At 37.2% G+C, this 527,197-nt stretch overlaps 5 protein-coding genes and 1 long non-coding RNA gene across 19 annotated transcripts; 2 read left to right on the forward strand and 4 right to left on the reverse strand.

Annotated features, from left to right (window-relative positions):
* Positions 1-10,537: 10,537 nt before the first annotated feature.
* Positions 10,538-17,000, reverse strand: KCTD12 (potassium channel tetramerization domain containing 12). The gene has a single exon (XM_042928172.1). It carries the CDS (start codon positions 16,577-16,579, stop codon positions 15,596-15,598), a length of 984 nt encoding a protein of 327 aa, XP_042784106.1. The 5' UTR covers positions 16,580-17,000; the 3' UTR covers positions 10,538-15,595.
* A 52,505-nt stretch (positions 17,001-69,505) lies between these two features.
* Positions 69,506-78,677, forward strand: ACOD1 (aconitate decarboxylase 1). The gene is made up of 5 exons (XM_042904194.1): positions 69,506-69,546; positions 73,309-73,470; positions 74,247-74,336; positions 75,591-75,796; positions 76,684-78,677. The coding sequence occupies exons 1-5, from the start codon at positions 69,538-69,540 to the stop codon at positions 77,627-77,629; spliced, it is 1,413 nt and encodes a 470-aa protein (XP_042760128.1). The 5' UTR covers positions 69,506-69,537; the 3' UTR covers positions 77,630-78,677.
* Positions 78,678-83,495: 4,818 nt separating this feature from the next.
* On the reverse strand, positions 83,496-89,774 carry LOC122213883. Its single transcript, XR_006199676.1, has 3 exons — positions 89,739-89,774; positions 85,364-85,565; positions 83,496-83,706 (listed from the first exon to the last, which is right to left on the reverse strand). It is a non-coding gene; the product is annotated as an uncharacterized LOC122213883 (long non-coding RNA).
* A 4,219-nt stretch (positions 89,775-93,993) lies between these two features.
* Positions 93,994-104,710, forward strand: CLN5 (CLN5 intracellular trafficking protein). Of its 2 annotated transcripts, none has more exons than XM_042928260.1 (4): positions 93,994-94,666; positions 98,527-98,692; positions 99,325-99,595; positions 102,659-104,710. In XM_042928260.1, the coding sequence occupies exons 1-4, from the start codon at positions 94,086-94,088 to the stop codon at positions 103,168-103,170; spliced, it is 1,530 nt and encodes a 509-aa protein (XP_042784194.1). In that variant the 5' UTR covers positions 93,994-94,085; the 3' UTR covers positions 103,171-104,710. The 2 variants fall into 2 exon arrangements, with proteins under 2 accessions (XP_042784194.1, XP_042784200.1); XM_042928266.1 differs by having other exon boundaries at positions 94,000-94,666; positions 99,370-99,595.
* A 2,678-nt stretch (positions 104,711-107,388) lies between these two features.
* Positions 107,389-125,461, reverse strand: FBXL3 (F-box and leucine rich repeat protein 3). Its single transcript, XM_042928279.1, has 5 exons — positions 125,121-125,461; positions 121,260-121,608; positions 119,512-119,634; positions 116,468-116,639; positions 107,389-109,955 (listed from the first exon to the last, which is right to left on the reverse strand). Exons 2-5 carry the CDS (start codon positions 121,605-121,607, stop codon positions 109,312-109,314), a joined length of 1,287 nt encoding a protein of 428 aa, XP_042784213.1. The 5' UTR covers position 121,608; positions 125,121-125,461; the 3' UTR covers positions 107,389-109,311.
* Positions 125,462-140,041: 14,580 nt separating this feature from the next.
* Positions 140,042-423,259, reverse strand: MYCBP2 (MYC binding protein 2). Of its 13 annotated transcripts, none has more exons than XM_042928319.1 (85): positions 422,622-423,252; positions 393,865-393,940; positions 382,543-382,758; positions 374,153-374,306; positions 369,892-370,088; positions 361,207-361,449; positions 360,936-361,007; positions 359,454-359,550; positions 355,343-355,416; positions 355,071-355,209; positions 353,449-353,525; positions 352,154-352,358; positions 350,446-350,610; positions 348,008-348,166; positions 342,640-342,844; positions 339,840-339,985; positions 339,405-339,506; positions 331,617-331,724; positions 324,832-324,951; positions 323,471-323,552; positions 315,601-315,718; positions 309,747-309,951; positions 309,008-309,161; positions 295,891-296,063; positions 294,815-294,940; positions 294,601-294,728; positions 288,917-289,008; positions 285,402-285,536; positions 283,962-284,045; positions 282,850-282,946; positions 281,061-281,253; positions 280,284-280,558; positions 276,600-276,821; positions 270,680-270,871; positions 268,343-268,549; positions 267,381-267,512; positions 265,634-265,812; positions 263,873-264,015; positions 262,313-262,413; positions 261,427-261,645; positions 254,717-254,942; positions 253,337-253,455; positions 252,570-252,657; positions 249,704-249,753; positions 247,119-247,291; positions 245,510-245,654; positions 235,921-236,136; positions 231,202-231,257; positions 227,721-227,836; positions 223,852-223,949; positions 223,034-223,150; positions 222,189-222,329; positions 213,597-213,671; positions 210,842-211,009; positions 209,841-209,973; positions 206,000-206,122; positions 203,172-203,351; positions 188,351-189,994; positions 187,300-187,469; positions 186,301-186,545; positions 184,110-184,277; positions 179,355-179,512; positions 177,776-177,975; positions 176,766-176,915; positions 175,658-175,818; positions 174,459-174,615; positions 174,033-174,257; positions 171,328-171,393; positions 169,799-170,038; positions 169,384-169,482; positions 162,799-162,879; positions 161,533-161,799; positions 160,476-160,759; positions 159,038-159,134; positions 157,111-157,230; positions 155,450-155,551; positions 154,523-154,651; positions 154,020-154,152; positions 152,718-152,821; positions 151,295-151,483; positions 150,389-150,496; positions 149,040-149,249; positions 147,514-147,621; positions 146,706-146,871; positions 140,042-140,873 (listed from the first exon to the last, which is right to left on the reverse strand). In XM_042928319.1, exons 1-85 carry the CDS (start codon positions 422,921-422,923, stop codon positions 140,758-140,760), a joined length of 14,235 nt encoding a protein of 4,744 aa, XP_042784253.1. In that variant the 5' UTR covers positions 422,924-423,252; the 3' UTR covers positions 140,042-140,757. The 13 variants fall into 13 exon arrangements, with proteins under 13 accessions (XP_042784253.1, XP_042784320.1, XP_042784245.1 ...); XM_042928386.1 differs by having other exon boundaries at positions 169,393-169,482; positions 203,172-203,327; positions 210,842-211,066; XM_042928311.1 differs by having other exon boundaries at positions 203,172-203,327; positions 210,842-211,066.
* Positions 423,260-527,197: the final 103,938 nt, after the last annotated feature.

A 527,197-nucleotide genomic window follows, 5' to 3' on the forward strand; every position in this document is an offset into this window, starting at 1 on the left:
TGGTGCTTACCTTTTAGCTGCTAATGTGTGTAAATAATCGTTTGCTGGGGACCCAGCTGCTGCACTGGTGATGTGCGGGTGAAACTAAATGGGGATTCTAGAGAATGAGAACGCAAACCGAATTGTAAGCAAAATTATTGAAACAAGCCAGCCCTCCGTTTGAAGCATCATAGACCAACCCAAGAAAAATGACTAATGGGTAACAATACACAGTCCTGACAGGAATCATAAGCTAGGAAGGAAGTTGCATGTAAAATAATAATAAAGAATATTAAATTGGCACCAGGCCCTGCCAGAGACAAATGAAATCGGAGCAGATTCCCACCACCAGTCACTTACTCAACCCCTTTGAAAATGTCCCTGGCAGACAAAGAATGCTTTCACGCACACTCCCTTTCTGCTAGAAAGGAATGTTTTCTCTGGAATGTTTCCTAGCTGGAAAGGGCAGATAAGGGATGCCCCTCTGAAAAGGAGGCCCTGAGAGGCACCCTTCTGGCCAGTTCATCATCCTTCCTTGGGGAACCAAGGTGAGAAAACAGGCTCCTTTTATCTGCTACCTGTAGAGAAAATGATGCACTTTCCCCAAGATAACCACAGTTTGACAGCTTTTCATTTCTTCTCTTATAATGTCATACTTCTCTTTCCTATACATAGAAGATATGAACTCATTTTTAACTGCCCATGCAACTTAACATTATTTTTCCTCCCAAGTGATTCCTTTTCGTCAGAAGGTCATTTGAGGTCTTTCTGGAAGTTTAAGCCCAAAGGTCATTCATTGGTCACTAGTAAGCAATGAACCCCTGCCTGCCCAGCTCTGCGTCCCTATCATCAGATTGTAAGCAAAACCCAGCCTCAAGCTCCTGGCACAGACACCAGCTGGCAGCAACCCACACACACCCCTGCAAAAGAAAGACAGGCAGCAAAACTCTAGGACAGGACAAGCGGTCCCTAGTCTCAGATGGCAGCTTATCTCAGCCCTGTTCTAATCACCTGCTTATTCCTCCTTGACTTTATTGGCCTATTAAGACAGCAGCTCTCAACCCTCAGTGCCCATGAGAAACATCTGGGGAACATCGATAAACATAATCGAAGTCCCAAACCCTCCCTCACGCACAGAGTGAATCAGCCTGAGGTGGGGCCCCCACAGCAGGACTTTTTTTTAATTCCCTAAGTGATTCTAATGTGCAAGCATGTTTGAGAATCATTGTTCTACCTGCTGGCTTCTGTTATTTTTGCCATCCATGTCTTCCCAGACTCACTTCCATATTTACCTACCCAGGCCCACCATATTTATCCACTTTTCCCCATCTTTCTAGGGTCATTAAAACACCCATTTTGCTGCTTGATGCCATGGTACTGTCTTAACTCTTCTCCAGACTTCACACATTGCCTGGCAAGACTTTCTTTCTGTTCTTTTCCAGGTCCTGGCTTCCCATGGCTTGCCCCAATGGGACACCCACCAAGATCGCAAAAACACCTCAGCAAGAGTCTGCCTACCCACCGGCTGTTCCCTCCTTCACTTAAGCCTGTCCCAGATCTGACAAGTCACATAACCCTTTCCTCTTGGAACTCCATAACATTCAACACCTTGGTCCACATTTGAACCAAACGCCTTAGCATGGCTATACCCTTACCTACCTATGCATTCAGAACTAACGCCATGTAGGGCCAAATAGCTTTTTTGTTGTGGGAGGCTATCCTGTATGTTATCAAGATGTTTAATAGCACCCTTGGTCTCTGCTCACCAGACGCCAGTAGCACCTTTTCCCCCAACTTGTGACAACCAAAAACTCTCCAGACATGGCCCAATGATCCTGGGGAGGTAAAGAATTACTCCATCCCCTGCCCCCATTGAGAACCACTGCTCCACCTGTATGTCCAATCTCCCAAACTACTTCAGTCGAGTTGTTTTCTTCCACTATCTGGCATATATTTCTTCCCAGTATTAATTTTCACCCAGTTTACAATCTGTGATTCTGAAGCATCTTCCTCCCGAATTAAGAACCTTCAGCTTTGATTCACTTCCCAAATGATGCCAACCCCAAAGCAGCTAAGACAGATTCTCACATCCTGTGGTCATCCTTAACCCTCCTTTTGCAGATGACCGTTGGGAAGTTTCTGTGAAACACACTGCAGGATAGGGTTCAATCCATGCAGTTATTTGGAAATCTCCTTAAAGTCACTACTGTGGGGGAGACTGGCTGACTGTCAGTTGAGCATCCAACTCTTGATTTCGGCTCAGGTCACGATCTCATGGGTTCCTGAGATCGAGCCCCGAGTCAGGCTTTGCGCTCATGGTGTGGAGCCTGCTTACGATTCTCTCTCCCCTACCCTCTCTCTCTGCCCCTCCCCTGCTCACTCTCATTGTCTCTCTCTCTCCAAATAAATAAACTTAAAAAAAAATCACTTCCCTGATTTTTTCCATTAGATAGCTTTGTTGCATAAAGACTGGCCTTACGCTATATGCCCTGTAAACACTAAAATGCTAAATGAATTTATGTAATGGGAGTGTTAATAGAACATAAACCAGGACCTTTTTTTTTCCTAGATTTTATTTTTAAGTAATCTCTACACCCAACTCAAAATAAAACCCTGAGATCAAGAGTTGCATGCTCCACCGACTGAGCCAGCCATGTGCCCCAGACGAGACCAGGACCTTTCTTAATATTGGAAATGCTAAATTAATTTTTGACTCTAAACACTCTTATCCTCTGAATAATTATTTATTCCTGCCTCTGACTTGTGGAATGGGGATTGTAATGTTCTTGAAAAGCCCTTTGAGATTCCACATTGGGCGGAATTTCATTTCAATTCGAGTACCAACTCTCAATTACTTGAGCTAATGGAGAGGGACAAAGCACCAAAAATTGAATATTCACATAATACAAATATACGCTTATACTGAAACAAACGTGTATTCTCACATTTTCAGAAATTAAAAGGTTGCCAAAAGTTATTAGGCTGATGTTATTGCATGACTCATAACTCTTCCACTGAAGAATTGCAAATATGTTTGAGCATTATGTTACTGGCATAAGACAACCAGAAGAGCAACTTTCCATAGTTCTTCACTGTGATTAGAGGTGATTTCAATATCAACATTGTTTTGATAGGTTTATATGAGAATTTTTGTTCTAAAGTCAGGATTTATATAAGTTTATTCATTCAACTTTCCTATATATGAAAAGAATTCTTACCTTTTCATAGTTACATTTCATGCATTCCCACTACCCCAGGCAACTAACCCTGTCCTCCCACCATTTCCCCTTTCGACATGCAAGGGAAATTAACAAGTGCAAGGGCTTCCGGTTGCTTAGAGCAGTACATAGAGCACAGGGTTGTTGACTAGACAAGTATGTTTTTGTATCTGCAAACTGAAAAGTTATTTTTAACAAATATACTTCATTTTGCTTTAAAAAATATCATGGACATAGCTTGTAGGTTACTAAAATAAAAGCGTGATCATTGGGGTCTTTTTTTTCCTTTTTGGGAGGGGTGTGTGTTTTAAGCTTTTAGACTAAACCATTTTTGGTTTAACAGATGCACAGTGTTAATTACTAAGAAAGATAGAAGTGCCATAAAGCTTTATTAATAAAGTTTGTTTTGGCTATACATCTCTTATGAAGACTATGGCAAGTTCTTTCGAACATAAAATACCACCCAACTTACACAAAACTCCAAACTTTGGATTGAGGAAAACATTTCTACATTGTTTTTTCATACCATAACTGCAGACTCATTTTCTGAGAGACAAAGACTGAAGTGGATGGCGTTGATAATCACTACATATCTCCAAGATCCATGTCATTCACAGAATAGCTAACAATAATCCCCATTGCACTCTAGCCCTTGTTTTAAAACTTGTGGATAAGGAAATTGCATATCACAATTAAAAGAGTGAGTTTCCCATAGTTCGTCACTACAGCATGTGGCAATTTTAACTTCAACACTGTTAAAGAGTTGACTTCCTTCTCTTTCTTCTTTCTTAGCTAGTGACCATTTTTGTTTAATTTGCTGTAACTAAATAAGAGTCAATACCAGCCTCTTAACTAGGAAGTCACTAGCAGATTTATCAATTATGTCATAGAGTGGATCAAAGATACATGTCAAAGGATTCAAGCCCCAAAGACTCTCTTCATTTGTTAGATACAGAAGCTAAAACAATGCATTGATTTGTCTTACTTTTCCCCAAATTGAATCAAACCTAGAATTAAACTATATGATGATAACATGAAACTTTATGGAGAATTCTTCTAAGATACTGGGAGAAGGAGACTATACATGCCAGCAAAGAAATAAAGCAACAATATAATAAAGTTTCACTGTTATTTGTCATAGTTTAGGCTGCTGTAACAAAAACACCATGAACTGGGGGGTTAAACAACAAACATTTACTTCTCACAGTTCTGGAGGTTGGGAAGTCCAAGATCAAGGCACTGGCAGATTTAGTGTCTAGTGAGAGGCCACTTTCTGGTTCACAGACAGCCAGCTTCTAGTTGTGTCTTCACATGGTGGAAAAGGTTGGAGTACAAGGTTGGAGTATCTGGGTGGCTCAGTTGGGGAAGCATCTGACTCTTAATTTCGGCTCAGGTCATGATCTCATGGTTTGTGAGTTCGAGCCCCATGTTGGGCTCTGCGCTGACAGTGCAGAGCCTGCTTGGGATTCTCTCTCCCTCCCTGTCTCTCTCTCTTCCCATCTCTCTCTCTCAAAAATAAATAAATAACCTTAAAAAAAACCAACCAACAAACAAGGTTGCCCTCTTGGGTCTCTTGTATAAGGTCACCAGTCCCATTCTTGAGGGCAACGCCCTCATGAACTATTCACCTCCCAAAGGCTCCACCTCTAAATACCATAACATTGGGGGATAGGATTTCAACATACAAATTTTGGGAGGACACAAACATCCAGTCTATAGCACTGTTGTTGTTTCTTACTTATATTTTAAATGTAACACTCCCAGATGGAGCAGGCAAAACTTTGACTCGTGGAAAGTACTAACACTTAGAACACACATAGTTCTGAGCAGAAAGAAAAACAACAGCCCCACTACTGTAAGGTCAGAACATCATGGCACAGACCATTTATTTTTTTAAAAGTCCTTGCAACTGTCATTTTTAAAACCCACAACCCTCATCAGAACATTTGGAATAGTATACTCACTCCCGTGTTCCAGGGAGGTCAAATTTCCTTCCTACATCTCTTAAGAGGCACCTCTTGAAACTTTCCAGTTAAGATTTTCAAAACTTTGTAATAAATAACAGCCCTGGATGAAGGCCTATAATATGGCTCTCAGTGAACTTGACTTTCATCATAAAATGGAAACATTTGTAAGATTCTGGGGTTTGAAGCAGCTGCCATCTAATAACTATTCAGAAAAAAATACCCAAATTAGTTTAGCTCTTATTGTAATTTCTGTGATCTTCAAGTCAGATAGAAGGATACTCATTTCTATGTATTTATTTATGAAACTACGGTTATAATTTCTCAAAAAATATATATGCATAAAGAGGGACTAATGATTCTTAGCATGTTACCAAAAAAAGTAAAAGGTAAATTTTAAGCTAGTTCTTTTTCTCCCTAATACATAAAAAAAGAATGAATTAACATGAGCATTCATTTCAACAAACTTTTACTGATGATTTATTATGTGCTGGGTACTGTGTTGAACCCTGAGGCAAATATAAAGAAATAAAGGATCGCCACCCTTGCCCCCTTAAATGGGAAAATCAATGTCAAGGAGGAGTAAAAATTAAACCCACACCATAAAGCAGAAGCAAGCAGCCTAAGTCACCAGGGAGCCTAAACTCAGGGTCAATTTCCTTCACATTCCCTTCCTCTAAACTGTGTGGTTTCATTCTATGCTTTTCAAAGAAGACAGATAAAGGCTGAACAAGAAGATACTTCTATTGCCCCTTTTCTTCTAAATACAGAAATTAGGGCTTGCTCTAACCTTAGATTCTTTCCCTCACCCACCTGGAAAGTAATAGAATGGAGAAAGAAAATGAATTAAGGAGGAACAATTTATAACTAACTTGGGAAATGTTGTCTGTTACTGTAACAAAAGGGAAGTCCAAATAACTAATTTTAGAATGTGTCATTACTGTGCTTCATCTTTTTTTTCTTGTTCTATGCTTTTATTTGCATTGCAGTTTTGCATATAAATGAATAAAAAGACAACACATATTCATTCAAGTTGTAAATAGTCATCATTTCTCCGTTATTAATAAAAAGCAACAGTCACACAAAGTTATAACAACTAAAAGTGCTTAGTCCTCTCCTCCTCTACCCATGTCAAAGCAAGTCCAAGGGAACGGGACTCCCACTGGATCCAGGATGCCCCTCATCTCAGCTCCCTTCAGTGCCCAAGGTTAACACCACCCACCTTGGGCCTCCTCTCCTCCCTCCCACACTACCTTCTACTTAGCAATCCTGTGCTTCATCTTTTTCACTTAGGAAAAATAGGGAGGGGTGGGGATCATTCTTAGTAGCTATAAATGTATTTAAAAGAATCGTTGGGGGGCGCCTGGGTGGCTCAGTTGGTTCAACAGCTGACTTCGGCCCAGGTCATGATTTCACAGTTTGTGAGTTCAAGCCTCACATCAGGCTCTGTGCCGACAGCTCAGAGCCTAGAGCCTAGAGCCTGCTTTGGATTCTGTGTCTCCCTCTCTGCCCCTCCCTTCTCATGCTCTGTCTCTCTCTCAAATATAAATAAACTTTGAAAAATCTTTAAAAAAAAAAAAAAAAAAGAATTGTGGGGAGCGGGGGAAGGTCATGTTCCTAAAATGCCAAACGTGCAAAGGGTATAAGGCCCGACACTGGTAAATTCTCTGTGATGTCTGGTGGTGTCAGAAGCAAAGGCCCTTCACCTGGCCAGTCTACCATTTTGCTCTCCGCTGCTGCCGGTAAAGAAAACATACCTCAAAGGAGATTGTTTTGTCTCAAATATGTCAGAGGCTCAATCAACGATTGTTGAAGCTGAAAGTATGCAATGGTGTTTCAGAGTTCTTGATATACACTAATAGGTGCTCAATTCAGTGCCTACTAAACAAATAATGTATTAGGTCCCTCTAAAGACTCCATAATGCCTCCTGATTCTCAGATCTAGAGATTAACAGAAGAGTTCCTCATTCAAACATGGTGCTCCCAATATAATTGCAAGCAAATCTCATATAAAACTGTGGAGCCTGAGAGGTTCAGTGGAGAAGGTGAACAAAACCTTCCCCAGCCTTGTAGCTGGGTGCTCCGCAAGTGGCTTAATGTACATACACCTTACCCCGTACACAGCTGCCTAACTGCCTTCTGACTCCCTATGCCCACCAAACCACCCCCACGGAGCTCCCAGTGGTCTTTGAAAAAGTAGAGTTGGGGCGCCTGGGTGGCTCAGTCGGTTAAGTGTCCGACCCTTGACTTTGACTCAGGTTGGCCTTTGCACTGACAGCACGGAGCCTGCTTGGGATTCTCTCTCCCTCTCTCTGCCGCTCCCCAGCTCACGCTCACTTTCTCGCGCTCTCTCTCTCTCTCTCTCTCAAAATAAACTTCTTAAAAAATTATTTAGGGGCGTCTGGGTGGCACAGTCAGTTGAGCATCCGACTTCGGCTCGGGTCGTGATCTCGCAGTCCGTGGGTTCGAGCCCCGTGTCGGGCTCTGTGCTGACAGCTCGGAGCCTGGGTCCTGTTTCAGATTCTGTGTCTCCCTCTCTCTCTCTGTCCCTCCCCTGTTCATGCTCTGTCTCTGTCTCAAAAATAAATAAACATTAAAAAAAATTTAAAAAAAATTACTTAAAGATGTAATTATTTTTTATTATTACACACCTCGCTTAAAATTCTTCAGTAAACCCTAAGAATTAACTATCTGCATCTTTTCACACAGAAGAGAGTCACCTGATCCGACTCTTGCTGCCTCTCCAGCTGTTTCATTGATTGGCTGGTTGGCTGGTGTTCTGTTTGTTGGGGTGGGAGAGGGCTTTTCTTTTCCCCATGACGTTCTGGTTCTCACTGTGTCCAGGTCTTTCCCTATGAAGCTGGCCTGTGCTTGGAAGGCCCCTCCCCTTCCTCTTCTTTACCTTTAAGCTTCAGTTTTGGCATCTCCTCGGAAGCCTAAGGCTGAGTTAGGCATCCCCCTTTCTTTCTCCAGCAATTACTCAGACTATCTTAGCACTGCACTCCCAAGTTATTTCGTTATGATTTAGCAACCATCTAATCCTCAGTGCTTACTCATTCTGGCACATTACTCATCAGATTGGCACAGTCTGGCACATAGTAGGTACTCAAGAGATTCTGAATGAATGAATGAATGAATGCTGAATGGCTTACATGGGAAAGTGTTGCAGCAGTCAAGTTAAGAATTAACAGCCTAGGGGCACCTGGGTGGCTCAGTCGGTTAAGCACCCGACTCTTGATTTCAGCTCAGGTTATGATCTCATGAACCATGAGGCTCCCACATCAGGCTCTATGCTGACAACATGGAGTCTGCTTGGGATTCTCCCTCTCTCTCTCTCTCTCTCTCTCTCTCTCTCTCTCTGCCCCTCCCCCACTCATTATGTTCTCTGTGTCTCTGTCAAGTAACATAAGGGAAAAAAAAAAAAAAGAATTAATGGCCTTAAGTGACCTCTATGCCTCCTTTCTACCTAGCCCCATAGGCCACTCTTAGGGGTATCTGTGATTAGAAAGAGAGGTGCATTCTGGCCCTAAAGAGACATTGACCTTGAAACTTCTTATGTGTACAGAATAAAGCTGAGAACATAAGAGTTTAACACTTTCTCTAAACTATTCATCAAGAAACAAGCCCACGATATATCAGCAGAAGTTCTCAACCCCTCCACCAAGTTGTTAATGACAGAGGGTGAACTGTCCCTAAGATCCTACAAGTTAAGAATGTCTTTAATGTTTAGGGTTTTGTCTTTGAAATTCTCAGATATTTATCATTCTTTCCATAAAATGAAACAGATGTTTGTCAATTACCTGCCAGTTAAGTGTCTTAATTTCCCAACTCATATATACACATTTCAGTTAGTCAAACTGATATTCCAGGAACACACTTCATATTTATTCTATAGCTTCCTATCCTTTTTCAACTTCCCCCTAAAAAATACATTATAGCTCCTCTTTCTATACTATGTTCCTAAAACCCAAGTGTCAGCCATATTCATTGGGGGAGAAAACAAAAACAACCCAGAACAAAATGGAGTAAGGATATAGAAAAAAACTGGGGGGAGAAGAGGCTTGTCCTGAATATGAAAGCCACATAAAACTTTATACGTGTGTATCTAAGGATTCTAGTTACTTCATCTATCACCATCCCCATTCCCTTGAGAGTTTCCAGTAAGCCCTACTATTTCCGTAGCCACTACAGAAGAAAACAGTACTTGTGGGAGATTTGTCTCTTGGTATCACCTCATACAAAACAGACTGATATGTTTGCGTAGATGCAAAAAGACACTCAATACAGCACTCTTTGGAACAGAAACAAAAAAAAGCCCTGAAAACCTAAATGCCCATCAAGAAAGGACAGGTAAAATAAACGAGTGCACATCTAGACAATGACCCATCGTGCACAGTATCACGTAGCCATCAAATAAAGTGAGGTAGATCGTTGCTACATGTTCACTCATGCACTGCAGGAGCTCCAGAATGTGTGGTTAAAAGAAGAAAGGAGGGCACAGGACAGGTATTAATTCCTACTGAATGGAGAAAGGGGAGGAATATATGTATATTTATATATGCACAGAATGTCTCTGTAAAGACACACCAGTGGTTTCCCATGGGGAGAAACAAGTGTTACTGGAGGAGAGAGATTTACGTGTTCCTTCATATGAAAATTGCATTGTTTAGATTTTTCTCAAACTTTTCAAAAAACAAACTGTATATGTATAAATACACACTTTCAGAACAAAAGCTATCTGGAGGAAGCACAAGCAAAAGCAGAGAGGAAGGGCGAAGCCCGGCTCGCTCTCGACACACCACTTCTGGCTTCCGGTGCCACAGCCCAGAGCAGGCTGGCATCACCTCCTTCAGCGTGGGTGATTTCTCAGTCTGGAAGGCGCTGTGCTCTCCTTCCAGAGGAGGGACACCAACGATGGAGGGGATTCTGGAAAGAGACCCTATAATAAAAATGCAGATCTTCTCCCAACATCCTTTCATTTCATCTTCATGAATAATACTTTTAATTCAGGCGTATCTCAAAGCTTCATTTTTCCCTACAAACTTTAAAAGGTCATCTCTACCTACATTCCCCACATTCAAAACAATTTGCATATGCTGCTAAGACTGAGATCAAAGCAAACGTGAAGGACTTTTCCTCCACATCGAGTACCAAACCACTTTCACAATAGGCATTCTTGACAATAAACTCTGGAGAAAGAGCCTGGTAACTCCTGGCCGAACTGGCCAATTCCACAGTGAGAAGTTCTTCTGATGGCATAATGCTCATCACCAGCCCTACACCAACTTGGGAAGCATTCCCAGTACTCAGAGAACCCCTTAAATGAGATCAGACCAGTGTTCAAGCCAATCCATACCCAGAAGCCAAAAGGAATAATTAAAGGAGTGAATGTTTTATTCTTTAGTGTTTAATAGAATACATAACAAGTCACATAATCAATGATTCATTACTTCACACACAGGGAGGAAAACAGTTATCGAGTATGTCTATTATACAACTGGTTGTGAACAGGGAGAACAAGAATCTCTGGGGTGTTTAGACAGTTGAAGAAACTCTCGCTTAAAAAGTTTGGGTATATCTGAAATGTCTTTTTTAAAACAGAGAGGGATTTTTTTTTTTTTTGGCTTTCTGTTTCATTAGAAAAGTCTGATAATTGTTACGATTTTTTTTCCCTTTCTCCTTCTATTTTGAGAAAATGGCTCAATGGTATATATCACTTAGCATATAATGTTTTCAACAAGTGCATAATCCCAGAGAGCTCTGTGGGAATCTTATACTGTTCAGCAGATACAAGTTTTTCATGTGTGGAAAAATTTAGTAACATACAATTTATGTCTTCACAATTAACATCCACAATGGACATCTTAAACTTTTGTCATTAAATGTCACGAATGATGTTTGAGTGGTCATAAATGAATTGTCATCCTTTGTACTCAATAGCAAAATTCACCTGCCTATAGTCACAAAGACAGTTGTATAACAGTTTACAATTAATGTTCACATACTTCAAAACACATTTAAAATACAAAAAAAAAAAAAAACTTGTGGGGAAAAAAACCCCCACAAAATGTATAAGGTGACACGAATTCTTGGTCAGCTATTTATCTTTCTACCACACAAGATTATAGTCTAATGTAGATGTTCTGCTTGGATTTTTTTCCATCTAAGTTTCAAGGGCCCCAGTAGAGATTCTAAATCTTCAAACATCAATACTTTTAGATTTTTGTTATCCAAAATTATAAAAAGGAAAATTAATTTCAATATAACTTGTTTCTGGCTCTAAGAAACCTGATTTCAGGTACTATAGCCACTGAATACACAAGAGTATTTTATTTATTCTCAAGAGACAGACTTAAGTCATCTAAGAAAACTAATTCAGTTTTTAAATGAGTTATAGTAAGGAAAAAACAAACAAACAAACAAAAATACCAAAGGATTTACTCTGCTAGGTTTACAATAAAAAATATTCAGTTTATTATTTTAGAAATTTAAGTTAATTGAGTACTTATGATTGAGACTATAAAAGAAATTCTTACAGAATTCAACCCCTCCAGTCAATGCTTTTCTAAATACTTGCACTATACTTTAGCATGTTTCGTGTGGAGTACAAAAATGTTTTGAATATTAGATTAGAACTTACCATAATTTAAAAAGTAAAAAATTATCAAAGCTTCACCTTACATGGCTTCAATGTAATAACATTCCATGGAAAATTCCAATAAAAATTGGAATATGTTATGAGCCTTGCCAGTCGCCCATTTTGTCTGAGAATTCAGATTATACGTTTCCTCAGAGAAGCAACAGGCCCCATATATGGATCTGGTTTGAAAGAGAAGACAGTTTTGGCTAGTATCACAAATTATCACTTTTCTATCAATGCAAAAAAAAAAAAAAAAGAAAGAAGAAGAAGAAACACAAAAATAAAAACAATAATGAAAAGGAAAAAAATTTCTAGGTCTCACATCTTCAAGGAATATTTTCCACAACCTACAGTTTGAAAAATTGGACTGAATATGGTCTGAATATGGTTCATGGTCTACATGTATTAAAAATAGACAACTTCTTAAACATCTGGTGCAAAAGCATTGAATGTGGTACCTGTTTTTTTTTAACTACCACTGTCAACAATTCTTTTTTTAATTAAATTTGTTGTTAAATCTCATGTCACTCACTTGTGAACCAAATGGTAATTAAAGCTATGACATATGTAAATGCATGCTACACTGAGGCAGGTTAATGAAGTCATCATTATCTAAATAATTTATGACATTCTCTCAGGTTATGTGAATGGTGTCTTTGGAGGGCTTACTCGAATGGACCCTCAATATCCCATCCAAGCTTAGAGGTAACAACCAAAACTCCAGTCCACTTTGTAGACCACTAAGGGTCCTTCAGTGGCCCACAGGACATGGAGAAGAAGGAAACCAAAAGTGCCCATGAGAAGTCATCTTGCCACAGTTATTATGACCTACCCAGTGTAGAATGATTTCCTACCCAGCCTTTACTTTGGGCTAAAAGTAGAATATTGTCATTTTTCAACTGCCAACTTTAGAGGGCATAGTCATCCCTAGAAAAAGAAGTCAGTTTGTGGTGTCTAACCATTTAGAATTCCCAGTCTTTCAAACAATGAAAAGGGCAGGGTGAACATCGCAGGGCAGCCGGAATGTGTGGGGAAAGTAAGATTTGTATGTGCAAAAAAGTGAAATCGTTCAACTCAAAGTTTTATCAGATACAATTCATAAGACTTAAGGGGCACAAACAAAACTTTAGTACTTTCCTGTGATTCCCGGAGTTGTGCAGATTCAACAAGGAAAATCAGACTCTTAGAGTCTTGCCATCTGTCAGTGGTTTTGATCTGTCCTAAGATGTCCTCAGTTACGTGTTTTTTGCTGTACAGTCTAAGAGAACACCATATAGGGTGGAGAAATCTCTGTGACACTCTTTTGTCCAGAAAGTGACCTTACTAAATCATTTCAGGATGGAAACAGATAAGTTCTGTTGCATTACCAATCTGAGAACACACCCAACGTTTAAGCAAACACAACTTCCTGGATTTCTGCTTCCATTTCCCTTACAATTTATGAGATTTGTAAATAAAACTAACTTTACCTTTCTAAAATTGTAACACCAATGTAAAGACCTCAAATCTTTCTCTTTACCAGTTAAAAAAAAGAATTTGTGGGTTAAAAATACAGGTACATTGATTTTAAGAGGACAGTTAACATACTATTGGTACATAACTAATATCCAAGCAAAAACAGTATGGAGTAAACTCAGTTTTATAAGTATTTTTTCCTGGACCCAATGTCCCCATAGATAAGAACATAAGAAATTCATTAAAGCATGTTGCTTTAGTATATACACCATCTGATGCACATTACTGGGGGTAAATATAGGAAATTTTTTAGCATTAGTAAATGAATTAAAAAACTAAATGATTCGTGTAAAATGTTTATATATGGTATATAAAGATTGGATCACATGAGTCTAAGAAAAAAACTGTTCCAATTCTTAATATCTATTATGGACGTAGTAAGATACAGTACAAGATTCATTTTTAAAAAGAAGAAAAAATAGCACTAATTTGAACACTGAAAACGACTCTTACAAAATCTTTGAAAAAACACTTTAGAGAAAACTGCTAAAACAAATGAAAAGGAAAAGGCTTCTCTGTCATCACAGAATATCCAAAGGAGCCTCACAGCATGAAAGACAAGGATTCACTTCCCTTCACCTATGGTGTAGACAGGATATGCAGTGGGAATTTATTCCTCATTAGAGTAAAGGTATAAGGCAACCGGGTCTCCTTCTGTTTCTCTTGCATTTACCTAAAACACTTATTTTATTGCTCAACCCACTTGTGATTACTTTTTTGCCTCGTTTAAAAACATTTCATTGTATAGCTATCGACAGATGGGCAGCCCTTAGTGCTTCTTTTTCTCTGCAGCTGGCACTCAAAAAGATTCCACCTTAATATCAAACAATCTGTAGGTGAGAAGTGGCATTTTCAGGTTCTCAGTTTGCCCAGGAGTCATCACTGGCTAGGCTTGAAGAAAATAAGAATTTTTAAGAAGAGATCTTAAGTTTAAGTAACCAAAATCAAACTTAGTTTGCTCATTAATAGATTGTAAAATCAAGATTTATAGCCAACAAGAAAATAAAGTTCAAAAAAATCTAAACTAAAGTTCAAAAACTACTGGGTTACTCTTTGGTTAGGTTATATAAGTATGAATAACTTCTAAGTTTAGGACTCAAAACAGTTCAATAAACTGCCAGATAAGAGTAGATCTGTTATTAATCTTTACAAAATGCTTTGCACATTTTTGTGTACTACTTCTTAAATGTACGTGTACTCAAACGGATGGCACAAACTTCCAACTTTCAAATAATAAGTGAGTGTGTCTGCTCCTCCCTTCCCACCCCTTCACCCCTCCTTCCTCCCTCCCCATCCCTCCCCCCAAGTCTTAAGAGCTAAGGTCCTACTGCCATTCACTGCAAGAATACGGGCTCTCCTAACACCCACGGCGTGCATTACTACCCAGCTCCGTTTACAGTCACTGCCAGGTGACTTCGCACAGTGCTCGGGCGACCTGGGCTGTCTCGCCCTTGTCAGCGTCAACACGCTTTCTCCCTCTTGCCAATAATGGCGGCCATGTCAACCAGTCGAACTAAGGGCTTCCGGCGGTGAGCCAAGGAGAAAGGATGCCTCCTCAGGCGGGAGGGTAACTTTCTACAAGTTTAAGCCACAGGCAAAGACCTTTCATTGTGCACGGAAAAGATACAGTCCTTCATTGTGCCAGCACTAGATTCTTTTCCTACGTCACATATAACTTCTCAAAACTTTATTCATTTGTTGTCACTGAACCGCCTCCAAGGGATCCTCATTCCAGGTCCGGAGTCTTCCATCCAGCCCTCTAAAACTCTACCTTTAAAGAAGGTCTAAAAGGCTATACATAATGACCTTTTAAAACACTAACTAGTCCCAATGTTATCGATCTGATCTCTTAAACCGCGAATGGGTCAAAGGGGCTTGGGATTTCAAGGAATCTTCTACACACTGGACAGAGTCCAATCAGGTTCTGAACAATTCGATCATCACCAGGTACTTGGTGACTTTGTGGCCACACTGTCCCACTAGTTGCAGACTGAAGGACAATCCAGGGGAGGGGTGGTTTGAGTCAGGGGGCAGAGGAAGCACTGGAGGGGGTACACCTGGGCTCTCTCTCGGTTAGCGGGGTCCAAAAAAGACGAAGAAGCCGAGAGGATTTGCGGCTGCAGGTTCTCAAGTAGGGGGTGAGTCGGTATGGCCCAGCTACTAAAGGTGGGAGACAGGGGAACGGGAGGGCGTGGGGTAGGAGGGGAGATCTAGAATCCTCTCCTCGGCAGGAAGGAGGGGGGATGGGCGCGCTGAAGTCGCGAGGGGATCTGGGGAGCTCACTCCCTGCAGAAGACGTACTCCGTGTAGCTGGTCCAGATCTTGTCCTCGCTCTGGTCGGTGCTGCTGGCGAAGGCGCAGGTGCCCGTGGAACTGCACGCCACCATGTGGAAGCCCGACTCGGACAGCTTGTCGAAGGCCTGCTCTAGGAAGTTGAACTTGAGGTAATAGCGCGAGGTGTAGCGCTCGGGAGGACGGTCCGGGTCCCGGCTCTCGTTCAGGGTGTCGCCGAACACTTCCTTGGCCAGCGACGTCTTGCCGCACACGGTGATGCGTGCCACTCGCCGGAACTTGGCGTCCGCCTGCGCGTCGCGCCCGATAGTGTAGGAGCCGCGGTAGCCGATGGTGATGTAGCCGGAGCGCCGGCTGCCGTCCAACGACTGGGACGGCGTGAGCAGCGGGCCCGCCGCACCCCCGGACGGACTGCGGCTAGCCAGCTCCAGAGTGGGCGACGGCGCCCCGGCCGATGAGCCCTCCTGCTGCTCAGGCTCCGCGTAGCTGAGCGGCAGCAGCTCGTCGCCCAGCGAGCCCTCCTTCTGCACCCCGCGCCGCGAGTGCGGCGGCGGCGGCCCGGGGCCAGGCTGCTGAGGCGCCCCGAGGCGGCGCACGAGCTCGGGCAGCTCGAAGTACTCGGCCTCGCGCTGCAGCCGGCTGCGCTCGGGGAAGTAGTCGGGCAGCACTAGCTGCAAGTCCCGCAGGTAATCCAGGATGTAGCGGAAGAGGAAGCCGTCTCGGTCCAGAAAGAAGCGGCCTTTGCTGTCCCGGGCCAGCTCCTGCGGCTGCTGCTGCGTGAACATGCGCCAGAGCAGCGAGTCGGGCACCGACACCACGGTGCAGCGCCGGGTCACATACACCTGGCCCCCCACGTTCAGCTCCACGATATCGGGGAAGAGCGGCGGCTCCGCCGAGGACGACGAGGAGCCGCTGCCACCCCCGCCGCCGCCCCCGTTGGGTAATCCACGTGTGCTGTCCGCCAGAGCCATGGCGAAGAGGTGACTGGTCTGGGGTTGTGGCAGGTAGCGGGGCCGCGCGCAGAAGCTGCAATCGCCTTTCCCGGACGCTGGCTCAGCCCTGCGCCCCAGACGCCGCCGCCGCCGTGAACCGCACGGAGCCGAGCGGTGCAAGCGCGCTGCTCTGCGCCCCGAAGAGCCGCGGTGCGCTCCGCCCGCCTCACTCGCGCGCTCCAGGCGAGTGCCGGGTCTCGGCCAGCGCGCGGCTTAAGTAGAGCCGCCCGCTCAGGCGCTGCGGCGCGCAGGAGGCGTGGGCGGCTGCGGAGCGGCGGAGCCTTGCTCCCCGGGCGGGAGAGGGTGGAGGGGGACGGCGGAGTGGGGAATCGATTTGCATCCTAAACGCTGACGCCGCGCCCGGCTGCTGGCTCCACCCCGGCTCGCGCGCGTCGGGGACGACCCGACTACACCCCTCGCCCCCCTTCCACCTCGCCAGGCGCGCGCTCGAACACCGCCCCGCTCCCGCCCAACTTTCTTCCCCCTCCGAAGCGGAGAGAGCCGGGACGGGCCGCTTCGGAAGACCAGCCTCCTTTGGAGGGGCAGTCATGGCGCCCTCTCCCCTTCTAACCCCGTCTGGGAGGAGGACGTAAACTTTCTGGCTCCCCCCGCCCGGGCAGTAGAAGTGCGTGGCCGCCTCCAGAACTGGCCGCTTTGAACACTGGAGGTGTGGCGCTGCCCTAGTCGGTCGTCGTGTTGCTGAAAGTTCGCAAGACATACAAAACACCTGGAGGGTCCAAGAGGGCTCCCCAGTTCGGAGGCGGCCAGATGCTGTTGACCTTAACTAGTAGCCACGAAAAAGGCCGAGAAACCGAAAAAAAAAACCTCAGTATCCGGCCATAGAACTTGTCACCGATAGTTTCTTTTATGGGTGAAGAGGCAAACTCATTGGTTGAGAGACCTGAAAGTAGGAGGAAATGTGCTGCAGTGGCGACGGAGAACTTGGATGCACTAAAAGAGTGACTTCGTGGCGCGTTCCCATGAACGTGGAGGACGCGGCCTCCTCGCATAGCGCCTTTGAGGCCAAGCTGCCAGCGATACCGTGAGGCCGAAGTAACCGCCCCGCCTCCCTTTCAACGTTAGGTGAACGCGCTATAAAACAATAATTTGGAAAAGCCACCTTTCAGCCGCTGCGTGTTTATGCTCCCCAAAGTCCAGGTCTCTGTGGTCTCCCGCGCACCTTGGTCATCCCAGGCTGTTCTCTCCAGGTTCCGTCCTGTCTCAGCGCCTTTGTACTTTTGAAAGCCCTTCTAGGTCCCACGTGGTGCTGTAATTCCTCCCTTCCTATTGCATTCATCTGGCACCACGCAGCCCAGAAAACTTCCCCCCTACCACCCCGAAGCCTTCTGTGGCTTCCCAGGCCAGTGTGAGCTCTCTGGATTGCGCCCTCCACGTGCCCCCCTAACAAAGACCAATACATGCTGAAATTTCACATTTGTGAGTGATTATCTGATCCTGGCTTGGGTAAATAAAGAGAGGGTGGTGAAGAAGGTTAAGAAATCACCACGTGGGGCGCCTGTATGGCTCAGTCAGTTGAGCGTGGAACTTAAGCTCAGGTCATGATCTCACCGTGTGTGAGTTCGAGCCCCCATCAGTCTCTCTGCTGTCAGCCAGGGCCCACTTGGGATCCTCTCCCCCTCTTGCACCTCCCCTGCTCATGCTCTCTGTCTTTCAAAAGTCAAAAGAAAAAGAAACCACCACATCAATGAATATTTGTTTTGCCTGGGCCATACATTGCAGAATGCAAAGTGAAGTAAGATCCAAAGTGCTTTCTTTGTAGCCCACTAGGCAGAAGCAGAAGTCTGAGCAGTAGTCAGATCAGTTTGAAGAACAGATCCTCAATCAGGATAAATAGGCAGAGACCTTTGTTCTTGACAATGTATTACACTTCTGTGTAACTGCCCAATGAGCTTCACAGTCTCCTCAAGGATAAATGTCATTTTTACTTTGGAATGTTTATGTCTGCTGAACAATTATCTCATTCATGTCAGAACGCTGAAATATGATCAAGCCCCAGACCAGCTCACTTAATTGCAAATACAGATTTTGATACTGAATATATTTGACCACTCTTTTTGTCTGTTTGTTCTTTGGGAGAAATAATAAATGACACAAAAGTTCCCAGTTTTGCAATGCTGAATTTCTAGGCAGTGATGCTACTATTTGGTATATCAGTGTCACAAACCTGACAAAACCAGTCTCTTCTATAAATCCAAGAAAAGCCTTCTTGCCGTATGTAGTTTTATATCATTACTTTGTTCATGGTACCAGCAAATCCTTTCAGTTCTGCCTTCAAAATACTTCCTGACAATTAACATGCTTCACCACCTCCCTGCCACCACCCTGGACCAAGCCACCCATCATCTCTTACTGGATTATTGCATCAGTCTTCTAACTGCATCCACCTTTGCCCCCTCCAATCTTTTATCACCTCAACAAAGAGACGGATCCTATTATAACCTAAGTCAAATCACGTCGCTCAGCTCAAAGCCTCCCAGTGGCTTCCCATTTCACAAAAGAGTAAAAACCAAACTCCTTTTATTCACAAGACTTCACAAGATTCTACAGGATTGGAGCTGCCCCACCCGCGCCCCTCCACCTATCTGCTGCCACTTACCCAGGAGATTGCTGGCTTGAGCCACCTTAGCCCCCACTACTGTTTTCTCCAAACCTTTGCACTTCCTATCCCCTTTTTCCCTTTGCTAAAATACTAACCCCCCCCCCTTATCTTCCTCACCTTCTTCTGGTGACCTTGACCACTTTATTTAATATAGCACAGCCCCACCCAAGCTGCTTCCCCTTCTCTACTTTGTTTTCTATTTCCCTGCATTGGAATGTAAACTCCAAGAGCTCAGGGAACTTGTCTGCTTGATTCGTTGCTACATCCCCAGTGCCTAGAACAGTCATGGTGTACAATAGGCGTTCCATAAGTATCTGTTGCTCACTCACTTATTCCACCAATATCAAATGGCTACTACTATGTTCCAGGCAGTGTGTTAGAAAATAATCTCTGCCTTCTTGGAGCTCACAGTCTTGTGAGGAAGACAGATAATAAATATATAGGTACGTAAGTCCGCTTTAGGTAGAGATAAATGCCATGAAGTAAATAGAATTGTGAAATGAGACAGAGGGACCAAGCGTGGGGACACCACTTTATATAGACTGGCTGGAGGGCCTCTCCGTGAAAGTGACATATGAGCTGAATAACAGGAAAGAGAACCATTCTCTACCAGCTGTCATAACCTGTTCACCCACCACAAGCTAGTCCACTGCAGGAAGCCATTGGTATTTCCTTATAGAAGTCTAGGTTGGGCATTCATCATAATGAATGAAACAGGTGATATGAAACTGAAGGAATAATTTTCTGGTCAATTTGGTATGTTCTTTTTCTTGTCTATTCACTGGTGTCACAAATTCAAGAGGAACTGTAATTGGGGAACTTCAGTGTTGGGACTTAGGGCCTGATGTTTGTGGGGGAAGGGAGGGCCATAACTCCGGCTTCTTCTGTATGTTAAATATGCATAAGGTAAGGGAGGAGTCCGGGAATTGCCAGCCCTGTGTCTAGTCTCAGTTCAGTTTCTAGTGATGGATAAATTGATCATTGTTCCTTTGCAAGTGACCCTGTACTTTTCTAAATAAGAGACAGTGCTATGTCCTTCTAACCTCAAGTGTAGAGCACTGGAAACACCTCTGACCTACATTCTCATCTGATTTGTATCTTCTCCCCCACTTACCACCTTCTCTTCTGGTCAACTTCCCACCCCACCCCACCCTACCCCATGCACTGGGTAAATGCTATGCACACTAAAGATTTGAGCAAGGAATGAGGAAGATTAAGAGAATAATATAAAGTTAAAAGGTGAGAAAGAACTGGGTGAAATGAAATGAGCACCTAGGAGGACTGAATGAATTTAACCTATGAATTTAACATAAACGATCTGTAAGCTGTAAAACACCATTCAAGTGTCAGAATCGTGATTTTCCACCACCTGTCATAGTGCCTGGCAAGCCTACGCAGTAAATACTGAAGGAATAAATGAATGGCAAAAACATTGAAATGAATGCTGTGAGGAAAGGGGAGAAGAGACACATTCAGAAATTGTCCCAAACAAATGTTTAGCTCATTTATCATCCTCCCAGTGTGTGTGAGTCCCTTCTGTACACAGACTTTAAAATTCATTGACTTGTTACTTTCAGAGGAAGAAAAGAATCGGATACCAAACTTGACGTAAATCAGGGAATAAAATGGTCTTAATAAAGATTTGGTAAAATATATCCCGATATCTAATCCTAAAAAGAGATAGAAAATGCTAAATGAGGGACATGGCCAAAATACTAGGCCTAGAAAATGAAGCAAATCCCAACATCACGATGCTACGACTTTTATACCTATTAGAACCAAACACAGAAACAAAAATTAATGTTGGAAATTTTTAATTTTTTATTTCCATATCCTTATAAATAGTGTCTGAGACTTTTCCAGGAAACAAGTAATAATATAATAGCAGGCATCCATAGAGCACTTGCTATGTGCTGACCCTGTTAGATCTATCCATGCATTAGCACATTTAATCTATGAGATTAGTGCTATTGCTACCCAATCATTAGAAGATCATATGGGCAAATAAGTGGTGGAGCTGGGATTTGAACCCAGGCAATCTCTCTTTAAGGCTGATGCTTTTAAATGCTGTGTTTTCCAGCCTCTCACTTCTACAAATTTTTTAGATGTATGAAGGAAACGGGTTCTATTATTGTCCCCACTTTACTGATGGAGGACCCAAGGCAGGAGAGGTTGGGTCACTTGACCAATGTAATGCAGCTGTTTATCCCTGCTTGGGGCAGAAAATGGTACTCTAACATCCTGTGCTTGTGAGCCACAGGATTGGTGACCCAAAACTCAAAGTAGTTACTGTCAAATAAGTAGGATTAGGAAGCAGTTAAGTCCTTGGCTCTTGCTTCTGTCTCTTATCAATAGTACAATCTTGCCTCCGGGAGGAATCTCCAAGGACATATTTGAGCCCCAGACAGAATGGACCTACTGTTGTCCTCCTCTTCACCCAAACCAGTCCTACACATGATAAATATTCTTTTATTTCTGGCCCTCTAAAATACCATAAGGGTTTGCAAAGCACCAGGTTCTTAGTAGGTTTACCTAGTTTTATTCTGATCTCATTAACTCTAGACAAGGATAAAGTGAGCCTGGAAACTGCTGAGATCCAGGCTCCAGTTTTCAAAAGCAAGCAGTATCCGCTGGTCTTCTGGGACTTGTGAAGTTGAACAAATGTATTCCACTTGTGGCTTTACGTGTCAAACTAAGCACAAAAATAACTGGACCTCACACACACGTGCGTGCGCGTGCACACACACACACACACACACACACACACACACCAGCGATTCTGGAATTTCTCACCAAGACTAATTATTAACATCACTGCCTTGGTTTCAGATTGTGGTACTTTGCCTAGAGGTTAACTATGAATGAGTTACCACATTCTATTCTAGTGCCTCCCGGTTTTGAAGGCTTTCATATTGTCAGCTTCACTTGATTATCACAACAGGGTGGGGAGGTGTCATTCAACAGTGTCACAAATGCAGAAAGACTCTGAGAAAGGGCAGGCCACTTCCACTGCCCCTCTGGTAACAGCAGCGTGCATGCACACAGTGCCTGTCGGGTAACTGGACGCAGCACAGGGATGCAGAGGGAGGCCTGTTTCCCGACATTCAGTGGTCTTCCAGCTCTTCAGCAGCCCTGTCAAATCTACTCAATTTAAGGCCCCACATGAGGGCTGTCATTCAAAATAATCACCTTGGAGACTATGTGCTTATTTGAGAAATGTCAGAATCACTCACCATTGTTGGCACATCAGTTTGGGAATTTCCTTCAGAGCCAGCTTACACAGGAACATCATTGCATTACTTTAGACTTACGCCAAATTTGGGGTCGATCTCTTTACAAGGCTATAAAACCAGGACCTCACTGCAGGACAGACCCACACTTCTGAGAACAAATGAGGACAGAGCCAGTTTTCATGAGTGTGAAACTTAGGTGATGATTATCAGGTATTCACCTTTTGACATTGGGTTTTAAGGATCTCATCCCTGCAGCTCTCTAATATGCTGAATAGTATTGAGTTTAGGTTATGCAGAAAGAAAGGCTGATTCAACCACAGAGATTTTAATATGTGGTTCCAGAAAGTCTGCATATTTCACTGTGAGGTTTGGACAAGAAGCCAAGCCACTGGCTAGACTGTAATGGGCAGCCTCTTATGTAATTGTAAGATCATTTGTTTGATATAATTAAGTGGGGAAAGGGACCTTTCCCTAATTTGCTTTCCAGTTACTGCAGAAATATGCATGATATTTCACAGTAGGGAAATGGCTTCAAACTCTGCTAAACTTTAAATTTATATCACCTAATATGATTTAGTTTCAGAAAATAAGTTTTTTTCCCCCTAAAGTATAGATGAGAAAATCATACACTTTAGGGTTGGATGAACCTATACTCTTCTCCTGGCTTTGTTATTTAAAATCTAAGGTTTGAAGCAAAGTCACTTAAATATTCTGAATTTCAGTTCCTTATCTTAAAATGGAGCAAAAACACCCACCTCATCAGACTCTTGTGAAGTTAAATGAGATGATATAAAGCATTTCATTTCACAGTGTCTGGCATCTAATGAGCACGTCATAAACATAAATTTTTACCGCCACCTTCCCATTCCTGTCTCCACTGGGCTTCTATAATCCCAGCAGTTCCCTGCTGAATATGCTTACCTTGAGAGTTTTATTACTTTTTCTCTTGGATGACATTTCTAGTAGTTTAGTAGTATCTGAAATGGGCAAGGTAAATGGCATTTCATCTCCTGTTCCCTCTTCTTCCCAGAAGTCAGTCATTCCCAACACAAATTTGCTGTCCGGCCAAAAGATTTAGTCAAAATCTAGACAGTTTGCAAGTCTCAGTATCAGAGCTTATTTGTCATCCTAGACTTTTCACTCAAGTGACAATTAATAAAACAACTTAGTTTTATTCAGAACATTAGTTTTATTCAGAACATTGGCAACATCTGGGAGGAAAAGTCTAGGTGGCAGTAGGCAGAGGGAAGGGGCCATAAAGGCAATCTAAAGAAACTCCAGGTGTCCTTAAATCCGAAGAAAGTGACTTCCTCTCTGTGCCCAACCTAGGAGCCTAAGTCAGGAAATGATGAAGAAACAAGCCTAAAGAGGGCAGAGCAGCAAGGGCACCAACCCAAATGACAACTGTGATGTTGCCCCATAGCCCCATGCTACAGCAGATCCACAAGAGGAAGAACACATATGTACACTGCAAAGGAAACAGAAGTTTTACATCATTGTAGCAGATATTACTGGAAGAGATATCAACAATATGAGAAGGTTAGCTCCTGTTTACATTGCATTCAACATCCCTTTCTATATTTATGAAGTGCCTACTATGTGCCTGATCTTGCCAGGAGTCACCATGGCTCCATAGGTCCGTGGCCCATGAGAATCTGCACAATATCAGAGCGAATGGCCACCAATGGGGCCATCAAGAGTTCCATATGTCACAGAGGAACATCACAGGGTGGGAAGTTACCTTCTGTGTCAGTCAGGGTTCTCCAAAGGAAAAGAACCAAAAATATGGACATCTGTATGTATGTATATCTATATCAAAATATCTATCCGTCGATAGATAAAGAGAGAGATTGACTGATTCTAACAAGTTAGCTCATGTGATTGTGGGGGCTGGTAAGTCTGAAATCTGTAGGGCAAGCCAGCTGACTGGAAATTCAGACGAGGTCTGAAGTCTCCATCTTGAGTCTAAAATCTGTAGGGCCGGCAAGCTGGAAACCCAAGCAAGGTTTCTGTTACAGTCTCGAGATGGAACTCCTTCTTCTCTGGGAAACCAGCTTTTGTTCTCTTGGCCTCCCATTGATGGAATGAGGCCCATCCACATTACGGAAGGTAACTTCCTTTACTTAAAACCAAATAATTGTAAATGTTAATCACATCTTCAAAATAACCTTCATAGCAACATCTGGACCAGTGTATGACTAAACAATTGGGCAGCATAGGCTAGTCAAGTTGACACACAAAAAATTAACCACTGTACTTTCCAAACAGTGTCCTATGAGAGCTTCTTTGGGGGAAAGATGGCTGTGCATCAACAAGAAGCCACAGCTTCATAAACTATAAAGAACTGATATTCATTCATACATTCATGCTAGTGTAAGGGCATCTGCAATTACAAGTTTAGCCCCCTACATTGCACTGTATCTAAATGCTCATTTATTAATGGATGTTCTCTATTATTAATTAATCTATTGTGTATCATTTATTCATGACTCTATTAAAGAGGCATGACAAGAGCATAGAGGGAGAAAGCATTTTATAACTAAACTGACAATCCCCGGTGTCCTCCGAAATCACATTTCACACCCACCTATGTACCTTTCTATGTCATCAATCTCTGGGTTGTATATGAACAAAGTGTTAAAGGAATAACCTTTTCTACCCACAAATGAGAGACAAACTAATGCTGTTCTGCTTTCCAAGGAAGAGAGAAAAAAATAGTTCCCAGAAAATAAAGACACTCCTCCTCCAAAACACTGGAGGATTATTAAATAGATTGTTTATGGACTTTTTAGCAAGGGAGAGAACTGACCTCTGGAAACAATAGGAGCTCACCTTAAGTGCGCCACCTCTAACAAAACCCTTCTCCTGCTTGGGTTGCATTGCTAATGTCATGCAATTTAGTAATACTGTGTCACAGTGTATTATATTTTTATAAAGTATTTGACAGCTCTATCATAATATCTTTTTGGACAATTTCGGAAAAATTATGCTGGATTATAATATCAATTAGATGGGCACATTGCTGATAGTACAGGTCTTTTCAAGATTATTGATGAATGGAACAATGTCAAATTGAAGAGAAAGGGGTAGGAACAAGGTTCTGTTTTAGTTCTTTTCTACCCAGCTTTTATCAGGAAATTAAATGAATATGTGAGAACCATGTTAACAAAATTTATGGAGGACACATATCTTGCTGGGCTAACTAATCCAACAGATAGGAATTAACATTCAAAATCATCCACATAGGTTTCAGCAACAAAAAGAAACAAGCAAGAGAGAATGTAGTAAGGATAAATGTAAAGTCACGCATTGGCTTCAGATGCAGCTTAGCAGAATTTCATGTGAAAATTATCTAGGACTCTGCATCAGTTGTAAGTTCAAGAAACTAACAAGATGGAATATCTGTAACACACACCCCAAATACAATAGCCTTTAAAAGTTGGAAAGGACCGGGGCGCCTGGGTGGCGCAGTCGGTTAAGCGTCCGACTTCAGCCAGGTCACGATCTCGCGGTCCGTGAGTTCGAGCCCCGCGTCAGGCTCTGGGCTGATGGCTCGGAGCCTGGAGCCTGTTTCCGATTCTGTGTCTCCCTCTCTCTCTGCCCCTCCCCCGTTCATGCTCTGTCTCTCTCTGTCCCAAAAACAAATAAAAAACGTTGAAAAAAAAAAAATTTGAAAAAAAAAAAGTTGGAAAGGACCTTAGAAATTATTCAAGTCAAATCCCTCACTTTACAGAGAAAAGCTGAGCTTGCAATCATAGAAACACAATAGCTGATAGTAAAACTGGTAGTTATGTCTTATTATAAACATCACAATCTTGAGTTATTTGCATTGTGGTCCTGATTTGCATTTCCCTGATGTTGAGCACCTTTTCATATACCTGTTGGCCAGCTGGATAGACATCCAGACATTTTGGAGAAATGTCTATTCAATTCATTGCCCATTTTTTAGTCACGTTATTTGCTATTAGGGTATACAAGTTTCTCATGTGTTTTGAGTATTAACCCCTTATCAGATATATGATTTGCAAATATTTTTACCCATTCCATAGGTGGCCTTTTCATTTTGTGATTGTTTCCTTTTCTGTGCAGAAGCTTTTTAGTTTGGTAGAATCCCACTTGTCTATTTTTGCTGTTATTGTCTAAATAGCCATCAGTGAACAAATAAAGAAAGTGTGGTATATGCATAAAATGGAATATTATTCAGCCTTAAGAAAAGAAGGAAATCATGTCATTTGGGACATGGATGAGGCTAGAGGAACCTATGCTAATTGAAATAAGCTAGACACAAAAGGATAAATACCATATGACATCGCTTGCATAAGGAATCTAAGATAGTCAAACTTATAGAAACAAAGAGAATAGTGGTTGCTAGGGGCTGGGAATAGGGAGAAACAGGGAGGTATTAGTCAAAGGCACAATAGTTCAGTTATACAAGATGAGTAAGTCCTAGAGATCTACAGGACAGCATAGTGCCCACAGTTACCAATACCATATTGTGTACTCAAATTTTGCTAAGAGAATAGGTCTTATGTTAAGTGTTATCGCAGACAATAATAACAATAAAGAAAGAAAATGAGTTATTGCAATTGGCAAGGATTATGTCAAGCAAGATTTTGAGGAATTCAAAAATATAATGTCAAGAGTATTTTTTAGTTTAGCCTAGAATATGGTAGAATAGCCTAGAAGGGAGGACTGTTCGAGGCACCATGGCAGCTATATTCTTTCCAACACCAAACAGGAAAGCCAGGACCTACAGGCAGAAGTTAAAATGAAAAAGTGCAGATTTAGCCTATGAACAACTGAAGCCACTTCCAGAGTCGTGTGCCCATTCCTGCTATAGATCTAAGCTGCAGGCCCATCAAAGACAAGTGACATAAAAGGGATTTATAATTTGTGTTAAGAAGCTGCACTAGATGATCAACTTCCTTTCTATTTCTAAGATTCTATCATTTCAGAGAACAATTTGCCTCATTGACTTCTTATGCAACAACAGCAGTTTTTTTTTCTAATCTTCTCTCCCATTTTCAGGGATCGAAACTTGATGTCACCCCTCTAATATTAGAGAACTTACAATCATAATCAATAGCGAATATGTCTTATACATTTCCTGTGTGCCAGGATACATGGCAAACAGTAGATCAATGATGCCTTAAATGTCTGAATATCCAGTGATTACCAGATTTGGAAAAAAAAATGGCATAATTTTCTGCTTGGTGTTAAACCTTTGACTAAATGTGAGGGCAATATTCTCATTATTATCAAATATTTCCAAAGTGTTTTATATAATCATTTTTAATCATTACTTAAATAAATACAGCCATACAAGTATAACAAGTGTGCATTTACTAATAAATCTACTTTTATAAGTACATTACAGAGGAAGTAAAAATCTATTAAATAATACAGCACCAATCCACATAACTTAAATCATTTTATTGCACAAATTGATTTTCTAATTATATTCGTTTTTCACCTGTTCATTCTACTAAAATCTTATGTTATTGAGCCCTTCTGCTGGATAAAAATTGAGGCAGTCATTATGCATTTGGCAAAATCTATAGAATTGTATAATGCAGAATAAATCCTAATGAAAAATATGGACTTCAGTTTAAAATAATGTATCCAGATCGCTTCATCAGTGTAACAAATACACTACGCTAATGGAAGGCACAGAGGAAACTGCAGGTAGGGAGTACAGTGAAACCTTGGTTTGCGAGCATAATTTATTCCAGAAACATGCTTGTAATCAATCCAAAGCACTTGGATATCAAAGGGAATTTCCCCATAAGAAATAATGGAAACTTGGATTATCGGTTCCACCACCCAAAAATATTCATATAAAAAAGATTACAATATTGTAATATAATGCAAAATAATAAAGAAAATACAAAATATAAGGAAAAATAAACAAGTTAACCTGAACTGACCCTTGAAAACCTTCGTGGCTGGTGTGAAGGAGACAAGAGAGAAGAGGGTTATTGTGTAGAACCACTATCACTAACCGAATCACTGCTCTCTGTTGGCTCAATGGTATCTTTTTCTGCATGGATGCCACTGTATACATTTGCACGGATGTTGACTACAGTACAATGTTGATAAACTCTTGTCATATACTGTATTTATTGTAACTGGCAATAAGGCAGCCGAGGAAAGGGTCTATATCTGCAGCCAGCCTGATCAAGAATGAAGCAAAGCATTCCTAAGCTTATTCTTATACGGAAATGCAAAGAACTGTCCATAGGTGCTTTGAAGTGACAAAAAATACACTAGTGCCAATTGTGGGCACCTTCCAATGTTGAAGAAGCACTGATTTCTGCCAAATGCCGCAGCCTGAGATGGAGCATCTGAGCATGGGAGACGGTCACCCATAATCCAGCAGCAGTGTGTGAGAGAGAGAGAGAAAAAAAAAAAAAAACCATTGGCTCAGTTGCGACTATGGGACATTCGGTGTCATGTACTACCTATATCGCAAGCCATTGCTCATTTGTCAAGTTAAAATTTATTAGAAATGTTTGCTTGTCTTGCAGAACATTTGCAGAACGAATTACTTGCAATCCAAGGTTTTACTACATATGGGAACTTCCTGTACTTTCTATTCAGTTTTTCTGTAAACCTAAAGCTGCTCTAAGAAATAGAGTGTATTAAAAAAAAAAAAACTGAAGCAAACTTTCATCAGACCTTTGATTATTTACCCTTGAGGCATGCCCCATAAGGGTCTATCACCCTGCATTTATCACTGTTTGCAAATATCTAACCCATAGAAATATATAGATACTACAGATAGAAAGTAGCAGCTTTCATTTATCTCAGGAATTTCCCGATGTGTGACATCATCACAATCTGGAAGCTTAGATTTACACTACCCAACTTAACACAGCACAAGGTGTTTTTAATACAACCCAAGGATAGTGGGAGAGTTGTTTCATGAATTTTATCCATATCTGAACTATCCAATCCCTTTTCCTGATAGAATCTCCATCATCCTTCTAACTCTTCTAGACCTCTAACTAGATGTTATATCAACCCATCCCAAACTGCCCCAAGTATTCATGTTGTTTTGGGCAATGCAAATAGCTGTCTCTAGTCATTGAGTGCCTATCACGCATAAGGCACTGTGCTGGGTAATGGGGACACAGCTGTGTGTAAGGCAGGCAACGTTCCTAGCCTCAGCAGAGAATGCAAACATTAAATGAATTTTACAATAAATAAACAACCCTATGTTTATCACACTCATAGTGTTCAGGCAAGAAATATTGATTTAATTAATGAATGAATTCAACCAAGAAAATAACCTGGATTCCATTAAACTTTTCCTTTCTACTGCCTAGAAAGCCCTTACTAAGAAAAAACAATAGCATAGACAGAATAATGTATGTATTTTCAAACTGCTGAAACTGAATACCTTTAAAATATTGGTATAATCACTTATTTGATGTTTTAAGTTTCAAATAAGCCCTATTTTTTTTTTAATTTAAGAATATTTTTTTTTCCCTAGTTAGTAGCTTCAACCAACCAGATGTTATCCTGAGTGCTTGGTCAGAGCCCTTTAGGAAGGCTAAACACCTGCGTTAGGTATTTAAATGTTCTGGTCAAACCTTCAGATGTTCAGACCAGAGAAGCAGTGAGGGAACTCGTTTTGTTCTGTCAGCAGGATAAGGCAATAACAGTGCACCTCATACAAGAACAGCGAAAGGCATATGTTTGTTGGTTGGTTGCTTTGTCCATCAGCTATTTTCAGCTACTCAGGTGAAGCTAAGAGTTGGACTTACCCAGGGAGGGTGTTGAAGGTGTGGGCACAAGAGCCATGAAAATGATGAAACAAATTTAAGCCGTTCAAGGAGGGAAACGAGGACATGAGTGGGGCCTTCTCAAAATAGCACTTAAAGACATGGGATTATGCTTCAATATTCTTTTCTCCTCAAAGGAGAAGTTCAGGGAGCCAATAGAGCATATAATGGGGTTTCTAACCAAGAGGGAATAATGGAAAGATCATTTCCCACCTCTCGCCTTTACGGTCTCCCAGTGTGTCTCCAGCCTCTTTTATTAACACTACATGTCTGGATCCTGCAGCTTCGAGTCAACCGTAGGAACAGAGTCTTTTCAGCTTCCCCTGGATTAATCAATATTCCTTTCACCTAAATTCTCTTTCGACCTTCAAAAATAACCTTTGTGAGTGACTTACATTCTCGCTTGTATGAAAGGGGTTGAACTGCTGGATTTGCTCATCATCTTATTTCTGTCTATTTCTGTCTGGCTAAACACTAATATCCTATCTCCAAAGTTAGAACAAAAAGCAGGCTCTTATTCCTATAACCAAATAGTTCCTTAACAGGGAAACTAGACTTCAGAGATACAAGTAAAACAGAAACCAGTGTTGATTATATTTCCAGTGACCCAATTACAATGAGAAGGAGTAACATCACCACCCCTGATGGTGACATGTGCTGGTGACCCAGAGGAGGGCAGACAGCACCTGGCAACTCACCTGTCCCAGATGTCTCGCCCAACATTTTCACATCAATCTCTTTGGCCAAAACTCGGTCATGTGGCCACATCCACCACAGTGGCCAAACAAGTACCCACCTGGAGGGCTACCAGGCAATGGACAGCAAAGCCACCAACAGGTTCAAGAACACATTTATCCAGACGGGGGACATTTTTGTCTGTTTAGTCTCAAGGCGTGTTAAAGTCACCGAAAGGTCCTTATATTCATATCTGCGATCATGCTCAAATGAAAGATGATCCCGTGAGCTATCACTATGCCAATTCTGTTTACAAATCTGCCTCTCCTCCTCTTCCTTGCCAGCCCTGCTGAAGCCTTCACAACACAGAGGTCATCCCATTTTATTTTTGTATCTGAAATACCTAAGCTTGCTCAATAAAAGTTTGTTCAGTGAACGGATGAGTCAGTGAATGAACAACTAAACTGGATGAGTGAATCTGAGGGAAGAAGTGAATAAATATGTTCCAAGTGTCTAATTTGCCCAATTGGCTTATTTTGTTTTTTAAAATCACAATTTATTTAGCTTTTAATTTTTTTCCTGCCTCATATTTTTTTATCCATTGGAGAGAGAAAATTTTAAAAATTTAATATTTAGAATTGCTGAATTTTAAATCAGATGCCTTGGTAAAATTGTTTCTCAAAAAGGCCCAGTGGACATAAATATGAGGATGGTTTACATTCTCTTTGTCTTCAAAAATGTTTATTTGCTATGTGTTTATCCACAAGCACTGGGTAGGAAAAATCCTTCCAGGAAAGCTAAACAAACAGGGATCCCTATCAGCTGCCTATCATCTATCTCAAGACATTTAGCATGAACTATAAACAGCTTCCATACATTTTCCTCCTTCATAGATATATAGCATATTAACAATAATAAAACCTTTGGGTGATTCGTAATGTATAACCAATAACTTAAAATTTTGTGGTTTTTATTGTCTCTCGAGTAATATGTCACCTTTTCGGGGACAAATCATGTCAAGTGTCTTTTAAATGAAATTATAAGTCTGTAGCTTCTTTCCATTAATATAAATTAACAGCAACAAGAGGTATTGATACTCTTTAGTTTTCTAAAATGTGGTGTGGAATGATACCACAGAAAGCAGGTAGAAGTTTCACTGTCTACGAAATGTTGAATGCTTAGCCAACCACTTCCAAAATGTTGTATTGTTACAATGATGAGTAAACATGCAAGGTGAAGGTTTAGCTTGTGTTTAAATAGTAGTCAGGAGATGAAGAACTAAGTTGGTTTTACATCCAGCTTGCTTTTGAGAGTGAAGATACATATGTATGTGATGGAGGAAGAGCAGCACCTAGTGGTAAAAAGTATCAGCTGCACCCACCAAGGAGCTGACTGGAAGTGTTCCAGAAAGTTCAGCCACATTTTTTTAAATGCCTTTTTTCTTTTTAAGTTTATTTATCTATTTTGAGAGAGAGAGACAGAGACAGAGAGCACGCAAGTTGGGGAGGGGCAGAGAGAGAGAGAAAGAGAGAGAGAATCCCAAGCCAGCTTTCAGGAACAGTGAGATCATTACCTGAGCTGAAATTAAGAGCCAGACTGACTGAGCCACCCAAGTGCCCCTAAAAATGCACTTTGCATTTCAGGTATTTTAAATGCTGGCATCTTCAATTCTTCAGATGGGTGTTTATCATGTCAATTACAGATCTGAGTCAACTTTACATGCTTGATTATCTCCAGATAAAATGTAGAGATGATCAACATATCCAAGAATTTAGAAAAAGGCCCTCAACTTTCCAAACATTTCACAGGTACCTAAAGTAAGTATGGTAAAAGGTACAAGTTAAAATAGTATATTTCTTGGGTGACCTGAGATTTTATTTAACAATTATCCATCTAAGTCTACTAGTACATTTGAGCAAAAGAGTAATGCCTTCTTAAGCAAGAAGTTAGTATTTCATTGAGATTATTTGAAGAACTAATTATTATTTGAAAGTACATTTAAATAGCTATTCTGAAATTCTCTTTTCTTTCAGTGACGGATAAGCATAACAGTATTTTACAGCATTTGGATATACAATAAATTAATAATTGAGCATTTAAAAACTTTTATAATGGAAACTAATTTTAATTATATAGCTTATCATTTCTTGACATTGACAGAGGTAGGAAGAAATCGTTGGTAAAATTATGAGTAATCATTTGTGTAAACATTGATTCCTAAATTAAGTGTAAATTCAACTAAAATTTTATTCCATCAGGGTAATCATATGAGTACGCCATTTGTCCTTGAGACCCTGATAGGAAAAGACAGAATTGTGAAATTCAAACTACATTTGTAAAACCATTTGTTTTGATTCCCCAGACTACTTTTTCTAATAGCAGGAATCACACACACACACACACACACACACACACACACACACACACAGGCCAATCATCATATGCCTCCCCTTGGCCTTTGGGATTGTTCCAAGATTGTCCATACGAAGTGCAACTGCCCACAGAGATATCTTAAAGCAGAAAGGGAAGTCCCTTCTCTCCCCTCAGGTGGCCAGCTGTAAGGGGCCATGCTCCAGCACAAGAAGCGTACTGCAGCAGAGAATGAAGTCAAATCACAGAGAGGACAAATAGCCCTTAAGGCAGAAGTCTCCTGTTCTGGTTGCTGAGGTCCCTGGCTCCAAGTTCCTGTTTCTCTTCCCCAGTTTCTCTTCCCATAAATCTCTTTGAGACAAAATCTACTTTGAGATTTGCTTCTGCAACCTAAAGAGAACTGACTCATAGTGCATTTCTAAAATAAGGCATATCATGCTACCATCCTGGTCAGAAATCTCCATTGCTTGAAAAATAATCTCCAAGTTCGTTTGGCTTTATGATTTGCCTAATGTATCTTTCCAGCGTCATCTCACTCAATCTAGTGAAACTGAATTACTCTTTATTTCTTCAAAATACCTACTATTTATCCTTATCCACTCTGCCCCATGAAAATTATTTTCTACCTCCAGACACCCCAGTTTCTACCTTCTGAAATTGTGAAATCAGCCACTTTTAAGATCAGCCATAAATGATTCATCTTCTATAAGTCCTACCCCATTACTCCATGAATCAGTTAAGGGTCATCTCACTCAATCTAGTGAAACTGAATTACTCTTTATTTCTTCAAAATACCTACTATTTATCCTTATCCACTCTGCCCCATGAAAATTATTTTCTACCTCCAGACACCCCAGTTTCTACCTTCTGAAATTGTGAAATCAGCCGCTTTTAAGATCAGCCACAAATGATTCATCTTCTATAAGTCCTTCCCCATTACTCCATGAATCAGTTAAGGGTCAGCTGCCTATAAATGAAAATCTAAAATTATAATGGTTTAAAGAAGTGAGAAATTTAATTCTTGTTCATGTAAAAGAAGTCTAGAGGCAGGCATTCCCAGGCTGTTACAGCAACAACACACAGACATCAACATGTTTGTGTTCTATGCTACATAACAAATTAGCACAAACTTAACAGCTTCAAACAACACATTTTTATTCTCTCTTAGTTTCTGCGAGTTAAAAGTCTGGCTATGGCTTAGCTGGGTGGTCTCACAAGACTGAAATCAAGGTGTGGGCTGGGCTACATCCTCATCGGGAGACTAGGGAGAAAATCCACTTCCCAGCTCCCTCAGAATTAATTTCTTTGTGGCTGTAAAATTCCTGGAGCATTACTGTTTCAAGGCCAGCAACAGAGAAAAACAGTGTGTGCTGCTTGGGAGTGTCTGAATTCAGGGAAGGCAGCACAGCACCTCTTTTAAAGGCAAACCTACCCAGAATAATCTCCCTTTTGATGAGCTCAAACTCAACTGATTAGGGACCTTAATTACATCTACAGAATTCCTTCACCCTTGCCATATAATGAAGCGTAATCACAGGAGCACTATTTCATCTCCTTTACCATATCCTATTGATTAGAAGAAGCAAGTTATGGGTTCCATCCTAACCCAACGAGAGGGGATTCTACAAGGACATGACTCATTGGGGGCTACCTTGGTATTGTCCACACAGAGGCCTGGGTCCTCAATTTTTCTGCTGTACCCTATCACTACCTTCCATCCTAAAGTTCCCCTCATGGTTCAAGAAAGTCCTAGAGCTCTACCCATCGTATCCACCAAACACCCTACAGAAAGGAGAAAGAAATAAAGAAAGAGTATTCCTCCCAACTGGTTCAGCTGCCTGTGAGCTGGCTTTGCAGGAGTCCTACAAGTTCACTGAAATCTCTTCAGCCTCGGCCCCTGGCAATTAGGAGACACATCATCTGTAAAAGAGTTATTAAGATGCAATAAAACAAACTTAAAGTCACTCTGCTTTTTATTGTCACCATTCACCAAAAATTCTAAATAATCCAGTGATAGAATACTCTTGCCTCGTCCCCAAAAAACATTGTAGGTGGTCTAATTTCTAAACAATTGGTGTTCTTATGGAAGAGTTTTAATAATATATGTGGAAGTTTCAAATTAGCAGAGTTTTATTACTTATCCTCTAATAACATGGTATTCTACTTGGAAGTTAATTCAAAGAACTCCCCATTCACATCCCAGCACAGGAGAAACCACCTACTTCAAGAGTATGTTCATAATGGTCTAGAATCTTCCAAGTCCCCCCCTCCCCAGGCACAGTTTGTGCCACCAGCTCCATTGGGATGACACATCTCTGAAGTGAAACAACAGATACTAAATAAACAATGACAGTACAGGAAAGAAACAGAAATGGATGGGAATGCAAGCTGGTGCAGCCACTCTGGAAAACAGCATGGAGGTTCCTCAAAAAACTAAAAATAGTACTACCCTATGACCCAGCAATTGCACTACTAGGCATTTATTCAAAGGATACAGGTGTGCTGTTTCGAAGGGACACATACACCCCCATGTTTATAGCAGCACTATCAACAATAGCCAAAGTATGGAAAGAGCCCAAATGTCCATCGATGGATGAATGGGTAAAGAAGATGTGGTATATATATACAATGGAGAATTACTCAGCAATCAAAAAGAATGGAATCTTGCCATTTGCAACCACGTGGATGGAACTGGAGAGTATTATGCTAAGTGAAATTAGTCAGAGAAAGAGAGAAATCATATGACTTCACTCATATGAGGATTTTAAGACAGAAGACAAATGAACATAAGGGAAGGGAAACAAAAATAATATAAAAACAGGGAGGGGGACAAAACAGAAGACTCATAAATATGGAGAACAAATTGAGGGTTACGGGAGGGGTTGTGGGAGGGGGGAAGGGCTAAATGGGTAAGGGGCACTAAGGAATCTACTCCTGAAATCATTGTTGCACTATATGCTAACTAATTTGGATGTAAATTTTAAAAAATCAAAAATAAAACGAGTTAATTTTAAAAAAGGGGAAAAAAAAAGAAACAAAACTGGAATTGATGACGTTTTGGGGTGATGGTGGGGGCTCCGGAGCCGACAACCAAGAAAGAATTCTTGAAGACATCTTTGGTACAAAACAGTGATTTTATTAAATCACAGGAACAAAACCCGTGGACAGGAAAAGCTGCACTGGGGTTGTGAAGAGTGGCTCATTACATACTATGAAGTTGGGGGAGGTAAAGTCAAAAGGGAGGCTTCCTGAGGGACTTTGATGTGCTGAAGAGGACTCCTAAATTACCTGAGGCCTTGCTATTGTCAAGCGAAGATTGTTTTCCCTCTAGTAAGGAATTAACATTAGGACAGTAGTTCCTGGAGAAATGTTGTACTCTGTATTTGTCTCAAGTGTTGTCAGTGAGCTGCAGGTTATAAGGAAATTTAATTTCACCTGCCATTTCCTGCTTGCCGTTGTTCCCCATATCACTGTGGAGGGGATGTGATGTTGGGGCTCCAGGGAACTGAGTCTACAGGTTACTGGAGATTAGGCTATTGATAAGATTGTCTTTTTCTTGTAATTTACCAAGACACCTGTAAACTGATAGAGATCCATGTCCTGTATGCCTGATCTCTCAGTTGGCCATTTGTTTTCTTTCCTTTCCCTTGTCCTTGGGCAGCCAGGAGTGCCTGAGGAATATCACACACATCCCACCTGCTGGCGGGGAGAAGGGGTGCTAGCTTGCACTTTGACCTCAGCGTGACCCCATGCTCCCTCATCAGAATTGCTTCAATTCTTTCATTCTGTGTAACCACTTAGAGTTGTTTTGTTGTGTTTAAATTTAAGCCAAGGGACAAGGGGCATCTAGGTGTCTCAGTTGGTTGGGCATCCGACTTTAGGTCAGGTCCTGATCCTGCAGTTCGTGGGTTCAGGCCCCGCATCGGGCTCTGTGCTGACAGCCCGGAGCCTGGATCCTGTTTTGGATTCTGTGTCTCCCTCTCCCTCTGCCCCTCCTCCACTCACACTCTGTCTCACTCTCTCTTAAAAATAAATAAATATTTAAATAAATAAATAAGTAAATAAATAGATAGATAGATAGATAAATAAATAAAACAAAAGAGAGGGGTGCCTGAGTGGCTCAGTCACTTGAGCACCTGAACACTCAGGTCATTATCTCGAGGCTTGTGAGTTTGCGCCCGTGTTGGGTTCTATGCTGACAGCTCAGAGCCTGGAGTCTGCTTTGGAATCTGTGTCTCCCTCCCTCTCTGCTCCTCCCCCACTCATGCTCTGTCTCTCAAAAATAAATAAATGTTAAAAAAAATTTTTTTAAGCAATAAAAGACAGTGCAAACTGTGAGGTGTATTTTTTTTTTTTTTGGTCACCACAAATTTTAACTTATACGTGAAATATTTCACTTCATGATGATGATTTAAAATTTTTAAATATTTTTTTTAAGTAAGCTCTACGCTCAATAAAAAGCTCGAACTCACAACCCTGAGATCAAGAGTCACGTGCTCCACCGACTGATCCAGTCAGGTGCCCCTTTCTTCTTGTTTAAATTTTTTTTTTTAATGTTTTATTTATTTTTGAGACAGAGAGAGACAGAGTATGAATGGGGGAGGGTCAGAACGAGAGGGAGACACAGAATCTGAAGCAGGCTCCAGGCTCTGAGCTGTCAGCACATAGCCTGATGCGGGGCTCGAACTCACGGACCGCGAGATCGTGACCTGAGCCGAAGTTGGATGCTTAACCGACTGAGCCACCCAGGCGCCCCATCTTCTTGTTTAATTGTTAGTTGTTTCTCAACCAAAGAACAAATTCAGGAAGTGAGACATCACATCAGTGGCAATTTAATGGGTGCCTAATTTTTGCAGATGTTTTAGTTTTATTAAATTTTAACACATGGGATTCCCGGGAGGCTCAGTCAGTTGAGCACCTGACTTTTGATTTTGGCTCAGGTCATGATCTCACAGTTCATGAGATCTTGTTGGGCTCTACGCTGACAGAGTGGAGCCTGCTTGAGATTCCCTCTCTGCCCTTCCCCCACTCACGTTCTCCCTCTCTCTCTCTGTTTCTGTCTCTCTTTCTCTCTCAAAATAAATAAACATTTTTAAAAACGTTTTGTTTAACTTTTATTAACTTCATTAGTTACTATAAGGTTATCCATTACTATGACAGACAATTATACAGATATAATTGGGGTTTTTTCTATTTCTTTCCTTTTGACATACCTATGGAGCCCAATGATCTTGATTTATCTTTCTATAAAATAAATAAATACAATAAGTAACTACAGAACATGCTTTGCTGAACTCTGTTTTGAGATGGAGAGATCTCTACTTTCCTGTGCTTCTGAGATGGAAAGAGAAAGAACCTTACTTATCCTGTTCTCTGCTCTGAGGTGCCCCAACCATGTATCAACATCAGGCCATTGTTCTGGCCTGAAAAATCTGGCTGTGAGGGAACCATCTCCCCCCACACAGGTGAGCTTTACAAGGTGTGAGTCAAGATCAAGCCATTGTTCATTCAGTAATAAACGGCGTAAGTTAGGAATAGAAATTGAAAAAAATCCTTTAAAATGGTAATCTGTTATCTTTAATGGACAGAAAGATTGTTAGGGTTTAAAGAATTTGCCTTTCTTTTTCCTGTGCTCAACATTAGTTTGGAGGCTCAACCTTTTATCAACGTTTAAGTGCTCTATCTATCCCATTGAGAAGTTTGAACAAAGAATTCTCACCTTCTTTAGAATGAACAGGCTATGTTAACCAGGTGCATTGGGAAGGGGACACACAAAAACCCCATCCTGGAAATTCTTTACTCAGAATTACACTAGCTGGAACTGTATCCTGGAACCTCATTCTCAACAGATAGTGGAAAACACCCTGTCTCAAAAATCTGATAATGAAATGTTCATTCAATGCATTATGTAACCTCCCTCTATAACAAAGGACATCAAATTTCATCAGATCTTTCTGTCCAGGCAACTCATAGCTCCTTTCCACTTCTGGGTCTGTGCAAGTTCACCCGTTTCAGTCCACACCACTGGATATTTCCAGAAGAGGGCAGAGAGATGCGGTAGTAGTATTGGTTTATGATTTTATGTAATTCTGACATTAGGTCTCCCCAAATGCCTCATCAATTAACCTGGGGAGGGGGCAGAAACAGAAACTGCTCATGCTCACTATACTGGGGTAGGCTCAAGGAAGCATGACCCTCTGCTCACACATTCACTATCAAGAAAGATCCAGGACACTGGCCATGACAAGGACAGTGTTCATGTGTGGACATTCTCAAGCGCAATACTTGTTTACTTCATTGTACAAGAAAACATGGATCATGGATCATGCATTTCAAAATTAAGTCATTTCTATATTTTAAATTCATATTCATAGAAATTGAATGCTATTTATTAAATAACTTTTAATAAATGTTATTCTCAGGAATATTAATTATTTACTAAATAATACTCCATGAATGTTATGTGTTACATAATAGTTATTAATAATATAATAGAAATAACATACCTTGAATAAATGTTATTAAATGAGAATATATTCAATTGTAAAATTAAGCATCAAATCTCCACTGTGTTAAATATAAATAGTTAAGTCAAATACAAATGGAAAAAGAATAAAGAGGGTGTATTCTGTATTTGCAACAGTGAGGATAAGACACGTGTATGTTCACTGCAAACCTAACATTTCCCCACTGCGGTGTGGGGATGGGGAGAGGAGAGGGTGTTAGGCAAGTTGCTTGGAAGCCTCCCAGGGGCACCTCCTCCCCTTTGCTGGGTTTTGGTTCTTTCTGTCAGGGACCCACCTCCAAGTTCTCTGGGCCAAGAGATATATAGTCCATGTTGAGCCCAGAAGAGAAAAAGCAAGCCAGTCAAAGTAGAGAAGTTTGGTGGCTCTGGCTAAGAGCCTCCCCATTCTTTCTGGGGTTTCTCAAAATGGTTCTCTCTGGCTCAGAAGACACCTCCCCCCCTCCCCCCCACCCCCTCCCCCACGCTCCCTGACAACCAGTACTGTGGGGCAGATGCTCCCAAGACTGCAATTTGAGAAACTCTGACCTTTTAAACAAACTGAACCTGAGATCCTCTTAACACAATAGAGTAAAACAATGCTTGGGCTTCGGGTTATTAAATGTATAATGCCTATTTTTTCTATTACTTAGTTAACACAGAAAGTGGGGAGGCAGGGATGGAAAGCATCAGAGGCGATCCAGTGCTACTGGGTTGGGGATGCTCACGGATAAAGCACAGCCAGTGAAGTACAGTCCTGGGAAGAAATGCATGAGGTACAAACTAAGTCAGAACCTGAAGCCCCAAAATGCAAATTAAAATGGCCTAGTCCATAAAAGAAAGCAAGCCCCGAGGAAGAAAAAACAATTTGGGGAAATTGTGAAAATGGCCCCATGAAAATGAAAGGGGGGGGAGGCTCAATGAATAAATTACTGCAAAAGTAATTTTTTTAAGCACACGGAATTTTTTAATATACTGCTCAACACCACACACACACACACACACACACACACACAGAAATTCTTCTGCTTTGCAATGGTAACTACGATGTCAGCAGAGATTTCTTTAAGCAGATGTTCTTTCTCCTTTAAGGGCCATATTGGAAAATTGACATGATTCTTTGCCCCAGGCCGAGATGCTGAGTCTGCAGCCAGTCCAGCCACTACCCCCCCCCCCCACCGCCCTGCTTTTCTCTCTACTTACATCTTTTTCTGCTTCTGCAGCTGCCACCCTATTTGCTATTCTCTAGAATAGTAATAGCAATCTCAGGTGTTTCTTCTACAGACATCTTCTATGGCCATAAAATATTGTCACTATCTCCCTTTTTTAAAAACACATAATTTTTAATGTTTATTTATTTTTAAGAAAGAGAGAGAGAGGGCACGTGAGCAAGGAGAAAAGCAGAGAGAGGCAGACAGAGATCCGAAGTGGGCTCCACACTGACCGCAGAGAGCCCGATGTGGGGCTCAAACTCAGGAACCGCGAGATCATGACCTAAGCTGCAGTGGGATGCTTAACTGAATGAGAGCCCCAGTCACCATCTCCCTTAGTGAAAATAACTTCAAGTGCCCCTGCATCCCCCTTTATTTTGCTTCACAAAGAAGGTCCTCCAAATAATCATAGGCAAACTGGTATCTCCACCACGACGCTCCCACAGTTTGCCACTGCAAGCTGGCTTCTGCCCCATCACTGCTCTGAAAGTGCTTTCACGAAGATCCCCGAAGGCCTCCTGTTGCCAAACATAATTTCTTTTTATCAAGCCTCAGCATCCCCCAAACTCTCTCTGACGTTTGACCCTGTTGATCACTCCGTGTCTTTAAAACTTTTTTCTCCTTTGGGTTTCGAGTATACACTCCTAATTCTGCTGCCTTGCCTACATTCCTGCTCAGATTTTTTTGCTCCTTAAATCTGGGTGTTCCCTAGGGCTCTGCATTCATCCTAGTCTATACCTGTGGCTCCAACTGTGGTCTCCAGACAGGGACATCCTCATCCTCAATGGCCCTTGTTAGAAATGCAAATTATGGGGGCACCTGGGTGGTTCAGTCAGTTAAGCATAGGGCTCTTGATTTCAGCCCAGGTCATGATCTCAAAGTTCATGGGATTGAGCCCTGCTTTAGGCTGTCTACTGTGAGCGCAGAGCCTGGTTGGGATCCTCTGTCTCCCTCTCTCTCTGCTCCTCCCCTGCTTGCTCTCTCTCAAAAATAAACATAAAATTTTTTTTAAAAAGAAATGCAAATTATGTTGCCAGATAGAATTAAAGATACCCAGTTCAACTGGAATGTCAGCAAGGAATAAATTTTATGATAAAAAGTATTTAGGGTAAGTACGTCCCATGTAATTTTGGGATACACTTATCCTTTTAAAAAAAATGTTTACCTGAAATTCAAATTTAATTATGCATCTTGCTTTTTTTTTTCAGTTTGCTAAATCTTACAGTCCTAAATGCAAATTAGCAGTCCCTGTCAGAGTCCTACTTGATGAGGGAGCATGGGGCAGGCTGGGGGCAAAATACAAGCTAGTACAACCTCACCCCTACCCAGGTGGGATATGTGTGACACTCCTCAGGCACTCCTGGCTGCCCAAGGACAAAGGAAAAGACAGAAAACAAATGGTTAAACTGATAGAGTCTCCATCTCTACATCTAGTTTACAAATACCAGTAAATTACAAGAAAAAGGCAATGTTATCAATAGCCTGATCTCCAGTAACCTGTAGACTCAGTTCCCTGGAGCCCCAACATCACATCCCCTCCATAGTGATATGGGGAACAACGGCAAGCAGGAAATGGCAGGTGAAACTAAATTTCCTTATAACCTGCAGCCCACTGACAACACTTAAGACAGAGTACAGAGTACAACATTTCTCCAGGAACTACTGTCCTAATGTTAATTCCTTACTAGAGGGAAAACAATCTTCGCTTGACAATAGCAAGGCCTCAGGTAATTTAGGAGTCCTCTTCAGCACATCAAAGTCCCTCAGGAGGCCTCCCTTTTGACTTTACCTCCCCCAACTTCATAGTATGTAATAAGCCACTCTTCACAATCCCAATGCAGCTTTTCCTGCCCATGGGTACTGCCCCATGCTTTAATAAAATCACTGTTTTGTACCAAAGATGTCTTCAAGAATTCTTTCTTGGCTGTCACCTCCAAACCCCATGAAACCCACCATCACTCCAAAACCTCTTCACTACTGACAGTCTGGAGATGGGGCCCATAATCTGCATTTTGACAAGCTCTCTACATGATTCTAATATTCCCTAAAGTTTAAGGAGCACCTCTCCACACCAGGCCCTCGGCCGACCTCATCTGTTCCCATGACACTTCCCCAAAGTGTGGGATGCTCCTGAACTGCTAACTGGTGTAAGTTTTTCCTGAATTTGACTTAATCATGTGACCCACCTCTGTGTGGAAAAGTAGGAGCAACGCCAGAATAAAGTGATGGAGTGCTTGGCTTTAGAGCAATTTCAACCTGTCTTGGTGTGAGACTGAAAGATTTGGGAGTAGACTCAATGAGAGAGAATCTGTTTTTTCTGCAATTCGCTGCATAGAGTTATAACAAATAAAAAAAATAAAAAAAATAAAAAGTCCCTGGCAGCACGTTTGTGGCACCCAGTCCCACCTCCTCACCTCTAAAAGGGAAGGTGACAGGGACCCCCCGTAAGGTTGGGGGTCTGAGTGTAGAGCAGCCAGTGCATCCATCCAGAGTCCCTCTGAGCCACCATGGCTTTGGATCCTGTAGACAGCCTCGGACAGCGAATTAAGTTTGCACAGTTGCCTGTTCTTCCCTCCAGAAGAGTCTTATGGAGTTAACTCCGACATTATGGAGGAAGAAGCAGCCTTTAATCAAAATAGCACTGTGGATCGCAGGATCCAATTGATTGAAAGCCTTGCTCTCCTTCTACACACTACAGTTTACTGAGCACCTACTAGGCACTGGGAACTGGGTCTGATGCTATACAGATTGTAATAGTTCTAACTGTGGGAGTTACTGATCAAACAAGAAACACTGCAAGAGCTGGGTTCCAATTCACTTTACCAATAATTGTGGTATAGTTCTGGGTATGTTGCTATTATATGGAAATAAAAATCTCAACGGTAAATGAAGTTATTAAAAAGAGCAGCCACAATGAAGCCTCAGATACTTATATAACTTTAGAATGAAAATATCAAGAAGGACAATGGGAAAATCATGCAAGGCATATTCCATCAAATAATTAAAGACTGGACTTTTTTATAAATGCTTGATGGCAAGAAAATGTCACAAGTCAGAATAATGTTCATTATTTGTTGAATATGTTCCATATGTCACATGCGTGGATTTTCTAATCCTACGAAGAGATTTCAGCTGAAAACTCCCATTGTGTTGACTAGAAAATGAGTGACTTACTTCTTCCCATGCAAGGGGCTGGGAAACCGATTTGGCACAGCAGGTGGCACTGTCTCCCTTGGGTTTCTCTGGTGGGGTCCCCTGGCCACACAGAGCCTTCCTTGAGGAGGCAAGGGTGACAGGGCCCTGTTGTCTTGCTGCAGGCTGCCCCCCAACTCACCTCTGCCACTCCCTCCAGTCACCTGCCTCTCCCTGAAGGTTCCCACCGCCAGCAATGCCCTTTCCCTGTTGCTCTACTTGGAAAATGTCTACTCATCCTTTTCCGTACAGCCTTCATGAAATGTCACCTCCCCTGTGACACCTATTTGAGGCCTCCAAGTAGAATCGGTAACCCCCGCTCTCTATCGGTGTCGTAACGCTTTATATTTGCTCATGTATTTCTTCATGAAATATTTATTGATCAGCTGCTACGGATCAGACAGTGTGTCCGGCCCTGGAAACAGAAAGATATGTGGTGTGTGGGGTCTGCTGTCATGAAGCTGGCAAGCCACAGGGAAGGATGGTACACTAAGGGTGGATGAGGATGTGCAAGGGGAGCATTAGGGAAGCATAGGGTGGGCCTAGGGAGGACAGAAGGTGGAGATGCCTGAGGGGGTGCCTGAGATGACCATGCAAGGAGCAGTCAATGGATGGGAAGGAAGGAGAGGGCACTCTGGGCAGTGGGGACCGTGGAAAGGCCCGTGAGTTAGGCATGCTGGGGATGGGGACAACTTACAAGCAGTTGGATGTTTGGGGGAACTCAGAGATTGACAACAGATACGGCAGGTAAAATGAGTAGAGATCAGAACATTCCCGTCCCTATAGGATGCTTATATCTCATCCAGGCAGCCTATTAGAATCACTCTGGTAGAATCATAAAAGTACACACCCCCAGATGTGCTGATTTAGTCAGTAGGTCTGGGCAAGGGCCAGAAATCTTCCATTTTAACAAATGCTCAGGTAGCCATGATTCATTTGCCCAAAGAACCACATTTTTAAGAAACACTTCTATAATTGATGGGAAGCCCTTGAGGAATTTATAAAAGCAAATAACAGAGATTTGTGTTTTAGAGAGAATACTCTTGCAGTTTAAAGGAGAATCAATTAAGAGAATGAAGCTGGAAGCGGAGTCCACTTAGGAGGCCTCTTCTGTGGTCAAAGTAAGAAATGGTAGGGGTCCCATCCAGAGTAACAATTCAGGGGAAAATGAAATTCCCCAAGCCTGGTGATTAGATAGACCAGAGACGAGAGAAGAGAAGGCTCCTGGTTTCCCAGCATGAACGGGGCCCCAAGTGAAACAGGGAAGACACAGGAGAAGGCAAGTTGGAGGAAAGAAGGTGGGGCATTCAGTCTTTTTCATACAGAGCAGTCGGTGCCTGGGAACATCCAGACAGAACACTCAGAGAGCTGAATGTGTGAGTCTGAAGCTTGGGAGAGCAGAATGAGCCCAGGAGACAGATCTGGAAATAGTCTGCCCCTGCTGCTGGTCGGGGACCATGAGACCTAGAAAGAGCCCCTGTGAGAGCATTCAGCATGAGAAGAAGAAAACCTACACAGACCTCCAGCGAGCACCAGGTGCAGTGGACTAGCTGGGGAAGAGGAGCCATGGCGCACCAGGAGAGCATGGGTTAGGGGACCCAAAGAAGGGAAACATCAGGAGGGAGCACCGTGTTGGGATTAAGGGCATAGGTTCTGAAGTCAGACTGCTCCAGCACTTACTAGTAGTTGGGTAAAATGGAGTATTATCTTTTACTGTCTGTGTCTCAGTTCCCTCATCTGTAAAATGGGCATACTGAGGGGCACCCATCTCATTGGGTTATTCTGATGGTAAAGTCAGTTAATATAAAAAAAAGCATGTAGGCTATGTATGACCTCCACATATGAGGTTCTTTTTTTTAAAACAGTTTTATTGAGGTATAGTTGCAGAGTAAAATGGAGTCTCTCATGTCAAGCAGGGGCCTGTGTCAAGCAACGACATAAGCATTTAAAGGTGAGCAGGTATGCAATCTCACCTGGACCAGCATCAGCTGACACCCCAGAAGAGATAACATGCAGAACCAGAGGAAGTCTGCAGGAGCCAAGTGATTAAATCTTTTTAAAAAGGGGAGGATTTTTGCAGCAAACTGTCAGACTCTTCAGACATGACCTCTCTATATCTGACCACTTAAAAAAGGCAACTGCTGCTGAAGGCCCAGCCTGACTGAGGTACGAACAGAACCGAGATCCTAGATCCTTCACTGCTTGGACATAACAAGCAGTAAGTGCTGAGAACTGTCCCGGACCCAACCAAAGCCTCATCTCAACTGTGCGCCCACAGACTGACGTCGAGTTTGGTTCGTTAACTTCCTACATCCTTCTGTTATCTTGTTTGTTGTGTGGTTCATCTTACATCCTGCTCTGTGCACTGTGTAAGAAGCCAAGTGTGATCACATAGTGAAATGTCATTGAGTTTGGAATCCTGAACCTGCTTTGTAACTGTGATTCACTTTGCTTTATGACTGAATGAAGCTGACACTAGAAAGACACAACTCACATGTGCACCTTCCTAGCGCACTGACAAATTGATATGTAAAAACCTGCATGTATTTCACATATATAATTTGGTGAGTTTGGACATATGCCTACACACATGAAACCATCACCACAACTGAAGTAATAGAAGTATCCATCACCTCCAAAAGTTTCCTTATATCTGTGTGTGTGCGTGTGCGTGTGTGTGTGTGTGTGTGTGCGTGTGTGTGTGTAGTAAGAATACTTAACATGAGATCTACTCTATTAACCAATGTTTAAGTGCACAGTACTGTTCTGTTAACTACAGGCATAAATGTTGTACAGCAGATCCCTAGGCTTAGGTGGACCAGAGACCTGAGCCCTGATCCTGAAAAGGATCAATGATATCTCTGCCAAAGCCAGATCAGATGGACAATGACAACCTGGCCCCAATACTAGATACCTAGTGTTCTCCTAACCAGTCCACTAAGACAACATAAGTACCCTCCTCCTCCCCACAATACGCAGGATGGTGAGGGAGAAGGTGACCCTGGGTCCCACTAAGATTTAACTTCTGCCATCCGGCAGATTATAGATTCAACAAGAAAAGACATTAACTATATTCAGTTACAGAAATTCTACAAAAGATACACTTCTTAAATCTGTGTTTATGGGTAGAGATGTGTGTCTGCTACAGAAATCAGAGGAGGCTCTGATGAACGTCCTGCTAAATTCACACAGTCCTGTGCTCATGTCTACGGTCTCATCAGCATTCCAAGAAGGAAGGGACATGACCTTGACGGCGGCAGGCCTTTTCTCCCATAACCAGCACTGAATGAGACCCGAGTGTTTATAATCCCTCCATTTAATGAGCCAGGTATGGCCTGGAAGGTTCCTGTTTGGCTAAAGCAGTGCATTAGAAACAAAAGTTCTTAAATTTTTCAGACCCAAATAATCTTTCATATGCTTTATGATGCTAAATTCTGATCTTCTAACTAACCTATTAAAGTACCTGAGGAAATTTAGTGCTCTTTTTTGAGGAAAATATTGATCCTTCCCACAGGACCCTGTGTGACTGACACATGGCAAAAGACAGAAATCAGGCTCTTCAATTTCAACATGTTGGAAATTCTGCCTCCTTCCAGCCTCTGAGGTGTACAGATGGATTCTTCTGCCAACAACGCAGACCATAACTTAAGGTCCAAGTTGAAAAATCCAACCACAAACCAATTTAAAGCCAGCCCTTTCCAAATGGATAACGAGGTAGTATATGTATACAACGGAATGTTACTCTGTGATCAAAAAGAATGAAATCTTGACATTTGCAACAACGTGAATGGAACTAGAATGTATTATGCTAAGCAAAATAAGTCAGAGAAAGACCAATAACATATGATTTCACTCATATGTGGAATTTAAGAAACAAAACAGATGAGCAGAGGGGAAAGGGAAGGGAAAACAAGATAAAAACAGAGAGGGAGGCAAACTATAAGACTCCTAAATACAGAGAACAAACTGAGGGTTGCTGGCAGGGTGTTGGGTGGAGAGATGGGCTTTATGGGTGATGGGCATTAAGGAGGGCACTTGTTGGCATGAGCACTGGGTGTTATATGCTAAGTGATGAATCACTAAATTCTACTCCTAAACCGTCATTACACTATATGTTAACTAACTTGAATATTAAATAAATAAATAAATAAATAAATAAATAAATAAATAAAACCAGCCCTTTTCAAAGGATCCTGTGAGGCCTCTGATATTTAGGGCACCGAGGGTCATGTAATGCCCCACTATCTCTTCCCCCTTTTAGAGCACTCCCCAGCCACCAGTGGGTTAGACAGCACAAAGTAACCACTCTGGCTCATATTAATTACCCAAGCTCCCTGCAGAAATGGCTTCCCTTCATCAAGATTCTTCTTCTCTTCAGTTTTTATAGATTGTATATGTAAGAATATACAAGAAATAGCCACTTAAACAATGTCTCTGTGACTTTTCCAAAATTGGAGTTACTCCCCATTAGGTTATGAACTGTCCCTCATGGAAAACATAGTTGATAAACTGCTTCTTGATCCAGGGCAAGAAAAACTTCAGTTCCTCAAAGAGCTAGTCTGCATCTTCCTGTCAAGCAATACAAATTGTATTACTCAACTATTTCCCTTTTTGCCTCAGCTCCAGAAAAGTGAAAATTATTGTACCCTACTGCAGTAATTGATTTATCTCAAGGGCACTGTAACATTGATTCCTCTGCTATATTAATGTATCTCTGGTCTAAATTGTGCATTGTGTTTGATTTTGTGAACAGCCTCCGGCTTTTCTAGATATGGGGGGGCTATCATTTTAAAGAAATGCATTTTAATTTTACCAAAAATTGGTTTCCTTTGAAACTTTTATTTCAGTTTTATTTTTATGTTAATTTTTCTGTTTGACTAATCTCTGTGCCCTACATGAGAACCTCAGTTCCATGGGGGGAAAGACTCTATTTAATCTGCTCACTGATGTATCTTCAGTCCCTGGCGTCATGCCAGAGGGCCTTCCATACCTGTGTCAGTCAAAATAGACCAAATTGTGCTGCATGAACATAGAGCCTGAAAACTCCTAAGAACAAACTGGTTTTTTTCTCACTTATTCTACATATCCATAGAGATCAGCTATGGGTGTTCTCTGCTTTATATCCACTGGAAGATTATCATGACAAAAAGAAAGAGATAGGAGAAGCCACAAATCACTTGCCAGTGCTTTCCCTTGACTAGCAAAACTCCAATCACATGACCAGGAAGGGGATGCGTCACCCTCCCAGGAAGGGTTCCTACAGTAAGGGAATTTGGTGATTGGTCATACCATCTATAATGCTACTCTAGGAAATTAATTCATCTAGACTTATAAATTACATTTTCTCAAATTAGTGAGGTGCTGTTTATTCCTTCCCATGTATATTTAGCCTTTGGTACATTTTAAACTTGTTTTATAATAGCTTGATTTCAAAGTATCTCACTATACCATTGATTTGGTTATATTTAGGTCAAATATACTTCACCACGCATAATATCTCCCTCTTTCAAACAGCTCAGGAAGTCTTGAGAGCTGCATACTAACTTTTCCCAACACCACAACAGTTTCAGAGACTTTAGTTGACTTTTGCCGAGCTGATATCAGAGTTTCCATGTTCTATAATTGGATAGCTCAGATAACCTGAAACCCTTTCACTTCAAAACACCTGAAAATCCTGGACTACATATAACAAACATTCTCTTAAAGACATGCCTGAGCTTGGAATAAAATAAGGAAACTCCAAGGGCCAAAGATGAGAATAAAACTGAAAAATACAACAGGAAGCCAGAGAGCCAAGAGTGTAGCAATCATATGGTTGATGGGACTTTCCAGTTTGCTACCAGCCTCACAAACTCAGGGTTGAGATTTTAAAGTCTTCATGAAAGGAGTAGACCCCAGTCAAGTTGAGGAGTTACAACTGAGACCCCAAATAAAGCTTTACTCCCCAAAGGACCTCAGCCTAAGTAAAAGCTATGCCTGGGTTGCCATATTTAGCAAATAATAATATAGTAACATCCAGTTAAATCGATATAATGTGAATGAACAGCAAATAAAATTTTAATATAGGTATGTCCAGTATAGCATTTGAGACATACTTATACTAGAAAATTATTCATTATCTATCTGAAATTCAGATTTAACTGGGAGCCCTGTATTTCACCTGGCAACCCTAGATACACCAGAAAAATTACCCACCAGTATAAGAGTCAACAAGAATGCTTGCCTATCTCCACGTGGGCTCTGAGTTGGGCCAGGAAACTATCCCCCACAAGAATTAACAATCCAGAGTAGTTGGAATTAACAACTCAGGCAACAACAGATGTTGGTGAGGATGCTGAGAAAGAGAAACCCTTTTGCACTGCTGGTGGGAATGCAAACTGGTGCAGCCGCTCTGGAAAACAGTATGGAGGCTCCTCAAGAAATTAAAAATAGAACTACCCTAAGACCCAGCAGCTGCATTACTAGGTATTTATCCAATGGACACAGGAGTGCTGATTCAAAGGGACACATGCACCTCAATGTTTATAGCAGCGCTTATGACAACAGCCAAAGTATGGAAAGAGCCCAAAGGACCATCGACTGATGAACGGATAAAGAAGATGTGGTGTGTATGTGTATATATATACGTGTATATATATATATGTGTGTGTGTGTGTATATATATATATATATATATATATATATATATATATATGTAATGGAATATTACTCAGGAATCAAAACGAATGAAATCTTGCCATCTGCAAAAACGTGAATGGAACTAGAGTGTATTATGTTAAGTGAAATTAAGTCAGTCAGAGAAAGACAATTATCATATGATTTCACTCATATGTGTTATTTAGGAAACATAACAGATGAACTTAGGGGAAGGGAAGCAAAACTAAGATAAAAACAGAGAGGGAGACAAACGATAAGAGACTCTTAAATACAGAGAACAAAATGAGGGTTGCTGGTGTGGTATTGGATAGGGGAATGGGCTAAATGGGTGATAGGCATTAAGGAGGGCACTTGTTGGGATGAGCATGGAGTGTTCATGATGAATCACTAAATTCTATTCCTGAAATTACTAATACACTATTATGTTAACTAACTTGGATTTAAATTTTAAAGAATAAATAAAAATTAAAAATTAAAAAAAAGAATTAACAATCATAGGTCTGCCCTCTCACAGACTTAACAATTTAGCTTTACACTACCTGTATGATCCTCATCTACCAAGCCAGAAATTAGCATAAAAAATGCTCCCCAACTTTCCCCCCACTCACCCGCTGCCAAGACCATGATACCCCAGGACTCCTAGCAGAAGGAAATAAAACCGGCTCTGAGTGGGGAGGGGTCTCATCCTCAACTCAAGCCGCTGCGGAGGTCCACAGACAAAACCTCACTAAAGATGAACTCACAACCCAAAATTACACAATATGGGGGTCACTTGTGTACAGCAAGGAAGGCTGGCCCTTTCACTCACCAGTTAAAAAAGTCAAAGGGCACAAAGTCTTTGAAACACATCCAGAGTCGCTCAAAGCTGATTAGTTGGCTGTTTAGGTGGGGCAAATCAAGTATCCAGTTCCATGACTTCAGACTGTATTCTCATCTGGCCAACCATCTCACACAAATCCATCACCATTGCTGAGGGGAGAAAAGCAACACAAAAAAAGCCAGTTCTAGTGACAGCAGGTTTAGCATTCGTTAATCCATTACAAACAGACCTTAAGGCACTTCAGTGCTTTTCATTTCCTTTTCTCATTAAGAACTACTTGTTTACTAAAACTAGAGAAAAGCTGGAGCCAACCACTTTTAAAGCCTTAGCTTTAATACATCTGCTGCCCTGAATTTCCCATAGACTAAGCTACATCCCAGTTTGCCTGGGACTTTTCTGGGTTTAGCAATGAAATGCCCCATCCTAGTCAAACCAAGAGAGTTGGTCACAGAAACCATTCTTCATCTTAATAAAAGGGAAATTAAGTAAATCTGTGAAGGTTTTCCTCTTTGTTTTCCTACCAGCAGCATTCAGGCAAAACAAGCTAATAATTATTTCAAGAGGTTCTTGCAGAGTGCCTATAATTACAGCATAGGTATATAAATAGGCATACACACTTTTCACTCCTTGAGCTCTGGTTTCCGCATCTGTGAAACACAGACAACCATGGAACCATAAGGTTTTGGCAAGGATTAATGAGACCGTGTAGAAAGCAGATCAAGCACTTAGCATGGTTCCTCACCCATAATAAACACGCCAGCAAGATAGCTATCTTGATTACTAAGTTTCAGACTTTTGTAGCATACAGATTTTATACTTCAGAAACATTTACTATATGCTTCCATTTTGCACATTTTTGGTTTGAAGTAGCAGTTTTGTCGGTATTGCTGGATTATTCTCGCACAGCTTGTCAGAATTTATTGACAGGTACAAATAATTTCCTCTTATTGTGTTTGGACACTGATCGTTCATCCTTTGACTTTCAGAATTCAAAAATATTCGCCAAGATTTAGGGAAAAATAACAACAATCTCGATCATTTTTTCCCACTTTTTAGAAAGCAAACTTGATGTGCTTTATCTTGCCTGCCTATCCTTTTATTCCAACATGTACGAGTAACTGCGAAAATAGCATTCTCTTTATCCCATCTCTGACTATCAGTGACCCAGAACTAACAGGTTTGTATTTCCACCTGACTGATTTTCAAAGTATTCAAACTCTAAATAACCTTAAATTGAGTATATATTTTATGTCATCCATTGTTTTACTGAAAGAGAAGGGGCTAAGAAAGCTCATATTTCCCCTGTGGCATTAGGCTGCATTGAGCATATGAGTATTAACAATCTTTTAAATTGCTGTCAATTTGAAGACATTACCTTCTCTCTGTTAGGACATAATGCTGAGTCATTTGGAGTGAGTTGGGACAGATTTGCCCTAAATCACTCCTAAAATCTTGTTTGGTTTCCTCTGGCCAGAATATCGTATAATATACTGGTTACTTTGGATATTGCAAGGTTTATCTTTGTTTGACATTAAAGGTCCTAAATGGGATCAAAACACATGATCTGAGCTAACATTCCTCGTACTTAAATATACATACAAACCATATTTTGAGAAACTTGTTGAACACAGATTCTGATTTGATCGGTCTGGGCTGTGGCTTGGAACTCTGCATTTCCAGCAAGCCCCCAGGTGACACCGACCCTACTGGTCTGGGGACCACCCTACAGCAGCACGGGTGTAAGGCAGTAGTTCTCGGGGTGTGGTTATGGCACCAGTAGCACGGGCACCACCAGGGAATTTGTCAGAAATGTTAATCCTCAGACCTCACCCCAGACTTTCTAGATGAGAAACTCTAGGTACAAGCCCTCCAGGTCACTCTGATACACACAGTTTGAGAACCACTATTTTAAGTAAGTAAATCTGCTTGCCTTCATGAACGAAGTACTGGGTTATATCCCACAAGGAAGGAAACCAAGGCTGTCTTTGAGCTAAAACGGCCAAGACAAACAGCCAATCCTCAGTTACCTGCTGGAAACGAGCATTTAACAGATCCACCCACACTGGTGAGTGGCCTTTGGAGGAACAGACCTTGCCCAGATGCCAGCTGAAAACTTGTCCAGCAGGTATATTCTCTATATCGAAATGTACAGGTAGTATTAAAGCATGCACTCAGCATCAGGGAAGTCTGATACGAGGTAACACAGTAGTGCTAAATTGCCCAACAGAGGAAATAGGCATCTGCTAAGCAGGGACACCAAAAAAAAAAAAAAAAAAAAAAGAGAGAGACAGAGAGAGAGAAAAGAAAAGAAAAGAAAAGAAAAGAAAAGAAAAGAAAAGAAAAGAATCTTGAAAGAATTTGACATTTTCCAGAAAAAAGCATCAAGAGATACCATGGGGAAACTCATACTATTCAACTTCTTTACACTCATTTTACTGTTTAGCATGGCTTGCTGTGGCCTGTGGAGTCTGACTGCCTGTCTCTAAGTCCTGGCTATACCATGTCCTAGCTGAGTAACCTCAGGCAAGTTACTCAACTCTCATTGCCTCAGTTTGCTCACCTGCAAAATGAAGATAATGACGTTTTGTGAGAATCAAACATTACATTAATATATGTAAAGCTCTTAGAAAAGTGCCTAATATTCAGTCAGTGCTTCATAAATATTTGTTTTTATTACAAGTAGGTGGAAAGGGCAGAAGGACTCTACATTTTCTTTTTCAGTGCTTAGGGTCTTCAAAGAATTAATTTCTTTCCCAGTAAGCCTGACATGGCATCGGAGAAGTCAGACAAAAGTCAGAAATGCATGGAGACAAGAGACAGAACTGGGAGATCTGTGGGTCCCAGGGAAAAATTGAGAAAGAGCAGGATAGAACTAGAGAAACTGTGGGGCTCTGAACAAAGCCAGGTACATATCAGGAAAAGGAGCAAGACTTAAATCCCAGAGTGTAAGTCAGGAGACCAGTAAGCACTGACCACCCACAAGGATGGTAACATCATAAGCAATCTCGGGATTTTAGGCTCTCACCTTGGCTACAAATGGAATCAACTGGAGAGCATTAAAAAATGCTGATGCCTGTGTACCACCCCTAGAGAGTCTGTTTTGTTGGTTTGGGGCCTTGCCTGGGGAGATTTCTAAAATCTCCCCTGAGTTTTTTAGATAGCATGGGTTAAGTATCTTATACTCCAGTCAGCACTGATCTTAGAAGTTGTGAGGGGCCTACATAGATGACAAATGAAATGGCTAAAAAAACACAGTCCCTGCTTATTATCCCCACCTTCGCTCTTCTTTATATTTATGCTCTGGATTTACATTCTCTCTGGCCACAGATAATTCACAGAGTGCCTTTTTTGCTATTCAGAAAAATGCTCCCCTTCTTCCATGCACCTTGTCAAGAACTGATGTTACACCACAAACAAGATAACAATGTATCTTACCATAGTTTCATGGACGATGGCAGAAGACATGAGACTCCTGGGCCAGAGATAAAGGATTATTACTCACAGAAATAGTAGAGAATAAACATTTCCTTGCAACAAGAAAAAACCCCTTTCCCAAAACAATGGAAAGACGTGACATCTGCACATACAGTGAATTTTATTACAGGAAAGGAACCATGAATTTAGGGAAATTAAATCTTTTATAATGGGCAGTGAGCCTGCGGCCTTTACTCTACAGAGATAACACTTCCATTTTCCAAGGCTATTTGCTATACACATTCTTCAAAGCACTAGAATAGTGCTGGCAAAATGTGAAAAACATGTAAGACCCATGGAGAATCATCTTCCAGCACACTTTACTTTCATTGTCCAAAAAAATTGCTATAATATAATGATTTCAGGGGCACCTGGGTGGCTCAGTCAGGTAAGATCTGACTCTTGATTTTGGCTTCAGTCATGATCTCATGGTTCATGAGTTTGAACCCCACATCAGGCTTTGTGCTGACAGCAGTGGAGCTTGGGATCCTCTCTCTCCCTCTCTCTGTCCCCCACTACTTGCTCATATGCTTGCTCCCTCTTTCTCTCTCTCAAAATAATTTTAAAAACTTGAAAAAAATATATATAATGATTTCATTAGAATGAAAAACTTCATATCTTCTGCTATACAATCATCATAGTAGATATGCAAAGCTACAATGTCTACAATGTAGATGGATCCCTCCTGCCTATCAGCAGTTTATAACCTATGCAAATATACACCGTGACATTTTATATTTTTATCTTACTCACCTATTCTATCCTTGTTGGGTCCTACCCAACCTCACTTTTGGACTTATTTTTTTTCCCCAATGATCTTATTCCTAATCACTTTCCTTCATCCACCCCAACTTTCCACAAACTATTTACCTTAAGATTTTAATACATTTATTTATTTACTTATTTATTTATAACTTTTATTTATTTTTGAGAGACAGAAACCGAGTGCAAGTGGGGGACGGGCAGCAAGGGAGGGAGACACAGAACCTGCAGCAGGCCCCAGGCTCTAAGATGCCAGCACACAGCCTGACGTGGGATTTGAACTCATGAACCGTGAGATCATTACCTGAGCCAAAGTTGGATGGTTAACCAACTGAGCCCTCTAAGCACCCCAAGATTTTAATACTTTTAAACATGATCAGTCCCCTTCATTCTTGGGCTTACTCCTCGCTATTTGTGCAACTGAAGTAACATGAGGCACCCTTGAGACGGAGGCACACAGATTACCTTTCCATGTTAAACTGGCAAAATCCACATATAATGACTGCGTTCTGTACAAACGACCCATGCTAAGGACAAGATGAAACAACAGACTTCTAAGAGCTGTGACAAGGTGTCAGGACCATGAAGATATTTCAGAAGGACATGATGCGCCACAAGTAAGCTGACATCTTACTAGTTACAAGAACTCAAATGTAATTTCTGAGAACCACACTGTAAATGTGACCAAACAAGAATGTGCTCTCATGCATCTGAGTGTTGCAACAAGAGGAAGATGATCAGTTTGGATTCTTGAAGGGGAATAAAGAAAAAGAAGTAAACAGAGACTGGCTAGGGTGACCTAGAAAGACTGCATCTGGTGAAGACTAATGGACAAGTATCCACTGTGTGGGAGCAGGGACTTGTAAATGTCCTGGTGAATGTCTCTGAAATCTCTGCCACTGCTTTATTCCAGTTCCACACTCAGCAAGCAGCATATCATTCCTCGCCCAACTTTCCAGCCACACTGGCCTAGGGAAGGACCATACATTGTGAAAGTATCTAGCCTTGCAACATAAAGAAACATCCAAAGTGTCAAATGACACCATGGCATTCTGATCTAAGTCTCAGCCTATTAATAGGGGTGAGATAGTCCCTCCCCAGTGGAGCTCAGCACTCAGGCTGGATCCAGCATGGTCACTCAGCGTTCATCCTTCCCCAACGTGAGCTCCTGAGCTGAAACTGGTCCCTAACATTCCAGAAGTCTATGGAAGCAGAGCAGCTCCAGAGACTTTCAGGAAAGCCCCGGCCATCCATCTTAGGACACACAGGCAGAATGTTACTCCCAGGGCTGAAATGCAATTTCTCAACTGTCCAAAAACTAGAATAGGGTAGGGACTTTGAGCTACCATACTCACCTAGGGTCCACATTTATGTCCTCTCTCACATTCCTTCACACAGCCCCCAGAATAAGGCAGAGACTATTAAAGGTACTGGAGATACAAAGACAAATGATATGGAATCTGCTGGCCCTGAGGGAATTTTGTGTTAGTCAGGGTTCCCCAGAGAAACAGAACCAACAGAACATGTGTGTGTATGTGTGTGTGTGTGTGTGTGTGTGTGTGTGTGTGTGTGTGTGTGTGATTAGATTTCATTCAAATGAAAGAGAGAGATTTCAGAGAACTAGTTCATGTGATTGTGAAGGCTGGCAAGTATGAAATCTGCAGAGCAGGCTGGTGGGTGCACCTGGATGGCTCTGCTGGTTGAGTGTCTGACTCTTAATTTCAGCTCAAGTCATGATCTCAGTTTGTGCAATCAAGCCCCGTATTGGGCTCTGTGCTAATAGCACAAATTCTTCTTGGGATTCTCTTTCTCTCTGTCTTTCTCTGCCCTTGCTTCGTCTGTGCGCACTCTCTCCCTCTCTAAATAAATAAATAAATAAATAAATAAATAAATAAATAAATAAATAAATGTAATCTGCTTTACTCAAAGTCTACTGATTTAAATGTTAATCTCATCTAAAAAATACCTTCCGGGTGCTGAGTGGCTCAGTTGGTTAAACGTCTGACTTGTGCTCAGGTCATGATCTCATGGTTTGTGAGTTTGAGCCCCCACACTGGGCCCGGCGCTGACAGCTCAGAGGCTGAAGCCTGCTTTGGATTCTGTGTCTCCTTCTCTCTCTCTGCTTCTCTCCCACTCTCACTCTGTCTTTCTCTCTCAAAAACAAATAAAGCATTAAAAAAAAATTTTTTTAATACCATCAAAGCAACATCTAGACTGGTAGTTGACCCAACACGTAGCCTAGCCAAGTTGACACATAAAATTAACCATCATAGGTTTCCAGTACATTATGTTCCACAGACCCAAAGAGGGCAATTCCCAGTCTCCCCTCCACCCTAATCACCTCACCCCCAAACCCTCATATCACCTCCCCCCATCACACACACACACACACACACTGTTTTCTATCACTGAAAAAAGTGAAGGATGTTTTTAAAAATAATGTGTTCCCTGTGAATCCCTCCCTGTAATTCTTCACAACCAGGCACAATGAACCAGGAAGTTTACAGAGAAGAGAGGCAAATGTAAATTTTTGAAGGCTTTGAGATTTCTTCAGAAAACTTATGCCAGAAGGTATCCCTGCTTACAGCCATTAATGGCTCCTTGGTTAGAAAGGGAAGGAAAGAAGGGAAATTTACTAACCACCTCTGCCTCCAAATTCCCCTCCCTTTACTCTTCCCAGTTTTTGCCAGAAGGAAGCTCCTATTCTCACCACAGAGCAAGTGAAAAAGCACTGGGGTGCAAGACATGCCTCCTTCCTTGGAAATAGGGAGAAGTCGAGGACGAGAAGCTGGTTGTCATGGTCCCTTCAGCCAGACCCCCACCCTGCTCATCCAAATCCCCTCTCCCATAGCCTAAGGCCTGCATGCTCTGTGGAGCCTTCCAAGCACTTCTGCCTCAGTGTCCTTTCTGGCCTCAGCCCCTTGGAACTCTGCTTCTCCTACTGTTTAAACTACTCATTCAGGGTGCCTGGGTGACTCAGTCTGTTAGGCGTCCAACTTCAGCTCAGGTCATGAGTTCATGAGTTTGAGCCCTGCATCAGGCTCTGTGCTAACAGCTCAGAGCCTGGAGCCTGCTTCAGATTCTGTCTCCCTCTCTCTTTGCCCCTCCACGGCTCATTCTCTCTCTCTCTCTCTCTCTCTCTCTCTCTCCCTTTCAAGAATAAACATTCTTGAATAAAAAAATAATAATAATAAAATAAGCCACTCATTCCATGCACACTGCTCTACAAAGTTCTCCTTTAAAGTCTCTATTTCATGTCCCTGGAAGGTTGAACTATTTATTTTTGTAAAGACAAATAAAAATTTTAAACAGCAACAATAATAATACAAGAAGCTTAATTCTCCCTTCTACTAATAAGGGAAGAGATTCTCCTCCCCTCCTTAGAAAAATTAAAATTGTAGGTACTTTCTCCTCTCTTTAAAATGTATATAAATCCTTTTGAAAGCTAGATAGGACTTTTGTCAGCTTTTTGATTCAAGAATATTTCTTAGGAAGCTGGAAGCCATCTCTCAAATGTAAACACCAAGGGAGATAGTTCCCAGATCTCCCAGTGTCTGTTGGAGATAGGAGCCTAACTTTGATGGGTGCTCCATGTTGCGAAACTATCATCTCCCGTCATAAAGACCCAAGAAGTTTGGTTTTGCTTTGTATAAACTTGATTAGCCAACCTAGACAGTCACCTCCATTACTAGAGAAATTTAGGTACCTAAATTACCACTAGGTAAATGAACTATGTGTGACAAAAGGTGCTGTCAAGACCTCTGATTTGAGGACTACTTATTGTTTATTTTGAGAAATGTATATAACAGGTTGTGTCTGTTTGGTTATAAAAGGAGGTAAGATTCTTTTTCATCTGCAGTCTCCTAAGGGATTGCCTAGGATGTGCATCGTATTCTGGTTAAATGCTTACTCAATAATATAAGTGTTTTCTTTCTCTGTTACCTCTATGGAGGGCATTTCTGCATTGAGAGATTTTGTTTCTAGTTATATCTCCCCAACATCTCATTCTTACACATCCACAGTCCTTAGCACATTGTTTTCTCACATATAAAAGATTCCCTTGATTGTAACCATTTCTTTTCCCATTTTTACACATCTGAGACCAAGACAATTTTTTTAGTTGATGGGGAAAAGAGTAACACTGATTCAAGGAATGAAAACACAAAGAGGTTGATAAAGTTTGCAAAATAGATTTTATTGTGAATGTTAAAGCACAGAAAAAGGATAATGTTTCTTGTGGATCCCAAGTGTAAAAGGAGAAAGGGAAGGAGCAGAGCCAAGTAGGAATTCCAGAAGGCAGAGCCCATGTAACCATAAGGAAAACACCACATCTCAAAAACATCACATGAGGCCACTCTAACTTTAAATAGTTTCCTAGCAAGTTAAGTAAAGATCCAGAAGTGGAAGTACATAGCTAATTTGCATACTTCAGATGAGTCATGACAGACATTTCAGCTGTCAGGAATTTTTCTCTCATTGAAACATAACAATCATGAGTTTTGCCTGTTAGTTGTCACCTTGTTGATTCCCAGAGCTGTGTTTTGTTGGGTAGTAAACTTGGAGGCTACAGACTTCACCCACATTACTGACAGACAAGGCTGATGTGTTTGGGATATAAAATTTAAAATTCAGGAATATTGAGGGGCGCCTGGGTGGCTCAGTCAGTTGAGCGTCCGACTTCAGCTCGGGTCACGATCTCGTGGTCCGTGAGTTCGAGCCCTGCGTCGGGCTCTGGGCTGATGGCTCAGAGCCTGGAGCCTGATTCTGATTCTGTGTCTCCCTCTCTCTCTGCCCCTCCCCCGTTCATGCTCTGTCTCTCTTTGTCTCAAAAATAAATAAATGTTAAAAAAAATTTTTTTTAATCCAGGAGTATCTGATTGTATTGTGATGTAAATAGCATCATGTTTTTCATAGAAAAAAAAACCCAAAATGTTAACAAAATAAAGGTAATTTTTGGGGAAAAAATAAGAACTTAGTCAATGCATCTAAGTAGAGAATATGGTAGCTTATGCACCGTGGGCATTAAGGAGGTAGATGAGTTCCTGGGGCACGGATAGCATGGAGTCTACTTTTAGACAAACAGGCTTAAGCAATGGGATGAAGAAAGGGCCACAGTGATCACCTGGCTGAATACAGACAGGCCCATTAGTGGACCCACTCTGAAATACCCATAGGCCCTAAGTGACCAGTGGACTACTTACACTAGACACAGTTACCAAAAAAGGGAAAATTCCAAAAGTCATCACACCTCCTCACCTTCCCTCCTTAAAAGTAGCCCCCTGCCACTGCCTCATAGCAGACAGCCTCTCCTCTGCTGTCCTGCCCACTGCTCCCTTGTGGTATATTTAATAAACTCTACCTCCCTTGTTTTTCTTCAGGTGAATTCTTTTACCTTCTGTGCCACCGGCTTCCACCCAATTGTTGCATCACCTTTGGGGGCTCCCATCCAATCAAGAGACCCCCCCATTTAGGCACAACAGACAGCATCTGATTTTTCCATGGTCTCTGTAAGATAGCTCTCCACCCATTTCTCTGCTACTAACCAAGTGAGCATTGCTAACCCACCTACTCAGGTACCTTGATACAGAAAAAGGCCTAAATAGCAGGCTCCTATAGACACCAGAAATCACACAACTCTGATCAATGTAAGTTAATAAATCGGAATTCTGATGGACTCCTCATTGTCATATAATGTGGGATAGTGAGAGTCACTCCCCATGACTCTAGTCAACTTTGGGTACACTGATAATATCAAGACTTACAAAACTGATAACCGGTCCTGTGAATGTGGTCATCTACCGAGGTGAGTCTACAGGTGGTGTCTCCATGGCACGCAGCCTCAGCAATCACCTGGAACTGTTCATGTCCCTGTATAACCAATCTGTCCCCCTGCTCTTTCTCTTTCCTTTCATTTCATGAGGTAAGTTTTAGAACTCTATCAACCTCGAAGAAAACATGCGGATGGAGGAGAAATATTTTGCTGACGCAAAATATCCTGCTTAATGGTCTATGTTTAACTAACAATGTCAGTCAAAGACACATTAAAAAAGAAAAAAATATATGACAAGCAGATGATGACAATTCTTGGGGAAATATCATCCTACCTGAGAAACCAAGCCAAATAACATACGGCACACCAATTGTCCCACTCTGAAGACTAAGTAACCACACAGGCCCCACAAGGCCCCAACACCTGAGATCCACAGCTGACTGAACCAGCAGTGAAGACTGATCTAAAGAGAGCAATCTAGAGTCCACTAGTTGCCTAGTGATATTTTGATCAAAAGTTCCTCCAACGTGAGATGACAGTGAGTAAATCTGAAGTTCTCTCTGCAGGTCTGTGGCTTAAAAATATTTTTTAAACTTCAAAATTCTAATACAGAACTATGGCTGACCATGTTAGCCCTCCTATTTTTGTACCCTGACTGGTACCTCTCACCTTAGCTGAGTTTAAGAGCTCTCTTAATATCTGATCAGGGAAACCCCATGGTCTCCAAGCCAAGGGGTTCTCAGATGGAGGGAATGAGGGAACAGAGGAGGATCCACCACAGACAGAGAGACTCTGCATTCAAGAGTCCTATTCCAACACCTGTGACCAGTCTACTCATGTGGAATTTGTCCCAAGTAAATATGAAGAAAATCAACAGCATGAAACAGGCACCAGATGAAGAAGCACTGGGAATGATCCCAGAAGAAACAAACAAAAAAAAGTTATTTAATTTTTGAAGTAATTTTCTCAGAGATTAAGTTACAATATTCATAAAACAAGGAAAAACTGGTAACAAGGAAAAACAAGGAAAAATTTGGTAGTGGAATTCTCAGACAGAGGGATGGGACACCGAGGCCTTTCTTTCCAGGATGCAGCTTTATTTGTGCTAGCCCAGGCTCAGTGGGCCAGGACCCCAAAAGGCTGAGCCCCAAGCACAGCGGGGTGTAGCCTTTTATATAATTTCTACTTCTTTGTCTCCCATACATGGTAACATACAGACATATTGTCTGATTGGGCAGTCTATGTTACAGAATCATGAGGAATGTCATGTACAAACATACAGTCTGATTGGACACAATCCAAATTATAGACCCTAGTCAGAGCTATGCATATGTGTATAGGAGTTGATTGGGCTACCTTGCCTTTCTTTGTTCTGAGAAGGCCTCTACCACATTCCTTAGGGAGGGGCTCTATCTCTACCACAACTTAAGATGTTAATTGGAAAATAAATTCTTATAAAATAAAATTTAAAAAACCTATTGCCAAAAGAAGAAACTCATTAAAATAGCTGAATAGTAGAATGGACACAACTAAAGACCAAATTAGTAACTGGAAGACTAAGTCATGCAATCCTATTGATGAAGTTTGGGGATGGTGGGGGTTCTGGAGCCGACGACCAAGAAAAATTCTTGAAGACGTCTTTGGTGCAAAAAGTACGGGGACAGGACCAGTAGGCAGGAAGAGCTGCACTGGGGTTGTGAAGAGTGGCTCATTACATACTAAGAAGTTGGGGGAGGTAAAGTCAAAAGGGAGGCCTCCTGAGGGACTCTGATGTGCTGAAGAGGACTCCTAAATTACCTGAGGCCTTGCTATTGTCAAGCGAAGACTGTTTTCCCTCTAGTAAGGAATTAACATTAGGACAGTAGTTCCTGGAGAAATGCTGTACTCTGTATTTGTCTCAAGTTTTGTCAATGGGCTGCAGGTTATAAGGAAATTTAATTTCACCTGCCATTTCCTGCTTGCCTTTGTTCCCCATATCACTATGGAGGGGATGTGATGTAGGGGCTCCAGGAAACTGAGTCTACAATTTACTGGAGATTAGGCTATTGATAAGATTATCTTTTTCTTGTAATTTACCAAAACATCTATAAACTGATAGAGACCCATGTCCTGTATGACTGATCTCTATCAGCTGGCCATTTGTTTTCTTCCCTTTCCCTTGTCCTTGGGCAGCCAGGAGTGCCTGAGGAATATCACACATATCTCACCTGGGGGGCTGGGGGGGGGGGGAGGAAGGGATGCTAGCTTGTATGTTGCCCTCAGCTTGCCTTATGCTCCCTCATCACTGTCAGAGCATTGAGCAGAAATGCAAAAAATATGAAAATTACAAGAATCAAGTGGAGCCATTGAGGATAAATGCAAGAGACATGATATCTGATGTGGGAAACAAAGGCAGAAGGAAATGGTAGAATTAAATTCCCTTATAACCTGCAGCCCATTGATAAATACTTGAGGCAAATACAGAGTAAAACATTTCTCTAGGAACACCCTACCATCCTAATGTTAATGCTCTGCTAGAGGGAATAACAGCCTTAGCTTGACAGTAGCTAGGCCTTCAGTATCCTGTGAGTCTTCATTAGCATATGAAAATCTCAAGAGAAACTTTCTCTGGACTTTACCTCCCCCAACGCCTAAATGTATAAGTAGTCTCTTCAGAGGGTCGGGAACAGCTCTTCCTGCCCACGGGTCCTGTCTCCCTGCCTTAATAAAATCACCTTTTTGCACCAAAGACGTCTCAAGAATTCTTTCATGGCTCTCAGCTCCGGACTCCACGAACTCCACAATCACCCCCAAAACCTCATCAATATCTACCTAATATACGTTCAGAAGGAGAAAAGACAGGAAACTGAATGAAGAAAATAATAGAAAATTTCTTTGAGTTGAAGAAAGAGTTGATCATCCAAAAAAAAAAAGCCTCTCATATGAAATGGGAATTATCAAAAGGAGATAGCTAGATGTTTGTTGCTGAAATGCTTAGGCACATTCTTTCTGAGGACCACAACAATTCCATAAATATAGCTTCTAAAGAACAAAACTATCTAGGTCTATTCTGTCTGAAAAGGTGCATAGACAATGTCTGCATGGAATATGTTTTAAATGTCTGCTAGATTCATTCAAAGAAGGCATCCACCCATTTTATTCTTTTAGCCAGCATCTGCTGCAGAACAATAGAGGCATGGATAATCACTCCGTGCCTGCCAGTTAACTAAGAAACACTAACGGGCTATTTTATGAGGAAAGCTACAAACAATACTTTTCTTTGAGGTAGAGTGATTTAAAGGATAAATTATAACCACCTTAAGCTTTCCACAAATGGAAAGAAAGATTTCTTCACAATAAAGTATGTTGAGTCAATTGCATTAAGCAGTGATTTTATAGCCACACGTTCGTTCAATTGTTCACATTCTTCACTTCACGAATTAGTCCTTGGAACCTAATCCCTTCCTGTGCACTTGCAAAATTCCATTCAAACTTTAATAAGTTGGTAAAGTTTACACACACACACTCGTATACACACACACACTCATACACACACACACACACACACACAACACAGAGGGAACATATAGAGAATATATACACACAATACAGCCTTTCATTCTGTGAGGCATTCTCTTCAATCTTGTTTTAAAATTCTCTTTCTTGATATCTTACTGAAGTTTTCATCTTCCCTGTTAAATTAGGTTTTATCTTCTTGCCTGGCGTCTGGAGAAAATGGGGCCAGAACAATGGCAGACAGATAATGGCCTAAGTCATGGAGAAGACGTTGATGGCCCTTATTACCACGGTTGCTGTTGTTGTTTTAAGGAAATTAAATATACTTTGCCCAAAGTTTCCTGTTTTACAGAACCAATGTCATGGTACGTGTGTTTAAATATCCCAAATGAATTAACAAAGAACTGATCAGGGAGACAAACCCTGGCTGCTTGCCAGTGTGACGGATTTCTGATAAAACATAAGCTTTCAAGAAAATGAAATTTAATCATCACAGTTTGGAGACAGACTCAGATTTTGCTCAATAGCAGCACAGGAAGGGCAAGGCAGGAAAAAGAGAAACTGAAATTCAAGTGCACCGAAGTAGCTAATCTGGGCAAAATTGATCAACTTATGGGGTTTTTCTTTTTTAGAAATAGTCTGAATTCTCACATTCTGATCTGCCATTTCAAATATTCCTGATTTCCTCTGACAGCTCATAGTCACAAGCAATCCCTTACAGCTAGCACTGCTCTTGTCAAGATAAAGATCTGTCCATTGTACTCTACTTGCTACTAGAATAAAAGCCACAGCCATTAAAAAAAAAATCTTCCTAGCCACTTCCATTGGGAATGAAGAGGGCTTAAATTTCATTCATGTAATAGTATGATTGACTTGTTGAAAGCATCGGGTTTGCATTAACGTATTCAACAAAATTTTATAATATGTAAGTATGTTTGTATGTAACATGTATGGAGTCCTGTGTGGATTCCTAGGTTGTGGTCATCCACAGGGTAAGTCAGTTTCCTGCCAAACAGAACTTTCCCATCTAATAAGGGATATCAGGAGGCCCTTGTGCCCCAAGGGGACATGCAGGTAGGGCATGTTGAGCTAAACTTAGAATGTTGCACAGGGCTCCTAGATGTGGCCTCTGCACTTAGATAGGGGTTTCCCACCTGGGATATTATTAACATTTTGGAGCAGTTAACTTATTGTAGGGAGCTGTCCTGTACATGGCAGCATGTTTGGCAGCATCCCTGGCCCCTACCCACTAGATGCCACAAATCTGGTAAATGTCCCCAGACACTGCCAAAAGTCCCTTGGAGGACAAACTCATCTGACTTAGAATCTCTGACTTAGGTGGAAGATAAGAGAGTTGTGCGGTGACAGGGAATCTCTGGTACTGACAGGGACAAATCCGTTATAAGACGGCCGACAGGGCCGAGAGGGGAATTCCAGTCCCTGCCCGAAGACTCCCCTTCCAGGTTTTTCTTCCCACTCACTTGTGGCAGGCGCGAACAGAATACAAATTGTCCCCTCTGCTTATGCTCAGGACTCAGATCTCTGGAGAGGGATCTCCTCTGAGTCCACAGGTGTAAAATAAGACTCCGATCCACCAAGATCTCCAAGTGCCACTTGGTGTTTCCACCAGCGATCCAGCCTGGTTCCGTAATAGTACAAAGGTCCCTAGGATGATGAATACCTTGGTCCCTTGGGTGTGGGGAGATGCTAAGCCCAATATGAGAAAGAGATAACTAGGTTCAGATCCAAAGGGCCTGGGTAAGGCTGGTTGACAGCTTGGAGTTTATAAATTATCTATTGCTGTGTAACAACCCTCAAGACATTTCCACTTAAAACAACAAACAACTATTGCCTAAACAGTTTCTGAGGGTCAGGAATCCTGGAGCAGCTTAGCTGGGCAGCTCTAGCTTAGGGTCTCTCACAAGGTCACGGTCAAGCTGGTAGCCAGGACCAGTCTTTGAAGACTGGACTTGCTATGGAAAGAGGAGGGTCCAGGCTGGCTGTGAGCAGGTGTGTTCAGTTCCTTCCTGTGTGGGCCTTCCACGGGGCTGGCCCTACATTGCTTTTCCCCAGGGAGAGGGATGGAAGAGAACATTTGCATTGAAAAACAATCACCCTGGCTTGTACTTAGAGCGAAGAGCCAAAGACAAAAGGAATTCAACAATCCTTTTTGATTGGAGAGGTGCCATCATAGTACAAGTTATCATTTAAGCCCCTGAATACTTAGAAAGTGACTCTAATTACAGAAGGCCTTAGTCTTTAAATTGGTCACAGTTCCACAAAAGTACAAAGTAATTAAACTAGCAAATAACTGAACCAGCTCTTCTTCTGAATTCAATGGTGGCAAAACCTGGAATGTAAATCGGGGTAGCCACTGTGGAAAATGGTATGGAGATTACTCAAAAAATAAAAAAATAGAAATGCCACACAACCCAGTAGTTCCACTAGTAGTATTCAGCCAAGGAAAATGAAAACACTAATTCAAAAAGATACATGTACCTCTATGTTTATTGCAGTGTTATTTACAATAGCCAAAATGTGGAAGCAGCCCAAGTATCTATGAATAGATGAATGTATAAAGAAGATATGGTGTGTGTGCATATAATATGTATTCTATATAATGGAATATTACTCAGCCATAAAAAAGAATGAGATTTTGCCATTTGCAATAATGTGGATCAAACTAGAGAGTATAATACTAAGTGAAATAAGTTAGAGAAAGACAAATACCATATGATTTCACTTACATGTGGAATCTTTAAAACAAAACAAAGCAGAAACACACCCCTAAATACAGAGAACAAACTGGTGGGGAGAATGGGCAAAATGGGAGAAGGGGAGTGGAAGATAACGGACATCCAGTTATGGAATGAATAAGTCACGGGGGCGAAAGGTATAGCATAGGGAAGATACTCAAGGGTCCCATAACAGATGGTAGCTACACTTGTGGTGAGCACAGCATAACATATAGAGATGTCAAATCACTATGTTACCCGAAACTAACGTAACATTGTGCGTCAACTATCCTTCAGTTAAAAAAAAAATACTGGCAAAATCTGAGCCCAGAGAAACTAAATGATGGCACTTCTGCAAAAGCTCATCAGATATGATAAAACTCATCATTCCTTTATAAAGCTTTTCCACGGTGAGATGGTTGAAGTCATCAGAGCCCGTTTTTCATTTCATGTAAAAATGGTCTTAGGAATTTCTCAGATTTTAACTAACCTGTCTTCTGTACCACTATGAGCATAAACCAATTGTCCAAGACTAGACAGCCCAAGGGAAATAACAATTACCCAGAGAAGCAGAGCGAGGTCCAGCCTAGCCAAGCCACAGTGATTGATTAGAAGCAAAGAGGTCTGAACAAGCTGTCAGGCCAGCGTCTTTGGGCAATAATAGCAGGGAAGCAGGCGGTGTATCCTAAGCCAGGAGCCAGGCAGAGGACCAGGAATTGGAGACCTATATATGCAAAAATGCAGTGCAGGAGCAAACAAGTGAACAAGCTGGGGAAAAGTGTGATTAACTCCCAACGCCCTTCTAGGCTCTTAATCTCAAGCTGTCAGGAACTCAGGCTGGCACATCTATCCCTAGACCATGGTGTCCGATGGGGGTGAAATGGAAGGGGAAGATGAGTGACCTTAAACACTGTACATGCCATTTTCTTTTGTTCTTAATTTTTTAAATGTTTATTTATTTTTGAGAGAGAGACAGAGACAGAGTGTGAGCAGAGAAGGGGCAGGGAGAGAGGGAGACAGAATTTGAAGCAGGCTCCAGGCTCTGAGCTGTCAGCACAAAGCCTGATGCAGGGCTTGAACCCATGAACCGTGAGCCATGACCTGAGCCGAAGTCGGTCTCTCGACCAACTGAGCCACTCAGGTGCCCCCATGCACGCCATATTCTACTTAACCAATCCACAGGGGACATTTGATTGTTTCTGATTTTTAATCTTATAAGCAAATCTGTGAATTATTTGTTGCTAAGTTTTTTTCTATACATCCATGCCTATTTCCTTAGGATAAATTTTTAGAAGTGAGAATACCTGGATAAAAGAGTGCAAATTTTTCTACTTTTGATGTATGACATCTAAGCACAAGATGCATTCAGTTCCCTGATATCTATGAGAAATCATTTGACCATTGTACATTACTTCCCAGCCTTGTCTAATTCTTCATCTCCAGTTGGGTTAAACAACTCATTGAGAGGAAGTGGAAGTAATCGTACTTGGGAGGTGTTGAAATCATGGAAACTTTAGCGTCAGAATGAAGTGAAAGAGAATGTGCTGGAAAGAATGAAGGGTATAAAGGGAGTCACCTAGCAAGTGAATTACTCCTCCAGTTCACTCCTGAGATAAGCTTCCTCTTTCAACACGATGCTCAAGGTATTGTTATATTTTATGTGCTTATTTAAATCGGTTTTCTAGCTTACCTCTCCTTTTCTCAATTTCCTTACAGCTTCCTGCTTCTTCTTCAAAAAATGGCATTTTAACATTTCTCATGCCTCTGAGCTATTTAATTAACTGCATCTTGTTTTTCATCAGTGTTTTACCAGTAAGAGACATGATTCTGTTGCATACAATTAGGAAGAAAACAAATCATTGCAAGTTCATTGAATTGTAACCTCCCAGTCTTGTCTATGTCCATTATGGCATGGCCAGATTGCCTTTGTAATGATCTGTTTACTGTCCTTAGTTGCCTGGAGAAGATAATCCTATTGTGGCAGGAATCGTAACATCTTGGTTTAGTATTCTAGAGAGCTTAGCACAGTGCCAGACACAGAGTAAGACGTCATGAAATATTTATAAAAGGGTTGCAGGTTTTGTCTTAATATATACATTAATCATAGCATATTATTGAAAAGAAATGTAAATGTCATGAGAAAATCAGGAAGACCAAAAGAAGTATTTTAGAAATAGATGGACTACGGACAGTGGGGCAGTTGCATGTTTATTTTCTCATGCTCCCTTCCTCAGGAGCCATTTCTTTGGCACACAGGGTGTTATTCAGAACTTGTCAGGGAATCCCCATGGGGCCCTACCCGCATAGGTCACCAGCACCATGGGAACATGCAAATGGATGCCACAGTCACCTTCCAGGTGCCATGTTGGAGCCCCAACAACAAATCCTCCCTAGGCATACAGCTTTCCCCATAAGGCACTCCCAGGTCAGATCTAACCCTGAAGAGGTAAACAACCAATCACCAAATGCCCTTAACTGTGGGAGCTGTGGGAGTGGAAAGAGACATAGAAAAAAAAGGTCATTTTGCTTAGAACAGGGGTCCAACCAGTTCTCAAAACTCCAAGTTTTCCTTGGTGGATCATCAAGCCAGGGCTTTTTCCTCCTTGCCTCCCTCTGCCCCTAAATATGTTTACCCAAATTTCTAGCAGCATGACAAAGTTATTGTTATTCTCCATCCTAATTAGAAACACCTGTGCCAGCACCCTCTCTCTCCCATTCATGTTCTCTCCTGCTCTCTCCCACCCCAGACTCCCTCACCTTTCTACCAGAGCTTCAGAGACATACAATGTAGTCCATCCTTTTGAAAAAGGCAGGGTTTCCTTGACTCGAGCATCTGAAGACTGAAAATATAGGACTAGCTGGTGGCCAGATTGAGGACTTGTAGCTGGGCACTGGATCCATCTCTGCACCTCCGTGCAGGCACTGTTCTTAGACACCCTGGATCTTCCAATTCAGAAACTCCTTACCCTATAGCTAATGTTTTAAAATGAGGTATCTGGGAGCACCTGGGTGGCTCAGTCTGTTGAGTGTCTGACTCTTGGTTTCAGCAGGTCGTGATCTCAGGGTTTGTGAGTTCGAGGCCTGTATCAGGCTCTGCGCTGACAGTGCAGAGCTTGCTTGGGATTCTCCCTCTCCCTCTGCTCCTTCCCCACTCGCTTGCTCTGTCTCTCTCTCAATATAAATAAATAAACTTTTAAATAAATAAATAAATAAATAAATAAACAAACTGACATATCTAATGCTCAGAGAGACCAAGGAGGTTGTACAATGATACAATACTCAGAGCAGAAAAGGGAAACCACCTGGCATTTACTAGGCAGTACTAAGCGCTAGGCATGTAGTGAAACACAATTGAAGAGTGGATGCTTTTAGCTATACGTAATAGATGTTCTCTTATGCAGATGTGTAGAAAACAAAATAATTGCCTACACATTGAAGAGCTTGGTATTTAAAGGAATTGCAAAGTACTCTGCTGCTTATGAAATGCAAATAACCCTGCGGGTTTTTATTATCTGGTTTGTGGGTGGAAGCAGAATGGTCTTCTCCGCTAGGACCACAGGCACTTCATATTCAGCAAGTTCACAGTGAGCCCATTATCATTGTTCAGCTGCTCCTCTTCCTGTGCTCCCTCTCTTGGCAAATGGCACTGCCATATCCCCATCCCGAACCCGGGCTATTGCAGCAGTCTCTTACCTGCCCTTGTCTACCCCTTGACCCATTCTCTACATGACAGACTACATGAGAGAGCTTTGCAAAACACAGTTCTGATCACATCTACCTTTTTAAAGACAGCACTATGGCGCACCTTTGACGGGAAGTCTTCAGCATAGTGGAACCTCCCCAGCTTGGTCCAAGTCTGCGAATCCCTCTCACCTCCGCCCCTGCATGAAGCTCTGAAGCTGGGGTTGGCCCAAATCACTGCATCCTCTTATGCCTCCAAGCCCTGCCCATGCTGCACCTCTGCCTTTAACCTCCACCCTTGTCCCAGGCCCCTTCACCTGCTGACTCCCTTAAGTGTTCATAGCCAGCCCAGGTATCCATGCCTTCGGGTAATCTCCATCAACAAGAATGAATGGGAAGTCGTTCTCAAGTGTAATTTTAAATATCTTAGTGATCATATTTTTAAAAAGTAAAAAGAAGCTGATAAAATTACTTATAAAAATATATTTCAGGGGTGCCTGGGTGGCTCAGTCGGTTGAACGTCCGACTTCAGCTCAGGTCATGATCTCACCGTCTGTGAGTTTGGGCCCCATGTCGGGCTCTGTGCTGACAGCTCAGAGCCTGGAACCTGCTTCGGATTCTGTGTCTCCCTCTCTCTCTGCCCCTCCCCCACTCACGCTCTGTCTCTCTGTCTCTGAAAAATGAATAAACCTTAAAAAATTTTTAATAAAAAAATATATTTCATTTACCAATATATCTTAAATATTATCATCTTAGCATGTAATGTTTTAAAATTATTAATGAGATGCTTTATATTCCTTTTTTCCTACTAAGTCTTCAAAATCCAGTGTTTATTTTACTCTCATGACACATCCCAGTTTGGACTAGCCACATTTCAAATGCTCAATAGCCAATGTGGAGAGTAGCTACCACGTTGGACATAATAGCACTAGAACATTTAAGAATCACCTAAAGATTTTAATGAAAACACAGAATCCTGTGCTATGCCTGCAAAGCTTCTGGTTCATCTGGGGGTAAGGGGTAGGATAATTCTGGAGGTCTGGAGTAGGGACTAGAATGTTCATTTTTAACAAGAACCCCAGGTGCTTCGAGGTTTGTTTTCCTCTTTAGGAAATGTGGCTTAATAATTACGTGCTCAGTTTTGGAGTTAGACCCAGAGAAATTTGTGTCCAAACTCCACCACGTAAGAGCTGTGGAACTTAGTGATGTCACCTTTCCACATCTGGGTCTCTACACCTGCAAAGCGAGTGGCGCTCATAATACCTACACAGAAACTCGTGGCATTCAATGGATACTGTATTTACAACAGGCAGGACGATGCCTGGCATGTATCTAATAATGGCAGCTCCTAGCTGAATGCACTGCCCCCCACTCAGGCATGCCCACTTTATGGATGAGATGTCCCTCCCATCCTCTCCTAACTCTGTGCTTCCCTCCTCCATACCCTACCCACTCTGTGATCATCATCTGCATGTTAGTCTGTGTTCTCAGCTGGACTGAGGACGGAAACTGGATATTGTGCACTCCCACATCTCTTTGCCTCACACACCCAGTACAGGGGCTCAGTACTCATCATTCTTCAGGAACGGAACTTAAGTTGATCACCTGAGTTTCTCCTTATGGAGCGAAACTCTTCACATAATAGTACCTCAGGCTCTTGTATAGCAAGGAATGGGCAAATGCAAAGTGAGTACAGCACTGTTCTAACACTCTTCCCTTTAAAGTCTGTCACAGAAAGCTTTGCCAGAGTGATCCATGGCTTGACAGTGGAACACCTGACAGACCACGTCATTCAGAGAAGCAAGAGAATGATTCTGGATACTCTGGGTGTCGGCTTCCTGGGAACCAATACAGAAGTGTTTCACAAAGCCAGTGAATATAGTAAGGTAAGAAGCACAGTGTCTACTTGAGAGATAAAACCAAGTGTACACATATGCCTGCTCGTGAGTCATGCCCACCAATGTGCCCAGAGATGTGTGCTCATGTGCTACTACTACTCTACTCTTCATTTTAGAGATATTACTTGGTGTGTATAGCATTGTTGTATATGGCTTTATGCTTTTCTATGCTCTATTTATCTGAGTTTTAATATTCATCCATATTTTTTACTAAGTTACTATCTAAAGACCAATCTTAAGACTAGTTTTAACACTAGCAATATCACATAATTTATTGTTATTATGACATAAAGCACTTTTTACCTGAGAGTCCTAGAAGCAATAACATCTACCCCAATAGTACCTACCATTCATTCGTGCAAAGACTTTAAGAGTCTCTTGGGAAAAAAGCTGGTTCGGCACGCTGAGCAGAGAGTGGGTGCTTATGCAGTAGACGTAATACCCACTCTCCACAATTAGTCCACCTTCGCCAGTATTTACCCTCAAGGAATAAATAAGAGTAAATTCAGACTCCATCCGCTAGAGCACCTGTGGATCACAGTCTGGGATAGAGCAACAGCATCTCCTCTCCCTTCCATGGACAAAGTTGTGTATTCTTCTACAAGGAAGAGAGGAATCCAATGGTGAAGGCTGCCATCTAGCACGAAGTTTTCAAATAAGGACTCTTAAAGTCATGCCTCCACGATGAGGAATGGCTCTTAAAATGGTGACTTGGCATGCCGTGTTTCCACTCTGTCTTACTGATTGATATTCCTTTCTTTCAGATCTACAGTTCCAATGTGGCCAGCACTGTTTGGGGTCAGCCAGACTTAAGGCTCCCGCCGACATATGCTGCTTTTGTGAACGGTGTGGCTGTAAGGAGGTTTACATCTTTTCTAATTTTAGGCAATCATAATAATTTCAGAGCCAGGAAATATCTCAGAAATTGCTCAGTTTCCATATTTCACTGATAAGTCATTGAGGTTCAGAGAGATAAAGTGGTCGGCCCTCTCTTCTATGTAGTTATTGATGCTTTACACTGAACTGACGCTTTTCAAACACATTGTGAAATAGAGGAAATCAGTTGGAGGATTTAGATAAAAATACCCTTATGGTATCTAACTTTGAACATCTATAGCAAAAAATATAAAACCCGCTATCCAGACTCAATTCCTTTTGTTGTGGCCACTACCAGTTCTTATTCAGTAACCAGCTTTTCATCCATCCTTTCATTCAACAGATATTTACTGAGAAAGAAACAGTGGCCATATGGTGTCTATATTTTCTGAAGCAAAAATCAGCACTTTTCATCTGACAATGTTTATGCTTTGTCTGTGTGTCAGCAGCAGTCTGTATCTATATACAAGATATAATTTAGACACGAATGTGTTGGGATGTCTGAGATAGTTTTATGTTTTGTGGGACAGTAGTTTAGAATACTGAAAGGCAAACACAATAGTGTATCTCAGAGTAAATGTCCAGCAAGCAGTGTCCAGATCAGCCACATCCAAGAGACATGGAAATCGATTTTTAAGTGAACTTCTGGCTATTACTATTTCATATCAGGGATAAGCAAATGGCTAGGATGAAGAGGAATAAAACCTCATAGCAGAAAATAATGATTTTAAAATATAACTTAGTAGTTAATCTGGGTTTGAGAGTTCTTGCAACTTCCTTGTAACTTTGAAATTATTTCATAACAAAAAGGTACAAAAATATATGGCCTGATATGGAATAAATGGCATTAAACTTTCAGTGCAACTTGTCTGGAGGGTGGGGAAGGAAGAGAGGAACAGCCGCCTAACTTCACAGCTTTGTTTTTAAGCACTCTTTCCAGGTGCTGTGGCAGAGAGCTCTGGCTACCTGGGTAAGAGCCAAGCTCACTGGGGCTCTCTAGCTGCTCCCTAAAGTCCTGCCTGCTCTAAGCAGAGGACAGCACATCCAGTACCCCGCCATATGATTAAGAATTACAGCCGGTCTACAGGTTTTATTTTCAGATAATCAGAGCTAAAAATCTCATATCAAATAGAGTTATTACTAAATTAAACCCTTACTGGTCCAAAAGCCATTGCATTCAGGTAAATCTAATTTGGTTTTTGGTTGTTGTTTGTGTGTGTATGTTTACATAGATTCACTCAATGGATTTTGATGATACATGGCATCCTGCCACCCACCCTTCTGGAGCGGTCCTTCCTGTCCTGCTGGCTTTATCAGAAGCTCTGCCTCCAAGTCCAAAGTGTTCTGGCCTTGATCTGCTCTTAGCTTTCAATGTTGGGATTGAAGTGCAAGGCCAATTACTGCGTTTCTCCAAGGAAGCCAATGACATACCAAAGAGGTAGGGAGAGAATCTGCCCCATCCAGAGGTAGATGCATTCCCCCTTGACTTGTCCACTGTTCTCTCTGTAGAGCTTTCTCACATAGAGGTGAGTTAGATCAGCTGAAGATATTAACATTAGTGCTGAGAGCTAAGTCAATTCTCCAGCCACACAGCAAACCATATATCCACATACTAAGGTATGACCCCAGAAGAAATAATGAAAAATCCCATTTGGGTTTAGAGAATCAACTAACCACAGCCATAAATAAATTGGGGCCTCTCGTCCTAGGGCGATTCACGTCATTTTGGCACCCAAGGTGCTCTGAATATTCCTAATCTCATCTCAGAGCAGAATCTACTTTGATATTGGCTGAGGTCCTTCAGATTGAGAATATTCAGAAGATCCTGAACCTGACTGTTCAACCCATAGAGCAAAAATAGTCACATGCTGGCTATGTCATGTGATTCAATCTTATATTTATTTTTCCACTTGATCCAGCCTGCTAGCAGAGGAGTAGATTGGAATACTGGGCAAATTTTCAATTTCTGCAAGGCCCTGCATTTTTATAGCTACTTACATGGGATTTCAGCAAGCAACAACTTTTGCCTTTCTGGAAATAACTATAAAGAATTTATTGTGTCAGGCACTGATGGAAGCGTGTGAATTCATTCAAAACTCACAAAACCCTATGAGACAGATATTATTGTCACCATGTTATGTAAGAGGAGACAGGTACAGACAAGTTGAATAACTTTCCCAAGATCACACAGCCAGTACGTGGTAGAGCGGAGATTTGAACCCAGGCAGCAGGGCTCCATTGTCTACATTCCCGACTATCATACCATACTGCCTCCTACTGACTGAGGTCTGTAAATCTCCAACTCTTTGCTTTTTTGCTTTCCAGATTCCATCCACCCTCAGTGGTAGGAACCTTGGGTAGTGCTGCTGCTACATCCAAGTTTTTGGGGCTCAGCATGACAAAGTGCCGAGAGGCCCTGGCTATTGCTGTTTCTCATGCCGGGGCACCCATAGCAAACGCTGCCACTCAGACCAAGCCTCTTCATATCGGCAATGCTGCCAGGCATGGGATGGAAGCCGCTTTTCTGGCAATGCTGGGTCTCCAAGGAAACAGACAAATCTTGGACATGCAGACAGGGTTTGGGGCCTTCTATGCCAACTATTCCCCAAAAGTTCTTCCAAACCTAGATTCCCACGCTTGGCTGCTGGACCAGCAGGATGTGGCCTTCAAGCGGTTCCCTGCACATTTGGCCACCCACTGGGTGGCAGATGCAGCTGCATCTGTGAGAAAGCACCTTGTAACAGACAGAGCCCTGCTTCCCATTGACCGCATTGCAAGAATTGTGCTCAGAATTCCAGATGTGCAGTATGTAAACAGGCCCTTCCCAGACTCGGAGCATGAGGCTCGTCATTCCTTCCAGTTTGTGGCCTGTGCCACACTGCTTGATGGCGGCATCACTGTCCCATCATTCCACAAATGCCAGATCAGCAGGCCACAGGTGAGGGAGTTGCTCAGTAAGGTGGAGCTGGAGCACCCTCAAGACAACCTGCCAAGCTTCAACACACTATATTGTGAGATAAGTGTCACTCTCAATGATGGAGCCACCTTCACAGAGCGCTCTGATACCTTCTATGGCCATTGGAGGAAGCCATTGAGCCAGGAGGACCTACGGGAGAAGTTCAGAGCCAATGCTTCCAACGTGCTGTCCTGTGATACAGTAGAAAGACTTACAGAGATAGTAGAGAATCTAGAAGACCTAGAAGACTGTTCTGTCCTAACCACTCTTCTGAAAGGACCGTCTTCACCGGAGATGGTTTCAAAATCCATCTAGCATCTAATAATTTCATCAGACAGTTTCTCCTGAGGCTTACCAACATCTAAGTGACTTTATATTGGGGAAAAATCAGTGATTTGCTTTATAGAGCAAGGGTTTACTATCGCTCTGCCCAGGAACAAATGAAGCAAGGTGGAGAGAGTCCAGAAACAGAATTGGATGTTTATGGAAGGAGTCTTTTCCTATAAATTCTGCAAGACAGTTCCAATTACCTGAAGAAAAATAATAAATATGCAAGAAACACAGAGAAATTGATTTTATAAGTATTCATAAGGCTGAAATTCAAGTCACCTCTGATTTGCTTGTAAGGTTAATCTTTACAGAGGAGTTCTTTATGAACTTCATGAACCTTAAGATGTGGGAGGAATTTGAACCTACATGTAAGTTTGCTGACAGTCGACAAGGGCTCTGGCCTATTGTGCCACCAACATGTTTCTTGGACCATGGTTTTTTACAAGCCCCCCACAGAAGAGGGGGTGCTACTGGGTTTAAATATAAGGAATTAGTGGGTACAAATCCTGCCCCTACAACTTACTAGATATGACCCTAAGCGTGTTACTGGGTAGCCCTCTGCCTCGGTTTAAAGCAGAAATAAAAAGCGGTATAAAAAGTAAAACAGTTTGGCTCTGGAAGCCATGCTGCTAACCACTACAATATACTGCGTTTTGTTACAAAAAAATTTTTGAGAAAAATATGGACGAAGCGTTTGACATGTAATAAAGAACGACAGCAAAAAATATGTGGGTAATTAAATAACTATTGACTTTGTAAAATAATAAAAATGTCTTATGGGGTTAAAAATTGCAACTTTAGCAATACATATAAGCAGGGAGTTACTATAATTAATGTGCTCTAAATTCTTTATGTCATTCAAGAGAAGGGCAAAGCTATTAACTGTAGACTTTGATTTGTAAGTATGCATGTTGACATTTCCAGGGTAACCATTATAAGACAACAGTAGAATATACCACTTCCAGGTTAACAGAGAGAGAAATATGGAATTAGGAAAAAGAAAATAAACCAAAGGAAGGCAAGAAAGGAGGAGGAAAAGAAATATAAGAAAGGTAGAACATATAGAATATAAAATGATAGGAAAAAATCCAAATATATCTGTAATTACAAGAAGAATAAATGGACTAAATAGTTCAGTTAAAGAATACAGAGACTATGTATACGTAAAAAACAATCTTTAACAAGTTTATTAGCATCTAATTTACAAACCATTAACTCATCTATCTTTTGTCCAATTCAATGAGTTTTAGTAAATTTATAGAGTTGTACAAACATCATCACCATCCAGTTTTGGAGAACTTCTCTTCATTTTTTTAAAAGATTTTATTTTTATGTTTTAAAAATTTATTTTTAAGTAATCTTAGGTAATCAAACCCATAACTCTGAGATCAAGAGTCACGTGCTCTACCGACTAAGTGAGGCAGGAGCCCCAGGAGTACTTCTATCATGCCAAAAACAGAGAAACAAATAAAACCCTCATGCTGGTCTGCAATCAATGCCTATTCCCACCTCCAGCCTTAGCAACCAATGATCCATTTTCTATCTCTATGGTTGTGTCTCCTTCAGACATTTCATATAAATGGAATCATACAATATGTGGTCTTATGTGTCCAGTGTCTTTCACTTAGCATAATGGTTTTAGATTTTGCCATATATGTATCGATACTTTATTCTCTTTCACTGCTGAGTAGCATTCTGTTGTATGGATATACTACATTTATTTACCCATCCAGGAGTTGATGGACAGCATATTGTTTCCATTTTGGGTCTACTACGAATAACGTTTCTATGAATGTTCACATGCATGTCTTGGTGTGGACATATCTTTCCGTTCCTGTTAGGTAGATACTTGCGAGTGGGGAATGCTGGGTCATTTAGGAAGTACATGTTTAACTTTAGAAAAAACTGTTCTTCAAAGCAGCTCTATCACATTACATTTCCATCAGTAATGTGTGTGGGTTCCAGTTTCTCCAAATCCTCACCAACTCTTGGAATTGTCAGTCTTTTTTATTTTATCCTGTGTAGTGAGTACATAATGGTATGTTGTGGCCTTAGTCTGCATTTTCCAAATGACTAACTCTTGCCTATTTTTGACGATTATTTTAATTAAGTTGTCTTCTTATCATTCAATTGTAGGAATTCTTTATATATCCTGAGTATAAGTTCTTTAGAGATATACGTTTTACAGATATTTTCTCCCAGTCTGTGGTTTGTCTTTTCATGTTTTTAATGGTCTCTTTTAAAGAGAAAAAGTTTTAAATTTTGGTCAACTCCATTTTATCATTTTAAAAAATTTTACTAAAAAAATATAGAAAATAAAAAAAAATTGTTATTGTTCCTGCTTTTGGTGTCATCAGGAGTCGTTTCTTAAAAAATCCAGGGGCGCCTGGCTGGCTCAATCGGTTAGCAGCTGACTTCAGCTCAGGTCATGAACTCGTGGTTCGTGAGTTCAAGCCCCGCGTTGGACTCCGACTGCTGAGCTGGGCTGCTGACAGCTCAGAAGCCTGGAGTCTGATTCAGATTCTGTGTCTCCCTCTCTCTCTGCCCCTCCCCCACTCACACTCTGTCTCTGTCTCTGTCTAAAAATAAATAAACATTAAAAAATAATAACAAAATTAAAAAACCAGTTATATAAGTTATTTAAGACTCGTCAGGATGCAGAAAAGTTCAAAGTAAAAAAGTCGGGGAAATATCGATGGAACACTAACAAAAGCAAGCTGGAATAAATAAATGTTAATATTAAACAAAATAGAACTCAAGAAAAAAGCAGTCAGTTAAGCATCCAACTCTTGGTTTTGGTTCAGGTCATGATCTCGTGGTTTCATGAGTTTGAGCCCCACATCAGGCTCTGCACAGGCAGCACAGAACCTGCTTGGGATTCTCTCTCTCTCCCTCTCTCTCTGCCCCTTCTCCACTGGTGCTGTCTCTCTCTCTCAAAATAAATAAACTTAAAACGATAAATAAAGAAAAGAAAATATAATATAAAATAAATTAAATTAAATTAAATTAAATTAAATTAAATTAAATTAAAATCTCACAAGAACATTTATGGGGCGCCTGGGTGGCTCAGTCAGTTAAGCGACCGACTTTGGCTCAGGTAATGATCTCACAGTTTGTGGGTTCGAGCCCTGCATTGTGCTCACTGCTGTCAGTTCAGAGCTTGCTTTGGATCCTCTGTTCCCCCCTCTCTCTGCATACCCCCACTCTCACATGCTCTATCTCTCTCTCTCAAAAATAAACATTTAAGAAAATTAAAAATAAAAATCTCACAGAACATTTACAAAAAAGGACCATATACTGAGCCATAAAGCAAGTCTTAACAACTTTTTAAAGGACTGGAAGATATAGATCATTTTCTCTAATCACAATGAAATTTAAGTTCCATATTAAAAAAAAAAAGATTAGACAAGACTGAAATGTTTAGAAATAAAAATTCCTTGAAATAACTTGGGTCACAGAAGAAATGATCACAAAAATTATAAAACATCTAGAACCTACCAATAACAAAACCGCATATATCAAAATTTGTAGGCTATACCTAAAACAGTACTTATAAGTGTGTAAATTTTCTATGGCTGTCTCTGTATCATTTGGATTATGCTGTTCCATAGGACATATCCTGTAACTGTAATTAATTTGTCTGAACATGGTAAATAAAACAGGAGATCAAAGTCGTGGTTTCTACTGTGGTCTTCAGATAAAATTTAATTATCCTGTCTTTATACACCAGAAATTTCTAGGGGCAAGATCTAAGGGCTAGTAATAATATCCTCAGATAATCCCTGTTAAAAACAAGACAATAGGCCCCAAGTGGAGTCCTTATGCTAAGTCCCACATCAGTAAAATGAGATATACTTACAGTTTCAGCATTCCCAGAAATGGAATCATATCAAACAGGTCATTCAGAAATTGCCAGATCAGCACCAGTTAGCCAATATGCCTAACAGACCCCCGCCATCCCCCAAAGAAAAGTAACCTTGCAATAACCTATTTTGTCTCTTATAACTTCCTTGTTCCTGCTCCCTTCTACCTATAAAAGTCTCTCATCTTATACAGCTCCTTGGAGCTCCTTTCTGTCTGCTAGGCTCCATGCTGTAGGATTCAAATCAATTTTTGCTCAAATAAATTCTTAAAAAAATTAATAGGCTTCAGTTTATCTTTACACACCCTTGATGGATGTTTCAGACAAAAAGCAGGGGTTGGGGAAGAAGATCTCTCCTGAGGGGACCACAGCACTCAAGGTGACCTTGATATTGGTTATTATGCACACCGAGTTAACTGAAGGCAGGAGAAAATATGAGGGAATGTGGGTCTGTAGAGAGAGCATAAGGGTCCTCTTCACTGGCAGCCCTGTGCACCATCCGCCCCCACCATACCACATACAAAAAAATAGACGGTTCCTTTCTAGGAGAGTCAAAAGCTAGGGTATTTTTTTAGCCAGAGTGCTGGTAGAGAGCTTTTGAGGGAATGGGAGAGTAAAGCTGAGCCTCTTGTCTCTTCTGTCCATGAGGCTGGAGAACAAGGACAGCCTGTGAGTCTCCTCACCCTGAGAAAGGCCAAGGTGGGGGCCTGGACTGCTCTGATCTGCTATCTAGGCAGTGTGGCAAATGCTGGCTTTTCCCCTTCCATTCCCTTGGGGGTGGCAGCAAAGCATCCTGCTTAGTCTTTTGTGTTATAGGCTCTGTATCCAGGCAAATAAGTCCTCTACGTGGATCAGGCCAGACAACATGGGAGGAAGCCCACTCAAGACTGGGACAAAGGCCCCAGCTCAGAAAGGGGTTCATTCCAGCACCCTGTGTTTCTGCATCCTCAGCACACATTCGAGGCCTTGAGTCAAACTTCCTGTCACCAGACACACCTGAGGAGCCCTGGTGCTGGCTAGTATATATGTTTTGGGGATCCCAAGACCACACACACACTCAGGGATCACCAGAGGAACTTCGGGAACTCAGCAAAGAGTTGCACTCTGGTTAAGGGTTATACAGTGCAAGATTACGTGACAGGGTCAACTGGAGAAAAAGACACTCGCAGAGTCTGGAGGTTTGTGATGCCCCCTCCCACCAGCGAGGAGACACGTGAGTGTGTTCCTCTCTCCAGGAGTGAAAAATTCACTGAAGTCTGTACACTGTGTCTGCCCTGGGAAGAGACTCTGCACCCAAGGCTTTTAATAGTGTCTGGTCACGTAGGTCCCCTCCACCCAGCAACGATCATAATCGCAAACTCCAAGAAGGCGAGAACAGCGATGTCTGCACAGCCTAGGCCAAGCAAACCAGTTTTATGAGTCAGAGAGTGTGTATGTGCCAAGCTCCCAGACGCCAGCTGAGACGAACCTCCTGAATAAGGCTTGATAAAGGCAGCAGCTTGTGGCCTCTTATGGTCTCCTTTCTGCACAACTTTTCCCAGACTAAAATGCCTTTCTTTCCTATTTGTGTGGCTTTGTGGGGGACAGACACATGACACCGACCAACTGGACTTTGCCTCCACTCCAGGAATTGTCTCTGTGCTGTAGCACTTGAGCTGTGTGTTCCATCACAGTATTAACTAAAACCGGTATCCCTGGGGCTTAAAGCTGTCACAGACCAAAGACCCGTCATGATTTTAACCCAGGCACCGAAAATGAAAATGTGACTTTAAAGAGAAATTTTATATATTATGTTTTATAACAACTTTACTTGCAACCCTTTATCTAAAAAAGTTATCAGATAAGTCTCTTCCGACCCCACCTTAAGGTCTGTAATGGCTCATGGAGGGAATCTCTTTGGAGAAGCTGAGTAGCTGGTGGGCATTCATTACCAACAAATTCATATCAAGGGCCTAATATAACAGAGGATGTTCTCGGTGCAGGTGATAAAGCAGTCAACAGAATATTCAAGAACCTTTTACAATCATGAGCTTATAATCCAGTATGAGTAGAGAGACCAGCAAAACAAGTACCTAGGACAAGGAAAGTGCTCCATACCTATTCCGGCCTGGCTGTGCTTCCTTCATGCTTCCCTGGAGCGAATGTGAACCTTCCTTCAGTGGACTTCATAGTTTCCAGCTCTTCTGGGCCGGAGCATGACCTGTGACATTAAAAGATTTGTGGCACTGTAGAAATGCAGCTTCCTTGTCAATTCTGGAAGGACTTCCCTGAAGAGAGCAAAGCTACAGGGAACCGAAGACGGGGGGTGGGGGGCGGTGTGCAAAGCCACAATAAGATACCCCACTTTCCCTACAGCAGAGGTGTGCCCCTGTACACACACACATGTTGTGTCTTCCCATCATACGAAATCTACCGGCAGTGTTGCAGATTTTTATCACTCGGTGAAATTGTTTCATTTTCCCTCTCTTCTCCTATCCCATATTAAAAAACAACAAAAAAAACCCACACAAAACAGTATAGTGGTAGTTCACAGCAAGTGATCGTTGAAAAGATCCAAAACAGAGGAGTGTTGCACAGGCTACTCTGGTTCCTGCTAAAGCCTGGGTGCCCAGCGACTGACAGCTGAACACTGAACATGTCAAAAGAATGTATGATACACAGTAACTTTAAGAAGGGTCCTGGCTTTATCTGAATCGTAAAGAACAGAATACCTTCACAGAAATCATGAAGATTAGTCATCTGGTTCAGTTGTAAATGCAGAAATCAACATTCAGAGGTGAGCATCTCACTTAAATTCTCCCTGCTTTCTGTTGCAGTTATTATTAAAAATAATCCAACCCACCCCAGCTACAGCTGGTGTCCGTACAGGAACCAAACTGGAGGTTCAGGAAAAAGCCTTTGGAACAGCCCAACGCCCATCTGTTTGAAACACGGCATGAGAGTGTTGTTTCCAACTTTAAAAAACGAAAGACAGAAATGAAAGCGTGCTTGTTTAGAAACCATGTATCTCTGAATGATTCAGTGATGGTTATTTAATCTTTGAGCCAAGATCACATTGAAAGTTCCTATCAGTAAGTGACAAAGTGTGTACTTCATTTGGCTGGAGCTGAATATTTTCACTTGAACAATTTCTTCTAATTATTATAAGTAAAACATCACTTTTCAAATCCATTATAAAACATTATAAAATAGCCATTCTTCCTATTCCTTCAAAAAGCTCGTGCAGAGGGGCCGCACTTGTGCGGCTCGGACACCCCCGCCCCCCACAGCCGTGTTTGCATCTAGGCTTCTGTGTGGCCGTGGCTCCAGCAGCATCACCGAACCTATCAGAAGAGGGGACAAGGGAGTGGAAGAAAATGCTTCTTTGGCAACAGACAGCAGGACTGTGAAGAGAGTTACAATGATTAGCTTGCACTGGCCTCTCAAATGCTGCAGTATGTGGAACAAAAGCCCACGGGCACTCTGCACATAAAGTATCTGTTCTGACACGTGGCTTCATTTAAATATTCCCTTCGTAAGAGAAATGAAGGCTGTATGTACTAGGATCAATAGGAAATAATAAAGCAAGTATAATTTGATCCATACAGCTGAATGATATCACACAAGAGAATTGCTGCATTGAAATTTGCTTCTTACAGAGAAAGCCAATATATGTTGAAAGAACAGTTTCCCTATGATTCAAAGCCATCTGGTGTCATCACCTTAAATCACTGTCCCTTACCATGTCCGCCCCCCCACACACCCTAATGCCAATCACCAAATATGGCAACCCCACAATGAAAGATGATTTGTTAAGTAGTCACATTTATATTCATCTGGAGGAAGGAAAATAGGAAAGCACTGTAGAGCCTGCTTACCCGGCAGTAAGCTTTTCATCCTTTTCTCCCTTCCATCCACACTGAATAGCGTGACCCACTGCGACTTCACAAGCAGGAAGGTTGTAGCTGCCAGCACACTGGAAATGAAGCACCCGCTGATAGGCATCTTGGCACAGCGGAGGGCTGAAAGAGTCCTTTACAGAACTGTTGACAGGGCAGTTCTGGGCCACCCCAAAACCACCTACAAAGACAAGGAACCCAGGATGATTTGAAGCAGCTGACAAGAAGAACCTATGAACAATTAATTCTTTTTTTTTTATAATTTTTATTCATTTATTTTTAATATTATTTTTAATTTTTTAAATTTATATCCAAATTAGTTAGCATATAGTGCAACAATGATTTCAGGACTAGATTCCTTACTGCCCCTTACCCAGTTAGCCCATCCCCCTCCCACAACCCTCCAGTAACCCTCAGTTTGTTCTCCATATTTATGAGTCTCTTCTGTTTTGTCCCCCTCCCTGTTTTTATATTATTTTTGTTTTCCTTCCCTTGTGTTCATCTGTTTTGTCTCTTAAAGTCCTCATATAAGTGAAGTCATGTGATTTCTCTCTTTCTCTGACCGACTAATTTCACTTAGCATAATACCCTCCAGTTCCATCCACATAGTTGAAAATGGCAAGATTTCATTCTTTTTGATTGCCGAGTAATACTCCATTGCATATATATATACCACTTCTTCTTTATTCATTCATCCATCGAGGGACAGTTGGGGTCTTTCCATACTTTGGCTATTGTTGATAGTGCTGCTATAAATGGGGGTGCATGTGTCCCTTCGAAACAGCACACCTGTATCCCGTGGATAAATGCCTAGTAGTGCAATTGCTGGGTTGTACGGTAGTTCTATGAACAATTAATTCTTAAGCAAAGAATTAAGGTATATGAGAGCAATAACACGTTATTAGAAAGGAAAAATAGCATTTCTTTAAGACTCTGGGGTTGACAATGACTCTAGTTAATTCATTAACTTCATTTTACAAAGTCAGAGCAGCAACCTCTATTTGTCAAAGTTGTTCAGAGATCATTTTGACTTTTATTTTTTTAAGTTTACTTATTTATTCTGAGAGTGAGAGAAAAAAGAGAGAGCATGCATGTGCATAAGCAGGGGAGAGAGAGAATACCAAGCAGGCTCCAAGATCAGCACAGAGCCTGATCCCACGAACCGTGAGATCATGACCAGAGCCAAAATCAGAGTCAGATGCTCAACCAAGCGAGCCACTCAGGCGCCCCTCAGAGATCCTTTTGTAAAGAGCTGGTGCCAAATGCTAAAACACCAACCCAATTATTAGGGAGTTTACATGGCTTCAATGTAGCCCTGTAGCAAATGGATTTTATAGATATAGAGGGTTTATATTAACCAAATAATAAGCACCATTTTGCATCAACAGTAAAATTCTGAAGACACAAGCTGGGTACCCATGTTGATAATAATTTTTGCTAAATACTTCAAGTGTGGTACAAATAGAACTATGTATTTTTAAAAAGCATTGGGGTAATTTCATTTCTCCTAAAAACAAAATGCATCTTCACGTGTTAGAATAAAATACTTTTTTTTCAAATCACAGTAATTTTTAAAAATTGATTTACAAGTAACACCATTTTAGATGTGAAAATACTAATTTTAACATCAGAATTCAAGGGCAATAATCTTTACAAACTGTCTCAGGGCATGCCTATTGGCAGTGAAAGAAAAAAGAATACAACTAAAAGACACCAGCAACTCAAATAAAATTATCTCCTTTACTGCCCTCACCCTGCATTTGGTAAATAGATATTTTAATTTATGTTATATATATAGTATATAGAAAGTCTTCAAAGATAGTGCCCTAATATGCACGCCTCCTGGTACTCGTGCCTTTTGGTACTCTCCTTTCTTTGAACCTAGTCTCCCTTTTGATCAACAGAATGTGGCATAAGTGATTCTGAGGGACATCTGTGGCTAGAGCAGAAGAGGAAAGCCTGGGTCTCTTGGAATGCTTTCTCTGGGGGATGCCAGTTTGCATGTGAGAAGCTCAGACACCCCAAGGTCTGTAAGTTACAAAGAAGCCCAACATTGCCACATGGAATGGCCAGATGGCTGCACAGCCAACCAATCCCGACTCAGGTATCAGACTGGAGCCTGATTGAATCTTCAGATGTCTGCAGCTCCAGCCACCATGCAGCTGCAGGAGAGGCCTCAAGCAAAGCTCAAGCTAAGCCTAGTCAACCAACAGAACCAGGAAAGATAATAAATTATTAAGACACTAAATTTTAGTGGTAATTGTCATATAGCAACAGATATCTGGAATACTTTATATGTAAAATAACAGTAAGCAACCTGCTCAGATAAATATGTATGAGCATCCACAAGTGGCACACTTTTGTTTTTTTACATTTATCTATTTTTGAGAGACAGAGAGAGACAGAGCACAAGTGGGGGAGGGGCAGAGAGAAAATGAGACGCAGAATCCCAAGCAGGCTCCAGGCTTTGAGCTGTCAGCACAGAGCCTGACGCGGGGCTCAAACTCACAAACTACAAGATCATGACCTGAGCCAAAGTCGGATGCTTAACCAAATGAGCCACCCAGGTGCCCCCCCACTTTTTTTTAATGTTATTTATGTTTGAGAGAGAGAGAGAATGAGCAGAGGAGGCACAGAGAGAGGGAGACACAGAATCTGAAGCAGGCTCTAGGCGCTGTGCTGTCAGCACAGAGCACAGTGCAGGGCTTGAACTCACGAACTGTGAGGTCATGACCTGAGCTGAAATGGGACACTTAACTGAATGAGCCACCCAGGTTTCCCAGCACACTTCTTACCTAAAACGATGATTTCCGATTCTCACTGTGGGACATCTCCTAACTGCCTCCATAGATTTCAACAATATTGTGAATGTTTAAAATACTCTTAAAATAGGGTCACCTGGGTGGCTGAGTCAGTGAAGTGTCTGACTCTTGACTTCGGCTCAGGTCATGATCTCACGGTTTGGGTGATGGAGCCCTGCATCAGGCTCTGCAATGGCAGTGTGGAGCTTGCTTGGGATTCTCTCTCTCCCTCTCTCTCTGCCCCACTCCCATGTGTGCATGTGTGCATGCTCTCTCTCAAAATAAATAAATAAACATTAAAAAAACCCAAAATAATCTTAAAATAAAACTGATTGTTAGTGTTTAAACAAACTAAACCAACTTGGGACGCCTGGGTGGCTCAGTTGGTTGAACATCAGACTCTTGATTTCCTGGCTCAGGTCATGATCTCACGGTTCGTGAGTTTGAGCCCCACGTCGCTCTCTGCGCCAACAGTGAGGAGCCTGCTTGGGATTCTCTCTTTCCCTCTCTCTCTCTGCCCCTCCCCTGCTCTCTCCCTCTTTCAAAATAAATAAATAAATTTTATATATATATATATATATATATATATATATATATACACAAAATTATATATATATATATACACACACACATGTACATGTATACATGTATATATATGTGTACGTACATATATACATATATGTATATATGTATATATGTATACATATATATATATATAATTAAACTAAAACTGGTTAGTTTGAAAAATAAATATATAACATTCAATTCCTTATGAGGGGATTAAATAAAGGGAAATAAAAAATACTTAAGACAATTATACTTGTAAGTCAATCATTTATTTTAAAAGGTAGGTATACATCCATATGTACAGGCATGTAGATAGGCAGGTCACCTATCTATAAAGTGATCACTGTGCTGAAAAGGTCTAGAAACAGGCAACCCTCCACTGTGATTTCCAGAGTCTTGAGGCCTCAATATGTGGGCTGCATGCCACATGCCACCTGTCACCTGAGAGCTGAATAAGAATCTGCACTGTAACAAGATCTCCAGGTGAATCACCTACCAATTAAACTTAGAGATATGCCGTTTTAGTGCAGTGGATCCCAAATTTGTCTGCATATGAGAATCATCTAGGAACCTTAAAACTTCCAAAATTTTGGGGGGACACAGGCATTGGTGGTTTTAAAGCCTACCAGGTGACTCCAGGTACAGCCAAGTCTGGGAACCACTGGTCAGTCTTGATAGAGCACTGGTTCTCAATCTTTGCTATACAGTGGAAGAACCTGTAAAGCATCAAAAAGCACTGACATCTGTTTCCACCCCCAGAAAGTCTGATGTAACTGGTCTGAGATGTGACCCAGGCACTGAGACTGTTTAAAGGCTTTCCAAGTGACTTTCATGTGCAGCAAAGTTTGAGAACCATGACCTACCTCCTGGCATAGAGGCTTCAAAATGGCAGCTGAATCTGTGCAGCTTTTGCTGGAAGAGGGTTTAAAGTCAGTGAACATTAATTAAAATGAACAGTTGGCCTCAACAGCTTTCAGCTAACTCACCGGTGTAATGGCAGCTTCAAGCTTGCTGGAGTTCAGGTCTGCCAAATCTTGTAGGCCCCCATGGGCTCTTCTGGCACTTTCCTTTGGTACATTTCTCTTCTCTTCTGTTGGGCTCCCTTTCAAGTGATTAACAATGTACATCTGCTCAGCATTAGGAGCAAATAGCTTCACCTTCAAAAATAGAAATAAAAACAAATGATGTCATTGCCTCTTTGAAAACAATCAAGCAAATCAATCTTAGAGCTAAATAAACCAGGAAGGAAAGTCAGAAAACCACTAAGTAATTCCGTATGCCTTCAGGGCCAACACCAACTACAAATATCAGCCACAAGAAAGAAACTGCAGGGGACTTCTAGAGGGGAAAAAAAGAGCTATAAATTAGCTTCTAGAAAGTAGAACAGAAACAGGTTGCTTTCCAAATACATCTATCTATCTATCTACACACATACAGAAATGTGTGTGTGTGTGTGTGTGTGTGTGTGTGTGTGTGTGTGTGTATACAGTTTACCCTTGAACAATACAGGGGTTAGGGACACTGACCTCCTATGCAGTCAAAAATTCATCTATTGGGGCACTTGGATGGTTCATGCAGTTAAGCATCCGACTCCTGATTTCAGCTCAGGTCATGATTTCACAGTTCGTGGGACTGAGTTCCGCACCCAGCTCCGTACTGATGGCACAGAGCCTGCTTGGGATTCTCTTTCTCCCTCCCTGCACATCCCCTGCTTACATATGTGCACTCTCTCTTAAAATAAATAAATAAACATTCTTAAAAATTTTGTGTATAGGGGCACCTGGGTGGCTCAGTCAATTGGGCTTCTGACTTCGGCTTGGGTCATGATCTCACAGTTTGTGAGTTCAAACCCCGCATCGGGCTCTGTGCTGACAGCTCAGAGCCTGGAGCCTGCTTTGGATTCTGTGTCTCCCTCTCTCTCTGCACCCCCCCCCCCCACTTGCACTCTGTCTCTCTGTCTCTCAAAAATAAATAAACATTAAAAAAATTTTGTGTATAACTTCTGACTCCCCAAAAACTTAACTACTAATAGACTACTGTTGACCAAAAACCTTACTGATAACATAAACTGTCAATTAATACATATTTTGTATGTTATATATATTATATACTGCACTCTAACAATACAGTAAACTAGGAGAAAAGAAAATGTTAAGAACATCATAAGAGAAAATACATTGACAGTACTGTATTGTATTTATTTGAAAAAATTCTGCATATAAGTGGTCCCATGCAGTTCAAACCCATGTTGTTCAAGAGTACACAATTTTTAAAGAGATATAAGAGAGGTTCCAATTTTATAGATGGGAACATATAGGGCTCAAAACCATAGGAGGGTTGATTAAATTTAGCTTTAAAATCTGTCTAAACCAGGGATTCTCAACCCTGGCTGCGTATTAGAATCACTTGGGCAACTTGAGGCCCAAACAGAACAGTTACATGGGAATTTCTGGGAATGAAGCACCGTCTTGGATGGTGGTATGTCTTAAAATCTCCTTAAAATCTTCCATCATTTGCAGGGTTAGCAATGACTGATCTAAAGCAAACGGAAAATAAAACTCACAAACTCAGGGCTCTGAGTTAAAATCTCAAGGGTTTAAATGCCAATAGCCCAAAGTAGACCATTTGGAAGCCCTTACTTGACCCACCTTCACACATCCAGCCCAACCAAGCTCTGGATTGACACCCCCAATCTGCCATCAGAAACCGTTCCTCTTTCCCCAACTGTTGGATCCTGCATGGGCACTGATCTGGGGAGCCATGAGGATTTGGAAGCAAGGAAGGAAGCTCAGGGTGGGCACCTGTATACTAGGGGGCCTTGGTGTCCTACCTTCTTCACTGACTTCTACCCCACCTCAAAACTTGCAAGTGTACTTCTCCAGGAACTGGACAAGACTGGTCTGAGTCAAATGTCCCTTGGCTTTCTGAGAAGGCATCATTAAGACCTGAAAGCATATGGGTGCCTGGGTGGCTCAGTCAGTTGAGCATCCAACTCTTGATTTTGGCTCCGGTCATGATCCCAGAGTCGAGGGATTGAGCAGTGCATGAGCGTGGAGTCTGCTTAAGATTCTCTCTCTCTCCTTCTGCCCCTTCCTGTGCTTACACACTCTCACACTCTCTCTCAAATAAAAAAAAAAAAAAAGAGAGAAACTTTATTTAAAAAAAAGACTAGAAAGTGTATGACTATGTCTTAGCTTCCTGTTATTAAACTTTGTATTTGATTAAAATATATATTAATATTCTAAACATTCTCTCTTCCCTGTAGTTTTGGTTTTACAAAATTGAGCAATATCTCCTGTCTGTGGGACAGATCTCTCTATGGGAGAGATTCTAAGCACAGATACAACCCATTATTAGTAAAAAGAGAAGAAGAAAAAAAACCCTTAAAACATTCTGAAGGTCAAGAAAGATGCAAAAAAAAATGTGGATGGCTTTTTAAACCAATAATTCTGGAAAACAGACTGGCTTGCAGTTGCTTTGTGAAATTAATCAGATCCACCTGCCTAAGGTGGAAGTGAAGATGAAAACTTAAATTTCACCTAACTCTACCCTGCCCCAGAATTCTGTAACTCTATTTTTTCCTTTAAGAAGATGCCATACAGTTCCGCTGGTGTGCAACAGTTCAATGGTTGATAAACATGATTTTATCAGACTACAGTAATGTTCTGAGTGTTCTTAAGCTAACTGAGCAAGGACCCAGAGGAAAAAATTGGATTAAAATTCAACCTATTTTTTGATGAAATCTTCAAAGTTTAAAAATCATGAACTGCACAATGAGGGATCAGGCAACAATAGTCTACAAGCATCTTTAGCCTGGGGTGCTGGGGTCATAGCCAAAAGGAACAGAAGGCAGAACCACACCACAGCAGATGGGAGCTAGTGAGAGGCTGATTTAGGGCTAATTTGAGGAACTGCTTTCTTGCCATTAGAGCTCCCTGGTCACGGAATGAAGAGACTGCAGTCCCAAGAGAGGAGATCCCCACCACTGACCATGGTCAACTTGAAGCTTGTTTATGCAGCTCTGGGAAGTCTTGAGTAGGATGGGAAGCTCCACTGTGGCCCTCTAGTGTGTGTTCCATTATTTGTAAATTGTTACTCTGGAGAGATGTCTCAGTTTTAAGCCATGTTCAAGTACATGCCCAGTGGGAATGCCCTGGTGCCCTTCAAATTGGAATTTCAGCTGTTATAGCTAGGATGTGTCCCCATGCCCTCACTTTTTGTGGGTCTTTGGAGAGGCTTAGTTTAGGCTAGGTGATTTTGAACTGGGCCATGGTATATGGAGGAGAGCTAGGATTGGAGCCACCTAAACACTTAGATAAATGGGTGTTAAAATGGTGCCCTGCTTGAATTTCCACAGAATTCCTCAACCCAGTGCAGCAAGTGGTCAAAGGTGGGGGGGGGGGGATGGGGTACGAGGGTGCGGGGAGGGTTAGGGGAGAACTAATTCCCATCAGCCCTCAGAAAACCTTGTATGCTTAGGGAAGCACCCCATGCTCCTGCCATCCCCAGCAAGGGTCATTGGTGGTCACCTATGGCCACTGCAGCCACCTCACTTATTCCATTATGCTTACAAATACCATGAGGGTTCACTCATATTGTGGGTGAAGTGAAGGCATGCTGCTCTCTTGTAAAAAAAAAAAAGAAAAACGTGACTATAAGTTATTACACTTTTAATGCACTACTTATAGACATAAGTCAGTATCTTTGTATAAAAGTATGACAGGCCACAAATATCTCACCAGAAACAAGGCAGTTGATCCCATTGTCTTCAAGTGGATGAAAGGTCAAAGAAAGGGTAATGCAGAATCTTCTCCTCTGTTCACGTGGTAGAGCCCAACAAGGAAGACCATCTGGGGATAAGGGGCCGAGGGCATTACCGAGCATTTAGGGGTACCTGGGTGGCTCAGTTGGTTAAGCATCTGACTCTTGATTTCGGCTCAGGTCATGATTTCCCGGTTTGTGAGAGGAAGTCCTGCACTGGGCTCTGTGCTGACAGCGTGGAGCCTGCTTGGAATTCTCTTACCTCTCTTTGCCCCTCTCCTGCTTGCACATGCTCGCTCTCTCAAAATAAATAAATTAAAGCATTTAGAGTAGTATTATGGGCTGTATATAGTAAGTGCTGGCCATTGTTCTCACTGGCTTAAGACGGGGGGGGGGGGGGGGGGGGGGGGGGGGGGGGGACCAGTCATTCCTCCATTATTGTCTTCCTCACTGCACCACCACCTCCAAATAATGATTCTTATACTCAAATGTTTGTTGTCACCTAGTCTGGGCCCTGTGTGGCAGCGTAAGAGTTCCGTGCTAGAGAAGCCAAAGGAAGAGCCCAAAGTTGGATGGGTTTCTTGGTTTGGTTTGGTTTGGCTGGTAGTTACTGGGCAGAGGTCAGAAAACAGCTCCAAACACGCGGTGATCTCTACACAGACGCGAGGCCAGAAGAACAAGGCATTATGAGTCAGTTTCAGAAAAAGGAGGCCCCACGGCGCGGATGGAGTGCGCCAGGGTGCCGGGCCCCAGCGCCGCGGCACGGTCTGCCGAAGGCAGGGGAAATGGCTGCACTGCGGCGCTCCAGTGTCTCACCCCCAGGCAGGCGCCCCGCGCCGCAGTCTCCGGTCAGGGAGAGGGCGGGACCCGGCCGACCAAAGTGGCCCAGTCCAGGGGTCACACGGCTCGCGGGGGGCGGGGTTCCGCGCGCATGCTCAGCTCGCGGGCCCTTCGCGTCGCCGGGCTCGGGAGGCGCCGGAAGCACCGGGAGCCGCCACATGGCGCAGGCGGGGAGCGCTGGCCGGGGGGCCGCGGGGCAGAAGCCCGCGGGCGCGGCCCCGGGGTGCGCGCTTTGGCGCTGGGCCCTGGGGCTGCTGTGGCTGGCGTTGGCCGCGGCGGGCTCCTCCCGGCGCCAGTGGCCCGTGCCCTACAAGTGAGTGCGCGCGGCGCGCGGGCGTGGCGGGGCGGACGCGCGCACTGGCGGGGCGGGGTGCCGGGGTCGGGAGGCGGAGGCGGCGCTCGCGGCGCGGTGGAGGACCCAGTTGAGAGCGCTGGGCTCTCAGCTGTTCGCTGCGCGTCGCCCACGCCCTTTCTTCCTCTTGGGACACTTGAACTGCTTTCTAGGTGGCTTAGGCTCAGGGCAGGCCGGAGTCATGGAAGAAACGGGAGTAATGTAATTTTATTTGAGTGACTTCTAGATGCAAGTAATCAACTCTTTGAATGGTTTGAGGAGACTTTGAATATCGTGCTTATTACTTGACGTCATGCATGTCATTAGTTATCACGAGTACGTACCCATTGGCACAATATACAACATGACCTACTGGTCTTGGTTCTCTGGGAATTTCCATTTTTAGCCGTAAAAGTCACGCGTCCTGGGAATTCCCCGCTCCCTTTGTCCGGGGCTCACGGGAAGGGTTGGTGACCTCGTGTGTCCCCCGTTTTCAGTCTGGGTGTAGGATGTGGTCTTAAGACGAGGACAGACACTGCACATCTGTGGAGCTGATTGGAGCCTTTGACCTAGAAGAGTATCTACGCGGCCTTAGATGTTCAGGTGGCTAAACAGAAAGAAAACACGCTGCTAACATCAAGCAGGCGAAAGGCCAACAGATTTTGAAAACACGGCTATTTCGGATAACAAAATAGTGAGCGGGGAGGCAGGATAACGTAGTGGTCAGGAATGAGTACTGGGTTCCAGTCAAATCAGGCACCACCAGCACTAGCTTTTGAAATTGGCAACGTGATTCAGTGTCTCTGTGCCCATGTGACCTGCCCTAGAAAGTAGGAATGGATGGGGCGCCTTGATGGCTCAGTCCTCAGGCGTCCGATTTTGATTCAGGCCATGATCTCAGGGTCTGTGAGTTCAAGGCCTGCGCGTGGGGACTCTGTGCTGACAGCCTGGAGCCTGCTTCAGATTCTGTGTCTCCCTCTCTCTCTGCCCCTCCCTGGCTCACACTCTTGTCTCTCTCTCCTTAAAAAATAAATAAACATTAAAAAAAATATATATTTTTTTTTAAAGAAAGTAGGAATGGTAACAGCATTTCCCCCAGGCTTGTTAGAGGATTAAATCTAATAAATGTCAGCTATTGTCAAGCATGGATAGGAGTGTATTCTGTTCACTGGAATGGTTTGCACCACTTCCTTGTTTTGCTTGATATATATGAAAAGAGAAGTTTGGGTTTTCTTGAAAAGAAAAAGTTAATAAAACGTTCATAAGAAGTAAAATTGAATGTTCAGTAAAATAAGGAAGAGATTGTAAATGCAAAACTACTTGATTTATAGTTAGGGCAAGGTATTGACGATACCTTAGGGTTTCTATAAAAGTTTCAAGTATTAAGTACCTGTCCCCATTTAGTCTTCTCAACTGAATATAATAAAATTTAACTTTATTAAGTTATGCTTTTGAAATTACCTTTGACCTAAAAGATTTTGCTTCAAGCAAGTGAAAACTAAATAGTTACGTGTTTAAACAACCCGTTGAGCATCTATAAAAACAAGGAAGTATGTGTAAGTTTCATAAACATTGGGGGGTTGTTAATACTCTTGGCTAACATCAAGATACTAACTTCTTAAAATAGAATTTTTTGTTGATGTGTTAAGATTGTAAAAAAATGATCTGCCTAAAATTTTAGAGATCCATGGTGCCTAGAAGATAGATAGAAGCAGTGTCTTTCTTTCTTCCGTCTTTCTCTTGCCAAATATGGAAGGTGACCAGTAAGTGTCTGTTGAGCCGACTTCAGCAGTAGTCCCTCCTCTCCTCTTACTGCCATGGCTCTCTCTGGGGGCCTTCTCTTCTTGTTACATTATTGCTATAACCTCCTAATTGACCTCTGCCTTAATTTCGCTTCTCTCACAGCTCTCCTGTAACTCATACAAATAAGGTTTGTTTCATAGCAAATTCAGTCATATCAGGTCTGCTACTTAAAATCCTTTAAGCTCACTCTTGGGCTCAGCCCTCACCGGCTGTAGGAGTCCCGTGGTGCGGTTCACACTGCATCAGTGCAAAATGACAGTCCCTGCCTGTCTCTCCTACCTTGAAGCCTGAATTCCAGCATTATTTACCTACTGTCTTATAAGCCTTAATATTGTCCCTTTTATGTCCTAACCATCGAAAGTATTTTAAAAGCCTAAGCCAGATCTTCATCCCTTTCTTTGCTCTTCTCACCCCCACCCATTCCACATCAGGTAAAAGTGGTTTCTCTCTTTTTTGTGCCCATAGGACTTTGTATATTTCTTTAGCACTCACCACACTGCGCCATACTACTTATTTAATGTCTTCCCAGTCCCCACCTAAATGTCCTTGAGGAAGGGAACATCATTTTAATTTTGTTTCCCTCCTTCCTAGTATAGTGTCCTACATATAGTAGATCCTTAGTAAATATCTATTGATCGCTGGCTATTTTTTTTTTAATTTTAATTTTTTTTTAACGTTCATTCATTTTTGAGAGACAGAGAGAGCAGGGGAGGGGCAGAGAAAGAGAGGGAGACACAGAATCTGAATCAGGCTCCAGGCTTCAAGCTGTCAACACAGACACAGGGCTCAAACCCACAAACCGCAAGATCATGACCTGAGCCAAAGTTGGACACTTAACCAACTGAGCCACCCAGGTGCCCCAATTTTTTTTTTTTTATTTTAAACTCTCATTGGCTTTATTAAATGATTCACGAATTGGGCAGCATTCCATCTAGCAAATAGAGGGACACTCCTGTCGGTTAATTTTTTTTGTGTTTATTTATTTTGAGGGAAAGAGAGAATCCCAAGAAGGCTCTGCACTCTCAATGCAGAGTCAGACATGGGGCTTAAACCCAGGAACTATGAGATCATACCTGAGCTGAAATCAAGAATCAGACACTTGGGGCGCCTGGGTGGCTCAGTCAGCTAAGCATTCGACTTCAGCTCAGGTCATGATCTCATGGTTTGTGAGTTCGAACCCCACTTCAGGCTCTGTGCTCATAGCACTGTGCTGATAGCATTGAGCCTGGAACCCACATCAAGTTCTGTGTCTCCCTCTCTCTGCCCCTCCCCTGTTCGTTCTCTCTCTCTCTCTCAAATATAAATAAACATTTAAAAAAAAAAAAAGAATCAGACACTTAACTGAGCCACCCAGGCACCCCCTGTTGGTTAATTCTTAAGAAAATAGAAAATATAGTGGGCCGCCTGGGTGGTGGCTCAATCGCTTAAGCATCTGACTTCAGCTCAAGTCATGATCTCACAGGTGATGAGTTCGAGCCCCATGTTGGGCTCTGTGCTGACAGCTCAGAACCTGGAGCTTGCTTCAGATTCTGTGTCTCCCTGTCTCTCTGCCCCTCCCCTGCTTGTGCTTCTGTCTCTCTCTGTCTTAAAAATAAATAAACATTAATAAACATTAAAAAAAAATAGAAAATATATTCTATTTAATCATAATTATTTTGAAATAATCTTAACATTTGGATTGTTTACGAAATTAAGTGTCATTTGAAAAATATTCCTTTATTCAGTGAATATTTGTTTGTCTATAAATAATTGTGGACCTATAGACATTCTAAGATATGGCCCCTGTGTTCAAAATTCTCACAATGAGAGCAGATAACAGGGAAGCATGCCTTTATCAAAGTGCTTGTAATATATCATTTGCTATTAAAGACTTCGTCGGAGTTGTTGACAGAATAACAAAATGTTTAAACACTATAACCTTTGAATGTTTTCTCTGAAAGTGTTATTGATGGTGATACTAAAATCTGGATTCTAAAATGTGCAAGAAGAACCAAATTCCTGTTGGAATCTAAGTTTGTGGTTTCTTTTTTCTTTATTAGACGCTTTTCCTTCCGCCCAGAACCAGATCCTTATTGTCAAGCTAAATACACTTTCTGTCCAACCGGCTCACCTATCCCAATTATGAAAGATGATGATGTCATTGAAGTCTTTCGGTTACAAGCCCCAGTATGGGAATTTAAATATGGGAATCTCCTGGGACACCTGGTAAGGCTGCATCTTGATCTTGTAACTTTGGTTAATTAAATTATTTATTAAGTGGATTTGAGGGAATAATCGCTGTTCAAAGGGCTGATTTTAGATCATGTATAATTGCTGTTCCTCTTGGCGTATTTAAAATGAGTAGTCAAAAAATATTATCATGTTTTGTGATTCTGACAGTAACAAATGCAGTTGCTTTAATCTCTTTTTAATAATCGGAATCCATACCCAACTCCTGTACCTAGCTCCTGGAAAGTAAGAAAGGAGGAGGCGCCCAGCGGAACGGGCAAGGCAGGCAGGAGACGCTTCATTTCCAGTCCCTGCTATACACATTTTCCTGGCTTAGCTCACCAGTTGAGCCTCTGTCACCCTGTGAAGCGTGTAGACTTCCTGAGCCTGTGGCTCAGGAAATGGAGCTTCTCCAACCCATTTTAAAGTGGAAAGAAATTAAGAGTGTGTCCATATAGCATATCTGAGATAAGCAGCAATGGTCAAAACCAGAGTGGAAGAGGGCCTGGAATTGGAGGAGCCACAGAGTGGACACAAGAATAGCAACATGGAAGAGGAACAGCTGAGTCGTTCTACTTGATACACAGTTGTGACATATTACGTTTTCTCCCATCTGGCTCCTGGACCAGTGGTTACTTCACAGATGCTTTCATACACGTATGGTCTTTACACAGAAAATTATGCATGATGCCATTGGATTCAAGAGTACTTTAACTGGCCAGAACTACACAATGGAATGGTACGAACTTTTCCAACTTGGAAATTGCACATTTCCCCATCTCCGACCTGAAATGAATGCCCCTTTCTGGTGTAATCAAGGAGCTGCATGCTTTTTTGAAGGAATTGATGATATTCACTGGAAGGAAAATGGGACATTAGTTCAAGTAGCAACTATACCAGGTAAGTTTCAAAAATATGGCATTTGTTTGATGATTACATCGATATCCAAATGAAAAAAATTGCTTTCTTTGAGGCATTTCAGTCATGTTCTACTCTTTAGAGGTCAGTTTACAAAATGTACTTCTGGAGGCAGTAAGGTTTGATCCAAACTATTACTCATGCAAAACGTTACCTTTAGTTTTCTTTTTTTAATGTTTATTTATTTTTGAGAGAGAGAGAGAGAGAGCGTGAGAAGGGGAGGGGCAGAGAGAGAGGGAGATACAGAATCTGAAGCAGGCTCCAGGCTCTGAACTGTCAACAGAGCCCGATGTGGGGCTTGAACTCACAGACTGCAAGATCATGATCTGAGCCGAAGTCAGATGCTCAACTGACTGGCCACCCAGGCTCCCTGCAAAACGTCACCTTTAGGTGATGAGTAGTGTATCTCCTCTATTCCATAGTGAAAAATGAAATGGTAAAATGTTTTCTGCAATTGAATTGGACTTTCTAAATAAACATGTGGAAGAAAATCCACAAAATGCCTGTGAAAATATTTGATCAAAGGACCTGTTAAATGTATCTGGAAAAAGACTTTGAGTGATGACAAAATGTTTTTATGTCAAGAAATAATAACAGCTACCACTCATGGGGACTTACTCTGGGTCCAGCAGTGTTCCGAGTGCTTTACCTATATCATGTCATTTATCATCACAACAACCCCCTGAGATAGTTACTGTTATTTTCCTCATTTTACAGATGGCTAAAGTGAGGCACAAAGTGGTTAAAATCACACAACCAAGAAGTAGGTGGGACCCTAACTCTGGCAGTGAAGCTTTATTGGCCATTTTCTTAACTACTTCTCTACATTGCTTCCCAAAACACATACAATCTTAGCATTTGAGGCTCCTTGAGCAATCAAAATACTTTATCTTTGAGATTTTCTGTTCTTTTGGATGTATTGGAAAGTTGCTGAAACACTTAGAATTTTGCTGCATGTGTTGCATTGTTGGTTAATGCTGAAGAAAGGAGTTCAGAACTTTTATCAGAAACTGGTATGTGACCTTGGGTCATATTTTTACTTTGACTCATTACGTCATGTGTAGAACGGGGATGAGACTGCCATTGCATTCTGGAGGTAGGGAGCTTGCCCATATGATTTAGAGAGCTCTGCATTATAATTGTTGTTCTCCAAGAAAGTGGAAATATCTGAAATGAAAGCACTGTTTGTGATAAGAATTATTCAGTGAGCCAAAGACCTTGAGGAAGTTATCAAGCTTTCCACTTGGATAGCCCTTTACAAAGCATTTTGGAGCATGTTATCTCACAGCTCAGTGGGGAGGAGAAAACACTCTTCTTCCTTTTAAAAATAAGGATTTGAGGGTCAGCCAGGTAGCATGACTTGCCAGTCACAGATCTGGATGTAGAACCAGGAATAGCATTGTGTCTTAAATGTAATCTGGGGATCTTTTAACTCTACACCATGCTGTTTTCTAATCTTCCTTCCTTCTTTCTAATTAATATGCCCCAAACCATCCCAAGCAGTATCAAAGCCCGTTTCTCTTTTAACAGTGCTCAGTGTGATACTTTTTTTTTTCATCCCAGGCCAGTTCACATTGCTCTTTTCTCCTTGTCCACCTATTTCATTATCTGAAAACTCTTCCTTCTGACATCAGTATATGATATGAACAAGTGATCACTATTTCATGTAAAATAGTACTAATATGCTAGTACTTAAATCTTTCAAGTTTTCCGTCTGCTTTGTGATTAATCCTGTTCATTGACATTTTCTCATGTTACAGAATAGTGTTTTGAAGTATTCTCTCTTAATTACAGCAGTAACTTTTTAAGGTTGAAGAACACTAAGAACAGTATCCCCAGTTCTAAGAAAACAAGCTTTAAGGGCGCCTGGGTGGCTCCATCTGTTAAGCGACTGACTTCAGCTCAGGTCACGATCTTGTGGTTCGAGCCCCACATCGGGCTCTGTGCTGACAGCTCAGATCCTGGAGCCTGCTTTGGGTTCTGGTCTCCCTCTCTCCCTCTTTCTCTGCCCCTCAACTGCTCATGCTGTCTCTTTTTCTCAAAAATAAATAAACAACAACAACAACAAAAAGAAAACAAGCTTTATATTATTCCACAGTTTTAATTCTAAAAAATTGATAAAGGCAGCCGCTGTATTCATTTTATAGGACATGAAATATTGATTTCATGGACTCAAGTTGGAGCACTTAAGAAAGGTTCACATATATGGTGACAAATTGAAATGCTGTAGTGAAGCTCTATTAGGCACTGTAAATGCCCAGATGAGGTTGTAACCATGCAAAGTATGGTGTTTTGTTAACATTTGGAGAGATTCCTTTGGTCGGGTACAAGGTCGTAGGAGAGTGTGAGCTGTCCCGGAGTAATAGGCCACGAACGTGGCCAAAAACATTTCCAGTTTAGTTGATTCATTGGGAGAATTTGTATGGTTAGTGGGAAGGTTGTGAGCAGAATCCGAACAGTTACAAGTACAAAAAGAAAAAGGAAATACCAGATATTCAGGGTGGACAGGGTGTGGTACTTTTTCTTGTAACATTAGTAGGCCAGCCTTCTAAACTAGCTGTTCCTCCGGCTGCCGTTCGTACTGTACACACGCAACGCTTTGTGACAGAAAAGCTCTGCATTTCACCCTCCTCCATTCTTACACTACCTTTGCCCCACTCACTTTTCCCTCTATCCACAATTTTTCCTTGTTTTCTTTCTTTACCTTTGAATCCAAGATTTGTTGGGTGGGGTAAAGAGGGCTTCTGCATGTGTATGATTTTGCTTTTATTTATAGCTTAAATGATTACAGAATTGGTATGTAAGAGTTGATACCCCTATTATATCTAAGGTTTACAATTCAGAAATACCTTGTGCTTTGAAAAATGGAATGAAAATTGGCTAAGCTTGGATTCCTATTGTGAGTACAGGTTTGGAACTGATATTACAAATAATTTAATAATTTAATATTATTTATTCATGACCTTAATCAGGTTAGAACATTTGACATAAGACTAACGATTGGCTTTGATGTTCACATAGGACATTTTTTTTTTTTTTAACTAGGAAACACATTTAACAAGATGGCAAAGTGGGTAAAATGGGACAATGAAACAGGGATTTATTATGAGACATGGACCGTCCAGGCCAGCCCAGAAAAGGGGGCGGAGACATGGTTTGAATCCTACGACTGTTCCAAATTTGTGTTAAGGACGTATAACAAGTTGGCTGAACTTGGAGCAGAGTTCAAGAAGATAGAAACCAACTACACAAGAATATTTCTTTACAGTGGAGAGCCTACTTATTTGGGAAATGAAACGTCTATTTTTGGGCCAACAGGAAATCAGACTCTTGCTTTAGCCGTAAAAAGGTTTTATTACCCCTTCAAACCACATTCAGCAACTAAAGAATTTCTGTTCAGTCTCTTGCAAATTTTTGATGCAGTGATTATACACAGACAGTTCTATTTGTTTTATAATTTTGAATATTGGTTTTTACCTATGAAATTCCCTTTTATTAAAATAACATATGAAGAAATCCCTTTACCTAACAGAAACAACACACTCTCTGGTTTATAAAATTTTAATTCTTCTGCTTTTTTTTTTCTCCTGTCACCAGCATATATGTTTTTCAGGTAGTGGTTTTACATTCATGGGTTTTCTTAGGCCCTTCTTCCTTGGAGCAGAAAGATAGAATGTACTTGGGCAGAACTGCAGCGTATCATCTCAGGACCTTTTTTGGACAGGAGCTGAAACTCATTGCATTAGCCTAAGTGAGCCCATTAGGTGATCTTGATTTCAAACTCCAAGCCTTTGTTAAAATGAATTACAGTTCATATCAGATACATAGGATCTTTGAACCCCATATTTTTTAATTGTGGATATGGTGTGCCCAGATTTAAAAATACCCTCAGTGACATTTTCATGGTGGGGGCTACTTTTCTCCGGTACAGTGACACTTTTTCATTTAAGTACTTTTTGATGGTTTAGACTGACTTTGCAACTTTTGTAACTTTGGGGACCAGGTCTAGTAGTTTGATTTTGTTCTTTTACTTAAAGACTAATTTGGATACCATGGCTGGAGTGGTTTTGCTTCCAGATGTGGTAAAAAGTGTTAAAGAGCACAAGTTCCTAGCTAGCATTTTAGAACTAGCCAGTAACTGGCATTTTGTGATGTAGGCAGCTTAGCATTTCTGAACCTTAGTATCCTTATCTCTAAGAGGAGTCATCCGTCAGGATTGTTGTAAAAATTGAAGCCATGTATGTTTGGCATAGGAAAGTTACAGAAAATGGTAGCTACAATGATGAATCCAAGAACAAACTGCCGTCCTTGATCTGGCTTAATGTAGTTTACATGCCAACCTTTCCTGGGTTTTATAGTAATAATCTAAACTTTGAGCTGACAGCTTTAATGCTTCTGCAGTTGTTTAAGCACATTGGGACATGGAAGTATCTGACCACAGACACATCTGGGTGAATAGGCACCATATGACTCCTTTACTGCTTCATGTAGTCCTTCCACCCTAGTAGAGGTGCCAGCTCAGTAGGAGGGTACACTTCTCAGGGGACAGGTCTTTGTCAAGGGTCTCCAAGTAGCTGTGCTTCCATTTAGGGCCATCAAACAAGGTATCAGGGTCCTTTAAATGCCTAATGACCAACTGAACACGGTCTATTCATGGAAAAAAGGCGAGTCAGTAAGATGATGAAGCAGAGACCATCTGTTTAATATGTAAACTATGTTGTTCAGTTTCTACCAACATTTGAGTGTCTCCTGAGGGGTTAGTACATTGAGTTCTCCTACAAAGCCTAAACACAGGTATTATTTACCTGATCAAATGAGTAAATTGGGGCTTAGAAAGTCTAAATGACCTTTCCAGGGCTACCCTGCTATTGGTAATGGAGCCACATCTTGAACCAGTTCTGACTGGATGGGATACACGATCAAGCAAGGTTTCATTGTCAGAGTGTAGTCCTCAGACCCATGCCTGTACCATAAGTTACTAACACCACAGGTTACTGGTCAAGCACAGATACTGGTGGGAAACTTCTTTTAAAGTAATTTTGTTTTTGTTGAATCTAATAAAAAAATGGGGCTTGTATTTTTGTATGTGTTTTTATTTCATTTGTCAAGGACTTCACTTTTATTGTCTTTTTCAAAACTATAGGCACTGCAACAGTCTGAAAATAAAAACCCAGCCCTTTACCACAGATAGCTTGAGAAGCACTGGATTATCCTGCCTACTGCACAGAGGCAAAGCCAGGCTGAAATACATAAGGAGAACTTTACTTCACTGCCTCCCATTTAGCCTTTGTATTCCTGTCAATAGTGTAAACACTAATTATTTTGCCTCTTTAACTTGCTGGTTGTCTTCAGAATGTCACAAACTTGGATCTTTGCGTTATCACCACCTAGTGGCTAAAATCAGGCAATGCCAACTTCTCCTGGATTCTTAAAATTGATCTGGGAAAACAGAATTTTGGGTTTTCTAGAACTGCATTGGGGTAACATGCAAGAACTCTTGTGCCACATCTGTGTTAACTGTAAAGCACAGAATCTGGTTCTGTAGCAAAGACAAATGAGGACACCTGGATGTGGAGCCTGAATTTTAAAGCAAGATTCTGAACAGTTAACATTTAAAAAGTAGTAAAGATTTTTCAGTTCCTATGAATATTAACAAATGAAGAAATTTTGTGAAAGTAATAGACTCAGGTGACTATAAAATAGAACAAAATTCATATTGAGTACTTAAGAGTTTATCAAACTTGTCAACTGTACTTAAAAGGTGAAGTAGGGCTTTTGGAATAGAGATGATTCAAGAACATGCTTTCAAAATGGTAATTGAGAAGCCAAAATATGGCCAGGCAGGAATTTGCCAATTCTACCATATAACTTAAATGTGATTTATATTTTTCTGTTATAAATGTATAAAATTTACTCTCTAAGAAACCATTGTGTTGGAAGTTTGAATTAGGGCTTTATTTTTTTTTTCAAAATTTTTTAACATTTATTTATTTTTGAGATAGAGACAGAGCATGAACAGGGGAGGGTCAGAGAGAGAGGGAGACCCAGATCTGAAACAGGCTCCAGGCTCTGAGCTGTCGGCACAGAGCCCAACACGGGGCTCGAACCCACGGACCACGAGATCACGAACTGAGCTGAAGTCAGAGGCTTAACCAACTGAGCCACCCAGGTGCCCCTTGAATCAGGGCTTTAAATATGTCCTCACTTACTAATTCTGGCTAGTATTAAGTAGACCCATAAAGTGTCATCAAATATATTTTAATATCCACATACAGGAAAATGGTCCAAACGTTAAAACTACTAAACATTAAGTATTTGTAACTTTCAATATTGGCTCCTTTGAAATCAGAAAAAAAAAAAAAGTTAGTAAACTTCAGTTTTATAATCTGAGACTTCAGTTCCTTTAAGATGACTATTTTTTTTAAATAACTTGTTGGTATGTTATACAAAGAACAGTGTTCCAAAACTACCACACATCTTTTCCCCTGTTCAGAGTCAAAGGCAAATGGGCTGGCCAGTTTGTTTCCAGCATCTGCCTATATACCTTCCATTGTCCAAATAGTTTCCTGTGCTCTCAAACTTTCCTAGCTACATTTTCTTTCCCCTACTTAAAACAAGATAGGCTATTACCCTTATATTCTTTTACTTGACTGATTATTCTAAGGATAAGCTTTTAGTTCACTTTTGGAGTAAAGGGCTTTGTGTCCATTTTATATGCCCTAAGATATGTCCTTATGTTTAAAGTAAGGTTGGGTGTCAGGAAGCAGGTAAGGTTTTTCTGGCTGCTTGATAACTTTAAAACCACAGATAAACTGAAGCTGGAGTCTGCAAAGATTGTTCCCAGCTACGTATGGGGTAGGGGTGACTTACAGCTTCTTACAAGACCTAGGTCACAGGGCACCTGGGTGGCTCAGTTGGTTGGATGTCCGACTTCCGCTCAGGTCATGATCTCACCCTTCATGGGTTCGAGCCCCACTCCGGGCTCTGTGCTGACAGCTCAGAGCCTGGAACCTGCCTCAGATTCTGTGTCTCCCTCTCTTTCTGCCCCTCCCCGCTCGTACTCTGTGCCTCTCCCTCTCTCAAAAATAAATAAAAACGTTAACAAAAAAAAAAAAAAAAGACCTAGTTCAGGCCTAAGCCTTGTTCACATCAACCCCTCCCATCTATCCTAAGCTTTTCCATAAATATAAAAAGTTATTTTTGAATGCAATAAATTGATTAATCTTTAGTCATGCCTTTTTTTTTCCTGATAGTATTGTTAAAATAGCCCAGATTACCAAGAGAAATTGAAGTTAGCTTCTGGAAGCTGTTAATACAGGAAATGAAAATAATTTCAATAGTTTAAGAACTAGTCTGATTGTAGGAATTTATATAAAACATTTCTCTACGAAAAGGATACCTGGGTTCAAAGGACTTTGACTAAGAATTCTATTTCAAAATAATCTGTTTTATAAATTCTTATTCTAAAAACAAAGAGCCTATTCTTTTTAATTTAACCATTTTCTGTATAAAATGTGAAAAATAAATTTACATTTCATGGCCAATTTTTATTTCCTATCACTTTAGTCATCAGAACTTATTTCTAAGAATAGATTTCATTTACCTTATCTTACATCTTTATAACAGTCATCCTACCATAAACTTATTCAAAATTAAACATTGTATTCATCAAATATAAATTTGAAACTAAACCCATAAATCTGTAAGTTTAACTTGTTGGAAAACCAAATATGTATGTTAGTGTCATTTTTAAAAACTATTAATAATACAACAGCATTAGTAACTATCTTTATTCTCAAATTGATAAAAGCATTTAACATATATACTTTACAGTATAAACAAAGTAAGTGCTATGCATTTTGCTTATAAAGTGACTTAAAGTATTTCAAGCATTATATAATTCAATTTGTACAAAAAAGTAAATTTCCGAATAAAGCTTTGGTTAGTAGAACTGATTATGCACTGTCAAATCCATTTTCCAAAGTTGTTCAAGGGAAAAAAGGCTTCATCCACTATCACATGTATTTCTTGTACAAAGCTTTTTAACTATTTAGTAATGGGAAAATATTACAATAATTGCTTTTAATTTCCCAGTTTGGATCAGCCTTTTTTCTTCTCATTTACATGTGGCCGGAACACCATGACTTTTGAAAAGTATAAATTAGGTACAAAATCACCTTTTACTTTTTTCTTAGGAAGGTGATCTATTTAAAAAATAGATTAGATCTGTAAGACTGTTAGCTTCCATTATTACCAAGATGCTTTCTAAAAGTTTCAAGCATTACTGTATTATTCCATTGGGGATAAATCACTTCTAATTTCCCTTAGGAAGGTAATATCTACTAGCACTAGTGCTCAGAATCAAAGCTTATATAATATCTAAAAACAAAAACAACAACAAAAAAAACTAAATGTAGCCCCAAACTTAATATTCTTATAGCAATGTATGTTTTACCATTATTCATATGAAAGTAATAAAAATGCTACCTAACTTAAATAATATAAAATAGCATTGTAACCAAATTAACAATCACAAAACTGCAGACATTTTTCTATTAAAATTTTCCAGTCCACTGAGCAATATTTACTCAAAAATATGATTATGAACTTAAATATATCCTCTTTTAAGTTCACTTGTTTATACTGAACAAGTAGTGCTCCTTTTATGATTTTTGAAAATTCTACTTACGTAACTATTTAATTCCAAAACGGGAAAATGAACCATCACTAAAATTCACTGGAGAATATTCTTTCATGGAAATAATTTATAAACATTTTAAAGTTCTACCTTTAATTATTTCAATTTGGCTTTTTTAAATAGATAAGCTTTTCATTTCAATTACTGTGTAATACTTCAAACCTAGCTTAAACAAAGATAAACAAAACCAAGGAGAACTGGCAAAGCATTCCTTGCTTTACATAGGATGCCTCAAAGTGTCACATACATAGTAACATATCACAGAAGAGAATTTATATGGTTTAGCAGATTATAGAGCAAACCTGAAAGTTTATACAAAACTAAACACTGCCTCACTTCTGTTCTGTTTATTTTCTTTTAATTTGATCTTGGCTCTGTTTATTATCTGTCTATAATAACCATTGTGTGACACATACCAGTTTTCTAAGAAATCCAATTACTTATACATACCTCTTCAAAGAGCTCTGTAACATATTTGAGAACATTCAACCAATCTCTTTCATTCAATATGATACAGCCTCCATTTTTCTCACAAAATGCTCACTGTCCTGAGCTATATTAAACACCTTATAACAGGTGTATGTATAACTAAAGACCCTAAAATGTCAAGTTTACATTTAAAAAAAAATGCATAGAGAACATAACATTTGGAAAACTTCTTAGTACTTACTTCTCGGATATTATAATATACAGGTGTTGTTTTTTTCAGACTGTAAAATGTTTCATCTTTATAATTGACTTACTTTCAGATCTGAACCACAGTTTAATAAATTTTTCTGAGATTTGACTGCTGTTAGGCTAAAGAAACAGAAGAAGTTTTCTGACCAAAACTGGTCCATGGGTCTTCCGATAAACAATCCTTATATATTCAATGCAGGTATCAAATTTCCATGCCACAAAATAGCAGAATTACATCAGAACTACAGGAAATAAACTCTTATTATAATACAGTATTCTTAACGTAAAGGTGCTATTCATCATGCCCTACATCATTCAGTCTTTACCAAGTGGGCATCATGTCTGGAAACCACACCCTACCAAGATGCTTGGACACCTCCCAATGGATTTGCTCCAGGCTATATTTTTGGTCAGGAATTAATACTTCTTCCATAATGGATAATTGAGACAGGCGGCCACCACACATCTTCACAAACTCAACAAAGGCACTACATGAGACTTCACATTCCCCTAGTCCAATAGCTGACAAATTTTTACAACGTTCTGCAATCCGAATTAACTCTTCATCAAGTGGCCGTAAGCCATTAGCACATACTACTAGTTCAACTAGTCTAGGGCATGTCATTCCCACACGGCCAAGCACATCTTTGCTTACTGATCTCCCAAAGTAAAGATGGGTGGCAGGTATTTCATACCGAAAGAATGGATCAAATTCCTCTTCGTATAAAAAAAAATACATCACTAAGTTCACTTTTGGTGAATGTCTGATGAAAGCATCCCAGCTGCTTTTCTGAATAGTATGGAAGTGTGTCTGTCCAGGATTCTCACTGACTACATCAATACGCAAATGTTCTAATCGAACGTGTTTTTCAGAAGATAAAGCCAGCAGCAATTCATCACTTAACAAGTGGTAATTCAGGGCCAGTTCACGTAAGCCGTGACATTGATCAGCCACACAAAGGATACCTAGGAAGAAATAGTGTCTAATTATTTACAAATTTTTGTACGAGTTCATCACCTGTTCAAAAAATTTAATCAAATGCATGTCTCAAAATTTTACCGTATTTCCCTATCATAAAGCTATACAATTTAAAATTTAGTTATACGGTTGAACTAGCAGAAAGTCACATTTAAAAACCTACTACTAAATCTGTCTATAAGAAAATGAGACTAATTCTAAACCTGATACCATAAAAAGAAATAAAGCTCACTTATAAACTTACAACAATTATAAATTTGTTTTACAGTTTATTTACTGAGAGAGAGAGAGAGAGTGCGAGTAGGGGAGGGGCAGAGAGAGAGGGCGAAAGAGAATTCCAAGGAGGCTCCAGATGCCAGTGCTGAGCCCAATGCGGGGCTCGAATCATGAAATCGTATGACCATGACCTGAGCCGAAACCCAGAGTCAGACGCTTAACCAACTGAGCCACCCAGGTGTTCCAACAATTATAAATTATTAATAAATACAGATGACCCTTAAACAACACAGGGGTTAGGGGCACTGACTCCTGTATAGTTGAAAATCTATGTATAACTTTTGACTCCTCACTTAATTACTAATAGCCTAGTGTTAGCCAGATGCCTTACTGATAACATAAACAGTCAATATATATTTACTACATTCTTACAATAAGAATACTACATTCTTACAACAAAGTTAGAGAAAAGAAAATCATAAAAGGAAATATATTTACAGTATAATATTGTATTTACTGAAAAAAATCCACAGGTATATGGACCCACAGTTCAAACCCATGTTGTTCAAGGATTAGCTACATGTACCATAACTAACGTTTACCCCAGTAATGCATGGACAGTGTTATATTTTTTTTAAAAACTGATTACAAACACCAAACCTATAGGTTAAGCAAGAAAAATTACATGATCATCACTACAGAGGCCAAAAGACATTTTTGGAAATTAAAAATTTAATTCTAATTAAAAAGGAAAAAAAGGTAAAGCCACATAAAAGAATCTATGTAACTAAATAAAACATTTGAAAGGTTGTTAAAAAAGATTTCTATCGGGGCGCCTGGGTGGCTCGGTCGGTTAAGCGTCCGATTTCAGCTCAGGTCATGATCTCGCGGTTCGTGAGTTCAAGCCCCGCATCGGGCTCTGTGCTAACAGCTCAGAGCCTGGAGCCTGTTTCAGATTCTGTGCCTCCTGCTCTCTCTCTGACCCTCCCCTGTTCATGCTCTGTCTCTCTCTGTCTCAAAAATAAATAAACGTTAAAAAAAAACAAAAGATTTCTATCAAGTGAGCAAAATTTTTTTAACAGCTTAATAGTGTCTAATAAACTTAACAAATTTCTCAGAAAAAAATACCAAGATACCACTAGATAAATGAGTCAAAGGTAACCAATTCACATTAATGGAAATAGTAATTATAACTAACAAATTCTTAACATATCCAGAAAGCAGTTCCATAAATGGTCCCTATACTTAGCCATGCTATGCTTCAGAACTGCCCAAACCCCTATCAAGCAGATCTTACCAAAGGTCAGCATCTGATTTCTGAAATGGCCTAATACTAAAATTCTACCCCAGACAGCCTATAGTACTTGATAAATGACCCATTCAAACCATTTCTTTCTGGTGTTTAGAAACAAGGGTAGGAACAAAACACACATCATATTATCTATTATTTATTGTACAGTATGATATGTCAGGTACTAAATATACTCAAAAATCTAGAAAAATAAATTATTTCTATTTTGAAGTTGATGCAACTAAAGACAAACACAAACTGAGTGACTCTTAAGTTCATGTGCTTAACTACTGCTTGAGAAGTGACAAGACAGAGGCACCAATAAGCCAAAGCTTAAAAGCAGTGGGAGGAGAATATAGGCAACAGAATCAGTAAAGAGGTAAACTGAATCACCAGTGTAAGAGTCACCAAAAGACATCTGTGCTTTACTATTCAGCCACTACAAAGTTTCTGTTCTCTACAAGGTTTCTGTGTACTTTGAAATAAACCTTCATAACCTGAGCACTTCTGTTCTTTGCAATCTTATAAAACTTGATATAAAAAGAAAATAAATACACAGGGAATGGAAACCAAAGATGCAAATAAAAGAAACTGAGATATCATTTAGTAACTATTAAAGCAGTTGTGGCAGGCATAATTCTAAAAGTCCAAGTCCCCCAGATTCTACAACCTAATCCCCAGCACCTGTAATGTGAGGAGATACCACTCCCATGATTATATTATATAGCACAGTTGGCTTTAAAACAAGATTGTCCAGGCAGTTCTAATCTAATCACATGAACCCTTTAAAAGCTGAGTTTGCTTTGGCCAGTTTCAGAAAAGAAGTCAGACTCACAGCTTCCCTGGCTAAGCAGAGAAGCTAGCTAAGCAATGGCTGTATCTGTGACCTACAGAGCTGTGACACTACCAAATGAGTGCTGGTTTAACGTGCTAAATTTGTAGTTGTTGGTTATGCAGCAATAGGAAACTTAATTAAACAGTTACTATATAATTCAGCAATTCCACTCCTAGGTATATACCCAAAAGAAATTAAACCATTTATCTACACAAAATCTTACACAGGAATTTTCATAGCAGCATCATTCATAACAGTCAAAAGGTGGACACAATGCAAATATCCATCAAATGATCAATAGATAAATGTGGTACAATCCATACAATGGAATATTATTTGGCAATAAAAAGAAATAAAACACTGATACATGCTAAAAAGTATATAGAAATTCATTGTCGGTACTATTGTAAATTCACACAACTCATTTAGAAGAAAATACAGCAAAAAGCTGTATATAAAAAAGATCTGGATCCTCTGATCTACTTCTTCCACTTTACCATCTGTCCTATGGAAGAAATTGATAGAAGCAAACTGCTTCGTGCCAAAATGGTTCATTTTTTAAATCACAGCAAAAATGTAGATACTTACATACCAACCTTAAAAGAATTATAAGACAAATGTTGGCTTACCAACAACATAGAACACTAAGTAACTAAATGTTCATTAGTTCAACTAATAATGAGTGTCAAGCACTGGTGCTAAGATGGTAAAGATGCAACATGAACAAGACATCCTTATCATAATAGCAGGCAGCAGAGAATTAAACAAGAATGCTCTGGGTGTCCTAGCAAGGGGATCAGGGAAGATTTCCCAGAACTAACACAGTGAGACATAAAGAATTAGAAGGATCAAGCTAGGGCAAAAGATAGGGGAGAAGGAAAGTGAACTTTATTTCCTGTGTGAACACCCACACATGGAAGAAACACAAGCATTCCAAGAACTGAAGCATTCCAAGCCTTCAGGTCAACATACAGTATGCAAGTAAGGTAACATCTTAAAGGATGAAGCCCCATAGAGAGGCAAGGGCTAGATCATATGGGACCTTGTCAGCCTCAGTAAGGAGTTTGGATCTTATCTAAAGCATAGTGAGAACATTTGAAGAAAACTGGAGAAAAATACCTGATTTATATTTTAGAAAGATTACTCTGTAGCATAGAAATCACATTACAGAAGAATAAGCTGCCAGTTAGGAAATCAGTGTAAGAGGGTACTGCACAAAGATTATAGAGACCTGTACTACAGGAGTAAGAGTGGAGATGAAGAAGGCAGAGTGTCTTAGTTCAAGTTGCTTAACAGAATACCACAAACAGGGTGGCTTAAGCAATAAACATTTACTCTTCACAGTTCTGGAGCCTGGAAGTCCAATCTGAATGGTCAGGTTCTGATGAGGACCACAACTCTTCCTGGCTTGCGGATAGCCACCTTCTTGCTATAACTTCACATGGTGAAAAAGAGATCATCTCTCTCCTGCCTCTTCTTATAAGGGCACTAATGCCATTTATGAGACCTCCACCCTCATGACCTAACTATCTCCCAACCGAACTCCAAATACTACCACACTGCAGCTTAGAGCTTTAGCAATATGAATAGAAGGGGATCAGAATAAATCATCAGTCCACAGTGTAGACTCAAGGCCTATTTCAATGATGGAATGACCAGACCTTGGAGACTGAAAGGATGTAGAAAGGAAGGGTAGGAAGAATCAAGGATGTCTGTCAGGTCCCTGACAACCAGATGGATGGAGCCATTTACTGAGATAGCACAAAGGAAAAAGCAAGAGATTTAGACAGGGGGAGAAGAAAGTTCATTCATCTGAAGCACCAGTGAGACATTCTAGAGGAACTGGGCCACTGGCAGCTCAACACATAGCTCTGGAGTTCCAGAGACACTGTAAGTGGGAAGTATTAACATACAGAATGTAACTGACACAACAGATGATGACGACAGCCCAGAGTTTACATAGTAAAACAAAAAAGGACTCAGCACAGAACACAGTGAAACACCAAAATTTAAGGAATGAAAAGAGAAATCACCAAAAGAAATGGTAGGAACAATCACAGAAGAAGGAAAACGACATAATATGGTATCAGAGTCAACAGTCACTAGCGTTGAATGGTGCCTAAACATCAAGCAGTAGACAATTATAAGGACTATATAAAATAGGAGAAAAGTTTGATAAAATATTCAGTGACTAAAGAAAAGAAAAAAAACCCTTGATTTCAACTTAGAAAAAGAAATAGTTTTGCATAGTCCCAATATGCAAAATATGGATAGAAAGTAAATATGCAAATATATTAAATTTTAAATTATAATCGTCTAAGGTTATACTCTTAAATTTAAAAGTATTTCAGGTGCTCTCTTTCATTTCCCTTCCCTTCCTGAACAACTTGCCCAAAAGCGATGAGGGAAGACCAAGCAAGTTTATACTACCCTATCAGAATTGATGTGTATATTTAATAAAAGTAAATGAACATGAGATGTACCAGGATAAAAAGAATAATGAACTCATAGTCTCACTGAGAACCCAGAGACCCAAAAGCTCTCATATAGTGTGGGAAGTGCTGAAGTTACATTCAGAGTGCTATGGAAACAACACATGGTGGTTCCAAACCAGAGAGGAGAAAATAAGAACAAAACCAGATCATCTGAGTTGAATTCTGAAGGCTGGCCTGGACTTGGCTAGATGAAGAAGTGGGAAGAAAAAACATATTCCACAAGGTACAGTGTACTAACCACACACACACAGGTACAAAGAACCTTAGTTATTATAGGACTCAAGTAAAAGCTACACATGAATGAGTAGCAAACAAGATTAAAGAGACAGGTGGAGGTGAGGATACGAAGGACCCTGTACAGTATGAAGCTACAAGGTATGGACCTCACTTCCATAGCAACCCGTACAGTAGATAGAAAATGTGACCAAGGTCATGTAAGAAGTAACTGCCAAAAGTCCATTCTTCTTAAGTTCCAGACTGTTTAGATTATCACCTTCAGTAAAAATCTCGAAGTGGCAGAAGCAGCTAGGGAAATACTGCAATAGACCAGCCATTCCTGTCACCAAGACCCTCCCTGTAGGAGACAGAGAACACTAAGAAATCTCCATCCAAGAAGAAATCACTTTCTTGGGGGAAGGCCGGGCTTTAGTCATGGCAAGAAGGTAGGAAGTATTTTGTAAAGATATCAAGGATTTAACACTGTCTTTTAAAAACAGGTTTCCCAAGTAACACAGCCAAAAGACTGGGAGGGATGTCAACAGTGGGAGGATGTGTCAGAAGTGAAGCATCAGAAAGTAATAATACCAAGTGTGAGTTTATACTTATTTTATTTTTTTATTATTTTTTTTTTAATTTTTTTTTTTAACGTTTATTTATTTTTGAGACAGAGACAGAGCATGAACGGGGGAGGGGCAGAGAGAGAGGGAGACACAGAATCGGAAGCAGGCTCCAGGCTCTGAGCTGTCAGCTCAGAGCCCGGCGCAGGGCTCGAACTCACGGACCGTGAGATCGTGACCTGAGCTGAAGTCGGACGCTTAACCGACTGAGCCACCCAGGCGCCCCAATATACTTATTTTATAATACAAACTATTTGGAATTTAAATAATCTGAAACTGAATAATGCAGTAATGCTTAGAAAATTCTATATAAGAAAAGTTGGAAAGAGATTTCACAATGCTATTCCCCATTTGATGGGTTCTTGGCTCCAAGATTCAAGTTAGGAAAAGGGTTATCTTGCAAAATGTTAAGGTGGCAACTTCAGCACAACTCTCCTCCCTCTACATAGTGAGAAGAAAAGCAATTATGAGATTGCTCTGATTCAAAACCTACCCTGCTGGCTCAACTACAATTAAACAAAGTTCTATATTATCTAAAGGGCACCTCAGGCAAATCTAATACTGTCCTTTTTTTTTTTTTAATCCATATTCTAACACAGTTTGGACACAAGCTGACAAGTAAGAGTAAAAAATAAGTTGAAAATAAGTGTCTAGGCTAGGAATGCTACAGAAATTTATGTTACTGTATCATGACATTAAAAATGTTTATGCAAAAGGGATGAAATAATCATATTAACCCACCCTCAAGGTTAATGATCAGTTTTTAATTCGATAAATACATCAGTCCATTTTAGTAAAATGTTACCTGGCAAAAAACACAACATACCTGCTGGAGAGACATGAGGACAGCTGCTCATTTTCAGCAGCTTGAGTGTATCGCTGTTGTTGGCCACTAGTACTTTGAGGGATGGATCATCTACTGGGGTATCATCTATCTTAAGCGATGACAAGGATTTGGAATTTACAAACACTACTGTCAGTGCAGAAATAAAGTGAGACTAAAAAGCAAAAAAATGGAAACAGTTTCAACTTTCAGACATGAGAATTGAGGGGGTGTTCACATAAGACATATAGTTCACATATAGTTCATCTGAATCCTAATGATGTATCCCATAACTGTTTTAGGGGTAGCATCCTTTCACTCTGTTGTTGGGGGTATGGTAAAAAAGGGAGGTGACTATTTGCTATCTTTGAGAAAAGTCTTTTTACCTGTAGCAAAATGAGATTTCAAGCCTCTAAATCACAATAATCACTGGTAAGTAAAAAGTAAAAAGATGAATTACAGAATCGGGGATGAGAATACCTCCAGTGTTTTGTAACACTGAACTGCATTCTTTTTTGGTCTGATAGTTAACCATTAAAATAGTAATAAAATTACTAGCATAATCATTAGAAATTAGAATATCAACTCAGGCTCACTTGAAACAAAAAAGCTCACAGAAAATTTGATTCTAAAATAAGCAAAATCATACCTAATAAAATTCCAAGTTTAAAACTCCTTTAAATATGTTAAATTATCTACAATATTTTCAAGCCATTCATTTTAATGTATTTTTCCACAAATATACCAATTATTATTCCATTTATTATATACATGTAATTATCTTTTGGACACAGAATCTGACCTCAAGGAACCACTGTAGGGCAACAGGAATTAAAGCATGGTCAGAGTATGTAACGTGGAATCAGCTAAAACCAATGGACGAAGGATCCAGGAGTAGGAAAGAGAGGTCAACATATGCTCTGACACCTTCCTCTACATAACCAATCTCACCCTCCACTTACCTTTATAAATTCACTACAGCAATGAAAAGGAATGAGGGCAAGCTAACAGCCAAGAAAGTACAAAGAAACACCATTTGCATGATCACATTCACTAACTTAATTTTCCTCTACAATTAAATAACTGGTTAACTACTTAAATTTTGATTAGGTAACTTTTTGCCTATTTAAATGTTAACTCTTTCTAATATTTTCACCTCAAACTCAGTTATACCTTGTACAGTCCCATTTCATTAGTATACTCATGACTGCATCCTCATGACTGCATCCCTGCCTTCTTTTTTCCATTTCCCTCAGATTTATCTGAGGTCAAATATACTTCTTTCATGTTTTCTACAGTTCTTCCAGGACTTCCAAGGTACAGTAACACCCTACTTCAATCTTCTACAAGAGCCAAAATGGGGGGGGGGGGGGGGGGGCGAGGTGAAGAACAACATAAACATCTTAGGCCCATTTAATAAGGAAGGAAGCCATCCCAGATGCATCATAGTTCCCAAAGACAAAACTACTTCATGTAACTACAGTACTAGTACTAGATCTGTATAATGGTAATCTTGAGTAACAAGAAAAAAAGGAAATTAAATTTGTTCAGCATACCTTTTCATGTGGTATGTTTTACATATACCATATCTATTTGTTTTTTTAACTATGGTATGTACACAGAAAATCAATTCAAAATATATCATTTCCCATATGAAGCTTGAACAAGGTGCTACTATACCATGTAAGTCAGTGCTCTGACTTAGTAAGAATCTCCTGGATGTCTCATAGGAAGGGGAAATTTGAAACAGGGAATGTAACCCAAAATTTCCAAGTTTCTTAGATGATTTTTATGCACATTAAGTTCAAGAACCTCAGTGCTGACTCATGTACTTAGAATCTTAAAATGCTGAACAGAATCTCTTACCTATTTCCCTTATTTTATAGGAGGAAAACATTTTAACTCAAATGTATGTATTTAAAGAACCTTTTTAAACACCAATTAAGACTTTGAAATCAACTGGTGATACATTTGTTACAAATATTCCATTCCATAACTACCTGAGTTATAATACACACTCAATTTAGTACTATTTCTTCCTGAATCATTCTAGTAAATTAAACTGTTAGATATGTAAAGGGGTATCTATATCTTAGTTTGCAGTGTACTCTGAAAAAAACCTTTCAAATTACTGTTGCATGCTAACCTACCCAATATTAGTTAACATACTCAGGAGGCCTTTATCAGCTGCCTTCTAAAAATGCACTTATTTTTTTTCTATTTTAAGAGTCTAGTTATTAGAGACACTATCTTACTATACGCAGGATCATGTTAGAACATATATATGAACATAAATAGTTCACTGTTCACCAAAAAAAAAAGCTTTCTTTAAATAAAATCTGTAAAGGGGTGCCTGGGTGGCTGAGTCGGTTAAGTGGCCGACTTCGGCTCAGGTCATGATTTCACGGTCCGTGAGTTTGAGCCCCGCATTGGGCTCTGTGCTGACAGCTCAGAGCCTGGAGCCTGTTTCAGATTCTGTGTCTCCCTCTCTCTGACCCTCCCCCGTTCATGCTCTGTCTCTCTCTGTCTCAAAAATATATTAAAAAAAAAAAAAAAAGTTAAAATAAATAAATAAATAAATCTGTAAAGTAATCCAAGTACACTAAATTTGCTCAGGAATAAATCTATACACAATTACCAGAAGATTTTATAAATAAGCTATACCTGTTCTCACTACTGGCACTGTCTACTTTTCTTTGATTGTAATTTCACAAATCTGCTCTGAAAGTCCAAAAAGGAGCTGCTATATGTCTTTTTCCTAATTTGCTTCTCAGTTTTAGTCACTTTTAGTACATCTCTTTGCTGAATCCTCTGCAAATTCACTCACTCTTTAACTTTTCCCATCAAGAAGCACAAGGTGATCAGAAAAAGGAAAAGCTTTATTAAAACACCCATTGCCTGACATTCTAAATAAATAGTAACTAGTTTTCCATTATGTATACTATTTTTCTTACACTCCCATGGTCACTACAAGAAATGACCACTACAAGGGCAGGGCTTCTATCGGATTTCTCAGTAACTGCCAACAACATAAAACCAGCAAATACCTTTGGTAAATCCATAAAGCTTGGCCGAGCCGTTGAAATAAGTCCAAGTGTTTTTAATGAGCAATTTACCAGTTGTGATAATATATCACAAGCTGCTTCAGCTGATTCTTTGCTGCTGTCCACCTTAGAAAAGAACACACCATTTACCTATGCATATATTTACATTTCTCTGTGTAACCTTAATTTTACAGAAGAAACAGTTATTAGTTTATTACATTACAAATAATCTCCATCTAAGAAGGAATGATATGAGAGCAGACAAGACTAGTTTTGGCAAAGAACTTGAATTAAGAACCACTGCTTTATCTAGGTTTAATGTGACCTGTTAAATAAATGCTAGCTATGGGTAATCAGGTATTCATGTGTTACTTTTCAAAAATTATCAGGTAGGTTAAAGATTTAGTAAACATGCCTACATTCCATTATTCATCCCCAAAACAAAATACTATAAGCCTCTGTACTCCTATAAACCACTGTGATTCCTTAAACTACTCTAGACATCTCAAAAAGCCACCCCACTTCAGTTATCTCATCACTGCATGAATTCCAGTATGTCCCTTCTGGCAATGAAAAGAAACAAACGGTTCTCTTTGGCATTCTTCCACGTCCTTTTTTCTATTTCTCTCTAAAATATATTCATCTAAACCTTTTACATAAAATTTCTTAGGGATGCCTGGGTGGCTCAGTCGATTAAGCATCCGACTTCAGCTCAGGTCATGGGGTTTGTGAGTTCGAGCCCATGCTGGGCTCTGTGCTGACAGCTTGGAGCCTGGAGCCTGCTTCAGATTCTGTGTCTCCCTCTCTCTCTGCCCCTCCCCCGCTCATGCTCACTCACTCTCTCTCAATAACAAACATTAAAAACATTTTTTTATCTCCTTTTTCTTTGAAAACCCCATATCATAAAGCCATCAATAAGCAGAATTCAGTCTCTATTAAACAGTAATAGCAATTAAGTTTTAGTCAATCATAATCTCCATTTTTTTTTTTTTTTTAAAGAGAGTGAGCATGAGCAGGGGAGATGGGCAGAGGGAGAGAGAGAATCTTAAGCAGGCTCCACACTGAGCATGGAGCCCAATGCGGACTTGATCCCACAACCCTGGGATTATGACCTGAACAAAATCAAGAGTCAGATGCTCAAATGACCGAGCCACCCAGGCACCCCTTCACGTTTTTTATTTATTTTACTGTATATTTTTTCTTCAAACTTATTCAAAATAATTCAATGTGACTGACAGCTTTAGTAAATGATTTATGCTTATTTAGTAGCTGCTTCTGTTCTTTTAATAAATTATGAATAATTATGATAAAAATAAAAAAATAACTTTAAAATTATGATAAAAGTAACAGCTGGAATTAGTTCTGCAGCTTCTAAATGATTTAAAAAGTATTTTTTTTAATGTTTATTTATTTTTGAGAGACAGAGACAGACTGGGAGCAGGAGAGGGGCAGAGAGAGAAGGAGACACAGAATCCGAAGCAGGCTCCAGGCTCTGAGCTGTCAGCACAGAGCCCAACGCGAGGCTCGAACTCAAAAACAGCGAGATCATGACCTGAGCCGAAGTCGGATGCTTAACCGAATGAGCCACCCAGGTGCCCCTCTGCAGCCTCTAATGTATATAATAATTCTAAATCATTAAGAACTTTCTCTAAAAAGGCAATATTTTAAAAACATGAGAACATATTTTCGCTTAGGATAAAAAAGGCCACTGAATATACTTTATTTTTTAAAAGAAGGATTTAAAGTATTACCTTGAAGCTGACATATTGCAGATGGTTTGAATGTCTTTTAATAATCTGTTTGATCAGCTCTGGGTGTGTAGCTTTCAAGTAAGATGTAGCTGGCTGATTCAGTTCAAATTCAAAACATCTCCACAAATCAGGCATGTGAAATACCTGGTTCCAGTTGCGGCAAACTTGTGAAGCATGAGCCCGGTCAAGAAGAGGCAAATACTTAAATACTTGGAGAATAATGTCCTGAAGGAGATTACCCCAATCACAAGTCTGAGATTGCTCATTTGTAGTCCTCAGTTTCTTAGATTTCTCTGCAGTACCTTCTTCTAATAAATTATGGTCACTATCTCTTCCTCCTCGTTTCATCCTATTCAGAAAAATGCATCATTTTTTTCATACTTAACTTTTGAATAGCAATAAATCCAACATTCGTTTTGCCACTGAGATACATATATGTATGTTTATAAAAGCAAACACAAACATGAGGAACTGGACCAGTAATTCAAGAATATCAAAACAAAATATAATGAAAAGTGCCAGTGGAGACCAGCTGTTGTTTTACAAATTCTATACAGGTATTTTTAAACATTTGTGTTTATACTGTACTACTGGCAGGGGGAGGGAGAGATATCATGATTTTGAAACTAAACCAAAAATTATAGTCAACTAAAAGCAATATTAAAAAAAAAAAAAAACCCTACAGTGACACCTGCTAAAGCTGTCTTAAAAGTCATCTAAGGATACCTGCTATATTTGAGTTCTTGAATCCAAGGAACCACAGTCCCAGGAATCTCTAGAGAAGATACGAATTAAGTAGCCAATAGATCTCTCCACGTTGAATAGTCTGTAATATGTTACTGCCAGACACAATCTCTACTTAAGATAAGCAAACCCATCCCTACTATGCATGGTTTGGTCTGAAATGTGGTTTCTTCTTCCAACACATCTCTTAGTATGGCAATGTTTACCCTAAGTTGTATATCCGAATGATAGGTATATGTTTATTCTGTGTATTTGTATGATCTTCATTGCATTTGTTTCTCTGAAACAGTCTTATTGCAAAATAGTAGTATGGTTAAAAGAATGGGCTCTGGAATCAAGCTCCCTGAGTTTGAATTGTGGCTCTACCTCTCCCTGGTTATGTGGCCTTGAACAAATTATTTGGCCTTCCTGTGCTTCACTTTGTAAAGTGGGGATAATAACACACAGGATTCTTGTGAGGAATTAAACAGTAGTAGGGCTTAAAAAGAGACAGAGGATGTTGAACTCAAATACAGGAAAGTAGTCCAGTATTAAAGACTTTAAAGTGTATGACAAAGAAATGAAACGTGTGAGAAAATACAAGAACACATGGTTATATGTGAGAAACACACACTGGTACTGGATTCACCACACTAAGGTAGTAACTAACCATAATTAAGTGGGATTATACTGTACCATATTATATAAATACAGTAGTAGGATAATAGTGGTGGCATTACAGGTGAATTTTTTTTTTTTTTTTTTTTTTTTGCCAGAGAGAGCACAAGCAGGGGAAGGGCAGAGAGAGATGGAGAGAAAATCCCAAGCAGGTTCCACGCTGTCAGCACGGAGCCCAATGTAGGGCTCCAACTCACCAAACCGTTGAGATCGTGACCTGAGCTGAAATCAAGAGTTGGACACTTAACCACCAAGCCACCCAGGTGCCCCTATCTATCTCATACACATTCCTTTTAACGTCAATGAATTACACTGTAATCAGACAAACAGGTCTTGTTTTGATTTGTTATCTGGAAAAGTAAGTATTGCAAACTAAGGGGGGTAATTGCAGACTACTCACTAGTAGCCCTTTGGTTTAGAGCCTGCGACACTTACACCTACAGAGTAGTTCTGGCAGAGTGGTAGTTTGGATTTGGAGTCATAGCTTTTGAAAAGGATGGCTTGTGGCTCCAACTCCCTTCTTCTGGCATACCTGTGTATAAGAATTTGATTCCTGTGTGGGATGAAGGATGTGTATGTGTATGACTCTTAACCAAATAGATCTCTGTGGGATCTCTTTACCCAATAGCTAGTAAAACTTGTGAAAGGGGACTGGGGGCTGGAAGGAAACAAAACGGCAAAGCCTCCTGCCCTTCTTGCTGTTAAAATCTGCCCAGGAGATCTCAGCATGTATGCAATGAATTCCTCATTGATCCTACTTCCAAATCTGTGAGTTGGATGATGTAAATGAAGTGAAGTAAATGATGTATATTCTACTGAGCAAGGAGAGAAGAAAGGAGAAAACAGAATGACAAAGGTGATGGCAAGAGGGTAGTTTTATGGAACATTAAAACTTACTTGTGAATCTGAGAATACGTTTTGTAATGTGTTTAGTGAAAAGGTAGTATAATCCACAATATAACCTTTAATATAAAAAAAATCTCTTCTAGTAATAATGTCCCACTAGAGGTTGAGGTAACAGTGTCATTATGACCCATTTTTCTGCTTTACCTTATCCTGAAGGCTTAATTTTAGCATAGAAAATATGGGTCAAAGAACAAAGAACAAAATCATAATGTGGCTTATAATTTCTCTGACTACCTGAAACATAATTTTGAAATACAGAGATTCAAAAAAGAATGAAACTGTCTTTATAATTTCTTTTCCTTAGTAGAGCACCCAAACCAGACCTCTTCAAGGCTCCAGCAGTTCAATTTCAAATTGCAACTTTTCTAGGCCCCAAATAATTGATGCAACTTAGGTCACTACAGCATTTGGTGAGGGACTGATATTATGAAACACCAAAAGGAAAAACAAACAAACAAACCATTAATGAGGAAAAACTAGAGTAGTTGAGCAGCACAGGGAGTTACTGAACTAATCTTAATATTTCCATACCCTCGGAAAGTAGTAGTAAATTTGTTCATCAGAGAAAGAGTGGAGAATACTTCAGCTGTGTGTCCATCACTGTATTAAACACTTTTAGTAAACTGTACATTTAGTAAAATGTAGCACTTTTAAAAGCCCATTTGTACACAGCTCTAAAAAAGCTTGTTTTGGCATCACATTTCCTTTCCATTTGCCTAATATCAAAATTAACTTGCATTCTTCGGCTGGAATACAAGAAAAAAAAAAAAAAAAAACAGTGGGACGAGATTAACTCTCAGAACTAGATGGTACGAAGAGTGTGGTGGCGAAAATATGTCTAGGTGTCATTTGTAGATAACTCGGAGTTGATGGCATTTTTATAAATATTTCAAAAGAAGAGGGCAAAAAGACTCTTTAAAAGATCTGGCTCACTGAATGAATTGGACATCATCAGCAACAAAATAATAGTAATGGTAATCTAACCTCTTAGCTTGGAGACGCAGGTCAATCACTGAATAGGCTGCTTCCTGATCCCCGTGGCCAGCCCCACCTGAACCCGCTGCCCACGCCTAAGGCAGGCGCCAAGCGGCTCCTCCTCACAAGCGGCCAAGTTTTCCACTGGGCTCCGGGACCGGGACGTCCCCTCCTCCCGCGCCACCTCCACGGATTGGCTCTCCCTGACGTTTCTCACGCGCTCTACCCTGAGCAGTGTTTTGACATCTTTAACGCCCCTCGTTTTTTCAAGCTACACGCACGGGCACAGCCCACGCCGGGAAGAGCCTGGCAGAGCGCGAGCTCTAAGGTGCCTGTCGCCAACCCTGCCAAGGGTAATAAAACCGGGCGACAGCAGCCGCGAGCCCGCATTCACACCACGCCTTGTTGACATGTTTTGAAGCAGGCATCGCGGGGAAACGCCCCCAAGCAGGCTCTAAGGTCTGGGCGCCGCGCCCGGGACCCCGCGCCCCCGATCCGCCCTGCCGCCCACGAAGGTCGGCGGACCCACCCCAGCCCCGCAGTCACAGCGGGGCTCCGGCCCTGCCCCTCCGCCGTTACCTGCTTGCCGGGGGCGGCTTCCCCCAAGCACCACCCCGGGCTCCGAGGACGGCGGCGGCTGGTCCCGCGGCTCTCACATGAGGCCCCCAGGGAGCCCCGCTTCGCGCTCCCGCCGCCGCGACCCCCCACGCTCAGCCCGCATCCGAGGCGCTGGTCCCGCGGCGGACGCCAACGCGGCTCCACCTTTGCTGTTCTGGCTGCCCCAGGAGAAGCCTCCTTTCTCAGTCCCACGCAACCCGCGTTCTCCTCCCGGGACCCCTCGTAGCTGCGAAAGCCTCCTTCGGCGAGCCGCGGCCACCGCGAAGGGCCCCGCCGCCTCGGCCCACACAGCGACTCCAAAATGGCGCCTGGAGCTCGCGGCCGCGCGCTTTCCCCGGCGCGTCTCCGCCCGTGAGGGCGAGCGCGTGTCCGCCGGGGCGGGCCCGCGGAGGGAGGGGGAGGGCGGGGGTGGGTCGCGCCCGCCGAGAGCGCGCGCCGCCGGTGCAGATGGGGGCCTCCGCCTCTAGGTTCCAGGAGAGTGGGCAGCTTTCCTCCCTGCGACGCTACTGCTACCCTTAGGGGATTTTTTCCTTTTGAAGCCAGTGTGGGAGGGCTGGAGCTAGCTAGATGGCCAAGAGACTATCTGCTGTTGGAACTGGAAAGTTTAGGGAGGTGGAGCAGGAAAGGAAAAAGGAGGGAGTGTCTCTGAGCCTGCTGCATCCAGCAGCTGGTTCTCCGAGGCAGAAAGACAAACTGTAGCTGCTGACCGCTGACATACCTCTGCACCGCGAGGCTCGACCTGGAATGGCCACGACAGCACCACGGAACTCAAAGGGTTAAAATACAGGCTCTAAAAATTTATACACAGCATATGTACATAAGGTGTTCTTAAAAACTGCGAGGAATTATCGCAGAATGGTGGCAGTGTTAACACCGGGATTGCAAATGATTTTTATATTTAAAATATTTGTATTTTCTAATTTTTTAAAACAATTTTTATCATCGTTATTACTTTTTAAAAACCACTTATAAAGGAGATAGACTTCTGGGACGCCTGGGTGGCTCAGTTGGTTAAGTGTCCATCTTGACTTTGCACAGGTCATGATCTCGTTCATGAGTTTCAGCCCTATATGGGGCTCTTCCCTGACAGCATGGAGCCTGCTAGGGATTCTCTCTCTTCCTCTATCTTTCTTCCCCTTCCCTGCTCATGCTTGTTTGCTCGCTCGCTTGCTCTCTCTCTCTCTCAAAATAAATAAACTTAAAAAGAAAAAAAGTAGATAGACTCCTGAAGTTTGTAAAGCTTTCTGAAACATAATAAGGAAAGCATAAAGGACTAAATGGCTATTTAAAAAATAACCCACAAGTGAAGCCTTTTATCAATCCAGGCATTTTTGTGTGTAAGTGCTACCAACTTAGCTTGTTTTAACAGTTTGGATTTGGGATGCTGGGTTTTCTTAAAGTGAGAAATGTCCTTACATACAAAATCATAACTTGAATCATGTGTCATTCCTCCTTCCTCCCTCAAAAATAAAAAGAAAGTAATTTTTCACCCAGAGAGGTCTTGTCAATGATCTGACCCATATGTAAGAGACTGGAAAGCAGTGATGCCCAGAGACCGTTCTACTCTTCCATTGCAAAAATCGAGCTAGGAAGCCATGTGTAAAATTACATTAAGATTCAGTGTGGGAAAATACGGGTGTTTTTTGTTAAGGGCCTGGTATCTGATCAACAGATCAAGCTGAACAAAGTCTCTAGCTGGGGCGCCTGGGTGGCTCAGTCGGTTGGGCTTCCGACTTCAGCTCAGGTCACGATCTCACGTTCAGTGAGTTCGAGCCCCGCGTCGGGCTCTGGGCTGATGGCTCAGAGCCTGGAGCCTGCTTCCGATTCTGTGTCTCCCTCTCTCTCTGCCCCTCCCCAGTTCATGCTGTGTCTCTCTCTGTCTCAAAAATAAATAAAACGTTAAAAAAAATTTTTTTTTTTAAAAAGTCTCTAGCAACATAATAACGTGGATGTACCTGAACTGCAACATTTTTTAGGTCCCCCTCAGTGACTAAATGATGAAGAGTAGTAATAGGAAGTTATTAAAACTCTCACACTCCCAGTTGTAGTCCCTTTTAAAATCCTCTTCCTAGTCTATTCTCTCCCTAAAGAAGGGGAGGATCTTGACACATTTTATGTATTGAATGTTCCCTCTCCTTCCCTATTACTGTGTTTTAATGATTTTATTTGACCTTTTTGCAACTTGTGTTTTTTTTTAAATTTTTTTTAACGTTTATTTATTTTTGAGACAGAGAGAGACAGAGCATTAAAGGGGGAGGGTCAGAGAGAGAGAGGGGGAGACACAGAATCTGAAACAGGCTCCAGGCTCTGAGCTGTCAGCACAGAGCCCGATGCAGGGCTTGAACTCACGAACCTCGAGCTCATGACCTGAGCCGAAGTCAGACGCTTAACCGACTGAGCCACCCAGGCGCCCCACAAATTGTGTTTTAAAACTTGTGTTTATTTTTAAATCAGTCAATACTTATTTACATTTATTAGTTGTATTAGTCAAGATCAATGCCATTTTAGGGGAAGGAAGAAGAAGGCGTATGTGGGATAGTTTGGTCCAGCACAGAAGAATGTTTTATTGCTAATCCTGTTTAGCATTGCCAATATATGTGATAATAAAAGGCATACCAATATTTAGTCAGCATTATTATTGCTTTTAAATTCTCTACAGACAATGTATCCCCTCTACCCAGGGACGGGCTATTCCCACTACCTTCATGAGGAAATAGACATAATAAAATACTTTTGGAAGCAATATAAATTGGAAATATACAATTTTTGCATGAATAAATGAGATCATCATGGAAAAAATTGACATTTAAAATTTTTATTAGGTGCCTACAGTATTATTTTCATGTGTGAATGAGGATAATAGAGACCATTTTTATCAGCATTTGACCTTGTATTTTTTCTATTGCTAAAGATGCTATAATTCTGACATATCACAGTCATGTTACGTATGACAATTTACAGACTTTTGTTCACCTTGGCACTCCACTGATTAAGATAGGTTAGGTTATGTTGAGTAGCTCCTAAAACACTATTTTGGTTCCTTGTTTTAATGACTTTCACAGTTTTTAGGAATATTGCTTCAGTATTTTGTATAGTTTTCCTCAATCGGGGATTGTCTCTTGTTTTTCTCATGATTAGACCGGGAGGAAGATCACAGATGTATGAAGTACCATTTTCATCACATCATGTCAAGGCTACATGTTGTCTAAAGGACTTAATCCCTCTTAATGTTCATATTAATTAGGGTGAGGTCAAGTTGCTCCACTGTAAAGTTACTTTTTTCCCTCCATTTCCCTACTTCACCATTTGGAAGGAAATCACTAAGCACATCTCACACAAAAGGGTTGGGGAGTTACGCTCCATCTCCTTGAGTGGGGAGATGTCTGCATAAATTATTGGGACTTACTCTGCATGACAGGATTGCCTCCATATCTCTTCATTTCATATTGTTAATGTTTTTATTGCTCTGTACTGAAATCTTTGTAATTACCTCAGATATGTCTGCCAAGTCACTTTTTCTTCAGATCGGTATAGTTTCTATTAAGCCAATCTGTGCCTATATTTTTTATTTCTAAAAGTGACACTTGGATCTTTTTCACATCTGCTTGATTTTTTCTGATTTTTTTCTCTTGTTTTTAATTCTTTTTTTTTCTTTAATCATTTTAATCACATGAAATAATTGGGGGTCTAATCCTGATTTTTGTAAATGTTTGTTCATGGTGGGTTGTTATTCATGTATTTTATGGATTATGAGTTCATCTTCTGTGAAGCTTCAGGTGTAGGAATCCTGTGCAACCTGGTTAAGGGTGTGTCACTCTAGGGAGGTTTTTTGTGTTTGCTTCTGCTACATGCTGCAGGGTATTACTAGCCTGGAACAACTTTTTATAATAATTTCTTGACTCCTGGGTTCTTGGGTCATGACAGTATAAATTCAGGTGCCAACCTGTGTGAGGGCAGAGCCATGGTTATGAATTCTCAGAAAGACTTTTTTCCTAACCTAGAGCTCAAGCTAAAACAGGTTACTCAATTATTCATCTCCCTGTGAGCTCAGCCAGCTATTCTTTGAAGAGGATAAAGATCTTTAAAATTCCGTCTTTATGCACACATCTCAGTTACAACTTCTCTTGCAAACTCATCTCCGGTCTTCATATAAGTCACTGTCTCTTCAGATAGTTCTTTCCTATCAACCCCTCCATTTTGCTGTTACGGACTTCACGCTCACTCCTCTCAATTCATCCTCTATGTCTTTTAACTGCTCTTTCATATTTTTCTTTCTTTGTTTCTCTTTGTTACATTATGTATTATCTTCTAACTCACTGATTTTCTCTTTGCCACCAATCTAGAGTTCATACCAGCTATGAACTAAAATTGAAAATTCTTCTTTTTTTATTAAAAAAATTTTTTTAACGTTTATTTATTTTTTTGAGACAGAGAGAGACAGAGCATGAACAGGGGAGGGTCAGAGAGAGGGAGACACAGAATCCAAAACAGGCTCCAGGCTCTGAGCTATCGGCACAGAGCCCAGCGCAGGGCTAGAACTCACGGACTGTGAGATCATGACCTGAGCCAAAGTTGGACGCTCAACCAACTGAGTCACCCAGGCACCCCGAAATTGAAAATTCTATTCCCCAAATTTCTCATTTGTTTTTCATACTCATCTAGTCTTAAAATAATCATTCTTTATGAATTTCACAAACATGTATATGATTAATATAAATATATAATAACCATGTGGGAAGTATATATAGAATTGAAAATAAATGAATACATAGAAATCTGCAGGAATAATCCTAGTAGCTGATGAAATAGAAGTCAATCCAAATGATATAAGGGAAAAGATGCATTAATAAAAGTAACAGTACTAATAAAGGAAACAATAGAGCAAGAAGATGGCATCGTCATGAACGTATATGCACCTCACAGTGTACAAAATGCATGAAGCAACAACGGATAGGACTGCAGGAAGAGATTAATCTACAACTCTAGTTGAAGATTTTAACACACCCACCTCAGAAACTGATACATCAAGCAGGCAAAATATAAGCAGAATCATCATAGAGATGAAAAATAAAGACAGTCACTTTAAGCTCTTGGGTATATGGAATTTTATACTGCAGAGTCATTGTAGAGAAACAAAACATTTATGAAACAGACCATGTATTAAGCCACAAAAGAGGGTAAAATCCAGAGTTTCAGTATAATACAAACTACGGTTGTTAGCCATAATGCAATGAAGTTAGAAATGAATAATGAAAGAAGAGCTAAAAATGCCATCTGTTTAAAAACTAAATAAAATAAATTACTACACGAGTTAGAAAATAAATCATAACAGAGATTAAGAAATGTCTTTGTTTTAAGATAATTAAAATACCACATATATTAGTATTTAATCATACATCAGTAGAAAAACATCTATACCAACACTTAAAATGAAATTCAGAGTTTTAAATATAGCTATCCAGAAATAAGGACAATTCAACAAAAGCAAAGTATTTAAATAAATAAGTCGAAAGAAAAAGAAAAGCAGGAAAAAGCCAAAACATTCAGAACAAATGTATAATGATAGTCTACAAGGTGGCCACCCCGTATTCCTCCCTTCCCCACAGCATCATGCTGTGCCCCACATTAGGTATGAAGTCCAGTCACCTTGCCCTTGAACCCAGGCTTGCCCTGGTGATTTGCTTTACTGGTAGCACAAGACAGAAGTGATGTTTTAAAACTTCTGAGGCTAGATCATAAGAAACCTTACAGCCTTCATTTGGGTCTTTTGGAATGCTTACTCTTTGCATAGTGTGTCAGAACAATCAGTCACCATATTATAAAAAGACAAAGCCTCATGGAGCAGTGCACAGTGAGTCCACAGAAACTTGAGAGATAATAATACACTGTTTTAACCCATTAAGCGTTGAGTGGTTTGTCATATAGTAGTGGATAATTGGAAGAGATTTAATAATAAAGACAAGGGCAGGAATCCATAAAATAGGAAAAAAAAAATAGAGAAGATTATAATAAACAAAAGCTGTTTCAAATAAAAGTGAATAAGGTAGATGCAACTCCGGTCAGATTGATTAAGAAAAAAAAAGGTTGCAAATTGAAAAGAATAGAATTTTTAAAAGGAGAAACAAATACAGCCACCACAGATATTTAAAATTATAAAAGTATGATATATTAACTAATAAACTTGAAAGCCTAGATAAATTAATTCCTAGAAAAATATAAAATGCCTAAGTTGGCAGGAAGAAGTAGAGAAGTTGAATAAAACAATAGTCTTTGTAGTAATTATCAAAGCCCTCTCCCCCCAAATAGCCTTAGGCCCTGATGGAATTACAAGTGAGCCCTACCAGATTTCCAAGAAAGAGTTAACCCTTCTATCTGATACAAGTTACTGGAGAAAAAGATGAAGAGGAAAAGCTGCCCAGGTCATTTCATGATGCAAGTATAATCATGATTCCCAAACCAAATACAGAAAAGAAAACTATAGTCCCACTTGTCTTACAAAAACACGTGCAGAAGTTCTAAAAGAAATATTAGTTAATCAAATCCAATAATGTACTACTAAAACTAAAAAATAAATAAATATTTAAAATTTAAATAAATAAGACAAAAAGTAAACAAAAGTGACAATAACACTCCAGAGGCCCCTGTCCTTCTGCCTTTTTCACAACACATATTGCCAGCTGGCATATAATAGACATAATGTATATCTGTTTAATGTCTGTCTCCCTTACTAGAATATAAGCGCTAGGAAAATGTGAACCTGGGGTCTGTTTTGTTCATGGATCCTAGGCTCCTACGACAGTTCCTGGCTCAGTAAATGTTTCTTTGAATAAAGAAAGAATAGGACAGGACAGGGCTTATGTTGGTATTACACACTGCAGTGCCTGAACATGAGCCTTATTGTGATTCAAATCTGTCATGGGGAATAATTAGACAGGCAGTTTGATGTCACAAGGAGGGGAGAATCTCAAGAGGTAAACAGGATGGTGACAAGAAAATAGTTATAAGTGAGCTTGCTTATGGACCAGAGGACCCAAATTATACAGACTTCTGTGCTTTTCTGACTCACCAATTTCACATGTCCTCCTGGGAATGGGAAACCTCACGGCAAACAGGAAATCTGTTCATAGAACACAGGAGAAAGAAACTGTAGCTCCTGTGGTCCTCCTCCTCCTTCTTCCCCTCCTACCTCCTCCTTCCATTCTTCTTCCTCCTCCTCCTCTCTCTCTCATTCTCCTCCTCCCACTTCTCCTTGCTTCTTCTTCCTCCTCCTCCTTTCTTCTTCCTTCTTCTTCTCTTCCTCCTTTTTTTTCTTTACTGTCTGCAAGGAGCTTGGTGGTTGCAAAGGAGGGAAAAAAAACCAAGGTCTCCGTCCTTCTATAGCTGTCTAAACTATTGGGATAACACCCACTGGTGAGATTAGAAAATGTTATGTACAACTATGTATGAATAGGTTCCTAATAATAAGACTAACATTGTATACAAAGGTGCTGAGGGCATTCCTACAATAGGAATAGACAGGGAAAGCTCATTCATTTAAGAGGTCAGTTTTGAATCAAATCTTGAAGAAAGTAATGGGATTTGGCAGAAGAGGGGCAAGCAATCTATCCAAGTGGCAAGAAAAGCACAGAGTTAGTAAGTTCACAGAATCATGGGGAACCTGGGTGGCTCAGTTGGTTAAGTATCCAACTCTTGATTTTGGCTCAGGTCATGATCTCATGATTTGTGAGATCCAACCCTGAGTTGCACTCTGCGCTGACTGTGCAGAGCCTGCTTGGGATTCTCTGTCTGCCTCTCTCTCTGCCCTTCCCTTGTTTGCATACTCTCACTCTCTCAAAATAAGTAAACTTAAAAAAAAAAAGTAATTCTTAAAAAAAAACAAAAGACCACAGAATCATAATTAGAAGGTCATCATGTTCACTTCCTATCCAGGACTGAAGTCTGTAAGGGCATCTGTAGTGGACACCTATTCACATGTCTATCTAGCAGCTCCTTGGTGGGGAGCCCTTCCCCATCTATTTGGTTTTAGTCATAGCTTCCTGTAGCTCGTGAACCTGGCCCCTATGCATCCGGTCTAAGACAGTCTTGCACCAAGGAATTCAGAATTAATTCTGGAAGGAAGGAAGGAAGTAGTCCCTTCCTTGAATGCTTGGACTTGTAATATTTAGACCCAGAAGCAATAGGTGGTCATTTTCTACCACATGGTCTGGATGCTCTGCATTGAGATGCTCTGCAGTGAGAAAGAAGAACAAAATAGATGCACAGAGGGGCACCTGTGTGGCTCAGTCGGTTGAGCACCAAACTTCAGCTCAGGTCATGATCTAATGGTTCATGAGTTCGAGCCCTGCATCTGGCTTGCTTCTGTTAGCCCAGACTCTGCTTCAGATCCTCTATCCCCACCCTCCGCTCTCTCTGCCTTTCCCCTACTCATGCTGTTTCTCTCAAAAATGAATAAACATTGGGGCGCCTGGGTGGCTGAGTCGGTTGAGCGTCCGACTGCGGCTCAGGTCATGATCTCACAGTTTGTGAGTTTGAGGCCCGCATGGGGCTCTGTGCTGACAGCTGAGAGCCTGGAGCCTGCTTCAGATTCTGTGTCTCCCTCTCTCTGCCCCTCCCCCACTCATGCTCTGTCTCTCTCTCTGTAAAAAGTGAATAAACATTAAAAAAAAATAGATGCAGAGAGAGGACCTACAAGAGACACAGCCAGACAGAGCCCCCAGCCCTGGAGGTATCCCAGCGATTGCATTTGTTTTGTTTGTTTTTTGCTTACTGAAGTTATTTTGAATTTGCTTTCTTTTGCTTGCAATCAAAACTCCCAACCAGTATACACGTGACCTGGAAAGGCTCCTCCTTGGGTCTCACATGATGTTTCCTTTTACCTGAAAGGTGACTGTGGAATTTGGTCTCACTGTGTCCCATGTCTGGGCACGTGGGTGGGAAGTGGCATCTTCTCCGTAGCTGCCATTAACTAAGGGTGATTCTGCCTCGTTATACAGGGATGGTGGAAGGCTGGGATGGGCCTGGCTCGGCTGGAGTCCCGGGAAAGTGAGTGGGCATGATGACTGCCTCTTTTTCCTGCCATCCACGTGGACAGGTCCACCACAATCTTACTATAAGAAAGACACATGCAGTTCTTTCCCGAGGGGCAGGCGGCTCTCCCAAGATCCTGTTCTGCGTTCACAGGATGTGCAAGCTGGAACAAACTACTCGACATTTTTTGTGCTTCAGTGTCCTCACCTGTCAAGTGGGAATAATAATAATAAAAATAACAATATCTACCACGCAGAGTTGTCATTAGAACTGAGTTAATGCATGTAAAGCATGTGGGTCAGCGGCAGGCATACAGTAAATGCCCAGTAAATGTTAGTCAGCGCTGCTATCATTATTACTGGTTCTGATTCCTCTGGTGAGGACGCTCACTCCTCTAGGATGGCTTGCCTCAGCAACACCACTTCTCTGGGTTTTTCCAGAGAAAAATAGCCTAATGAAACTATTTCGTTTTAGGCCATCTCTATTTTAATTCTGTCTAGGGTTAGATTGTAAGCTTCTCAAAGGGAAGAAGTGACAGGAACCTTGTCTTTCAAGCCACTGTCTGACCCATTTTCTGCATTATCTTCCCAAAACACGTGTCTTTCCTCAAAAAAAATCTGAAGATCAGTGACAAAATTCAGACTGTCGAGAGTGGGATTCTAAGCCGGTATTGTTTATTAGAAATATATACAGGTCACAGATGCAATTTAAAATTTTCTAAATTAAAAAAAATTTAATTTTCTAAATTAAAAAAAAAGTAAAAAGGGACAGGTAAAATGAACTTTAATAATATGTGTTATTTAACCAAGTCAGTCCCAACTATTATATTTCAATATGTAAGCAATTTAAAAAATAACTTGATAGTTTCAATTCTTTGCCTTTTAGTACTAAATCTTTGCAAACCCTTGGGCTGGTTGTTTAACCTCTGTGAGTCTGAGTTGCCTCATCTGCCAAAGAAAAACAGTTGTTCACAGGTTTGTGGAAGGAGAAAGTGTGATAATGCCCATGAAGCCCATTGTATTTGTTCTTACTGCTGCTGTAACATATTACCACAGACTTAGTGGTTTCAAACAATACAGATTTATTAATGTATATAGTTCTGGAGACCAAAGTCCAAATGGGCTAAAATCAAGATGCTGGTAAAGCTGCATTCCATCTAGAGGCTCTAGTGGAAAATGTGTCTCGTTACCTTTTGCAGCTTCGACAGGCTGCTTGCATTCCTTGCGGGCTCACCCCTTCATCCATCTTCAAAGCCAAGCAGTGTAGGGTCTTCTAGGCTCTTTCTCTGGCTTTGTTCTTCTTGCCACATTTTTCCCATATTAGGACTCACATGTGATTACACTGGGCCTGCTGGATTAATCCAGGAAACTCTGCCCATGTCAAGGCCTATACCCTTAATCACATCTGCAAAGTTCCTTTTGCTGCTAGAGGCCACCTAGTCACATCTCCCGGGGATTAGGACATGGGCATCTTTGGGGGCTGTTATTCTGCCTCCCATGCTCATGCATTGGCACAGGGGTTGGCTACTGTAAGCCCTCAACAAATATTCTCTCGTTAGAAAACCTCGATTATAGTTCTTAACAACAGTGTATTATTTACACGCTTTTGTTATTTGTGTTCTGTGAAGGTCTTATCTCTAGCACTTGGCCCACCACGTTGCACATATTCATGTTCATCGAGTAACTTCTATGTGTAAATCACGGTTACTAAGCAGCTGGGAACACAGTTCCCACCCTCATGAGCATGCACTGTCAACTGTGGATACAGAACGGTGCTCAAATATTTATTAAATGGATTAATAAAGCAAAACAGCTTACGTCCACTTCAGGGGAAACATCATTGGTTTGGTTTTTACCATGCTCTCTCCCTGGGATGCTCTTTCCTACTTTTGCTTGTCAAAATTTATCAATTCTTGGAGCGCCTGTGTGGTGCAGTCAGTTGAGTGTCCAACTCTTGATATCTACTCGGGTCATGATCTCACAGTTCATGAGTTTGAGCCCTGCATCAGGCTCTGATCCCTACTTGGAATTCTGTCTCTCCTTCTCTCTGCCCCTCCCCCACTTGTTCTCTCTCTCTCTCTGTCTTAAAATAAATAAATAAACATTAAAAAAATAAAAAAAAAAAATGATCCATTCAAGACTAGGCTCATATACCTGCACTTTGCTTTTTTTGAGGAAATGGACATTGCCAGTTGTAACTGAACATGCTTCCTGTCTTGCCTTGTTAGCCAAGAAACTTGTTTCAAAATTTTTGGCCTGTTCTCTAGCAACTACCTAAGACTATGTGGTTACTTACTTGACACTCATCTCTAACCTTAGGTTTCCTTTCATAATTTTTTTCAGCGTAACTCCCTTCAGTATTTACCTATTACAGTCTGAATTTTTTCTAAGCTACCTTACGTCATTTGTGAAATGAAGACACCGTGAGTAAGTCATTTAAAATCTAGTACCCTCCTGTGTCAGTCAGGCCCTCTGGGAAAAGATGCCAAGATAGAGTTAGAAGTGCAGTAAGTCTGTTTGGGGTAGTGCCTATGAGAGATGAAAGGGCAAGGGTGCAGTGAGAATGGAGGGCCGTCAGACTGTGACTTGGGTGTGGCATCTATGAAATGGTAGAGAGAAGGAAGGTCGGGTAGGAAGAGCTTCCAATTGTAGCGCGGCTCTAAGAAAGTCTGGGCTGGCCCAGGTCCTGGTGGTTTGCCCAGAAGGGAGCGCTGCCTTGGGCAGAAATGGCCAGGTCCTAGCTCTCCACAGCCCTGCCACTGGCCAGGGCTTCCCCGGGGAGAGTGCAGCTTTGGACCAAATGCTGTGGCAGGTGTGGAGCTGGAGGCTGTCAGCTAACCACGCTCTGTGACGTAGGGGCCGCCCCACAAGGAGATCTCAGTTGTGCACCTCCACATCTAGATTGCACGCTTCTGGAGGCAAACACTGTCATGTTCCCTTTGTAACTTTGCCTGTGTTGCAAGTGTCCAGTTACTATTTCATAAATTACTTTTTGTCATTGAACCAGTTTGGTGATGTAATAGCAATAGCATGATGTGGGAGAAAGAGCTTGGGTTTTAGAGACAAAAAGAACTGGATTCACATCTCAGGGTTTTTTTTTTTTTTTCAGACAAATCTAGATTAGATTAGCTGGGATCTGATGCAAATCATTTAACTTCTCTAAGCCCTTAAAGTCATGAAATGAGATTAACCATGCTGTAGCCTACAGAATTGCTGGGAGGATTAAATGAAATGCCTACAATTTGGTATCTGCCATTTAGGAGGTGTTGAATAAATGTTCTTTTCTCCTTCCACTTTCAAGTAAGATTTTATTGTGGGAGAAAGTGCTTGTGTAAATACTTTCTCATTTGACTTAGATTAGGTATTATTTTTTTCTAGGAAATTGTGATTAAAAAAGGGTAAGTGGCTTACTCAAGTTCACAAGTTGGCAGAGGCAGACGCAGGACCCAAACCCAAGCCTTCTGGCTTCAATTTCAGCTCTTTAAGTACTGTTGGTGTTTTTCAGGAAAACGAGCTGCAATGTCCCATCTGGGAGCTACTGTCAGAACCACATGACCATGTGCAGGTGGAACTCAGTGACCAAGTGGGGAGAGACGTTGGGGCTGAAAAGTCTGAAAAAGAAGGGGAATCAACACCTGTTGTGAATGGAAAGTGAACAGAGAATACAGGTTTTTCAAGTAAGCTTATGGACTCTAAGAGTTTTTAGACCTAAGCAGTCTGGCCAGAAAACTGCTTAAAACATGGCTTTTCCTAGGCCTGCAAATATACCAGAAAAGGGTTTCTTTCCGGATTCCCTAACTCCTGCTATTGTGATTCTGTTGTTTCTTGTCTTTTTCTTGGTGCAGAGTACGCTTGAGCCAAAAAGCATGCCAAGGCATTTCCCTTCTGTGCTTTGTCATAACTTATTCCTAAAGTTATTCCTAAAGTTATGTTCTCTGGTTTTGAGATGCTTGAGATATGATTAAATATAGCATCCTCATAAACAAAGGTAAGTTTTATCCTTTTGATTTCTAGAATGCTGATTTGAGATGGTTCATTCTACTCAAGCATCTTGTTAGTTTCCTGTTTCCTTTCTTTTCCATGCCAATTCACACACTGGAACTGATCAATCTGCCAGCTAAGTTAATAGATACAAAATGGTATTCTTTTCAGTTCTCAAGCGTCCGTGATGTCTCCTCTCTGTGTGACATTCTGAAGGTTGGCTTCATTCCTGTGGCCTGTGATTTTAAATCCACTGTAATTACAATGGCCTCACCACATTCTCCCCTCCAGGTGTCCTGGATATTCCTAGGAACAGCTTCCATCTCTGCTCCTACTTTGTGTTTCTTGGAAACATTTAAAGTCAGTTCTGAGCCTGTACCTTCCTTCAGTCTTCTCCCACAGGACTTGGCATGGGATGAAGAGGACTGGGGAAGAAGGGAGACACAGCTTCCTAAGTAGATCCTGAGAGTTAGATTCTGGGGCTGAGGGGTTGTCTCGGGAGCAGGGTCATCCCTTTCTGATGCCTGTTGCCCAACATCCTCATGGCACAATGACTTGTTCTGAAGAAAAAGACTGTATTGCCCTGAAGGTTCTCAAATCTCTTTTGAACACAGGCAGCCAGTCCCAATTGGCCCTTTGAGGATATAAACATGCCTTCAGAACACTTTTCTTCTTAAAGCTCAAGATTTCTTCATGAAATATTAACCCAAGGTATTCTGCAGGTTCAGAGTGGATTAGTTCTGCCTGCAACCCTTTTAGCTTGGCTTGGAACCACCAAGAGTGCCCTTAATGACAACAGATTACTCCTGCTTTCAAACACATTGGGGCAATTAAAAACTGCTTGCAACTCTGAGGCAATATCACCCAATGCAAAGGGAGTTTGCATAATCCGCTTAAGAGATTTTAAAAGAAAGTGTTATTACTTTTTCAGTGATGGGTCAGATGTATCTTATTTAGATTAAGGGGGAACTTCTTCCTTGCTCAGCAAGCCCAAGAGCTTGCACATTCAGCAGATCCACAAACTGCATCATGAAGAGATCAATCTGTGATATTCCGATTTTATTTTTGCAGTAAAGTCTCCAACATCAGGAGTTAGACTACTCACACTGTTCTATTACATTTTAGAATGTTCTGCTTACATATTTTTTTTCTCATGCCTTTCTCTGCCCCTTGAAATGCTACTTATTCTTCAAGATGGAGCTCAAATGGCCTCTCAGCTATTCCTCTCCTAACAACAACAAAAACCATTAACAGCAATCTTTCCTAAAGCCTGAAGGGTAAGACTTGGGCATGTTTATGAAATTTATTAGAAGATTCTCTAAAGAGTTACCTGTGTTCAGATTTGATCTTTTCATTTTAAGTTTCTTCAAGGCAAACATTATATTGACGCATCAATTTATGTATTTCCAACAATGGGAATATAGAACAAAACTGAAAAAAAACTTTTGTCATTCTCATGAAATAAATAGAAACTGATTTATGATACTTATAAATAACAATTGTCAATTTTATGAGTTAACTATAAAAAAAGATCCACAGAAACACACTGTAGTCTGTGAAGAAGAGACAAGTGATTTTGTTGATGATAAAAGTCCAAAAAGGTTCTGGTTAGTAAGGTAGAGGTTGGTCAATTTCCTAGATGGTTTTTTTCCTGTCTTTGGCATGTGTCTGTTTATTAATACATATATTTATTTGTTCTTCCCAGTGTTTAATTAAGATTCCAAAATGTACTTCATTACTAGTCTTATTTTCCCTAAGAGTTATGAAAGTTATCATTGTGTTGTGTCAGTGAATTTTTTTACAAGGAAAATTGGATGGAATTTAGACCTTAGAGGTATTTAAATTTTGTTTCTGAAGAAACACCTCACACAGTTGTTAGACTTTATCACTGTATAAAAATGTACAGTGGTTTATTGACATGTACATTCCAATATGTTTACAGCTGCAAGATAATGAGGCACACTCAGTATTGCACTTCATTAAAATTTCAGGCTCAACTTAACCTAGAAGTTTAAATGAAACTGCATTTGTAATTTAGTAATTCTTATACAGAACAAACATTGATATCTTTATATACAGTGTGATACTTATTACATTTATATGCCAGTCCTAACACAATTTTTTTTTTTAAATAACAGTCTAGGAAATAAACCAGAATATTCTTCTTTTCATCCCCACCCGTGATGCAATTATACAGGATTACAAAAAAGGCAGTATACAATAAACAATGATTATTTTTCTTTTTTGCTTGAAAGCCAGCATCATTCTTAGTCCATGGGCATGGCGATTCTTTTATATCAATTATCTATAAATGTTCAATGCTTCACAGGCCAATGACGGTAATGGCCACATGCAAACACCTCACAAGTTTGATGTCTTGGTTCAAAAGAAAATAAACTGAAATAATGGGGAAACTTTCCATAGCAAGAATTATGTACATGGTATTTGGCATCCTTCTTGCACTGTGAATGGTTCATTTTCATGGATGTAAAAATGGTCCCGTCCTTATCCTGAGCAGAGTTTAAACTTTACCACATCCACTTGGGGGATGAAGGCAACTTCTTCTCTGTAGACAAAGGAATCTGAGTGTTCTAAAAAGTGTGAGCATTTCTGCACACTCCACAGCCCAGAGCAAATTCTTCCCCAGTGGGTGGATGAACAACATGGAGTGGACATTCAGTTCCTTCTAATTGTTTGCCTTTGGGACCTATATACATTTTGAAGGAGGCAAAAGCATGTAATTAAAAAAACACACACATATATACAAACCTAATGTAAATATAAATTACTGATAAGATATTCAAAGAAATAACAGGACTATGGTTACACAAATACAAATTTTAAAAATGACAGAATCTACCTACAACATCTTGCCTAGAAATCACCTCTATGAGCTATAGAGTTTATTCTATTAATGAATGAGATACCTCATCTTAAACATTTTTATTTTTTTTAATGGAAGTACAGTTGACACACATGCTACTTTAATTTCAGGTGTGCAACATAATGCTTCCACACAGCTATACATTATGCTATGCTTACCCCAAGTGAGCCATACCATCTGTCACCATACAAAGCTATTATATTACCACTGACTAGATTTCCTATGTTATACCTTTCACTTTGGTGACTTTTTCATCCCATAACTAGAAGCCTGTATCTCCCACTCCCCTTCACCCATTTTGTGCCTACTTCCCCCATTCAGAACCATCAGACCGTTCTCTGTATATGGATCTGTTTCTGCTTTTTTGTTTCGTTTAGTTTTTTAGATTCCACATTTAAGCGAAATCATATGGCATTTGTCTTTCTCTGTTTGACTTATTTCTTATTACTTAGCATAATACCCTCTATGTCTCCATCCATGTTATCACAAAAGGGAAGATCTCTTTCTTTTTATGGCTGTGTAATATTCTACTCTGTGTGTGTGTGTGTGTGTGTGTGTGTGTGTGTGTGTGTGTGTATACACATCTTCTTTATCCATTTATCTCTTGATGGGCACCTGGGTTGCTTCTATATCTTGGCCATTGTAAATAATGTTATAATAAACATAGGAGTACATCTATCTTTTTGAATTAGTGTTTTCATTTTCTTTGGGTAAATACCCAGTAGTGGAATTACTGGATCATATGGTATTTCTATTTTAAATTTTTTGAGAAACCTCCATATTGTTTTCCACAGTGGCTGCACCAGTTTGCATTCCTACCAATAGTGCACGAAGGTTCCTTCTAGTCCACATCCTTGCCAACACTGGTTATTTCTTGTCTTTCTGATTCTAACCATTCTAATTGGTGTAGAGTGATACCTCATTGTGATTTTGTTTGGCATTTCCCTGATTAGTGAGGTTGAACATTAGATATATCATTTTAAAGCAAAGAACAATGAACAAAAATCGTCATGAAAATCTGTCAGTTCAGTTGAATTGAACACTATTCTGGATGAGAAAATATGGAGACTTTTTAATAGAATGTTTTTCTGCAGGTAAAAACAAATTTAAATGTAAATAAGCCATGTTAGTTCTCTGAAGAAAACGCACACACTGATGAAATGGAAAGACTGATTATTAAAGACTGTTATTTTAAAAGTATCTGAAGGAAGATTAGTAGAAAAATGAAAATCAGCTTAAATATATGAATGGTAACATAATATAAAATATAACAATCTGGAAGAAGCGCTTAGGGAAAAGAGAAACTTAATGAGGCTTAAAAATGTACATAAAACTATACTTTTCTATTTTAAAAGACTTGCTATATTATTGTGCTTCATGTCATGTGTTTCTTATCATTTAAAAAGGACTTTTAGGGGCACCTGGGTGGCTCAGTTAAGCGTCCAACTTCAGCTCAGGTCATGATCTCATGGTTCATGGGTTCGAGCCCCATGTCAGGCTCTGTGCTGACAGCTCAGAGCTTGAAGCCTGCTTTGGATTCTGTGTCTCCCTCTCTCTCTGCCCCTGCTTGTGCTCTGTTTCGTTATTTCTCAAAAATAAGTAAACATTAAAAAAAAAAAAGTAAAGGACATTTAGCTCCTTTATAAGTGAGGAACTTGACTGTGTAGGGAATCCTGGCTGGGCTTATACCTGAATACAGAGTCTCTAACAGCAGAGGAAGAAACAGAAGTATGCATTTGTTTCCTACAGCTAGTAACCAAAACAATAAATGTAAATTTTGACTCTGAAAGAAAAGTATGAGATTGGATGGAATAAGCTTACCCAGATGAATGGGGAATGAGATCTGAACTGAATTTATCTCTTCTAGGTTTAAAAGAAGGAAAACAGGAGTGATAAAAGGCTAGTGTTTATGAAGCTCTTAGCCTGGCACAGTATGTTAGCTGTTATTACTACCACCAAACAAGTACAAACTGCCTCTATCCATATAAGAGTAAGACCAAGGCAAGAGGGTAAGTATCACACTGAAGACAGGTCATCTCAGAGGGAGAAGTCAACTGCTGGTTTCAGCTACCAGACATAAGAGCAGCGGTTAAAACCTACAAAGGTAATTATTCCGGTTATAAATTATAGTGTGTATCAGTACCTGCCACCCCAAATCACACTGCACACTGATATTCTGCCCACCCCACTGGTGGGTGGGGGAGACTTGTCAGGAAGAGGGACACTCAAGTACACACCATAAATGATGGCTCCTGCAAACTGCAGTCCTTGTTTTTTTCTGGGAGAAAATAAACGGTCACTTACTCAACAAGTATTTACTCAGTGCCTAATGTGTGAATGGTGTTACATTAGGTGCTTGAGATGTAAAAATGAATAGTACATGGCCCCTATCTTCAAGGAGTTAGTAATCTAATCATGAAGGTAAAAAATAGTAATATAATCATGATGCTAAAAAAAAATACAGTAAAAGTAAAAACAAAAGAAAAATCACCTGCAGACACTTGAGTGCTTGCTATTGAGGTACTGCTCTAGTATGTCAAGTCAATCTTCTACCAGTCATAGAGGCAGGAACTATTGTCCCCATTGTGCAGATAAGAAAAGTGAGGCAAAGTTAACTTAATCTTTCTTGATTCTTAGGTCCCTCATGTTTTATTTTAGTTTTTTTATTTGAAAAAAAAATTTTTAACATTTATTCATTTTTGAGAGACAGAGTGTGGGTGGGGGAGGGGTAGAGGGAGAGGGAGACACAGAATCTAAAGCAGGCTCGAGGCTCTGAGCTGTCAGCATGGAGCCTGACGTGGGGCTCAAACTCATGGACCGCGAGATCATGACCTGAACTGAAATTGGACGCTTAACCTACTGAGCCACCCAGGAACCCCTTAGGTCCCTCATCTTTTAAATAGGCACAGCAATATTTAACTCTAAGTATTCTGGCACTAAGAAGGTGGTTAATAATTATTTTAGAAAGTAACAGAGGAATGGTCTACTTTAACTTCTTAATCTGGACTCTTGTTCTTATCCATATATTAAAAATTGGAATTAATGGGTTGACAGTGGTTACAGAATCAATCCCTCCGTCCTTCTAAGTAAAATGTATGGCCATCTTCCCTGCTGATTTCACTGTGGGGTCTGCTTTAATTCTATTCCAGTTCTCTATAGGAATGGATGAGTTAATGAGTTAGATGAATGTGAAAGGCTGGGAGAGCATGCCTCAGTCTAAGTGTTATGATCTTAGGCCAGCTACTGAATTTCTCTGGGCCTTAACTTTCTATCTGTGAAGGTGACAATAACACCAGCTACCTTGTAGGTTGTAAAAACTAGGTAAGAAAATGTATGTGAAAATGCCCAGGATTGATGTCAGTTCCCTCCTGTCATCTCTGTAAATCCTCTCCTGCCTCATCCCTCTGGCTCATGGTTGTTTCCAGGGTGAAGTCCCTGTACTGGCAGAGCTCGGTGATCATGTGAATGTGTGAGGGAAGCCTTGCCTTTGCTGGAACCTCTCAGCGACTATCCACCTCTGTGTTCTCCACACTTGTTTTATTGCTAGCTAACCTCTTGATTAATTTTAGTGTTTGGTTGTTGTTTTGTCTTTGTTTCTGAACATAGAAGAAACTTTCTTTCATTAAGTAAAAATGTGAATTTTCCCTGATGATATTGCTTGCCTCTAAACTTTCTCAACTAGAAGCTGCTTATCTCTTGAGCTCCTCTGTGTCATGAAGCCAGGAAGCAAGACCGACTCTCCTGGTTCCCATTTACTTCTAGACCACTGACTTACAACTTTCAATTCAATAACCCTCTTCCCGTGAAACTAACATGAGCCAGAAAACTGCCCCTATGGTACTTCCTTCATTTGCTGACCTCCAGCTCACCACCCTCCTCTAGCTATTACATTTCACATCTTTATGCTGGCCATTATCCTAAACACCTAGCCTCGCGTTATTCTGACCTTGCTTCTTTCAAAGTCTACTACATCTACTTTAAAATAAAAAATTCTTTTTAGAGGGGAAAGAGTGTAACAATTTCTATTTACCATGAACAATCTTTTATCTATTTAACATAAACAAAATAGCAAAAGTAGCTATACTAAAAAAAAAAAACCCTACTTATTCTTTCTGAATAGATAATATATTTCTCATGGCTTAAAAATCAAAATGTTAAAACACTGTATACATTGAGTCACCTTTCTCCCATCTCTACCTATCTTCCTGGTTTTTCCCAATAGTAAATTAATTTTATTAATTTCTAGTGTATCTTTCCACAGTTTTTTAAAGGCAAATATAAACAAATATGAGCATATATTTTCATTTTCCCCTTTCCTACAAGACAGCAGACTATATACCTTGTTTTGTAAATTGATTTTTCTTTTTTTCTTTAAAAGTTTTCATTAAAAATTTTTTTATGTTTAGTTATTTTTGAGAGAGAAAGACAGTGCAAGTGGGGTAGGGGCAGAGAGAGAGGGAGACACAGAATCCAAAGACGGCTCCAGGCTCTGAACTGTCAGCACAGAGCCTGACGTGGGACTTGAACTCACAAACTGTGAGACCATGACCTGAGCTGAAGTCGGATGCCTAACCAACTAAGCCACTCACACGCCCCTGTAACTTGATTTTTCACGTAACAGTCTCCTACACATCTTTCCATATGAGTACATAGAAACTCCATCCTCATCACCATTTTCTCTTTTTGATGGTGCACAGTACTTAGTGTGTAACCACCCTCCTGCTGGACACCTGGGTTGCTTATGAATTTTTATTTTTACAAGCCATGTTGCAATGAATAGTCTTGTTTATTTGCTTTTTTTATTTACCTCACATATGTAGGTATATCCTCAGAAGTGGACTGTTGAAAGGTAGATGTGTTAGCAATTTTGAGAGGCTTTTTTTCAGTAGGGTTCTAGCATCTGCTCTCTGATAAGCAGTGGATGAGAGTATGTTTCTCAGCTTTCAAAAGATTGTGGATTGTGCTGTAAGTACTTTTGCATGTATTTTCACCAATTTCAGATATATCTCATGTAAAATTCTCTACTTTGGTCACATTTACCTCCCCTTCTGCTTCCCCCACTTCTGTGAAGCCTGGTACTCCACTGCATTGGAACCACCAGCCTCCTGACCTCTTCCAATCTTTTGGGTTTCTTTTTGGTTTCATATTCCTATTTTTCTCAGCCTGGCCTCTACACACAATTATTTCTCCTGTATTCTCAGCAGCTTAACTCCTTGGCTTTCCTGACGCTCCCTATGCTGCCGATTCCCAGCCACTCTAGATCAAATCACTTGTCCGTTTTATGGTGCTGGTTCCAGACTTCTCAAAAAAAAAAAAAAAAAAAAAAATTACAAAATCTTTTAAAACTGTTCTATTATCAATTCATAATTTCAAACTTCACATGGCCCTACAGTGCGAAACAGTGATTTTTTTACTGACTTCCTTCTTCCCCAGGTGCCGGTTTCCATTACAACTCTTGACCCCTCATCACCATGGTGATCTTTCTACTTCACTCAGAATGTCAAAAGCTTACAAGGGCCAAGAAATTTGCTCTGATTCTTTAGTATAGTTTGAACCGGATTTCTACCACTTGGAACAGGGTTCTCTTGTGATCATTAAATTAAACTCGAAAGTAAATACATTACAACAATGTTTTTAAAAATATTAAAAGCATACCTGCAGGACAGTGTGGTAGTTCTTCCTTAGGAATGCTAGTCATTCTTTGAAAATCATCATGACAAGCATTACAAAAATGTGTTGTTCCAAAACAGAAAAAGACTGCCACTGAACAGCAGTAGCGACATTTATACTCCAAAAAGTCTGTGCCATGTTTTGGACACATCTATAGCAAAAGAAAATACACAGACACAAGATTATAGTGAGTCTATTTCAATTACAGTTAAGGACGGTCATATATGTAGCTTAGTGATTCATATCATGTGAGTATGCATAGGTCTCAAAACTGATTGGAAAACTGAGGATATATACATTAAAAAATTAATGAATAAACGCATAGCTCTGCCCAAAAGGTCTGGAGAAGGCCCTAAATTCTTATCTCAGATTCATCATAGCCAATCTGATTTAATAAGTAAGACAGTTGATTTCCTGGTAAATTTTTCCTGGTCAGCCAAACTGAATGGTTAATAATATTTAATCTATCTCTCAGTCTCACAGATGTACTATGAAGATTGCATGGAAGTGAGGTAAACCTAAAAGTGTGACTACAGGTTTGAGAAAGTGAAATACATAAATTTATTACTTGTTGAAATATGGTGATAATTTTATTTAAGACAAAATTATAAAATGTAAATACCATCCAAGAAAATAACATATATGAATTAATTTGAAAAATTATACACTGCTATAAACACTGGGCAAAAACTTGCTGTATTATTCCCACCATCTTAGTTATATTATTATTTTTGAAAAAAAATAGGAGCTTAACATATCTAAATTGTCTTTTCTATTAAAATGTGCTACCCACCTGAGCCCTGGACACATCAGAACAGGCACCACAAATGAGCTCTCTGGGATCATAATCATCCCCTTGTCCAGCCTCAGCATCGCACCGAGCTTCGCCACCAAAATATGCCTATGCGGAGAACAACAACAAAAACCTTGTCATGGAAGATACAGTATGAGGATACTGAAAGTAAAATCAAGAGTTCTTAGAAAATACTATTATCTGTTAGACTCTCCCCTGCAGTGCCCAGTGGATGCCCATATGGTTAGACTGGAGTATGAAATAAAGCTACTTTAATCTGGAATAAACTCATGCATACAGTAGGAACTCCAAACACTGTACTGTCAAAGTAAAATAACAAAAGAATGTATAATATTCCAAATAAATATAAAAAATATATTAAGTAGTGAAGAGAAACTGCTTTCTCAGGGCAAAGTTTGAGTAATTTTTCTCATTTTGAAACATTAAATGTTTCCTTCTATTGCTTTGATAATCATGCGTGAGAATTTTCCAAATTTTAATACTGTAGTAGTAATAGTAGTGGGGGAGGGACAGAGAGAGAGGAAGACACAGAATCCGAAGCAGGCTCCAGGCTCCAAGCTGTCAGCACAGAGCCCGACACAGGGTTCGAACCACAAACCATGAAATCATGACCTGAGCTGAAGTCAGATGCTCAACCCACTAAGCCACCCAGGCGCCCCTTGAGGTTTAGAAATATTAATCTACTAGTAGCAATGTGAGTGTAAAGGATGGAATGGAGGGGTTAGGGGCTCCACACAGGGGGCTCAGTAAGAAGGCTACTGTAATTACCAAAGAAAATGATTAGGGTTGCTGAAGATGTAATAGAAAAAAAAGAATTCAGAGATATTTAGAGACAGAATTGATAAGACTTTGTAAATAAAGACCAGACACTGAGACAGTCAAAGTCGATGAATGTAATACTTCTCATGTGGACTTTGAAGTATCTGTGAAAAAATTAAAATGTCTGGTAAGCAGTTAAATATTTGTATCTAAGTCTCAAAAATTTTTCAAGGTCAGAATGATACAGATGTTTGGCGAACAAGAGCTCTGCAAAGGTAAGAAGGTTATAATTAGGCAAGAATACACTGCTGAGAAACTAAATCTATACAGAGCAGGTAAATGAAAACGAGCCTTATAAAGGAGTTAAAGACAAATAACCAGAAATAAAGAGTAGTACTTTCCAAGAGTAGCATCTTGGAAGCCAAGGAATTTTATGAGGAAATGGTGGTAAGAGCAAGTAGGAGAGATTTATTTAAGAACTAACTGGATTTGGCAAACAGGAGATTACTGATGTGAAGTGGCTTGTGTACAGAAATACTACATGCTTTGGAAATAGTTTATACAGGTTAAAAAAAAATCCCAAAACAAATTGAGTAAAAAAATTCAACTTAAAACATAGTATCAAGCTTTCTCATTTTTAACTTCGGACTTAAGATATAAGAATTCAGTATCATTATACAATTCAATTCTTAATCACATAGGTAATCTCTAGTTCTTAAAAACTCCCATGATAATTTACAGCATACCTTTCTGCATTTGTAGCAGACATAATATGCATATCTGTTCATGGCATAGCCAGCGGGGTCGTTATAAAATCTCACACCAGGCGTTGTGATAGCTTCACTCTTATGCAGACCTTCGTATTCCAATCTCATTAAGGCTTTTCTTCTGACATCTTCATAGAGATCTTTTATTGGATCAAGCAGGTCTTTTAATACTATATGATTTATTTTGTTCTGAAATTTAAAAAATGAACATTCTTTACAAGAATCATTTATTTATGAATTCAACAAACACTTAAGTGTGCATCTAAGAATTAAGCACTGTGTTAGGAGATAACCAGAGAGTGGACATTTTCTAAATAAAATACCGTTTAAAAACAATCCTGTAAAACCCTCACAAGCCCACATTTTTCCAAGATCAGGGACAATGGGGGCAAATGAGACATAAAGCATGAAAATTCTGTTTCATTATCTTCATATTTCCTGAGCCTGAAATATATCTTCTGTTGCCTTAGCTCTTCTGGGAATAAAAGGTGGCCTTGCTGCCATAAATAAGACCCACTCCCTCTGTGTGAGTGTGCTGGTTCTTTGGGGTAGGGTAGATGAAGAGGTAGTATTTTGTATATCACCTTCGTATATCATTTCCTAAATGTGACCTTTTCTGTGGCACCATATAAGAAGAGAGAGAAAATTATTTATTACAATATTTTTGATTGTTCCTCAGTCTAACTAAACAATGATTGCAGCAAGTCTTTCCATTTTATACCCTTTATACCAGTCTGCACATCTGAAGGAAATAGGGAGAACTTAACAGAGGAAGGAATGAAGAATTACTAGAGAAGGCACTGTCAGTCACATTCTGAAACAGGTTTTTTGTTAATCATGACTGGCTGGCCAAAACAAGTTGCTACTTTGTTTACTATCTTTAAAGAGATTTGTCAAAATGTTAATAATCTTCTCCTTGTTTTACCTACGCTCTAAAAGAATTCGTCTTAATGGCTCTGAAAACCCAGACCTCATCTTTATTGGCAGGTGTAAGAAGCTACAAGCACCACAGACTCATTCATTTTGGTCGTCACCTGCTGTCGTGTCTCAGGATTTGATGTGAAAGTGGTGACAAACACCATGCATGATGATGTCTAAGTGAATTTTCTGATGCGATATGTTTAATTCCATTTAAACAGCTTTTAATGGACACTTACTGTTTTGAAATGCATTATAATAGATAGAGGGATCTTATAATATTCTCTGGCACACCTGGATGAAAAGAGCAGAAACTGGTGGGGAACGGGGGCAAAAAGTAAATCGAGAAGGACACCAAGAGATGCTGACATGTTTATTCTGGAAGATGAAGGTTCTGATTCTCTCCATACCTTGCAAATGGGACAAGATATAAAGCCAAATGTTATCCTTGGACCAAGCCATCTATTTTCCAAAACTCGTCGGCAGCACTGTAAGTGGAATACGTGACTACAGTCCAGCTTAAATTAAAAAAAGAAAGGGATGTAAGCAAATGTGATAACGATAAACACTTGAATAAATGGCAGATTATTCCATGTTCAATGCAAGGTGCTAGTTAAAGCAGGTAAGGGAAAAATCAAGTTTAGAATAATGAAATTTCAGATCTTCTCTGTTATTCATGAAATATTATAAACTATATCTTCAGCTTCTCCCAATTTGTTACCCTTCGTGTATTAATGACACCTTAAAAGAGTAAGCCACGTTAGGGAGCAATTTAGAATTATTAACTTTTGTTTCTGGTAGAAAGAAGGAACTCCTGATTTAAAGGTTTAAGATTTATTTTTGAGAATATTCATTATTTTGCAGTCGTAAAAACTGAAAATATAAACAAGTGGTAAAAGTTTTAAAAACTTATTTAGCAAATTATAACTTCAATAATATTACTAACATTATAGATGTATGCAAATGCATTACATATATAGGTATGTTTATCAATTGCATAATGCTACCATTCTGGGTTTTCGAAATTAAGAAGAGAGTGGTTACTAGATAACCTTATTATTTTTTCCTCCCTTAAGAATATTTTATACATTCTATTGATTATACAGACTCACACAAATCACAAATTAAAGCTGAGCACACAAAATGGAAAAAACATAAAGGGACAGAATTTGCTCTCCAAGAAATGGAAGATGTTAGTGGGACATTTTCTTCCAATGATATAAAATAGGTTTAAGTGATCTGTTTATTTAACAAATATATTTATAATTCCCGTTTTAAATTCTAGACACTTGTAACACTTTAAGAGCTGAGACAACCTGAATGGCTGGTGCTGCTGAGAGTGCTTCGGTGAAACAGATCATGCACATGTCATCGGCATCTTGCTTCAGCGTTGTGGCACTTTTATCACAGCCGTGGAGACAGGGCAGACAGTGCTCTTCATTTTTAACACCTCCACATGGATGGCCACAAGGATGCGTCTTACTACAGGCTATCTTAGCATATTCCTATTAAAAATAAATTATGATGGCATTCAAAATACCAAAAAGGGCATATCTCCTGGTAATTATATCCATTATATTAATTTTCCAAGATATTTCCCACAGGAAATACACATTGAGGCTATGTAACAATAAAGTTTTTTTTTATTCTTCATTTGAATATAACTTAAAGATTATTAGCAAGGTTTTTAACGTGTAATTTAAAAAAAAATAGAATTTATTGTCAAGTTGGCTAACATGCAGTGTATACAGTATGCTCTTGGTTTTGGGGATAGATTCCTGTGATTTATCACTTACATAAAACACCCAGTATTCATCCCAACAAGTGCCCCCCCCTCAATGCCCATCACCCATTTTTCCCCTCTCCCTTCCCCCGCATCAACCCACAGTTTGTTCTAAATTTTCACTTCACATAAAGACAATGCTGATAAAAAAGTGAAATATAATTTTAGTGGATTTATTTTCATGCATAGTCCTGAAGCAAAAAAATTCCTGATATACAATCTCCCAATTACTACCTATCTCCTCACTACAATGGGTATAAAAAATACACAGGTATCTTTCATAGCTGGACCCTATTCAAATTCTTGTTAACTGAATTGAAGAACTGAAAATATTTGGATAGCATGGAGTATGTGTATGGATGTTCAGGACTACAGAATTCTTAAATACTGGAAGTTTTTTATAGGGAAATAAGTGAGTAAAGTATGTAAGAGGTAAAGAAATGCAGTCCATAGACTTTTACCTGTTTCTAGCACACAAGCAAACATTAAATATGTATTATGGTGGAACTGATAAACACACACAGTCTGGTTCAGGCTTGAGAAACTTATCTGATCCATTCTCTAGCTCTGATAAAGAATTTAACTCTTTAAAAAGAATTTTTTTTTTAAATGTATCTTTATTTTTGAGAGCGAGAGAGCATGAGTGGGGAGGGGCAGAGAGAGAGGGAGACACAGAATCCGAAGTAGGCTGCAGGCTCTGAGCTGTCAGCACAGAGCCCAATGCAGGGCTCAAATTCATGAACCATGAGATCATGACCTGAGCTGAAGTAGGATGCCCAACCGACTGAGCCATCCAGGCGCCCCAAGAATTTAACTCTTGACAATGAGGAATATACTAACTTAGAAAACTGAAGTGATGCTGAACGCTAACTCTTATTTATATGCAGTAAATATGTCCTGAGGGAATACAGGCTATTCCTTACTGGGGCAGCCTGACTGTCTAACTGTATACTCACCTGGCAATCGGCATCAGAACAAACACTGCCAACAGCAGATAACTCTGTTCCACTCCTGGAACCACAAAAGCGGCATGCTTCTGAGCTACTTGTGGTGGGTTTGCCTAGGTTCAAGCAGAAAAAGAAAAATCTTCCTTAAGGATATGTTTTCTATATATTTTAATACCCAGCTAAATAAAAAAACAACAACAGGACAATCAGGTATGTATCAGTTGCTATCACTAGAAAATCAGCCTGGCAGTTTTACGGAAGGGTTGTAAGCAGTCCTAATTATAAAGGAGCTAATCACAAAAAAGGGACAAGAAACTAAAGATCTATCTGAAGCCAAACAGATAGGAGGTTGAGCAGATATGGCAAATCCCCAGCTCCAAAAACACAGATAAATACATTTTGCACATACAAAATATAATAAAAAATTAAGTAAGAATACACAAAAGAAAGATAACTCTTTCAGAACTACTATAGTAACAAAATTACAAGGCATAAAAGAAAACCTATCATCAGATAATATGAAACTTAAAAAACAGAAGAATTCCCATCCAAGGAACTAGAATTGACAGAGCTATACGAAAAGGAAATTAAATGTCTGAAATCATCAAAGATGTAACAGAATCTAGAAAACAAAACAGAACAGGAAAAATAGGAAGATTTGAAAAATGTAGACCAAGCTCATTTGAAAACACAGATACAAAAATAAATATAATAGTAATACACAGAATTCATCAATATTTACAGGAAAAAAAATTTTTTAAGGATAGTTTAACTCATGCATACAAGAATGGTTCAACATTAGAACACTTACTAATGCATTATATGGCCCTATTAGATGATAGCAGAAAAAGAAATCAGCTATGAGAAAGACCATGCTCTTGTAGCATGAAAAATTACTCTTATTTAAATCTGTTCAGATTTGCACTTAACTCCAACATCACAAATTTGTGTCAAATGGCAGGCTACAGACGTGCTGGAAATTAAGAATTCATAAGATTCAATGTAACTTTAAGCTGAGAATATAACCAGATTTACTTTAGAAAAAAAATCAAAAATGAAAAATCACATATTTTGGAGATAAAATGAGCTGCTCAAGGTAACACAGCTAGTGAGTGACAAACCAGGTTTCCTGACTTGTAGTCTAGTGTTCTCTCTCCTAGATAACAGTGTCTAGTAAATACGATAATACAGTGATCGGTGATGTCATAGTTACCAGAATATACTCAAAATAATCTACATTAAATAATTCACATCAGTATCATCCAGTTCAATCATAATCAGTAGTCACGGTTTGATCTTAAATCCTTCTACCTGTGTGTTCTCGGAACTCCACCATTGCCTTCATTGTTTTTGAATCTGCTAGAGCCATCAACCAGAACAATTTGGTTCTACCACAGCCTTCATGAAGGTCAACCTTTATAGCTTCTTCTTCCTCTTTGAAGACCTATTGATTCATTAAAGAAAAGGGGAAAATGTTTTATTTATCACTTGGAAACAGGAAGTGTAACATTTAATTGCTCAAAACAATAATGGCTTTTCTTCATGAAGCACTCTAAGAAGTTTCAGATATTTCCAATCTTGTCCTGAATCTTCACAACAACCCTGTTTTTTTGAATGTGGAAATGAAGTCTCAGAGAGGCTAAACGACTGTCGTTTTACACAGCTGGTAAGTGAGGCAGTTGGGAATGCCACTGAGGTCTCTGATCCCATAGTCCCTTTTTCCCAGTACACCGAGCCTCCTTCCTGCATTTATTTCAAAAGGATGTATCTTATGCTCCAGATGCTGTTCTGCGTGTAAAGGCAGACATCTTCACCTGTCTTTGATGAGTTTTGGTTCGCCGATGAAGATGAAGGAACCTGTCACAGTCGGTGCACAGATTTCCACACACGTTGCATAGAATGATGGCTGCGGTTTCTCCATCATCGTGGTTGTCACACATAGGCTAAAATAAGGCATTGCCACATGTCACATTACAGTAACAAGAAAGTTTCAGACACACATACAAATGGAATGTGATTTATTCACAACAGTAATGTTATTGTTCTGAAGTCTATTAGGAATTTAGAATCTGAACATTAAACAGAATTATGGCAAGTGTACTTAAATATAAAAATCCCTCCAAACCCCTAATTCAATAATTAATGTGCTGAGCAGTTTCAATGATTAATAAAATAAACATGTATGCTTTGACTAATGACTTAAGACATTTTCTCCCCCCCTGTGTTCAAACATTCTGTATGCTAAATGAATAAATTATTCATTTTGAAACTTAAACATTAATAAGAAAATGTTGAAAGGGCCTATATAACGTCTTCCCTTCCAGTGAATGTAGGCACACCTAGCAAACCTACTTTAAGTACTGTATATTTGTGAATAAATGGTATGTCACGGTGCCTCTCTTAATGCTTTATTTCCTTCTTACCATAAGACTGGGAACATTTAGTGTAAAGTCTAGATATATAATGAGAATGTGGCTAAAAGCACATTTTGATGTGGTGCAAACATGGCTCAGAGAAGGGGAAAGCTCTTTTATATAGTAATTAAAGCCCCTAACAGACTATGAAGAAAGGACCCTAAGTGAAACAGATTTGTGAGATGACCTGGGCAATGTGACAAAGCTTTCCACTAATTGTGCGATTTTGACTCGCAGATTTGTTTGTTTTTTAAGCTAAGCTAAAGCTTACTTATAAAGAAAAAGAAGACACGAAGACGGGTTTTTATAAAACAGTTCTGATCTTACCATTTGTTTCTGCTGTCCATCCTTTCCCATCCATCTCCCCGAGGAGAGACGATCTACATGGTCCTGATCCAGCACACACAGTGATGCTAGAGCAAGCCAGAGCTGTTAAAAGGAAAGGCTGTCACAACACTGAATTTTTAGAAAAGACTTGTAAAACACTGACTGCCTGACCATAACAACAGCTCAACGCTAGCTGAATTTGAAAATACATGGATGCCCAGTGGTACTCCAGTTTTCCTGATGTGGTACCAGGCACACATGCTCATTGCCGTATGTGTCATGCACACAGTAGGCACTCAAATATTTACTGAATAAATCACTGCTGCTCTGATGAACCATTCTGTTTTTTACCTGACATAAAATTATCCCTTATTGGGATATATAAACACTGTATCAGTAAACAAATTTACATATTGAATATTTATGGTACCAATGCCTCTTGCAAATTTTTCCAACTAGCATCACCTGCCTGAGGCACTACCTTCCAAGGAAGGTGGTACAATGGTTGTCTAATTTTACACAGTCCCATGAGTAGGTAGGTGGGTACCTATTAAATTCTTCTGGATAATAACAGCTCCTCAGAAGTCTCTGTACACCTCTAAATGCCTAGCACTGTGCTTGGTATACTCTGTCAGAAACAAGGACGTGTCTAACAAACTTTAGAATATAGTCCTCAAAAACAGTTTAAAACTTTCTGGGGCTTAAAGGATTAAAATTCAGTTTTACATGACACATTTCTTCATTACTAAAAAATAGTTAATTACTTAAAAAGTGCTTACGAGTGGATAGAGATAAAGAGTAAGACAGGGAAAAGTTAGAAAAAGGAAAAAAAAAACAGATAAAGAAAAACAAAGGAAGCCAGGAGACAGGGGAGTGCAGGGTGAAGAAGTGCACGCGTGGAGAAGTGGTGTGGTCAGAGTAAGCTTCACACATCACCCTCACTAGCAGCAGAGTGTCAGGTGGCTTTTTCTTCCCTAGAGAAATACAATTTGTCTTCTTTTGCAGACTTGTGAAGATTATCGAGCTATTTCTGCCAGTATTTACTTCTTCCTAATGCTGACACACTGCCCTGGCTTCAAGGAAATCCCTAATCTCTTTTGGAAGTATATGGGACATGAAATTTGGTAGGTTAAAAATTACTACAGATGTCTCATCTGAAGAATGCAATCCTATTCCCCAGCTAAGAGATTCTTCCCCACCCTGCTCTGGGAATACACTTTTTACTTTTTTAAAAAGAAGTAAGGCCTATAAATCCAGTAAGTAGGCTCTACTTTAGAATAATTGGGCAGTACCAAAATGAGTAGGGAGGGCCTGGTCTTCAAAGGACTTTCAGTGTATCTGAGAATAATGTTGACACTAAATTTACTGTATAAGCTATAGTAAATACACCATCAGAAAGACCACACAAGGTCTTAGCCTTTTCTAACCAGTTAGCTTCCTAAATAATAACAAAAACAAGAGATACAGAACACATAACAGTCAATGTGAATGTTTTATAACCACTATACTTAGTTCATAATTCAAAAAAGCCTTTCACACTTTTTTAATAAATAGAATATTTGGTCAAAAAAATTGGATTAAGCTGACTTATTGATTTAAGTTTAATCAAACCTATTATGGAAAAAAGAACATGCAACAATAAAATGAAAAAAACCTCGTACCCTAGTTGTTGCAATACATCTCACTGGAGATCTAAATTCTTCCTCCATCTTGGTCAAGGCAATGATGGTTTCTGCGATGGCATTTTTTGTCACTCGGGACCATGCTTCAGACAGATGACCCTATTGAGCAGGAGAGAATAGTTTAATAAGCAACCAGAAATGTATACTCATACTAGTAAATTCTCTTCTCTTAAATAACAGCTCTCAAGAAAAAGGAAAGATTTATTTGTTAATGCAACTTTAGATCAAGGGCCATACTTTCGAAATAAAAATCCATCACAACTCTATGAAAAACTCAACTTCTAATCACTATTTTAATGAGTGAAAAGCCAATAAGAAATTAGGTCTCAATACTCTTCTCCTATGGAGCTCAAAGGTATTTCCTCTTACATTTAGGTAAAAACATAACAGAGGTACTAAGGTATCTACGGTTGAGAAATTTCGATTATGAAGCCTTGTTATTTAACACAAAATTCATATTGCTAAGCTAAGTGCTTTCAGATGAATATTACTACAACCCGAGAGCATAAATGTGTTTAAATTATAACTACTTTATTTGCTAACTTGATTTTTGCTGAATATAAACACTTACTATAGAATTTAGGTGTTCCTAAATAATTTTCGTAAATATTTTTATCCAGTCAACAGCCTGAGAAAGACTAGCTGAAAAATGAGAAAGCTCTCCATTTCTCCGATTGAGGAAATGTCCTTGCCATTGGGAAAAATGACAGAACTTCGTATTTCCCCAGAATATCCTTTCTAGCCTCCCATCCACTTGCTATCAATTTCTTTAAATGTTTTTTTTTTTTTTTTTGATCTTTATTTATTTTTGAGAGAGAGACAGAGTGTGAGCAGGGGAGGAGCAGAGAGAGAGGGAGACACAGAATCTGAAGCAGACTCCAGGACCCAAGCTGTCAGCACAGAGCCCGATGCGGGGCTCGAACTCACAAGCTGTGAGATCATGACCTGAGCCAAAGTCGGACGCTCAACTGACTGAACCACCCAGGTGTGCCCCGCACATGCTACCAATTTCTTAAAAGAGCAGTTCCATGGGCGCCTGGATGGCTCAGTCGACTGAGCGTCTGATTCTTGATTTTGGCTCAGGTCACGATCCCAGGGTCATGGGGTCAAGTCCTGCATCTGGCTCTGCGCTGGGTGTGGAGCCTGCTTGAGAGTCTCTCTCCCTCATTCATTCATTCATTCATTCATTCATTCATTCATTCATTCTCTCTCTCTCTCTCCCTTTCCCCCCTCTCCCCTGCTGGGTGCTCTCTCTTTTTCTAAAAAACAAACAAAACAAAACAAAACAAAGGGCATTTCCTTCTCCACCTCCTCCTCCAAGATGCCTTCTGTCTGGTCTGCCTCTCAGGAGCCCACACTCCACAGCACTTTGCCCCCCTCAACCTGGAAATATAACGGAATGTGAGGAAACTAGCAATACGGAGCAAACAGTAAGAGCCATGTACTCTGGAGAAACAGTTTCCTTTCCTCCACACTCCCAGATCTCCCTGAAAAGCCAACATCTAAAGACAGTAGTAGAGTATATTAATAAAGAAGAGTAAAAGTTTTGTAAACCAGGAGAGAACTAAAAAGAATGAGAAACTATCGCATCAGGGAGCCCTGTTTTTCTTTTAGGTTTTTGGTTTCTGGCTTATTTGTAGAGCTCAAAAAGTATATTTTATTTTTTAAGTTTTAAAGTTTAGTTTCTCAAGTAAATTAATTGGGAAGCTTGAAATGAAGTTTACACAAAAAACATATCACTGAACGAAAAGACAAATGGGTGTGTTAACCTACTAAACAGAGGCTTTAAGTAAAGCAAAATAACACTAATGTACTTCTGCTATTAATGTAGTAGAACAAGCTGCCTGTTTTAATCAGATTTCTATTGCACTTCATTGACATAATGATCAGAAGGATGGGAACTCACTGCTGCCATGTCCTTAATAAGTTTAATGATGATCTCTGAGATCTGGGTAGGAGTTGAGCCCTTCATCCACCAATGGCTTTCACCTCTTCGAACATAACTACAAAGAAAAGTCAGCATTTGCAAAACAGTGATAGTTACAAATAAATACAAAGAAAACTGCTATTTCAGCACGTATCTTAATTTTTTAAATGATTCAAAGTATTTTAAAAAGAAATTAATCAAAACATTATTCATAATCTTCTCTTCAACCCTGAGAGAGTAGCTATTCTGATACATGTTCCCTTCCAAATATTTGTTTATATATAATTTTTGTATCTTGCAACTTCTAGAACATTGCTGTTCAAAGTATATCCACAGATCACAAACTATTTGTTACCAATCCACAGAGATATTGAGGGCTTGCACCAGAATATGTCAACTGTATCAGTGGGTATCACACTACTGTTTATTTCAGCTGACATTTTTTTTTTCTTTGCAAGACTATCTGGATGAAGAAAGCAGTACACTGATTTATATTCTAGTGTTATTTGCTTAATCTCATGGACTGATTCTTTGACTAGTACTGTTCCAGGTGTCTAATTTTCTGCATTACACACACCTCTGCAATGAACTTCCTTGCACATATCTTTGTCCATAGGTATAAACATTTTTGAGGGAAACAGTTCTAGAAGTAGAATTGGTAGGTCAAAGGATAAGCATATTTTAAGTACAGTGATATGTTATTAAACTGACATCCAAAAAGGCTGTAGCAATCTATATTAGATGTCATAATGCCTATTTCTTCATAATGCTGCCAAGACAAAGATATTTTCCTATTGTTTATCTCAGGACTAACTGTTCATTATATATTTTCCTATCAGTTCTTTGTCTTTTCTCATTGATTTGTAGTCATTTAAAAAATATTATGACTAATAATTCATTCTCTCCTATATAGGTGTTAAATATTTTTTTCAGGTCAGTTTATATTTAAAAAAAAATTTTAATATTACTGTCTATCAGTTCACTTTCATTCTTATGTAGCCAAATTTGTGAATCTTTTCCTCTGTGACTTTTTGGTTCCGAGTTTTAAGGTCTTTCTGGATTGAAGATTACAGAAATATTCTTCTATAATTTGTCCTAGTAGAGTGTAAAAAGAAAAATACATAAAGTTTTAACAGATCTCAAAGTTACTTTTGTATATGGTGTGAGATAGGGGCCTTCAATATCTTTTTTTTACACGAGAAGCATTCCAATATCATATTCAGTACACCTTCCTTTCCCCACTAACTTGAAAGGACACTTGTATTATATATAGAATTCTCTTTCATGCATGGATTAGTTGTTTATGGTTTCTATTTGGTGAACAAGCAAACAAGTAGAATTCGAAATCTTGTCTTAATTCTCCAAATAGTAGCTCACTCTGCTCTATTTTAGTACTAAAACAGATGCAATGACCAACCTGGAATTGAAAATCATTGGAAGAGTAACTGTTGTAACACCTTTGCCCACAGTGGTACCAGCTGTTCCTGTGATGGTAGTTCCTTTGGCTTTTAGCTGAACTGTGAGTGCTTTGGCAATACATCCTAGAAACATGTCCAAGATACCTAGTTTATTCCAATCTCCTTTCTCTGTTGAGTGAATGATATCACTGATATCTGCTGGAGGGAGGGATTTCACTCCTATGATGCTGGCCAGACGATTAGGAGTCACTTCAGGCAACACCCGTCTTAGTAAGGAGGTTACCTGATAAGAAAAATGAAAGGAAATAATTCCTCTTAAAGACTGGTATTCTAAAGTTTTCATTTGTATAATGCGCCTTGCTGCCCTTCTATGACTTCAAAAGCTCTGAGAAGGACAGAAATATAAGACTTAAACACTATTTTTAATTTCTCAAGTGGTAATTACCCCTCCAGGGAAGCAAGAAAAAGACAGGTCTTTTATTTGGTCAAGATGAAAGATGGGCACCTGGGTGGGTCAGTCAGTTAAGCATCTGAATTCTGCTCAGGTCATGATCTCATGGTTTGTGAGTTTGAGCCCTGCATCAGGCTCTGTGCTGACAACTCAGAGCCTGGAGCCTGTTTCAGATTCTGTGTCTTCCTCTCTCTCTCTCTGCCTACCCCCCACCCCACCCCCGCCCCACTGCCTCAAAAATAAATATTAAAAAAAAAATTAAAAAAAAGATTAAAGAAAAATCACACATCTCATGGTAATAAAACAATCAGTAGACAGAATACTCTTTATCATAACAGCACATTAGTAAAATGAAACATATTTTGCTCTTCCATACTCTCATGACAGTGAGTCAAAAATAAAAAGCATGGAGTTAAAATACAATCCAAAAAACCAAATAGCAAAACAAAATAAAAATCCTAAGACCCTAAGGTGAATCTCTTTGCTAATTTTTGTAATTAGCAAATCTCTTTGTAATCTCTTTGTAATTTGTAATCTCTTTGTAATTTTTTAACAATGTTTTGAGGAACAAAGTCAGCCAGAAGGTAAGTGGTGTGAGCAGTCACCTGTCTCTGGACTCGAGGAGATGCTGTGTGGAGCAGTGAAAAGAGATCCTGGAGCAGAGTTAGCTGCTGAGCCAGATACTGCCGGCCCACGTTAGAGCCACTCAGCGCTAAGACCATAGAGAGCAGCTCAAAGCAGTAAGCATCAGAGGAGGCATCTTCATCATTGGGCTGAGAATTGGCATTTTCTTTGCTTGAAATGGCATGTTCCCACTCTTCACGAACTCTGGTGGCTTCCATGCGAATAGCCTGGACGATGTGAGCACACACCTATAAAGACAACATGAAGAAAATGTAAAAACATACTTATGTCAGATTTACTATTTCTACTAAAAAAAAAAGAGACAAGAATATTAGTTGATACTCAATTTAACACTCTTTCTCCCAGTTAATTCTCCATCATGCCATTCTCTTAGCTCATCTTAAAAACAATTAAGGAAAACTCTCAGAACTATGATTAAAAATCTTAATATTTAAATCAACTCCTATGTAGAAACTATTTATATACAAGTTACCAATACCCATACCTGTGGTTTGAGACATCAAACAAAAGCAAATTACCATATTTTATCACTTCTAAGGCATATTTTCCTCCCACATTTTAACATTTTTATTCATAATGTGCTTTATAATTGATGGCATTCACAATGTAATTGGCAGCAAATTTTCGTTTTTTAGTGATACATGAAATAACAGCACATTTTATAACTGGTAGCATTTAAGATTCAATGAAACACTGTTAAAAAGATAAAGCACAGATAAATTTATTTATTTAAGCAAGATTTAATGATGCTGAAAGTTAAAATAATGGGCTAATTTAAAACCGGTATTTTATTAGACTTTTGGAAGACTAGTTTTTGTTACCCAGGTACTACATTATATGAACAATCTAGTACTACTCCATCTCCTTATAATTAAAAATATTAGCAATGATTTAGTTAACACTATAATTGCTCAGAAAAAAAAAAATCAACTGACAAACAAGAAAAGTGGGAAAAGGAACACAGAAAATGCAAATGAAATCTGATATATCTGGATATTTGACACCAAAATGAAACAATCTACCTGAAAATGAGAAATAACAAAGAGCAGCAAGGTAAGAAAGTTAACAATCATAAAATCTTTAAAGTGATGCAGGTATGCCAATATACTAAAGGCAGACACATTCTGCAGGACTATAAAAGAGTCAGCATAAAAAAGTCTCCGTAAATTTTGGAAAATACTTTATACCCTAAAAACAAATGAAAACTGAAATGACAATTTACTAACCTGTTTTTGTAAATTCGTCAGCTTACTCCTGCTGAATATGATTCCGACCATATGTTCTTTCAGGTCAGCGTCTGATGTTGCCTTTTACATAGAAAAAGAGGGGGGGGGACCCAGGCTCTTTGAATAAAATTTGTATATTTGACATCTTAAAGTATCTTGATAAATAACTATTAAGGTTATTTTATAAGATGAATATGTTTTTAAATTGAGGTCTATAACACTAAGACAAAGGATAAAATCTGAAGAAACCACTACTGGCTAAGGTGACTATAAAAATAGCAAAATTTCTGAATTTAAGAAATTCAGAGAAGCATACTACCTTTTCATGAACTTCTTTAATTTATCATTTTGCGTCACTTTGATTAGATCTATTTCTAAACTGTGGATAATCCACATTCAGTTGTTAGAAGAACAATTCAGAAAATGGCATTCAGTTAAAAGGAAAATATCCTAAAAAAACTCTATGATAATGGTGTTCTTAAATTAGGCTAGTCTACCACCACCAGTAATCAAAGAAACAAAGAAGAAAAATAAAGGCTGAAATTTTATAGTGCTTATTACGTGAATGGAACTCTTCTAAGTTACAGATATACAGATGTATAGTTATCAGATATACATATACTCTTATTTAATCTTCACAACAAGCCCATAAGGTAAAGTCTGATTTTCTATTTTACCGGTAAGAAAAGTAAGGCAAGCCACTCCTCTAAGAATAAAAATGACTCTTAGTTTCACATTTCTTAGGACAGAGATAGCTATATGACAATGTAACTCCCACCTTAACAATGAGAAAAAGCTGATAATCTACAAAACCATACATTTTTTTGGTGCCCATCAGACAGCTGAGATTGGCAACCAGGTAAACTAAAATCAAAATAGACAAATCCATATAGCTGGACACTTCAAAACTTTTTCTGTACTTGAAAGAACAAGTAAATGAGCAAACTAACAAAAATCAGTAAAGTTCTCAATAAAGCTTGAACAAAACTATCAACTAAGTTGAACTGATATTAGAAGAAAAGCAGAGTTCATGTTGTTTTCAAGAGCATGTGGACATTCACTAAAATATATTAGTCAGAATTCAAATCTTCACAATTTTAAAAGGCCTGGGGGCGCCTGGGTGGCGCAGTCGGTTAAGCGTCCGACTTCAGCCAGGTCACGATCTCGCGGTCCGTGAGTTCGAGCCCCGCGTCAGGCTCTGGGCTGATGGCTTGGAGCCTGGAGCCTGTTTCCGATTCTGTGTCTCCCTCTCTCTCTGCCCCTCCCCCGTTCATGCTCTGTCTCTCTCTGTCCCAAAAATAAATAAAAAACGTTGAAAAAAAAATTAAAAAAAATAAATAAATAAAAGGCCTGAAATTATACAAAGTATATTCTCTGGCCACAATGAATTAAACTAGAAATTAGTAATAGAAAGCTACCCCCCAAGAAAAATCCCCAAATATTTATAATTAAACAAGAAATGTCTAAATTATCCAGAGGTCAAAGAAGAAATCAAAATGGAAATCAAAAAATATTTTGAACTGAGTGAAATGCTGAATGAAATGAGAAAATATTATAAGCAACACACCAAAATTTCTGACACTCAACCAAAGCAGGGCTAAGAAAATGGCACCATTACTTATATGAGAAAAGAAAGATCTCAAGTCTTTGAAACTAGAAAAAGAAAAAATCAAAAATAAAGCAAACAGATGGAAAGAAGTAATAGAAGAAGACAGCCCTATGTCGATTAAAGAAAGCACACTGGTAGAATAATTCTTTTGCTACTTGAAACACTAGCTAGATTATACATTAACAAATGAATTCCTTTTAGATAGTTACTTTATCTCCTTACTTTTAAATTTCTTTTGTAGTTTTTTTTAAATAGCTTTGAGATATAGTTAACATACTTTACTATTCACTCATTTAAAATGTACAATTCAATGGCTTATAGTATATTCACAGATATGTACAAGCATCACCACAGTTAATTTTAGAGCATTTTCATCACCCCAAAAAGAAACACTGTACCCTTTAGTTATCACTCCCCTAGTTAATATCTTCCTTTTTATTAAAGAAAAATAAACTATGTTTAGGCTAATATTACATAACCACTAATATACATAGCAATATACCAATTATCTTTAATGAATACAAGAAAATGAAAAAAGAAAAATATATAAGAATATCCATTCTGATAAAAATTCTCAGAGCATTTACAAAAAATCTATAGTTAACATTATACTTAATGGTGAAAGACTGAATCCTTCCTAGTAAGATCCAGAAAAGGCAAAGATGTCTGATTTCACCACTTTTATTCAACATAGTACTGAAAGGCTTAGCCATTGCACTAACACAAGAAAAGAAATTTAAGGCATATAGGCTGGAAAGGCAGAATAAAACCAACTTTCTTTGCAGACAACATGATTATCTATGAAGAGAATCCCAAAAATTCTACAAAAAGGCTTCTAGAACTAACAAGGAAATTTAAGATCACAGAAGTTTAATACACAAAAGCCAACTGTATTTTTATATACTAGAAATGAACTGGAAAGTGAAATAAGAATACCATTTACAGTAGCATCAAAAACAATTATTATTTAGGGATTATTATAATTATTTAGGGATCAATTTATTAAAAACATTTCTTTTAAAGTTTATTTTGAGAGAGACAGAGATAGTGTGAGTAGGGGAGGGGCAGACAGAAAAAGGGAGAGAGAGAATCCCAAGCAGGTTCCGTGCTGCCAGCACAGAGCCTAACTTGGGGCTTGAACTCATGAAACCATGAGCTCGTGACTTGTGCTGAAACCAAGAGTCAGACGCTTAACTGATGAGCCATGCGTGTGCCCTTAGGGATCAATTTAATAAGAAGTGGCCAGGACCTGTACACTGAACTTACATAAAACACTGCTGACAAAAACTAAAGAAGATCTAGATAAATGGAGAAATATATCATGTTCATCCCTGGATAGGAAGACTCAGTATTACTAAGATATCCATTCTCCCCAACTGACCTAACAATTTGGTACAATTCCAATAACATTTCAGGTTGGTTTTTTGTTTTTGATTTTTCGGAAGGGGAAAAAACTACCAAGTTGGTTCTAAGCTTTATATGGAAATATAAAGGCACAAGAATAGCCGAAATAACTAAAAACAGAACCGTGGTGGAAACTGATTTCATGATTTTCTGTAAGCTGCAGTAATCAAGACAGTCTGCTGTTGCTTTAAGAATATATATACAGATCAATGGAAAAGAGTAGAGACTACAAAAATAGACCTACATGTTTATGGTGAATTTGTTATTGATAAAGGGCAGTCTTTTCAACAAATGGTGGTGGAACAACTGGGTATCTACAGGCAAAAATAAATAAAACTCAACCCTTATCTCACACCTTATAGAGAAAAATTAACTTAAAAGGTACATAGCTATAAACAAAAGAATTAAAACTCTAATGTTTCTAGAAGAAAATCTTTGTGACATTAAGTTTTAGATAAGATACAAAGATCCTAAGTCATTAAGAAAAAAACAGGGGTGCCTGGGTGGCTCAGTCGGTTAAGCGTCCAACTTTGGCTCAGGTCATGATCTCACAGTTCAGGTTCGAGCCCCGCATCAGGCTCTGTGCTGACAGCTGAGTCTGAGGCCTGCTTCGGATTCTGTGTCTCCCTCTCTCTCTGCCCCTCCCCCGCTCGTACTCCATCTCAAAAAATAAACATTAAAAAAAAAAAAAGAAAAAACAGATAAACTGTAGTTTATCAAAATTATAAACTTCTGTTTCATGAAAGATAAACCACCAAGTAGGAGAAAATATTTGAAAACACACTGGCTAAAGAGCCTTTATCCTCAATATATAAAAAAATCTTACAACCCAGTAATACAAACAGCCTGATATAAAAAAATATAAGTAAAAGATTTGAACAGATGCTTCACTAATAAAGTAATGGGGATGGCAAATAAGCACTTGAAAATTTACTCAACATTATTAATCCTCAGAGAAATTCATATTAAAACCACAATGAGATACTACTTCATATTTGCTGCAATGGCTAAAATTAAAAAGAGTGACAATACCAAGTACTGTTGAGAATGTGGATCAATTGGAAATCTCATACACTGCCAGTAAAAATGTAAAATGGCTCAATCACTTTGGAAAAAGTTTAGCAGTTTCTTATAAAGTTAAACATACACTTACCATACAACCCATCAATCCTACTTATAGGTATCTACCCAAGAGAAAGAAAGTGTCCCCATACAAAAATCTGTACACAAATGTTCACAGTAGCTTAATTAATAATAGCCAAATAGAAGAAACAACCCAAATATCCATCATAAGGTCAAAGGATAAACAAATACTGCTAATTCCATACAATGGAATTCTTCTCAGCAACCAAAAGAAACAACTACTGACACATGCTCCTCCATGGATGAATCTCAGAATCATTATATCAAGTGAAAGAAAGCTGATGCAAAGGTTATATTCTATATGGTTCCGTTTATATGACATCTGGGAAAAGGCAACATTACACGGGCAGAAAATAGTTTAGTGGTTGCCAGGGTCTATGCGTGAGGTGAGGGGACAGACTGTAAAGGACCAGGAGGGAAATTTTGAGTGATGTGTCTTACTATTTATTTATTTATTTATTTATTTTTACATTTATTTATTTTTGAGACAGAGAGGGACAGAGCATGAACGGGGGAGGGTCAGAGAGAGAGGGAGACACAGAATCTGAAACAGGCTCCAGGCTCTGAGCCGTCAGCACAGAGCCCGATGCGGGGCTCGAACTCACGGACCGTGAGATCATGACCTGAGCTGAAGTCGGTTGCCCAACCGATTGAGCCACCCAGGTGCCCCGAGTGATGTGTCTTAAAACTTCATTGTGATGATGATTTTACTGCTCTATATGTTGGTCAAAAGTCATTGAACAATACAGTTTAAAAGGATCAGTGTTTTCTGTATGCAAATTTTACTTCAAACACCTGACTTAAAAAATGATTCTCTTAACAACTGTGCTATTTCATGGGCATCTTACCACTAGCATTAACTTTCCCCATCAACCTTAGCATCCCAACATATACTCTCCTACTATTAGACCAGCCTCTTCAATGAGTCTGCTCCCATCGCCTCTGTCAATCTAACTTTCACCCATTCCCTTTTAGGTCCAATTCACATCCAGCACCTACCAACACCCTTCTCTGACCACTCCAGGGCACAATACTTTCAACATACTCTGAAAACCTATGACATGTGCAATTTTTTCATGTACATAAAAAATTGATTATATGCTATATAGTATCCCTATTGATTTCTTTTTTTGGGGTGTGTGAACGTTTCATATCTAAGAACAGACACAAACTTTCTGAGGGCTTGGTACCAATTACCACAATTATTTAGCACAAAATTGCCATTTGTTAAAATTCAGCTGATTTAATGAATAGTCACATAGTCGTGTAGTCCTTCAAATGGTATCTCCAAAGGACGCTGAAAGAAACAACCAGAGTTTATAAAACCTTATTTTCTACAGAACCCAAACTGAATGATGTAGATGACTTAGACATTACTATATCAGAAGGCTCAGGGCTAGACCAGGTAAGTCCTTGAAATTATCTTTCAAAGGGCTGCCAAGGTGATTATCTGTAACATCTAAAGATATAAGAATATCGAGACCAGTCAGGGTTGACCTCTCTTTTTGAAAATAGATGAGGTTTTCCCTTAGGGTAGGGCACTTTAGAGTAGACCAAATAAGTAAAGGCAACCGCAGTTTTAAAAAAATTTCAAGGGGTGCCTGCATGGCTCAGTTGGCTAAGTGTCTGACTCTTGATATTGGCTTAGGTCATGATCTCATGGTTCGTGGGATTGAGCCCTGCGTTGGGATCTTTGCTGACAGCATGGAGCCTGCTTGGGATTCTTCCTCTCCCTCTGCTCGTCCTCCCGCTTGCTCGCACACACGTGTTCTATCTTTCTCTCTCAAAATAAAAAGCATAAAAAAGAAAGAAATTTCAAGAACAACATAAAGAACAGGTTCCTCCAGTAAAAATGTACCGAATGCATGTTTGTTTATGCCATGGACACAATGACAAATCAGGTATGTACTTGGTCTTTAAGAAACTATGATTCAGTAGGAGAGGTTAGATACGTGTGCTAATCAACATATGAAAGAAATCAAGAAGAGAGTCCTAGGAATTACTATGAAGTTTAGCAGAAGAAAAACTGCATATTGTTTGGGGGAAATCATAAAGAAGATTCCTGGAGAGGATAGTATTTTTTAACTGGACTATGAAGAACAGATTAAATGGAGGAAATGGAGGAAAGAGAAGATAATTAATCGTACACAGTATAGTAAATGACTAAGCTAATTTTACAAATCCTAACATTTGACACTATAGCCCAAGGTATAGAGCCAAGTTTTGCTGTTACTCACAGTACTAGCTAGATCATATATAAACAGATGATTTTTTTTGATAGTTTCTTCATCTCCTAATTAAAGTAAAAATTAACTTCATAGAAATTAATGTCACATATCCATTAAAATCCATAGTAATAAATGGAATATTTCACTTAACAAAAGAAAATGAAAAACGGAAGTAAATATTTTTAGAATACAAATAAATACATTGTATACTTTTTCCTCTCCTTCAGGTGATGACAATAGTGCTTTTTCCTCTTGCTCTGGTGTAGGCTCAGCATCTCCAGAGATGAGCTTTCCAAATACCTGATAAAGACAGAAATGTGAGAAGGAATCAATGGCAGTAATTACTAGTGTGAAACCTAAAGGATGCATGAGCTAATACTGCAGGTTTTATAATATTACTATGCTGTTCTTGCTATACGCTACTACTTTTAAGAATTAATGAATGCAAAATGAAACATAGGAGTTTAGGGCTAGGAGAAGAAGAGAAAATGGGTCATATGTTTGCCAGCCATCTCTAACAAGCTTTACAAAGTATTCTGTTACCCTTTGGTATCAGCATTGCAGAAGATATGATTTCAGTGTATCGTGTGCTAGAACCTGGAGTGAGGACACTCACCTGAGACGTAATAAGTCTGAACACTCGCAGAGTCTCGGCTTCACAGTTCCTTTGCTGGGCCACGCTGGCTGAAATCTGGCCAGCAATTTTTGTGCTTTCGCCATCCTTCCAGCCCAGGACTTTTACTTGTCGAACTCTCAGTGTATTTTCTGGGCCCTTTAATTCAATCTTGATGATGTGATTATCCCCTCCTGGAAGTTCGCTTGTTACCCAACCAATGTGCCTAGAATCCAGATCAACCTAGCAAACAGAAAAGGGACAGAAACCTGATACAGCCATATCACTCTCTTATCAAGGTCCTAGACTTAGCGCTAATAACTGCAAGCTCAAATAACAAAGACTTGTACGGAGACTAAGGTTTACTGTGTTATTTCACACTGACTATCTTACTTAAGCCTAGTGAGGATAAGTAATACTACAGTAGCTATTATACAGGTGAAGTGAGGTTAACCCAGGTTGAAGGATTCTCAGTAAGACATGGAGCTGAGAATTAAAATACAGGTCTGATTACTTTCCATGCACAAGTTATGTTAAGTAAAATCATTAAAACAATTCATGTGACTGTCCTTTCCCTAATCTGACTGAGGAGAAATACAAGATCAGCACGAGGTCCTGTTTTGTGCATCTTCACATTTAACCACCATTTAAAGATAACCATGTTTTGTTGTTTTTTAAAGATAGATAAGCATATTTGATGTGCAGTTACTTAATATGTTCTGCTTCTGAAGAAAAATTATATAATAGGTAACTGCATATTTGTGATTCCTGATTTCACTGAAAATGTAACTTTTCAAGGATTAAATTTCAATGCACTATGAAATGGTTTTTGACACTATTCACTTGATAAAATGAAAACATTAATTGATAATGTCAATTTTCTAGAAAAATCATTAAGCATAAATACTATCTCACTGAACAGAAGTATTTCCCCAAATTCTTTTAGCCTTTTAAACAAAATTTATTATTTGTTTAATCCAAAATTTCAATTTATTCTTTCAATATGATTTGAAAAACAAAACAAGTAGTCAACATATATGGGATAACAGCTTTGATAAAGTTTCACTAACACAAGTGAGTTTATATAGAATGCCCAAATACAACCTAACTTGTTTCTAAAGTTCATTTGTAAATTGACTTGCAGCCTGGATTTAGTTGCACTGTTGTGATAGATTTTCAGGCTAGAGGACAACAATCTACATTTTAACCTGAAGTGTAGGTGTTAATTGTGAATGGGATTTGTGATGCATTTTAAGGTGCCCTGAATCTTTCTTTGTAAGGGAGCAGGAGGCAGAGTAGAGGACTGTAGGTATAGTATAATCGATCGTGACAGGAGAGCATTTAGGACACTATCGGCTATTAGCACAGGGATGGTTGTAAATGTTCCTGTATCTGGACTATTTGTCGGTTCAGTGTTTTGTAAACAGATGAGTTCCTAGAATACTTTGGTAGCATGCCGAAATTAGAATTTAACAGAGGAGGCTGAGAAGAATTTCTCTCTAGGTAACATTTAATGACAAAATTTTAATTACCTGTTTTATTCTGCACAAATCTTCTACTGCTTTGCCAGTTAAGAAGGTCATTGAGGTAACTTTATTCTAAAACAGACAATGCATAACAATTATTCTTCCATATTCCTGCTACTGAATTTATAATGATTTCTTTTTTTTTTTTTCAACGTTTTTTATTTATTTTTGGGACAGAGAGAGACAGAGCATGAACGGGGGAGGGGCAGAGAGAGAGGGAGACACAGAATCGGAAACAGGCTCCAGGCTCCGAGCCATCAGCCCAGAGCCTGACGCGGGGCTCGAACTCACGGACCGCGAGATCGTGACCTGGCTGAAGCCGGACGCTTAACCCACTGCGCCACCCAGGCGCCCCTATAATGATTTCTTACAGCCTACTGATATCACATCAACTCTTCTGTATGTCTGTCATGGATTCTTCCTAACTGATCTCACTCCATCTGCCCAACCAACCACATTCTTTTTTTTTTTTTTTTTTAATTTTTTAATGTTTATTTATTTTTTGAGAGAGAGACAGAGTATGAGTGGGGGAGGGGCAGAGAGAGAGAGAGGGAGACACAGAATCTGAAGCAGCCTCCAGGCTCTGAGCTGTCAGCACACAGCCCAACGTGGGGCTCGAACCCACAAGCTGTGAGATCATGACCTGAGCCGAAGTCAGATGCTTAACTGACTGGGCCACCCAGGTCAGGTGCTCCCCCTGCCCCTCAAGCAACCACATTCTTACAACTCCAGTCTTGTCTCGTTCTCACAAATTCTACCTTCAGTCTCCATGGGCTCTGAAAGAAAAGCTTGGCATTCCTTCTTTCTATCCAAAGTCTAAAGATTTAAATTCTATCTCTATCATGAGACTTTCCAACAACTCTGCTTTCACTCTTGTCTCCACTCCCTAACAAACACTCCTGACTATCACAATGTACCAAGACTGTCTTACAGCCTTGGAGAAGGACATATGAGAATGATGGGTTCTGTCCTCTTGACACACTAGGGAAGGAGCATTAGCAAACAAAATAAATGTCAAACAGAAGTTCAGTGTCATTAGGTACCAAAAAGATCATGCTAGTACTAGAGCCAGAGACCTTAAGGTTGAATAAGCTTTATGCAAAGCACATCAGGAAACAGATTAACACATTAATTCCTTGGAGCATTGCATACTTTAAGCGCTCTAGGTCGATGCAATTCAAACAACTGCCATGTATAAGGCACTGGTGGTAAGACAGGCTGGGGATACACAGGTACATAAGCCTCAAGGATACACAGAACTTAGAGGAGGTTTCTTAAAAGGAAAGCACATGTCAGCTTATCTACTGGGGATTTTAAAATGAATATTGCTATGATTATCTCCCTAAAAGGGAAAATTGTCAAACTGATTGGAATCATTGTTCTGAGGGAGAGTATGTCCTGGCTTAAAATATACCATGAGTCAAAGATAACTTTGTACTGAACAGTAAGTTCTAGCTAGAAAAATGTTTTGATTTATTACACCTGACTTTCTAGTAAGATAAAGTACTTGTACAAATTGAAATTCTTGGCTCTGAAAAGGAGGTACGCTTATATTAGCTACGCCCCTTCTTCTTATTCACCGCCACGGAAGCACTGCAGCTGCACTTATGGACAGGAGTTGGGGGTGGCTGCAGATGGCGAGGAGTGTTCTGACTGCAGACTGGGCTTCTCAGGTTGGCATTCTATCGAGGTTACCCAAGACCCAACCCCATCACTCTGTCTTCCTGGGAAAGGAAATGTGTGAATGGGATAGGAGCAGCTTGGCAACAGTCAGAGGGGAGTTATAATACTGTATCTGTTAGCAAGCCACATCCATTCTTTTTTCTTTTTTAAATTTTTACTTAAAATTTTTTTTGATGTTTATTTTTGAGAGAGAGAGAGAGAGAGTGACAGAAAGTGAATGGGGGAGGGGCAGAGAGAGGGAGACACAGAATCTGAAGCAGGCTCTGAAGCAAGCCACATCCATTCTGAGGGAAAAAACTCTAAGGAGTATCCTTCCCCAGGAATGGGGGGAGAAGCACGTGAGTTTGGCAGCTGGTATCTTCTTGGTTCTTAACACTCAAGTAAACAGGACTCTTTTCCCATTATTTAGTGCCTTTTGTAAAGGAGTGCTTAATTCAGTTGAAACATGTGAACAGGCTAGTGCTAGGGAGAATACAAATTATGATCATTTAGGTTAGTCTAGAAACCCCACCACCATCATCAAGACAGCTAAGGGTGAAGGCTAGAAATTGAAAGCTAATTACATGATAAGTCAAAGTGTATTCAGTGCCATCAGAGTAATAGAAAGAAGAATGTAGAGAAGGGAAAGAATAATTTTTATAGAAGAGGTACCGGGAGAAGATTTCTCTGCTGGTCTTTTGAGATTTTGGGAGAATCTGATAGGCAGAGTTTAAGGGGAGGACTTCCAGGCCAAGAGAATAGCTTAAACAAGGGGATGGAGGTAGGCAATTACAGAGGAGACATTTATTCTGCTTAGCTGTAGCCAGGATGTATTTGTAATCACACCTCTTTTTAGAACTGGTATTCCATAGTGCCCCTAGTCCTATTAATCTGTTTTTAGACGTAAGATTTACTTGGGAAATATAAAAATGCTGTTTGGTCAGTGAAATTCCACATGAAAATCTTTTTGCTAAACTTAGAAGGATAGGGCATGGTAACTGAAGGTCTGAAAAGAACTAATGAGCCACAAATTAAGTTTTCTTTCTTACCCCTAGATCTCGGGAATTATCCACATGGACAGATACATAGCGGGCATTGATTCCTTTTACACAGTTGATGGTGATGTTCTTAGTTTTGTTTTTATCCTCATCTCCTGATTCCCAAAAGGTTTCCGTAGAACCATCTGTCAAACTGCCAATCATGGCAGGTCGGCTTGAAGTTTTTATGTCAACAATGCTGGTTAAGTCCTTTAAGCACATTACTATGCACAATTCCTACCAGAAACAAATGTTTTCACATTATTACATGTTTTAGATTATTACAACACTGAAATGGAAATCTTTCACGATAATAAAACAAAAGATGTGAGGTAAGAAATGAAATGAATCAAACTGTTTATGAGTGACTTTCAGTTTCTGCTTGTATACATCGTTGAATATTAACAGGGTAACACAGGACAACTTTCAATGACTGACCTGACTCATCGCTTCAAAGCCAGACTGGATACTGATGCTAAAACTTTCTTCACTGTCTCCATCATCTGATTTTGACAGAATATTGTTAATGTGATGAAAGACATTACTCTGATGGAGGAACTGGTGATCAGATTGCTTGAATTTCAGACTCCAGCACCTAAAAAGGTATAAGCAAGGTATTAAATAATTCCTAAGGAATTCCTGGGAAAGCACTCTGTAGTTAAGATTTTTTAAAATCTTAATATTCTAGGGAAAAAACAGAAATAGAAAAAAAATCAGGGAATAGTATCACCGCCTTTTTGTGAGCAATAAAGGTAATTTCTTTGGAATAGGGTAAGACCTAAGGAAAGTTCACTCATTCTACATATAGAAAAACTGGATACATGAACGTCAAGGGTACAGAAGCAAAAAAGGTAATAAATCAATCTTGCAGACAGACAAGTGTGACCTCAACCAAAACAAGCCTCTCAAATTTATTAGTGTTACAATTCTATACTAATTCATCAGAGTTATATATACTCTGATATATAACACATCCTGTACTTCAAAAATCTTTTTAGGAGGAATCACAATCTCCCCTCTACCAGTCTTTAGGGATGTGGGTAGCCAAAATTCACTCCAACAATCTACAGTTTATAAAAACCAGTGGAGCATTTTTTATACGTGCGGTCCAGTGTGAAGATCTGATGACAAGGTTCACAATGTAGAAGTAATGTGAAAATCGCAGCAGTCTCAGACTTAAAAGTAGGTAATGTTCCTCAAGGTAGTTTTAGGCTACCTTACATATAACAGAGGTTTCACTTTTCTTAAAATTCTCTTCAATTCAAAAACCCTATTTTGATTTCTGTTTCTGAGATTTCATTCTCCTTCTCCCTTTTGTGACAGTTAAGATTGCTACTCTTGGGTAGCACTGAGACAAGTTACTTGAGATAGAAGAGGGGCAAAAGTGAGGAAAACTGTTACAGACTGGGCTAATTTAGAGCACTAAGTAATGTATTATCCTCGATTTACAGAGGGGCAAACAGGTGTGAGCCAAGGAGGAAATTCCAGATTAAGACAGTAATGAGGGAAGCACCATTCACATAATGTAGAGATTCTTTGTATCTTAGTATTTAAAAGGTGTTTTGAGCATCTCGAGCTTTGAATACTACATAAAATCTCTTCTCCAACATACCCAGAATACTGAGATATACAATTACCTTAGGGCCATTTGCTGTAATGAACTGCCACTGGGGAGAGACATCATAAGATCGGAGATAGTTTGAAGTAAGCGGTGAAATGTGTGTGGTAAAGGATGAGCAGCTTCACCCGCAATCACTATATCTGAGAGTGGATGTTCGCATACTCTCGTGTCTTTCTCCTAAGACAGAAATTGAAAGCAGGTTGATCAGTCTGTATGCTGGAAGGAACTTTCCCCACAAAAAAATATGTGTACTTAAAAGTGTTATGTATACTTTAAAGACAGTCATGTAACAGAAATGTAAACAATAAAACCAAAATCAAAGTATACCCAAACACACATTCAGATTAACTAATTATGTTTGTATTATCTTTTAGGGAAAAAGTGATGCAGTCACTTATAAATAAAATCACCAACCGAATACTGTATCTGTATCAATTTTAGTGTGCTCACAATCTCCTAGCAGGGTAACTCTGAACGTGTATGCCGGAACTAAGTCTCACCCAAACTGCTGACCCACAGAGTTGTCAGCCAATAGGAAACTGTTTTCATCCATTGAGTTTTAGGGTGGTCTGTTATGCAGGAATATTTAGTTGTGAAAGGTGTGAAACAATCTCACACTGTAATTGTGGATTTTTTTTTCCCTCTTTTTCCTTGCAGTTCTGTCAATTTTTACTTAATAGTTTTAAGGCTATATGATTAGATACATACATGTTTAGAAAATGGTTTTTGTAGAAACCATTTTCATCCCTACTAATAATTTCGTCTTAAGAGCTATAACAACTTTCATGTCCCTACAGATTATCACTTTCACTCTCTGCCAACTTATAGCAATGTTGTAGAGTAGACAGATATTCTCTATAATAATGTTGCCCTGTTTACCTGTCTTATACAGTACTATAACAGTATACATCTTTCAGTTCATTGCTTCATGACAATAGTATTTAGGGAGGAATCAGTCACTAAGTATAGTGACTATGTTGCTCAATAGCACTGAAATTTTATTCTTGCCTTTTAGCTTATATAATCTGTGTGTGAACTCATGCATATTATTATAGGATCTGAAGGTGGTCCTACTCTTCTATAAAAATATAGACAAATTTGAAAAACCCAAAAATCTCACTTACTTGTTCTGCATTTTCTTTGTTTGTTTTATTTTCCTCATCCTCTTCTTCCTCTGGTTCCACTGGAGCAGGAGTCAATGATGCCACAAAATGCCACAGAATATCATGTAGAGAAGTCGTCTGGATGACATTACACAGAAGCCAGTTGAAAGCCTGAATAAATGAAGGTTAAATGAGTCAAAGATAAAAAAAAAAAGGTGGGACTAAAAACTGCAGAACCCTCCTTACTCAGAAACAAAGTATCTCCACTAAGTGTTTCAAGGAAAGATACTATAAAAACATCTGACCTTCATTTCATTAAAAACACAATGAACTTGAAATAGTCAATAATTTTGGTCCGGATTAAAAACATAATAGGGAAAATAATATCTATAAAATGTAATACAGAAATATTTTTTCAAACCACTTTTTATTTCAAACTTTCATCTTCATATTAATTTGCTGAAGCACATTTTTCCCCAACTTGTACTTTGGATAAACAGCTTTTTTTTCAAGCTCTACCAAGCTATCATTAACTTAAATATATTTATATTGTTCCCATTAATCAAGTGGCAGGTTATTTATTATAATGCCCATGACAAAGACAAAAGATTTACTATACATAAAAATACAACATCTAGCGATCCTGTCATTTCCAGAGAATAGACTCAGAAAAATTATTATGGTTAAATTTATAACTGAAAAGCTCTACTTTTCATCCCCTTTTCATGATTCTTTTAACTGAAATGACATCATCATTACAAAAGCTTTTTAAAAAGACATTCATAGCTTTCAAATAATAAAGCAGTGCAGAAATAAATTTCTTTAGAGTGCTTAAAGATGGATCTCTAAATTCATTTATATTCATGAACATAAGAGTTTAATTTTGATGTGAACATTTGATATTTTTCGATTGGCTAATGTCTCTTAATTTTTGGAAATTTCTGTTGGATAGAAAAGTAACATCATTAAATAGAATCATCAAACGATTTGTATGGTCAAGGAATCAATAACCCCATTTAATGTATTCATACCTCCATAGCAAAAACTCGGCAAGCAGATTTCCTTAGGGCCTGTTTCATTGCTATTTCAAGACCTTCTAGATCATGATGTTGTATAACAAAAGCCAAAACTGGCCACTGGAAATTTCGTTCTCCTTTGGAAAGAGAGCTGTGGGCTGAGATTAGCCGGGAAAGCTCAGGAGATGGATGTCTCAAGAGGGAAGAACCAACTTCTATTTATTGGAAAAAAAAGAAAAAATAACTTTCATAGGCAATATATACAATGAACATATTTACAATGTTATTAAAGATAATAGTATCTAGCTGATTCATTATAGAATCTTTGAAGCTTTTTGTTTTGTTTTCACATGTGACACAAATCATAACCTCAATTTTTACTGACGCTGAGTAGGATTAAATATCTCACTTTCATAAAATCATATAGCTATTAAATTGTGGAGCTAAGTTTTAAATCAAGGGCTGAATCTAAAGTTCATGCTTTCTAAAATGCTCTAAAAGCTAACTGTATTTTTTTCCCCTAAATGGAATCTACAGAAGTTATAGAATCATCTGTCTATAAATATTAGACCAGATCTTCATTTTAGTTAAGTGGGCTACCTGATAAATCATCACCATGTTATCCTTTTCTCTTGGGTTTCTTTTTTTATTCTTTTTTATTTTATTTTTTTTTAACATTTATTTACTTTTGAGACAGAGAGAGACAGAGCATGAACGGGGGAGGGGCAGAGAGAGAGGGAGACACAGAATCGGAAGCAGGCTCCAGGCTCTGAGCCATCAGCCCAGAGCCCGACGCGGGGCTCGAACTCACAGACCGCGAGATCGTGACCTGAGCCGAAGTCGGACGCTCAACCGACTGAGCCACCCAGGCGCCCCACTTTTTTTATTCTTGACACAGAATCAGGCAGCCCTGATTTGGAGCTGTTGATACCAACTAGTCCAGGTTGTCTAACTTTTTTACTGATTAAGAGCTACTTATGTCCCCAAATTATCTACTCAGAGAGGAAGCAGCTGCAAGGGGTATATATAAGCTTCTATTAGGAGTTGAGAATATAACTGTGAAAGTGTAAGTCACTGGAACTACTAGTTCACTGAAGCTTAGTGGAATAGCTCATGACAGCAACATTAACAAGTAAGATTTTAAAGGTCAATTTATTCTTGAATAATCAATCACTGGATGGTCTCTAAGTGTGTCTTTCAACTGAAATTGAAAACTTAGAGAGGCACAATTATAGCTTCATAAAAGGAACGTCAACCACGATTTAAAATTAATCCATTTCTGGGGCGCCTGGGTGGCTCAGTCAGTTAAGTCTGATGTTGACTCTTGATCTTGGCTCAGGTCACGACCTCAGTTTGTGAGTTAGAGCCCTGCATTGGGCTCTGTGCTGGTAGCATGGAGCCTGCTTGGGATTCTGTCTCTCCTTCTCTGTTCCCTTCCCCCTCTCATGTGCTCTCTTCTCTCATGCATGTTCTCTCTCAAAATAAATAAACTTAAAAAAACGAATCCATTTCCTTTCAAAAACTAGATGTTAAAAAATACCTGCAAACAAAATCATGTGGATCACTGAATCTTCCTTTTTATCTTTATACTTACCAGTGTCTCCACTGTTAACTCTTCTTCTAGGAATGGCTTTAACTCGTGCAGGTAAAATGGAGTGTTGTTTATCATATTCAGAAGCAACAACTGAGTATGATCTTTGGAAGACAGTTCTCTTTGCAAGATCAGTATCAGTTATGGGACTAGTTTCCAAACTGTAGACAGAAGATGATGACAGGTAAAAACAGGAGAAAAAGTGAATAAAGTGAAACTATATTCACTTTATGACAGTGTAGTCAAATATATGAACCTACCTCTCATGTGGAAAAACACAAATTCAAAGCCAACTTGACAATTTCTCTTTAAATCACCATTTGATCTTTCCAAAAGCATTAACATTTTGATTGATTTTAGAATTGCATCTTAAAAGTTTTGGTTTTCTTAAATCTACTTTGCATTTTTACATGAAAAAGAAGAAAAGGCATTGAATGTGCTAAACTCCTTTCAGAATCACAACATTGTGGTAGAAGTTATCTGTCACGATATTCAGGAAAACCAGGCAGATATATTTGTGAGAGCACTGAGTAGAAAGAAAATGGATCTGTACATACAGAAACCTAATAAAATGGAAAGTGAAACAGTTCAATGTTCTCTCTGTACTTGAGTGCTCAATTAGGTTTCTCATTCTTGGGAAGTGGTGTCCAAAGACTTTTCAACAGCATGGCCATACTAAGTTCAACAAAAGGTAACAAACGGATTTTTGGCATACAGTTATACTGACATTCTAGAAGAATTCAATGATTTTCACTCAGGTTTAAGTAAACTAAAATTTTTTCTATTTACTATAGCAACATTAAAAAATTCTTGAAGAAAATTATACAGTTTAAAGTGTAAAAAAAATTCTTGAAGAGTTATTAATATGGTTATATATTTTCCTTTACTGAGGCATTTTATAAAAAAAAGAAATACCTTCCTTTACCTCCTAAGACAAATTTACAAGCTATTGTTTTCAATGTATTCTTTTTCCTGTTACTTCTTTCCAAACAGGGACATTTGTGCTTACTGGGAGTTCTGCGTTTCTTTTCCCCCATTCAAGCCAGGTTTGAATGCCTATGTTCCTCAGTAAAGCTTATACATTTTCTAGGAAGTAGCTAACTCCCTCCCTGGCTGTTTTCTTCACTCACCACCTCTTTAAGTGTATGTACACTCTCATTTGAACAGGCTATAAATACTGTATATAACCCATGGGGGTAAATGTACCTGGACGTCAGCTTGGGCCAAGAGCTTCCAGAATGACCAGAGAATAGGGATATGTTAATTTTAATTCACCTTATAAATGGTGTTACTATAAAATTCAAGACATTTATTATGCTTTCAGAGGAAGTTTATCCAACAACTTGGAAAAAAAAAAGGATTGTTATATAACCTAAAAAAATAATGACTCGTTCTTATAAAAATGATCATGCCTATAAAAAAAAAAATTCAAGCAACACAAGAAAACCAAAAGGAAGTGAAGATGACCATTAACAACGGTGGCTACTTTGCATCAGGTAATTCCTTGTTGTGGAGGGCTGTCTTGTGTACTGTAGGATGTTTAGCAACATTCTTGACTTCTACACACTAGGGTGCCTGTTGAAATAGCCCAGTTATGACAAGCAAAAATGTTCAGATGTCACCTGAGAGGAAAAACCACCCCCTTACCCCTCACTGAGAACCACTGATTTAATGCAGTCATTATTCATCAACTTTTGTAACAGCTTGAGTTGGTCAAGACTTTTTAAAAGAATAGCTCAAAAATGCTATATTCCTGAATTACCATATGCTTAAAATTTCTCAACCTGGCTGAATAGAAACACTTGAATCAGTTTCTTTTATTTAAGATTTTATGAAAATTACCCTTATGTGTAAAGTATATATAGTCTTTTAAACATGCTTTTTAGAATATGCATTTGATTCCTTTGATTAATCCACAATTTAGTTCTAAGATTCCCAAGATCTTTTATATTGCAGTTTGTCTGACTGGGTAAAATTTTTAAGGTAGTATTTTCTTTCTTTTGAAGAAAGAGACATTATTTCACTTTTTTTTTCATTCAAAATTGTTATACAGAAGTCTGAATTCAGTCTAACTTTTCCCTTTGCAAGATGACTTCTTTTTGTTTTTAAGTTTATTTATTTATTTTAAGAGAGACAGAGAGGGTGTGAAAGGGGAGGGACAGAGAAAGAGAGGGAGAGGGAGAATCCCAAGCAGGCTTTGTGCTGCCAGAGCAGTGCCCGATGCAGGGCTCGAACCCACAAATGGTGAGATCATGACCTGAGCTATAATCAAGAGTTAGAAGCTTGATCAACTGAGCTACCCAGGTGCCCTGCCATTTGAAGTTGTTATACAGAAGTCCAAATTCAGTCTAACTTTTCCTTTTACAAGATGACTTCTTTTTCTGTGCTCAGTTACTTGAAAACTTCTAGTGTTTTTTTTCTTCGTATTTCAATAACTTAAGCTATTTTTTTTAACCTAAGCTATTTCTCATGGTTACCTGCTATAAAAATTTCCTTTTAGTCTGGAAATTCAATACTTTATTATTTTGGAAATTTTTTCTTATATTATAGCTTTAGATACATTTTCTTTTTTTAAATTTTTTAAATGTTTTGATTTATTTTTGAGACAGAGAGAGACAGAGCATGAGCAGGGGAGGGGCAGAGAGAGAGGGAGACACAGAATCTGAAGCAGGCTCCAGGCTCTGAGCTGTCAGCACAGAGCCTGATGCAGACCGCAAGATCATGACCTGAGCTGAAGTTGGACACTCAACCGACTGAGCCAACCAGGCGCCCCAATACATTTTCAATTTTATTGATTGGTTTTTCTACTTTAAAGATACCATTTGAATTGTCCTGTTTCCATACCTGTTATCTTCATTCTAACTGCTATAATTTCTTTGTCTTTTTACTTTTTACTCACTGTGATTATCTCAAACTTTTTCTTCATGTCCATCATTCAATTTACTCTTCTAAACTTTTCTAATTTATTAGTGTTACAATGGTGTTCATTTGGTCTTCAGTCTGTCCTCTTAGCTCTGTGATATCTCCTTTTTACTCATTCTGCTTTTTATCTCATTCTCATACTATTTCATTAAACTTATGTCATTATCACGTTTCTCGGTACTAGAGTACTTACAGAAACGTTCTTTTTTTCCTTGAGAGAGTTTTCTTTCATATTGGGTTCTTCATCTGACTTTCATTACATACTATCTATTTTACTTTTGGTAATATTTTAAGGGGGCAGATCTGTCTAGGTCTTCTGTTTGTTCTGATAAACATTCTGTTTGTTCTGATATCGGTGGATTTCCCGAGACTTCCTTTTCCACACTATTTGATACCAATTTTTTTTTTCTCTCCCAGAGATAACTTGAGATTTTATTGCATCCTCTATACCAGGAACCATCCCACTGAGTGCATGTTTATACCATTTCTGTGCAGCATTCCCTGGCACCTTAGATTGTTGCTTTGCTTCAGCATGGAGCTCTGGGAAATAGGATTCCCTAGATTTCCACTTTCTTCTGTGACACTAGTGATGATACTAGGGGCTTCTATGCTAAAGGAATTTACTTTGACTATGATATTCTACAATACACAGAATATTCTATGATAGTCTAAGATACATGGAACCTTCATTTCATTGTCTTTACCTAGAAGTTTACGCCACTTGATTTTGATCCTGAAGAGTAATAATAACCCAACGAATCACATTTATCAGACTAGTCTCAAAATGGTTTCTAATTCTTAAAAAAAATCTATCTCCTTTAGAGATACTTTATTATCTTTATAGATATAAAAGGCTATACTGTACTCTTTGGAGAAAACTTCAAAAGCGGCTAAAAAAAACCTCTGATGAATAATCCACACAGTTGGAGGGAAATATTACAAGTATTTTCAGCGGAAAATATATTCATTTGGATATATAAGTTCTATTGTGTGTATTAAAATATCCACTATATTAGTTTATATTCATAACCATACAGTATTAACACAGTGGCATATCTTAATAAGCATATTCTTTCTTCCTTCAGCAAATGTCTTCCTTTCTAATAATAATGTGTTTGCAATTACTCATGCCTGATATCTTGATGCTATACTAAACTTATCCTTTTTCAGTTAGCCACGCTGATTTTTCCTATCAAGTATTTCTTTTATCCATCTTTTTTCCCCATAATCATTGCTAACACAATCCAACTTCACACAGTTAGTGGAAATCTTTGACTAAATTTATCAGCTTCTCAATTGACACTGTGAGACTATCCTTGCATTTTTATCACATGGTTCCTCCTCCAAAAAGTTGCGGTGGTACCCGAATTCCCTCTGCATTATATTTAGATGCTTCTAGTCAGTTTTCAGGAGGGTCTTTACACTGATGCTACCATAGCTAAGTGAGGGGGAGGAGAACACTGCATGCAATAATCCAGGAAGTTCAAGATTTATTTTTGGTGCTACCTCTTCCGTGAAACCTAAAGGCACTGCCTCAAAGTGACCTTTCTCTAGTCTGACTTACTATGGCACTACATGATACAATATATAATGGAACCTTTTACTTCATTTAGTTGATCTTTTCTCTCCAACTAGTCTGCCTCTGCTGTCAAGGACTATGCCTCATTCATGTATGTATGCTTTTTCTTACTGCTCTAATAGTTAGCAGAGCTGACTTAATGTCTTTCCTGAGATGGACAGATATATAAAAGAACTTCTAAAGCATTCTTTTCTAGTTCAGTCTTTCTCCCACCACCAAACACTGGCTATTCAACAGAGAGGAGAGAAGTGAAATACCTTGGTGGCATAGATTTCATATTGCTCTCTGGCTCTTCAAACACATTAGGACTTGCATCAGGTGTTACGGATATGTATGGGGCAGGTACAGATGTTGAACGTAGATATCTCATTTCATCCTGGAACAGGTTGTCATCTTGATAGCCCACAAAGTTTTCGTGATGATGCCTGCATTAAATTAAACCCAGTAACTTCAAGTATGATGGCACCATAGATATTTTTCATTTTTAATCTCTTTCATAAAAGAAAAGTAGCACATGTAATTCTATAAGGGTAAAGTATTAAATTAATTATAGATATAAGTAGGAGGAAATAAAAGTCTGACAATTTCACACATACATATTCTAGGTGCCACAAATAGGTCAAATCCAAAATTGAATTCATTTTCTTTCCTTTTGAGAACTTTCCAACCTCTGGTATCTTGATGAATGATCCCACCAACTAACTACCCAGGTGCCTAGGCCAAAGTACCTTGGTACTGTGGTAGGCCTGGTGCTCAACTGTGACCAGTCATTCATGCCTATGACTACTAGGCTTCCTCTCTGCTGACTCCATCATCGTTGCCTTGGTTCAGGCTCATGTTTCTTGAATGGGCTACTGAAATACAGCCAGTCACTTTTTTGGTAGGAAGATATGTAAGAGTCAAATTTGAGAAAAATTAGACCCAAGAAATGTTACATCGGGGGGTGGGGGTGGGTTGTGGGTGTCCATTTCCCAGAGGGCTAAAAATATAAAATCCATAATTATGGTAAAATGGCATTTTTGGTTTTTTACATGTTTTACAATTTGGTTCTTTCCTTTTCAAACTGGAATGAGTTGTTGACCTAGTCTGTCTACTAAGTGGTCTGACTGAAGCTCTAGTCTCACATCCTCATTTTGTTTTTCATTCATTTTGTTAAAATAGTAATTACAAAATTAGAAAAAAAAAAACACCCCGGTATAATTTTGCTATGGAGAGGGCAACACTGCCAAAAATGGAACTGTTGGTTAGCAAGCCATTCCTGTAGGCAATCTGTAGAAATCTTCATTCATCAGCTGTTGAAAAAAAACCCGAACCTCATATATGAAAGGCCACTTACAATGTCAGGATATAATGTATGGAAGTATAGGTCATACAACTCAAGTCCAATATAGGAAATGGTATACAACAGGCTTCTCTCCACCTTCAGTCATGCCCTTTATGAAGTTTCCATGTTTGAAGCAGAGTGATAGTCTAACTGCAAATAAGTTCATATATTTCCCTGTTTGATATAACTGCAAATAAGTTCATATACTTCCCTGTTTGATATTCCTTAACTGTTCTTCTTGTCCATGGGATAAAATCCAACTTTAGTAGGGGCTACACAGCCCCATATTACCTGGTCTTAGGTAACCACTTCTAGGGTATTTCATCTGTTTCTCCTAGTGGCCAATGCTTTAACCAGCCTCTGATTCCTTAAATGTGTAATGCTATTTCATGTGTGTCTTCACACATGTGTTTTACTCTGAGGAGTCGCTGTCCTCCATCACCTACTTGATGGATTTCTATTTATCTTTTAAGACGGCTACAGTGTCAGATCCTCTGGGAGACCTTTCCCGATCTCCTTGGGAAGATTCAGGTAGTCTCCCTCTTTTATGCTCTAACAGCATCTCTTCATACTTCTATTATAGTACTCCTCACAAAATATTTTAAATGTTTTCTTTACATGTAGGTCTGTCTTTCCACAGAGTGTGAGCACACGGGAGTCAGGATTTTATTACATTCATCTTGGTGTCTTCAAAGTCTAGCACAAAGCTGATACCCAGCTAACTAACATTTAAATGCTAACAGAATGAATAATGTAAACAATGAACGATTTTGAGAGCAAATTGTTTCTTTCCACTTTAACATTCCCAGCTAGTAACAGACTGAAGTCAGCTTACCAAAAAGTAAAAGACAGCTAAAGTCGTATTTCCTAAGACATATTTTGTATTGATAATACAAATTGATATAGTACGTACATTTTTTTTTTTAAATACTTACTACCATAAAGTGTGTACCCTACCAGTCGTATGTTGGTCAAGGCAATTCCGAAAATAAATTCCTGGTGGTCTCTTTATTGTATACAATAGATAATGCAGTGTGGGTATTCAGAGCAGGATATTAATCAACAATGGCTATTAATCCCAAGTGATTAAAAAAAAAAGAAAACCAACCACCAAGTTATATTACCTAGCTAATGTCTGCAAGTAGAGACAAGGCATTTTAACAGGAAGATCTTCAGAAATGCCCTCCTTCACGCTGGGAAGCTGAGACTGAAATGGCTTTGCAGGATGGTAACACAGAATGCTTGGCTCTGCGGCGCTGCTCAGGGACAGCAGGAACAGCGCGTTTGCTTTAATCACTTGGTGAGCTTCCATGGTGGGCAAGGCACGAGGAGTCTTGACTTGCATTGGCTTCCTCCTGGACTGTTTGACCTGGCGAAGAAAAATTTGTTGTAGTATTCAAATCATATTCAAATTTTCAATTTCTTAACCTAAATATTTTGAGTTTCTAATAAAAATTATTAAGCACTTATAGACCTATTTTAAAATAATAATAGTGATTACCAAAAAGAACATTCACTGTAAGCTTTTCCTGAACTGTCTGCAACTTTTATTTCAAACACAAACTATTTCTTTTCTTTCCTTGGGAAATCAAGAAAACCTAACTAGTAAAATCTAAATGTAATTATTTTTTTTAAAAAAGAGTAAATGTGTGTGTGTGTGTGTGTGTGTGTGTGTGTGTGTGTGTGTGTTCTGCAAATTTTTACTTGGGTGTGCTTCTAGTTTCCATGAGACCTACAGCATACTTAAGGATTAAGAAAAAGAGAGGGGGTAAAGAGAGGAAAAGGAAAAGGGTTCAGAGAGATAAAGGTGAAATGGAAAAGCAATGCATATGTGTAGAGTAATAGATAATTAATAATAAAGAATTATATGGAAAACAATTACAAATAAGGCATATGTGCTGCATATGCATATGCATATCTTGATATATGCCAAGATACAATTTATTTTTGTAATTAAAAATAGCTAACCTAGTACAAATATTAGAATTGTATATCATTCCTATTATAAAAGCTGATCTTTAATATCAACTAGGTAGAATTATCTGATATAGTACGATAATTAAAAGGGATTTTTACAAGATTTTCTTATCATTAATAGTATCGTCAGAACCAAATAAAAATACCTTTTCCCTTGCAGCAGCCTGTTTTTCACGGAGGTATTTTTCTCTACAGCGATCACAGACTAGATACCAAGTGCTTCCTCCTATGCCACCATCACCACAGTTACCGGCCCATCCTCCACAAAAATGCCCAATGCTATTGTAACCTTGTCCACCAGCATACCGGCCACAACCTTCAAACAAGAGCAAAATTAACACTTGAAGTTCCCTTAACAATATGACACTTATATATGAATGACAGATTCACCTTCTCAAAGTAAGCAAAATATTGAAGCAGGTATCTCACTTTTTTTTTCCCCCAGGCTGTTAACTGCATCAGAAAAATAGCATGTTTAGCAAAAAATGATTAAATAGTACCTAAAATACTGGAGACACTCTATACAGGTAGATGAAAAGAAATTTAAGATGTGGGTACATTTAGGCTTACTGACATATGCCAAGAAAATTGGACAAAATAAATATAAGACATTCTGTAAGAATGATATATTTTAAGGAACCTTGTATTTTATAAAACATTTCAGGTGTAATATGTAAAAAGACAAAAGGTTTAACCAAACTCCTAATAGGTGAATTTTGGAATACTCATCAAGTGTTATAGAAATCCTTGTATTTATCTAAAATACAATCTTCTGATTTAATAGTTGAGATCACTTCTATAGGAAAATGCTCGAGGAAATTAGTATAATCTAATTTGCAATTTTTATTAGGAAAATACTAAAATTGAAGGAGACCTAATACTGGGATATTTCCTATGTGTACGGACATGTCATTATTTCTTTTGTGTGAGACACCTTAATAGCACCCTTTGGGTCACATATAAAGCATTAAAAAAATCAAGTGTTTCCGAATGGGATACATTAAAACGCAATTGCACTAAATTACCACCTTACTGCTACAATTCCTTTAGCTGTTTTCCTCAACACCGATATTGATAATGCACTTTAAAGTTTCCCTGTACTTTAACATAAGTTATAGAGCAGCTCAAGTTAGAAGTTATTCAGTTCATTTTTTTTACACAAAGTACTTGTAATATATATTCAGTAATACTGTTTACCTGGGTGAGCCTGTCGCATGTGATAGGTAACGGGGTATGGATGGGATTCTCCACACAGCTCACAGATGGTGTCTTTCTCTGGTCCTCCGACTGCCAGCTGGGCCATCTCACCAAACAAATTACCCCTGGGCCGAACTTCTGTCTTTTCCTTTTTCTTTTTGTCTTTTTTGGCCTTCTTATTCTCTTTTTCACACTCTTTCTTTTTAAGGACTGCACAAGAACCAGGACTTGGAAAAATCATATTCTGGGAAGCTGCTTTGATAGTAGCCAAAGAGATGTCTTCCCAAAAAGCCACTAAATGTTGTAAAGTCAAAGGAAGAGGAGATTTGGACTTCATTGGGTGATGCATGGACATTTCGAAAGTGGCTTCGGTTTTCCCATCCTCACATTTTTCATGCAGAGGTGGTTCTTTAAGCATAGACAACACCTTATTTTTGTTGATACTACCCATTTTAGATATATCTGGTCCATGAGGTGCAATATTAAACATATTCAGTGCAGATGATATTTCCAACGAATGTCTATTTTTTAATTTGGTTTCCTTTTCTTCTGTAGGCTGTTGGCTGTTTAAACTATTTCTTATAGGAGCATGTTCTTTGGAAAGTTCAGGATTAAATTTTAAGAAAGAAGAACAAGCCATTGCATCGTGTACTATGCCTTCATGCCACAGGAAAGAGGCAAAGACTGCTCTGGCACACTCGGCCACGGAAGGGGACATGGCTTGCTTGGCCGGCTCTAAAGGTTTGGCTCCATCCCCTTTGAAGAGAAAGCTGGACTTTTCCTTTTTGGGCCTGGTGTGTCTGTTAGCACACTTTCGACTTATTTTGGGGGATGCTCTCATTTCCTGTTCATCTTTCAGTGGTGCTTTTCCTATGCTGAAATGAACTTTATTTGAACCTTCATCAACACTCTTAAATTCACTACCTTCATCACAGGTGCTATCCGTTAGACTATTTGTTTTTAAAGTACTTGAAGTGCAGACTTCGACCACCTCACTGTGAAGGTTTTCTTGTACCACGTGAGGAGAAGGAGCTCTATTTTCGGTTCCTGGGGAATCTTTAGAATCCTTTGGTACTGGTTTTGGTTTTGGTGATGTTGATCGTCCCCTTAACGGTTCTGTGAGGGGCATTTTCTTCTTGCGTAGGGTATCTGGGTCAAGTGTGTAAGAGTCTGATTTGGAACGTTCCCGAGGAGGATCAAGTTTAGTCTTAACAGGAGCAGTGCTTTTTTGAGGTAGATTTTTATCATGTGGTGAGGAGGAGCGCGGAGAACTAGCACCAGATGGGCTAGACCTATTGGCTGGGAGAGTCTTTGGCTTAGGAGATGATGACCGAGAACCTGGTCCTGGAGATTCAGCTCTAAAGCTAGAAGACACCCTCCCATCAGATTTTAGTGTCTGCAAGGTATTATGGTTGGGGGACAAGGACCTGCTATGAGAGTCTGACCTCAACTTTGCAGCATCAGATTTCAACATAAGGGATTCACTAGCTGATAAGCCTTCTGTACTCCTTGGCTTCTTCTGATCAGCAGTAGTCCGGCTCATACGTCCATCAGGTTTAAGTGATCTGCTGTGTTTGGAGGACAGTTCTGATTTTCCTGATGTAGAGAGTGGTCTAGAAGATGTTGAGATAGTTCCTCGGTCACCTGTATGGTCCATTTCATAGTGAAACTTGTTAATAAAATCGTAACTTAAAATTTAGCCACTAAACACTGAAATAAAAGCATAGCATGAATAAAAAATTCATGTTGTCATACACAAAAATACTTGAGGAATAAAGGAATAAGGGAAAATGTTTCTCATAAAATTTCTATTGCATCATTATACAACCATTGCCACCAAAAACTATTTTCATGGATGCACAACAGACTGAATAAATAAAACCTATACATCAGTATGAATTCCATATCTGAATCTCAGCCCTGGTATAATAATTTGAATTTAAATTCAGGGACAGACTAGAAAGAAAACACAACTTTTTTTTTTGGAATAAGAAATTAAGAAAACCTATGTATTTTTCAATATAAAGTAGTCAAGCTAAATTTCCAGCAGAGTCCTATCTCACATCCTTATTAGGGTGATGGTATAGGTCTTACTGAATTGCAAAACTGAACTCATATAGATACATTTATTATTTTCAAGTACATAAATACAATTAGGCTAATAAAGAGCTGCTTAGAAAACCCTCCAATCGGAACTTATGGATTAGAACTTATGATATATGAAGGCCTGAAACTTACTATTTAATTACATACAGTTCAGGCAGTCTATTGCTTATAAACAGATTATATCCCAAAAGTTTATTTAGTTCATTAAGCTTAGCTGGTTAGAACTCAAGAGTTTGTGTCCTTTTGGAAAAAAAAAGAAATGGGAGGATCCTCAGAATCAGTAGTACAAGTCTGAATCATGGGACCTTGAAACAAGGAATCAGGAAAACAGAAAAAAAAAAAAAAAAAACCAGATAAAAAAATTCCCTCTTTCCTAGGCAAAGCACTAGCTATTTTTACAGGGTCGCCATTTGTTTCTGGCATTCTGCCCTCACGCAATGTGTCTCCTTCCTCATACTTTGCTTTGAGGCATCAGAGCCAAGTTGTCTTTGTCACCAGTAAGTAGTCACCCTACAACGTTACCTTTCTTCCCTGAAGTAAAAATTTCTACCTTTAATGCACGTGATATTAATTAGTTGTCAGAAGAAAAGTAATCTGATTAAAGTGATTCAAGTGGTATTAAAAACTGAAAATCCATAAACCTTGCTAGAAGTATTTTTATTTTTTGAAAAAGGCTACCTAGTAAATTGAGATGGTTGTCTTAACTGGTTTTATTGTAGGTATTTCTCTCTCTCTCTCTTCTTTTGAAAAAGGGATGCAAACAAATTTGGATATGTAGGGAAATGTTTTTTGGCTGGCCTGTGTGTGTGTGTGCGCACACACGTGCAAGTGCACACATGTGTTTCTAGTATAGGCCAAGGCAATATTGCCACAGAATCTGCCCTTCTAATGGAAGGTCCGTTAAGGACTGGTATTTTTGTCTGTTACTCTCCATTGATACAATGTTAAGAACAGGTCCTGGAATATAGTATATGCTCAATAAATACTTTTTTCTTCTGCTATTCCCAAATTTCAGATCCTCTGAAAATCCACTTTTTGCAATTAGGACTCCTGAGGCCACAGGGCAAAGGTAACTAGCCACTGTGGTGTGAGAATCAGATGCTTACAAGTCAAGTAATTCTGTAGTAAGACCATGAAGTGTGGCAGCCTATCTAGGGCATATTAATAAACTGAATACTTAGTTTAACTGCAACATGTCAGTGTTCACAGTAATTGTTTTCATTCTTTGGATGAATAAAAATAACTATACTAAATATAATGCTCCTCAGTTTCTACAGTTCCTTATCATTCTATCATGAATTTCATTTATCATATGTAGTATATGTTCTTTTTATAAAAGCAGTATAAGAGATTGGGCTAATTTGAGGGAAAAGTCATGGAAAAAAATCACAATATAGAAAAAAAATCCTAGATACTGATACTGTCTTAGGACCTAGAGCACAGATAAAAAGGTGTAACAATCCTGATAAATAATTACTCTCAAACTGCACAAAAGTAGTTTAACAAACTGCTGCTCATCTTATTGATCCAGAAATAGATCCACAGAGAAGTTTTATAAACAAATACACTGTATTTGGTAGAATTAAACATCAGTCTAGTCCTTTCCACTAATTTTTAATGTGTGATGTTTGGGGTCCTATTTTTTGTTGTTGTTATTAATCTGACAGCTGGAAGTGCTTTCACCATCACATTTATTTCAGAAGCTGAACCATAAAAATCAGTAAGTCTAGACAAATAAGTAGCCAGTAAATCTTTTACATTTGCCAGCCCTCTAAGAGATCAATTCATGAATTGAAAGAGGTTTGCTTTCTAAATCAATGGTGTACAATTCCTCATAAAGCGAAATCTCTGTGGCTGGCCGAACAATGAAATCTTATGAATATCAGGAACACCACTCGTCATATGTTGGCAAAAAATGTCTGCTATATAGAGAGGGTTGGAGAGTACAGGCACCTGTATACTTCATCTCTATGCCTTTAGTGGTGGTGAATATTTTCTTAAGATCTCTAAGTGGTGATATCTGAATACCTTTTGGGAGTCCAAGTGCATAAATAATGCAGAATTATTTCTTCCTGAATTGTTAATTGCCAAATTATAAATAACTCCTCTTGAAAAACTTATTTTTCAAAATATATTTCATATATTTTTAAAATAAAGTGTCAGGTTTGTTAAGTGTGTAGAACCATGTGCTAACTCATTAATGTTTATCTTCTTCATTTGGGTTTAAAACATTTTGGATCACTGGGTTCTATTCCTAAAACCAACACTATACTGTATGTTAAATAACTTAAATTTAAATAAAGAAATTAAAAAAAACCCAAAAAACCATTTTGTAGCATGTTGTATTACTAAAAATTGTCATGTTGTGGTTGCTTCAAAGATCAATAAATATAAACAAGTCAATCTAAAAATCTTTAGAGCACACATGATAACTTACACTCATCACTAAATTTAGTTTAATGATTGTAGTTATCATATGTAAGTTTAAGTGATAACAGGCAAAAATTGTTTAACCTCAATGGAATTCTGTAGAAAAATAATAAAAGACAGGATGGAAATTTAGCACATTCAAACAAATTAGTAAAGATGTTAAAAACATTTAACATGTATTTACTCATTAATGCCATTTATAATTTTTTCATGCCCAAATCATGAATCATCAGGTTATATGTTACCATACTATAACTAAAATAGTACATTGTGCTATGCCATAATATATATCGGGTTTGACAACACTATATACTGTAGAGATCAGGGACTATAATCCTATTTATTATCCTATGAGACTACATACTATCACTATTAACTGTACAAAGGAGAAACGTAAAAATGTTTTACCCATTTCTAGGAAAAAGGAAAATTACTTGAAAAACTTATACAATACATTAACCACTGGTGCAAAAATCAACTTGATAAAATTTTCTTAAAATACAGAATTTTGAGTTTAATTAAATATTAGTTTGAGACAAAAATAAGAGTAGGCACCTGTAGTTTTGTAATGAACCAAAAGCATATTTTTAAACTGCCTGAAATTTTATCAAGTGTCATGGTAACTAAGAAAATACTATAAGGAAGACTCGATGCCAGACAGGAGAGGTAGGTTGATATCTATATATCTATATATCTATCCTGATAACTAAGTTAAACTAAAAAACTTCAACTTAATTATCAAAGTGTTTTGCATAAAAAACTTAAACAGAAAATGATGTTAACATTCCATAACAGAAAAAGGGGTTTAAGACTAAACCTGTCACGTAAGATACTATGTTCTTACAGATCACAATGTGCTTTACGCCTTATGTGTATATAACATCTTGTTTTGATAATGACTTTACAACTCCCCAAATCAGGCATTTCTTTCTATATACCTATTTTATTTTTAAAGATCTTATACAGGTTTGAAATTAAATAAAAGTAAATATTCAACCTATAGATATAATAAACATGCATGACAATTAGGATAATTAATACTACAATACTGAATAGACACAACACAAATTACCCCAAATATCAAATTTTAAATAAAATGATAAACTTTAATCTTAAAAAATGGAATGGGATGGAAATGACTGAGGTGAACTAATAAAACTTCTTTATTGAAACCTCCCATGTTCATTACGAATGGCCCATCAGTGAATGCACGCATACCCACCCTTGAGTTTGTGAGACAGAGATGAGAGAGCAGAGGCAGGCCCAGCTACAGCATAATTTTTGTAAATGCGCTCACGAGAAGCAAGGTTGTGAGATGGAGATTCTATAGTGGAAAACATTGGCAAAGAAGCAGCACAGATTCAATGGAAAAAAAATTCAGCAGAGAACACAAGCAGAAACAAAGCATTTCAAATGGTATGCACAATCACCTTATTAAAAAGTTCATATTCTGCTAAATTTTTCAACAGGTTTATATTTCTCTAAAATTAAAACTGAACACAAAGGTCAAACTGGTTTAAATTAGTAAAGATAGCTCAAAATGCATTAAAAGCTAAGTAAGGCTCATTGCTCTCATAAATCAAAATTGAACATTTCTTTTAGACTAATATTTCTTTAACTCAGTTTTCTTTTCTTTGGTGCTCATTTACTTATAAATAAGTTTATAAGTAAATTTTTTTTTCTTTTGTAAATAGTGGGAGATACAGAAGCATTACTTACAGTTTAGCATAGCTACTGTCACCTGGTTTTCTGTATGGACACACGATTATGATTTTTCCAATATGTATGGAAACATATAGGGTTGACTACTTTTCTGAGTCCATTTTCAGTGGGCAATGTTAGTGCTACTCCCTATATTTAGTGTTTGTTCTGTAAAGCTTATTACTGAGATACCAAATTTTGTTTCATAAAAAGTTTTGCAACACAAACAAAGCAAAGAAAATTTACAAGTCACTGAAAAATGCTAGACACATTAATGATTTTACCATGCAGAAAATGAAGTACTTAAAATTATCGTTTTTTCAAATAATTAATAGAACCCCTAAATTGTAGTCTTTTCAAAGTTGTATGCTAAAAAAAAGGCTCTATCTAAATCTGAAAAAACATCCATTTTATTTGAAATTTTAACTCATGGCAATTAAATCAACTGAGCTGAAAGAAAGTAGTAAGGGGATAGCTTTCTTGTTCGTGAAATCAAAAATTGGATACAACATACACTTTTCTCAAAAAGGAAAAGTAATAATTGACTGATTCATTAGTGTGGCCAAGATTCAAGATGGACTACTCAAAAACCAAGAGGTCACTCCCTGCAAGGTATGGACTATGTATTACATGTCAGACATTATTCTGAAAATTGAAGATAAAGAGATGAATAGATATAAAGTCCATGCTCTCATGGAACTTATCCTCAGGTAAAAGGAGAGACAACAAGCAAATATATACTAGGTCAAGTGGTGATGAACTCGGGAGCCACAAGCATGCAGATGCTGAGTGACATTCCATGCCTGGAGAGGACCAGTTAGGGAGTGGGGTCCAGAAGAGACAAAGCCCTGGGACATTCCTAGGAAGACAGAACAGAGGAGGATGCAGAAAAGAGAAATGAATAGTCAATGAGGTAGGAAATATCCAGCAGAAGGTATTTCAGGGGAAAAAAGAGCCATCACTCTGTCAACACACTGCTGATACAGCAATAACATGAGATCTGAGAACTGAAGACTGAACTTAGCAAAACAAAAGAGACTAATTTCTGTGAATAAGGACAACGGCAAGGACCCCTTGGAGTGGGTTCAAGAGAGAAAAGCAGGAATGTATGGAGAAATGTGACAAACGTGCCCTCAAATCATCTTCACCTAAATTTTAAAAAATGTTAAATTTTTAATGTTTTTGAGCAAACCTCTTTTTGAACTCTATAAAAACCCAAAGGTACCAGGTGCTGCAAAAGGAATTCTCATGCTATTTAAATCTCATTTACTACAAAGTCTGCAACTCTCACTGAAAATATCAGTTAGGAGGGTACCAGCTTTCCACTGGAGAATTAATTCAAGGGGAATTCAACCTGCGAATGTAAGGATACACTCTTGTGGCTTGCCTGCCAAAATCTGTGAAGACAGGGTTTAGCAAGAGGACATAGAAGCAGAAATCAGAATACTATCATAATTAGAAGCACCTATAAACATAAATGTGAAAAACAAGGACATTTGTAGGATAAGATGTTTGAGGTTTAAGGACAAAGTCCTGGAAGAGGTTTTGAAACCAGAACAGCTCTGGAGTCTCTTCACTGTGTTACAAAGCCTATAAAGATTGAATTCCTAACATTTTTTGGAAGTCTAAAAAAGGCTGTTAAAATTAAGCTGGGACAGACAATTGTTCTACACATTTAATTTTTACAAAATTTGTTCATATTTGAACATAGTCTGATATAGTTAACTTTTTAAAAGATTTACATTTTTCAATTTAAAAAGAGAAGCAATCCTTAAGACATACATTGGTATCTATGAACAAAAGAAAAAACATTGATTAACTTTCAGGCAATTTGTTGGAAACTAAATAATCATGTTCTTTTTAAAATCTCATTTTATAGGCAAAACAAACAATTATCAAATTCACCTCTGTGGAATTCTGATTCTTTTTGGTACAACATACAGTTCACTAAAGAGAATAGTAACAATAAAAAAAACAAGATTTTTCTCCAGTACTCAATGAAGTCAATGTTGTCTATCTGGCATAAAATATCCCCTTATTAACAACAAGGTTCTTCATATGTCATTTATTCTTTGTCTTCTTTGTTTTGGATCCCAACTATTAAGTTCCCTGGAGTACTTACTTAGTTCATTTTCTGATCACAGCAACTTTGAGAGTCTACTGTGAATTGTATTTTAAAAAATCACTCCCTAGATGCTACTAATAAAAAAAAACATATAACTTTAATTTTTAATAAGGAAAGCATTCTCATTTCAGTAACAAGGACAAACTGTGGTTCTGCTGTGAATATGAGAAACTTGACCTTGCTCCTGGGAACATAAACTGGAAGAATCAAGGCATAGGTCACAATCTGGTGGCAGTACACAAAACTGCAGTTCTGAGATTTAAAAGGGAGATATATTCTTTTTCTTTTTTTTAATGTTTATTTTTGAGAGAGAGAGACAGAGTGCAAGCGGTGGAGGGGCAGTGAGAAAGGGAGACACAGAATCTGAAGCAGGCTCCAGGCTCTGAGTTGTCAGCACAGAGCCTGATGTGGGACTCAAACTCGTGAACCATGAGATCATGACCCCAACTGAAGTCGGATACTTAACCGACTGAGCCACCCAGGTGCCCCCATATATTCTTTTTCAATGTTAAGTCAACAATAAGCAATGATCAGAAATATTAAACAGAATATTAGAAAGGGCAATAGAAATACATTATATTCAGGAGGTCAGGTGTCTAATCACATCATCCATATCACTATCTTGAGACTCAAACAGGGGAAGTAATAGTGATGGAATTTTTTCCACAGAACATCTCAAAGGAGGCTACAAATAACTGGCAGAAATAAACTTCATCTATTTTTACTTTTTGGGTCTTCTAGTTCTCAATATCAAGGAGGCAGTACAGCAGTTATACATTTTTTAGTCCTAGAATTACTGAATGCAATCCTAACATAGATATTTGAAAGAACTTGAGAAAGTTTTATAAATATATCTGTGACAATGCTCAAATTTCACTGTATTCTGTCCATGATTATATATACCTACATTTATGTGTGTGTACATGTATTTGTTAAGATATAAGAAAGAAATCTAATTCTATAGATCTTTTCCAAGCAATGATTATAAAATTTCACTGGGTTTATAGAAGAATGATAGGGACAGTGTTCCTGACCTTCTTCACCTGATTTAAATTTCACTGTACATTTATATTCTGCTCTGAATAGAATATCAGATATTTTTGACATTATTGATGCCTATAATAGGCAGCAAATGGTTAAGTCTAACTTGATATTTGGCAATTATTTATTTTAAAAATACCTACTTTTAAAAATAATAAAAACTACTTTATTGGTTCTTGAGACAATATATAAACATTCAACATAGTCAAAAGATGACAGTAACTGAACAAAATGCAGATAAAAAATAAATGTAATTAAGTATAATTATTATTCCCACTTCTGTCTAGTAATATTTTGGAGAGTTTAAAATAAAGTGATAGTAATTATTACACACTCTTAGCTAGCAGCTGTCTGGACTGACAGCTTTAGATAACAATTATCACTGCATAATCAGTACATCCGGAATCAGAAGAAAAGTGGAATTATGTGAATGCTACGGGAGCTGAAGAAATGGAATAGGAAATAAAATTTACTCACATAAATCTTAGTATAACTAAATGAATTATAAAATAATGAAAGCTGGAATAAAATTTCCAAGTGAAGGATAAAACAGAAATAAGCTTTTCACTAGAAAATAACATTAACCTACATAGGAAAGTCGGAAGGAAGATGACGAAACTCTGTTAAGGTGGATAACCCCCCAAACACAGCATGTGTCTAGATGACTTCTAGACAAAACTGCACCTACATAAAACATACTCAGAGCATATTACTGAATACACAGTAAATTCCAAGTAACTATGGTTAAGGAATATACAAGATTAAGGAAAAGCATATCATTTCAGAGTTTGTGATGGCTGACCAAGGAAAATTCTGAGCAAAATTTGATGTGTATATATACTAGGCCTGAGAAAGAATAACTTCAAAACATTCCATGAAAAGGTTAACTATTACTCCTTAAGCCAATAATGTGAGGCACAGGAGGGCTGAAGATGCTATTAAAAATAAAAATCTGGCTCTCCACAAATCTTATTAGTTGCAAAGTTAAAAACGGTAACTACAGATCAGAGAAATCAGACATGTAACCATGTCCTGCCTTCAGAAGGATATAACACTTATGTGGTACAAAGACAGCTAAAACTGAAAACAAAACGAAAAGGTTTTTAGCATAAGATACTTCTGTTTGAAGAGAGAAGAAAAGAGTAGGCACATAAATCCAAGGTTCCATCCATGCCACACCTTCACAGGAGGCAAGTAAACAAATGGACAAATTCTGTGGTATGATTATAATGCAGGAGAGAAATGACCTCTAGGTCTTGGAAACAAAGCTGGCCTTTATACTAACATTCATACTAATATTTCAACATAGTGTTACTCTATGAAGAATCGACCTCAAGACAAATAATAAAGTTATACTGTAAAAATGTAAACCAAGGAGAAGCCAGGAAACCTCAATTGTCCCTTTCCAAATTCCTTCCTGCTACTCCTCCACACTGAGAATAAACTGCTCGCTCTCAGGCTGTGATTTCTTCTAGTCTTCCTAGGAGCATAATAGATGTTAAGTGCTTGCATCAAAAGGCAATAATGATATCAAGTGATAACATTTACTGGGCACCCCGCTTTATGGATGAGGTAAAAAGGGCTCAGCTGTGTCACATAGCCTACCTAAATAAAGCCAGTGAGTGGCTGAAAAGGAAATCTGAGTTTTAAGTTCTTTCCATCATTTCTTTCCATCTCTACAATGAACACGGTGCTTTAGTATATATTGGTATTCTCAAACCTAAATAAATATGCATGCAGATACTCAAGTGGACATTTTAAGTCACATGTAGCAAATGTTCTGTCTCATTTAAGAATGTGGCATACAGGTATAACAGAAAAACTTGTTGCAAGATAACCTAGAGGTTTCCTATCTGGGCTTGAAAGTACTGTTATTTTGACATACGTTACATATTGAAAATGTCTGGGAGAATAGTAAATTGTCTTAATTACCATTTTTTCCACAAGAAAAATGAAAACAAACTATTAGGCCTCCTGGACAGTAGATCTTAAATGCCTCAGTCATTTGGAAGTTTTTCAATTTTGGAGGATCTTGCTTAGGTATAAACTCCTAATTATCATTACTCAGTATAAACTCAGAATTATTAGACTTTGTATTGTCATATTATAGTGGTTTTAATTAGTACTGAAACATTCTTCCTCTTCTTTGAACATATACTCTAATATTGGAATACCTAGCATAAAATAACAAGAAACACATGATCTTAAATTCATGGTTTACACAGAAGAAAGTGATAATCTTAGTCATCTAGAGCCAATAAATATTCCTCCAATGCCTATGATGTGTAAGAGCCTGTCAGGGGCTATGAGACAGAAAATGATACTTTAAAAGGAATGAATTAAGACAGTGAAAATAAGCAGTGAATTATTCTTACAGAATAATGGCAGAGATATCATTCATAACTTCAGTTCACTAGAACCCTATTGCAAAATCTTACTGATAATTGGAAATAAAAAAGTAAATTATAGAACAGTAAAGAAAAAGCCTATATACACACTTCTCTCCCTCCCTCAGACCTATACACACATAAGACAAGGAAAATTTGTAATTTTATTTCTGTAATTATTCTACTTCACTAGAAAGTTCAAATAATATGTGTACATATTATGTATATGTAAGTTTGCTACTATAAAAAAGTACCAAATTATTTTCATGTAACAAAATAAGTACCAATTCCAAAGATTAGTGAAAGCTATGCCTCTGGGAAAAGAAAACTAAAGAATTACTGATAATTACACTCATAGAGGTTCTAAATAAAGTTAACATATGAGGCAGTTTATATATGTCTATGTAGAGTTTGTATACTTAACTGGGAACTTGACTTATGACATTTAGGAAATCTTTTTTTCCTCTCCAACTATGCTACATTCTGAAAATTAAACTATAAAGTATAAATAAACAACCCAAACAAAGCTAATACTCTAGACTCGGTGCCAGGACAAATGTAGGCAGAAATTTTAAAAATATGTATCAAAGGCCAGTTTTGGCAGCTTTACTCATCAGTACGCAAAGCTGAATATTTAAAACATGGCCTTTGTAGTCAGTAGAACTGGTCTCACACTCTGGCTTTACCATTTTACCATGTTATTTCTAGGGAAAACCATTTCTACCGAGCTTCTGTTTCTTTACCTGTAAAATGGAGACATTATCTTAAATGAGGATGTATTAAAGTGTTTAAATACAGTGTTTAGCACATAGCAGTGACTATCAATATAAGCAAAAAATTAGTAGATATAGTCCCCTATACATAATGTTTTCTTTTAGTATCACAAATGTGTAAGACAACAGTGATTCTCATTTTACTAATTAGTAATGAGAAGTTCAGTATGTAGCCGTCTTCTATTGTTTTTTTTTCTTAAAGTTTATTTACTTTGAGAGAGAGAGAGCGTGCCCCCTCTGTGCCCCTGTAGCCATCTTCTAAAGCGAGGTGAACTGCTGGTGTGATGGATGGCAGTGAAGTTCAGGAAAGAATACCTTACTCAGGTAGTCTTAACAATAAGCACACTCTGCCATATTTAATTTTCCTAATATGATGTGATGAATACCATTCAAACTTACTTCCAAAATATTAAAACTATTTTAGATTCCATACTTTTTTTTTTTTTTGGTCATACTAAAAATTAAGAATTTTGGTTTCTGGAATTTGTAAAGTCAAACTTCAGTGATATTCTGATGAGAACTAAGAGGTTTAGAAGAAAGAGCTACATAATTCCCACTGTTGGAATAGAGACAAATGATGATTCAGAAAACTGGTAACTGAGATATGTTCAGGCCATGATTTCAAATTTGCTCCAAGACGGTGATAAAAGAAAGCAGTGGTACTGATAACACTCAGACACAAGATGCATACAATTATTTTGACACAATGTCAGTTGGAAAACTATTATTCTTTGAGAGAAATAAGCCTGATTTTATTATGGTCTTTATATTTTGAAATATTTTATTAGATAATTTGGTAAAACAAAAATAATTACACTTTTCTTTTCTTTCTTTTTTTTTTTTTTTTGAGAAGACTTGAAATGACTTTTTGTGTAGAACAAAAATGTCCTTACTTTTTTCTGTTGTCTGCTGCTGCTATGACATTATCAGAGTCATTTCCTGTTTGAAATTTTATATCTAATATGGATTTTCTGCCTAATTATGATTTTTTTCCTTTTTGTTTTTTCTCTTGTCTTTACCTTTAAGACTTCCTGCAATCTGGGCATATATAAATGTAAAAAAACTATTGCTTCATTAAATGAGTAAACAACTTAAGTTGTCACTTCTCTTTCCTTCATCTGTAATGCTTACCAAAGAAGGAAAAAGCTACTTCTCACACATGACACTGTCATATTTCCTTGAAATTCTTCTTTTAAGACACATTCAATATCCATATATATAGACAATGATTGGCTAGAAATTGATACTACTTATATTTCCAAACTACTTAATTTCATTAAACTTGCCTAATGTATAGTGCAATCCCAGAAAAGTTTATACTCTTGTATACTCTTTATCTAAGGTAGATAATAATACCCTAATGAGTAACATTATTTGCATGATCTGGGACTTTCATGAATTATCTCATTCAGTGAATACGTTTATATATTGTACAGCCGATATATGAACTGAAAGCCAAGAAGAATATATTGGCTGTCATACCACAAGAAGCTTTGAGAAGTTTATGTGGAGGCCTCAAGAAGTTTAAAAAAAAAAAAAAAAAGAACACTTGGTTAAGTGTAAATTGTTTGGGTCTATTTTCCAGATCAATGTGAATTACATCATGGATGGAGGGCTAGAGCAATCTTAGAAGGCATAGCTAAAATCAAATAATCACTTTAACACATTAAGAACAAGAAAAACAACAACAACAACAAAAAAAGCAAGAGAAGAAACAACAATTTGAGAAAATCTGGAAACCTCAAGTTGCTATACATTTCACAGATACCAAATTCACTTAAAAGAAACAAACAAACCTGCCCCGTACCACCTATCCTCTACCCATTGGTATAGTGAAATAGGTCTATTCTCTTGGGGCATCCCTCAGTAACAAAAATCCAGTGTAAAACAATGAAAGTTAGCTCTGTAAGTGATGCTTAGTATAGTCATGCATTTTATATAAAAAAATTTAAATGAAATGTTTTTCTTAACATGCTTTATGTATGTATTTGTTTATGCTGGAATTAGAGTAGAGAGCATAATAGCCATACTTTAATAACTATACTTAATAAAAAAAATGTGTGATTAAAAAACAAATGTCTTAGCTGCACAATGTCTTAGCTCAGAATAGCTTAAATCCTTCAAAAATGTGGAAAGGGATAACATCCTCATGAAATAAAATCAGTCAAGTGAGTTGATAAATAATTAGTAACTGATAAACAACTCAGAACAAAGCTTCAGAAATGGTTTGATGAGGCAGGTAAGGCTGACAGACTTACTCTGAAGCTGAGGCTGCTGGAAGGAAAGGGGCTGTCCGAACACAAATGGGCTGTGGACTAGGGAAGAGGGAGGTTTTGCAGCTTGATCAAAGATGGAAGGAGCTGGGAGATTGGGCCGAGACTGAATGGAATTCAATATGGCACTCAGTTGGTCACCTGCAGTGGGCAAAACAGTCAAAACTACAACTTGTTATTAATTAACATCCAAAATGGCAAAGAATATGGTGCTTTATGACATTCAGATAAAGTTAAACACTAAATAAAACTATGCCAACTCAGGAATGAGTGGAAGTTGGTGATCATTATTCTCAAATTAGGGACCAAATGTTGTTATGTTGTTTTAATAATCTTATATAACAGCCCACCTATGAAAACAAATTCATGAAAATTTACACACAACATTGAGCAGCAGTGTGGGGGAATTCAGAGTCTATGAAGAATCTATGATAGAGAGGTTGACTCAATATCATACAAGTGTAAACTGAGATCTAAGCAAATGATGTCTTCTACATAATACCTAATAAATGACTAAATAACTCCACCTCATATGCAGTACTCTTCATGCAGAAAATAAGCAAATAATATTAAAACGTTTTTTTAAGTAAATGTAGAACTGAAGGGAGGCAAAGTATATGTTATTAACTTAGTAATATATTTACATTAGAGTTAATAAATTATTATTTTCTTTTTTTAAATTGTTACTGCCAAAGAAATTATACTTCTTAAAGCATGAGCTCCTTTGCTTGGATGGATAATATAACAATCTTTAAGACTTATAAGATAAAAAGGAGTATGAGCTATCTAATTGGAATAGTATCTCAAGTATGAATTCTGACATTCTCCCTTGAAATTACATACACAGGACTTTAACAGAAAAATATTTTTAAAACTATGAAACAATATAATTAGATGGATGATCCTTAGCTTCTTCTTTAGGAGATTATATGTATTAGTTTAAATAATACTGAAAAAGAGAAGAAGAAAAAATATATGTAGATTAGTTGATGTAAAAACTGGAACACAGTACCTTTCCAGCCATATTCCCTAAATATAATAAAGTTTCTTAAGTGAAGACTTCAAATGAAACAGCAAGAAAGAATAGACTTATATGGAAAGAACTGTATACATAGCTACATATGTCCACTTTTCAAAAATTTATGTTGTAGATATCAGGAAGGATTTTAGAAATTATGAAGAATTTTATAGAATTAAGAATAAAGAATTTTTATAAAAAAATTTCTTGATCTTGGACAGTATAAACAGTTAAAAAATGGGAATTAGTTTAAAGGTAAGTTCATTAACAAAGGTCAGATATATTTAATTAGATTTGTTTCTTAATATTCCTTTGCACCATCTAAGTATTTTAAAAGCCTATTAAAAAATACGAACAATGTAAGCAAAAATTACAGTTTTAAAAAGCGGTCCTTCATTATTTCTATTTAATAACATGTTCTCAGCAATGTTTGTCTCTTAAAAGTTGATTTAAATTCCTACGATATTTAAGTAAATTATATTTTGAAGACTGATTTAAAGTGAGAGCCACCAGTACAATTTAGACACTTTAGAGACGGACAGCATACAATTTGAATTAAACATGGCTCTAAAACAGACTACTAATGAAGTAGAGTAGTAGTAAATAAACACTGAGATTTTAATTTAAGGATTGATAATGGGAGAGAGAAAAGGACATGAAGAAAACACCATCAAGAATTTCCCCTACTTAAGTATGAAGGTCTAGCTCAAGTTAGTTGCAATCTGAGCTACCAGAAATGAGCAAGCAGGCAGTCCCCAAGTCTGCAGGATAGACCAACACAATAGAGTAGGAAAAGCCAAAAGGAAATCTTGTAGCTAGGCTTCTTTCACATAAATACTTTGTGGAAAGCAATAAAGATATCAAACAACATGTGGTTTTATTTTAAACTGAATATCTCCTCTACATTGATGTCATTTTGCATTTTATTGATGATTTCATTATTTCATTTGCTCTGCAAGTCTAATGATGCTGTATTTGTTCCTCGAAATCAAATCCTATGAATTAGTGTAAATGACATTTTACAGTAAAATTATTTCCATGTAGGCTATCTTCTCCCTCCTACCCATCATCCCACTTGTAAGCTACTTGCTGACAATATGCTGATTTAGAAGGAGTCAGGATCATATGTATAGAAAAGAAAAGGAATGTGTCTGAATTTTAGATGAAATGCAAGTATAAATTATTCTGAAATAATTATTGTTTGGATCGTCCATCATGTTGGTCTCTTCTAATATTGCAGACAAAACCAGCTATACACATTTTATTTCTTTGGCTTGGGGTTTTTGTTTTCCTTTTTACAACTTTCTGATTTCATTATACATACCAAACCCGAATATAGCCTATTTCACATAATTCTAAATTAACTAAGATAACTTGGCTAAACATTCAAAACCATGTGTATGTAATAAAGCTGACATGTAATATTACTTAAAACGTTTTGATTTTAAATGGATCATTGTGGAAGGTTCCCTTTTGCTCATTAACACTACTATTAATAATAAGTGAATGATAAAAACAATAGTTCTTTTACTAGATACAGTGTCATTGAATTTATGATGTGAATTCACAGTGAGTATCTTTAAATAGGAGCAAATAAGCAAAAACTACAAACATAAGCTAAAACTGGTAAAAATGACACTCTAAAAGAACACCTTTGCAAACATTTTGATTGTTAGTTTTCTAGGAACAAACTTTAATAACGTTTTGTGGGTGAACAGTAATAAAAATGGTTAAAAGAGAAGGCAATAAAAATATTAAAGTTGGGTAGGTAAAAGACTCACTTTCAAACACCTACCTTTATTATTTCCAAGTCCATAATCAAATCCTTGGGCACTGCAACTTGCCCCTTTATTAAAAGCTTGCACTGAGAAAGGGCTTGGAGGAGGAGTCTGAGAATTTTGATCCAGAAGAACTTGTTCTATAATAAAAGACACAGCTATAAAATTAGTTTCTTATATGCTATTCCCCTATTCATAGAATGAAGAGAAAGTTGCCAAGAAAGACTTCATGATGGTTAGATTTTAAAACCTCACATTTAGATTTGATAATAAGTCTAACAATTAGGTCATTGATACTGACAAATTATACGACAAATCTTTGTTTTCATTATTAAATACACAGTGAAACTTAGAAACTGGATATGGTCTTATGAAGCCAATTTACTTTCATTGTGGCTGGATACATCATTGAATGCATACTAGTATTTTTGGACCAGGAGCTCCAATTTGTGACAGATTTATATAAGAGCACTTTATAAAATAAAAATGGGTACCAAATAAACCAGAAATCAAAATATTTTGTATATTAGCACTCAAGTAGAAATGTCTAAATATATGCTCTTTTTTTTCCTATTTGAATGCTAATATACAAAATATTTTTAGTTCTGAATGTAGAAATTGTGGAAAATTTAACTTTTAACTTATTTTTACTTATTATATAAGGACATTTCTTCTAAATGAAAGGATGATAAATCAGGTCACATAGAGCTATTCACACATGCTCAAGTCAATAAATGTATCATAATTCTTATTTCAAGGAAAAAAGGCAAGTATTTTATCCAGTTTACAACATAAATTAATAAACTAAGGTATCCTTTATTATCAATGAGATGGCCATAAGACCTTGTATGATATAATACTAAAAACACAAATACCATAATTCAATAGTCATATTAATGCCAGCTAAAAAAGGGCAAAATACAATCTGTCAAATGCAAGGTAAAGGAGAAAAAGTATCTATTCTATCAAAACAACTTTACAGATAATGAAGTCTTGAGTATATTTTTTAGAAATCAAGATCTCTTCAAAAAGAAAATGGAACTAGAAAATGTGGTGTTTTCTTCCACTTACATTTTCCTTTCACTTACATTTCTAGACTTTTTTCAAGAAGTCAATCCCCCAGCACTTCCCTTAGGCAATAGAGTTTAGTGTCAGATATTTCAGCAGTGGAATAGGTTTTCTGGAAAATACTCAGGGACACTAATCTGAACGGGAAAGACAGCATCCCTCTTACCCTCTAGACTCAGAATGGTCTCAGCATCAAGTATAAGGTCTGTTTTTAACCAGACGAGTAACTTTGCCTACTAGCTTTATTTGCAAATATCAAAGACCTAGAAATAATTTTTACCAAGAGCAAAGTTTTGTTGTACTTCTAACTACCTCATACAAATTACTATAGTGCCAAATCCTCTTACTTCCACATTAAATACAGTTACATACTAATATCGACGAGCAGACTATTTGGATACAACATCAACTAATCGTAGTGATTTTCAGGCACTAACTTCTTAACACTTTTTCCTGATCACCCCAGGTCTTACGTTAAAAACTTAACATCACTTTATATAAGAGCAAAGGACCATTAAGTGTTGATAGAGAGAAATTTAAACTTCTCTTACACTGCTTTTAGGGTTGAATATCTTACTTAGCAGAAATAATATACTAATTTAAGAAGCATTTTAACTAAGAAGAACCGCCTACCTTCTAAGTATATAGAAATAAAACTCTCCATTTAAAACTCAGTCTTCAGTATAGAGGGCAATTTACATTTTAATCATAACAGCTAACCTTACCATCTGCTAGTTTCATGTTATTATTTGTTCATTTGGATTTCATAGGGAACTTATAAATTATTTTCATTTTGTAAATGAGAAAACTGAAGCACAGAGATGTCAGGTTAACTTGGCCAAGGTTACACAACTGAAAAGCTGTGGCGCTGGTATCTGTACCCTAGCAGTCCAGCTCCAAAGTTCACTCTTACACGTAAGCTATATTGACAGTTAAAAAAATAATTAAGCTAGGAAGTTACTTGGATAGTTACCCAAACCATTCTCATATTATTTACCTATGTCTTATATAAAGCTGACCTCACTTTATGTATTTTCATTTATATCAGAATATGCATATATAGTGGAAATGTTTAGGAACTTCTGAATATGTAATATATATATTAAGTATATTATAAATGGGAAGGTTATTTTGTAAAATGTCTAAGTTTCATCAAATGAAGCCATTCTCATTCTCACAACATAATGAAGAATAGGTATACCAACCCAGAACATTATTTTACAATCACATCAGCTGTGATTACGAAGTGTGTCTGTAAAGACAAGGGAAGTAGCAGGTTCTCAGATTCTATTCAATGATTACTGACACAGAGTAGTGTGCTGGAATGAACACAACATCTCAAATACAAATGCAGTTTCTGGCTCAGGTAATACATCTGCCATACATCTAGCTATATAACCACAGGCAAAAGTCATTTCAAATCCATGACCTTTAGTTTCCTTACCTGTAAAATGAAAATTATAGAACTTATTCAAAGGCTTATTGTGGGGAAAAAAAGGAAAAATGTTTAATGTATACTGTTAATACAGTAAAACCTTGGTTTATGAGCATAATTGTTCTGGAAACATGCTTGTAATCCAAAGCAGTCGTATATCAAAGCAAATTTCAAGAACCACTGGCTAAGTTGTGATCATGTGACATTCGGCGTCAGGTACTACTTGTATTGCAAGACATCGCTCATTTATCAAGTTAACATTTAGGATAAATGTTTGCTTGCCTTGCGGAACACTCACAGGACAAGTTATGTGCAACCCAAGGTTTTACTGTAGTCTAAATGTACTCTGTCATTCATGAAGTTTCAAACTTTTAAAAGATCTATTTATACTTATGGCCATATTGCCTCTTGGATGGTAAATACTACGTATTTATTCTCTTTTGGATAAATACGCATGTTCTTTCATTTATCTGACCTTTTCCTATAAATTTTAGGATTTGGAAGAAAAAAATCTATGCTCGACTTATCCACTTATTTTGATGTCCTAATATTTTTGTGATTCAACTTGTATTTACAGAACTTAATATGCAATTAAGTGCCAAAACTGTTTCAGAACCAGGAATACAAAGATTAAAAACCCTGTGCCTGTCCACAAGTGACTCACAATCTCGATATAAAGAAATAAAAATTAACTTCAGTATGATATCAGTTTTATTCTAGCGGTAAATATAGTTCTTTAGGAACTTAGAATTCTTGACTCTGTAAGGATCAGTTAAAGCTTCACCCAAGTGATGACATGGTCTGAACTTGGAAGAACCATGTTTTTGTCCCAGGAGAATGAAGAGAAGGGGACAATAAAGAAAAGTTTTTATTAACTGAGATTATTGAAAAAGATGAAGTTGAAAGCTGAAACTCTAACAACAAAATAGGAACCCCCCAAAAGATGCTATGCATTTATCCAATGCTCCTATCCTGAGACAAAATTAAATCAAATGAAATTGCCTAGGAGAAGTACTATGATTGACAATTTGAAAAGTGAACTTCCATCTAGTGGTTAAAAAAAAAAGGTAAAACATTCAATCCTGGACTGGCATAGAATAAGGAGTCATACAAATCTACATCAATGGGAAAAAAAAGAAAACATAGTTTGCAAAGATGGATTCATATGTTTCACATTTTCTTTTAACTCTCTTCGTACATGTGCTGAGTACCCATTATTTTCACAAATTTTAAGAATTGTAAGAATTTTTAACTTTAGTTTTTCTCTTTACTTAAAAAATAAACACACAAAAAAGTTGTTTACTTCTGCATTTCAAAGGTTAATCAGAATAAATCACAAATTTAAGCCAACTTGCCATCTTCATGTCGAAGGTATTGGTTTCCGCCTCTGTCTCTAGCTAAGGACCATGCCTCTCCTTCATCACTCTCACAGAACTCTACCATGCTGTTCTTATCCAGCTGCACCCACGCACCTTCAGAATTGGTTACCTAGCACATAACAAAAAGCACGATTGATTGGCTTGATTCTTTCAGGGTACTCAGGCTGAAAACCAGCAAAAAGTTTAAGTGTTTGAGTAGGGTAATCATTCCAAAAGTTACCATGAAATTAGTTTCTGAAATTAAGACCACAGCCTGAGGTAAGACAGAAATCAATAAAAAGTTCTGTAAAATGCTGCTTATTTATGACTTCAGTAAAAATAATAACTTTTAAGGCACAGGACAACCTCTAAATAACTTTACACATTACCCCAAAACACGTGGCGCTCTCTCTCTTTTTTTTTGTTTTGGAACCTAACATATCCCAACATAGCAAACTATTATTTAGATTGGTAGTGTCTATAATACAACTTGAAAATGACCCTGACACTGAGAAATAGCATGACACACTACATCTTCAAGCTCATCAGCTGAGGCAAATGCCACCATTAACTAAAAAGTTTTATTTGCTCAGGACTTCAGTGAGACACATAAATGAGAACAAAGAAATGAACTCTTTGTATATGTCACATCTCCATACCAATTCATAGTAAATATTTTAAAGTGCTGTTAACCCATGACATCATAGTACATTTATAATAATGAAAGGATATATGTACATACCAAACATTCATATATACAATACAAATCATTTTGTTAATATAAATACTGTTTTCAGAAGGATAATTATGAGAATAAAATTACTTAAAAAAGAAGCACAGAAAAATGATGTTAGTAGTATTTGCATTACAAGTAAGGATAAAGAACATTAACGTTTAAAAACCTGGGATGGAAATGGCAACCTTTGGAAGAAAGAGATGCTCTGGTATTATATTAAAAAGGGATAATTTAGAAGTCATGAAGCTACAAGAATCCATACCTCTCCCACTGCTTTGACTTTGTTTCCCAGAACTAACATTCCAATTGGGATACCTCTAAGGTTAGGACAGCTTCTGATGTTGTGACCGGATGGTCCCGTCTTCACTACCTTGTACATGCCTGGCCCTCCTCGCAAGAACGGCATATCTTGTTCTTGCATTGTTGCTTCCTGTGGGCAGCAGGAGTTTATATCTTTGAAAAAGTCATCAGTATTAGTTTTAGGTTCCTGAAAATTTGAATAGGAAAAAAAAAATAAACAAAATACAATCTATTACCACTTTCGACATCCTATTATTAATAGCTTTTACAGCAAGTCTTTAATACTATCAAATAAGAGAATACATATCCAAAAATAACTGAAGTATACACATTAACATGACTACCAAAGAATCTTTTAATGTTTCAATGCTGAGTAATATTTAAAAGAAGAGAAGAAAATATAGCAGAAAGAGCGAATGAACCTCTGGCTTTTGCCCACCACAATTTAAGAAATATATAGTACTTGATTTTATTTTTATTTTTTAATGAAATGTTAAACAGTAGGAAAAACAAAAATAATATACTCTGTGAACCACAACTGAATAATTTTGAATCATCATTACTGCATTGCTGTATGTTGGTACAGGTTAAAAAGTCTAAATCTTCATTTCCTTCCACTTTGTAATAATTACTTACAAATAGAGAAAACATGTGTGAAGATTCTAGAAACTTGTCTATAAACAGGATAGCAATGACAAAAAATGTGCATAAAATATAGCTACATCTTAATATTTACTAGTTAAGGATAAATATAAGAATGCTTATAAGATTTTAACAACTCATACTTCCTTAATGTAATACAAATAAAGATGTCCTGCTAGATCTGCTAGGCCAATACTAAACAATGATATATTAATGCTATTAACAGAAAAAGATGATTATACTTTTAGAGAGATTAATATCAAAGATGCATTTTTACATAAATACGATGCATTTAGATATAAAAGAATCACTTCTAAAATGAAAGAAAAGGACATGCCCTAAATTTTCTATTGAATCTGAATGAAATTGTTCCCTATGTGAATGCAATAAAGATAAATAATAACCTTCTCATATTTGCTCTTTGTGAAGGAGTAAAGTTCCACACTGGGGGCTCTTCCATTGTCATTATTACTTCTTTAAAACAGATTTAAACTGTACCTTTAAATACAGTAGTAAAGACTCTACAAATTATTTTATGTTTAAATACAACAAAAGATGACCCTAATGGGGCACTTATTTAAACAGTGCATTAAAATTAAATTAATATTTAGTAATACCATAAACATGGAATAAAAATGAAAAAACACTAATATACTATTTATGCAAGATAAAATACTACTAAATAGCTCTATCCCTCTAAGTAGTCTCATACTAAAGGGTCTTCCTTTCTATAATAAAAAATTAAAAATGAAATTCTTAAGTTAAAAAAATGTAGATTCAAGAATTCTGTGTACCTGTGACTTTAACTCAGTATATGGTCAGGGAAAATTTTTAACCCACTATTAACCTTCACATAATATTCTATTAATTTCATTGTGGTGATGAATAACTTTTAAGTGTATAAATACATACTATGGACAATATTTATTTACATTTAATATAATAATACTTGAAAAATGTAGATTTATAATCTAAAATAAACTTAAAATATGCATTGTACACACCCATGCATATATACTCATAAAAACTTACATATGAATAAAGAGTGTGCTCAAAATGAAAATGGAGGGTCAGGTCTAAACTTTAAACTGTGCTACCACACTAACAAGGTTTTCAGTAAACATTTAAAAATATCTAGTTGTGAATAACCAGTTTCAGTAAATACAGGCTATTTCATAGTTGGAAGAGGCAAGTTAGTCCTATTTACAACCAGTTTTTAAAAAATTACATGGTATGATGTCAAAAATAACAAGCAAATATTAGTAGATTTAGTGAAAAATCAATTTTACTGGTATTCACTGATATATTTAGAGCATTTAATTAAGTTATAACAGTATTTCCAAACTTTGGTCATTCAGCAGAACACAAGAGACGAGTCTTGGCAAAAACTAATAATAATTGTAAGTTGTTCAGCGAAAGGCAATATATGAGAACTTTTATTAAAATATTTAATATTTTATTGAATAAAGAAACTATACAAATTAATAACTGTTAAACAAAGTCTATCCATTTTTTTTTTATAGTGCAGAGAATGAAAAGAACTGACAGACAAATAAGTCATAGAAGTATGGTTGCCATTCTCAAGGAACCCTAATACACATGCTTTAGCCAATACAGAAATGGAAGACCGGGGGACCAGTGTAAGAAACGGATGAAGTGCACTGTAATTTTTTTTCTCTTTGCATTCCCACCCCATTCTCAGATGAATATCCAAAAAGGCATTGGTGAAAAGCTAGGGAAGAAGAGAAGAGCCATGGATTTGGGACTTTCCCATCAAAACAAGCAAGATGAGAAAGCCAGATGTGGATGTAATTATGGGAGAAGCTACTCATAAATTAAATACAGCAAATTTGAAGTCACATAAAAGTTCAAATTAAACTAATAATACATTCTTTGACATAAGCAGAGGGAAAAGGATTACCAGGGAAACTCAATTGTAGCACTTTGTGTCGATCTTTTTCAGCAAAAAGTCTTTCATTAACCTTAAGCAAAGGCTTCAAAAGATAGAAGGCAAAATTTGTTATACATGCTGAAATACCTGAATATTGTTTGACTGTTCCTTACAGTTAACTCACCTGGGGAAAAAAAGCTTTGGAAGTCCATGAAAATACGTCCAAGTCCCTGACTCCTTGGCTAGCATTAAAGATACTCTGAGCGACAAAGTTTAAGAAAGAAAAATATCAACAAAGAAAGGGAACAGGATATTATCTACAGAAGATGTGTTCACAGTAACAACATTGTTCTGTACTCTAGCACCAGCACTGTGACAGTATTTTACTACAGGGAAACTGAAGCCACCTGAGTAAACCATACAGCAAAGAAAGACTGATAAATAAGTTTTTGTCAAAAGCTCTCCATGGATATAGTGTGTCATGCCATTTACTAAAATTAAGAGCCAGACATTGATTTAAAGCTTAAGACAGTCAATGCAAGCAGGAAACCTTAAAACTCTTTTAAATGACGACGTATCTGTTCCAATACAAGCCAGATTTGTTTTATGACAGAAAACAGTCTGCTGTTTTATAAAGAAAAGGTAAATAATATAGATTGTATAGATAGTGCAACTATTATTATGAATATTAATGGCATGGAGAATCTGTGAACATTTCCACTTTTTAAAATACAAAAAACATCAAGAAGTCAAAAATCTAGGTCATTTTTCAATCTCCCTTTCTTCTCTAAATGAGGAAAAATCATTCAGAAATGTTACTGAAAGCTGTTAGCATATTTGTTAAGAAAAGTACACAGAAAAACATACAACTTGAATCTTTTCTTAAAAGACAGGCCTAGTTTTTGCTATCACCAAGTTTAGGAAATGCATAGAGCCTTTACATCTCTATGTTAAAATCTAAAAATATTCTGTTAAATAACCAACTTGCAGCAGCAGTCCTAGAAAAGTCAACATCTTCACAAAATGTCTTAATGAAAATTTAAGTGATATACATTTTACATAAAAATATGCTATTGAATATATTTGATCTGAAATTAAAATCTTCCCAGTGAGTAGCAATTACACAATTTTACTGCTTATGTAAATACTGTGATAAATGGTTATTTTGAACAAAAAAGAGGACACTCAAAATGTTAATAAAAGCTTTCAGCATCCAAAACTTCAACACAAAAGAAACAACACAATTCCCAACCAATTATAAGCCATTTTAGATAATGACAATTTAATATTCTTTAATCCTGTATTTTCCTCATGTATTTATGTATGGAAAGATGCAGATACACACCCACATACATACACATATATGCTAATTCAGAGATATAAGACATATAACAGCCAGAAAAAGGAGTTCCTAGTAATATGCCTACAAATGAATGCAAAACAAAACCAAGACCAAAAACCAAAGCCCCTTTCATATTTAAAAATGAATAGCAACTTAGGGTCCTTTCTCTTTATGTGAAGTGGAAACATGATGAAAGCATTTTAAAATGCTGTTTTTTTTGGGAAAAAGATGTCTTTACTGGTTCATTCATATATATAAGAATTTTTGAACTATGTGCTCAAAGGTTTTTCTCCTTCACAGAAAACAGTGGTGCAGACCTTTTGACATAAAACAATATTGAGATATTTTTTAGCATTTTCTATTTTTTAGCATAATTTTTTCTATATTAAAAGCAATGTAAAAAGCATCGTGAAAAGCAAGGCAGATGGAGTTAGTGATAAAGAAGCAATATGGTGATTCACAATATTTGAAGCTTGTACCTCTCTTTTATTTCCATGTGCAAACAAGTGTTTTGAGTCTGAGTACATGAATTAACAAGTGATATACTGCTAACCATTGTGATAAATTGCCAATCAAATCATTTTTGTACATGTTAATTATATGTGGATTCAAATTTGACACTTGTTTGCTTTTCTCAATTTGCAGAAAATTCCAGTAAACACTAGTTTACTACTTTTAAAATACGGTATCCAAATAAAATTACATTTATCAAATACCAAAAATGCACCAGATAGAAAGCTGGAGTTTAAACATAAAATAGACTTGCACAGTTTTCTTTAGAAAATTTAGGCAAGTTTAGTCTAAAGACATGAACATGCATGAAAATAATAATATCTCTAAAGTCTCAATTTCTAATTATTAAAATACATAAATTAGCTTTCATAGATTAATAGGAGTACCACTATATGCAAACACACACACACACACACACACACACACACACACACACACACCCCTACAATAATCTAAATCATTTTATACTCAAAGACTGTTTTAAAGGCAAAAAAGTTCTGTTAGGAAAATTAAAAATTAAAGCATACTAAAATCCTAACTAAATTAATGATCACCAAACTGCGGATAATTTTTCAAGGCACAGAAAATCAAATAAGTGAAAAATATTCATTGTGAAAATACATGACCAAACATGCCAAATGCTCACGCAAAAAAATGCTTAATAATTCTTTCACTGTGCTAGATGAGCACAGAGTTAAGAGTTGCCATTTTTAAAGAGAAAAAGATAAAATGTCTCCGAAAAATTAAACACAGCATACACAAAAACAATTAGTGTTATTTTAATTGCCTTAATTTCATTCTATTAATGGTGCATTAAGTAAATACTTAGTATTTACTAAGGTTAAATAGTAAAAACAGATTATGCATATACATACACCAATCTATTAACATAACAAAACCAAGCAATTCGGGGTATGTTAAAGCTGTGGCTACCAGGCATCATCAGGTAACCCAAGAGAATGAAATGGGACATAAAATGTGAGAAACATTTGCTAATTTTACCAATTACCCCAGGTAATGCTATCAGAGAGATTACCAAAAGATATTTTCCCTTCATCTCTCCTCCGTATGTTCCGGTCCCTAAAATTTGGAGAAATCAACCTACTTTCTGTATGTGAACATCAATCAGCATATGGAGGAAGGAAGTGGTTTGTATAAATGCCTGGAGATGTTTGGACACATGAGCTGTTTCTCCAAGAATTCAGATAATATAGTCATTATAAAGATATCTTAGAATACTTCCATCCAGGTATCATTTACTCTCCTTGATATACACTCTACCACTCAACCTTCACAATGTTGGAAGACCTCATTTTTGACAAAGTATCCAAAGAATTGGGCCTAGAAGTTTTAAATCACTAATATCTCCTATCCTAGAAGTAAACTCGTTTTCCCCCAAAAATGTAAGGTCTATTCCAGGCAGTCATATTTTCCCCAATGTATGAAACATTCTATTAGCTTACATTCTGTAGCTTCCAGATCTTTAGAATTTTAATTTAAAAATCAACATTTTATGCCTTCTGTCTTCTCAGACTGACCTACGTCACCTTCAACATGTATCACGGTACTCATCCTCATTCAACCATTAAGGTTATGAATATTCACATTTACTTAATTTGGGAGTTCTACTAAAGTGGTATGATTTTTATAGCTATATTTACTTTGTCCTTTTGTGACCATATGTCTCCTTATCTATGACTTTCTACTTGTGATTTTGAGAGAGTAGCTATCTGTTGACACTAGAAAAATAAGAATGATAAAATACATGACATCACAGGTCACAACAAAATTAAATGAGAGAAAAGTAAATGAGAAGCAGCAGCATATAGGTGATAGGAATTATTCTGAACAGTACATCATACCAAATGCCAAGCATTAAAATGTAGTATTCAACAAAGTTGAAAGCCTACCGTGCGCAAAATATAATATTTAACATTTTGGAAGAAAAGAATATGAGTAAGAAGGGATTCTTAATGAGTCCTTAACCTTAAGGAGCTTAACAAGAGAAGTAAAAGGTACACAAATACAAATGGGCTGAAGGAAAGAAAAACTAAACATTATGGGTAAGAAGTAGAGCTCTTCTACTTCGACCTGAGAAAAGAGAGGGAAACCTAATTTCCCCAGTACTTTTGTGATTCCTACCCCCAATCTTTTGCTTTGTCAGCCCTTATCAACTAGTTTTCAGTTCCCAAACACAGCAGGCCTCCATAACTTTGGACATTTGATTCTTTGTCACTTTTTCCTGACAACCTTTCTTCAAGACTTTTTCCCTCCTCACATATCACCTAGGTGAAGTCATTCTGTAACTTATTACAATGCAACTTAATTATATGAATGTGGCATGTCTGCCATATTATACAATGAGTACTCCAAGAGCAAGAACTGCACTCCCATCTTATTGATTTCATATCCCTTCCCTCCCCCTCTTCACTCAATGTTTACTTCCCATCTTAGTATTTGGTACGTTAATAAGGGCTCAATAGTCCTTAAATGAACAACCAATAAATTAGTAAATACAGCATTACTGGCAAGTACAGAGAAGACAAATGTCAACAGAAATTTTTGAGCTTGGTCAACTAGGAAAATTTAGTAAAAAAGATAGGAAAAAAATAGGAAGGGAAAGCATTCTAGACAAATGAAACAACATAAAGACTCCAAGATGTAAAATTGGACAGTGTTTTAAGAGCACAAAGTTCTAACAGAACACCAGCACCTCACAAAAAAGGGTCTGCATTCTTCATATTTATCCCTGATCTTACCATTGATCAAAAAATATTTTAAAAAATACATAGTTATATATAATATGAAAAGTCAATGCTATTTATCTGAACTAGAGCATTACTAAAGTGCTAAAACAGAGTGAAAGTCACATTTGTACTAAGTGAGGGTTACCATCAATTCTTAGCAAAGTAATGAAGTATTGTTAGGCAGGCTAACAGTTAGCTACAGTACCTGTCCGCAATAACACGAGTACAGAGCCCAACACAGGGCTCGAACCCACAAACCGCAAGATCATGACCTGAGCCAAAGTCAAACACTTAACTGACTGAGCCACCCAGGCGCCCCTAAAGCTTATTCTAAATAGGGTTACTTATGGTGATTTTTTAAATAGTTCATCAAGTATTTACTCAGTGTTCAAATTTCTAATCCTCACCCCCACCATCCCCAACAGTTTGAGTCAAGATTCAGATAAGGTCCACACATCGATGTGAATGCAAAATTATTTTAACTAGAAAAGCTCGAAGAGGTAGATGTAAAGACTGCAGAAGGCAACTTTTTGGTATTTTTGTATCTTTTTAAGTTAGTGGCATCCATCCTTGGTTATTTCTAATATTATTTTTTATCTCTCTGCATTCTCTGTCTCTCTTTACTGAGGACTGTTTTACAATTATTAGCCATAATTATAGTTGATTTATTCATAAATTGACTCAAGGAGAAAGGGAGAGTGGGTGGAAAGTGAATGTGTTTTTTTCCAGTAGTAAATGTAGTAAGAGATGCAAATGAAGAGGTAGAAAGGTACATTTATTTAGCTTATTTGTTCCCTGAGAAGGTGAGATAGAATCCTTATTCCTTCCATCCCCTATCAATGTTTGGCCCTGCGGAGTAACATATTCCTTATGTTAGGGGCCCTCCCCGGTCCCTACAGACAAAACCTTGAAAAATGAGCCTGTTCTCACCAATGCCAGGCTGACTGTGTGAGTCCTCATCTAACACCTGCACTGAAGCAACTTTATACCAGGTCTGTTTGGAGCCCTAGGCCTGTTAGTTTTATCCCCTCTATCATTTTTGGTGACCACATAAAATATAAACCCTCTGTCATCTACCTTTTCTAGTATTTTTATACTAAAACTACTCTATGCTTCTCTAGGAGCCAGCATCAAACTATTGCCATTTGTCCCCTGACTTTGTATTGTATCTAAGAGGACCCCTCCCCCAATGGTAAACAAATTCGCTTTCATCTTTAATCTTGCCAGTCACAGTGTTGCCATCATCTGTGTCTTTGGTTTGATGTGGATGATCGCCCAATTGCTGAGACTTTTAGTTCTTAGACTGAGGCAGTTAGAATGACTGTCACTTCCACTCTACTTCAGCTACCTGCTCATGGCCACATTAACGGGCCATATCATTCAGTAAAACGCTCTATGAAATCAAGTCTAAATATTCTACTTTATCACACAAACTGCCTATCCTTCTAGTTCTTTAGGTAGACTGCACTCCTACATTGTTCCAGGATTTTATTCTGCCTCCAAGTCCCTTGGACCTCCACTTGTCCTTTCACGTTTCTAACGGAGGCTGGATTCTGTGGTTGGTGATCTCAAGGCCTCTTTCATCAGCATCTGAAATCTTGTCCCTCTTTTTCTGTCACAGCAGCCCAAAATTCCAGCCAGTGCTATAATCTAATTTCTTGGCACTTTTGATTCTGGACACTTAGGGCTATGGGTGAGGAAGAGCATCCAGAATGGATACATCCAGTGGTCTCTCTGGGTTCTTAGGGACCACTAATCCAAAAACAAGTAGTTTCTCTTCAGATCCATCAGTTTCTCTTAAAGGCTATTCTAAACCTTGACTGCATTTCTAAACCCTCTAACTTAACTCATTTGTTTCAATCTCAACTGATGTCTTTCCTCTCTTCTTTTTTATAAAAATCATGCTCTTCTTCAACCTCTTCCTTTTCCTACTCCATCCCTAAAAACTTACCTACTGCCATACATATGCCCTCCCCTCCCTCACAAAACAACTCTCCAAATGAGCCCTTAATTCCATTTTCTCCTCCTTTTTGGTCTTCAAATGTCTTATCTACATCTGTATTTACCCCTTTTTACTGGCATCTTTCTTTTAATTTATAAGGATTTCAAATCACCACCATCCTTAAAATAAAGGAACTAGAAAACCTCAGCCTTATCAATGATACCAGGCTTTCTGAGTTATTTACATTAAGATAGAACTCATGTCATTCTTCAGCATAAAAAAAGGCTAGAAAATACCACAAGTCATTTCATTTTATGATCTTCACTATTCTGTCTCTAGATTTTTTCAAATAAGTCAGGGACAACTCTTTCACATTCCAGTGAAAATCCATCAGGAAGTATTTGTATGGTTCACCCATTTAGCTTTCTTTCTCAACTTTGTTACTGCCCTTCTCTCTCTGACCTCAACAATAAATAGTCTCTTGAATGGGATTTAGAAGCATCAAATAACAGAACGCCACTGTTCCAAAATGAAACCATGGGATTTAAAACTTCAACACATGGCATTTCTTGCTCCTCCTTTCTACCTTTGTTTAGTGTCTTGCTTCATCTGTGTGAATATCTTTCTCTTCCAAAAGCATCTCCTCAAATGAACAAAGGAATTAAGAAGAAAATTTTGGAGTGGGGGGAGGTAGTAAAGATAATATAATTTAATATAATGCCTTATCAGGGATTGAAAATACACAAAATCTAGACTAATCAAAATTTTAAACATAAACTGTCAATAAAACAACAAAATGGTTATTATGTTACCTCATTTAAAATATAAATTTCATAATCCTGAGGAATATTTGGTTACAATAGTGGTTTCAAGCCATTTAAGGCTACCTTTTCGGCCACAGATGATAAAGAATTATTATTTCTCTTCCATACTAGTCCTTCTTCCAGAGGGTCAAAATTCTTTTCACTTTTTTTTTTTTAAAGATTATATTTTCAAGTGATTTCTACACCCAACATGGAGGTCAAACTCACAAGTGAGATTGAGAATCGCATGCTTTATTGACTAAGCCAGTCAAGCAGCCAAAATCCTTTTCATTTTTAACTGTAGATGCAAATCTGAGGAAAATTAAACATCTGGTTTATTTATTCAAAAGTTTGTATTTTAATTATGTATTTGTCATTGCTTAGCTTAACCTTAGTAAAACAGTACTCCAACACTCTCTAAATTTTATCACATATTATTAGTAAAACATACACAGAAATATATCTCTCCTCACTGTACTATTATAAAACATATATAAAATAATATAAAGTATGAAATCAACAAATAGAAATAGAAATTCAATTATATTTTTCCTCAAAGAATCATCTTCTATAATTGCCCCTTTGGAAAGAGCACATTACTCTGGACTATCAAAGAGGAAAACAACAATATATTGAATGATTTGATATAATAAGCTACCTTTATATGCTGCTGATTTTTAAGAAATTCAACTGTTTAAAATACTAAGGTTTTTTTTTAAATAAAATTTTACCAGCGCTATTTATGAACAGTGTCATAAGGAGTGCATACATTTGATAGTGATGAAAAGGAAGAAAAATCATATATTTCTGTTTAATTATAAACAGAGCTATGAGTTTATGGCAATTTTCGGACACTGGTGCTAGCTAAGTACTGTACTGCATTTGTCGGAGGTTCAATAAATTCTCTGACGTTAGGATTTAGCTTTTAGTTCTAGTTGGAACACTGTAACACCACTAAGAGACTAAAACTCCTTTTCATTTTTACACAATAGTATTATAAGCCAAGAAAGAAAAGAGTCAAACTTAGACAAACACAGGGAACTAACTACAAAATGCCAACATACAACAGAAATGTTATACATCTTTTTGAATGTATAGTAATACTGAGTTCACAACTTTTAGTTTAGAATTCATTGAAAACAGCAGTGTGAATAACAGACAACTACTCTCATTCCCTACATCTTTGAAAGGAATTCCAAAGGCCTAGTTTTAATTTACTACTTCCTGCCTGTGACCATAATAAGTACCAGTGCTTAGCTTTGCCAAACTCCACCTTCATTACACAGAAGCTCTTAGGAATTCAAGCACTAACAAAGCAAAAGTTATTTAGTTGTGGTTTACCTCAGAACTGAAAAGCCTTAATTAAAGAAAGCCCTGTAATGAGGACAGAGTGTACCTATTATGCTTTTTAAAACCACCTTTTACTTACGTCAACAGGGACCAGAAGACTCTTGCCAAGGTGTTGATTAAAGGACAGGCACCAGGCTTCAGTGTAACCATTCATGTTAGGAACATACTTCTTTATTGTCTCATCATTCAGTCTCAGCCACACACCATCATCATTATGGATCTACAAGACATAAGCAACAACAAGCCATGCCCACCTGTAAGTCCTAGTAGGCTTGCAAGGGCTACAGGGCTACAAAGGTGCTGTTTTTATAAGCAGGCAAATAATAGTGGACATGAAGATTAAACATCTAGTTTTTGCAGGCGGTAAGTAAAAGAGAAACTTCAAGGAAAAAGCAGCAAAGAATGCCAAGCAATGTGGTAATTCACATGGTGAGACAGTAAAAACAATGTCCCTTATGAGTAAAAGCGCAAAGAAATCACACTTTAAGATAGTTTAAAAATAAAATGTTGGTCTCTCTAAAGAACATAACTTCTTTTCTCCCCTCAATTTATGATTTAATAATCGAAAGTTTCTTGGTTGTATTACTAGAAAAATATGCTGTCCAAAGTTAAAGCAATACGATGAACACATTTAAAAACAACACTTAAAATATTTAAGAAAAACTGTACCCATTCTCAGTGACTACTTGTACAGGTTCTACTTGTTAACTGAGCTTCTTTCATGTTAAAAATATAGTTTTAGTTACTTTTTTGTTGATAAAGAAAAATAAAATGTTTGACACTCAATGCATCTGCAAAACAACTTTCCAAATGCTATCCAAACCAATTAAAACATACTAACAGAAAATTTAGTAATATTATTATACAAACAATGCAAAAACTTTCTGTTCAAAATGTATTACCAAGTGTTTCTTTACAAATTACCTCATCAATGAAAGTGATAGTTCCATTGACTTTTACTATGCCTATCTGCTCACTCTGAAGGGAAGGGTGGCTACGGATACGGAGTCCTGCACTGTCCTTGGCCACAAATTTTCGAACCTGGGAAAGGCAAAGACAGACACTTGACATAGAAAATCATAGAACAGAGATCTTATAAGTACTAAGAAAATTAAACAGGTTTGAAAGTATTATAATTCAGAGAAAGTTTCCAAAATTATTTGTAGTTGCTTTCTCTGTGCAAGTTAACACTGGCTTATTTATAATGAAAGAATTTTAGAAGTATTAAAACGTACATATTTATAATTTCCTTTCTAAACTTTGAAGACATATGATAAAAAAGAGAAAAGAGCCATAGTTTTCCTTTTAGAAAGGTATGATACAAATTCTATTGCTAGTGTTACCTTTTTAATAAGGAGTTTACCCCAACCCCTGTATTTACTTTTTTAGATGTTAGGAAATTATTTTTTTCTTTTAACAGTATAGGATACTTTCCTTATAAACTTTATGCACTTAATTTCAGTAAACTTTTTGTTAATCGTATACTGTCAATAACAGAAAGTACACAAGGCCTATAAATTACTATGGCATTATACAAAGAAGCCTAAAGTACAGGTCCTATAATTTAGAAATGATTAGAATTATCACAAAATACTCTTCAAATTTATTTAGGGATATTTAATATTCAAAAACTGAAGTCAACTAAAATATTAGATGTTTGATGACCACCTTGAAACATCAATGAAGAAAATTAGTAAATCACTCTCTAATCTATTCAGGTTCTAATTTTATTCTATCCTAACCTTATTTGGTTGAGGTTCAGTCTTTGGTTTGACCAGCTGAGTTCCTGGTGGTATCATCCCTTTTGGGGGGTCTTTTACTTTAACTTCTAGGCCAGCATCTGTAAGAACAGAAAGATAATTGTAATATTTGTGAATACAAGGGAGAGAGGATCCTTAAACCTAACCTTGTGTACATTCACAAACGATGTTTTTATAATTTTTTAAGCTTATTTATTTATTATTATTGAGAGAGAGAGAGAGAGAGAGAGAGAGCGAGAGCGAGAGAGGGAGAGAGGGCACAAGCAGGGGAGGCAGAGAGAAAGGGAGACACAGAATCTGAAGCAGGCTCCAGGTTGTCAGCTGCCAGCACAGAGCCCAATGTGGGGCTCGAACCCACAGACCATGAGATCATGACCTGAGCTGAAGTCAGACACTCAACTGACTGAGCCACCCAGGTGCCCCCAGACTATTTTTATTTAAGTTTATTTATTTTAGACAGAGAGAGAGAGAGAGAGAGAGAGAGAACACAGGAGGGGCAGAGAGAAAGGGAGAGAATCTCAAGCAGGCTCCATACCATCAACACAGAACCTGATGAGGGGCTTCATCTCAAGAACTGATCTTAAAAACCATGAGATCATAACTGAGATGAAATCAAGAGTCGGACGCTCAACTGATTGAGCCACCCAGGCACCCCCAACAGACAATTTCAAACAAATAAAATAAGTATCAAAATACTGTCTTTTTAAGGTGATTGATATTTAAAAGGTAAAAAAACAAAAGCTAAGAAACACTCTTAACTATAGAGATCATACTGATGGTTACCAGAGGGGAGGTGGGTAGGAGTATTGGTTAAATATGTGATGGGGACTAAGGAATGCACCTGTTGTGATGAGCACGGGGTGCCGTATGGAAGTGCTCAATCACCATACTGTACACCTGAAACTAGTATTACACTGTATGTTAACTAACTGGAATTCAAATAAAAACTTAAAAAAAAAAATCAACAACACAAAAACAGGTGTTGGTGAGGATGTGGAGAAAGGGAACTGTCTTACACTGTTGGTGGGAGTGCAAACTGGTGCAGCTAGGCTGGAGGAAAGTATGGAACTGCTTCAAAAAGTTAAAAATAGAACTATCCTACGATCCAACAATTGTACTACTAGGTATTTACCCAAAGAATAAAAAAAATTCTAATTCACAGGGATACAGGCACCTCAATGTTTACAGCAGCATTATCTACAATAGCCAAATTATGGAAATGGGCCAAGTGTCCATCGATTGATGAATGGATAAAGAAGACGTGGTATACATGTATACATATACATACATACATACATACACAATGGAGTATTACTCAGCTCTAAAAGAGAATGAAATCTTGCCATTTGCAACAGCATGGATGGAGCTAGAGAGTATTACGGAAGTAAAATAAGTCAAAGACAAATACCACATGATTTCACTCTTATGTGAAACAAATGAGCAAAGTGAAAAAAGAGAGAGAGAGGCAGCCCAAGAAACAGATTCTAACTATAGAGAACAAACTGATATTTCTCAGAGGGGACATGGGTAGGATGGGTTAAACAGGTGATGGGGATTAAGGAGTGCACTTGTGATGAACACCGCATGTTGTCTAGATAAGTCCACCTGAAACTAAATTACACTGTGTTAGTTAATAAAACTTAAAAACTTTAAATAAAACTTAAAAAAAAAGGAAATATTTGAAAAGGGGCCTTAACATTCCAAATGAGCCTCTCAGAAGTTCAATTAAAAGACAAAGGGTTCCTATTCTTTATCTGGAACATATGAAATGATACTGAAAAAAATAAAAAGAAAAGAAGAAACCTTGTGAGATTAAGTGTTATCTTACAACATCAGATCACTGCACCAGATCACCATATCAAATTACAACATCAGTACCGCTCATCATCTACACCAATCACCATTCTGACCAGCAGGCGGCACAGCATGGTGGTTAATAGCTGGGGTTCTCATGTTATACTGTCTTGGTTGTTCCCATATCTGCCGCTAACTGTCTGACTTTCTGTGCCTGTTTTCATCTATAAAACGAGAATGAGAAGAGCACCTCTCTCCCTGAGGTATTGTAAGAATGAAAGAATTTAAAATATGCACACACATAAGGTGTGCATAAAACAGTGCTAGAAATATATTAACTGCTTGATAAATACTAGTTATTAATATCACTGTTATTCTAGTGAATTATTATCTATCCTTGCTTATGGTCAAGCAAGTCCCAGTCTACTGAGTTTGGTCACCTTGGAGAGAGAGCTGAGTTTGTAAAGTAGGAAAGAAAATGGGTGCTGCTAAGTAAATATGAATATTTTTCTTCAGTTTCATTTCAAAAAACAAATATAAGTGGATTTTTCTTATCTACTGTGAATCAGCTTTCTTCACCCCACCCTTACTGAAGACACTCTTGACTCCCTTCACTTTTGAATTCTTGTAATTTGTACCTCTCACATGTCACTACTTATATTCTACTTCATCTGATTTTGTTTGCCCATTCTATCTTGCAATCATCAGTAAGTTGTTAAGCCTCACTAGGAATGGTCTTACCTAGAACAATGTTTTGCTTAGAATCAACTAAAGTTTGCCGAACTAAAAGCTTTATGGATATGTTGAAATAAAGGAGAGTGCAGCAAACACTGAAGATAAAGGTCTCTGGAACAGTACAGGTGAATTTGATATATCTGATTCCATATAGTTACATTAATATATATTCTACACAGTTATATCAACATAACGTATCTCTTTACCTTCACTATAAAAACAAACTACTTAAACCAGAGTTCCCCAAGGGTATTTTGGTGGAATGTTAATCAGTAATTGCTTTTATCTCTACCTTGACTCCCTCTTCCTTACATGCAAAGGGTCTCAGGAAAAGGGTTAAACAAAGTTAGACAAGATTGTTAATTTCAGGGCACTTCAGAATCCCTGTTAATGTGGATTATGTGTGAATTGTATGAATATCTAAGATGAGAGTTTTAGGTTTTCTAAATCTACCTCATTATAGAAGCCCTTTTACTTTTTTTTTTTTTTTTTTAAATTTAATTCTGAGAGAGAGAAAGGGAGAGAGAGTGCATGCGAGCGAGCAAGTAGGGTAGGAGCAGAGAGAGACAGAGACGGAGACAGAATCCCAAGCAGGCCCTACACTACCAGCGTGGAGCCTGATGCAGGGCTCGAACTCACAAACTGTGAGATCATGACCTGAGCTGAAGTCAGAGGCTTAAAAGACTGAACCACCCAGGAGCCCCAGAAGCCCTTTTTCTTGAAAAACATCAGGAAAGAGTGTTATAAGGAATTCACATTGATAAACATTTATTAGAGCTTTCTTGTTTTGCTGTTGTCCTATTATACGAATAGTTTAAAAATAAAGAAAAGTAAATGATTAATGCTGAAAGGAAAAGAAATATACTTTTCAAAGTTAGTGGTGGATAAAGAAAATTCATCCATTCAACAAATATTTATTGAGCAGCCACTGTGTGCCAGGCACTGAACTAGATTGGGAGACACAAGGATGAATGAGATGGTTTCTGCTCTAAGCCAGGAAAGGAAGACAGACAGACCATGACGGGGAGATGAGGTATTCACATGGTTATAAATTTAGCATCACAAAGATTATAACTGACCAATCACATTAGAGAATGGAGGGGGGAGTCATGAGAGCTATAATGATACTATAAATTATTAGAAAATTTTGAAATGTTATGAAGGTACTAATTAAGTACTCATCGTAAATGAGGAAATGAAGCCCCAAATAAGTAATGAAAACTGTCCATATCTATGATACAAGTTAAGGAGAAAATTAGAAAGACAATTCTGTCTAGTTGTTTGCAGTAAGTAACCATAACTTAAAAAAAAAAAAAGAATACCTATTTCAATGCCATCAATGGTCACATGAATAGTGTAGAGTCCAATAGCCCCTGGAGTCCAATTTGCACAATAAGTGCCATCGTTATTGACACGGATCAGCATATTCTCACTGGGTCTGAAAAGAAATAAGATGGATATTGGAAAATTTACTTCTGGTTAAACAGCTGACAACATCATTAACGTAATTTCTAATGGTATTATTTACAATGAATGTCAATCCTATTGCCCTGCGATAGTATGTTTTCCTACCCTCCAAAATGACTGAATTTCATTTTTTCTTTCTCTCCTCAAGCCTTCATCACCCTTCTTCCTTCCTCTCAGATGATCATGACCTTATCATTTTTCACTGAGAAACAGAAGCAGTTAGATACAACTCCAAAGTTGCATTCAGATTAATAAACCTACTTTCTATTTCTCTATCTTCTCTCCTGTTATAATGCAAGAAGTGCCCTAGGTTTTGTTCGAAGCCACCCCTTCATTTGTGCTATGAATCTCCTTCCATCAACACTTCCACGCTATAATTACCTTTCTCTCTCTCACTCATCATCAATTTCTCCCACTTTCCTGAATCATTTCTATTTCCATCTCATTTCTATACAAACTTCAGAATCTTCCATCTTAAACACTACCTTAAACATCCCTTGATATATGGGACCTAATAAGGTCTCATGTCCCTTTTCCCATTTATTTCAAACTCATCTAAAGAACTGTCTACAATCACCCTCTCCATTTTCTCATTTCCAATTCTCTCCCACAACTTATCCTGATTAGGCCTTTGTTCTCACCACTTCATTGCAACTGCTCATGTCAGTCATCAATGACCCCAAATCTAACGGTCGTTTCTTTATCCTCAGCAATCTCTCAGTAGCATTTGAGAGCTGAAATCTCCTACTTTCTTGAAATATATTCGTTTTGCTTCCACAACATTCCCCTCACTGGCCACTGTTTCTTAGTGTTTTGCTGGCTCTCTCACTTCTGACCACCGCTTTTAACTTAAGGAATGTCCAAGGATTTGGGTCTAGTTCTTTTTTTCTTTCAATAGCATCTTTCTAGTTGACCATTCATCCAGTCCTCAGCTTTATTTTATATATATTTTTGAATTTTTATTTTTAACGTTTATTTATTTTTGAGACAGAGAGAGACAGAGCATGAACGGGGGAGGGGCAGAGAGAGAGGGAGACACAGAATCGGAATCAGGCTCCAGGCTCTGAGCCATCAGCCCAGAGCCCGACGTGGGGCTCGAACTCCCGGACCGTGAGATCGTGACCTGAGCTGAAGTCGGACGCTTAACCGACTGAGCCACCCAGGCGCCCCCAGTCCTCAGCTTTAAACACCATCTCAATATAGATGACTCCGAATTTTATTTCTCCTCTGAATTTCAAACTGAAATATCTCCACTTAGATAACCAGGAGGCATCTTGGCATCTCAACTTTAACATATCCAAAGAACTCTTATTTCTTACTCGCGCAGCACCCAACAAAAGAGAGCAAAAAAACACCTGCTCATTTCGGACTCTTTGGTCTTCATAAAAATCATGATACTCTATACCAGAGATCAGTAACATTTTCTGTAATATTTTAGTCTATTGTGCCAAACAGTCTTTGTCACACTATTTAACTCCACCACTGTAGCGTGAAAAGCAGCCAAAGACAGTATATAAGCTAATGAGTAAGACTATGTTCTAACCTAACTTTCTTTACAAAAACAGGCCTAATACAGTCTGCAGGCCAAAGTCGGACAGCTCCCATACTGCTATACTGCTATATATTCTATACTACTGCTGAAGCTGAAGAAATCTATAATCACTCTGGATCTTCTCTTTCTTTCACTTCCTATTTCCTTTCTGACAGCAAGGCTATTGGCTTCATCTTCTAAGTATATCCCAAATCCATCCACTCTTCATTTCCACTTCTAACTCCCACCCACCCCTAGTCCAAGCCACCTAACAGTGTCTAACTCATCTCTCTGTTCCCACTCCTGCTCCCCTGTAATTCATTCTCCAAAGAGTAACCAGAATGATCTTTTAAAAACTAAAAATCACAGTGTCTCATTCTCCTCCTTAAAACCCACCAAATTAATCCACACAGAAGAAAAGTAAAACTCTTTAACACAGGCTACCAGTCCCTATATAACAAGGCCATCACCTAGCTCTCTGACCTCATCCTCAACCATTTTTCTTCTTGCTCACTATTCTCCTGCTCCACTCTCCTTCCGTTCCTCAAACACATCCAGATCTGTCCATCCTCGATTTCCTCTACCTAGAATGAACTTCCTCCAAATCTTAACATGGCCAACTACCATCCAGCTCTGCAATCAAAAACCACCTCCTCAAATAGGCCTTTGCTGTCACCTAATACTTCTGGTGCCCTGTCCCATCCCCATCACTCTCCATCAAATAACTTTACTTATTATTCCTATTTTGTTTACTTATTTATAGTTTGTTTCTCCACAGGAATATAAATGTAATAAGAACGAGTACCTTGTCTATTTTGTTCATAAAAGTATCCCAGAGCCTGTTATCAGTGCCTTTCACGAAGTGGATGCTTAACAATATTGCTGAATAAATAATTCATTGACTTAGACAGGAGACTATTTTAGTTAGGTTTAAAATGTCAAATGTATGTGAAAACCTATTTATTGGCAAATGGCCAGTTTTTTCTTATTTAACATGCAGTAAATCTATACAGCTCATATTTATTTTATAAAAATCACCTGCTTTCACTATATGGACATTTTGTAAGTAAAATTAAGCCAAAGACAAAATGCTACTTTCCTTTTTCTAGACCAAGATATGTTCTCAAAACTTGGCTATTTTTATAGAAAACTTTCTAGATTGTGCATTAAAACTATTTTTAATACATATTAGAATAAAGTCATAGTAACCTGTTAATTTCTTATAAGTCATGTGATACGTGATATAATAGAAACATATAAGTATTTTTTTCAGGTTCACCTTGGAGCTTTTTCTAAGTTTTATGGTACAACCTATCTAATAATTCTTTCAAGGCATCCATTTTAAAAAGTACTTCTAACAAGCAAATAAAACAGCAAGTCAAAAAATCTGCTTAAATATGGAGTTAAAATTACTCAGAGGCTGAAAAATTAAGACCTCATAACTGAAAATACAACTACAACATACACTGAAATTGCTCTGTGACTCATTAGGTGAAGGAGAGAAGAAAAAAAAATGGAAAAACAAACTAACCAACTCTAAACAAGCCAATATATATCTTTTTAGATACTAATTATTCTTTCTGTAATACCTTACTATTATTTACCATATTGGCAGTATTATAACTGGAGATAAATACATTCTATTTGCAAATCTACACATTATAAAATCTGGGGTAAATCTACTGGAAATTTAAAAATGATATAAAATATCTATTATGGAAAATAAAGTTGGAATGCAGGATGATTTTAGTTGCAAGCAGTTGACAATATACATCTTGGCTATGTGTTACAAAAATGATCCTTACCTTTTAGGAGTTGGTGATGCAAAACGCAGTTCTTCAAATGAGTAATTTTCATAAACCTTTAAGAAAGAGACCAATAAGAATCCAGGGAGGTAAATAAATCCATCAAGACCAATAACGCATTAGAAATATTCTTTAAAAAAAAAAGTTTATTTATTTTGAGAGAGGGAGAGAGAGAGAGAGAGAGAGAGAGAGAGAGAGAGAACGAACATGCACATGCGCATGTGGGGGAGGGGTGGAGACAGAATCCCAAGCAGACTTTGCACTGTCAGCCCAGAACCCAACACAGGGCTCAATCTCACCACTGTGAGATTATGAGCTGAGCTGAAATCAAGAGTTGGACACTTAACCAACTAAGCCATCACAGGCTCCCTTCATTAGAAACATTCTTGGGGTGCCTGGGTGGCTCAGTCACTGGGCATCTGATTTAGGCCTCAGGTCATGATCTCGCAGCCCGTGAGTTTGAGCCCTGGGTCGGGCTCTGTGCTGACAGCTGGAAGCCTGGAGCCTGCTTCAGATTCTGTCTCTCTCTGCCCCTCCCCCACTTGTTCTCTGTCTCTGTCTCTCTCTTTCAAAAATAAAATAAAAACATTAACCAAAAAAGAAATATTCTTAAGATAGTGATAGAACATTCAATAAATGGTGCTGAGACACCTGGTTGTCCATATAGAAGAAAAAGAAAAAAATCGATTACCTGCATCACATCATTTACAAAAATAAATTCTAGGTGTGTTAAAGACCTGAATGTAACAAACAAACCATCAACAAATTAAGAGGGAAAAAAAAAGATATTATCTTTTGAGTACATTAACATTTTAGCTTTCTCCCAAACACACACTATAAATAAAGGGCAAGGATATGAGAGAACAGGAGAAGGGGATTTGTAACTGATATAACCAAAACGGGATATGAATCCATAATACACAGATTGGTGCAACTGGACCTGTAGAACAATCTGTTTCTTAATAAAAATAACAAAAGTCTGGAAGAAATTATCGTGAAATGCAAAGACAAAAATGGGCTGTAAGTACCTGAAACTTGTCACATTATTCCCAGTATTTTTGTACCCCTGTAACATTGCCAAATTAACCATTATCTTTCAAGGTTCAGGTAACGTTCTGCAACAGTTCATTCACTTGTAACTTCTACTGTACTTACAGTAAAGAGAGGCACACCCACACCAGTCACAAATCTCCATCCTTCATCCCATCCTTTCTGTTTTCATAGTGTGATTTAGAAAAGATCTAGCTGCTTTCACTTACTACAAAGTTACAAATGAAAAATATGCCCTTACGGTTAGGTCCAACAGGAAAACCCAGGGTTCCAGATTCCCAGCACAATGTTTTCTGCTCTACCACTTTCCCTCAAAATACACATTATTACATTTAATAATCAAAGAACAGATCATATTTCATTTCTCCATCCTCCACAATATTTGGCTGACTATTGAGTGGCACACAGTGTGTGTGAATGGCTGATAGAAGAAAATCTCTTTCTTGGAACACACACTGCTGTCTCCAAAAGACAGTGTGGGAATGATTTTCTATAAATGCTCTAACCCTAGGCGACTGAGAACAGTCTTGCAATACTGAATCTTGTTCTGGTAACTGGACTTTCAAAATAAATTATACAAATAGAATCATGTTCACAGGAAACTAAAGGAATGATTGGGAGGTAAGGGGACCAGAAAGTAAATCCCTTAAATAAAAATGAAAAATGGATGAGAATGTTTATCTTTGAATTCTTTAAGTCAGTGGACAACTAACTCATCCAAGACTCCAGCTTTTTAGCTCCCTTGTTTCTTCACCCTCAACAAACTTCACTTCAACTCTCCTTCAGCCTCTCACACCAAATGTCATAGACCTGTGAGATTCCATAGAATTGTTCTTTGAATCAAAACAAAATGGCTACTCACAGTTTCTGCCTCAGTGACCCTTAGTTTATCTATTCTTAGACTACCAGTCCTTCTCACCCCAACTCCTTCTCTCTGGATCTTCCTTTCCAAACAAATTAGGTTCCAGTGTCCTTTCTGTAACCACTATCTGCTGAACTCCCTTCTCTCGCTATTCATTTGTGGAGCTCCCTGACAAAACTTCAATGCGGAATCAATCCAACTGATTACCTTATCCATGTTCATATGACACACACTGCATTGTTCATACATGATCTTTAGTTTCATCTGATTCTTCAAGGATGGCCGATAAATCTTTCCTTATCAGTTCTCTTTTATTCTCCACAATGACCATTTCATTTCTCCCTCTTTGTTTCAAATCCTGACCCTAACATGCATCACTCCTATCTCCAACATATAATTACAATCTTAAATAATTCTTTTGGTTACACAACCTACAAATTAACTAGCATCTGTATAAATTACTTTCTCTTCCCTCTCCTGGTAAGGTGCAAGAGGCAATGCTCCTATTTAAGGCCCACCCCTCCTCTGGAGCTCTAGACCCTATTTTCTTCTCTCTTGGACTATCTTCCTGGTTTCCTTCCTCTTGACTGTCTTCTCAACAGCATTAAAACATCTAAGCCTTTCTCTATTCATCCCAAATTCTAAAGCCTTCACTCAATTCTATTTCCTCTGTTTCTTTTTATAACCTAACATCTTGAAAGACCTGATCTATACTTGTTTGTCTTTACTTTCACTTCCTCTGCATCTATAAACTCACAAACCTACCATGCCTCTAAAACTGCTCTGCCGAGATCATTGATGAATTCAATGTTGCTAGATCCTTTTCAAAACTTCACTTCTGCAGCAGAACACTGTCAATTCTTCCCAAACTGCTCTTTACTTTCAAGACATGCCATAAGGTAGTTGGGGGAAGAAGTCAGGAAAATCAAACATGGATTGGGACTTACTGCCAATTGTGTGACCTTGAACAAGTTACTAAATCTCTCTCTGTGCTTCAGTTTCCACACATGTAAATGGGAACAAAAACAGTAATTTATAGGGCTGTTGTGAGGATTATATGAGTTACCGTAAGGAAAGTGGTAGGAAAAGCGGCAAAAGTATACACTGGCCCTAGCTTAATGTCTTATCTCTTTGGCTAATATTCTTATCAATGTGGTTTTTTTTTCTTTTTCTTTCCTTTTTTTCCCCTTTAACCTGTCTTGTAAATCAATGTTTCTCAAAAGTGTAGGTTTTGATTTGAATCACTCTGCATATTTGTTTAATATGAAAATTCTTGAGCTTCTCTCTAGACCTACTGAATCTAAATCTTCAGATTACTGGAAAATCTCCTTTTTAAATAAGTGTTCCAGATGATTCTAATGTACCCCAAAATTTGAGAATCACCAATACTGGTGTTTATCCAGATCCTGTCCTGGAACTTCTCCCTTCACTCACCATGGAAGATAGGTATCATTTACTTCTACAATATCATGAGTAATCAGTGCTAATTACTCTTAAGTTCTTTTCTTGAGGTCAGACTGTTTCTCAAAAGTGTAGGTTTTGATTTGAATCACTCTGCATATTTGTTTAATATGAAAATTCTTGAGCTTCTCTCTAGACCTACTGAATCTAAATCTTCAGATTACTGGAAAATCTCCTTTTTAAATAAGTGTTCCAGATGATTCTAATGTACCCCAAAATTTGAGAATCACCAATACTGGTGTTTATCCAGATCCTGTCCTGGAACTTCTCCCTTCACTCACCATGGAAGATAGGTATCATTTACTTCTACAATATCATGAGTAATCAGTGCTAATTACTCTTAAGTTCTTTTCTTGAGGTCAGACTATAATCACTTCAGGTTTGCACAACCAACTTCCTTTTACATATCTTTGCATGGATATTTCAGAGTTATCCAAAACCCAGCACATTCAAAACTATTACCTTCCTCAACCAAAACCTGCTCCTCCTCCAGCATTATCAATCTTACTATGTAAGGTCAAACTGGAACTTCATCTTTTAATTCTTCCTTCCCTTTACTCCATTCCCTTCAGCCACCAAGTCCTACTGATACTAAATATCTTTTGAATCTATTCTCACTAAATCAAGGGATTAGCACATCATACCACATTACGTCAATAGTCTCCTAAAGAGACTCAAACCTAACCATGCCTTATGATTATCTGTCCAATTATTCTCCATATTCCATCATGACCTTTATGAAACACAAATATAACCGTGACATTGCTCTAACTGAAAGGGTTCAATGGCTCACCACTGGTCTCCGTTACTGGCAAAATTCCTAACTCCTGTTTTAACTAATGCACAACTTGCTAATTTAGTCTAACATTACCCCTAAAGAGAACTAAAAAAGCTGCACCAAATATTTAAAATATCTGTCTAAGGGCATCAAAGAACAAGAAAACCTCAAGTAGGAAACCCAACGAAATGAGGTTGGCATGTGAGAGAACCCAAAAATCAAAGGGGGCCTAAGTAAACTGAATTCCTGAAGGGCTATGTTCCAGGAGAAATGGAAACTGAAAGTAGACAAATACATTTGCAGCAAATGAAATTCAGTTTTCAATCATCTCAATCTCTGATTGTATTAACTTGATCTATTATCGGTAATCCCCCTAGACATTGCCAAAAAATAAATGAAAATCCTCTTTGTAAGAAAATAAATCACCCTAAAAAAAATATTACACGTTTTGCATCTACTGACAGCTCTCTAGACCTGTAACTCTGTGTGTGCGTTTGGATCACTGAAATGTTTGTTAAGGGGATAAATGGTGAAAAAGAAAATGTTCCTGATAAGAAAAATAAATTACCTTCATCATTGTTATGGCAATGTATCGAGCCTCCTTCACTATCATTGGCTCGTACGACACGTCCAGCTTCGGTGAGGCCAGCCCGCCAAAAGTCATATCGGTGTTGGAAGGCGCTGCTGCTACTGCAGGACTGCCAGGCAGCCTTTGAGTTTTCTTCACTTGCTCTTGTTGTAAAGATGGTTTTTTCTGAGAAACAGGAACGGCTTTCACTTCCACCTAACCATGATGTTATAAAAAACAAAAGCTATTAGTATATAATTGCCTATGACACATTAAAAGAAGCAATTTACAAGTATGGACCCACAACTCCATAAATTTTAGGTGATCACTGGTCCATGTTGGGCATTCCCTTCAAAGGTGTGCCAGAGTGACCTCGAGCTAGTTCCACAGAATGAATCTTGCAAACACAGTGTAAAAGAAGCCTTGGCTTTTGGGAGAAATCATCAGAGATATAAAAACGTAAAATAAAAACAAACGCCGCCATTAATACAGTACAGAAGAGTAGAATGAATCTACACTGAATTCTCAAATTCTTAACATTAAATTATTTATCAGCTAATTCAAGTAAAAAGGCTTTCCCACAATCGCCACATATTTCATTTATTTTTAAATGTTTATTTATTTTGATAGAGAAGTGTGCACACATATGCAAGCAGGGGAGAGGCAGAGAGACGAATAGAGAGAGAGAGAGAGAGAGAGAGAGAGAGAATATCCCAAGCAGGCTCTGTACTGTCAGCCCAGAGTCTGATGCAGGACTCAATCTCACATGCTGTAAGATCATGACCTGAGCCAAAATCAAGAGTCTGGATGCTTAACTGACTGAGCCAACCAGGTGCCCCATCTCCATATATTTTAAGCACTAATTTCAAGTTTAGCTGTTCTGCAAAGAAAATGTAGTCCATTGAGAAATCTTAAAAAATAACACATAATAAAAGAAATCTGGATCAACATAATGTCCCGGAAATATTACAAACCCATCTTGTATGTACTTTATTTTATGTTATTTTTAAATGTTTATTTATTTTTGAGAGACACAGAAGCAGAGCACAAACAGAGGAGGGGCAAAGAGAGAGGGAGACAGAATCTGAAACAGACTCTAGGCTCTGAGCTGTCAGCACAGAGCCGGATACGGGGCTCGAACTCACGAACCGCGCGATCATGACCTGAGCCAAAATCCGGTGCTTAACCGAATGAGCCACCCAGGTGTCCCAAACCCACCTTATATTTAAAACACAGAAGTTTAAAAGTATATAGTAAAATCGTCAGCTCATATACACTGCCATCATTAAAAGTTTAAAACTTTAAATGTAATAAAAAAAGGGGAGGGGGAAAGATAAAAAGTAAGTGCTTTCAAACTTAAAGACATTTGATTTTTAAATGATAGCCACTACTTTTTGACATATTTTTATTTAATCCTTATTTAAACAACTGTATTTACCCTAAGTAAATTAGCATCAGTACATTTGCTTGTGTACTATAAACCTTGAAGTGAATCACTGAACAATTTTATACTCTAAGAATACTGAAATACTATAGAATGACAGGTATTTTGCTTTCTGTTATAAACTACTCTATGAGTGAAAAAGATTTTGTGGATTAATGAACTCTAAACTCCAAACAACCAAATCGCTTTGTAATACATATGGGAAAGGGTGGGGCTAGCTGGGGATTGCCTATACAAATTTTCATTCAATATAAATTTTTTTAGAAATAAAAATTTTAAATGAGATATTTACATTAATACATTAGATCACAATGGATTCATTTTCTGCATTGCAATATGCTTTAAAATGTCATTAATTAAAGTCTCAGGTAAGAGGTATCCAACTAACTATATTCATTAATACAACACATGACTATTTCCATTCCTCATTCTTTTACCATCCAAATTCATGTATTCCTAATTTTTTTATTAAGTTTTAAATTCTAATTTCAGTATAGTTAACATACTGTGTTATATTAGTTTCGGACGTACAATACAGTGATTCAACAATTCTGTCCTTTACTCAGTGCTCATCACACAGTGTACTTATTCTTAATCCCCTTCACCTATTTCATCCAATCCCCCACCAATCTCCCCATTGGTAACGATCAGTTTGTTGTCTACAGTTAAGAGTCTATTTCCTGCTTTGTCTCTCTTTTCTCTTCGTTTTGATTCTTTTATTTTTATTTTTTTTAATATGAAATTTATTGTCAAATTGGTTTCCATACAACAGCCAGTGCTCATCCCAACAGGTGCCTTCCTCAATGCCCATCACCCACTCTGTCCTCCCTCCCACCCCCCATCAAACCTCAGTTTGTTCTCAGTTTTTAAGAGTCTCTTATGCTTTGCCTCCTTCCCTCTCTAACCTTATTATTTTTTTCCTTCCCCTCCCCCATGGTGTTCTGTTAAGTTTCTCAGGATCCACACAGGAGTGAAAACATATGGTATCTGTCTTTCTCGGTATGACTTATTTCATTTAGCATAATACTCTCCAGTTCCATCCACGTTGTTACAAAAGGCCATATTTCATTCTTTCTCATTGCCACGGTAGTATTCCATTGTGCACATAAACCACAACTTCTTTATCCATTCATCAGTTGATGGACATTTAGGCCCTTTCCATAATTTGGCTATTGTTGAGAGTGCTGCTATAAACATTGGGGTACAAGTGCCCCTATGCATCAGTAGTCCTCTATCCCTTGGGTAAATTCCAGCAGTGCTATTGCTGGGTCATAGGGTAGGTCTATTTTTAATTTTTGAGGAACCTCTACACTGTTTTTCCAGAGTGGCTGCACCAGTTTCCATTCCCACCAACAGTGCAAGAGGGTTCCCGTTTCTCCACGTCCTCGCCAGCATCTACAGTCTCCAGATGTGTTCATTTTAGCCACCCTGACTGGCGTGAGGTGATATCTGAGTGTGGTTTTGATTTGTATTTCCCTGATGAGGAGTGACATTGAGCATGTTTTCATGTGCCTGTTGGCCATCTGGATGTCTTCCTTAGAGAAGTGTCTATTCGTGTTTTCTGCCCATTTCTTCACTGGATTATTTGTTTTTCGGGTGTGGAGTTTGGTGAGTTCTTTATAGATTTTGGATACTAGCCCTTTGTCCGATATGTCATTTGCAAATATCTTTTCCCATTCTGTTGGTTGCCTTTTAGTTTTGTTGACTGTTTCCTCTGCAGTGCAGAAGCTTTCTATCTTCATGAGGTCCCAGTAGTTCATTTTTGCTTTTAATTCCCTTGCCTTTGGGGATGTGTCAAGTAAGAAATTGCTGCGGCTGAGGTCAGAGAGGTTTTTTTCTGGCTTCCTCCTCTAGGGTTTTGATGGTTTCCTGTCTCACATTCAGGCCCTTTATCCATTTTGAGTTTATTTTTGTGAATGGTGTAAGAAAGTGGTCTAGTGTCATTCTTCTGCATGTTGCTGTCCAGCTCTCCCAGCACCATTTGTTAAAGAGACTGTATGTTTTCCATTGGATATTCTTTCCTGCTTTGTCAAAGATTTTTTTTGTGGGTCTAATTCTGGGGTTTCTATTCTATTCCATTGGTCTATGTGTCTGTTTTTGTGCCAATACCATGCTGTCTTGATGATTACAGATTTGTAGTAGAGGCTAAAGTCTGGGATTGTGATGCCTCCTGCTTTGGTCTTCTTCTTCAAAATTACTTTGGCTATTCGGGGTCTTTTGTGGTTCCATATAAATTTTAGGATTGCTTGTTCTAGCTTCAAGAAGAATGCTGGTGCAATTTTGATTGGGATTGCATTGAATGTGCAGATAGCTTTGGGTAGAATTGACATTTTAACAATATTTATTCTTCCAATCCATGAGCATGGAATGTTTTTCCATTTCTTTGTGTCTTCTTCAATTTCCTCCATAAGCTTTCTATAGTTTTCAGCATACAGATCTTTTACATCTTTGGTTAGGTTTATTCCTAGGTATTTTATGCTTCTTGGTGCAATTGTGGATGGGATCAGTTTCTTTGTCTTTCTGTTGCTTCATTATTAGTGTATAAGAATGCAACTGATTTCTGTACATTGATTTTGTATCCTGTGACTTTGCTGAATTCATGTATCAGTTCTAGCAGACTTTTGGTGGAGTCTGTCAGATTTTCCATATACAATATCATGTCATCTGCAAAAAGTGAAAGCTTGACTTCATCTTTGCCAATTTTGATACATTTGATTTCCTTTGGTTGTCTGATTGCTGATGCTAGAACTTCCAATACTATGTTAACAAACAGCAGTGAGAGTGGACATCCCTGTCATGTTCCTGATCTCAGGAGGAAAGCTCTCAGTTTTTCCCCATTGAGGATGATATTAGCTGTGGGCTTTTCATAAATGGCTTTTATGATGTTTAAGTATGTTCCTTCTATCCCGACTTTCTCAAGGGTTTTTATTAAGAAAGGATGCTGAATTTTGTCAAATGCTTTTTCTGCATCGATTGACAGGACCATATGGTTCTTTTCTTTTATTAATGTGATGTATCACATTGATTGATTTGCGAATGTTGAACCAGCCCTGCAGCCCAGGAATGAATCCCACTTGATTATGGTAAATAATTCTTTTTATATCCTGTTGAATTCGATTTGCTAGTATCTTGTTGAGGATTTTTGCGTCCGTATTCATCAGGGATATTGCCCTGTAGTTCTCTTTTTTTTGCTGGGTCTCTGTCTGGTTTGGGAATCAAAGTAATGCTGGCTTCATAGAATGAGTCTGGAAGTTTTCCTTCCCTTTCTATTTTTTGGAACAGCTTGAGAAGGATAGGTATTATCTCTGCTTTAAATGTCTGGTAGAATTCCCCAGGGAAGCCATCTGGTCCTGGACTCTTGTTGGGAGATTTAAAAAAAAAAATTTTTTTTTTAACGTTTATTTATTTTTGAGACAGAGAGAGACAGAGCATGAACAGGGGAGGGGCAGAGAGAGAGGGAGACACAGAATCCGAAACAGGCTCCAGGCTCTGAGCTGTCAGCACAGAGCCCGACGCGGGGCTCAAATTCACGGACTGCGAAATCATGACCTGAGGTGAAGTCAGACGCTTAACCGACCGAGCCACCCGGGTGCCCCTTGTTGGGAGATTTTTGATAACTGATTCAATTTATTTGCTGAACTTTGTTCAAGTTTTCTATTTCTTCCTGTATGAGTTTTGGAAGTGTGTGGGTGCTTAGGAATTTGTCCATTTCTTCCAGGTTGTCCAGTTTGTTGGCATATAATCTTTCATAGTATTCCCTGATAATTGCTTGTATTTCTGAGGGATTGGTTGTAGTAATTCCATTTTCATTCATGATTTTATCTATTTGGGTCATCTCCCTTTTCTTTTTGAGAAGCCTCGCTACAGGTTTATCAATTTTGTTTATTTTTTCAAAAAACCAACTCTTGGTTTCATTGATCTGCTCTACAGTTTTTTTTTTAGATTCTATATTATTTCTGCTCTGATCTTTATTATTTCTCTTCTTCTGCTGGGTTTGGGGTGTCTTTGCTGTTCTGCTTCTATTTCCTTTAGGTGTGCTGTTAGATTTTGTATCTGGGATTTTTCTTGTTTCTTAAGATAGGCCTGGATTGCAATGTATTTTCCTCTCAGGACTGCCTTCGCTGCATCCCAAAGCATTTGGATTGTTGTATTTTCATCTTCATTTGTTTCCATATATTTTTAAATTTCTTCTCTAATTGCCTGGTTGACCCATTCATTCTTTAGTGGGGTGTTCTTTAACCTCCATGCTTTTGGAGGTTTTCCAGACTTTTTCCTGTGGTTGATTTCAAGTTTCATAGCATTGTGGTCTGAAAGTGTGCATGCTATGATCTCAGTTATTTTATGCTTATGAAGGGCTGTTTTGTGGCCCAGTATGTGATCTCTCTTGGAGAATGTTCCATGTGCACTCGAGAAGAAAGTATATTCTGTTGCTTTGGGATGCAGAGTTCTAAATATAACCGTCAAGTCCATCTTATCCAATATATCATTCAGGACCCTTGTTTCTTTATTGATCCTGTGTCTAGATGATCTATCCATTGCTGTAAGTGGGGTATTAAAGGCCCCTGCAATTACCACATTCTTATCAATAAAGTTGCTTATGTTTGTGATTAACTGTTTTATGTATTTGGGGGCTCCTGTATTCGGCTCATAGACATTTTTAATTGTTAGCTCTTCCTGATGGATAGACCCTGTAATTATTATATAATGCCCTTCTTCATCTCTTGTTACTGCCTTTAATTTAAAGTCTAGTTTGTCTGATGTAAGTATGGCTATTCCAGCTTTCTTCTGACTTGCAGTAGCATGATAGATACTTCTCCATCTCCTCACTTTCAATCTGAAGGTGTCCTCAGGTGTAAAATGAGTCTCTTGTAGACAGCAAATAGATGGGTCTTGGTTTTTATCCATTGTGATACCCTATGTCTTTTGGTTGGAGCATTTAGTCTGTTTATATTCAGTGTTATTATTGAAAGATATGGATTTAGAGTCATTGTAGAGTCTGAAGGTTTCATGCTTGTAGTGATGTCTCTGGTACTTTGTGGTCCTTGCAACATTTTACTCACAGAATCCCCCTTAAGATCTATTGTAGGGTTGGTTTAGTGGTGATGAATTCCTTCAGTTTGTGTTTGTTTGGGAAAACCTTTATCTCTCCTTCTAATCTGAATGACAGACTTGCTGGGTAAAGGATTCTCGGCTGCATATTTTTTCTGTTCAACACATTGAAGATTTCCTGCCATTCCTTTCTGACCTGCCAAGTTTCAGTAGATAGGTCTGCCACTAGTCTTATGGGTCTCCCTTTATAAGTTAGAGCATATTTATCCCTAGCTGCTTTCAGAATTTTCTCTTTATCCTCGTATTTGCCAGTTTCACTATGATATGTCGTGCAGAAGATCCATTCAAGTTACATCTGAAGGGAATTCTCTGTGCCTCTTGGATTTCAATGCCTTTTTCCTTCCCCAGGTCAGGGAAGTTCTCAACTGTGATTTGTTCAAGTACACCTTCAGCCCCTTTCTCTTTCTCTTCTGGAATTCCTATTATACAGATATTGTTCTGTTTGATTGTGTCACTTAGTTCTCTAATTCTCCCCTCATACTCCTGGATTTTTTTTATCTCTTTTTGTCAGCTTCCTCTTTTTCCATAATTTTATCTTCTAATTCACCTATTCTCTCCTCTGCCTCTTCAATCCATGCTATGGCTGCCTCCATTTTATTTTGCACCTCATTTATAGCAGTTTTTAGTTCCTCATGACTATTTTTTAGTCCCTTGATTTCTGTAGCAATAGATTCTCTGCTGTCCTGTATGCTTTTTTCAAGCACAGTGATTAATTTTATGACTATTATTCTAAATTCTTGTTCCGTTATATTGCTTAAATTGTTTTTTATCTATTCATTAGCTGTCGCTACTTCCTGGAGTTTCTTTTGAGGAGAGTTTTTCTGCTTCCTCATTTTGGATAGTCCCTGGGGTGGCGTGGAACTGCAGGGCACTTCCCCTGTGCTGTCTGGAGTAACTTGTGTTGGTGGGCGGGGCCCACAGTCAGACCTGATGTCTGTCCCCAGCCCATGGCTGGGGCCACAGGCAGACTGGTGTGTACCTTATCTTCCCCTCTCCCAGGGGCAGGACTCACTGTGGAGTGGTGTGGCCCCTGTCTGGGCTACTTGCACACTGCAAGGCTTGTGGTGCTGCTTTGATGGGATCTGGCGTATTAGCCAGGGTGGATCCGCAAGGTGCACAGGGGCGGGAGGGGCAGGCTTAGCTTGCTTTGCTTTGGTGGTCTCCTGCGGGAGGGCCCTGTAGCACCAGGGGGGAGGCAGACCCGTTGGAGGGATGGATCCACAGAAGCACAGCGTTGGGTGTTTGTGGGGTGCAAGCAAGTTGGGTGATGGGAACTGGTTCCATTTGGGATTACAGCTGAGGGATGTGAGAGGGAGATGGCGTTTGCCAGCGCCTTTATTCCCCACGGAGCTGAGGTCTGTTTTCCCTGGCTCAACAACTCTCCCTCCCAATGTCCTCTTGCCTTCCGGCTCTCCAAGCAGAGCTGTTGACTTTTAATATTCCAGATGTTAAGTCCCACTGGCTGTCAGAACTCACGGATTCTGGCCCCTCCACTTTTGCAAGCCAGACTTTGGGGGCTCTGCCTTGCCAGACGGGCTGCCCCTCCACCGCCCCTGCTCCCTCCTGCCAGTCTGTGTAGCACACACCACCTCTCCGCCCTTCCTACCGTCTTCTGGGGGCCTCTTATCCACACTTGGCTCTGGAGAGTCTGTTCTGCTAGACATCTGGCAGTTTTCTGGATTATTTAGGCAGGTGTGGGTGGAATCTAAGTGATCAACTGGACGAGGTGAGCCTAGCGCTCTCTTATGCCTCCATCTTCCAACAGCCTCCTTTGTTTTGATTCTCAAATTTCACATATGGAATCATTTAATATTTGTCTTTCTCGGACTTATTTCGTTCAGCATTATACTCTCTAGCTCCATCTATGTTGTTGCAAATAGCAAGATTTCATTCTTTTTTATGGCTGAATAATAATATTCCATTGTGTGTGTATATATCCATTTTTAAAATCCATTTCTTTATCCATTCATCTACTGATGGACACTTGGACTGCTTCCATAATTTGGCTACTGTAAATAATGCTGCAGTAAATACATGGGTGTATGTATCCCTCTGTATTAGTGTTTTGTATTTTTTGGGTAAATACCCAACAGTGTTTACTAGATCGTCGGGTATTCTATTTTTAACTTTTTGAGGAACTGCCATCATTTCTAATTTAATATGTATCAATATTATATTTTAAATTAAATGTTGTTTCAATAGTACCAAATACAGAATGTATTAGTGTCTTTTAAAAAATACATACAGGGCGCCTGGGTGGCTCAGTTGGTTAGGCGTCTGACTTTAGCTCAGGTCATGATCTCACAGTTTGTGGGTTTGAGCCCCACGTCAGGCTCTGTGCTGACAGCATGGAGCCTGGACCCTGGTTCAGATATTGTCTCCCTCTCTCTCTGCTCCACCCCCCCCACCCCATGCTCTGTCTCTCTCTGTCTCTCAAAAATAAAATAAAACATTTAAAAAAAAGTAAAAAAAAATATATACAAAATTTTAAAATGTGTTCCTTCATCGATTTATTCAACCACTTTATATTAAAGGCCTTCCCTCTGTGTGCATATATGAACACTTTTTTATCCTTCCCTTGAATCACTCTATCTCCCAGCTAAATGTAAAAAACAAACAATAAAACATATAACTTGGAGGGTGCCTGTGTGGTTCAGTTGGTTAAGTGTCCGACTTCAGCTCAGGTCATGATCTTGTGGTTCATGAGATCAGGCCCCCCCCACCCCCCGCCGCCCCCCAATCAGGCTCTGTGCTAAGCTCGGCGTCTGGAGTCAGCTTCAGATTCTGTGCTTCCCACACTCTCTCTGCCCCTCCCCCGCTTACCATCTGTCTCTTTCTAAAAATAAACATTAAAAAAAATAATAACTTGGAAAATTAGGTGCTAATTAATATAAGTCCTTACACAATTTTTCAGCTTCCTCTATTGACAAATATAAAGACAGTACTGCAAGTGGACTCTAAACACTTGCTTTTTCTAAAATTTTGTTAGTAATAATAGTGCTTTGATGACTATTAATTTAATTCTGATATAATTACCTTCATATTGGGAACATGTACTACATCCCCATATTGGTCTTTTGTTTGAACAGTTATGGTGGTAGGCCAACCACAACGAATATCATCCTTGTTCAGGATCAAAGATGTTTTCTGAGGATCAGCATAGGAATCTGGTTGAAGCCACCTAGCAGTGATGAAAAAACAAGCAAAAAAGTAAACACTCATAAATACCTTCAATGATTAACATGAAATTAAGCCAAATGAGTAACACTTGTACCAAATAATATCTTCATTTCCAATTCAGTGACAATCACAAGTGTCTCCCTTGCAAATTGTTAGTGACGCATTCATTAAAAATATATGACAAAGTACAGGAGGTTTCTGATGTTTTTGTAAATAGAAATAATTTTAAAATCAGAAAACTTGAAATTTTAACTACAGCTGACACAAAATAACCAAGAAAACAAATTTAGGTTGTGTATATTTGAAGTCCCAGTACACTCATGCTTACTGAGGGAGGTCTGCCCAGATTTGCCAGCCTGATAATCTGAGAAAGAACAACTCATCTGTAAAAGCAGTGATAGTAATGGCATTCTGCTGCCTGAGAACAGTTAGGTTAAAGATGTACTGTTCATCTCCTGTTCATCCAGTGTCTCAACTATCTTCCCTATTACCTTCCCTTCCATGTAAATTTTGCCAAATTTCTACACTTTGGGATATCCATTCTTCTTTTTTTTTAATAGGAGAAACGGATAATCTTTTTTTTTAAATGCTTATTTATTTTTGAGAGAGAGTGTGCACAAGTGGGGGAGGGGCAGAGAGAGAGGGAGACAAGGAGTCTGAAGTAGGCTCCAGGCTCTGAGCTGTCAGTGCAGAGCCTGAAGCAGGGCTTGAACCCACAAGATGTGAGATCATGACCTGAGCTGAAGTCAGGCACTTAACTGACTGAGCCACCCAGGTGCCCCAGGATATTCATTCTTGAATTCATTCCATGATCTACATTCAAGTTGTCCTGGGAGATAAGTTACAAGTAATTCTGTCATGTTTTATGTAAAGATGTCCACAAAGTTAGCAGTGAGGCTGACTTAAAAAAATTCCCTATTCTCCAATCACCATTTTGATTTTTCAAAACTAAAGAGGAACCTCTTTATTTTTAAAATTAGAAATGGGAAGAAGTTAGACTTCTATATTTACTAGTAAAATCACACAAGCCAGCATATTTTTTCTTTTCATAAAAAAAAAAAAAAATAGCAACAAGATAAATGAGAACTCTATAACCCCAAATGATTTCATTAAAATTCTAAATGTATTTGTATTATTTGTAGGTTTTATAAGAAATCATATTAAAATAACATACGGTGATAAATTTTAGTCTAAAATTCCTAGACCTCTCAATTATACCATGTGCTCCATCTATTTTTTAAATAAATAAAAGTTCACCTAAGAAACTTTAAAATAATCAACTAACAACTACCATATACTTTAAAGATATTTTAAAATATTTACCATTTTATACTTCGGCAAGTTCAAAACACATAAACCAGATTCTTCCGGCTTCATTTTAACATCTTTCCCTTTCATTTCTCTTCAGAAATGAAGAGTGAGGCATGCCCTGAAATAAGTCACTGTAGCACTTAAAGCACATTACCTTGCAAGCCTCCCACCACTTGATCCTGGAACACAGGCAATAAAATCATCCAGAAAGGACTGTTCATTGCTTTGGATTTGAAGTGGTAAGTTTCCTTCAAGTGCCTCTAATATAGTTGGTGAATGAGAAAGAGCTAAACCCTTTCCAAGAATACCAGAATGGGTTTTGCACACCTGTTGGGTAAAAGACAATATTCATGTATTTGAAAACATACAATTTTAATTACATGAGTTTCTTGAACTTTCACACAATTTTAGGTAGGCCTCTTCAGGGAAAGCATTTTCTCTCCATGCCCCAGTGCTCCTGTAGCCTACAAAGTATAAAACAAACCTCCAGGAGGGAAAAATATGGGATAGTACTTCCAGCCTCCTTCCTCCCACCAAAACAAGTAATATCAGAGACGTGCAGGTTGAGAAGGTGCATCTCCTCTCGCTCTACTGGGCCAGGGCTCCCTTCTGCAGGCAGCTGTGGAGGCCTCTCATCTTTTGTGTCCCCATTAGTGGCATCTTTCATGGGTGGATTATCTTTGCTCTCTTAGTTGGGTGGCTACCAAGGTCCTGCCTTGGACAACATGTGGATACAAGCCTGACTGTGGCTGCACATAAACTCCATTAGTCTGTCTAAGCCTCAATTAAAATTAAGAAAAAGAGGCAGATAACAACTGAAATTTTAGTTTTCACTGACCTGACAAGCAAACTTTACCTTTTTGAAAGATCTGCTTTAAATGCTGAAACTCTAGAAACTTTTTAATGACTATGTTATAAATTTTGAAACAAAATATTTTTCATAGAAGAGGATTATGCTTCCACTACTATGACACTTATACAACAGTACCTTCTGCATTCTCTGAGATATACAATTTCAAAAATCATGATCTTTAAAATCAAACAGATTTGAGTTCAATTCCTGACTTTTAGACAAGCACTGCTGTGTACTCTTGAGCTAAGAGGTTACACACCATTCCTGAATCTGCAAAATGTATAAACTGGTAATCAAATAATATCTCTCTTCTGTAGTTACTGCAAAATTTAAATTATATAACACATACAAAGTGCACACTATGCTGCCTAACAAGTAGTAGGTATTAGACCACATGACATCTACCTTATGTGCCAAAAATGTGGGCAATCTGGGATATGAGGGTTTTTGTCTTTAACAGAAGCACAATAAACATCTCTTTGTATCAGGCCTAAATGACATTTTATAAACCATTATAATCTCTGTAAGGATAAATAACATATGAACTCCTTGATGGTTCTCTTTAATTAGAATGCTGTCTGATACATACTGTATTTATTAAATCTCTATTGAATTTTTATTTTTTTACCTTAAAGTACAAAAATACATACTGTATTTATTAAATCTCTATTGAATTTTTATTTTTCTATCTTAAAGTACAAAAATTTAACTCTTTTTTAAAAACAAAAACAGGGGCTCCTGGGTGGCTCAGTCGGTTAGGCGGCCGACTTCGGCTCAGGTCATGATCTTGCAGTCTGTGAGTTCTGGCCCCACGTCGGGCTCTGTACTGACAGCTCAGAGCCTGGAGCCTGCTTCAGATTCTGTGTCTCCCTCTCTCTGACCCTCCCCTGTTCATGCTCTGTCTCTCCCTGTCTCAAAAATAAATAAACGTTAAAAACAATTAAAAAAAAAACAAAAAACAGAAAAAACCAAAAACAAAAGCTGGTGGGTTTTTAAAACGTAGAAGTTTCTTAACATTATTGAGGATACCAGGGCTCTCTATAATTGGAGCATAGTAATCAAGATCATGGACTTTGTCACCCAATTGCCAGAGGTCAAATTCTAGCCAGCTGCTTACTAGCTATGTGATTCTGGGCAAGTTACCTAAGCACCCTATGCCTCCTTGTAAATGGAAAGTAAGAGTTTCTCATTCATGGGGCCACTATGAGGACTAAATGAGTTAAAATATGCAAAGTGTTTGGAATAGTACTTGATAAGGTCAGGATCAAATAAATGTTTGTTTTTATTATTACTGCTATGATCAATTCACCTTGGGAAGTGAATAAGATGAAACAACCAGCTATAGGTAACAGTTGACCTGGATACTAGCCTCTGTCTCCTAATTAGCTGAGTTCTTAGACAAGTCACAGAACTTCCTTGAACTTCAGTTATTGTAACTATAAGATGCAAGAGAGAATACTGACCTCAAAATGTAAATGCTAAAAACAGATAATATTAAAGATACAATAAAATACTCTATAGAAATTATTTAAATTACTACTACTAACACCCATTTCCCTCTTTTTCTGACCGGTAAATAAAACTTTTGAGATCCAATTTAAATGTCAACAGCTCTGCAAAGCCCTTCCCTAAACCCTTGGCACTTGGTAACTTCCTTCTCTGGCAGGATTTATGTTTACTTCAGATTTAACAACCTCCATGCAGCACAGCAAGGACTCACCTGGGTTTCTCCTATCAAGATATTATAAGTTATGTATTATCTGTCAATAAACAGAATGAAGTACTTAATGAAAGCCCTATATTCAAGAAAAATAAGGTTGATCTGAATGAAAATACTGCTTTCAAATCAATGTACAAATTTATCCTTACGATGTTTGTGACAATACCTGCAATGCAGCCTCTTCAAGAATTTCAAGATCTTCCTCTAATTCATTACCTGTTGTGTAAATGAAAAGTTTTAGTAACATATATTAATACTTAGTTTAACTTTTTTTTTTTTTTTACTTTATGTATTTATTTTGAGAGCAAGAGCAGGGGAGGTGCAAAGAGAGGGGGGCAGAGAAAGAGAGAGAGAGAGAGAGAGAGAGAGAGAGAGAGAGAGAGAGAGAATCTCAAGCAGGCTCCATGTTGTCAGCGCAGAGCTGGACATGGGGCTTGAACTCATGAACCGCAAGATCATGACCTGAGCCGAAATCAAGAGTAGGATGCTTAACCCTCTGAGCCACCCAGACACCTCACTTAGTTTAACTCTCTAGTCCTCTGCATTTATTCACACCTTTTTCACAATTCTGATATTCCAGATTGGAAAGAACTATTATCATTCTGGATCAGTCTCAGTGCTTTATGTTTTAAAATGTATATTTCAGTGTAAATATAAGGCTATTAATTCTCAAGGCAATACTCAAAAGGTATCTACCAAGTGATGTGCAATACACACACACACACACACACACACACACACACACACTACATTTAGGCATATAAATGTGCACTTTTGAATTTAGTGTATTCAAATTCCCCTCTATCTCCCAAAATGAAGGAACTAGTTACTCAGAATCTGGGCCTTTTTATTTTGGTTATCTTATACAAGAGCTATCTATACCTTTAGTAAAAAGAGTAATTTACAGGAAAACATAAGATAGTGAGTGTATCCTCCATCCATTTTCTCCTTTATTGCTTCACATAAAACATATTTAGGGGCACCTGTGTGGCTCAGTCGGTTAAGCGTCCGACTTCATCTCAGGTCATGATCTCATGGTTTGTGAATTCAAGCCCCATTGTGGGTTCTGTGCTGACAGCTCAGAGCCTGAGGCCTGCTTCAGATTCTGTGTGTCCCTCTCTCTCTGCTCCTCTCTGCTCATGCTCTGGATCTCTTGCCTTCAAAAATAAAGCAACATTAAAAAAAAACCAACCATATTTATTGAATTTGCTTTGATAGTTTAATTAATTTAAAAACTATTACTAAGGTAATACATGTTCAAAAGGAAATATTCAAATTTTGCAGAAGTGTAGAATGAAAAATTCTCCTACCTACCTCCTTCTGAAAATAAAATGTCGACAGTTTATGTATTATTCAAGAAACTTTGTGTGCAAATAAGTACATGTGTGTGTGTATCAACATATATACCCATGCACACATACACATATATTATTATATATATATAACATAATATTCATGAAGAATGGGACCCTCTTCTGAAACTTTTCTCAGTTAACATAATTAGGAATTTTTCTTGGTCAGAACATAGAAATCTCTTTTTGTTGTTGTTTTTTAACAGTCTCATGTATTTCCCTTGTATGTATCATTACTTATTTAACCAGTTTCCAACTGATAGATATTTTAGTTGCTTCTATGTTTTACAATCACAAGCACTGCTATATTAATATCTCTCTTACAACATATATTTTTTAAGCATTTGTACAAGTACATACAAAAATTGCTGTATCAAAAAGTATACGGCATGTAAAATTTGAACAAATTTCCTCCAAATTTCCTTTGGAGGAAATAACAAATTTCCTCCAAAGGCTACACCCATTTCCTTCATATAAAGAGAACATAACATGTCTCACTTCCTCATACCTGTGTCAACATTAAGTAGGAGCAGGGGAACTGAGAAGCATGGAAGGGAACAGGAAAAAGGGAAGGAAGAAAAGAGCAGAGAATGAGAAGGGAGGAAGGAGGGATGAGGTGGAAAGGGTAGTCTTTGAGGGAGGAGCTACAAATGAACTTCTGAGGGTGAGAACTGGGGAAATACAATAATAATGTCTTTTACTCCCAAACACTGTGAAGATAAATGTTAAACCACGTCTAAGCATCATAGAATCAGTAAATATTTCTAACCTTAGTTTCATCTTTACCATCCTGATCATAAATTGATTCACATACCACACAAATTTGTATCATTTTATAAAGAGGTATTGTTCCTGCCAATACCTCATTTCTCTCCTGTGCTTCACAGGAAAATTCTTCTAAAGAGCTATCTATATTTAACCTGCATCTCTTTTCTGACCATCCATTCTCTCCCTCTACTCTAAAGGCCTTATGTTTCTCTCATCTCACTGATATATTTCTTATTGAGCATATATGTAACCAACAAGTCTCTCCATCCAATGGTAGATTTTAATTGACTTCTCAACTACATTAAAAAATCCCATCAATGTCCATTTTCCTGGTTTTACGCCTACCTCCTTCGCTGCTGTACCAGTATTTTTTATGTGCTCTTCCTCCTGTTCTGTCCATTTTTGACACTTTGGCAGTCCCACCTCTGATCCTGGGCTATCTTCTCTTTCTCATTTGCATTCTCTTCCTAGCTCATCTTTCACATGGTCCCATGCCTTTAAATTTCAACTATGTTCAAATGACATTTCCTTTGACTTGTGCCCTGAGCATCAGGCAATGAATATCTAACTGTCTAGTTGATATGTCCACAAGGATATTTAAGAAATTATCTCAAAACTTTTGGTTTAATATTATGTATCTAATGTTTAACCCAGTGTCTGACACACAGGGTGTATGTGCCTAAGAAGGGTTTGTGTGCATGTCTGTGTGTGAATAGAAAAGGCTAGAGGATACTCTTCAATCTTCAGTACAGAAAACCCAAACTACCAGCATATTAAACAGTTATTACTCATGAATGTATGGGACTATTGAATTCATTTTGCTAATTTATTTCAGAATGCCCTAAAATAAACATATTCTACCCTTGAAATTTTTAACAAAATCATAAACACCTAATACTTGACCAGACTTACCAATAGGAAGTGCTAGATCCTTTTTCATCAAAGCGGCTGCACAAACTCCGCCAAGATTGGCTAATTCTTTTTCCAACTGAATGACACCCTGGAGAATCACAAAAATAAAATAAAATGAAATGAAATGAAGTGAAATGAAATGAAAATAAGATAAAATGAGCTGCTTTAAAAAAATATTTGGAGGATAAAATATTTGGAAGATAATGTGGATTATCAACAAAATGTGATTTGCATCCAAGCATAACTTTTGAAACGAGAAAGAACAGGTCAACTAGTGGTTAAATTAAGAGTGGAGGAGGGTCAATAAAATGTCTACTGCATGTTATAAGGTCCAGGTCTACAGGTGCATTCCAAAGAATTTGTCATTCATTACTTTGAAGTAACATGATCATTTTTTTCACCTTGATTTTGTTTTATTGTGTGATTTGAAACATTTAGAATAGAAACTAAATTGGTCCCATTAGGAAAGCAGATTCTATTATTTACTCAGAAAGGTACAGCCACCTGAGCAGGTTTGGAGCAGGTACAATTATAATTTCTGTTGCAGACTCTATTCTCTTCATGTATTAAAAGTAGCAAAAACAAACAAACAAACAAACAAAACACTAAAAAACAAAAAAACACTACACAAAATTAAACTACAAGGTATTTTAAATTATATTCTTTAAATTTCAGGCTTCGTGAACATAGGCAGCAAACACAACTTTAGTCAACAGCAGCCCTCAGAAACACAATCTTAACACAATGAGAAGATAATTCATTCCTACCTCATCAGGTCCAGGGCTAAACTCATATCCAATTGCAAAACATTTAAAACCATAGAAAGAAGCTTTGTCATCTTTTACATAATCTGATGCAGTCTCCAATGAAAAAAGGGCTTCATTTCCTAAGAAAAAAAAGCTAACATTGAGTTCAAAATCTGAAATGACTTTATTAAAGTTTCCCTTTTATCTATCTCAAGATAGGTAGCAATACAAATCAGTTATTAAAAAGCCCAGGCTTGGGGCGCCTGGGTGGCTCAGTCGGTTAAGCGGCCGACTTCAGCTCAGGTCATGATCTCGCGGTCCGTGAGTTCAAGCCCCGCGTCGGGCTCTGTGCTGACAGCTCGGAGCCTGGAGCCCGTTTCAGATTCTGTGTCTCCCTCTCTCTGACCCTCCCCCGTTCATGCTCTGTCTCTCTCTGTCTCAAAAATAAATAAACGTTGAAAAAACAATTCTTTTAAAAAAAGCCCAGGCTTTTTGGGGGTGGGGGGTGTTCCTGTATCTACTTGAATATAATTGCTAAAAACAACTCTAGCCAACAACAGAATCATCTCAAGTGAATTGTTATTTTTCTTTATGATCAAGCTCTCCTCAATCAAATGTTCTACCTTCATGTTACATGAGCAATCATTTTTCAATTATCTATTTCTAGGGTAACCTAGGTTAGTTAGCCTTTTCTGTTTCAGTCAGTAAGCAATCCTCTAACCTGGCTCCTTACAAACAAACAAGGCTGGTCAGACTAGAAGACAAAAGCTTCTGAATTCAAACAGGCTATGAGTTTGAGGAATCACAAGAATATTTATGGTTAACTGGTTAAAAACACAACAGACTACATGCAGTTTTAATAATTTACAAACTTTCTTTGAAAGGAAAACATTAGCAATAGCAATAAAAAAACGCTTTCTATCTCTGACACCCCCCCCCCCCGCCGCCCAACACACACACATCCTCAAGCCTGAAGAACTAAAAACAACAGCTTTAATGTAACTCAGTACGTGAGGTGTTTCACCAATTCTCTTGAGTAGAAGAAGCCCTAAGTTCTCAAAGTCTAGCACTTATTGGGAAAATAAAAGATCAAATTCACTTCTTCCATAGTTTGTTCCCAACTATACAGACATCTACTCCTCAATATTAACCCTCTACTTTGGTTAAGCTAAACTTTTTTCACAAGATCCTCATGACATTCTCTCTTTGAAAACTCAGTTGTGTTATGCCCTCTGTCTAGAGTCTTCTTCACTACTCAAGTGCACTCCAGATGCATAGTAGGTCTTGAAGAAATTCTTCTCAATGTTTGTAAACGTTTTCAATGTTGTATCCTTACTAAACATAATTGTCATAAATGCATATATTTTACCATATAAAACAGAAAAGAAAAAAACAACTTACCTGGCAACACTAAAACCATAGTAGGCCACCCAGAGGACCCTGAAAATTTCTTTAATTCTATCCAGGAGTTAAGATTTTCATGAACAGATGTCAATTTTGGTCCATATCCTGAATTCTGAACAGTTCTGACAGGAATCAATAAACGGAGGACATCTTCTGACTGCGCAGTGCCACACTGGGGGTCAAACTCGATTGTCATCCACCGTACACATTCTGGGAACGTCACCTGAGGTCAATAGGCAAGAGGACACTTGTATTTGTTAAGAAAAATTTGATTGTTTTTTCCTATTTTAGACACAGGACATACTGTAAATATGATGCTTTAAACATACTGTAAACTAAATTTTAAGAAACTAATACAGTAGTTTCTTTTTTTTTTCAACGTTTTTTTTTTTTTTTTTTTTTTTAATTTATTTTTGGGACAGAGAGAGACAGAGCATGAACGGGGGAGGGGCAGAGAGAGAGGGAGACACAGAATCGGAAACAGGCTCCAGGCTCCGAGCCATCAGCCCAGAGCCTGACGCGGGGCTCGAACTCACGGACCGCGAGATCGTGACCTGGCTGAAGTCGGACGCTTAACCGACTGCGCCACCCAGGCGCCCCTACAGTAGTTTCAATATGATTAGAAATCATGGTATTAATGTTCAATATCAATTGTCCCTATTCCCAACTTGCAATATCTACTGCTTTCTACCTAAAACTTGGTTGATATTACATCAATGTTTGTAAGTACACACTGGTAACACTGAAAAAATATTACAAGGTTGTTTTGATTTCCATAAACATTCAGTTATCTAATTTTGTGGAACTATATATATAGTAAATTTTCTATTTCAGTCAGTATGCATTTAAGGAATCTAAGTAGGTAAATGAAAATATAATTAGATGGGCAAAATATAAAGATATATTGATGGAAAGGAAACAAATCATTAAAATTTAAGGTTTTAGTCACTTTTAAGTTATCTACCATTCATAGTATCTGCTACAAATGATATTTTTCATTAGCAAAAAACTTCAGAACTTCATATATAACGAGAATAAAAAAATAAACTAAACACACAATGATGAAAACTTAGATTTTTATATTTTCCTAATCTAAAGTTTCAATGTAATATGAGTTTATGATGGCACATACTTATATGTATATTTTTAAGTAAGCCAATATAGTTTATTTTATTAAAGTTGAAATATGAAGGGTAGAAAAACTAAAAGTAATAAAATTGCCAAATATTAGCTATTGTGTTGAAAGTCACACAAACTAGGTCATAAAATGTATCTTTGTCCTTATCTTTTAAAAATCTTTTATTAGTATTTTTTTAAATATAATTTAGTGTCAAGTAGGCTAACATACAGTGTATACAGTGTGCTCTTGGTTTCAGGGGTAGATTCCTGTGATTCATCGCTTACGTGCAACATCCAGTGCTCATTACAAGAAGTGCCCTCCTCAATGCCCATCACCCACTTTCCCCTCTCCCCTGCCACCCCCATCAATCCTCAGTTTGTTCTCTGTATTTAAGAGTCTAATATGGGTTTGCCTCCCTCTCTGTTTGAAACTATTTCTTCCCCATCCCTTCCCCCATGGTCTTCTGTTAAGTTTCTCAAATTTCACATAGGAGTGAAATCATATGTCTTTCTCTGCCTGACTTATTTCAGTTAGCATAATACCCTCCAGTTCCATCCACATTGTTGCAAATGGCAGGATTTCATTCTTTCTCAGTGCCAAGTAGTATTCCATTGTATATATAACCACATCTTCTTTATCCAATTCATCAGTTGATGGACATTTGGGCTCTTTCCATGATTTGGCTATTGTTGAAAGTGCTGCTATAAACATTGGGGCACAAGTGCCCCTATGAATCAGCACTCCTGTATCCTTTGGATAAATTCCTAGTAATACTATTGCTGGGTTGTAGGGTAAGCTACATGATCATGATCATGGCAGACAGCATTCTGTCTTGGTAGTCGAATTACAATTAAGTGGGACCATGTCAAATAGTAAACTATGAAATGGTTATAGGATATGATATGACAGTTCGGAAATTTCCTAAGTATGATATTGATCTAAAAAAATTACCTAGAACTAAGGCAAACAGCTTTGGTACAGGATTAAAAAAAATCTCCCCAATGAAAAGCTCACCTTTGTTCATAATTACATAAATGCAAATTAAAACTAAAGTAAGATACCATTACTCCCACCAATTCTCCCATTATATTAGCAAAAGGCCCAAAATTTAACCACATACTCTGTTGGGGAGGCTGTGAGAAAACAAGCACTCTCAAACACTGGTGCTGGGGACACGAAACAGTATAACCTCAACAGGACTCTCTCAACCCTAGCAAAGATACATATGCGTTCAGCTTCTGTAGCAGTAACCCCAAACCTATGAAGCACATGGCTCCTCAGTCTATATTTGTTTGACCCAGTAATCCCACTTCTGGGGATGTGCTTTGAAGATATATTTCTAAATACATGAAAAAACAAACAAAAAAGCCCAACATTTACGTAAGGTTATTCATTGCAAAAAAATTAGCAAAATACTGAAAACACCTGAAGTGCTCACACACGCTACCTCTGAATAAACTATGATCCATCTTCACAGAGGAGCACTAACCAGTTGTAAAAAAAGAATGAGGATGATCTCTTTAAATGATATGGGGAGATTTCTATGCATTTTATTACATTTCAAAAAGTACCAAACAGATTTGGTGTGCTACCATTTTAAATAAAAGAAAAACCTACATCTATATCCATCTATCTATTTTTTCAAAAATAAACACAGGAAGGAAACACCAGGACACTCAATGGAGTAAGTTGAAAAGCAGAGAAGGGAAAGGGAAGGGCCTCATAATTCTGAGCATGTTATTTTATATGATTTTATTTCTGGAGCCATGTTGATATTTTAAATACTGTATAAAGTTAAAAGATAAAAGTGGGGCGCCTGGGTGGCTCAGTCGGTTAAGTGGCCGACTTCGGCTCAGGTCATGATCTCGTGGTCTGTGAGTTCGAGCCCCGCGTCGGGCTCTGTGCTGACAGCTCAGAGCCTGGAGCCTGTTTCAGAGTCTGTGTCTCCCTCTCTCTGACCCTCCCCCGTTCATGCTCTGTCTCTCTCTGTCTCAAAAATAAATAAACATTAAAAAAAAAAGACTGATGATGTTGAACATCTTTTAAAAAAAAAAAAAAAAGATAAAAGTTAACCAAGATAAAGATAAAGATAAACAAAGAAGGATCGGGGAAAACTCACAAAAATTAAGTACAAAAAACCAAATAAGCCTAATTTTATAGCAAAGTGATTGTATAGCAACCTGCACATATAGATAAAAAGAATTACTCCAAGTAACTTCTGAATTTTGTACTTTGTTATCTAATGTCAGCGGGATATATTCTAAAGACAAACATTTTACAAGGAAATTGTTAATTTTACCCGGTAGTTTTATTTTTCACAGTGACACATAAATGGGATAGATATAAAGACAAGACTCCTATAATGTTGACTAGAACTGGTAGGTAGTATTCAAAAACTGATGAAAACATGGTAAAACATATAAAAAACATAAAATCCAGCTTGAATGAACTTCCACTGGCCAAATCAATTAAAATTTGAGAATTAAAATAATAACAGCAAAGGATTATAACATTAAACAAAAAGAAAATTCTTAAATCTGTATTGATATAAACACATAAAATAAACGAGTCAATGTGTGTTTAAAAGTGGAAGGGATGGAAAAACGGTCTTTTACAATAGAACACCAAATGGAAGGAATAACAGAATTAGAAAGCCACCGTTTTGCAACCACTATAGTAATAAGTGATTTGGGTAAGAATCACCAATGGATGCTAAAACTGCTGGGTAAAAATTTGTTAGGGAGTATTTTTTACACAGTCTCTAGCTCTCTACCCATAAGCCTTTTCAAAGAGAAAAAAGGTAGTTTTGGTGGAGAAACTTGCCAGATATCCTCTTAATCAAATGGTAAGTACTTCCTGATGGGATGCACTGACAAGAATACGGTATCAATTATGAACTGTTGCTGCCCAAAACAAGTAACCTAAGTTTAATCATTAGGAAACAATCAATCAAGTCCAAATAAAAGGACACTTCTACAGAACCACTGATTGTATTCTTCATACATGCCAATGTCAAGAAAGACAAGGAAAGCCTGAGGCACTATTTCAGATCAAAGGAAACAGAGAAGACCTGACAACTAAGTGCAATGGATGAATCTGGGTGGATCCCAGATCTGGGTTTAGAAAAATGCCATGAATGCTGTTGTTGGGGCAGCTGGCAAAACATCTAGCTTATAATATCATGGTATACTACTATTACGCATTATGGTAATAGAGCATCAATGTTAAATTCCCTAAATTTGACTAGTGTATTACTGATACACAGAAAAATCTCTGTTCTTAGGAACAAGGTGACTGTTCATGTTTGCAACTTACTCTTAAATGGTTCAGCAGTACCAAATACAGATAAATAAATACAACAAATGTGGCAAAATGTTAACTGATGAAGCCAGGTGAAAGGCATACAAGGTGATCATTGCACAAATCTTATTTTTTCCTACAGGTTTGAAATATTTAAAATAAAAGCTGAAACACATGGGGAATGAATATACACACTATCTCCATCTGTGTATGTGACTACACTTACGTTATAAAAAACGGAAGAATAAACTACAAAGTTATAATAAAATGAAATGCTACCCAGGATAGGGAAGGAGGGAACAGAGATTAGGGATAGAAATAAAAGCTAGACTTCTCTGAGTACTCTTTCCTTTATAGATTTGAGTTAGGACAATGTAATCATTTAAGTTGTTCTAAAACAAAACAAGATATAAAAAGCAGTTCCTAAAATCCTAAAATAAAAGAAATGATGCCAAATGTATGTCCAATTAGTGGCATAATCACACAGAGAGTGACTATTCCAACTTACATTAAACACAGTAATTGACCATACCCACTTACTTTAAAACACATTCATTTCTTTATACATCCTAGATGGGATATACCCAACATGACAAAACACACCCACACATATACACACACAGGAAATGAATAACTGAGTTTCTAATTCTAATATTCCCAGTGTCATTGGGAACAGGGATCTAGATGTATGACAAAAAGATTCAAGGGTAAGATCCTATGGACCTTATTCTGAATTAGTATCATCAGTACAAACTTCAGGTATTGTATCTTAAAAACAAAACAAAACAAAACACACACATAAATGTGTCTATACGGGAATATATACACATATATAAAAATAATATGTGCCTGTGTGTATAAATGCATGCACGAGTGACTGTATGTATCAGTTCTGTGCACTACAAATATTTAGAAACAATCACCAGCCCAAGAGAAACGAGTCAAATTCTTCTGCCAAATTTTGGCTCTAAAATACCAACACAAGAAATGTAGAAGATGAGCCTAGAATATCTTACACTAGTGAGGGAGGATGCTATGAATGACTACAAGGGGTACGTCTAAAGGATTCAGGCGGCAAGCTGAAGAGGCTCCTACCAACAAAGACATATGGTCCATTTTCTCAAATAAAATTCAAGGAAACAAAAAAAGACAGAGTTGGAGGGGAACCTCCTCAAGTAGATAACAAGAGACCTGAGAGACATAATAACCAATCACAATGTATGGGTCTTATCTGGATCCTAATTCAAACAATTAAAAAAGTTAAACTCTTATTTTGAATCTAGCTCAATTAAAAATGTACATATTTGATGACATGAAGGAATTATTAGCATTTTCTGTATAATAATAATATAGTTACTTTTTATGGGTCTATATTTAAAGATACATAATAAAATATCCATAAAGGTGCTTTAAAATAATCTAGAAAGGGCAAAGTGGGTGGAGAATAAACAAATCAGGTCTGGTCAAGAGGTTGGGGTGGGGGTGGGGGTTGGGTTAAACAGGTGATGGGGATTAAGGAGTGCACTTGCTGTGATAAGCACAGGGTGACGTACGAAAGTGTTGAATCACTATATTGTACACCTGAAACTAATACTACACTGTATGTTAACTGGAATTTAAATAAAAACTTAAAAAAAGCTGGTAACTACTGAATCTGTGATGATGGATAAGTGCAGTGACTGTCTAGTCCTTTTATATGTTTACCACAGTGTATAATAAAAAGTTGAGTATTTTGCAAGCACATAAAACTTATAATCACATTGATGAATTAGACAAATCTTCCTTCTCCTCCTTAGTTTACATGATACAATTTAAGAAGGAATAAAGACTCTGGATACTCTGTAATAATATTATATTTATAAATGTTTTATTATTTTTTACATTATTTATATTAGAGCACTCGAAGTCCTGCATTGGATATGCAAATTTTCAGAGCTCAGGTTGTGGTATAAATAATAGCAGTTCAAACAATATGATTTTTAAATTTTCATGCTTATATCCACTACTATTACAATATATAATATGCAGTTGAACATTATATACTGCACTGGACTTATAAAAACATATGAGAACAATTCTCACAAATACTCCCAACTATACGCTTTAATGACAAAAATTCTATCTTAAACCCTTTTGTGGATCTGACAGTGCCTAACCACCTGATTTCTATATTTAAATACTATAAAAAACTATACTTCTAAACAGAGGCAAAGTATCCTGTAAGGCATCATTATAGAACATCAAACCAACTTTTAAATTTAAACTCTGCCCAGGAGTCAGCGCCTACCTTGTAGTGCATCACACATGCAGGTTTATAGGGGTGCTCACTCTCTATGACCGCATAGTGATTAGAGGTTGTACAAGCAGAGAGGCCTTGCTCAGGCTGGTTTCCTGTGGTGCTATCTGTTGACTGATTAGGATTGAATGCAGGAGGTGCATACTTCTGATTCAAAATGGCAACTGAGGGAAGTAACTGTTGGACAAGGCCAAAGACTTCTACAGCCACCTGGTATAAAAAGAAATGATTAAATGAGATAATAAATGTGAAAATTGCTTTAAAGTTGTTAATTACTGTAATTGTTGGCCATCCTTAATTACTAAGATATTATTAAGAGTTTCTTCTGACTAAATTTTTGCTCAAAGAGAAATTTTTTTTATGGAAAAAAAAGATTTACCTTAGATGTCTTAGATGTTATATGAAAATAACCTTGTCTATACTTTTAAACACTTTGCCTTTTTGTAATCTGTCGTAAACTAGGTTTTACTCAATCTTTATGCTAAAGAATCAATAGTTTATGATTTCCTCCATATCTTGACTATTTCTCAATTGTAAAATACTCCTACCTTGCTACTTTTATTCAAAAAGAAGACTTGGCATCAACCTCATAAACTATAAAAATCTACTGAAACTCTCCTTATATGTCATAACTCTAAAATATATTTCTCATTCCCAAATTCTTCAACTGTAAAGCCAATAAGTAAGCATAGTAATCTAGTCAACAATATGAAGAACAGAGAGGTTTAACTGATAACTTCTACCATTTTAACATGTCTATCTCTGTTATGTTACTTGTAACCCAGGTGCCTCAAAGATTAAAATGTTTATAAAGATACAAAGTCTAAAAAAAATGATATTAAAAAAATATTCAAAGTTACATAATTAAGTTACACACCTTGGGAATAGCAGCAGCTACTGGTCCTATGTAGGCTATAATAAGGGGAAGCAGCATGGAAAACAGACTGGAAGAACTAAGCAGTTCTGGAATGTCATCAGCTAAAAAAGGCATTAAAACTATAGTTAGAAGGTAATTTCACTGTAATGTATATATGCTATACTAAATCTATATTCTAGTCTCTTGAGCAAAATAAAATTATCACTCTTATAAAGGACCTGGCCCTATTCTAAGGGCTTTACTGACATAAGCCATATCAATTAATCCTCACAGTAAGACACTTGTATTATCTCTACTTTTTACAAGACAAAACCAAGGCACACACTGTTTAAATAACTCATCGAAAATCCTACAGCTGTAAAATGACAGAGGCAGGATTAGAACCTACAGCAATAGTCATGATGTTAACCACTACACCTGATGCCACACGTGGCTACATGTGTGACGTTAGGCCAATTACTTAATTGGCATATGCCTCAGTTTACTCCTCTGTAAAAAGGATAGTAACAGTACTTCCCTCACTGGGTACTATGAAGATTGAGTTAATATATGTAAAACATTAGAACAATGCCTGCACATATTAAGCACTACAAAAATGCTGTTATTAAGCTATATTGCCTTCTATTTTACCAAGAAACCTTTTGCTAAAGGACATTATAATCATTTACCCAATGAGCACGGTGCTGGGAAGATAAGTTGAGTCTAGACTGAGATCACCTTTATATTAAAGGCCAATTATTTCCAAATACTTCTTTCTAGATATGCTGTTGCATCGGCATAGGATTCAGTTATTTAAAAATACAGTTTCTTAGCCCAGCCCAAACCTGCAGACTGGATGGGCCAAACATTTTTTATTTTTAGCAAGTTTCCCAGGTGATTCTGATGTGTACTAGGCTTAGGAACAAATGTTACAGATTACAGTAAGGCTGGGTGGGTTACAATGAATGCTTGTGTAAATGAACTCCATTGCCAGTGTGGAGGTGACTAGGTAGTTAGATGTGGAATGGGAGAACAGTGGCAGTGAGGCTGCTGGGATGTTACCCATCTATGGGGAAGAGGCCATGTGCCAGCACCATGGTAGCTTGGACTATGGAAGAACAGACAGGGGAATACAAATTGGAGTGTTGCCAGTGGAAGAACTTATAGAACTGAAATCAGACAAGTGAGTTTGGGGAGATGTTTAGGGTTACCCAGACCTTTGGGTGAATGGTGATAACATTACTGGAAATATAGGAAGAAAAACACACCTTAAGGAGAAAATAAAATGCTTTCTGACTACTAAAGTAAGGATAAAGCAAAGACTCAGCTTTATCCTTGAGTTTTTCTTACTAGGTTAACTAAGGAAAAAATAGGTATCCGGTAACTGCTTTTGGACATTTTAAAAAGTTCTGCATTAGAATATGGAGAGTATGGCTGATCCAAAATGAATGTGTATGTGTGAGCAGATCTACAATGAATAAAACATTCTGGGATCCTACAAAATAGTTACTCTTCAGTAACTCTGTGTACAAGTTAGGGAATAAAGAATCTAAAATATGACTATTAAAAGAAAAGTCTTACCATCCACAGCAAGAGCTCTGTGCAAGAGGTCTTTTGCAGCTCGAACAACAGTGCTTACCACAGAGAGAGCTCTGCTACAGTTTTTATCTTCTTCATTGGCTTTACTCAGAAGCTGGGATTGTAAATCTCCATCAAATTCACTCCTGTAACAGGAGTAATACATGAGATTATTTTACATGGTAGGTAAAACATGATCTAACTCTAGTTAGATCAGAGCTCCTCACTTAAAGTTAAAAAAGTTAAAGTTGTAACCGTGCAATTTCAAGGAGTGACAGGACTTCAAAGAAAAATACAGCCGGATAAGGATATAAAGTTATTTTAGAATAAGACCAAAGAGAGTCTGTATCAGGAACTGATATTTAAATAAAGGCTTGAATTATGTTAAAAAAACAAAAAGCTGACGATAAAATATTCAGGCATAAGGAATAGTAAGATAAAGGTTCAGACAAGAACAAGACTGGCAAGTTCAAGGAACAGAATGAAGACGAGTGTGACTGGAATGAAAGGAGCGTGGAGGGTGACAGGAATCACACCATGTGAGCTCCATAAGCCTCCATAAGACCTTGCATTTCGTACTGGGATGGGAAGCTGTGAGGGGATCGTGAGCAGGGGCAGAACTTGGCCTGATGCATATTTCTGTGAAACCCTTCTGGCTGCACTGTGCAGACTGACTGCAGGAGGGCCACCAAAAAAGGTGGGAGGGAGACTGGGGGGAGACTGGGTTAGAAGCTATGATTGTTACGCAGGGGGCGGCAGTGATGGTTTGAACTGAACTGTTAATTATGGGAGTTAGAAAAGGTCAGACTTAGAACATTTTAAAAGCACAGCTGCCAGGACTTGGTGATAGAAAGAGTGAGAGAAACAGGGAAGTCAAGAAACTCCAAGGTGCTTGGCTCCAACCATGGATGGGGAGGAGCACTGTGACACATTAAACTACGATGTCTCACAGGTGACCTTAAGCATTGTTAAAGAGGACATGTTAAAAGCAGGTCATCTGGAGACCAATTACCTGCCTATAGAACCCAGGACCATACTTTACAAGAAGTGTGACTTTAGGCAAGGCATTTAACCCTCAACATGTCTGTTCCCTCATCTGTGAAGCAGGACAAGCGCCCACCTCACGGAGTTACTACAAGGACTAGCTAATAACACAGGTCATGCACTGAAAACACATGTGTTAAGAACACCTTGTTATGTATCCTAGGGCCCCAAGAACTAGACTCAGAGACATCAAAATATATTGCAGACTGGATAACAGAACCAAGGCAAAACTAGTACTTGGATAGAAGTGATCTGATCACTAATCTTTAGTATTTTTAAAAAAGAAATGAACTGAATGTTTTTAGTATTTTTGGTATTTTTAAAAAAGAAATGAACACACATGCCCAGGAGATAAAAATTTCGAAGATATTAAAGAAGTAACGACAAAAAAAGGGAAGTAACGACAAAAACATTTTAAAGCATTCACCTTTACAGTGAACAGTGAAAAAATAGAAATATATTAATATATATATATAAACCATGACCCTGGGATCATGACTTGAGCCAAAATCAAGAGTCAGACACTCAAACAACTGGCCCACCCAGGTGCTCCTATGTATTAATATGAGATCTTTTTACACAAATCAGCACAAGTATGTGCAAGGAAGTTATGCTGCATAATTTAATTATAACTATGCATTTAGCATTTTTTACCTTGATATCAAACTTTATGTGTTCTGTTGCTTTAAAATGCCCCCTTCCCTGTACATACACACTTACCTATAGTACAGGATCTGTGGAATCTGTCCTCTGGTTTGATTTGTACCATTACTACTCAAGCTGCATGTGCTGAATGTGAATGTCACGCCGTCCGGGCACTGAACTGTGGTCATTCCTCCATCTCCATTGGCTGTACGACTTCCATAGTTCCTCAAGCGCACAGCATATTTAACATTTTCCTTCACAATAAAGATGTAAAACATGTTTATAATGTACAGAGGCTATAAAAAAAACTGGGCCAGTATACTGAATTTCTTTGTCCTATTTATAGATGATTTGGTTAAGCACATTTTTAATGAATGAAACAGGAAGATAACACTTAATGATGTTTATTATTAAAAAAAAAAAACTGTACTAAGTACTTCGTGTGCTTTGATTAAGTTAATCCTCAAAATAACTTCATGAGGTAAGTACCATTACTATTCCTATTTTACAGATGAGGAATCTGAGACACAGAGAAGTTACGTAAGCCATCCAAAGGCACACAGCTATTAAGTGATGGAATGAGTATTTGAATATAGGCAGTTTGACTCTAGGCCCATAAAGAATACTAACCATAACAAAAGATTTAAAGTACATAATCTAATTATTTTTCTTTGATGAGTTTAACTCTTGAAATAATTTTAAGTGTGGGAAAAATAGTGGTGAATCTACTATATTTTATTTAAGAGACACTCAGAGATAGAAACAGATAGGTGGAGAAATGGGAAGAAATATCCATAAGCAAAAGTTGTCCCAAATAAGATGTACTGTGCATAGAAAATAATGAGATACAGACACTGGTGCCTTATGATCTATGATATACACTTCACAGTGAAAAGATTTTTTTTGTTTTTTGGTACCCTAACTCTTTTTGATGAGGCCTCTGATGAACTTCTCTTATCCCAGATTCTGTTCTATAATAAAAATTATAATTTACAGTTGAATTCAGAATTATTCCATTCATAACTACTTTAAGATTAGGTAGAGGCGCCTGGGTGGCTCAGTCGATTGAGCATCCGACTACGGCTCAGGTCATGATCTCACGGCTCGTGAGTTTGAGCGCCGCCTCGGACTCTGTGCTAACAGCTCAGAGCCTGGAGCCTGCTTTGGATTCCGTGTCTCCTTCTCTCTCTCTCTCTCTGTCTCTCTCTCTCTGCCCCTCCCCCACTCATGCTCTGTTTCTCTCTGTCTCAAAAATAAATAAACATTAAAAAAAATTTTAAAAAAGGATAAGACTTCTGTTTTGGTAAATAGTTATGTTACATGAAGTAATAAACAACTTTTATATAAAGTAATAGTAACTTTAATAGTTAATATGATCTATTAAGGCCATTTTTTAAAAAAGAGTTTGGCACAATAAGAGAAGAAAAGACAGGAACTAATATTTGCTGAGTTTCTATACTGTACTAGACATTGAGGCAAGTACTTTATTATTTAATTTCATCTGAACAACACTACAATGTAAGTACAATCCTTCTGAATCTTCAGATAAGCCTCAGAGTGGTTAAATAACATCTAATGTCTTTAAGCTATGTGAAAGTGCAGGCATCTGAAGCTAGTTCTGCCTGACTCCAAAACTAAACAATACTTTCTACTATACCAGACTTTAAGAGATCTTTTGCAAAAATACAATACAGTACAATATAAGGAGTATAGTAGTGACTCTATAAACATTTTAAGCATCACAAAAAGGAATACTTTTCATTACTTTTTAAGTAAACTACATAGTACCTCTTATTTATAAAAGAAACGTAACTGAAATTACCTTTAAAGGAACAACTTTGTCAAGTCTGATTTCAGCTATATCACTGGGTGAGTCATCTGTTGTATACGTTCCTTTGACTAATTCTAGAGATGTCCATCTGTGAGAATGAGTCGAATCTCCTGCATGTTCACTCTAATTAAAACAAAAACAAAACCCATCCTATTCTTAATTTTGTTTTATTGTTTTTAAGCAGTTTCTTTCCTTGCATATGAAATTATCCATTAGCATTTCCCCATATATAATGAAGAAAAAAAATTTTAGTAAATTATTTATTTTTATCTGATTTCCTGAGGAGTCTACAACCTAAATCATACAAATGGGCTTTTCTCATCTGATGTCTTAAAATGATTTCCACTTCTTCATAAGAAGAGTGCTAATCTAATTAAAGAGCCTAATGAAGTAGGACATAATTTAATTGCTAAAGAGAATCAAGATACAGATAGATTTCTATTTTTTATGAAATGATTTACATGGTAACTTTTTGTCCCATTTTAATAAAACTTTGTGAAAACTCAGGTAATTTAAATAATTTAGAGAATACAGCAAGATAGCTTAATCAATTAATGAAAACTATCTTTACTAAGAATAATCCATTTGCACTCTATGACAAAACTGCTTTAGTCATGGATACAGGTAATAATACTGATCTGAATACTGTTCTTGTTTCTAAAAAACTACAAAAGCAAAAAAATTACACAAAAGTTATAATCAGAGGCCTAGCTCTATAATTTCTAGTATTTTCATTTACCATCTCCCCTGTAAGTGCAAAAAATATGAGGCAGAAGTGATCCAGAATGGCACAGAAGCAATCATGCAGAATCACTCTTTCCATTTCTTTAATGTCTTCCACGACTAATGACTAATCTGCTAAACCCTCAAAGATTTGGACACTCTTACTATGATAATGGTAAGTCCTGATGCACAACTTACACACAAGATGACACTGTTAGAGTGGTACTTACGTCATCAACTAACACCTCTAATTCATATTCATGAATTCCACCTCCTCCATAGACAGAAAAACCAACCACAACTATTCCTGGTTTGTCTACTGAAAAACAGATTGCATCAGGGGACCCATTCCCAGTGTTCCAACTTCTTCCCTGACTTGTTTTTGTGAATCGGTTAGCACTGGCTTTAACAGAGTGGAGAGAATTAAGTCCATCAACCTATGAACAACAAAAGCAGTTACACATCAGTAGTCTGTACCTTAGTGTTAATAATATACCTACAACAAAACTATCTCCAAATTTCTAAGAAATTCAAAAAAATAATCTACATTTAAGAAGTAAGTGTGAAACTTTCTAAACATACATTCTATTAAGAGATTATATAGCAATAAAATTATATAGATTTTATCATTCTAAATTCACAAATCATCACGGGACAGTATTTTCTTCTCTTAGTCATGCATTTCACTTAATTTATAATGCAGAACTATAAACATGTAAGTCATCACAGTCATACATATGAATGAACTGTATCACTCACTCTGAAAAGAAATACCAAAATTTCATCAACATTCTGTGGACCAACAGTTTTCAATCTATGTGACATAGAGCTCTAGGAATTCTGGAGAGAATTAAGAATTAAGAGGTGGACTAAGTTTCCCCTCTTCAGTGGGACTATCCCCTCCTCTTATCTGTGAGTTTTCAAGACTTCATTTGCAGAAAATACATATACAAAAGTGAATATATATATACATAACTACAACATCATTAATTACAGACTTTCATTAGAGAGGATCAGTGAACTTATTTTGGATTGAAAGAGCTCTTTTCAATTACAGAGCCTGCTTTTGATCTAAGTTGGCTGTAGAAATTTGAAAGACCTATAAGAGGGAAAAAATTGAAGTTTATGATTCTAACAAGAATTTCAAACTATTCTGGGAAAGAAGGAAATATGGATGTCTAAGTCATGACCTTTGTAAATTTCCAAGTTCGTAGATTAGGCACCTGCAATCGGAGCATTCTTTCTCATTAGAAAGTTAAGTTCATATGGGGAAAACCAGATAGTAACCTTCTGAGGGGGACCTATGCATCAGACTTTCCTCCAGGATCTGGTACAGAAGGGAAGCCTATTATACAGGCTGAATGACCAAGTGAAAAAAAGACAAATTAAAATTTTCTGACAAGGGGCTCAATGACCTCCTAGACCAAAGTCAAAGTGAACTAAGAAATGGAGGAAGTGGTTCCTAAGGTTAAATACTAAACTCTGCTCAGGTGCATGTAATCATTCAGAAATCCTAAAGGCTAAACTGTCGCTATGAATTAGTAATGAGTACACACTGGATAAATTAATTTAGAATAGATTCCAAAATAAGTCTGCAAGTAAGAAAAAGCAAAGGCTAGGGATTATAAAAGCAAAAGAGAGAAAAGATGTTATTTGGCAAGCAACTGAGTACATGCTAACTAATCAACATTTATTTGAATGATATAAGATATTTTGCATTGTGACAGGATTTTTAAAATCAACCTTCTGTCTGCATTTTGGGGAAAAAATTAGAAACATTCACTAAATTCAGTCAAAATGTTTAGATAAATTATATGGCAGAGCGAGCAGGACAGTGATATGATTAAAAATAATGTTATTTTATATAATGTGAAGCACTTTAAAACATACCAAAGTAGTTTTCTCAAACATACTAATATTCGATTCTTTTAAAATTTTGTGATAATAGCTGTGCAACAATGTGAATGTACTTAATGCCGATTTTCATAAAATTACTTTTTGCATTTTATGGGGTGCCTGGCTGGCTCAGTTGGGGGAGCATGTGACTCTTCATCTTGGGGTTGTGAGTCTGAGTCCCACGCTGGGTGCAGAAGTAACTATAAAAATAAATTAACTTAAAAAAATTACTTTTCCCATTTTATAGATGTCATTTGTCTTGTGTCAGTCAAGTGGGCAGAACTAAGGTTTAAACCTCTTTACCTTTTCCATACTGTGTGTTCCCTACTAGTAGCCCCATTTCTATTCCTCATGGGCCAGCAATGTGAACTATTTTGGAACACGGCAGTGAGGTTGTACAATGGGGCAAATAAGAGGAAAACATACAGTGTGTATCGCTGTGACGTCTTGGGGAAACTGGTGAGAGAGGAAGCAAGCAACAGCACAGAAGAGGTGTAAGGAAGGGAAAACCAAACAAACAGCCTGCTTGAAGGTTTTTTATTTTTATTTTTTAAGAAAACAGTACAAATAGGATTAAAATTAGTTTATACAAAGACAAAATATATGAAAAAAGAAATTACGTGGCAAGCTTAAACATGTGCTTATTATCCAGTCTCAAAATAAAACATCACCTCAGATCCCAGGGCTGATGCTGTCAGTTCACTGACAATACTGGCCAGCAATCCACAGGTGTTGGAAACCAGGTGAGAGGAGAAGAGCTCATTTTCTCTCCTCAGGCTGTTCCTGACTGGGAGCACAACAATGACCAGCATTTTCTCCAGAACTTCACGGAAGCTTGTCATACCTGAGATATTCTCTTCACTCTATGATAGATGGAAAAAAAAAAAAGTTCCAAATACTGCTTTATCTTCCTTCACCTGAGTACTCAATTGCAAAATCTTATCTTTCTAAATGACACCCTTAAAATTCAGGTTTGACTCTATGTCTAGAAATCCATCCAGTTGTATGTAGAACCACTGACTTTACTTTTACTGTTCTTTTTTCAATTATTAGTCTCTGTGTATCACAAAAGTACCACATATTTACAAGATGTATGTGTTTTTGTTAGCTTTGACTCATTTTCACTTACTCTCTTATTTAACTTCTCAATAATAATTATATATGACAGAAAAACACTCCTCCTATTTAAAAAGCTTTTTCAATAGGACAAAATTCCAATCTAAGATAATTATTTCTGGTATAGTTACAGGTAAAACAACTGGGAAAGTCTGTACAAATCTTTTTTCTAATAAAACTTTTTCTGTACATGCATGTAATAAAAATATGGAATTCTACTACAAATACCCCTATGCAGTTTTACAATTTCTTCTGTACTTGACTTCCTAAATGAAGATAAGACATTCCAACCCCTACCAATAAAAATTTCAAGATAAGAAATTATAAAGTCCCAACAAAGACCAAGGGGAAAACATAGGTCTTTTTTTCCAGAAACCAAGTGAAAAGATGATTAAATTAGTTGATGTCCAGCATGAACATTATTTATATTTTTTACCATCCTCAGTATCATTTAGCCCACTGTGGACACAGCGCAAAATGCATCCAATTTCATGAGGGGACAATTGTGACCAATGACCCAATTTTACTGTGGACTAGAGAATCAAACAATTTGGAATTTAGTTCCAGTTTCTTCATAGTGCCTTAACTTCTGTAAAATCAGGGAAACTATATACTCTGATTCAGTTATCAAAATCACCTAGTTGCACCCTGAATAGCCAAGTTTTTCCACAATACTTACATTCCATGCTGCTTTACAAGATACAGCAAATTCAACAGATTTCATAAAGTCATAAAATCTCAAGGTAGAAAAGGGTCTTTAAAGTTAAATCAGTCTTCCCAAGACAAATAAAATATGTAAATGAGGGTACATTCAACCCATTATAGAAAATTAAGTAACTTTTTAGTTAAAATAATCATGAGCATTATTTTAAACCACTCCCAACAGCTTTCCTTTTTGAGAGAGAGACAGAGACAGAGTGAGAGAGAGAGAGAGAGAAAATCAGGGGCAGAGACCAATGTGGGGCTCTATCTCACCACCGACAGGTGAGATCATGACCTGAACTGAAATCAAGAGTCAGATGCTTAATCAACTCAGCCACCCATGTGCCCCATCAACAGCTTTCTTAATGTGCAATCTTAAGCTAACAAAAAGTCACCTAGAAATAATCTTCCATCCTTGGCCCAAGAACTGAGAACCAAGATCAATGGAACAGAATAGACAACCCAGAAATGGACCCACAAATGTATGGCCAACTAATCTTTGACAAAGCAGGAAAGAATATCCAATGGAATAAAGACAGTCTCCTCAGCAAGTGGTGCTGAGAAAACTGGACAGCAACATGCAGAAGAATGAACCTGGACCACTTTCTTACACCATACACAAAAATAAAGTCAAAATGGATGAAAGACTTCAATGTAAGACAGGAAGCCATCCAAATCCTCGAGGAGAAAGCAGGCAAAAACCTCTTTGATCTTGCCGCAGCAACGTCTTACTCAACACATCTCCGGAGGCAAGGGAAACAAAAGCAAAAATGAACTACTGGGACCTCATCAAAATAAAAAGCTTTTGCACAGCTAAGGAAACAATCAGCAAAACTAAAAGGCAGCCGACAGAATGGGAGAAGATATTTGCAAATGACATATCAGATAAAGGGTTAGTATCCCAAATCTATTAAGAACTTATCAAACCCAAAAAACAAATAATCCAGTGAAGAGATGGGCAAAAGACATGAATAGACACTTCTCCAAAGAAGACATCCAGATGGCCAACTGACACATGAAAAAATGCTCAACATCACTCATCATCAAGGAAATACAAATCAAAACCACAATGAGATACCACCTCACACCTGTCAGAATGGCAAACATTAACAACTCAGGCGACAACAGATGTTGATGAGGATGCAGAGAAAGAGGATCTTTTTTGTACTGCTGGTGGGAATGCAAACTGGTGCAGCCACTCTGGAAAACAGTATGGAGGTTCCTCAAAAAACTAAAAATAGAACTACCCTACAACCCAGCAATCGCACTACTAGGCATTTTTCCAAGGGATATAGGTGTGCTGTTTCGAAGGGACACATGCACCCCCATGTTTATAGCAACACTATCAACAATAGCCAAAGCATGGAAAAAGCCCAAATGTCCATCGATGGATGAATGGATAAAGACGTGGTATATATATATACAATGAAGTATTACTCGGCAATCAGAAAGAATGAAATCTTGCCATTTGCAACTACGTGGATGGAACTGGAGGGTATAATGCTAAGTGAAATTAGTCAGAGAAAGACAAAAAACCTATGACTTCACTCATACGAGGACTTTAAGAGACAAAGAGATGAACACAAGGGAAGGGAAACAAAAATAATATAAAAACAGGGAGGGGGACAAAACAGAAGAGACTCATACATATGGAGAACAAACAGGGTTACGGGAGGGGTTGTGGGAGGGGGGATGTGCTAAATGGGTAAGGGCCACTAAGGAATCGACTTCTGAAATCATTGTTGCACTATATGCTAACTAATTTGGATGTAAATTTAAAAAAATTAAAAACAAAATTAAAAAAAAGAAATAATCTTCCATCTTTAGAATAGATGAATAATAGAATAGAATAATTTCTATTATTATTTGAATAAGATTACCACAAAACATCAATTCTTATGTAATTAGTTCTCCTGGCTTTAAAATAATAAATTCCTCATTTTGCTAAAATTGTAATTCTTCTAGCCTTTACATCACTTTAATTCTCCAGAAACTTTACTTTTTGGAACTTCTCAGAAAATTAGCTTTGGATGAAACTCAATCCCGAACTGTACTCCATAATCAATAACCTGGAAGGGCTTTATCAGGGGGATGGGTGGAGTGTATTTATTTAGTTACACCCACTTAGTTTCTAATTAGTAACTAACAAGATTAATACAAGAAGCTTCCCATATATTCTTAAAATGGAGTTAACAGTGTCAATGCTTTAGTTGAAGAACCTAACTGTATGAATGTATGTGTACATATGCACATATATGTGTACATAGATATGTAATATGTATAATATATAAAAATAAATAATATGAAAAAAATATATTTATTAGTACATCACTAGCCCCTTAAATTTAAAATTTTTTAAATGTTTATTCATTTTTGAGAGCGAGAGAGCGCGTGCACGTGTGCGCACACAAGCAGGGGAGGGGCAGAGAGAGAGGGAGACACAGAATCCAAAGCAGGCTCCAGGCTCTGAGGTGTCAGCACAGAACCTGACACGGGGCTCAAACTCATGAACTGTTAGATTATGACCTGAGCTGAACTCACACGCTCCACCAACTGAGCCACCCAGGCATCCCATTAGCCACTTAAACTTTAGAAAAGGGAACTCATTCACCAGTGGTGGGGAATGTACGCTGACACTTGGTTTCTGGAGGGCATTTTAACAATTTGTAGAAAGTCTTGAGGTGTTTTCCTTTTACTTAAGAATTTTTCTGCTCCTGATGACTTACTCCGGAAAAGTCATCATTAATATACATAAAAATGTAGTCAATGATATTTTTAGCAACACTGTTTAAAATAGTGGGAATAATCTAAATATATACATAGAGAGAGAAAGGACTCATTAACTATACTATGCTACATCCAAATGGTAGAATCCTGTATCTATTAAAAAGAGGGTAGGGGCGCCTGGGTGACTCAGTCGGTAGAGTGTCTGACGTCGGCTCAGGTCATGATCTCACAGTTCATGCGTTCAAGCCTCACGTCAGGCTCTGTGCTGACAGCTCAGAGCCTGGAGCCTGCTTCAGATTCTGTGGCTCCTTCTTTCTCTCTGCCCCTCCCCTGCTCAGACTGTGTCTCTTTCTCTCAAAAATAAATAAAAACATTAAAAAAAAAAGGAGGGTAGAATATGTACTACCTTCATAGAATATTGATAAAGACATACAAATACACAATTATTAACCATTAATAATTACCAAATGTTTGTAGAATTCCAAAAGAAAAACATAGAATTACCCATAACTTTATCACCTAAGTATTATTTTCATTTCTCAGTATTTTCTTACAAAATATGTATTAAATACATATTACAAGATATGTATGTCTTTTGCATACACATTTTACATAGTCATCTCAGTACACCATAGTCATACTAAAGTACATAAACTTTAGTCTCTGATTTTCTAACTAAAAAGTTTAAAAACATTGGCCTTGATATTAAATGTAAATAAAGTTATTTTTAAGGGCTGAACCTTTTTCTATCAAGTTGATATATCCAAATTCAAGTATTTCACTTAATGATGAACATTTGGGACTCTAATTAAGGTTTTCCATTTTTCCTTTTAATAAAGTACACAAAAGGCTTCAGTCTTTCAATTATTCCCTTGGATAATTTACTTTGTAAATATTCAACAACATAATACTGAATTGACAATTTATCTTGTAAAAATATCCTCCAGTTTATAGACACTCCCCCATTGCCAATTCAAGAGCTGACTCCTGCCTCAAGTAGTACCTAATTATAATCCCAGTAAATAGAAGGTACACAATAAATACTTGATGAGAGACCGAAAGAAAAAGATTACTTAGATTAATTACATAATGCCAGGAACCATCATCAATAAGTTCAGGAGGTTTCCTCATAGTCTCACCAGTGTAGGACTTGATCAGAGAAAAAAACTCTTCATTTTTCTTAATTTTTTACAAATAAATTAGTACCTTAATTCATCCACATTTAATTTCTAGTAAGGCTTAAATTTTTCCCATAATGGCTTACTCTCTAAAGACCCTCTTATATTTACTCTTATTATTTCTACTGTAATTCTACAAAGTATTATTAACCGCAAATTTTCTTCCCATCCTGCTATTGTCCTTCATTTCTATATGTCACTTAAATTTTTCTCATTATTTTTCTGTTGCTTCAGTCAACAGAAAATTGCTATTGTATAATTAGGATAACTATTCTATTTTCTACTGCTTTTTTTGGCTTTCATTTTAAAGATTACTCCTCATCAACTTGATAGTATTATATATGGTTTTCATGTGTATTTAATTTTTCTCCATAGTACTTTCTAATAAACCAGAAACAGTTTCTAAAGCATGTTTCCTGTGACTATTGTTTTAGAGTACTTATTTTAACACACCAGAATGTTATAGAAAAAAATGTCTCAAAAATTTACTTATTTCCCTAAGAATTCTATCTCAGCAATCTAAAATAAGAGAATATACAAGTTTGCTTATAGTATCTGCAACTTTCAAATGGTTTGGCAAATAATATATGTGAATATTATGTGAATAATATGTGAATAATATGAATAATACATTAATTCACTGTGCAACTCTCAAATTTTTTATAGGTTAGGTTTCATTCAAAATAAAAAAATGAGAGAAAGAATATTGCAAATTTACAGGTAAACATGAGAATTTTTTCCCCTGAATTTTAGCTCTTCTTGTGAAACACATACTTATTTGGTAAATATCAATATAGAAGAATAAGCACCAACTTAAATATGCCCTCCATTTACTTCAGTATAAAAGATACTTTGGGAAAAGACCTACCTGGCTGAGCTTTTCCATATGTGCTACCAAAAGGGGGAACCGGTGAACTAGTGTTGAGTCATTCTCTGTGCTAACTTGTTTAACAATTGATCGTAATAGTACTTCTCCATCATATGCAATAGGGAAGATGGAAGTCAGCTTAACAGAAGTGTGGCACAGAGCTGACATAACAGCTGCAAGCAATCGGCTACTTGAAGTCTTGAAGTTTGCTTCCTGGATATCCTTTAAAAAAAAAGAAAGATGAGCCCATCAAAGAAATATGGCATCAGTTTAATCCAAATGTTTGGATACACAAAAGTTAAACAATTTTTAAATCATACCAAAGTTTTCTAGCACTCATTTTAATTGCCTTGATATATAATTTAATTACATCAATACTTTTAAATACAACTGTTTAAGTTACTATCCAATGAAGATGTAAAATTATTAAATATGGTCAAATATCAGCCTCCTATTCTCCATTCAATGAGTTTATATATCCTCAGAATCTTAGTCCTCTCTAGCACTATGCTCAAAGAATTACATCAAAAAGGCCCCAATTAGTATATACCTAAGACATGTCCAGTAACAAGCACTGAAACAATTTTCCTCAAATAATTACTGATTTAAATTATAATTCTGTGCAACTATAACATTTCACTAATGGTAATGTAGCATAATGAATTACTATAATAAACATTCCACTAAGGTTACAAAATATGTCATCACATTATATATCTGTTCAGAAAATTAACAGCATACTTGTAAAATTTTGTAACAAAATATTAAAAACTTATCAAGACATGATATCCTAATTCACAAAAACTGTGTATACGTTACTTAGTTCATCAAACATCTGTACTACAAATTCAGGTTAACAGCAATATCCTATATGTTAAACCAACATTTGTTAATGCTAGCCTGTTCTGTAGCCAGTTCAGTAGTAAAGAAAACCATATGAGACTGGACAGGTTGAGAGAGTAAGTTGTGCACCAGTCCAGGCAATAACCTTATCTCAAGAAATTGAGTGGTAAAATACACTACTCTGCTATAGGTCATCAATGAATCTGGAGAACACTATGAGTGAAATAAGCCAGTTATAGCAAGCCAAAATACTGCATGATTCCACTTATATGCAGTGTCTGCTCACAGAAGCAGAGAAGAGTATGGTTAGGATGAGGGGGAAATGGGGAGCTGGTATTCAACAGGTATAAAGTTTCAGTTATGAAAGATGAGTAAGCACTAGTGATGTGTTATACAACACTGCATCTGCAGTTAACAATATCATACTGTATGCTCAAAATCTAAGAGGGAGATCTCATATTAAGTGTTTTTACCACAAAGAAATACATTTTTAATGACAAGAATAAATTCAGTATGTAAACAGCTAAAAAAACAGTAATAATAAAATAAAAACAAAGTTGCCTACCCCGATGTCATCCCTAGAATATCTTTCAAATAGGCTAGGATGCCCTGGTGATGATAGTGAACTTTCTTAGGGGAGAAGGTGCTAGAATTTCCTCTACAATGCTGAATAGAAGTGGTGACAACAGTCACCTTGTGCCTTACTCCCAAACTTAGAGGAGTATTCAGTATTTCACCATTAAGTTTGATATTAACTATACATTTTTCTCTAAAGATCCTTTATAATCATAGCTTGAGGAAGTTTCCTTAAATCCTAGTTTGCATGGAAGTTTTCACCATTGAATAAGTGCCAATTTTGTCACATTTTCTGTATCTATTGAGACAATTATACAATTTCCCCAGTTTATTCAGTTAATATGGTGAATTACATTGAATTTTGAAAGTTTAACCTTGCATTTCCAAGAAAAACCCTACTTGGTGTGATATATTTTTTATATTGCTGGATTTGATTTGATAATATTGTTAAGAGTTTTTGCATCTATGTTTCTGAGTAAAATTTGTACTAATATGTTCTTTTAATATCTTTGTCAGGTTTTGGTATCAGTATAAGGCTAACTTGACAAAATCAGTTGGGAAATGTTGTCTCCTATGTCTTCTGAAAGAATTTGTAAAAGATTGATATTGTTTCAGGTTTGATAGAATTCACCAATAACAATATCTGGGTCTGGAGTTTTCTTTGTGGGAAAGTTTTTGATAATGAATTCAATGTTTTAATGAATAGAAGGCAATTCAGATTTTTATATTTCTTATTGTGCTAGTTTTGATTAAGCTATATTTTTCAAGAAATTTGTCTACTTTACCTAAAATTATAAGTTATTGGTATAAAGCTGTTCAAAATATTCTTTTATCATTTTAATGTCTGTTTGGATCTATATTGATATTCGCTATTTCATTTTTGATAATGGCATTTTGTGTTTTTTCTTCATCTCTGGTCTCTCAATCAGACTTGCTATGAGTGTATTAGTTTGGTTTTAATTTTGAAGAACCAACTTTTGGTCAGTTTTCTCTATTTTTACTTTACTGATTTCTGCTCTTATCTTTATTATTTCCTCCCATTATCTTTATTACTTTCTTCTTATTTTGGTTTGCTAATTCTTTCTGACTTCTTTAGGAAGAAACTTAGATCACTGATTTTAAACCTTTCTTCTTTGCTAGTATTATCATTTAAAGGTATACATTTCTTGGGGCACCTGGGTGGCTCAGTTGGCTAAGTGTCCAACTCTTGGTCTCAGCTCAGGTCATGATCTCACAATTTGTGGGATCAAGCCCCAAGTCGGGCTCCGTGCTGAGAGTGCAGTGCCTGCTTGGGATTCTCTCTCAAGATAAATAAATAAATATTTTAAAAAGTATAAATTTCCCTTAGCTACATCTCACAATTTCTGATGTTAAACTTTTATCTTTCAGTGCAAAATATTTTCAAGTTTCCTTTGGATTTCTTTGATTCACTGGTTACTTAGAATTATTGTCTATTTTCCATATATTTAGTGCTTTTCTCAATATATTTTGCTATTTATTTTAACTTTAGTCCTATTATGGTCTGAAAACTTTTAATCTTAATCTTTTGAAATTACTAAAACTTATTTTATGGCTTAGCATATGATCTATCTTTGTGAGAAAGATATGTATAGTTGAAAATAACATGTATTGTGCACTTGACATTCTGTTTTATAAATGTCAGTAAAGCCAATGTGGTTGATAATGTTGTCCAGATCTTCTATTTCCTTACTGATTTTTTGGTTTAGTTGTTCTATTAATTGCTAACAGAGGAGTGTCGAAGTCTCCAACTATCACTGTGAATTTGTCTATTTCTCCCTTTAGTTCTGCCATTTTTTTGCCTCAAGCATTTTGAAACTGTGATTTGGGGCATACACATTTATGAGGCTTGTGGTTTCCTCATGAATGAATGATGTTAGCAAGCAAGTTCACTCACAGCTCTTTCTCCTGACCATTCTGCACATAAGGAGGCTGCAGGAGCTGCCCTTCTAGTGCTGTCCTTGCTCTTACACACTTGCTCACAACTATTCTTGCTCTTACACACACATGCTCACTCAGATTCAAAAAGCAAATCAGCAACTGCACAATGTGCCTGCCAAGTTTATAAGTAAAAATGATAAAGCAAACAGAAAAAAAAATGTCTTTGAACTTTATTTAAGTCACATATACCAAACCAATGTCCTAATTTACCTTTTATAAAAGTTAGAAAGATTGAGGCAACAGCACTTTAAAGAGTATTAAGTAACATATCATATTTTCAACTAACATTTTACAAACTTAAATTACCTGATCCAGACAATTCAGCAGATCACAAAGGCAAGCCCACTGTAAGGCAGGAGTTGGGTAGAAAGAATGAAAACAGGCAGTAAAGGTATTATGACACTCTTGAAGGACAGCTTCTAGGAGACTCAAAGGTTGACTGAGATATCCTTGAGGATCATTATCCAACTTCACCATGCAGTGATCAACTCCTTCTGATAAAATTTTTCTTAACAAAGTTCTGGTTTTTCCAATACATTCTGCTAATTTGCTAGTTTCTTCCACAACTGCTTTTCCGGTAGCTTTGAGGGAACAAAGCAGATTGCTAATTAAATAGGATAATAAATATGGATGGAGACATTTAATATAATTCAAGTAATTTCCTATGTAACTAGAGATCACAAGTACTCATAACCTAGAGATGGAACAATTTAGAGATTAAATGCGATCCAAAATTATTTCTTTTAAAAATCTAAGTAGGAAAAAAAAATGACCCTGAAACATTGGTTTCAGCCTCTAGGTCCAAATGAGTTGTTCAAAAGTTTTCTATTTGACCAAATCTGTTTAAAATAATATTTTATTAGAGTAATTTTTAGCCTGACATGACTTTTTGTTATCAGCATAACATGTAATCTATTTTACTCTTCGTAAGTAAATATATAAAGGTCACAAAAGCTGACTTTCTCCCCTCATTTTTGGAGGTTAAAGGCAGCTGGGGATCTTAAATTCCTGGTTTTCCCATATAGACCTTCTCAATGTCTCAAATATTTTCTCCCTAAAGTCATTTAAAAAGAAGCTTCATACCTGATACTGGGTAAATTTCACACGTATAGACACGCAATAACCTCAGACAACAGGTACCCACAAAGCGCAGTCTCTCTAAATCTAGAAGTGTCGCTGTGAACTGGAATCCTTTTAATCCTCTAAGTTCTTCAACTCCTAAGACTAAGGTGGTCCAACTCCAGTGAAGAATGCTCAATAATGACTCAAAACATTCCTAATCCAGAATATGAAAAAACAGGTAACAGTTAGTTCAAATGATCCATAGGTTGAATCAAATGGAAAGATGGCATCAACTTCAAAACTTTATTTGAACTTTTTTACTGTGTTTTGATTAGTGCAAATAATAGACATTCTGTTAGTTCATTTACCACATTACCATTAGGAGTACCTTTGAAGCTTGGCAAAAAAGGTACAGTAGTTAGGCATCTATAAAAACAACATTCTTCAATATTTGCCTATTTAAAAATACATTAAATTGTTTTTTAATGTTTATTTATTTTTGAGAGAGAGACAAGAGTGTGAGTGGGGGAAGGGCAGAGAGAGAGGGAGACACAGAATCCAAAGCAGGCTCCAGGCTCTGAGCTGTCAGTGCAGAGCCCAATGTGGAGCTTGAACTCACAAACCGTGAGGTCACGACTAAAGTCAGACACTTAACTGAGTAACCCAGGCACCACTAAAAATACATTTTTAAGTTTCCCTGCTATCAACCTATCTAGTTTATCATATAAGTAAGGAAAAAAATAAAAAATATTTACAAATCTATGTTTACTTGAAAGCAAAATTAAACTCTACACTGTTGCTGTAGTATTGCATTTCTAGTTGTTCTGCAATACTTAGTGTATCCTATGAAAATTTTAAAAAGATGCAAAATCTTATCATTACAAACAAGAAGGTTGTATAGCATACTGTATGAAAGACTCGTAAGTCTGTGTATATATAAAAAATGGTCTGAAAGGATATACATCAAAATGTAAACAGTAGTTATATGGGGTAATAACAGAGTGACAGGGAAAGAACTTTAGGGTACTTTTAATATAGTTTTATCCCTACTCTACCCTATTCCAAACCAGGGATGTGTACTAATCTTGTGATTTTAAAAAACTAATACAAAAAGGAAAAAAAAAGCATTCTCCCTATGCATTTTACCAACATGAAAGACTACTGACTACATTAATGAATCACATTCATATAGTGCCTTACAATTAAAAAAGCATTTTTGTATCCCTATGTCAACAGAAATTCATACTGATGCTATCAGTTTATTTAAATAACTTGCATAAGAATGCTCAACTAGTACAGGACAAGAACTTAACTCAGACTTCCCATGATCTCTCAGTTACATCATGTTGGCTTTCCATTCTACACTAGTAACCCCAGTAATGTGGCATAGTTTTGAATGTAGAATGCGGATGGTCAAGTAGTTCAACAGAGCCCTGAGTTAAATATACAACTCTTCTATTTAGCTCCTCAAGCATTAGATTAGCACTTTTTAGTCAATTGTCAGCCTTAACTTTTCCTTCACTTTCTCCTTCAGCACATGTATTCATACAAGATTTACTAGAAAACCCACCGGTTATTTCAGTTCATGTTTAAGTTCATGTTAAAGTCAGCCAACATCTCTATTTTCCCATTATTTAAAGTACATATTATTTATTCTTTGCCCTGGGATGTCAGTGCTAATCTAAAAACAAATCTGAGTTCATAAAACTATGTTGAGATAAACTCTCAGAAGGGTGGCTAACCGCCAAACATCTCAAAATGAAATGGAGCACTGGACAAAGAACCTGAAATTTTAAAAAAAATGGCTTACCACTGAGACAGTTCTTGCAAAAGATCTCTTTAAAATATGTACAGGTTCGCTGGTTTGCTGTTTGCCTTTTGAGGCACTACCATCACTGGTTGGAAGTCTGAAAGTAGCAGATACACATAAATTTATGTTAGAAGGTCCAATGACACTTTTCAGAATATACATTTTTGAAATAGCAAAATATGCTATTAAATATTAAGTGCTATATAATTAAAACATCATTTAATCAGTGTACCCAGAAGTAGTCCAAGCAACTTGCTATGTTCATAATGCTATATATTACAAATACTAACTATAATAAATTGCATAAAAACAAACAAAAATCCCTTCCTGGGAAAAGTGAGGTTTAAACCACCTAGATTTTTAAAAGTGATTACTAGGAAAGGAAGACATAAGAGACAGTTAATGCTCTAGAGGTGTTTCTTTAGATTTTTTACTACTCAAAGAATGACATTTTTTTTTAGCGAGGGTTACCTATTTGAATTCTTCATTCTAAAAATTGAGTAATTATTGAGTAAATTATTGAGTTTAGAAACAGGTAGACAGACACATAGGCATATGCTTCCATAAATGTCTCAAATACCATAAAGTAATTAAAATTCTTAAATAATGTTACAAATATAATAAGTACTATCACATGGACAAGTTACTGTTTCATACTTCAAAAGTGGAAACTTTTAGCAGTAAGGGATTTTCTAATTCATTCCATCACAAGACAAACAGGAAACACAAAACAGCAGCAAATCAATCAGGCCTGCATCTGAAATCCCTATCGAACACCCCAATATCATTTCTCTAAGACAAATTTTTATTACTTTATAATATTCTGAAATAGCTATAAAAATCTACAGATTAAAATATTGTTAATGGCATAATACAGATAGTCTGAGTCATGAGGTAAAGTTTCAAATCATGCTCAAAGTAGAAAATGTTTAAAAATATACAAAATATTAAATTAAGTGTTTTTGTTAAAAGTAGCTATATTTCTTCTGGTATGTTATAGTTTGCTGAGTGCTTCAAGTGATTTCTCTCATTATGTCATATATTTTATAGTATCCTAGCTCATTATAACAGGGGAACAAACCATATTAATTCACTGTAAATATGCTAAATACCTGTATAATAATTGAGGTATCTGACCAGCATTAACATCTGTACCATTATTTGATTTCTTCGAACTCTTAAATTGAAAAACAACCCTAAGAAGAGAAAAAATAACAATGACACCAAAAAACAACATGATTCGAGATTCATGAAAGAAAATAAGAAATCTGACAACTGCCTTTTCAAATACATGTTAATGCACAGAGATCCATTCTTTAAGAAAAAAACCTACAAGTAAAAAGGAATTGTTTTTATTTTGGTTCACGCTCTGAGTGGCTTAAGGAATAAAATGAAGGAAATGAACCTGATCAGGCAGCCATGGGTAAGCGGCAGGTCCCTCCAGCTCAACTTTAACCAGAACAATAAGCAAGTAACAAAATATTTCAACTTACAGTTTAAAATGTGCTCAACCACACACATGATACCTTCTATTTAAAGCAGCTTTAAACTGCTGTGATACTCCAAAGTTCAATGAACTGCATGTGGAATCATGAGGTCTAGGACCAAGGCAGTCTCCCTGGTGCTAACACGTAATCTTACAGTAAGTAGAAAGGGATACATTACAGCTGACTTGATTCTTCTATGGCATTCTACTTGAACATTCAGGAACAAAGATTCCACCTCTTACATTAGTCTGTTCTGTTTCTGGTCAGCTCTGTTATGAATAGAACATAACTATTTGAAATATACTGTTACATAATTTCACTCATGCTCAAGAAGAGTAAGAGTAAACTGAATTTCTCTTCTAAGTAATGGTCCTTCCAAACACACAAAATCAGAGTACTGAGAATAAAGAAGGATGGAGTTAGAGTCAAGAGATTCCAGGTCTAGATTTGGTTCTGCCACACAGCAGCGATATGATGTGAAGCAAATCACTTCACTTTCTGTCTCTTTATTCCCCTGAGAGGAAAACAGGGCTAATAATGGCTTCACGTAATTGTTGAGGCCATCAAATGAGAATATAGATATGAAAGTATTTTATAAACTGAAAAATGCTCTATATATGAAATTTAAGCAGTAAATTTCCCTACATTTTATTAAAACTGTACCATCTCATATTGCCAAAGCTCTGCAATTTATAAACTGCTTTCATAAGAACTATCAAACTGCACAGCAAGTATTTATTCCTTTTTTTATGGTTTCCAAATTCCTCATTTACCTTGTCACTTTATATAATTTCTAATTGGTAATAAGTTCTTAAACAATATAACACCCAGAAATACATACAAATGACAAATGGCAAGAGCAAAGAATAGCAGTCCTATTGTCTCCCTGTTCTGTCTAGACCTTAAATTTGGCATGAGATCACATAAACCTAAATGTTTGGCAGTCATATTATATTCTAGTCTTACTAACATTTTTACCTTACCGAAAGACCTCTGAGCTTTTAAAACAATATTCCACTAACAAAAATGAGAGCTGCTTAAGTAATACTTAAACATTCTGCTTACCCATCATCTGTGGTAATAGAAGCTTGTCCATGAGATCCACAGTCACTGCTGGGTCCAGACACTCGAGCCCATGCTACATACCACCATCCAGCTTGCAAGAGAACTGGCTCATCAAACATCATTGCATACTTTTCTCTGAGAGAAAAATTAGTGAGTCAAAGACAATGCCTTTGCCCTGCTACATGCATGTGTTTATTGGTTTTATTTATTATTAAAAAATTTTTTTTAATGTTTATTTATTTTTAAGAGGCAGAGAGACACAGAATGTGAATGGGGGAGGGCAGAGAGAGAGGGAGACACAGAATCCGAAGCAGGCTCCAGGCTCCAAGCTGTCGGTACAGAGCCCGATGTGGGACTTGAACTCACCAGCTGTAAGATCGTGACCTGAGCCAGTCAGACGCTCAACCGACTGAGCCACCCAGGCACCCTGCATTTATTGGTTTTAAATCCTTTATAAAAAAAAGCATGAAATACATTGTATAATATTCTTATTAAACATCATTAAAAACCTTCTATTTAAAAAAGTCTGGGGGCGCCAGGGTGGCTCACTCGGTTAACCATTCAACTCTGCATTTCAGTTCAGATCATGATCTCACTGTTTGTGAGTCTGAGCCCTGCATCAGGTTCTGCACTGACATGTTGAGCCTGCTTGGAATTCTCTCTCTCTCTCTCTCTCTCTCTCTCTCTCTCTCTCTCTCTGCCCTTCCCCCACCCTCTCTCAAAGTAAATAAATAGAGGCACCTGGGTGGCTCAATCGGTCAAGCATCTGACTTTGGCTCAGGTCATGATCTCACAGCTCGTGGGTTTGAGCCCCGTGTTGAGCTCAGTGCTGACAGCTCAGAGCCTGGAGCCTGCTTCGAATTCTGTGTGTGTGTGTGTGTGTGTGTGTGTGTGTGTGTGTGTGTGTCTGTCTGCGTCTCCCCCACTTGCACTCTCTCTCTCTCAAAAATAAATAAACATTAAAAATAAATAAACTTAAAAATAAAAGTCTAAAAAAAAAAAGAGTGCATACATGCACTCCAATGTTCATGGTAGCACTACCAGCAATAGCCAAAGTATGGAAAGAGTCCAAATGTCCATCAACTGACGAACAGATAAAGAGGATTATTAGTCATTGATCAAAAAGAATGAAATCTTTCCATTTGCAACAGCATGGATGGAACTAGACTGTATTATGCATGCTAAGAGAAGTAGTCAGAGAAAGACAAAATCATATGATTTCACTCATGTGGAATTTAAGAAACAAAAGAGATGAACAGAGGGGAAGGGAAGCAAAAATACGATAAAAACAGAGAGGAAGACACACCCCAAGAGACCCTTAAATACAGAGAAGAAACTGAGGGTTGCTGGAGAGGAGGAGGGTGGGGGAACGGGCTAAATGGGAGATGGGCATTAAGGAGGAACTTGTTGGGATGAACACTGGGTTTTATATGTAAGTGATGAATCACCAAATTCTACTCCTGTAATCATTATTACACTATATGTTAACTAACTTGGATTTAAATGAAAATAATAATAAAATTTTTTTTAAAAAAAGAAGAAAAAATTAAAGGAAGAGAAAAAAAAAAGGTGTCTGGCTGGCTCAGTTAAAAAAGCACACAACTCTTGATCTCAGAGTTGTGACTTTGAGCCCCATGTTGGGTATAGAGATCACTGAAATAAATAAACACACAAATAAACAAAAAAAAAGTCAGAAAAAAATTAAAAAGTCTTGACAAGAACACACAAATAATAATAGTCATTTGTGTTGTGGTGATGACACCCCTTAACCTTGAATTCTACAACTTGCTTAAATGTTATAAAACTTTCATATTAAAATAACGCAAAATCTTTTAATTGTTGTTAAAAACAAACAAACCATGCCAGTGTCATTGGAAAATGAAACTCTGAATTTTAGTTTTAAAGTTCATTTATTTAAGTCAAGTTTTTTCAGAGGTAGCATATTAAGAAAATGGTTTTGGAGTCAGATGGCCAGAATTCAAGGCTCAGCTTCACAACACTAGTTGTGTGACCTTGGGCAAATTATTACACCCTCTCTGTGACTCAGTTTCTTCATCTGAAAATAGGGATGAAGATGAGGTCTAGATCACAGGATTGTTCTGAGGATTGAGCAAATTCAAATAAAGTGTTGGAACTGTGTCCGTCACATAGTAACTACACAAAAAATTTTACTAAAATAAAAGGAGAAAGCATGTATATAAATAAGGACATCTGATAAAGATACACACAAGTTTTAGTTCCAGGTAATGGAGTATAGTGGTTGTAGCTGGGAAACTGGGATAGAAAAAAGAATCAAGGGTATTTGAGGAAGGGGACAAATTCACACACTGTAGAGGTATGAAGGTACACAACAGCGCCTGAAAATGACAGGGAGTCCAGTCAGGTTAAAGCATTAAGACAGATAAAAACGATTAGTAGGAAGTAAGTTAAAAAAGATGCTACAAATGATTATGGAAGTCCTTTAATGCTAGCTGTAGGAACCTGGGCTTTGTTAGTCGGCAAATAAATACACTCTACATGATTCTCTATATGTGAAACAATATTATTTTTGACCCATAATTACATGTTCAAAAATAAATGCTAAATGACAATGGCAGCTTAAGGCTTTGTTAAAAATTAATCAATTAACTTTTCCTGATCTTCATTTTTTGTCACATAAAATATGACTGAAAAGTATCTCCTGACATTGGTAAATGCTTGAAGTGAAAAAACAGTCAGAATTTTCTTTAAGTTTGCTGTTTTGTTCTCAAAGTACATATCTGTTAAAAGCAGACTCAATGCCTTACTACCATTTTCAGAAATCACATTTTCACTAGCAAAAAGCTCACATATGACACATAGGTTTTAACGTAACTATCACTGGGAAGAAGTATACTATTATTATTTTGAAGTTCAATTTATTCTCTTTCGCACCATAATATTCCCTGATTCAAATCACTAACTTGTCATAACATAGTGTTGGAGATATTCCGTGGGATTATACAGAGAGGACTGATAAAATCTAAGTCTCTTCTTACTTAATGAAGCTTTATAAATAAACATCTGGATTCTGGTAACCTCCTAAGAGGTTTCAGTAAAAGCTGGCCACCACCCCAAGCATGTTACAAACAAGCACATACTATGGGCATGGTGTTAGGGCGCACAGGTGATTGGACTTCTGGCCTTCTCTATTTGATACTATATACATGCTCCAGGTAGTAAATAATTGTATCACACCACTGGAAAGCTAGCACAGTAGCTGTTCTCTAAGGGATGCATGAAAGCAAAGGTATATAAAATATATGTATAGTTTCATCCAATCTTCAATGGAGAAATAATTTATAAAATACAAATAGGGAAAATACTGTTAGTTTTAATGCAGCTCTGTTAAATGCAACACTTATACACAATTTAATATCTCAAGCATCTTATCACGGATTATTTAAAACATCCTTTTCATGTTTGTTTCTTCACTTACAATGAATTTTTCATATTAAGTATGTAAGGATGATGCTGAGTAATTGGGAAATCATTACCTGGCAGCACAGTCATAAGCCAACACATCAGTCTCTGCAAGAAGGTCTCCGTCGGTTTCATGATCTCCTCCATCAGGACCCAACTCGAACAGCTGGGGAAAGGAGAAAAAACACATCGTTTCTAGTCTGTCATTCAATCATGCAAACCTGCTGAATAATATGTTTATAATTTTGTGTGTTTCCAAAAATGTGCTGGACACTGCAGAATGTAAAAATCAGAATGCATGCTTTTCTTTTTGAGTTTTACTGATTTATTTTGAGAGAGAGAGAGAGAGAGCATGGGGGAGGGGCAGAGAGAGAAGGAGAGAGAAAATCCCAAGCAGGTTCCGTGCTGTCAGCACAGAGCTCAACATGGAGATCGATCCCATGAACTGTGAGATCATTACCTCAGCTGAAATCAAGAGTTGGATGCTTAACCGACTGAGCCACCCAGGTGCCCCAGAATGCCTGCTTTTTTAATGTTGAATACACAAACCTACACATTTAAATTTAGAAACTCATGGCCTATATTAATTTCAGTTTATTTATATATTCATCTATTTATAGTAAATGCTCCAAGTTCTTCTGTACCAAATATAAACATCTGAAGGAGGTGAAAGAATTCAACCAATGCATTGTACCTAAGTGAGCTTCCAAGGAGGAAGAATTTTGCTTCAACACATATAAGCTGTAAGATATGGGACCTGGTTTCCTCATGCATAAAAGGAAAATGGACACTAACGGTGCCTACTTCATAGTAATTGTGAGAATTACATGAAATAATACTCATGGAGCATTTAGAAAAATACACAGCAAAAAGGCTAGAAAAATTTTAGCTATGGACAGACAGAGGAATAATAGAAGGATCCTTAAAATAGTTCAAAGTAATATGGCACAGGAATAGGAGAGATGAAGAGAATGAAATAAAATGGGTATAAAACAAGGGGAGGAGGACCAGAAAGTCTGAGGAAAGGATAAGAGAGAAGATATCAAAGATGAAAAATTATGAAATTAAGTGAAAATAAAGGAGAATTATTAGGAAGAGATCTTTTTTCTTCAAAAATGGACCAACACATATAAAAAAAACCCCTCATTTCTCTGGAGAATTATATAGCAGGTAAACTACAAAAACACTAAGGAGGAAGAGAAGGGAGCATTAAAACTTAATGGATAATTACTATGCTAGATGTCTCATTTTATCAATTATATGCTAATAATTTGAAAATCTGTCTCCAGTTCAGATCTTGTTCTCAACAGCCACTGCATTCCTCTCCTACAGCTGGACCTCACTAGTTCTAAAATGAGTCACTCCCCTTCTCCCGTGCCTTCCCCGTTCTGATTATCACTCACCTACTCACTCAGATAAAAAATCTGGAATAATCTTTTTTCCGTATCTTTCTGCCATCACTACATCTATTCTATTGCTGGTACCATAGCTTGTCAGTTCACACATGCTCACTATTACTAGCTAGAACTCAACAGTCTTCTTATCTCCATTCTCTCCTTGCTCTGGCCCATTTCCACAAGGGTTCCATAAACCACAAGCATTCTGGTTTTTTTTTTTAATGACCCTTAGTACTCTGTAAAATGAATATTTGATTAGAATATTTCTGTAATCTAAAATTTTTCAGTGGTTTCTCATTCCCTGCTTTGTATGTAGCATAATATAAAGGTCCTTAATGATTTCCCCCTTATGTTCGACAAATATTTCTCAACACATACTGTGTAGTGTCCTAGGAACGGCCAAGGCCACACAGGTGAGAACAATGCAAACAAAAAAATGGGGTAATTGGAAGTTAAATTTGTGGTAAGGGAGAGGATTGTTTTAAATAGGCTCATCAGAGAATCAAGACCTGAATATAATGAGGAAGTGATCCACGTAGGTACTAAAGAGTTGCAGTCAGCAGAAGTAGCCAGTGTAAAGGTCCTGAGGTTTTACTATGCCTGGCACGTCTGAGGAACAACAGCAGGCCACTGTGGCTGGATTAGAGCGAGACAGCTAGTATAATATAAGGTCAGAGTGATAATGGCAGGCAGTTCTATGGTGCTTTGTGGGCCCTCCTAAGGCCCGTAGCTTTTAGTCTAATCCTAGAAGACACTGCAGGAATCCCAACAGAAGGAGTAGCATACTCTGGTGGACATTTTAAGAAAATCACTGCTGTACTGAAAACAGAATAAAGGGAGCAAGGACAGAAGCAGGATACAAGTTGGGAGGTTACTGTAATAATCTAGGTGAGAATGGCTATGGTTTGGACTGATTTGATATTAGGAACAGTTTTTAGAAGTGGTTAAATCCTGGCTTTATTTTCAAAGTTCAGCCAACAGTGTTTGCTGCCGAAGGGGATGTGGGGTGTGAAAGAGAGAAGGCAAGGATGATTCCAAGATTTCTGGCCCCAGCAGGTAGAGAAATAAAGTTAGCTCTACCCTAAGTCAGTTAATTGGGATGGGGAAAACATCAGAACAACAGGTTTATTAGAGAGATCACCAGAAGCCTAGTGTTGAATATGTTATATCTGAAACGCCTATTAGCTATCCAACTGGAGATGTGAAGTAGGAGCTGTATCTATGACTTTGGAGGTTAATAAATTGAAAGTAATCAGAGGAAAAATACTTAAAAAGCCATAAGCCTGGATCATTTTAGGGATGAGCAGACTTTAAAAAGTGTCCAAGACTGAGTTCTGGCACTCCAACACTCAGAGGTCAGGAAGATGATGAGTAACCAGGCTGGGACTCAGAAGAACAGTCAGTGAGACAGGACAAAAATCAAGTGTGGGGCCTTAGGAGCCAACTGAAGACAGTATTTTAAAGAAGGGTTTAATTGGATTAAATTATGTCCACTGGTTAAGGAAGATGAGGAGTGAGAATTGACCACTGGCTTTAGCAATCAGAAGGCACTCACATCCTTGACAAGAGCAGTTTCGGTGGAGTGGGTGGGGCAAAAACGTGATTAGAGTGGATTCAAGAAGGAAAGGGAAGAGAAAGAATGGAAACACAAAGCATGTCAGTAAGAATATGTACAGAGTCCAGCTAGGTGGCTAGTCCAAGACAAGTACCTTTGCCCAGAGTAGTTAGTGGTGGAAGACTCTTCTAGCAGCAGGAAGGAGGTAAAGGAGGATCCAACAAGAAAGATGTCTAGGTTTCTGACTTAGGGTAACAAGCATATTGTGGATGGTACTATTTAAGAAAGGGACTACTGGAAGAAAGCCAGGTCCTGGGGAAAGAGCATGAATTCAGTTGAGATATAAAGACTAACAACTGTCATGCCTTTAAAGCACTTACATGGAAATGGGTCAAAGAAGAAGTCTGAGCTGGAGATCTAAATTTGGACATCATGGTATGCTGACAGCTATTTAAACTTCAGGCTTAGAAGAGAATGTCTAGGAGAAAATATAAAGTGTAGAAATAGGGCCCTAGGGCTGGGCTTAGAAGAAATCCAACATTTAGTGTCCAGGTAGAAGAGGACAAACCTACAAAAAAGACAGAAGAAACAACCAGAGATATGAAAACAAAACAAAACAAAACAAAAAAATAAAGAGGCTTACTGCTAGAAAAAAAAATGTATACCTTGGAGAGGTGAGTGGAGGAATAAAAAAAGACTTCCGTTGGAAAACCTTAGTTTACTCACTAATAACTGAATTACAAAGGCAAGTTCACATCCAGCGTACTGCAGGAATAAGGGAGGATTTGAGACTTAGAAAAAAAAAAAATTACATCCACTATAAAGACAGGATTATGGAAGGCCTATATACTTCTGTACCACAACTACTGGAGACAGGGGTCAGTATGGTGTTCAATATCATCAAAACAAAACAAAAAACTTTTCAGGGCCAGAAAAAAAATATCTTCTTGATAAACTTACTAGACAGTGCCAACTAGCATTATGTAACTCACTGAGTTTGCTTCTCAATCTTAACTTTGAATCAAGACATCTTAAAATAACCCTTTCAAAGAAGTTGCTCTGAAATAAGCCAAAAACTAAAACTACTGTCCTTCCTCCCCTTTTTCCTCCCTTCCTTCTTCCCCTCCCCTCCCCTCCCTCTCCCCTTCCTTTGTATATATGTATGAATGTATGTATGTATGTGTGTATCTATCTATCTATCTATCTATCTATCTATCTATCTATCTATGCCATAGGTATCCTTAATCATTATTCCATCCCTATCCCTAGGGACTTCTAATTCTTACTTCCTTAATCTCTATATTACCTGTGTTTCTTAACCACATGTATTACAATCATAGCCAGAAAAAAGCAAATGTTTTTAAGTCTGTCAGCTCTGGGTGGGTCTCTATGGGAAGTGTCCTCAAAAACCATCATTTTAAGGGAGTTTTAACAATATAATTTTTAGATATTAAAACAATTTTTTTTAATGTTTACTTGTTTTTTGAGACAGAGAAAGACAAGAGTATGAGCAGGGGAGGGGCAGAGAGAGGGAGACAAAGAATCTGAAGCAGGCTCCAGGCTCTGAGCTGTTAGCACAGAGCCTGATGCGGGGCTTGAATTCACGAACTGTGAGATCATGACCTGAATTTTTAGATATTATTGAGAGAACTAAGAATTTATCTCCTGAACAGATGGCATTTAATTGAGAATTTTTAATGAAGCCTGCTATTGAAATTAAGGCAGTAACTATAGTTTTACTTTAAAGGCAAAATCAGATTGGGGCACCTGGGTGGCTCAGTTGGTTAAGCAGCCAATTTAGGTTCAGGTCATGATCTCCCAGTCTGTGAGTTCTAGCCCCGTGTTGGGCTCTGTGCTGACAGCTCACAGCCTGGAGCCTGCTTCAGATTCTGTGTCTCCCTCTCTCTCTGCTCCTTCCCCTGCTCACACTCTGTCACTCTCTCAAAAAAATAAATAAACATGGGGAAAAAAAAGGCAAAATCAGATTAATTTGAGAAGTAGAACATTCAAGCTGTTAGTGAATTTTCAAAGAGTGAGCACATCCTTTGCTTGCAGTAACTGCAGGTCTTTTCTGAGATGAACAGGTAAAGTAAACTTAGGACTTTTGATTATTTTTATGTTATCTACCTGATGAATTCCATACCCCATATTCCATCTCTCACTTCATTCCTGGTCCCCACTCTTAGGGTGATCATGTCTGTTTACATAGTATTTGGCATCAAAAATGCTAACTTTTTAAAAAGTTTCTTTATTTGAGAGAGTGAGCATACACATGAGCGGGGGTAGGGGCAGAGAGAGGGAGAGAAAGAATCCCAAGCAGTTTCCATGGTCAGTATGGAGCCCATTGCGGGGCTTGATCTCACAAGCCAGGAGATCATAACCTGAGCCGACATCAAGAGGTGGATGCTTACCTATTGAGCCACCCAGACCCCCTAATGACTTTTAAGGCTACATCAAAATGTCCCTGAATCAAAACAGCTGTGCCCTCGTCATTAAAGTGGCTACAAAAATGGAGGCATATCAAAAGGTACTGCTGTTCCTAGACCACTAGGAAGTTCAGCACAAAGGATTGAGATTGACTATTATAGTCTTTTTCAGCCTAAAATTATTATAAAATCATTTTCCATCATTTCCTCACTTCTTGACTTTTGCTCTTCTAATGAGTCAATGATTTAGTATTATTATATTAGATTTTAGCAATGTTTCCTCAAGTCCTTTTTTATATATATTACATATATATAAAATAATAAGCTAAGTCAAAACCAACATCTTCAAAAAAGGGCAACAGTGTCAAAAAACTGCTTACCTTAATTTTCGCAGTATATTCTCCTCTACCTCCAAACAGACCAAGGCCACCAAGTAAAATATCAGTGTCAGCACTAAAACGTATAGCTTCTACTGAATGGGCAGAGTAACCCCAGCCCCCTCCATGACCTAAAGGACACAAATAAATAATTTATGTTTTAAGATATTTATATTTCACTTATAAAACAATATTTCCTAAAGATAAATATACATACTTTCAAACCTGTTCACTACACTATAATCTTCTTTGGAATAAACCTTCATTACTGCTTGAGTCTCCTCCTCTGTACTTGCAACACCCATTTTTAAATCCTGCATAGCTGCTAAGGTATCAAGGCAACCTAAAAACAAACAAACAAAAATTCAACTCCTTGAAATTAAAATTTCCTATTATATTGATGACAGGAGATGATGTAGGGAATAAATTAAAATAGTTAACTCTGAGTGTGTTCAATAAATGTATTCCAAAATTTAAACAATGTTTCATGAGAGAACACCTATAACCAATAAGAATTCTCCACTGCTTAGGTAACTGTCATATTTAAACACATTCTATACGTCACTGTTTTGCAAAAAACTGCATCTTTAGTTTTGGATGTTTATAATGATTTACCAGATGAAATTTGAGAAAAAAGAAGCAAGGAATTATATGTGTGCTCTAGTAATTATACTTAGGAATATGACTTCACAACTGCTAGGTTTAGATAAACATAAATAAGTCTTTTTAAGGATCTTTTTAAAAAACAACAAAATAAGTAGTTATGTGGATTGGTACAAAATTTCCACCAACAGAATATCTATATAAACTGAAAAAATGCTGTATTTCAAATTAATTAAATAGAAGTAAAGAGAAACTGTTATGTAAAAAAAAGAAAGAATATGTATAAAATTTATAATTATATGAATATGTATTTTATAGGATGTCATTTAAAATAATGTATATAAATTAAGTATTATAATTATATATTTGAATATTCTATCTGTATCTCTAAAGTTAATATATTTAACCTAAACAAAGATATTATTTAAAATACCTATTAGGAAAATTATCTTCAGAGATGCTTTATACTTGGACATACACAAACTATGTTGGTTCAAATCTGATGTATTGTTCTTTGTTGGATAAACAAACCTCTTAAAGTTAGGGGGTTTAACTTACATTGCACCTAGTATTTTGTTGTTCAACACACATGAAAAAATGACATACAAATCTAAATATTCTCAAAAAAAAAAAAAATTCTCAGCACACTGCATGAATGAAAATTAACTGGTCATCAAAGAGCAACCCTACCTAGAATGTGCAAAGCTGCATGAGATCGGGTGGTGAGAGCCCTTGATCCTGTTGGTAAGGCAAGTTCAGGACTTAGAATACTACATCTGGACTGCATATCTGCTGCAGAGGGAAGTCTGGCATCAGCAACCACTGCATTGTAACACCACAGCTCTCTGGTATTTGGTCGAAACCTTCAAGAAAGAATAATTATAGCACTTCAACATACAGTTTCATTAAAAAAAATTTTCTAAAGTAGAATTGATGATACAAAGGGATTACATACAGTCAGCTTAAAGAGGATAAAATGTAGCTCATTATTTTCTCTCTCTGAGCTAAGTATATAAATAAAATGATTTATGTCACTATAAGTGGAATAATTTGAATGAAACAGTAACACGGGCTATGATTTTTTTTTATGAGTACAGGAGCAATAGTACACATGGTGCACACATATATAAAGCTTTGTGCAACAAAAAGTCTACAGATGAAGTCTAAAGACAAAGGGCAAGTTGAAAGAAAATATGTGAAACACACATGAGACAAAAGAACAGTATTCACAATGTATAAGAGCTCCTGCAAGACAAAAAGAGGTATCAATCTAATATCAAAAGTGGACAAAAGACTTGGAATGCTGTTTCCACAAATGAAACACAAATAAAGTGTAAGGAGGTGTTCAACCTTACTAATAAACAGTAAACCATAAGGGACCCACAATACCCCCCACCATTATCTCATTTCTCTTATCTCTTCCATAAAAAAATTCTTAAAAAGCTGCCTCCATTTCTTTGCCAATTTTTTGCTATGAGTTCTTTTTGGAAAAGTTGTTTTAATCAACTACAGAGTACATACAAAAGAATAGTAACAAAATATTTTCAAGATAAGGTATGAAGAATAATACCATAATGTCCACCAGTAAAAAGAACATTACTACTATCTTTTAACTGCCCTGGATCTCCCTCCCTACTTAATTTCTTTCCTTTTCTTTCAAAGGTAGCAATTACTTTGAAGTTTAAAAGTTTATCATTCTCTTCTTACGTTTATGATTTTTCTTATGTTATATCAAAATTGTTTAAGTTTCATGTTTTGAATTGTTTATGAACAGGATACACACTTTATGTGTTTTTCTGTGGCTTGCTTTCTTCAAACAATAGAATATGCTTACAACGTATTTATACAATGATGTATAACTGCAAGCTCATTCATTCTCATTGTTATAGAGTATTAATAGCTCATGTGACTATATTACAACTATTTGTCCATTCTACTAATGATGGCAAAAAAATGAAAACCACTCAATTTTTCCATTACAAAAAAATGCTGCTGTGGATAATTTTATAAGTTTCCCTAAAGCATTAATACAAGAGTAAATGGGAAGGAAGAACAAAATTCTCATTTTTTCCACAACTGGTATTCCTATACAGAATACCCAGGTTCTTTTGAAAATCTGATTTATGTCAGATACAGCTAACAATCAGGTTCATTTATTAAGGATGGTTTTGTCAATCAATGGTGCTTGATGATCCAAATTTACTAAATACAAAGGACAATCTTGAAGAGATATTTACACACTCACAATCATAGCAGTATTATCCACAAGAGCCAAAAGGTGCAAGCAACTGAAGCATCCATGGATGGATAGTGGATAAATAAAATGTGGTAGAAACATACAATGGAATGTTATTCCAGCCTTAAACAATTGTGTCACAGGCTATAATGCGAATGAATCTTGAGAACATGATGCTAGAAATAAGCTAGTCACAAAAAAGACAAATACTGTATGATTCCACTTATATATCAAAACTGGTCAAATTCACTGAAAGTAGAATGATGGCTGCTACAGGCTAGAGGGACAGAGTAATAGGGAACCGTTCTTTGGGTACAGAGTTTCAGTTTTGCAAGGTAAAAACATTCTGGAGATCTACTGTAGAGCAATGTGAATATACCTAACACTGCTGAATTGTACAACTAGAAATGGTTAAATTTTTTTTTTTACCATAATTAAAAATAATTATTAAAAAATCTTTATCTTAAACTTAAAAATAATACTTGGCACAGAACAAATTCTATGAAAGTACCGGCTATAATTAGTAGCATTAATATAATTGTACTATTAAGTTTTAATTTAATCTATTAATTAGTTTTTGTGTGTGTGTGTGATTATTTCTCTAGTTGCTTTTAAGATTTTTAACTTAGTCTTAGTGTTCTATAATTTCACTACAATTTCTCTTGATTGTAGATAATGGAAACACATAATTTCTAATATCTGTGAATTTATTTTTTTATTTTTTAAGTTTTATTTATTTATTTTGAGACAGAGACAGCATGAGTTGGGGAGGGGGAGACCACGAGGGAGAGAGAAATCCCAAGCAGGCTGCATGCTGTCAGCACAGAGCCAGATGCTGGGCTTTAACTCATGAACTGTGAGATCAGGACCTGAGCTGAAACCAAGAGTCGGACGCTTAGCCAACTGAGCCACTCAGGCGTCCCAGATATCTGCAAATTTAAATCTTTTTTTGGTTCTGGAAAATTATTAGGCATTATCTCTTCAAATGTTTTTCTCCTTTATTTTCTCTAATTTCTAATATTTTCTTCTTGGATGTGTACTAGATCTTCTCATTATATTCTTCAAATCTCTTTCACATTTTTTTATTAAAAAAAAATTTTTTTAATGTTTATTTATTTTTGAGAGGGGGAGAGAGAGACAGAATGCCAGCTGTCAGCACAGAGCCCAATGTGGGACTTGAACTCACGGACTGCAAGATCATGACCTGAGCTGAAGTCAGACGCTTAACCGACTGAATCACCCAGGCGCTCCCACTTTTTTTATATTCTTGTCTCTGTGGCATTTTGTGTAATTCCCTTTCATTTGTTCAAATCTGATCCACTCATGCATTTGTGTAAAAAACTATTCTTCATTTATAAAAGTTTTGGTTGGTTGTTTTTCAAATATGCTTCATCGTCTTGAGTCTTACGAGTTTTCTTTTGTTATTCAATTCCATCTTTTATTTTTTAAACATTTCATATATACTTTATATTATTTCTGATAATTCCAAGATCTCATTGCTTGCCTCTTGCTGAATTTCATTACAAGTGATACTACTTGTATGTTAAGCAATCTTTGACTTGGTGTTCATACTTGATGGAATGTTAATTCATTAAAACCTATGGTACCATGCTGGTACCAAAGCATGGAGGATTTACACTGGCCTTGTGCTGGAGACAGAGGGGTATTACCTATTTGATCCAACTTCAGCATCATTCTAAGGCCAGATGCTTAACAGAATTTTCAGGATCAGTTCCCATCTCCCTCACCTTGTAGCTGGCACAATGTTTGTTTTCCAAACTGCAGCACTGCTTATCAGCAGTTGCTCTCAGCAAAATCCTGTGTTTACAGTGCTGACTGCTTACTTCTCAAGGGTCACCTCATGAGGTATGATTTTTATTTTTATGCTGGTTTTCTTTCTTTGAGGTGGGGGTGGGAGAGAGGGGCACTATATTAGTGATATCTTAGCTGAGTGCCAAGAAATGTATAAAATTTAAACTTGGGGTGCCTGGGGGGCTCAGTGAGTTAAGCGACTGACTTCAGCTCGGGTCATGATCTCACGGTTTGTGAGTTCGAGCCCCACATCGGGCTCTGTGCTGACAGCTCAGAGCCTAGAGCCTGGAGCCTGGAGCCTGGAGCCTGCTTCTGATTCTGTGTCTCCCTCTCTCTCTGCCCCTCCCTGACCCATGCTCTGTCTCTCTCTGTCTCAGAAATAAATAAACATAAAAAAATTTTTTTTAATTTAAACTTTTTTTGTTTAGTTCATCAAATTGCCAAAAGTGGAAATCCCCACTCTTCAAACCATACCAATCTAGTTTGCACATCTAACACCTGCATGAAATTATTCTCAAAGTTGTAAATAACTTCTAAGTAGCTAAACCTAATGGAATTTTTTGTCATCTACTTAGTCAAGCCCTCAGCATATTCAACATCATTAAATGGTCCTCTTTATGATCCATCCCCTTCTCACTTCCATGTCAGCACACCCTTTTGGCTTTTTCTAATAGTTCACTGGCTGCTCTTTCTAGTCTCCTGACTAGTTCCTCTCTCCCCTAACTTAAAATGTTTTAAGTTTAGGACTCTCCTCAACCTACATTCTCTGCCTAGGTGCTCTCGATCAAAAACACCCCTTTAGATATACCTATAAACTAAAAATTCTGGAATTTACATTCCCAGTCCAAACCAGTCCTTTGTGCCTGGCTCACTTCTCTAACTGCCTACTTAACATGTCAAAAACAGAAATCTTGACAAAATCTTTTCCTTTCTCTGCCTCTCCTGGCTCAGTTAATGCCACCAATGTCTATTCAAATGCCAAAATCAGAACTTTGGGAATCATCCTTGACCACTTTCTTTCCTTAAATGGCCACTGCCCCCACCCCCACCACTCCCCCCCACAACCCCACCCCCAAATCAACCAAGTTCTATTGGCTCTATTCCAAACTATGTGCTACTGCCTGCTCCTCCCATCTTCCCCACCACAACCCTAAGTTTCATGCCATCCTCTCTCCCTTGCACTGCTGCAGTAACCTCCTGTATCTGTGCCTGCCTCCTTCCCATCTATTTTCCACACAGTAAGTATAATCTCTTACTGTCGTTTCCCAACTCAACATCCTATAAAAACTTCCTATTGGAAGAAAACTCAAATTTCTTAATCTACCCTACAAAGTCCTGCATGTCCTAGCCCTGCCTACTCCTTTGAATTTATTTTGTGCCACTCACTCACTATGCTTTAACCACACTGGCTTTTTTCAAGTTCCTAAAACACAGCCAAGCTCTTGCTGGTACCAAAGCATTTGGGTCTACTAAGCTCTCCCTGCTCAGAAAACTTTTCCTAACTCTTCAAATGCCTGGTTCTTTTTATATTTTAAGGTCTTAACTTATACTATCTCCACTGAATGGAATATAGGTCACTGCTGTTAACCTCAATCATAGCGCCGTCTTGTTCCTTAATAATGCTGAGCAAGCTCTGTAAAGTATATTAGATAATCATTTTGTATAGTCTTTATCTCTGTTAAAAAAAAAAAAGACGACTTCCCTAAGAGCAAGGACATTGTCTATCTCATATCATATAGTATGTATTTAAATATTAACAGAATAAAATTAAAATAGCAAAAATTGAAAATAATAGTGCAGTATTAGCATACAGTATTAATATTAGTATTTAATATTATTAAATGATAATAACTGTATAGTGATGCAGATAATATGGGAAAATATGGACTCTCACATGCAGTTGGTGAAGAGAGTATTAAGGGAGAAAAGGGCAGGTATATATGACAATTCTGACTATCTTCTGACTCAGCAATTCCACTTCTTGAAAGCCACCTCATAGCAATACACTCCCATGAGTATAAAACTCTGTGCTTATATACATGTGTGTGTTTGTGTGTTCACTGGGGCATTATACATAATACTGAAACATTACAAAATAATCTAAAAATTTTGTTCATTAATAGGGAAATAGATCAGTATATTTTGGTATATCCAGACTACAGGATTCTATACAGTTTTAATAAAAAAGCAGTTCTTAGAATAGTGACTTGGAAAGACCTAGAAATTGTTGTTTAGCAAAAAACCTAACTTTTAAAATGAATATATTCTTATTTGTATTTTAAAAATACATGCATTTAAAAAGGTGTCAAACTGGGGCTCCGGGGTGGCTCAGTGAGTTGAGCTTCCGACTTCGACTCAGGTCACAATCTCACCTGTGAGTTCAAGCCCCACATCGGGCTCTGTGCTGACAGTTCAGAGCCTGGAGCCTGCGTCAGAGTCTGTGTCTCCCTCTCTCTCTGCCCCTCCCCTACTCACACTGTGTGTGTGTGTATGTGTGTGTCTCTCTCTCTCTCTCTCAACAAATGAATAAAAGCTTGCACCATGCAAAAGCCCAATGTTGTGCTTCTGCGGATCCATCCCTCCAAGGGGCCTGCCTCCCTCCAGGTGCTGCAGTGCCCCTCCCGCAGGGGACCAGTTCCAGGGACTATCCAAAATGACGAAACGGAAGAATTCTCCTCAAAAGAGACTCCAGGAAGTAGCGACAGCTAACAAATTGACCAAAACTGATTTAAGCAATGTAACGGAACAAGAATTTAGAATAATAGTCATAAAATTAATCACTGTGTTTGAAAAAAGCATACAGGACAGCAGAGAATCTATTGCTACAGAGATCAAGGGACTAAAAATAGTCATGAGGAACTAAAAAATGCTATAAATGAGGTGCAAAAATAAAATGGAGGCGGCCATAGCACAGATTGAAGAGGCAGAGGAGAGAATAAGTGAATTAGAAGACAAAATTATGGAAAATGAGGAAGCTGACAAAAAGAGAGATAAAAAATATCCAGGAGTATGAGGGGAGAATTAGAGAACTAAGTGATGCAATCAAATGGAACAATATATGTATCACAGGAATTCTAGAAGAGGAAGAGAAAGAGAGAGGGGCTGAAGGTGTACTTGAACAAATCATAGCTGAGACTTCCCCGATATGGGGAAGGAAACAGGCATTAAAATCAAAGAGGCACAGAGAACTACCTTCAGACGTAACTTGAATCAAACTTCTGCATGACACATCATAGTGAAACTGGCAAAATACAAGGATAAAGAGAGAATTCTGAAAGCAGTTAGGGATAAACAGACCCTAACTTACAAAGCTAGACACATAAGGGTAGTAACAGACCTATCTACTGAAACTTGGCAGGCCAGAAAGGAATGGCAAGAAATCTTCAATGTGATGAACAGAAAAAATATGCAGCTGAGAATCCTTTATCCAGCAGGTCTGTCATTCAGATTAGAAGGAGAGATAAAGGTTTTCCCAAACACACAAAAACTGAAGGAATTCATCACCACTAAACCAGTCCTACAAGAGATCCTAAGGGGGATTCTGTGAGTGAAATGTTGCAAGGACCACAAAGAGATATCACTACAAGCATGAAACCTACAGACATCACAATGACTCTAAACCCATATCTTTCAATAACAACAATGAATGTAAATGGACTAAATGCTCCAACCAAAAGACAAATGGTATCAGAATGGATAAGAAAACAAGACCCAACTATTTGCTGTCTACAAGAGACTCATTTTACACTTGAGGACACCTTCAGATTGAAAGTGAGGAGATGGAGAAGTATCTATCATGCTACTGCAAGTCAGAAGAAAGCTGGAATAGCCATACTTACATCAGACAAACTAGACTTTAAATTAAAGGTGGTAACAAGAGATGAAGAAGGGCACTATATAATAATTACAGGGTCTATCCATCAGGAGGAGCTAACAATTATAAATGTCTATGCACCAAATACGGGAGCCCCCAAACATATAAAACAATCACAAACATAAGCAACCATGTTGATAAGAATGTGGTATTGCAGGGGACCTTAAAAAATCCACTTAAAACAATGGATAGATCATCTAGACACAGGTTCAATAAAGAAACAAGGGCCCTGAATGATACATTGGATCAGATGGACTTGGCAGATATATTTAGAACTCTGAATCCCAAAGCAACAGAATATATTTTCTTCTCGAGTGCACATGAAACATTCTCCAAAAGAGATCACATACTCGGTCACAAAACAGCCCTTCATAAGCATAAAAGAACTGAGATCATACCATGCACACTTGCAGACCACAATGCTATGAAACTTGAAATCAACCACAGGAAAAAGCCTGGAAAACCTCCAAAAGCATGGAGGTTAAAGAACACCCCACTAAAGAATGAATGGGTCAACCAGGCAATTAGAGAAGAAATTTAAAAATATATGGAAACAAATGAAGATGAAAATACAACAATCCAAATGCTTTGGGATGTAGCAAAGGCAGTCCTGAGAGGAAAATACATTGCAATCTAGGCCTATCTTAAGAAACAAGAAAAATCCCAGATACAAAATCTAACAGCACACCTAAAGGAAATAGAGCAGAACAGCAAAGACACCCCAAACCCAGCAGAAGAAGAGAAATAATAAAGATTAGAGCAGAAATAATATAGAATCTAAAAAAACTGTAGAGCAGATCAATGAAACTAAGATTGGTTTTTTGAAAAAATAAACAAAATTGATAAACCTGTAGCGAGGCTTCTCAAAAAGAAAAGGGAGATGACCCAAATAGATAAAATCATGAATGAAAATGGAATTATTACAATCAATCCCTCAGAAATACAAGCAATAATCAGGGAGTACTATGAAAAATTATATGCCAACAAACTGGATAGCCAAGAAGAATTGTTCAAATACCTAAGCACCCATACACTTCCGAAACTCAAACGGAAAGAAATAGAAAACTGAACAGACCCATTACCAGCAAAGAAATTGAATCAGTTATCAAAAATCTCCCAACAAATAAGAGTCCAGGACCAGATGGCTTCCCTGGGGAATTCTACCGGACATTTAGAGCAGAGATAATACCTATCCTTCTCAAGCTGTTCCAAAAAATTGAAAGGGAAGGAAAACTTCCAGACTCATTCTATGAAGCCAGCATTACTTTGATTCCCAAACCAGATAGAGATGCAGCAAAAAAAAGAGAACTACAGGGCAATATCCTTGATGAATACGGATGCAAAAATCCTCAACAAGATACTAGCAAATCGAATTCAACAGCATATAAAAAAAATTATTCACCATGATCAAGTGGGATTCATTCCTGGGCTGCAGGGCTGGTTCAACATTCGCAAATCAATCAACATGATACATCACATTAATAAAAGAAAAGAAAAGAACCGTATGATCCTGTCAATCGATGCAGAAAAAGCATTTGACAAAATTCAGCATCCTTTCTTAATAAATACCCTCGAGAAAGTCAGGATAGAAGGAACATACTTAAACATCATAAAAGCCATTTATGAAAAGCCCACAGCTAATATCATCCTCAATGGGGAAAAACTGAGAGCTTTCCTCCTGAGATCAGGAACGTGACAGGGATGTCCACTCTCACTGCTGTTTGCTAACATAGTGTTGGAAGTTCTAGCATCAGCAATCAGGCAACAAAAGGAAATCAAAGGCATCAAAATTGGCAAAGATGAATTCAAGCTTTCACTTTTTGCAGATGACATGATATTATATATGGAAAACCAACAGACTCCACCAAAAGTCTGCTAGAACTGATACATGAATTCAGCAAAGTCGCAGGATACAGAATTAATTTACAGAAATCAGCTGCATTCTTGTACACTAATAATGAAGCAACAGAAAGACAAAGAAACTGATCCCATTCACAATTGCACCAAGAATCATAAAATACCTAGGAATAAACCTAACCAAAAATGTAAAAGATCCGTATGCTGAAAAGTATAGAAAGCTTATGAAGGAAATTGAAGAAGATATAAAGAAATGGAAAAACATTCCATGCTCATGGGATGGAAGAATAAATATTGTTAAAATGTCAATTCTACCCAAAGCTATCTACACATTCAATGCAATCCCAATCAAAATTGCACCAGCATTCTTCTTGAAGCTAGAACAAGCAATCCTAAAATTTATATGGAACCACAAAAGACCCCAAATAGCCAAAATAATTTTGAAGAAGAAGACCAAGGCAGGAGGCATCACAATCCCAGACTTTAGCCTCTACTACAAAGCTGTAATCATCAAGACAGCATGGTATTGGCACAAAGACAGACACAAAGACCAGTGGAATAGAATAGAGACTCCAGAATTGGACCCACAAAAGTATGGCCAACTAATCTTTGACAAAGCAGGAAAGAATATCCAATGGAAAGCAGACAGTCTCTTTAACAAATGGTGCTGGGAGAGCTGGACAGCCACATGCAGAAGAATGAAACTAGACCACTTACTTACACCATCCACAAAAATAAACTCAAAATGGATAAAGGACCTGAATTTGAGACAAGAAACCATCAAAACACTAGAGGAGAAAGCAGGAAAAGACCTCTCTGACCTCAGTCGCAGCAATTTCTTACTTGACACATCCCCAAAGGCAAGGGAATTAAAAGCAAAAATGAAGTATTAGGACCTCATGAAGATAAAAAGCTTCTGCACTGCAGAGGAAACAATCAACAAAACTAAAAGGCAACCAACGGAATGGGAAAAGATATCTTTAAATGACATATTGGACAAAGGGCTAGTATCCAAAATCTATAAAGAACTCACCAAACTCCACACCCGAAAAACAAATAATCCAGTGAAGAAATGGGCAGAACACATGAATAGACACTTCTCTAAATAAGACATCCGGATGGCCAACAGGCACATGTAAAGATGCTCAATGTCGCTCCTCATCAGGGAAATACAAATCAAAACCACACTCAGATAGCACCTCACACCAGTCAGAGTGGCTAAAATGAACAAATCAGGAGACTATAGATGCTGGAGAGGATGTGGAGAAACAGGAACCCTCTTGCACTGTTGGTGGAAATGCAAACTGGTGCATCCACTCTGGAAAACAGTGTGGAGGTTCCTCAAAAAATTAAAAATAGATCTACCCTATGACCCAGCAATAGCACTGCTAGGAATTTACCCAAGGGATACAGAAGTGCTGATGCATAGGGGCACTTGTACCCCAATGTTTACAGCAGCAGTTCAACAATAGCCAAATTATGGAAAGAGCCTAAATGTCCATCAACTGATGAATGGATAAAGAAGGTGTGGTTTTTATATACAATGGAATACTACTTGGCAATGAGAAAGAATGAAATATGGCCTTTTGTAGCAACGTGGATGGAACTATAAAGTGTTATACTAAGTGAAATAAGTCATACAGAGAAAGATAGATACCATATGTTTTCACTCTTACGTGGATCTTGAGAAACTTAACAGAACACCATGGGGGAGGGGAAGGGGACTAAAATAGAGAGGGAGGGAGGCAAAGCATAAGAGACTCTTAAAAACTGAGAATAAACTGAGGGTTGATGGGGGGTGGGAGGGAGGGGAAAGTGGGTGATGGGCATTGAGGGCACCTGTTGGGATGAGCACTGGGTGTTGTATGGAAACCAATTTGACAATAAATTTTGTATTAAAAAAAATAAATGAACAAACGTTAAAAAATTTTTTAAAAAATGAAAACACATATTCATGTATTAATTGTATATATTTTGAAGTGGGAAATAAAATTGCTATTCTTAACCGACTGAGCCACCCAGGCACCCTAAAATTGCTATTCTTAACATTCATCTGCTTTTTATAGATGTTAAGTTTCTAATTATACAGGAGAAATTCTCTGTTAAGACTACAAAAAGAAGCATTCTGGATGGAAGGAAAGTCAAAGTAAGCTAATACTGAATCTGCAGTATCTATGACAGCTGTAAAATGCAAGTACCCTAGTGAAAAACACAAAGGACATAAAATAGCCAGAAGTCAGGATAATAGAATAAAAACTCTAATCCTGATTATAAGAAAACACCCTCCAGCTGTTTTAGTGAAACACTGGAGGAGTGACTGCTCTTCATCTCTCAATCTTTGTTCTGGAACAAAGGGGTAAATGGTCAAGGACTGTGGAGACATTTGAGATCATCTCTCCCAATGTTATCACCATATGTGAAAAAGGCAAGGTTCAACTGACTGCCTACCACACTTCTGAGTTCTGTTAAGAGTCTAGGAAATGGCTCTAGTTATACTATTAGAATCCAGTTCTGCTATTAACTAATTTAGAGAATGCATTTCTAATTTAGTGAATGTATCCATAAACAAATTCCACCCTGTCAACTTTTATTTTGCCAATGCAAATTTACTTCATTTAAAAATAAAAGATATAAAAGTTATACGTATTCTATAAAGATTCTAGAAAATAAAACACCCTAGGTCCAAACCAGTGCTTGCTCTTTGGTAACTAAGTCTCTTGTGTATGGACTCGTAATCAGTAAATAACTAATGACTAGTCTATCTTTACACCATGTGCCTTTCTAGCCCCTCCATGCTATCCCACATGACCACTCTAATTTTGGTTCCTAGTATTTCATGTCTCCGTAAGATTTACTATAAGACTACTTACCTGCAGTCTTTCATTATCTAATCTATCCTATGTAATGCTGCCAAGGAGAATGAAAAGCAGTACTCAATTCTGGCTTCCAGACCTTCTCACAAAGTGCCCAAGTAAGATAGTTATGCTGGTCAGCAACCTGGGAAGCAATATAATTACTTCACTCTGAATGCAGCCTTAGGAATGATAGCATGGCCTCTTAAGACGTGGTTGGCTGATAGAAATGAAAGCAGGCATGTGCAGAGGAAGGAAGACAGAAAAAGCCTTTTGCCTTTCCTTACTGGTGCTACTTAAACCTTTCAGTTTATCTAATTCCTGTCCACTGATGTTGGCCAAATAAACAATGCAAGGGTTTGGGGTGGGGCGGGGGAGGTAAGTCCTGTGATAAGTCACTCTGGTAATGCAGGGAACACCTACTAGTATTCAAACCTAGAGTTGCTAAAAGGGACAACACTTTTCTTTACTCATTATGTATATAAAGCACCATAATAAATTTTAAACAAATACAATATAATTTGAGTCTCTAGTGTATCTGTATCCATTCTCTACATTTTACAGTTTCCAGAGTTTGGTAGCCCTATACATTTCTACATTTCTCTACCAATTTGGGGATTCTGTTATGTGCATTCATAAAGGGCGAGCTTATTTACCTTAATTATTCTGTACTATGTTTGGCACAGTTTCTTCTACATAGTCGGTAATAATTCAATATTTATGAAAAAAGAATGAGCTCTACGCAGTTTAGATATGATTGCTGAAAGACCAAAAATAATAACAGAATTCTTAAAAGTAAAAGTGCTTAATATAACGACAGTGGCAAACAATTCTATAGCACCTACTATGTGCCTCAGCTCTAAATTCTTCACTCCTTCTAACAATCTATGAGGTAGGTACTATTATTATTCCAAATTTATAAATGAGAGAAGTGAAGCACATAGAGTCATGATAACTATTCCAAGTTGACACAGAAAGCAAATTGTGGATGTGGGATAAACTGAGGCAGCCTGGCTGCCTTAATCACTGCACTACACTGTAAAGGTCCCAGGAAGCACAGTTAAATAGGAAAGTACTCATGTATGTAAAATCTGCTTATACATGAATTTTATATCACCACAAAAGTATAATTTGATCAAAACTTATTCACTACTCTATTTTATAAACAGAGCTTACCTCCAAATGACATCATACACAGGGTCAAGACACACACCGAATCCTTGCAGATCCTCTTGTTCAGAGTCATTAAAAGTTTTACAACTCCCATCCACTTTATTGATCAGAAGACATTTAAATGGAGGAGGTTCTGACATAGAAGCAGGTACCAAGCCTTGAGGAAAGATATTTATACATCTTAAAAATGCATTACCCTTTTATATACCCTCAGCTTAGAAATTAAGTATTACTTATAAGGTAAGTATTATTATTACATCCATTTCACAGATGAGACAAAACTGAGATTTAAACAGATTAACTAAACATCTTTAAGTAATAGAATTAGGACTAAAACCTCAGGTGGTCTAAATCCACAACATATGCTCTTAAAATCTATATTACCCTATTACATAATTATTTATGGTATCACAGACACAAGTATAGATTGATACCTACAGATGGAACTTCAAAGTTTGACTTACATAACCTTTCATAAAAATTAATTTTTACCATTTATCTAACCAAAAATTCCTCCTTCCAACACAGGGTTTATCCTACTTCAATTTGGTTCATATTTCCACGACTCCCTAGCTTATAAATACTCATATAAACACAGACACTTAGAAGCTTCTTTAAAATTTCTTCAAACAGAAAGAAAACAAAAAGCTCTAAGACTTATCTAATGATAAGGAAAGATGATGAATCATTTATTATCAATCAAGAAAATGATTTTGGGAAGGACGTTTTTTAGGGATATTACCTATTATGTGTTTACTGGCAAAAATTTCTGATGTAGCAAGTACATGAGAATTAATAAGTGCTTCATCAATTCGTAAGAAAGTCTGATCCCCACTTGCACCTATCCAGGTAGCTTTTCTTCCATATTTTGATCCAATATTAGGCATGGGAGCTGGTTTTGCATTCCAGTATGGCACATCCAAAATTGGTCTGCCAAGTTGTCCTTTCTAAAAAATTAAATAAACCATAATAACATTATTGGATAAAAAAATATCTGATTTTTTATAAAATTAAGAAGACAGTAGACAAAAATAGCTCTATGAAAAATTATTCTTTATTTACTGTTAGTACTTTTACTTATTAATGACATTCATGTGAAATTTGGACCAAAATTTATAAAGAAATAAAATAATTTCTATTATTCTTAGAAACTCTGCCCCTAATAAGCCACAAAATGCATTATTAAAAAACAATAATAAAGCTAAATATTTTCCATGCAAGAAATCTCCCTGAAATATTGTCTTTACCTACATTTAAATGGAAAGTACAATACACAACATGTTAAAAAAAATTAGTATTACAAATTGTTCATTTAAAAAATTCACTTTGAAAAAAATCACTGTGATATTGACAGTATACAATGAAAGTCACTATTAAAATCACAGTCTGAAAATATTTGAGTAAAGGCCAAAATAATGAATACTACAACTTGTGAATATAATTTGAAAATTAAGTATGTTCACATGATCATGTGTTAGTAAGTTATTTCACTTATGTTTCAAGATAAACAGCAGAAACAATGTTAAGGAATGGTATCTTAAGTAAATAATTGTTAACTTATTTAAAACTATGGCTGTCCACAGGTACTAAATTAGGTAAGAGTTTAATTTAAAAAATAAGAGGAAGCCTTTCTCCACTAGGCTAGTAGCTATAAAAGAATGCTGATGGTGGATAGGTAAACATTCAACCACCCCAGGCTCAGGAGCTTGCCCTCCCCCCACAAAAACTTCCCTTCCAAAAACCCTCTGGAGGGTGGAAAATGCTGGATCTTGACTTCCAGCGCATCACTGTCTGTAAGTAATGGGAATGAGAAACCATTAGCAAAAAAGCTGAAGAACAAGGGAGTCTGGAGCACTATAAACAGCCTGGTTAATTCTCACTCCAACTATTAGGTTTCTAGTGAGTTCTATCACTCCAACATCATAGCAAGAAACCACAGCCACAAAGTGACTGCAAAGGCAACAGAACTTCAATCCCTGGGCTGAGCCAGGGGAAGGAAAAGTGGCAAGCACAGGAACAGAGAAGCCAAAAAAACCCTGATGTTTATTCTCAGCTTCTTTCAATGTCTGTTCTTATTTTTTGACAAAAAAACACAAAAACAAAAAAAACACAGAACAAACAAACAAAAAAACCCCATAAGAATGTGAACAGTGAGCAAAATATATCATATTCAAGGACATTATGCTTTCAGAAGAAAAATAATTCTATCTGTCATTAACTACCGAAATAAGTATCTACTCCCTTACTATCAACCAACTAATGTAAAGAAAAGCAGTGCAAAAATACAACAGATGCCTGGACAACCCCAGGCATTCAGAATGTGGCTACACATAAACCATATTTAAATTCATGAAAGTTCACAACTAGAACTTCTAGGGGTAGAGGACAATAATGGTTGTCTGATTTCCAATATTACCATTCACAATCCCCCCTCCCCCACAAAACAATATAAAAACCAATACACAGGGCAAAGAAAACCACACATCACTCAAGCCTTCAGCAGTATTAGGAAATAGCAGATCTGCTGACCTTTAAGTCACCTGTAACCAGAGGAAAAAAACAAATTCCAACCATTTTCTCCACCCACCTGCCACTGCAAGTTGGAGGGGGTGAAGCCTGCAAAAGGGGTGGCTTGAGAAGAAGAGATGAGTACAGAGGACTTGGAAAAAGCACTGGTAAAATCATCTACCCAAAGAGAAAACCTAACCCTTAATGTCAAAACACTAAATGTAGGTTAAGGGCTTGAAGGTTCACAGCACCAGCTACAGGAAAAAGGCTTCAAAGTGTGCAGGGCCACTTCTCACCCATCAGACTGTCACGAATTAAAAGGCATGACAGTGCATTGTGTTGGCAAAGCTGTGGAGAAACAGGTATTCTCATCCATTGCTGGCGAGAATACAAAACAGAAGGGAGTTGTTAATATCTCACAAAACTACACAGGCACTAACCTTCAACCCAGCAACCTTACTTCTAGAAATTTACCTCAAAGATACACCTCTAACAGTATTTATTGTTTTGTTGCAAAATATTGGAAAGCACTTAAATGTCCAAGCATAAGAAACTGACTGAATAAAATATAGCATATATGTACAATGTACTATGCAGAAATAAAAAAAAAGAATAAGAAAGATCTCTATGAACATGGAGTGATTTCCAGGAAATACAGTACAGTAAAAAGGGCAAAGTGCAGAAGAGCATATATAAAATGCTACCTTTTGAAAAATAAAGAAGGGGAAATAATTATAGATACATGTGTTACATACATATGCATACATACATGCACAAAACCTGTATCTATACAACGCAGATGTAGACAGTGTATGTGTGTACTTATTTATTTATTAATCCTACAAGAAACTCAGGAAGGATAAACTGGAAAACAATAAAGTTTATTACTTACAAGCATGAAGTAAAACGGATAGGGGGGAAATGACATTTGACAGAGTATATACTATTTTTGCATAACTTAACTTTTAGAAACATGTCAATGTTCTACATATTCAAAAAATAAAATTACACCTAAGGATATGAGAAGAGGGATCCTAAAACTAAAACAAATTGAAACAGTGCATTGGGCCACAAGCCTCTCTCCTTGGAAGTCTGAGAGCTCAAAGGGGGCATGACATGTCAGGCGTCAGCATTTTAACCTGTGTATTCCCAGGAAGGGCTAGGGGGCCTGTTACCACAGGGAGAAGAAGGAGGCCACTGTGTAACAGTCTTTTGCATCTGCCCCTTTTCTACTACTGCTGACACCCCTCGGGAGCCTCATTCATTGTTTGAGGACGAAGTGATCTCCTCCATGCTGAAAGGTCATCTCTCTTTCTCCCTTAGCCCCTGACATCAGATCTTACTCACTTTACAGAGATGAACCCCTGCCCCAGGACAGGGTGAGACAAATGGATCTGAAAAAGGGCTTGTTTTCAGAAACAAGGGGAAGAAGGGTAATCCTTGGCTGTTGCTGCTCTTCACAAAGAATCTGTTATTTGTACCTATTCTTATTAATATTAACTATTTTTTAAAATGAAACAAAAAGCAAACTGAAGCAAATGAATCCAATACTATTCCAAAGGAATAACATAATTCCACTGAACTGGGGTAAGAAGAAAAACCCACGTGACTTATAAACACAATACTTGACTTTATACCTTTAGCTTTGGGGAGGGACACAGGTTAAAGGGGGCAGGAGCAAGAGGGACAGAAAATCATGAACTCCTTTCAGTGAGTTTGTGTTTATAGTGGTGAGGGGAAAATCAAATATGAAACTATTTTACCCATATTTTAGGACTGACTGAATGAGAAAGAAATGTATTGATATTGTTAGAAGCCAAAATTCTTACAGTGGAAAAAGGAAACAAAACAAACATGGAATGGGTCAAGGTAAGAAAGACCCCTATAGGGATGGAATGGAATTAGAGGTACTGACTGGTATGGGCTTATGATTTCTAAAATACTTACATGTATAGATATATGTACATATATGTGTACTGGGGATATAAAGACACCCCATAGCAATAAATATACCTAGTGCTCAACTGGGTGTCTAATCCTATTCCCCACTAAAACAAACCTGCATTCTCAGAGAAATGGCTGATTTTAGGCTTACAGGTAAGCCTGAAACATCTTGTTATGCCAGGAAATAAGGAAATGCTCCCAAAAATGAAGGGGCATATCACAAGAACACAGGAGCCAGCTTGAAGGGACTTGAATTGATGAAATACGAGACAATTGAAGCAACCAAATAATTAAGGACAGTAATGAAAAAAATACAAATACATGCATCTGTATGAAACAAGTAAGATGGGCTCTTGCTTACACTAAAATGCAAAGGGCCAATTGGTAAATGTGATGGCGTGCTGAAATTAGAAAATCATCTTTTTGCAACCGTTATAGTAAAGACTGGTCTAGGCAAGAATGGGATGCTAAATCTAAGGGGAAACTGCATGAAAAGCAGGTACCCTACAACTGTCTTTTTAGTAGGACTCACTTAATTGAATCAACCCATAAATTCCTTATTAATTTCAAGGGAAAAAATGTTAATTATGCAGTAGAGAAATTAAACATTTTCCAGGTAATCAAAAATTGCATCACCAATGAAGGGCAGGTGGGTATTTTGTGCCTCCAGATGTGATACCTGAGAAGAACACAACATCACTTACATAGTATTTTGGCTTGGAATGCACAACCTGAAATCTAAACATGAGAAAATAGCAGAGAAACAAAAATGAGGCTCATTTTATTAGGAAAAAAAAAAAAGTACTATACTCTTCAAAAACATCAATGTCATCATAATAGACAAAGAAGAGGTGTGGGTGTTGTACAGATTAAAGGAGACTAATGAGACATGATAATCAGATGCAATGACTGATCATAGATTAGAGGAGACCAAAGAAAAGTCAAAAAGTAATTACTGGATCAATCAAAAAAATATAAACTGAAGTATTCAAGAGTAAAGGGTCACAATATATGTAAAGTTATTCTTAAAGGATTCAGAAAAAAAAAAGTTTTACACACACACCCACAGAGTGTGCAAGGGACAATAAGAGCATGCATGTAAAAGTTATAAAGCAAATCAAAATGTTACCAATAGATGAATCTGGCTCAAGGGTATATGGGTGTTCTATGTACTACTCTTACTTTTTGCAACCTTTCTGTAGTTTAAAATTATTTCCAAATAAAAGATTCTTTTTTTTTTTTTTTTCCAAGTTTATTTATTTTGAGAGAAAGAGCAAGTGAGAGAGCATGGCAGGGGCAGAGAGAGGGAGAGAAAGAATCCCAAGCAGGTTCCATGCTGACAGCAGAGAGTCCAATGCAGGGCTCAAATTCATGAACCGTGAGATCATGACCTAAGTCAGACACTTAACCGACTGAGCCACCCAGGTGCCCGAAAAGATTTTTTCTTAAAGTTCACACTCACATTTTTGAAAAATCAATAGATGCAAATTCCAACCCAGAAATTTAGGTTATAGAGTTGTAAACAGTTACCCATGACAGAGATGGTATAGGTTTTATGAGGCTTAAAGTCTTATGAGGCTTTTCCTTGATCTCTATTATGACCAAACTATACAAAACTCTCAGAGCATTTTTCACTCTTTTGAAGTTTTGGCAAAAAGAGAGAAACAAACAGGCAAACAGAGGGAAACAGAGAGAGAGAGAGAGAGAGAGAGAGAGAGAGAGAGAGAAAAGGAAACTATAATTTTTAAATAAATCTATTAAGAAAACTAGGCCTTTAAGAAGTGCTAAGTTAGAAACAGTTGTATAGGTTAAGAAAAATCAATCTGTGCAAGCTAGTTGGGAAATACGCTTCCAAATGATAGAATTAGCTCTACTGAATGTTTAAAGAATTTTGACCTGGAATAACCATGTCCAATTCTAATACATTGTTAAATGTAATAAATTCTAATGCTATCCTGGAGAAGAAAGTTATTTCAAAGTAACGTCATTCAGGTCTTGTGTGCGCTAGATGTAGAGACAGGAAATATGCATATGCAATAACTATAACACAAGAATTTCACTGAAACCAGAAAAAACAGCTAACACAGACAAATTGTAAGGCAATGGTACAATGCAATACTATTAATGCTTAAAAAATTCCTTACAGAAAAACTTCCAAATGTGAAGACCTGTCCATCCATTAAAAGTACTGCCGTGTGGTTGCTGCCTGCAGTAACTTGTGTGCTAGGGCCTGGCAGTGCTTGAACAAGGGTGGGACATCCCCTAGGTTAAAAAAAAAAAAAAAAAAAATTAAGTCAATTTCTTACAGGCCTCAACTGAAATAAAAAGCAATAAATAAACATTGCAATAAGGAATCGAAGACATAAAAGGCACTGATAGTATATTTACTAAATACTTATTGAGGTACTATATGCCTGTTTCCACCTAGATCCACAAAGATGTAAAAGAGGTTATCACTGACTTCACAGAGATTATTAAAAAGATTTCCTAAATTTATTACTCTAATTATGGACACACAATCTCTGTCTTTTCTCAAAGACTGGTGCTACTTTCGCTTTTATAGCAAAAGTCATGTTATAAATATTTGTTGGATGAAATAAAAATCATACACAGCTTTAACAGGAACTATACAAAACAATCAATTTTATATTCTTTTTCCTACCTTTTTTTCACTGAGCTATAATTTTAGATTTTAATACAGTAGTTAATGAAATCAGAGCGGGATATGATGAGAGGCACTACAACAGTGGCTAGAAGCTTAAACTCTAGAGCTAGATGAGATGGCCAGGGTGTGAACCCTGGCTCCAACAGCATTGTGACCATGACTTTGAGCAAGTTACTCATCTTTTTTTGTTTTAGTTTTCTCTTCTATAACATGGAGGATAGTACTAACTAGTACCTACCCCATAGGCCTCCTACGAACAATAAAGAAGTTTATATATATCAAGTGCTTGGCTCAGTGTCCAGCACACAGTTAACACTGAATAAATGACACCCTCATATCCACTGTATCCATCCTTGTCCCCATCCTTGTATCACTTTACTAACCATTTATTCACCATTTTTAGTAATCATTATCTGTAATTAGAATAATCACTGTAGAAACAGTTGACACATAATAGGAACTCTGTTTCAGACAATTATGATACTTCAAATTTTTTAAAAATTACATATAGTATTTTTTTAATGGTTATTCAGGCTCCAATGAAAACTGAGTTGGAAAGGGCGAGACTAGCACCTGGAAACCTAGTTATGAAAATTTCACAATAATCTGGATGAGTTATGATAAAGGCCTGAACTAAAAACAGTATGGATTCAAAGAAATGAATGAGTATGATAGCTGTGTAAGGAACGGAACTGACTAGACTTGGCAGGAAGGTTTCTGCTTAAGCAGCAAGGCAGATGGTGGTAACATTCACTCAAGCTATGAAAATGAATGAGAGATCTAGGAAGACAATTAGAGCAAAGAAGAGATCCTAATTTTCATCATGAGTTTTTTCTAACACTTCAGGTATGGACAGACAGAGGAAGAAGAGCTCACAGCAATCTAGCACATAACAAAGAGGAAGCATGAACTCTGGGAAAATGTGGCACGAAGACAGTTACTGGAGGAGAAAGTTTCAAGAAGGGGGGGGATATAATGTACATGCTAAACACTCCAGAGACACAAACAAGTGACCATGGGATTTAGCAAGGAAAAAGTCTCTGGTGGAAATAGGCACACTACAGCAGATGAGGCATTAACAGTGGGGCCAGAGACTATGCAAAACCTCTTCAAGAATCTCTGCCCCAAAACAGAAAAAAGAAAGGAGAACCAACAGCTAAAGAGGAAATGAAGCTCAATGAGGCTTTGTTCCTTTTAAAAAGACAGAAATTTGTTTACAAGAGTGAGTAAAGATAAAAAGGCTAAAGATACAGTTTAGACAGGAGAAATGAAACAGAACTAGATCCCTAGGGTAAAGGCTTCATAACATGGACAAGAACAGGTCCTTCTTTCAAAGTAACACGAAAAGGAGCAAAGAAATAGTATGGATACAGGTAGGTGTGTAGAGTTGGTGGGCTGAAGAATTTTCTACCTAATGGTTTTTATTTTTGTAGTGATGTGAACAGAAGTCACATGCTGAGAGAAGAAGGAAATGGGTAAGCAGAGAATATGAAGATTACAAAAAAGGGATGGTAAAGGGAACAAATAAATATCTAGACCAGGAGTTTTAACTCAGATCCAAAGGATTTCTAGAAAGCCTATGAGTGAACTTCAGGACATCCGTGAACCTCCTAAATTTATAAGCCAACTTTTTTTTTTTTAATTTTTCTTAACGGTTTTTTTTTGAGAGACATAGAAACAGAGCGCGAGCAGAGGAGGAGGAGGAGAGACAGTGAGGGAGACACAGAATCCAAAGCAGACTCCAGGCTCTGAGCTGTCAGCACAGAGCCTGGTGCAGGGCTTGAACTCACAAACCGTGAGATCATGACCTAAGCCGAAGTCAGGCAATTAACTGACTGAGCCACTCAGGTGCCCCATAAGCCAACTTTTATGTATATATTCTTATACCTACTGTTCTGAAGAGAGATCCCATATCTTTCATCAAATTCAAGAGATGTTAAACCAAATAGTCCCAAACCACAAAACAGAACAATTACTGCCCATTGTAGAAGACATGGTTGAATCTGGAAATCATTTAACAATCTGCACATATATGGTGATTTACGTTTTTCCAGAAGTCTAAGTTAGATATGGAAAATATGGATAGATTGATTCATGCAGGAAGTTTTGCCATGCCCTATTATCAAGACCAAGAGGGCAAAAAAACTGAGGTTGCTGGTAAGAGTATAGGTGAAAAGAATCCATAACAATCTCTAAGTTGGGTAGAAAATAAAGTTAAAAAGGTCAGAGAGTAAAAATGTAGAGGGTAGTGGGGAATGAAGTACTGATAAAGTCAAAGGCCAAGTAAAGTAAAGCTATCATCAGACTATGAGCTTTTTATAAACTTAGGAATTCAGAGTTGGAGCTGTGCTTGATCCAAGATGGGTCTTGGAAATAACCACCATGAATGTGGAAGTAAAGTTTACTAGATACAAGGTGCCAAGATAGGTATAGTGTATGGGACCATTCTCATGGATACTGAAGTCACTCATGAATGGGACAAGACTCAGAGACAGAAAACACTGTGAACCAGATACTAAATTTTCAGTGAATGAAAGGCAATGACTGAACGGTAGGTAATAAAAGGGAGTACAACAGAATGATCTTGCCTCAAAAGAGCGGTAGTTTTTTGACTTGAGGATGGAGTAACATGGCCAAGAATAGTAGTGAAAGGTAAATCATTTTCAACTCTGAGCTATAGAGACTTTTGCCAAAAAGACAACTGTCCATTCAAAGGGTTATACGGTAAACTAATACTCTCTAACAGAAATGTCCACTAACAAAGAATGAAGGGGACGTTCTTATATCTGTTAACTTATCTGCAATTTTGCAAAGCACTTTCGCATAAACTGTATAACTGATTATCAAAATAACTCTATAGGTAGATCTGAAGAGCTCAAAGCATCTTCCCAAGAGCCAGTAGCAGACCTTCTAATACATAGTCTTTGAACTCTTTCCATAATATTAGTGAGCCCATTTATTGTTTTGAAAACACAAGAACAGAAAAGAAAGATCACGTGTGTATGTTTGTATGCACGTGTGCACACTAGGCATTTCACATACACTGAATTGATTCTTCCACAATCCTATGGGATATTTAAACTAAGGTCTAGTAAACTGCAGTCAGTCACATAGTTGGTAGGAGATGAAGATTTCAACCTTGTCTAAATGGTTCCAGATACTATGATTGGGTAATAAATATACTAATACAGAATGCAGTCAGGATAGCAAGAAAAAGATGAAACTCAAAAATACTATAAGAATGATCAAAATTCTGGAAAACAGAGAATTAAAGTATCTAAACTATATAATCTCTTTGCAAATATCCAGGTTTAAGTTTACTGTAAATGGTTTAAGAAGAATACAGAATTCAGACATTTAGAAGCATCCTGAACAAAATAAACAAACTAAAAAGAGGGTTAGTAGACTCATGGCAGGAGTGAATATAGAAAAGCTCTCACAAACTTTCTGACATTCACTTTAAAAAGCAGCAGCTAACAGCACTGAGCACCTACTATGGACTAGGCCCTATACTAAGTGACAGGCATTACCCTCCTGAATTCTCACAACAACCTTCTGAAGGAAATGTACTTACTCCAATTAAACAGAGAAAGAAATTGAGACAAAGGAAAGTTAAGAAACGTGGCCACGGTCATATAGGCACCAAGTGATAGAATCAGGACCCAAACTGGAGAATGAACTCAGTCATTCTGCCAAGACAACACATTAAATAAAGAGACTATCAATAATATTTTTATTAATCTTTACCACAATGCACACTACAATATTTACTTTGCTTTAACCACACATAATCAATGTGTGCTATACAATAAATTCCAGTTAAAAGAACTTGATTACTATAAACTTTTAAAAATAACCCCCAACTATGTACTTTATTTCAACTAAATACCTATAAATGTTTTCTTTGTGGTAGTTAACATGTATGCTATAGGGGCTCTGTTCCTCCTGGGACTGTTCCTCCATAGAAGTGGCTAATTCATCTCTGAATCAATACCACAGGTCTTGTGTCCTGCCTTCCAAGTCCCACATGGGCCCAGACAAACAGGGTAACTAGAGTGGTTACAATAGAAAGTTTTGACTAATTTCTGTTTAACACACCAGGCACAGTGTGTAGGCATTGTTTCACTGGGTTACCCAGTTTAGCTCTTCCCACACCACATGTTACAACCTTCCAGTTACAACTCAATCAATGGAGCCAGGAATGAAAATGTACCTGTGGGGAAAGAACCATTTTGAGCAGTGAAAGCAAACTCCATCAGAGTTAAATCTTAAGAAACTCTGATATTTTGTCAACACTTAAACCTATCATATTTTTTGTGAAGATGATAAATTCAAGCTATTCAAAAATTCTCAGCAAACTGCTATAATATTATCACCTGAGCAAGTCACTGAAAATCAAGGGATGGTGCTCACTGATAAAATCAGGTCTACAAGACAATGTTTTTAGGTAACCTCTCATTTTAAAAGCTGACAAGAGCACCTTCTCTTTCAACAACCATTACACCTGAATGTAGTGTAGCAGAATCTTGTGCTTATGCTGTTCCTTCTACATATTTCACAGTTAATTGGGGCTGTGACTTGATTATAATCATGATTTTCACTGTTTCCCTCCCACTCAGTAAAGACCATGAAATACAGCTATTTGCCAATTATTTTCTGTGGAATGGCATCCAAGTATAAAGTATGACTTGTGAAGAAATGCCATCTTGCTGCACATGATTGATGGTCTATCATGTCTAACTATAATGCACCCTTCTCAGCTTATATCATGACTACAAAATAAACACCAGTTCAATAACAGCGATGATGATGATGATGATGATGATGACAAACCGTCTTCTTCTGTGTCATGAGCCCCAATAAAGAACAGAAAAGTTGCCGAGTTCTTCCCCAGTCAAGTTACAACCCTGACTCAGTCTCTGCATATCACTGATGTCATCCAACTATAAAGCAAAACATCTGTTGCCTTCTAACACCTTTGATAGTAACTGTTCAACCCTGCAAGACACTGATATTTTATCATGTCCAATGTCCAATATCCAAATGCTATATCCAGTGACACTTGATGAACTGATTCTGCCAAAGACCTTTTGCTGTCTTTCCAAGCACAATATTTGTCATTAAGACTGTGATAGTTTTTATGCTGACTACACTAGAATTAAATAAAAGAAAAAAAGTTGTGATAGTTTTACAGATCTTTTGACAAGAGTATCAAATATATGTTACACTTGTGTTTTTAATGAGAAATTAAACTCAATGATACCTTAATCATCTCTTCTCATTAGCAACAACATTCATCAAAGTAACTAAGGACACTACATTTCATACCCATTTTGTGTGCACTGCAAATGGATCTGACCTTGCTCTCTAAGGATAGACAGTGGTTCTTAATCGTGATACATATTAGAATCTGGAGAGCTCTTAAGAAAAAACTCTTGATCCTATCCACCACTGCCCTTGCCACCTCCATCCACCTCCCACCCTACCCCCACCTCCCAACACACACTTCTTGAGTATAGAATACAGAGGTAGGATACAAGCATGGGATTTTTAAAGTTCCCTAGGTAATTCCAATGGGCAGCCAGGATTAAGAATCACTAGGCTTTACCATATAAACAGCAATAATCACATCTTTGCCACAGTAATGGAGTAATTTGAGAAATAAAATGAAAATCCTGGATTTTATTTAATGACTAGCATAATTCACTAATTGTGAATGAGAAACCATATAGGTCCCGTTGATTCTGGCAGATACCTTATAACCACAAGGGAGAATGAGGCAGAGTAAAGATTCAAAAAAGAAAGAAGGTTCTTTTGGCAAAATGAATTGGTAAGTCAAGTCTGGCCTGAAACTACCGTATATATATCTCCAGACTTGATCAATAAGTCTCGCTTCAATGGTGGGGCAGCCATGTACGTGAATCACTCAGATCTCTGACAACCTGCTCCGGGGAGCACAGCTGAGTGACAGCCTCAGACGATGTCCCTTTGGCTCCATGAGGCCATTCTTCCCCAGGGATGCTTCCAGCCTGTGTCTAAGCATGAAGAAGGTATAATACTGGGCCCTCCTGCCCAATCTGGGGCTCCTCCAAAGGCAACCTCAGCTTGAGGACACCCCAATGCCTGTCTGAAACTCTCAGAACTGCACTTCAATCTAGACACTTCCTACTCTATCCTTCTTCCCTCTTTTCCTTTCACAGGGGTCAGACCTATATATGTGTGTCTGACAGTTCTCTCTGCTCTTTCCCCTTTTATCCTCCACCGGAGTTTTCTCCCAATGAACCCTTTGCACATCTAATCCTGTCTTAGCAACTTCTTCTTGGAAGACCTGAACTAATAAAGATGGATTTTCTACACTTTTGACCAAAAGCTCTCTCACTATATTAAGCAGAATATGGATTCAGCTGCTATAATGAAAGCCAAAGTAATAGGGGCTTAAACATGATAGTTCATTTCTCTCAGGTAAGTATCTATTTTACTGTAAGGAGCTGATATGGCAGTTCAATGTTATCAGGAACCGAGACTATTTCTATCTTGTAGCTCTGCTTTTCTTAATATATGGCTTCCAATTTATGATCACTATAATGACTTCTCCAGCTCCTGCCACCACACATGGACTCCAGGCAGCAAGCTGGGAGGGAAGAACAGGAGACGGAAGAGTACCCTCTCTTCCCTTTAACAGCATGATTCCAAAGCTGCACAAATCACTTTAATTCACAAGGCCATATCCTGCTGCAATGGAGGTAGGCAAATGAAGTCTTTAGCTGCATGGTCATGTCACCAACTAAAATTCTACTATCAAATGAAGTAGGGAAGAATGAGTATCAGGTGACATCTGGTAGTCTCCACCACAATCAGTTCTTCACTATGCTGGGTAAGCCAAAGCAGTTTCTCTGAGAGACCACGGGTTTTGTTTGAAAATTATTCAAACGCTTGAATGACTTCATGTTAATATTAGACCAAGATTTCAAAACAGACAACATCAAGGAATATGAATACATCTATTGCTTATTTTTTTAAATGCACTTTGGGGATATTCATTGCCTTTTCTATTGTCATGAACAACTTTTAAAAAGATAATAATTATTAAAAATATACTAGGATTTTGTGATAATCATAGCCACTCTTATATTTTAAATGTATAAAATGTAAATCAACTTTTCTCCTGGAACTACAAAATCCTTTAGCCCCACAAAAGCACTCAACCACAAAATCAAGATCTACCGATAATTTATGGGCCACATTTTGCAAAACAGTGGTATAAAAATACAATTTCAAGTGTAGAGATATATATTTAGAAAGAAAAAAGAAAAGTTAAAAAAAAAAGTATCTTCAAACAAAAAGAGTACCTGGAATTGACATCTCCATGTCCTAGCTGCCCGTGCTGCCCATATCCAAATGTGTAGACATCTCCATTTTCCATTAAAACCACTGAAACCAATATACAGAGCTTTATGTTTTTTCATCATATGCAGTTTATATTTTTATCACAATACTGAAAGCAGTATTCACTAAAATAGAAAGCTATTAAAAATGGGTAATTGACATCAACTGATGAATAGATAAAGAATATGTGCTATACATATATAATGGAATATTACTCAGCCATAAAAAAGAATGAAATCTTGCCATTTGCAACAACGTGGATGGAGCTAAAGAGTATAATGCTAAGCGAAATAAGTCAGTCAGAGAAAGACAAATACCATATGATTTCAGTCACATGTGGAATTTAAGAAACAAATGAACAAAAGGAAATGAGAGAGAGAGAGAAATCAAGAAACAGACTCTTAACTCCAGAGAACAAACTGATGGCTACCAGAGGAGAGGTGGGTGGAAGGATGGGTGAAATAGGTGATGGGGGTTAAGAGGTGCACTTGTCATACAAGCACCACGTGATTAAAGGAAAAACTTTAAAAAAATGGATAACTGAATCACAATTTATATTTAATAAGATAACATAATTTTAGTTCTGTAAAATATTTTTGTAGGTTATAAAAATGCATAATGTTTTTCTTAAAACATTTAAAATTTTTATAAAGGCCCTTTAATAACATTAATATTTAATAAGGAATAGGTTTGGACCAACTGTAAAACCTTTTTAATAATGAGTAGAAAATTCCACAGAAAATATTGTTCTCTTACATCTAGGATGATTATAGGTAGCAGATGAGTTTGAGCTTTGTACAATCATGCACAACATCAGTGAAATGTCAGAACTTTAATATCTGTCAATGCCTTATCAAATAAGGAAATATATTTAGTACCAAAGAAATAATTTAACATTTTTTATTTTTATTAAGGTTGAATAGTACAATCTAGGCAATACAGGTCACATGTCAATAATTTACTAAGAACTTAATGATTTTCTACATTTTAAAAAAATAAAGAAATTTGTTGATACACATTTTTCATCGAACAGTAACAAAACATGGGATTAGGTTATAAAAAACAGGCTCCTAGAGTCCAGAGAGATTTTAGAGATTATTTCATCTTCAGGAGTTTCATTAATTGAATTATAACACAAGTCCATCAGAAGACAGATTTTAAAAGAGAGTCTGTAATAAATACAAAGTTTTTATAGATTTGAGAGAAACTGCCAAACTACTGCTTTTAACACACACTTAATAGACTACATTTGTCAAAACTAAGCAAATAAGTTACTTAGCACAATTGTAAAAATGCATTTATACCCTAAAATTCCAGCTGCTACCTGAATGATGAAATCCACAGCTGACTTGTACCGCCCGGAGCTCACAATCAAATCGCACGGAGCCTGGAGGATATGTTGTGATTTTGCTTGCATCCTTTTCTCCTCGTTCTCCACTTCCATCTGTAAGTGTTATAATTTGTAATTAAGCCATTATTCATCTTCAAAATAAGATTTTAAATCAGTTTACTATGGAAGAACAAGAGAAAAATGTTAAGAGAAACAAGCAAGAAGAATCTGCAGCTGTTAGAAGGGATAGATCAAGAATCTACCTGCAAAGAAGCAATTTTGAAAAGATATACTACATACTTCTGTTTGCAAATATCACTAAATCAATAAAAACAGAGATAAGATCTAGTTATGGATAAAACCTATTAAGCTAGTCAGTTATGCAATGTAAATGGGTCATAAAATTACACACATAACAAAATTCTAAATAGTTTACATGGGAAATTTTAGTTTGCTTAAAAATAACTGCATGCAAAGTCATTTAACAATTATTTTAAACAGTGATAGTGTTAGTACTAGCCATTTAAAAAAATATTCCTAGTCAACTTGCAAATGACTTACATTTCCCAAACATCTTAGAAGGCTAACCTGTCCATCAGTACTGCTACAGACTCAATTGAATTTTAAAAAATTTATAAAGACCAACAAGCTTTATCCAATATACTGTAATCTAATGGCTGACTCTTATTCATCTTTCCTGCCCCACTTTGCCCCTCAGCCATTCTACTTTGTGGTCTTCTTCTGGCCCCCAATGCCACTCTCACCCAAACCTTTCTGTTTCATTTCTTCTTTCCTCCTCCCTCCTTTATATAATTTCCTCCCCTAAACTTGCTTCAGGCCTTCTTCTCTCCACCTAGTTTTTACATTTGACTTTGAATATTCTGGCATTCTGACCATAAAATAAAAACCACATTCCAGAATATAAAACTTTAGTTTGGAATGTGTAAATAAGGGAGGCAATTCTGTTTTTCCTAATCTAAGACTACACATCACTAAAATATGACCTCTATATCATCAAGATTCAAATTCCTTGTACATGGAATACATCTAGTTCTGGAAGGAATTTCAAAAGGCTGATTAGTCTAAACCACTCTCTTGTGGTATAGCAACATTAAACAAGTGTGTATAATATGCAGATACACATGTGGATCCACAGACACACATTTTTAACTAAATCTGAATTTTTATTGACCACTTTAAAATGCCAGACAGAATAACAACAAACCATTTTATGTTCAATGTTATCCTTTCTTTTTAATCTAATATTTCTAACTTTTAGTAATAATCCAGTTAAGACAAGATTAGCCTAAATTATGACTTCTCTTTTTATAACTATACAACTTTCTATCATTTCAAAAAGCTTTAAACTCTTTATAACACTAGGACAGTAAAACCTCACTAATTCGGAATAACACAGAATGGGTTGGCTCAGATGACTTACTAAAAAGGTCTTAATCATAGAATATTTGGGTAAAAATTCAGTTTTAATACTTTCAAGCAGTACAGATTATGGATGAAACTAAAGGCTACAATAAATAAAATGTGGTTACCTACATTATAATTCAAAATAGGCCTATATTACATAAAAATGTACCATAAACATAAAAGTCCTTTAACATACAAGAATTAATTGCTGGACCCAGAGGCTGAAGGCACGCTGAAGGAATCCTTCATTTCTTGAGCCCTTGGTTTGAAAAGCTAGTGATTTTAGACAGGTTTCCCCTTATAAGTATGACCCTGAAAATTCAGAGGAAGAAATTATTTTGAATTTTTTACTCAAAGAAGATAACAAATACTGCATCTGAAGTATAATAAATTCTGAATTAGTGAGAGGTTTTACTATAATAGGATAAAGAATGTGATTCCTCTTTTGCTAAATTATCTAATGTGGGTTTGCCAAATCAAATCTGCAAGAATGAATGGGCTAAAAAGAAAAAAAAAAAAAAAAAAACCACAACATTTTGTTTCACTCTGTCCAAAATGGAATACAATCTTAGTTCAGAGACTCCTCATCTTGGAAAGACTGGAAAGACAGGAAAGACAGGGCCTAAACAAAAGGAGTAAGTATCTTCTAAAAACCAATTTAAATAAGATAACAGATGTATAGAAATTTTACTGCTTTATCTCAATTGGTTAAAAATATCTAATTATTAAAACCAAATCTAATTTAATAGAGAAAACAAACTGTGTTCATATGATTTTGCCAGACTTAACTAAATTCAATATTACAAGTGTCATTCTACTTTATATAGATGTATTGATGCTTAATTAGAAGATTCTACCTTTGAGTTTAGCATTTTGCCCTCTCCCTTGAGTCAGAGATTAATTAATATAGACACAAATTCCACTATAGACACATAGCATCAGGGAAGGAGGAAAAAAAAAGCCTAGTAATTTACTGATTAAAATCACAGTGATTAAAAGAGTAGTAGTTGTTATTTAAAGGTAAAAAAAATACCAGAAACATTTTGTTCAAGTTTATCTAAACAAACCTGTATCTAACTATTGAAAATAATCTCAATTATTACAGATGGTGAAAACATCACAAGTAAAAAAACAGAGATGAAGTTCTTGATCATTATCAGCAGTAGTGGCAGAATTTTTAAAATATATATCTGCATCTGGTATTTGATGTCAGTCAAAAAAATTAAATATGCTTCTAATAATTTAGAAATTTATAGGTTATCAAAGAAAAAAAAGGTACCTGATGAGTAGCCAAAAATTCAGTGTCAATTCAAGAATCAGCAAGTGAAATTCAGCAAGATTAATTTTGCTCAAGCTCCTTATTTAGTAAAGTGTTAATAAGCAGCAATAAAATTAATCTCACATTTGTAGGAAAAATAATTAGGTCTGAATATTCTTATAATTGGCCATTTAGGTAGAAGCATATCTGCATTTTCCCCTAATATGAGTGTGTTCATAGATATGTGATATTGAAACTATAATAGCTATAAAGTTTGGACAGGTATGTATCTAAAGTAATATATATATACATGTATATGTATATATATACACATACATACACACACACACACACACACACACACACACACTCTACACTATTTACGCATATTTGTGCACATACATAGAGAAAAGGAGATTCAGGAATTAAAGGACTTTAACTCTTAATTTTAATCTTTATTTAATCTCCACTTTTTTGGGTAATCTTAGAGCCATGCATATCACAAAATGTATCACAGAATACTGTGAGTACTTTGAGCAAAATCACTAAAATTAAACATCAAAGCAATTACCAACTACAATTTGCTATCTACTTGCTCTGTGCTTAAACACTGAAAATTTAAATAGCACAGTGGAGAAGTGCTTTTGGGCACTGAAGCCTAAGAGACTTCGACTGGAATCCTGGCTGTACTATTTGCTAGTATGAGGACAACAGGACACTGGGCCTTCTTTAAGTCTTAGCTTTCCCATCTATAAAAAAGCAATAATGATACATTACCTCACAAGGTCCTTATGAGGATTAAGTGAAATAATATATAAAAAGCGCTCAATCAATATTTACTATTGTTGCTTTTTAAATATCAACACAATAATCCAATGATATCAGTATTGTGACTCCATTTTACAGCTGGGAAAACCAAGGCTTAGAAGGGTTAAGTAACCAGTCAAAAGCAATAAACAGTAGAGCAGTTTTGGAGTTTGATCGAAAATAAGGCTCATGTGTTTTACCATCACCAAATGGCTGACATCTTCAATCTTTTATAAAAATCAACTAATTAATTACATAATTAACAAATCTCAAATCTGTGCCTTTTGGATAATTCTAAAAGAGAAAGCAAAGAATTCAATTCAAAGAATTAAAGCTAGTATTCATGGAGGATTTCTAATGGCAAGGAATATATATGTATATACAAACATACATAAAATCAGGAATTATCAATCCTATTTTTAAATAAGGAAAACTAAAGCCAAAGCAATTATAAAATTTATGAACAGCCATATATCCTAATTAATGACAAATCTGGGATTAAAACTGAGGCCTGATTCAAAAGGGTTACACCATGCCTTTCTAAACAGAAAATAGGTGTAAAATACACACAGATGTTTATCAGCGAGCCTTCGGATTTTCACATTGGTCACTTCAAGCCAGATTTCAAGACTGATCTCCAGAACAATTCAGATGTTCCTAACTAGGAGTACTACAAAAAAATGTTTTTCTACGTAAGGGACTAAAGAGCTGAAACAAATGTTAATCCAGGTATCTGTTTGAAATACGATCATATAGAAACAAATTACTCTGTTTTATGGATCATATGTTAGACTTATTAGCATATAACAAGCCTTATATACTCTAGTTTGACTCTAGTCAAAATTTCCCTGGAACAGGATGGATTCTGTAACCTTCTCTGAATTCCTTTCAATCAGGCAGAAGCTCTCCAATTTTCCATCTTAGAACTCATTCCTGTTAACAATGAATCCACACTTGTTAACCTCCACACGCCCATAAAAAAGTCATAGTCTAGGCAATTTTACCTATTACCATCCTATAGTTTGTACCACCAACGTATTTAAAGGTAAGATAGGACACACCAATTAATATAGTGAATTTCTCCGTGGAAGACAAACAGGGTAAGGAAAAAGAGAAAAATATACGTATTAAAAGACTGTGACTGTGGTTCTATATAGCAAGAGTAAAAGCAGTGTATGGTGAGGTGATTAAATGACAGGGACAGTGGGACTAATGGCACAAAGGAAGGGAGAATTTGTGGGTGTACAGAAATTAGTGGTAAATCAATACTCTACATAAAACAGCACCATTTGATATTACTTACTTACACTTTATTTATTTATTTATTTATTTATTTTTAACGTTTATTTATTTTTGAGACAGAGAGAGATAGAGCATGAACAGGGGAGGGGCAGAGAGAGAGGGAGACACAGAATCGGAAGCAGGCTCCAGGCTCTGGGCCATCAGCCCAGAGCCCGACATGGGGCTCGAACTCACGGACTCACAGACCGTGAGATCGTGACCTGAGCTGAAGTCGGACGCTTAACCGACTGAGCCACCCAGGCGCCCCGCTTACTTACACTTTAAATTCATTTTGGTGGTAAAGAGATGAAACTGTTTCAGTTATAAAACCATAAAACCTGATAAAAAACATATATGCATACACACAACTGGCTGTATACTGTAATACTACAAGTAGATCCTTCTGAAGAGGTTGCTACAAATACGCAGTCTGGTTATAAAATAAACCTGCAGCAGTTAAGATGGAACTATTGTTGAGTAATTTGTATAGTTAATCAATGAGACATTGTAATAAGTCTGTTTTGAATTTGTAACCCTAGTCTTCATTTGGCATTTCATCTTCAAATTCTGCAAAATAAAGATGTTTGGCCATAAGATAGCAACATGGAGCTGAAAAAGTTTTAAACTGTTTCATGAAATGTGAACATTTAACTTCAGGTAAAGTGCTGGAAAAATTGCACTTTCCAATAACTGGGGTTTAAAAAAAAAAAAGACACGGAGAAAATCCATTCCAATAGTGGTGTAGTATAAAATATGAGATCAGAGATTCTGGCAATAAGATAGTTTACATAGTAAGTACATGGTAAGTAGTGTTCCATTGATGTAAATATTTATGGCATTATTAGAGCACTCAGTAAATAAAACAATCACAAATTTTACTATGGTTAATCACATTAGATTTAAAATATTCTCAATTTTAATTTCTGTAGAATGTATCTTAAATAGTGCTCTACCTGTGCTTTGGCTAACAACAGGGGTTTTGTTTGTTTTGTTTGGTGGTTTTGCTTTGAGTGGCAAACTGATAAACCAAGAGAGGCAAATGTAAATAAAGTGAATTATAATATATTGCATGTAAAAGTTTAAAAATAAAATTAGTCTATAATTGTTTTGTAGCAAAGGAAAAAACGAGACACAAAACAGAGTAATTTGTCTATATGGATCACATGTTTTTAAAACTTTCTCTTCTATTTTGCAGGGTATATCTTGGGCATTTAAGAAAACAGCAACTATTAGTTATACTTGTCACATGCCATGATTCAAGGCAGAATTTATATATAAATTTATAAAGTCTCTGCATTAAATTCTTTCTTGACCTTGTAGTTTAAAAGACCCATAGCTGTAGTTTAAACAAAAATAAGCTTTTAAAAAAAATATTTCTAATTAATGCAGAATGATGAGCTCTCAAAGAATTACACAGAAATAGATTCCTAGTCACTCACAGACTTGTTTATTAGACTTCTGACAGTTTTCAAGGACTAGAACAGGCCTACATAACTCACTCTTTGCTTACATGTATCACCATTTTTGTGTGCATTGTGAATATAAACTTTAATGTTAAAACAATGGAAAAGCTTAATAGCAGTCAACTCTCTATCACTTTATACACTGAATTTAGTAATTTTGTTAATTCTAAAGCACACTGCATTTTTAAGAAAAGGACTATAAAATGCAGATAGCAGTCATCTAAGACCAGATAATAAAAGATAAAAAATAGAAAGAAATCATTATTTTTCCACTTTCCCTTAACTTTATGAAATTTGAAAAGAAATGGGAAAGAAAAAGATACACCATAAAATGTCTTCTTTATTAAAGTTAACAAATAAAAAGAAATAAGATTGACAGTCATTGACAAACAGTACAACTTTCAGCATGTTCTTTCTCCTCAGGCTATATAATGATAGAAGCAAAGTAGAAGAATTAGGTTTGTGCATTTTCCCAGAGACAAAATTCAAATGAGTGGAGGAAACGGGGGAAGTATCCCACCTAATTGATAAGGAAGACCAAATACCTTTGTGCTTGTCCCGTTTATGCTTTAGCTGAGCTGGATGGGATCTGAGTCTGGCTAGAGCCTGTTCTCGATGGTTCATAAAAATAGGACCAGCAAATACAAGGGGGCCTGAGGAGAAACATTTTGTATGTGCATAGAAAAGCTCACAAAATGAAAACACTACAATGAACAAAAATAATTCAAAGTAAAAGTATGGAAATTTTCTTTACTGTTTTAGACATTATACTTGTCTCCCAATTCCCCCACATTAACTTCCTCCACCCCCAATAATAACCTATTCACCATTCCACAGACAAGTTTTAACATCTGAAATACAGTTGATAAAGTATAATTTCTTTATCATGTAGCTCCTAAGTCTCAAGTATATAATCAGAAAGTTCAATTAAAATAAATCAAATTATCTTATAAATACTTTTAATATCATATATATTCAAACTTAGTAAACCAAACATTCATTGAAAACAAACATTTCTCCAATTAAAATACAAAACCAACTAATTTTTAAAAGATTAAATTTTAACAGTCTTCAAGATTTAAAATCCACATCAGTCTTCCTACAAAACCAAGATAAATGTTATCGACTTAATACATTCTGTCATAGAGGTAAGAAATCAAGAAAGCAAAAAACAAAACCAAACCAAAAATTAGTATGATCTGATACGTACATATACACATACGGACACACATTTGTGTGTGTGTGTGTGTGTGTGTGTATGTATAAAATCACTACTTTATGAAGTCAGCATTATAGAAGATATATATAATCTTCTAAAAAGAATAAATCTAACTATATGTGACTTCTGTTAACCACATACACAAAATCAGAAACAAGGATAAGCTGAGCTTCATATTGATGCTGAAGAGGGGAAGCTAACCCAAGTAACATTTTGGAACACTAACGATTCTCTGATAAAGTAATTTCTTTCTGAAGTTCCACTATGTACACAAATACACATATACAAATGCACATTCATACAGATTATAGTTATTTCTACTTATATCCAAGAAAATAACCAGTAGCAAAATTAATTTTAATAAAATTTAAAATTTGTTTTTCCTTATTATCATTTAGCTTGAAAAGAATGGAAAACTTTAAATTATATCTTAAAATTTTAGTTCTTATAGAACTACATATTCTTTGAGTTTGAGCAACATCAAAAATGCCTGCAAATTCCAAAATACTCTACATTTGACCGTTAAGAAGTTACCAGTATATGAAAAAGGAACTGACAGTATATAAGCACTGAATGTTTTTAATTAAAGCCAGTTTTTTCTTGATTCTCCGTATCTCTTCAGCTATAATTATTTTTTCTAGCAACGGAACAATATAAAACTATTGCCCTATTATAAAATGCGACACCAAAGCACCCTTCATCAAATATTAAAAAATGGGTAGGAAAAATAAATTTTAATTATGTCTCAAGATACAGATAAAAATGCAAGCAGCACCAATTCTATGAAAAACCAAGAATAACATATTCTATGATCACTATAGGTAGAAATATGCTAATTTAAAGTTAATAGAAAAATTAAATATTATTTTCTAGTAATGCAGTAGCAATTATTTTCAAGCTAAGATTATACAAATATGAACAAAATGTCTTATTTCTTCAACATGCATTCATTTTCAATTAATTTACTAAAGCAAAGAATATAAATCACTCTAAAAAGCATTAACACACTTTCCAACTACCCAAATGAATTATAAGTATCAAAATAACAGTAATATTAAGTTATATTACCTTTTTTTGAATTCTATGATTTGCTTGGGATATTTGTCTTCCCATAAAAATATTACATCCATAATATTCATAGTTTTTGAGCTTCTCACTAAATTCAATCTTTTTAGAATCTTTTCATATAAAAATTTAGAAGGCTCACAGGCAATCACACCAGAAAGTATACCATTTGAGCTCAATTTAAATCACTGTTTATAACACCAGACTACCAGGTTCTAAAATACTCTTATGTCCCATGGACTAAAATGATGTTTCGTATAACCATAGTTCAGTCATTCACTTATTTGCCATTTTTTTATCTTTAATGTAATAGATACCAGGTATCATGTATCATGAATATCATGACAAAGAGATCTCAGAATTCAGTCCATTAGGGAAGAAAGAAATAAAAACGAAGAATATGTTTGATAAAGGAAATCCATACACATCCTGAAAGATGAAAAGTGATCACTCAACTTGGATGAAAGAATGAGAAAAAGTTTGCCAGGAGAGAAGGAAGAGAGGACATTTCAGGCAAAAGAAACAGGATTTGTAAAAGCATTCAGAGATTAAACAATATTGTACAGTCATTAAAAACACACCTAGCTGAAATGGATGGAATATAGAGTTATGAAGCAGAAAATGGTGGGAAATGAGTTTGGAGATACATATAATAAAGTCTTTTTCTACCATGAAACTTTATTGTAAAGGTGATGAGAACTCCCTGAAATGTTTTCAATTAGTCAACAAAGACATACTAGTACTGAACAATTTCATGCACCACACTAAGTCCTGGGAACTCTTGGAAAAACAAGATACTATCTCTGCTTTAAGCAGGTAAGAGTTTATGCTCAGCTCAAGAAGAAATTATGACCGTGTGCTATGACAAAATTAAGCACACTGAAGGGGGTAGCCAGCAAACCTTAAGGATGGGCATGCAGGGAGCTTCAGGGTACAAGAAAATTATGCATAAGCTGACACCTAATAAAAGTAGTAGTAGTACTACTACAAAGGTCCATAGATGTGGGGGGGGAATTGGGGGTAGGGAACAGAAAAAAGGAGTAAAGAGAGAGGCTTTATACATTTTAATTTAAAAAGGGACTTTCATATAACATTGAAAGATCAGCTAATATTGGATTTAATATGTCAAATCAAGAAAACTTAATAGTTTTAGGGGCTTAAAAATCAATAGCAACCCCAACTCAATTACTCTGAAATTAGACTAACTATAATAGATTTGTTTTTACATTCCAACTTGTAACTATAACAAACTAATTTTTCTTCCTTATCAAAATGGAATCTGTTTTATTCTACAGAAGCTGTGGGGGTTTTGTTAATAATAACCAAAGTTTTGTGATTAGCATCCCAATGTCGTGAGAAAAGCAATCAAGTCAAGGCCAGGGCAAAAAGAACCAAATCCAAAGAAAATACAAGTCCACTAAATAGCCCAACTCCACTAGCATCATCATTATCATTATCATTATCATCATTATCAAATGCTTACTTTGGGCTTAGTCTATGTAAGGTATTTTCATGTATATCATTTAATCTTCATTAACATCCCTACTCAGGTATGTACAGTTGTCACCCTCATTTTAAAGGTAAGGAAGTGAAGGTTCAGAGTGATTAAACTCCAGGGTTATCTATCCCCAGCAAAACTTAAGAAGCCAGGATGTGAACCAAAGCCTAACATCAGAATGTATACTCTGAACTGCCATGCTATACAGCCTTGCTAACCACATAACCTGTTATCAAAGTGAAACTCTACTGAGAGTTAAGAGGGCCTGGACAGTCAGCACAAAATGGGACTGCCAGGCAAGCCAGGACATAAGCTCACCCCATCTACAGCTCACAATTTTGAAAGTCTGATGACATTTAGGGGAGAAGAAATAAGGAAAAATATCCAACATTATTTGAGCTTAGTTTTCCCTACAATAGAGCACTGAGAAGGAATATAAAGATAAGATCACTGACACAACCACCCAGTAGTTCTTCTGATGAATTAGAGTTCTACTTAAAAATTCCATGGACGAGCATATCACCTATAAAGTTAAAATAAGACTCAGAAAATTTAAATTATCAATCAACCCTGTATAAACTAAAAAGCTTTAAAAATTGTCACAAATGTCACTGAAACAAAAGCAAATGAATATACTGGTACCTAAGAATAATACGTTTAAGAAAAATATCATCTAAAAGAATAATATAAAAAATATAAAGACAAAGTTCTAAAATAATAAAAATGCAGTAATAACGCTGCTCTTTCAGGTTTCAATAGCATATTCCATTAAAGAAGACGATGTTATAAACAGCAGCTAAATTACATCAATAGGCCTGAGTCTGAGCCAAGTTTTTTTGTTTTTGTTTTTTTTTTTTAGTGTTTGTTTATTTCTGAGACAGAGACAGAGCCTGAGCGGGGGAGGGGCAAAGAGAGAGGGAGACACAGAATCCGAAGCAGGCTTCAGGCTCCAAGCTGTCAGCACAGAGCCCGACATGGGGCCTGAACTCACGAACCCGCGAGATCATGACCTGAGCCGAAGTCGGATGCTTAACCAACTGAGCCACCCAGGCGCCCCTGAGCCAAGTTTTAATGTAAGAACTAGGTTCTAAAATTCTGATCAACTTTGAAATAACACCAACTTGATAAATAGGATGGGACAGATGAATCAAGTAAAATAATTCATTATAATCTAATCCTGAAGTTCTGAAATTTCAACACAAGTAAAAGACAATTACTAATGAGTATAATTACTAACATCACTAAACTGTTAGTATCTAAAAAGTACTAAGCAAAGGCTAAGGAAAAAAAACCCACAGGTATGTGTGGCAGTTGGAACACTAAAAATTTATTTGGCATTCCTCCTCCTTGTGAAGACAAAACAAGACAAACCATTCTCTGTAGCTCCTTAAGCAGAATGCAGAAATTGTGACCCAGGCCCAGGTATTCTGATGTAGAAGGTCCCTGGAGCAGTTCTCACACTTTAGCACACACAGAATTACCTGGTAAGCTTGTTCAAACAGTTTGCTGGGCTCTGCTCCCTGAATTTCTGATTCAGTAGGTCTGACGTGGGGTTTGAGAACAGGCAATAAGTGCCCAGTGATGCTGGTCCCTTTGAGACCACTTTGAGAACCACTGCCCTAACATAATGAAAACAGCACAGTACCTGAAAGGGATTGCTCTATCCAATTAAAATAAAAATATTTTTTAAAAAGCAAAGGTAACGTTTAAATGTCTTAGAACTAGTCTTTTTTTTTTTTTTAAGAAACAATGGCCTAAGTTTATTTAAAACATAACTCTTAGATTATTTAAAAAACACTGTAAAGAACAAAATACAAAATCACCTGTAAACTTACTTTTCAGGAACAAAACACTACTAACATTTTGGTATTTACCTTTCTAGCTTTTTTCCTATGCAAGTGTGGGTATATTTCTGTGTACATTTTATTTTGTTTTCTTATAAAAATTTGTCTTTCCTATAAAATTTCTTATAATGATATGCTGGGAAAGAATATAAAGATAATACCTTAAAAGTATCAATATCAACATACTGGTTTTAAATTATTTAATATGGTATATGAATTTTCTAAAATCATTGAATATGAAACTCAAGTTTGACTTTTTATTTTTACTTTTTGAGAGACAGAGAGACCACGGGTGCAGGGGAGGGGAGAGAGAGAGAGGGAGAGAATCTTAAGCAGGCTCCACGCTCAGCGCAGAGCCCCATGCAGGACTCCATCTCACGACCATGAGATCATGACCTGAGCTGAAATCAAGAGCTGGACACTCAAGTGACTAAGCCACTCAAGTTCCCCTGAAGTCTGACTTTTAAAAGGGGGGTACAAAAAGGGGTACAAAGTTGAAATTCTTATTTAAAAGTGTTTTTACAAAATAAAATTTCTAAGCCTGCTTCTCTCTGCACTGTACTGTGTTAAATGAAACACATGTAGATTGTAACTATGTCCTCACTGCATGATTCCATAGTAACCATGGTGACTGTGCAAAGCAAGGACATGAATATGCACAAATTTCAGTAGCATGTAAGGCAATGAATGCCATAATTAAGGTCCATAATGAAGATCCTAACCCATCAAGAAAAGATATTTACTATATATTGCATTTTAACAGAAATAAAAGAAGATTGTATGTGTAAGAAAAGAGCTCATCCAAAAAATAAAAACAAACTTTTTGTGCACCAATAATCTGAAGAAGTCTTTCTATATACTGAGGACTGTAGATGAAATGGAATTGTCAGAAAAGATACATGAACTGCCTATAACATAAATCTGTGTTTGTAAAATCAAACACAGTAATATAATTTCTGTAAATATTTAAATAATGGAGTTTTTAAACCTTTAAAAGATTAAAATTTATGTTTTTAAGGTCTATGACACATCTTAAAATAAATGGCAGGGGGCACCTGGGTGGCTCAGTTGGTTAAGTGTCTAACTCTTGATTTCGGCTCAGGTCATGATCTCAGGGATTGTGAGTTTGAGCCCCATGTCGGGCTCCGAGATGATAGTGCAGAGCCTGCTTGGGATTCTCTCTCACACTCTCTCTCTCTGTCTCTCCCCTGCTGGTGCTCTCTCTCTTTCTCTCTCTCAAAATAAATAAACTTTAAAAAATAAATAAATGGCAAAAGAACATTCTGCAATCACAAAATTTTGTTGAACTAATGCATAATCAGTGTTCTTTTACTTCTATTATGCAGAGATACACTAGCTAGAGAAAAATAATTTTACAGAAGGAGAAAATTATCACAATACTTTTGTGTTAATTTGCTATACTTTGGTTGATACATAGGAAATTGCTGGTTTTTGTAGGTCAAGTCATATGGATTCAAGCTAATATTTCCCAAAAAACACAAAGCAGGTTGTAAAAAGATGCACTGATAATTATCCTTAAACAAACCATATAACTAAAAGAAATTAGCACTCAATTACTATGTCATAAAGACCTACAACTTAAATTTTACCCTATTTTCTATAAAACATTTAATATGTAATTTCCCCAATATTTATATACTGTAAATAATGACAGTATATACATTCTCATTAACATAAATTGCTTTGAAAGTAATGATTTTATATAAACACGGCCAAACAGCAAATATTGCTGTGTCAACTATTCAATATTGTTTATCAGATCAGATATAATGAACAATCTTCAAGTTCCAAGTATGTTTTACAACTTAAGTTTAATAAAAATAAAATTTATACATGTGTGCTATATATATATATATTTTATGACTTTCTCCATTTTACATTAAAAAAAGTGCCTAGAAAAAAAATCTGTAATGGCGGTTAAATGGATAACTGGTTTTATCTCATGTATCAAATCATGTCATTTCTAATAAGCATTTAAAATACACAATATCAGTAAATATTTCCAGTCAAGATTTTGTCTAGCAGAGGAATAAAATCACAGATCTCTGTAACCATCTGTCTCAATCCTACAAAGAAAAGATTCTACTGGGCAACAACAGCTCTAGTGATATTTATATTTATCTCTGCTTGTTGAATGTATACTAAAATATCTATTATAACCACAGTGAAATGTATTTTCAGGCTGCGAACCGGTCATAAACAATGAGGAAAAGAGAAACAATAGATCTATCTTTCCAATTAAAACCTGCAAACTCTCCAATTTACCCTTCTTGTTCATAACTAGAATAAGATTTTTTCAAAAAAGACAAACATAAGCATAATGATGCACTGGATTGAAAGAAGAATGTTGGGAACATGCTCAAATGATAATGATCATAGACAACTAAGAAAACAGAAACTAAAATACTATTATTAAGTTAATTTGTTGTTCATGGTTAAATAACAACCATGAGTCCAAACTCTGGGTAAAACACCAGTTTTTAAAGTTCATATATTTTTTTTTAAAGTTGCCATTGCTAAAGACAGATGGCACAATTCTTAATATGGTTGTCTTACTCTATAAATGCTCTATTGATTAGCACAACTTTAAATACCCTGAATATTTTTTGTATTATTTTCATGAGTTACTATAAACTTTTCAGTGGTCTCAGGATAGGGTAAGAAAATTGATGCAGCTCCATCTTACCTCTTCCTTCCTCTAATCTGTGTCTCCTGATTACACGCTGCCTTTTTTCTTCTTGTCGTAACTGAAGGTGTTCTTCAATGTTAACCCCAGGCACTGGGACAGCTAGATGATTTACCAAACAAAAACAAAACAAAACAAAAAAACACATATAGACAGATACAATAATAATTATGAGAGAACTATGCGAAATTGGAGAAAGTAAAAGCTAACAAAACACCAATGAAAACACAAATTATTTTTACTCGAAGAATCTTAGCAAAAAAGAGGAAAAGAACCTTACCTTTAATTAATGACATATTGTCAGTTACCAGACAAGCAGTACTGAATAGTTAACTATTAATTTTTTAACATATACTAATATAAATTGTTTAATTACTAAACTGATGTATAGTACAAGATATAGGACAAGATGTATAGCACAATCCATCAAATTACCTAACAGAAGATCTAAAGGTATCATTTCTTTCACAGCATCAAGAATTCCTCTTTGTCTTGCCTCCTGACCATCCAACTCTCTTGCACATGCCTTGCAACACCCACACACAGCACAGCCAGATTCTCCGGAACCACAACCACAGATCCTTTAAAAAAAGAAAAAAAGTACCTGAAATCCTTCTACTCTTTCCTTAAAACTCTTTTCTAGAACCATCTTTTCTGTGTTTTTGAAATTAAGTTACTTGAGTCAGCAATGAAATCACTCCTTCAGATCAGGATGTGCCAATTTGAAAGAACTGAACAGGTATAAATAGACGGAATAACAAAAAAGATTTAGGGGTGCCAGGGTAGTTCAGCCAGTTAAATGTCTAACTCTTGGTTTCGGCTCAGGTCATCATCTCACGGTTTGTGAGTTCGAGCCCTAGGTCAGGCTTTGTGCTGACAGTGTGGAGCCCGCTTGGGATTCTCACTCTCTCCCTTTCTCTCTGCCTCTCTCCTGCTCTCACATGCTCTTTCTCTCTCTCTCAAAATAAATAAATAAACTTAAAAAAAAAAACAAACCCAAGAGTTTATTAAGCTCCTCATGGGTATAACTGGTATATTCCTACAGAAAATACAAATGGATTCTGCTATCTTCAAAACCACTATTAACAAATATTTTTAAAAGTTATCACAATTAGTAAAGCACCAGCAGTTTACTATTAAATGGTCTGGATGAGTTAGTTGGTTACCAAACAACACTATTCTCCATCAACTAACTTAAGAAAGGTGTGGATAGCCATCAATAAGTGAACCCAGCTTGTCAGCTTCATACATTACGTCTCCTTTTCCCTCCATTCTTTATATGCCATCATCTCTCATTCTCTCCTCTTACTGTGTCCAATTACCTGTTTTTTTTTTCCTTCTTCTTTGTCTTTTTTCTTATCAGTTGTGAACTAAGTGTATGACATTTGATTATCACACAAGGAAGACTAGAACACTCCCAGAAGTTGGCTACAGGGTCAGTGAACAACTAACTTCTTAGTCACATATTTCATAGATGTAGAAGTCATAGCTTTCATGTTATTTGTTGGACTGGAACTGAAAACCTTTAGACAGCTTCACTAAGCCTGTGGTTATCCAGATTTGTGGTGGTACAAGAGAAAGGATCTACCTGGCAGCAGTTTTGAAAGACACAGCCCTGTGAAACTCCTGGGTTTAAAATGCAAGCAGTACCGACATTTTGGAGGATCACTAACCATTGGAGTAAAAACTGATGAACCAGTATGCCCTACAGAATTGTCTGTGGGAACTGTTTCAAAGATAATGTGGCATTCTAAATTTATTCTAAGATATACAGTCACAATTTTATAATAATTGAAGTCATTTTTAATGGTGCAGAGTGTCCTGGCATATAGTCCTATAGTGATTTTATTTCATTTATTCATTTCTGCCTCATTAATAAAGAAACTATTGTATTTGGTTAGGTACTGTCCATTTAGGTCTATAAATTATTGGAAACTGATAGTAAATCTCTGGGGAAAAGCACATAAAGAATAATAACTAATTTCAGGAAAGATCAGAAAATTCAGAAATTCATTTATGATACTTATCAACAGCTCATGTTCAGAGATTGGGGACACTTGATTTTAATGGAAATAGCTTGGGAAAGATGCAGGAGGACACATTTCAACTCCAATACTATTTAAAAAAAAAAATCATAGACTCTTTCTGTATCCAAATTATATTAAAAATAAACAATTAGAGACTTAAATATAGCAAACAGAGCCAAACATATAGCTTTGTAGAAGAAACATTATTCTTTGATAGAGAGCCAAAATGTTCTTACATATGCTGAAAATGCCAAAAAAAATTTATTGTTAAAAAATCATAATCATTACAACAGCCTAAAATAAAGGCCTGTTATATGTGATTTATTTTCCTATGTTAGGCCAAGTACAAATCTAGAAATACACTCATAGTAGATGCAGACATTATGTGGGAGGAAGTATCTGACTACTTAAAGAGGTATCAGAGACGGAGGTCAGAGATGCAGGGGTGGCTGTCCCAGCTCTGGGCTTTTCTTCACAAGATCCCCCGCCCCCACTTCCCGAAGTCTGCTAATTATCATTAACTAATCTGATCTTACAAAGATCAGATCTATCATAATACAAAGATCTATCATAATTAATTTCCTTACAAAGAATGCCCCATTATGTTATATTGGTAACAAAAATAGGACCCAAAATTCTAGGGAAAAATTGCATTCTGATTCTGCCAAATAGGCATACATATTAACTTTAAAATAATGATAATACAGGATTCTGGGGGAAAAAAAGATCCAAAAAGAGTGTAAGGGGATAAATACAAATAGGTGTAATGTAACTTAAGAAGTGACAGTTCCTAGAACACCCAAAATTGCGAACATAAATTTAATTTAAATGAAAATTATATGTCTCTAATTGAATATTTTACATGATATTTGATACTTCTATCCAGAATAGATTCATGTTCAACAAAAAATGAAAAGATACATGGTATTAAAGCAGTCTTAGAAAAAGAATACAAATTAAGGCACAGCCCAAGCCTTGAAGAAACTTTTGACTTGTTTTAAATAATGGTTTAAATGAATCGAATGAAAGAAAGAAAAGCAACGTAAATGACACTGAATTAGAAACTATCATAATAGAAAACAATTACTAGAATTACACGTACATGCCAATACGCCCTCAAGAAACAACACAGAACAATTCTGAAAAGAAATGTGTTCTGCACATTTTCTACTCATATTTTACTTTTTCAGTATGAATCATTTTCTTACCCTCCGGGGACTCTGTCTGGACGCCCACTACTGACACAACTGGCTCCATAACCTGTACAGTCTCCGCAGACAGTGCACACCATGCACTGTTCCAGCTTCCATTTATGCATGCCTGGAGGGCACATCATGGACTTCTCATCTTTCTCATCTAGTTCTTCTTCCAGGTCTTCATCCATTGCTGTTGCCATATTTTCAACTCCAAACCCTACATGACAGATCAATTTGTAACCTTTATGTAGATTATTCTCATGTCTTAAAAAACACACATCACATATAGTAATCCAAATGAATATACAAAAGAATGCTGAAACAGAAAGTAACAAAAATATAATTTAATTTAGGGACCACAAATAAATGCTCTCCTCATTTCCTTTTTGCAAAAAGAGGGAAGGCAGGAACACCTCTTAGCCGTTACTTTATGCCAATCATACTTTTAACTTTTGCTGATTTTAGTCCCTCCTTTCCATCTTCATTGCCAACACTGTCCTTCAACAGACCACAGAAAGTCTCTCAACTATGCTCTAAGCCATGTGTCCCTCCACTCTAGAATATCCTTCCACAACTGGTAATCAGCTTCTTAAAACATATACTTGACCCTATGATTTCACAATTTACAAACCTCCAATGTTTTTCCATGGTCTTTAAAAGAACAAAACTCTTCAGCAAGATACAGTTAGTTACAACATGGCCCTCGAATTTTCTGTAACCTCATTTCTTCCATGCAAACTACATTCTGTCTGAACCTAAATTCCCTCTGCTTTCTAAACATACTATGTCCTTTCACATGCTCAGGGCCTTTGCTCATCCCTGCTCCATCTGTATCTCTCTACCTCATTTACCAGATGCCTCGCTCTACCTCATCTACCAGAGAAACTCCTCTTCAGCATTCAATAAAACTTAGCCCGGAAGTCATCTGCCATGAAAGGACTTACTACTTTTTGCAGGGAGTTAGTCACTATTTCCTCAAAGCCTGTTTATGCCTCAATTACAACTTACAGAATTGTGTTACAATTCACTCAACTGTAAAAAAATTGTTTTTAATGCTTATTTATTTTTGAGAGAGATAGAGCGTAAGCAGGGGAAAGAGCAGAGAGAGAGGCAGACACAGAATCCGAAGCAGGCTCCAGGCTCTAAGCTGTCAGCACAGAGCCCAACACGGGGCTCGAACTCACAAACCATGAGATCATGACCTGAGCGGAAGTCGGACCCTAAACCGAATGAGCCACTCAGGGGCCCCTTGTTCAACTTTTTAAAGATCGGACATCTACTCCGGATGACCCAAGTGTTCCTTTATGAGAGTCAGCAAACTTTTTTGTAAAGGGCCACACTGCAAAAAATTTAGGCTTTGTAGGCTACACAAGTCTCTGTCACGTTTTTTTTTTTTTTAAATAACTCCTTATAAATGTAAAATCCATTCTTAGCTTGAAGAGTCACACAGAAATAAGCCACTGAGCAGACACAGCATCAGGTTATGGTTTGCAGACCTCTGCTCTAGGCAGTGAGGACTCTGATAATGAGCTATTATAATCTAGCGAGAAAGACAGACTTTTTATCAAAATACCATACAAGAAAACTGTAAATATACAACTGTGATAGAATTATGAAGAAACAAATAGTGTTACAAGAGACTGTAATAAAAGAGTAAATTTATGGGAATAAAGTATTTTTATGTTTGTTTTTCCTATTAGACTTAGATCGTCAAAGACCAGGTTATGCCTTACTCATTTTATCTCTTATTCTTAGTCAACCTTACTCTCTTATCACTTGTAACAGACTCAGTATAGGTCTGTCTAATCAAGAAGTAAACTCGTAGAATATACAGCCTCTTTTAATCTCTGCCACTTCTAATCTATATACAGGCTAGGAAATTAAATAGCCAAGTACTGGACAACTACTTATAGAGTTAGAATAAAGCAACTCTGAAGGCTTGAGTGCATGTTTTTAATAATCATGATAGCTAAAATATACTAAGCACTTACTTGCATTTGGGTCTACTTGCATTTGGGTTTACGTACTCATTTAATCATCCCAACAATGCTATAACTATTATCCCCAAATTACTCTCTAAATTCAAAGCATCCCAATCATAATACCAAGTAGAAAAACTGATTCTAATTCATATTAAAAGTAAAGGCCCCCAACATGACTATATGAAGAAAAAATTTATATAGAAAAGCAGTGAAAAACTTATCACCAAAATTTAGAAATTATATACAACAAAAGAAACCTAAAATAAATGCAAAGGTTAAGCCACAGTTAGTCAAAGATATGTGCAACACATGCAATATAATATATAAAAAATTCCCACAAATCAATAAGAAGGCAAATAAAATGAGAAGTTTGAAGAGATGGTCTAACACTACTAACAATCAGGAAAAGCAAATTAAAAAAAAAAAAAAAAAAAACAAGGGACCCAGCCACTCCACTCATAGTTATATGCCTAAAAGCATACAAATTTCACCAACATTCACCAGAAATGTTCATAGAAACCTTATTCATAAAAACCAAAACTAGAAACCACCCAAATGTCCATTAATATGAGAAAAGATTCCAAAACTGTGGTATACATTCACACAACTGATTACTATACAACAATGAAAATGAACAATCTATAAATGCTTGTAACAATATAAATTAATCTCATAAACAAAGTTGAGTGAAAAGAAACTAGACACAAAAGTTCATGTGACATAATTCTATTTATATAAAATACAAAAGTATGCAAAACTAAATTAAGCCGTTATCTAGAGAGGTAGATGGTGACTGGAGAGGAACATAAAGGGGGATTCCTAGGGTGCTGGTAATATACTATTTCTTGATTAAGGTGCCGATTACATGAATGTGTTCAGTTTGTGATAATTCATCAAGATCCACACTTATGCATATTTTGATCCATGTATGTTTTACTTCAATATAACAAATAAAAAAAATAATGAAATACAATGTCATAGTCATCAAACTGACAAAAATCAGAATGTTAATACTACCTCTAGGAGTGATGTGGAAAATCAGAGTATAAATTGATACAACCTCTTTTAAGAAAAATCTAGCAAAGCTGAAATCTACAACACCAGAAATTACACTTGAGAAATCTCAGATGTTTGCCAGGAAACATGAATAAAAGAGGTTTTGAAATTATTGATAAGAATGAAAAGTTAGAAATAAACTCATCTATCAGCAGGAGAATGGATAAACTTGGCATGTTAGTGGTATGGTTTATTACACAGCACTTAACATGAATCATTTAGATTTATATGTACCAACATGGACAGAGTTCAAACACAATGGTGAGACTAAATAAATAAACCTCCTAATTTGCAGAAAAATATAGATTGGCACTTATAAAAGTATCTTACATATAAAACATGAGTATGTAACACATTTTACATATAAAATATATAACAAGTAAAAATACAGAAATATGACAGGATCAAAGTGATGATTGTGGTTGGTCTGGAGAAAGAGGGAGTATAATAATAAATCTTGGAAGGAGAATACAGGGCACTTATCTATAACTTTCTTACTGAAAAATAAAGCATGGTGCTAGATACACAATTTTTTCATATTATAATCTTATTTTCTGTACTTTTCCTTTCTTTTAAAAAAAGATACATAAAAACCCTTTATGTTCCCTATGACTATATAATCTGTATTCATTTTATGTATTACACTACTAGTCTGCTTTCTAATTCATTACTTACTAGCAGAGTAGGTATGATTTTTTTACAAAGTAAAAAAAGCCTTTAACAATTTTATTTTGGTTATTATAAATTTTACAGTAATACTCTAAAACATAGGTGTAAATATATGCCAAATTTTCATAAGAGTTTCAGAATAACAGGGAAATAATTTTTTTTTAGTTCAAAACGTTTATAAAACATAATCTGAAAATATATTTATATTACACATAGAAAACTAAAACTAAACTGTTTCTCTCCTTTCTGCCTAGTAGGTATTATCCAAAACTATGGTTCAGTATTTTAGCAAGAAGAAAAATATTTCCATTTTGGAGTAATCCATTTCTTTCCTTTCTTTTGTTCTTCCTTCCTTTTAAAAATCAATATGCTCTAACAGACTTACTCTTTTTAAAAACAAAAGCATTTTAAGTACACGCATATATGAATATGGTAAAAAAAAAATTGTGGCCTCTTGATATTCAGATGAGTCTGCCATCAAGAAGGTCCCAAACCTGTTTATGTTAATTCATACAAATATTAACCCTCAAATATTAATCCTCAAACTCTTTTGTACTTTGAACACAGTTCAACACTTGGTTCTGATAATATGTATTTATTTCCTATTCTTCAGCCCACACCAAATTAAAAACAGAAACCAGCAATTGGAATGAAGGGTACAGGATAGCACTGATAGCAGCTGGAAGTAAACACTGAGAGCAAGAATGAAGTAGACATAAACCATTACCAACACCAAAAAACCACAAGCATGACAAAGGATAAACTCCTCTTCCTGTCAATACCCTTTGTATTAGGGAAAAGCATATGGTGAATAGGGTGCATCTGCAATTCAGCTCTTGGTAAAGGGTCAAATATTCTTAAGATCATTTTCAGTTGTCAGGAACTGATTAAATTGCAGGTAGCATGTGCTCTTAAAAAGGAAGATGATATTTGCCAGATAGACTGCTGCCAAATATGGCTAAAACTGAAAATGTGTAGGGATGCCTGGGTGGCTCAGTGGGTTGAGAGTCCAACTCTTGATTTTGGCTCAGGTAATGATATAGCCCTGCTTGGGTTCGAGCCCTGCATCAGGCTCTGTTGATGGAGCCTGCTTGGGATTCTCCCTCTCCCTCTCTCTGCCCTTTCCACGCTTTCTCTCTCAAAATAAGTAAACTTAAAAAAAAAAAAAACAAAAAAAACTAAACTAAAAATGTGTGGTATAAAAGAAACTAATAATGAAGAGTTTGAAAAATGCACTTTTCTAGAATAGTCACCCAAAATGCTAAATCAAAGAGGTGCTATTACATTTTATATAAAATTAAGAAAAATAGGGGAGCCTGGCTGGCTCAGTTGGAAGAGCATATGACTCTTGACCTCAGGGTCATGAGCGCAAGCCCCATGTTGGGTGCAGAGATTACTTGTATTACATACATACACATATATAAATAGACAAACAAACAAACTTAAAAAGAAAAAACATTCAAGTTCATTTGCTCAAAAATTAAAAGTCTAAAGTATACTCGATTGTTTCAGTGATATAATACCAAATAAATAAGAAATTCAGTGGTTTTCCTAATTTATAAGTATGAAATTAAAGGGCCACTTGTTTCGAAGAGTAAGATTTTTTACCACACTGTTCTGAAAACCTAATGAAAAGAGGCCACAAAGTTAATATCCACATGTCCAACACCTACCTTTCCCCCCCTGGTTCATGGCACCAGTGTCTCGTCCACACTGTCCTTTATTATTTACACCAAATGTCCAAACTTCTCCATTCTTCATTAAAACACAAGTATGGGCTTTGCCCATAGCTACCTGAATTACAAAATGACCCTTCAAATCTGTTACCAAACCTGTAGGAAAGATACAAATTTGGTAAGAAACAACAATAAAACCTTTCTGAGTCTAGTAAATCATCAGTATTGTAAAAGGACCACCTCAATACAGAATTTTTTATTTCTGGGATAAAATAACCCACAAAAATTAGAAATACATGGCCAAAAGACTGACCAGGTATCAGCAAATTAATTTTGTAGGTTTGTAAGGAAGTTTCAAAATCTTAACACATTATCATCCAGACTTCAGACAAATGCTTCTCGTGAATATTTCTTCTAAATGTCAACACTTCTCAACAACCCTCAGAAGGGTCACTAGTTCTGAAACTTTCCTGGTCCAAGAACAAAGGAGCTTATAAATCATGTACTTAACCTGCTTTGACTTGCCTCAGCAAAACAAAATAAAATACTTGCTGGGGAATACTGAAATAACACTGCTTCTGTAGAAACCTGTGAGATGATCCAAAGCAGCATTTTTCAATCCTTTTTAACCTACAGTGCTTTCTTCCACAATCCAATAGCTAGCTAGTTTAGCCAGTTCCTAAACCTCACTTATTCACATATAACTTTCATTGTATGTGCCATATCCAAATGCAACCCATATAAGCTTAGTATTTTTTGCATCAATTTTAAATTGACTAAAGCATTTTTAACCTTATCAAGTAATCAACGGTAAAAATCAGATTGTTGAGTATTTCCACTATATACTAAAGAGTTAAAAACTGAAGTGTTTGTTTTATTTAAATTACAAAAGCCATAATTCTTGTATCACACTTTGGGAAAGCTGTTATTATTATTATAATATTATGTTATTATTTTCTCAGATACTACTTTCCTAAGGTGACTTTCTCTTCCACCCTATATTACTTAGGTCTTTTTAGCTCAAAACTTTCCATTTTTAGTATTTAGTATACTTGAAAAAGATATGTATATTTAGCAATATTACTTATTATTACTAACAGTACTAGCTGACATGTTTTGGCCCTTGCATGTGCTAGGCTCTGTGCTTAGCATTTCATAAGCATTATCTCCTATAATCTTATAACAACCATATGAAACAGGTACTGTCATTAGCTCCCTTTTGAAGATGAAAAAAGTGAAAGTAATCTCTGAAAAGTTAAAAAATTTAAGTTAGCTATTAGCCAACTAAAAAGTGGCAGTGCCAGGATCTAGGTCTGTATCCATAACCATTAAACCACACTTATCTAATATTTAAGTTGAATAATGCCCAACTGTCTCCCAGATCCTCAAAACAAATACAACATTTTGTGAATCCTTCCTGTCTTATTGCTGGGAACAGTGCCAGTAGTTTTAGGCAGGGCTAATCTTGGAGCTTGGCCAGTGCAGCTCTACCTTAGCTACTACTTTGGAAAGCTTTCCCTACACTCATTTAAATGCTCACATGACATGTTCTTGGTAGTACCCTGGGGAAATGATTTTGGTAATGTAACTGATTTATCATTGATGAGTTACTTATCTCCCTATTTAGATAGTTATGGAAGGATTCTCTCTCTCCTATATTTACTATTATATCCCCAGTTCCCAGCACAGTTGTCTTGTACATGTAGAGTCTTAAGAATTACTTGCCATGTGACTGAGTAACTGAAAAACCAAAAGTTACTGTAATGAGTGGATATGTGGGGTGGGACTAGCCAAATAGAGAGTTTTACATTTATAAACTCTAATTGCAAAAATTTGTCATATTTGGTTGCTAGATTTTCTTTCTAGCCCTTAAGAAATGAGTATGATTGTGACAGCCCACTTGGCAGGATTTTATATGAGGTGAATATGTAAAGCCTGTGAATTTCTTCATAAAAAGGAAAATAGAATAAAATTTCTGATTGGAAGTTTAAGCGATGGTCTCATGCTGGGGAAATGACGTGTTGAATATTTCTAGCAATTAATTATTAAGTTGAACTCTACTCAAACGATATGTGAGTTGCCTTAATGTGGTAATACTTAGATCCTCAGTTGGCCTCAACTGACAGAGTGAATCAAAATTTGGGAGTGGGCTCTTGTATAGTTTAAAAACAGTATTTAGCCTAGCTATTGCTTGCTAAAATCCTGCTGGCTAACACCGATTAAAATTTGTGCATTTATCCAATATATATTTATTGAGAACTGACAGTGTGTCACAGCTTGGTGGACAGGCAGGTATGGTCCGTCGCTGAAAGAAATGTGGAAAAAGTAAAGAAAATATGCTAGAACTGTTAATTTTCTAGACATATCTTTCCAATATAATGTCTAGTATTGGACTTTCTTTGTATAAAAGTGAAATGTATTTAAGTTGAACTTACTTGAACTGTCAGAGTAAATGGCATCTTTCCCAAACATGTATAGCTCTCCATCTTTAGAAATAACAGAACTACTTCCATTATTGCAGGCTGTATACACCACAATCTTTCCTTCCATCTTAATTATCTTTTTAGGTTTGTAGGGTTTTGATTGCCGTCTGCTCTTAGCTTAAAAAATAACACAAAACAAAATTAATTTAAGACATCTATGTATAAATAAAAATATATGCATTTATGACACACTTTATTTATTTTCACAAAGGCCTGGGATTCCCAACATGTCAATTAAAATGAGTCAACCTGCAAGCCTCATATGGTTAATTAATACTTAGGCTATCACTGTCAGATCCTTTTCTTTGTTATACGTTAAAATTTCCAATGAGAAACACCAATTTCTAACAAACTTCTGGGGACCTCAATCTCTGTATTAGCTATTTACACATTATTAACACTATTCCATATATATACATATATATATATATATATATGTATATATATATATGTATATATATGTATGTATGTATATGTATATGTATATGTATATATATGTATGTATATATGTATATACATATACATATATATATATAAACACCATTTCACCATCATATATAACTATATATGTATATAAATTCCCTTTTCTCTCAAACTCTACCTCACATGCTTTCTTATGCTAGATCCTAGAAAGTGAAATCAGTTCCTCATTCGTTGAACACATGTTTAAGTACCCAGTTAGTGGATGGGAAATACATATATGGAGAAAGAGTAAATAAATTTAAATGTGGATGATGATCCAAGTAGCCTCTGCTATCAAAAACTAAATCCCTGAAATGAGCAAAAGACGAGGAATATCAATCTTCTGTTCCTTTGGTCAATCCCAGTTCTTGATGCCTTTCAGAATAAAAACATATTGCTATGCTGGGCACAACTCTGGGACTTAAAATACCATTATACTTTTTCATATAACATGACCCATATACATGTATACAGCAACTACACTATCTCATGCTCAAAGAAAGAACAAGGTCCTCCAAATGCTAGAAGGAAACTTGGCTGTGCTCAAGTTTCTGAGATGGCAATACACATTATGCGTTTTTTTTCCCAAGTAACTTTTATTTACACATGATTTTTACATTAGATGTTGAATTCAAACCTAATCCTCATAAGATGCTACTCCACTGTGCTAAAACATGTAAAGTATATGGGAAGTTACAAAAAGAGAAAAATGGCACTTTGAGAAAGACTGAACAGAAATATAGGAAAGATAAGAGATAAAATTGTTTTCATTGTTTAGGAATGATTTAATTACAGAGAAATAACACCAAGAATAGTGACCCATAACTAAAGCTACTATACAAGGCAACAAAAGGTTTACTTCATTCTGAAATATATATTCCTTATAAAATTTTGGGTGACCTAAGATAATATATTGTAATAAATACGTTTTTAATAATAACACCAATGAGCAAAACAGATGAATAGCAATATATACATACAAAAAGTATATATAAAAATTTACGAAAATCAACTCTACAATGAAATCAGCAATCCCAGTTCTTTAATGAACAGTACACTATTAACTGATCATGCCACAATGTAAAATCATCTATTAATCTGGTAAGGTTAATCTGGTAAGGCTACTGAAATTGATATACCTTATGTTAATAAATTCCACAATATTTTTACTGAATGTCCAGTTTCTTAGTCAACTTACTTGACTCTCCATCTTCTCCTTTACTAGCAGATCCTGTAAAGAATATGCTTCCATCTTCTGCAACTAAAAGGGCATGAGAACCATCATGTCCAACTGAAAAGTGTACAATCTTTGGAGATTTTGTAATTGGTAGTTCAACCCATTTTCCTGCTGAAGGACCACCTTGCTTGATTCCAAGACTCTGGTACTTGCCAGTATAATATATCTTATATATCAAAAAAAAAAAAAAAAAAAAAGAGGGAGTAAGAGAGAGACAGAGATTTATGGTGCCTTTTGGGGTAGTGTACCAGGTTTCACATGAGAGAAAAAAGACTTTCATATCTTACTAAAAAACAAAAATAACAAGAAACCAAACTGTTTTTATACTTCAGTGAGATCAATCGGTAGGAGAGAAATATACATATTTTTCTAAAGATCCAGTTCATAATAGCTTTTTCTTATCTATTCAAGGTATCTATAATCTTCCATTATAAGTCTCCTGATAGATATGAATAAAAATATACTTCACAAATATACTCTAACCTCACAAGAGGAGGAAATGGATAAAACTCTCAACTTGTTTTCCTAATGTAAAAAACCCTACATATTAATATACCATAATTGCCTAGTAATTTTAATTTTCTTTTTTTTTAATTTTATGTTTATTTTTGAGAGAGACAGACAGACAGAGCATGAGCGGGGGAGGGGCAGAGAGAGAGGGAGACACAGAATCTGAAGCAGGATCCAAGGCTCGAACTCATGAGCCATGAGATCATGACCTGGGCCAAAGTCAGATGCTTAACTGAGTAAGTCACCCAGGCTCCCCTAGTCATTGTAATTTTCAAAATTCTTGTAATTACCTCACTTTATTCTCACACCCATGAGATAAGAAAGAAGCTTCTATCTCTACAGACTGAGCTCTACAATCTGTCACTTATACTTGCTCCTACTTTCCCCAAATTGTAGTCTTTATATTTCTGAACATTTATAGAAATTTGCAATAAATGTGTTCATCAAAATAAACTCAAAATATGAATTCATTCCCACTCAAAGAATTAAAAGCTCCATAATTAAAATATCTGTAAAAATGTAATATTTTATAAAGTTTTATACTCTTGTATCTCACAATTTTCTTTTATACTATTTCAACATGAATAAAACTTCACCATATTAAAAAAACATAAAATAATTTAAAATCAAAATTTCAATTATGTTTAAACATGTGGCCTATGTAAATAAACTAATCAACTGATTATACCAATTGGTTATCTCATAAAACATAGGATGTTCATTTTTAATACTAAAGAGTAATTTACCTTTCCATTTGCTGTTTTCATTAGTGCAAACTCTCGCCCTGCACCAAGAATTGCTGACTCCTCATCAAATCCTGTGCCTGATAATACAAGACTCATAAATATTACTATATTTTAAGATGAACAATGTAAATCATAATTTTGCACTATTTTGAGTTATTGAAAGGTCAACTCCGTACCATTCAAAAACAAGGATGACAATAAACTTGTTGAATCACTATGAAACTAATGTAACATTGTGTGTCAACTACACTTCAATTAAAAAAAAGAAAAAACAAGGATGACAAAATATGCCATATTCCTGACTTAAAAAAAATTAACAGTATGTACCGTACTCCAAGGAAAGATAAAATTACCATAAATTTTTAACTTGTTCCAAACTAGTGCCAAATTAATCTTTTAAACATAAAAAAATGTTTAAAACCAATGTCAGCAATATTACTTGAATTAATGAATTAAGAAATTTTTATTGAGCATTATTATTAGGTAGTAGGCATTACATAGTGCATGAACCTTATCCCATTCAATTTTCACAAATATACTGCCTGATTTACTCGATGAGGTTAGTGCAGACACAGAGTCGTTTGGGCTTGAACAATGTCGTGCAGATATTTGAATTAAGGTATATTAGATTCTTTGTTCCATGCTCTTTTCTACAGAAGAACATTTCATGTGGCTACTCCATGAATTTGGATACATATGTGTGCATACATAACAAAGACCCTTATGCATATTTTCAAATTCTAAAACTATGAGTAAATAATTACATATGGTATATTTTATGATTTTGTCTAATATAAACTACTAGTTTATGAGCTTTTTAAATTTAAAAACTACAATTTCAGTACTTTCTATGGAAAAATTATAAAAACACTACATAATTAAATAAAATAGGCAAAGCATATCACTCATGTCAAGTTTATTAAACTTAATGAGATAATAGTCAAAAAGGTGGGTCTTGCAAAGAATCCTGCACGTTAGAAATGGCACTATTAAACCTGGAACAGCACGGCAAACCAAAATTGAGAGCCTCCTGGGAAACAGGATCCTAATTACTACTAGGACACTGCAGGAGGATGTATACTAAGACAGAAATATTCTGTGGCTGTCCCTATTTCTGCATCCAGATGAAAGATTATTAATCAGTGTTTTAGGCCAATTACCATTGTCACAATCTACGGGATCTACTGGCTGTCCTAAAAATCTGTTCAAACTAACAATCAAAGGTTTTAATGAGGGAACTATGTATATTAATGTAGTAATATTTACAGCGCAAGTTTTCAAAATTTTAAATAATTGAACAAAGATAAAACATATAAATTAAGGATGTCCCTAAGTGCTGCCTATAATTCTTATCAAATGTAAGTTTATTTTCATTTGCTCTATTTAAAATGAAAACGGAAAATCATTAGTCACTTTCTTCAAATGGTGTTCATATAACACACTCTGTTTAAAGGCCATATTTCCTAGTTACTTATGCATACTAATTCATAAGTTGCTTTATAGTAACAGCAAAGTAACTGCCAAAACATAACACACAATGCTTAAAACACTGTACTAGTTTTCAAAAGAATAAAGAATCTGAAAACTTAAATATGGGAGAAAGGCTTATTTGACTATCTTACTTATAATATGCAAGTCCTTTTCCAGATCAAATAGTGAGATTCCACAGGCATGTAAACATTTTCTGGCCAGTTTAAGTTGTAATTCTTGTTGTAGCACAGGTTCAGTGCTTGTGGCAAAAATTCTGACAACAAAGCCATCCTAAAAGAAAGAAAACACTCAGAGTATTATGTTGCATAAACTGGTCTTCCAAGGCTTTATACTAATTAATAACAAATAATTTATGAGAAAGGGATTCCATTTACACCAGCTATTCATGATTCAGAGTACTTACATCTCTTGAGGCAGCGATCTGATTAATATATTCTCCATCAGTGAATAAAATATTTTGACCTTCAGTATGGCAATCTGTACAAGAAGAGGAAAAAGTAATTATATTACAATATAAATAAATAGCTCACAAAATGACTTTACTCCTCTGTTGAAGTCAGAATGAGAGTTCTCCAGGCAATAAGGATAAACTTAAACTTAAAGGGATACTGTGCTTTTTTAATAAAGAATTACAAATTAGCAGAAACTAAGTAATTCAACTATTATTACATTTTGTGCTTACATTTATAAATCTTCCATAATCAAGGACCTGAAAGCCCACCTAATTTCAAAATGAATTAGTATTAGATGTAGTCTGATAATAAACATGCACCATGATGAACAAACTATAATGTTGGTTATAATCATTTCAATACATGCAATGTAGGCAACACTCTACCTTCAGACATACATCACAGTCATTAGTGTCACAGAAAAATACAGATAGACCTAAAGCTTCTGCATTTGAGGTCTATGGCATCCAGCTACAGATATCCCTTGCTTTATCAAACAGAACTGGTTATACCATTTCCACTTAGAAGTTTAATGGTTATTCCCAGCATTTTCAACATTTAGCATGCTATGTATACATTTGTGTGTGTGTGTGTGTGTGTGTGTGCACGCACGCGCGCGTGTGTTTAAAGTAAGCTCAATGCCCAACTGGAGCTTGAACTCACGTCACGACCCGAAGATCAGGAGTCACATGTTGTACTGACTGAGCCAGCCAGGTGCCCACAGCATGCTACACATTTTAAATGTTCATCTGCTTTGTACAACAAACACACTTAGGTTTATGTATTTCTTTTGTCTGAAAGCACTCATATATTTTGGCTGGAATTATTGTGTTTTATCAATACGATATGTATCTCTGTGGAACAGTGCACTATCTACTTTGATCAAAATAATGCACAAATGCCATTGTAACAAGGGATACCAGTATTACAGAAGGACCACTGGAACATGTGTTAGTGATTGCTACTGAACAACATGAAACTACAAGCAAAATCAACATCTAAATATAAACTGTATCCTTTTGGAAAAACAAATGTTCAGCAAGCAAGTATAAAAGCACACACACTTCTCAAAATAACTGCAGAGAACTAGGATGAATCTCTCCATTAATTACAATACCAAAATAATATTTCATTTCTATTTGCACCTGAATCAACAAAACGTAAAATTCTGGTTTTGGAATGCAGTAATGGAGCCCACCCAAATAAGCTGGATTACTCCATATCTTTGCCCAGGAGCTTCATACTAGCATACTTCCTTATTATAAATATGCAAAACACAGGCAGACCCTTACCAAATAGAGAATTCAGTGATCACAAACTGGAAATAGAAACTGGGAGACAAGGCCCACTGGTAGCCCAAGAGACTTGGTAATCAAAGAGAGGAGAAATCGAAAGAAAGAGTTCCTAGTCCACTGTACAGAATACAAAGAGGCGCAAGAAAGATGCTTCCCAAGCTCTAAGCAGTAAGATTTTAAACTAAAAAGCAAAGAAGAAAAACTCATTATAATTTCAGATAAATGCAGGGGTGAGGAGTGAAGTGGCGCAAGAAGAGTAGCAAAAATTCTCATGATCTGAGGCAATCTGTCACCAGACATGGAGAGTAAATGACATAGGATACAATATAAAAGATATGTCAACATATAAAGGCTAAAATGATTATTAACAGAAAAAAGTATGTTCTAAGTTCATCAATGCTAGGTTGAAAATAACTTATTTACAAGCTAAACTATAAGACAAGTTGAAACATGAAGCTCAAGGAATTACCAGATTTATGTCAATTTTAAATATGGTATTCATTACCATCTATAAACCTGACAATTTACTTGTGCTTCTTGATGTGAAAACTATAGAGTTGCCCCTAGTTAGGGGGAAAACGGGAAAAAAAAAAAAAAAGAGTGCTATTGAAGAAATTGCAGACCAGGTCAAAGAAATGGAAAAATGATGATGGGTATCTTCCGGGTATCTTCGGGCTTGAGCGCAAGTCTTCCTGCTGCATGATTTCAAAAAGATTTTCTCTTTATCCTTTCTTTATCCAGCATGTAATGTTATAAGACAGCATCTTCAGGAAAATATCAAGCAACATCTGCCAGTTGGGAAGACATACAACACGGGACTGTCCTCCCAAAGTTTGGTTCATTCTTCACCTTGAATATGGCATGTATTCATGAAACAAAGAAAGCCACACTTGTACTGTTAAAAGTTGTATTTCATATGTTAAATGATGTAGAGGGATTTAAACTGAACAAAAACATTAACAAGTCAATTCTTATCATATTTTCATCATAAATAAAACAGCTATACATAAGCCATTTTCAAATAATCTTCTCAGTCACAATCTCTGTTAATTGATCAGGGTTTCTCAGAAGCAAATCTTTTATATTAGTATCTACCTGTTGGTGTGTGCATGGTGGGGGTGAGTGTTTAAAATTTTTCTTCCAAGACATTATCCTAAAATGACACACACAAAGAGCAACAGGGATGCTCATTACAGTATAACTTATATGGTAAAAAACTAGGAGGCACTTCCATTTGAATGTATTTTGTAACATTAAAATGATATTGGAACTATATGCAGAATATTAAGTGAAAGGGATAGGTCCAAAAAAAGGATTAGGTAGCATATGATCTCTTCTTTTTTTTTTTTTTTTTTTTCCACAACAATGTCCATCTAAACATAGGAAAAAGATAGGATATTTACCAATATGCTGATAGTGTTTATACATGAGAATTGGGGTTACAATTAGTTTTTATTTTTTCCTTATATATACTTATACAATAAATATTATTATTTTTAATATATGTATATATAAGGGGGTACATGTAATCATTTTAAAATTATTATCATCATCATCATCACCAGAGGCATGGCCCAGGACTTGCAGTGATTTAAAAAAACCTGTAGATATATCTGTAAACAGTGATTTATAAAATAGCTCTAATAAGTTATGTTTTCCAAAGTACTTTATTTGTTGAAACACACATGAAATGTGGCATTTACCTTAACATGGTGTCATGTACACTAATTTGGATATATATATATATATATATATATATATATGTGTGTGTGTGTGTGTGTGTGTATATATGTGTGTGTGTGTGTGTGTATATATATATATATATATATATATATATATATATATATATATATGCATAGCAACATCTGAACATCTGAATAAATGTTTGATGAAGTTGAAGGAACCTTTAAAAAATTAACAAGCAGCTTGGGAGCAATTATCCTTCCCAATGTATTCTTCAGAAGTAGTTCTCGATCATTTTCAGATGGTCAAGTGCCTAAAAGTAGTATTGCTGCTCTTCATGAAATTACTGATAGACACATTAAACATTTAAGATTTTAATATAAACAAACTTCCTCACTATGCATTAAAGGCATATGCAAATTCAAAGATTTTAAAATGGATATCATGCATTTGCCCAGTGTTCTACAAAATTTAAGATCCACTGCCCCAGAATTTAGAAAGTACAGTGATTTAAGAGACAAATGCATATGTGCAACTTCAAAATTAAAGCAAAATGAAATGTGTCCAATGTGCCTTACCAGAGTATTACTAAAAAGTATAAATGATGGAATTTAAAAAAATTCCTGATCCATTCTAAAATCTGTCTCTGAAAACCCTTTCATATGAAGAGGAAAACCCAAAGTGTACTGCTATTAAAGTAAAAATAAAAATTAACAGAGAGTTCTTCATACCAAGTTTTATAAGAGCCAGAGTCATGGTTTTATTAGGAGCAACAAAGAAACCTCACCCCCTTATTCAGCAGCTGAATTAGTCTTGGTGGTGAGGGTGAAGGACCAGGCTGCAGATGGGCAGTGATTTGAAAACAAACACTAAAATGATTTATGCTATATTTCTGATGTCTGTTTTCCTCATATGCATTAACTTTATACACACTATAACATTTTTGTATGTCAAGATTTTTCTCAACCTATTTATAAGCAAGTACTATCCCTTGCTAATCATTGTTTATAGGTCCAAAGGCCCAACATGCACATCTCTTAAAATTTACCTGTAAAGAAAACAAATGACTAGTTGAATAACATACCTGGTAATATCACAGTACCATCCTGTTCCAGTGTTTCAGGGCTTATTCTTATGGCTGTCATGCTGTGGTTATTCACATCTCTATACAATAAATAACCCTGTAAACAACAAAATATTTTGCTGTGTTATGTGTACAAATATCTTTTCATTAGCTGTTTAGCAGAAACAATAGTCATACAGGTCTGTATAGTTTTCTGAGGTATGATAATATGTCAAATTTCGTGTCTACAACAGATTAAATATTAAAAATACAAGTCTCTGAGGTGTGCTTTAATAAGAGGAGGAATTGTATACCACTGAGTATCAATTTAACCTATTACATTCTCAGATACATATATGAGATACACCACACAGGCCAGTACAGACATCTTGCTCAAAATTATTTTATCATTTGCCAAGTAAATAATAGAAATGACTACTGTTACTTTAAGAAATATTTTAAGGAAATATAGCTGAAATATTTAGGTTAATATTAAGAAATGAATAGAGTAGTGGTTTGAGATGGAATGATATGTCACTGGACATACTTCCATGTCCTTATTCCTTATAACATACTATAGTGACAAATAACAATTTGATGTTTTGAACCATGTTAAGTTTTAAAAGACAATCGCTGAGAAATTAATTTGACATTTAAAATTTAATTTCAAAATCTCCCCAATAGTTGATCTAGCACAATTATTTTTCATATAACAATTTATTTAATTTTCAAAATCCTTTCAAATATATCTTATAATCTGATGATGACAACAAGCACTGAGCTGAGCAAGACAGGTATGCGGGGACATATTTATTCAACATCCTTCCACAAGGGAGCTTGTATTTTACCTCTCAGGAAGGGAGACTATGGAAATAAACACTTCTGGCCCTTTTCCATCCTTCATTCGCTTCTCTTCATGGGAGGTGAAGAGTGTAGTAGTGTGTCTGATTGCTGACACCCATTTGGCCACATTAGTCAGGTGATGAGATCACAGCATTAAGAAAGCAACATGGGCCTACCACTTTTCTCTTTGGGAATACTTTGCATGATCCTCCATACAGGTAACTATCCCCTGGGCAGACCACGCACTGTTTCCTGGAAGGTACTGATCTAGGCTTAAAGTGGAGGGTCTTGTGGCAAGAAATTCTAATTTGGACTCACGTCATGGACACATTCCCAATTCATATTTACTAATGGTAATGGTGGTCTCCATTCTTATCTAGAGATTCACAAAATTTGGCTAAATAACAGGGGATCAAATAAGTTAACTGAGTTGTCCAAAGTCACACAGCTAGTAAAGATCACGGTCAGAACTAAAAGTAAACCTCTCATGAATTCTAAGCCAATGTTCTCTATACTACACTGTATCATTGTTATTAGCCATATTAGTAAAAATATACCATATCTATTTAAACAGAAGTCACATTATTTATTGATCGAACAAGTACAAGCCACATGCTCTATAAGAAAGAAAAGTGTGGTTTATTGTGGATATTCTCCTACCTGAGCATACCCTAACCAAGACTTTTTTTCTTTTCTGTTTCTGATGCGAGATGTAGAATTATATATATGGCCCTGCAAAGTAACAAAAAAGCCCATCAACAGTTGCATAATTAATAATCAATGAAAAATAACATAAACGGATGACATTTTATACTTGCGTTTCCATTATGATTACATCAAAATTAAATAGTACTGTAAAAATGAAGCTGAAAACAAAACACAATTAGGGATAACTTCTGCTAGAATTAAGAACTGTAAGGAATCACATTACCCTAACTGTTCCACTGTATCCAGAGCCTATTTTGTATAATCCATCCTTGCATAACAGATAAAGAAAAAATCCATCATTCTGAAGTAGACACTGATCATCTTCATCAACGGATATTTCCTTTAATGGCCACTTGTGCATTAAAGCTGCTTTCTTAATGCCATTGCTAAACCAGTCCTGAATTTGAATTTTTCCCACCAACACTGCCTGTACACTTCTCTGTAGTGAATTTAGTATCATTGGCACCTATTTAAAAGACAAGAAACAAATAAAAAAGCATGTTTAAATGTCCCAAACACAGACAAAATAAAGATACTTCAGTAATGTGTCATCATTTATGAGAAAATAAATTGCTCAGAATTATCATGGTTTGGCACATCAGTAAAAAGTACTAACTAGAAGTTTATTGTAAGAAGCAAATTTCAAGCAGCCCAAAATAAAAATGTCAAATCCAAAGATTATTAACTGACAGTTTGGCTCAAAACACTGAAATACTGCATCTTTCTCCAAAACACTCAATAACCAGTACTGCCTATGATTTCAAGTTCTGTGGACGGAAACATACTAGATTAGTAAAAAGTATGAATACTGGATATAAATAAAATTATACCGTATTAGAATACACATAAGCCAAAATATCTTTTATATGTTATGCATAATTACTAATATGCTTCATGATACGAAGCACAAATTTAAGCATAAGAGAATGGTGTGGCTTCTACAGATGAAACAAAATTTCCAATGTTTCTCTTCCACTTTGCTTCTCCATTATGACTAATACCCATCAACATCAACAATATTCCATAATATGAAAACTCATTTGTTAATTGTGTATTCACTCAGGACTCATTTATCCAATATTCATCAAAGACCTGCTATAAATACCTGTCACATTAAATGAGTCCTCAACAGTCACCAGCATGGGACCAGCACTCTGCCAGCAGAGGAAATTCTGTTCCTCACCTTTTGTCCCTCTTTTACCACATCCAACAATACAGCCAAGCCGCACTGTCCAATATAGCAGCCATTAGCCACATGTGACTGACTACTGAGCTCCTGAAATGTGGTTAGTGCTTTATATACAAAATACCCACTGGATTTTGAAGACTTAGCATAAAAACAAGAGTACAGAATCTTAATATTATATTGATTACATGTTGAAATTATTTTTTAGATATACTGAGTTGAGTGAAATACATCATTCATACATACACATTTAACCACACCTATTTCTTTTTACCTTTTTAATGTGGCTAATAAAAAGATTTTAATTACATACATAGACTACATTATATTTCCATTGGACAGCACTTTGTAGAGGGTAGAGCTTTCATAGGAATAAGTGACCCGCTGTTCATAGATACAGTCTCCTCTTCTTCCAGTTCTAAGGCCTCTCACTCAGCCAAGATATGTAATTTATACTATATATACTTATATATATAATAGGTTTATGTATATAATATATACATAGTTGAATACTACAAATTCTTTCGCTAGAAGTAGCTATATTAAACTTATGGCTATTTTATCTAGAATTGATATCCATATTACTATATAATATGCCAAAGCTTCCACTGTTAATATTTTTGTTTGTTTCAGATACTTTCTGTTGGTGTCTATTATGAACAATGATGCTCCCCTCCCTCTCCAAATCCTCAAAATTGAGCTATATATAATAATTTCTGGTTAAATTAGTATTCAAAGGTCACTTATTATGATTGTGTAATCATGGCTCATGAGCCAAATTGTATATTACATTTCCTTCCTTGTGTAATTTTTTTTTTCATTAAGTCAACAATGGCCCTATTTTTGCATTTGCTAAGTTTTCTCTACACATTCCCTTAAGGGTTCCCCATACACCTTTCAAGAAAGTCAAACATCATTTCTACTTCTTCTGCTTGGCAACACCCCTCATAAAACCTTGTTCTGGTCTAAACTAAAGAAGAGGCAGGCGTGGAAGTTAAAATTGTTCAATATCATGCATGTTCAAAAGCCATCTTCATCGTCCCTCAAACATGACTGCTAGTTGAACTAGGTATGGTGAACATCATTTTCTCTGAGAACTTTGAAGGCACTGTTATTTTCTATGCCAGTGCTGCTTTGAACCAGTCTAATGCCATTCTGTTTGATATTTGTTCATAATCTGTCTTTGCTCTCTGGAAACTTTACAGTCTGTTAATTAACAGTGTTCTGATTTACAAAGTTGTATCCTAGTTTGATTCTTTTTTCATAATGAATGTTGGGCACTCAGTGTGTGTTCTGTCAATCTGAAGACGTATATCTTTGAGGCACATGAATTTTCCTTGTAAGATTTCTTGAGTAATTTATTTCCTCTTCTCTGTTTGAATACCTGTGAGGGATTGTATTTCCTGGTTAGATCCAATTTTATTTTATGTCACCTATTTTCTTTCTCTTTTTTCTATTTTCTGGAGACTGCTTCAACCTGATCTTCTAACCCTTCTACTGATTTTATTGCTGTTATCTTAACTTATAAAAATTTTTCTTGTTCTATGAGCTTAAAAAACAGAATACTGATGTTTAATGTAAACAATATTCTCTTATCCTTCATCAAAATATTAATTACAGTCTTCTTAGAGTTTCTTCTGTCTCTATATTCTTTTTATTCAAAGTTTCTTTTATTATCATTATCATTATCGATTTAGGGAATCTCTGTTTTTCATGTTAGCCTAGTGATACTTGGTTGTATGCTTTTTTTGTTGTATTTTATTTTTTTGTTATTTTTTTTAATATTTTAAGCTTTTATTTCAATTTTAGTTAGCTAACATACAGTGTAATATTAGTTTTAGGAGTAGAATTTAGCGAATGATCACTTGCATATAACACCCAGTCCTCATCACAAGTGCCCTCCTTAATACCAATCACCCATTTAGCCCATCTCCCACCCACCTCCCTCCATCAACCCTCAGTTTGTTCTCTACAGTTAAGAGTTTATTTTATCGTTTGCCTCCCTCTCTCTCTTTTTTCTTTCCTATGTTCATCTTTCCCTATGTTCATCTGTTTTGTTTCTGAAAATTCCACAGGTGAGTGAAATCATATGGTATTTGTCTTTCTGACTTTTTTCACTTAGCATAATACACTCTAGCTCCATCCATGTCATTGCAAATAGCAAGATTTCATTCTTTTTCTTTTTTTAAGTTTTTATTTATTTATTTTGTGAGAGACAGAGACAGGATGAGCTGGGGAGGGGCAGAAAGAGAGGGAGAAAGAATGCCAAGCAGGCTTCACACCATCAGCACAGAGCCCAGTGTAGGGCTCAAACTCAAGAAACTATGAGATCATGACTTGAGTTGAAAACTGAAAGTCGGCGCTCAACTGATTGAGCCACCCAGGTGCCCCAATATTTTATTCTTCTTGATGGCTGACTAATATTCCATTGTACATATATACCGTATCTTCTTTATCCATTCATCAATTGATGGACATTTGGGCTCTTTCCATAATTAGGTTATTGTAGATAACACTACTATAAACATTGGGGTGCATGTGCCCCTCTGAATCAGTATTTTTGTATCCTTTGGATAAATACCCAGCAGTGCATTTGCTAGATTGCAGGGTAGTTCTATTTTTAACTTTTTGAGGAACCTCCATACTGTCTTCCATAGTGGCTGCACCAGTTTGCATCCCTACCAACAGTTCAAGAGGGTTCCCCTTTCTCCACATCCTCACCAAAACCTGTTGTTTCCTCTGTGGTTAATTTTAGCCATTCTGACAGGTGTCAGGTGGTAACTCACTGTAGTTTTGATTTGTATTTCCCTAACGATGAATGATATTGAGCATCTTTTCATGTCTCTGTTAGCCAATTGTATGTCTTCTTTGGAAAAATGTCTATTCATGTTTTTTGCCCATTTCTGAACTGGATTATGTGTTTTTTGGGTGCAAATTCATTCTATGAAGTCAGCATTGCCTCAATTCCAAAGCCATACGAAGACCCCACTAAAAAGGAGAATTACAAGCCAATATCCCTGATGAACATGGATACAAAAATTCTCAACAAGATACTAGCAAATCAAATCCCACAAGCTAAAAGTTTAAGTTTGACAAAATACAGCATCCATTCCTGATAAAAACAAAGTAGGGATAGAAGGAACATACCTCAACATCATAAAGGCCATATATGAAAGACCCACAGCTAATATCACCCTCAAAGGGGGAAAACTGAAAGCTTTTCCTCTAAGGTCAGGAATAAGACAGGGATGCCCACTCTCACCATTGTTATATAACATTGTACTAGAAGTCCTAGCTTTAGCAATCAGACAACAAAAAGAAACAAAAGTCATCCAAATCGGCAAGGAAGAAGTCAAACTTTCACTATTCGCAGATGACATGATACTCTATGTAGAAAATCTGGAAGACTCCACCAAAAAATTGCTAGACAGATATATGAATTCAGCAAAGTCACAGAATACAAAATCAATGTACAGAAACCTGTTGCATTTCTATATACCAATAATGAAGCAGCAGAAAGAAAAATCAAGGAAATCGATCTCATTTATAATTGCACCAAAAACCGTAAGATACCTAGGAATAACCTAACCAAAGAGGTAAAAGATCTGTATTCTGAAAACTACAAAACACTTATGAAAGAAATTGAAGATGACACATAGAAATGGAAAAACATTCCATGCTTATGGATTAGAACAGCAAATATTGTTAAAATGTCTATATTACCCAAGGCAATCTACACATTTACTGTAATCCCTATTAAAATACTACCAGCATTCTTCATGGAGCTTGAACAAATAATCCTAAAATTTATATGGAACCACAAAAGTCTCCAAATAGCCAAAGCAATCTTGAAAAAGGAAAGTAAAGCTGGAGGCATCACAATTCTGGACTTCAAGCTATATTACAAAGCTGTAGTCATCAAGACAGTATGGTATAGCACAAAAACAGACACAGAACAGAATAGAAAACCCAGAAATGGACCCACAGCTATATGGTCAAGTAATATTCAACAAAGCAGGAAAGAATATCCAATGGAATAAAGACAATCTCTTCAACAAGTGGTGTTGGGAAAACTGGACAGCAACATGCAGAAGAATGAAACTGGACTTTCTTACACCATACACAAAAATAAGTTAAAAATGGATGAAAGACCTAAATGTGAGACAGAAGGCCATCAAACTCCTAGAGAAAAACACAGACAGCAATCTCTTTGACCTCAACCATAGCAACTTCCTACTAGACACATCTCCATCAAGGGAAACAAAAGCAAACATGAACTATTGGGATTTCATCAAGATAAAAAGCTTCTGCACAGCAAAGGAAACAATCGACAAAACTAAAAGGCAACCTCCAGAATGGGAGAAGATATTTGCAAATGACATATTGGATAAGGGGTTAATATCTAAAATCTATAAAGAACTTACCAAACTCAACATCCAAAAACCAAATAATCTGGTTATACACTTATTTTTAAGAGTAAACTACTAAAAATCTGGTAGGAAGCTCGGTGTGAATGGACAGGGTATTGGAGGACCCCTCAAATATCTGCATCTGTGGGTCTTTTCTCATTCCTTCTCCAAAGAAGAATCTGCCAGTCTTTTTCCTAGAAGCTGTAAGTCACCTCATGGCCAGTGTTCTGGAAACTCAGTGAGGATAAGGAAATTTCATCATTAATACAAACACTTTCACTTAATCTCCATTTTCAGCCTAGTTCCTAATTCCACTTGCAACTGTGTCTGCTATCCCCTGGCTTCTCCGACTCAATTTCTTCAGACAGTAAACGTATCTCTTTGGTGTATGACAGAAGGACAGTTGCTTGGCTGGGAAGGGCAAAGCAAGGGCCCTGGGTTTCTCTACCTTTCATAATACAGATTTCCAATCAATTTTTAGCTCTTGCCCTGACCACCACTTTCCAAGTACCTATTACATCCAACTCCAAATCTTATCTGGAGTTTTAAATGAAAATCAACTTACTTTCTATGGGCATTTGCCTCTTAAGGAACTTAAATTCAAGCTTTCTCCAACTTCTCTCTACCAAAAATGTGTCCCATTCTTAAAAGTTTATATTAAAAAAAATTCCTTTATTATAACCTAAGTTGAAACTAGGGAAGGAGCAAAAACTTAACATGTTTCTTCAACATAACTCTATTTCTTTCATGCTTTCTAAAATGGTACTAAAGTTTTAAGATAACCCAGTGCTATAATAAAAAGTCTCAGATACACTGTTTTTTTCTCTGTTTGATTTTCTCTCACCAACACTGTGGCAAGGCCTAGGGAATTTATTCTGATAAACTAGACTTCCTTAATCTGAGGATTCCATGTCATTTACCAATTTTGGAAAATTTTGCCCATTATTTCAACTACTGCCTCTCCATAATGCATTATTGCCCTTGTGGAACTCAAATTGTATTGATACATTATGTTTTGTCATTCTCTATTCATGTTTCCTATTGTGTCTTCCATATTTTCTCTGTCTCTCTGTGTTGCATTCTGAATAATTTTTTTTCCCTTTTTATATCCAATGGTTAACTCAGCCTTTAAATTTCAGATTGTAGTTATTTGGTTTTTTTATTTCCGGGAGTTGAATTTGGTTCATTTTCTGATATGATTACTTTTTACATTTACATTCTTATTCCTTAATTGTACTTGTGATACCTTCTTTTATTAATTTAAACATTATACATACACACACACATGTTTTATGTTCTATATCAAATAATTTCAATATATATAGACTAGGCAGGACTGATTCTGCCATATTTGTTTCTACTAACTCTCAATAACGGTGCCTTTTTTTTCTATGTTGTTTTTGTTTGTAAGCTCAGATGTGCCTTTAAAGCCTCGAATTCATTCCTCCAAAAAAAGATTTTAAGTCTCCTTCAATATGGTAGGTTCATGGTACTATCATCCCTACCCTACTTTAAAATCTCAGCTTAATATCTTTGGAAAAAGACAGCTAATATGCATTTGAATCCCAAAACAATTTGAGATGTTAGAGTTATACATTCTCCGGGAAGAGTTTTCTACCTCCACCCATAGCCTGGCCAAGAGAATTTTGTGAACTGAAGTTAGTAGGTGGAATGAGGCCAAGTCATGAAGAACACCGTATAAGATAGGGGTGCCTGGGTGGCTCAGTGGGTGAAACGTCCAACTCTGGCTCAGGTCATGATCTCATGGCTTGTGGGTTCAATCCCCGCTGCAGGCTCTGAGCTGACAGCTCAGAGCCTGCAGCCTGCTTCAGATTCCGTATTTCCCTCTCTCTGCCCTACCCGGCTTGTTCTGTCTCTCTCTCTCTCTCTCTCTCTCTCTCAAAAATAAATAAACTTAAAAAAAGATAATGTTAAGATAATAGGCTTTAACATGGTGTTTGGGCTGGTGATGGGAATGTAGTGACAGGGCAGGTCCAGGGAACCTCAGCTATTGATTCAGGGGATCTAGTAATTGTGCACAGCCTAGTGCTTAAGCATATTGCAATCAGACAGATAAACATGTAATTCCTGTCTCTGTTAGCTGAAAGCTCTCTATACTAGAACTATACTAAACTTCTTTCAGACTTCAGTATTCTACTCTTAATCTTAATCTCCATGCATTAGCATGTGGATACCAAGAAAATTTCTCCCTCCACATCCCCAGCGGTAACACTTCCTCCCTTTGGACTGGCTACTTTCAACTCATCATTTAGATCTCACCTCATATCCTCTGAAAGGAGTCTACACAAGAAAAAATCACACAGTGTCTAATAAGCTCATGTTTTTATGGTCACTATATTTTTAAAATTTGGTATATGATATGTAAATGTGTTATTTCATTAAAATTAAGCATTATTTGTGTATTTTAAGCATGTGTTTAAATTGAAATTTTGCCAAACCTCAAAGTACCACTGCAGAACACAGTTCTGAAAAACACTGCATTATAGGAAATTCAAAATATTAAGGATCATAAAAAGGGAAAAGAAGATTTCAGGCAGGGCAGAAAGAGGAAAATCTAGAATAGAATCTAGAATAGAAATCTAGAATAAGGGGATTGCTCATGTTTGACAAGGAGAGTTCAACATTGCTGAATTAAGTTCAAGAAAATGACCCATATACCCTTTTTGCTATCTTGGTCTGCTAATAACAGGATTGAAGCAGTCCTTCCATCTGTTCTGGATGTTGTCCAAGGGGCCAGTGAAGAGCACATAACAGAGACCTAAAACTGTAACTTCTTACTCAATTTTCTAGAACAATCCAAAGGAATTAAATCAAGTTTGCCCATAAGGAGAATTCTATTTCCCAGTACTAACAATAATAAAGAGTTTCTTCCACAATCAGACATTAAAAGCTTAAAATGTTATATGCAAAGCTGAAGAAGCTCAGAAACAAATCAATCCATAAGAAACTACATTTGATTCTCGAACAGTGCAGGGATTGGGACACTGAGCATACTTGAAAATTCCATACTTAAAAACTAGGGAAAGATGGGAGGTGGGGGAGGGCAGAGAACAGGGAATGCAAAAGAAGAGGTGGCTGGAGTGTTGATACAAAGCCCAGCTTAAAAGTTAAACAGTTTTTTGCCAAATTTCATTTTATTACCTTTATATACTGTGGATTATTCACATATCAACCTTGGATAGATCAAATCACTATAATGAGTGAGCAAAACCAGAGGATTCCTACTGACAGAAATTAAGGTGAAATTCCAACCTGGCATCTTGTACCTTCTAAGCAGCTATAAATGAAATACCTGTATAGTTTGGCAAGCATGGCTGCCATTGTTGGTGAGGATAGCAGAGATGGCCTGAAGTGTCCTTCCTGTTTCTCCCCAAGAAGCCACCAGACTAAAGAGACAAGCACAGGAAAGTGCTGTCAGAGACTGTCCTGTGCTGTCATTCATTCCAGTACTTCGAACAGTGATTTCCAAAAGGAGCTGGAAGAGAGCCTCTGTGAATAAAATAGAACTCAGTTATATTCATTCAACATACAGAACATTAAATGTGTATTTATTTATAACTTGCCTCATTATAAAAAAAATATTTAAGGCAGCTAGAACACTTACTTTGTATTAGTTCCTTTTTAGTTACCCTTCCCCCCACCAAAGTTAGAATATTTATATACAAAGGACCTCAGAGAACACTTAGTTCAACTCTTCACTTTTGTAAATAAATGGATCTATCCCAGGTTGTTGAAAAGAAATTTATCTTGAGGCATTCACACATTCAAGAAATATCCTCTCAAGTAATAGACTACTCACTGTACTTATTTAACCTTTCACACTGGGAAGAATTGGAGCTTCTTAAAATGTTAAGTGTCCAGAAAATTTGTTTGTGTAAAACAACAGAATACATAAAAAATACATGCTATAATTTTTTTTAATATAAAACTGTTTTACTGCTAACATAACAGCAGTTCACATTTATAAACAAGTATGTAATTCATTTTATACCCTAGAAAAACCTCCAAGTCAATAGGACAGATATCCTCCTCCTTCAATGGACAATGAAATTGAGACAGGGAGGTAAAGAGATTTTTCCAAAATGATAAAGCCATTTAGTGGCAGAGATGGTAAAGTAACACCTGAACATTTGATGGTCACCAGAAGTTTCCATGCAAAATTCCCTGAACAACTCTGTCCAAGAACTGAACCAACAGACCTGTAGGCATTTCTTCTGCAGAAGGGAAGGGATTTTGAAAATCCTTAAAGAGTGAACACTCAAGACGGAGAAAGAAACAGAATCAGAAAAAGAAAAATTGAGGAAGATGAAGAAAGGGAAAGGGAAAAGAGAGAGCAAAAGAAAGAGAAAAGAGAATTCGTGTACTGCAACTCACCAAAAACTAAAAGCCATCTGTGGTTTATTCGTTAACTCACAGAGAGCTAGCCTTCCTCTGTCCATTCCTCATCTCCCATGTATCTCATCCCTAGTAAGCCCTGTCACTTTCGCTTCCGAATTCCTCCACTTGCTCTGTCTCATGACCATCTTCCCAAACTATGCTCTCTATCAGCACCTGTTAATCAGACTACTAAAAAGTGTTCAAAAATTAGCTCCCACCTTCACTTTTGTTCTTTTATATCCAAAGAGAATTTTTAAACCAAAAATCTGGTTTTCCATTTAAAATCCATTTGCTCCTTTGTTAATTTGTCCCTACTCCTCTTCCTTCTTTCCATTCTCCCTACTTTTCTTCATGTGCCTGTACATCCTTCAGTCTTTCCTTTCTTTCATTTAGCCTTCCCTTCGTGCTTCCTTCCAACTATCCTTTTCCCTCATCCTTTCATCTACCCTTTCTCCGTCTGTCCATCCTTCCTTCCATCATTATCCTTCTGCCCCTTCATCTTTTAATTACTCAGCAAATATTCACTGAATTCTTCCTGTGCATGAGAAAAGATTCTAGGTTGTGGTAGTACTTTGGCAAACAAGACTAAGAATCTATGCCATCAAAAAAAGTTAGATTCAAGTGGAAGAAAACAGAAGTGCTATAAAATTAAGAACATTTTTTTAAGCATGAGGAGATAGTGAGTGACTTTCCATTTCTCCTACAACAATACCCAGGCTCCCTTAACATGATGAATGAAGCTCCACATGATCTAGTCTCTGCCTCCCTCCTCACCTATGGCAAAGCCCTCCCTCCTTTCACTCTCCACATCCTAGCCAATCTTTGTTCAGTCATTCTCCTTTCTGTGTCAGACTTATAGCATGCTGTCCTTTTTGCCTAGAAACTCAGTTAACTCCTTCCTACTCATCCTTCAAATCTCCAATGTCACATCTTCAAGGAGGCCTGTTATAGACTCCTAGAACTTCCTCTCCTTTCCCCCATACTATTTACCCATACCTGCAATCACACAAGCGTCCAACTGTCTGATGCTAAGTCCCATAATAACAGCAACAATGTCTGTACTGATCACCCCTGAACTATATGCTCATAGTACAGCACACAGGAGATACTATTACATTTAAGTGAATACTTAAGAACATACATTCCAACCTTCAATTGAACAGAAAGATAGATATAACAATGATTTTTTTTAACTAGACAATTTCTAAATCAAAATCCATTTGCTAAGAGAAGAAGCCTGGTGTATCATAATCATCAAGCTATCCCAACAGTGAGAGTGATATATATATATATATTTTCATGGATAAAATGAAAAACAAAGCATACTAATGTGATTATGCTATTAGATCAAAGGAAAAAACAGCCAGATTTCAATAGAAATTTAGTTTTAAAGAGCCAAATTACATCTTTGAGCTAATTAAGCCATTTCAAATAAGAAATATAAAGTGATGTTAAATCCCTCAATATAAAAATAAGTCAAAACAGGGAAGAGATAGGAAGCAAACACTGAAAGGATAAAAGAGAAACCAAAGAATTATAGCAGCATTTGAAACTGTTAACAAGAAAATAAAAACAAACAAATTAATCAGGTGAAAGTTTTAATAGAAGATGATTAAGCTGAAGCACACATTATAATTTCAAAAACAGTATTAAGAACAAGATCTATTTTGAAAAGCATAAAGGAAAGGGAGTATTTATACATAGACTAGATACTAAACAAGGTATATGACAACTAATAAAAGATAACTGAATGGCAGAGGATCTAGGAAAAAGAAATGACTAGCATGCTGTTCAAAGTAATAAATAGGATGTGTAGGTTTTAGTGGATATTTTAAATATTTCAATTATTTGTTAATTGACAAACTAGAGCTAAGAACAGCAAAATATCCTTAAATATAATCAATTAAATAAATAAAAAGCTTTGGTAAGATGCTGTGATGCCAAGTAATGCATCACAATAGTAATACGATCACTTGTGTTACCATAACAGTAATCAACAAGGTGCCTGCTTCTTACCATATGACAGCTTTTATTTAGTAGTAGTGTTTAATAACATGGGGTGGGGGAGGGTATTGTGTTTTTTAAATCCTCAGCTTGTTTTCATGGCAAGCACTCTCCTCCCTGACTAAACAAAAAAAAAAAAAAAAAAAAAAAAAATCCAACACAAAAACTAATCACCATGTGACACCACCACCCCCCACAGCCAAACAAACAAACAACCACCAAAACAAAACCTGTATGATCTGTAATTAGGTTCTCACATGTGCGTCTAATAAACACCAAATAGCCAAGTAGAAAAAAAAAATCAAACTCTAGTCCAGACCAGCAGTGCGGTCCTCAGATGAGCAGTACTGGCAACATCACCCAGAAATTTACTCTAAATGCAAATTCTTGGGCCCCATGCCAAATCTACTGAATCAGAAACTCTGCGGGTAGGGCCCATATGATTCTGATATGAACTAATGCTTGAGATTTAGAAAAATCTAGACTTTCAAGGCCCATGGTTAGCATCAGAAAAAATCAATTAGCCAATTTCAAACTTATGCCTCCATCTCTATTTCTATTCCTCAAGAGCTCCTAACTTCTTTATGTGTTCAACCTGCATCAATAGCAAGAAAGGCATGTGTTCATAAAATTCAAATACACTTTACAAAAAGCAAACATATTTACTTAATGGAAGTTGCTACTAATTCAAAAGCATTATCTATAACAAAAATTAATTTTTATTTATAATGAATACAAAAGAAATGCCCTGTTTGGAAAGTAATTGTGCTGTTTGGGGTTGGTAGCATTTGTTCACTTTCTTCCCACTTTTTTAACTATCCAGAATAATATATAAAGTTAGAGAAAGTCAATGTTAGCTATTTCGGCCAAAGGTTTAACAAGAACGATTTAAGTTAGTAGTGACTTATAAGGCTTGGATTATTTCTGCGTTCCAAGGATTTATGTTTTGCTTTTTTCCCCATCATCACAATAATCAAGAAATGTCTGTGTGTGAACTAAAACTCTAAAACTGGAACTCCAGTAGAACATAGCAAAATACCTTAAAATTTATACCCTTGCTGTTTCAATACATTAAAAAAAAAAACAAACAACTGCATTACAGGCTGCTGTACACGCTTCGTAAGAGAAGCTATTTACATTCAAAGACTTCATTCAATGCCCAGGGCTCTCACCTAGGACCTCTGGGGGCTCTGACTGGAGGCCTTCCGGCTGCTGACCCTGAAGTACGTTAAGCAGGGCCTGTAGACTCCTCAGACACAGGGATGGATGAGAAAATCTCGTCTCCTTGATCAATTCAAAAACTTCACAAAGTCCAACCTCAATGATCTGTTTAAGATGAAAAAAAAAAAAATATATATATATATACATATATATATTATAACAGGTAAACTAATAACACTTTCCAGGCAGTTTCACCAGTACAGCTTATTGCCACAGCAAATGATTAATGCTGCAATATTTACTAGGCTAAAACAAAACAAAACAAAACAAAACAAAAAAACACATAAAAAAGCAAAACACAACCACCCATGGCATTTAATTCCAAGATACAGAAAACCATCTAGTTACATGAAAGGGTTAAAAAATTATGGCACTATTTTATTTGAGAGAGAGAGAGGACATAAACAGGGGAGAGGGACAGAGGGAGAGAGACAGAATCATAAGCAGGTTCCACACTCATCTCGCAACCCTGGGATGATGACCTGGGCCAGAATCAAGAGTCAGAAGCTCAACCGACTGAGCCACCTAGGCGCCCTACAATGGCAGTATTTTAAAAGTATTTATAGCACAAGGAAGCCATAATAAAATATAATAAAAATTTTAACAATGAAGTAGATACTAGGTTACATTCACTCAGAAAAAATAAACTCTATTAATTTAAAAGTTCATTTGGACTCAAGTACAAATCAGCATTCTTTTGTTAAAAGTCATGTTACTTGTTACTTATGAGCAGGAAAAAAGTCAATATAACTCATACAATGCAGAGATTTAAAAAGGAGCGTTTCGTCTTAGCCATTCCTATAATGGTACAATCACAATATTACTGTTTACTGATGTGTCCCCTCTTCTTATAGGGTTTAATCACCAAAAAACCTGCCTATCAAAAAGATCACTGCTATTTTTACCTTCATTATCTTATCATTCCTGATCAGAACCAAATCTGACTCAGTCCATATCTAGCAAAAGATACATCTGTAACTAAAGATTGACAGAGAAGTGTGATGAGCATAAATGTTTCTTAAACCCTTATTTTGTGCAACTCACTATAGGAGATATGAAGATACACATCACAACAGCCCCTGTCCTCTAAGAATTTATTCTCTAACAGGGTAAATGAGCCTTGTACATGACTCTTATCCAGTAGAGACCTCTGTTATACCATTTATTATAGTATAGCTGACCTTTTTTGTTTCCTTTTTCCTGTGGTCTCCTTATAGACAAGGAGCATGCCTGAGCTGGCTTAATATGTCCTGTGGCTAACCCAGTGCCTAGCACATGATAGGCATATAATAAATATTTAATTACTCTCCGTTGTGTGCTAAAAACCACTGCAAATCAGAAATAGATTTTCCAGACAATGGTCAAATCAGTTGCAGGCAAGTCACTTGCAGTTCTGATTATCATTTGCAAGGTTTCTGAAGAATACAGACATGACTGAGAAGTTAAACTAGTAGGACTGTCTTTAGAGAAGTTATCTAAAATACTAGTGGACTTAATTATAGCCAAGATTACAGAGGTGGCCTGTATAGAGTTTCAATTGATTAAATGCACTAAGCAGTGAAAATTTTCCAGTTGATATAGTTTCTTTTCCTGAAACACACTAGAAAGTAAAAACATGCTGTTCAAGATTTCTATCTGCTTATGCACTTACAGGAAATGAATCTGAACTCAAAGATCTCCTAAGCACAAAATATAGGGCTCTGTTCTGAGGCCAATGGGAAACTACTCTACCCTTTCAGTCTTCAAAAATGCTTATTCTACTGCTACCAATCATGACTTTTCAAAGTTCAAAGGAGACTCTTCACAGATAACATTTTTAGCTACGGTTTATTTATATAAGATTCCTATGGTAACAGAGAAAGTACTGAACCTTACCAAAAAAGAGTGAGGCTACTTACTGAACAAGTTCCTGAGCTGTCTCTCTGGTAAGTTCAGGGCATAATAACAAATATATTAAAATAGGCAACTCAGATACGCTGCTTAGGAACAGAGCACTAGCTGGTTTTGGTAAGCCCATAAAATGTTAGCCAAATGATCAGGAAAGAGAAACTACCCACCTATCTAGGTTAACCACTATAGATTCTCATCTGCACCTTACTTCATAAAAAAATTTTTTAATAAGGGGGAAAATTAATTTGTTTCCAGAATATTGATATGTTTTCAAAATACAATAAAATAAAAATCAACTTCAAGTTTTCCAATCATATTTAGCTTTGAATTATTGAGCAGAGGAATAAAAGTTGTTGTGAAATAAGTTTGTTTGTGTTTGTTTTTGAGGTTTGGCTGAGAACATTTTATCATACGTATGAACTCTGAAATTATACTTTACACACTGAATCCTGTCTTACAGTCACTGAGAACATACTGTACTTTCTCCCCACTCAATATTGGGAAGGAAGAGTATAAGGAAAAAATATATAGCACAGCAAATATAGTATGATTTCATTTGTGCAGAAATAATATACTTTTAATGTATATATATATAAATGTTTATAGTGGGTATGTTTTGGTTAATAGGAATTTAAGAGGGATTTCTAATTTTTAATTTCTATTTCCTCTTTGTAAAAATGTTCTGCATTTTTCAAACTATCTACAATATATACTGCCTTTATAATTAGCAACATAAATAAATGTGACTTTTAAACAGAGTAGTTGATTATAGTAATTAAATACACTAAGCTTCGGTACTTTCAATGAAAAACCATAACTACCCAACACACAGTCTTCCACTTCTCTTCCGAAAATAATCTTTTATATTCACTAAATAAATTTACTGAATTTTCCCTTTACAGCTACTTTCAAATAATTAAATCCTGAAGGCTCTCTATTACACTTAAAGGAACACAAAACCCAAATAACTATCTGATACAGCCAGTCCAATGTCACTGCTGAGAAAAGTGAGATAAAAACATGCTTGGCCAAAGAAAAATAACATAATGAGTCTTTCAAGGTTTTATTTTGCTCTCGTCAAATCATATATTTCCAAAAGTGATTTTATTATTTCACTAGCAAGTATGAGCATAAAAGTTTAGTTACATCACATTTAGATTAATAATTTTTTAATAAATTTTACCTTGTTCTATTAAAAAGTCCTAGAGGACAGGGATGGGAGGGGCAAAACAGGTGAGGAGGATTAACAAGTACAAACTTCCAGTTATAAATAAGTAAGTCCTGAAGATGAAAAGTACAGCCTAGGAAATATCACCAATAATACTGTAATAAATGTTGTGTGGTGACAGATGGTGACTACATTTATCATGGTGAACATTTCAAAATATACAGAATTACTGAATTACTATGTCAGACACCTGAAACCAGTACAACACTGTACGTCAACTATACAGTAATGATTTTTTAAAAAGTCCTAGAATCTATTCTAATACTTCCAGAATCCATTTGAAAAAAATTCAAGAGGAAATCAAAAGTAGGTTTATATATTACCACCGAGGGAAGTACACTGCTTTCCAAAATTTTTTATATAAAGCAAATATTTGGTAGATATGACATTTACAAATAATGAAAAATAAAAATCTAGAAGGGAGCAAAAGGAAGAGTGGAAGAAGAGCAGCAGCAGAGGAGGAGGAGGACAAAAAGAAGAGGAAGAATTCTGCTTCTCAAAAGGTCTGGGTGTGAGATGTCTAAGCAGTATCCTCTAACATACAAATTTATCTATGACTATTACCATCTTCTTCCCTTCTCTTTACACCCAAAAGTGTTCTCACAACTTTTCAAAACTAACAATTTTTTTCTTTACATTTATGTATTTTTGAGAGAGAGAGAGAGACAGAGCACGAGTGGGGGAGGGGCAGAGAGCGAAAGAAACAGAATTTGAAGCAGGCTCCAGGCTCTGAGCTGTCAGCATAGAGCCCAACGTGGGGCTCAAACTCACAAACCGTGAGACCATGACCTGAGCCGAAGTCGGACGCTTAACCGACTAAGCCACCCAGGAGCCACTGAAACTAACAATTTTTAAGTGATGCTCTTGATCCCACCCCCATCCTATCTCTAACAGAATTTTATTTTACCTTCCCCCACACTGTGACAGTCCCCAAGTCTCTATTTTTAGCTGGGACCTTTCTTTGGAACTTCAGCCCTATATAGTATACACAGGACACCTCACAGGTACCTCAAACTCAGTAAAGAGAACTAAACATCATCATCATCCCAACAAAGCACTGCTTCTTCTCCAGTTCCCCCTCTTGCAGTAAATGACATTGCCACCAGAAACTTCAGAAGTATGTTTCGATTCCACTTTCTCTTTCAGCCTTCATAATCAACTAATTACCAATTCTGTCAATTCTGCTTCCTTAACATTTCCTGTAACCCAAACACCACCACTAGCAACCTTCAGTAACGCTTCCGGGACAAATGCAATAGCTGCCTAACTGATCCCTCTGCTCTAAACTTACCACCCTCTATGGTTTGTCTTACTAGCACCCAAGTAATTTTACTAAAATACAAGTCTGATCAAACTCTTTTGCTTAAAATCTTCAGTATTTCCAAATCACAAGACAAAATCTGAAAGTGGGTGCATGACACAGAAGGCCCTTCACAATCTAGTTCCTGCTCTCAGCCTCTTGCCCTATTCAGCTATTCCACTCTAGCTAAAAACAGATCACGTGTACTTTTGTAATGGTGCTGTTCCCTCCGCCTGTAAGTGCATCTACAGTCAGTGCTGCATCCGTACCCACGGTGTTCCACTACACCCAGCATGCCCTAGTAATCCTTAAGTCACTAGACATGTCTGGTATCCCCTACCAGACATAACTTTCTTGAGGGTAGGGACCATGTCTCATCATTATTTTGTTCCCAGGGCCTAATATACTGCTTGCTATAACTCAAAAAGAATTTAAAAGCAAAAAAACTTAAGAAGTAAATAAGTAAGTCTATGTAAGTCTATATCTTTTAACAAAATACATGGCATGATGAGCCTCAAATAAGACTGGGAAGTATGAATCCCAACAATAACAACTAAAAATTATGCAGTTATAGGGACACCCAGGTGGCTCAGTCAGTTAAACATCCAACTCTTGATTTTGGCTCAGGTCATAATCTCACAGTGAGCCCTGTGTTGGACTCCATGCTCAGTATGGAGCCTGCTTAGGAAAGATTCTCTCTCTACCTCTCTCTCTTTCTCTCTCTGCACCTTCCTTGTGCTCTTGCTCTCTCTCTCAAAAAAAAAAAAAAAAAAAAAAAAAAAACAAACCAAAAATCAAAAACCAAAAAAACTGTGTAGTTATAAAGCATGGAACACTATAGGGAATCTGGAAGTCAGATAGTGAAAGATGGTTTGAGCTGGGTAAAAACTGTGTTTTAGGTAAAAACCTTAATATGAAGCATTTAGGTGGGGGTAAGAAAGTCCCCCTTTTTTTAAAATGTTTACTTATTTTTGAGAGAGAGAATGTGTGTGTGTGCAAGTGGTGGAGGGGCAGAGAGAGATGGGAGAGGCAGAATCTGAAGCAGGCTCCAGGTTCCAAGCTGTCAGCACAGAGCCCGATATGGGGCTCAAACCCATGAACCGTGAGATCATGACCTGAGCAAAAGTCGGATGCTTAACTGACTGAATCACCCAGGTGTCCCAAGTCGTTTTTAAAATATCAATGACTGGAGTGCCTACGTGGCTCAGTCAGTTAGGCGTCCAGCTATTGATTTGGGTTCAGGTCATCATCTCATGGTTTGTGAGTTCAAGCTCTGTGTCTCTGCACTATCAGTGCAGAGCCTGCTTGGGATTCATTCTCTCTCTCTCTCTCTCTCTCTCTCTCTCTCTTTCTCTCTCTCAAAATAAATAAACTTTACAAAATATCAATGATTGCTGACCTACAAAAAAACAAAAAGCAAAGAAAACCCTGACAAGTAAAATCTACACAATAATCAAATGCAATTTAACTTTTAAAATTCAAATAGGAGGGACGACTGTGTGGCTCAGTCAGTTAAGTGTCTGACTTCAGCTCAGGTCATGACCTCGTGGTTTGGGAGTTGGAGACCCGAGTCAGGCTCTGTGCTGACAGCTCAGAGCCTGAAGCCTGCTTCAGATTCTGTGTCTCCCTCTCTCTCTCTGCCCCTCTCCTACTCACGCTCTGTCTCTGTCTCTCTCAAAAATAAATAAACATTAAAAAAAAAATTCAAATAGAAAATTAAATTGCATCAAAATGATACTTTAACAACAAATAAAAGCTGTCTTAATTATGTGAGAGAAGAGCAGTGGGAGAGGAAAAAAACTCAGTGAAAAGAAGGAAAGCAACAGCCACACATGTAGGCAAGAAGAACAAGAGAGGAACAATTGCAAAGAAAAGGAAGGAACTGATGTAGAAGAGTAGCATCTGGAGCAGAAGGGTCAAAGGAAAAGAAAAATGCTAACGTTTCTCACCTGCCCTTAAATTCTCATCTCCTCAAGTCCTACAAGCCTCATTTCTTCTGTGTCGGTCCTTCATGGCATGCAAATGGCTGCCAAAAACATCACCTGGAAGTTTCATTCCCCACCCACGCCCTAACCCACAGCATTTTGAATGCCTCTGCATAAAGGCATCTCAGCACTTCTTCCCCTCTCATTGGTCACATGATCTCACTGACTTTCCAGAAGTTTATTTCCTTGGACATAAAGTATTTATTAATAAATTGAGGAGTTCCTTGAAAAGCAACTCAAATTCATTTGCACCTACACAATTTCTTGTTTTCACCTAACCTGATACTTACAACTATACCTATAATTTACTCACACACTTGTATTTGACATTTGTTAATTCACTGCATCTTCACTACAACCCTGTGAGGTATATATTATCTCCATTTCATAGATGACAAAATGGAGGCACAGATAAGTCAAATAACTTCCCCAGCATTACACAGTTATTTTTAAGGGTGAGTATTTGAACGCAGGCAGTTTGACTCCACTGCCCAGGTTCTTAATCACTATACCCGGTTTCCTGATGTGTCAGTACTTGATGGAAAACTCTTTACCTAGAGGAGCTTACACAGAAAAGATAAGCTTATTTGTTTTAAGAAGAAGAAAGGAGCCAATAGAGAAGTTATACTTAAGGACACTGGAGAGAAACGGGCTAAAGGAAGAAGAGTCCCAAGAAGAACACTTAAAGATGGTTGACTAAAAGGCTGAGGAAGTTCACAAAACTTCTCTTACTCTATGAAACAGGAAGCAAGCCATCTGCTGAGAATAAGGTGAGAAGAATGTAACAGTACTGATTAAGGGCTGTGGTGCACTTAGGAATAGCCACCATGAAATATGGCAAAATATTTGCATGATATTTGCATGATAGCTCCTGTGTGTATGTATAAAAGTTTTTAAGGCATAGCTTTAAGGTATCAGTTTAGTAAAAACATTGGCATGATAGCTCCTGTGTGTATGTATAAAAAAGTTTTTAAGGCACAGCTTTAAGGTATCAGTTTAGTAAAAAGGCAACATACTGAACCATTTTATGATAAAGGAAATCATTTAAAAATGTTTACATTTAGAAAAAGGCAATATACATATAAATCATTTATGATAGATACCCCTTTAAAAATATGTCTATATTGTCACTATTCTTTTGTTAGAAATACTAACTATACCTACAATGTAGAAAAAATACCATATATACAATAACATTACAGTCTTGAAATACACTAACACTTAAATAGAAGAGAGTACCTTAAGAATAGTTTGTTCTACTATAGTACATGCTTCTTTAACACCAATTAGCTTACATGTCTCTGGTAAATAAGGGAGTGATATCAGAACAATGTAGAAGTTTTGTTGCTTCATATGTAATTTTTTCCTAGGCAAGGAGAGCCAAAATAGCAAGAGTACAATCATAACCTAAGGAAGAAAAGGCAAAAAGCTCTCAACTCAGCAGCTGCACAGCCAGGAGCCCTCCTAGTTCTATTTGAAGAAAAACAAAAATGCATACCTGTACCCAAGGCTCCCTCCCCAGAAGGAAGCACCCCCAGCTTACTATGGCTCTCGGCTGGTGGTAGTTTGCAGTTCTGCTTACGCCCACCTTAATGGCAGCCCACTGGCTCAGAGCTCCACTTCTAGCTGCAATGGCTCAGTGCTTACAAGCCTCCATTTCCACTCTACTGCTTTTGTACATTTTTAAAAGCCCCTGATCTTTCTTCCTGGGCTGTCAAGTATTCTCCACTGGGTTACCAATTATTGATTTTGTTAGCACTCCAGTTATAAAGATGCATAGAGTTTTCCTGGTCTGCCCCAAACCTATTTTTACCCATCAGCCCTATTACTTTTGAGTGCACAATTTTATTAAAAAACAAGGTATTTTAGCAATGCAAATATATGTACTATAGCCCAAACACCTGTGGTTATCCATCCAAGTGGAATTTAGTGACTTACCTTTGGAAGCTTGATAGGGGGCTCTTTGGATTCCTCCTCTTCATCACTATCTGATTCTCCACTCTGCACAGAGTTCTTAGATGCAGCTGCCAATGATGTTTCCTTTTTCTGCCATTCCAGAACGCAATGGCGTACATTGCAATAAATATTGAAAGCAGAAGGATTGCTATGTAATTTGATATCTGGTATGATTACCGTATTCTCCAAGTTTTCAGACTGAAATAGAAGATATAATATTTCAATTCTATATTCCTTCGCATCATCACCAATTCTCATTTTATATAAAAGATTAAAGATTAGAAATGCTGGATAACTTGTATAAGTCAAATAAGTGACATAGCAAGACAATCTAAGTCTACTGATTCAACTTATAGTAAGTACCCTTTCTTCTACACTTTACTACTCTCTAAGTAACACAGCAATAACCCAACTGACAAGGGCTGGAGAATGGCAAAAAGACTAATAGGAATACCTTTTTATTCCATGATAGGAATAAAACCAACAAAGTGTAACTGTTGAGTATCACAGAATATTAATTTTGTGCTCTTCTAAGGAACATCAGATGTATTAGAGTCTCGATGACCTAGTACAAATGTTGAATTACATTTTGATAGCTTTAAAAGTACATTTAGGGACTTAAACAGAAATCAGAACTAAAAACCAAACAAACTTTAATTTTCGTCAATTCTTCCAATTTCATTCTAATTTAAATAGTAGTAATGTTAAGAAATTAGATTTCTGGGGGTGCCTGGGTGGCTCAGTCGGTAAGCGTTCCACTTCCGTTCAGGTCATGATCTCACGGTTCATGAGTTCGAGCCTCGCATCAGGCTCTGTGCTGACAGCTCAGAGCCTGGAGCCTGCTTCAGATTCTGTGTCTCCCTCTCTCTCTCTCCTCCTCCCCCACTCACACACTCTCTCTCTCTCTCTCTCAAAAATAAATAAACATTAAAAAAATTAAGAAAAGAAATTAGATTTCTGTAGATTATGGATATATGCTTTCCTGAAGATCTCCTAGCTATCAATCTTGATAAATAATAAAAATCACATGCTTGGTAATTTGTTAGAACTTAGTCAGTTTCTGTTCTGACCCAGCATTTTAGTCAGCAAGCCACAATCACACTTTTGAGAACAACATTTACACTATAAATATACAGAACTGGTTTAAGATATTCTATTAATGCAAGTTCCAAAAATTGGAGTATATCCAAGAAGTATCCAAGATAAATAAGATGACACCTCAAGTACCAAAAACACTTGGTTTCAAAATTCTATCCTTCTTCCATAAATAATTAGGGGAAAAGTGTAATACTCCTTGTTAGAAAAAATATGTACTGAAGTTAATTGATAAATAATGTGTAAGTATGTATTCCAGACACACTAAAAAACAAGCAATTATTAAAAATCCAAATCTAAGAACATATGAAAAAGGTAATGCATGATGATCAACCAAAAAACCGGCTGGTAACAACACTGGAAAAGTAATTAGTAATTCCTCATACTAACAAAAATAAGAAGAGAAGAAAACAGATGATATCCTAAATAAACATGGAAAAAGCATCTGACACAAATCAAACACCTATTCATGATAAAAAGTGTATGTAAACTAGGAATAAAAGAAAATTTCTAAAAATGGATAAAGGGTATCTATGAAATACCCACCGCTAACATAGTAAAAGACTAAATTCCTGTACCCTAAGATGCAAACAAGAAAAAGATATCTATTCTCAGCAATATGATTCAACATTATACTAGATATGCTAGTGTGATAAGCCAAGAAATAGAAATACAAATTATAGTTAGAAAGGAAAATATCTACTAGAAAACAAACGTCTTCATTTCCAGAAGACATGGAGAGATTCTTAAGACATCTGCAAAAAAAGCCACTAGAAATAATGTGTGGATTTAGCAAAGTCACAGGATACCAGATCGATATTTTAAATAAGAAAGAGTTAATGTATCTACATACTAGGAATGAACAACTGGAATACGTAATTAAAAAAAAATAATAGCATTAAAGTTACAGACTGGGAGAAAGTATCTGCAAAACATATACCTGACAAAAAACTATCATGCAGAATATATAAAGAATTTTCAAAACTCAACAGTAAAAAACAAACAAATAAGCCATTCAATTTAGAAAACGGGCAAAAGACATGAACAGGCATGTCACCAAAGAAGATTCACGGAAGGCAAACAAGTTCACTATAGTGACCCATTAGGAAAATGCAAATTAAAACAAAATGAGAAAATGCACAAACCTATCAAACTGGCTAGAATAAAACATAATGACAACATCAAATGCTAGTGAAGATGTGGAGAAAATCTCTTATACATTGTTAATCGGAAAGTAAAATGATACAGCCACTCTGGAAAAATGTATGGCAGTTTCCCACAAAATTAAATATGTATTTACAGTACAATCCAGAAATTGCATTGTTGGGCATTTATACCAAAGAAATAAAAACTTATGTTCATTCAAAAACCAGCATGTGAATATTCATACGAGTTTTATTCAAAATAACCCAAAACAAGAAACGCAGATGTCCTTTAATGGGTGAATGGTTACACAAACTATGATGTAATCTTTACCATGGAATACTTACTCAGCAATAAAAAGGTACAAACATGATATATGCAAAGACCTGCATAAATGTCAAGGGAATTATGCTGAGTGACAACAGCCAGTTCCTATGATTAAATGTATATATCATTCCTTAAATGACAAAATTATAGAAATAGAGAACAGATTGGTGATTGTCAGAGGTTAGGGAGAGGGTGAGTGCAGGGGAATGTCTGTGGCTATATAGGAGTAGCAAAAACAATCCTTGTGATGGAACTCTTCTATATATTGACTGTGGTAATGGTCCACAGATCCACACATGTGACAAAATTGCATAGAACTAAATATATATACACATACACAAATAAGTACATGTAAAACTGGTGAAATCTGAATAAGATCAGTAGGTTGGATCAATATTGATTTCCTGGTTCTGATATTTACTATACTTATGCAATACCTTAGCAACTTGGGAAAATGAGTGATGGGTATACAGGATCTCTGTATTACTTTTTACAACTGCATTATTATAATCATCTCAAAATTAAAAAAAAATGAAATTAACAGCAGTTAAATTTAATAAAATTATGTGCAAGCTCTGTACACTGAAAACCAAAGTAACACTGCTGGGAGTAATTAAAAAAAACTTAAGTAAAGAGAATAGAAATAAACTATATTCATTAATAGAAGATTCAGTATCATTAAAATGGCAACTCTTCCTCAAATCCACAAATTCAATACAACCTCAATAAAAATTCCAGAGACTTTTAAAAACAGAATTGACAAGCTGATTCTAAAATTTAAACAGAAATATAAAAGATCTAAGTAACTAAAGCAACTTTTTAAAAAGACCGAAGTTGGAAGACATATGACGTGAATTCAAAACTACTGTAAAGAAGACAGTATGGTATTGGTATAAAGACAGATATTTAGATCAAGTAAACAAAAAAATTGCAGAAATAGGTTCAAACAAAAATGGTCAACTGAATTTTTACAAAGATACCAAGACAATTAATAGAAAAAGATAAGTTTTTTTAAAACTGATGCCAATTAACTGAATACCAATACAAGAAAAAAATGAACATCAACCTTATTTCATACCATACACAAAAATTAACTGGAAATGTATCACAAACCTAAGTATAGCATCTAAAACTATAAAATCTCTATAAGAAAATATAGAAAAAAATCTATGTGGCAGCACCTGGGTGGCGCAGTCAGTTAAGTGTCTGGCTCTTGATTTCGGCTCAGGTCATGATCTCGCTGTTTGAGTTTGAGACCCACATCAGGCTCTGTGCTGACAGTGCAGACCCTGCGTGGGATTCTCTGTCTCTCCCTCTCTCTCTGTCCCTCCCCTGCTTGCCCACGCATCCTCTCTCAAAATAAATAAATAAACTAAAAACAAAACAAAACAAAACAAAATCTATGTGACCTTGGGACAAAGATTTCTTAGAATACAAAATACATGAATCATATATATAAAAATCAATACATGTATAAAACTTCAAAACTTTTGTTCTTCTAAAGCACTATATAAAAAAAAAGAAAAGCAAGCCACAGAACAGGACGAATTGTTTGTGATACAGATATCTGACAAAGGACTTGTATCTAGAATACATGAAGAACTCTGACAATTCCATAATAAGACAGTTAGAAAGAAAGAAAGAAAGAAAGAAAGAAAGAAAGAAAGAAAGAAAGAAAGAAAGAAAGAAAGACAGACAAAGGAGGCAATGGGGAGCCTGGTTGGCTTAGTTGGTTAAACGTATGACTCTTGATTTCAGCTCAGGCCATGATCTCATGCTTCATGAGACAGAGCCCTGTGTCAGGCTCTGCGCTGATGACATAGAAACTGTTTAGGATTCTCTGTCTCCCGCTCTCTGCCCATCCCCTGCTCATTCTCTCTCTCTCAGAATAAATAAACTTAAAAAAAAAAAAAAAGATGGAAGATATGAAAGACATTTCACAAAAGGATATGAATAGCCAAAAGCATATGAAAAGATGTTCACATTATTAGTCATTAGAAAAAAGCAAGCTAAAACCACAGTGAAATACCCCTATATACTTAGAATGACTACAATTTTAAAAGCCTAACAGTACCATGCATTTGCAAAGATGTAAGACAAGTGGATTTCTCATATACTGCTGGTGGAAGAATAAAATGCAATAATCATTTTGAAAAATAGTTTGAACAGTTTCTTAACAGGTTAAACATTCATCTACCATGCCACCCACAAGGAAAGAGTTTACAATGCAGGTATGATTAATTAGTCCTTGTATTTTCCCAAGGGAACCAGGACTGATTGTTGGCCAATCCTTAGGAATGTGGTCTTTAGAGTTTTCTTTATGTTGGTTATTGATGATTTTGTAATATACACTAGAGCAATGGACTTTGCCTACTGGCTTGTCTAATTGCTTTGCACAAACATCAAGACTGATGATGTATGCCTGAGTTTCATGTACCATGGCTGGCTGCACAGCAGGACATGTCTATGTGTGAACCAGATCCCTCATAAAAGTCTCAGATCCTAAGATTGGAATGGGGTTCCCTGGGCAGAAACATTCCATACATATCCTTATAGTTCACTGCCATAAAGAAAGCATGCCCTATGTGCTCAGACAAGGGAGGACTAGAAAACCTATGCCTTAAGTCCCTATATACCACTAATACATTTCTTTTTGCTGCTACCTATCTCTACCTTTGGTTGTAATAAATCTTAACCATTAGTATAAGCTGCTTTTGATACTTATGAGTCTCCTGGCAAATCATAGAAGGAAACACCACCTACTCATTCTACTTCCAGGTATTTATCCCTCAAGAAACCAAACCAAAACAAAACAAACAAAAACATATATCTGCACAAAGACTAGTACACAAATATACAAAGCAGGTTCATTTGTGATAGCCAAAAACTGGAAACCTCAAACTGTCCATCAATAGGTGAAAAAAAAAAAAAAAAAGAATTAACTGTTAATATATACAACTACATGGCCACAACTCAAAATCATTATGCTGAGGGAAAGAAGCCAGATACAAAAGAGTACATACTACATGATCACATTTATATGAAATTCTATAAAGTAAAAATTAATTTATAATGACAAAGTATATTCATGGTTGCCTAGAGCCAAAGCGGTAGGGAGAGACAGAATGTAACAAAGGATAAGGAAATGCTTGAGGATGATGGAAATTTTCTAAACCTTGATTATATATTTCAAAACTTGCTGAATTATACACATTAAATCCCTGTCTCAGGTTCTGCTATTAAATATCCCAACCTAAGACAGGCATGTTTGGTAGCAAAATGATGAGTAAGTTTCCTGTGTAATGGACTTAATTTCTTCTCTAAGAAAGTGAAGTCATTTGCTAGAGGGCAGTATTTATCATAAGTTGGAGGAGAGTGGCAAAGGTTTGAAACAGTCATAGCAGAACTACTTGATCAAAAAGAAGAAGAAGAAGAAGAAGAAGAAGAAGAAGAAGAAGAAGAAGAGGAGGAGGAGGAGGAGGAGGAGGAGGAGGAGGAGGAGGAGGAGGAGGAAGAAGACGACGACAGTCTAGCTATGCAAGATCCTTTTGAGATTGGTTCTCATGTATGTATACTGGTATCAACTGCTAACTCCTTTTAGCAGGTACTCACCTGCAAGGAAAAAGAAAACAGCTGGATTTGTATAGGATTAAATTTTATCAGATGAGTGCAACACAGCGGGGAAAGGAAGATGTGGCAAGCAGAATAATGACATCCAAAAGTATCTTCCCCTTAGTCCCTGGAACCTGGGAATGTGTTGCCTTACATGAAAGGGCCCTTGCAGAAGTGAATACATTATACATCTTGAGATGGAGAGATTATTCTGGATTACCTGGGTGGGCCCAATGTAATATCAAGGGTCCTTATAAATGAGCAAGGGTGGCGGGACAATCAAAGAAGTTGTAACAACAGAAACATGTCCGAGTAATGCAGTGTGAGAGGATAAAACAACCATAGCTGACTTTGAAGGTAGAAAAGGGCATTAACCCAAGGAATGCAGGCAGTGTCTAGAAGCTGGAAAAGGCAAGGGAATAAATTCTCTCCTAGAGCCTCCAGAAGAAATGCAGATTTACTGACACCTTGATTTTAGCACAGTGAGATCCACTTTGGACTCCAGACTTCCAAAATTGTAGGATCATTTGTGTTGTTTTAAGCCATCAAGTTTGTATAATTTGTTACAGCAGCAATAGGGAATTAATACAGATTAAGCAATGTTTTTTTTCTAAAAAGACCGTGCTATCTAAGCTGGATAAAAAGGAAATTGAATCAAGGAGATGGCTAACGGATGAGGAGAAACAGAGGGGCCAATGACAGCAATAAAGAAGGTGATAAAGTAGTGTAGCTAAATGGTATCTTATTTGCTGAAAAGAAATGCTTGTTTTTTTTTTTAAGAAATGCTTGTTATTAAATATATGAGGGGAAAATCTCATTGGCATCATTTAAGTAAGTGTTTTTTAAAAAAAAGGTGGATGTGCAGAGAAAGCATTTGACAAAATATAGCATCCTTTCTTGATAAAAACCCTCACGAAAGTAAGGATAGAAGGAGCATACCTCTAGATCATAAAAGCCATATGTGAACGACCCAATGCTAATATCATTCTCAATGGGGAAAAACTTTCCCCCTGACAGCTTTCCCCCTAAGGTCAGGAACAAGACACGGATGTCCACTCTCACCACTGTTATTCAACATAGTATTGGAAGTCTTAGCCTCTGCAAGCAGACAACACAAAGAAATGAAAGGCATCCAAATCGGCCAGGAGGAAATCAAACTTTCACTCTTCGCAGATGACATGATACTCTATATGGAAAACCCAAAAGATTCCACCAAAAAACTGCTAGAATTGATTCGTGAATTCAGCAAAGCTGCAGGATATAAAATCAATGCATAGAAATCGATTACATTCCCATACACCAACAATGAAGCAACAGAAAGAGAAATCAAGGAATAGATCCCACTTACAGTTGCACAAAAAAAACCATAAAATACCTAGGAATAAATCTAACCAAAGAGGTGAAAAATCTATACAATGAAAACTATAGAAACCTTATGAAAGAAATTGAAGAAGACACAAAAAAATGGAAAGAGATTCCATGCTCCTGGACAGGAAGAACAAATACTGTTAAAATGTCAGTACTACCCAAAGCAATCTACATATTTAATGCAATCCCTATCAAAATAACACCAGCATTCTTCACAGAGCTAGAACAAATAATCCTAAAATTTGTATGGAACCAGAAAAGACCCCGAATAGCCAAAGCAATCTTGAAAAAGAAAACCAAAGCAGGAAGCATCACACTCCTGGACTTCAAGCTATACCACAAAGCTGTAATCATCAAGACAGTATGGTACTGGCACAAAAACAGACACTCAGATCAATGGAACAGAATAGAGAACCCAGAAATGGACAAAGGTATGGCCAACTAATCTTTGACAAAGCAGGAAAGAATATCCAATGGAATAAAGACAGTCTCTTCAGCAAGTGGTGCTGGGAAAACTGGACAGCAACATGCAGAAGAATGAACCTGGACCACTTTCTTACACCATACACAAAAATAAACTCAAAATGGATGAAAGACCTCAATGTAAGACAGGAAGCCATCAGAATCCTTGAGGAGAAAGCAGGCAAAAACCTCTTTGATCTTGCCTGCAGCAACTTCTTACTCAACATATCTCCAGAGGCAAGGGAAACCAAAGCAAAAATCAACTACTGGGACCCCATCAAAATAAAAAGCTTCTGCACAGCAAAGGAAACAATCAGCAAAACTAAAAGGCAGCCTATGGAATGGAGAAGATATTTGCAAATGACATATCAGATAAAGGGTTAGTATCCCAAATCTATTAAGAACTTATCAAACTCAACACCCAAAAAACAAATAATCCAGTGAAGAAATGGGCAGAAGACATGAATAGACACTTCTCGAAAGAAGATATCCAGATGGCCAACTGACACATGAAAAAATGCTCAACATCACTCATCATCAGGGAAATACAAATCAAAATCACAATGAGATACCACCTCACACCTGTCAGAATGGCTAACATTAACAACTCAGGCAACAACAGATGTTGGTGAGGAGGCGGAGAAAGAGGATCTTTTTTGTAGTGTTGGTGGGAATGCAAGCTAATGCAGCTACTCTGGAAAACAGTATGGAGGTTCCTCAAAAAACTAAAAATAGAACTACCCTATGACCCAGCAATTGCACTACTAGGCATTTATCCAAGGGATACAGGTGTGCCGTTTCGAAGGGACACATGCACCCCCATGTTTATGGCAGCACTATGAACAACAGCCAAAGTATGGAAAGAGCCCCAGTGTCCATCGATGGATGAATGGATAAAGAAGATGTGGTATATATATACAATTGAGTATTACTCGGCAATCAAAAAGAATGAAATCTTGCTGTTTGCAACTACGTGGATAGAACTGGAGGGTATTTGTAAAATTAGTAAGAGAAAGACAAATATCATATGACTTCACTCAAATGAGGACTTTAAGAGATAAAACAGATGAACATAAGGGAAGGGAAACAAACATAATATAAAAACAGGGAGGGGGACAAAACAGAAGAGACTCATAAATATGGAGAACAAACTGAGGGTTACCGGAGGGGTTGTTGGAGGGGGGATGGGCTAAAAGAATAAGGGGCACTAAGGAATCTACTCCTGAAATCACTGTTGCACTATATGCTAACTAATTTGGATGTAAATTAAAAAAATGAAATATTAGGGGTGCCTGGGTGGCTCAGTCGGTTAAGTGTCCGACTTCGGCTCAGGTCATGATCTTGTGGTTCACGAGTTCAAGCCCCGCGTCGGGCTCTGTGCTGACAGCTCGGAGCCTGGAGCCTGCTTCCGATTCTGTGTCTCCCCCTCTCTCTGACCCTCCCCCCATTCATGCTCTGTCTCTCTCTGTCTCAAAAAATAAATAAACGTTAAAAAAAATTTTTTTTAAATGAAATATTAAATAAATAAATAAATATAAAAAATAAAAAGATGGCGGATGAAAAGTAGTCCAGAAACAGTAATTGGGAACAAGGAGACTAACCACATCATTTTATTATTTTATATGCCCATCATAAGCAGAAAATGTTTCTTATTCATCTTTCTATTCTAAATACCCAGCATAATTCCTGCACATAGTCAGCATGCAATTAATGTTTTAGGAATAAATGAGTAACTTCTTTTTGTATCACTCTTATCACAAGCTGCTCCTAAAAAGCAGACATAAAACCTGAGGCCAAGAGAAGGGAGATTTATTACTAAAAGCATAAAGCTAAAGACAGAAATGAAGGGATGAAAGACCTTGACTTCTCACCTCTTCCTGGATATCTTAGGATACCACTTTTAGGAAAATCACCAAATGAAACCTTTAAAGAAATTAAAACAGATTTTTAAGATTCCCATACTCTGACTTTGCACATAACACCAAGAATTGGAAAAGAAGTAGAGGCTGAAATTCTGAATGACTATGTATCAAATATATTAAGAATGTTCTCCACTTCCCTCTTTTATCCCACAAACAGAAGTAATAAGAAATGATGTAGTTAACATTTATTATTTAGCTGCCCACCCAGCAACACTTTCCTTAGGGTAACCACCCCCCTCCCATTTCACATGGCCTGCTCAGTAGGTTGCTGGCCTACCTATCTCCCATCACAGGGTTATAAATGTAACTCAGTCTAACCAAAGTACCCCATCTCCAAGGCCAAAATGAATGATGAAGGTCAATCAAAAATCACACCCAAGACTTTCTGCTAGAGTAAAGGAGATTGCCTCTTGACCAAAAAAATGCAGTTGGAGCTTCCAGAAGCCTTAGTCCTCAGCCATAGGCAATTAAGTCCACACACAGAAGAAAGCAGAAGCAAGAAATGAAGACACAGAATTGATGACATTACTTAATCCCTGGATCCAGCTGTGTCTCAAGACACAGCCACCAAATAAATTTCATCCCCTACACTTTTACTTTTTGGTTTACTACTAAAAGTACATTTCTCTCAGCTTTAAAATGTAAGAATACTAATTAAGAAGGGCAGGAAACAACTGTTTCTGGAAATTAAATATGATACAGAGGCCAAGCTAAGCTATTGTTTATTTAACCAAAAGTGGACCTGTTCAGAAATCATAGTTAATGATTCCTCTCTTTCTATTGTCTAGGCTTCTTAGTACTGTTCAAAAGAAAACACACTCCGGTAGAATGTAAAAATGTTTAAGATTTAATTGAGATTTCTGCATTAGATGGAAAAAAGGTCCTTGATCTCTATGGTCTTATCTAATTCAGATATTCTACATTGTTTTTCCTTTTGCACAGCCACCCACCATCAAAAGAGCTCAGAATATAGACATACCAAGATTCTCCCCAATTCATGACATATGGACAGACGTTATGATGAACCCAAATCCACGTCCCAACTCACAGCCAGTTTTACTCAGTTTCTAGAACATGTAGTCAGAGTGTAAAAAAGAGAAGAGAAATGGATATGTTCCCCCAGAGAAGTGTTCAAAGATAATGTGAATAAACTGTAAATAATTTTCAACACCGAGATATTAACTTCTGGCTACTGATCATGAAATGTTCAAACATGAAATTAAACAGTGTAACCAAGTAATAAGGGGCTTTTAAAAACTTTTAAAAAAAAGAAAGAAAGAAATGGTTTACTAGTTATACTTTTTTAATCTTGGCATTATAATTCAAATTACTGTATGAAAAATTCCTACTCCCTATAAATTGCCAGTAGTTTTACCTTGCTTCTTGTCTTCACTTTTGATTTGCTCTTCTGTTTTCTTTTCAACTTTTTCTTATTTAAAATTTTCTTATTCCTAAAGATGGAAAGAACAAATTACAAAAGTTCATATTAGAACATACAAAGCTATGAAAAACAGGTACTTCCAAAGTAGACATTTGAATATTTCTCCTATAAACTTTCTTTTTATGAAACAATATACTCTAGATGTACATATAAGATGTAGCTATTGAAATAATAATACTGGAAAGCTAAGAAACACACATTAAATGATTAAAAATTGAATTCTGCGAATATTTTTTAAAAAATTTTTTAACCTTTATTTTTGAGAGACAGACAGATTGTGAGCTGACTCTGAGCAGTCAGCACAGAGCCTGACGCAGGCTCAAACTCACCAGCTGATGAGATCATGACCTAAGCTGAAGTCAAACACTCAACCAAATGAGCAACCCAGGCGCTCCTCTGCAAATATTTTTATAAAACTAAAAAATGTAAAACAGCATCAAATGAAGTTTTAAAAATTTTATTCAACAGTGAGGATGCTAATAAAATATCACATATGTTCCCTTCCCAGAAAAATGTGCTCTTTGCAGTAGTGAAGTCTACAGTGTAAAAAGGGACAGGAGGCACTTTTTACTAAATTACTATAGAAAAAACCCCAACTCATACTCTTCTCATATTCTCCAGTCAGTTTTTCATTACCTCACAGTCCTAAGACAAAATTATTCTCTAAGCAGATGGAAGCCCCGAATGACTTTGAGAAAGAGACGGGGGGGGGGGGGGGGGAATGTGGCAAAGAATTATAGTGGAAGAAACAAGAGTCAAGGAAAACAATTTATTTTATTTTCATTTAATATTTTTTTATGTCTGCCATGCTGAGGTGCACACTGTTAGTACTAAAAATACAGGACGAAAAAGAAAAAGTTCTTGACCTCAAGGAGCTCAAAGACTTGAATGAAAAACATAGGTTAATAATCTATGAAGAGGATGCTACTGCTATAAAAAAATAGTGAAGAAGAAGAGGAGGACGAGAAAAGGAGGGAGGCGGAGAAAGGGAAGAGAAGCATAGAGGAAGAGAAGGAGGGGAAGGAAGAGACTTTAGATGCTGGAGGTCAAGTCCTTAACACTTGGTAACTAACTTACTGGAAGCTGTGACCAAAACAAAAGTTGGAAGCCTAGGCCACCTGGAGGTAGGGATGTCATTCATAAAAATAGGGAAGTCAAGGGGAACAATTAGTTTCCAAAAAGAAAAAATCGGTTCAGCTTTAAAGATGTTTGAGTTAAAGATACTAAAATGCCAACAAGATAGACATGAACAAGCATATGAAAATTCATCTCTGCCAGTTCCTTCAGCTCCCTAAACCAAAATAATCACAAAATCTTGTCAACTATGTCTTATAAACAGTTCTTGAATCTGTCTACATCGTCTCTACTGCTGCAATTCTTTTTTTTTTTTTTTTTTTAACTGCTGCAATTCTAATAATCTAAGTTACCACCACATCTTGCCTGGTCTACTTCGTTATTCATTTCTGCACATCCACATTTGCCCCACTTCAATTCATTCTTCATACAGGAACCCAAATCAACTTTTAAAAACACAAATCTGAGTAGGTAATTACCTCACTTAAAACCCTACTAGTATCTTCTCAATTCTCTTGGGATAAAGTCCAAAAGCATTGGCACAGTTTAAGAGATCTTTTACCAAGATCTGGCCTCTGCCAGCCTCTCCTTCATTTTGCATCTGCCTCCAACTTATTCATCATACTCCAGGCACAAAAATATCCTTCTAGTTGTCTGACCTGCTAATAAGCTCCTTGGGGGCTTTCACAAAGGTTCTCCCTCTTCCTGGCATTCTCTCCCACATCTTCTGCTAACCACTAGTCAGTCATCTCTGAGGTTCCAATAGAAGTGTCGTTTATTCAGGAATGTCTCAGAGTGGGTTAGTTTCCCTAATATACACTCTCATTTCATTTTACATTTGTGTTTCATTGTGCAATCTCCCACTGTAATTATGTATGAGGTTATGTGTTTAATGCACTACTCCTTCATAAAGCTATAAGCTCCAAAAGTACAGAGGCCATGTCTTTCTTATGCAGTGTTCTAGCCTCTTTGTCCAGAAAAGCACCTAGAACAAAGTACTTAATACTATTTTGAGAGAAAGAGAAAAGCAGGAGGAAAGAGAGAGGAAGGAGAGAAAAGAGGGAAGAAGTTCAGAGCTATGGCTATAAACCTTAAGCTTATAGAGTAAAATAAGCAGAGGACCAAGGATAGATTCATAGATATGCCAATACATTTAAAGGATATGTAGCCAGACATGTCCATTTAGGAGCTATCCATGAGATTATTTTACACAGATTTTGGTGCCAAGTAGGTAATGGAAAAACCATGTGTGTAGGTAAGATTTCCCCAGGATAGCATACTACAAAAGTAAAGAGAAAGACTGATCAATAGTGTCATGTGCTACACATAAACACATACACCTGCTTACAGTCTATTCAACTATGAGCATTGTGGGAGCATGAAGAATGTCTATTTCTTTCTTTCTTTTTGTTTAAAGAATATTTATTTTAACTCTTTACTTTCAATACCAACATCAGTCCCTGACATAAAATGGATGTTCAAGAATTATCACATGAAGAAAAAGTTAATGAAAAAGTAAGGAGTAATTCTCATTATGGTTTAGAAAACCAACGTCTCTTTATACTAGAACGAAATGAGTTATTTGAGCAACAGGTATATGTAACTGCTAAAAGGTTAGTCCCTTCTATACAATTTAGTCAAGGTTCACTCAAAAACAATCTTCAGAGAAGAATACATAAAGCTAAATTAAGATGACTCTCCTGAAGCTTAGTTATCACAGATTTAAATTTTCACAAATATACACCAATATTTTTCTTTTGTTTAATGAACATCTTTAAAGTTCAAATGGCTTTAATATGTATTCCCAAAAATATTTCTTCCTATGCATTTAATTAGTTTGGCATTTAATTAGCTATAACAATGTTAATGAATCTAAACCCACCAATTCCTGAATATAAACAGCTTTTTCCATATTCTCACAAATTGATTTCACTGTGTTTTCTGTTAATTTGGCTTGTTTTAGACTTAGATGTTTATCAAAAAGAGAAAGTAACAAGTTAAAAAGTATATGAAGAAAATTTATAGTCAACATTAGGAAATAAAAATGCTATTTGCTAGTAAGTTAACATCCCGATACATGACTAATGGGAAAGCTTAGCTGAAAACCAAGTTTAAAATAAACTTTTCATGACATCGGAGGATGGATAAAAGGAAAGTTCTAGAAACCAGTCTCGCAAGTTAACAATTTACCTTGGAATTTATGATGATTTAGGATGTTTTAAATTTTAAACCAAATAGGAACTTAATGAAGAATGTCTGGAATTGGTCCTGTAGAATTTTTAATCATTTCACAGAAAGAACCTCACACCAGTGAGATTTTAACCAATTATGGGTGCTAATAGAAGGCAAAAGCTGTTAACATTCTTTAATATTTATTTTAAAAATATTCACTTTAAAAATTCCAAAGAAGCAATTTTAATAGCTACCACTGTTTATGGAAAACCAATTTTTTTCTGCAATATAAGAACAAATGAATTTTGCAAGTTGTTCCATGATACAGATCATTAGTTTTTATATCAGCTTATTACAGAATCTGTTTTCCAACAAAACAAAAATTAGTCATAATTTAGTTTAAAAATGTATCGTCTCTCTGGGGCGCCTGGGTGGCTCAGTCGGTTGAGCGGCCGACTTCAGCTCAGGTCATGATCTCGCAGTCCGTGGGTTCGAGCCCCGCGTCAGGCTCTGTGCTGACAGCTCAGAACCTGGAGCCTGTTTCAGATTCTGTGTCTCCCTCTCTCTGACCCTCCCCCATTCATGCTCTCTCTCTGTCTCAAAAATAAAATAAACGTTAAAAAAAAAAAAATTTAAAAAAAATGTATCATCTCTCACTCTGAATCTGTATCTTCGTCTGCAAAATAAAACGATGAAGGCAATGATTTCTGAGATGACTAGAGTTTTAATAAATCCAAATTCAAAAAACTTCTGGGATAAGATTTCAAACTTTTGTTTAATTTCCCTTAGTAACAAGAAAGGAAAAATCCCTGGTGTAAGGCAGGAATAGGCAAGTTGTTTTTTGTTTTGTTTGTTTCTGTAAAGGGCTAGATTATAAATATTTTTCATTTTGTAGACTATAGGATCTCTGTTGCAACTACTCAACGATTATAGCCTGAAAGTAGACACAGACAACACATAAACAGACAAGTGTGGTTATATTCCAAACTATTTCAGGACAGTGAAGATTGAATTTCATATAATGTTTATGTGCCACAAAACATTTTTTTTTAAGCTTTTAAAAATGTCAAAACCATTCTTAGTTCACAGGCCATACAAAGCAGGCACTGGACCAATTTGGTCTGTATGTCATAGGTGGTCGACCCCTGAACTAGAGCATATTTTGATAAACAGGCTCATATCAGAAAGAAAAAAAAATAACTATTAGTATGCAACACAAATAAAACTATTCAAAATAGTCAGTATGCTAATATAAATAAGCATTCTTAAAATTATCTGCCTTTTCATTTCACAAAGATAAACTCCTGACTTCCACTTCCGTAAAATAAGATACTAGAGCATTGCTTTTCCTTAAAAAAACTCGACTAGCATAGGAATGCTGTGGAAGTAATTAAGGAGCAGATGAACTAAAACTCCAGAGATGAAAGAGTACTTCAAGGGTGAGCTCAGACCATTGGCATTTTCTTCCATGGGGGTATTAGCAAAGTTTGGGTACAAGTGAGGTCAAATTGAACTTAGTTTAAACAGAGGAACTCTGCTGAAGAAAACCAGGAATTAGTGGTGCTTTAACTAGAATGAGACTGGAAATCTAGAAAGGCTTCAAATACTCAGCCAGTTTCCCCAATGATACAAAGCTTAGTGATGGGATGCTTAAGGATAGGGAAGCTGGGCCAGCAGGACAGAGTCAATTTCCCACAGTCTCCCAATGTCTAGAAGACAGAATCCCAGTGGAGGGAGGAGTGTACTTAATCCATGACTGGACTGAGATTGTCAACATCTCATCCTATTTGACCAACACAGCAAATAGCAAACCTCTCTGAAAGAAAACAACTGTTCTCTTACACATAACGTTAGGCACATAGCATACATATTAAGAGATACATAAAGAAGCAAAATAATGTGACAGATCATCCCAAGAGAAAACCAGACAATCAGGCAGACTCTAGATAATTGGTAACTGAAGTTAAGAGACAAGGATTTAAAATAGATGCAAACATGGAAAAATTGAATGAAATGATGTAATTTTCAACAGAACTTACTAAAAAAAAAAAAGGCAAGTGGATTTTCTGAAAAGTAAATATTTGAAATTAAGAACTTGTCAAATGATTTTATGAGCAGAATAGACTAGAGGAAAACAGGATTCATGGACTTACAGACAGGCCAAGGGAAAATATCCAAACTCAAACACAGAGAAAAGAATGAGATGAATAAAACAGAAAGTATGAAACATGTGGAACATAATCAAATAGTCTCATAGTCATGTAATTGAAATCCAAGACAGAGAAAAAAAGAATGGACAAAAGCAATATGTGAAGAAATAATTAATGACAATTTTACAAAAGTGAGGAAAGAAATCAACTCAGAGATTCAAGAAACTCAAGGAAATCTCAAGCAGGAAAATGCAAAGAAAACCACACTTAAGCAACCAAATGCTGGGCACAGTCAAATTGCTGAAACAAAGGATAAAGAGAAAATCTTAAAAGCAACAAGAGAAAAAAGATGCACTCAAAGGAACAACAATAAGATTGATAGCTTCCATTCTCTGTGTTGAACAGTGCTGGCAGACACAGAGGGGAGTGGGTAGCAACCTAGAATTATGTGCTTATCAAAAATATCCTTTAAAAATGAAGATAAAAATAGAGATATTTTTAGGACCACAAAAGCTGACATAATTCATTGTCAACATACGAACACTATAAGAAATACAAGGGAAGGTCTTCCTTTAATAATTGTTATGTCACAATTTTAAAAAGGACACAGACCTAAAGTAGAAGAAATGGAGAAAATAATATCCTGAACACAGTGACCGCCCTTGCAAAAAATGTTGGTATGGTTATATTAGTATTTGACAAATTAATTGTCTTTAATGTTTATTAAACTGAGAGAGACAGTATGCAAGCAGGGGAGGGGCAGAGAGGAAGACAGAGAATTCAATGAGGGCACCACGCTGTCAGTGTAGAGCCCGACGCACGGCTCAAACCCACAAACCACGAGATCGTGACTTGAATCAAAGTTGAATGCTTCACTGACTGAGCCATCCAAGTGCCCTGACAAATTAATTTTTAAGGCTAAAAGTATTATTAGAGATGAACTGAGCATTTCATAATGCTAACTGTGCCAATTCAATAGGAAAACCTAGCAATCCCAAATTTGAATGCATCTCATAACAACATAACTTCACAACACATGAAGCAAAATTGAGCAAAGTAAAAGGACAAGGATGAATTCACAATCAAAAGAGCAGATTTCTACATACCTGTCTCTAATTGACAAAGGAAGTAGAGGACAAAACAGCATGGATATAGAAAGACATTAAAACATGATTAATCAACCTAATTAACATACATAGAAAACCACACTTAACAACTGCAGAATGTACATTCTTTTTTTTTTTAAGTTTATTTATTTATTTTGAAAGAGAGAGAGCACCAGCAGGGAAGGCACAGAAAGAGAGAAGGGGAGAGAGAATCACAGCAGGCTTTGAACTATCAGCATGCAGCCAGATGCAGGGCTGGAACTCACAAACCAGGAGATCATGACCTGAGCAGAAATCAAGAGCCGGATACTTAACCAACTGACCCACCCAGGCGCCCCAAGAATGCACATTCTTTTCTAATGTAAGCAGAATATTTACCAAAATAGGCAACAGTATGCTGAACCACAAACCAAGTCTCAACAAATTTCTAAAACTATGATTGTGATCACAGAACAGTTAGAAACCAAAAGAAAGAAAACTAAGATATTCCCAAATGTTTTAAAATCTTTAAAAAACAAAAGCAAAAACAGGTTTTAAATAACCTATGAGTCAAAGAGCTATAATGGAAAGCTAAAATGGAAATCAGAAAATATTTTCAATTAAATAAAAATGACATATGACATACCAAAACTTGTGAAATGCAGCTAAAGTAGTGCTCAGGGAAAATGTACAGCTTTTTACAAAGATATAAATGCATATAATGAAAAAAGAAATTTTGAAAGTAAATGAGCTAGGCATACAACTTTAGAAACTAGAAAAACAAAAGCACATAAAGAATGTAAAGAAAGGAAAACAAAAGAAAGAATAGATATTACTAAAATAGAAAGCAGACATTCAATAGAGAAAATCAAGGAACCAAAACTAGTTCTCTGAAAAGATTAATACAAGACTGCTCCAGCAAAACTAGTCAGGAAAAAAATAAAATCACAATTACGCATATGAGAAATAAGAAAGAGGACATCACTATGGATGCTGCCCATAAATTTCACAATTTAAATATGAGGACAAATTCCATTGCAAAATATAACTTCTCAATACTAAACAAGGAAAAACAATACAACATCTGAATAGTCCTCTATTAATGACATTGAATCCCTAACCAGTATCTTCCCACAAAGAAAACTGTAGACTCAGTGGCTTCACCAGTGAATTCCTTTAAACACTTAATTCACTGGTACATTCTTTCAAACAACTTCAATCTTAAACTAACTCTTCCTAGAATATAAAAAGAAACTTTCCCCAACTCATTTTATGAGACTAGCATAATTCTGATACCAAAATCTGAAAAGAATATTTCAAAATAAGAAAACTTTAAGCCAACATCTCCAATGAACGTAGAAGCAAAAAATACTACATAGCCAAAAAGTGGAAACAACCCAAATGTTCATCAATTGACAATAGATAAACAACATGTGGTACATCCATATAATGGAATATTATTCAGTCATAAAAAAGAAACAAGTAGACACATGCCACATTATGGATGAACCTTGAAAACACTATGCTAAGTGAAAGAAACAAAGGCCACCAATGGTCACAAATTGTATGATTCTATTTATATGAAATATCCAGATTAGACAAATCCATAGAAACAGAAAACTGATTAGTGGTTACCGGGGGCTGATGGAAAAGATAAGGGGAGTGACTATTAATGGGTATGGGATTTCTTTTTCGGGGTGAGGAAAACTGTTCTGGTTGTACAACTTTCTTAATATACTAAAACCACTGATTTGTATATTTTTACATGGTGTGTTTTATGATACACAAATTACATTTCAATTAAAAATGTGAGATAAAAGTCACTGATCTAAAAATAATTCTAATGTTTAGCAACATATAAAAAGGATAGATAAAATGTAAGATCTAATCAATGTAATTCAACGTAATAACAAAATAAGGAAAAAATATGACCATTTCAACAGAAACAGAAAAAGTATTTTATTGTTTTAATTTAAAAAAAAAATTTTTTTTTAACGTTTATTTATTTTTGAGACAGAGAGAGACAAAGCATGAACGGGGGAGGGTCAGAGAGAGAGGGAGACACAGAATCTGAAACAGACTCCAGGCTCTGAGCCATCAGCACAGAGCCCGATGCGGGGCTCGAACTCACAGACCACGAGATCATGACCTGGGCCGAAGTCGGCCACTTAACCGACTGAGCCACCCAGGCGCCCCCAGAAAAAGTATTTTATAAAACTCAACTGTTTCTGATGAAATGCCTCCTCAGTAAGGAAGAAAAAAAAGTAATCTGTTAATTACTAAATCTGATAACTACTTCATCTGTAAGTCAGTCAAGGAAAAGAAATAAAAGTCATAATGGCTAAAAAGAAAACAGTTAAGCATTTTTACTTGTAGATAACCTAACTGTGTTTATAGAAAGTACAAAGTAATCTATAAATAATAAGTGAATTACCCAGGTCATTAGATACAACACTAATTTTTTAAAAATCAACTAATTTTAAAGCACTATATTATGTAAACTGAAGCTTTTCTATATAAGCCAGACTTATTTCTCCTGTGTAATTAATGTAATGATACTCTCATTATTGTGTTAAAGCATCACTAAATAAATTAGGGAGAACAGTAGTCTGATTACTAAGTAGAAAACTTTTATTTACTTAACCTAGGCTGATAATTAGTAATAAGAAAAGAGATTTTAGCAGTTCAAACTGATCTAGGGGAGAGATGCAAACAGATTTCCTATATATAGCTTCAGTCTCCTGATCTATTTACAAGTCTTCATATGGGGAGGGGTTGGGGGTGGGGGATAAAAACTATAAATAAAAGCACCTTGGCAGTAGGCAGAGGAATATAAGAAAAAGAGGGTGAGAGGAAAGAAGTCTCTGAAAAGTTAGGACTTTTAGACCATGCCTCATTCAGATTTACGCCGTAAGTACACACAGCCTAAGTGGGTGAGAAAAACTCAAGCCATGAAGCAACTGTAAAACTTTCTAAAGACAATCTATTCACCCCAGGTCTCAGAGAGCTACCACAAGGGTAATGACAGCAGTCAAATAAGCAGGCCCACAAAGACACAAGGCATAATGAAAACTAGCAGAAATAGACAACAGAAAGACCCAGAACAGAGTGCAGGTGAAATTTTCAGATACAACTATGTTTACCAAACTCAAAGAAATAAAAGCCTAAAATATCTGCAGCGTATGGGGAATATAGCACATATAAAAGAGAATCTAATCAAACTTGTATGAAAATGAAAAATAACTGAAATTAAAGACTCACTAGGTAGGTTTGCAGCATATCAGACACAGGTGAATAAAGAATTTGAAGAGATTGGGAAAAAAGTATCTAGAATTCAGCACAGAAAGATAAAAAGATTGAAAATGTGCCCTTCAGGCAACCTCCTCCTTCAACCCCCACCATCCCAAAAGAGAAAGCCCTTGTTCCACCCAAGTACGCTTCTCATACACTGGGCTCCATCTCATTCACCATACTTGGAATTTCACTCAACTACTTACATCCATTCTTTGTTCACTCTTTAATCTCTTTTACCTATGACTTCTAACCCTAGAAGCCTCCTCCAAATGGAAAAAAATAATAATAATAAAAGTTATTTGATTCTCTATTTCTCTTCATCACTAAATTTCTTAGGAAAAAACTGTCGTGAATTTTTTCAATCCCTTACTTTCAAGCTCCTACAAGTATAGGAGATTTCCACAAACTTCCTTGTTGCCTACTGAACTCCCTAACTTCAGTCTTTATCCTTCACATTCTTCCATTTATGAGTATTGTCAAACAGTCTACTTTAAATACCTTCCTTCTACCCTTTGGTTTCAACCCCTATTTTAGGGCTCCTTCAACTTTTGATGATGATTCTCAATCTTCTTTATTAGCTCCTTTTCCTGTCCTTTAAATCTTTAGTACGTATAGTATCTTATGAGAGTTATTTGTTTATATTCTATATTTATTTCTATATTGGTATTTTACAAACCTTGTTTGCCATAATCCGTAACAACCCTAAACATAACTACTGATAGTTTCTGAAGATCATCAGAATGCTGGTCTAGAGCCAGTTATGTTCTCTCATAATGAAGGTAATCTACCATAAAAATTGGCAACTTTACCTGCCACTTCAAAACTCCACTCCTTAACCATTTATTCAGATTAGATCATCTAACTCTCTTCTTTACTTCTTAAATGGGGACATCTTTATGAAAGTATTCCTTTTACTTTCCTTTCACTCAGCAGGAAATGTTCTCTACAAGGCCCTTACTCCATAAATTATCCCCATTCTCTTTTTTGTTCATTATTCCTGCCCTTCTCCCTCAGTCTACCAGGTTAAGAGTACAGAATTTAGAGACAAATGGCCTCGGTTCATAAGCAGGCTGTGTCATTTATTAGCCGTGATCTTGGGAAAGTTACTTAACCTCTCTGCCTCAGTTGTCTGATCTGCAAAATAGGGTGAAAACAGTACCTCTCTCATTGGATTATAAAGCACTTAGAATTATGCCTGGTATTTAATAAGCACTAAACAGGGATGCCTGGGTGGCTCAGTTGGTTAAGCATAAGACTCCTGATTTTGGCTCAGGTCATGATCTCACGGTTCCTGAGATTGAGCTCCAAGTTGGGCTCTGCACTAAGCAGGAGCCTGCTTGGGATTCTCTCTATCCCTCTCTCTCTCTGCCCCTCCCCCGCATACTCTAGCACTTGTTCTCTCTCTCTCTCAAAATAAATGTTTAAAAAAATAAGTACTAAACAAATTTTATTTCTTATTATTACTGTGCTAAAGTGACTACGTTGGTTTGTGTTTCCCCAGAAGCAGACTTGATTCAAGGATTCATTTAAAAGTAATTGTTTTGAGGGGTGACCCAGGAAAACCACTGGTTGGGGGGGATCAGAAGTAAGATAAGGTAAAGAAGGCAGTAAGTAAAGAGTGCATTAGCCATTTACTCTGAAGGGCAAGTAGAGCATGATTCTCCTGGAGAACTCTGGTAGATGGTGTTGAACATGGCCCAGTTACCCAAACTGAACAATGAGAAAAATAAGGTATTTTTCCACGAACTACTCATCCAATTACTGGTTTAACGCCTTTCTGAAGGCATTAACTCTGACATTTCTGGCTTGCCCTTCCCATAAGCCAAGAATGTCTCTATGGCAGTATGAAAGCTCTCAGGCAGAAAGTCATACACATAAGTAGCATAGAGATGAGTGCCAAAGAGGTATGGCTTGGGCACTAATAACATCTACTACAGTGTCTCTTATCCAAAAGATAACTCTGGGGGCGCCTGGGTGGCTTGGTCAGTTAAGCGTCCGACTTCGGCTCAGGTCATGATCTCACGGTCCGTGAGTTCGAGCCCCGCGTCAGGCTTTGTGCTGACAGCTCAGAGCCAGGAGCCTGTTTCAGATTCTGTGTTTCCCTCTCTCTCTGCCCCTCCCCTGTTCATGCTCTGTCTCTCTCTGTCTCAAAAATAAATAAACGTTAAAAAAAAAATTTCAAAAGATAACTCTGTGTTTCCTTCCTCAAGCTACCATCTTCCTTCCTTCCCTTTAAATACTGATTTCTAAATACTCCTTTCTCCACCTAACCTCAATTTACTTTCCCACTAAAATGTGACTTCTCCCTGCCTTCTGGGAAAAGGAGGTGGGGGTGAATGGGTGTTAGGTCATTATGATCTCTTAATGTGAACTTTAAGATGATGTCTCAGCCATCTATTTAGCTAAAATTTAGCTAATATACAGAAAAAGAGGCAGTTTATAAGTGATGGTATGTTCATGAGGAGCCTTAGAATATATTGAACATAATGTATGAGACAGGATTAAGAGACTCCCAGCAACAGACTTTTCAAGATATAGATCAAGGAAAAGCTTTTAGCTATAAATCACACACCAGGAAGTAAAAACAATTAGGCAAAAATTGAAATCACAGGACTGACTGAAATAATCAAGGAAGAAACTTAGAGAAAAGGGTACCAAGAATAGACTCTTGAGAAACTAGCTCTTCTCTCTTCTTATCTAGAGAAAAGGCATTGTTATTTCTATACCTGAAATCTAGTCACATGTTACACCTATCATCCTTTCTTCATCCTAACACCAAAACATTCTCAAATCCACCATTTCATCTATTCCCATTGCCTTTTCTCAAGATTCATTATCACTTGTCAGAACCACTACAAATGTTTCTTTAAAGCTAGTCCTGAGTTGGGGATCTGCACCTTTCATCCTCTATAATGCTACCACAGATATTTTTGCAAATTCAAAGTTTAACTCTATCACTACTGTTCTCAAATAAAGCAATATTTGGACATAATAATCTGGCCCCAACATGTTTCTAGTCTCTTCTATGCCCTTATTCTCATTCATACAGTTCCCCACACTTTAGTTCTTGCTAATATTTGTGTTTTGCACTTTTTGATTTTATCCCCGAATTCACAATATAGCTGCAGCAACTATAACAGTCTATGTAGGAAATTACAGTCTATAATCCAAATCTAGTCTGCCACCTATTTTTGTAAATACAGTTAGACTGGTACACAGCCATGCTCATCTGTTTACGTTATTTATGGAGCCTACGGCTGCTTTCAAACTGTAACAAGAGTTGAATAGTTACAACAGAGACAGTACTGCCCCAAAGCCAAAATACTTTGGGGTATCTGGCCCTTTACAGAATTAAGTTTGCTGACCCTTCACCTATGAGACAATATCAAACAGCCTCATATGTGAATAACTGGACTCCCAGAAGGAATTAAGATAGACTGAGTATGAAATAATATTTGAGGAAGTAAAGGCCAAAATGTGCCAAATTAAATAAAAATTATCACGCAGATCTCAGAAATTCAAATGAATACCAAGCACAAGTTAAACACACACACATAAAAACCTTATTTAGGCAAAGCATAGTCAGATTACTAAAAATCAAAGATACAGAGAAAAATCTTAAAAGCAGTCAGAGAAAGAATGCTGGTTCCAATATGGTGGCATAAACCCAAATACAGGCTATCATCTCACTGTTTACAACTAAAAACTGTGGACAAAATTCAAAAAGAAAAAAGAAAAGAAAGAAAAAAGAAAAAATTACTTGACAACTCTGAAAAGCAAACAAAAGCATATTATAGAGTGGAGTTAAACTTAGAAAAGCAACCCCCAGGAGAGTGAGCTTCCAGTTCAGTTCTTTTTTCCTCCTTTCTCTTTCCTCTTCCTTTTTCTCCTTTCCTCTTTTCTTTCTGGCCAGAGGAATTAAGGAAAGGAGCTCCTGAGTACTGGAGAATGGGGAGGAAATCCCAAAAAAGAGAAAAATGAAAGAAAGGAATCCTCTAATTCTATCTATAATACAAATCTTGGGCTCACTCTGGAGCCATACAGGTACAGGTCAGCCTTCTATTATAGACTCAGAACTGAACTGAGATTTGAAGCACCACCCACAGAAGGCAAGACCAAATTTGCTGTCTGAACCTAAATGGGCTGACAGTCTGCTAAAAGAAACAACAAAAATGTAAGTTTTCCTAAATTATAAGAAGCCCCCAAGTTTATAAAACATAACATTCACAATGTCCAAGATATAATCCAAAATTCTCACAATGTAAAAAAGCAAGAAAAATGTGATTAATTTCAAGGTAAGAAACAATTAACAGGTGCTAACCCTGAGGTGATCCAGATGTTCTAATTATCCAACGATACTTTTAAGCAACTACTGTAAATAAGCTCCATCAAGTAAAGGCACACACACTTGAACAAAAAATCCCTCAGAAGACAAAGAGAAGCTATTTTAAAAATTAACCAAATGTCAAATTTTAAACTGGAAAATACAATGCATAAAATAAAAAAAAAAATTAACAGGCTGGGCTCACTAAGGGAATGGAGATTACAGAGGAGAGTCTGTGAACTTGAAGTTGGATCATTAAAAATGATGAAATCTGAAGAACAAAGAGAAAAAAACATTGACAAAAGGAAAAATGAACAGACTTGTAGGACAATCTCAAATGTTACTGCTGATTGTCATCGGAATCTTGGAAGACATTCGGGCAGAATATTTTAAGAAACAATGGCATCCCAAATTTGGTGAAAGACAAATTTACAGATTCAAGAAGCTGAGTGTTCTTCAAAGAGGCTAAACTCAAAGAAAATAATGACTAGACACATCCAATCAATCTGCTGAAAATCAAAACCAAAACCCAAAAAAATTCCTGAAAGCAGAGAAACATGACATACTACACAGAAGGGAATAAGATTCAAATTACCAAAAGTTTCCCATCAGAAATCATAATGGCAAAAAGACAGTGGAACAACATCATTAAAATATTGAAAGAAAACAAGAATGTACGCAGAATCCTACATCCACCTAAAATATCCTTTAGGAATGAAAGCAAAATAAAGACATTCTCAGATGAAGAAAAACAAAGACAAGTTTATCCCCAGCAGACTGCTGTACAAGAAATGCTAAAGTACTTCAGGCTGGAAGGAAATGTGGCACCTTCAGGAAAGAAGGAAGAACAGGATTAGTAAATATACAGCTAAACACAAAATACTACTTTTTCCCTTTAAGTTCTTTAAAATATTATGCCTATTGTCAGCAAAAAATAGTATACTGTATGGTGAGTGGTGAGTTTTTCAAAGCATGCAGCCATAAACATATATGGCAAGTATAACATAAAAGGGGGGGGGGGTAACGAAGTAGGGGGGAAAATGATCTGTATGGCTGCAAGGTTTCTCTATTTTAAGTGAAGCAGCACAACAGTAGCTCTAAGTAGGCTGTGAAAGGTTAGGTATATATAATGTAATTAAAATACAAAAAGATAAACTCAAAAAGGCCAATAGATATATTAAAATTCATACCAAAGAATAATCCAAAAGAAAGCAGAAAAAAGAGGAATGAAAAACAAAGAAGAAAACATAAGACAATATAATGATAGCCAACCATATCAATAATTATGTTAAATATTAATGATCTAAACTCTCCAAATAACAGCCAAAGATTGACAGAGCAAGTTGAAAAAGAAAAAAAAAAAAAAAAAAAAAAAGCAAAACCCATATTAAATAAGTTCAAGACAAAGAGTATTACTAAGGATAAAGAAAGATGTATCATAATGAAATAAAATAATAATTATCAAGAAGTGGGTTTTTTTTTATGTTTTTAATTTATTTTTGAGAGAGCACAAGCTGGAGAAGGGCAGAGAGAGAGGGAAAGAGGATCTGAAGCAGGCTCTGGGCTGACAGCAGCTAGCCAAATGTGGAGCTTGAACTCACAAACCTGAAGATCATGACCTGAGCCAAAATCAGACGCTTAAGCCAACTGAGCCACCCAAGTGCCTCTATCAAGAAATTTTAATAATTATACACATAAATGTACCTAAAGCAGAGCCCCAAAGTACATGAAGCAAAAGCTGAGAAAATTAAAAGGACAAATACAAATCTACCATTAGAGTAGATATTTTCAATACCTGCCACTCAGAAACTGATAGAACTAGACAAAACTGAGTATAGACATAAAAGATCCAAATAACACCACCAACCAACTTGAACTAATTAATACAGAACTCTATGTGCAAAAATGGCAGAACATACATTCTTTTCAAGTATACATGGTATAATCACCATGGTAGATCATATCCTAGGAGATAAGGCTTATCTCAATAAATTTTAAAAGATCGAAATCATACAAAATATGCAGAATGCAATTAACAATAATATATATAAGAAAACACAAAATATCTTAAGATTAAATAAAACAATTCTAAATAATGTATGGATCAAAGATAAAATTCAAAAAAATTAGAAAATATTTTAAACTAAATGACAAAGAATATTCAGAATATCAAAACTGTGGGATTCAACTAAAGCAGTACTTAGATGAAAATTCATAGTTTTAAATGCTTATGTTAGAAGTCTAAAATCAATGACCTAAGATTCCACCTTAAAAAACTAGAAAAAAAGAGTAAAGTAAACTCAAAGTAGAAGTTATACTGAAACAGAAAAGTCAATAAAGTAGAAAGTAAATCAATAATAGAGAAAATTAATAAAGCCAAAAGTTGTTTCTTTGAACTTATAAACAAAATTGAGAAACTTCTGGCTAATCTGATCAAACAAAAAAGAAAACTCAAACATGAAGAATGAAAAAGGGATTATCACCACAAATGTCACATAGAAAATACTAGAACAATGTTATGAGTAACTTTCTGCCAAAATGTTCAACAATTTAGATGAAATGGACAAATTTTTCTAAAACCACAAGTTACCAAAATTGACATAAGAAATAAAAAATTTGAATATCCCTATATCTATTAAAGAAAGAAACTAAATTTGTTAAAAGCATCCCCAAAAGATAATTCAGATGGTATCCCTGATGAATTCTATCATACATTCAAAAAGAAATGAGACCAATTTCATGGAAACTTTAAAAATACTCCTTTAAAAATACAGATTACTGCCCAAATCATTTTATGAGACAAGAATACCTATAATACTAAAACCTGACAAAGACATTAACGGAACAATACCCTTCATAAATCTAAACCCAAAAATTCTTAACAAAATATTACCAAATTCAACAATACATCACATTGGGAGAAAGTTTTATACCAGGAATGCCAGGTTGACTTAACATTCAAAAATTAATTTAATTTTTCCCTTCTTTCTCTTAACATATAATAATTTCAACAAATGCAGAACAGGTATTTGCCAAAATTCAAAACACATTTATGATAAAAACTATCAGCAAAGTAGGAATATTAAAGAACTTCCTCAAATTGGAAAGACCATCAAAACACCCACAGTTTACATTGTAATACTGAAAGACTGAAAGACTAATTTGTAATTATTTCCTCTTCAGATTAAGGAACAAGGAAAGATGGAACTTTCACCACTTCTATTCAGCATTGTTATGGAGATTCTTGTCACTGGAATAAAAGTTGGAGGAACATTTCTGATTTCCGGAAATCAGAAAGAATGATGATTGATTTTAGAACATTCCAGAGAATCTACAAAACAACCATTAAAATTAATTCACAGCATTCACTACAGTCCATCTATTACACTACAAAGATTCACTTGCTTCATACAAATTCTGGGAAAAGCTCCTCCAGAATTCTGGTTGGTTCTTATTTCCTGGAGAAACTTTTCAGAGGTAGTAAAGTAGGACAAACTAAAGACCCCACCACTGTGTTTCAGATGGTTTCAAGGCCAAAACATAGTTATAACCTGTTTTCTGCTAGTAATTTCAGATTCCCTTCATCTTTGGCTAGCATTTCTGCTGGTCCAGGTGGCTGATCTTGTGAGGCAGTCACCAGGCCTTGCTCATGTCCATTTACCATTATAACTGGACCAGAAAGTACCAAGAGACACCCAGCAGATCACCTGTGTGCCAAACCCCCAAGCTCCCTCATGTAACAGCAGCTCTACCTTCTCCCAATGATCTGATACATTAGCCCTGGGCAACTCCTTTCCCTAGAAATGGAGTGTCAAGCCCCAGAGGTAGCCATGCCTAAAAGTGAAACAGGACTCTGTAGTTTCTTCTGTTGGAAATGTTTCTCTTCTGAAAGCCAGGACCTTTTGAACCCCTACTGCTCAGCTACAGAGAGGAAGCATAAATTCCCCAGTGGATCACTAGAGAGTGATGCTAAGTGGAGTCACTCCTATTGCCATGTGTAATGGTTCCAGCTAGGAACCTTGCAGGGTATAATGTCAAATTGTAGGGTATCATCATCAGTTGTACCATCAAAAGATGTTTTGCTGCTCTATCTGGTCAGAAACTTCTTGATGTGGTGCATGATGGAACAGATGGATCCCCTGATTGCTAAAAAAGTGGGTTGTTTACTCTGAAATGTTATGTGGGATCTTATGCTGATGGATCAAACACTCTGTAAGCCCTCAAACAGTAGCCAATGGTTGAGCCCCTGCAAGCTGTAAAGGCAAACTCATACTTAAAACAAGTGTCAAGTCCAGTCAAAATGAATCATGGTCTCTGTGGAGGATGGTTAGATTCCACTACTCAGGCAGGACATTCAGCAACTCAGTTGCTGAAGGAGTATTGATAAGTAGAAGTCTGTTATTGGGTCTTTGCATAGCCATCATCAGTAATTTTTCCACAACACTTATAGGCCGAAAGAAACACCTAACAGTAGTGTTTATTAACTAGTTAGATCTAAATAAGTAATAAGAATTTATGCCCTATAAACTTAACCATTTGGAAAAAAACACATAAATTGAAAGAAAAATATTTTTATTTTGTTCTTGAATAGCCATAATTGCTTAAGAATAGGACATGTACGGGGTGCCTGGGTGGCTCAGTAGGTTAAGCCTCCTACTCTGGCTCAGGTCATGATCTCACAGCTCATGAGTTCGAGCCCCACGTCGGGCTCTGTGCCGACAGCTCAGAGCCTGGAGCCTGCTTCAGATTCTATGTCTCCTTCTCTCTCTCCACCCCCCCCCCCCCACTAGCACTCTGTCTCTCCCCCGCCCCCCTCTCTCTCAAAAATAAACATTAGGAAAAAATTTAAAAAAAAAGAACAGGACATATACAATGCTAAACACTGCACAACTTCTCAAACTTGGAATCAGATTGAACACGCCACCCTCCTTTTCTGTTTCACACTAATTTGTGTGCAGTGGTTGATTTGTATCACAGCAACTACCAAAAATGCAACCTCAAAAAGATATGGCATCACCAAAAAGAATGTAGCATGACCTAATGTCAAAACTGCGAACAACTTTGGGGTGCCTGGCTGGCTCAGTGAGTTGATCATCTGAGTCTTGATCTCAGCTCAGGTCATGATCTCACAGTTCATGAGTTCGAGCCCCGAACACTGAGCTGATAGTGTGGAGTCTCCTTGGGATTCTGCCTCTCCCTCTCTCTGTCTTTCCCCATCTCTCTCAACATAGATAAACTTAAAAAAAAAAAAAAGAACAAAAACTGTGAACAACCTCAAGCTAGTTATTTGTGACAGATGCTAACATGTTTCCTTTGAAATTCTGAAATATCCCATGGTATTCCTATGTGTCTGCTGTGGTGTTTCAGGGTGCCTCAGTGCAGTTTGGGAATCACTTAGCACACACATGTGTATACCCATGCATGTGCACTTCCTTTCTTACCTTAGTGGGCCCAGCACCTCCCACTAGGCTCTCCTATGACCTAACTCTAGTTATTGATTTGATGATAGCCAGTAGAGGAGAGAAAAGATGAGGACAGTAAGGGCAGCATAGTCCAGGAAACTACCCTCTAGGCTAGAAGAAGCCCACTTTTGCAGGCCCAAAGAGCTTGACAGAATTTGGGGTTTCAAGGTTTTCAAGTGTATCAACTCAGATGTCCCATCTGAAGAGTTAGGGTCCTATTCATTTCCAACTAAAGCAGACACTGGCATAGAAGACTTGTTGAGAATTCAACCCACCCTGGAGTTCTGCTACCCTTGAATTAAGTCTTGGGCCTAATCTTTAGCTTTTTTTTTCTTTCTGTTGTATAAGATGAGATTCTTTACATGATGCTAAAGAAATAACTTAACTTTCTCATTTTGCCCCCAATTACCTTCTGCCTTTGCTTTTCTCCAATCTATCAACATCAATCATCAACAACCATCTGATTATACTGTCCTAAGTAATAACTTCCCTGAACTTCTAAAAAGCTTAAAATATTTGTACCCACCAGTGCATTCCTTCTACAGGAATTCCATTCCAATTCACCACTACTGAAAGTTTAACAATTGCACAGCCACACTGTATGCCAACGGTTATTAGTATTGGCACTCCATCTACAACCCACAGTGGGTCTAGCTCTAAAACCCCATTTTAAAGTCTACTTCCTCAGATCACTCCTGGCACCACAACTGTCTTAGTTAAGGCTCCCCCAGGAAACAGACTCTGAAATCGAGATGTGCACACCAGGAGTTTACTGGGGAATATCCTCTGAACCAACAACTGTAGGAGAGTGAAGGAAGTAAGATGGAACAGAGGAATGAGCTGAATTGTAATGCAGTCACAGGAAGACCTCAGCCAATCCCATGTGGACCTCTGGTGTTGGGATAGATCTTCAAGGTTGTTCTGCCTTAGGGTAAGAGGGCCAGAGATTTATATCCCTAAAGAGTACATGTACTGGGTAGAGGCTGACCCTGCAGAAGAGGCATGACTTTGAGGGAAGCAGTTCTCTTGGCTCAGGGAAAGCTTGGAAAAGGACTTAGCCGGCAGTTTTAGCTGCCAGTATTCCCAACAGCTAGGAGCACTTGTACATGAACAAAGGGATCTGGGTGGTGAACCAAGCACCCACCACACCACTACTGGACTATTACACTATTTTAGCTAATGAGAGGAGAGAATTAGCATTTACCCTGCCTTCTCAGGAGGAACCACAGTTCATCATCAGTTGATGAGAGAAACTCTTTTTCGCAGAAGAGCACCAGCTCAAAAATACAGAAAGAATTAACAGAAGTATAAAAATCATCATTTTGAAACCCCTAATGAGATAATTGACTCAGAGAAGGATTATCAAAGAATGCTAAAACCATTAGTGAAAGATATTCACAGTGAGTGTACCGAAGTTATGACCTATGATTACCTGCTTATTGCACATGAAGAAAGGATACATTTACAGAGGAGAGATCTACTGGGTACCATCTTGCCAAAGTAATTAGACTGAGCATTATTAAACAGTGACACAACCTGAAAACATCTGGATAGGATGCAATATGTAATACTCAGTCCTATAAGCCAAATATTCTTGCTAAAAAATGTGTAACCAAAACTTAATGAAGCTTAAATCCTAACTGCCATTTATAGGAAATACAGGGATAGAAGACATGGAGACTAACAGTATCTGAGGTCCTGCCCTTAAGGAGCTAGATTTATAAGACATTCTAGAAAAGATAAGATATTAGTGACACAAAACTGATCCATGGTAGCCAGGGGCTAGTGGTAGGAGGGAATTTCCTGAAGAAACTTTTTAGAATGATGGAAATGTTCTGTACTTGACTGTGGTGATGGTCCTAAGACTCTTCAAATAAACACTTTATTTTTTTTTTTTTTATGTTTATTTTTGAGAGACAGAGAGACAGAACGCAAGCAAGGGAGGGGCAGAGAGAGAGGGAGACCTAGAATCCGAAACAGGCTCCAGGCTCTGAGCTATCAGCACACAGCCCAAAGCGGGGCTTGAACTCACAAACCGTGAGATCATGACCTGAGCCAAAGTCAGAGGCTTAACCGAATGAGCTACCGAGGGACCCCCTCAAATGAACACTTGAAAAGGGTAAAATTTATTATACACAAATTAAACCCTGATTAACCTGACTCCTCCCCAAAAAGCTGAATATTTAATGTTTTTTAATTAAAAAGAGTATTTTGACTACTCTTGATTTTTTTAAACAAGTATCTCAAAATGCAAAAGTATTTTTAAGTTAACATTTTCATTTTATTTTTAAGCCTAAACACAAGATTTTCTCTTATCTTAAGTTAGGGCTAATTTATTTCATATTTCATATTTCTACCTACCAATATGCCAACAGAGCAGTTTTTGCCTTAAAAACAGGATTCCAGAGATGTAAGAGCTATATGAAACAAATTATTACCTAATCATAAATACAGATATACAAACTCTAATCCAATCCCACATCACTAAAATACTCCTACAATAACATCTCTTTATCGTTCAAAACCATCAGTGTCTACTGAATAAAATGTAATTTGTACCTTGCTGTTCAAGCTGTCTCACCCTCTAACCACAGTCTCCATTTCCAAAATGAATTCCCACGGCTCTCCCTCATGAACACCTACATGATAGCTCTAACAGAACTCTTAATATTACCTGCACATAAACTGTACTTTCTCACCTTTTGCTCATGCTTTCACGCCAGCCCAGAATGCCATTTTCTTTAACACTTTTGTAAGTACCTGTCTTTGTATTTTTCACCATTACCCAGATAATAAACTCAAGTGTAGAAACTATGTCTTATACAGCTTTATTGGGCCAATGGTTAGCACCAAGTAGTAATCCCTTAACTTTGTTGGACTGACTACTTAACCTCTTAAAACCAAAATCCCATGCATCTGATATAAAAAGGCTAAAGGAACTAAGTGGGTTTAGCTTAAAGAAAAGCAATTCCCCATTTTAACCATAATCTCTATTGTTTCTACTTTGTTATTCTACCACTTCAACCGACATACCCTGACTCTTCTGTATCTCCTGGTCTATCACTCCCCTCCTTGACATCACTTTCATTTTTACCGAAGGATCAATCAATGTCACCAAACTTTCGCTTTCTTTTTTTTTTGACCTCCAGTCACACTTTAACCTTGAACCAATTCAACCAACAGCTTTCCCATTTCTTTGTTGAGTGGGAAAACTTACAATATCATGCTGATTAGAGTTTTAAATATATAATTTTAATAGTAACAATAGCGGCAGCTGCTGACATTTAATGAACATTACCCTGTACTAACACAATGTGCTTTTAATAGTCCTGTAAGGTTACAGCTAAAGAAACAGACAAAGAAATGCAATTAACTTGCCCAACTTAGAAAAAGGTAGAACTGGGATTTGAACCAAGGCAGTCTGCCTCTAAGGTAAATTTAGCCACAGAGCTATAGTTCTTCCCAAATGCAATGCTATACTGCCATTCACATACAGAAACGATCAAATATTCCTTTACTCATTTCCAGTCCAACCTTTTCCTCAAGCCAATGTTCCAATTTTGATTCATTCATTTGTATAAAAAATATATTTATTGAGTCAATGAATAGATGAAATCATTATTCTCACATTCATCACAGTCACTGAGACCAAAAATTAGAATAAAACCTGATTTTTGCCCCATCTTTAAGTCCTCAAATGCCATATGTCCCCTCACTCTCAGCAGAAATCAACAATATTTAACAGCACTTAATGTGTCAAGCACTTTACATATATGGATTGGTTTAATCTACAAAACAATCCTCATTATTATTATCCCCATTCTACATACAAGAAAAGTAAGGCATAAACAAAGACAAAAGTAAACAAGCGGGACTATATCAAAATAAAAAGTTTCTGCACAGCAAAGGAAACTATCAATAAAATGAAAAGGCAAACTACAAAATTTGAGAAAATATATGCAAACCATATACCTGATAAGAGGCTAATATCTAAAATATATAAGGAACTCATATATTCCAACAGGAAAAACAAATAGCAATGATAAACCAACCAATTAAAAATGGACAGAGGATCTGAAAAGATATTTTTCCAAAGAAGACATACAGTTGGCCAACAGGCACATGAAAATATGCTCAGTATCACTAGTCATTAGGGAAATGCAAATCAAAACCACGATGAGATTATTACCTCACACATAGAATGGCTATGATCAAAAACAAGAAATAACAAGTGTTGGCAAAAATGTAGAGAAAAGAAAAACCCGTGCACTATTGATGGAAATGTAAACTGGGCAGCCACTGCGGAAAACAATATGGAGGTTCCTTGGGCACCTGGGTGGCTCAGTAGGTTAAGCATTTGACTCTTGATTTCGGGTCAGGTCATGATCTCACATTAGTGAGATCAAGACCCACTTTAGGCTCCACACTGAGCGCAGAGCCTGCTTAGGATTCTTTCACTCCCTCTAAAATAAAATTAAATAATTAATTAATTTTAAAAAAAGGAAGAAAAAACAGTATGGAGGTTCCTCAAAAATTAGAAAACAGGGTAGCCTGGGTGGCTCAATCAGTTGAGCACCTGACTTTGGTTCAGGTCATGATTTCATGGTTCGTGGGTTCAAGCCCCACATTGGGCTCTGTTGCTGACAGTTTGGAGCCTGCTTTCGATTCTGTGTCTCCCTCTCTGTCCCTGCCCTGCTCATGCTCTGTCTGTCTCTGGGTCTCAAAAATAAACATTAAAAAAAAATGTTGTTTTTTTTTTTAATTAGAAAATAGAACTACCATATGATCTAGCAATTCCTCATTAGAGTATTTTTCCAAAGTAAATGAAAACACTAACTCAAAAGATATCTGCACCCCATGTTCACTGCAGCATTACTTACAATAGCCAAGACATGGAAGCAAACTAAGTATCTATCAATGGATGAACAGATTAAGAAAATGTGGTATATAAGGGTGCCTGAGTGGTTCAGTCTGTTAAGCTTCCAACTTCAGCTCAGGTCATGATCTCACCGTTCGTGAGTTCAAGCCCCACATGGGGGTCTGTGCTGACAGCTCAGAACCTGGAGCCTGCTTTGGATTCTCTGTCTTCCTCTCTCTCTCTCTGCCCCTCCCCCGTGTGTGTGTCTCTCTCTCTCAAAAATAAACATTGAAAAAAAAGAAAATGTGGTATATATACACGACTGAACATTATTCAGCCATAAAAAAAGAAATCTTGCCATTTACAACAGCATGGATAAATCTTGAGGGCATTGTGCTAGATGAAATAAGTCAGGAAAGACAAATACCATAAGATCTTATCTATACGTGAAATGTAAAACCAAACAAAAAACCTAAACTCATAAATTAACAGAGAACAACCTGGTAGCTGGGACGGAGATGTGTGGTGGGTAAAAACAGGTATAGGTGTTCACAAGGTAAGGTTATAAAATAAGTAAGTCATGACGATGCAACGTACAGTGTGGTGACTATCGTTAATAATACTGTATTGTATACTTGAAAGTTGCTAAGAGAGTAAATCTTAAGAGTTCTCATCACAAGAAAAAAAAAAGTTTTAAGTATGTGGTGATAGATGTTTATGCCTGTTGTGGTGATCATTTTACAATATATACAAAAATGGAATTATTATGTGGTACACCTGAAACTAACATGTTACATGCCAATTATTTCACAATAAAATTTTTCTTAAAAAAATCTGAAGCATATAAGTTATATATTGTACCTAAGGTCACACAGCTAAAAAGTGGTAGAGCCAGGTTTTAAAACCAGTCTAGCTTCTGGGGTGCCTGGGTGGCTCAGAGGGTTAAACAACCACCTCTTGATTTCGGCTCAGGTAATGATCTCACAGTTCATGAGATAGAGCCCCCTGTCAGGCTCTGCATAGATAGTGAGGTACCTCTCTTCCTCTCTCTCTGCCCCTCCCTCCCTCCCAAAATAAATAAACATTAAAAAAATAATAATAAACTCGTAAAACTAAACTAGCTTCAGAGTCCAAGCTCTTAACAACTTCACTAGAATGCCATCAAAGTCACTGACTCCATTAGGCTTGGATCCCTCAACTACTCTACAGGACATCTAAAACATAATTCACAGTAATTCATTCAACAATGACTGTTATCTCGTTTGCCTGGTTTTTTCCTTGAACACAAGCTTCTTTCCACCTCAGAGCCTTTATAATTTCCTAAAACACTCTTACTCTAGATCTGACTTCCCATTATTATGATTCAACTTAAAGGTCTACTGCCAAAGAAACCTACCCTGACCACCCTACCTAAAATAGCTCCCCCACTATAAATCATCTATCAAATGAAATCAGTTTTCTTTCTTTCATAGTTACGTATCACTACCTGAAACTATCAGTTGTTTATTTCTCCCCTCTAGTGTGGAAGTTCTAAGAGAGTAGAGACCTTTTCTGTTTTGCTCACTGCTACGTCTTCAGCACATAAAACAGAGCCTGGCACACAGAAGACATTTGGTATTTACAGAATGGATGCCAAAAATTGTGCTATACATTGGGATTACTAAGATGAATATGATGTAAGTCTTACGCTCAATCAACTCTAGTCTTTATTCAATGGCTAACCTCTTTACCTGACATCTTAAACTTGTCCCTGAAATCTCTCTGACTTCTCTTACATCAATTATCTCCTCTCTCACTTCTTTAATTTCTCTTTCTCCACATACTGAACATTTCCCAGCCACTCTTCCATATTTGAATATCCTTCCCTCAACCCTGCAACTCCATTACCCCAACATCTCCTAATGACTCCTCACCACATCTATGACCACTTCCTCAACAGTCATCAGTGACCTGGAAAGTGTTCTCACTTTTTTAAGGAGTTAACACTTAGCTAAGGACTTTCAATCCACTTTCTTAGGACCAGAGCTGCCACTGTCTCACAGCTGTCTTACTTTTTATTATCTTTTTTTTTTCAACTTCCTTTACTGTCTCCTTTTTCTCACACCTTTAAATTTGAAGCTCACTAGAGCTTCATCCTCTATTCTTGCTCCCTTCTCTGTCTGCTAGATCTCTTCTTCTACTCGAACTCAACTAGTACCCCTATTCAAATAATTATCCTATTCATTCACAACCTAAATCCTAGCTCCACTAGCCCCATCATATTTAATAAGAAATGTGATTGAATTCTTAAGCAAATATTCAATAAAGGATAGTTGCAGGCTGACTTAGATAAAATAATGTGAACTAAAATAAGCAATAATGTTCTAAACAAGCACTAGAAGGCAATATTACACAACTTAAGGCTGGTTTCCATGACTACTTCTCGAAATACTTGAATTTTTCATAAATTGTAATTGGCCGCTTGTACAAAAATGGATCAAAGACTAAAAATCACTCATAAATTTTATATGTGTGATTAAAATACATTAATTTTGTCTAAAACTGTTAATCTAGTTCCAGATGCACAAAACTGTATTGTTACATAAGTATATTAGGAGAAAGTTAAAATAGGAATATATCAGTAGTAAATCCTAAGACTGGAAGAACATACAAAATAAATTTAAATTCTTTGAGAGGGATCTGTAAAGATGTACCACAATTCAGAGACTCACAGCTCAAAATTATACCCAACACAGAAAACTGTCTAGTGAGGTTCTGTGCTATTTTCAAAAACATGAGCAAGAAGTAGACTTGTGCCACTGTGGCCTTCAGTTTGTATAGCAGAAGGTAGTTACATATATTTACATCCATCTAATAAAACTGCCCAATCCTGTCAACAATTATAGACATGAGAAGACTGGTTTACCCAGAAGTGTGAACAAAGCTCCATCTTTACAACTCTGCAAAGGATAAGAACCCCAGTACACTAAGGTAAATTACAAACACCTGACTTACAGCCTAGGCCCTTTCATAATGAAAGAAAAGGGCATCTTCTTATTGTCTAACACACTGAACATTCAATAAATACCATAAACTCTCTGTAACTCATTTGACAAAATACTACTATGCTTTCCCCATGTGTTGCAAGAAGCTGTGAGGAAAAAAAAATGATGAAGCCAACTCCCAATTACCACTGTCAAAGCCAAGCTGGTGAAACAAGTCAGTCATCATCCTTCGGGGTATGTGGCATGTAAGGACAAGGAAAAGAAAACAATAGGAAAGCCCTCAGCAAACACACACACACACACACACACACACACACATCTTAAGAAAAGGAAAATGAAAGTGATTTAATATCTTCTACATGGAGGAAGCTGAAGATGCAGCGAGCCTAGGATGAGATGTAGTAGCTACTCAAATTTTTTAGTTGGTGGGAGGTAAATATTGTATAACCAGTCATATTTTGAAGTTCTACAGCTTTCCCCTTTCCCCACAAAACCCCCTAACCCACTCTACTCTAAAGCCTATAAGTGACAGAGGAAATAGAACATAAGATGAAGGGAAATGGCCGATGGGACATCAGAACACAAGTGCAGCTGCAATCACATCTCTAGAATACCAAAAGGTCCAGTTACCAAAGTACAGCTCTAAAAATCTGTATCAGACACCTTTCACATCCACATAAATCTCCCATCTGCATCCCTTTTGCATAAATCTTTTAAATTTAAACTCCATGCCTTATCCTAAAGCATGATTATCTAAAACTCATCCTATATATATGACACTATCCTTAACCTACACCACTGCTCCCGTCAGTGAAAGGCAGATTTTTTATGGGAGGTGGAAAGTGGAGGATGGAATACCATTGGGGGGTTGGGGTAAGAATACGTGCAAATACCATTGCGGCAGAGATACTGGAAACGCCACTTCCCTCACCACTTTTGCAAATTCTCTCCGTGCACTGCCCTCTTCCCCTCAACCAATCTCTCCTCCTTCCTCAACAATACACACACACGTGTCATAACCGACTGGTACCATCACCTTTTCTAGCATCCCATGCTACCTCCCATTCTCACTAACCCCCCACAAAGACAGTCACACATACACACAGAGCAGAAACTGTTGTCACCGCACCCTCCTATCTCAGTTAGTGCTTCTACCACCCAGCATCTAGCGCTTGTAGAAAGCTTAGTAACCAGGTACGTAGACACACTTACATACATGCACGCGCGCACACACACACACACACACACACACGCGGTATGTGGCGCAAGAAGGACACTGAAGACGCACCTGGAGGCTGGGTGTCCAGCGCTGCTGCCCCCTTGGTCCCTGTCACTGAGCGCAGCTGTGTAAATCCTCCGGTAGCGGTCGGCCAGGGCCCGGCCTGACAGCAGCAGCTGGTAGTGACCCCGGGAGTCCGCGGCCGGCAGCCCCAGCCCCAGCCCAGCGGCAGCCAAGGAGCCCTCAGGAACCGGCATGAACAGCGCCCCCGGCGCCGGGGAGGAAGAGATGGTGGCGGCTGGGAAGAATCCGTCCCCGCCGGGCCCCGAGGAGGCGGCGGCGGGGGAGGCAGTCGCTGAGCACATCATCATCCTCGCAGCCGCCGCCGCCGCCTCGTCCCCGCGGGCCGGGCAAGCAGACACGCGCGCGCACACACAGCCCTTTTCCAACGACGACGGCTCCGGAGGCGGCCTCTGGCTCCCGCAGCACGAGACTACAAAGACAGCGTCCTCCTCCTCCTCCGTCTTCTCCTCCTCCCCCCTGCGCCGCCCTCGCCGCTACTGGGACCGCTCATCTAACCCCGCCACCTCGGGAGTGTGAGGAGGAGGCGGTGCCGCCGCTGCCGCCGCCGCCACCGCTGCCACCGCCGGGGCTACCCGCAATGGGAAGCTGCCGGCCGCACTGGGCATGCGCCACTCCTCGCACATGCTCAGTAACCCCAGGCCCTTTCCCTCCCCCCCCCCCCCCCCCCCTCGCCACCACTCCCTCCGCCTCAGGGCTTTGGGTGTGGGGAGGTTGAGTGGTGAAGAATCTGAAAGAAAGCCACTTCTCCGGGTTTTACTAGCAGCTTGAGGAAGAGTAAGGAAAGCGCTGGGAAGGCTGTCAGCTACATGCTATTGGCATCAGGTAAAGGGGTTCCCTCCAGGTGGGAGAACTTGGACCAGAAAGAGGAAATGTCCCACCACCAGGGAATGAGTGTCACGCACTCCTGCTACTTTTTTCTCAAAGGTTGTGCTGCCAACATGCAGATTTACTGGGAACAGTGCTGGGTAATTCAGAATCCAAGGCAAAGGAGGCCAGCTAAATTAGAAGTATCTCTGGCGATTTTCGTTTGTAGTTTTTATTATTAGGATTAAAATAGATTTTACTTAAAAAAAAAAAAAAAAAAACAGGTAGTAAGCTAGTGCATTCTTTCTATGAAAGTAGAATTGACAGATATGTGAGTATTCACAAGCCAGAATCATTCCTAAATTCTTGTTCTCAACATTTCATCATAGCTAAACTTTAATGTGATTGTACTTTTCTTACATATTATGTTGACTCCACATTCATCCTTTAGAGTGCACACTTGTCTCTTGGCGGTGGTCACTTGATGGCTCATCTTTTTCTGTCCAGACTTAACATTTCTAGAGATAATTCTCAAATATGACCTGAAGCTATCACTCTGGCTATTTGGAACATCTGAAAATGTCATATCTGCCAAAGATCTTATCATTGTTGTCTATTAAAATGTGACATTTGCTGAGTCCCTTGTGTCAAGCTGTTCTACTAGTCCCTTCTAAGTAAGTGCACTAGAAATGTATGTGCCACTGAACCCTGACTGCTACTAAGTTTTAGCCTTTTGAGACTCAGTTTGAAGAGTTTGCCTAATTTATACTCCTTTCACTTTAAGTCCTATCATTACCATTTTCTTTATCTACTTACTAGTTCTTAAATCTATGCTTTTTCCATAAATGTCCTCCTCCTCCTAAAAAAAAAAAAAAAAAAAAAAAGCCTTTTTAGTGTTTTCAAAAGTACAAACAATGAGTGGGGAAATAAATTAATTCTAGCTTTTGGGGGGAGAGAGTGCTGAAGCAGTGCATTTTACCTAGGGCTTTAACAGATGGAGATCGTTTTGGTTAAAAAAAAAAAAAAGATAGCTACAAGCAGGATAATGAAAATATAGGGACAAAGGACTGGCATGGGAAGTTGGTGTTTTAGCGCTGTGAGTAGCCCTGTTAAACAGGTTTTGTACTTGTTTCCTCAACTATGAGCTCATAAACAAGAGCTTCTTGTTTATCTTCGTGTCTTCCTCAGCCCCTAGCCTAGAAACTGGCACATAGTAGGTCACCAATAATTATTTGTTAAACTAAATCCCTGTCCTAATGCTTCAGCAGTTACAAACCTCAGCATTGAACAGGAAGTGCTCCAAACCTATAGACAAGGTATAGAGGCAATGAAAGGCTAGTAGAGTTAAAGGCCTGAACAAGTATGAACTGCAAGGGCTCTTTACTGTTGAGCAGCCAGCCAGGTAGCCAAAAGGCTCTGACAAACCAGAATTTAGATCCTGACTTTGCTATTTGTATGCCTTTGGGCAAGTTTCACCCTCTGAATAGTGGTCAAAAATAATATTGCATGAGATTGTGGAAGGATTTCAAACATCTAGGATGTCCACCTTGGCACACGGCTTTTCACAAATTGTAACACGCAAAACAAAACATACTAGACTTTTCCTGAGGACAGGAATGATATATGTGTCTGTTCCCACGTTACATTCCCAGCTCCTAGCACAGGCTCTAGCCCTAAGCAGAAGGGAACCAGGTATTGGCTGAATGAATGAATGAATGAATGTTGCCTGCACAGGAAAGCATTTCCAGTTCAGGTTTAGGTGGTGGCTTGCGCAGTCTTTACCTTCTTGGAGTTTATAATAAAGATTGAACCCATCGGCTGCACTGTTCTCAGAGTTCCTCCTATCCCTTAATTTCGCTTCAGTTTTCACCACAAGGCCCCTTTCTGAGCCTTCTGGGTACACGCAAAACCCGGTAACTGGATAATTTGCTAGGAACCCTGTTGTCGTTGAGTCGAGCAACTAGGCGTGCGCGGAGTCGCACACATGCTCACTTAGGTGGCCGAGAGTGGCGTTTCTGTTGCGGTTGGCCGCATTTCCTTCCACGGCAGTGGCAACAGCCGCTCCACTCTAAATTGATAGTCAATGCAGAGTTTTTTCTCCTCCTCCGCCTCCTCTTCCTGCCTGGGCACTGCGTGCTCCCTGGGCAATGCTACAGCTATTGCCGTGGCAGCTGGGCACTTGGGAAGGCTCCCAAGGGTTGGCAGGGAATGGAGCGCAAGCCGGGAACGAAAGGGCGTTAGGAATCACCCTTAATTCCACTGTCAAGGGGATTTGAAGGGAGGGTGGTCCCCAAGGCAAGTCGCTAGGGTCCACCTGAACCGTTGCTGCAGAAGGGAGATGTGGATTTCTCGCAACGTGCAAAGCAAGAGTCCCCGCCCGCCAATCTTGCGCTCACTGCTACTGGATGTCTTACACCGCCTAGGTGTTGAGATGGGGGTGGGGAGTCTTGTTATTACAGAAAATGCAGATTGAAAGAATATATAGAGAGTTTTGCTTTTGTTTTTCCAGCCCCAATGAGCGCCGCTCCTGTACTTTCCGCGCTGCCATCTTAGCTTTATCTTCTGGCCAGGCTGGGCGTGTGTGTGCCTTTGGTTCAGAGGGAGGGTGGAAGAGAGTGGGGGAGAGTGGGGGAGAGTGGAGGAAGCACTGGGCGGGTTGGGTGTCAGAATTGGCTAGACAGGACTTAAGGACGTCGCCCTGAAAGAATCACCCTCAAAGATTAACTAAGCTGAACTAAGGCATCCTGACTTTGCCCATTTTGTAAATGAAACACATGCGTAGTATTTTTTAGTCTTTGTGGTTGATAATCATGTTCATTTCTCAAAAGCATCTCTTGTCAACGATCATGTAAGACCCTGGCTTCTTCTTTCATAGGTATGATCACATATTTTGTCTCTTCCACTTGAAATAGCAAAGCTGGGAGTACAATTTTCTGAACTCCAAAGATTTAAGATTTTTGTACTCTATATCTGTATCTTTTTGTACTCTATCTTGTGTTTTTTTGTGTTTTGTTTTTTTTAAAGGAAGCCATCAGCACTGGTGTAGTAAATAGCAGGCAGAAACATAAATGAGAACAATGATAGATGTTGTTAATTTCATTTAAAAGGTTAATATTGTACCAATGCTATAGGATTACAAACACAGGAAGCACACATATTATGAGGAACATCAAGACTACTGAAAATGTTGTGGTCAAGTCAGGAGTTTGGGTTTGTTTCCCAAATTTGTACAACAGTGTTGGAACATTTAAAAACAAAATTGGTGGGGCGCCTGGGTGGCTCAGTCCCTTAAGCAACTGACTTGGCTCAGGTCATGAGCTCCACGTCAGGCTCTGTGCTGACAGCTTAGAGCTTGGATCCTGCTTCTGATTCTGTGTCTGGTTCTCTCTCTGTTCCTCCCTGCTTGTTCTCTGTCTCTCTCTGTCTCTCAAAAATAAATAAATGTTGAAAAAAATTAAAAATAAATAAAAAAGAAAAACAAATTTGGTAGCTGAGACCATTTTAAAACAAACTTAGTAGCTGAGAACAATTTGGAGGGAAAAAATGCTCAAGTCTGAAGAGTGAAGAAATGTTTCACTCTTTGGTAACCTTACTTTAAGGACCCATGAGTCTACCTTCCTGATAAAATGACCACAAGCACTTTTAAATGAAAATTATTTTAGGTAATATATTTAATACTTCAAAATGAACAGAAAAAATTCAACATGGCTATTTAAATTTTTTTAAACAAAAATTACGTATTGGATCCCCTAGATATCTTGATGTCTTACTTTAAACAAATGTATTTTTAGAGCCTTGGAAGATTCAGTAAATTGTAGACATGAAGAGGCATGATTTTTTCTTTTTATTCATATTAGTTTCTAAAGATACAAATTTTATGTCTATGTTTTTCTATAAATAAAAAATTTAGATTCTAGGGAGCTTTAGGTAAATATGGATATTTCCAGCCCTGAAAAATTATTCTAAAATATTTTTTTATTTTAAAAAAATTTTTTTAATGTTTATTTTTGAGAGAGAGAGTGAGACAGACCGTGAGCAGGGGAGGGCCAGGGAGAGGGAGACACAGAATTGGAAGCAGGCTCCAGGCTCTGAGCTCTGAGCTGTCAGCACAGAGCCCGAAGCAGGGCTTGAACCAGTAACCTCGAGAACATGACCTGAGCCGAAGTCGGACACCCAACCAACTGAGCCACCCAGGTGCCCCAATTCTAAAATATTTTTAAGTGAATCTATTCTTTGAAGTATATGAAATTCAGTAGTATATGAATATATACATATACTATGTATACATATACATAGTACATATACATATATATTTAAATGCAAATCATGTTTTAAAGATTTTATTGTTGTGATATATTTTAGACCAGAAGAAGCTTTCACAAATGATAAAGAAAGTCATATAAAGTATAATTGTTTGAAGGAGAAATGTAATAACCTTGCATTTTAACCTTGAAAACCTCAATGTAGTTTATAAATTATTAGGTTGGTCATTATTACTAAAGTTAAATAGTTTAATAATTAAATCATATCTCCCTAAACCCTAAAGGACTGTTGAAATTCTTATATATAATAGTAATTTTATCATATCAAATATATTATTTTGAAATATATTATTTATTTACAATAACATAATGTTTAAAATATATTATTTTTAAGATAGTTCTTGGCTAATCCAGATATCAGGATATATCTAAATCGCTCTAAAATGATTATACTAGGCATGATCTTATTTTAAAGACATTTACCCTCTTTCAGGCTAAGTTTTCTCACCAATAATATGAGGGTAATAATAGCACCTACTTCATTAGATTCTTTGAAGATTAAGTTAAATAATATATATCAAGGACTTGCTTAGCACACCACCTGTCAGGCATAACTATTATTGTTAATAGTGTGTGTGGTCTCCCTTATTTGAGATGTGTCCCAACCTTTTGAGACAAACAGTTATACACTTTGAGTTATATACACTTGGATTTGGAAGTATTCTTTTTTAATGCTTATTTCTTTATTTTGAGGGAGAGACAGATAGTGAGCAGGGGAAGGGCAGAGAGAGCGGGAGATAGAATCCCAAGCAGGCACTACACTTACAGCTCAGAGCCTGATGCGAGCTTGAACTCATGAACCACAAGACCATGAGTTGAGCCGAAATCAAGAGTCCTACACTTACATGACTGAGCCACCCAGGTGTCCCTGGAAGTTATGTTTTTTAACAGAGCCCTATCCACAAACACAGATTTACTTTATCATGACATGACAAGAAGAATAGAATCCTAAGACTACTTGTTTCCCTAAAACACTCTGCTCTTAGATGATTTGTTAATTCACAAAACATATTGCTTACTTTCATTAAATTCAGTGAGTTTTTGGAATTCTGATGGTTACATTTTGACTAATAATAGTCAAAACAGATTATAGTTTCTTCTCAAGTGGCTTGTGGCTATGGTACACCTGTGGAATCAAAACTTACATATATCATCCATGGCTCACATTCTCTGTTAGTTTATATGTAATTAGCATAAAAGTCTTAGCCCCACCTAGTTCAATTTCCTGTTTTGATCAATATTTTTACTTTTGTATTTCAAAAGTAAAAATAGGTTGATTTACTAATTCTTTATAATTAACTCTCTCAAAAAGATTTTGCCCCTCTCATTTGCCATTTATTTTTATTTTTATTTTTTTATATTTTATTTAATTTTGAAAGAGAGAGTGGGAGAGGGGAGGATCTGTAGCAGGATCTGTGATAACAGCAGTGAGCCCAATGCAATGCTCGAACTCGTGAACCATGAGATCATGACCCGAGCCAAAGTTGTATGCTTAACAAACTGAGCCACCCAGTGCCTGAAGTTTGCCTTTTAGACTGCACCAGAAGCTGTTTAAAATGTTTTTAAAGCATATAATTCATGAAAAATAGTTCATACCTTCCTAAATTAATTTACGGTGACAGTATTTTCTTAGTTTAGACAAAATAATCATATCTGTATGATGTAACGTTTCGGGAACTAAAGTATTTATGGGCTAGAGCAAAGGCAACATTGCTTCTGGAGAAAAACTCACTTCCACACAAGTATTCCTAAAGTGCACCCCTAAATGCAGGAGGAATGGTGTGCCGGTAATTTGCTTATTTCCTCTTGAGTCAATTCCTCTCCATTTCCCTGCTCGGTACAACAAAGTGAGCCCTGCAAACCACATTTTTCAGGCTCCCTTGCCAGCTAGCTTCAAGTTAGATTAAGCCAATGGAGTGAGATGGATGATTAGTACCTGGGAAGAGGAGAGAAATCATGCTTCCCTTACCTACCACCATCACTATCTCTTTCTACTTTGGGCAACATCTCTGTGGTTCCAACTCCTGCTGGCAGCTTCTTCCATGTTCCAATTCCACCCAGGTAACCTCTGTTGTGGAACCACTTCTTATTGGGCATCCCCAGCTCCTGGAAGCTGGAAATAGCATCTCCTCCTTTGGTCTCTCCTGCCATAAGGATTGTAGTGGCTTCCTGCAGTTATCAATCTTTAGATGCCTCTGTCCTTCATTTGCCTTCTCAGCTCCTTCACTACTGATGCAATTAGTTCCTTATATTCAATTCCCTCTCTTAATTACTTGGCACACACTTTTCTGTTTTCCTGTTTGGACCCTAGTGATACAGATAGTTTTCTATCCAAATAGTAGTCTTGATTTGGCTTTTCAGCCAAATGATGGCATTTTATCATCTTGTATCTGGTCTTTAAAGCTTGTGCATATGACCTCAATCAGCAAAACAGAAACCTGATTTGAAAACCAAATTTATTGATTCACCACACCCATTTCAAATCTCCCTCTTCCTTGCCTGCCTCTACTTTAAAGACTGAAAAAAGTGAAATATTCTCTCTGTGAGCCTCTCCTGCACTTAGGGTTGGCTTTAGGACACAATTCAGGCCAGCAAGATAAAGGAGAATCCATTCTTCTTGTTTCTGTCTCTCTTTCCACTTCAAAGGTGGGCAGGATGGCTGACATTTGTAGCTATGAGACAAGAGCTACAAGATAAAGGCCAAGAGCATCACTGACATTGGCCTTGACATTATAAAGCCATTGAACAAAGTTTCAAACTAATTTTTATGCAAGAAAAAGAATTCTAAATTGTCTCAGCTACTGTTAATAAAGTATTTTTACTTGTAGCTAAAAATGTTCCTACTGGACATACCAGGTCCAACATCTTGTCAAAGAGTGTGTGCTCTCGCTAGCTTCCATGAGTAGTATGCCTGAAAGAAGAAATACTTACGAAAAAATAGTCAAAATCATAAAAATCCATTCATTCCCTGGGTCCTGAATTTTCTTGCTTTCTTCAAGTCAAACATCAGAAAGATCATGCCTTTGGATTTTTTTTTATGTCATGCCTTTGGATTTATTAAAGATTTCTACAGTGATGTACCTCTCAGATAACCTTCCAGGTCTGAGGCACTTATTCCCCCAGCTGCTGGGAGTGATGACTGCTGGCTGCTCATAGCTAAGTCCCTTTTCATAAGTTGCTCTTGGCTTTAGGGAACTGTCTCACCCAAGATTTCACTCCATCCCCAGGGGAGCCTGCATCAAATAACTGGTGGATGTGGTGTACAAAGACCTGGACCTTTGGACCTTAATTCAAGATATTCTGAACAGCCATCCCAGCTCCACAATTCTCCATGGAATTAGCTAAGGCCTTTGTTGCAACTGCACTGCAATTCCATTTCTTTCTCTCTTGGCCCATCCTGCTTTTCTCACTCATTCACAAGCAGTGTTGTTAAAAGCACTCCACAATAAATTTCCTGCATGCAAGTCTCCATTTCTGTTTCCCAGGGAAACTGACTTAAGTCAGTTGGTATGGGGAGTGGTCTGAAGAAGTGAACTCTAAAATGGGATGTTGGATGGGGTGCCTGGGTGACTTAGTTGGTTAAGTGTCCAACTTTTGGTCCTGGTTCAGATCATGATCTCACGGTTTGTGAGATCGAGCCCCACGTCAGAGGCTACTTGGAATTCTCTCTTCCTCTCTCTTTGCCCTTCCCCCATGCTCCCTGTCTCGGTCTCTCTCTCTCAAAATAAGTAAGTAAACTTCAAAAACAAAACAAAGAGGGGCTCCTGGCTGACTCAGTCGATTGAGTGTCCGACTTCAGTTCAGGTCATGATCTCGCAGTTCGCGAGTTGGAACCACTCATCAGGCTCTGTGCTAACAACTCAGAACCTAGAGCCTGCTTCAGATTCTGTGTCTCCCTCTCTCTCTGCCCCTCCTCCACTCATGCTCTCTCTCTCTTTCTCTCAAAAGTAAATAAAAACATTTGAAAAATATTTTAAAAAATAAATTAAAATGGAAAGCTGGAACTGGATCATCCACTGGTTGGTTGGCAATGGGAACCACATCTGTGGTGGACAGTTTGTAAGGTGATCCCCTGATCTCCATCTCCTAATATACCTGCCCTTGTATAAGCATTTCCCTGTGTGTGTAGTTGGGACCTGAAAATTTCTTCTGACCAATAGAATATGGCAAAAATGACAAGCTGTACAAGATTACACATATATAATTAAGTTAATATTATATCATCACTTCCATCTTGCTGGAGACCCTCTCTTCCTTTGAAGGAACTTCAAAGGACTTTGAAGGAGCAAGCTGCCATGTGTGAGCCACCACACAGAGAGGTACACAAGGCAAAAAGTTGATGGTAGCCTCTGGCTAACAGCCCATAAGGACTGAGTGCCTCAGTCCAGCAGCCTGCAAGGAACTGAATTCTGCCAAAAACCATATGACTTTGGAAGTGTTTCCTTTCTTAGCTGAGTCTCAGATGAGATTGTGGCCCCAGTGGACACCTTGATTACAGCCTTGCAGAGGACAAAGCTAAGCCCTGCCCAGTCTTCTAATGTACAGAAACTGTCAGATAGTAAGTGTGTGATATAGTCAACCACTAAGTTTGTGACAATACTGTTGTGCAGCAACAAAAAACCCAATATATCATCACTGGTGGTAGACTGAGCATGACAGCTCTGAGATGGGTAGAACTGCATAATTGCTGAGACTCACTGGGGGTGAACTAAGGCGGGAGAGGTACAGACAGGATGCACTTATAATAGCCCAAGCTTTTGAGAGGCTTATGGAAAGTGTTCATTATAAAGTCATTAAAACTAGATTACTCTTGCTGAGCACCATAGATGCACTAGAGAGAGACAATGAAATGCTGAAAATTAGGATTCCAGTGGTCTGAGTCTTGTCCGACATCTACAAAGTAAAGGGTAAGTTATCACATCTCATACTTCCTACTACAAAGAAGGAGGGACAACACTTTCTAGGCTTCTCTGGGTCTGTAGGCATAATATTTACTTGAGAATATTGCTCTGACACATTTCCTGAATGACACAGATACCTGCCAAGAACAATGCAGTACTGCCTAGAACAATGAAGGGCTCCACATCATCTCTTGACTGTAGGAAAAGCAGTTTTGCTTCTTAGGTCATACAACATGACAGAGCCTATGATATTAGATGTATCAGTGGGAGAGAAATATGCTGCCGAATGAATGGGAAATTTCCATGGGAAAATCACAAAGAAAAGTCCAAGGGTTCTGGAGCAAGGCAAAAACAAATTTAACAACAGCAACAACAAAAATCATACACTTGAAAAATGGCTTCTGGTAGGCTATTTGGGCACTGATAGAGACAGAGCATCTTACCATGAGATGTCAAGTGGCTAGAAGTACCCATCAGGAGCTGAGTTTTATCAGTCCCATTACCTCATAAGGTCCAGTGGGCCCAGCAAAACCTATGGTAAAATATAAGTAATATATCCAAGATTGGGCATGAGCAGGGACAGAGCACAAGTAAGCTGCATGAATGGGTGGCCAGCTCCTGTGTCATCAACCATTATTGCAATGAGACCTGCCTCTAAGCTTAAACATATGGCTGCATGGGTTTAGGGAGTCCCTTAAGACTAACTGGTGGAGGAGAAAAGAAGCTGAGCTTGGTCTAAGTGCAGGTTAACTTGGTAAGTAGTTACAACTGAAATGAACTTCTTCTATACTGTGATCTGATAGTGATAAGGCAAAATCTTTCCAATAGTTTGCACTTCATGCATTGCCTAGGATCATCCATTTTGCGCATAAAGAGCAGTAGCCTGAAGTAAGACTCATAGGTAGTGGCAGATGGCTTGGGTGTTTGGTAGGGGCCTGGAAGTAAAAAGATTGAAAGATTGGGAAGGAAGCCTATGGAAGAGACATGAGAATGGACCTATGGGAGTGGGCGTGAAGTGTGGCAGTCTTTGAATCAAATCACATGATGATGCCTGTCAGAGAACATTCCATCATGACAGAGACAATGAATGACCACATAGACAGGATGACTCTGCTAGTTGATAATTAGCTAACCTCTGCTTTTGTTCACCCACTGGGGGCACAGAGAGCATGCACAGAGTAGCCATGGTGCAGAGATGGAGGTTATGCACAGAACATATAGTTCATGCTCTCCCTTAACAATGCTAATCTAGCTACTGCAATAGCCAAATGTACAACCTGCCAGCAAAAGAGACCAACACTAGCCCTTAATACAACATGATCCCTGAAGGAGACCAAACAGTCACTTGCAAGAAGATCTATTACATTCTACCCTGGAAAGGCCAGTGATTCAACTTGGCTGGGAGTAATACGTATTCTGCTATGGATTTACCTTCCCTGCCCACATTGACCAGAACCATCATATGAGGGCTTACAGGGGCGCCTGGGTGGCTCAGTCAGTTAAGCGGCCGACTTGGGCTCCGGTCATGATCTCGCGGTCCGTGAGTTCGAGCCCCGCGTCGGGCTCTGTGCTGACAGCTCAGAGCCTGGAGCCTGTTTCAGATTCTGTGTCTCCCTCTCTGTGACCCTCCCCTGTTCATGCTCTGTCTCTCCCTGTCTCAAAAATAAATAAAACATTTAAAAAATTTTTGAAGGCTTACAGAGTTCTTTCACAAATACGGGATTCTGAAAAGCAGTCTCAGACCAAGAGGTTCGCTTTATAGTAAATGATGTATGGCTGTAGATATATGTCTGTGGTAGACTAAATTATGATCCCTATCTAAAATTATCCATATTGTAATCCTTAGAACATGTGAATATGTTACCTTACATGGCAAAAGGGGCTTTGCAGATGAGATTATATTAAGGATCTTTAGATGAGGATTATCGTGGATTATCCAGAAAGTTCCAATGTAATCACAAGTGTTCTTATAAGAAGGAGGCAGGAGGGTCAGAGTGAAGGAAGACAGTGTGACAATGGAAACAGAATCAGAAAGGATGTGATGACAAGGAGAGGAGAGGAGAAGAAGGGGGAGAGAGAGGAGAGAGAGAAAGATAGAAAGAGATTTAAAATTGTTATGCTGCTGACTTTGACTATGGAGGAAGGGCCATAAACCAAGGAATGCAGTAAGCCTCTAGAAGCTGGAAAAGACAAGGAAATGAAGTCTTCCCTAGAGCCTCTAGAAGAAACATAGCTCTGCTAACATCTTTATTTTAGGACTTGTGACCATCAGAAATGTAAGATACTAAATTTGGTTTCTTTTAATCCAATAAATTTTGTTACAGAAGCAAAATGAAACAAATACAATGGCCATTGGATCCACTTATCCTACCACATAAAGTGCCACCCAGAACTTGCTGTTGATAGAATTGAAGGTACAATTAGGGCCCAAGCTATATATAATAACCTTAAATTAACAGCTATTACATGGTATCGTGTCCCTAATAGATAGAATATATGAAATCAAGAACACAAAGTGAAAGTAGTAATGGCTCTACTCTAAGCAAACCCTTAGAGAATATGTGCTTTCTGTCCTGCTTAGACTCTAAAGTTCTAGAGCTCCTAGTTCCCAACGGTCTAATGCTTTCACCAGAGGACACAGTAAGAGCCCCACTGGACTTTGAATCCTGGTTGCTCTCAGTCACTTCAGGCTCCTCAGTCCAAGAGACCAACAGAACAAAAATAGAGTCTCTTTACTGGCAGGAGTAAATGACCCATGCCATCAGAAGTAGATAGGGCTACTATTCCATATGGAAGCAGGGAAGAATGTGTATAGCCCTTAGGCAAGACACAGGCATATCTCTTGACACCCCCTTATACAATTTTGATTTTAAATGAACAAGTACAGTCCACATGGCCTGAGAAGGGCATGGTGACTAGCATCCCAGGACTCTCAAGTATGAGTATGGGTGACCCTCCAAGGTAGGCCACCTAGACTAGCAGAGGTTCTGGCTGAAGGTGAAGAAAATCTAGGACTGGTAAGGAGGAGGGTCATGATGAATTTCAGCTGTAGCATTAAGACTCTTTGTAGCAACAAGGACTGTGGTTTATCCCACTTATTTTCCTCTTTTAGGTTTCTGCAGAAAAAAAGAACCAGAATCCTGGATATGGGGTGAACTCTAGAGAAGCAGATAAAATTGAGCAATGGTAGGAGTGAACTGAAATGGATATTATAGTGTTTGCCCTGATTGCCTACCATTTTGGGATTGAGTCACTTATGTCCCAGTGGTTAGAGGTGCTGGCTACTGACAGCTCACAACTGAGCCCTTCCTTCTCTGAGCATTGTCCTCAGCAGAAGGTTGTTGCTTGGACCATGGCTGTGTCCCCTCCCTGAGGTGCAGTTTGCTTCAGTGACTTAACATTGTAGTACAAGAACCTAGCCTTGTTACCTTAATTTGGGGACAACTCCACAGGTCTTCCCAGTTCCATAGCTCTCTGTGGGTTTGGCTGATGCTTCTCGTCTTAACTAATCCTCAGTTCAGCTTCTCCCTCTACCTAAACTTGCTTTCCTCACCTTTTTAAAAGGTTTTATTCCTAAGTGTACTCTCTAATAAACTTCCTGCATGCAAGTTTTTGTTTCAGATTTGATTTCCTGGGGAACTTAGACTAAGACAGTTACTTTGATTTAAAAGATACAAAATTTTTCATTGCATTTGCTTGAAATATTGATGGCATTATTCATGATATGCCACGTTCCAAATTTTATCTTACAATTAAGTACTCAAAAAAATTGCTTTCCGTAAAACCTGCCCTTTTTTTATTAATAAAAATTTCATAATTGATCATGATTCCCTTTATACTTGCCTACTGAGAAACAGTAAATTTGGTGTTTGCTACAGTCCTTTCTCAGATTGAGATGAAAAAAATTATAAAACTGTTTATAGCAAATGGAAGCAAAAACTTATGTTTATTAAACTAATGGCTAAGCAAGGAGAGAGAGCTTAACATAAAGCCAAAGAAGCTCTCTTCTCTAAACACCAGATATTAACAGTTTTAGCCAGGGCACCTGAGTGGTTCAGTCGGTTAAGTGACAGACTCTTGATTTCAGCTCAGGACATAATCTCACAGTTAGTGACATTGAGTCCCACATCGGGCTCCATGCTGATAGTGCATGGAGCCTGCTTCCGATTCTTTCTCTCCCTCTCTCTCTCTGCCCCTCCCCTCCCTCTCTCTGCCCCTCCCCTGTTCATGCTCGCTCGTTCTCAAAATAAATAAAGTTAAAAATAAAAATAAAACAGTTCTAGCCATCCACACACTTTAATACTGGTAGGGTAGTCCTCCTTACATGATAGGGAGGAGACATGTGCTCCCTGAAGGTACCTAACTCCTAATTGGATGAAAGGAGAAAGGGGTTAGGGCTATACCTGCCCAATTTCTACTTCCTAACTCAACAACGAGATAAGGAACTGCACCTCCCCTATCCATCCACCTTCTGTCATCATTGCTTCTCCCGATGATAGAACATATTGGGCACAATGAACAAAAGACAACAGTTAGGCAATTATTGTTGTAGTTTAGCATGACCTGTTGAGGGCCTCAACAAAGGCAGTCAGCATAGAGGAGACAGGACTATTCAAGAGGTGAGATGCACAGGAAAAAGTGATCTAATGTGGAAGGTGAGAGAAATGGAGGATCCTAATGTGACTCCCAGATTCTGGTGTCATTCACTGAGGTGGGAACCCAGGAAAAGAGGTTGTTTAGGGATAGGAAGAGTGCTGTTTATCTTCTCAACGTATTTCTTGGTCTGAAAACTAAAAGAATGCTTTTAGAGGATGTGATAACTCCCCCACTTACACACATTCCTCTGCCATTGATTTTCAGTTCTGTCTACACAGCTGTCATCTTTGAAAACTATACTATATTCAATGAAATATTATCTGGCAATAAAAATGGACACATGCTACAACATGGATGAACCTTGTAGGTGTTATTCTAAATAAAAGAAGCCAGACACAGAGATCATATATTGTATGATTCCATTTATATGAAACATCCAGAATAGACAGATCCATTGAAACAAAGTAGATTGTGGTTGTCAGTGGCTGGGGGGAAAATGGGGATGGGAAGGGACTACTTAATGGGTATGGTACTTTGGGGGGGCAGGGGAATGTGATGAAATTCCATGTGTTCTAGTATTAGATTGTGTGGATGATTGCACAACTGTGAATATATTAAAAACCAAAGAATTGTACACTTTAGATAAGTATGAATTTTATGGCATATGAATTATATTTCAATAGAACTTATTTTAAAAATCTGTTTCAATGCCTTCAGTGATTTTGTGTTAAAGTAGTTAAAGCTAGTTGCCACAACTAACAAACCTCATGAACTGCTTATTCCCTTTACTCTTCAAAGCCATTCTCCTCCCTTCACTGAATAGCTTTGTGCCTCAGAAGGCTAAAGCTCCAGAACACTGTATCACCTGTGCTCTCTCAAGGTTGTGTTCTGATTGAGTTTGCCCAATGGGGATACCCTCTCAGGACACTGAAGGACAGGAGAAGAGGAAGGTAAAGGTATTTTTCTGGCTCTACGCCCTTCTTCTGGCAGCGGCAATGCCCCTTCATGACTGGAGTTCCTGCTGGGCAGTTCTTCCTCCTTGGCACTAGCCCTCTATTTCCTGATAACTCTATTCTCTCTGTTGTAGGAGTGGGAACAGCTTCCTGACTCCCGTGTTTCTCCCCTTACCCTGTCTATGCCTCTGAAAGGATTTCCTTCATTAAAGTCTCTTAATCTGAACCAGCTGGGATGATCTGGTAGAATTCTGATCAGTACTCCCCACCACCCTCCCCCAAACCTCAGTGGCTTGCCACGATAAAAGTTTACTCCTCATCCATTTGATATAAGTCAGATAGCCCTCTTTTGCCATCTGGACCTTGTGGCATCCAACATAAGTCAGGGAAAGAGTGAATTAGAAGCTTTCAGGAGATGCTCTCTAAGGCTAGCTAGGCTGACATCTATCCTACCCATATCTAATGCCCAGAACATGTCACAGGGTCCCAAACTAACTGCTACAATACTGGTGTGGTAAATATATGGCATTATCTATGACTGGTACTCAGAATTACCTTGACATCTAAATGAACTCTATAGCAAGGCATGAAAGATATGTTACCATCCGGCCCTAGCCTACCTTGTTGCCTTTATGGCTGCTAGTGCTCCATGCCGTGCCTTTGCACAAGCTGTTTCCTCTGCCTGCCTGAGTTTTCATTCTCCTTCTTCTCCATCTGGATCACTTCAGAACTCAGCTCAAAAATTAACTTCTCCAAGAAACTTATACTGACCCTTCTCGGGGATGATTTAACTACTAGTCCTTCATGGTGCAACCGTAATGCCAGGAAAACATCTCCATCATAACATTTATCACTCTATGTTATAATTTCATTTATTTCTTCATCTTGTTAATTGAGCTGTGAGTTTCTTGAAGGCATGGGTTGTATTTCATTTCTACCTTTCCCAGTACCTACCATTGTAGTCACTATACAAATAATCATTTTAGTTAGTGGTGCTTAGAAGAGTTAGTACCATCCCCCCAGAGAGAATTTTGGAAATTTGTGGACATGTTTTTCATTGTCATAATAACTAGGAAACCCTACTGACATTTAGGTTTTGGGCTAGAGGTAATAAACATCCTGCATTATATAGGACAGTCCCTCACAGTGAAGAACTCTTCCCTGTCCTGCAAGACTTTCAGATGTACCACTGAATCTTCAAATAGATGAAAAACCTGTTTATATCGGCCTGAATCTGGAACCTAATTCAGATTCACATGTAAATGCTGTTTTGGTTGTCTACTGCTCTATAATCAAACAACCCAGAAGTTAGAGAATTAAAACAGCACAGGTTTATTACCTCCTAAATTTCTGTGGGGTAGCTGGCTCAGTTAGCACATTCTTCTCTTCCATGTGATGTTGAGTGTTGCTGCACTGAATGGGCTCAGTGGGGCTTGATCATCCAAGATGGCTTACTGTCACCATTGAGAGTTGACCTGGAGCTGTCAGTTTGCACCTCAGACCTCCTTCATAAGGTCTCTCCATGTGGCTTGGGCTTCTCCTAACATGGTAGCTAGTTCCCAAAAGGTGACACATGGAGACTGCCAGTCCTCTTCAGGCTTAGGCTCAGAAGTCCCAGAATAACACTTAGGCTGCCTTCTATTGGTCAAGGCCAGTCCAAGGTGAGGACAAACCAACTCTACCTCTTGAAGTGAGAGGCAGCTTACCTACATAGGGAGGAGAAGAATACTGAGGGCCATTCTTCAGAGAGTAGCTATCTCACACACTAAGTGATTTTTGTATAGTTTTAAAAAATATATATTTTTACATATTATATATTAATGTATATTTATATATTTATATATATAAATACAGCAAAGGTATAAACCAAGTGGAATTTGACCTTTGTTTTGTTTAGCATGTTATTTTATTATATTTAAGACACCAATATACCACACCTACATCAGTCTGTCTTTGCACTTGTCACATTCATGGTGAGTCAACATTTAGATTCAAGTGTCTGATTACTTCTTTGTCTTCTAGTGAAATCTTGCTAAAGTGTGTGTGTATAAATATATATATATTTCATTTTAGTTGAGGCATATCTATATATTAAAACATAATATTTTAAAAAATACATGTATAAAATATTTATAAAATAATCTATTTATATATTTATTTTATTTGTTAAATATATGTAGTCAGTATAATTATATATAACACCAAAATATTTGTAGATAGATAGAAGCGTAGATAGAAACAAACTTTCATTTTAGTTTTCCTTTAAGTCAGGGCATTGTATTGTTTTTTGTTACATATAGAGATAAGTTGTAAGTTATTAATTTAATATCAGGATATTAAAGAAGTTGTCATACAATATTTGCTCTAAGGACGAGGTGTGGCAATAAAGTTGAAAAATTACTTATCTATGTGACTGGAGCTGATACTCTAGCATTCCTTTTTGGTTTTTGTATTTGTCTTCTCTAGATACAAATCAACTCAAATCTCTAAACATAATATGAGGAATATGAATAAATTAATGAATAAGTAAATAGTTCTGTGTTTTTTTCCAGTTATTAAAATGTATAATTCTCATAGAATATATAGTACTTATCTTCAAAACTGATTTTTCTCCCACAGAATTAGTTCTTTGTTATTTTCTAGTTTGAACCAGGTTACTAAGAATGTCTAGATAATGTGTCATAACAACAGTTATATTTTATTGGTGTACCTTAATAAGAACAGTTTCTTGATTTATTTACCATATAATCATATTTTTGGAATAAGATGGAAATTACACATAATGATTTTAGATTACTGACATCGCAAATTACTTCATATCATATTAAGGTGTTCTGAAGGAAAAAAAAATGTATCATTAGACTTTTTAGTGAAGCAAGCCTATGTATAAATATATTTATCTCCTAACTTTTCTTAAAATATTATGTTGAATAAATATTGTACTTAGAATGTATTTACTATCTGGGGCACCTGGGTGGCTCAGTTGGTCAGGCATCCAGCTCTTGATTTTGGATCACGTTACTATCTCACAATTCGTGGGATCAAACTCCATGTCAGGCTCTGTGCTGACAGTGCCAAACCTGCTTGGGGTTCTTTCTCTCTCCCTCTGCCTCTGCCCCTCCCCTGCTCATTCTCTCTCTCTCTGTCTGTCTGTCTGTCTCTCTCTCTCTCTCTCTCAAAATAAATAAATAAACTTAAAAAATATATTTACTATCTGAAACTAAATTCTGTAGAGCTATAAGTACTGATAATCTGTTCTCTGTCATCTACTGCTTAAGTAATACATTACTCTATATTCAAGGATTTGTTTTCTAATGCTTATACTTTCACACCGAAATATATAAATGGGTCTTTGATTATTAAATCACTAGCATTTTCCGTAATATGATTTTTAAAACAAGTAGACAAATAACAAAAATGAAATAAACTCCTTTAATATTCTTTGCTGTGGGGTCTTGGTCTGGTAAGCAGAGGATACCCTCCTAGTTTTTGGATAAATGTTAAACATTTGTTCTGGTAGACATATAATGCCCTGCTAATCTGGGAGACCGGTAATGCCCTCCTGATCTGGTGCTACACTCTTGATCTGGTTGGCGGATTCTCTCCTCCGGGCTGGCAGACACATGCTACTTCCTTATTAGATAGATGCTACTTTGCTGGTTTAGTAGACAGATGTTGCCCTTCTGGTCTGGTAAGCCAGTAGAGAACCAAACTCTCAAACTAAAATAGTCCTGTAAATCATCACTCCGCTCTGCGTAGGAAACAGAGCAATGATTCTGCTTGTTACCACTGGGCTAAAGCACAAATGGCCACTGAGAAGTATATCATGGAAAGGGTAGAAGAGACATAATTACTTAACTACTGTTGCTACAATAGGCTCTGGTAAACACTATCATTTTCCTTCTTAAACTATTTTAAGGAGAGGTAAGAGAAATCCAGTTTCACATCAAGCTTTATCTTCATGATTTATAAAACTGAATACTGGTGTGGGAACCCCATGAGTGTTTGACCACAAAGAGAAAATCCCCACCCTAAGCCAACCACTATGTCTACATCAATTTTAGTATGGGGAACTAGGTCAGCCTCAATTCTAATGTGGCAAAAAAAAAAAAAAAAAAAAAATAGTTTGACTCCTTATAAGTACAAATAGTGACTAAAACACTGCCAACAATCAATGTTTAAAGCTATTACAAATATTTTTTTGGCATACTCTTTTGTCACTGCTTATTTTTTCCCCACACAAATCATAAAGTCTTTTTTCAGTGTGTTAAAAAGCTTACTTAAACTTTGCATCAAAGAAAATGTAACAAAAAGCCAAATAATAGTAAATTTTAAAATCAACCCACCAATATTGTTTATAATACAGGTACATAGATTGTTTGAGATGATATCTCTGACATTTAAAAACTTATCCTTATTTCAAAGGAATATAAGTTCAATCTAAAAATGAACATTAGGGGCTCCTGGGTGGCGCAGTCGGTTAAGCGTCCGACTTCAGCCAGGTCACGATCTCGCGGTCCGTGAGTTCGAGCCCCGCGTCGGGCTCTGGGCTGATGGCTCGGAGCCTGGAGCCTATTTCTGATTCTGTGTCTCCCTCTCTCTCTGCCCCTCCCCCGTTCATGCTCTGTCTCTCTCTGTCCCAAAAATAAATAAAAAACGTTGAAAAAAAAAAATTAAAAATGAACATTAGACTGTTCTAAGGATCTTTACAGAATGCAAGAGAAAATTAATTCTGTTGACAAACAGAAATAATGCCTTAAAGTGTGTGTGTGTGTACAATATCTTGCCCAATGAATTCATTTTATAGCCACCAGCATAAAACTGAGCACCGCCCCTGAATTTCTTTTCTTTTCCCTGACGTAAAAACAAAAAATAGTACAAAAGAAAGAATCAACTTCCTGTCCTATTTAAGAAAAGTGCATCCCCCAGATCAAAGTATAGCATGAGATACACTTAAAAATTATAAATACATTAGTTGGTAGTAGTATTGCAATTCCAATATTCAGAATACTGGTTATTTAATGGATTTTCACTTATTAAAGTTATTACTTTTCATAATTGCACGAATCTGATAACTATTGAATAAACTATCTAAACTATATGAATCCCACTTTTATGATTCCATACTTTACATAATTCAGGATAGAACAATACATTTGTAGAGCACCACGTTAACAGTTTGTCTGGTATGAAGTAAATTTGTTGCCGTGTGAGTTTGTGGTGTAGCCCTATTAATAAATTTAAAAGGGCAGAATACTTCCAGGCCATTGTACTGTTTAATTTATTTGGCTACTTTTATATGGCTAACATTCAGTAAGAAAACAGCTCCAGTTCAAAACGTGAAATAATTGAATTAGAGAACTAAAATGGGAGAGGATAAGTTATAAAGATAACTAGAGGTTTAGCAGAATTTTGCAGTATCAATGGGAACATTCCATTCTTGTCCTTTCCCTCTTATTCTACACACAAGAATCATCACTGTGGCATCTTATGCTTTATGAGTATGATAAATTATTTGTTCAAAAGAACCTCAATAATCTGATTCATTGTCACTGTCTCTTTCTCAAGAGGGTGAACTTGGAAAGTAGTGACATTTAAAGTTTGTTGCTTATTACCAGCTCTGGTAAAATGCTTATTTACTTACAAATCTTCAGGTATGCACACATGCATACATGCATGCATGGGTAGATACCTAGTTGAGGACGAATGAAAATAACTGGCTTACATAAATTTTCAGTTGATATTTGGCTATATTTATTACATGTCTTTATATTTAGGATATTCTAAGTTGTACTTTATAGCTTATTGTGTTTTTAAAAATACAATTTCTGTAGCAGATAAGCTAAGATTAAGATCTCATATTTGTAGAGCATGTGATAGTTTTAAATATAATTTCCAAAACATAGTTGCAAATAATGAAGTATCATCATTCTATTCTAGATGAGACAACTAAGTACAGAATGGTTAAAAAATGTGCCCAAGGTCACAAAATTAAGATATGGTCGAAAAAAAAAAAAAAAAAAAAAAAAAAAAAAAAAAAAAAGATATGGTCGAGTGCTATATTTCATTCTATTATCATTTCCCATTATATTTTAAAATGGCATTTAGAATAATCTCTAAACTATTATATATATGACTTTCAAACTGAACTTGAATGAATTCTTTTTAAACAACTTGGGCACATTACTTAACCTCTCTTCCAATATTTTATTTTATTTTATTTTATTTTATTTTATTTTATTTTATTTTATTTTATCTTCTAAATTTTACTTAAACCCAAATCAGACCCTCAACATCCTCATCTCTGAAATGGAGATAGCAGTAAGTAGTACCTGTCTACAGGATTGTTGTGAGCCAATTCTTGGAAACTCATACCACAGAGCTCAGCACACAGTAAGTGCTCAGTATTTAAATATCGTGATTACAAAGACCACTGATCTTTATAGCCTTTTCCTTCATCCATAAATAATACTGCTTTTCAGGGGGATGGCCTCGATTTTCTGAATTCTAATTCCATTTTCTTTCCTTCAGTAGGTCTTCAGTTTCATATATTAATGGTAGATTTCTTTCATTCTGCCTTCCATACTTTTATTTATGTGTGTGTACTATATGTATATGTTTATATACCTACTTTGAATTTCTTTTTTAATGAATTGCCTGTTCAAACCTTTTGCTATTTTTTTATTGGGTTATTTGTCTGTTTGGATCCTCTAAGAAGCAGATGCCAAGCTGAACATATACAGAGACATTTGTTATTAATTATAATTGCATTTCAAGCTTTATGGAAAAAAGGGTGACCTTTTAGTAGAATAGTAGAATGTAATAGGGAGGGGAGCATTCTTTTCTGTTTGTTTGTTTGTTTACTTGTTTTTTCCTTTCTGCAATGAAACTTTGTGTTGCTATTGCTTTAGCTGGCTATGCTGTAGTGGAGTATTTGTCAGTCTGGGGTGGGAAAGATACTGATATATCTGTCATCAGTTTATGAGATCCTTTGTTACATTATCTTTTAAGAGTAGCATCCATTTTAACAGTTGATTTATGATTTGTTAATGTTGAAATGTAAAACTGCCACCATTATATTTTCCTGTTTCTGATTTTATGTCAGCGAAACAATTGGTTGCCTTCAAAATTTGAAATTAAAAATGTACAATTGTTTCTAAAATAAAAAGAAGAAGAAGGGTAAAAGTGCTTTGGCATAAACAGTGAAAGCCTCTGATTTTAGTGCTGATTTGACCTGTGAAAGGAGAGAAGTAAGAAAAGATGACTATATTGGAGTCCCTCATTGCAATGCAGCTCCAAGAAAATATCAACCAGGCCAATAATGCCTGTCAGAGAAGTCCTATTGTGAGTGGGAATGGTTAGGCCCTAGTACCCTGCCTTGCTCAGTTATTGGCCAGGAGCAGACCTAGAGAGACTGGCCTTGGTGTCAATACTGCAGTGGATCCAAAAATGTTGCAGCTATTCTACTAACTACCCTTCTTATTTATTTGTTTGTTTGTTTTCAATTTTAATTCCAATATAGTTAACATACAGTGTCATGTTAATTTCAGGTGTACAATACAATGATTCAGCAGTTGTGCATTTCTTGGTGCTCATCACAATAAGTGTACCCTTCAATTCCCATCATCTATTTCACCAACCACACTTTTTGCCATAGTTTCTCTTGAAGGGAGATCAGAGTAATATACCTCCAAAGCCACCACAATTGCCTAGTGTTTTCTCATGGATACTAAGGAATCTCTTACATATTTTAAATATGAATCCTTCATTGGTTGCAATAAAGGGCTGATTGGTTGCAATGGCTTGTCTGTTGACTTTGAGAGCTCATTCACAAAAAGAATTATTTGCCATTTGTGGAATCCGGCTCTTAGTCTTCTTTGCTTCATAGGTTACATAATATGTGGCATCTGGAGTATTCTAAAAAAGAACTTCTCCATCTAAGATTATTGCAAACCTTTTTCATGTGGCACCTCTTGCCAAGTTCCATTACTACACGTCTCTGATGCACATAGAAATCTGCATGGCTGTGAGTTTTTTTAAATCAAATATCTGCTACTAGCCTGCATTATGTTTTGGAGAGTCTATCATCCACACACTAATTAAGCAGTACAGTCCATTTGTACTAGAATGGGGACTTTTCCTGTTGCCTGAGCATTGGGCTAGGGATTGCTTAGGGGACACAGAACTGGCTCTGAAATAACTGGTGCCCACCATTCTTTCTCAGTCTATATGAGAAGTCTGAGAGTCAGGACAATGAAAGACAGTCAATGGTTGTCAGTGGAAGTGGTAGGGAGGAGAGGGTGCTAAGAGAATTTCTTCCAACAATTGAAAATAACTGGCTAGAAGAAGAGACTGCCATTCTGTTTCCTGGTAGACATCTTTGTTGGGAGAAAATTCTTCCCATTCTTCATGAGTCTCTCACATATCTGTATGTGTTACAAATTAAGTATGCACTACATTTTGTTCTGGTTTACTTTTTAAAGAACATTTGTATAGCAAATGGTCTTGGAAGTTAGGGATAGTGTCTCCCTCCAGAGCGAAGGGCAAGAATGCTTACTGTCTAGTGTAATGAGGACGTCTTCTTTGGGAGCAAAGGTCAGGCTCACCAAGTGCATGTCTTAAAACATTTGGGTTCCCTAAGCTGAAAGTTCTTTTTCTTCTTTATTTTTTTTTCAATGTTTATTTTTGACAGAGAGAGAGAGAGAGAGAGAGAGAGAGAGAAGTCAGGAGAAGGGCAGAGAGAGAGGGAGACACAGAATCTAAAGCACACTCCAGACTGAGCTGTCAGCACAGAGCCTGATGTGGGGCTCAAACTCATGAACCATGAGATCATGATCTGAACCAAAGTCAGAGGCTTAACCGACTGAGCCACCCAGGCGCCCCTCAAAGTTCTTCTTCTGAAATGCAGCCCATTTCATGTGCAGGTGTCATCTGGCCCTCTTTCTGACCCCATGTGGGATTTGGGAGTTGGCAAAACAGCACAAAACTAGTGATGCTGTGGGTACACCCTTGCCATGAGTTACAATCTACTCTTCTTCTCTGATGCAGGAGTCTTGTGTTTTCTACCAGCATTCTTGAAGTTGTGACAGACTAACTTGTTAGCTTGCAAGTAATATAGTCTCAGGTTTTTCACAATTCTTAACATTCTGCTTAGGCAGTGGGTTTGTATTGCTTTTCCTCTGTGCTTATCTGAACATAAGAAAAGGGAACTGGAGAAAGATGGTGAGACAAAAGATATTGAATAGACCAGCTTTTACATAACCACCATTGGATGGAGTACACAAATTATCTATTGCCATAGTAATGATGCACAACAAACAACAATTAAAGTTTAGTGACTACAACAACAATTTATTTCACTCAAAAATCTGATGGATTCAACTGATATGAGTGGCAATCATTCATTTTTTGAGATTTCTCAATGACCTAGGATGGTTTCAGCTAGGATGGCTATGGCATTTCTGATTTTGGGATCAGTTAGTTGGTCAACACAAACATGGCCTTCTCATAGTGATGGCAGTAAGCAAAGCATGTCATGCCCAATCATGCCAACATTTTCCAAGTTCCTGTTTGTATCATGTTTGTTAATAACTCATTGGCTAAAGAACAACCGAGAAATAACATTGACTAAAGAAAATAAAACTATCATGGGACAAAAACATCTCAACACAAGTCCAGGTTCAAGGAATAAGGAAATAGACTCAATGTCTTAGTGAAGGAATCTGTCAAGTCATGTTAAAGAGCATGGACATGGGAAGGTAAAGGATTGGAGCTCTAAACAACCAATGGATCAAAGAAGAAAATAAAAGGAAAATAAAAAAGTTTATTGAGACATTGAAAAATGGAAACACAACATACCAGAATTTACAGGATGCTGCAAAAGCAGCTCTAAGAGGATAAATGGTGCTGGGAAAATTAGATATTCATATGTAAGAGAATGAAACTTGGTCCCTATATTATACCACTCACAAAAATTAACTTGAAGTGGATTAAATTCTTAAATGTAAGGCTGAAAACCATGAAATTGCTAGAAGAAAACATAGTAAATAAGCCCCTTGACATGGATCTCAGTAATAATTTTTTAGAAATCAAACTAAAGCACAAGCAGCAAAATAAAAAACAAGCAAGTGGGACTACATTAAACTAAAAAGCTGTGCAGAGTCAGGTCATGATCTCAGTTTGTGAGATTGAGCCCGATGTTGGGCTCCTCGCTGAGAGCAGGGAGCCTTCTGGGGATTCTGTCTCTCTGCCCCTCCCCTACTCTGTCTGTTTTATTCTCTCTCTCTCTCTCTCTCTCTCTCTCTTTCTCTCTCAAAATAAATAAATTAATTTTAAAAAAAGACTCTGCACAGCAAAAGAAACCAACAACATGGCTAACAGTCACGTGAAAAGGTGCTCAACATCACTTATCATCAGGGAAACACAAATCAAAACCACAATGAGATACCACCTTACACCTGTCAGAATGGCTAAAATTAACAACTCAGGAAACAACAGATGTTGGCAAGGATGCAGAGAAAGGGGAACCCTTTTGTGCTGTTGGTGGGAATACAAACTGGTGCAGCCACTCTGGAAAAGAGTATGGAGGTTCCTCAAAAAATTAAAAATAGAACTATCCTATGGCCCAGCAATTGCATTACTAGGTATTTATCCAAAGGATACAAAAATGCTGATTTGAAGGGGCACATGCACTCCAATGTTTGTAACAGTGCTATCGACAATAGCCAAATTATGGAAAGAGTCCAAATATCCATCAACTGATGAATGGATAAAGAAGACGTGCTATATAAATACAATGGACTACAACTTGGCAATGAAAATGAATGAAATCTTGCCATTTGCAACGACATGTATAGAATTAGAGGGTATTATGCTAAGCTAAATAAGTCAGTCAGAGAAAGACAAATGTCATATGATTTCATTCATATGTGGAACTTAAGAAACACAATAGATGAACATAGGGGAAGGGAAGGAAAAATAAGATAAAAACAGAGAGAGAGGCAAACCATAAGAGACTCTTAAATACTGAGAACAAGCTGAGAGTTGCTGGAGGGGAGGTGGGTAGGGAGGATGGGTTAAATGGGTGAGGGGCATTAAGGAGGACACTTTTGGGGATGAGCACTGGATGTTACATGTAAGAGATGAATCTCAGGGTTCTACTCCTGAAGCCAAGACTACACTGTATGTTAACTAACCTGAAAAAGAGAAAGAAAGAAAGAAAGAAAGAAAGAAAGAAAGAAAGAAAGAAAGAAAGAAAGGAGGAAAGGATACTATTGACAAAGTGAAAAGACAGACTACAGAATCAGAAAAAATATTTGCAAACTATATACCTGATAAGTGGTTAATATCCAAAATAGATAAAGAACTCAAAGCAAAGAAAAATAATCCAATTAAAAATTTGACAAGGAAAAAAAATTTGACAAGGGACCTAAATAAGCATTTTTTAAAAGAGAGTATATAAATGGCCAATAGATATGCAAAGATACTCAACACCACTAGTCATTAGTAAAATGCAAATTGAAACCATGATAAAATATCACCTCATACCTGTTAGATAGCCATCATTAAAAAGATAAGAGATAACAAATGCTGGTGAGGATGTGGATTAAAAGGAATTCTTGTGCACTGTTTGTGGGATTATAAATTGGTATAGACACTATGGAAGACAGTATAAGGTTTCTCAAAAAATTAAACATAGAACTACCATATGATCCAGCAATTTTACTTCTGGGAATATATCCAAAGGAAACAAAAACACTAACTTGAAAAGACATTTGCACTCCTATGTTTATAGCTGTGTTATTACATTAGCCAATACTTGAAAACAATGTAAGTGTCCATCAATGGATGAATGGATGAAGAAATTGTGATTGATCTATATCTATATACCTATCTCTATATCTTATCTATCTATCATCTATATCATCTATCTATCTATCATCTATCTATGTATCTATGTATCTAATGGAATATTATTCAGCCATATAAAAACCAAGGAATCCTACCATTAATGACAACATGAATGGACCTTGAAGGCATTATGCTAAGTGAAATAAGTCAGACAAAGAAAGACAAATACTGTATGATATTACTTACATATGGAATCTTTAAAAACAAAACAATACAATACACACACACACACACACACACACACACACCCAGGGGCACCTGGGTGCCTCAGTTGGTTCAGCATCTGACTTCGGCTCAGGTCACGATCTCACAGTTTTTGAGTTTAAGCCCCATGTCGGGCTCTGTGCTACAGCAGCCTGGAGCCTGCTTCAGATTCCTTGCTCCTCCCCTGCTTGCACTCTCTCTTTGTCTCTCTGTCTCACTCCCTGAAAAATAAACACTAAAAAAATTTCTTAAAAACCCAAACAAAGAAACAAAAACACACATCAAACTCATAGAAAAAGAGATCAGATTGTCAGTTACCAGGGGTAGGGCTCGGGGAATTGGAGGAAGATGGTTTAAAAGATATAAACTTCCAGTTATAAGATAAGCAAGTGCTAGAGATGTGATGTTCAACATGATGACAGTAGTTACCACTGCTGTATGATATATAAGAAAGTTGTTAAGAAAGTAAATTGGAAGAGTTCTCATTACAAGCAGAAAATTTCTTTTCTTTTGTTGTATGTACGTATGTATGTATGTATGTATGTATTTTCTTTGTAATATTTATTTATTTTTGAGAGAGAGAGACAGAGAGAGAGAGAGAGAGAGAGAGAGAGAACATGAGCAGGGAGGGACAGAGAGAGAGGGAGACACAGAAACCAAAATAGGCTCCAGGCTCAGAGCTGTCAACGCAGAGCCTGACACAAGATTTGAACTCATGAACTACAAGATCATGACCTGAGCCAAACTTGTCCACTCAACTGACTGAGCCACCCAGGTGCCCCTCTTTTGTTGTATTTATATGAGATGATGGATGTTAACTAAACCTATTGTGGTAATCATTTAACAATATATGTAAATTAAACCATCATGCTGTATACCTTAAACTTACAGTGATATATGTCAATTATTTTTTGTTTTTAACTGGAAAAAAGTCTCCTCAAAATAATTTGGACTCTTAATGCAGTCTTTCACATAGGACAGTATATATGAGTTTCCATGGGCTAAGTAAGCAGGATGAAACAGAGCTGGACCTGTGCCATCTACGCAGAATGCCATTTGGGATCACTTCCTGTGGGAAAGGGAACCCAGTAGCTGGAGACTGGGTGTCCCACAGGTGGTGGGAGCTGTGAGTAGAAGGTAGGTAAGAGATTGAACCAGAGCCAGGTCTTCCATAGTTTAGGGACCTCTGTAGTAGTGAAGTCCTTCACAGGTTGCCTGAGAATTCACACAAACACTCTTTGAGAAAACCGGTGTTTTGGGTGTCTGGGACAGAGGCTATCAGTTGATTAATGACAACCATTGTAGTGAAGGCTACCTTCTTACCTGGTCAGTCCCCCTTTCCTGTCCCAGTCCCATCAAACCTATACCTTGAAGAAGAATGGAAAAGAGGAGTGAGTGAGCAGACAATACCCCCTTTTTCACATTTTAGACCCTTTAGCAAACCTGCAGATACAATGGGTAGCTGGAGAGAGCCACTTGTGCTAGAGGCTGGGGCAGAAGGAAGAGAGGAAAAAGGGAAAGAGGGATGGAGAAGAAAGTGACTGAATCTTATGGATTTGCTTAAAATGTTATGAACAGAGCATTGTTGATTAAAGATAAAACCATCTTATATTTATACCTCTCTTGAATTATGATTCCTCAATAAACCAGGTACATAATAAAACACACTGATTATTCATTTTAGTTGAACAACCAGCGTTTAAAAAATATACTTGGGGTGCCTGGGTGGCTCAATCAGTTGAATGTCAGACTTCAGATCAGGTCATGATCTTAGGGGTTCGTGAGTTCAAGCCCCACATGGGGCTCACTGCTCTCAGTGCAGGGCTGCCTTCAGATCCTGTGTCCCCCTCCCTGACCCTCCTTTGCTCACCCATGCACCCTCTCTCAAAAATAAATAAAAAAGAAAACATTAAAAAAAAAGATGAAGAGATTATTTTAAAAAAAGCATATACATATATATAATATATTATATATTATATATTATATATATATGCACACATATATAGTTTGTCTCTAAAATTTAGACCCCCCCCCCCAAGAAAATACAAAATACTTTGAGGGGAAAATAAATTTTAAAAGTAAATGAATCCAAGGATTGATACTGTATTCTTTCATATGAAATATCATTACTACTACATCAATAAAAGATGATTAAGCCTTGCATTTAAAAAAACAGGTTGATGTTTTTATTATAAGTTGATATGTGCTCATTTACAAAGAATTTTGGAAAAGCTTTATAAAAATTCACCCATAATCATACAACACAGAAATAACATGTTAATATTTTGGTGTATTTTAATTTAATATTTCTTCTTAGAGTGTGCATATATTTTAAAAGATATTTATGATTGTACTGTATATCCAACATTCTATCTTGCTTTTTTAACTCAAAATTATGTTGTAATCTTTTTTTAATTAATAGTTGAAGAATTTATTTTAATGGCTATATAATAAGGAACATGTGAAAGTATCATGTTTTATTCAATAATTTCCTTTTTGTTTTTCTATTGTTTCCATTGTTTCATCCTTATAAATAATGTTGAGATTTACATCCTTCATAAAATTTTGCCATGATCTCTAATTTTATTGTGGTTGGTCTAGGTTTCTAAGAGTGGAAATACTAGATGACAGGTTTTCTTTTAAGCTTTTGCATACCGTACATTGCTTTTAAGAAAGATAATACCAATTTTGACTCCCAAGAGCAATTACAGAAACACCTATGTCATAGCAAGAGTGCTAGCCAAGATGATAGGCAAAATGGATATAAGATTGTTTTTGTCATTTTTTTGTTTACTAGTGTTTTAAAAAATATGTATGTGTAAATATACATATTTATTTAAAGTATATATGTGTGTGGATGTGTTTATACTCTGTCTTCTGGGAACTGTTTGTTCTTTCCTTTTCTAACCACAACTGGCAGTTTTAAAAAGCTCATTCTTTTAAGTTCTACTTTTTCAGATTTGATTAGATAATAATCAAATTGTATAATCTTGCATTTGTTAACAACTCAGAAATCCTGTATCTTATGAGGGTAGGCTTAACTTATGAGCACATACTTAGGCTATTGTGGTTGTTTAGTCCTGCAAAAATAATCACTAAGTTGGAACCAGGGAAACTTGAGCATAAAATTTATTTTTATCATTATTAGTACTGTGATTTATATCCATACTTAACTTCTCTGAGCCTCAACTAACTCAGTGATAAAATGGAGAGGATAAACTTTGTCCTCTGGGGTTGTTGTTAGAAATTAGAAGCTGTGTAAAAGAATCCAGCACATAATTGGTGTACAACATTTTATCATCCTTCAACATCAAACCATGAGAGAGCACCTGGATACACATGGAAAACTGATTAATGGGAAAATATAATTACTTAATGCTTTACCAGTTCCTTCCCATACTGTATTGCCTCTTTTTTTAAATTGCAACTCTTATGTTTCCTTCAATAAAGGTAAAAACCTCAAGTTTATATATAAAAACCCTAAGTCTGTAAACCACTTCCTTTTCTTATTTCCTCTCTAACAGTATTCTAAATTTTGACTTAAGTCTTTCTTACTTTGCTTTTATTATTTCTTTAAATACTTCTTAATCAATGTTCTTCTAGGTTCATTTCATTTACTAATTAGAATTCTTTATTCGTTCTTGAACTAAATTCTAGCAACTTAATAATTATCAAATGCCAAGAATATCAGTCTTCTGATTGGCATACTTGCTTTCCACTTAACTGGTTTTCAGGACAGAGAACTAAATTTCATATCTGTTTTACAAACTCATTTCACAATAACAATGAATTAAACCGAATGAATTACTAGAACAGGTTCTTCTGGTAATGCTAGTTATAAGATATATTGTGTACTTCATATTAAGTATCGATTTGTTTTTGTATAGTAAGAAATACTGTATCCAAAACAATGCTGTGTTTTAGAACTGATCCCAATTGAAGTAAAGATGTATATTCATCCACCTAGGTGGCTCAGTTGGTTGAGCATCCGACTTCAGCTCAGATCATGATCTCACAGCTTGTGAGTTCAAGCCCTGTGTCAGGCTCTGTGCTGACAGGTCAGAGCCTGGAGCCTGCTTCGGATTCTGTGTCTCCCTCTCTCTCTGCCCCTCCCCTGCTCATGCTCTGTCTCTCTCTGTCTCAAAAATAAATAAAAACATTAAAAAAATTTTTTTAAAAATGGTCGAGAATTGCACTAAGCATTTCTGCTTCTGATCTTATTGGTCTAAATTTCTCTGAGAGTAAGTTCCCTTACAGAATATTTAACTTGCGGAGAGTATACACCTTGTTAGAATTACTAGTTTTGCAAATAATAGGGGAATTTTCTAAGGACAATACCCAGCATGTAAAACCGAAATTGCAATGCTGGGGCTACGGGTTTTATATATACTTGAAAATTTCCATAAAAAATTTTAAAAATCCCAAGATAGTTGGGGAATTTGGTGGATAAGATGGGGAGGAGTATATATGTAGACATTTAAAAAAATTTTTTTTAACATTTATTTATTTTTGAGTCAGAGAGAGACAGAGCATGAACAGGGGAGGGTCAGAGAGAGAGAGAGAGAGGGAGACACAGAATTATATGTAGACATTTTTAATATTAATTTCAGCATAATTAACATATAGTGTTATATATGTTATATATGTTTCCATGGTACAACATAGTGATTCACCAATTTTTTAATTACTCAGTGCTCATTACAATAAGTGATGTGATTCCCTTCACTTATTTCACGCATCTTTCCACCCTCCTCCACTCCAGTAACCATCAATTTGTTCTCTATTGTTAAGAGTCTGTTTATTGGCTTGTCTTTTTTTTCTTTGGTTTTTTAAATTCCACATATGAGTAAAATCATGGTATTTGTCTTTCTCTGACTTATTTCACTTCACATTATATCCTCTAGGTCCATCCATGTTGTTGCAAATGGAAAGAGTTCATTCTGTTTAGTGACTGAATAATATTCCATTATATATAAACATAAATATATATATATATATGTATATGTATGTATATATATATGTATATATATGTATATGTATATATATAGCCTCTTTTTTTTTTAACAACCACTTCTTTATCCATTCATCTATTGGTGGATGCTTGGGCTGCTTCCATAATTTGGCTATTATGAATAATGCTGCAATAAACATGGAAGTGCATGTATCTTTTTGAATTAGTGTTTTCATATTCTTGAGGTAAATACCCAGTAGTGGAATTACTGGATTGTATGGTAATTCCATTTGTAATTTTTTGAGGAACCTCCATACTTTTTTCCAGAGTGGCTGCACCAGTTTGCATTCCCACCAACAGTGCATGAATGTCCCTTTTCCTCCACATCCTCGTCAGTGCTTATTGTTTCTTGTGTTTTTGATTTTAGTCATTCTGACAAGTGTGAGATGATATTTCATTGTGGTTTTGATTTGCATTTCCCTGATGACAAGTGATCTTGAGCATATTTTCATGTGTCTGTTGGCCATCTGGATGTCTTCTTTGGAGGAATGTCTGTTCATGTCTTCTGCCCATTTTTAACGGGATTATTTGGTTGTTTTAGTATTGAGTCATGTAAGTCCTTTATATAATTTGGACACAAACTCTTTATGGGATGTGTCATTTGCAAATACCTTTTCCCATTCAGGAGGTTGTCTTTTAGTTTTTTTATTGCTTTCTTTGCCATGCAGAAGCTTTTTATTTTGATGTAGAGCAAGTTTATGTTTGCTTTTGTTTCCTTTGCCTCAGGAGACTTATCTAAGGAAATGATGCTATGACGGATGTCAGTGAAATTACTGTCTGTGCTTTCTTCTAGGATTCTTATGGTTTCAGGTCTCACATTTAGGTCTTTAATCCATTTTGAGTTTATTTTTGTGTCTGGTATAAGAAAATGGTTCAGTCTCATTGTTTTCAATGTAGCTGTCCAATTTTCCCAACCACTATTTCTTGAAGAGACAGTCTTTCTGATTCAGTTTTAGGAGGTTGTATGTGTCTAGAAATTTATCTATTTCTTCCAGGTTGTCCAGTTTGTTGGCATATAATTTTTCATAATATTCTCTTATAATACTTTGTATTTCTGTGGTGTCAGTTGTTATGTATCCTCTTTCATTTCTGATTTTGTTTATTTGAGTCATCTCTCTGTTGTTTTTGATAAGTCTGGCTAAATGTTTATCACTTTTGTTGATCTTTTCAAAGAACCAGCTCTTGGTTTCATTGATCTGTTCTATTGGGTTTTTTGGTTTCTATTTCATTATTTTTGCTCTAATCTTTATTATTTCCTTCCTTCTACTGGTTTTGGGTTTTGTTTGTACTTCTTTTTCTAGCTCCTTAGGCATAAATTTAGGTTGTTTATTTGAGATTATTCTTGGTTTTGAGGTAGGCCTGTATTGCTATAAAGTTTCATCCTAGAACAACTTTTGTTGCATCCAAAAAGTTTTGGATCATTGTGTTTTCATTTTTGTTTGTTTCCATATACTTTTTGATTTTTTTTTTATTTTTTGGCTGACCCACTCATTGTTTAGTAGCATGTTATTTAACCTTTATGTATTTGTGTTCTTTCCAGATTTTTTCTTGTGGGTTGATTTCTAGTTTCATAGTGTCATGATAAGAAAAGATGCATGGTATGAATTCAATCTTTTTGAATTTGTTGAGGGTTTTTTTGTGCCCTCACATGTGATCTATTCTGGAGAATGTTCCATATGTACTTGAAAGGAATGTGTATTCTGCTGTTTCAGGATAAAGTATTCAGAATATATCTATTAGATCTATCGGAACCAATGTGTCATTCAAAGCCATTGTTTTCTTGTTGATTTTCTGTTTGGATAATCTATCCATTGATGTACGTGGAATGTTAAAGTCCTCTACTATTATTGTATTACTATCGATTACTTCCTTTATGTTTGTTATTAACTGCTTTATATACTGGGGTGCTCCTATTTTGGGTGAATAAATATTTATAATTGTTATATTTTCTTCTTGGATTGTCCCTTTTATTATTATATAATGTCCTTCCTTATCTCTTGTTACAGTCTTAGTTACAAAGTCTGTTTTGTCTGAAATAGGTATTGCTACCAGATTTCTCTTCACTTCTTTTTGCATGATAAATGCTTTTCCACTCCTTCACTTTCAATCTGTATGTGTCTTTAGGTCTGAAATGAATCTCTTGTAAACAACATATAGATGAGTCTTGCTTTTTTTATCCATACTGTCACCCTATGTCTTTTGGTTGGAATGTTTAGTCCATTTACACTCAAAGTAATTATCAATACGTGTGTACTTACTGTCATTTTGTTACTTGTTTTATGTTTGTTTTTGGAGTTCTTTTCTGTCCTTTTCTTCTCTTGCTCGCTTCACTCATTATTTGCTGGATTTCTTTAGTGCTCCACTTGGATTCCTTTCTTCTTCTTTTTGCATATCTATTACTATTTCTTCGCATATTTCATTTGTGGTTACCATTAGGTTTATATATAACATCTTATGCATGTAGCAGTCTATATTAAGTTGATGGTCACTTAAATTTGAACCCATTCTAAAAACACTAAATTTTTACTCCTCTCCCTCCCCTGTTTCAAGTGTATGGTGTCATTCTTTACATCTTTTTATTTCGTGAATCTCTTGACTGAGTTTTATAGATATACTTAATTTTACTACTTTTGTGCTTCCTATTGTTCTTATTCCTGCTTATGGTCTTTCCTTTCCACTCACAGAGTTGCCTTTAACATTTATTTTAAGGTTGAATTCCTTTAACACTTGTTTTTTTTAGGAAACTATCTTTCCTTCTATTCTGAATGATAGCCTTGCTGGGTAGATAATTCTTGCTGGCAGGTTTTGCCTTTCAGGAATTAGTATATATTGTGCCACTCCCTCTGACCTGCTAAATTTCTGCTGAAAAAAATCAATGGATAGCCTTATAGGGTTTCCTATGTATTTAACTATTTTTTCTCTTGCTGCTTCTACAATTTTCTCTTTACTACTTTTTGTTATTTTAATTATTGTGTATCTTGGTGTGTACTTTCTTGTGTTGATTTTGCTGTGTATCATGGATCTGGATTTCTGTTTTCTTCCCCAGATTTGGGAAATGTTCAGCTATTATTTCTTCAAATACATTTTCTGCCCATTTTCTCCCTCTTCTCCTTCTGGTATCCCTATAATGTGAATGTTATTATGCTTGATGATGTAGCTGAGTTCCCTAAATATATTTTCATTTTTATTATTTGTTTTTCTCTCTCATGTTCAGCTTGATTGCTTTCCATCATTCTGTCTTTCAGGTTGCTGGTTCATTCTTCTGCTTCCTCTGGTCTACTCTTTATTCCCTCTAGTGTATTTTTAATTTCAATTATTGAGTTCTTCATCTCTGATTGGTTATTTTTTGTGTCTTCTTTCTCTTTGTTGAGGGTCTTACTGAGGCGTTCCAGTCTTTCCTCAAGTCCAGTGAGTATCTTTATGACAATTACTAGAAATTCTCTATCACGCATATTACTGATCTCTGTTTCATTTAGCTCTCTTGCTATGATTTTTCTTGTTCTTACATGTGGAACACAGTCCTCTGTCTCTTCATTTTGTCTAACTCACTATGTCTGTTTCTTGGTGTTAGGAAAGTCAGCTATGTCTCCCGTTCTTGGAAGTAGTGGCCTTATGAAGAAGAGGTCCTGTAGTGCCCACTGTGCAGTGCCCCCTGTTCACTGGAAGCTGGTGCTTCAAGAGTGTCTCCTCCATGTGTTATGTGCACCCTGCAGTGTGGCTGAGCTGCTTTTGCCTTCAGTCCAGTTGTCTGCAATGGTTCTCTTTGCCTGTTGTGAGCAGGGTTTTGTTCCTTTTTGTTAGTGGGCTAGTCTGGGACCACCTTGACTTGAGTTGCATCAGACCAGGCATTTTCCATAACTGCAATATCACAAAACTGCAGGGCACTTTCCCTATGTTGTCTTCTGAGAAGCTTTTGCTGATGGGTAGGCTGCAGTGAGACCAGATGTCTGTCTCCAGCCCACTGTTTGGACCTCAGTTGGACAGATATGTGTGGTTATCTTCCTCTCTCCCTGGGGCAAGAGTTACTTTGGAGTGGTACTGACCCCTGTCATGGCTGCTTGCACACTGCCAGGCTTGTTGCGGCACTACTTTAGGTGAGTTCTGGCCAAGCCTATATTGGAGTGGGCAGGTCTATGTGAGAATGTAGGGAATGGGGATATGGTGCTAGCAAGGTTTCCACAAATCTGTTATGGGGGGAAGGGACCTGGAATGACTTAGGAAACTCCTGCCACTGGGACGGAGGGGGCAGATCCACAGAAGCACTGAGGGGAGAGGCTCACTGTTAGCAAGTTAGGTGGAGAGTTTTGGCATTGTGCTGGTTCCCTGAAGGTGTCTGTGTATCTAGGCTAGGGGGTAGGGGAGGGAAATGGCACCCAACAGGTCTTTTGTTCTTGAAATTTCTCAACAATTCCTGGCTCTGCAGCACATGTTCTGACATAGGAAACAAATCTACCTCCTGGGACACCTGGGTAGCTCTGTTGGTTAGGCATCCAACTCTTTGTTTTGGCTCAGGTCATGATCTCACTGTTTGTGAGTTCCAGCCCCGCATCAGGCTCCACACTGGCTGTGTGGAGTCTGCTTGGGATTCTCTCTCCCTCTCTCACTGCCCCTCCCCTGCTCTCTCTCTCTCTGTCTCTCTCAAAATAAATAAATAAAAACTTACAAAAATGTATTTAAAAAAAGGAAACAAAGAAAACAAATCTCACACTGCTGCTTCTATGTTGTATCTCTGCAGGGCTGTTTGTTGTGCTGTCTCTTAAAGGGTAAGGACTCAGCCCACTGAATTTTAAAGTTTCAGATGTTAAGCTCCACTGATTGTAAACGCTTACAAAGCCAGGCCCCTCTGGCCTTCAAAACCAAGTGTTACGGGGATTTGTCTTCCCAGTGTGGGCCCCCTGGTGCCTGAGCTACCTGGTATGGGATCCTCTTCTCCCTTTCCATACCTGTGAGGTCCCTCCTATGGACAGTCGTGTGGATCCATTTGGCTCCTGACCATATCTCTGCCCTCCTTACTCTCTTCAGTGAGAGAGTAAGCCTTCTTCTCTACGTATAGCTCTTCTGTTGGTCTTCAGGTCATTTTCTGATTTATTTATACTGATGTGGATGTTATCTAATTGTATCTGTGGGATGCTCCACTACTTTTCCACCTTCCCTGGAAGTCCATATACATAGATTTAATGGTATGATTAGTGTTCTAGATCTTGGGTTGGGTGATATATTTATGAGTATTGACTACGTTATGATTTATTTATTACATATTTATTACATGTATTGTTTACTTAGCTTTATTTATTTGTTTGTTTGTTTATTTATTTATTTATTTTTATTATGAAATTTATTGTCAAATTGGTTTCCATACAACACCCAGTGCTCATCCCAACAGGTGCCCTCAATACCCATCACGCACCCCCCCCTCCCTCCCACCCCCCATAAACCCTCAGTTTGTTCTCAGTTTTTAGGAGTCTTATGTTTTGTCTCCCTCCCTCCCTAACCATTTTCTTTCTTCCCCTCCCCCATGGTCTTCTGTTAAGTTTCTCAGGATCCACATAGGAGTGAAAACATATGGAATCTGTCCTTCTCTGTATGACTTATTTCACTTAGCAAACACTCTCCAGTTCCATCCATGTTGCTACAAAAGGCCATATTTCATTCTTTCTCATTGCCACGTAGTATTCCATTGTGTATATAAACCACAATTTCTTTTTCCATTCATCAGTTGATGGACATTTAGGCTCTTTCCATAATTTGGCTATTGTTGAGAGTGCTGCTATAAACATTGGAAACAAGTGCCCCTATGCATCAGCACTCCTGTATCCCTTGGGTAAATTCCTAGCAGTGCTATTGCTGGGTCATAGGGTAGGTCTATTTTTAATTTTTTGAGGAACCTCCACATTGTTTTCCAGAGTGGCTGCACCAGTTTGCATTCCCACCAACAGTGCAAGAGGGTTCCCATTTCTCCACATCCTCTCCAGCATCTATAGTCTCCTGTTTGTTCATTTTAGCCACTCTGACTGGCATGAGGTGATATCTAAGTATGGTTTTGATTTGTATTTCCCTGATGAGGAGCGATGTTGAGCATGTTTTCATGTGCCTGTTGGCCATCTGGATGTTTTCTTTAGAGAAGTGTCTATTCATGTGTTCTGCCCATTTCTTCACTGGATTATTTGTTTTTTGGGTGTGGAGTTTGGTGAGCTCTTTATAGATTTTGGATACTAGCCCTTTGTCCTATATGTCATTTGCAAATATCTTTTCCCATTCTGTTGGTTGCCTTTTAGTTTTGTTGATTGTTTCCTTTGCTGTGCAGAAGCTTTTTATCTTCATGAGGTCCCAATAGTTCATTTTTGCTTTTGTTTCCCTTGCCTTTGGGGATGTGTCAAGTAAGAAATTGCTGCGGCTGAGGTCAGAGAGGTTTTTCCCTGCTTTCTCCTCTAGGGTTTTGATGGTTTCCTGTCTCACATTCAGGTCCTTCATCCATTTTGAGTTTGTTTTTGTGAATGGTGTAAGAAAGTGGTCTAGTTTCATTCTTCTGCATGTTGCTGTCCAGTTCTCCCAGCACCATTTGTTAAAGAGACTGTCTTTTTTCCATTGGATTTTCTTTCCTGCTTTGTCAAATATTAGTTGGCCATACTTTTGTGGGTCTAGTTCTGGGGTTTCTATTCTATTCCATTGATCTATGTGTCTTTGTTGTGCCAGTAGCATGCTGTCTTGATGATGACAGCTTTGTAGTAGAGGCTAAAGTCTGGGATTGTGATGCCTCCTGCCTTGGTCTTCTTCTTCAAAATTACTTTGGCTATTCGGGGCCTTTTGTGGTTCCATATTTGTGGTTCCAAATTTAGGATTGCTTGTTCTAGCTTCAAGAAGAATGCTGGTGCAATTTTGATTGGGATTGCATTGACTGTGTAGATAGCTTTGGGTAGTATTGACATTTTAGCAATATTTATTCTTCCAATCCATGAGCACATAATATTTTTCCATTTCTTTGTATCTTCTTCAATTTCCTTCATCAGCTTTCTATAGTTTTCAGCATACAGATCTTTTACATCTTTGGTCATGTTTATTCCTAGGTATTTTATGATTCTTGGTGCAATTGTGAATGGGATCAGTTTCTTTATTTGTCTTTCTGTTGCTTCATTATTAGTGTATAAGAATGCAACTCATTTCTGTACATTGATTTTGTATCCTGCGACTTTGCTGAATTCATGTATCAGTTCTAGCAGACTTTTGGTGGAGTCTTTTGGGTTTTCCATGTATAATATCATGTCATCTGCAAAAAGTGAAAGCTTAACTTCATCTTTGCCAATTTTGATGCCTTTGATTTCCTTTTGTTGTCTGATTGCTGATGCTAGAACCTCCAACACTATGTTAAACAACAGCGGTGAGAGTGGATATCCCTGTCATGTTCCTGACCTCAGGGAGAAAGCCCTCAGTTTTTCCCCATTGAGGATGATATTAACTGTGGGCTATATTGTTTACTTAGCATTATTTATTTTTAAATGAAAAACTTAATTTACTTTTCTGACAAGTTTTTATTTGAAAGTTTCAAATAAGGAGAAAATATAATACAATGGATAATACAAAATGGATAATACAAAAATTCATCTACTCCCATTAACTCAACAATTATTAACATGTTGCCAAATTCTTAAATATTTCTGTCTTTATATACATGGATACATTGGTTTCCTTGCTGAAATATTTATTTATTTTTAAATTTTTAATGTTTTATTATTTATTTTATTTTTGAGAGAGAGAGAGAGAGAGAGTACAAGCAGAGGAGGGGCAGAGAGAGAGGGGGACACAGAATCTGAAGCAGGCTCCAGGCTCTGAGCTATCAGCACAGAGCATGATGCAGGGCTTGAACTCACAAACCGCGAGATCATGACCTGAGTCAAAGTCGGATGCTTAACCAGCTGAGCTGCCCAGGTGCCCCATTTACTTTTCTGAAATATTTAAAAGTCATTTGCAGACATATGAAATGCCACCCCTTGATATATCATCATGCAACCTCTAAAAATAGGAATGGTCTACTTAATCTCAGTGCCATTATTACATCCAAGAAAATTAATAGTAATTTTATGTTATTTAATATCCACTCCATATTCAAAGTCTCCCAATTGTCTCCAAATGCCTTTTGTAGATGCATATTTTAAAGTATTAAATTTAACATATTAAATTTGATGGTCATCTCTTTTAATTTAGAACAATTTGCAACCCATTTTTTCATGACATTGACTTTTTCAATATACAGGACATTTGTCTTATACAGTATATTCTATATTCAGATTGTTTCTCATGATGTTATTTAACCTGTTCCTTTATTCCTTGTATTTCATGTAGACTGAAATTTAAGTTTAGACTTGATTAAATTCAAATTAAGCTTATTTGTCAAGAATCCTTCATTCACAACACATGTAATATGACTTCATATCTAATCCGGAAGTATATAATGTCATGTTGTCCCACTACTAATGATACTTAGTGTGATTGTTAAGTTCAGATGGCAACTGCCAGGTCTCCACATTGTAAAGGTACATTTTACCCTTTGGAATTAATGAATAAACTGAGAGGTGATACTTGGGCACTGTGGCAATATCCTGTTCTCCCAATAAGATGTTCCATAATTTTAGAAGTCATTTCCTAGGTATTGCAAAATCTTGATTTTCTAATTCTGCCATACTAAATGGAATTTTTTCCCATATTTTATGTTTTTTAAAGAACTACATCAGAATGCTAGAGCTTTAGCTTACATGAATGAATTCAGGTTAACAGAATTTTCATTTATTATCATTATTAGACTGACCTAGAAACATTTTTTAATATTGTGAATTGTGTCATCTCAAAATTGATGTCAAATTTATAACCCCTCAAAGTGATGCTATTTGGAGATGAAGCCTTTGGGAAGTGATTAGGTTTCAATGAGGCCATGAGAGTGGGGCCCTCACCCTGGGATTAGTACTCTTAGAAGAAGAGACACCAGAAAGTACATTCTTCCCCTGCCCACCCCTCATCATGTTAGGACACACAGAAAGGATGGCTGTCTGACAGCCACGAAGAGAACTCTCACTAGAACCCTACCATGCTGGCACTCAGATTATAGATGTCCAGCCTCTAAAACAATGAGAAAATGACTTTCCACTGTTGAAGCCACCCAGTCTATATCGTTTTGTTGTGGCAGCCCAAGCAGACTAATATATAGTTTTTTATTTTGTTTTGTTTTATTTTTTATAAAGTTTATTTATTTCTTTTGAGAGAGACAGAGACAGTGCGAGTTGGTGAGGGGCAGAGAGTGAGGGAAAGAGAAAAGTCCCAAGCAGGCTCCTCGCTGCCAGCACAGAGTCTGACACAGGGCTCAATCCCATGAACCATGAGATCATGACCTGAGCTGAAACCAAGAGTCAGATGCTCAACTGACTGAGCCACCCCAGGTGCTGCCCCTATAGTTTTTTTTTTTTAATTTAATTTTTTAAGCTTTATTTTTATTTTGAGAGACAGAGACAAAGCATGAGCAGGGGAGGAGCAGGGAGAGAGGGAGACACAGAATCTGAAGCAGGCTCCAGGCTCTGAGCTGCCAGCACAGAGCCCATCATGGGGCTCAAACTCACGAATGGTGAGATCATGACATAAGCCAAAGTCAGATGCTTAACCAACTGAGCCACCTAGGCACCCCCCCCCCTATAGTTTTTAAAGCGTTGTAGAACCCCTTGTCTCACCCACACTCCTATGAAAATTTCTCACATATTGCTACAGATTTTCTTAAGAAATATGACACTCTGATCTGAATTTCACAAGCTGCAAAACATTGAGGAGCATCTTTATTGCTTTTTCTTCATAGTCATTTACAGTGCAGACAAAGCTAATCTTAAGCAAAGGGTTATCATGGTTGCCTTCCCGTGGAAGACCAATGGGTCCCAATTTGCAGTACTTTAAATAGTGAATATTGTTGAATCTAGGTCTTTCTCCTTAAGGTAAGTTCTATTTCAACCCCACAAATATACATTTACTGAGATATAATTGACATATAACATTTGTAAGTTTAAGATGTTAATATTGCAAAATCATTTTCACCATAGTGTTAGCTAAAACCTGCAACACATCACGTAAGTACCGTTCCTTTTTTGTGTAAGAACATTTAAGATCTGTTCTTTTAGCAACTTTCAAGTATATAATATAGTATTGTTAACTAAAATCACTGTACTGTACATTTGATCCTGGGACTTATTCATCTTATTACTAGAAGTTTGTACTCTTGAACAACATCCCCTTTCCCCATCTTCCAGCCTCTGGTAATTACCATCTAGTCTTTGTTTCTGTGAGTTTGGCTTTTATAGGTTCCATATATAAGTGATGCCACGCAGTATTTGTCTTTCATGATCTGACTTATTTTCCTTAGCACAATGCCCTCAAGATCCATCCATGTTGTGGCAAACAACAGGATGTCCTTCTTTCTCCTGGCTGAATAATATTTCACTCTGTGTGTGTGTGTGTGTGTGTATAAAACACATCTTCTTTAGACATTAATTCACTGATAGACACTTAGGCTGTTTCTGTATCTTGGCCATTATGAATAATACTGCAATGAACATGGGAGTGCAGATATCTTTTTGAGGTCGTATTTGAATTTCCTTTTGATGTATACCTAGAAGTGACATTGCTAGATCATATGATAGTTCAGTTTTTTAAGTTTTTGAGGAATTTCTACACTATTTGCCATAATGGCTGTACCATTAAGGAAAATTCTTAAAAGTAGAAAATTTTGGTCAAAGTTATAAACCTTCTTTGGGCTGATGATCTGAATTGCTGATTAGCTTTCCATGAACATTGTGCCAAATTCCATTGACACCAGCTGTGGTTGATTGAGAGTCTTCGCCTAAATATGAAAAAAAATCTTTTATGAATATAATAGAAAAGCATCTTTTAAAATATTTTTAATATTTATTTTTGAGAGAGAGAAAGAGAGCATGAGCAGTGGAGGGGCAGAGAGAGAGGGAGACACAGAATCTGAAGCAGGCTCCAGGCTCTGAGTTGCACACACAGAGCCTGAGCCTGAAGCAGGGGCTCGAACTCACAAACCATGAGATCATGACCTGAGCCGAAGTCAGTTGCTTAACCAACTGAGCCACCCAGGTGCCCCTAGAAAAATATTTTATCTGTAATTTTGATTACAGTTTTTTCATTTTAATTAGATATTTGATTTTTTTTTGTAAATTGTTTTGGTTATGCCATTGCCAACTTTTCTACTATAGTTTCAGCATAGTTTCACTTCTAAACAGTGAAAGTTAAATAATCATTGTATCAGGTTATATTTTACTGAAAATTATTTTTTACAGTTTGACTTTTGAAGAAGGCTGTTATATAAAAGATACCACGATCCTACCAACATTAGAGAGACACTAGAAAATATGGGAAGTATTTCTCTGTATCTTGTGCCCAGAAAGCTGATTTCTAACATACACATAAAAATCAGTCAGGCTAAGTGACTTAAAAATTGATACCATTTCTAAGTGGATATTTGATTTTAGTAAACATTTTAGCAATGAATCTAATTATATTTACTAAGTGTCCAAAGCATAGCACTGAACATGGAGCAAGTTTTTAAACTCTGCTTCTACTGCTACTTCGTTCCTCTGTAGAAGTTTCCTTATTATTATTATTATTGTTGTTGTTATTATTATTATTTTTAATATGGTCATGCTTTCAATTATCAGGGTTACCTACACATGGGCATACTGTAGAGATTTCAAAATTATAATTCTTCTAGGCCTATTTTGAAGTTGGAATTTTTGAAATGTAGATTCTTCTTTGAGCACGTTTTCTTCTTTCTCTATGACTTTGCTAACTTGCAACCTCTTTCTTCCTTATATGCTTCCTCAAATATAAGATGAGAAAAACAGTTATGCTCAACCCTGGTTACCAAATGTGTTAAATGATATTGCTGTACAGCATAGCCAAATGGCAGCTTCTTTTTATCTTTTCCAGTGAATTCTTTTATGGCCTTTTCACCAATGGTCAGCTCTACTTTGAGAAGCAAACATTGTCCTGTGGGCTGAAACATCTGAATCTTAAGTTTTTGTCACCAACATTATAACCCGCTAAGTTGTCATTACCGTGACATGATCTGCAGAAATATAAGACTTTATTTTTGGTATTTATCAATTATATTTTGTTTTATTTTATAGTTATATTTATACTTGATTAATTCTGCTTGTTCTCCATCCAATATTGTAACTCTCAGAAGGCAGATATGTGTCTTATCACTCCATCCCTGCAAAGATTCTTGATGTAAATTTTGTTTTAGGAAGTTGAATTGAGTCATCCTATTTTGAGAATTGAATTGCACATCCTATGTGATTTGCTTAGGGAGCATATTTGGCTTTCTCTGGTTGGTCCTGAGTTGGATGCAAAGGCAAATTATTTGAAAATAACCATTAATTTTGTCCTTTTTTTAAAAATTAATTTATTTCTTAATTTACATCCCAGTTAGTTAGCATATAGTGCAACAATGATTTCGGGAGTAGATTCCTTAATCCCCCTTACCCATTTAGCCCATCCCCCCCCCACAACCCCTTCAGCAACCCTCTGTTTGTTCTCCATATTTAAGAACCTCTTGTTTTGTCCCACTGCCTGTTTTTATAATATTTTTGCTTCTAAAAAATAACTATAGTTTATTGTTTTCTCAGAGGGAGCTGGCTGCCATCTTTCCCTGAGCTGTGAGTTTTTCAAGTTACCTCAAGGATGAAATGTTGTAATTATTTACTGGAATGACTTTATTTTCAATTAAAATTGATATCTATTTTCAAGAAACCTCTATAATCCTGGGATAATAATTACCCACACCTCACAATTGTTAGAGTTCTTCTAATGTCTAGTTTAAATTCTCCCTGCTGTAATTTCCATCTGCTATATGGGACTGAGAATTATTGTTTTCTATCATTTATGTAGAAAGTGTTTTCATACTTGGGGCGCCTGGGTGGCTCAGTCGGTTAAGCATCCGACTTCGGCTCAGGTCATGATCTCGCGGTCTGTGAGTTCGAGCCCCGCATCAGGCTCTGTGCTGACAGCTCAGAGCCTGGAGCCTGTTTCTGATTCTGTGTCTCCCTCTCTCTCTGACCCTCCCCCGTTCATGCTGTCTCTCCCTGTCTCTCTCTGACCCTCCCCCGTTCATGCTGTCTCTCCCTGTCTCAAAAATAAATAAACGTTAAAAAAAAAAATTAAAAAAAAAAAAAAAGAAAAAAAAAAAGAAAGTGTTTTCATACTCAAAAACAAGGGTCAGTCTCTCTTAAAGCTTCTTTACTTCAGGTTGCATAAATTAAGCTCTTTTCTCACACTTTTTACTATCAAAATTTTAATGATATCTGTCTCTTTATAATGGATTTTTTCAAAATTGCCATGGAGAACCTTATACAGGTTTTGACTAATGCATTATTGTTTGCACAGTACTAAGTCATAGGTATACTTGTGGATTCTAGAGGTGAATGGAATCATGAAGAGAAGAGTTAACTTAGGTCATGAAAGAAATTAGTAAAGGCCTAATAACCAACCCCATCAGCCCTCTGGAAAAAAGAGAAGCAAGCAACAGAGTTTATTTAATACGGTATCTTTTTTGTTAGCCATCCCGTGAGCCTAATAGAAGGAAATGTTTCTGTTTCCATAATGTACTGCTATAAATAGCAAGAAAATAAATGCCAATTCAAATTTCATGAAATACATGGAATTTTCTGCCAGATTATGACTGAGGGAGAGACTTAGTCAATGGACTCTGGTTAATGTATATGAAGACACCAGAACTGATTCACTGAACTATGCACTTAGAGTGTGATCACATTGACCCAAATACTCTCTTTTCCTGGGCTCTGGTTTGATCACTCGCCACCTCTGTGCCCTAACCAGTGGTGTGTGACCAAACAATGTAGCTGATTTACCCTTTGGCCTTTGAAATAGTGACTGTGGCCTCATTAGTTCTAAGCTCTAGTAAACTACACAAAAATAACTGACTGAAGATAAAATCTTCTGCTTGACCTTCCAATTTTTTTTCCTCTTACATGGTAAAAGTGAATAGAAATTTATTTTGAGCCTGTTGACTTTGCCACTTGACTTTACTGTTCAGCAGGAAACTCCCTTTCCTTTTAGTTAGAACTAGCCATTCCAGCCAAGTTCACCCAGGGAATACAAAGAGCTGGGCTTTATAGCTTGCAGCTCAGATGCCACTGACACCACCAAATATTCCCAGGTGCCGCTGGTGCTGGCACTGCCACTACTGTGGCCCCTGGATGCTGCCGCAACTACGAAAGAGGGTCATTGTCCTGTCATGATACTGCCAAATGAATCTGCCACCTCACCCTCTTTTCTGGCTCTTTGTGTCACTAGCTCCAGATTAAAAATCCTAAAGAGTTTTGATGAGGGAGCATAAGGCAAACCGAGACCCCATAAACCTCCTCCCTCCTTAGGTGCGATATGTGTGACATTTCTCAGGCACTCTTGGCTGCCCTAAAGCTAAGAGAAAGAAAAAACAAATGGTGAACTGATAGAGATCACAGTCATGCAGGAGTCTCCATCAGTTTACAGGAAAAAGGCAATCTTATAAATAAACTAGCAGAAACCTATAGACTCAGTTTCCTGGAGCCCTAACATCACCCTCCTCTCCATAGTGATGTGGGGAACAAAGGCAAGAAGGAAAATAGTAGATAAAATTTAATTTCCTTATAACCTGCAGCCTGTTGACAAATACTTCGGATAGGCAGAGTACAACATTCCTCCAGGAACTCCCTATTGTCTTAATGCCTTACTAGAGGGGAAAACAACCTTAGCTTGACAATAGCTAGGCCTCCTTTATCTTGTGAGTCTTCTATAGCATTTGAAAGTCCTATTGGAAACCTTCATTTTCCTTACCTCCACCTACACCCAGGTATATAATCAGTCACCCCTCACACTTAAAATGCAGCTCTTTCTGTGCAGGGGTCCTCCAGTCCCTGTGCTTTAATAAAATCACCTTTTTGCACCAGAGACATCTTAGAGAATTCTTTCTGGGCCATCTGGACCCCCACCACCACACCAAAACCACATCAATTTGATCCTGATGATTGGCTGAGCCTTGTTCACGTTCACATGTCCTAACTACCACTCTTCTTGGGAAAAGAAGTATCCATCCTTTTCTGCTTCTCTAGTGGGAGGTAGACTGCCATCTGTGAAGATTTAAAAGGTGGGGAAGTGCCTCAGACATGGAAGGTGTGGGAGTTCAGATAAATGCATTACAAGCTGGGAAGTGCAATGTATGTTCTGAGGCTGGAAAGCATGGAGAAAAAGTGGGGAAAACACTCTGGAGGTGAGGAAATGGTAAGTACAAATAAAATCTACGACACATCAAAATGTGCAAAACACAAACATAATTGTTTGACTTGGAAGCTGAACTAGCTATCCCTGCCTCCCTCCCTCCCTGCACATCAATTTTGCTTGAAACAACAACTGACAAATGATGATTTTTGAGTTTTAGCTAGTTGGCAGACAGTATCTTGAAAGTGAATGAGATGAGTCTGTCCTTTAGGAAAAAAATAGTTTTTGCGGCCAGTGATAAAATTAGGATTTTGAAAAACCTGTATCTGTCAACTCAACAACATCCTAACACTTAGGGAGCTTTCTAATGCAGTTATTGGTGAAATTAATGGATGTGATTTATTTTATTTTATTTATATATATTTTTAATCTTTATTTTTGACAGAGAGAGACAGATGCAAGGGGGTAGGAACAGAGAGAGGGAGACATAGAATCCAAAGCAGGCTCCAGGCTCTGAGCTGTCAGCATAGATCCTGACACGGGGTTCAAACCCATGAACCGCAAGTTCATGACCTGAGCTGAAGTCAGCCGCTTAACTGACTGAGCCACTCAGTGCCCCTGGATGTGATTTTTTTTTAAATTATACAATCAACTATGTCAACATTTGAAAGATCTGTATAATTCAGTGAGCAAATATTAGCAAAATGACCAATGCAGGATGTTACAAAATCATGGGAAAAAATTCATTCAAAGAGCAAGACAAACCAATAGATTCTGTAACAGAGAATGAAAAATTCACTGGTATGGTTTTAGATTCTATATTGCAACTAACTTCCAAAAAATGATCAATGTCCAGTTTTGGTATAGTTATCAGTGAAGAATATCCACAATTATCTGAAAGGCTATTAAAAATACTCTTCCCTTCTCCAACCGTGTATCTATGAGACTAGATTTACTTGATATTTTTCAATCACAACATATTACAACATATTAAATGTAGAAGCAGCCACAAGAATCCAACTCCTACCTATTTAAGCCACATATTTAAAAAAATTTTTTTTGATGTTTATTTATTTTTGAGAGAGGGAGAGACAGAATGTGAATGGGTTGGGGCAGAGAGAGAGGGAGGCACAGAATCCAAAGCAGGCTGCAGGCTCTGAGCTGTCAGTACAGAGCCTGACGTGGGGCTTGAACTCACGAGCTGTGAGATCATGACCTGAGCCGAGGTTGGGTGCTCAACCGACTGAGCCACCCAGGTGCCCTTATTTAAGCCACATGTTAAAGACATTTGCCAAAATATAAAACAATATCAATCTTCTCATTTTTTAATTTTGGAAAATACATTATTGAAGTTAACATATAGAACATTTATTGTTGTTTTTTTTAACAGAAATAACACTTTCCTAATTTTTATTATTGTTACTTTTTTCTACTCTCAACAGTGGATAGATATCCAGAGAATCAATGTTTACTATTATTATTATTTTTTAAATGACATCATTAGTCATTAGGGAATAAAAATCAAAGCCACTTCACACACACTAGAATGGCTATAATAATAATTTAATAATAATTTTTTTTAAATAGCAAATGTTGATGAGAATGTGAAAAAACTGGGACCTCACATATTGCTGATGGGAATGTAAAAAGCTGCAAACTGTTTTTGGAAAACAGTTTGATAGTTTCTCAAAAAGTTAAACAGAGTTACCATACGATCCAGCAATTCCATTTCTAGGTATATACCTAAAAGAATTGAAAATATGCTTACAAAAAAGCTTGTACAGAAATGTTCATAGCAACATTATTCACAATAGCCAAGAAGTAGAAACGACCCAGGTGTCTATCAACTGATGAATGTATAAACAAAAATTGTATATCTACACAATGGAACATTATTCAGCCATAAAAAGGGGTAAAGTATTCATTCATGCTATAACACGGGTGAACCTTGAAAACATTATGCTAAGAGAAAGAAGTTAGATACAAAAAGCCATATGTTATATGATTCCATTTATATGAAATGCCCAGAATAGGCAAATCCATAACAACAGAAAGTGGATTAGTGATTGCCAGAGGCTCAGAAGAGGAGGGGATGAGAGTGATTGCTAATGGATATAGAGGCTTTTGGAGAGATGGTAAAGAAAATGTTCTTGACTTAGATAGCGGTGATGGTTGTAAAACCTTGTGAATCCACTAAAAATCACTGACATACACTTTTAAAATGGTCCATTTTAGGGTATGTGAATTGTATCTCAATGAAAAAGAAGTATGTACGCCAGGAAAAAACTTCTGATGTTAGTGGTTAGCAACTAATGCTAAAGTTATTCCCATTGCAAACTGTTTTGAGTAGCAGGGTTTGAAGTGTTGACTATTTGGTGTAAATCATACAAAGATACAGATGTTGGTGATTTTAGAAGTATTCGACTTTCCTATTTTTGCTTTAGGCCTGGCTAGCCTTAGTGGCTTTGCTTCATTTAGATGCTAATGATCATTGCCATAGCACGAAATCCCTACATTTTTCACTTTTAGCAATGGTAAGTGAGCTCAGTGACAGTGACTGAAGCCATCTGATTTCATGAGACTTGCTGACATCTCAGGGTACTTTTCCACCAGGAAGAGAAGGAAGCTAGATGGAGGCTGGTTGGCAGTTGGAGTGGGGGTGGGGTGAGTGGTAGTCTTTGTGAGCATGGCAGCAGGACTGTCTCGGCAGTGATGACACACGAACTATCTGGCTAGAAGTGGCATCACTGCAAAGGTTTACTCAGTGTGGGGCAGAACTCTATTAACAAGTCTATTCCCCTAGTGGCCTGACAAGCAATATCAGAACCCCAGTCCTAGCAGGAAGTGATTAAGGGCCCTGTCCCAGTGGCAGAGACAGGAATTGGCATGGAAGACCAGCCACAGAGACTAGATGATATTGTTGAATGTGAAGAAAATGCTTCAGTTTTAGTGGTCACAGACTTCCAGAGTTGCCCTAAGTACAAGCGGAGGTTAGAGAACTAACTCTAGATTAAATCAACCAGGACTTTTTTTTTTTTTTTAAATCCTAGGCTTACATTTTGGCTTGGGAGGAATTACTGATGGTGTTAAATGCTTATTCATGTTCCATGTGGACTTTTGTTTGTTTTTTGTGCAAGTCTTTACCAATGATGGGAATTCACTATTACTGAAAGACAAGATCACTGAATTACTACTGAATATTACTGAGTGACAAAAAAAAAATACAATACAAATTGTTGGGAACACTGTATACTGACAACAAAAAAATGGGGTCACTGAAAAGTGTTAATTATAGAAAAACATACTTTGCAATTTGGGTGAGTTTCATTATATACTTTAAAATTGGTTTAATTTACATTTTTAAAGATAAAAACTTTTCTCCTCCTCTTTCATTGAGAACAAGCCCCAATTAACAGAAATGCAACATCGATTTGCATAACAATAGCTTCCTTGGCATTAGAAAAGCTTGGCATTTGGTTTTCTCTAAATGAAAGGTTTGGTCTCTGTAGGACATAGCAATATTTTTATCTTAATATTTTGTAATCTTTCTATTATTTTCTGAAATCTGAATTTCAGTACATAATATATAATCATGCTCCTTGTTGACATGGCTGAAAGTGCCTCTTAATCTCTTATCCTTTGACCCGATCTCGCTTTCCATTTGCACTACTTCCTCCTAATGCTCTAGCCACACAGAGTGATCTTTTCCACATTCCTCAAATAATCCATGGTCTTTCATGGCACCACAGAGACTCAGTTACTCCTAGCTCTGTGTTCCCACCGCACTTTACCCCTCCAGGTATGGTGAGTTTTTACATTACATACACTCTAAGGTACTCAAGCAGAGATGCCTCAGGGTTCTCCTCCTGTGCCTCAAGATTCACCTCTCACTGGTAGAGAAAAGAGAATGAGCTCTAGAGTCAGATCTCAGTTGGCATTTTAACCCCACCACTAATCATTAGCAGGTTAAACTTGATGACTCATTGATTCTCTGAACTTTAGTTTCCCACTTATAAAATTGGATGAGTAATACCTAGCTCATAAGGGTCATTGTGAAGGTTGAGTAGGATTCTGTAAGACAATGTACCTGTTCCATTCATAACCGCTAACTCCTTGCTCCCCCCTTCCAGCTTTTAATATGTATAATTTTGACAATATGTCTAGTATATCTCCAACTAGATTATACCAACAGGGAGTGAGATGGCCACGATCTCACGGCTTCTTGGGTCTGAGCCCCACATCGGGCTCAGCGGCCATCACAGAGCCTGCTTAGGATCCTCTCTCTCCCTCTCTTTCTGCCCTTCCCCAACTCACTCTGATGAATGAATAGCTCTGAGTTTTCTTCCCAAATTTCTTCGGAAGTTGTGGTTTTTCACCAGCTTTAAGTGAAGAGTTCTGTGTTCAAACACACATACACTCAGTTCAAATGGGAAACTAGATGCGACTGCAGCTCTTTCACCTTCTCCCCCATCTTCACCTTGTCTTGGGTTCCAAATGGTAGTACTTTCTGGAATCCCAAATGGAAATTTGAGATGAAAAATATTGTTTCTTCATATTTGTACCTATTTTATTTAGCTTTTCATTCCATTTAGATTATTTTACTCTATGCAGTTCCAGGATACATTCTTCAACCACATGGTTGGTTTTCAAATAATAAGGTTTTTACTGAGCATCTATAAGAACTTCTGTTTTTCTTTCTCAAAATTAACCAGGCTCAGTAATGGCTTGTTAACTTATGAAGTCATTAGATTCTGTAGATATGCTTAGAGAATTAAAAAATGACAACCAAAATTATTGCTATGAAAAATCCATAAAAGATAAATGAATGGTGGTTGGGTAATAGCTTTTTATTCAAAAAGGATAGCTTTTTATTTCATCAGAGAAGGTTTTTCTTTCAGTGCTATATTAAAAACTTTCATATGTTCAAATTTAGAGTTATTGTCTTAGAAGGAACAATGGTTATTGCAAGTTCCTACTTTTTCTCTTAGAAAATTTTATTAACCATGGAAGGATCTCTCTAGGCAATGCTTTGGATCCTTAACAAAGCAAGTTATATGTATCTTTTATGAAAATTTTATAATAGAATTAAATAGTTAAAAAAAATACCAGGTAGCTAATTCAAAAGTAATTATACAAACCAGAATATTCTGAAAGTTTATTCTTTTTAATCATTTTAGAAATTAAAGTTCAGAGAAGGTTTTAGCTTTGCCAGGAATACTCAGAAAAAGCTACGTAGAGTTCATGTTTGAGTGAAGTCTTAAATAGTAAGAATTTGTACAATGAGGAAGTGAGGAAAGCATTTCAGGTGGAACGAATAGCTTTTGCCAGTTAATGTTGGGTTTGGCTTTTATGTGATAGCCTTACAAATGTTGAAAATAGGTATTATGATAACTGTCGGTCTTTATTCTTTAGGGAAATGTACATATTAAGAGGATAGAAAGAATAGGCAATTTCTCCTTACTTAAGCTTCCTTTTTTCTTCTGGAATTAGTATCCAGCAAAATAAGCTAGGCAATGTTCCAGGCTGCTACTAGAGTGTTCCTAGGGATGTTAGGTTACTGTCAACCCCCAAGGAATATCTTTGTTCCGCAACATTCTTTCCTGCATTATGTACAAAAATTGCAAAACCTGAAGCTCATATACAAAACCTTGTGAAAACTGCCTTAGAGGAGACTCCTGGTCTTGCCTGAAGCCAAATCTTCAGTGTTTTCATTATCTATAACTTGTTATATATATTATCTTGCTCCCATTTCTTTCACATTTTTTTTTTATCTTGGGGATACAATAGAATTCATATCTTATACTTCTTTATATTTTTCTACGTGTTTAATATAATGCTAGAATCTAGATAGAGCTTCCTAAATACCTCTTAGATTGCTTCTTGATTTGACCATAATGGGAATGAGAAAAACTGCTGAAAAATATGTAAGGCTAGTTAAACTGGAGATGTAATGGTAGAAGGGAACATGTATTAGATATTTCCCATTGCCCTTCCAGACCCACTCTGCATCTTACTCTGACTGATCTTTATGGACTGTTATCAATTGTCACCTTGAACTTTTGCTTCCATTTGGGTTCATCCAATAGGAGAAATTGGAAGGAAATCTGAAGGGTAGAATAGGCTATTTATTCACCCTGTTGCCACTCTACAGGACCTTGTGGCTATTTCCTCTACCTGAGTACACAGCTTCTTGTCAGCAACATTTTCCTACACATATAACTATAACACCTCTTCAGGTCCCAGTAATTGCTTGCTCCTTTTGCCCCTTCAGATCTAGTGATAATAATGACTCCCAATTATTTTAGCCGTGGGGCACTTCACTATCATTTGTTGATTTCCTTAACCCTGCTCACCTCTTCAGAAGATATTTCCATCTATCTCTACTCATCCTCTCATATCTTGCCAGGGATCTAAATGATACAGGTGGTGGCCATAACTTTTTGAGTAACTCTGGAAATGACAATTTGCATTTTATTATTGTTACTGTAGAGCAGATTTCTTTCTTTCTTTTTTTATTTCTGTGAATATTTACTTTTCAGAATAATAATGACTAAAAAAGACAGAGTTCCTGAGGTGGACGCTTGAGATTACCTATAATTTTATTATTTTTTGTTTATTTTTAATTTTTATTTAAATTCTAGTTAATGAACATACAGTGTAATATTGGTTTTAGGAGTGGAATTCAATGATTCATCAATTACATATAACACTGAGTGCTCATCATAACAAGTGCCCTCCTTAGTACCTATTACCCATCTAGCCCGTCCCCCACCTCCCTCGCTCTATCAACCCACAGTTGGTTCTCTATCTTTAAGAGTCTCTCATGGTTTGTTTCCCTCTCTCTTTTCTTTTTATAAATATATTTTTTTATTTTTTTGAGAGAGAGTGTGTGGGGGCGGGGAGGGAAGAGAAGGGCAGAGGGAGAGAGAGAGAGAAAAACTGAATCAGACTCCATTCTCAGCATAGGCTCAATCCCATGACCCTGGGATCATGACCTGAGCTGAAATCAAGAGTTGATTACCTATAATTTAAAATTATGACCTTCAGCGACTTGTGGAAAAAACCAGATTTCCTACTCGGCACTGAATTTTTATAAGCTTGTTTATGTAACAAAGATGTTTCTTGCCCAGTGATTCAATGATCCATCATTAACCAGCCTTGTTCGTTCGAACACATTGTTTTAGGAGCTTAATTGACTCAGCCCTCCCATACAAGGTGAAACTTGCTCAGGAACCCCGTTGACTAGTAGAGTAGCTATGTACATAAGAATATGAATTACATGTTTGTGTAAATAACAAATGATAGTCACACTGGCTCCACTTTTTTTTTTAATTGTGAAAAGAGTAATAAGAAAGATCACAATACTATAGAAATGACGAAGATATATGATCTTTAGGTAATTCTGATTTATGGAAGAATGAGGTAATCCTAAAATATTACTGCTGTTAGGTTTTTTGTAAAAAAGGAACTTTCCTTTTCAGTTAAGGACATACATTCACATCAGATATTTTATTTTATAATGTATAATTTTTACATTCACGTTTCTGAAAACAGGAATGATACTGAGTTGAAATATTTAGTTACTTTGGCTATAATCTTAAGATTCCCTTTTTAGGTAGTCCTCTAATTAGTATTAGAAAATGTATACTTGAAGCATATTGAGAAAGAATATTTCTCTAGAATGTTCTTCACGTTTCTTTTGCAGCCAATTTATACTTGAGTTAATGAAGAAATCTTCCAATGTAGCTGGAAACTATCATAGTAGGAGCTCTAAAGACATAAAGTAAATGAATGAATGAGGTTTTTCTATATAGCTTTAGAAATAGCTTAATAAAGTGTCTGAACAGCAATATAACATTTTTGTACTCCTATGCTGTCAGAATATATTTGAGTTCCTTCTCTGTTTCCAGCCCTGGACTAGGCACTAAGCATACCTTTCAGGAAAAGCCAATGTCATGGAAGTATTACATGTAATCAGGAGTGATATTCAAATATCTAACAACACATGTATCACAGCCCTACACAATCAGAAGTGAAGCCAGCAGTAAACAACAGATTTAGCTGGACCCGTGTATCCTGTCTCTAAGTAATTCTTGGTTTCATCACCTGTAGCCTCTGGGCCACTTACTGAAAATGTGTACTTGCCCCTCAGTTAAGATCAGGATAGCTGGGTCTCCTTTCTTTGTTTTTTGGGTCCTCTGTTTCTGATTCTACACCATACCATGTGCTTTGATTTTCCTCTGTTTCTTCAAGTATGTCAGTCCTTTAGTCCCAGGTGCTAATCTGAATTTTGGATCTTCCACTTCCTCAGTTTCTGGTTATGCCCTTGACTTTTTTTTTGTTGCCTACTTGTTTCTGGGTTCCTGATCATATTGCAATATATATTTTACTTCTCTAGTCTGTGTTAACATCAGTCCTCTGACCATCACATAATACTTCATCTCTACTTTTCTTAAGGTGTTTGTTTCTCTTGGTTACTTAAGTAAAGGTCATATCAATCCTTCTAGATTGTAAACTTTTGACAGCAGAGAGCAAGTCTTATAGAACTGGATATACCAATTACTGTTACATTGTTCAGTATAAAAATATTATGGTTATGGGGTTTTTTTTAATTAATATTTTTATTTTGGAGAGACATAGACAGCATGAGTTGGGGAAGGGCAGAAAGAGAGGGAGAGAGAGGATCCTAAGCAGGATCTGTGATGGCAGCAAAGCCCAATGTGGGGCTCAGACCCAAGAAGCCGTGAGATCATGACCAAACCAAGAGTCGGTTGCTCAAAACAGTTGAGCCACCCAGGTGCCCCATGGTTATGGTTTTAAAAGTTATTTCCTAAAAAGAGATATACACTGAAATTCTTAAGTGAAATATACATCTGGCATTTATTTTAAAATACCCTAGAAACACGTTTGGGGATACATAGAAGATAAAATAAGGAAAATAAAATATTGGCAATTATTAAAGTTGAATAATGGGTTGATTAGGGGTCATTGTACTTTTTTCCCTATTTTTGTATGTTTGAAAATTTCCATAATAAAAGTTAAATTATGTATAAATATAAATTACATATAAGTATAAAGAAAATAATAATAAATATAAATAAAAGTCTACATTAAAATATTTGTTAAAAGAATTGACCCCTGAACTTGCCCCTTCCCCTGATCTGGCATGATTGCTGGACAACATATATGTCTTCCTTGTTCTCATCTAAAGGGGATGCCATCTGGGGTGGCCGCTTTGCTTACAAGAGTTTCCTCTTTTCTGGGAATGGATCAAAACACAGGAGTAGGCCTCTAGTGGCCATGCCTATGCTACATGACACTGCTACACTCCAGCCAAAGTTCATTGACCCAGGTGTAGATGGACACACACTTGGGCCGATCATATCCTCTCTTCTGACAATCTGAAACTTGTTAAGAGAGAAGCACACAAACTGGTCTGATTGGAAGCTTGTTGTGTTAACGGCAAAGATAAGGCCTATGAACTCTCACTGTGAGGTTTTCTATTTGCCTTTCCCCTGCCTTCCTGGGCTCTGCATGAGAATTCAATGTGGGCTTGAGCTTACAAAATGAGAGATCACGACCTGAGCCGAAGTCAGATGCTTAGCCAACTGAGCCATCCAGATGTCCCTAAAGAAAAGTCTACCTAATGTGTCATCTGAATGTAATGAACTCATTCATATGACATTCATAGGAACCAAATGTCTGAATTCAACACATTTCTGTATGCAAAACATTTTTATGTTACTTGCAGTGTTTCCTTTCTGCTTGCTCTGTCTCCTACCTTTAACAATAATTACTGAGTACCTACTATGTGCCTACACTGTGACAAGTGCTGAGTATGATGAGAAAAAAACAGAAAGTTCTTGCCTTAGTGGAGCTTACAGTTTTATGGGGGAGATAGGTACCATCGACTAATGATACTTGCTGTTGTGTTATTATAGAGATGAGTATTCAAGAGGAATGGAGTATACTTCTAAGAAGGTGAAGAACCAGAAAACCTGATTAAGCATGGGAGTGGGGAGTGAACTTGATTTGAAGGCTAAAAGATAAGTAATTTATGATTATATGAGAGGATAGTGGAATGGAGGTTGGAGTGAAAAGTCATTCTCGAAAAGATGGCTTCCAGAATTCTGTCTAATCAACAAAGTGGATGGAAACAGAGCTCCTAAATGCAAAAAGATGTTTGTCACTGATTAATAACTGAACTGGAATCTGTTTAATGTTCACTATTAAGACAATAGTTAAACCAGTGCATTCACTTTATTATAAGAGTAAAAACTCCCTGAGGTTTCACTGGCCAGAACTGTGACACATCTGTCCTTCCTAAGCCAGGTAACAGTAAGGGCAGTGGTGGTACAGTGAATGGCTTAGAGACAAATTGCGATTTCTGTCCCTCAGGCTTGAGAAAGGCCCACTTCCCCTAAAGTGCATGGTTGTTTTATGAGTGAGACAGTTGGCAAAAAGAAATGGCTATTGCCTGGACAACCAACAATGTGTGAGGCAGATGGGTCAAGTGACCTAGACAGGAGTTGTTCTATGGGAGCTGTGGGGGTGGAAATTTGATTGGAGTGAATTCCAGAGAGAATGAAAAGAGAACCATTACAGTAGTAAGTATAGACAACTCTTTTGAGAATTTTTTCTAGAAGAGCTAGAAGAGAAATGAAGTGGTAGCTGGACAATGATGTAGGGGCCAAGGGAGGTTTGTATTTATGATTGGAGAAATTACTGCATGTTTAATGTTGATGGGTGTGAACCTATAGGAAGACAAAAGTTGAGATGCAGAAGAGAGGAGGTGATGTTGATTAAGACAGAGGTGGTAGACATGAATGCACAGGTGGGAGGTTGATCTCAGGAGGAAGATAATTCATCCACAGTGATAGGAGGCAATGAAAAGTCTTTGGGTGCAGATGCAGTAGATGTGTAGATGGGATAGGGAGCTCATGTTAATTCTCTTCTGGTTGCTTATGCAGAACTCCAACATGTAAAGTAGATTAAAGTAATGAATAGGTGTCTCAGGCAGATTAAATTCTTGTTTGGCACAGAATATTTCATTGTGTCCCCATGAATAATTTCCATGATGTCTCAATTCTTGATTTTAACTAGACTGTTAGTACAGTAAGGTTATTGTTTGAAAGATATATTTATAAATACATCAGTGGGATCAATGCTAGGACAGAAGGAGGTGGCCCTGCACTTTGAATAAAGTTCAGACTCCTTACTAGAGACTACAGATCACTACATAATCTGGCCTTTGTCCTCCTCTCTAAACTCATCAAGTATTATTCTTCTGTTGTTTACTCTGTTCTAGCCAAATTATATTTCTTTTTTTTGGCAATGTCAAGCTCATTTTAGTTTTATGATCTCAGTGCTTCCTGTTTCCCTCTTCTTGGAAACTTTCCATCAGGTATGCATAAGACAGTCTCACTGGTATCATTTAGGGTTCAGTGAGGCTCCTTGGTCTCCTTATCTAAAGTTGTTATATCCTAACCAACCACTAATTTATCGCTGTATTTTGTTTCTTTGTGGCATTTATTACTAACCAAACTTCTATTACTTCTTTCTTAATTTCTACATCCCCAGCAATTAATATAGAGCCTGGCATATATTAGATGTCTAAATTCTTTTAAATTAATGCATACAAAAGGCTCTGTTTTTGTCCTTAATTGCAATTAACCTTTTTATCAGTAACTTAGAAAAAGACATAGAATGACATGCTTATCAAATTTGTAGACACTGTTAACTTAAATGGAATATATAACTGTTGTAATGAAGTGCCAATATGTTGTAATGAAGTGCTAAAATAAAACTATTTTAACAGGGATAAAGGCAAAATGTGAAATTTAGGTTAAAAAATTTACTAAGGAATCATAGCTCAGCAGTATTTCATGAGTAAAAAGGCCTAGGAATTTTAATTGTAGGCTGCAGGGCAGCTTAAATAGTTAGCCTGAATTAATAGAGGCACAGTAGCCAGAAAATGGTGCCCTATATTCTGCTGAGTTAAACCCACGGCTAGGAGCAGTGTGCTTGTTTAGGTTGTTTGGTTGTCTGAACGTTTCTTTACACTTACTTTTAACTCATTGTGTTTCAATGAGCAGTGTGAACTGTTGTGTCAACTGGCCAGCAACTTGTGTTCTTGCAGGCAACATGAATGGAAAAATGAACTTGTAATCAGCCAGCTGATTATTGAACAAAGGTAATAGTTATCCTTGATGACATCAGACTCTTGAATTACCTCCACACCAGGGTGTGTCTGTAGAGGGAATGATCCTCTTCCAAGGCTCCAGCTCTCACTGGGCTCACTAGGGGTGGCAATGGCTCCCTTCCATTGCTGGTCTTTGGGGACTAAACATGCCTTTTGGGTCCCCTAGCCCTGCTCTCATCTCCATTAGAGTCCCTTCATTAAATTCTACTCAATATCTCAATTTCCTTTAGGATACCGATTGATAGCATAGCTTTTGGGATTCTTCAGGCTGTAAAATTAGGAGGGCCAAATTTTACATTCCTTAATCATTATGCACATACCTCAGTTTAAGTATTTGTAATTATAACTTTTGAATACTTGCATGTGTGGATATCTTGTATACCTTATTCCTAGTTCTTAAAGTTACAGAACAAGGTAGGCATTATTATTTACATTTTACAAATGAGGAACTTGAAGGTCAGAGAAGTTAGATAATTTAGCCAGGTGATTCTTTATAGATGACAGAGACTTAATCTGAGTTTGACTCCAAAGCCCACATTGCTGTTTCCATTACACCTACAACCTCTCTTATCTCCATCATGCACATTGGATTCTCTTTTGTTAGCCTGATTACTTAGCTGGAATTTGGTAAGTTTTTTGAAAGAACATACTATATTGTATTCTTTTATCTCCACTGTCTAGCATAGTGTCTGGCACATGGAAGACATAGAACATATGTTTTGAATGAGTGGAGAGAGGAGAAATGTCACTTACCTATTAACCTGTATTTCAATTCTTTGAGAATACTTGCATCAGGTCTTTAATTTCATATTTACTATCCTATTAAATTCCTTCATGCTCCCTTTCCCTTTTAGTCACGGGCTATTCCTTTTGTGTACTTGATTTTCTTCTATATGCATTCCTTGCTGAACATATAGACATATCATACATCAGAGACAGCATGAATCTGGTAACTTGGAAATGGGGAGAAAATAAAAATACAGATAATGATAATATCTATTTGGTGGGTCTGGGGTTAAGTAGTAGTAACATTGTTAAAAGCCACTTAAATTTGTCCATGCCTTCTCTTAACATCTATTGATTTATTTGGATACACTACAGGTGGTTTTAATTCTGTACTTGCCACTAGTAAAATGAAGAGTTTCCACTTTGTGTATTTTATATATATACAGCAGATACTTTGAATTAATTATTTGTCATAGGTTATTATACTCATTAAAGCATATATACTTGCCTTAGAGAATGGCTTAAGAAATACTAAATGAATGATAGCAAATAACATGCCTGGACATTATAATTTTCCTTATCTACTTAGACATAGATGAAGTATGTTGATCTATTTTGTAAAATGTTTAACAAAGAATGCTGGCCAAATTTAACAGCCACAGTGTTCACTTGCAGCAGGATGTTCTATAGTAGGGAAAATGCAATCCAAACCTTTGCTTTTATTCATATAATCATGTTTTGGCTTTGTCATTGGGGTTCTGATATGGAAATAATCACATCAGAAGTCCTAGAACACTAAAATGTTACAACTAAACAAGAAAGTATTAGATTATAGAAGAAATCTGACTCCAATTTTTAAAATTTTCTGATTAGTTTATTCTCATGAAACTTTCTTCGAACTTCTAAAAAATTTCAACTCAACAAAAAGAACAGAAGAATAGTAAAATGAATATCCATATACCTTTCTCCCAGATTAACTAATTGTTCACATTGTGCCATATATGTTTTATCCCCTTTATAACTAATAACACTTATTTTTTGAGGCATTTAGGGCAGATAACTAATAAAAATGTTCACACACGCATTTTATTGCCTTTAGCAGCAACTAGGTCTATAAGTTCTACAAGGGCAGGAACCAGGCCTGTCTTGCACATTGCTGCATCCCCAGCACCTAATGTAATGTGTGACATGTAGTAGGAGCTCAATAAATATTCATCGACTGATGGGCTGAGTTGTTCTTCATACACTTGGCCCTTACTAGCTGCACATATCAATCAAAGCTTGAAGAAAATTAAGTCAATCTGACCTTAATGCAAAATATTCAAAAGTACTCAAGTTTTAAGGGAAATATATTTAAATCCTCTTATTTCTCTTGGCACTTACACAAAGCCTTGCACCATGTAGGTGCTTATTAAGTATTCCTTGAAGAAAACTTGGTTAGAGTATCCAAATAGTTTGACTATGATCAAACTTTGGAAAATAAGCCCCAAAGATAAAAACTTGGAGGGTGAGTTTATTCAGACCGGGACAATTTGTGAATGAATCTGGTGTCTCAGCTGGTCTCTGTTGAAAGATTAAATCCTAGAGCTGGAATTCAGAGAAAGGGAAGAACAATGAACACAAAACAGGGGAAAAAGTAAACTTAAACTACTACACAGGAATTCTTAGACATAAAGAATGCCTTCGTAAGAGTGACGACTGTTAAGTTTTGAAATTGGGAGATTAAGAGAGGCAATTCTCTTCTGTAGATCTCTTCTGCTGTGGAGGAATCTACTACGAGTAGAGTTCTAGCCTTTTATATGTTTCTTACGAAAATGACCACATCTAAACATACCAAACAGATAAAGAAGAACATCAATAGAATATTTCTCTTTTGCCTACATAATAAAGTTAAAATATATTAGCATATAATTCAAGGTCCTCTGCAAAGCTAACTCCCAACTACCTTAATACCTTTGCTTCTCCTGTTTCTAGCTTGGGTTGTGGTCCAGAGTTTTCCTGTGTTCTATGGAACTCTAGTGCCCCTAATAGAAAGCATCTAGCATCTCTAATATAGAACATCTGGTGTTAAAAATTTTGCATGGTGAAATAAGTGTGAGAAATGTTTCATATTATATCTCTGACCCACCTACTATAGGTTCAATAATAAATGAACCTCATTAGCCCAATCAGAACTACATTAACATAATTAGAAGACCTGAAAAATTCTGCAGCGAGAAACCAGTTTCATGTGTAGTTTACCAAACTTACTTGACCAAAGAATTTTTTTTGGATGGCAGAATATTTATTAACGTCATGAAAGATACTTCTGTTCTCCAGAATACATTTGTTGAATGCTGCTTAACCATCATAATATTTGGAATTCCTTGAATATTGCTCATGCCATTTCTGACTGGAATAACTTATTTGAAAAAGTTCTCATCCTTAAAAAGATATTCCAAGGCACTTACAATAAGAAAGCCACAAAAGACAGGGAGTACTTGTGGAACTAATCCTGTGATTTAGTCCCATGTCTAAATGTTCTTCAAGGTCTGTAATCAATTGTTATAAAGTTGGAAGCACAGTCTTTATGGACAGTTTTTCTGTATTCTCTCCTTATTTTGACTAATTTCAACCTCAAAATTTGGTGTCATTTACATTTTAGTCTTTGGGATAAAGATTTTTTTGAATCAAGGAATTTGCACAATAATCAAGGACTTTGTATTTGTGGAGAGTTGGAATAATATTTGAAACAAATTGTTTCCATGAAATTAATATTTGGTAAGTTCAAAAGTGTCACCTGTTGAGTTTTGCAGGATTTGTTCAAATGAGCAATTACTGAAAGAATTAAACTAATTCTTCATTAAATTCTTCATTCATTAAACTAATAAAATGAAATGAGAATCTTTCTTGGTGAACAGAAATGACCTTTGTTGACATATGCTTATGTGCTTATTTAGAGAAATAGAGAATGGATGACCATTCATGTTGAATACTCATTACTTTGTTGGTTTCTCTGAGATGTCCATAAATTGTATCATTTATTCACTATTTTTTTTCAACTTACTGTTAAGAGGCAATTTCCATGAGTTTCTCATGTTTCTGCACATCTTGTGAGCAGAACAGAGGTACTTATAGTCCTTTGTTCTGGATGATCTTTTCAAAGATGTTTGATAGTTGACAGAAGATAGAGATAATACCTCCCTCTGGAGCAGAGAGCCAGTCTGTTTGTTGTCCAGTATAGTTATTTTAATTATTGTCCTCTCGACCAGCTTTGGACAGATTTTCCTGTAGCTCAATCTTTTTTATAAAAAAAAAAAATGAGGGGCGCCTGGGTGGCTCAGTCAGTTAAGCGGCTGACTTCGGCTCAGGTCATGATTTCGCGGTCCATGAGTTCAAGCCCCGCGTTGGGCTCTGTGCTGACAGCTCAGAGCCTGGAGCCTGTTTCAGATTCTGTGTCTCCCTCTCTCTGACCCTCCCCCATTCATGCTCTGTCTCTCTCTGTCTCAAAAATAAATAAACATTAAAAAAAATTGTTTAAAAATAAATAAATAAATAAAAAATTAAAAAAATGAGATTTCTCAAGCTCGGGGTTTCTCAGCAGTGATGCAAACCCTTTGCGTGAGCAGCACTTGCCTAGGCTACTCTGTGTAACCTATGTGGAACTTGAAGGATAAGAGGGACCAACACAAACATGAAGCTCAAGGTGCTGACTATGCCATAAATAATGAAATCCTTTGTCTCAGGGCACCTGGGCAGCTCTGTTGGTTAAGCATCTGACCCTTGATTTTGGCTCAGGTTGTGATCTCATGGTTAGTGAGATTGAGCCCCTTATTGGGCTCTGGGCTGACGGTGCAGAGCCTGCTTGGGATTCTCTTTCTCTTTCTCTCTGCCCCTGTCCCCTGCTTGCTTACTTGCTCGCTCTCTCTCTCTCTCTCAAAATAAGTAAGTAAAATCCTTTGTCTTCAACCCAAGAGTCACACATCTTCTGCCAGTATCCAAAAAACTATGGCAGACTAACTTGTTATCTTGCAGAGCTTGGTAGAATCTCAGAGCTGTAACAATTTTGTTGTTGTTGTTGTTGTTGTTGTTGTTGTTGTTGTTGTGACAATTTCTGACTCTTGTAAGAAGCATACTCTTCAGGCATATGGGTTTAGAAGGTTTTTTCCTGGGTGTCATTGAAACTTGCCCTGAATCAGGATCCTTGGTATGGATCACTACTAAATGATCAGGTGTGAGGTAGAGCTGAATCTGGAGGGAGAAGCATTGCTGGCCTGAGGTTGAACAAGGTAGAATGAAATCAGTGAACAGGGTTGATCTGGTCTTATCTAAGAAAAGCAATCGAAGCTGGGTTTAGAGTATATCTGAATGAGTGAACAGACTAGGGAGTAGGTAGCCCTCTCTAGGGCTACAGGATGGCTCCTGTAAGCACATATCCCAGACAAAAGTGGTCAGCGAAAGATTGGCAAAAAGTAACCACTTGATCACTTTCTATTCTAGAGCATGACTTTTTGTACAGAATAGGCTCTTTTCCCTCATCCCAAAGTGACCCTTAGGTAAGACTTTGATTTTTTTTTAAGTTTATTTATTTATTTTGAGAGAGAGAGTCCATGTGAGTAGGGGAGGGACAGAGAGAGAGAGAGGGAGAGAGAGAATCCCAAGCTAGCCCCATGTTGTCAGTGGAGATACCAACACAGGACTCCATCTCACAAACTGTGAGATCATGACCTGAACTGAAATCAAGAGTCAGATGCTTAATGACTGAGCCACCCATGTGTCCCAAGACTTTGAGTTTTTAAATCGGTAAGTCCTTGGGCTGTTCTAGCCCCAGATCTGGCAGGTCCTAGACATTGTCATTATTAGTGTTTAAAAGAAAATAATGTTCTTTGCCTGGTTGGGAACATTGGCTGAGGCCTGAGATTTTCCTTTTTTAGGGTGTGTTGGTTCCTGGTGTACTGTTGTCCAGGCTCTTCTCCAGGATAGTCTTCTGCTCCTGCGACAAGTAACCCTTAATTGTCAAGGTGAAAGTATGGCACATTGGACCCTACGAGATCGCTCTGGATAAAAACAAACAAACAAACAAACAAACAAACAAAACAAGTTAATAGTGGCTTAAATAGTAACAAATTTCCAAGTGATGTGTCATTTGGTTTTCTCAGTATAAACAGTTTCGGTTCCCTCAGGAATTTGGAACCGTTGGTTGTGCTCTTTCTAAAGGGGAATGTGGTTAAAATAGCAGCAGTCAGTCCAAGCTGGCAAGCAAAACCAGTGGTGGCTAAGCCTTCTTGTACTCATAAATAGACTTATAAAAATGGATATGCCATGAAACGCAATGGCCATCGTGTGATCATGTGAACGTTTGTGGAGAAAACTCCCTAGCTATTTAGGATGCTTAATTTTGGCCCTAATTATTGTGCCCTTCTGAATAGCTGATCAGTTATGCTATTAATGTTATCGGCAGGATCATCAAAAATACAAATTGTCATTACTTTAAAGAGAACATTTAGGAGTAATTTATTTTAGAAATGTATAATGTCGTATGTTGCCTTTCAGTTTGATTATTCTTATCTACAGTGGGGAACACGCTTCTAATGTTGAATTTGGAATAAAAAAGGCAACATGAGTGAAAAAAAAACCTCCAAAGTATAGGTCCTGGCCTTAAAGCAGAACTGGCTGTCATAAACCAAGTGCAAAAGCAATCCAAGAGAAACAGGTAAAATGAGATGGCATTAGGCATGCTAGGCCACACTGGATTTTAGGACAGCTAGTTAAGAGGGAAGACCACCTGATCAGAAGTGCAGGGAAGCAAAAGAAATGTTTCACTTGGTGACAGAGACCGGGAAAAGCAAGTATAGGCAGAAGGACTATATAGGCTTACCTGTGGCTCAGGGTAGATAGGACAACTGTAAGCAAAACAAAGCATCAGACAGTGAGTATCCAACCAGGCTGCTTGAACAGAGCAAACGAGGTGGAAAGGGAGCTTCAAAGAACCTGCAAACTACAATCCAGTTTGTTCTGTGCCTGGTGATAGCTATGTTGTTAGGAGCACCTGGAACAAGAATGGGATTGTTTGTATCTCCCACCTTTGGCTGGAGAACAACATTTCTCTGATGAAGAGGTCCCACCAGGTGTGTGTTAGTTAAGAGCCTCTCAACTGAGTCTGGGATAAGTATAGGCAGGAGTAGAGCTAAAACAAAATGCAGTAATTCAGAGAGGATATTTATATATACTACCAAACTGAGGGGCCAGAAGGTATCAGAAGTTCTGGGATGGACTTGGGGTAAGCATTCCTTTTTATTCAGTGTATATTATGTGCCAGGCTCTATGCTAGGTTTTGGGAATACAAAGATGATAAGACATAACACCTGCTCTCTGATAATTCAGAGTATTGTAGCTAAATTAGACAAGCTGATTACAACCAAGTGTGGTGAGAACTGTGATAAAGATCACCACAGGGCTCTCCAGGAGCATACAAGGTGGCGGTGAGCGGCACAGATTGTTAAAGGTGGCTCCTTGGAGGAGGTGATGGTCGAGCTGTGTCAAAAAAGATGAGTAGAAGGTAGGCAAGTAAAGATGAAGATTTGAGGTTTGTGCAAATCCTGTGAATTGAGAGAAGGAATGATGCATTCAGGAACCTTCAAGATTTCTGGGTAAATGAGGCTGGAGAGCCATAAGAAGCATCTTGTGTGTCACAATTTTTCTACAGTGGTAGAGAAACTCAACCACCCAGTTTTACATTTCTTAGAGCAGCTCCAATTGTAGCTGGTAGTGTCTGTCTTAATTATCTTTGGCCCTTCTCTAGGCAAACTGTGGGGGATTTTCTTACCATGGAATAGAGTCCAAACTTTCTCTGGAAGGTGGAGAGGGAGTAGAAATGGCCTCTTTAGTTCACATACACCCACATGCTGAGATGCTAGCCCTCTTTCCCTTTGACTTTGCAAGGAGGTCACCAACCAGCATACCCATGGTGACTTTTTCTGTGAATTCTCCCCTTAACAGAAAATGATATAGTCACATATGTGTCCAAATGAATAGCCAACACTGGGGAATGTGCTAACGACAATCTTTGGGCCTTTTCCCCCAGGGAGGACAGGTATTATCATATCCTTTAGGTCCTACAGTCCTTGGGCTGAATTCGTATTAAGTGTCTTCTGGTTTGAAGATGTTGCAGAAAATGAAAACGTCATGTTTGTTTAGTACTGCTTAGATATTATCTATGGTGATGGATTGTTGCTATGAGTATTTGAGTTGCTATGAATGCTTGAAAAGGCAGTGTGTGGGTTAAAGTGAAAGTACAAGAACGCTGCATTGGCCGCAAGATTCTGATGGTTCTGGTGCTAGAATGCAAGTTTTGAAGCTTGCGTTGCCCACCTCATGTGGCTATTTGAAAGATAAAATTGCAGAAGGTATATGAAAATGAGGTGTTCCTAGGATATTATATAAATATAAGATGTTATTATTTGACTTGCTGCTTTTCTTTCTAAAATTTTTTCTTTTGAAATACATCTTTTGCTGAAGATTGAGTTACCATGGTATTAGATATACTTTAATGAAACATTGACAAATAAATGAAAAAAATGACAAAATGTTGTCATTTATGACTGTTTTTTTAAATTCTAATATTGTTAACATAGCATGTAATATTAGTTTCAGGTGTACAATATAGTGATTCAACAATTCCATATATTACTCAGTGCTCATCATGATAAGTGTGCTTTTTAATCCCCATCACCTATTTCCCTCATACCCCCACCCACCTCCCCTCTGGTAACCATCAGTTTGTTTTCTATGATTAAGAGTCTGTTTCTTAGTTTGTCTCTTTCTCTTACTTTTCCTTTGCTTATTTGTTTTGTTTCTTAAATTCCACATGTGAATGAAATCATATAGTATTTGTCTTTCTCTGATTTCTCTTAACATTATACTCTCTAGCACCATCCATGTCATTGCAAATGACAAAATTTAATTCTTTTTATGGCTGAATAATATTCTATTGTGTATACATATACCACTTCTTCATTACTCATTCATCTATTGATGGACAGTTAGGCTGCTATTAATTTGGCTATTATAAACAATGCTGCAATAACCGTAGGGGTACACGTATCCCTTTGAATTAGTGCTTTCCTATTTTTTTGGTAAATACCCAATAGTGTGATTACTGAATCATAGGGTAGTTCTATTTTTAGTGTTTTGAGCTATCTCCATACCATTTTCCACAGTGGCTATACCAGTTTTCACTTTTACCGACAGTATAAGTGGGTTCCTTTTCCCCCACATCTTTGCCACACTTGTTTCTTGTGCTTTTGATTTTAGCCATTCTGACAGGTGTAAGGTGTTATCTCATTATAGTTTTGATTTGTATTTCCCTGATGATGAGTGATGTTGAGCATCTTTTCATGTGTCGACCATCTGAATGTCTTCTATGGAGAAATGTTTGTTCATGTCTTCTGCCCATTTTTGAATTGAATTATTTGTTGTTTTGGGTGTTGAGTTGTATCAGTTCTTTATATATTTCAGATACTAACCCTTTATTGGATATGTTATTTGCAAATATCTTCTCCCATTCTGTAGGTTGCCTTTTAGTTTTGTTGATTGTTTCCTTCCCTGTGGAGAACCTTTTATTTAGATGTAGTTCCAATAGTTTATTTTTGCTTCTATTTCCCTTACCACAGGAGACGTATCTAGAAAAATGTTTCAGTGGCTGATGTCAGAGAAATTACTGCCTGTGCTCTCTTCAAGGGTTTTTATCCTTTCAGGTCTCATATTTAGGTTTTTAATCCATTTTGAGTTTATTTTTGTGTCTGGTGTAAGAAAGTGGTCCAGTTTCATTGTTCTGAATGTAACTGTCCAGTTTTCCCAACACCATTTGTTGAAGAGATTGTCTTTTTCCCATTACATATTCTTGCCTCCTTTGTCAATGATTAATTAATTATGTAACTGTGGGTTTATTTCTGGGTTTCGTTGTTTTCCATTTATCTGTGTGTCTGTTTTTGTGCCAGTATCCATACTGTTTTGATTACTACAGCATTGTAATATAACTTGATGTCTGGAATTGTGATATCTCCAACTTTGCTTTTCTATTTAAAAATTGCTTTGGCTATTTGAGGTCTTTGTGGTTCCATATACATTATAGAATTGTTTGTTTTAGTTCTGTGAAAAACGCTGTTGGTATTTTGAGAGGGATTGCATTAAATCTGTAGATTGCTTTGGGTAGTATACACATTTCAACAATATTTGTTCTTCCAACTTATGAACATGGAATGTCTTTTCATTTCTTTGTGTTGTCTTCAATTTCTTTCATCAATGTTTTATAGTTTTAAGAGCACCAGACTTTCACCTCCTTGGTTAAGTTTATTCCTAGGTACTTGATCATTTTTGGTGCAATTGTGAACGGGATTTTCTTATTTTCTCTTTCTGCTGCTTCATTATTAGGGTACAGAAATGCAAGAGATTTCTGCACTTTGATCTTGTATCCTGTGACTTTACTGAATTCATTTATGAGTTCTAGTAGATTTTTGGTGGAGTCTTTAGGGTTTTCTATATATAGCATCATGTCATCTGCAAATAGTAAATTTTTTACGCCCTCCTTACCAATTTTGAAGCCTTTTATTTTCTTTGTTGTCTGATTGCTATGGCTAGGACTTCCAATACTATGTTGAATAAAAGTGGTGAGAATGGACATCATTGTCTTGTTCCTGGCCTTAGGGGAAAAGCTCTCAGTTTTTCACCATTGAGTATAATGTTTGAGGTGGGTTTTTAATATATGGCCTTTATTATGTGGAGATGTTTCCTCTAAACCTATTTTGTTGAGGGTTTTTTTTTTTTTATCCTGAATGAATGTTGTACTTCATGTCAAATGCCTTTTTTTCATCTATTGAAATGACCATATGGTTTTTATCCTTTCTGTCATTGATGTGATGTATCACATTGATTGATTTGCAAATATTGAACCACGCTTACATCCGAGGAATAAATCCCACTTGATCATGGTGAATGATTTTTCTCAAATGTATTGTTGGATTTGGTTTGCTGGTATTTTGTTGAGGATTTTTGCATCCATGTTCATCAGAGAGATTGGCTTGTAGTTCTCTTTTTCTGTGGTGTCTTTATCTGGTTTTGGTATTAGGGTGATATTGGCCTCATAAAACAGATTAATTTGAGAAGAATAGGTCTTAACTCTTTTTTAAATGTTTGGCAAAATTTATCTATGAAACCATCTGATTCTGGACTTTTGTTTGCTGGGAGGTTTTTGATTACTGATTCAACTTCATTGATGGTTAAATGGTCTGTTTAAATTTTCTATTTCTTCCTGCTTCAGTTTTGGTAAATGATATGTTTCTAGGAATTTATCTATTTCTTTTAGGTGGTCTAATTTTTTGGCATATAGTTTTTCATAATGTCCTCTTACAATTATTTCTGTGGTGTTGGTTGTTATTTCTTTTTCATTTCTGATTGTGTTTGAGTCATCTCTATTTTTGATGAGTCTGGCTAAAGGCTTATCAATTTTGTTGATCTTTTCTAAGAAACAGCTCTTGGTTTCATTGATTTGTTCTATTGTTTTTTTTTTTTTTTTAAGTTTCTGTAACATTTACTTCTGCTCTAATCTTTATTATTTCCTTCTTTCTGCTGGTTTTGGGTGTTTTTGTTGTTCTTTTCTTTGTTTTCTTTTTTTTTTTTTAGTTTATTTATTTATTTATTTATTTATTTATTTATACTTCTTAACTTGTTTTATTTTTTATTTTTTAAAAAATTTACATCCAAATTAGTTAGCATATATTGCAACAATGAATTCAGGAGTAGATTCCTTAGTGCCCCATTACCCATTTAGCCCATCCCCCCTCCCAGCAACCCTCAGTTTGTTTTCCATATTTATGAGTCTCTTCTGTTTTGTCCCCCTCCTTGTTTTTATATTATTTTTGTTTCCCTTCCCTTATGTTCATCTGTTTTGTCTCTTAAAGTCCTCATATGAGTGAAGTCCTATGGTTTTTGTCTTTCTCTGACTAATTTCACTCAGCATAATACTCTCCAGTTCCATCCAAATGGATGTAAATGGCAAGATTTCATTCTTTTTGATTGCCGAGTAATACTCCATTGTATATATATACCACATCTTCTTTGTCCATTCATCCATCGATGGACATTTGGGCTCTTTCCATACTTTGGCAATTGTTGACAGTGCTGCTATAAACATGAGGGTGCATGTGTCCCTTCGAAACAGCACACCTGTATCCTGTGGATAAATGCCTAGTAGTGCAGTTTGTGGGTCATAGGGTAGTTCTATTTTTAGTTTTTTGAGGAACCTCCATACTGTTTTCCAGAGTGGCTGCACCAGCTTGCAGTCCCACTATTTACTTATTTTGAGAGAAACAGAGATAACATGAGTAGGGGAGGGGCAGATAGAGAGAGAGAGAGAGAGAGAGAGAGAGTGAATCAAAGCAGAGCAGTGTAGACTCCACGTGGGGCTCAAACCCACAAAACTGTAAGATCATGATCTGAGCTGAAACTGAGAGTTGGATGCTTAACTGACTGAGCCACCCAGGTGCCCCAGTTGTTCTTTTTCTATTTCTGTTCAGTATAAGGTTTGTTGTTCATTTGAAATTTTTCTTGCTTCTTGATGTAGGCCTGTATTGCTACAAACTTCTCTCCTAGAACTTCTTTTGCTCTATCCCAAAAGTTTTGGACCATTTTGTTTTAATTTTTGTTTGTTTTCACATACTTTTTGATTTTTTTCTTTGATTTCTTGGCTGACTCATTAATTGTTTAGTAGCATGTTATTTAACCTTTATGTATTTGTGTTCTTTCCATATTTTTTCTTGTGGTTGATTTCTAGTTTCGCAGTGTTGTGGTCAGAAAAGATCCATGGTATGACTTCAATCTTTTTGAATTTGTTGAGGCTTGTTTTGTGGACTAATATGTGATCTATTCTAAAGAATGTTCCATGTACACTTGAAAAGAATGTGTACTCTGCTGTTTTAGGATAGAATGTTACTGAATATTCAGTAGATCCATCTGGTCCAGTGTATCATTCAAAACCTCTGTTTTCTTGTTGGTTTTCTGCTTGGATGATCTGTCCAATGATGTCAGTGGGGTGTTAAAGTCCACTACTATTATTGTATGACTATCAATTAGTTCCTTTATGTTTGTTATTAATTGTTTTATGTGTTTAGGTACTTCCATGTTAGGTGCATAAATATTTACAGTTGTTTTTATCTACTTGTTGGATTGTCCCTTTTATTATTATATAGTGTCTTTGTCTCTTTTTCCAGTCTCTGTTTTAAAGTCTATTTTGTCCAATATAAGTATTGCTACTCAGGCTTTCTTTTGACATCCATTTACATAATAAATATTTCTCCATCCCATCATTTTCAATCTGCAGGTGTCTTTAGGTCTGAAAGGAGTTTCTTGTAGGCAGCATATAGATGGGTCTTGTTTTTTTATCCATTCTAAAACTTTAAAAATAAATAGTTTCCCAAGGCATTGAATAACATTTGGGGCTTAAAAAAATTTGTTTTAATGTTTATTTTTGAGACAGAGAGAGACAGAGTATCAGCAGGGGAGGGGCAGAGAGAGAGGGAGACACAGAATCCAAAGCAGGCTCCAGGCTCTGAGCTGTCAGCACAGACCCTGACATGGGGTTCGAACTCAAGAACTGTGAGACCTGAGCTGAAATCTGATGCTCAACTGACTGAGCCACCCAGGTGCCCTATTTAGGGCTTTATATCTGTATTTGGAGTTCTCCTTGCAAATTGACAGATATTTCATTCCATAATGCAATATATTTTCATGAAGGAGCACTGAAGTAAGTAGCAATTTTTTGAAAGGTAATTACTTTAAAAGAGAGATTTAGCTTTGACAGAGAGAAAAGTTTTGGTAATTTCCATGGGTGTATTAAAAAAATGGGTACAGAATTCAGACAGGAAGGGAGTGAGCAGACTGCCTGTTCTAATTGTTTACATATGTAAGGGAGATGAGAGGTCAGGAAATATTTGGAGGTGAAGATAGATTTGCATCATGCTTATTATCTTTCAACAAAGGGTGGGGCTTGATGCAAAGGTACTGCATAAAGAATGCAATAGGTACAAGACAGGGTGAGCTTTCTTTGTCTCTCCTTGCTCAAGGAAATATATTGTTTACACTTGGTAGGGAACGTTAACCTCAGACTTATCAACAGTGTTATTTATAATATTTCTATATGTGGAAGACTATTCAAAATGAACTTATTATTTCAATAAAGAAGCAATTTCCTACATTTTATGTAACAAAACTACATAAATAGACCAGTGTCATACTAGTGTTTAAAAAGAAAGTGATCTCACCGTCATGAAATCAAGCCCTGTGTTGGTGTTTGTACTGAGCATGGAGCCTGTGTAGGATTCTCTCTTTCTCTCTGACCCTCCCCTGCTCACTTGCATGCTGTCTCTCTTTCTCTCAAAATAAATAAATAAGTGTTAAAAAATAAAATAAAGTGAAAAGAAAGCAAGAAAAGTTAAGTTCTGGAATATTTAGTGTGACTGGGAATTAATTATATTGATAATATGTTGATCCAATGTTTTCAGTTAAGTCTTTCCAATTAGTGCTCACAGATAATCTAATTCTATTCATGAAAGAATAAATTTGAATACCTTTATAATATACACCCACACTCAGAAGATTTTTTTCAAATGAAAATTCATAAGTACATTATGAAAATTCTTTCAGTGAAGTAGTTATTAAATTTTAGAACCAAAATTTTAAATTCATTGTTTTCTCAAAACAATATTTAGTTTTATGAATAAAGTACAGTAGTCATGTCAATAATGGAAGACTATAGTTAATAATTTTGAACATTCAAGTGATGATGTTTAACTATGTATTTTATTATTTTATGAAAAGAGGTCAGAAACTTTTTGAAGACATTGCTTATGTAATTTCATACTTAGCAAACCTTGTTTTGAGGCTAGTGTGATAGTGCATACGCCAAATGGATATTTCTTGCAGAATGGGTGTGGTGAGGTGAATATCTGCAGAGTAACTGGTTTTTTCTGTCGGCTCAGACTTGTGTCTGCCTGTTTCTGGGAGTCTGAACCATGGAGTGTTTGAGTATTCTTTTCCACTTCAGAGTGGTTCTAAAGAGGCTAACCTGATCTTAGATCATATGTAAAATGGAAAAAAAAAGCAGCACCCCCACTCCCCCCAAACCCTGAGAGATTGGGATGTGCATAGGATTTAGCATGTGCACATGCTAAGGTTGGGCTAGAACTGAGTGATGGATCAAGCACACTGACAGATGGTGAGATCCTCTGAGTATTTGTAGAACCAGAGACTGGACCTTATGGATTTTCTTTCTTTCTTTTTTTTTTTAAAGTTCTTAAGTAAACTTAAATAAATTGAAGTAGAACATACATACTGAAAAGTGCACAAAATAAAAGTGTATGTTCATTTACTGATCATTGAATTGTAGCCTTTTGTTTCCCTAATATCAGCATTTAAGGCTCAAACTTCCACTTTGAGCTCAGTTGTAACTGCATCTTACAGATTTTGTTATGTCATATTTTCTGTTGAATTCAAAGTTTTTTGTGTGTGTGTGAGTGATTTTTTGACCAATGGGTTATTTCGAAGTGAACTGCTTTTTATTAAACATGTAGACCTTTTCTTGTTATTTTTTATATTACTGATTTCTAGCCTTATTTCATAAGATTGATGATTTAAATCCTTTGAAATTTGTGGAGACTTGATTTATGGTCCAGTGCTTAGTTAATTTTGGCAAGTGGTTTATGTGCAATTGAAAAAATATGTATGCTATTGTATTGCACATAGCAGTTAAATGAGGTTCATTAATCATATTGTTAAAATCTTCTAAATCTGATGATTTTTTTTCTTGCTTGTTCTTTCCTTTATTGAGAGAGATGCATTCAGATCTTCAAATCTAATTGTGATGCATCAATTTTTTCTTTGATTCTGTCAATTTCTGCTTCTTTTGAAGCTATGTTATTAGAAACACACACACTTTAATAATCATTATGTCAATTTGGTGGACTGACCCTTTTATCTTTTTAAAATATTTGCTACCTCTAATATTGGCTCCTTTTTTATCTAATATTAATTAGCTCTAGCAGCTTTTATTTTGTTATTTTTTTGCACTGTATACTTGTTCCCAATATTTTGTTGTTAACCTATGTGTGTTCTAGTGTTTAAGGTGTCTCTTGTAAGAAATATATGGTAGAGTTTTATTTTCTCATTCAGTCTGATGGTCTTTTTGATTGCAGAATTTCATCCAAATTGCTGATATTTTTGGTTTTAAATCTATCATCTTATTATTTGTTTCCTATTTGTCCCTCTGTTTTTTCTTTTTTTCTCTTTCTTGCCTCTTTTGAATTGATGAAATATTTTTATCAGTCTATTTTCTCCTCTAAGTATTGTTGATTAGGTGTTATTTTATAATGTTTTCTAGTGGTTACCATCAACATTACAGCATAGTCTTGACTTAATAGAGTCTACAAAACTTAGTACTTTTATCAATCCCTAACAATGTCAGGACATTACAACACTTTCACTCCATATAATACACTTCTGCCTTGTTTCTTCTATTTCCATATGTATGTATATTTAGCCTGCCTTTTGGAATATTGTTATTATTTTCTGCCATTACAATATTTATAGTTTCTTTCTATTGCTTTTCATTCTGTTTTGCATTTCTGTGTTTCTACCTGAGATGATTTTTTTGTGTCTGAAGAAGTATGTTTAATATTCCTTTTAATACTGGTCTGCAAATGATGAATTCTCTCAGTTTTTGTTTCAAAGTGTATTTATTCTTCACATCAAAAACCAAAATGCTTTATTGAGATACAATTTATACACCAGAAAAGTCACTTTCTTCTTCTACTTTATTTTTTCCTCTCTTCTTCACTTAAAAATATTTGTGGTAAAATACACAGTATAAAATTTGCTATATTAGCCATTTTTAAGTGTATAGTTCATTAGTGTTAAGTATATTCACATTATCATGCAACACATCTGTAGAACTTTTTCATCTTGCAAAAACTTCTTCACTTTTGGGGAGGTATAGAATTATAGCTCAACAATTATTTTATTTCAACATTTATGATACATCAATGTCAGTATTATTATTGTTTACTTGAAGGAAATGTTTTTGTTTTTTTCCTATAGCTGATAATTACATTATTTGCCTATCTGTGAATCTATTTCTGTTGTCAACTTTGTTGTTGTTTTGGTTGTTAGTTGTTGGTAATTTGGTTGTGTCTTCTGGCATGGCTAGTAACCGTTGAATTGCTGGATATTAGGCATAAAAAATATGGACATTTGGATGATATTATATTCCTTTCAGAGAAGATTTGCTTTTCTGTTAATGTAAAGATAGGTCTCCTTGATTTAATCAAACATTAAGATGATTTGTGATGGAATTTCAGTCCACGTAAAGTTCAGCATATTTTTGTTTGTCTCAGTCCTGGGACATTGCCTTTCTGGGGTTTAATGCAAAGTTAAGATGTTTACCTTGATGGTTATTGGAGATAGTTTTTATCTTTTCATCCCTGTGAATATGTTGAAAGTTCTGAGCTTGAAAGTTAATGCTGTGCTTGGCCACTAAGCCCTGTGGTGCTTGAGTATTGGGAAATTTCTCAAGAGGCAAATTTAGAAGAATGTTGAGCTTCTCTTCAATGAACTTCTGTGTGCTTCTCTTCCCTCTTTGATGTTGGTCCTTTAAATATTGGCTGTCTGCCTTGCTCTGTCAGGACTTCAAATAGTTGATATTTTTTTGTTTATGTATTTATTTTTGAGAGAGACAGAGACAGAGACAGTTTAAGTGGGGGAGGGGCAGGGAGAGAGGGAGACAAAGAATCCCAAGCTGGCTCTGAACTGTCAACATGGAGCCTGATGTGGGGCTTGAATGCAGGAAACTCTGAGATCATGACCTGACCCGAAACCAAGAGTTGGATGCTTAACTGACAGCCACCCAGGAGCCCCATCAAATAGCTGATTTTTAATTTTTTATTTTTTAATGTATATTTATTTCTGAGAGAGACAGAGAGAGAGAGAGAGGCAGAGAGAGAGGGAGACACAGAATCCAAAGCAGGCTCCACGTTCTGAGCTGTTAGCACAGACCCTGTGCGGGACTTGAACTCATGAACTGTGAGATCATGACCCCAACCAAAGTTGGATGTTCAACCGAGTAAGCCACCCAGGTACCCCCAAATAGCTGATTTTTTTAAATAAGATTTTGTCAGGGCTCCTGGGTGTCCCAGTCAGTTGAGTGTCTGAATCTTGAGCTCAGCTCAGGTCATGATCTCATGGTTCATGAGACTGAGCCCCATGTTGGGTTCCGTGCTGACAGCACAGAGTCTGCTTGAGATTGTCTCTCTCTCTCTGTCTCTCTCTCTCTGCCCCTCTCGTGTTCTCTCTCTCTCAAAAGAAATAAATAAACAACAACAACAAAAAAGACAAAATAAGATTTTGTCCAGCTTCTTGGTGAGAGTGTCTGTCTGATATGTAGCTGGAAATAAATGTCCTCTGGGATTTCTTTAGCTCAGGGTGAAGCTAAAGTATGCAGATTCTCTTTGCTGGAATTTCAGGTCTGACCAGAACTTACTGTATGTGGCTGTTCTCTGGGATGTGCCATCGCCGAATTTTATCTCAGTGGGAAAATGGGCTGAGAATATTAATTAATATTTCATAGAAATAATATAAATGTCACAAGGAAATCTATAAACAAATGTTCAACCTCAGTTAATATTAAGAAAATGGAAATTGAAACAAGGAAATGATTTTCCCCCATCAGATTAAAAAGTTAATTTTCCTACTATTGGTAAGAATGTACATCAACCAAATCTACATTCATAGTAATGATAACTGACATTTACTGAGCACTTCCTGTGTGTGTCATGAGCTGTTTTATAGGGAGGAAAAAATGCTCTACCAACTAAAGGAAAATTGTTTTTTTCCTACTCACTACAGGTATTTGGTTTTTTTCCCATACCAACCATTTATCTGACAACAGTTGGGTGTCATACAATTTAATTCAGTTTGGACACTACCTGGAATTAGTTGTAGATTCTACAAGTTAAGGGCTTAGTCCCACCAGACTTCCCCTACATCAAACATCAAGAGCAAGTCCCAGGTTGTCACCTCTACTTCTGACTGACCAGCTGTAAATGTAAGAGTTCCCATGACCTCCTCCTTAGGTTCAATAATTTGCTAGACTATCTCATAGAACTCAGGGAAACACTTAAATTTACCAGTTTATTAGTCTTTTTTTTATTTGAGAGAGAGAGAGAGAGAGAGCGCACATGAACGGAAGAGAGGGGAATTCCTTGGTATCATGTAATATCCAGTCCATAATCAAATTGCCCCAATTGTCTAAAAAATGTCTTTTTACAGTTTGTTTGTTTTATTTGTTATTTTTATTTTTTGAGTGAGAGAGCATACACATGTGCAAGTGGAGGAGGGGCAGAGGGAGAGAATCTTAAGCAGGTTCCATGCCCAGGATGGAGCAGGAGGCCAGTCTCAATCTCATGACAGTGAGATCATGACCTGAGCCAAAAGAGTTGGAGGCTTAACTGACTGAGCCACCCAAGTACCCCTATAGTTGAATTGTTTAGAACAGGATTCACAGTAGTTTCTCACAGTGTATATAATTGTTAGATCTTTTTTCTTTTTTTGCCTCTTTTAACCTAAAATAATTCCCCTTATTTTTTTATGCACTGAATTGTAATTTAGTAATTAATAGAAGAATTCAAACATGGATTCTCATAGCTACTTAAATTATATGGCAACCAATGTCACACATTAAATCCTGTGGAAGTATGACATTTTAATCCTATTTGTAGTTCTTCCCTCCATTATCCATCAGTACTGTACTTATCAATTAACCAGTATTTATTGAATATCAAAGGTAGTTTGAGCAAAAGACCAAATTTCCTTCCTTGCTTCCTCCCTTCCTTCCTTCCTTCTTCTCTTTCTCTCTCTCTCTCTCTTCTCTGGCTATAATCAGGAGTCATTGAAATGGAAACCAACTTTTTTTTTCTAAAAAATTACAGTAAATTTTAAATACCTTAGCTTTAAAAAGGTCAGAAATGTCAAGAACTTTCAAAGAAGGGCAGTCAACATAATTACAATCTCAGACAGAATTATTCAGGACAGTTTAAAAGTATTCAGTGCATAATAAATAAAGCTTTGCATCATGTATACACCATTTGAGAGAGAATGCCAAGATGGCACAGTATTATTCTCTCTGATCCAATGAGACCTAATTAGCACTAATGGGGGGAAAATAGCAAATGAGAGCAGAAGTACAGTATTATATCAGGGAAAATATCCTAATGGGCAGATTGATCAACTAATGGAAAATTCCCAAGAGAAGCAATGTTAAGGCAATTGAAATATGTAATTAAGAGGACGGAGAACACTGGAGGAGAAATAAATGTACTGTTTGTAATTCTCTACGCAACCCTGCACAGATCAATTTCTGTTTAGAACATTTTGTCTTTATTTTGGAAATAGATAAAAACTAGCATTGCTGTATTCTTGGTGAAACATATCTAGAAAGAGAATAGAATTCTTATAACTAGATTTTGTTTTCATTTCTCTTGCTGATTTTAGAGTGTGCATTCTAGAAATTCCCAAAGGAGGCTCACATTTCAGTTATTCTTGTTCACTCACTTCAATATCATAAAATTTGCTTAATTACAATATTATAATCATACGATAAAAGTCTGTAGAACAGCAACATGCATTCGGTTTATTGCAAATTGGAACAGAAAATTAAAGTCAAGTTGATGTCTGTTTATAGGACGAATGTATTCTGGCAAGCTAAATCAGTTTGTATTGACTTAACTTTGGTTGTTGATGGTAGATAAGTTTTCACAGTATCATTATGTTTGCTGTAATGAATGTTGACTAAGAAGGAGAGAAGGGAGACAAACTCTTTGAAAGCTTTCAATGAGTATGATAATCTAATTGCTAGTTCAACTAAACTGTCTTCAAAATAATAGGTTATTTTATATTATTAAACTTGGAATATAATTTTTCTATTGTACTTTCTTTTTAATATTATTTGGTGGAAAATTTGAAATTATAGAATGAGCTGAGACATCTCAAGAATTTCACTAAAGCCCTTTGAATTAAGCTTGGGTATGTTTACAGGAAATACAATACTTAATTATTTCCAGTCTGTATTAGTTGAATCAATTTTTTTTTTCACTTCTAGTGAAAGAGACCAATTTAGAACTGAAGAGTGATTTATTTAGCTTTCATAGTTTAGCAATATGCCTGAATATAAGTTCACTCAAATTTACTATATCCAGCTTAACTTTCCTCTCTAGTTTTTGCTCTGTGTTGTGGCCTGAACATTTAGAATTTAAATCAAATTTCAGAAGAAGGGGTAAGTGCAAAAATATAATGTCTAGTTAATAAGAGTAAGGGTTATTACGAAAATTTACAAACTAGTTATAAGGAAGTGCTTACCTAATTACTCCTTATACCTGTAATACACCCATTAGTTGAATGTGTTTATTTAAGCTTGCTGACAATAAACTAGGACATGTCTATGTGAATGATGAGAAATGATGAGACAGGCAGTTAATCTTGATTCTGGAACTTGGAGGAAAAAAAAGCCTTAAAATAGAATTTGAAGTCTATCATCAAGGTGAATCAACCTGAAAACATTCTACTGATGTCAAAAGAAAGTCTATATGGAAACGGCAATCTTCATATTTGGCAAAAATAAATTCAAATTAAAGGTAATTTAAGCCTAGTGAATAGATAATTTGCTACAGAGTGTTATATTTTCCCTCTTTCTTTGTACCAGCCATATACTGTGCTTGCTGATCTCTTTTGTGTCATAGTATCTGACTCATAAGGTGTTCACAAATCAAAACGATAATCTATTAATCTTTATTCTTCCATGGGCATAAAGCCATATTCCCTGTAAAGTCACAGCGATTATTTCTGTAATTATATGGTTGTATCTTATTCTTTAGCTATATGTCTGCTAAATTATATTCATGACACAATAGCATTGGTTGTTGATATCAAGCTAATATTAAACAGTGAGTCTCTTAAGACAGGGACCTTACTAATCACTCTAGTATGGTAGCATACCTAGTAGGCATGGCACAAAGTAGAGCAAACAACCTCTAATACAGATAAGATAAAAGTGTTATCATCCTATTGTTAAGGCGATGGATTTCTTGCCCCACTGACTGGCTAGAATGCTAGGTACCTAGTGGCTGGTTAACACCTTCAAAGGTTGGGATAACTAACACAATTCACTGAAATGGACTGTGTTCTCTGTGTTTAAGCTAAAACTTTAGGGAGGGTGGACTCTTATTCCAGGATCCCTATATATAGTCCTTCTCAATTTGATTGAACACTTTCAAATTTTAAAGGATGGTAATTTAAGATTTCACTGCTTCAAAGAGAGTAGTAATTTAATATTTTACTATTTCACTATGGTGCAAAATGAGACTGTTAGTGACAAAGTATCATAATTCTAAATCTCCATGTATTTCAGGCTTTGCAGACTTTAGAAGTTAGGAGGTTGATATGAATGTTAGTAATTCTTAATATTGGTGCCCAATTTGAAATTTCAAGTGCTATTTCCCATTTCGTAGTCTGGGGAAAGTATGTTTTGTATTTTGTTTTCTTTTTAACAGCATTATTGAAGTATAATTGACATATAATAAACTGTATTTAAAATATAAAATGATGTTTTAGCTTATTTGTTTACCTGTGAAACTATCACCCTACTCATGATAATGAGCACATTCATCACACCCAAAAGTTTTTTTGTAATCCTCATTTCTTCCTTTCTTCCCTACTCCCCATCCCTAAGAAACCTCTGATCTGTTTTCTGTCACTTAGCTTGCATGTTTCAAATGTAATATAAAAGGAATTGTGTAGTAAGTACTCTTTTTTGTCTGTCTGTTTTCACTTAGCATAGTTATTTTGGATTCATCTATGTTACTGTGTGTATCAATAGTTCACTTTTATGCTGAGCATATTTCATTATATGTATATACTACAGTTTGCTTATCCATTTACCTATTAATGGATATTTGGGTTATTTCGAGTTGAGGCCATTACACTAAAGCCACTATGAAAAGTCTTATATGAATCTTTGTATGGACATGTACTTTCATTTCTGTAGGCAAATATTGTAGGTATAAAATGATGGGATCATATTCTAGGTCTATGATTAACTTTTCAAAAACTGCCAACTTTTTTCCAAAGCATTCTACTATTTTACATTCCTATTTGTAGTGGGTAAGAGTTGTTGGCAATCCACATTCTTGCCAATATTTGGTATAGTCTTTTTTTTTTTCAATATATGAAGTTTATTGTCAAATTGGTTTCCATACACATCCAGTGCTCATCCCAAAAGGTGCCCTCCTCAATACCCATCACCCACTCTCCCCTCCCTCCCACCCGCCATCAACCCTCAGTTTGTTCTCAGTTTTTAAGAGTGTCTTATGCTTTGGCTCTCTTCCACTCTAACCTCTTTTTTTTTTTTTTTCCTTCACCTCCCCCATGGGTTTCTGTTAAGTTTCTCAGGATCCACATTAGAGTGAAACCATATGGTATCTGTCTTTCTCTGTATGACTTATTTCACTTAGCATAACACTCTCCAGTTCCATCCATGTTGCTACAAAGGGCCATATTTCATTCTTTCTCATTGCCACGTAGCACTGTTGGTGAGAATGCAAATTGGTGCAGCCACTCTGGAAAACAGTGTGGAGGTTCCTCAAAAAACTAAAAATAGACCTACCCTATGACCCAGCAATAGCACTGCTAATAATTTACCCAAGGGATACAGGAGTACTGATGCATAGGGGCACTTGTACCCCAATGTTTATAGCAGCAGTCTCAACAATAGCCAAATTATGGAAAGAGCCTAAATGTCCATCAACTGATGAATGGATAAAAAAATTGTGGTTTATATACACAATGGTATAGTCTTTTTTAAAAAGTTTTTTTTTCATCACTTTACAAAATTATTTAGTTAGTTTCAAGTTTTTATTTAAATTTCAGTTAGTTAACATATAATGTAATGTTAAAGTGAAGAATTTAGTAATTCATCACATACATATAACACCCAGTGCTCATCACAACAAATGCCCTCCTTAATGCCCATCACCCATTTAGCCACCCTTTACCCACCTCCCCTCCAGCAACCCTCAGTTTGTTCTCTATTGTTAAGAGTGTTATGGTTTGCCTCTCTCTCTCTTTTTCCTCCCTATTTTCCTCTGTTTGATTTCTTAAATTCCACATATGAGTGAAATCATATGGTATTTTTCTTTCTCTGACTAACTTATTTCACTTAGCATAATACACTCCAGCTCCATCCATGTGGTTGCAATATTTGAATATAGTTGACGTACAATGTTACATTAGTGGTATAACCAGCCTTCTTAATTTTAGCCATTCTAATAGCTGTGTAGTGGCATATCATTATGGCTTTAATCTCCATTTCCCTAATGACTAAAGATGTTGAGCATTTTTTCATATGCTTATTTGCTATACACATCTTCTTTAGTGAAGTATCTGTTCAATATTCTGATCAATTTAAAATGATTATATTATTTGTTTTTTTTATTATTGAATTTTGAGGGTTTAACAAAAGTACATTCTTTGTTTTCTCCAAGTGTGAGGCTTTTTTTCCCTCTTAGCAGTGCCTTTCTAAGAGAAGAAGTTAAAATGACAAAGCCAACTTATTATTTTTTTTCTTCTATTAATTGTGTTTTTGGAGGTACAGCTAAGAAATCTTTGCCTAACCCAAGGACACAAATATTTTCTCTTATTCTTTTGTATAGATGTTTTGTAGCTGTAGATTTTATATTTAGGTCTTTAGTGCATTTAAACGTAATTTGTTTCAATAAACATAGGGGTGCATATATCCCTTTGAGTTAGTGTTTTTGTTTTCTTTGGGTAAATACCCAGTAGTGGAATTACTGAAGCATATGGTATTCTATTTTTAATTTTTTCAGGAACCTCTGTATTGTCTTCCACAGTGGCTGCACCAATTTGCATCCCCAATGGCAGTGCAGGAGGGTTCCTTTTTCTCCATGTCCTCACCAATACTTGTTGTTTCCTGAGTTTTTTAGTTTAGCCATTCTGACAAGTGTGAGGTGCTATCTCATCATGTTTATTGCAGCATTATTTACAATAGCCAAACTATGGAAGCCCAAGTGTCCATTGATAGATGAATAAAGAAGATGTGGTGTATACATACAATGGAACATTATTCAGCCATCAAAAGGAATGAAATGTTGCCATTTGCAACAACATAGACAGATCTAGGGAGTATAATGCTAAGTGAAATAAGCCAATCAGAGAAAGACAAATACCATATGATTTCACTCATATGTGGAATTTAAGAAACAAAACACCAAACAAAGGGGAAAAAAGACAACCTCTAAAACAGACTCTTAACTATAGGGAACAGATGGTTACCAGAGGGGTGGTGGGTGAAGGGATGGGTGAAATAGGTGAAGGGGATTAAGAGTATACTTACCATGATGAGCACTGAGAAATACATGGAACTGTTGAATCATTATATTGTGCAGCTGAAACGGATGTATCATTGTATGTTAACTACACTGGATTTAAAACAAAAAAAATTTAAGTAATTAGTATATATGGTATGAGAGATGAATTGAAGTTCAGTTTATATATATATATATATATATATTATTATATATATTATATATGTTTTATATATAATAAATATATATTTATTTATATTATATATTAATATATTATATATATTATATATTATATTAATATTAATATATTAATATATTAATATTAATATATTATATATTAATATATTATATATTAATATATATTAATATATTATTTATATTATATATTAATATATTAATATATAATATATATTATATAATGTATATAATATATATAATATATTAATATATTAATATATAATATATAATATATATTTTATATTATATTATAGTATTATAATATATTTATATATAATATATAATATATAATATTATATATTATAATATATAAAATATTATATATATATTTATATATATTATTATATATATATTATATGTTTTATATATTATATATATAATATATAATATATATATAATATCCAAGTATTCTAGCACCATTTATTGCAAAGACTGTTCTTTCTTATTGAATTGCTTGAGCACATCTGTTAAAAAAGTCACATGGCCCTATATGTGTAGGTCTGCTTTTGGAATCTCTATTCTGTACTATTGGTCTATTTGTATATTCACATCCATATATCACTGTCTTGATAACTGTAGCTTTATTGTAAGCATTAAAATATGGTATCATCAGTCTTCCAACTTTTGCAAAGTTATTTTGACTGTTCTAAATTCTTTGATGTTTCCATGTGAATTTTAGAACTTTGTCAATTTCTACACAAAATCTCCCTTTTTTTGGTCTGGAATTGTGTTGAATCTTTAGATCAGTCTGGGGAAAAAAGGCATCCTAACAATATTGAGTTTTTCAACCTTTGAACATGGTATATCTCTCAATTTATTTAGGTCTTTCTTAATTTCTCTGGCTGTGTTCTATAGTTTTCAATATATAAGGCTTGCACATCTTTTGCCAGATTTATCCTAAGTATTTCTTATGTTTATGCTATTATAAATGGTATTGTACTTTTAATTTCTGACAGTTTATTGCTGGAACATAGAGGTAAGAGTGATTTTTCTATGTCACTCTTGTATCTGCAACCTTGCCTAATTCATTCAATAGTTTTTTGTTTTTTTTTTTTTTGTGGATGCCATAGGATTTTCTACATAAATGTTTGTCATCTCTGAGTGAAGATAGCTTTTCTTTTCCAATATAAAGGATTTTAAATATCCTTTTCTTTCCCTTTTGCGCTGGCTGGGATCCTCAATATAATGTTGCATAGAATTGCTGAGAGTGGACACACTTCCCTTGATCATGATTGTAAGGAGAAAGCTTTCTCTCTTTCACCATTAAGTATGATGTTAGCTGTAGGTTTCTCATAAATGTCACTTAGCAGTTTGGAAGTTCTCTCCTTATGTTGCTGAAACTTGTATCAAGAAAGAAATTGGAGGGCACTTGGGTGCTTCAATCGGTTAAGTGTCTGACTCTTGATTTTGGCTCAGGTCATGATCTCATGGTTTGTGAGTTCAAGCCCCACATTGGACTCTGTGCTGACAGTGCAGAGCCTGTTTAGGATTCTCCCTCTCTCTCTATCTGCCCATCCTCTGCTCCTCTCTCTCTCAAAATAAATACAAAATTTTTTTTAAAAAAAGAATAGATTTGGATTTTCTGACATGCTGCATTTATTTATTTATTTATTTTTCATTTATGTTTCCTTTACTATTTTTTTAATATGAAATTTATTGTCAAATTGGTTTTCATACAACACCCAGTGCTCATCCGAACAGGTGCCCTCCTCAACACCCATCACTCATCCTCCCCTCACTCCCACCCCCCATCAACCCTCAGTTTTTAAGAGTCTCAGTTAAAAACTGAAACTGTTCTCAGTTTTTAAGAGTCTCTTATGTTTTGGCTCCCTACATCTCCAACTTTTTTTTTTCCTTCCCCTCCCCCATGGCCTTCTGTTAAGTTTCTCAAGATCCACATAAGAGTGAAAACATATGGTATATGTCTTTCTCTGTATGACTTATTTCATTTAGCATAACACTCTCCAGTTCTGTCCACGTTGCTACAAAAGGCCAGATTTCATTCTTCCTCATTGCCATGTGGTATTCCATTGTGTATATAAACCACAATTTCTTTATCCATTCATCAGTTGATGGACATTTAGGCTCTTTGCATAATTTGGCTATTGTTGAGAGTGCTGCTATGAACATTGGAAACAAGTGCCCCTATGCGTCAGCACTCCTGTATCCCTTGGGTAAATTCCTAGCAGTGCTATTGCTGAGTCATAGGGTAGATCTATTTTTACTTTTTTGAGAAACCTCCACACTGTTTTCCAGAGTGGCTGCACCAGTTTGCATTCCCACCAACAGTGCAAGAGGGTTCCCATTTCTTCACATCCTCTCCAGCATCTATAGTCTCCTGATTTGTTCATTTTGGCCACTCTGACTGACGTGAGGTGGTATCTGAGTGTGGTTTTGATTTGTATTTTCCTGATGAGGAGCGACGTTGAGCATCTTTTCATGTGCCTGTTGGCCATCTGGATATCTTCTTTAGAGAAGTGTCTGTTCATGTTTTCTGCCCATTTCTTCACTGGATTATTAGTTTTTCAGGTGTGGAGTTTGGTGTGTTCTTTATAGATTTTAGATAGTAGCCCTTTGTCCGATATGTTATTTGCAAATGTCTTTTCCCATTCCGTTGGTTGCCTTTTAGTTTTGTTGATTGTTTCCTTTGCAGTACAGAAGCTTTTTATCTTCATGAGGTCCCAATAGTTCATTTTTGCTTTTGTTTCCCTTGCCTTTGGAGATGTGTCAAGTAAGAAATTGCTGCGACTGAGGTCAGAGAGGATTTTTCCTGCTTTCTCCTCTAGGGTTTTGATGGTTTCCTGTCTCACATTCAGGTCCTTTATCCATTTTGAGTTTATTTTTGTGAATGGTGTGAGAAAGTGGTCTAGTTTCATTCTTTTGCATGTTGCTGTCCAGTTCTCCCAGCACCATTTGTTAAAGAGACCGTCTTTTTTCTATTGGATATTCTTTCCTGCTTTGTCAAAGATTAGTTGGCCATACTTTTGTGGGTCCAATTCTGGAGTCTCTATTCTATTCCATTGGCCTATGTGTCTGTTTTTGTGCCAATAGCATGCTGTCTTGATGATGACAGCTTTGTAGTGGAGGCTAAAGTCTGGGATTGTGATGCCTCCTGCCTTGGTCTTCTTCAAAATTACTTTGGCTATTTGGAGCCTTTTGTGGCTCCATACAAGTTTTAGGTTTGCTTGTTCTAGCTTTGAGAATGCTTGTGCAATTTTGATTGGGATTGCATTGAATGTGTAGATAGCTTTGGGTAGAATTCACATTTTAACAATATTTATTCTTCCAGTCCATGAGCATGGAATGTTTTTCCATTTCTTTATATCTTCTTCAGTTTCCTTCATAAGCTTCCTATAGTTTTCAGCATACAAATCTTTTACATTTTTGGTTAGGTTTATTCCTAGGTATTTTATGCTTCTTGGTGCAATTGTGAATGGGATCAGTTTCTTTATTTGTCTTTCTTGTTGCTTCATTATTAGTGTATAAGAATGCAACTGATTTCTGTACATTGATTTTGTATCCTGCGACTTTGCTGAATTCGTGTATCAGTTCTAGCAGACTTTTGGTGGAGTCGGATTTTCCATGTATAATATCATGTCATCTGCAAAAAGTGAAAGCTTGACTTGATCTTTGCCAATTTTGATGCCTTTGATTTCCTTTTGTTGTCTGATTGCTGATGCTAGCACTTCCAACACAATGTTAAACAACAGCGGTGAGAGTGGACATCCCTGTCATGTTCCTTATCTCAGGAGGAAAGCTCTCAGTTTTTCCCCATTGAGGATGATATTAGCTGTGGGCTTTTCATAAATGGCCTTTATGATGTTTAAGTATGTTCCTTCTATCCCGACTTTCTCGAGGGTTTTTATTAAGAAAGGATGCCGAATTTTGTCAAATGTTTTTTCTGCATCAATTGGTAGGATCCCATGGTTCTTATCTTTTCTTTTATTAATGTGATGTATCACATTGATTGGTTAGCGAATGTTGAATCAGCCCTGCAGCCCAGGAATGAATCCCACTTGATCATGGTGAATAATTCTTTTTATATGCTGTTGAATTCGATTTACTAGTATCTTATTGAGAATTTTTGCATCCATATTCATCAGGGATATTGGCCTGTAGTTCTCTTTTTTTGCTGGGTCTCTGTCTGGTTTGGGAATCAAAGTAATACTGGCTTCATAGAATGAGTCTGGAAGTTTTCCTTCCCTTTCTATTTTTTGGAACAGCTTGAGAAGGATAGGTATTATCTCTGCTTTAAATGTCTGGTAGAATTCCCCAGGGAAGCCATCTGGTCCTGGACTCTTATTTGTTGGGAGATTTTTGATAACTGATATCATTTCTTCACTGATTATGGGTCTGTTCAAGTTTTCTATTTCTTCCTGTTTGAGTTTTGGAAGTGTGTGGTTGCTTAGGAATTTGTCCATTTCTTTCAGGTTGTCCAGTTTGTTGGCATATAATCTTTCATAGTATGCCCTGATAATTGCTTGTATTTCTGAGGGATTGGTTGTAATAATTCCATTTTCATTCATGATTTTATCTATTTGGGTCATCTCCCTTTTTTTTTTTTGAGAAGCCTTGCTAGAGGTTTATCAATTTTGTTTATTTTTTCAAAAAACCAACTCTTGGTTTCATTGATCTGCTCTATAGTTTTTTTTTTTTAGATTCTATATTGTTTATTTCTCCTCTGATCTTTATTATTTCTCTTCTTCTGCTGGGTTTGGGGTGTCTTTGCCATTCTGCTTCTATTTCCTTTAGGTGTGCTGTTAGATTTTGTATTTGGGATTTTTCTTGTTTCTTAAGATAGGCCTGGATTGCAATGTATTTTCCTCTCAGGACTGCCTTTGCTGCATCCCAAAGCGTTTGGATTGTTGTATTTTCATCTTCATTTGTTTCCATATATTTTTAAATTTCTTCTCTAGTTGCCTGGTTGACCCATTCATTCTTTAGTAGGGTGTTCCTTAACCTCCATGCTTTTGGAGGTTTTCCAGACTTTTTCCTGTGGTTGATTTCAAGTTTCATAGCATTGTGGTCTGAAAGTACGCATGGTATGATCTCAATTCTTTTATGCTTATGAAGGGCTGTTTTGTGTCCCAGTATGGATCTATCTTGGAGAATGTTCCATGTGCACTCGAGAAGAAAGTATATTCTGTTGCTTTGGGATTCAGAGTTCTAAATATATCTGTCAAGTCCATCTGAGCCAATGTATCATTCAGGGCTCTTGTTTCTTTATTGATCCTGTGTCTAGATGATCTATCCATTTCTGTAAGTGGAGTATAAAGTCCCCTGCAATTACCACATTCTTATCAATAAGGTTGCTTGTGTTTGTGAGTAATTGTTTTATATATTTGGGGGCTCCCGTATTTGGCGCATAGACATTTATAATTGTTAGCTCTTCCTGATGGATAGACCCTGTAATTATTATATAATGCCCTTCTTCATCTCTTGTTACTGCCTTTAATTTAAAGTCTAGTTTGTCTGATGTAAGTATGGCTACTCCAGCTTTCTTCTGACTTTCAGTAGCATGATAGTTTTCCATCCCCTCATTTTCAATCTGAAGGTGTCCTCAGGTCTAAAATGAGTCTCTTGTAGACAGCAAATAGATGGGTTGTTTTTTTATCCATTCTGATACCCTGTGTCTTTTGGTTGGAGCATTTAGTCCATTTACATTCAGTGTTATTATTGAAAGATATGGGTTTAGAGTCATTGTGATGTCTGTAGGTTTCATGCTGCATCTATTTATAAGATTATAATTGTTTTTCAGTTTGGTAATATACAGTATAATATTTGTAGGTTTTCCCATTATCAGTGGGACAAAGCACATGCCAAAAATCCAAATTACACAGAATTCAATATGAATTTTTCTAACAGAATGATGATAAGTTTCTGGAAATAATGAGACATACAGAATGTACTAGAGAAAAAAAGATATTGTTAGTATAAAGTCATCCAGTTTTGGAGGAAAGGCAATTCTTGATTTCTGGTGATACAAAGAAAGAAGAAGGAACAGTAAATATTTGTGCCATTCAAAGCAGTTCACTCAATTTCTTTGTGAATATTGGACCATTATGTGTTAGTACTGGTCTCTAATATTAGGTGATTTGGATTTTTGTGTTATATGCAGCAATCCTCTCTTGAGTTCCATCTTTTTTTTTAATGTTTATTTTTGAGAGAGAGAGAGAGAAAGGGAGAGAGAGACAGAGACAGAGAGACAGAGACAGAGTGTGAATAGGGGAGGAGCAGAGAGATAGGGAGACAGAATCAGAAGCGGGCTCCAGGCTCTGAGCTGTCAGCACAGAGCCTGACACAGGGCTTGAACTCACAAGCTGCGAGATCATGACCTGAGCTGAAGTCGGATGCTTAACTGGGACTGAGCCACCCAGTCACCCCTTTTGAGTTCCATCTTTTAAGAACACATCTATAGATAGGTAAATGTGCCTTGCCCTGACACACTAAATGATACAAGCAAAGGAATTTCTTCAGATTATTATGAAACATTCATTTTATCTTCTAGGGTCTCAATTCACAATACCATTTTTAGTCTTTTATCTTACATTGGGTATATAACAATAATTAGGGATGACTGTCAACTTTTACATTAGTACTTTTTTTTTTTTTTGGTCATACTGCGGGAACCTCACTAGAGTCTAAGCTGTATTTTCTGCTAGGATTCAAAAATGTCTGGCTGGCTGGCTGGGGGTGTGGAGGGGTTGGGAGTGGGAGATGGGCCTGCCAGTGGTCTATTTACAGGACTAAATGAAGCCTCCTGGGAAAGGACTCATGCCTAAGAAGAAAAAGTCAAGCAGGGAAGTTTTGGCTTAACAGACGCCTCAGGCATCAAAGGGAGCCTTGATTTTGTGTGTCCCACTTTGTCAGCCTCTCAGCTCTGGTCTAGTGCCACATAAGTCATACAGAAAACAGGAGTTGAAAATAGGAATGCCCACAATCTCTAAGACAGGAGGACACCAAGCATCTCTTCTTTGGTCTCTGGGCACAAAGTCGAAAAGAAGAGGTGCATTCTCCCTTTTCTGGAAGGAACACAGCATGGCTTGCATGGCTTTGGCACACAGAAGTTTCCAGAAAGCTTTCCACATTTAGCATCATGAAAATTTAGCATCACAAAGGCTGGATCCTGCATAAAAATCCAATGGATTTGCTACTGGGGACTCCCAGGTAAAAATGGAGGGATTTTGAGGGAATCTGGGGATTTTCAGATTGTGGCTTGGGGAACAAAGTCAGAGGAAATATGGGTTGTTACTATAAATGTTCCTAATTCTATCCTGTAAGTGGGTGTTATATGGTGAAATATGGGCAACATATTCTGGTTAGTTTAATTTAAAATACTGTATTTTGAGTCCAGTTTAATGAGGTACAAGAAAGAAAAAAAATGATGATAAAATCAGCTACCAATCAACATGTTTTATAAAAAAGTTCTCTTATTTGACAGTAATTATTTTCTTGTTATTCTTGACTATTTTTAGGTGATGAAAAATTTACTGTGATTTCTAAGTGCTAATTAATTCTAAAGCTCGCAGATCTGTAAATGGTAAAAAGTGCAAAGAGTGTGATTTAGAAAAATAATGTCTACTTTAAGTTTATGTTGGTGCATAACGTATTATTTTTCTATTGTGATGACTTTGTCATTTGTTTCTGAGAAATAAGACATAGTCACTCACTCAAAAATGGTAAACTAAAGAGATTTTACAGTAGAATATACTAGTAAGGGTGGTAGCCTGTTAATGTTATTGTCCATTTCTTTGTGAACAGGTACAATGTGTCATAAACAGTGCTGGCAATGCTGTAAGCATGTGCCACCTGGATCAGGCATTGCTTTGGTGATACAGAACTTGACTTTCACAAATCTTCATTCCGCTTACTCTTACTGTGGCTTCTAGTGCCCAGAGCCTGTTCAAGTAGCTAAAAAGGGAGATGACTTCATAGATCTTCAGGTTGGCTAAGAGGGTACTCCTTCCAAATTATCATGATCCTCTACAAAATAAGATTTTGTGTTGTTTAAAAACTATCCCTAAAATGGGGATAGTATTATATCATCATCATCATAATAGTAATAAGTGTATTATAGTCATACTTAGAACAATCAGACACCCTTTTTCCCTAGGTAACTCTTTTTATTATTCTATCAGCTGCCATTTCTGTAAAACAAGTTAAAAAAGTTTTTTCCTTATTCTTCTAGCAGCCTTTGGAATTTAACCTTTTCACTGGCATCTTAAACTTAATTTTCACTGTTGAAAAAGAAAGATATTGCTCTTTCCTTCTAAGCTATTATTTTTTCTATGTCTTAATATATTTCTCTGTCATTCTGTTTTTCTTTTTTTTTTTAATTTTTTAACATTTATTTATTTTTGAGAGACAGACCATGAGCAGGGAAGTGGCAGAGAGAGAACGAGACACAAGATCTGAAGAAGGTTCCAGGCTCTGAGCTGTCAGCACAGAACTGGATGTGGGGCTCGAACCCACCAACCATGAGATCACACTGAGCTGAAGTTGATGCTTAACTGACTGAGCCACCCAGGCACACCTCATTCTCCTTTTCAAGAGACTTTTTTTAATGTTTATTTATTTTTGAGAGAGAGAGAGAGAAAGAGAGAGAGAGCAGGGGAGGGGCAGAGAGAGAGGGAGACACAGGATCCGAAGCAGGCTCCAGGCTCTGAGCTGTCAGCACAGAGCCCGATGCAGGGCTCGAACCCACGAACCGTGAACCATGAACTGAGATCATGACCTGAGCCAAAGTCAGACACCCAACCGACTTAGCCACCCAGGCGCCCCTCAAGAGACTTTTTCATAGACTTTTTGGCTTGTGCCATGGAAGAGAAACAGAAGGGACCTAATTTGTAGTTGAGAGACTATGAAGCTTCTGACAAGTAGAAGAGGAGCTAGGGAAGTATATAACACCAAAATCTTTGAAGCTGCATTTACGAAAAACAACACATTGACGTGTAAAGAAAAAAAAAAAGTCTTTAGTTTTGTAGTCCTTTTTACCTTTTTTGTAAGTTATCCTAAACTATTAGGTTACTCTTTCAGGTAAATTTTAGCAAGAGCTCTTGAGGACCCAAGATATTACCTTTTTGTGAGCCAACAAGTGAGCCTGCAACAGTTTGATGGAGGCTGGCGGTTGACACAAGACCCGTGAGAGGGAGAGTAACATGAATATAGCACAGCAAGAAGTCTGAGCATCAGCATGTTTGTGTCTGTTCCCTTTGCTTCCAAGTGCCACTGAGGTTGTACAGATAGGCACATAGATGTCTTCACAGCAGAAGAGTAATCCTGAGCTTAGGGGATCTCAATTATTTTATAATGTACAACAAACATATCTATAACTTTTAAGGCTGTTTGTTGTACAAATATCCTTAAAAATCCTTGAAAAGATGACTCAGAATGAACGATGGCCAGTGCCTAGTTTCACAAGAGGGATAGAATCATGAGAAATTCATGGAGAATTGCCTTCCAACAAAGGTATAAAGACCTATGTCTTTCCCAAAGCCAGGGGTTGGTCAGGATTTATGTCTTTCTGAAAGCAAAACTGAGACCAGTGCTCATGGTGTGCTGACAAATGTTTAATAACTGGTTCTTTGAAGGAAAAATAAAAAAAGAAAAGGAAAAGAAGAACAAGCCCTCATTTGTGACACTTGCTTATTTCTATGGTGGAAATATTCCCATCATGGCTGATTTTAAGCTATCAAGAGGCCACCAATGAATGTGGAGTTAGGAAGAGATGCACAAATAATATGCAATTGTATAGTATTTCTAGCACATAGGTATAATAGAATGATCCCAAGAGAATAGATAATAGTAAAATTTAGTAAAATAATTAGGAAGTATGTGAGTATTTATTACCTTTCAATTTACTATAACTTATTTAATTATAAGTTTATGTAATTTAATTTTTAATACTGGCCACCTTTAACAATTAGCTTGCAACATTCCTGAAAATTTAACAATTGGCTCTTGCAAGCAAGTGTGGGCCAGCTCCAACACCCAGCTGCCAATACTCCTCTCTGTCTGGTTAATAGAATTCATTAATCTCATTCTTCAAAATCAAGTCTCTTTTGTGTTTGTTCTACTAGCTCATTTAAAAATACTTTTTCTTCTTTTATTTAAAACTAAGATGATATTCACCTCACTTTTTTATTTCTCAACACCATCTGGTTAACCTAAATAAATCTGATCTATTATATCCAAACTTAGATTATGTTAGGAATAACACAGAATTGATCATTTTGGGGGTTCTCTTTATGTCAGTTGTCTGCAATACAATGGGTAGGTGTGAGTAGAAAACTCGTTTCTACTTTTTGGGGGGAATTGATATTCTTTTCCCCATTTTTTTTTTCTGAGGAATTTATAAATAGAACTTAGCTCTGTAAAGTCTATCACAAATTTTTGGGAGTTTACATAGGCTTTAAGCTGGACCAAAGCAATGCTCAGTTTCCTTAAGGTGACTAATTCAAATTCAGATACAAAAACACTAAACACTTATGTGCCAAATATTGGGCTGATTTATGTACATGTTTCATTTAATAATTAAATCTGTGAAGTAGGTATATAATTTTCTGGTTGGGGAGCTGAGATGAGTTTTGAGTTCTTCACTTATGTTTTGAGCAGGAAATGTGATTATGTGCCTCTCCCCTTCGTGATCAGGGTATAGTCATTAACGAAACATTTCCATAGCATTTCTTAGTAGGGAACCTTGACAAGGTAAATAAGGCTGCCCCAAGAGCTCCAAGAAGGGATTTCATTTTCTTTATGAATTGGTTGTACATTTTTGGTTGTAACAATAATCCAGAATGAAATTGTGGGCCACACATTGCTAAAATATGTAAGAACATTTCAAAAGTAAGTAATCAACTAGTATGTTCATCAAACAGAAACTATAACTCAGTTTCAGGAAAAGTTGTGATCAATATTATCATCAAAAATGACATGTGAAGCTAGATACGTATACTGATGGATTTTTTTCAAGTGATTTAAATTCACACTATATGTTAAAAAGTCAAAATTTTTGTAGTTGGTTATTTTATCTTGGTGGCATATCTTCTCTCTTGAGAGAAAAGATGATAAGCAAACCAACAAAGACTTTAGGTTAAGTATAGCTACAGTGAGTTATTCTAAAGAAAATAATACACTGACAACTTTATTTGATAAACTTCAAATAAGTGAGAAAATCAACATTATTTACATCACTTGGTTTGTTGTCCTATTAGTTACCTTATCAAGTAGAAGATAAACTGCTCTCTTTTCACAAGTAATAAGAATGCATAATATGAGTCTAGGCATAGATCAGCAAGTTTTGTTTAATTTGTGGCTGTATAAAAATCACCATTTTGGGTGCCTAGGTGCTCAGTTGGTTAAGTGTCTGACTCTTGATTTCGGCTCAGAGCATGACCTCACGGTTCGCGAGTTCGAGCCCTGCATCCAGCTCTGCATTGACCGTGCTGAGCCTATTTGGGATTCTCTGACTCCCTCTCTTCTCTGCCCTTCCTCCACACACTCTCTATCTCTCTTCTCAAAATAAATAGAAAAACATTAAAAAATTACCATTTCAGTGGATTTGTTTCATGTCCATTTCATATCTACCATTTTAGTGGATATATTTTTAATGATTAAGTGTCATCTGGGGATAGCAATTAAAAAACTATAGAAGGCAATAGAATATCTGGTTTGCATAATTATTATTAATTATATTAATTACTACTAATTTTAAGTTTAATATATGTCAGATATAATGCTGAGTATATTAGATGCATTATGTTAATTTAATTTGGATTTATATAATCATTGTTTACTATATGCATATATCGATAATTTGTTAAAGCCATGGACTTGCTTAAGGAAAGATGCATATATATATATATATATATATATATATATATATATATACACATATATATATATATACATGAACACAAATGTTTGTATATAATTTTGGGGATCATAGATCCCTATTCCTGAATTCTCACCTTAAGGATCCCTTAGAATAGTGCTTATAGAATTCAGTTTCAATAACATTGTTTCCAAACTGTAACCTGCTTATTTTTATCAGTATTTGACAGCATAGAACTTCAAGAATACAATTCCAGTGACCCTATTAGTAAGTTATATTGTATGAGCAGGAAATTCCTATAACTGGCAAACACAATATTTGCCAAGAGTACCAACTGAGGAATAATTTATATCAGGGCAAGATTGGAAACAATATCCAATATCCAGTAATAGAGTATAGGTTAAACAGATTATGACACAACAAAATGTCATGAAACCATTTGTAAGTAATATGCACATCAATATTTAATGCCTATAGCATATCACTGGGTCAAAAGCAGACTTTAAATAGCATATATATTATGTTTTGAAAAACATATATATACTTCTGAAAAAAATCTAGGAAAACTCTTCATTTGTTCTTAAAATATTCAAGTTAGCCTAAGAAAAGAGATCTCATTGATGGGCTGCACAAGAAATTTTAAAGGAAATCTCCTGGGAACCCAGAAGTCCAAGCCATTCATTATATAGCTGATGTCATAAAGTCTGGAGCTAGAGGCAGTTCTGGGTTTAAGAAGACTGGGTGATCAGAGCTCAGAACCTTCCCTCCACTATTCCCCTTGAACTTGACTCAGCCACACTGTGCCTCCCAGCTTCTTTCTGTTCCACTTTCAACTGGCATAGTCATTATATTTGTTCTTTGTAAATTTAATTTGCTCATAGCACAGTATGGTTTGATTTCAGATCCTATTGCTAACTGTTTTTAGTTTAGATTCTCAAGATAGAGCCTATTCCTTGGCTTATTTTATTAGACTACATTTGTTTCTGGACAACCTGTTGATTATTTCCTTTAGGGAGACATCTACCTGCAGCTAGGGTGATGGACTGGGGTGGTAAGTTTCATTTGGTAGAAGGGTGTGGATAGGGTGATTTTATTTAGAATGACCTAGGGATATAGGATATAGGCAGCATAAAGTAATTCTCTTAAGGAAAGATTGGGCACCAGAAAATTAATAGTGGCTATTTCTGGGTAGCAGGATTACAAGGAAAAAAATACATATATATATAATTTTTGTGTTTCTCTAATTTCTAATTTTAAATAATGATTACATGTGATTTGGAAAATAAGGAAATAATATCCCTAGAATGTGATTTGTACTTTTTCCTCTGTAGTTTTGTAGGTTTGGTTTAATTCCATTTGTTAGGGAATTTCCAAATTCTATGATAACATGTTGCTTTAGAAAAGATGAAATGTACTGGTGAAAAAAAAAAGAAAAAGAAAAGAAAAAAAAGAAAAAGAAAAAAGAAAGAAAATTAAACATGTGTTTGGTATTTTAACCAATCAGAGCCAGTACTGGGTACCATTTTGAGTTGTTTGGCTTTATGCTGGGGCTGGAGAGATACAGAGATATGTATTCTAAGACAAGGCCTCTGGCTTCAAGTGCCATTCAGTAAATATTAATTGAGTACTATAATGTACAATAGGGATTCAGAGGTGACAAGATACAGTCACTGCCTCCTCAAACAGCTAGCAATCCAGTTAATTATAGGAACAGGAAAAAAATTAATATTGCAAGACAATGTATGTGAAGAGTCCAATGACTGATGTGAGAGTTCAGAGGATTGAGAAATCATTTCAAGTTAGGATGAATAAAAGAGACCTCAATAGAGATGTGAGACCTCATGAGAAAGGGAGATTCGGTCTTATTGGATGGGGAATGCTTGGGTAAATGAGGGTATGTTAGAGGGCATTATTGGGTTGCCAGAAGAGCTAGCCAAACATGTACAGGTAGGAGGACACAAGGCTTGTTTGGGAGATGTGAGTGTAGTGGACTTGTGTTGTAGACTGGTGGCAGATAAGATTGAGTTAGGCAGAAACAATATTTTACTAAATGCTTTTTATTTTTATTACTATTTTTTTTAATGTTTGTTTATTTTTGAGAGAGAGAGACAGAATGTGAGCAGGGGAGGGCAGAGAGAGGTGGAGACACAGAATTCGAAGTAGGCTCCAGGCTGAGCTATCATTATGGAGCCTGATGTGGGACTTGAACTCATGAACCATGAGATCATGACCTGAGCCAAAGTCGGATTCTTAACTGACTGAGCCACCCAGGCACCCCTACTAAATGTTTTTTAAATGTGCTTTCATAAAATGCTTTGGAGCTAGTTTGTTGTTTTGTTTTGAACTTTCAAGTGCATTAACTATGTAGACTATTTCAGAGCTTACTAGCTAGCCTATGTTTGATAAGGGGATAGTATATCTGTTGTCCTGCACCTGCCTCTCAGCCATCTCTCACCTGGAATCCTTAGTCTTAGAATCCGTTGTAATTAATGAGAGTCCAAAGGCCTTCTTAATAGAACACTGGCATTAGTATGTTGTCCTGATATTCTGATCTAGAAATCATGTTGTTATAAATGCTTGCTTGGACTTTCACTCCATTTTAGGCTCTGAATCTACTTTTGCCTTTCCTAGCTATTTCCCTAACTGTTAACACTCTTTTCATCCTGCTGGATATCCTGATTCAGGTTGCAGGCCTTGACGTTGGGTGTTTTACCATGATATTGATTTTTTATTCCTAATTCCAAAATCTTTGTTCCAAATCCTCGTTTATCGTACTCAGTTATGAGAGCACAAGCAGGGGAGAGGAGCAGAGGGAGAGAGAGAATCTTAAGCAGACTCTATGCTCAGTCCAGAGCTCAGTGTGAAGCTCAATTCCATGACCCTGGGATCACGATCTGAACTAAAATCAAGAGTTGGACGCTCAACCGACTAAGCCACCCAGGCACCCCTCAAAATAAATATTTTTAAAACAGCATATTAGGATTGTGTTTACACAACACTAAGTTATTCTGAGAAGATGGTCACTGGGTATGAGTGTGATAGTACAGAGAGAACACTGGTCCATTAATAAATTGAATGTCTTGGTCCATTTCCACCTATTCCAGCTGTAGGTACAGAGGATCTTTTCTGTAGCAGGCTCCTCTCCTGACAGTCTCTGAATGCATCCTGTCCAAGGCCCTGGTATATCACTGGGCTCAAACATAGCTGATAGTAGGGCCTGGTATGAGTCTAAATCGAGTAGCAAGCCCCTATGAAGCACCCCTTCAACCATCATCCTGACTCCCAAACCCCTTATTGTGTTTGCCCATGGCTTATGACAAAGTCTGTGCCAGGATTTCCTTTTCTGTATTGTAATTTCACCCACAGGACGGATGTTATGCTTCTAACTCAGCCCTTTTGTCTAGGACCCCATATTCTTTTTAAACCTTGTCAACCCCATTCCTGGGTATTCTCTCTAGAACCCTGTTAACAGTAAAGGGATGACTTGGAACCACAAAACTTGTCCCAAGGTGGGCCACCTGAATATCTATATCAGATTGATTGACCTGATTAATTTTTTCAATTGTCTTTGAACTGTTTGAGGTGTTGCTGCCTGCTCAATTCTGAGGAGCATTTAATGAAATATGCATAAGAACACATCTAATAAATATAGTAGCCATTTATTAAATCCTTAATATGTGGCAGAACTAGTAAGATAAGTGTTTAAGGAGTTAGATATGCATTTCCTTCTTTTGGCATGTAATGCAGGAGTTGTTCTCAATCCAAAAGAATATGAGACTTAACTGACTCACAATGTATGTCTACAAACTCTGTTTTTCTGAAAAGTGGTTTTTAAATATCTGATGGCTGTATCTTTAAACCTTACAGTGAATATTACATTTTCAAAGGAGTACTGACTTTTTCTATGAATCGTATTGGACCATGGGACCACCTAGATCATACTATTCTAGAAAATATTTGATGCTTCATATAATTCACACTTTATGTTTACTGAACACCTGCTATTTACAAGGCTGTGCATTATAAAGGATATCAAAAGGAGTATTGAACATGTGAGGGATATAAAAATGAGTAAAGCATAGTCCTGGCCTTTCCGTGGAGGGATTATGACAATTACATGTAGACATGAGCACAAAGCAGGATAGCCAACACAGTCCTAAAAGGACCAGAAAAACAATTTTAATAATAATGGCATGATTTTAGTCCTTGGCTAAGATAAAGAATAATTATATACTCAAGATGCAAATTATGCCTGGCTTAATTATCTCTATCAATTTGAAGAAGCAGATGCTCAGATGTGCAGACAGATACTAATAACTCACTTGGGAGTACTTAATCTGTATCTTTTTATGGGTGTGGAAGAGATGTTCACTGATTTTGACTGATGTTACGTTCTTTAAGAACAGTATGGCAGACATTTCCTCAAACTGTATTCTACTATGTATGACCTTTGCCTGTACATTCTTCAGTAGCTAAAATGGCAGCCTAGTCCAGTGACAAAATCTACATCTTCATGTCAAGCTAATTTAAGGAACGTTTTATCACTTAACTTCACAGTGTGAAGGACATTAATAATTCAGTGGTTTGTATACATTTCCATTCATTCTCCTTGTGAAGATGTTTATGCTGCATAACAACGGTGCAGGGATGGAGGAGTTGGAAAACCTCTTTGCCACCCTATCCCCATGCCTCCACTCCTCCTAGAATATCTGGCTTCAGCAACAGTGGAATGAACGGTCAGTGGAGCTGAAGAAGTGGTAGTGTTTGTTAGTACTTTGTGCCTTCTGTAGCTCCTCATTGATGATATCCTTCACGCTAGCCCTGTCTGGGTTATTAAGTACTATGTTTTTTACAAGTCTCTTTTCTATAATTTGGTGCTAATAAGAATAGACTTAGTATAAAAACATTTTCTTCTGTATTGAAACAAAGATTTTTAAAAATGCAGACTCTGAGGGAAGATTCCAGAGACTTGGTCTCTTGAGAACTACCCATCTGTGAAAAAATTCTATTTCTGTTGAACTAGAGACCTGGCAATGGCAAAATGGACTGCCACTGTGAGCCATTTATTCTGTTTCACTGGACAGAATAAATTGTTTCCTAATTGAAGCTATGTCATGACATGAACTGTAAAATCTAGTAGCAATAATTTACTCTCAGCTTAAAGAAATGTCAGAAAATTGTCTGCTCTTTAAAAAAGCATTTTTTTGACCAGATTCTGAGATAAAACTGAAAAAAAGGAATACTTTCTGCAATACTATTTTACACTTACACTTTAACTTAAACTGCATATTTTGCAATATTTTGAGAGAACTAATTAAAAAGCATTTTGTATATGTGTAATTTTTAATAGTGTCATTTTTTATAAGTAACTCAGAATTTTTTTTAATGTTTATTTATTTTTGAGAGAGAGAGAGAGAGAGAGAGAGAGAGAGAAGGAGAGGCAGATAGAGGGGGACAGAAAATCTGAAGTGGGTTCCGTGCTGACAGCATCAAGTGAGCTTGTTGTGGGGCTTGAGCTCACGAACTGCAAGATCATGACCTGAGCTGAAGTTGGCCACTCAACTGATTGAGCCACCCTGGTGCCCCATAATTCAGAGTTTCTTGAGCATAATTATGCTTACCGTTTCATGCCCTATGGACATAGACATTTGCTACCTTTGGATGAGGTCTGTAAGGCAGGAAACTTGCCTACAGACATTAAATATACATATATATGTGTATATGTGTATATATATATGTATACATGTGTGTGTATATATATGTGTATATATGTGTATATGTGTATATATATTTATACGTGTGTGCGTGTGTATATATATATATATATATATATATATATATATATATAATTGGCAGCATATATACACACACTCACTATTTCTATATTAAAAGCATCCACTAACACACCTGGGAATTTACTATAATAACAATTGTGAAATTTCAGAAATGATAGGTAAAAGGATTATTTCAAATGATGTTAAAGTACTTGGCAATCTAGTGAGATATCTATACCATACCTTGCACAAAAGTAAATTCCAAGTAGATTAAAGATCTAGACATTAAAAAAAGAGACCCACAACTAAATGCTGGAATAAAAGGAATGAAACAGGCTTATAATTGTAGGATGAGGAAGGACTTTCTCAGCATGATATTAAACCTACAAATTGCAGAAAAAAGGCAATATATTAAAGGTAAAAAAAATACCCTTTTATTTGAAAGGATAAAAATAAAGTTAAAAGACAAATGAGAGACTAGGAGAAAAATATATGCAACATATGTAAAGACAAAAGATTAATGTCCAGAATATTTTACTAATATTCTACTAATAAATAGAAAAAGAAAAAGACAACTAGCCAAATAGAAAATTGACAAAGATTACAAACAGGAAATTAATGAAAGAGGGAATATAAATGTCCAATAAACTCATGGAAAAATGATCCATTTCAGTAATTATTAAGCAAATAAAAATTAAACAATAACTAGCTATATTATTAGCCCAATTGATGGGCAACATCTCAAAAGATTCATAACATCCACCCTTGGTAAGAAAAAATTGCCACTCTTGTACCAAGAGTGGTGAATGTGGGTATAGCTTTTTGTAAGGCAAACTGATACTGTTTTTCAAAATAAAAATGTGTGACCTTTGACCCATCAATTTCATGAGGAATTCCACTGGTAGGGGGTCTAGTCCAGAGAAATACTTAATTATATATATAAATATGTATGTCCAAGTATGCTCATTGCAGTATTGTTTACTAACCAAAAACTGGGGGAGAACTGTCAATCAATAGGAAAATGGGTGAACCAACTGCAGAATATTCATGAAAGGAAATTTATATAGCAGCTAAAAAGAGAGTAGTAGATTCATATGTACTGACTTGGAAAAGTACTTATTACAAGTAAAATAAAAAGCACATTGCAAAACCATATTCATAGCCTGGCTCTATATTCATTTGGGGAGAAAAACCAATAATAATATATGTCCCTACAATCATAAGATGAAGCCTGGAAGAATATAAAATGATCTCTTGATGGTGGCTATGGAGTTGGGAGCTGAAGAGACAGGAGAGAAGGAAAGGAGTGGTCTCACTTGTTATTTCATATCCGTTAAAAAATAAGTGAGATTATGAGTGATTTTGG

This window comes from Panthera leo, chromosome A1 (assembly GCF_018350215.1).
Source record: "Panthera leo isolate Ple1 chromosome A1, P.leo_Ple1_pat1.1, whole genome shotgun sequence".
NCBI classification, from domain to species: Eukaryota; Metazoa; Chordata; class Mammalia; order Carnivora; family Felidae; genus Panthera; species Panthera leo.

Coding starts and splice junctions, on each gene's coding strand:
- KCTD12 (XM_042928172.1), bottom strand. CDS start 16,579: ATGGCTCTGGCGGACAGCACACGTGGATTACCCAACGGGGGCGGCGGC.
- ACOD1 (XM_042904194.1), top strand. Junction 74,337..75,590: donor CTTTTGTGAACGGTGTGGCT/GTAAGGAGGTTT, acceptor ATGTTTACATAG/ATTCACTCAATGGATTTTGA. Junction 75,797..76,683: donor GCCAATGACATACCAAAGAG/GTAGGGAGAGAA, acceptor TTTGCTTTCCAG/ATTCCATCCACCCTCAGTGG.
- CLN5 (XM_042928260.1), top strand. CDS start 94,086: ATGGGTTTCTTGGTTTGGTTTGGTTTGGCTGGTAGTTACTGGGCAGAG. Junction 98,693..99,324: donor GGAATCTCCTGGGACACCTG/GTAAGGCTGCAT, acceptor CTCCTGGACCAG/TGGTTACTTCACAGATGCTT. Junction 99,596..102,658: donor TCAAGTAGCAACTATACCAG/GTAAGTTTCAAA, acceptor TTTTTTAACTAG/GAAACACATTTAACAAGATG.
- FBXL3 (XM_042928279.1), bottom strand. CDS start 121,607: ATGAAACGAGGAGGAAGAGATAGTGACCATAATTTATTAGAAGAAGGT. Junction 116,640..119,511: donor GCTTTATGGATTTACCAAAG/GTATTTGCTGGT, acceptor TTTGCTTTTTAG/TCTCACTTTATTTCTGCACT. Junction 109,956..116,467: donor TCCTCATGTCTCTCCAGCAG/GTATGTTGTGTT, acceptor ATTTCTTCCTAG/GTATCCTTTGTGTGGCTGAT.
- MYCBP2 (XM_042928293.1), bottom strand. CDS start 422,923: ATGATGATGTGCTCAGCGACTGCCTCCCCCGCCGCCGCCTCCTCGGGG. Junction 187,470..188,350: donor CATGCGACAGGCTCACCCAG/GTAAACAGTATT, acceptor TCTTGTTTGAAG/GTTGTGGCCGGTATGCTGGT. Junction 151,484..152,717: donor GTTCTGATGCCGATTGCCAG/GTGAGTATACAG, acceptor TATTTTTAATAG/GAATATGCTAAGATAGCCTG.